This window comes from Somniosus microcephalus, chromosome 12, assembly GCF_052327205.1.
Source record: "Somniosus microcephalus isolate GS21.2 chromosome 12, FLI_Smic_1.0, whole genome shotgun sequence".
NCBI classification, from domain to species: Eukaryota; Metazoa; Chordata; class Chondrichthyes; order Squaliformes; family Somniosidae; genus Somniosus; species Somniosus microcephalus.
The window spans coordinates 152,161,223-152,712,715 of NC_140998.1; the positions used below are offsets into that span (position 1 = coordinate 152,161,223).

Sequence of the window (551,493 nt, forward strand, 5' to 3'; positions counted from 1 at the left end):
ATAGCACTGTCGACGACACCTTCCATCACTTTGCTGATGATTGAGAGTAGACTGATGGGACGGTAATTGGCCGGGTCGGATTTGTCCTGCTTTTTGTAGACAGGACATACTTGGGCAATTTTCCACATTGCCGGGTAAATGCCAGTGTTGTAGCTGTACTGGAACAGCTTGGCTAGGGGCGCAGCTAGCTCTGGAGCACAAATCTTCAGTACTATTGCCGGAATGTTGTCAGGGCCCATAGCCTTTGCAGTATCCAGTGTCTTCAGCTGTTTCTTGACATCACGTGGAGTGAATTGAATGGGCTGAAGACTGGCATCTGTGATGCTGGGGACCTCAGGAGGAGGCCGAGATGGATCATCCACTCGGCACTTCTGGCTGAAGATAGTTGCAAATGCTTCAGCCTTGTCTTTTGCACTCACATGCTGGGCTCCCCCATCATTGAGGATGGGGATATTTTTGGAGCCTCCTCCTCCTGTTAGCTGTTTAATTGTCTACCACCACTCACGACTGGATGTGGCAGGACTGCAGAGCTTTGATTTGATCCGATGGTTGTGAGATCGCTTAACTCTGTCTATCGCATGTTGCTTCTGTTGTTTGGCATGCAAGTAGTCCTGTGTTGTAGCCTCACCAGGTTGACACCTCATTTTTCGGTATGCCTGGTGCTGTTCCCGGCATGCTCTCCTGCACTCTTCGTTAAACCAGGGTTGATCTCCTGGCTTGATGGTAATGGTAGAGTGAGGGATATGCCGGGCCATGAGGTTTCAGATTGTGGTTGAATACAATTCTGCTGCTGCTGATGGCCCACAGCGCCTCATGGATGCCCAGTTTTGAGTTGCCAGATGTGTTCGAAATCTGTCCCATTTAGCACTGGTAGTGCCACACAACACGGTGGAGGGTATCCTCAACATTAAGATGGGACTTCGTCTCCACAAGGACTGTGCGGTGGTCACTTCCACCAATGCTGTCATGGACAGATGCATCTGCAACAGGTAGATTGGTGAGGACGAGATCAAGTAGGTTTACTACGTTAACAGTGCCATATAAATGCAAATTGTTACTGGCTAGATCTTCTCAGCAATAAAAATAATGAAGTCTTTGCCCAGTCTCTACCCAGTTTGGTCTTATCGGTTCCCTGTGATTGGATGTTTGCTTTGTTTTTCAGATAGGAGAGTTACCCACTGTATGTAGAAAATGGTGAAATAAAGCATCACGTCTGATGATGTCGCCAGAGTGAAGAGAAGCACAGTTCCCTTAGGAGTCTCTGTGTAAATAACCTGGTAAGACAAAGATCCATTTTACATAGCTTATGATATTTTGTGAGATTCTGCTTCTGACGTGGGCCTCACTAGATGGAAGCACGGACCAGAGAATTGGGATGGAGGCCAGCACTCCTGTTGCTCTCAATTTGTTGATTCTTTTTGGCAATCCGTGTGGCGACACGCTCTGTGCTCAAGGTAGGCCTCAGCACTGGTGATGATGTACTCGAGGATCTTCGAGTTGGATGATTTTTGCCCGTCCACCTAACGTGCACGATGGACCTCAACTGTTGGAGGTAGAACTTTTCAAGCTACTCAATGTGACCATGTTAGCCCATTCAGGACTCTGGACATCCAGGACATAGCAAGGACGTTATGTTAAACCGTTATAAGTCACTGGTTAGGCCTCAGCTGAAGTATTGTGTCCAATTCTGGGCACCACACTTTAGAAAGGATGTCAAGGCCTTAGTGAGGGTGCAGAAAAGATTTACTAGAATGGTACCAGGGATGAGAAGTTTCAGTTATCTGGAGAGACTACAGAAGCTGGATTGCTCTCCTTAGAGCAGAGAAGGTTAAGGATAAGATTTAATAGAGGTGTTCAAAATTATATAGTGTTTTGATAGTGTAGATAGGGAGAAACTTTCCACTGGCAGGAAGGTCGGTAACCAGAAGACACAGATTTAAAATAATTGGCAAAAAAGCCAGGGGAGAGAGGAGAATTTTTTTCACGCAGTGAGTTATGATCTGGAATGCACTGCTTGAAAGGACAATGGAAGCAGATTCAATAGTAACTTTCAAAGGGAATTGGATACATAACAAAAAGGGAAAAAAAATTGCAGGGCTATAGGGAAAGAGCGGGGCAGTGGGACTAATTGGATAGCTCTTTCAAAGATGGGCTGAATGGCCTCCTTCACGCCTGTATGAGTCTATGATTCATCTGTGTAGAAGATTAGTGATGGCAACAGCCCTGCACACTTTCAACTTTGTGCTGAGCTTGATTCCATATAGGTTCCAGATACATTTTCTCAGGCTTCCAAATGCAAAGCTGGCTTTTCTGAAACAAGAGTGCAATGATCTATTAGTGCATTATTTGACAATATGCTGCTTGCTGAAGTGAACTGGTTGACCGCATTTAGTTCAGTATTACTTAATGGTAGTTGTTGGTTTGCTCTAGCAATTCCTGGGCCTGGCTGACTCATGAGTCCCGATATTACCGGGGAGGTGGGAAAGGTGCATGGGAGCCTGGTGACGGGTGATGAACCTGGCAAGGCTGGTGATGTGGAGGCCCTGCCAATCTTAATGGTAGGGCCTCATTTAAATAAATATGTGCAGACTGTTATGTTCATAAATAAATAGACGTTTTCATTATGAACAGCTAGCTTGAGCTAGTCATTTATTCAGCCATGTGGACTAGTGTACAGACATCCATCTTGACTACTGCCTTGTGGGTAGCCCCCTACTAAGCATACAGCTCCACCTAGTGTACCATTCTAGAATGACATGTTACTGATCATTACATCCCCCTTCCTTAGAGGTTAAACAAAATCAATATCAATCAATCATAACGACATAAACATCTTCACAACAGTCAACACATTTTCAAAGCTTTACTTTATGAACTCTAAGCTCTTCACTCTTTTATTATAGTTTTCTTTGTACTCAAACATTAAGTCTATCAGGCTTTTTTTACTTCACGTGTGGATCTTCTCAGCACAGGTAAGTCTGATGTGTTTTCATGAGAGCCTGTATGTGTGTTTGTGTTAGATTGTTCTGGTGGTGAGTGACAAGATTCAGTTGCGGCATTGTCATCGATTTGCTCTTGGATAGTTTCTTGTGTTTTCAGGAGGGAACGGCGGTTCCTCCTGAGAATCTGTCCTTCCTCAGTTCTAACAGTGTATGACCTTGGTCCTACTTCCTCAAGAACTGTAGCTTTCCTGTTCCATGCATCTGGATCCTCAATCCTGACAACATCATCCCTTGTCAATGGTTTCAGAGTTTTGGATGACTTGTCATAGTGTGATTTCTGTTTCAGCTTTAACAGTTGAAGTCTGTCTCAGTTCCTTACTCTGCTTTTCTTTTGCACAGCAGGGTAGCGTGGTGCGCAACTTGCGACCCATTAGGAGTTCAGCAGGTGAAGAACCAGAGTCTAAAGGGGAGGCTCGGTAGCTCAGCAGGGCGAGATAAGGATCAGACTTGCTTTCTGTTGCTTTCTTCAGTAGCTGTTTGAGAACTTGAACACCTTTCTCTGCCTTACCATTCGACTGAGCATACAGAGGACTGGATGTGATGTGCTGAAAGTCATAATGTGCTGCAAACTGTTGCCACTCCTTACAGTTGAAGCACGGACCATTGTCGCTAATGGCAATTCTGGGAATTCCATGTCTGGCGAAGATGGATTTAACATGCATTATGACACTGCTTGCTGATGTGCTTGAGAGCAGCGCCATCTCAGGATAGTTAGAATAGTAGTCAATCACTATTAGATAGTCTTTACCATTCAAATGAAAGAGGTCCATACCAACCTTTTGCCATGGTACTGTTGGTAAGTCAGCTACTATCATCGGTTCCTTTGCTTGTTTGTTTTGGTGTTTCTGACATGTCTCACATATGCCTATCATGTTCTCAATGTCCTTATTTATGCCAGGCCAATAAACAGTGTCTCTTGCTCTCCTTTTGCATTTTTCAATTCCGAGGTGTCCCTCATGAATCCTTTTGAGCATGTCTTGACGTAGAGCCTGTGTGATAGTACTTTGGACAGGAACCTTTTGGCCAACCATGATGAATGTTCTCGATTACTGTTTGTAACACTGTATCTTTTACTGTTTCTTCTGCTATTTGCTTTGATTTTGTGTCTGACATGGGCAGCGCAGCAGTGACCATACTCACATGAACATCCACGTCTTCCTCAGTAGAGCTCACATGACTCATTGTGGGTGCTCAGGATAGTGCATCTGCTAACACTATGTGTTTGCCTGGTGTGTAGACCAGTTCAAAGTCATATCTTTGCAGCTTCATCATGAGCCGCTGAATCCTTGGAGACATCTCATTCAGATTTTTTTTTTATGATGGCAACCAGTGGGCAGTGGTCTGTCTCAACTGTGAAGGTGGGAAGTCCATATATGTAGCCATGGAACTTTTCTAGTCCAACTACCAAGCCTAGACATTCCTTTTCAATCTGGGCGTATTGACACTCAGAATCGGTCATAGACCTGGAGGCATAGGCAACAGGCTTCCAATCTTCACTCTCTGCTTGTAGCAAGACTGCGCCTAGGCCATCTTTTGATGCATCCGTTGACACTTTGATTCTCTTTGTTGGGTCAAAGAAGGTGAGTACAGGTGTGGTTGTCAGCACTGTTTTGAGGTTTATCCACTCTTGTTCATGTCTTTCTGTCCATGCGAACTCATTTGTTTTATGTAGCAGGTCTCGCAGACAGGCTGTCTTGGCTGACAAGTTAGGAATGAACTTTCCAATGAAGTTTATCATCCCCATGATGCGTAGCACTCCTTTTTTGTCAGTGGGTCGGGGCATTTTGAGTATGGCGTTTGCTTTTTCCATAGCTGGCTCTATTCCTTTACCAGATAGATTATCCCCTAGGAAAGTGACTTCCTGGACGCCAAACTGACACTTGGCTTTGTTGAGCTTCAGTCCATTCTGGCATATGCTCTGTAGCACTTTAGTCAGTCTCTCATTGTGTTCTTTCAGTGTGGAGCCCCAGATGATGATGTCATCAACATAGACCCGAACTCCTTCCAGACCTTCAATTATGTGTTCCATCGCTCTATGAAAGATTTCAGATGCAGATATTATCCCGAAAGGCATTCTGAGGAAACAATACCTGCCAAATGGTGTGTTGAAGGTACAGTATTTGGTGCTCTCTTCATCCAGTTTTAGTTGCCAAAATCCTTGTGAGGCATCGAGCTTTGTGAAGTATCTGGCACCTGACATTTCACTGGTGATTTCTTCTCGCTTGGGAATCTGGTAGTGTTCATGTTTTATGTTTGCATTTAAGTCCTTTGGATCCATGCATACTCTTAGATCATTGTTCTTTTTCTTTACACATACCATGGAGTTAACCCAGTCTGTTGACTCTTCGACTTTCCTGATGACTCCTAGTGTGGTCATTCTGTCCAGTTCTTTCTTGAGCCGGTCACGCAGGGGTGCTGGAACTCTTCGTGGAGCATGTACCACTGGCTGAGCATCCTCCTTTAGCTGGATCTTGTAAGTGAATGGTAGAACTTCAAATCCTTTGAACACATCCTGGAAATTACTCACTACAGAATCCAGTGAGTCATCTGGTCTGCTTATAGCACAGTTTATACAGTAGACTCTCTTGACCAGTTCTAAGTCCTCACAAGCTTTGTCACCTAGTAGTAAATCAAGTCCTTCAGCCAAAACAGAAAACATGAGATGATGCACTTTGTCTTTGACTGTCACTTTAAGTCTGCATACACCTAAGCTATCTATTTTCTGTCCATTATAGTTCTTCAGTAGTACTGACTTTTTCTGTATTTTGGGCTTTTCTTTCATATTTTTAATGTCACTCATACTGATTAAGTTTGCTTTTGCCCCAGTGTCTAGTTTCAATGTAACTAATGCTCCATTTACCTGCAGTGGCATCATACATTTGTCCTCTTTTACTGCATTAACTTTATGTTCAGCATTGTCCATTCCTGAGGGCTGCACATTTTCTGTATCCTTTTCTATATTGTCACATGACACCATTCCTACAAAAAATGTCTCACTTAAATCAGTGTCCTCAATCACATTGACTTGTTGCCCTTTCTTTGTTTTTACTTTTGAAAAGCATTGTTTGGCAAAGTGATTCTTTCCATTACATTTTGTGCACATTTTCCCAAACGCTGGGCATTGTCTTGACTGGTGCTGGTAACCACAGCGTTTACAATTAAAAATTCCATCTTCCGATTGATTTGCATTTCTGTTCTGCCCACGTTTCTTCCCTTTGTAGGACACAGCACCGACAGCAGCACAGTTATTCACTACAGTTGCATTATTATTAATTTCACAAAGTCTTTGCGTGCTGTTGAGCTAGCTCACTGGCATGGCATATTTTCACAGCATCCTCCAATGTTAGTTCGGTTTCTCTGAACAAACGTTCCCTGACCTTTTTTATCATGAATACCAAACACAATCTGGTCACGAATCATGGATGATTTCAGTTCAGAGAAATTACATGTCTGTGCTTTCAGTTTCAGATCGGCCACAAAGCTATCAAAAGTCTCATTTTGCTGCGGGGACCGTGAACGGAACACGTACCTCTCATAGGTCTCGTTCTTTTTGGGAGAACAATGTGTATCAAACTTCTTTAGCACATCGTCCATCTTTTCTCTGTCCTCCTCTTGATCAAATACAGATGTATTAAATACCTCTATCGCCTGTGGGCCTGCAACCGTGAGCAGTAACGCTATTTTCCTTGCGTCTGACATCGTACCGAACCCGATGGCAGCAATATAGAGTTCGAATTGTTGTTTGAAAGTCTGCCAATTGCAGTCGACATTCCCCGTGAGTTTCAAATCCTCCGGTGGCTTCAAATTCTCCATGTCGCGTTTCACAATATTCAGCAGATATTACCAATCCTGGTACCATGTTATGTTCATAAATAAATAGACGTTTTCATTATGAACAGCTAGCTTGAGCTAGTCATTTATTCAGCCATGTGGACTAGTGTACATGTATCCATTTTGACTACTGCCTTGTGGGTAGCCCCCTACTAAGCATACAGCTCCACCTAGTGTGCCATTCTAGAATGACATGTTACTGATCATTACACAGACACCTGACCACATTGACAGCCTGGCTGGTGTGAAAGAGTAGTAATTTAGTGGCCACAGCTGGGAATCCATGGGAACGGACCCCGGCAGTCAGAAGGGGAGGAGAAAGACTGCAGGCGCGATCGGGCGGAGGGGGTGAGAAGGAAGGCCCCAGGCACGATCGCAAGGGCGGGAAGGAGGTCTGGGCACGATAGGCTGTGGGCCTGGGCTGGGGAGTCCAAAGTCTTCCTTGTGAGGCCTGGGGTTGTTGCGGGGGGTGGGGGGAGCACTCCTGCTCCTGCGTCTCCTGGCCCAGAAGGAGCTTAAGACCAGGCAAATTTGTAAAACTTACCTGGGCCTCTTCGGGATCCTCCTGCTCTGTTGCTGCTGCCAGGCAACGGACAACGCAGGACTCCCCCTGTAATGCGGTCATTGGGATGTGACTTCTTAATCTTAAGTAAGCCCCTGCCTGCTTTTAGCGGGAGCCTTGTCGAGGGTCTGAATACCCGTGGCTGGGAATGCAGCAGGTTGGGTTCGGGTTGCGCAAGTTTGATATTTTTAACCCCAACCCCCTCCTGCCCATCGGGAGTTGGGGTGGTGTGGGGGGGGGGGGGTTTAAAATCGGGGCTATGATCTCTGTTTTATTCAAACATGTGATAAAGCCAGAGTTTGCTGCTGTGGCAAAAGGTTTAGTAATGAGCTGCAGTTCTTGCTGTGTGGACACCTCTGGAATGCAGTCATCTGCAAACAAAAGCACATTAATGGCCAGCTCTGTGATCTTTGTTGAGGTTTGTAATCTATTCTGGTTTGGAGAGCTTTCCGTGTTGTGCAAAAGAGTATGAGAATATGATTGCAGTGTGTAATGTACTGTGCATCAATCTGGGTGTATATATTGTATATCGTAGAATCATAGAGCACAGTAGGAGGCCATTCAGCCCATCGTGCCCATGCCGGCTCTTTGAGAGAGCTACCCAATTAGTCCCGCTCCCCTTCTCTTTCCCCACACCCTAGCAGTGTTTTCGCCTTCAAGTATTGGTGCGTTTATTAAAAAAAAAAAAAAAATTCTCCTCATCCCCCCCCCCCCCCCCCCTTTGGTTCTTTAGCCAAATACCTTACATCTGTATCCTCTGGTTGCCGACCCTTCTGCGCGGAAAACGTTTCTCCCAATTTGCAGACGACACAAAGCTGGGTGGGCATGTGTGCTGTGAGGAGGATGCCGAGAAACTCTAGGATGATTTGGACAGGTTGGGTGATTGGGCAGAAGCATGGCAGATGCAATACAACGTGGATAAATGTGAGGTTATCCACTTTGGTGTCAAAAACAGGAAGGCAGATTATTATCTGAATGGCAATAAATTGGGAGAAGGGGAAGTGCAACGAGACCTGGGTGTCCTTGTGCACCAGTCGCTGAAGGTAAGCATGCAGGTGCAGCAGGCGGTTAAGAAGGCAAATGGTATGTTGGCCTTCATAGCGAGAGGGTTTGAGTACAGGAACAAGGATGTCTTGCTGCAGTTGTACAGGGCCTTGGTGAGACCACACATTAAGTACTGTGTGCAGTTTTGGTCGCCTTATCTGAGGAAGGATGTTCTTGCCATGGAAGGAGTTCAGCGAAGATTCACCAGGCTGATACCTGGGATGGCAGGAATGACGTATGAGGAGAGATTGGGTTGATTGGGCTTGTACTCGCTGGAGTTTAGAAGAATGAGAGGGGATCTCATTGAAACTTATAAAATTCTGGCAGGACTGGACAGACTAGATGCAGGGAGGATGTTCCCGATGGTCGGGGAATCCAGAACCAGGGGTCACAGTCTAAGAATAAGGGGTAGGCCTTTTAGGACAGAAATGAGAAGGAATTTCTTCACCCAGAGAGTGGTGAACCTGTGGACTTCTCTACCACAGAAGGCAGTAGAGGCCAATTCATTAAATATATTCAAGAAGGAGTTGGATATATTTCTTAAGGCTAAAGGGATCAAGGGGTATGGGGAGAAAGCAGGGACCGGGTACTGAACTTGGATGATCAGCCATGATTGCATTGAATGGTGGAGCAGGCTCGAGGGGCCGAATGGCCTACTCCTGCTCCTATCTTCTATGTTTCTATTTACTCCACCAAAAGCCCATAGGAACAGGAATTGGCCATTAAGCTCCTTGAGCTTGCACCACCATTCAGTTAGATCATGATGGCTGATCTGCACCTCAACTCCATTTACCGGCCTTTGATCCATATCCCTTGATATACAAGAATGATACCAGAACTGAGTGGATATAATGTACTTATCAGGAAAGGCTGTACAGGCTTGGGGTGCTTTTCTTTAGAAAAGAGAAAGCAGAGGGGTGACCCAATATAGGTCTTTAAAATTATGAAAGGGTTCGACAGGGTAGACGTAGAGAAGATGTTTTCCCTTGTGGGGAGACCAGAACTCGGGGCCATAAATATAAGATAGTCACTAATAAATGCAATAAGGAATCCAGGGGAAACGTCTTTACTCCGAGAGTGATGAGGACGTGGAATACGCTACCACGGAGTGGTTGAGGTGAACAGCATAGATACATTTAAGGGGAAGCTAGATAAGTGCATGAGGGAGAAAGGATTAGAAGGATCTGACAAAGGGTCATCGACCTGAAACGTTAACTCTGTTTCTCTCTCCACAAATGCTGCCTGACCTGCTGAGAATTTCCAGCATTTTCTGTTTTTATTTCATTTTCCACCATCTGCAGTATTTTGCTTTAGGAATAGAAGGATATGCTGATCGGGTTAGAAAAAGTAGGGTGGGAGGAGGCTCGTGTGGAGCATAAAGGCCAGCATAGACCAGTTGGGGTTGGGCCAAATGACCAGTTTCTATGCTGTAGACTCTATGTAATAACCTTACCTAACAAAAATCTATCAATCTCAGTCTTTTCATTGACTCAGCATCCACAGAGTTCCAGATTTCCACTACCCTTTGTGTGAAAAAGTGTTTCCTGACATCACTCCTGAACAGCCAAGCTCTAATTTTATGGTTGTGCCCCCTTGTTCTAGACACCACCCACCAGAGGAAACAGTTTCTCCGTTCATCATTTTAAAGTCTTTGATCAGATCAGCCATCAACCTTCTAAACTCGAGGGAATATGCTTCCTGTCATAATTTAACCCCTTAAGTCCCTATATCATTCTGGTGAATCTATGCTGTAAACCCTCCAAGGCCATTATATATTTTGTGAGGTGTGTTGCCCACAACTGAACACCGTGCTCCAGATGGGGTCTGAACAAGGCTCTGTATAACTGAAGCATAACTTCCTCACCTGTTTTCCAACCCCCTTGAGATAAAGGCCAACATTTCATTAGCCTTTTTTATTACTTTTGTACCTGCGCACTAGCGTTCCGTGATCTGTGCACATGGACACCTAAATCCCTTTGCTCCTCCACGCCTCCTAGTCTCTTGCCATTAAGAACATATTCCATTTTGACTTTCTCGGATCCAAAGTGGATGACCTCACTTCCCCACATTGAACTCCATTTACCATAGATTTGCCCACTCACTTAGCCTGGCTACCTCTATGTGCCTTTGTGACTTCTTGTTCCCATCTACACAATTTACTGTATCTCCTAACTTAGTGTCATCTGCAAACATGGATATACAACTCTCTAATCCTTCATCCGGGTCATTGATATACATGGTGAAGCACTGAGGCCACAGTACAGGTCCCTGGGGAATGCCACCTGTCACATCCCGCCAATCAGAACGTTCCCTCTCTGTCCCCTACCTACCAACCTGTTACCAATTTGTGTCACAATATCACCTTCTATTCCGTGGACTTTCATTCTTGTTAATAGTCTCTTGTACGGATATGATCAGCATTGTGTTAGGTGTGATGTACTGTGTTTCATTCTGGGTGTATATGTGATGCATAGTTAGCAATAAGTTTTATCATCTTTTTGGGGCCTATTCTCACCTTTGCATAGATACTTTGGCTTTTATATTTTGTATTTTAGATTACTCTCATAGGTGAGTTCTTAGCTTCTCATAGCCTCGAGAATAACTTCACAGGCTCTGATATCGAGTTAGGTTTTGATAATGTGCCCAGGATAACAGACTGAAAAGTTTTCTTTAACTTTTTTTTACCCCTACCAGATCGATGCTGTGCCCCACAGGATTTTTCTCTCAACTTCAAAAAGCAGGGAGCATCACATAACACCTCATTTCAGACTTTATTGAGCAAATGTAAACATTTTCTTTTTACACAGCGAGTTGTTATGATCTGGAATGCACTGCCTGAAAGGGAGGTGGAAGCAGGTTCAATAGTAACACTCAAGAGAATTGGATAAATACTTGAAGGGAAAATATTTACAGGGCTATGGGGAAAGGTGAGTGGGATTAATCGGAGAGCTCTACCAAACAGCCGGCACAGGCACAATGGGCCGAATGGCCTCCTTCTGTGCTGTGTCTTGCTATGATTTCTATGAAGTGAATAAGTAATATATATAAATATATATATTTTATATATATATATATATAATATACTAACACCTTGAAAGAAAAATAATAAATGTTTGCAATCTCCATGCTAATAGTTAACCTTTATACACTCATTTATTATTTTCTGATTGTGTTATGCTCTGCGAAAGCTAATCGACCAGAAAGTTCCAAACTGGCTCAGTGATTTAAATGGACCATGCTCGTAAATATTCCTCCAACAGTTATGAATTTGAATAACTGTCAGCTAGATTCAAAAGGGAATGCCGCTCAGCATAACTGAGCAAATAACAAAGTATGTTTTGTTTGAAATTGGATTGACTCCTCCTTCCCTTCTGTAGCTTCAGAGACACTACATTCATCCCAGTAAAATCCTCCCAGCAAGATTTGTAGGGATCTTTTTCTTTATTTCCCTTTTAATTTGCAGTCACGCTTGTTTAGCCTGAGCTTGCTGATTCTTGGTGTGTATTTATCTTGCGTGCTCAGCATTATTATTTTAAAGGTGTTCCACTTGTACTCTACTGAAATGTTGCTCAACAACCCCCCCCCCCCCCCCCCCCCAGTCAATTTGCTTCAGATGTTCTCTCATTTCTTCGAAGTAACCTGGCTCCAAGTTTAGCTATTTCTGAATCTACAGGCATGTTGAATTCAATCATTCATTGATCACTCGGGGTGCCACGACTTCCATTTCCTGTACCTTGTCTGGGATATTATGGAGTAGCAAATCAAGATGAGCACTAATTTGATGTCAGCCTTGGCCCAGTGGTAGTACTCTCGCCTGTGTGTCAGAAGGTGACTTGATCATATCATCCAGGCTGACGCTTCAGCGCAGTACTGAAGGAGTGCTGCACAGTTGGAGATGTTGTCTTTCAGATGAGACGTTAAACTGAGGCTCTGTCTGTTCTCTCGGGTGGAAGTAAAAGATCCCAAGGCACTATTTCAAAGAAGAGCTGAGGAATTCACCCTGATATCCTAGCCAATATTTATCCCACAATCAACTTCACTGTCTTGTTGCCGTTTGTGGGGGCTTGCTGAGCGCAGATTAGATGCTGTTTTTCCCTACATTACAACAGTGTTTTATTGGCTGTAAAGCGCTTTGGGATCTCCCGAGGTTGTGAAAAGTGCTATAGAAATGCAAGTCTTTCTTTCATTACCTCTCATGGCTTCCCCCACAGACTGGGTCATGAAGCAGCCATGCCTACTCCTAACTCTGAACCACTTAAGTTTTCCAGTTTATGTTGGGTTGAAGTCCCCCATTAAAGTAACTTTACCCTTCTTATCTCTGCACAGGGAAAATCATCTTCCTTCCTATTCTCCCTGCTGGCCTGTAATGTAATCCTAGTGTTACTTTGGATTTTTTTCTACAAGCGATGTCTAATCCAAATAGTTCATTTTGTAGTTTTCTACTTCCCCAGAAGATCAAATTAATTTACTTCTCGCGTATCTTGGACATACAGAGCTACGCCACCTCCTTTCCTGTCCACTCTATCTTTTCTGAATGGTCTCTCCCCTGAATGCTATTACCATTACCATCGACATAGTTCCCTGATGCCACAGCAGCCTCCACTTTTATTTCTAATGCTTCTAGCATTCATAATATATATACACACTAGAACAGGTGACCAAAGCTTGGTCAAAGAGTAAGGTTTTAAGGAACATTTTAAAAAGGAGGAGAGAGTGGATCCTCAATTAATTTATACATACCTTAGCCATGTCCTTGATTATCTAATGGGAATTTTCCTGGAAAATGGGAGTTGGTGTTACTAGCAATTTTGTTATTCACAACAAGGCCAGTAGAAGCAACTGGTATTGCAACAGCCTCCATAGTGCCTGATCTCAGTGGTTTTGCAAAAATATTAAAATAAATACACAGCCCTTCTGTTTGGGAGCAGATTTAAACAAGCAGGCTCTGTATTGATTATAAAATCAGCAGCTGCTCTCTGCAGAGGCTGCTGACTGAATTATTGGTGGTATGTGTGATAAAATGGATTAATGTTGTCCAAAGATTCTAAGGTTTCTTAATACTATGGCCCAGAAATTGGGTGGTTTATCGCCACCCGTTACCGCCATAATCGGGCAAAAAAATTATGGCCGCCACTGTTCCGCCAGCTGGTGTCGGGTCCCACGGTGGCCGCCATTTTCAAATGGCTGCCAGCAATGTCGATATCGGCAATTGCGAAAATCATGGAAATTAAGCAGATTGTGATGTCAGTGAGTGTGCAACGCTCACTTGATGCCCGCTCTCTGAGTTTGGAGTTGGCCGTTCAACTTACCGACATTCCTTAAGTCCGATGAGCTGAGCAAGTGTTGACGAGCAGGAAGGAGGCTCCAGCAGCGGTATTTAAAGGGATCATCAGCAATCACTTGCACCTGACATGCTTGTTCAGTTTGACTGTCTCTGCAACTTTCTGCAACTCCAGCTTTATAAACAACTTTCAAGGCTCTCTGGTAACAGGGAGTGTTGGGGCAAGTAAAGAATGCCTACATCATTATTCAAAGGCTTCTGCTCATACCACTTGCTCACAGTCATGGGGGCCCTACTGGCAGTCCCCCTTGGGCTTGTGTATCTTCAGGAGAAGGAGCAGAGGCAGCGAAGAAGACAAGAAGATGCGTGCAGAGGGAGGAGGAGGGCCTGGAGGGCTCGTAACAGGAGGCCTTACCCACCTAGGGTCTTAAGAGAGCACTTCTCTTACACTGCTCCTCGCTTAAATGGATGTATTAGGAGGCTACACTTCACCAAGGAGGTAGTCGCACAACTTTGCCACCTCCTGTAAGCAGACCTGCAGCCTGAGAGCAGCCGAACATGGAATTCCCAGTGGCAGTCAAGGTCACTGTGGCCCTCAATTTCTTTGCCAGCAGATCCTTCCAGTCTGCAGCAGGAGACAGAGCTAACATCTCCCAGTTCTCTGTCCATCGCTTCATCTGGGAGGTCACTGAGGCTCTCTACACCATGCAGGCTGTGGCTGACATGGGTGGCTATCTCCTGCCACAGCTTTCGCGAGGTGTGTGGCGAGGGCTTCCTTCCAATGTGTGGGAAAAGGACAGCCTGCCTCTCCGCGGTCACAACCTGTGCCTCCAGAGCTGCGTTGGAAAATCTCCGGGCTGACTCCCTTTGAGGACGCTCCACCATGGCTTTGCAGTTTCTCCTCCGTCGTCGTAGTTGTCGTCATCTTCTTGCAGCTGCAGTTCCAACTGGCTTGAAAATGAGGTGCTGCAAAATCAATGCACCGCCCCCCCCCCCCCCCCCACTTTAAGCACTGCATAAAGCCTGTACCACGCATGATTGGGAATTAGACTGGACCCGATATTGGTCCACCTGTTGAGCGGTAAGCCAATGAGCAGCAGTTTTAGCGCTGAAATCCAGACTATAATCACGTGAATGAGGACTGAGCATGAATTTTGCGTGCTACCTAGACCATTTTGAGGTGGCACAGATTAACATCGTTGGGCTTTAACACTACCCATTTCGTGGCTATATCCAATTTCTAGGCATATGTTTCTTCATCTGCAAAAGGGCAAAGTTAAGAAAGATTCCACCCTCAAAATAGCTTTGCAAACTACATGCTGGGAGAATACATCTATTCTCTAAGCTTTGCACGAAGCATTTATTTAAAAAATACTCAAGACAATAGCTTGGTCAAATAGTAGGTTTTAAGGAACATCTTAAAGAAGAGCGAGAGAGGCGGATAGGTTTAGGGAGGGAATTCCAGAGCTGAAGGCATAGCCGCTAATGGTGGCGCAAGGAAAATTGGGAATGCACCAATAGGCCAGAATTAACATCGAAACATAGAAGATAGGAGCAGGAGTAGGCCATTCGGCTCCTCGAGCCTGCTCCGCCATTCAATGCGATTATAGCTGATCATCCAAATTAAGTACCCTGTCCCTGCTTTCTCCCCATACCCCTTGACCCCTTTAGCCTCAAGAAATATATCCAACTCCTTCTTGAATATATTTAATGAATTGGCCTCTACTGCCTTCTGTGGTAGAGAATTCCACAGGTTCACCACTCTCTGGGTGAAGAAATTCCTCCTCATTTCTGTCCTAAAAGGCCTACCCTTTATCCTTAGACTGTGACCCCTGGTTCTAGATTCCCCGACCATCGGGAACATCCTCCCTGCATCTAGTCTGTCCAGTCCTGCCAGAATTTTATAAGTTTCAATGAGATCCCCTCTCATTCTTCTAAACTCCAGCGAGTACAAGCCCAATCGACCCAATCTCTCCTCCTACGTCATTCCTGTCATCCCAGGTATCAGCCTGGTGAATCTTCGCTGAACTCCTTCCATGGCAAAAATATCCTTCCTCAGATAAGGCGACCAAAACTGCACACAATGCTCAAGATGTGGTCTCACCAAGGCCCTGTACAACTGCAGCAAAACATCCTTGTTCCTGTACTCAAACCCTCTCGCTATGAAGGCCAACATACCATTTGCCTTCTTAACCGCCTGCTGCACCTGCATGCTTACCTTCAGCGACTGGTGCACAAGGGCACCCAGATCTCGTTGCACTTCCCCTTCTCCCAATCTATTGCCATTCAGATAATAATCTGCCTTCCTGTTTTTGACACCAAAGTGGATAACCTCACATTTATCCACATTATATTGGGCAGAAGCATGTCAGATGCAATCACCCAACCTGTCCAAATCATCCTGTAGTTTCTCGGAATTGGAGGTGTTCTCTGAGAATTGTAAGGCTGGAGGAGGTTACATGGCGAGACCATGGAGGGATTTGAACAAAAGATGAGAATTTTGAAATCGAGGCGCTGCTGGACCGGGAGCCAATGTAGATCAGCGATCATGGGTGATGGGCGAATGAGACTTGGTGCGAGTTAGGACACAGGCAGCAGAGTTTTAGATGAGCTGAAGTTGATGGCGGGAGTGGAAGATGGGTGGCCGGTCGAGTCTGGAGGTAACAAAAGCATGGATGAGGGTTTCCAGTTCATATGTTTCTGTATTTCTTTGTCTCTATAGCAACTCAAATGGTGAGAAGCCAGTAGTTTTTTGGAGAACCTCCCTGCAGGCAAACAGCAAATACGGCCGAGTATGTGCACAGCATGTGTCGGTGTGCCATTAAACCCCGCTACCAGCCCATTCGCCTGACGATGGTGAGGGGATGAACTGAAGTTGCTTTATTTGGCCCTGTTGGCATAATTTAAGTGACCAGCTGAGCCATGAAGCTTGCTTTGTGCTTGGACAGAATCTCCTCTTGGAAACCAACTCGAGTGAACATTTGTAAAAAAATATATCAGCCATGACGTCCGATGGTCATAAGACCTACTGTGCCTGGATACCCAGATGTGTCGTTTACTGTTGGCAATATGTAGTGTTTCCCTGATTGACTCCTGCCAGACTAGAGACCAATGATATCTACGCCCTCCTCCTTTAGCAAGGTTCATTAATAATGGGTAGGGATTGCAGAAGAGCTTTGCTGCAATCCCCTGGTTTACCCATACATTGATATTGTTCACACATCCTGCAGCCATGCCCTTAGAGATACAGCCTAAGGAAAGTGCTGTGACAATTTATCCGTTGTATATTTTTGCAAGAAAATATCACTGGCTACCTTTTTTAATAAATCTTTTTCGCTGTGCCAGTGTCAGCTATGGCTCAGTGGGTAGCACTCTCGCCTCTGAGTCAGAAGGTTGTGGGTTCAAGTCCCACTCCAGGAACTTGAGCACATAAAGCTAGGCTGACACTCCAGTGGAGTGCTGCACTGTTGGAGATGCCGTCTTTCGGATGAGATGTTAAACTGAAGCCCCGTCTGCTCTCTCAGGTGGACGTAAAAGATCCCAAGGCACTATTTTGAAGAAGAGCAGGGGAGTTATCCCCAGCGTCCTGGCCAATATTTATCCCTCAACCAACATAACAAAAACAGATTATCTGGTCATTATCACATTGCTGTGTGCAAATTGGCTGCTGTGTTTCCCACATTACAACAGTGACCACTGCTCTTTGAGACGTCAGGTGGTCATGAAAGGTGCTATATAAATGCAAGTCATTCTTTTCTTTCTGTGATACCACTCTCTGTGGGAGCTCTTCTGGTTCCTGTCCCTCAGGTTTTGAATTGTAATCAACAATCTGCCCTCATCACTGGACCATTCTTTGGTTGAGGTGGTGTCTCTGACACCCCAGTTGGCTTGAGTTCACACACCCTTGAATGTAAGGTCAATCGGTTGAGCTTTTTGCCAGCTCTCAATGGTCTAAACTACCCAGGTTATGCTGGTTTATGGCTTCCTGAGAGATGTGGTGGGAGGAGGCCTATACCTCTTGCAGGGAATGGCATCACTGTAGTAGCAAGAGCCTCCTCACTGCTCTGCAGTCTTTGCCAGACTCTGAGTCTTTAACTAAACAAGCCGTAACATTGGCATCAAAGTGCACTACAATACTTCATTATTGTCACATTGGTGTGTGGTAGTCTGTATACATCTCAATATATCCATGCCATAGGATTGGCAGTGTCGAAATGTGATCTGTTATGGATCAGTCTGGGTGCATATGCGATGTACAATTGGCAGTGTGTGATGCGTATCAGTCTGGGTGTATATTTGACCTGTATCTATGAATTGGCAGCATTGTTGGAGGTGCTGTCTTTCGGATAAGATGTTTAACTCTCTCGGGTGGATGCAAAAGATCCCATGGCACTATTTTGAAGAAGAGCAGGGGAGTTCTCCCCGGTGTGCTGGCCTATATTTATCCCTCAATCAACATCACTAAAAACAGATCATCTGGTCATTATCACATTGTCTTTTGTGGGAGCTTGCTGTGCTGGCGTTTCAATGGTGCCTGCAGTTCAAAAGTACTTCATTGGCTGTAAAGCGTTTTGGGACGTCCGGAGGTTGTGAAAGGCGCTCTATAAATGCAAGCCTTTCTTTTCATATCCCTATGTGATATACATGTGACTTGTTCCTCTGTAGCCGGTGCCGGTGCCTTTGACAGTTGACTGCACGATGTGTAATGTTTTACCGCTGACGGAGGGGGCGATGTCTCTAAGATCTCAGGCGGGTCGGTGTTTGGGATCGGGTAGCAGCAGCTGATCGGGCTGGGCTGGTCTGTGTCCGATCGGGGCGGGGTGGGGGGTGGTGGGGGAGTCGCTGGTGTGTCTGTCAAAGCCCCTGGCCGGCTCAAGTCTGCGCGTCCCCCCTCCCGGTAGCTGGTGCAGGGTCGGGTTGGGGAAATGCAAGCGAGTCGGACGGCGCCAGGCTGCCCGTCAGTCTCTCGGTCCGAGTGAACGGGGTCAGCGGCCGGGGAGACACTGCAAGTGGGGCGAGCCGGAGCCGGGAGGGAGCCTGAAGTCTGGGGACCCGGGAGGCTGAGAAACCATGGCCGAGATCGGAACTCCCACCATCACCACCAGGATTAAAAAACTGCTCCGCTCCCCTTCACTCAAGCTGCGGAGGAGCAAACACCACGGTGCCGGCAAAAATATCACTGACAAGGTGAGTGTCGAAGCTGATAACCCCGGCTTCTGCCGGGAGGTCCGTAACTGGCAACTGCAACGCGGCGAGCACCGTGCAATGTAAATATTCCATTAAACACAATGCAATAATAAACGCGAGCAGTGCATTTAAAGAGGATGCAAGGTGAGTCCAGCACAATGCAAGAACAGAATAAACGGGCAGCCCCCGAGTATCACTCGGGAGAGGAAACAAATGGGGGGATAGAGAAATCAGAAGGGCTTTATTTACCAGAATAATTGAAAGATGAATTGCATTAGGTGACTGGGTTGAAGCGATAGGTGATGACATGTAACAGAGTGATGGCAGCTGACATGGTGCCGGTAGGAGCCGGGAATATTATCAAGTGTGGGATGGTCGGCAATGCCAGCGACCCAGAAGTAGCGATCGCCCGAGAGAGAGAGAGCAATCTGCGATGGAAAATCAGCGAGAGCTGTATTTTTTGTTGTTGCTGACTGCATATATCTCAGTGGAGCCCAGTGTTTGTCAGAGGTGCACAGTGTTCATACCTGCTGTGTTCAGTTATGGCTCCCTCTGGTTCTTGCCTCCAGATCGTCAGCCCCGCACTGTGGAGGAGTGTTGCATTGTAGCTTCACTTGTGTCTGGAGTGTCACTATTCATGGCTCTCTTTGCCTGTGTCTGGAGCATCACTCACACCTGAGAACTCATTTTTAATGTGGAAGCAAGTCATCCTCCGTTCCGAGGGACTGCCTAAGAAGAGAGACTCTGCCTATGTGTGGAGCGTCGCTCTGCCTGTGTCTGGAGCGTCACTCTGCCTATGTGTGGAGCGTCACTCTGCCTGTGTCTGGAGCGTCACTCTGCCTATGTGTGGAGCGTCGCTCTGCCTGTGTCTGGTGTGGAGCGTCACTCTGCCTGTGTCTGGTGTGGAGCGTCACTCTGCCTGTGTCTGGTGTGGAGCGTCACTCTGCCTGTGTCTGGTGTGGAGCGTCACTCTGCCTGTGTCTGGTGTGGAGCGTCACTCTGCCTGTGTCTGGTGTGGAGCGTCCCTGTGTCTGGTGTGGAGCGTCACTCTGCCTGTGTCTGGTGTGTCGCTCTGCCTGTGTGTGGAGCGTCGCTCTGCCTGTGTGTGGAGCGTCGCTCTGCCTGTGTCTGGTGTGGAGCGTCGCTCTGCCTGTGTCTGGTGTGTCGCTCTGCCTGTGTGTGGAGCGTCGCTCTGCCTGTGTCTGGTGTGGAGCGTCACTCTGCCTATGTGTGGAGCGTCACTCTGCCTATGTGTGGAGCGTCACTCTGCCTGTGTCTGGTGTGGAGCGTCACTCTGCCTGTGTCTGGTGTGGAGCGTCACTCTGCCTATGTGTGGAGCGTCGCTCTGCCTGTGTCTGGTGTGGAGCGTCACTCTGCCTGTGTCTGGAGCGTCACTCTGCCTGTGTCTGGTGTGGAGCGTCGCTCTGCCTGTGTCTGGTGTGGAGCGTCACTCTGCCTGTGTCTGGTGTGGAGCGTCACTCTGCCTGTGTCTGGTGTGGAGCGTCACTCTGCCTGTGTCTGGTGTGGAGCGTCACTCTGCCTGTGTCTGGAGCGTCACTCTGCCTATGTGTGGAGCGTCGCTCTGCCTGTGTCTGGTGTGGAGCGTCACTCTGCCTGTGTCTGGAGCGTCACTCTGCCTATGTGTGGAGCGTCGCTCTGCCTGTGTCTGGTGTGGAGCGTCGCTCTGCCTGTGTCTGGTGTGGAGCGTCGCTCTGCCTGTGTCTGGTGTGTTGCTCTGCCGTCGCTCTGCCTGTGTCTGGAGCGTCACTCTGCCTATGTGGAGCGTCGCTCTGCCTGTGTCTGGTGTGTTGCTCTGTCATCGCTCTGCCTGTATCTGGAGCGTCGTTCTGCCTGTGTCTGGTGTGTCACTCTGTCATCGCTCTGCCTGTGTTTGGAGCGTCACTCTACCTGTGTTTGGAGTGTCACTCTGCCTATGTGTGGAGCGTCGCTCTGCCTGTGTCTGGTGTGTCGCTCTGCCGTCGCTCTGCCTGTGTCTGGTGTGTTGCTCTGTCATCACTCTGCCTGTATCTGGAGCGTTGCTCTGCCTGTGTCTGGTGTGTCGCTCCGTCATCGCTCTGCCTGTGTTTGGAGCGTCACTCTGCCTGTGTTTGGAGCGTCACTCTGCCTATGTGTGGAGCGTCATGGTGTAAATTTCAGTCTGGGACGGATTTGGATACAGCCGCTCCCAATACTTTGTACTACCTACATGAATTTCACAGGTATCTCTGATTACAGCACTGGGTCTTATCAACGAGAATAGGAGATAGACAGGACAATAGGTGTATTCAGGACTATAGGGAGAGAACTGATGGAGAGAGTGGAGTGAGAGGCAGATAAGGGAGGGAGAGAGAAGGAGCCTGTCACTCATAAATCTGAAGTGTCTCCAGAGGCCACTCTGGTTCATTGATATGTCCAATCAGTCAAACAGCCTGAGACATAACATGGTGATGCTTTGTCATCACATAGCATGCCACTGTGAAGATCTTCATTCCCATTTATACTCGTGCTGAGTCGAGTTGGGTCAACCTCTTACTCCCACTCCCAATCAGTGCAAGCTCTTGGGGTATGAGCGAAACACAGCTGTGATAGAAGGTTAAAAATGGTACTCTCTGTTTCATGCTGAACATCTACTTGACTGCTCTCAAGTGAGTGCAATTATATTTAGTGAATACAAATCTTCCGATCCTCCTCTTTCCCCCCCCCCCCCCCCCCAACAAGTCATGTGTTAACTGAATAACTTGCACTATTCTGTGAGTGTTTATTTCCCTGGATGTCTCATTGTGCCAGGTTTGCACTTGCCTGCTGACTCCATGATCTGCAAGTTTCTAAAAGTGAACTAAAGCACTCGCGTTTTTAAAAATCCGATTCAGTCCACAAGAAACCGTGCATCAGACAAATCCAATTGATGCTTCCTTGCAAGGTCCTAAGGAGGAAATTAAAATAGTGTGGATCTTATCCCAATAGAATGATCCTATCCCAATGATCCTATTTTATTGACCGTCCTTGGCCCAGAACGCTGGTGACTTCAGTGAAGTGCTGGCTTGGGGAATGCGTTACCACATCAGATAAAAGAAGCCAACACCGAGGGCAAGAGTGCTCTTTTCAAGGCAATGTGAAGACCTTATTTTTAACCCCCCTTTTTCCTCGATTCTCACAGCCAGAGTGAGCCATGAATAATAGCGCCTTTAACATAGAGAAAAAAAACCAAGGCGCTTCACAGAGGCGTAATCAAAAAAATGAAATGAATGCCGAGTCAAAGGAGATAGTAAAAGGCATGACCAAAGCTTGGCCAAAGAGATGGGTTGTAAGTGTCAGCTGTGGCTCAGTTGCTAGCACACTCGCCTCTGAGTCAGAAGGTCGTGGGTTCAAGTCTCACTCCAGGGACTTGCGCACATAAAACTAGGCTGACACTCCAGTGCAGTGCTGAGGGAGTGCTGCTCTGTCGGAGGTGCCGTCTTTCGGATGAAATGTTAAACTGAGGCCCCGTCTGCGCTCTCAGGTGGAAGTAAAAGATCCCATGGCACGATTTCGAAGAAGAGCAGGGGAGTTAGCCCCGGTGTCCTGGCCAATATTTATCCCTCAATCCACAAAAACAAAAGCAGATTATCTGGTCATTAACATATTGCTGTTTGTGGGAGCTTGCTGTGCGCAAATTGGCTGCCGCGTTTCCCACATTACAACAGTGACTACCCTTCAAAAATACTTAATTGGCTGTAAAGCACTTTGAGATGTCTGGTGGTCATGAAAGGCACTACTGTATATAAATGCAAGTCTTTATTTCTTAAGTAGGCTCTTAAAACAGGAAAGTGAAGCAGAGGGGTTTAAAGAGAGAATTCCAGAGGGTGGAATCTGGTCGGCTAAAGGCACAGTTGTCAATGGTAGGGCAAAAAATGTGGGCCGCACAAGAGGCCAGTTGGGAATGGAGAGTTTGTGGGAGGGGGCTGTAGAGCTGGAGGGGATATAGATTTGGGGGGGGGGGGGGCGGGGGGGAAGGCCATGAGAGATTTAGACACAATTTTAAATTGGAGGAGTTGGGTGACTGGGAGCCAGAGTAGGTCAGTGAGGACAGGGGTGATCAGGACTTGGTGCAGGATGGGATAGGAGCAGCAGAGTTTTGGATGAGGTTGAAGTATATGGAGTGTGAAGATGGGAGGTTGGCCAGAAGAGCATTGGCACTGGAGCCTGGAGGCACCAAAGGCATGGATGAGGGTTTTAGCAGCAGATTGAATGAGCTAGGGCCAGAGATGGACAAAGTTATGGAGTAGTGAGTAGGAGAGGATATGGGGTCAGAAGCTTAGCTTGGGCAAATAGGATGCCAAAGCTTTGAATAGCCTGAGGGAGGGATATGGAATCTGTAGCAGGGGCACAGGGTTTGTGGGGGGGGAGGGGTGGTGCAATATCAATGGCTTTGATCTTCCCAGTGCTTAAATAGAGGACAGTTCATTCAAGACTGGATGTTGGATAAGCAGCCTGACAACACGGAAATAGTGAAGGGTTCGAAAGAAATGGTGAAGTGGAGCTGGGTGTCATCAGGGTGCATGTGGAAGATGACCCCATGTCTGCGAATGACGTCGCCAAGGGAGCAGCAGTTGAGGAAGAGCAGGGAGCCAAGGATGAATCCTTGGGGACTTGTAAGGTGCAGGGATGGGAAGTGAAGCCACTGCTAGAGATGCTGTGACTATGCTTGAAGTGGAACCAAGCTAGGGCAATCCTAGCAAGATGGACAACAGAGGAGAGGCATTTAAGGAGGCTGTTGGCCATTCTTCATATATGAGCTTAGACAGCGTATATCACCAGCTTATTTGATCGTGAAGGGGCATCAAATCAATCAAATCAAATCAACTTTTATTGTCATTGTTAGTGCACAAGTGCAGTACAACGAAATGTAGGCTTGCGGCTCCCGAGAGTGTACAATTTGGATTAGGACACTTAAACATTTCAACATACATTTGTACATATATATTAGCATAAATATGACCATAATAAAATGCATCGGCAGATGTGCAGGCTTTAGTGTTTATTTGTGGAGTTCAGTAGGATGACAGCCCTGGGAAAGAAGCTGTTCCTAAATCTGGTCGTACGGGTGCGAATGCATCTGTAGCGTCTTCCAGATGGTAGGAGGGCGAACAGACTGTGGCTGGGGTGGGTAGGGTCTTTGATGATGGACCGTGCCCTCCGTAGGCAGCGTTTCTGATATATATGCTCTATGGTCGGTAGCCGGGTGCCGGTAATGTGTTGGGCAGTTTTGACTACCCGCTGCAGGGCTTTCCGGTCATGGGACAGCTGCCGTACCATACCGTGATACAGTTTGTCAGGATGCTCTCTATAGTGCAGCGGTAGAAGTTAGAGAGGACCAGGGGTGACAGATTACATCCCTTCAGCCTCCTCAAGAAATATAGGCGCTGCTGGGCCTTCTTCACCAGAGAGGAGGTGTTGAGGGACCAGGAGAGGTCTTCGTGATGTGGACTCCGAGGAACATAAAGCTGGCCACCCTTTCCACCTCCGCAGGGCTGATGTCCTCATGAAATCCATGTGTCACTTTCCAGTAGGGGACAAGGGTCAATGGACAGTGATCAGGAATGGCTCATTTCCACCCCCCCTCGCCTCCCTAGCCAGAAGGTGCAGAGGCCAGTAGCATCTGAATTGCTACATCTCTGCTGAGGTCAACTGATAACACAGACCAAGAATTGAACCTCGGACAATTTGGCTTTTGCCTCTGAGTCAACAGTTATGGGTTCAAGCCCCACTCTAAGACTTCAACATAATTAAGGTTGATACTTAAGTGTAACCCAGAGGAAACTGCTATCCTTCCAATGAGATGTTAATCCAAAGTCCTGTCTGCCTGTTTTGGTGGTTCACGTTGATGTTAAGGATCCCTTGGCACTATTTGAAGAAGTGTAGGGAGTTCTCTTGATTTTTTGGCCAATATTCCTCTTTGAAACACCACCACCAAAACAGATTAACTAATCATTTATCTCACTGCTGTTTATGAGATCTTACTCTGCACGGAGTGTCTGCCATATTTGCCTAAATAACAAGAGTCACTGAACTTCAAAATAACTCATTTTACGTGAATTTTTTTGCGATATGGGAGGTGCTAAAGAAATGAAACATGTTGTTGATTCTAAGCTCCATGACCGCCATTCCTGAAACTTCAATTTTTGACTGTTTCCAATCTGGTTTCTGCCATTCTAGAAGCACCAAATTGGCCCTAGCCAAAGCTATCCTACTCCAGAGCCTCGCCTCCATCACCCAGCTTCATGGGACCTCTCTTGTATCATTGCCTTCTCCATATTTGAACATAGCCAGTGCATCTGTTTCCTTCCGCACCATCACCTCCAGAGCTTCCCAAGAATCTATCCTTGGCACCCTCTACCATCTCTTCCTCATTTACATTCCACCCCTTGGTGATATAATCCACAGGCACAGAGTAAGCTTTCAGTTATACGCTGACGAAGCCTAGATCTCGCTCTCGACCCCCAACTATCCTTGTACTGTCAGACTGCTTGACTGACATATAGTCTTGGATGAGCGATGACTTCTTAAAGTTTAGAATCGGGAAGCTCAAAGCCATTGTCTTCAGCCCAGCCACAAACTGTGATCCTTTGTCACTACTTCTACCCACCCCCCCCCCAATAGCTACTGTCCCAGGTTTAACTGAACCATTCGCAACCTTGTCAGCCTATTCGACCCCCAAGTTGGGCTATAGGCCCCATTTAATCACAAAGACTCTTGCTTCCACCTATGCAACAATGCTCTGCTGAATCTTTACCTTAGCTACTTTGTTGCTAAATCCCTAGTACATCTCTTTGCAGACTCTAGAACTCATTGGGTATATTCAAAACAGAAGTCGATAGATTTCTGACTAGTAAAGGCATCAACGGATATGGCGATAGGGCCGGTGAATGGAATTGAGGCAGATGATCAGCCATGATCTCATTGAATGGCAGAGCAGGCTCAAATGGCCGACTCCTGCTCCTATTTCTTATGTTCTTATGTTCCAACGCTGTCCTTGCTGGTCTTCACCTTCCAGAAGCTCCAATATGCCCATAACAGTGCCACATCGTGCACTAAGTGCTGCTCACCAATTGCCTCTGTTGGCAACCCTCGTCTCTAATGGAGCCAGAGCACAGGCTTTGGTATTGGAAACTGCTGACTCCAGGCGCTCTCCTCATTCCTGCCTGTCTTGTTGTCAGGCGTATTCCAATTTGTCCCAAACAACCTTTTTGTTCTGCAAGTTATATCGTACCTCGATAAATTTAACCGTTTAAAATTTCCACCCTGTGCTCTGGGCTGATCTTTCAGACTGATGCTATCATCTTCTCAGTCGCAAATCCTGCTTTTCTCCCTCGGAGAATTCTTGTGCTCGTCAAATTGTGGGATTTTGCTGCTGGGGAATGGCACACTTTTTTCTTTATTTTGATTTTGTGGGAATAATTTGGTGTTCTCCTTTCAAAGGATGGGGGAGGGTGGGAGGGGAAACTCATGTTGGGGACCTAAACCACGCCAGCTGTCCCGTGATATTACCACTGATTCCCCCTCCCCAGCGCTCAACCTGGCCTTAGTTGCTGGTAACAACCGAGAATTGTGCCAGAATTATTTTTTTTAAGTAAACCCCCTTTTATTTAAACTCTTGGTGGGTCAATAGGAAATGCTTCAGCTCTCTCCTGAGTGCAGTTGTGTCCTGAGTAACTGCTTGTGCGCTCCCTCCAGGCACTTTAACTCGAGTTTGTGCTGAATAAACAGCGGAATATTACGTTGAGCAAGAGCTGTGGAATTCGTGGCTGAAGGACATTTATTGCCAATTAATTCTTGCTGATGCCGGGCCTTCCAGTGACTAGTTGGTGCACAGTGGTTGTAAACATTATGGACCAAGAACTATAAAGACTGGATCTGCTGTTAGTACCACAAACCACAGGGTAGGTGCAGGACCCCCTTGAAAGCAGAGTCTTGCTAAAGCTGATGTGAACAGCAATTCAGGCCCTTTCACTGGGAGTCTTGCTCCTTTGGCAATAAATGGCAAGGAATGATTGACTTCCAGTCGTTTTTCTCCAGAATTATTATTTTTTTTTTGTTTGGGATATTTTTATTTAAACTGTGCATGTTGATAGCTCAATGGGAAATCTGGTGGGGGGGGGGGAGTTTAAATGAGGGAGACCGTAGATAGGGGAGAATCCCTGAAGTACCCAGATTAATGATACAAGTAATATTAATTCAGCTCCTTCACACTGTCACTCAGTAACCCCTCCCCCAGCACCCTGTGTTACTAACTGTATCTCTACTGATTTTAATCCAGCTCCCTCACACTGTCGCTCAGTAACCCCTCCCCCAGCACCCTGTGTTACTGACTGTATCTCTACTGATGTTAATCCAGCTCCCCCTCACTGTCACTCAGTAACCCCTCCCCAGCACCCTGTGTTACTGACTGTATCTCTACTGATGTTAATCCAGCTCCCGCACACTGTCACTCAGTAACCCCTCCCCCAGCACCCTGTGTTACTGACTGTATCTCTACTGATGTTACTCCCGCTCCCTCACAATGTCACTCAGTAACTCCTTCCAATCAATTCTTCAAATCATGTTATCAATTTTTAAAGCAATTATTTTTATACAATCCGGAGAAGCGAACAGTAAAAGTTTGTGAATCGTTGGGATACCTGTGGTCTCTAGTGTACATCTTTCAAACAATGGGAATGTTTACACTGCAGGAGAAGGCTCAGGGCGGATTCTTGAAGTATTCAAAATTCTAAAGAGTGTAGATAAGATAAGCATTAATGTCTTTAACATAGTCACAGATCCCAACAATGGGGGACAGTCTTAAAATTAAAAGGAGGGTGAATGGATAGTTTAGATTTAACGACTTTACAGGAATAGAGCCGAATGTATGGAATGAACTGCCAACGGGAGGCAGAGCGGGCTTAGTGATGGTTGGATAAATACCTGGGGTAAGTTTTGTTGCAGCTATCATGGGCTATGATATTTCTTAGATACAGCGACTGCCCAGTAGGACTGCGGTAGTCTTTTCCAGTCCTGTACATCCCCTTGTTCCTATCCTATCTCTCTCTGTGCAGCGGAGATCAAAGTTGGATGGCATCATAAGCAATGGTAGGTTTGCAGTAGGACATTCATAGCTGGCTGCTCTGGGAATGAAACCTGAAGATGCACCGCCAGTGTTAAAGGGGCAGCATCACTCATCGGGGGAGAAATTCAGTTGTTAGGGCCACCCGTTAGTGCCTTAAGAGGGCGATAAGTGGGGCGCGATGCGGCTAGCGCCCGGGCGCGGCGAGACCTGCGCCTCTCGCGAAATTGAACGGACATTTAGCGGCGGCGCAAAACCGCAATGCCCGCTCAGCTGCGCGCGCTCATCCTGATGTCATTTCATGGTGCAACGCCCTTGGGGCGCCCCGAACCGGAACTTCAGTGGCGCCCCCCCTCCTTTCCACCTGGTGCTCCCAGCGACTGGTTGACTGGAACGGTTCCCAGTCGCTGGGGGGGGGGGCGCTATTTAAAGGGGGCTCTTCCTGGCTTCTTTGTGGTAGCCATTTTTGGACCACTCCTTCTGTGAGAGAGAGAGACAAAGAGAGAGAGAGAGACAAAGGGAGAGAGCTTTCTGCATTGAGTCAGCGCTCGCAGAGGTACTTCTGGCTTCGGCCCAGAACTTTGTAGTTGGTTTGCTTTTTCACTGGCATAACCTTGAGTGGCTACATACTATGGGGGCTGCAATGGGTGGAAACGTTGGGTTTCTCCATTGCATTGAGAGGGCTCAGAGGCGCCGAGAGAGAGTGCCAATCATGGCCAGACGGAGGAGGGCCAACAGGCATCGGCACAGGAGGCCTTGCCCTCCCAGGGTATTCCGCCAACAGTTCTCATACCTCAACATGTCTGAGGAGCAGTGTTTTCGGAGGCTTCGATTCAGCAGGGAGGTGGTCACTGAGCTCTGCCACCTGCTTCAGCCAGATCTGCAGCCTCAACTGAGGAGCAGGATGTCTCTGTCGGTGGCAGTGAAGGTGACAGTGGCTCTCAACTTCTATGCCACCAGCTCCTTCCAATCCGCTACTGGGGACATTGCCAATGTCTCCCAGTTCGCGGTGCATTGCTGCATCCGCCAAGTCACAAATGCCCTCTTTAAAAGGAGACGTCAGTACATTTCCTTCCCCATGACCCTGGACAAGCAGCAAGAGCGCGCAATGGGATTTGCAAGAATAGCGGGCTTCCCCATGGTCCAGGGCGACATTGACTGCACGCATGTGGCTTTGCGGGTGCCGCAAGAAAATGCCGAGGATTACCGCAGCCGGAAGGGGTTCCATTCGTTGAACGTCCAGTTGGTGTGTGACCACAGACAGCTGATACTAGCTGTCGATGCCCGCTTTCCAGGCAGCAGCCACAACGCCTTCATCCTGCGCCAGATTTTTGTGGCAGACCTTTTCGAAGCCCCGGCTCACCCAGGAGGCTGGCTTCTCGGGGACAAGGGTTATCCTCTGTGCACCTGGCTGATGACCCCGCTCCGTGCACCCAGCACCCCTGCTGAAGAACGGTACAATGACAGCCATCAAGCGACCAGGAACATCATTGAGCACACAATCGGCGTGCTAAAGCAACGGTTCCGCTGTCTGGACCATTCCAGGGGAGCCCTTCAGTACTCACCTGAGCGAGTCTCCCATTTCGTTGTAGTGTGCTGCATGCTGCATAACCTGGCAATCCTCAGGACTCAGCCACTGCCACCAGACATTGGAGCACCAGCGGAGGAGGAGGGGCACCAAGACGGGAGGGAGGCACAAAGTGCAAGGGCCGTCCATCAGCGGCTTATTGCAAGTCGGTTCTAGGTCCCCTCTGAGGAAATGGCTTGTGCCATTGAAAGAACATGAATGGAACTGTTCCGCAACCCCTGAGCCGGTCAAGGCAACAAATAGTTCAAAGAGCAAACATGCACAATCTGAATAAGGACACTTCTTTATTTAACAAACTGTGTGCCCTTCCCGCATGACAAAGTAATAGAGAAACCCCAAAAAAAGCAGTCAGACACATAACTGGCTCTCACAACCTGGAGACAATGAACAAAAGAGTAAACAAAAAATGACCACTATCCTCGGCCTTCACTAAAAAAAATTAACAACATTTTGCCACACCTCCTACTTTTTGCCCTTCGAGGGTGATCTGCTTCGCTTGCAAGATTGGCCCCTTCCCACCCTACAGCTCCTCCGCAATGGGACCCCAGTGGCTGCAGCAAGGCTGGGGGAAGGCTGCTGAGTGTCTGAAACTGAGTCGGCAGATGCCCTTGGGGGACGGCCTGGACCAGCTCTGGGCCCGGCTGCTGACTGCTCCAACTCTGCATGGGCGGCAGCAGTCTGTCCTACAGGTGGTGGCAGCTGCAGTGGAGAAGTGACTGTGTTGGCAGCAGGAATGCTGCCATCCTGACAGAGGACAGCCACTCCCTGGTCGGACGACACACTGGCACTCCCACGGGGCAGCACTGCAGCATGCGGAGCAATCTGCTGAAGCACAGACTGCTGGCCTGCTGCGGCGCGGTGAGGGCCGATTCGTGCCCGATCCAGCGAGGGTGGCAGCAGTCAGTGCTCGTGTGGCCTCAATCTGCGTCTGCATCAGACCAGCCACTGACTGCATTGCACCGCTAAGCACTTGCGTGGAAGCCGCCTGTGCTGCACCGAAGTCCTGCAGACTCCTTGCCTGTGCTGCACCGAAGTCCTGCAGACTCCTTGCCAGTGCTGCGCCGAAGTCCTGGATACTCCTTGCCAGTGACTCAATGGATTCGGGCATCCTTGCCACTGCAGCCATGAGCTCAGTGTGCCTCTGCTCCGCCTGGGCGCCCATGGGCGCCCATTTCAGCGAGGAGCCGCACCTCTTCTGTGCTCACTGTAGCAGGACTGGAGGCCAGACTCTCCCTCTGGGGAGAAGGCCGCTGAGCTTCCCTAACCCCCCCCCCCGCGTTGCTGCAGCCCGCTGGGCCCCGGAGCTTCACCCTCCTCCGACCCTTCCCCCCCCTGCTCCCCTCCAGGGAAGACGTGTGCCCATTATGGCCATGGGCTGCCTCGGTTGAGGGTGGCACTGATGGTCTGGCTTCCTCTTCCTCCTCACCTTCAGAATCACTCACAGTGGCAGCTTGAAGGCCTGCCTCCTCACCTGGCGAATCAGCACCTGAAAACAGGGAGGTACAAGAGTTGCTTTAGCGTGAGGACAGGGCGGCAGCGAGGGAGGCATGAGTGCTGCAATGCACTGTATTGGTTCGATAGTGGCAAAGGATGCTGGTGTGAGGCACAAGTGGAAGGAGATAGGTCAAAAAGGTGATGACCTTACCATTGCTGTCCAGAACGGGGTCGGCATCTCCAGTGGCGACGGGGCCAATCATCTGGCCTGCCATAATCCGCTGGACTCGCTGCTCCAGATCGCTGAGGTCTTGAAGGTGAGGCCGGCCTCCCCTGGTCTGTTGCTGCTGCCTCCTGTTAGGGGCCAGCTTGCCCTGCAAGAGAAAGGACGGGCTCTGAGTACAGTGTGAAGCCCTGATCTTGGCTGCACTGCCTCCCATGGTGGAATAGCCCTTGCTGTGTGAATCCATGATCTTGGCTGCACTGCCTCCCATGGTGGAATAGCCCTTGCAGTGTGAATCCCTGATCTTGGCTGCACTGCCTCCCATGGTGGAATAGCCCTTAGTGTGAAGCCCTGATCTTGGCTGCACTGCCTCCCATGGTGGAATAGCCCTTGCTGTGTGAATCCATGATCTTGGCTGCACTGCCTCCCATGGTCGAATAGCCCTTACAGTGTGTAAAGTGCTGAATGTGTGTGAGAGTTTCATGAAAGGCCCATAGGTGTTGGATGAGGGCTGGGCATTGGGGCTTTTAGGACCCTTTGGCCATAAAGTGAGGTCGACATGCAGGGATGAAGAGGATACTGAAAAGGGTACTCGCCCTGACGACCCGAGTGAGGTCGTTGAACTTCTTCCTGCATTGCACAGGGGTCCTTGCATTAATTAAAATTAAAATGAAGGTTAGACATAATAAATTTGCAGCAGTGTGATGAACTCATTGGCCCCAATGTTTACGGGGAGCTGGGGAGGGAGCGGGGGTGCGTGTTTGTGGTGGTGGGGGTTGGGCGGGGGGTTAAATTCCCCTGATTGTGTTTACCTCCATGTAGGAACATAGCAGACTCTCATTGTGCATTACCAAAGCAGAAATGTTCCTTTTTAGATAACTCTCCTTTCTCATTTGCATATTGTGAATGAAAAACAACCATTTATTTGCTCTTTCGGTCAACTTCCCATTTTCCACCCTTCATTAAATTTGAGCTCATCCAAAACTAGGCTGCCTGTGTCCCGTTCACCCATCACCCCCATGTACTCGCTGACCTACATTGGCTCCCAGTCCAGCAACGACTCGATTTTAAAATTCTCATCCTTGTTTTCACATCCCTCCATGGCCTCGCCCCTGTCTTTGTAAACGCTCTCCTGCCCTACAACCCTCCAAAAGCTCTGCCTATCTCCAACTCTGGCCTTGTCCTCCATCCACCATTGGTAACCGTACCTTCAGCTGCCTAGGCCCTAAGCTCTGGAATTCCCTCACTAAACCTCTCTACCACTCTCTCTCCTCCTTTTAAGATGCTCCTTAAAACCTACCTCTTTGACCAAGCTTTTGGTCACTTGTCCTAATGTCTCCTCCTTTGGCTCAGTATCAGATTTTGCCTGATAATCAGTCCTGTGAAGCACCTTGGGATGTTTTACTATGTTAAAGGTGCGATATAAATACAAGTTGTTGGTGTTGTACGCCAACAGAAAATGCTGGAAAAACACAGGCAGGCAGCATCTGCAAGGAGAGAGGACAAGTTTTGTATGTAGACCCTTTATGAGAACGACGACATATTCTGCTAAAGAAGGCCCACTCCCAAAATGTATTCTTGTCTGCTCTCCTGAGATGCTGAGTGACCTGCTGTGTGTTTCCAGTATTTCCTGTTTTTGTTTTGGATTGTCAATATCTGTAGTAATTTGCTTTTTAATATTAACACTTATTACATCAAGTTTGGTGGCTGCGAAATTCTCAGTCACCTGCTAAGTATGCTAATTAGGTCAAATTTGCACATGCAAATAGCCTGACTCACTAAAAATATTTCAGCTTTGCAGTCTATTTTAATGTACTTTTTATTTAGTCTGGAGGGCTGAAAATGGAACATTTTTGTTTTCCTTCTTTTGTGTGCATATCAGCATTAAACACTTTCAGGAAGTGCTCTTTCTCCCAGGTCAGGTACAGAGTAAAGCACCCTCTAATATCTAATGAGCACGCCCAGGTTAGATACGATGTGGTTTAGCTCAGGGGTGTGCTGGAGGGGAGGGCGAGATCTGTGAGTGGGTCATATATGATTAAGTCTCTTGAGTCAGGCAGAATATTAATTAACCACGTATAACTCACAATCTCTTGCAGTTCTCAGAGTCTTTGGGTTGTACAAGTCCCACTGACTCGCTTTTGTCTATCTGCTCCTGCACTTCTGTCCCTTTCAGTGTTTCCTGCTTCACCTCTGTCTCTGTCTGTCACTCTCTTTTTCTCTCTCTCGGTTTCGGTCTCTGTCTCGGCCTTTGTCTGTTTTTCCTCTCTCTGTCTCACTCTCTCTGTCTCACTCTTTGTCTGTGTCTCTGTCTCAGTCTCTCTGTCTCTGCAAGCCTCTATCTGCATCCCTCTCTCTGTCTCTCTCTGTTTCTCTCTCTCTCTCTCTCTCTCACACACACTGTTTCTCCTCTTTCACTGCCTACCTCTTCTCTTTCCCCTTGATGAATCTGTTTTTAACCCCTTCTCTCCTGTTTCTCTCTGCTCCCACAACCAGAAGAAGGCATTGGGATTCCGCAGTTCTGCTCTTCCCCCCCAGTCTCAGGAATCCATGCTATCCGATGCCTTTAGCTAGCAATGTGAAGTTTGAACACGTCAGCTAATCCGTTCCCCCCAATCCTCCCGACTAGGCGCATTATTCACCGGAAGCAGCCTGCGGGCTGCGCTGATCTCTCTGTCTGACTGGTCACTTGTGAATCTTTCTCTTCTTCTTCTCCTTATTGATTTCTCTGGGCATCTGATCTCACTTGTTAATCTCCTCTGTGGCCACAATCCCTCGGGATTCCTCTGGTCTCCTGCCCTGACCTCTCCCTCCCCACAAAATGACGGCGGCCCGGTAGGGCCATGTCTCCACTGTTTCCGGGAATTCCCCAATTTGCCTCGGGACCTCTGTCCATCCAAGGCAAAAATGGTGAGGGAACGGGAATTCCTGCTCCTTTGGGTCAGTCGGGACCCAGCTTATCAGTTGAGGATGGTACGTTGAATGAGGTGAGGGGTACCGGCCTCCCTATTGGTGGATGTGGACAGGGCAAGGAAGCAGCTTGGACCCTGGAAGAAATTTTAACTTTTTTTTAAAAGAGAGCAAGTTAGATCCCCTATAACAGAGGGCCAAGGAGGACATGACTGAGAGTGATGGGGAGGAGGGTCTGCACAACTCCAACCCCAAGGATGGGTGGGTGGCAATATTACAAAGTATTTACAGCACAGAAACAGGCCATTCGGCCCAACTGGTCTATATCTGTGTTTATGCTCCACACGAGCCTCCTCCCACCCCATTTCATCTAACCCATCGACATATTCTTCTGTTTCTTCCTCATGTGCTTATCTATCTTTGCCTTGAAGGCATCTGTGCTATTTGCCTCAACTACTCCCCGTGGTATGCCTAATGTGGGGCTTGTGCTCGACTGTCTCACTCCAATGAAGTGACCTCCCACTGACCCTGCAAACTCCATTAGGGTCTGTGCTGGAAGGCACAATCCTGGCGACATAACTCTCGATTTTCAACACTTCTTTTCTTGGCCGATTCTGCCGGTCTATCTGTCTATCTATCCCTGTCTCTTTTTCTTCCAATATAATATATACAATGCGGATGCTGGAATCTGAAATAAAAACAGAAAATGCTGGAAATACTCAGCAGGTCAGGCAGCACCCGTGGAGAGAGAAACAGAGTTAACGTTTCAGGTCGATGACCCTTCGTCAGAACTGGAAAAAGTTAGAGATGTAACAGATTTTAATCTGGGGCGGGGAGGAAAGAACAAAAGGGACAGCCTGTGATAGGGTGGAAGGCAGGAGAGATTAAATGCTGCAAATGGGGATGGCAGAATCATCAACAGCTGCCTCCTGGAAAAAATAGGGGCAGAGGTTATGGTCTGAAATTGTTGAACTCGATGTTGAGTCCAGAAGGCTGTAAAGTGCCTCATTGAAAGATGAGGTGCTGTTCCTCGAGCGTACGCTGAGCTTCATTGGAACAGTGTAAGAGGCCGAGGACGGAGAGGTCAGAGTGGGAGTGGAGCGGAGAATTAAAGTGACAGGCGACTGGAAGCTCGGGGTCACCCTTACAGATGGAACGGAGGTGTTCCACAAAGCGGTCGCCCAATCTGCATTTGGTCTCCCCAATGTAGAGGAGACCGCATCGTGAGCAGCGAATACAGTATATTAAATTGAAAGAAGTACAAATAAATCGCTGTTTCACCTGGAAGGAGAGTTTGGGGCCCTGGACAGTGGGAAGGGAGGAGGTAAAGGGCAGGCGTTGCATTTTCTGTGCTTGCATGGGAAGGTGCCGTGGGAAGGATTACCCTTGTTAATCAAGTTCTATCTCTCTTGTTGATCCTCCTTTTTAATCTTTCTGTTTCTCCTTCACTTTGATCTCATTTCTCTCCTGGTTAATCTCTTTCTGATGCTTGCTTTGCCTACTTCTGCCTTATCTTCACACAGATTTTCAGTCTTTATCGTTCTGCCACCTGATTCTGCACAAGAAACATCAATCCCAGTGGTTCATGGACATTCGCAGTCCAGATTAACTAACCCCCTTCAGGGTCCTTGGACTCTTTCCTCGTTACATTGTGCATGTGCATATTTGCAGGGACCTCTATCAGTCTGGCTTTTGAAATTTTGAAGTGACAAATTTCTGAGAGCTGATCTAGAGTGCATGCTGTAAAGGAAAATAATGTGACAAATCTGCACAGGTATGGTAGTGTAGTGGATATGTTACTGGACTAGTAATCTAGAGGCCTAGACTAAAATCCCTCGTAAAAAAAAAAAAAAATCCCTACTGGTTCACTAATGTCCTTTAGGGAAGGAATCCTGCCGTCATTCCCCGATCTGGCCTTTATATGTGATTTCAGTCCCACACCATGTGGTTGACTCCTAACTACCTTCTGAAGTGGCCTGGCGAGCTCACTCCTGGAACTCCCTACCTACCAGCATTGAGGGAGCACCTTCGTCACCTGGACTGCAGCGGTTCAAGAATGAGACCCACCCTCACCTGCTTGGGACTAACTCGAGATGGGCAATAACATAAGAAATAGGAGCAGGAGTAGGCCATTTGGCCCTTTTGAGCCTGCTCCGCCATTCAATAAGATCATGGCTGGTCTTCTACCTCATCTCCACTTTCCTGCACTATCCCCATATCCCTTGATTCCCTTAATATTCAAAAATCTATCAATCTCTGTCTTGAATATACTCAACGACTGAGCCTCCACAGCCCTCTGGGGTAGAGAATTCCAAAGATTCACCACCCCCTGAGTGAAGAAATTCCACCTCATCTCAGCCCTAAATGGCCGACCCCTTATTCTGAGACCGTGACCCCTGGTTCAAGACTCCCCAGCCAGGGGAAACAACCTCCCTGCATCTACCCTGTCAAGCCTGTAAGAATCTTGTATGTTTCAATGAGATCACCTCTCATTCTTCTAAACTCTAGAGAATATAGGCCTAGTCTACTCAAATGACGGCCTTGCTAGTGACGCCCACATCCCGAGAATTAATAATGTATTTTTAAAACCTGTGCACTTCCACACAAAGCATTACTCCTCCACAGTAAGTCCTGCCTCCTCTCACCCGTGTGTGGTTCACTGACCCTGCACATGATACTGTAGGAATGTCTAGTTCCTATCAAGAGACTGAGGTCGACTCAGGCGATCAACAAACGATGTTTAATATAAAACAAACTGAGTTTAACAAACCAATGCACGAGAACTACGAAAACAGGTCTAGCCAGTTTGGAGGCTCCACGAGGACTGCTTGGGTGGTCCCATGGCTGGCGTCAGGACGTCATCACGTTTTTCCCGCCGATGGGATTTCACGTGATGAACGGCGTGACGTCATCGTGTTTGCCCGCGCTCTTAAAGGGACCGCGCTCTGTACATGCAAACAGTATATACAAAGATACAGACTCAGGCTGTAGTTAACATATTGTTAAAGGGAATTATATACATTTGATCGGAGTCCCTTAGTGGCTCCGCCACATGCGCCCCCCCAGAATTGTCTTTAACAGAAAAAGTGAAACGGCGAGGAGGCCTGACAAGCCTGTCAGAGCGACTTCTGTACAGTTGGAGTGGAAGCTGCTGGACGGCGGGCAGGCTGGCGGGCAGTGGCGCTTGATCTGGCACGGCGACTGGGCGGTTGGCCACGTTTTGGCGGCTGTGCGGTCTCGACCGGGCGGTCAAGGTCCAAGTGTGCCGGCTTCAACCGGTCAACCGAAATGTGGTCCGGTTTACCTCCGATATCCACCGAGAAAGTTTTGTCTCCCGGCTCTAGCACACGGAAAAGACCAGTGTAAGGAGCTTTGAGCAGATCCCGATGAGCGTCGTGGCGGATGAACACATATTCGGCGTTCTTCAGCTCTGCTGGGACGTGAGTTCTGAAAGCCGTGATGCGACGTTGGTACTGGTGCAAAACACCTGGCTGCCTCCTGGTGGCTGATGAGTTGATTGGATGCGGACCATGGCTCTGTTGGAGTCGGAAGGAAATCCCCTGGTACGCGTAGCGGTTGGCCACAGACGAGCTCTGCCGAGGACGAGCGAAGATCTTCCTTGGGTGCTGTGCGAAGACCCAACAGGACCCATGGTAGCCTGTCCACCCACCCAGCGCCTTGGAGGCTGGCCCTCAGTGCAGCTTTGAGCGACCTGTGAAACCGTTCACACAGGCCGTTCGCCTGTGGATGGTAGTCTGTGGTGCGATGGAACTTGATGCCGAGCCCCTGAGCCACAGCGTTCCAGAGCTCAGAGGAAAATTGCGGTCCACGATCAGAAGAGATGTCGGCCGGTACCCCGAAACGGGCGACCCAAGAGGAGATGAATGCCCTGGCTACGTCTGCCGAAGTGGTGGATGACAAGGGAACTGCCTCTGGCCATCTAGTGGTGCGGTCTACCATCGTAAGGATGGGTGTAAACCCATGAGAAGGTGGAAGTGGCCCCACCAGGTCCATATTCACGTGATCGAACCGTCGCTCCAGAACAGCGAAGGTGGCCAATGGAGCTTTGACGTGATGCTGCACCTTGGCCTTTTGGCAGACCACGCAGGTGTTGGCCCGGTCGCGGACATCCATATGCATGCCCCGCCAAACGAACTTGGACGACATCAGCCTTTGCGAGGCCTTCATGCCCGGATGTGACAGCCCATGTATGGCGTCAAACACTTTCCGGCGACCGGCACGATAGGGCGAGGATCTCCTATGGAGATGTCACAAAGTAGCGTGGTGCCTGCGGCGTGGAATTTGACGTCGGCCGCTTGGAGGCTAGAGGGGCTAGTTCGGTAAGCTTGCACCTCTGGATCCGAGGCTTGATCCGCAGCCATGGGGGCATAGTCGATGCCGAGCTGGACTGCCTGAACGATTGCGCGGGAGAGGCAATCCGCCACCACGTTGTCTTTAACGGCCACGTGCTGAATATCGGTTGTGACCTCCGAGATAAACGTCAACTGACGTTGTCGGGCTGACCACGGTTCGGCAGTCTTGGCCATAGTGAACGTTCGTGGCTTATGGTCTACAAAAGCAGTGAAAGGACGTCCCTCCAGCAAGAACAGGAAATGGCGGCTGGCCAGAAAAAGAGCCAGCAACTCCCAGTCGAAAGTGCTGTACTTCCGCTCGTTTCGCCGTAGTTGACGGCTGAAGAACGCCAGCAGTTGCCACGTTCCATTTACCCACTGTTCCTGCACTGCGCCGATGGCGTAGTCTGATGCGTCGGTGGTGAGGGCGATGGTGGCACCTGGCAGCGGGTGCGCCAGCATGGTCGCATTGGCGAGGGCGCTTTTTGTGTCAACGAACGCCCGGTCCATGTCGACCATCCAGCTTACTGGATCCTTGCCAGACTTGCCCTTGAGGGCCTCGTACAGGGGCTGCATGAGAAGAGCTGCCTTAGGCACGAAGCGGTGGTCCATCCCGAGGAACTCCTGCAGGGCCCTGATGGTCTGCGGGCGTGGAAAAGATGTTACTGCCTCCACCTTCGTTTGCAAAGGAATTGCGCCGTCCGATGTGATGCGATGGCCCAAGAAATCAATCTGTTGCAGGCCGAACTGGCACTTGGCCGGGTTGATGATCAGGCCGCGTTGGCTGAGGCGTCTAAAGAGGGTGCATAAATGGCAGATGTCCTCTTTGTTGGAACTGACGATGAGTATGTCATCGAGGTAGACGAAAATAAACTTGAGGCCCCGAAGTACGGAGTCCATCAGGCACTGGAAAGCCTGTGCGGCATCCTTCAGTCCAAACGGCATCCGCAGAAATTCGAAAAGGCCGAATGGGGTGATGACTGCAGTTTTTGGGACGTCTTGCAGGTGCACGAGGACCTGGTGGTAGCCACGGACAAGGTCGACTTTGGGGAAAAAATGTTATTTCCCGCCAAATGGGCAGAGAAATCTTGGATATGAGGGATCGAGTACCGATCAGGAGTAGTGGCGTCGGTAGTCGCCGCATGGCCGCCATCCGCCGCCAGGTTTCGGGACAATGTGTAGAGGTGAAGACCAGGGACTATTCGACTGGCGAATAATCCCTAACCGTTCCATCGTGGCGAACTCTGCTTTCGCAGCCGCGAGCTTGCCAGGTTCGAGGCGCCGGGCCCGTGCGTAGACCGGGGAGCCAGTAGTGGTGATGTGATGTTCGACACCGTGTTTCGTGGCCGTGGAGGAGAAGGTTGGTCTGGTCAGGTCTGGGAAATCTCCTAGCAGGCGAGCGAACTCTTCCGGAGGCGGGAACGCACAGGAGACGGTGTGCGACATGGCGTTACTTCGGTGGCAAGGGATGGAGTGGAACGTGGCCGCATTGATTAAACGGCGGTGCCTTACATCAACCAGGAGGCCGTTGGCGCACAAGAAATCCGCACCGAGGATGGCTTGCGAGACCTTGGCCGTGATGAATTCCCAGCAAAACCGCTGGCCGCCGAAACACACCTGGACCCGCCGTCTGCCGAAGGTCCGAATAGCCCCGCCATTAGCCGCCTCGAGGGAGAGGCCGTGCCTCCCAGCTTGTATATCAAGATTTGATGCGGGTAGGATGCTACACTGCGCCCCGGTGTCGCAGAGGAAACGTCGGCCAGAGAGGGAGTCGGTGATAAAAAGAAGCTTTTCAGCATTTCCGATTGCCATCACAGCCGCGGGGCGCCCGTTAGAGCCGGTCCTCTTTTGCCAGAGTTGATGGGTTTTTTTGGGCGAGAAGCTGCAGGGAGGGCGGCAACATCTTGCTTTCGCGCCAAAACGGGCGTGGTAGAAGCACAACCCCGCAGGTTGAGCAGCTGGGGCGGCGTCTGTGGGGGATGGGCGCCTCGTGGCAGCGCAGTACTGCTGCATCACCGCGAAGATCTTGTCTGCTTCGGCAGCAAGCGCTGCGCAGCCTGTGACTTCAGACCGGGCCAGGGCAGCTTGTACTGGCTCCGGTAACTGACTGAGGAAGAGCTCCCTAAAGAGGAAGCATTCCGGTTCGGAGCCAAGGAGCATGAGCATTTGGCTCATGAGCTCAGACGGCTTGGAGTCCCCAAGGCCGGGCATAGCGAGCAGTCGGCGGGCACGCTCCGCCTTCGTGAGCCCGAAGACCTGTAACAACCGCGCCTTGATTGTTTCATACTTGCGGTCGTCCGGGGGGTTCTCAAGCAGGCTGACGATCCGCGAGGCGGTGGAGCTGTCGAGTGCGGAGACCACGTAAAAGTAACGGGTCTGATCCGCAACGATGTTCCGTAGTGCAAACTGGGCTTCGACCTGGACGAACCACAAGGTCGCTTGTTGCTCCCAGAATTGCGGTAGCTTCAACGCAATGGCGCTTGTTTCCATGCTTCGTTCCTTCTGCGAAAACCGTTCACAAAAGTCGGGGTCACCAATGTAGGAATGTCTAGTTCCTATCAAGAGACTGAGGTCAACTCAGGCGATCAACAAACGATGTTTAATATAAAACAAACTGAGTTTAACAAACCAATGCATGAGAACTACGAAAACAGGTCTAGTCAGTTTGGAGGCTCCACGAGGACTGCTTGGGCGGTCCCGTGGCTGGCGTCATGACGTCATCACGTTTTTCCCGCCGATGGGGGATCACGTGATGAACGGCGTGACGTCATCGCGTTTGCCCGCACTCTTAAAGGGACCGCGCTCTGTACATGCAAACAGTATATACAAAGATACAGACTCAGGCTGTAGTTAACATATTGTTAAAGGGAATTATATACATTTGATCGGAGTCCCTTAGTGGCTTCGCCACAATACTCTATTTGACTCTATATGTATGAGGTACCATGACAGTGTGCCAAGCAGCCTGTAGCCCTATGTGGTGCAAGCCATGATGTAAGAGTTGATGGAGCACTAATTTTTCAGTGAGGAGCTGATCTGCAGGCTGGACAAAATTAGGGGCTGGGTTGAGCGTTAGATATTCCTTTTTCGCAAGCACATTGCGTTGGGTATTCCTGGTTTAGAAGCACATTGCGTTGGGTATTCCTGGTTTTGAAGCACATTGCGTTGGATATTCCTGGTTTAGAAGCACATTGCGTTTTGTATTCCTGGGTTAGAAGCAAATTACTTTGGGTATTCCTGGTTTAGAAGCACGTTGCATTGGGTATTCCTGGTTTAGATGTACATTGCGTTGGATATTCCTGTTGTAGATCGCATAAATATAAAACATATCTGAATTTACAATGGTCTCCAAATATCTATGAATATACAGTTGTGCAGTGGCTTCATAATATGTGTGAATGTTCACCTGTATGTACAATGGATTCATAAAATATGTCTGGGAATGTTCTATTTTAAACACCATTGAACGATATTTCCGTTTCTCACACCTTGTGCCCTCTGCAAGCGAAATTACGAGTTATACATAAATACTGTGGCTACAATAGCAGGTCAGAGACTAGGTATTCTGTGGCGAATGTCTCAACTCCTGATTCCCCAAAGCCTATCCACCATCTATGAGGCACAAGTCAGGAGTGTGATGGAATACTCTCCACTTGCAGCTCCAACAACACTCAAGAAGCTGGACACCATCCAGGACAAGGCAGCCCGCTTAATTGGCACCCCGTCCACCACCTTAAACATTCACTCCCTCCACTACCGGCACACGGTGGCTGCAGTGTGTACCATCTACAAGATGCACTGCCGCAACTTGCCAAGGCTTCTTCCAAACCTCCCAAACCCACGACCTCTACCACCTAGAAGGACAAGGGCAGCAGGCGCATGGGAACAACATCACCTCCAAGTCACACACCATCCTGACTTGGTAATATATCACCATTCCTTCATAGTCGCTGGGTCAAAATACTGGAACGCCCTACCTAACAGCACTATGGGAGTACCTTCACCACACTGACTGCAGTGGTTCAAGAAGGCAGCTCACCACCACCTTCTCAAGGACAAACAGAAATGGGCAATAAATGCTGGCCTTGCCAGCGACGCCCACATCCCAGGAACGAATAAAAAAAATTGTGTCTAGGAAATTGTGGGCAAGGGTACTGCTGAACTGACAGATTTTTGGCAATAGTCGATCTGATACAGTAGTATGTTTAAACAATCATTCCTGCAGACAGGTGCTGTCCTGTGTTTATTTTTCCTCCCTTTTTTTCTCCCGTCCAGTTGCCTCCCATCCTCTTCTGCAGGCAGCTCAAGCTAGGCTCACTTTCACGGTAGTTGCGTTCCTTTGGTCAGCTTGCCTGAGTAGTGTGCGAGCCTGGGTTGTGAGTGGGGGAGGGTAGGTAAGTGAAGTCCAGGGTAGAGTAGATGGTTCATGGTCGGTGGAAGCAGAGGATTTTATTGGCCAAATAGCTTTTATCTCATTCTGTGGTTAATGATGCATTTAGGAATTCCTGGAGGCATCCTGATTACCTGCCCCTCGCTCAGTGTCATGGGATTGCTACACTTTCTGTCCTCTTTTGATGCATAGCAGAGAGTGCAGGCTCAGTGAGCTGTGTTTGCCCTGGGGCCAGGCAGTTGGCTTGGCCGTGCTATTCCATGGTGGGCCAACTTGTCAGTCATCTTGGGTGAGAGCAGTTCTCATTACCATCAGTGTATTGTTCCCAGGGTTCCAAATAAATGGTGATGTTTGTGACTAAGGTGCCTAATTTTGTAAGAAGAAGCTTGCTGCTCTCGTCGCATGCCTCACAGTGGCTTCTGACTTCCTGCTTGTTGTAAGTGTTTGGTAACTGGCTGGTTAGAATTGTGTGAGGCAGAACATAATTGGTTTCCCCTCACCTCTGGTAACGAGGTCCCCTGGGATGACATTCCTTAACACGCTCAGGAAATTGGAAATATGACACTACCAACCATGGTGTAGTTCTGTCTTTCATACATGTTTTGTGGTGTTGCTGCTAACACGGTTCTCAACAACGATGTGCATTTATATAATGTAATAAAGGGTCCCAAGGTGCTTCAATAAGAATATAAGAACATAAGGATTAGGAGCAGGAGTATGCCATATAGCACTTCGAGCCTGCTCCACCATTCAGTAAGATCATGGCTGAGCTTCGACCTCAATTCCACTTTCCCGCCCGGTCCCCATGAGTCCAAAAATTGATCTATCTGAGCCTTGAATATGCTCAATAACTGAGCATCCACAGCTGTTAGCAGGCAACGTTTGACACCAAGCCACATGAGATATTAGGACAGGTGATCAAAGAGGAAGGTTTTAAGCAGCTTCTCAAAGGAGGAGAGAGATGCAAAGAGGTTTAGGGAGGGAATTTTAGAGCTTAGCGGCTAGACAACTAAAGCTACAGATGCCAATGACGGGGCGAAGAAAATCGGGGATGTGCAGGAGGCCAGAATTAGAAGAATTCAGAGTTCTTGGAGGGTTATAGGCTGGAGGAGGCTACAGCGATAGAGAGTCGGCGAGGCCAACGTAGGGATGAGAATTTTAAAATCGTGGCTCTTGGGGACCGGGAGCCATTGTAGGTGTGCGAGCATAGAGGTGATGGGTGAATGGATTCAAATTAGGATACGGGCAGCAGAGTTTTCGATGAGCTCAAGTTTACGGAGGGTGGAAGATGGGAGGCCGGCCAGCAAGCCGGCGACAATAACCTTGTGGCCAATGTGGTTGTGCCATGGATTATTTTTTTCTCTTGTTGATCTTTTGTCCAACACAAAGACGACGGATTGGCCCGTGTGACTCCCCACGCATAATACAACACACTTACTGCTAAATAATTATCAGTTAGGCTGATTGATTGGATTCCCATGTCCTTTTGGTCTAGGGTGGTCTTCTTATTCTTGATAACCTGTTACAGCGTGTGTTTACCTCTCTGCAGGTGACTCTGGAGAAGGTGCTGGGCATCACAGTCTCTGGAAGCAGTGGACTTGCGTGCGACTCGAAGACGGGACTCGTGGCCTATCCGTCAGGGTAAGTGGGTGTTCACGTGGAGATTGACTCAGAGTCTTGTTACCTTTAAACTACACGATTGTCCAGCCTGGCATCTATTGCATTTTTCAACCAGTAATTCTTTTTTTTTTATTTGTCAACGTAATTTCCCTCGCTACTGCGTTTGTGTATGATTGTGTCTAGATAATGAAATGCTCAAGTGTTTGGGAAGCTAAGTGTGTTGGACCTGATAGTGACCTAAAGCAGGGTAATGGTTACTCACTGTAACTGTACAGAGTCCCTGTTTATTCAGCAGGGTAAGGGTTACTCACTGTAACTGTACAGAGTCCCTGTTTATTCAGCAGGGTAAGGGTTACTCACTAACTGTACAGAGTCCCTGTTTATTCAGCAGGGTAAGGGTTACTCACTGTAACTGTACAGAGTCCCTGTTTATTCAGCAGGGTAAGGGTTACTCACTAACTGTACAGAGTCCCTGTTTATTCAGCAGGGTAAGGGTTACTCACTAACTGTACAGAGTCCCTGTTTATTCAGCAGGGTAAGGGTTACTCACTGTAACTGTACAGAGTCCCTGTTTATTCAGCAGGGTAAGGGTTACTGACTAACTGTACAGAGTCCCTGTTTATTCAGCAGGGTAAGGGTTACTCACTGTGTAACTGTACAGTGTCCCTGTTTATTCAGCAGGGTAAGGGTTACTCATTGTGTAACTGTACAGAGTCCCTGTTTATTCAGCAGGGTAAGGGTTACTCATTGTGTAACTGTACAGAGTCCCTGTTTATTCAGCAGGGTAAAGGTTACTCATTGTGTAACTGTACAGAGTCCCTGTTTATTCAGCAGGGTAAGGGTTACTCACTGTGTAACTGTACAGAGTCCCTGTTTATTCAGCAGGGTAAGGGTTACTCATTGTGTAACTGTACAGAGTCCCTGTTTATTCAGCAGGGTAAGGGTTACTCACTGTAACTGTACAGAGTCCCTGTTTATTCAGCAGGGTAAGGGTTACTGACTGTAACTGTACAGAGTCCCTGTTTATTCAGCAGGGTAAGGGTTACTCACTGTAACTGTACAGAGTCCCTGTTTATTCAGCAGGGTAAGGGTTACTGACTGTAACTGTACAGAGTCCCTGTTTATTCAGCAGGGTAAGGGTTACTCACTGTAACTGTACAGAGTCCCTGTTTATTCAGCAGGGTAAGGGTTACTCACTGTAACTGTACAGAGCCCCTGTTTATTCAGCAGGGTAAGGGTTACTCACTGTAACTGTACAGAGTTCCTGCTCAGTTAACAAGGGAAGAGTAAAATTCAGTTCTTCTACCCTTTCAGATAGAAATGTCGGCACTGATTCCAAGTTGACCAGTCTGTGTGCATGTTTTTTTTTGCTATGGTAATGAGATAAAATATAATCACATGTCACACTGCTGAAGCAGGAGATGGTGGGGGAAGGGCTAGTCAGTGATAGTGAGCTGTGTTAAAGGCCTCAAGGTAGTTGATGACAAATGGGAATTGGTGAATAATTGAAAAAGGGTTTCATACTTAATCTATGCGTGTGCACGCACAGCATTCTCTCTGATTCTGTCTCAGATGTCGGAGTAGGCCCTGATGACGCGTTCTTTCTCTTTGACTCGTTCACTCTTTCTGTGTGCGCGTGAGGGGAGGATTTTCAACTTGCTGCCCGGGCGTAAAGCTGGCGTGAATCAGGCGCTCGATTTTCCTTTCCACTGGGAGCCACCTAGCGATTTGTGAAGGTTGAAAGCCAGACCAAAAATAAACCTGTTCTTCCAGTGTTGCATTGTGTATGTAAAAAAAAATTGACTGCGCTTACACAGAGCAGCGTACAGTTGCATGCTTATGCACATAGATATGATCAGTTGTTTCGTACACAACCGCAGCCAATTTTTTTAATGTCCTTTCAGCTGCCTTCATTGTAGTTCACTGGGCCTGATGGCCTTTAAAGCTGGGTGATAATTTTATTGGTGACTCGTTGCTGAGGGTTTGAACAATGATTGAACTGAGCATTTATAACCTGGATTTCACAGCGTCGTACGCCAGTAGTGCGTTTAGTTGAATTTTTATTAGAAATGCTGGACGTTCCATGGCCTCGCCCCTCCAAATCTCTAACCTCTTCCAGCCCTACAACCCTCCAAAATCTCAGCGCTCCTCCTTTGGCCTCTTGTACATCCCCTACTTCCTTCACCCTACCATTAGCGGCCGTGCCTTCAACTGTCTAGGCCCTCTAGAATTCCCTCTCTACCTCTCCCTCCTCTTTGAAGCTGCTCCTTAATCCCAGTTGTTTGGCCCAGCCCATCCTAATAGCTCCTTCTTTGGCTTGGTGTCAATTTTTGTCTGATTACACTCCTGTGAAGCGCCTTGGAACGTTTTACTATTTTAAAGGCGTTACATAAATGTAAGTTGTTGGGACTGAGGAGATGCCCTCCATTATGGGTACCATGGTAACTGATCTCTTGAAGACTTCCAAAACCTTTTTTAAAGCCCTTTTGACCTTTGTTGGACTAGACCCTTCCGTAGCTGATGTGGTTTCTAGTCACTAATCTGAAGCTGGTTGTTAAGAGTTACATGGTGTCGTGTATTGATTGCGAGTTTGACACCAGTCAATACGGTAATGTAATGTGCAATGCATTATGGGAATTACCAGGGAAAGCAGCAGTCAGCCATTTTACCAATAAAGTAAAGATCACAGTTAGAAGCCTGTCTGCCTGACTCTGATTTAATTCGACGTATCTACATGCTTGATTGAACATATTAAAGCATAGATACAACATTGGCGACGAGGATAACGGACAGAATCTTTTTTAAAAAGGTAGTTGCCCAAGTTTTAGTTAGCTAGGATGGAGAAGACCGGCATTCAAAATTTTGCAAGTTTCGCCGAGCCAGCCACGTTGGGTCCAAGATGGACGAGGTGGTTAACGCCTTTTGAGCTTTATGCTGACGGCAAAGGACTCATTATCAACGATACCTCTACAGCTGCCACAAAGCAAAGGAGAAGAGCTCTACTTCTACACCGAGCAGGACCAGATGTCCAGGATATCTTTTCGACTCTACCGGACACAGGAGAGCCAGCAGACTACACGGCGGCGGTTAGTGCTTTGAATCACTACTTCGTGCCCCAGGTCAACGCAGCATTTGCTAGACAGACTTTTCATAAGTTGTCCCAGAAGGCAGGTGAGACTGTGCAACAATTTGCTACTCGCTTGCGGCAGGCTGCTAAAGACTGTGCTTTTGCGGGGGCTGTGGATAATCAAATAAGAGACGCTATCCTGAGTAGGTGTACGTCAGCCTATGTGCGGAGGAAATTGCTAGAGGAAGGGCAAGGTCTAACGCTCACCCGCACGTTACAATTGGCCTCACAATGTGAAAACGTCAAGGAGCAGATGTCAGCCATGTCATGTACAGAGAAGGCGGAGACAGATACTGTTCGTCGTGTTACACAGAAAAGAGGGTATTATGCGAAAAGCTCGACAGAGAAACCAAAGGGAAATGGCGATAGGAACGAAAGGAAATGTTACAGATGTGGACACACAGACCACATGGGCAGAGATCCGAAATGCCCAGCACGCGGACAAACGTGTCATAAGTGCAAGGGAAAGGATCATTTCTCCAAAGTATGCCGCACAAAGGGTACAAAGAAACACAGTGTGAACAATGTAGAGGAACAAAATAACTGCATTTGCTGTTACTGGAAATAACGTGACAGAGAGACTTACCTTTTGTGTGGGGGGAGTAAACCTGAGAATGTTAATTGATTCAGGTGCAACTAATAATGTGATAGATGAGAATACATGGGAAGGATTAAAGTCAGAACACATTAAGTGTCAGTCACATGTCCCTAAGACAGAGAGAAAGTTATTCTCTTATGCTTCTAGCCGACCACTGTCAGTTAAAGGTGTATTCACATGTGGGATTACAATAGGTAAGAGAACTGAACAGGCGGAGTTCATTGTGGTTAAAGGCCATGGAGAACCGCTGCTAGGAAGGGAGACCGCCATGAAACTGGGAGTTTTAAAAATAGGCGCAGATGTCTCAGCTGTGGTAGATGTAAGACAGCTACTAGAACAGCGGTATCCAAAGGTGTTCCAGGGAGTAGGAAGGCTGAACACAAAACAGATCAGTTTGTATATCGACCCACAAGTGAAGCCTGTGGCCCAGCCACTCGGGCGTATACCATTTAACTTAAGGGGGGCAGTAGAAGTCAAAATAAAACAATTGAGGGACATGGACATTATCGAACCTGTAACTGGTCCCACCCCATGGGTAAATCCTGTGGTTATTGTACCAAAAGCGGATAAGGATGTAAGGTTATGCCTAGACATGAGACGAGCAAACCAGGCAATAGTCAGGGAATGATATCCAATCCCCACCGTTGATGAGATACTCCAAGATATGAACGGCTCGACGGTGTTTAGTAAGCTAGACCTGAAATGGGGTTATCACCAGCTGGAACTGACCCCTGAGTTACGAGAAATCACAACGTTTGCAGTACATAATGGAGTATACAGGTACAAGAGGCTGATATTCGGTGTATCTTCAGCTAGTGAGCAATATCAGCACGAGATAGCTAATGCCTTAGCTGGAATAGAGGGTGTTGAAAACATCTCAGATGACATTATCATGCATGCACACGACCAGGAAACGCACGACAGACGCACGCTGTCATGACCAGACTAATGGAAAGTGGACTGACACTAAACTCGGAGAAGTGCCAATTCAACATGGACCGATTGATTTTCATGGGAATCCTGTTGTCTGAAAAGGGCATCGGACCAACAGCAGAGAGAGTGCGAGCGGTGGCAGAAGCTCGGGAACCAGAGAATGCTACAGAGGTGAGGAGTTTCTTGGGACTCGTTGGGTACAGTGGCAGATTCATTCCACAATTTGCAACGCTATCAGAGCCACTGCGACACCTGACGAGGAAAGACACACCATTTAAATTTGGATCACAACAGAGACAGTCATTCAGTGCACTCAAGGAAGAGTTGGCCAGAGCCGGCCCTTTAGCATATTTTGATAAGGACGCACCAACCAAGGTGATAGCAGATGCCAGTCCTGTAGGTTTAGGTGCAGTACTAGTTCAGGACCAACAGGGACAAGAGGTGCCAATATGCTATGTAAGTCGTAGTTTAACAGACTGTGAGAGGAAATACTCTCAAACAGAGAGAGAGGCCTTAGCTCTTGTATGGGCTTGTGAGAGGCTGCATCCATATGTGTATGGCCGAAAATTTAACTTGGTAACTGACCATAAGCCATTACAAGTGATATACGGCCCACACTCTAAACCCTGTGCCCGTATAGAGAGATGGGTACTTAGATTACAGCCGTACGATTTTAAGGTGATACACAGTCCAGGCAGGCAAAACATTGCAGACCCACTGTCACGATTGCTGGGGGAGACAGCAAAACAGGAGAGACATTCTCATGGCTCAGATGAATACGTGAGATTTGTAGCTGTGAGTGCGACACCAAAAGCACTCACTACTAGAGAGGTGGAGGAAGCCTCTGCTACCGACCCAGAGCTGATTGAGGTACGGAAAGCAATCACAAACGGACATTTTGAGAACTGTAAAGCTTATGCAGCAATTGCAAACGAGCTGTGCGTAGTGGGGTACCTAGTTCTTCGGGGAACACGCATCGTGCTACCCACAGTGTTACACGCACGAGCCCTGGTGTTAGCACATGAAGGACACTTGGGAATAGTTGGAACAAAGCAACATCTCAGAACCAAGGTTTGGTGGCCTGGCATGGACAAGGCAGCTGAAAAACACAGTAAAGCGTGCCACGGCTGTCAGATAGTAGCCAGACCCGACCCACCTGAACCATTGAGACCAACACCATTACCGGAGGGCCCCTGGCAGGATGTAGCTATAGACCTACTGGGACCCTTGCCATCCAACCACTCCATTCTTGTGGTAGTTGATTATTATAGTCGCTACTATGAATACAACATCATGACCTCCACAACAACAGAGAAGGTTATTGATAGTTTAGAGTCAATCTTCAGCCGTCATGGTTTGCCAATCACCTGCAAATCTGATAATGGTTCCCAATTCAGATCTGAATTATTCAAAAAATACTGTGAAAACAACGGGATCAAACACCTGAAAACGACAGCAAAATGGGCTCAGGCTAACGGAGAAGTCGAGCGCCAGAATGCATCGCTGATGAAGAGAATCAGAATTGCTCAGTCAGAAGGACTAGATTGGAAACGTGAACTTAGAAAATATGTGACTGTGTACAGGAGCATTGAACATGCCACGACAGGAAAGAGCCCGGCAGAGCTGCTCTTTAAATGGAAAATGAGAGGAAAGCTGCCAGGCATCACAGAGTCGCGCGCAGACATGGAAGTACGTGACCGGGACGCAGAACAAAAAAGCAAGTCCAAACTATACGCAGATGAACAGCGGAGAACACAATACTCAGAGGTGGAAGTTGGCGACACGGTGCTGGTACGGCAGGACAAAGTGGACAAGTTCACCGCTCCTTTTAATGCCACACCACACAAAGTTTTGAGTAAAACAGGGAGTCGAGTAGTAGTGGAATCTCCAGAAGGAGCACGCTACTCGAGAAACACTACGTTTGTGAAGAAATACAGAACCAATGGACCAAAGGAGACACAAGAGACTGAGGACAGTATAGTAGACCCTGACACACATACCACTGTGACACAGGCAATACCCACTGACACCAACATGTTAGACATACCCAATACAGCCAGACCTCAAAGGGTTAAAAGAAAACCCCAAAGACTGTCTGATTATGTCACAACATAAACTGTGTGAGAACTGCATGGGTGATGTTACATGTTTAAACCTGGGAATTATTTAGTTGTGTGGTAAGACACAAGTTTGTAAAAAGTTTATAATAAACCAAATAAGTTATGTAGTGTTAGTGTAATAAACTGTTTGTAAACTGCAAGTTTGTTTCCAAGGAAAAGGGGGATGTCGTATATTGATTGCGAGTTTGACACCAGTCAATACGGTAATGTAATGTGCAATGCATTATGGGAATTACCCAGGAAAGCTGCAGTCAGCCATTTTACCAATAAAGTAAAGATGACAGTTAAAAGCCTGTCTGCCTGACTCTGATTTAATTCGACGTATCTACATGCTTGATTGAACGTATTAAAGCATAGATACAACACATGGGAGCAGGCCTTTATACTGAGGCCTTCAGATTTTCCTTTTCCGTCCTTAATGAGAATGATGAATGGTATAATATCGATGGAGACACTCTTGGCCCCACAACATGCTGAGCAGGTCGATGATTTGAATAAGCTGACTTCTTTCTAGCCTGTTTCAGAGGAGTGTGGGGGGTGGGGGTCTTGAGAGAGGCTCCTAACTTTGTGATGACATTATTAGCTGCAAAATGGCTGCCACATGCATGCAACAGGGTGTGGAACGATTGAATTTGTGGGTAAGATGGAATGGCTGATTTCCTGCCAAAAGGAAATGAGGAAGGAATATCAAAAATGTTACTGAACTACTTTGTAAAGACACTTGCCCATTTTTGAGAATAAATGTCAAGGAAAACACCTCCCAGAGAGATTTACGTAGCCTTTTTCTGCGCTGTGTTTGACTGCATTAGCTCATTTGGTACAGATAGGGGTAAAATGGGACCAGTGCCTGGTAGATATGTCTTTGTAGATACGTCTTCGTACATCCACAATTCCCAACTGCACACTCCTGGTGTTTGCAGATATTTTGCCTGTGATATTATTAATGATGACATCACTGAAGATTTGGCTGTAGATTTGCTCAGCTGGAGTTTTAACATTGGGTTCATCTCAACAGATGAAACCGAATGGGGGAGGGGGGGATAAAGTCCAACTTGGCTGCTTTCAACCTACTCTTCAACACGTGGCTGTTACCTCACTTTACCATTGTGTCAGCCGTGGCTCAGTGGGTAACACTCTCTCGCCTTTGAGTCAGAAGGGGTGGGTTCAAGTCCCACTCCAGAGACTTGGGTGCAAAATATTGGCAGATACTCCTGGTGAGGGAGTACTGAGTGGGAGGGAGTGCTGCACTGACTGAGGTGCTGTTTTTCGGATGAGAAGTTAAACCGAGGCCCCACCTGCCCCCTCGGGTGGATGCACTATTCGAAGGCCGGTGTCCTGGCCAATAGTTATCCCTCAATCAACATTACTAACACTGATGATCTGCTCATTATCTCATTGCTGTTTGTGGGATCTTGCTGTGCACAAATTGGCTGCCGCATTTCCTACATTACAACAGTGACTACTCACCAGAAAGCACTTTGGAACATCCTGAGGTTGTGAAAGGCAATTTTTATCTGATTTCACACCTCCTCTCTTCAACTCTGCTTGGATGCCCTGCCTACTTTTTGTTTACTTTCCTGCTCAATCCGAAAGACGGCACCTCCGACAGTGCAGCACTTCCTCAGTAATTGCACTGAAGTGTTAGCCTAGTTTATGTGCTAGTGGAGGGGTGTGTGGGGTAATGGCTGAAGGAGCAGCCACCAATGGTAAAGCAAAGGGAGTGGGAAATAAATTTGAGAAGCATTATGGGGAGGCGATAGCTTAGTTAGGCTGGTGCACGGCCACGGTGATGTTTGAATACGAAGATGAGGGTCTTGAAATCAATTCACTGAGACATGGCAGTCGGTAGCGCTTGGCAAGGATTGGGGTGAGGGTCTGGGCCATGGCATTTTGAATCACTTGTACTCTATGGACTCGGGGAGACTGAAGGCAAAGGAGTCGGTTTCGGCAGCCTTGGGGGAAGAGGGTGGAGGCTGGCAACGTGTTCGAGGTGCAGGCCAACAGTTTTGGTAATGGGTTGGATGCGGAGGAGGAAGCTGAGCTTGTGGGTCGAGCAGTACACCAAGGTCTGCACCTCCCGACTTAGCCTGAGGTGGTAGCTGAGGAGGCCGACGGGCCACTGACTTGCAGCTTCCAGCAGGAGCCCAACAGGAGGGTTTCCCTTTTGTCGGCATTAAGCTGGAGGAAATTTCAGCCTCCTGCCAGTCTTAGTATCAGGCAGGCAGTTGGAAAGTAGGAGATTGATGAAAGAGGTAGAGACTGCAGAGATTTGTTTTGATACCCAGAGCACAGAATTTAACGACTTACATTGCCAGTTGGAGGTTAGATTCAGGGAAACACAAGACCGTCTCAACTACCAGTTCTGACAGAAACTTCACAAAAATACCACACGATTTTTTTTATTCCTGGCTCCTCCATAAATCCAAGTTCTTTTTAACGAAATAATAAAGCAATTTATTGTATGTGAAGCACTTTGGGACATTGCTGAGAGATGCGATATAAATGCAAGTTGTTTCCTTTAACCACGCATGCTTATCCAGAGGTTAGTCCAGGACTATGAGTTGAAGTGGTGAATGAGGATCACGAGGGTTAATTGTATTTGGTGTGTCTTTAACCATCTTGATACAAGCCTTGCAGATTACCATTGAGTGTTACATATGGGGAGCGTAAAGTAAGGAAGTGTGTATCAGAGGAAACCACAATGACTGATGGAGAGTCACAGAATTGCAATTTATAGAGCATCGTGGAAGGAACTGAGAAGGATGTTGTTACAATAATTGAATCAAAAGAGTTCAGATGACCTGCTGACCCATGAGAACGCAGTCTGAGCCTGCTCTGAACCGTAAAATTAAATGACAGGCTTGTTGCTGTCATCTATGTGGTATTTTGAACTCACGGTAAGATTTAAAGGGGCACCGTCTTCATGGGAAAAGCATTTGGCAAATTTTTTTGCCCATTTGTTTGGCAAGAAACATAGAAAAATAGGAGCAGGTGTAGGCCATTCCACCCTTCGAGCCTGCTCCGCCATTCAGTATCCGCCCTGCATCCAGTCTGTATAGCCCTGTCATAATTTTATACGTTTCAATGAGATCCCCTCTCATTCTTCTAAACTCTAGTAAATACAGACCTAGTCGACCCAATCTCTCCTCATACGACAGTCCTGCCATCCCAGGAATCAGTCTGGTGAACCTTCGCTGCACTCCCTCTATGGCATGTGACATGAATCAGTCATTCATGAAAGAAAGACTTAAGAAATAATACTGAGCGGCCTACGGGTGGCACTGTCCAGGGAGAGTATAAATACTCGGGCACGGGCCCAGCTTGCGCAGGACATTCTTAACAGGAGCTAGTGAAGGACACAACTAGACCTCCATGTTGTAAAACAGTTGATTAAAGCTTTGTTTAACGCTTAGACCAAGTGCCTAGTAGTTTTCTTACGTCAGCACGTATATCCTTTCTTGGGTAAGGAGACCAAAACTGCACACAGTACTCCAGGTGTAGTCTCACCAAAGCCCTGTACAACTGTAGTAAGACATCCGTGCTCCTATACTCAAATCCTCTTGCAATGAAGGCCAACGTACCATTTGCCTTCCTATCTGCTTGCTGCACCTGCATGTTGCTTTCAGTGATTGGTGTACAAGGACACCCAGGTCCCTTTGTACATCAGCATTTAAATAATACTCTACCTTTCTGTTTTTCCTACCGAAGTGGATAACTTCACATTTATTCACGTTTCCTACATCTGCCATGTATTTGCCCACTCACTAAACTTGTCTAAATTGCCTTGAAGCCTCTTTGCATCCTCCTCACAACTCACAATTCCACCTAGTTTCATGTCGTCAGCAAACTTGGAAATATTACATTTGGTTCCCTCATCCAAATCATTGATATATATTGTGAATAGCTGGGGCCCAAGCACTGATCCCTGCGGTACCCCACTAGTCACCGCCTGCCACCCCGAAAAAGACCCATTTATTCCTACTCTGTTTCCTGTCTGTTAACCAATTTTCAATCCATGCCACTATATTACCCCCAATCCCATGTGCTTTAAGTTTGCACACTATCCTCTTATGTGGGACTTTATCAAAGGCCTTCTGAAAATCCAAATACACCACATCCACTGGTTCTCCCTTATTTATTCTACCAGTTGCATCCTCAAAACACTCCAGTAGGTTTGTCAAACATGATTTCCCTTTCATAAATTCATGTTGACTTTGTCTAATCTCTTTGATATTTTCGAAGTGTCCTGTTATCACATCCTTTATAATAGACTCTAGCATTTTCCCTACTACTGATGTTAGGCTAATTTAGTAGATTGCACTTTAATGTTGTGTGTTCCCAGTTTTCTCTCTCCCTCCTTTTTTAAATCGTAGAGTTACATTTGCCACCCTCCAATCTATAGGAACTGTTCCATAATATCTAGAATTTTGGAAGATGACAACCAATGCATCCACTATTTCCATGGCTACCTCTTTTAGTACTCTGGGATGCAGATTATCAGGCCCTGGGGATTTATCAGCTTTCAGTCCCATTAATTTCTCCAGCACTTTTTTTACTAATACTAATTTCCTTTAATTCCTCCTTCTCACTAGACCCTTGGTTCCTTAGCATTTCTGGGAAGTTATTTGTGTCCTCTTCTGTGAAGGCAGAACCAAAGTATTTGTTTAATTGTTCTGCCATTTCCTTGTTCCCCATTATAAATTCTCCCGTTTCTGACTGTAAGGGACCTACATTTGTCTTCACTAATCTTTTTCTTTTTACATACTTGTATAAGCTTTTACAATCCGCTTTTATGTTCCTTGCAAGTTTACTCTCATACTCTATTTTTCCCCTCTTAATCAAACTCTTGGAAACATGACGCAGTTATGTAAATGCCTCACGGCAGTTTAGTCAGCGAGCGTATTCAGATTGATTGATTGGTACCAAAATGCATTTAGTAGATTGCACTTTAATGTTGTGTGTTGTGCTCCTTGTGTGAAACTCTTAATTTGCTCCTCGAATTGCTCCCATCACTCTTTTCAGGCCTGTGATGACCAGTATGTCATTCTAGTGCGACACAATTCAAAAATGCTCTCCCCAGACACAACCCAGGTTTGGAAGGGGGGAGAAAAAAGCCCTAATAATTTTACTGTTTTTCACAGTTCAGGTGGACGTATACATAACAAATTCACATACCTCTCATTCCAACTTACCGACATCCCAGCAGCAGCACTTCATTGTGTCACTTGCAGGGTAACTGGTGACTGCCATACATTAAAGATAAAGATTTGCCAAACATAGATAGACCATGCCCTTTAGGGAAAAGGAGAACAAGCAGTGTTGCATTTTAGAGTTAAACACATGGTCCTTGCTGGATGTTCATGCACCTCTCATCAGCGATGATCACTCTTTCCAGGAGCTGTGTGCCCTCAGTGTCATCATAGGATCAAGGGAATTGCTACACGAATAAAGACCACAGTCCCTCTAGCTCACCCTCTGCCATCCTGGTTGTCGCCTGATACAACAATAATGGAGTTGTTGACTAATCATAGCAATCAATCTTTGTCGATTATTCTACAACAGACCCAGACATGAGGTGAGGAAAACCCCAGTGGTGGAGAGCTTTGGGAACCATAGGTCCAAAGTCACCTGTTCCTCCCAAACTTGCTACACTTACCACACGTCATGTCTCAAATTACTCAGATACTGTATCCCAAAACATTATATTGTGAAAGAAATCTATTTAATTTGCAGTTGAATGCATCAATACTAACTGCTTCCACCATCTCCCAAAGGAGCCTATAAAAATGGCACCTTGCGTTAAGTCCAGCTTGCCAAAGATATCTTGCTTTGAATGGCTGTCAGATTACAAACTAATGTTACAACTTCAGTTGGCAGTGGAGCAGCTGAAACTGCTCAACAGCTATTTTGAGTGTAGGGTTTTGCAGTGAGGCACATCGCTGTTTGTGGGAGCTTGCTGTGCAGAAAATGGCTGCCATGTTTCACTGCATTACAACAGTGACTACACTCCAAAAAGTACTTCATTGACTGTAAAGTGCTTTGAGATGTCCGGTGGTCGTGAAAGGTGCTATATAAATGCAAGTCTGTCTTTTTATTTACCTCCCATAATTCAGTCAGCAGCCTCTGCAGAGAGCAGCTGCTGATTTTATAATCAATACAGAGCCTGCTTGTTTAAATCTGCTCCCAAACAGAAGGGCTGTGTATTTCTAACCACTGAGATCAGCACTGTGGGATCACTGGAGGTAAACACCTACTTCCTTGAGCGCGTACTTCTAAACTGAAGAATTATGTTTGGCATTGATGGAGATTTTTTTTCCCGGCTCACTCAAACCTGTGGCAGGGGCCTGTGACTGGTGTCATTGACGGGTGCGTGGAGGAGATTTGAGCCGGCAGATCAGCCCATTGATCAGCTGTTGCAATACCAGTTGCCACTACTGGCAAAAGCACCTTGTGAATAACAAAATGCTGGTAACACCAACTCCCATTTTCCAGGAAAATGCCCATGGATAATCAAGGACACGGATAAGGTAGATATAAATTAATTGAGGATCCACATTCTCCTTTTTTAAGATGTTCCTTAAACCAACACTTTGACCAAGCTATTGGTCACCTGTCCTAATGACTTTGGATTTGTTGTCAAATTTTCCTTCATAACACTCCTGTGAAGCGCCTTGGGATATTTTACTACTTTAAAGGCGCTGTATAAATGCAGGTTGTTGTGTGGTGCATCTTTCTCTGTCTCACTCTCACAGTCTTGTTGGCTTTCTCTCCCTCTTGTTTTCTCTTTCTCACACACTTACAGATAAACACACACACAAGTGAGTCTCTCAGTTGGGAATTCTATCCCTTGCTCGCTTTTTTTTCTTCTCCTACTCTCTCTGACTGAGCCTTTCACTGTCTCCACAGGAAGTTGATTTCCTGCATGTGTGGATTATTCACTGCTTATCGCTTCCTGTATTGCACATCAAGAGTTTTTGATGGTATTAATCATTACCTCGCTAATAAGTACCAGATGGGGACATTTGGGGGGGGGGGGGCACTGTCGCTGCCACCACTAATTCAGGCAGCGAAAGAAAGAAAGACTTGCATTTAAATAGCGCCTTTCACGACCTCAGGAGGTCCCAAAGCGTTTTATACCCAATGAAGTAATTTTTGAAGTGTAGTCACTGTAGTAATGTAGGAAACGCGGCAGCCAGTTTGCGCACAGCAAGGTCCAATGCGATAACGACCAGATAATCTGTTTTAGTGATGTTGGTTGAGGGATAAATATTGACCAGGACACTGGGGAGAACTCCCCTGCTCTTTGAAATAGTGCCATGGGATCTTTTACATTAACCGGATTTCTTTTACGTCCACCTGAGCGGGCAAACGGTGTCTCGGTTTAACATCCCATCCAAAAGACAGCACCTCTGACAGCGCGGCACTCCCGCAGGACTGCACTGGAGTGTCAGCCTAGATTCTCTAGAGTGGGGCTTGAACCCACAACCTCCTGACTCAGAGGCAAGTGTGCTGCCCACTGAGCCACAGCTAACACCTGTTCCAATTAGGAACTAATTTATTAATCATTTTAGTGTAGTTAACAGGATTTCTTTTTCACCTGGCATTGATTGCAGTGCACCCAATCACTTCCCACTGTGTAGAATCTCACCGGTCCAACCTCCCTTCATTCATTCCCTTTTGCTACAGGTTAATGGATACTCATGGAGTGTCTCTTTAGTCAGATGTACTCTACAAAGACGGAAGCTGATTTATGTTAAATCCATTCATGCTTGAGAGACCAGGAGCTGTGGAGGAGCAAAGGGATTTAGGTGTCCACGCATTCAAATCACTAAAAACAATCAAAAAGGCTAATGGAATATTGGCCTTTCTCTCAAGGGGATTGGAATTCAAAAGTGAGGAAGTGATGCTTCAGTTGTATTCTTCTTGGGCAGTCCCTCAGAACCGAAGATGACTTGCTTCCACATTAAAAATGAGTTCTCAGGTGACTGATGAGTCCAATGCGGGACCTACAGTCCCTGTCACAGGTGGGGCAGACGGTGGTTGAAGGGGTGCTTGGGTTGACATGCGCTCCTTCTGCTGTTTGCGCTTGGCTTCCGCTTGCTCCCGGCGAAGAGACTCAAGTATTCGGTGCCTTCCCGGATGCTTCTCCTCCACTTTTTAAGGTCTTGGGCCAGGGATTCCCAGGTGTCGGTGGGGATGTTGCACTTTTTCAAGGAGGCTTTGAAGGTGTCCTTGAAGCGTTTCCTCTGCCCACCTGGGGCGCTCTTGCCATGTCGGAGCTCCGAGTAGAGCGCTTGTTTTGGGAGTCTCGTATCGGGCATACGGACGATGTAACCCGTTCATCGGAGCCGATCGAGTGTGGTCAAAGCTTCGATGCTGGGGATGTTGGCCTGAGCAAGAACACTGATATTGGTGCGCCTATCCTGCCAATGGATTTGCAGGATCTTGCGGAGGCAGCATTGTTGGTACCTCTCCAGTGCTTTGAGGTGCCTGCTGTACATGGTCCATGTCTCTGAGGCATACAGGAGGGCGGGTATTACTACTGCTCTGTAGACCATGAGCTTGGTGCCGGGTTTGAGGTCCTGGTCTTCAAACACTGTCTTCCTCAGGCGACTGAAGGCTGCACTGGCACACTGAAGGCGGTGTTGGACTTCGTCATTGAAGTCTGCCCTTGTTGACAGTAGGCTCCCGAGGTATGGAAAGTGGGACATGTTGTCCAAGGCCTTGTCATGGATTTTGATAATCGGGGGGCAGTACTGTGTGGCAGGGGCAGGTTGGTAGAGTACCTTTGTCTTACAGATGTTTAGTGTAAGGCCCATGCTCTTGTATGCTTCGGTGAAGGTGTTAACAATAGTTTGGAGTTCGACCTCCGAGTGTGCGCAGTTGCAAGCATAGTCTGCATACTGTAATTTGACGACACAGGAAGGGACAACCTTGGATCTGGACTGGAGGCTGAACAGTTTCCCGTTTGTTCTGTAAATTAGCTTCACTCCAGCAGGGAGCTTACTGAGGGTGAGATGGAGCATTGCCGCAAGGAAGATCAAGAAGAGCGTTGGTGCGATGACACAGCCTTGCTTGACCCTGGTCCGTACATCAATTGGGCCTGTGGTGGAACCATTGGTCAGGATCACAGCTTGCATGTCGTCGTGAAGCAGGCGGAGGATGGTGACAAACTTTTGAGGGCAGCCGAATTTGAGGAGTACACTCCATAATCCCTCATGGTTAACAGTGTCAAAGACCTCTGTGAGGTCAAAGAAGGCCATGTACAGCGGTTGGTGCTGTTCCCTGCATTTCTCTTGTAATTGGCGCGTGGTGAAGATCATGTCCATTGTGCCCCTTAGTGGGCGGAATCTGCATTGAGACTCTGGGAGGAGCTCTTTAGCCACTGGGAGAAGGCGATTGAGGAGGATTCTTGTGATGACTTTCCCTGTGGCAGACAGCAGGGAAACTCCTCTGTAATTACCGCAATCGGACTTGTCACCTTTCTTGAAGATGGTCACAATTACGGCATCTCTGAGATCCCCTGGCATGCTCTCCTCCATCCAGTTAAGAGAAATGAGTTCATCAATTCACGCCAGTAGTGCTTCTCCGCCATGCTTTAGCACCTCGGCAGGGATTCCATCTGCTCCTGAGGCCTTGTTGTTCAGTTGTCGGATGGCCTTTTCAACCTCATGCCGGGCTGGGGTTGTGCTGAGGTGGTGGCGGGTAACATGATGCGGGATCGAGCTGAGGACACTCTCGTCGAAGACAGTCTCGGTTAAGGAGATCTTCGAAGTGCTCCTTCCAGCGGAGACTAACTGCTTCCCTGTCCTTGATGAGTACCTCTCCGTTCTTGGCCCGCAGTGGGGTAGGACCTTGGATGCTTGGGCCGTAGGCGGTCTTGACTGCGCTAAAGAATCCATTCACGTCATGGTTGTCGGCTAGCTGCTGGATCTCCTGCACTTTCTCCACCACCTGTTCTTTAGGTTGCAAGTTTTTTGTTGGACCTCCGCCTTCAGGCGTCTGTTATGCTGCTTTCTTGCTCTCGAGTTGTGTTGCTGTTTCCAGATCAGGAATGCCTTGCGCTTGCGGCTTACTAGCTCCTGGATCTCCTGGTCGTTCTTGTCGAATCAGTCTTGGTGTTTCCTGGTTGAGTGACCAAGCGTCTCTTCACAGGTGCTGATTATGGAGGCCTTGAGTGCAGACCAGATGCTGTGGGCACTCTGTGTCTATGCATCACTGGGAGTTGTCAGGTTGTTTGTGAGGCGCAGGCTGAATAGGGCTTTTTTTAGCGGGGTCTTTGAGTGCTTCAGCGTTGATTTTTCTGCGGTATTATTTCTGTTGCCGCTGCTGTTTTGGGGCTACATTGATGGAGATGACAGAGCGGATTAGGCGGTGGTCTGTCCAGCAGTCATCAGCTCCTGTTGTGGCACGGGTGATGCGGATGTCCTTGCGGTTCCCGGTATAGAGTCTTGGCCAGACGCCATCTGGAGTATTGTGTTCGGTATTGGACATTGCACCTCAGGAAACATATATTGGCCTTGGAAGGGGTATGGCGCAGATTCATCGGATTAATACCAGGTCTTTAATGGTTAAATTATGAGGCAAGGTTGCATTAACTTGGCTTGTAGTCCCTTGAGTTAGAATTCAGAACAAGGGTGTACAACCTTAAAATTAGAGCTAGAAGTGAAATTAGAAAGCACCTCTTCACACAAAGGGTAGTAGAAATCTGGAACTCACTCCCCCAAAAGACTGTGGATGCTGGGGATCAACTGAAATGATCAAGACTGAAATTTCTGATGAAGGGTCCCAGACCTGAAACGTTAACTCTGTTTCTCTCTCCACGGATGCTGCCTGGCCTGCTGAGTATTTCCAGCATTTTCTGTTGTTATTTCACTAAAATTTTGTTGGGTAAAAGATATTTAGGGATATGCAGGTAAATGGGGTCTGCTAGGATCTAATGGTGGAACAGACGACCGACTCCTGCTCCTATGTTGAGGGAAAATTGATCTCAAATTGGACTTCCACCTTCCTTTTCCCCAGGCATACATGTGACCGAGCAGCTGGCATCGAGTCTGTAATCGTAGACAGCCATCTTTATTTTCACTGAGGGAACTGACTGACTACCTTCAGACCTTCCGTTGCCATTCTTTAAAAACCGTAGTGAGTATTGACACCACTGTCAGCCAATGAGTTGGAGGCGGCGTGGGACTTAATAATAGAATCATAGAATAGTACAGCACAGAAGGAGGCCATTTGGCCCATTGGAGTTATGGCAGGATTTACAGCAAACAGTCTATCTTGCAGTCTATTTACTGAAACAGAACTCGTGACCGAAATTACAGCATGGTCCCCTGATAAAAGCACGATTATTTCCCCAGTAAAATGCAGTGAGTGGAGGATAGTTCCATAATACAAATTCTGTGCATAAAATCAATCCCAGTTACTTACAGCAGTGCAGTCTCCAAGCGTGATTGATGGGAAGAATTACCCAATCATTTCCATTCTGGCCAGGAATAGTGATGTCACTGCATGCAACCTTTTAAAAATAGCTCTTCAGACTGTCCTCTGCCGTTTCCAACATGAGAATAAAGGGGGTTTGTCATAGAAATCACTATAATTAGCGCCCACTCTCCTGAATTGTGATTGCCACAATTATATGTTGCGATCAACACAGCAGAACCCCTCTCAGTAATCGCTTGTACCGATTTTGGAAAGATGCTTCCTTGTGACGTATTTGTGGTTTTAGTACTGAACTTAAACACTAGTGTAGTGTGGAATCTCGTGTGCCAGGTGTCTGCATTGATCTTGTAGTGTGGTGGCGCAGTGCGTTGGAATTCCAGTGCGTTGTGGTGCGAAGTGGGGGCCCATCCCTGAGGTTTCCCACACCATGGTTGTTCTTTCATAGTATCGAATCCCTTATTGATTTCAAATACCTTGATTAGATCACCCTTCAACCTCCTCAACTCAAGGTAATACAAGCCCGGTTTATGCAACTTGCCCTCATGATTTAATCCTTTAACACCCAATATCATTCTGGTGACTCTGCAGTGTACCCCCGCCAAGACCAGTATATCCTTCCTGAGGTGCGGTGCCCAAAATTGAATGCAGTGCTCCAGATGGGGTCTGACCAAGGCTCTGTACAACTGAAGCATCACTTCCTCACTTTTGAATTCCAACCCCCTTGAGATAAAGGCCAACATTAGTCTTTCTAATTACTTTTTGTACTTGTGCATAAGCTTTTAGTAATTTGTGTATCTGGATATTAAATCCCTTTGTTGCTCCACAATGTCTAGTCTCTCGTCATTAAGAAAATATTCCGATTTGTCCTTCTCAGATCCAGAGTAGAGGACCTTACACTTCCCCACATTAAACTCCATCTGCCGTAGCTTTGCCCACTCACTACTTCCCTCTGTAACTTCCTGCTCCCATCTACGCAACTTACTGTGCCTCCTAACTAAGAGTCATCTGCAAACTTTGATATACAGCTCTCTCTCTCTTCCTTCTTTCATAGTGAAAAGCTGATGCCTTAGTACAGGGGAACACCACTTGTCACATCCCGCCAATCAGAGAACAAGCCCGTTATCCCTCCTCCCTGTCTCCTACCTCCCAACTAATTACTGACCCATGTCACAAGGTTAGCTCCAATTCTGTGCACTCTCATTTTTGTTGATAATCTCTTGTGCGGAACCTTATCAAATGCCTTTTGGAATCCATATAGACAGCATCCATAGACACTCCCCTATCCACCATGCTAGTGACCTGCTCAGAAAATTCAACTAGATTAGTCAGACATGACCTGCCCGTCGCAATCCATGCTCTCTCTCTTTGATCAATTCATTCCATAATCTCTCTACTTTCTTCTTAAGGGGAAACAACCCACAACCAAAGACGAGGAAGTCCTACCTCAATCCCACCCAAGACTCCTGCTGCGATCATCAGGCAACCACCTCAGAACCTCCTATCAGTGTAGGCAAAGATTGAAAGGGCACCAAGAGGAGCCCCATGCTTGTAAACAGCTGGTAGATTGCCAGATTTGCTGTCGGTAAAAATATTTTTGTCGCTGACAGGATACGTGCAGAATGATTTGGAACAAGGTGGTGGGATGTCTATGTGGAGGAGTGGCATGATGTGCTCCTAATGGGAGCCTTGGTGGTTGTGCTGGAGAGCTACATGTCAGTCCGTGACTGAATTGAGTTTGTTGCCGGATTGGATAGCATGAAGGCAGCACTCAATTGGGCAAGTGGCCTTGGATCTTAGTCAGTTGAAGCTCTCCTTTATAACCTTTGCCAACAATTGTCTGGCAGCTGGCACAATCCAGTATTTCTTTGTGAGAGAGGTGTGCAGGCTCCTGAAGCATTGCCGAGGGTCAAGATGCATTACTGTATCTGCAGAGGGCAGAGACCGGGGTACCAGCAGGTGGGGGCCAGAGACCATTGGCTGTGCCTGTTCAGCCTAGCACCCCTGTGGTGGACTTCTTGATCCTCCTCCTCCTTCCTCTTCAAAGCAGAACAACAGGAGAGGTTTAAGGGAGAGCCCACTGGTTTCTGAGGCCAAATCTGCAAACTTAAAAAATACTTTAAAAATAGTTTAAAACTCCTTACAGGTTCCTTTTAAAAATAGTTAAACATTTTAAAAGCCTTAAGGAAACTTCAAAACTTTAAAAATAATTAAAATGTACTTTAAATACTGCTAATAAAAACTTTACTGTGGCCTTCAGTGATGGAGCACTTCTACCCTACCCCAAAGCACCCAGACTCTCCTGGCCTGACCCTCCATAAACTTGAGCTCAACTAAAACTCTGCTGCCCGTGTCCTAACTCACCCCAAGTCCCATTCACCCATCATCCCTGTGCTCGCTGACCTACATTGGCTCCCGGTCCGGCAACACCTTGATTTTAAAATTCTCATCCTTGTTTTCAAAACCTCCCATGGCCTCGCCCCTCCCTATCTCTATAACTCCTCCAGCCCTACAACCCTCCAAGAACTCTGCACTCCTCCAATTCTGGCCTCTTGTCCATCCACAACTTCCTTCACCCCACCATGGGTGGCTGTACCTTCTGCCTGGGCCCTAAGCTCTGGAATTCCCTCCCTAAACCTTTCCGCCTCCTTTAAGACCCTGCTTACCTCTTTCTCCAAGGTTTTGTTCACCTTTGGCTCAGTGTCTATTGTTTTGTCTGATAATCGCTCCTGTGAAGCGCCTTGGGACATTTTATTCTGTTAAAGGCACGACATAAATGCAAGTTGTTGACGACTTTACTGCATCTTCTCTGCAGGTGGTCTCGACCGTCTGCGGATTCAGGGTGGAACCACAGGAAATTGTGGCCCTACCCACCGTCTTTTACACGCAGCAGGTTTTTTCTTTCACTTGCTGCCCCAGATATGCCTGAAAATGGGTGGCCAAGCAGAGGAATATCCAGCCCACTGTATATAGTCAACCCTTTCACTGGTCTAAGGGGTTTCCGTGAGCAAGGTGGGGAGTTGTGTATCTCTCCTTCTGCTATCAATTAGTAACAGAGTGGGGAGAACAGTAGTGTGCCTGTCGCCCGCTGTCAGCAGTTTTTAAATATGTACGTAAGGTAGGATTGTGGAAGAGCTCATTCAGTGCATCTTGCTCCCAGGTGGAAATGACAGATTCATTCAGAATTTTCCCAGTTCCCCCTTATTTTGATGCTGAGCTGGTTTCTCTCTACTGAAGTGTCAGCCGTGGCTCAGTGGGTAGCACTCTCGCCTCTGAGTCAGAAGGTTGTGGGTTCAAGTCCCACTCCAGAGATCCAGGCTGACACTCCAGTGCCGTACTGAGGGAGTGCGGCACTGTCAGAGGTGCTGTCTTTTGGATGAGATAGTGAACCAAGGCCCTGTCTTCCCTTTCAGGTGGATGTAAAAGATCCCATGACACTATTTCGAAGAAGAGCAGGGAGTTCTTCCCGGTGTCGTGGCCAATATTTGGTGGGAGCTTGCTGTGCATAAATTGGTGTGTTTTCTACATTACAACAGTAACTACATTTCAAAAGTACTTAATTGGCTGTAAAGCGGTCGTGAAAGGCACTATATAAATGCAAATCTTTCTTTCTTGTACTCTCCCTTGAATCAAGAATCTATTCATTTCCTGTTTGAATGTTTCAGCAGAGTCTGCAGTCACTGGTAGATCTTGGTGTCTGTCTTGTTCTTGCTCCTCAATTTGGATTTAGTTTATGATTCCTTCTGGTTATAATCGTGTTCCCTCTGTCCTCTTCCCTTCCAATTCAGCACAAAGGGGTTTCAGAACTGGCTTGCAGCAAGGGCATTCACTAATGTTTTTGTGGATGGCACACTACTGCATAGTGACTTGCTGAAGGGGCCCACTCCCACCAACAAAGAACCATATAAGTTTATAGCTCAAGAAGGAGGCCATTCGGCCGTCGAGTCTCTGCCAGCTCTTGGCTAGAGCAATCCAAAACTAATCTCACTTTCCCTGCTCTCTCTTTGCAGTCTTATATCTTCCTCTACCATAACCATTTATCTTCCCTTAAAACCTACTCTCTGTGGTTAATTTGTTGCAGGTTTATTTATTTTTTTTAAACACTTAATCCCCATTCCTGAATCTCGAATCCTACCTCCAACAACATCCCACTGAGCTGCAAGTTAGGCCCAGAGACGGTCAGTTGGTAGGCCACAGATGGAAGGGAGGTGGACCACAGGTTGCACCTTCAGGTCTAAATTAATGATGAGGTTAAGAACCAAATTACCAGGTGACCTATTAACTGCTCACTGGGATGTTGCGCCAATCCCTCATTACTCACCACGTACAGTCCGAAGGTGTCTGGCACATCGTGAGGTCAGTACAAGCACTACTGGTATACAATGATTGAGTCAAATTTTATATTATGTGGGATTTTGGGATGGCGTTACATGATTCCATTCATTTAAAACCTCAAGCTACTGGCTTTAATTGCCCATTGAAACCGCTAATTCATTCTGTTACGCACTGCAGGAAACACTGAGCTCACTCTAAACACTCCTAACCATATCATACATTTCACCATTGTCCAGTGCTTCGATGTAAGTGCATACAGCAGAATTGTGTACAACATGAATCCATGGTATTTGTGTACACATGGATAATAATATATATATTTTTAATGAACAATTATTATTTAAATTTAGAGAGGCACTGTCACTGGCTGAAATGTGTTAAGACTCCAGGACTGTTGCAGGTTCGAAGCTTTCTCTGCTGATTTGATCTCAGCTGGGCTGGTGGTAGAGGCAGTTCAATTGGCCTCAGCTCCCAGGAGTTAGGGATGGAACATGGGAACATGACTAGGCCATTTAGCCCCTCGAGCCATTCAGTTATATCGTGCCTGCTCTGTACCTCTACCCGTCTTAGCTCCACATCCCTGAGAAAATTTAGCCAGGGTTCCCTCTTCTGAGCAGTATCCAAAAATCCCGATGGATGGGAAGATGTTGTGATGCCCTCTCCCGTCCTGTAGCTGAATAGCCTGTCAGCAGTCACCGTCCAGGCTTAAGCATAGGCGATGGCCACTTGGGAGGGTGACTGGTACCTTTGGAACCGAGGGCGTGAGTTTCCTTGAAGATTCTCCCACTCCGGCGACCTAACTTCAGAGGAAACCCAATTGGCGCACGGAAACAACCTCCGTCGCAGTTACAGCAGCGGAGAATCTCTGAGGAAATTCTCCCTCCCCCGCCACGCGTCAGTGACCTGCCAGCACCTTCCGGAGAGTAGGAAGAACGGGATAAAATTGAAGGGCGAATCTAATGAAATCAAAAATACTTTGCCAGATTCGTAAGGAAAGGAACACGTGCTGACTGGGCCCGTGATCTGATGACATCATTGATTTGATTGTTACCTCGTTTTCTTTGTTTGAGAAATACTTCCCAGTTATATTTCTCCTGTTCGGAGGGGACCCTGCTGCTATTGTCTCTACAAGTGTTGCTTCATAAACAGTGGCTGGGAGGTGGACAGGAGTGGCCACGGATGGCTCACTCTTCTGATCTTCCCTGTCTACAGTTGGTTTTTGTTTGACTCATTGGGATACAGTATATGAGTAATTTACACAGAAACATAGAAGATAGGAGCAGGAGTAGGCCATTCGGCCCCTCGAGCCTGCTCCGCCATTCAATGAGATCATGGCTGATCATCTAAACTCAGTACCCTGTCCCTGCCTTCTCCCCATATCCCTTGATCCCTTTAGCCTTAAGAAATATATCTAACTCCTTCTTGAATATATTTAATGAATTGGCCTCAACTGCCTTCTGTGGTAGAGAATTCCACAGATTCACCACTCTCTGGGTGAAGAAATTCCTCCTCATCTATGTCCTAAATGGCTCACCCCTTATCCTTAGACTGTGACCCCTGGTTCTGGACTCCCCCGCCATCGGGAACATCCTTCCTGCATCTAGTCTATCTAGTCCTGTTAGAATTTTATAAGTTTCAATGAGATCCCCGCTCATTCTTCTAAACTCTAGCGAGTATAAGCCCAATCGACCCAATCTCTCCTCATACGTCATTCCTGCCATCCCAGGTATCAGTCTGGTGAATCTTCGCTGCACTCCCTCCATGGCAAGAACATCCTTCCTCAGATAAGGCGACCAAAACTGCACACAGTACTCAATGTGTGGTCTCACCAAGGCCCTGTACAACTGCAGCAAGACATCCTTGTTCCTGTACTCGAACCCTCTCGCTATGAAGGCCAACATACCATTTGCCTTCTTAACCGCCTGCTGCACCTGCATGCTTACCTTCAGCGAATGGTTCACAAGAACACCCAGGTCTCTCTGCACTTCCCCTTCTCCCAAGCTATTGCCATTCAGATAATAATCTGCCTTCCTGTTTTTGCCACCAAAGTGGATAACCTCGCATTTATCCACATTATACTGCATCTGCCCAATCACCCAACCTGTCCAAATCATACTGGAGTTTCTCGGCATCCTCCTCACAGCACACACGCCCACCCAGCTTTGTGTCATCTGCAAACTTGGAGATATTATATCTAGTTCCCTTGTCTAGATCATTAATATATATTGTGAATAGCTGGGGTCCTAGGGCCGATCCCTGCGATACCCCACTAGTCACTGCCTGCCACTCAGAAAAAGACCCGTTTATTCCAACTCTTTGCTTCCTGTCTGCCAACCAATTCTCTATCCAAGTCAGTACCTTGCCCCCAATCCCATGTGCTTTAACTTTACACGCTAATCTCTTATGCGGGACCTTATCGAAAGCCTTCTGAAAGTCCAAATACACCACATCCACTGGTTCTCCCTTATCTATTTTATACCAGTTACATCCTCAAAAAATTCCAGTAGGTCAGTCAAGCACGATTTACCTTTTGTAAATCCATGTTGACTTTGTCCGATCCTGTCACTGTTTTCTAAGTGCTCTGCTATTATATCTTTTATAATGGACTCTAGCATTTTCCCCACTACCGATGTCAGGCTTACCAGTCTATAATTCCCCATTTTCTCTCTACCACCTTTTTTGAATAGTGGGGTGACATTAGCTACCCTCTAATCCATGGGAACTGTTCCAGAATCTATAGAATTTTGGAAGATGACCAGCAATGCATCTACTATTTCTAGGGCCACTTCCTTAAGTACCCTAGGATGTAGATTATCTGGCCCTGGGAATTTATCGGCCTTCAATCCCATCAATTTCCCTAACACCATTTCCCTACAAATACTGATTTATTTCAATTCCTCCCTCTCATTAGACCCTATGTTCCCCGACATCTCTGGGAGGTTATTTGTGTCCTCCTTTGTGAAGACAGAACCAAAGTATGTATTTAATTGGGCTGCCATTTCTTTGTTCCCCATTATAAATTCCCCTGATTCTGACTGCAAGGGACCTACGCTTGACTTCACCAATCTTTTTCTCTTCACATATCTATAGAAGCTTTTACAGGCAGTTTTTATGTTCCCAGCAAGCTTACTCTCATACTCTATTTTCCCCTTCTTAATTAATCCCATTATCCTCCTTTGCTGAATCCTAAACTGCTCCCAATCCTCAGGTTTACTGCTTTTTCTGGCCAATTTATATGTCCTCTCCTTGGATCTTATGCTATCCCTAATTTCCCTTGTTAGCCACGGTTGAGTCACCTTTTTGAAATATGATGTGGGAGTTCGGGTACATAGATCATTAAAATGTCATCAACAGGTACAGAAAATAATCAAAAAGGCTAATGGAATGCTGGCCTTTATATCTGGAGGACTAGAATACAAGAGGGTAGAAGTTATGCTGCAGCTGTAGACCACACCTGGAGTACTGTGAGCAGTCCTGGGCACCACACCTTAGGAAGGTTATATTGGCCTTGGAGGGAGTACAGCATAGGTTTTCCAGAATGATACCTGAACTCTAGGGGTTAAATTACGAGGAGAGATTACACAAATTAGGGTTGTATTCCCTAGAATTTAGAAGGTTAAGGATATTAAGGAGACAGATAGGGTATATGGAGAGAAACTAGTTCCTTTGATTGAGGATTTGAGGACTAGGGGGCATAGTCTAAAAATTAGAGCCAGACCTTTCAGGAGTGAAATTAGGAAACACTTCTACACACAGGGTGGTAGAAGTTTGGAACTCTCTTCCGCAAATAGCAATTCATGCTAGATCAATTGTTAATTTTAAATCGGAGATTGATAGCTTTTTGTTAACCAAAGGCATTAAGGGATATGGGCCAAAGGCGGGTATATGGAGTTCGATCGCAGATCAGCCATGATCTCACTGAATGGCGGAACAGGCTTGAAAAACTGAATGGCGGAACAAGCTTGAAGAACTATGTTACGATGTGGTAAGTGGAGCATGTTTGGGAGGAACACGTGACTTTGGACCTATGGTTCCCAAAGCTCTCCACCACTGGGGTTTTCTTCGCCTCATGTCTGGGTCTGTTGTAGACTAATTGATAGAGATTGATTGCCGTGATTAGTTAACAACTCCATTATTGTTGTATTAGGCGACTGCCAGGATGGTGGAAGGCGAACTAGATGGACCTTGGTAGCAAATCTTATGTTCCTACGACTCGTCACTATAATCTATTGCTTGTGTATGTATCTGCGTTTTTTCTTTATTCGTTCCTGGGATGTGGGCGTCGCTGGCAAGGCCAGCATTTATTGCCCATCCCTAATTGCCCTTGAGACTGTGGTGGTGGGCCGCCTTCTTGAATCGCTGCAGTCCTTGTGGTGAAGGTACTCCCACAGTGCTGTTACGGAGGGAGTTCCAGGATTTTGACCCAGCGACGATGAAGGGACAGCGATGCTGCATGCGGACATGGACTGCTTCATTATCTGAGGAGTTGCGAATGGAAAGAACACTGTGCAGTCATCAGCGAACATCTCCACTTCTGACCTTATGATGGAGGGAAGGTCATTGATGAAGCAGCTGAATATGGTTGGGCCTAGGGCACTGCCTTAAGGAATTCCTGCAGTGATGTCCTATGACTGAGATGATTGACCTCCAACAACCACAAACATCTTCCTTTGTGCTAGGTATAGAATCATAGAATGGTTACAGCACAAAAGGAGGCCACTCTTGGCAAGAGCACTTCAGCTAGTCCCACTCCCCCGCCCTTTTCCCGTAGCCCTGCAAATTCTTTTCTTTCATGAATTTATCCAATTCCCTTTTGAAAGTCACGATTGAATCTGCTCCCACCACCCTTTCAAGCAGTGCATTCCAGATCCTAACCACTCACTGCATAAAAAAGTTTTCCCTCATGTTGCCTTTGGTTCTTCTGCCAATCACCTTAAATCTGTGTCCTCTGGTTCTCGACCCTTCCGCCAATGGGAACAGTTTCTTTCTATCTACTCTGTCTAGACCCTTCATAATTTTGAACACCTCCATCAAATCTCCTATCAACCTTTGCTGCTCTAAGGAGAACAACCCCTGCTTCTCCAGTCAATCCATGTAACTGAAGTCCCTCATCCCTGAAACCATTCTTGTAAATCTTTTCTGCACCCTCTCTAAGGCCTTCACATCCTTCCTAAAGTGTGGTGCTCAGAATTGGACACAATACTCCGGCCGGACCAGTGTTTTATAAAGGTTCATCGTAACTTCCTTGCTTTTGTACTCTATGGGGTCGATTTTCATTGACCCGTGGAGTCGGGATTGGAGGTGTGCGGGGGGTTAAAGTCCCGAATTCGGGGGTCCCGACACCACCCTGCCCCCAACCCGCCTCTATGTAAGTTTCAAAGGAGGCGGGTACCCGCCCCGCACTGGGACCCGCCTACCCGAGGTGGAAAGGGATTAGTGCCAATTAACTGCCAGCTAACAGGCAGTTTTTAGCCTAATCGCTATCTTAAAGCTTGAAGTGTGGGATTCCCGATGGCTCCAAACCATGCCAAGTTAGAGGAGTCGGGTTGAAGGACTTGGAGGGGTCGAGATGTCGGTGTTCAGGTGAGTAATGAGTGCAAAGGTAAGTGTGTTTGGTGTGTCTAAAATGTGTAAAGAAGTTTAAATTACTTGTACTTACCTTTCCAGCCTTCCTTCCTCTAGGTTTCGGGAGTCCATCATCTAACCGGCACAGAAAGCAGAATGGCTGCGATCTGTCAAAAGTGACAGCCTGCAGCTTTCTGTGCCGGTGAGATTTCTAACTGAGTCTGTGTAGAAGGACTCAGGTTAGAAGTAAGACTGTCAGTGTTTGACAGCTTTAAACAGCTGTGAAACACTGATATTTCATCTGTCAAAACGTCTTGACAGATGAAATTTCAGTCTGTGACGTCACCTGTTGCCAGGTGGCCCTTAATTGGCCTGCTGGGCCCGCTGGGCAGGCTCAACAAGGCCAATCAAGTTAACATCACGTGGATTGCCGCATCTCAAAGGAGGCGGGACTACAACCCCGAAAGTTGTAGTCCCGCCTCCTTCCTGACTTCTGAATGAAAATCACCCCCTATGCATCTATTTATGAAGCCCAGGATCCGATATGCTTTTTTAACTGCTTTCTCAACCTGCCCTGCCACCTTCAACAATTTGTGCACATATCCCCTTTAGGATTGTACCCTTTAGTTTATAGTGCCTCTCCTTGTTCTTCCTACCAAAATGTATCACTTCACACTTTCCTGCGTTCATTTTCATCTGCCACGTGTCCACCCATTCCACCAGCCTGTTTCTGTCCTCTTGAAGTCTATCACTATCCTCCTCACTGTTCACTATACTTCCAAGTTTTCTGTCACCTGCAAATTTTGAAATTGTGCCCTGTTCACCCACATCCAAGTCATTAATATATATCAAGAAAAGCAGTGATCCTAGTACCGACCCCTGGGGAACATCACTGTGTACCTTCCTCCAGCCTGAAAAACAACCGTTTACCACTACTCTCTCTTTCCTGTCACTAAGCCAATTTCGTATTCATGCTGCCACTGTCACTTTTATTCCATGGGCTTCAACTTTGCTGGCAAGTCTATTATGTGGCACTTTATCAAACGCCTTTTGGAAGTCCATGTACACCACATCAACTGTATTGCCCACATCAACTGTATTGCCCTCATCAACCCTCTCTGTTACCTCATCAAAAAACTCGATCAAGTTAGTTAAACACGATTTGCCTTTAACAAATCCGTGCTGGCTTTCCTTAATTAATCCACACTTGTCCAAGTGACTGTTAATTTTGTTCAGGATTATCGCTTCTAAAAGCTTTGCCACTACCGAGGTTAAACTGACTGGCCTGTAGTTGCTGGGTTTATCCTTGCACCTTTTTTATGAACAAGGGTGTAACATTTGCAATTTTCCAGTCCTCTGGCACCACCCCGTATCTAGGGGGATTGGAAGATTATGGTCAGTACCTCTGCAATTTCCACCTTTACTTCCCTCAGCATCCTAGGATGCATCTCATCTGGTCCTGGTGACTTATCTACTTTAAGTATAGCCAGCTTTCTAGTACCATCTCTATCAATTTTTATCCCATCCAATATCTCAACTACCTGATCTTTCACTATGACTTAAATTGGCAGCATCTTCTTCCTTGGTGAAGACAGATGCAAAGTACTCCTTTAGTACCTCAGCCATGCCCTCTGCCTCCATTCTTAGGTATCCTTTTTGGTCCCTAATCGCCCCACCCCTCCTCTTACTACCCGTTTACTATTTATATGCCAAATGAAGATTTTTGGATTCTCATTTATGTTAGCTGCCGTTCTATTCTCATACTCTCTCTTTGCTCCTCTTATTTCCTTTTTCACTTCCCTTTTGAACTTTCTATATTCATCCTGGTTCTCACTTGTATTCTCAACCTGACATCTGTCATACGCCCCCTTTTTCTGTTTCATCTTACTCTCTATCCCTTTCGTCATCCAGGGAGCTCTGGCTTTGGTTGCCCTACCTTTCCCCCTCGTGGGAATGTACCTGAACCATCGCCCCTTTAAAGGCGGCCCATTGTTCGATTCCAGTTTTGCCTGCCAATCTTTGATTCCAATTTACCCGGGCCTGATCCATTCTCAACCCACTGAAATTGGCCTTCCTCTATTAAGTATTTTTACTCTAGATTGCTCCCTGTCCTTTTCCATAGCTACTCTAAACCTTATGATACTATGATCACTGTTCCCTAAATGTTCCCCTACTGACATTTGCTCCACTTGACCCACCTCATTCCCCAGAAGCAGATCCAGCAAAGCCTCCCTCCTCGTTGGGCTGGAAACGTGGAGCGTTTTCCCCCTGATTCCCATTGACTTCAATTTTAGTCATGCTCCTTGATGCCACACTTGGTCAAATGCTGCCTTGATGTCAAGGGCACTCACTCTCACCTCACCTCTGGAATTCAGATCTTTTGTCCATGTTTGGACCACGGCTGTATTGAGGTCTGGAGCCGTGTGGTCCTGGTGGAACCCAAACTGAATATCGGTGAGCAGTTTATTGGTGAGTAAGTGACACTTGATAGCGCTGTCGATGACCCCTTCCATCACTTTGCTGATGATTGAGAGTAGACTGATGGGGCGATAATTGGATTTGTCCTGCTTTTGGTGGACAGGACATACCTGGGCAGTTTTCCACATTGTCCGGTAGATGCCAGTGTTGTAGCTGTACTGGAACAGCTTGGCTCGAGGCGTGGCTAGTTCTGGAGCACAAGTCTTCAGCATGATAGCCGGGTTGTTGTCGGGGCCCATAGCCTTTGCTGTATCCAGTGCACTCAGCCATTTCTTGATATCACGTGGAGTGAATCGAATTGGCAGAAGACTGGCTTCTGTGATCGTGGTGACCTCCGGAGGAGACCGATATGGATCATCCACTCGGCACTTCAGGCTGAAGATTGTTGCGAACGTTTCAGCCTTGTCTTTTGCACTCACGTGCTGGGCTCCACCATTATTGAGGACGGGGATATTCATGGGGCCTCCTCCTCCCGTTAGTTGTTTAATTGTCCACCACCATTCACGACTGCAGAGCTTTGATCTAATCCATTGATTTTGGGATCGATTAGCTCTGTCTATAGCATGCTGCTTCTGCTGTTTAGCATGCATGCAGTCCTGTGTTGCAGCTTCCCCAGGTTGGAAACTCACTTTTAGGTACTCCTGGTGCTGCACTCCTCATTGAACCAGGGTTGGTCCCCTGGCTTGATGGTAGTGGTAAAGTGAGGGATATGCTGGGCCATGAGGTTGCAGATTGTGGTGGAATACAATTCGGCTGTTGCTGATGGCCCACAGTGCCTCATGGTTCCCTAGTTTTGAGCTGCTAGATCTGTTCTGAATCTATCCCATTTAACACAGTGGTAGTCCCACATGTAGTGTCCGAGGATCAATAATACTCAGACTGCAGGAGAACAATAAAACAGGTATTTACTGAACAGAGAGTAATTCAAGACTGAAGTACAGAAGCCTGCTATGGCTTTATATACAGGGGTGGTCACTGCCAGTACTGCAGTATAGAATCAGTTCTTCTCTTAAAGGTACATACACAACAACTCCCCTTTTAGATAAACAGTACATAACATTCATTTAACAACTAAATAATAACTAATTACAATTACAATTTTCTCTGTACTATATACATCAACTGAAATAATCATTTATAAGTTCAGTCTTTGAGGAGGCTTCCTGATCCTGACTGGATAACGCCCTTCTTGAGTATCCTGTTCTTGCGGCGGAGTTGATTCTGGCTCATTGTCATTGGTTGGTTCGTCAGCTTCCAATACCACTGCTTCTGAGGTAGACGCAATCTGTACTTCGGGTTGATTACCAGGTGCACCTGCTCGTGGTATGGGTTTGGCTTGTTCCTGTGACTCTAGAATCTGGTCAGCATGGCGTCTCACGATGCTCTCTCCAATGTCCACTGTGTACATTAGTGGTCCCTGCTGTGTGCATATCGTTCCTGGCTGCCATTTTTCTGTTCGGTAGTCGCGGGCCAAGACTGGTTGCCCTATCTTGAAGCTCCTGGTTGGCTTCTCATTTATGTGCTGGAATTGCTTATCCTCAACATCTCGTCTTATGTTTGGTTTGAGCAAATCCAGGCGACATCTTAGCCTTCGGTTGAAGAACATTATGGCTGGAGTTTGGTTGGTGACTGCATGTGTCGCATTCCGGTAAGCAAACAAGAAATTATCCACCTTGTGTTGTAGTGGTATGTCGTCATTATGCATTGCCTTTATTGCCTTTTTAAAGGTCTGAACAAACCTCTCAGCCAATCCATTTGTGGCTGGATGATATGGGGCAGATGTGTAATGTTTCACCCCATTATTCCTCAGAAACGTCCGGAAATCCTCTGACACAAACTGTGGCCCATTGTCGGAGCAAATCTGTTCTGGCAAGCCATTCCTGGCGAAGATGGTCCGTAGGACTGCAATAGTTTTCTCCGTGGTGGTGGAGGACATTTTGATGACCTCTGGCCATTTTGAATGGGCGTCCACAGCGATTAGGAACATTGAGTCCATAAATGGACCAGCAAAATCAATGTGTACCCGTTGCCATGGAGATGAGGGCCACTCCCATGGATGTAGCGGGGCCTGTGGTGGAGCGTTTTGGACCTTCTGGCATCCTGTGCATCTCTTGGTCATATCCTCGATTTCTTTATCGATTCCCGGCCACCACACAAATGCCCTGGCTAGGCTCTTCATTTTTACCCCTCCCAGATGACCCTCGTGAAGCTCATTGAGCACTCTATCTCTCAACTTGGGTGGAATTAATAGCGCAGTCTTTTGAGTAATTGATAGCGCATCAGTGGTCCAGTCTTCTACCTCGTTGTCGAAAGCAGTGATACTGCCACTCTTCGGCATCTTGGGTGATTTAAAATGGCACCTCCCGCGCTTTTTCTTTTTCCCCAATGTAATAAAATGGCACCTCCCGCGCTTTTCCTTCTTCCCCAATGGAATAAAATGGCGCCTCCCGCGCTTTTCCTTCTTCCCCCTTGCTGCCACGCTGCTCGTAGCGTTCTACAGGGTAATGGCGGCGACCCGCGGCTTTGGCGCGTCTCACTTTTCCTTCCCCTCGTTCTATCCTCTCCACGCTGCCCTGTTCTTGAGCACCGACCGCGCCCTGTGCGCTCCACCCTCTCTCTCCCTCCCGACGACGCTGCACGGCCCCTTTGCAGAGCCGCTCGATCGAGCCCGAGCCCGCCGCAGTCCGGAAGGGTCAGCGCACTACCTGCTACCAGCACGACTTGCTGGAACACCTCGACTGGGGAGCCAGGCCCAGCTCTCCACAGCCTCCCCTGCAACTCTCCGATGGATCCCTGGGCGGTTGCCCGCGGTCGATGCCCGCCGTTCTGACTTCGACCTCCAAGAAGCTTCTCTTCAGGGAAAAGATCCCCGTGAGGTGATGCAGTACTGCAGGTAAGTTCAAACCTGCCCGTCGCCAGTGTAGTGTCCGAGGATCAATAATACTCAGACTGCAGGAGAACAATAAAACAGGTATTTACTGAACAGAGAGTAATTCAAGACTGAAGTACAGAAGCCTGCTATGGCTTTATATACAGGGGTGGTCACTGCCGATACTGCAGCCATTGCGCCATCATCACTGGAACGCCCTTCTTTGGGTTAAAAATGGAGACCAGGGGCTGATGATCAGTCAGCAGGGTGAATTTCTGCCCGTGCAGATCGTGATTGAACTTCTTCACCCCCCACGCTCGGCTGAGGTTAACGAGCGCGACGCAAAGGCTATTGGCCTCTCTGAACCGTCAAGGAATTTGTGTGAGAGCACCGCACCGATGCCGTAGGGAGACGCATCACATGCTAACTGAATCGGTAGTGTTGGATTGTAGTGGGCCAGTACTTCTTTTGAAGTGATTAGGCATTTACATTTCTGAAAGGCACGCTTACACTCATCACTCCATTTCCATGTTACTCCAGTTTGCAGTAGGGCGTTCAGTGGGTGCAGAATTGTAGATAAATTCGGCAAGAACTTATGGTAGTAGTTCACCAACCCGAGGAACGACCTCAGTTGCGACACATTTTCCGGTGCTGGAGCCTTGACTACAGCCTCAATTTTGTCCGGCGACTTATGCAACCCTTCCTCATCAATCATGTGGCCACAATACGAGATTTGTCTCCTGAAGAACTCTCATTTGGGGCGGTTGGCTCGTAGCCCATATTCCTGCAATCTCGTGAGCACCTGCTCCAGGTTGGCAAGGTGTTCACTGTCATTTTCGCCCGTAACCAGGATGTCGTCCAAATAACACTGGGTCCCCGGGATCCCTTGCAGGACTTGTTCCATCGCCCTCTGCCAAATAGCTGGGGCTGATGCTACTCCGAATACCAGTCGATTGTACTGGTAAAGGCCTTTGTGAGTGTTTATCGTGAGGTATTTCCTAAACGCTTCTTCCACCTCCATTTGTAGATACGCTTGGGCCAGATCAATCTTTGTAAAGCGTTTCCCTCCAGATAGTGAGGCGAAAATATCTTCTATCCGTGGAAGTGGATATTGTACTGTGTGCAGGACTGGGTTCACAGTTACCTTGAAGTCCCCACAGATGCGAACCTTCTTCGGTTCCCCAGGCGTGCTGCTCAATTATTTCTTCATTACAGGAACGATAGGTGTGGCCCACTCGCTCCAGTCCACCTTGGACAGCACACCCGAATGCTCCAGACTCTCCAGCTCTGCTTCAACGGCTGAGCGGATCGCGTAAGGTACCGGTCTGGCCTTAAAAATTTTTGGGTTTGCGTTATCTTTGATTTTTATCGTTGCCGTTACGCCTTTTAGAGTCCCATGTCCTTGCTGGAACACCTCTTTCGCGTCAGTTAGAATTTGTGACAGTCGGCCAGGTGTGACGTCATCATCCTTTTTATCAGTCACAGTTAACGCCTGAATGGAATGCCAATCCAATTGTATTTTTCGGATCCATTCACATCCCAATAATGGTGGTCCTCCATCTGGTAGTATATATAGATACAGTTTCTGTGTTTCCTTGCCGTTGTATTCAACTGGCACCCTTATTTTTCCTCTGGGGTAGACTTTTTGCCCCGTGTATGTCTTCAATACAATGGATGTGTCCTTCAAGGGTATGTGTGAGAATAGCCGCTCCTAGTCTCGTCGATTCATGACAGTTAGGGCTAATCCTGTGTCCAATTCCATCTTTACTGGGGACCCTGCTATCATGAGGGTGACCCAAATGGTTCGGTGATCCTCCTTTGCGATCACGTTGTGTAACTTTAGACAACTTAGTCTCCTGCTCCCGGAGTCCTTATCACTCTCCTGATCTTCCGAACTACTGTCTGTCAATTTCTTTACTTTCTTGTACTTTTCCTTGGTAGTTCTTGTAGTGTTGGTTTTCTTTCCCGACCTGCAGACTTTTGCTAGGTGTCCCATTTTCCCACATTGCCTGCATACTTTGTCCTTAACCCAGCAGTCCTTCTGATCATGGGTTGTTCTGCCGCAGCGATAGCACTTTTCTGCTCCATACGCCATTTCGTTAGCGCTGTATTCCTGTGGTTTCTGTTGTATTTCCACAGCTCCCCGTGCTGCTGCTTCGTAGGATACTGCCACGCTGAAAGCCTGTTCTAGCGTCAAGTCCTTTTCCGAAAGTAGTCGTTTCTGGGTTCTTTCACTCTGGAGCCTGCAGACAAACTTATCCCGCAAGGTGTCTGCCAGTCCTGCTCCGAACTGGCAGTGCTTCGATAACTTGCGTAGTTCCGTAAGATAGTCAGCATTGTTCTCATCTTTGTGCTGGTTTCTTTTATGGAACTTGAATCTTTCTGCTATCAGCAGCGGTGTAGGGTTTAGGTGTTCCTGTAAGATATTAACAATCTCTTCAAAACTTTTCTCCATTGGTTTAGCTGGGGTAATTAAATTCCGCAATAGGCCGTACGTTCTCGCGCCCATCAAATTTAATAATACCAACGCCTTCTTTCCATTGGCCACCTCATTGGCATTGCAGTACACTTCAATTCTTTCCACATACGTGGTCCAGTCTTCTACCTCGTTGTCGAAAGCCGTGATACTGCCACTCTTCGGCATCTTGGGTGATTTAAAATGGCACCTCCCGCGCTTTTCCTTCTTCCCCAATGGAATAAAATGGCGCCTCCCGCGCTTTTCCTTCTTCCCCTTGCTGCCACGCTGCTTCTAGCGTTCTACAAGGTAATGGCGGCGACCTGCGGCTTCGGCGCGTATCACTTTTCCTTCCCCTCATTCTATCCTCTCCACGCTGCCCTGCTCTTGAGCACCGACCGCACCCTGTGCGCTCCACCCTCTCTCTCTCTCTTCCTCCCGACGACGCTGCACGGCCCCTTTGCAGAGCCGCTCGATCGAGCCCAAGCCCGCCGCAGTCCGGAAGGGTCAGCACACTACCTGCTACCAGCACGACTTGCTGGAATACCTCGACTGGGGAGCCAGGCCCAGCTCTCCACAGCCTCCCCTGCAACTCTCCAATGGATCCCTGGGCGGTTGCCCGCGGTCGACGCCGCCGTTCTGACTTCGACCTCCAGGAAGCTTCTCTTCAGGGAAAAGATCCCCGTGAGGTGATGCAGTACTGCAGGTGAGTTCAAACCTGCCCGTTGCCAGTGTAGTGTCCAAGGATCAATAATACTCAGACTGCAGGAGAACAATAAAACAGGTATTTACTGAACAGAGAGTAATTCAAGACTGACATACAGAAGCCTGCTATGGCTTTATATACAGGGGTGGTCACTGCCGGTACTGCAGTATAGAATCAGTTCTTCTCTTAAAGGCACATACACAACACTCTGCACTCTGTGCAGCAGTCATCGTGGCCTGCCTCGCCCTCCGGGGAGACGGCCCCCGAGCTTCCCTACCCCCCTCGCGTTGCTGCAGCCCGCTGGTTCCTGCAACTGGTTCCTCATCAGAGCCCCCCCCCCCTCCCCTCCAGGGAACTACTATCCCCAGTCTCCAGATGCGTTGGCTCCCCTGAGGCTGGCACGGATGGTCCGGCTTCCTCCTGATCGTCGCCTCCGGAGGCACTGGCACTGGCAACTTGAGGGGCCGGCTCCCGAGCTGGTGATGCAGCATCTGAAAGCAGGGAGGTTGAAGAGTGGCTTTAGCAAAAGGACAGCTTGGCAGCAAGGGATGCAAGAGTGCGGCAATGCTATGACATGGGTCCACAGTGAGGAAAGCACGCTGGCGGGGGAAACAAGTGGAAGGAGACAGCTGTAAAAGGTGAGAACCTTACCATCGCTGTGGACAATGGGGTCGGCAGCTGCAGCGGTGACAGGACCACTCGGACGTCCTCCAACAATCTGGTGGACTCTCTCCTCGAGATCCGTCAGAGTCTGCAGTTGAGGACGATCTCCTCCGGTGCGAAGCTGGTCCTTGCGGTTCCTCGCCAGCTTGGCCTGCAGGGGAAAGGACGGGAAGTAATGTTACATGATGCCCTGAGTTATCATCTCATGCCCCCCATGGTGGAAGAGCTCTTACATGATGCCCTGAGTTATCATCTCATGCCCCCCATGGTGGAAGAGCCCATACATGATGCCCTGAGTCAAATGTGCATGTGTGTGCCCAGAAAGGGCCATGGGTGCTTGCTGACAGATGGCCATTGGGGCATAGCGCACCCTGTAGCCATAAAGTCAGGTGCAAATGGAGGGATGCAGAAGTTTGCATAAACACCACTCACCCTCACGACCCGAGTGAGGTCGTTGAATTTCTTCCTGCACTGCACATGGCTCCTGGTCACCATGCTGCTGGAGTTGACCCTCTGAGAAACATCCCTCCAAGCTCGTCGGTAGTCCTTATGATTAGGCCTCCTGCTATTGTCGGGGTAGAGTACATCTCGCCGGCGCTCCACTGCGGCCACCAATTCCTCCAGAGCCTCATTGGTGAAGCGCTCTGCTCTCTGCCTCACCCTCTCCATCTGCTCCAAGTATTTTGCGCCAGAGAAGGGCCTGCTCCGATTTTCAGGCCTACAAGGCGCAGAGTGTGGATGCTGGAGCTGACTGACCCACCCCTTTAAGAGCTGGCCGGCGCCTGGAAGTCTCGTGGTCATCGGTAATTGAGTGCACCTGCGCTGCGCCCGCCCGCCCCGATATTGGGTTGCGCCGGCATGTTAGCGCCTTGGGAGCCCCGTGTAACGCCTGAACTCGCGCCTCAATCACCTTTAGGGGCGCTGCAACCCAATATCGCACGAGGTGGCGATAAGTTGTGTCTGGCTATAAAATTTGCGCAGCGCCAATTCTAATGCCCCAAGCGGGGCTATACCTGATTTCTAGGGCTATGATTCTAGTCTTAAAAAGCTGTGATGTCCACAGTAGTGTGTAACCTTGGGGTGGTTGCTGAGCAGAGTCACTGGTTCATGCTCGTTCTGGAGCTGGTAATTTCCCAACAACAAACAGCCTTCTGTTGTAGCCTTCAGGATAATAATGCTTTGAATACAGACACCCACACAGATCATTGAAGTTGAACACGACAAACGACTAGCATTCTACAATGGATTCCTTTTAAGATCGTGCTCAAGCCTCAGTTTAATTTTGTGCGTCAGAGAAGCCACACATTGCTAACCTGAGGGCTGGACGTAGGTAATTTTTGGAAAGGTCAGGCCAATTGTTGGTACAGGCCTGAAATAAATTGTGCAATGCTTCTTTTAAATTTGTTACCTCTAGACTCGCTTATTCCAATACTCCCCTGGCCGGCCTCCCACCTTACACCCTCCATAAACTTGTGCTCATCCAAATCTCTGCCCGTATCCTAACTCGCCCCAAGTCCTGTTCACCCATCACCCCTGTGCTCGCTGACCTACATTGGCTCTCAGTCTGGCAATGTCTCGATTTTAAAATTCTCATCCCTGTGTTCAAATCACTCCATGGCCTCACTCCTCCCTATCTCCGTAACCTCCTCCAGCCCTACAACCCCCTGACAACTCTGCGCTCCTCCAACTCTGGCATCTTTCTCATCCCCGATTTTCAGTGCTCCGCCATTGGTGGCCGTATCTTCAGCTGCCTAGGCCCTAAGCTCAGGAATTCCCTCCCTAAAGCTCTCCACCTCTCCTCTTTTAAAACTGACCTCTTTGACCAAGCTTTTGGTCATCTCCCCTAATGTCTCTTTGTGTCTCGGTGTCAAATTTTGTTTGATAATGACTTCTGGGAAGCACCTTGGGACATTTTACTATATTAAGGGCGCTATATAAAATGCACATTGTTGCTCTGGTAGATTCACTGATCTACCCGAGACTGTTGACGGAAGCAGTGTGACCACGGTGGCATAGTGGTTAGCACTGTTGCCTCACAGCGCCAGGAACCCGGGTTCGAATCTGGCCTCGGGCGACTGTCTGTGTGGAGTTTGCACATTCTCCCCGTGTTTGCGTGGGTTTCCTCCGGGTGCTCCGGTTTCCTCCCACACTCCAAAAATGTGCGGGTTAGGTTGATTGGCTATGATAAATTGACCCTTAGTATTAGGGGGATTAAATACGTGGGGTTACAGGGATAGGGTGGGATATGTGTTGGTGTGGGGGTTACGGGGATCGGGTGGGATATGTGTCGGTGCAGGCTCGATGGGCCGAAATGGCCTCTATCTGCACTGTGGGGTTTCTGTGATTCTGTGATTCTGTGACCCAGTGAGCAGGGTGTCCACTTCTCACTGTTCTGTACTGTCTCGGGGAAAGCTCTGTCACCTCGCTGGGATGCCAACCTGCATGACCTCAACCGAACAATCCTGTTTTTAAAAGCAGCAATCCAGGAATTGTATTATGCAAAAAAGAAAGAGGCCTGTTTCACCTTTGCATATGGGGGAATGCACCCTCCACATTTTGAGCATGCAATTAGCCCTTTAAAAAAAAAAAAAATTATCAAGGTTAGGTTTGGCATCAGGCAACAAGTTGTTGCCCTAAATCTGTCCTGTAATCTCCCCAGGGAGCAGAGAAAAGGCAGAAGTTGGTAGCGTGACAGGGGAGGCGGCGGGAGGTGCGGGGGAGGGTGGGCTATGATACGATGTGCAGTATCTGAGGGTCCAGGGTTTTAACCTGGGGGGAGGGAGGGGCTGGCACTGTAATCTGGTCCATAGTATCTTAGAGGAGACAGTGGGTAGAAATTCGTCTCGGGCGGTGTCAGATCGGCTGCCCGTTCTACGAAGTGCCTGATATTCAGTCCTATTGCAATCATTGGAATTAAATATCGGGCGCTGAGTATAACGGGCGGCCGATCCGATTCCGGCCGCTTTGCGCCACCGCCGGAGACAAGTTTCTACCCCGGGGTTTATAACCTGACCTGACCTGAGCTGTTCTGTCTCCAAGGCGGCTGCATTATTCGGGACTTGCTCTCTGAATCACTGTTTGCATTTAATTTCCATATGTTGGCAACTAATGGATTTATTTCTTTGCTGCGTTAGTGACTCCGTTGGGACAAAGCAGCGTTTATAAAGGAACAAATATGCATGAATTGCTGCATATTATTCCCGCAGTAGACTGTGCAGCAGCTTTTATTTACATGTTTAGTGTCGAACATTACAATATTTAAAGCATTATGTTTATGGACTTGAATATTGAATGCACAATAAGCAGTCCTGTGCAAAGATCCCATCAGATTAATCACATCTTCTGTGAACCAGCTCAATAATATTTCTGTGTGTTTGGGGGAGGGGGTGGGTTGGAGTGAGATGTAGAGAGACAATATTGAATATCCGGGAGCATTCACCAAGCAGTCATTGTTGGCTTCAGAAGATGTCATAAGCTGTCGCAGAGAAGCTCATCGGCACAACAGCAGTAACATGCAATCACTCCCATTCCTATTTCTTTCGGTGAATATACTGCGGAGTTGGTGTGGATGGTTTAATTCCGTCTTCTGTCACTTTCCCTTTACCAAGAACCTGGTGTTTCCACTGCTCTGTGCAGACTTTGAGAGGTTGGGAGTTTTCAGCTGATTAGTATGGTTTTGGGGTGGTGCAATCTTTCCGACGCTTGGCACTGTTTTAGGGTGGGTAGAATTTTTCTGCTGGTTGATGTTGGGATTGGAGTCTTTCTATTGGTCAGTACTGTATTGGGGTCAAGCACCTTCAGCTGGTCAGTAAATTATTGGGGGATGGGGTCTCTCAGCTGGTCAGTAATCTATTTGGGTTGGGGACTATCAGTTGGTGTTGCAATAGGCATAGACAGCTAGGGTGTTTATGCTGGAGAATTAGTAACTGTAACATAATTGGTGTAAATGTTTTGAGTGAAAAGCCGCAACTGGTTACCAACAACAAAATAGCAAAAGTTTGTGTTTGTCGACTGCTGCGTTTCCGACATCACACCAGTGACTGCACTTCAGAAGAACTTCATTGGCTGTAAAGCACTTTGGGACGTCCTGAGGTCATGAAAGGCGCTATAGAAATGCAACTTCTTTCTTTCCATGAAATGGAAAAGACTTTGGCCGCTTGGAAGTGTAGATAGTGGGAACAAATGGGAAGGGTTTTGGTCTGTACAGTATCAGTGAGGGACTTTGTCAGCTGAGAATTTGTCCAAGAATGTGTTTGTTTAGAGTTGACAGCTCTGTTTATCTTTTCCTCTTCGTTAATGTGTCAGTCCTGAGCCTAAGAGCACTGTAAACACAGATGTTCAATTAAACCAATAGGCCTCGAGATTTCATGGGTTATTGCCACTGGGAACATAGTCTATACTTGGAGTACTTGTTTGATTAGATCTTTGTACCTATATAATTAGTGTGTGTGTGTTTATTGGGTGTTGCTTATAAGAGGCCCTGTCAGGCGAGCTGCAGCTGGATCTCTAATTACTGTCATTCTCTGAATTCCTTCAACTGACTGACCAGCAGTGCTAAATAACAGCACTGGACAATGCTTTATCCGGATGCTTGGCCTTAGCAGCACTATGTTAGCCCTTTCATTTCCTGCATTTGTTTGTGTTTATAGTAGTTGCCCATTTGACTGTGGAGATTGGCCTCAATCACATTGGTAGCCTGCTGTACTTGGGGTGAAGGAGGCAAGGATGTTGTATTAGCTTGTGATGGGATCTAAAATGTCCCTCTTGGACCTTAAGCCTGAGCCTTGCCCAAAAGGTAAGATTGTTAGGAGGTGGATGTTAAAATTTAGGCTTTATCCCTTGGTGTTCACAGCTAATTGGCCATTTCATAAGCAAACCATCCCCTTTATGAACCATAACCTGCAGCTTTATTCTCTGGTGGCTATGGGACAGCATTAAGCCCTGATCACAGTAAATCGTCTTACTGGAGAATACGTGGCATACCCACCACGTTCTTCTGTCACCTCAAAGTGGAATATCGGAACAGGAGAAGGCCATTCAGCCCCTCGAGCCTGCTCTGCCATTTAGTTAGATCATGGCCGATGCGTATCTTAAATCCAACTACCCACCTTTCCTCCATATCCCTTGATACCCTTACTGAACAAAAATCTATCGATCACAGTCTTGAAACCTCCAATTATCCCAGAATCCACTGCCTTTTGGGGGAGAGTTTTCCAGATTTCCACACCCTTTGTGTGACTAAGTGTTTCCTGATTTCACTCTGAATGGCCTGGCTCTGATTTTAAGATCATGTCCCCTCGTTCTCGATTCCCCCACCAGAGGAAATAGTTTCTCTGTATCTACCCTGTTGAATCCTTTAAACATTTTAAACATCTTTAATCAGTTCACCCCTCAATCTTCTATGCTCAAGGGAATACACGCCAAATTTATGCAACCGTTCTCATAATTTAACCCTCTAAGCCCCGGTATCATTCTGTGGAAAATAATTTGCTGCCAGTTTAACATGTACAGGTTAAATTACTTCTTCAGATTTATTTACACACAGCGAGATACAATACAAGAGTCCAAAATCCAGCCATTTTTTTTTCAGCAAATGCTTGAAAACACCAGGGGGGTAAAATTGGGTGGCGCCCATTTTGGGGTACTAACGTTGTTAGCGCCCTGAAAAAGTTAGCGCCCCTCCGCTGTAAATTCAGTAGTAGCACCCCAAGCAGGAGATGGGGCAATACTGGAAAGCGCTCCCCCTCCTGCTTGGGCGCTACTACTGAATATCACGGCGCTTCATGCAGCAGCGCCATGCGCAGCTGCACATAGCCCCGCGTCATTGCAGGCCTCCTCCCCTGATTTAAAGGGGAGGAGGCCGCTGCTACTCTTCGCTGAATTTCGCAGGAGGCGTTTGCGGTGCTGCACCTGAGCGCTTGGGGATTTGCGCCCCGTTAGCACCCCCAGGGGCTTTAACGAGAGACTCAGACATGAGTTCAAATCCCACCGCGGCAGCTGGGGAATTTAAATTCAGTTAATTAAATAAATCTGGAATATAAAAGCTAGCGTCAGTAATGGTGACCATGAAACTATCGGATTGTCATAAAAACTCATCTGGTTCACCAATGTTCTTTAGGGAAGGAAATCTGCCGTCCTTACCTGGTTTGGCCTTCATGTGACTCCAGACCCACAGCAATGTGGTTGACAACTGCCCTCTTTGATTTACTCACTGAGATTTTCTTCCGTGCTCCTTGTAAAGATTAGGCAAAGCAGGAGATGAATCACTGTGAAGGAGTCCGTGGTTTATAAGGCATCTTTTCCTTTGATGATCAAACGATTTCTTCTCAGTACTCAGGAAAACAAAATGCTAACTGGCAAGTTGCTAATTAAAGGGCATAAATGTAAGATTGCCATCAAAAAAGGAAAGGAAAGGGGTTCGGACAATTTTTTTATGCAGAGAATTGCTAGGACATGGAATGCCCTACCAGAAACAATGGGGGGGGGGGAAGCAGAATCCGCAACATATTAAATATTTGACACAGTAAAATTTAAAAGGGCAGGAGAATGGACATCAGAGTCGACACAGGTCCAGTGGCCAAATGGCCTCTTGCTGTGCTATAAAAGTCTACGATTTAGATTAGGTAAGGTGGAGAATTTAACTGAGGCTTTCTGGCCGCCTAATAGTTTGCTTTTGATACCTAACAGAAATCAGAAAACACAATTCCATCTGTGTGGCTAAATTGGAATTAGCATATAAAATTCCATTGTTCTTCAATTAACTTAGAATTTAACCTGTTGGCTACCAAGATGCCTCCAGGCAATAATTTTCTCCCTTCCTTGGCTTGAACACAAGTCACTATAAACTCCATAACCATCTGCTAGGAGATGGTGAAGTAAATCTGAATACTAATATATATATTTTTTTATATATTTCTCTTTCATGTATCCTGTGTCACAGTTACTTTCTGTAATACCTCCTTGTCACACTTTGTTGATAACGCACTTTATTGATATACAACGATGTATCATGAGTCACCAGGAGCAACTGCATGGCAGATCTGCAGGTATATATTAGTGAATTAAATTGCAGTGACCTTGAATTATTTTTCCCCCCTGTCCTTATTGTGGCAACACATCACTGGAGGGAGAGTAAAGGGGCAGTGGCATTGTGTTAAGGGGATGATGCCTATATATTAAATGGTGGGACTGGGGAGAGTGCACAGAAGTTGAAATCTCCGCAGCTGGGAACAGTCTGCTTGGGGTGGGGTGGTGTGGAGTTTGTATTACTGTACCAACTAGACCGTTAATTCCAGTGCAGCTTCTGTTTTTTTAAATTCTTAAACAATGACAACAACTTACATTTATAAAGTGCCTTTAACATAGTAAAATGTCCCAAGGCATTTCACAGGCACATAATCAGACAAAATAAAGTGACACCGAGCCAAAGAAGGAGATATTAAGACAAGTGCCCCAACGCTTGGTCAAAGAGGTAGGTTTTAAGGAGCATCTTAAAGGTGAAGAGAGAAGCAGAGAGGTTTAAGCAGGGAATTCCTGAGCTGAGGACCTAGACAGCTAAAAGTACAGCCGCCAATGGTGGAGCGAAGTAAATCGGAGATGCACAAGAGGCCAGAATTGGAGGAACGCAGAGTGCTTAGAGGGTTGGAGGAGGTTACAGAGATAGGGAGGGGGCGAGGCCATGGAGGCATTTGAGCACATGGATGAGAATTTTAAATCCGAGGTGTTGGTGGACCGGGCGCCAGTGTAGGTCAGCGAGCACAGGAGTGACGGGTGAACGGGGCTTAGTGCAAGTTAGGACACGGGCTGCAGAGTTTTGGATGAGTTCAAGATTATGGAGTTGTTTTAGAAGAATGACTGTGTAGGACCTGAGAGCATGATGTCATTGCATTGCTAAGCAAGGTATTGTGTCTACTCCGTTTGATTACCAACCCAGTGACATGCAATGCTCATTATCAGGGTGACGATGCCCCTTTCGGAGTCAGTTTAATAAAATCCACTGCCTTGTAAAAGTAACCTGCAGAGTGCAAAGACTCCACCTTCTGCCATAAAAGCTGCTTCACAGCGAAGGCCATCTGTTGTGTGTGAAAAGGAGAACTTTCTGTCGTCGCTAGCTAAGTACAGCTGGGTGAAGTGTTAAAATGTGAGGGCGTGCTAGGAAATGCTTGCCACACAGAGATTTCATTCAATATATTCCATCTGGAAAAATCGGATCTGAAGTTGAACACCCTAGAGTAGAACAGGAGCATTGCATGCAGTGAGGGTGTCAGTTCTCCCAGGTCCCTGGGGAAGAATTCGAACACAGCATTCAATGGTTTACAGGAATCTTGAACACAGAGAGGGTAGTGGAAATCTGGAACTCTCTTTCCCCCCCCAAAAAGCTGTTGAGGCTGGGGGTCAATTGAAAATTTTAAAACTGAGATTGATAGATTTTTGTTAGGCAAGGGTATTAAGGTTTATCGAACCAAGGCGGGTAGATGAAGTTAAGATACAGATCAGCCATTATCTAATTGAATGAGGGGGGGTGGGGGCAAGGCTCGAGGGGCTGAATGGCCTACTCCTGTTCCTTTGTTCCTAAAGAGCTAACGGCTCCCAGTAAGCTCTCTGCTGCACTCCCAGGGTTGATGTTTTTTTATTAACTGGTTAAGTGATATAACACAGCTGCCCCAAGCTGCTTCTCAAACCCTCCTGCATCCCCCGGGAGCCTTTTCAATCACTGGCTGGTTGAAGAATACGGCAGTGATTTCACACCATGTGTTAATGGCGTACATTAGATTGAACATCAGTTCATTACACACAAGTTTAAAAAAAATATTATCTGCTCTCCGATTGTGCCCAAGTTGTCTTCTATTTTGGCTCTTGCATGGAGAAAGGGGAGCGATCGTGCAAAATGGGAACATGACCATCACGATGTAGTCACTGTCTAGACCCGTGTCATTTGCAGCAATTAGCAGTACATCTAGGGACCTGCCGCCATCTTAATACTCACACCATTGGGCACAGGCCAGTGAACAAGCTGAAAGTGTTTGCCGTGTTACTGTTCCAAGCTACACCCGCCATTCCATTTGTGTTGTCACCTCTTTATTACAAGTTCTTTTCCCCCTTCCTTTCCCTTCTCTCCTGAAGGCACTGATTAAGCGGAGCCCAATTCCATGCAAACAGTGGCCATTCTTTATACACAGAATTACATTGAACTTACAACATGGAAACAGGCCGTACGGCCCAACCAATCCCTGTTGCCGTATACCCTCCACACAATAGGTAGTTCTAATCCCATGTATCCACCCTGTTCCTATAGGTGTCAGCTGTGGCTCAGTTGGCAGCACTCTCACCCTTGAGTCAGAACATCGTAGGTTCAAGCCCCACTTGACACTCCCAGTGCAGTACTGAGGGAGTGCTGCAGTGTAGGAGGTGCCGTCTTTCGGATGAGATGTTAAACCGAGGCCCCGTCTGCCCTCTCACGTGTATGTAAAAGATCCCATAGCACTACATCGAAGAAGAGCTGGGGAGTTCTCCCCGGTGTCCTGGTCAATCTTTATCCATCAACCAACATCACTAAAACAGATTATCTGGTCACTTATGTCATTGCTGTTTGTGGAACCTTGCTACATTACAATGCTTCAAAAAGTAATCAATTGGCTGTAAAGTTCTTTATCTCCTTTTTCCTCCTTTCCTTCAACGAATCTATTGTTAAATGTTGACCTTTATGTATTAGCTTGTACAATGAGTGTCGGCACACCATTCAGCGATGGGGGAACCCACAGCTGAGCTTTGACCCTGTCTTCATCCGAAATGGCACAGACACATACTTGCTAACAAAGACCATTGGATTATGACCAGGAGCACTGGTTGGTTTTCTGCCTTTCCCTAGCTCGGAATACTGCAACCAATTATCCAGCCGCAGTCACAACCGCTGGCCTGGTTAGGATCGGCTAACTCAGCACAGACCCTGGATGGAATCTGCCACCTTCCTGTCCTGAATGGCTCTTTTTAAATATTCATTCTTGGGATGTGGGTGTGGCTGGCAAGGCCGGCATTTATTTCCCATCCCTGGTTACCCTTGAGAAGACATAGTGGTTTCTGACCTTACGGCGCGCCTGTTCTCGAAGAAGCGCCATGTCATTTTGCTGTCATGTGACCTCGGTCTGTTGCTTCTCACCACGGCCCCTCCTTAAGCACGTTAACATTGCTGCTCCCGACCGCTCCTTCCTTGACCCTGAGAATGATCTGAGCACAGCTTGGCCCAAAAAAGAGCTCGACCTTCCCACGTAGGATTGGCCAGTGAAACTGAGGCACTAGCTAAGGCTCAGTGACCAGGCGAAGTAAATGAGCCAGCAGAAGCCCAGCCCAGCACACAACACAATCCTGGCACTATCCTGACCAGAGGATATTAGTTACATGAACTGGGGCGGCGCATCAACTACAAGAGAAATGCAGGGAACAGCACCAACCGCTCTACATGGCCTTCTTTGAACTCACAAAGGCCTTCGACACCATCAACTGTGAGGCATTATGGAGTGTCCTCCTCAAATTCGGCTGCCCTCAAAAGTTTGTCACTATCCTCTGCCTGCTTCATGACGACATGCAAGCCATGATCCTGACCAACGGATCCACCACAGACCTAATTCGTGTACGAACCAGGGTCAAGCAAGGCTGTGTCATCGCACCAACACTCTTCTCGATCTTCCTGGCTGCAATGCTCCATCTCACCCTCAGTAAGCTCGCTGCTGGAGTGGAGCTAATCTACAGAACAAATGGGAAACTGTTAAACCTCCATCGCCTCCAGTCCAGATCCAAGGTCGTCCCATCCTCTGTCATCGAATTAGAGTATGCAGATGACGCTTGTGTCTGCGCACACTCTGAGGTCGAACTCCAAACCATCGTCAACACTTTCACCGAAACGTATGAGAGCATGGGCCTTACACTAAACATCCGTAAGACAAAGGTCCTCTACCAACCTGCCCCCGCCACACAGTACTGCTCCCCAATTATCAAAATCCACGACGAGGCCTTGGACAACGTGGACCACTTTCCATAACTCGGGAGCCTACTGTCAACAAGGGCAGACGTCGATGACGAAGTCCAACACCGCCTTCAGTGTGCCAGCACAGCCTTTGGTCGCCTGAGGAAGAGAGTATTTGAAGACCAGGACCTCAAACCCAGCACCAAGCTCATGGTCTACAGAGCAGTAGTGATACCCGCCCTCCTTTATGCTTCAGAGACATGGACCATGTACAGCAGGCACCTCAAAGCACTGGAGAAGTACCACCAACGCTGCCACCGCAAGATCCTGCAAATCCATTGGCAGGATAGGTGCACCAACATCAGTGTTCTCGCTCGGGCTAACATCCCCAGCATCGAAGCTTTGACCACGCTCGATCAGCTCCGATGGACGGGCCACATCGTCTGCATGCCCAATACGAGGCTCCCAAAGCAAGCGCTCTACCCGGAGCTCTGACACGGCAAGAGAGCCCCAGGTGGGCAGAGGAAACACTTCAAGGACACCCTCCAAGCCGCCTTGAAAAAGTGCACCATCCCCACTGACACCTGGGAATCTCTGGCCCAAGACCACACAAAGTGGAGGAGAAGCATCCGGGAAGGCGCCGAACACCTCGCGTCTCTTCGCCAGGAGCAAGCGGAAGCCAAGCGCAGGCAGCAGAAGGAGCGCACGTCAACCCAAGCACCCCACCCACCCGCCCCTTCAACCACTGTCTGCCCCACCTGTGATAGACTGTAGGTCCTGCATTGGACTCATCAGTCACCTGAGAACTCATTTTTAGTGTGGAAGCAAGTCGCCCTCGGTTCCAAGGGACTGCCTAAGAAGAAGTAACATGAACCGGGGTGGGGGGATGGCGGAATTGTGTCTCAAGTCAAGCTGCAGAGCTGAAAACTGTAATTATAGAATCAAAGCAGCAATTTTAACCGACCCCGCTGGGCCGGGACATGGACAGGTTCAAGTGGGACGCTGGTTTTACACCCGCCCGATTTCACTGTCTATTGAAGTCAACAGAGGGCAATATTGGGCGGGGTGTAAAACCACCTGATTAATATATTTGTTGAGGCAAGACATCCATAAAAGGCAGCCAAAGCAACACGGCCAAGGAACTGTTCAGTAGGTGCTTCTTGGAGCAGAGGCCTGTGGCAATCCCACCTCTGCCACAGCCAGTGGCAGTCACACGCGCCCAGAGATGTAGGGGGAGAAATTCGGTATCGCCCCATTCGGGGCGCTAACTTTTAAAAGTTGAAAAAGTTAGTCTTTCACCTTTTTAAAAACTTAGGATTTGCGCTCCAGGAAGGAAGTGGAGCGCTGAATCAAGCGCTCCACTTCCTTCCTGGAGCGCAACAGGCAGCAGGCAGGGCGGTAAGTTTGCAGTGCTGCACAATGGGCCATGCAGCACTGCTGCGTTAGAAGGCTCCTTCGTTCCCTTAAAGGGAAGGGCCATCGCTGCAGGTTCTGCAAGGAAAAAACTTACCTGGTCCCTGATGGTAGCCGCGATCCGGCCCGATCAGCCCGATGCACTGCAGCAGAGTGCCGGGCTGATCGATCGCTGGCGAGGACAAAGGGAAAAAAAACAAAGACCATTTGAGAATTTTTTCCACTTACTTAAAGGCGAGGTTGCCGATGAATGCCTCCTGCAGCTGTCGGTGTTGTCACCCGGCAATGCTGCAGGGGGCGGAACCGAAGTTCGAGTCCGGGGTGCTACCGGGGCGATGCGCACGGCGATGACGTCATGATCTCTGGCTGAAGGAGATCGGGGCGCAACGCCATGCCGCCGCCGCAAACCTCCCGCCGAGTATAGCGGGAGTTGATCTTCTCGCCCAGTCGGTAAGTGCTTAGCGCTCCGTTAGGTGATAACTGGAGGCACAAAGGTACACCCAATTTCTCCCCCGTAGAAAGCTGTCGAGCAGGTTGGTGCGGGTGAGTCTTCAGTAAACGCTGGGGATCTAATTCCAAGAATCCGTTCACGTGGTACAACGGTGAGCCTTTCAAAGGAGCGAGGCATTGATTGGTGTTGGACAGAGATTAGAACATAAGAAATAGGAGCAGGCGAAGGCTATTTCGCCCTTCAAGCCTGCTCCGTCATTCAATAAGATCATGGCTGATCTTCTACCTCATCATCACTTTCCTGAACTATCCCCATATCCCTTGATTCCCTTAATATTCAAAAATCTATCGATCTCTGTCTTGAATATACTCAATGACTGAGCATCCAAAGATTCACCACCCTCTGAGTGAAGGCATTTGTATGTTTCAATGAGATCACCTCTCATTCTTCTAAACTCTAGAGAATATAGGCCTAGTCTTTTCAATCTGTCCTCATAGGACAATCCCCCCATCCCAGGAACCAGTCTGGTGAATCTTCGTTGCACTCCTTCTATGGCAAGTATATCCTTCCTTGGGTAAGGAGACCAAAACTGTACACAATACGCCAGGTGTGGTCTCACCAGGGCCCTATATAATTGCAGTAAGACGTCTTTACTCTTATACTCAAAATCCTCTTGTAATAAAGGCCAACATACCATTTGCTTTCCTAATTGCTTGCTGTACCTGCATGTTAACTTTCAGTGATTCGTGTACAAGGATACCCAGGTCCCTCTGAACACCAACATTTCCCAATCTCTCATCATTCAAAAAATACTCTGCTTTTCTATTATTCCTACCAAATTGGAAAACTTCACATTTCTCCACATTATATTCCATTTGCCATGTTCTTGCCCACTCACTTAGCCTGTCTATATCCCCTTGAAGCCTCCTTGCAGCCTCCTCACAACTTACATTCCCACCCAGCTTTGTATCATCAGCAAACTTGGATATATTACATTTGGTCCCCTCATTCAAATCATCAATGTAGATTGTGAATAGCTGAGGCCCAAGCACTGACCCTTGCGGTACTCTCTGTTTTCTGTCCGTTAACCAATCCTCAATCCATGCTCGTATACAAAAGGAAAAGCGGCCCAATCATGGCTAACAAAAGAAATTAAGGATACTATTAGATCCAAAGAGGAGTCATATAAAGTTGCCAGAAAAAGTAGCAAGGCTGAGGATTGGGAGCAGTTTAGAATTCAGCAAAAAGGACCAAGAGATTGATTAAGAGGGGAAAAATATAGTATGAGAGTAAACTTGCAAGGAACATAAAAGCGGACTGTAATAGTTTCTACAAGTATGTAAAAAGAGCAGTGAAGACAAATGTAGGTCCGTTACAGTCAGGAACGGGAGAGTTTATAATGGGGAACCAGGAAATGACAGAGCAAAATTAAACAAATACTTTGGCTCTGCTTTCACGGAAGAGGACACAAATAACTTCCCAGAAATGCTAGGGAACCAAGGGTCTAGTGAGAAGGAGAAATTAAAGGAAATTAGTATTAGTAAAAAAATAGTGCTGGAGAAATTAATAGGACTGAAAGCCGATAAATCCCCAGGGCCTGATAATCTGCATCCCAGAGTACTAAAAGAGGTAGCCATGGAAATAGTGGATGCATTGGTTGTCATTTTCCAAAATTCAACAGTCACAGTCACTGCAGATTGGAGGGTGGCAAATGTAACCCCACTATTTAAAAAAGGAGGGAGAGCGAAAACAGGGAACTACAGACCGGTTAGCCTAACATCAGTAGTAGAGTCTATTATAAAGGATGTGATAACAGGACACTTAGAAAATATCAACGGGATTAGACAAATTCAACATGGATTTATGAAAGGGAAATCGTGTTTGACAAACCTACTGGAGTTTTTTGAGGATGTAACTGGTAGAATAGATAAGGGAGAACCAGTGGATGTGGTGTATTTGGATTTTCAGAAGGTCTTTGATAAAGTCCCACAAAAGAGGTTAGTATGCAAAATTAAAGCACATGGGATTGAGGGTAATCACAGAAATCACAGAAACCCCACAGTGCAGATAGAGGCCATTTCGGCCCATCGAGCCTGCACCGACACATATCCCACCCAATCCCCACACCAACACATATCCCCATTTAATCCCCCTAACACTAAGGGTCAATTTATCATAGCCAATCAACCTAACCCGCACATCTTTGGACTGTGGGAGGAAACCGGAGCACCCGGAGGAAACCCACGCAAACACGGGGAGAATGTGCAAACTCCACACAGACAGTCGCCCGAGGCCGGATTCGAACCCGGGTCCCATATAGTGGCATGGATTGAAAATTGGTTAACAGACGGGAACCAAAGAGTAGGAATAAATGGGTCTTTTTCGGGGTGGCAAGCGGTGACTAGTGGGGTACCACAGGTATCTGTGCTTGGGCCCCAGCTATTCACAATATATATCAATGATTTGGATGAGGGAACCAAATGTAATATTTCTAAGTTTGCTGACGACACAAAACTAGGTGGGGTTGTGAGGAGGATGCAAAGAGGCTTCAAGGCGATTTAGACAGGTTAAGTGAGTGGGCAAATACATGGCAGATGCAGTATAACGTGGATAAATGTGAAGTTATCCACTTTGGTAGGAAAAACAGAAAGGCAGAGTATTATTTAAATGGTGATAGACTGGGAAATGTTGATGTACAAAGGAACCTGGATGTCCTTGTACACCAGTCACTGAAAGCAAACATGCAGGTGCAGCAAGCAGTTAGGAAGGCAAATGGTAAGTTGGTCTTCATTGCAAGAGGATTTGAGTACAGGAGCAAGTAGGTTGTACAGGGCCTTGGTGAGACCACACCTGGAGTACTGTATGCAGTTTTGGTCTCCTTACATAAGAAAGGATATACTTGCCATAGAGGGAGTGCAGCAAAGGTTCACCAGACTGATTCCTGGGATGGCAGGACTGTCATATGAGGAGAGATTGGGTCGACTAGGCCTGTATTCACTGGAGTTTAGAAGAATGAGAGGGAATCTCATTGAAACGTATAAAATTCTGACAGGGCTAGACAGACTGGATGCAGGAAGGATGTTTCCCCTGGCTGGAGGGTCTAGAATGAGGGGTCACAGTCTCGGGATACTCCTCCTATTTTTCTATGTTCTATGTTTCTATTACTCCTAATCCCATGAGCCCTAATTTTGTTTAAAAACCTCTTGTGTGGCACCTTATCGAATGCCTTCTGAAAATCCAAATACATCACATCCACTGGACTGTTGGACTGCTGCCAACAATAACAGCCAGCCACGAGGGACCTTCACAACTGATACGTGCACAGAGTAATTGGCCTTATGTCAAACACGCCAAAAGCCAACAATTGAATTTGAACAGACTAAACACCTCATTGATCCCATTTTCTGGAGAAAATAGTTTGCACAAAGGAAAAAAGCTCCTTTACCCAAACATCGAGCATTACTCCTGCTTCTCACCTTTATTGATATTGAGAATCTATTCAGCTGGATCAAGGTACAATGCTATCCATTGTGAGAATTGGCAGCATCCCACAGAAAGCGGTGTGTGCAATAAAAGTATTCATTTCTCGGGCTCTGTCTGTAGTGGTGATATTATCAGAAAATAAAGTAAGGAGATGGAATACTGAATTGGAAGGCATCACAAGATGCTCTGGAGATCGTATTCTCTTCCATTAAGGTCACAAAATCGGAGAGAAGAGAGTTTCATCCCATTGGTTTATAAAGATGAATGGACAATGGTGTTAACCAATTGCAACACCCAATTTCCTATCAGAAAGTGGAAACCTTCGCTCTGCTGTTTGGGTTGGATTGGAACACAGGAACCAGAGGTAATAGGACAATTCATCAGAAAGAGGAGACTTTCATCCCTGCTCTCTGGTCTACATTCAGATTCAATCTCTAGAAGCCAAAGCCTGTTATCCTGATCCATTGGGGGTAACTTGGGTGATGGGGTAAAACAGGGGATGTTGGATCGGCCGCTTATTATACACCCATCCAATTGTCCTTTTCATTGACTTCATGGAAAGGAAAAGCTTAACAGAGAGTATCATCAGCAGCCGATCCAATATCGTCCATGTTACACTAACACCAAAAGTTAAAATCGCCCTCATTGTTTCACCCAGACCCATAGTTTAGATTACTTTGTGTATCTCACTTGTAATCATCACTCTGCATCTTCAGTAGAAACACACAGTGCTGTAAATCCCAACCTCAGGTTGTGAAGCTTCCCTTGCAGATCAGAAATCCTTTTCATGTTATTAATGGTCTTGGGCCTGTTGTGTCCCACCGGCTAGACCAAAAATTTAGTAAATGGCGAGAGGCTAATAACTGTGGGGGAGCAGAGAGATTTAGGGGTCCGAGTACAGAAATCACAAAAAGCTGGTGGACTGGTACAAAAAATAATCAGTAAGGTTAATGGAATGTTGGCCTTTATCTCAAGAGGGATAGAATACAAAGGGGCGGAAGTTATGTTACAGCTGTACAGAGCTCTGGTCAGACCCCATCTGGACACTGCATTCAGTTCTGGGCACCGCACTTCAGGAAGGAGATTGGCCTTTGAGGGGGTGCAGCGCAGATTCAACAGAATGATACCAGGGGCTAAAAGGGTTAAATTATGAGGACAGCTTGCATAGACTAGGCTTGTATTCCCTTGAGTATAGATGATTAAGGGGTGAATTTATTAAGGGGTTTAAAAAGATTAAAAGATTTGATAGCATAGATAGAGAGAAACTATTTCCTCTGATGGGGGGAGTCCAGAACAAGGGGGCACAACCTTAAAATTCGAGCCAGGCCGTTCAAGGGTGACGTCAGGAAGCACTTCTTCACACAAAGGGTAGTGGAAATCTGGAGTTTTCTCCCCCCCCCCCCCCCCCCCCCGCCCCAAGAAGTTGTTGAGGGAAAATTTAAAAACTGAGATTGATAGATTTTTTGTTGGGCAAGGGTATTAATGGATAGGGAACCAAGATGGGTCGATGGAGTTAAGATACAGATCAGCCATCATGAACTAATTGAATGCTGGAACAGGCTCGAGGGACTGAATGGCCTCCTCCTGTCCCTGTGTTCCTATGTACCGTAGCCTCTCTAACTCAGTTAGTGCAGCCAGAGAATGCATGTTCCAGGGAGAAAGAACATTGGAATGGATTTGATGGATGGTTGGTGTTCACTCTCAGCAATTGGCTGCAGTTCACAGGCAGGTTAGATGATTCACCGGGGCCCTCTAAATAAATCGTGTACGCAGACTGGCCTGGAATTCGATGGCCAAGCCTTCAGGGGGTGCAGCTGGTGATGTGGATGATTTAAGTGTACAGGCCTAGCACAAGACTCTGTGCCGGGTTGGGAGACTGATCCAGGATTTATATATGGCAGACGACAGCATTTGTACACTTGGCTAAATTTCAGTGTAGGATCTCCTAAATAGGTCAGATTCTGGAGGAACCCCTCCACTAGCAGAGTCAGTCACGCGCAGAGGAAAGCTTTTCACTTTCCGAAGCTGCTTCACACTATCGAGCTTTCACTTTACAAGTCTGCACGAGCCAAGATTTAATGATTGATTAAAACAAGGGGGATATTCCGATTAATCATTCCTCTCTCGCACTTGCTTGTTCGAAGCGCGTTGTGGATTTGAAGCATCCATTACTCTTTATTTTTCTAAGTTTGCTCTCACCCGCATGGGTGCTAGTTTTAGCAACGATTACAGCCAGCCAGATGATGTCACAGTGTCGACATCAGAAGATCCCCCATTTCCTTTCTGTATCCTCAGTCTTAAAAAGTTATTTGCTCTTTTTTAAAATAAATTCATCCCTCCAGGTGTCAGCTGTGGCTCAATGGTAGCACTCATCCCCCTAAAACAGATTATCTGGTCATTATTACATTGCTGTTTGTGGGATCTTGCTCTGCGCAAATGCATTTCCTACATGACAGCAGTGACTACACTTCAAAAGTACTTCATTGGCGTGAAGCATTTTGGGATGTCCTGAGGTCGTGAAATGCGCTATAGAAATGCAAGTTCTTTCTTTGAGTTTTCCAGTTCTTGATGAGGGGAGGCCAGGCAGTAACCTGTGGGGGAGGAGGGAAGGTGAAGTGGGTCAGCCCCTCCCACCTTGGTGAATGGCTGCTGGGCAGCAATAACAGAAGCCTGGAGGGAGGCAGCGTCCCCTCAACAAGTGAAGGTATGTGGATTGGGGAACACCTCAAAAAAAGAATAAGAAAATGAAGCTGCATATTCAAAATCATTATTCACCAGTTAAAAAAATCTGATTTAATTTGCTTAACTATTGAATTGCACCCGTTATACCATTAAGATTTGATGTGTGCATTCAGACGTTTAGGCACCAAGGAATTCTTCCCCAAACCTCTCTGCCTCTCTACCGCTCTCTCTTCCTTTAAGATGCAGCTTAAAACCTACCTCTTTGACCAAGCTTTTGCTCACCTGTCCTAATATATCTTTGTGTGGCTCGGTGTCAAATTTTGTCTGATTACACTCCTGTGAAGTGCCTTAGGACATTAAAAGCACTGTATAAATGCAAGTTGTTGTTTATTCACTCATTTTGAAAGCCAGTCAATGCTGTAAATGCCTATGACGCACACAGCATACTACTCCAACCCCCCACCCACCCTTTTGACCTGATGCGAAGGGCGGGTGGGGGGAAACATAAGCTTTGTGATGGAGGAGCAGAAGTTTCACTGGGAGGAAGGGCTGAATGGCTGCCTTCATCTGTACCATGTGACTTTATTCCCAAGACAATCATGAGGGCAGGCATGTACGATGCTGGAGGTTGACTGCTGTGTTTGACCTCCGATCTGTGCTGTTTCATTTCATTAAGAATGTGGCACACTTGAGGTCAGCCAAGAGGTTAAGATGTAATTCAGTTGCTGCCTGTAGTAAAAGTAGTGATTTATTTTCCCTTCCTGCGGCTACGCTCTGCATGATTAAAGGCACACCCTAATAGGTTAAGAAAAATTTATGCTTCAGTTCTTTTTGTAAACAAAAGTCAGTAAGTTTGCCAGCATCAGCACTGTTATTTTTCAGTTCAGGTGAAGCTGTCAGGCTCATTGAGTACCACATGTTTACTGCACCCCCTTCAAGAAGCTGGCACTATTGGATCCTAGATCTCAGTATGGTTGTTACTGGAGGCAGCCAAATTTATGTGAGCTGGTAGAAAAATTCAGATTTTGTGTTGCAAATAAATGTGTTTTAAATATAGCAGAGCAGAGGCCCAGTGAATCTGCTGTGGTGAGTAAAACCTAAAAGGATCATAAACTATTCAAAGAACATCTACTCTTCTATTTATTGCATGCAGATATAGTGAAATAATTTCACTGTGTTAGAAAAGCATTCTCCACAGGCAGGCTGAACATCACTTCTGGAATCATAGCATATGGGGAAGGGTTACCATTTTTCCCCAAGTCCCAAGCCTAGTCCTGGGCCAGGATAGTAGGTGGGGCAGGGCATGGGAAGTTCTACTGCTTGCTTTGTTGTGATCTAAGTTAGTTGAAATTTTAAATGACTTCCACTTCCACATCATGAGATACAGGATTAAGTCATGGGAGTTTGGATCATAGAATCTTACAGCACAGAAAGAGGCTATTCGGCTGTCCAATTAGTCCCACTGCCCTGCTCTTTCTCCAGAGCATGCACATGTTTCCCCTTCAAGTATTTATCCAATTCCCTTTTGAAAGTAACTATTGAATCTGCTTCTGCCCACCCTTTCAGGCAGTGCGTTCCAAATCATAACAACTTGCCGAGTAAAAAAACGTTCTCCTCATCTCCCCTCCAGTTCTTTTGCCGATTATCTTAAATCTGTGACCTCTGGTTACCGACCCTCCTGCCACTGGAAACAGTTTCTCCTTATTTACTCTATCATAATTTTGAACACCTCTATCAAATCTCCCCTTAACCTAAGGCTCTAAGGAGAACAATCCCAGCTTCTCCACATAGCTGAAATCCCTGATCTCTGGTACCATTCTAATAAATCTCCTCTGTACCCTCTCCAAGGCCTGGACATTCTTCCTAAGGTGTGGCACCCAGAATTGCATGTCTATTAAAAACCTGGACCAAAATTTATTGCCCTTTCCCCATCAATGTTTTCCCCTCCTGGTGAACCTGGAGTACAACATTTCTCAGGGAAGTGTTGAGCCATGTCCTCACTGTGCTGTGTGACCGCCCCCACCCCCCTGCATTTCTCGTGGAATAGGCCCTGCAGTGCAGCATACTGAGTCCAGCATTCGGTGTGTGATGTGATGATGTAGGTTGGTTCTAACAATCTTGTTGACATGCTCACCACGTTTAATTATTTTTGGGGATCTCGATTAATTTAGGAGCATAATTTAGCCCTCTGTTTGGGGATTGGACTATTACTCTGTTGCCACTGTTTGACAGATAATCAGTAGGAGTGTTCTAGAGGGTGAAATACTGAGGAGGACTCTTATCTACAAAGAGTATGTTAGTCACTGTACGGAAGCTTCCTTATCTATCAAACCCTTTTTGATTCAGTCCTACTGAATTGGATTTGAATGGGCCAGACGGCTCCTTTTCCTGTTCTGTTGCATGGAATTGCAGTAATTAAGTCCATTCCCCCTTGTTTCCATTCCCCCTTGTTTTCATGTACAGAATTCCCATGGACCAAAAAGACCCTTTCACTTGCATTCTTCAAATTCCCATATCCCATTTTCTCTCCATTGCTTTTGATGGCAACGTTGAATGTGATCTCCAATTGGCTAATGCTCCTTGTTGACATCACCTGATACTTGGCCTTTTTTCTTGTTATCAGGTGAAAGATCATTTCAGGGTTTGGATTTAGAGCAGTGTGCTTTGAATTGCTACTGTTAACGGTAGTGGATTTACTGACACATTTTAAAATCTTGTGTCGTGCTCTAAGGGGCCTTTTCTTGAGATTTGACTCCAGCTGGGCAGAGCTGAGCCATTGATCAGTTCCTGGTCAGGGGGCCGATGCACTCACATTGCGACACCTGCCATGTGGTAACGTTCAGCTCTGGGTGCTACTGCTTTGATTGCTCAGCTGGATTTACAGTGAGTGATGCCCTCTTTTTGTTTTACTATTCTAGGGATGTGGGCATCGCTGGCAAGACTGGCATTTATTGGCCATCCCTAATTGCCCTCGAGACGGTGATGGTGGGCCGCCTTCTTGGTTTTGATACAACTGAATGGCCTGCTAGGCCACTTTGGAGGGAAGTTAAGAGTCAACCACCTTGGTTTCCTTCCCTAAAGTCACTTTTTATTCATACGTATTTTATACCAGCTTTTTATTTTCAGATTTTTATTTCTACACTGAATTCAAACCCTCAAAATGCCATGGTGGGTTTTGAACTACGCGATCTCTGGATTACTAGTCCAGTAACATAACCACCACACCACCGTACCCATCGGTTTCTTTTTATAAAGTTGCCCTGATGACAAGCGCACTACTGGGGAAATCTTGTGGGGTAAACAGTGTGACATGGCTCCAACACTTGTTAGGAGGTACTTTTTGTTAGATCCGTGATTCTGAGAGTATGATGTTTTTCAATAACCACACGGATGCTGTAACTTAACAATCAACAGGTATTTACTGGAGTAGGGTAGTCTCAAGACTGGGGGTAGAGAGGCATGCTCAAGGCTTATATACAGGTGTGGTCACTGCCGGTACTACAGTATACAGGAGCTGTAAAAGTAGCTCTCTCTTAAAGGTACATACACTACAATTCCTCCCCTTTTAGATTAGCAGTACCCATAATATTCAAATAACAATTAACACTTTAACATGTACATTAAACAACAATAGTCCATTTATAGATTCAGTATTTGGGGCGGCTTCCTGATCCTTTCGGGATAGCGCCTTTCCTGAGGTTCTTGTTCTTGGTGCGGAGGCGATTCTGGCCCCTTTTCGTCGGTTAGTTCATCGGTTTCCACTGCTACTGGTTCAGAGGCAGATGCTACCGGTGTGTCGGGTTCATCCCCAGGTACGCGAGACATGGGGTTGACTCGTTCCTGTGACGCTAAGATCTGATCGACGTGGTGTCTCACAATGTTCTCCCCGACATCCACTGTGTACATTAATGGCCCCTGCCGTGTGCATATCGTTCCGGGTTGCCATTTCTCTGTTCGGTAGTCACGGGCCAAGACTGGTTGTCCTACGTTGAAGCTCCTTGTCGGCTTCTCATTGATGTGCTGGAATTGTTTATCCTCAACATTTCTTCGCACATTTGGTCTGAGCAAGTCCAGACGAGATCTCAACCTTCGGTTAAAGAACATCATGGCCGGGGTCTGGTTGGTAACTGCATGTGTCGTGTTTCGGTAGGCTAATAAGAAATTGTCCACCTTATGCTGTAGTGGAATTTCATCGTCGCACATGGCCTTTATCGCCTTCTTAAAGGTTTGTACGAACCTCTCAGCCAATCCATTTGTGGCTGGATGATACGGGGCGGATGTGTAATGCCTTACCCCATTCCTTCTCATATATTTTCAAAACTCTTCGGACACAAACTCAAGATTCAAGATTCAAGATTCTTTATTTGCCATATGTAACTAGTACAATGGAATGCTTACTCCCCAATCACTCCCACAATAAAGCTGTGGGAGCTCACAGAGACACGTCAGCTATTTTTAAAGCGCCATGTTCAGAAAGTCAATTCTTTGGCATCCAGTGGCAGTGGTAGCACGGTGTCCCTCAGTCGCTCCGTCCTCCTCACTGTTGCCGGCTCGGCTCCACGTGTGGTGGCCTGCTTCTCCCGCTCACCCTCTGGCCACCATTCCTGGCTCCCCTCCTCCCAGTCGGACTGCGAGTCGTCGAGTCTGCTGCTGCGTCCCGATGCGCTGCGCTCCTCCGCCCGACTCGCCCAACACATCCTCCGGTCGCCGTGGCCTCCACCTCACCGTCGCCGGCTCCACAGTCCGACGGCCCAGGCCTGCTTCTCCCGCTTCCGGTCCAGCCTCTGGGCGCCATGCTCAGCTCCCCTCCTCCCGGTCGGAATCTCTTCCCGCTGAGGAGCGGCCGGCCAACGTGCCCTAGCGGGTCGACGTGGCTGCTGCTGCTTGCCGTGCTGTGCTGCCTCCGCCCGACTCGCCGAACACCTCGCTCCGGTTGTGGGAGCGAGCGGTGAGAGCGGGCCGCCCAAAGCAGGGAGAGCGCGCTAGCACCGGACCGTCTCGGGCTCCATCTTGATGTATGTGGTCCATTATCAGAGCAAATCTGCTCTGGCAAGCCGTTCCTGGCAAATATGGTCCGTAGGACTGCAATTGTTTTCTCTTTAGTGGTTGAGGACATTTTTATCATCTCGGGCCATTTCGAATGAGCATCCACTGCTATTAAGAACATTGAGTCCATGAATGGACCAGCGAAATCAATATGCACCCGTTGCCATGGAGAGGAGGGCCACTCCCATGGGTGTAGAGGGGCATGTGGTGGTGCATTTTGGACTTTCTGGCATCCTGAGCAGCTCTTAGTTAGGTCTTTGATTTGTTGATCGATTCCTGGCCACCACACATAAGCCCTAGCAAGGCTTTTCATTTTCACTCCCCCCAGATGACCTTCATGAAGCTCATTTAGCACTCTCTCCCTTAACTTGGGTGGAATCACCACTCTGGATCCACACATCACTGTCCCCTGGCATACTGACAGCTGTTCTCTTCTGGATGAGAATGCTGGCAACAGTGAGTCGCCATGTGTTGGCCATCCCCTCACCGTCAAATCATATACCCGAGACAGCGTCGGATCATTGCGGGTCTCCTTCTCTATATCCGCGTTCGTTACTGGCAATCGTTCAATTATTGATGAATAAAATATCTCGATAGGGTCCACTGCTGGTGCTTCCTCCACAGTAGGCAGTGGCAGGCACGATAGCCCATCAGCGTTTCCATGCTGTTTCGTGCCTTTATATTCTATTTCATATTGATTCGCCCCTAGAAACAGGGACCATCTTTGTAACCGTTGTGCAGTCATCACTGGAACGCCCTTCTTAGGATTAAAGATGGAGACAAGTGGTTGGTGGTCAGTCAGCAAGGTGAACTTCTGCCCATGCAGATAGTGGTTGAATTTTTTTACTCCCCATACTAGGCTGAGGGCCTCCCTGTCAATCTGGGCGTAGTTGCGCTCGGCTGAGGTTAATGACCGAGACGCAAAGGCTACTGGCCTCTCCAACCCGTCTGGGAATTTGTGCGACAGCACCGCTCCAATACCATAGGGTGATGCATCACATGCCAAACAAATTGGTAGTGCTGGGTTGAAATGGGCCAACTCCTCTTTTGATGTGATTAATTTTTTACACTTCTGGAAAGCTCGTCTACATTCGTCATTCCACTTCCATGGTACCCCTGTTTGCAGTAGGGTGTTCAGTGGGTGTAATACCGTGGACAAATTTGGTAAGAACTTATGGTAGTAGTTTACCAGCCCGAGGAACGACCTCAGTTGTGACACATTTTCCGGTGCTGGAGCCTTGACCACTGCCTCAATCTTTTCAGGGGACTTATGTAACCCCTCTTCATCGATGACGTGGCCACAATACGAGATCAGCTTCTAGAAAAACTCGCACTTGTGGCGATTAGCTCATAGCCCATATTCCTTTAATCTGGTGAGCACCTTCTCCAAGTTGGCGAGGTGATCACTGTCATTTTCGCCCGTGACCAGGATGTCGTCCAAATAACACTGGGTCCCTGGAATCCCTTGCAGGACTTGATCCATCGCCCTTTGCCAAATAGCCGGAGCCGATGCTACCCCGAACACCAGCCGGTTGTATTGATAGAGACCTTTGAGTGTTGATCGTAAGGTATTGTTTCGAGGCTTCTTCTACCTCCGTTTGCAATTACGCCTGGGCTAGATCAATTTTGGTGAAGCGTTTACCTCCAGATAGCGAGGCGAAAATATCCTCAATTCGTGGAAGCGGATATTGTACCGTGTGAAGGACTGGGTTCACTGTCACCTTAAAATCCCCACAGATGCAGACCTTCTTTGGTTCCCCAGGCGTATTACTCAACGACCTCTTCATTACAGGAACAATGGGTGTAGCCCACTCGCTCCAGTCTACTTTGGACAATACTCCTGAACGTTCCAACCCTTCCAGTTCTGCTTCGACGGCTGGTCTGATCGCATAAGGCACTGGTCTGGCCGTAAGAAACTTTGGGCTTGCATTTTCCTCTATTTTAATCGTTGCTGTTATGCCTTTTAGTGTTCCGAGTCCCTCCTGGAACACTTCTTTTGCGTCAATTAGCATTTTTGACAGTCGTCCAGGTGTGACGTCGTCATCCTTTTTGGCCTCAACCTTCAGTGCCTGTATGGAATGCCAATCTAATTGTATCTTCCGGATCCATTCACGTCCTAGCAGTGGTGGTCCTCCATCTGGCAATACATATATGTCCATTTTAGGTATTTCCTGGCCTTTGTATATCACTTTCACCCTTATTTTTCCTTTGGGGTAGACTTTTTGCCCCGTGTACGTCTTCAAGACAATCTCTGTAGCTTTCAAGGGTATATGTGAACATAGCCGCTTGTAGTCCCTTTGGTTTATGACTGTTAGGGCTGATCCTGTGTCCAATTCCATTTTCACTTGGACTCCGTCTATCTTGAGGTTAACCCAGATAGTCTGGTGATCCTCCATTTTGGTTACCTTATGTAGTTTCAGACAACCCAGCTCCTTGCTTCCGGAGTCTGTGTCACTTTTCTGTTCGTCTGAACTACTGTCCATCACCTTGTGTACCTTTTTGTACTTCTCCTGTGGAGATTTCTTGCTGTTGGTTTTCTTCCCAGACCTGCAGACTCTTGCTATGTGTCCTGCTTTTCCACACTGTCTGCACACTTGGTCCTTGAACCAACAATCCTTCTGGTCGTGTGTTGTTCTGCTGCAGCGATAACACTTCCCTGTTCCATAGGACATTTCATTGGTGCCATATTCTTGCGGTCTCCGTTGTATCTCTGCAGCGCCCCTTGCGGCTGCTTCGTGTGATACTGCCATACTGAAAGCCTTGTCCAGCGTAAGATCCTTTTCTGATAGAAGCCGTTTCTGGGTTCCTTCACTTTGAAGCCCACACACAAACTTGTCCCTTAACGTATCTGCTAGTCACACTCCAAACTGGCAGTGTTTCGATAGCTTGCGCAGTTCTGTTAAGTACTCAGCATTGCTTTCATCTTTGTGTTGGTTCCTTTTATGGAACTTAAACCGTTCTGCTATCAGCAGCGGTGTGGGGTTTAAGTGGTCCTGTAGGATTTCTACTATGCTTTCGAAATTCTTGTTCACAGGCTTCTCTGGGGTTATTAGGTTTCGCAGTAACCCATAAGTTTTTGCACCCATGGAATTTAACAAAACCAGTGCTTTCCTAGCATCTGGCACTTCATTCGCCCTGCAGTACACCTCAATACGTTCCACATATGTCGCCCAATCTTCGACTTCATTGTCGAACGTAGAGATACTGCCACCCTTCGGCATCCCTGGGTGTGATTTAACTGTCAAAAATGGCATCTCCCGCGCTTTCCCTTCTTCTCCACTGGCACAAAATGGCATCACCCGCGCTTTCCTTTCTTCCCGCGCTCGCCCTTCTTCTCCGCTGCGGCTTCTAAAAATGGCGTCTCCCGCGCTCTTCCTTCTCAATGGCGTCTCCCGCGCTCTCCCTTCTTCTCCCCGCGGACACTGTTCAGCCCTTGAGCCCTGGCTGTGCTCTGCGCGTTTTTTAATTAAAAATTTTTTTTTTTTTCTGTGCGCCTTTCCCGTTTCCGCCGCTCGGTCCTGAACCCGGCTGCTGCTTTACCCTCTCTCCGTTTTGTTTTTCCTCGACGCTGCTCGGTTTTCAACCCCCGGCTGCGCCCTGTGCGCTTCACCCTCTATCTTACCCCGTCGACGCTGCTCGGCTTTTTCTCCGCCGTCGGTCGGCTCCAGCCGCCGCTGTCCGGGAAGGGTCTGCGTTGTACCTGTCGTCAGTCTGTTGCTGATCGTCATGGCTGGGGAACCAAGCCCGGCTCTCCACAGCCTCCCCTGCGATGTTCACTCTCTGCCGGACGACTGGGCGGTTGCTCGTGGATGACGCCCGTGCTTCTGGCCTCGATTTTCTTCCACCGCCCTCCCGGAGCGAATCCTCGAAGGGAAATGCAGAGTTGCAGGTAGATTCGAATCGACACTCGTCGCCACTGTTAGATCGTGATTCTGAGAGTATGATGTTTTTCAATAACCACACGGATGCTGTAACTTAACAATCAACAGATATTTACTGGAGTAGGGTAGCCTCAAGACTGGGGGTACAGAGGCATGCTCAAGGCTTATATACAGGTGTGGTCACTGCCAGTACTACAGTATACGGGAGCTGTAAAAGTAGTTCTTGCTTAAAGGTACATACACTACACTTTTGTTCTGTTAAAAGAAGAAAGGAAAGAAAGACTTGCATTTATATAGTGCCTTTCACAACCTCAGGACGTCCCAAAGCACTTTGGAGCCAATGAAGTACTTTTGAAGTGTGGTCACTGTTGTAATGTAGCAAACGCGGCAGCCAGTTTGTGCACAGCAAATCCCACAAACAGCAATATGATAAATGACCAGATCATCTGGTTTAGTGATAAATATTGGTCAGAACACCGGGGAGAACTCCCCTGCTCCTCTTCGAAATAATACCATGGGATCTTTTACATCTAGAAAGGGTAGACGGGGCCTTGGTTTAATGTCCCATTTGAAAGACGGCACCTCCGCCAATGCAGCACTTCCTCTGTACTTTACTGAAGTGTCATCCTGGATTTTGTGCTCAAGGCCCTGGAGTGGAACCCACAACCTTCTGACTCAGAGGCAAGCGTGTTACCCACTGAGCCATGGCTGACACTAGTTTCCAGAGATAAAGTGTTGACAATCCTCCCAGGATTGCCCGGGTGTCTCCTGGAATGGACGATTGCCTCTCTCGGAGCGCTGCAGCTGGCGACTCGGGAGAAAAATACTTCTGTGTTCCAGCTCACGCCTGGAAAGCGCAAACGTTGATGTTTCGGATTGGAACATTAGGAACAGGAGGAGGCCATTTAGCCCCTCGAGCTTGTTCCGCCATTCAATTAGATCATGGCTGATCTGTACCTCAACTTCATTTTCCATCCTTTGCTCCGTACCCCTTGATACCTTTCCCAACAAAAATCTATGGATCTCAGTCTTGAAAGCTCCAAGTATGGATCCTTCCAGAGTTCTGAGGAGTGTTCCCAGCCTTTTCTGTTACTGTTTCAAAGACTAGAACATCATGAGAAAGAAAATCATGCAGCCCTATGATTTATTGCCAGAACAGTCAAGTACAACTCTGCAAAGGTTCTTTCTTTTCATAAGAACATAAATAAAAATGGGAAATGTGTTTATGCATGTGAAATCTCAACAATCCATTAATCACTCATAAGGTACTCCAACAAAACTCCAGCGCATTTACTGGGAAATATGTTTATACAGACACACATTTGCGGACTGCAGTGACTGAACCTGCAGGATTAGTTCCAAGGAGCTGGCAGGTCTTGAGGAACAGTTTCCATTGGAGGTGTTTCCAGGGTGTGAGATACACGAGCCGTACAGTACCAGACAGAAGTGAATCGTTCCCTTTTACCCAGTGTGTACAGGACATGTACAGGAGCTGACACTGAGACACACATGGGCTGTACAGTACCAGAGAGGAGTGAATCGTTCCCTTTTACCCAGTGTACTGTACATGTACAGGAGCTGACACTGAGACACACAAGGACTGCACAGTACCAGAGAGGAGTGAATCATCCCCTTTTACCCAATGTGTACTGGAAATGTACAGGAACTGACACTGAGACACACACGGGCTGTACATTACCAAACAGGAGTGTTCCTGTTTACATCCTGTTTAGGTTCGGTATATGTAATGTCACTGGATGACATTCAAAAGCTCGTGCATAAATGTTACTTGATTGGTTCATGTAAAACACTGATCAGGGTTTATGATTTCTTTGCAAACCGTTCAGCTTAACAACCAGCAGGCTCTCGGGTTCCACTCCAGCATTGTGTTTTCATCAGCTGCACTTAAAACACTGTATAATAACCCCGCAGGGAGATTAAAGGTTATAATGCTCCCCTGTGACATTGTTTGGCTGCTGGTGCTAATACAACAAGCTGACACAGTGACAGGCACTTGGAGAAAGCTGGCTTTTGCTGCCTCGGACACCCCAGCTCTGAGTGCTGTCAGTGCTTTTTAAGACAGCTACACAAGGGGGTGTTGGGGGTGGGGGCGGCGGCAGGAGGGGTATCCCGGGATTCCTGCTCCTGAACGCTATCCATTGACTCCTACTGGAATATGCATGTCCGTGGGTGCTGGGTAAGAATGGGCGATTGGTAACGGCCGCGATGCCCTTTGCGATGGAATAGCCCATCAGCACTCGCTGTTCAGCCGCAGATTCAAAGCAAAGACCACTTGACATTGGAGAGCAGCCAGTGACTGTGGACCCGAGCTCCAACTCGAGGGGAGCCTTCAGAGGAGGAGAGTCCTTCGCAGCTGCTTTTACTACAGTGACTACACTTCAAAGGTACTTCATTGGCTGTAAAGCGCTTTAGGACATCCTGAGGTCGTGAAAGGCGCTATAGAAATACAAGTCCTTTCATTCATCACAACTCCTTTTGTATAAGCGGCATTTTTGCATAAATTAAAGCTGGTTATGCTGCCATGTGGTCATTACGACAGCTTGTGGCTTTTGGAGTTATTTATTTAAAAGGAAATGTTTGCACCTTCCACACGCCATACAGCAGGGGTGCCTCTGGGTTATCTAGTGGAGCAGAGGGTGTGTCGGATGGGGTGGGGGAGGAGGAGGCCTCGCAATCAGATCACCCCCCTCCGTTGCCATGGACACTGTTTGAGCTCATTCCCACTTTGAGAAGGAGCTGAAAACCCAGACTGAACCCGTGACGCCAAGCATATTGGGGCAAGTGTGGAAGTGTGAGTGAGGGAATTGGATGAGGTAAGAGTGAGTAGGGCACTGTCCCCTGTAACTGGAAAAATCTTTCCTGCCCCAACACTGGTGAGTGTAATACTCATTGGCGGCCGTGCCTTCAGCCTTCAAGGCTCGATGGTCTGGAATACCCTCATTAAATCTCTCCACCTCCCCTACCTCCTTTAAAACCCTCTTTAAACCCACCTATGTTACCGGACTTTTGATCCTCCTAATATCTCCTCCTTTGACTTGCCGTTCATTTTTGTCTGATGACGCCTCTGTGAAGCACCTTGGGACGTCTTTCTACATTAAAGGCGCTATATAAATGCAAGTAGTTCTTGTTGTTAAATGAGGCTCATTAATGGAAGGTTGGCTTTGGTAGAATGTCACAGTGCTTTACTTTAACATAGAGAAAAGCTCACGCTTCCAGATACAACACATCGCCCACCACTAATACATTTTTATCATTTAAATCTAAATTTTCAAATAAACTTGGATCCCAGCCTTATGCCACTTTGGGCTGCTGGCCCAGATCATCCTGTGACGTCTGACTGAAATCTCATGGGACTCGAGAACTCCCCACCATTGGATTAATTTTCTGTTCATTCGATTTTTCCCCTTTTCAGAAGGTGGAGAGCATAGGCACTAGCAGCTGTCCAGTGCTTTCTCCTAAAAAGAAAGACTTTCATTTAGATAGCGCCTTTCACAACCTCAGGACACCCCCAAAGCGCTTTACAGCCAATGAAGTACTTTTGAAATGAAGTCACTGTTGCAATATGGCAAATGTGGCAGTCAATTTGATGCGCACAGCAAGGTCCCACAAACAACAATGTGATAATGACCAAATAATCTGTTTTTTAGTAATGTTGGTTGAGGGATAAATATTGACCAGACACTGGGGAGAACTCAAAAATAACAACAGAAAACGCTGGAAAAACTCAGCAGGCCAGGCAACATCCATGGAGAGAGAAACAGAGTTAACGTTTCAGGTCGAAACCCTTCTTCAGAACTGAGAAAAAAGCAGGAAATGAAACAGATTAAAAGGCCAGTTTGGCCAGTTTCACCTCTCAGACCTTCCCTTTTGTTCTTTCATCCCTCCCCCATTTCCCAGCACCCAAACTGGCCTTTTAATCTGTTTAATTTCTTGCTTTTTTCTCAGTCCTGAATAAGGGTTTTGACCTGAAACGTTAACTCTGTTTCTCTCTCCACGGATGTTGCCTGGCCTGCTGAGTTTTTCCAGCATTTTCTGTTGTTATTTCGGATTTCCAGCATCCGCAGTATTTTGCTATCGTACTGGGGAGAACTTTCCTGCTTTTTTACAAATTGTGCTGTGGGATCTTTTACGGCCACGTAATAGGGTAGACTGGGCCTCGGTTTAACATCTCATCCGAAAGACAGCACCTTTGACAGTGCCAGCACTCCCTCAATGCTGCACCAGGAGTGCCAGCCTGGATTATGTGCTCAAGGCTCTGGAGTGGGACTTGAACCCACAACCTTCTCACTCAGAGGCGAGAGTGTTACCCACTGAACCATAGCTGACACCTAAGCAGATGGCAACATAAATGTATGTGCCATAAGTGGGTAGGACTGTCATTAAGCCATACTCCCAGTGGAAAGCAGGGGTTTGTGGTAGGGTTGCAACACTGCTAACCTTGATTCTCCAATCCATGATCCCATTGAGACATCCCTTCTCACTGGTAGCGGGGGATTATAGGACTACCTTTATAGTGCTAATAAACTTATAAACAGTTTCACTGGTACAGCTCGTGTAGCTTAGAGAACTTGTTTGTTCAGTAGAGGAAGGTTACTTGCTGTGTAACTATACAGAGTTCCTGTTTGCTCGACAGGGTAAGGGTGTGTAATTCTACACGGTTCCTGTTTACAGCAAGGTAAGGGTTCAATGAGAATTATACCCTGAAGGGATTGCAGATAAAATAGTTCATCTCTTCCTGATTAATAGTTTCACACCACTTTTCTCTGTGTGGCTCACTGACCAGAACCTCGCCAGTGACACGGGGTGAAGCTCCCTCTACCGTGCCAATCAAGCAATGTCTTCTAGGTCAGGTGGATGCAGAATAAAGCTTCCTTCCCAGTTGTTTGGGTCACAATTATTATCCTTTCTCTTGAGTCAGAGTTATGTTTGTTCTGATGTGTATAAAAGAAAACAGGAAGCATGTGGGCTGGTTGAACTGGTTCAGCCAGTAACAGAAACACCTGTACGATAGCAAAATACTGCAGATGCTGGAAATCCGAAATAACAACAGAAATTGCTGGAAAAACTCAGCCGGTCCGGCAACATCCGTGGAGAGAAATTTGAGTTGACGTTTCGGGTCGAAACCCTTCTTCAAAACTGGAAAGGAAATAAAATAGATCGAAGCAGGGCTGCGATCGAACAAAAGAAGTAAAAGAGACAATAAAAGGTATTCGAAACCAGACGAGATGGTAATAGGCCAGTGGCGACAAAAGACAGCTGAGAAACAGAAACACCTGGTCTTGTTCACTGTTACTCTGGGGAGCTGTTACACATCAAACATCCTACAGTAAAATACCCTAAAGCCCAGAGGTACATGAGAGGGAAATGTAAGGCAAGTGCTAGTGACGAGTGAGCTGGCAATGTAAAGCCGTGACCCTTTGTCTTGGGTAGGGTCGCCAAACCTCCATAATAGTCCTGGAGCCTCCAGGAATGAAGCATTAATCTCCTGGACATGGCTGCGAGCAAAATTTTATTACACTTTTGTTTATTACTAATAAAAAATATTGGCGATTTGGGAAAAGGCTGTTTGAATGACAGTCAATAATCATCCAATCGGGGAACAGAAAGTCTGTTTGCTTTCCAATTGGTGTTGGAAGGTGCCACGAGGATTGACGTGTTGGCCGACCAATGGAGAGTGTGTGGGGGCGGGTCGTCATGTGAAGAAACCTCCAGGAATACTTCCAGCCAGAGTTGGCAACCTTAGTCTTGCATCTTGCAGCATATACTGACTAGAGCCGATTGAATAGTTACAATCCACAGTATTTTTTTATGCGGTGAGTTGTTGTGATCTGGAACGCACTGCCTGAAAGCGTGGTGGAAGCAGTTTAAATTGTAACTTTCAAAAGGGAAGTGGATAAATACTTGCAGGGAAAAAAATTGCAGGGCTATGGAGAAAGAGCAGGGGAGTGGGACTAATTGGATAGCTCTTTCAAAGGGCATGATGGCTTGAATAGCCTCCTCCTGGGGTCTTTGATTCTAAACCGCTTGTTTGATCTTCTTCGCCAGTTTACTGCCCAAACGGCCAAGGTGAAAATGATCCCCAGCGAGTCTCTGCTATGGAGGTTATTGTAATGTATTATCACATGGTTTGTCACATGGTTTTTCACAGTTTAGTATGAGCATGCTCAGTTCGCTCTGGCCTAGTAAAGCAAGCACACGGACTAGCAACTCATCCTGTCTCTGTCCTTCGTTTGTTCTACCCACATATATTGCAATTTTGGTGACGAGAATGGAATCCCAAAGCCATTTTTAGGGATCACGGAAGGACACAGTGTTTAACCTTCAAGTGGAAAAGTTTAAGGTGTATTTGATACACCTAAACTGAATTTTTTTTGCAATGTTTTACTGTGAATGCTGATGCAGAATTGTCTGTGCTTCACCTTCGTGTGTATGTATACACAGCAACAGTGGCGTTGATTCTCACAGGTACACCGGTAGCGTGCTGAGTCACTGTTCAATGGGATCACGCCTACGGGATTCATCAGAAGCCTCGGCCTATATGATCGAGCTCACGAACCATTCAGTTTTTACATTAAGCGGATGGAGATTTTTTTTTTTTTTTTTAAGGCCAATAATATTATTGAGACCAAAGGTGCAGATGAGAATGTTCAAGCTCAAAATAAAGTAATTCGTGAACGTAAAAAAGGAATTTTTCTAATGGAGATCGGGCCAGATGTCTACGGAACATTGCCAAATCTAATGTTTGACACAACATGTAAAATTGCCAGATCTATGGAGATGGCGTCTAAGAATGCTAGGAAGCTCTGTCCAACTCAAGTGACTAGTGCAGCTGAGGTCTACAGTCACAAAGCCACCGCCAAACCTAGAGCTGTGAGACTGGGTCAAAAGCATGTCAATGAGAGCAGTTTAGTGAATTGTTATCGCTGCAATGGAAATCACTCACCACAGTCCTGCCAATACAGAAATGCGAAGTGTTTTCACTGCCAGAAGCAAGGCCATATTTCAACAGCTTGCAGAGCTAGATCTAAAGCAGGAAGTAAGAACCATTCTAGTGGCAATGCAAAGCAGCAACAACAAAAGAGAGGAGTTCACAATATTGAAGTGAACACACCTGATTTTGAAGAATTAGGCATCTACAGTATCTATGCCACTAGCGGCAACGCAAGCAGTTTTGAGAAAGACTTCCGTACAAAACTTTTGATCAACGAGCAATATATTGAAATGTATATCGACATGGCAGCGGACTGCTCTGTCATGAGTAAGGACACATATGAGGGCAAGTTTAATCAAATACTACTTACAAAGAGTACCGTAGAGTTAAAAACCTACTCCGGAGAAGTCCCAGAGACATGTGGACAAATGTAATGTACAGTTCAGCACAATGGCCAGTCAGTAAAGCTGCCTATTATTGTAGTGAGCTACAACAACAGGCCAACCCTCATGGGCAAAGACTGGTTGAGAAAGTTAAAGCCAAACTGGAGAAACATCTTCGGTGTAGATGCTTCAAAGAAGCGACTCGACACAATGCAGAACAAATATAAAAGCATGTTCACAGACAGTTATGAGGGCATCATTGGGTATGACGCACATATCCGCATCAAGTCCAACGCGAAGCCTGTCTATTGTAAGGCAAGGCCGGTCCCCTATGTGTTGAAAAGTCAGGTGGGGGAAGAGCTAGTGAAGCTCAGAGAGAACGGAGTGCTAGTAAAAACTGATAAAAGTGAATGGGCTACCCCGATTGTGGTAGTGCCCAAAGCAGATAAAACTGTACGCTTGTGCGGTGACTACAAAGTTACCATCAACCAAGCAGTTGACGATGAGCAGTACCTGTTACCTACATCACAAGATTTGTATGCAGCACTCTCTGGGTCAAAGGTTTTCTCTAAGCTTGACCTGTCGCACGCTTATGCTCAGCTGGATGTTGACAAAGAGAGTCAATAGTATCTCACCATCAACACGCGCAAGGAACTGTACTCATATACCAAGCTGCCATACGGTGTAAAGTCCTCCCCAAAATCATCCAGGCTACGATGGATAAGATTTTGCAAGGAATTCCAAATTGCTTATGCAATCAAGACGATGTGCTGATCGCAACAAGCAGCGAGGAAGAAAATCCAAAAGGGTTAGATTTAGTGCTTCAAAGGTTGAATTCCCACAATGTTAAGTTGAAAAGGAGCAAATGTGCTTTTGTGCAGCCCGAGGTTGTGTACCTTGGTCTGAAAGTTGATGCAAATGGCTTGCAACCATTTAAGGAACAGGTTGATGCTGTCATCAGTGCTCCAAAGCCACAGAACGTGTCTGAGTTAAGATCTTTCCTCGGAATGGTCCAGTACTACACACGTTTCCTACCTGAGTTAGCGACCATGTTCGCTCCATTGCACGAACTCTTCAAGAAGGATGTCCAGCAGAAGTGGACGAAAGTGCAATAGGAAACTTACGACGCTTATAAGAGAAGTCTCTCTGGCGATGCTCTACTTGTGCACTGCGACACAAGTACAGAACTACTCCACACACTACAACTGGATATACCCCAGCAGAACTTTTGATGAAGAGGAGATTGAGAACACGATTGAGTCTTGTTCAACCAAATTTGGCCTCGAAAGTTGAACAGAAACAGTTGAGTCAGAAATGTTATGATGACAGCAATCAGAAAGAACTCAGTTTCAGAGAAAACGAGTGTGTCCGTGTTCAGTCCCCCTGGCAAGTCAAGTTCACACAAGTGGGATATAGGAACTATAGTAGAGGCTGGTGGAACCAAGAGATATTTGGTTGAAATTGGTGACATCTGAAGTGTTCATGTAGATCAAATGATCTCTGCTAGAGATGAACCAAGATGTGATCTTGAACCACTTGATCATGAACATATACATAAGTTTGACTCAGTTCAGACTTCAGAAACCGAAGTACCAGGTTCAAACATATCTGAGATAGAAACAGGATCATTTCTGAGTTCGGAGCCAGAACAAAACAGCCTGAAAATTGGTTCAAAATCATAACCATCTGCAAGAAGATCAGGAAGGCTCCCCTAACCTGTTATTAAACTGGATTTGTAGTTCATTTAAAAGGAAAAAGGCCAGGAGTTTTTGTTATGTGGTACATGTAATGCTGGGAAAGGTGGGACCATAGTTTTGTTGTATTTGAGAGTGGAATACATACATTTTTTTAAGGGGTAATCAGTATTATCACATGGTTTGTCATATGGTTTAGTATGAGCATGCTCAGTTCGCTCTGGCCTAGTAAAACAAGCACATGGACTAACAACTCATCCTGTCTCTGCCCTTCATTTGTTCTACCCTCATATATTACAGGTATAAAGGGTGGAATTCTCAGGGTAGTAGGGGAACTTCCCAGACACACGCCCTCTTGCCGTGGGGAGTGGCAGACAGAAGATCCAACTTTGACCCCGGAAGATGGTGGAATGTAAACCCAGGGCAGAATTCCGGCGGATCTGCCCCATTTTCCGTCCTCCGATCTGGAGGTTCGTCATGACCCTGACTGGAATTACGGGGTGTGGGGTTTAATCAGGGACAGGCTTACAAATTTTTATTGCTGTCCCAGATGTTTCGTCTTCACCAGTGTCTTAAACCCTCCCCACCATTGAATGTAAATCTTGCCACTCTCTCCGAGTCTCTCAGTACTTGCGTTGTATTCGTTTTATTCCCAGGTAAAGCACCTCCACTCTCAAATGATATTTTAAAAACTGAAGTGTCAATGAGTCACTCAAACCCAAGGGCTATTATTTAACATGAGGAGTGAGAGATCCTTCAGGTTGGTATCAAGTTACGGAATCTGAACTTGGCGATGATGACATTCTTCCTTGTCACTGGGTAATGATTACGTTTTCTTGTTGATCATGTATTAATCTGTAAATTGCTTTTCATGAATCATTTTTAAATGGTGGGGAAAGCCTCATTATTCCACGAGCACTCACCTGCCTAATAAATCTGAGTGTGCGTGGGGGATTGACTGAAGGCTTTTCACCGAGAGGGCAACTGGTTAGCAGGAGGCCTGTGGTCAACAAGAGCACAAAGTGTTGGTTAGGGCAGAAGACACTGCTGCTCGGTGAGGGGAAAGGAAAAGATTCAGGGAGATGGAGTGACGGAGAGATCCAGGCCTATATATTCTTTTTATTTTCTCACCAAAGTATCTCTGCTAATATTTATAGTCCTCACTGTGGTACAGACCAATAGTTGTGGGGCTGGCACCTTGCCCAAGTAGCTATCAAGTCAAAGCCTTGACTGTGAACGTCAGTAGATTACAATCTGCTCCTATTGCTTTAAAATTGCTTAAATCCAATTTTTCAAAAAATAAAACAGCACAAGTAGCTTCTTTTGCCAGATTTCAGTTCAATTTAGCAGATAATTTGAATGAAGCAACACTGAATTAAGAGGAGCAGCCTGTGTTTGAATGCAGGGAGTGATGTAGTCGAGTCCTCACCCTGCCCACACATTCGCTCACTAAGTTGGTGGATACACAACTCCACATGACCATGCGTCTTGTGTCAGGAACATTGAGCCCTACTCCCCATCTTACCAGTCTTCTGCAACATGTCTCCTCTACATCTTCCTCGATCAGATACAGTAGCAAAATTGGTGAATAGACTTCTTAGTATACTGTATTCGCTGGTCACGATGCAGTCTCCTCTACATTGGGGATACCAAACGCAGATTGGGCGACCGCTTTGCAGAACACCTCCGTTCAGTCCGCAGGTGTGACCCTGAGCTTCCGGTCGCCTGTCACTTTAATTCTCTGCTTCACTCCCACACTGATCTCTCTGTCCTCGGCCTCTTACATTGTTCCAATGAAACTCAACATAAGCGTGAGGAACAGCACCTCGTCTTTCGATTAGGCACTTTACAGCCTTCTGGACTCCACATTGAGTTCAACAATTTCAAACTATAACCCCTGCCCCCATTTTTCATGCTGTATGATTTTGCCATCCCCATTTGCAATATTTTATCTTTCCTGCCTCTTACCTCAGCACAGTATGTTCCTTCAATTCCTTCCTCCCCTTCCCCCTCCCACCTCACCTGTCTCTGCACCTGCATAATATCTGTTACATCTGCAGCTTTTTCCAGTTCTGATGAAGAGTCCCAGACCTGAAACTTTAACTCTATTTCTCTCTCCACGGATGCTGCCTGGCCTGCTGAGTGTTTCCGGCATTTTCTGTTGTTATTTCAGACTTCCAGACATGTTGCCAATTCACTCTGACTTGATCCAACAGGACAGCTCTCTTCTGGACACCCAATATGGTCAACCTTTCCTAATTCGATTGACTTTTCCTTACCAACACGTTGGTGTGAAGAGTGGACATTAGAGGCTTTTGTAAATCACCTTATCATCTTTGACCCGACAGACTATCAACCACAATCCAACTGGCCACGTCATAGTTGGGAACTTCTCAACCACTTTTGAACTGGGCAGGAACAGTGTGTCTCAAATCTTCACTTATGTGGCTTTCGTGACAATGACAAACGTCCTTGTGGATAAATACAATCTGTGTCCCAAGTTGTTGAATCGTGCCCACTAACTGAACTATGTGGGGCCCATGCTCTTTGTATTTGGTGATGACAATGCTGGCTGGATTGTAAATAATAATTCACATTTCTAGCAGGAGTCACTGGATAGCCACCAGGAGAGGCAATCCTGGCCAATCTTCCCCTTCCTAACTCAGGAGCATTGCGGTCACTTGTGACAACCCTATATGCTACCCCAAATAAGGTTAGCTATCAGGGTCAAACCTTCCTGCTCTGTGTGGCCCAGCTATTCTCGGGATAAACTCACTGAATCATTGAGGAAGTCTATGCTCTGGGAGAGGGCAGTGCTCAGGGAGGCACCCAGGCTTTGGGGCTCTGAGTAAGAAGCCCAGGCTCATGGCCTTCAAAGAGATTTTGTGTGAGACCAAGAAAGCGGGCATGGCACAGCGAGAGAGCTTAGATGAAAGATGTAGGCCAGGAAGAGCTAGCGAATGAGAGGCCATGCCTCGGAGAACTGATCAATGATAGTATTGCAGCAGTAGATGCCAACATGCTACTGTCATGTTTTACAAGCAAGTTATCACATAGTCATGTTTGCAGTGATCAGGAGTGGGTTTACCCTCATCCTACCAAAGGCATTTTTAAAATTTCCATGTCAAGTACCATTTGTACTTAACGGCTTCATCAAGATCTACCTAAAAATGGTCTCTGTGATGGAACCTAGTTTAAACAGAAATTGTCAAAGAAAGAAACTTGCATTTCTGTAGCACCTTTCATGACCTCAGGATGTCCCAAGGTTCATTTACAGCCAATTAAATACTTTTAAAGTGTAGTCACTGTTGCAATGTAGGAAACGCGGCAGCCAATGTGCACACAGCAAGCTCCCACAAATAGCAATGTGTTCACGACCAGATCATCTGTTTTAGTGATATTGATTGAGGGATAAATGTTGGCACGGACACCAGGGCGAACTCCCCTGCTCTTCTTCGAAGTAGTGTCATGGGATCTTTTACATCCATCTGAGAGAGCAGACAGGGTCTTGGTTTAACGTCTCATCCAAATGACGGCACCTCCAATGGTGCAACACTCCCTCCGCACTATACTGAAGTGTCAGCCTAGATTGTGTGTTCAAATCTCTGAAGTGCGACTTCGAACCCATAACCTGGCTCCAAGGCATGAGTGCTACCACTGAACCAAGACTGAAACTGTTGTATGTAATGGTTTCAACTCTGGGTCACGTGAGATGTATAAGCTCAGACAGCCAGCATGCTGAAATGCCACTTGACAGAAGCTTCAAACTTATTTCTTACAAATGTGTCATCTCAATTGTTTTACTTCTTTTGATGCGGAATTCATACTGGATACAGACTTGCCATGTGATGAAAGTTGTCAGAAATATTTAGGTCACAAAGACAGAAGCTTGAATTAAAAATAAAACGTTCAACTCGCTCAGAGATGCAGACACGTTCCAAATCGTTTGAAGAGGTAATTTTGTACTGATCTCTGTCCCTATAATATCGAATACACTCACCCTGCTGTACTGATCTCTGTCCCTATAATATCGAATACACTCACCCTGCTGTACTGATCTCTGTCCCTATAATATCGAATACACCCACCCTGCTGTACTGATCTCTGTCCCTATAATATCGAATACACTCACCCTGCTGTACTGATCTCTGTCCCTATAATATTGAATACACTCACCCTGCTGTACTGATCTCTGTCCCTATAATATCGAATACACTCACCCTGCTGTACTGATCTCTGTCCCTACAATACAAATACACTCACCCTGCTGTACTGATCTCTGTCCCTATAATATCAAATACACCCACCCTGCTGTACTGATCTCTGTCCCTATAATATCAAATACACTCACCCTGCTGTACTGATCTCTGTCCCTATAATATCGAATACACTCACCCTGCTGTACTGATCTCTGTCCGTATAATATCAAATACACTCACCCTGCTGTACTGATCTCTGTCCCTATAATATTGAATACACTCACCCTGCTGTACTGATCTCTGTCCCTATAATATCGAATACACTCACCCTGCTGTACTGATCTCTGTCCGTATAATATCAAATACACTCACCCTGCTGTACTGATCTCTGTCCCTATAATATTGAATACACTCACCCTGCTGTACTGATCTCTGTCCCTATAATATCGAATACACTCACCCTGCTGTACTGATCTCTGTCCCTATAATATCGAATACACCCACCCTGCTGTACTGATCTCTGTCCGTATAATATCAAATACACCCACCCTGCTGTACTGATCTCTGTCCCTATAATATCGAATACACTCACCCTGCTGTACTGATCTCTGTCCCTATAATATCGAATACACTCACCCTGCTGTACTGATCTCTGTCCGTATAATATCAAATACACCCACCCTGCTGTACTGATCTCTGTCCCTATAATATCGAATACGCTCACCCTGCTGTACTGATCTCTGTCCCTATAATATCGAATACGCTCACCCTGCTGTACTGATCTCTGTCCGTATAATATCAAATACACTCACCCTGCTGTACTGATCTCTGTCCCTATAATATCGAATACACTCACCCTGCTGTACTGATCTCTGTCCCTATAATATCGAATACACCCACCCTGCTGTACTGATCTCTGTCCCTATAATATCAAATACACCCACCCTGCTGTACTGATCTCTGTCCGTATAATATCGAATACACTCACCCTGCTGTACTGATCTCTGTCCGTATAATATCGAATACACTCACCCTGCTGTACTGATCTCTGTCCCTATAATATCAAATACACTCACCCTGCTGTACTGATCTCTGTCCCTATAATATCGAATACACCCACCCTGCTGTACTGATCTCTGTCCCTATAATATCAAATACACTCACCCTGCTGTACTGATCTCTGTCCCTATAATATCGAATACACTCACCCTGCTGTACTGATCTCTGTCCCTATAATATCAAATACACCCACCCTGCTGTACTCATCTCTGTCCCTATAATACCGAATACACCCACCCTGCTGTACTGATCTCTGTCCCTATAATATCGAATACACCCACCCTGCTGTACTGATCTCTGTCCCTATAATATCGAATACACCCACCCTGCTGTACTGATCTCTGTCCCTATAATATCAAATACACTCACCCTGCTGTACTGATCTCTGTCCCTATAATATCGAATACACTCACCCTGCTGTACTCATCTCTGTCCCTATAATATCAAATACACCCACCCTGCTGTACTGATCTCTGTCCCTATAATATCGAATACACCCACCCTGCTGTACTGATCTCTGTCCCTATAATATCGAATACACTCACCCTGCTGCACTGATCTCTGTCCCTATAATATCAAATACACCCACCCTGCTGTACTGATCTCTGTCCCTATAATATCAAATACACTCACCCTGCTGTACTGATCTCTGTCCCTATAATACAAATACACCCACCCTGCTGTACTGATCTCTGTCCCTATAATATCAAATACACTCACCCTGCTGTACTGATCTCTGTCCCTATAATACAAATACACCCACCCTGCTGTACTGATCTCTGTCCCTATAATATCGAATACACTCACCCTGCTGTACTCATCTCTGTCCCTATAATATTGAATACACCCACCCTGCTGTCCTGATCTCTGTCCCTATAATATCGAATACACCCACCCTGCTGTACTGATCTCTGTCCCTATAATATCGAATACACCCACCTTGCTGTACTGATCTCTGTCCGTATAATATCAAATGCACTCACCCTGCTGCACTGATCTCTGTCCCTATAATATCGAATACACCCACCCTGCTGTACTGATCTCTGTCCCTATAATATCAAATACACTCACCCTGCTGTACTGATCTCTGTCCCTATAATATCAAATGCACTCACCCTGCTGTACTGATCTCTGTCCCTATAATATCGAATACACCCACCCTGCCGTACTGATCTCTGTCCGTATAATATCAAATGCACTCACCCTGCTGTACTGATCTCTGTCCCTATAATATCGAATACACTCACGCTGCTGTACTCATCTCTGTCCCTATAATATCGAATACACTCACCCTGCTGTACTGATCTCTGTCCCTATAATATCAAATACAGTCACCCTGCTGTACTGATCTCTGTCCGTATAATATCAAATACACTCACCCTGCTGTACTGATCTCTGTCCCTATAATATTGAATACACCCACCCTGCTGTACTGATCTCTGTCCCTATAATATCAAATACACTCACCCTGCTGTACTGATCTCTGTCCCTATAATATCGAATACACCCACCCTGCTGTACTGATCTCTGTCCGTATAATATCGAATACACCCACCCTGCTGTACTGATCTCTGTCCCTATAATATCGAATACACCCACCCTGCTGTACTGATCTCTGTCCCTATAATATCGAATACACTCACCGTGCTGTACTGATCTCTGTCCCTATAATATCGAATACACTCACCCTGCTGTACTGATCTCTGTCCCGATAATATCGAATACACTCACCCTGCTGTACTGATCTCTGTCCCTATAATATCGAATACACTCACCCTGCTGTACTGATCTCTGTCCCTATAATATTGAATACACCCAACCTGCTGTACTGACCTCTGTCCCTATAATATCGAATACACTCACCGTGCTGTACTGATCTCTGTCCCTATAATATCGAATACACTCACCCTGCTGTACTGATCTCTGTCCCTATAATATCGAATACACTCACCCTGCTGTACTGATCTCTGTCCCTATAATATCGAATACGCTCACCCTGCTGTACTGATCTCTGTCCCGATAATATCGAATACACCCACCCTGCTGTACTGATCTCTGTCCCTATAATATCGAATACACTCACCCTGCTGTACTGATCTCTGTCCCTATAATATCGAATACACCCACCCTGCTGTACTGATCTCTGTCCCTATAATATCGAATACACCCACCCTGCTGTACTGACCTCTGTCCCTATAATATCGAATACACTCACCCTGCTGTACAGATCTCTGTCCCTATAATATCGAATACACCCACCCTGCTGTACTGATCTCTGTCCCTATAATATCGAATACACCCACCCTGCTGCACTGATCTCTGTCCCTATAATATCGAATACACTCACCCTGCTGTACTGATCTCTGTCCCTATAATATCGAATACACCCACCCTGCTGTACTGATCTCTGTCCCTATAATATCGAATACACCCACCCTGCTGTACTGACCTCTGTCCCTATAATATCGAATACACTCACCCTGCTGTACAGATCTCTGTCCCTATAATATCGAATACACCCACCCTGCTGTACTGATCTCTGTCCCTATAATATCGAATACACCCACCCTGCTGTACTGATCTCTGTCCCTATAATATCGAATACACTCACCCTGCTGTACTGATCTCTGTCCCTATAATATCGAATACACCCACCCTGCTGTACTGACCTCTGTCCCTATAATATCGAATACACTCACCCTGCTGTACTGATCTCTGTCCCTATAATATCGAATACACCCACCCTGCCGTACTGATCTCTGTCCCTATAATATCGAATACACTCACCTTGCTGTACTGATCTCTGTCCCTATAATATCGAATACGCTCACGCTGCTGTACTGATCTCTGTCCCTATAATATCGAATAAACTCACCCTGCCGTACTGATCTCTGTCCCTATAATATCGAATACACCCACCCTGCTGTACTGATCTCTGTCCCTATAATATCGAATAAACTCACCCTGCCGTACTGATCTCTGTCCCTATAATATCGAATACACTCACCCTGCTGTACTGACCTCTGTCCCTATAATATCAAATACACTCACCCTGCTGTACTGATCTCTGTCCCTATAATATTGAATACAGTCACCGTGCTGTACTGACCTCTGTCCCTATAATATCGAATACACTCACCCTGCTGTACTGATCTCTGTCCCTATAATATTGAATACAGTCACCGTGCTGTACTGACCTCTGTCCCTATAATATCGAATACACCCACCTTGCTGCACTGATCTCTGTCCGTATAATATCAAATACACTCACCCTGCTGTACTGATCTCTGTCCCTATAATATCGAATACACTCACCCTGCTGTACTGATCTCTGTCCCTATAATATCGAATACACTCACCCTGCTGTACTGATCTCTGTCCCTATAATATTGAATACACTCACCCTGCTGTACTGATCTCTGTCCCTATAATATCGAATACACCCACCCTGCTGTACTGATCTCTGTCCCTATAATATCGAATACACTCACCCTGCTGTACTGATCTCTGTCCCTATAATATCGAATACACTCACCCTGCTGTACTGATCTCTGTCCGTATAATATCAAATACACTCACCCTGCTGTACTGATCTCTGTCCCTATAATATCGAATACACTCACCCTGCTGTACTGATCTCTGTCCCTACAATATCGAATACACTCACCCTGCTGTACTGATCTCTGTCCCTATAATATCGAATACACTCACCCTGCTGTACTGATCTCTGTCCCTATAATATTGAATACACTCACCCTGCTGTACTGATCTCTGTCCCTATAATATCGAATACACCCACCCTGCTGTACTGATCTCTGTCCCTATAATATCGAATACACTCACCCTGCTGTACTGATCTCTGTCCGTATAATATCAAATACACTCACCCTGCTGTACTGATCTCTGTCCCTATAATATCGAATACACTCACCCTGCTGTACTGATCTCTGTCCCTATAATATCGAATACACTCACCCTGCTGTACTGATCTCTGTCCGTATAATATCAAATACACTCACCCTGCTGTACTGATCTCGGTCCCTATAATATCGAATACACTCACCCTGCTGTACTGATCTCTGTCCCTATAATATCGAATACACTCACCCTGCTGTACTGATCTCTGTCCGTATAATATCAAATACACCCACCCTGCTGTACTGATCTCTGTCCCTATAATATCGAATACACTCACCCTGCTGTACTGATCTCTGTCCGTATAATATCAAATACACTCACCCTGCTGTACTGATCTCTGTCCGTATAATATCAAATACACTCACCCTGCTGTACTGATCTCTGTCCCTATAATATCGAATACACTCACCCTGCTGTACTGATCTCTGTCCCTATAATATCAAATACACTCACCCTGCTGTACTGATCTCTATCCCTATAATATCGAATACACCCACCCTGCTGTACTGATCTCTGTCCCTATAATATCGAATACAGTCACCGTGCTGTACTGACCTCTGTCCCTATAATATCGAATACACCCACCTTGCTGCACTGATCTCTGTCCGTATAATATCAAATACACTCACCCTGCTGTACTGATCTCTGTCCCTATAATATCGAATACACTCACCCTGCTGTACTGATCTCTGTCCCTATAATATCGAATACACTCACCCTGCTGTACTGATCTCTGTCCCTATAATATTGAATACACTCACCCTGCTGTACTGATCTCTGTCCCTATAATATCGAATACACCCACCCTGCTGTACTGATCTCTGTCCCTATAATATCGAATACACTCACCCTGCTGTACTGATCTCTGTCCCTATAATATCGAATACACTCACCCTGCTGTACTGATCTCTGTCCGTATAATATCAAATACACTCACCCTGCTGTACTGATCTCTGTCCCTATAATATCGAATACACTCACCCTGCTGTACTGATCTCTGTCCCTACAATATCGAATACACTCACCCTGCTGTACTGATCTCTGTCCCTATAATATCGAATACACTCACCCTGCTGTACTGATCTCTGTCCCTATAATATTGAATACACTCACCCTGCTGTACTGATCTCTGTCCCTATAATATCGAATACACCCACCCTGCTGTACTGATCTCTGTCCCTATAATATCGAATACACTCACCCTGCTGTACTGATCTCTGTCCGTATAATATCAAATACACTCACCCTGCTGTACTGATCTCTGTCCCTATAATATCGAATACACTCACCCTGCTGTACTGATCTCTGTCCCTATAATATCGAATACACTCACCCTGCTGTACTGATCTCTGTCCGTATAATATCAAATACACTCACCCTGCTGTACTGATCTCGGTCCCTATAATATCGAATACACTCACCCTGCTGTACTGATCTCTGTCCCTATAATATCGAATACACTCACCCTGCTGTACTGATCTCTGTCCGTATAATATCAAATACACCCACCCTGCTGTACTGATCTCTGTCCCTATAATATCGAATACACTCACCCTGCTGTACTGATCTCTGTCCGTATAATATCAAATACACTCACCCTGCTGTACTGATCTCTGTCCGTATAATATCAAATACACTCACCCTGCTGTACTGATCTCTGTCCCTATAATATCGAATACACTCACCCTGCTGTACTGATCTCTGTCCCTATAATATCAAATACACTCACCCTGCTGTACTGATCTCTATCCCTATAATATCGAATACACCCACCCTGCTGTACTGATCTCTGTCCCTATAATATCGAATACACTCACCCTGCCGTACTGATCTCTGTCCCTATAATATCGAATACACCCAACCTGCTGTACTGACCTCTGTCCCTATAATATCGAATACACTCACCCTGCCGTACTGATCTCTGTCCCTATAATATCGAATACACTCACCCTGCTGTACTGATCTCTGTCCCTATAATATCAAATACACTCACCCTGCTGTACTGATCTCTGTCCCTATAATATCGAATACACTCACCCTGCTGTACTGATCTCTGTCCCTATAATATCAAATACACTCACCCTGCTGTACTGATCTCTGTCCCTATAATATCGAATACACTCACCCTGCTGTACTGATCTCTGTCCCTATAATATCAAATACACCCACCCTGCTGTACTGACCTCTGTCCCTGTAATATCGAATACACTCACCCTGCTATACTGATCTCTGTCCCTATAATATCGAATACACTCACCCTGCTGTACTGATCTCTGTCCCTATAATATCGAATACACTCACCCTGCTGTACTGATCTCTGTCCCTATAATATCGAATAGACTCACCCTGCTGTACTGATCTCTGTCCCTATAATATCGAATACACTCACCCTGCTGTACTGATCTCTGTCCCTATAATATCGAATACACTCACCCTGCTGTACTGATCTCTGTCCCTATAATATCGAATACACCCACCCTGCTGTACTGATCTCTGTCCCTATAATATCAAATACACTCACCCTGCTGTACTCATCTCTGTCCCTATAATATCGAATACACTCACCCTGCTGCACTGATCTCTGTCCCTATAATATTGAATACACCCACCCTGCTGTACTGATCTCTGTCCGTATAATATCGAATACACTCACCCTGCTGCACTGATCTCTGTCCCTATAATATTGAATACACTCACCCTGCTGTACTGATCTCTGTCCCTATAATATCGAATACACTCACCCTGCTGTACTCATCTCTGTCCCTATAATATCAAATACGCTCACCCTGCTGTACTGATCTCTGTCCCTATAATATCAAATACGCTCACCCTGCTGTACTGATCTCTGTCCCTATAATATCGAATACTCTCACCCTGCTGTACTCATCTCTGTCCCGATATCAAATACGCTCACCCTGCTGTACTGATCTCTGTCCCTATAATATCGAATACACTCACCCTGCTGTACTGATCTCTGTCCCTATAATATCGAATACACTCACCCTGCTGTACTGATCTCTGTCCCTATAATATCGAATACACTCACCCTGCTGTACTCATCTCTGTCCCGATAATATCAAATACACTCACCCTGCTGTACTGATCTCTGTCCCTATAATATCGAATACACTCACCCTGCTGTACTCATCTCTGTCCCGATAATATCAAATACACTCACCTTGCTGTACTGATCTCTGTCCCTATAATATCAAATACACCCACCTTGCTGTACTGATCTCTGTCCCTATAATATCAAATACACTCACCCTGCTGTACTGATCTCTGTCCCTATAATATCGAATACACCCACCCTGCTGTACTGATCTCTGTCCCTATAATATCGAATACACCCACCCTGCTGTACTGATCTCTGTCCTTATAATATCAAATACACCCACCCTGCTGTACTGATCTCTGTCCCTATAATATCAAATACACCCACCCTGCTGTACTGATCTCTGTCCCTATAATATCAAATACACTCACCCTGCTGTACTGATCTCTGTCCCTATAATATCGAATACACTCACCCTGCTGTACTGATCTCTGTCCGTATAATATCAAATACACTCACCCTGCTGTACTGATCTCTGTCCCTATAATATCGAATACACTCACCCTGCTGTACTGATCTCTGTCCCTATAATATCAAATACACTCACCCTGCTGTACTCATCTCTGTCCCTATAATATCGAATACACCCACCCTGCTGTACTGATCTCTGTCCCTATAATATCAAATACACCCACCCTGCTGTACTGATCTCTGTCCCTATAATATCCAATGCACTCACCCTGCTGTACTGATCTCTGTCCCTATAATATCGAATACACTCACCCTGCTGTACTGATCTCTGTCCCTATAATATCGAATACACTCACCCTGCCGTACTGATCTCTGTCCCTATAATATCGAATACACTCACCCTGCTGTACTGATCTCTGTCCGTATAATATCGAATACACCCACCCTGCTGTACTGATCTCTGTCCCTATAATATCAAATACACTCACCCTGCCGTACTGATCTCTGTCCCTATAATATCAAATACACTCACGCTGCTGTACTCATCTCTGTCCCTATAATACCGAATACACTCACCCTGCTGTACTGATCTCTGTCCGTATAATATCGAATACACTCACCCTGCCGTACTGATCTCTGTCCCTATAATATCAAATACACTCACGCTGCTGTACTCATCTCTGTCCCTATAATACCGAATACACTCACCCTGCTGTACTGATCTCTGTCCCTATAATATCGAATACACCCACCCTGCTGTACTGATCTCTGTCCGTATAATATCAAATACACTCACCCTGCTGTACTGATGTCTGTCCCTATAATATCGAATACACTCACCCTGCTGTACTGATCTCTGTCCCTGTAATATCGAATACACTCACCCTGCTGTACTGATCTCTGTCCCTATAATATCGAATACACTCACCCTGCTGTACTGATCTCTGTCCGTATAATATCAAATACACTCACCCTGCTGTACTGATCTCTGTCCCTATAATATCGAATACACTCACCCTGCTGTACTGATCTCTGTCCCTATAATATCGAATACACCCACCCTGCCGCACTGATCTCTGCCCCTATAATATCGAATACACTCACCCTGCTGTACTGATCTCTGTCCCTATAATATCGAATACACTCACCCTGCTGTACTGATCTCTGTCCCTATAATATCGAATACACCCACCCTGCTGTACTGATCTCTGTCCCTATAATATCGAATACACTCACCCTGCTGTACTGATCTCTGTCCCTATAATATCGAATACACTCACCCTGCTGTACTGATCTCTGTCCCTATAATATCGAATACACTCACCCTGCTGTACTGATCTCTGTCCCTATAATATCGAATACACCCACCCTGCTGTACTGATCTCTGTCCCTATAATATCGAATACACTCACCCTGCTGTACTGATCTCTGTCCCTATAATATCGAATACACCCACCCTGCTGTACTGATCTCTGTCCCTGTAATATCGAATACACCCACCCTGCCGTACTGACCTCTGTCCCTATAATATCAAATACACCCACCCTGCTGTACTGATCTCTGTCCCTATAATATCAAATACACTCACCCTGCTGTACTGATCTCTGTCCCTATAATATCGAATGCACTCACCCTGCTGTCCTGATCTCTGTCCCTATAATATCGAATACACTCACCCTGCTGTACTGATCTCTGTCCCTATAATATCGAATACACTCACCCTGCTGTACTGATCTCTGTCCCTATAATATCAAATACACTCACCCTGCTGTACTGATCTCTGTCCCTGTAATATCGAATGCACCCAACCTGCTGTACTGACCTCTGTCCCTATAATATCAAATACACTCACCCTGCTGTACTGATCTCTGTCCCTATAATATCGAATACACTCACCCTGCTGTACTGATCTCTGTCCCTATAATATCGAATACACTCACCCTGCTGTACTGATCTCTGTCCCTATAATATCGAATACACTCACCCTGCTGTACTGATCTCTGTCCGTATAATATCAAATACACCCACAGAGATAGAGGGATTACTGTGTAAAGGTGGATTTTCACCACAACTGTAGGTTTGCTATGAAACTGTACCGATAACTGATGGTAAACCACAAGGGCTGCAGCAGTTCAAGAAGGCGGCTCACCACCACCTTCTCAAGGGCAACTAGCGATGGGCAATAAATGCTGGCATTGCCAGCGATGCCCACATCCCAGGCGTGAATTATAAAAGAAAGGGAATCCCTGCCCTATAATGTGTAACTACAGTATTGCGAAATGTTTTCCTGTGTCTAATACCTAAGTAGGAAGGTGATATTTGCAGGGTGGTTGTAGGGTTTGGAAGGGAGAATATCCTATCTTCGTGTATGTGTGTGATATGAAGGGGAATTTTGTTAGAGAAACCAGCGTCTATTTAAAAGCTGTTATTTGTTAGGCCGTATGTGTTACGAAGGGGCGTCTGGAAAAAGCATATCTGTTAGAGATATCTTGTGAAAGGAAGTTTTGCTGGTAAGAGGAGAATGATTCGGGAAAGTGTTTTTTTAGGGGGTGTACTTATTAGGTAGGGGGGATTGAGTTTCGAAGGGGAGCATTGAATGCAGGGTGGTGGATGCTGAGTCAAAAATTGTTTGAAGTGGCAACTCACAGATGGAGTCAATGAGGCAGCAGCAGATTGGCTGTCGTCAGCAATGTCGTAGGAACACACTGGTAGGAGCAGGTGACGCCAGCAGCGATGGTTGCTCCATTAGCCGTACCTCTGCCAAAACTAACCATCTGACAGCTCTTAAAGTGAAATTAGAAATGACTGTGCACAGTAGTTCGTTCCTTTGGACCGTGGAGCACTCTCGCCTGAGTCAGTGATGTCGCCACTGCATCGAGAGTTACAGATGGGACGTGCTGGGGCTTTGTTGTCACTTTTTTCATGTTACAACGTGTCCTGTGATCATTTTCAGTATCACACAGCAGGTCATGATTGCTGGAAGCCCAATGTTAAAGAAAAAAACAACTTGCATTTATATAGCGCCTTTCACAACCTCAGGACGCCCCAAAGCACTTTACAGCCAATGAAGTACTTTTGTAGTCACTGTCGTAATATAGGAAATGGGGCAGAAAATTTGCGCACAGCAAGCTGCCACAAAGAGCAATGAGATAATGACCAGATTATGTTTTTAATGATGCTGGTTTGGGATAAATGTTGGACAGAACACCGGCGAGAACTGCCCTGCCCTTCTTCGAAACAGTACCATGGTATCTTTTATGTCCACTTGAGAGGGCAGACGGAACCTCAGTTTAACATCTCATCAGAAAGATGGCACCTCCAATACTGGAGCGCTCCCTCAGTACTGCACTGGAGTGCCAGCCTGGATTATGCACTCAGTTCTCTGGAGTGAAACTTGAACCCACAACCTTCTGACTCAGAGGCAAAAATGCTACACACTGAGCCATGGCTGACACAGTGACTTGAAGTAGGGTGACCGTTCACGTACAACTGATTTCAAAACTCTAATACTCACTTCCACCACCAAGATATTTATTTCCCTGATCTGACTCAGAGGATCGGGGTCACCGTTTAATATTATTCTCGGAACCTATGACGGGACTCTCGATCTGGAGCTGGTAAACTTGCTTGTGGTCACATCCTTTCTCATCTGATATTTTTAATTAATTGTTCAACTCAAAATGTAACCATTGATTCACTGGGGTCCCAGAGAACAGAATCTTTCAGCAGCCGTGCAGCCACATGTGACTTTGCTGTCTTTTTGGTTCTGTTAACTTATCTGGAGACTCAGAGTAATTTGCTGATGGTTATTGGTTTAAGATCATGACTTCCCTTTTGAACTACCCACAATTATAGCAGCATCACTGGGCGGCAGCAGTATAGAACGCAGAGACAACAGCAATTTGAGGGGCCCAGACTGAGCCGGAATCTATATGATACAGATCGAGCAAGTATGTATAGAATAACAACAGAAAACGCTGGAAAAACTCAGCAGGCCAGGCAGCATCTGTGGAGAGAGAAACAGAGTTAACGTTTCAGGTCGATGACCTTTCGTCAGAACTGGAAAAAAGCAGGAAATGGAACAGATTTTAAAGCAAGTTTAGGGGCTGGGAAAAGGGGAGAACAAAAGGGAAGGTCAGTGATAGGAGAGAAAGCAGGAGAGATTAAGAGACATTGAGAGACATTAAGAGATATTCAAGGCAAGAGGAGGTGGTAATGGGACAGGTTAAGGACCAAAGGATGGCTCTAGATGAAGTGTGAATTGCGCTGGCAGAATGAAGGACAGCTGCCATGTGGGAGGGAAGGAAAAAAGGCCAAGCAAAAAGTGTGGATAAAAAAAATATATATATATGTGATAGGGGCCGAGGTTATGATCTGAAATTGTTGAACTCTATGTTGAGTCCAGAGGGCTGTAAAGTGCCTAATTGAAAGATGAGGTGCTGTTCCTCAAGCTTACACTGAGCTTCCGTGGAACAATGCAAGAGGCCGAGGACAGTGAGGTCTGAGTGGGAATGGAGCGGTGAATTAAAGTGACAGGCAAATAGCATGAGCTCGGGGTCCCCCTTACAGACTGAACGGAGGTGTTCTGCAAAGCGGTCACCCAATCTGCGTTTGGTCTCCCCAATGTAGAGGAGACCACATTATGAGCAGCGAATACAGTATACTAAATTGCAAGAAGTACAAGTAAATCGCTGTTTCACCTGGAAGGGGTGTTTGGGGCCCTGGACAGTGGGAAGGGGGAAGGTATAAGGGCATGTGTTGCATCTCCTCCGCTTGCACGGGAAGGTGCCGGGCGAATGGGAAGGGGTGCTGGGGGTGGTAGAGGAGTGGACTAGGGTGTCGCAGAGGGAGCGGTCCCTACGGAATGCTGTCATATTGGTGCATAGAAAACAGATTGGGGCAGAGTCCACAGGATACAGATCAAGCAAGAATGTATAAAAAACAGACTGCACCAGAATCTATGGGGTACAGATTATATATGAATTTATGGAACACAGAGTGAGACAAACTCTATCGGGTCTATTGAATCTATAGGATATAAGGAATAATTGATGTGTCCCGTCATGGGCTCTAAGAATCCGTTTGAGCTTCAGATGTGGGCTCAAGTAGGTCAATTATTTATCAAATCATTTCAATGCATATTAATTCTGGGTAAAGCCACCACCTAACTATACTGAGCCATACACGACAGAAAATCCCATGTTTGATTCCCAGGCTGTGCAGAGTTACCTGATCCTATATTTGGCTTCAACATCCTGTCTAGAGAGAGGAAAAATCAGTCACAGTTCTCTTGCTGGATGTGTGGGGGCAGTGGATGAAGACAGGATTAAGTTTGTTCTCTTCACTGGTTGAACATTCTGCTGACACGCATGCTGGGTGGAGAATGGTCACTAGGGAGATGCACTGAAAGGGCCTTGGTGCCCTTGGGACCGTACCTCAGAAAAAGGAGTGGAAGGAAGAACGTTTGGGGACATTTTCTCTTAATTAATGCATGTCAAGGACATGTACACGCACATGCGTGTGTATGCAGATTGGAACACTCCTAAGATACAGAGACATTTGCACAAGATTTGAGCGTAATGACTATGTTTGTACTTTGCTTGCCTTATCAGGAGTATATACTTTTTACTGACTCCACTCATTGGGATTGGTGCTGACTGTTTAACATGCAAATAGCATGAGGTTGAATCACGAGCCCAATGTGATAACACTTCAACCACACAATCAAACTCCAGTTGTTAAAAGTATGCCAACACAAGCTCATTTCATGTTTTTTATATAAGATTAATAGTGAATGCTAGGAGTGATTTCAAAGTCACCCTAACCTAATCAAAGATGGTTTATATATAGAATAATGGATACCTGGGAGTGAGTTACAGGCTGGAATCTAACGAACGGCTGGCTGCTTAAGGTCCTCCCGCCAGTGTACACCGAGGAGCTGAAACCAGTAGAGAACCCCCCTTGGGCTGTATGATGTACAAGTGTGTAAACTGTGAATGCACTTGTAATCTGTTGATGTAAAGACAGTACCATGTACTGCATCCATGTGTATTACGCCATATGTAATACGATTAGTGAATTGTAATGTAATGTATTTTGACAAGTGTTGGAATGTATCTCGGCCCCCTCGGGCTGTATGACTTATAAAATATGTAATGAAAATGCACCTGTTTTTGTGTAAAGAGAGCACCATGTACTGCTTTCATCTGTAATATGATTTGTGGAGTGTATTGTAATGTATTGCAACAAGCTTTGATATATGTAGTGATAAATGTAATGTAATTTTGTAAATTGAGTGCAATGTACTGAAGTTAAGTTGTATTGTACCAGATGTGGACTGTATTGTCATGTACATGAACAAAGATTTTTATGAATAAAGTATATATTTTTGAGGAAAAAAAAATCTGTCGCTGCTGCTGACACGTCCAGGCCGGTCATTCTGGGCGGTGACTTCAACTGCATCATCGATGCGGCTGGACGATCCGGCAGAGCCGACAGCAAACTGGACGCCACGTCCAGACTCCTGATGGAAGCGGTAAAAGACGCCAAGCTGCGCAACGCCTTCAGAAACCCTGCAGACGGAGCGCCGCGTAGATACACCTGGTCCAGACCAGACGGGTCCGTCCGTTCCAGGATAGACTTCCTGTTTGTGTCCCAAACACTCACGATCAGATCCACCAGCGTCACGCCGGTGTTCTTCTCTGACCACTGCCTCTTACTGGCCGACTGTCACCCACAGGAAGACCAGAAAGTTGGCAGAGGGATATGAAAGCTGAACATGAAACTGTTGACCCCAGAAAACATTGAGGAACTCAAAAGGGATTACAAAGGTTGGAGAACCGTGAAACCCCTCTTTGATTCCCCGACGCATTGGTGGGAAACGATCAAGATGAACATGAAGAGGTTCTTCATCCTCAAAGGTGTTCAGAAGGCGAGAGAGAGACAGAGGGAAATGTCCCGACTCCAGAAAAGCATGCAGAATCTGCTCCTGCTGCAGTCGATGGGGGTCGATGTCAGGGAGGAACTCCAAGAGGTGAAGGGCCAGCAAGCCTCGCTCTATGCCTCAGAGTCCTCCAAGATCATCTTCCGCTCCAGAGTCCGCTCCATGGAGCAGGATGAGACATGCTCGCGTTTCTTCTTCCAAAAGGTACTGAAGGAAGAAGATGGTTCTGTGACGTCCTCGCAGCCTGACATACGAAGGATCAGCAAATTCTCTTATGCCGGGCTGTACGACGCGAAGCCCACAGACAGCGCGGCCTCCCAGTCTTTCCTGTCGTCTATCTCGGAGGTGCTAGACGACAGCAAGCGGGAGAGTCTGGATCACCCGCTAACTCTGGACGAACTGACAAAGGCCGTCCGGTCCTTCAAGATGAGTAAAACTCCCGGAAGCGACGGCTTACCAGTCGAGTTGTATTCGGCTCTATGGGACTGGATGGGCCCAGACCTGCTGAAAGTGTACGGGGGTATGCTTCTGGCCGGCAGCATGTCAGAATCGATGAGGAAAGGCATCATCACCCTCATCTACAAGCAGAACGGGGAGAGGGAAGAAAACAGAAACTGGTGGCCCATTTCGCTGCTTAATGTGGACTACAAGATTCTGTCCCAGGTCATCGCCAACAGGGTCAAGTCTGCTCTGGAGCTGGTGATCCACCCGGATCAGACCTGCACCGTACCCGGCAGGAAGATCTCTGATAGCCTCGCGCTACTCAGGGATACGATCACCTACGTGCGGGACAGGAGGGTGGACACCTGCTTAATCAGCTTGGACCAGGAGTGTTGTGTATGTACCTTTAAGAGAATAACTGGTCTCAGACTGCAATACCGGCAGTGACCACCCCTGTATAAAAGACGCTAGAGAGCCTCTGTTGGTTAGTTTCGTTTATGCCTTTCACCAGTAAAGACTTGTTTGTTTCTCTCCTGCTAGTCCGTGTCTCAATCATTCACGGACTTAACACTGACGACGAGTTAAAAAGAACTTACCTGCAACTCAGCAGCAGCTCCGACGACGTTGAAGGTTGGAAGAAAAAAAAATAGAGTCCATTGAAACTCGAGGAACGGGCGTCGACCGTCAATCATCGGGTTCAAGGCTTTGCAGGAGCGATGTTCCAGAGCCAGGCTGGGTTCCTCGGTCCGTGGTTTCCCAGCTAATCGGGCTGGTGGCAGGTAGTGCTCTGATCCTTCCTGGGCTGCAACGGGGCCGGGCAGCGAGTCGGGAAGCAAGGAGAGAGAGAGAGGGTGGAGCATACAGGGCGCGGCCGGTGTTTCGAAGCTGGGCAGCGTTCGGACCTCAGAAGAGGGAGGGAAGTGTTCCAGAGGGTCCGCTCCACGACGGGAAAATAATAAAAGAAAAAGAATACGCGCAAGAAACCGTGGAAAGCAGTGCTAACAACAGCGGGGAAGAAGGAAAAGCGCGGGAGGCGCCATTTTGTTAAATCAGAGAAGAAGGCAAAGCGCGGGAGGCGCCATTTTAGATTTGCAAGATGCCGAAGACTGGCTGTATCACTGCTTTTGATAATACATTAGAGGACTGGACCACGTATGTGGAAAGAGTCGAGGTATATTTCGAGGCAAATGAAATAGCGGAGGGGAAAAAGGCATCAATATTGCTAAACGTAATGGGCGCTAGAACGTACGGCCTATTGCGGGATCTGATTACTCCAGCCAAACCTAAGGCGAAGAGTTTTAACGAAATTGTTGCTGTTCTACAGGAGCACTTAAACCCTGCACCGCTGTTGATAGCAGAAAGATTTAAATTCCACAGGAGAACTCAGCACAAAGATGAGAGCAATGCTGAGTATCTTACGGAACTACGCAAGCTATCAAAGCACTGCCAGTTCGGAGCAGGACTGGCAGATACCCTACGGGACAAATTTGTCTGTGGACTCCTGAGTGAAGGAACACAGAAGAAGTTACTCTCAGAGAAAGAGCTGACCCTAGATAAGGCTTTCAGCGTGGCAGTATCGTATGAAGCAGCAGCCAGGGGAGCTGCAGAAATTCAACAAAAACCACAAGAATACAGCACCCACGAAATGACACGGGGATTTGCAAAATGTTATCGCTGCGGCAGAACTAACCATGACCAGAAGGACTGCTGGTCCAAAGACAAAATATGCAGACAATGCGGGAAGATTGGACACATTGCACGAGTTTGTAGGTCTGGGAAGAAGACCAGCGACAACAAAAAGGCTACTAAGGAACCGTACAAGAAAGTACAAAAGATGACGGACAGTAGTTCCGAAGACCAGATGAGCGATAGTGAATCCGAGAACAGGAGATTAAGCTGTCTCAAACTTCACAATGTAATCGCAAAAGAGGATCACCGAACCATTTGGGTCACCCTCACGATAGCAGGGTCCCAAGTTAAAATGGAATTGGATACAGGATCAGCGCTAACCGTCATGAATCGACGAGATTATGAGCGGCTATTTTCACACATACCCTTGAGAGAGACATCCATTGTCTTGACGACGTATACGGGGCAAAAAGTATACCCCAGAGGAAAAATAAGGGTGCCTGTCGAATACAATGGCAAGAAAATACGGAAATTGTATCTCTACATACTGCCAAATGGTGGACCACCGTTATTGGGACGGGAATGGATCAGGAAGATAAACTTAGATTGGCATTCCATTCATGCAATGATGGTGGACGGTAAAAAAGATGAAGACAATCGTCCAGGAGTGACGTCAACAATCCTAGCTAACGCCAAAGAGGTATTTCAACAAGAACTGGGCACGCTTAAAGGCGTAACCGTCTCGTTAAAAATAGAAGAGAATGCAGTTCCCAAGTTTTTCAAAGTGAGACCGGTACCATATGCAATTCGTCCAGCCGTCGAGGCAGAGCTGGAGAATCTGGAGAAGGCGGGCGTGTTGTCTAAGGTCGACTGGAGCGAGTGGGCGACACCCATCGTTCCTGTCATGAAAAAAACGTTAAGCAATAAGTCCGGAGAGCCAAGGAAGATTCGCATCTGTGGGGATTTCAAGGTGACGGTGAACCCTGTCCTTCACACAGTACAATATCCTCTTCCAAGGATAGAAGACATCTTCGCCTCACTGTCTGGAGGGAAGCGTTTTACAAAAATTGACCTAGCACAAGCATATTTGCAGATGGAGGTTGAAGAGTCCTCTAGGAAGTATCTCACGATGAACACTCACAAAGGTCTTTACCAATATCATCGAATGGTATTCGGAGTAGCATCGGCTCCGGCGATATGGCAAAGAGCGATGGAACAAGTCCTGCAAGGGATTCCGGGGACTCAGTGTTACTTGGACGACATCCTTGTAACAGGTGAAGATGACAGTGAACACCTTAACAACCTAGAACAGGTGCTCACTAGACTACGGGAACATGGGCTGCGAGCCAACCGCCCCAAGTGCAAATTTTTAAAGAAACAGTTATCGTATTGTGGCCACGTGATTGATGAAGAGGGGTTACATAAGTCCCCTGACAAAATTGAAGCGGTTGTTAAGGCCCCAGCGCCTGAAAATGTGTCGCAACTGAGGTCATTCCTCGGGTTGGTGAAATACTATCATAAGTTTTTGCCGAATTTGTCGACAATTCTGCATCCATTGAACGCCCTGCTACGAACGGGGGTAGCATGGAAATGGAGCGATGATTTTAAACGTGCTTTTCAGAAGAGTAAGGACTTAATCACTTCGAAGGAAGTATTGGCTCACTACAACCCAGCACTGCCAATCAGGCTGGCGTGTGATGCGTCTCCCTACGGCATTGGGGCGGTACTGTCACATAAATTCCTTGATGGTTTGGTGAGGCCGATAGCTTTTGCGTCACGCTCGTTAACTTCTGCCGAGCGTAACTACGCCCAGATTGACAGAGAGGCCCTCAGCCTAGTGTGGGGGGTGAAGAAGTTCAATCACTATCTGCACGGTCAAAAATTTACTCTACTAACCGATCATCAACCTCTTGTCTCCATTTTCAACCCTCAGAAGGGCGTACCGATAATGACAGCACAACGGCTGCAGAGATGGTCCCTTTTCCTAGGGGCACACCAATATGACATCGAGTACAGGGGAACTAAACAGCATGGAAATGCTGATGGATTGTCACGTCTACCGTTGCCGACGGTGGAAGAAGAAGACCTTGCAGTGGATCCAATGGAGTTATTCCACTCGACCATAGTCGAATGTCTCCCTGTGACGAATGCAAACATAGAAAAGGAAACACGGAATGACCCGACAGTATCACGGGTCTATGATTTAACGGTGAAGGGATGGCCAGCACATGGCGAACCACTGCTGCCAGCATTTTCGCCAAGAAGAGAACAGCTGTCAGTGTGCAGAGGAACCTTGATGTGTGGATCCAGAGTAGTAATTCCACCTAAGTTGACGGATAGAGTGCTCAATGAGCTTCATGAGGGTCATCTGGGTGGGGTAAAAATGAAGAGCTTAGCCAGAGCGTTTGTATGGTGGCCGGGAATCGATAGAGAAATCGAAGAGATGACCAAGAGCTGTGCAGGATGCCAGAAGGTCCAAAACGCCCCACCACAAGCTGCTCTGCATCCATGGGAGTGGCCCTCATCTCCATGGCAAAGGGTGCACATTGATTTTGCTGGTCCCTTCATGGACTCGATGTTTTTAATTGTGGTGGATGCACATTCAAAGTGGCCAGAGGTAATAAAAATGTCCTCAACCACCACGGAAAAAACTATCGCAGTTTTACGAACCATATTCGCCAGGAATGGGCTGCCTGAACAGATTTGCTCTGACAATGGACCACAATTTGTGTCTGAAGAGTTCCGGAGGTTCTTAAAGAACAATGGTGTTAAGCATTACACATCTGCCCCATATCATCCAGCCACTAATGGATTGGCCGAGAGGTTTGTCCAAACATTCAAGAAGGCTATCAAGGCAATGTGTAATGAAGATATACCCCTACAACACAAGGTCGACAACTTCTTGTTTGCCTACCGGAATGCGACACATGCGGTTACCAACCAAACTCCAGCCATGATGTTCTTCAATCGAAGACTACGATGTCGCTTGGATTTGGTTAAGCCAAATGTCCGAAGAGATGTGGAGAACAGGCAGTTTCAGAATATGAATGAAAGGCTGACCAGGAGTTTTAAGATAGGTCAACCAGTTTTGGCCCGGGACTACCGCACTGAGAAATGGCAGCCAGGAACGATTTGTACACGGCAAGGACCTCTCATGTATACCGTGGACGTTGGGGAGAGCATTGTAAGACGCCATGCTGACCAGATTCTAGAGTCACTGGAAAACGTCAACTCCACACCACGATCTGATACACCTGGTAATGAAATCGACGTTCCAATTGCAGCTACCGCAGAACCGGTAATATTGGAAGCAGATGAACCAAACAACGACATTGATTCCGACTCAACATTGCCAGAAGAACCTGATACTCCAAAGAGGCGTTATCCAGACAGAATCAGGAAGCCTCCTCAAAGACTGAACTTATAATTGCTTAAACTTAACCAATGTATCTAGCAACAGTAATTGTGATTGTAATTCGTTATCATTAGTGTTAAATGAATGTTATGTACTGTTTATCTAAAAGGGGAGGAATTGTTGTGTATGTACCTTTAAGAGAATAACTGGTCTCAGACTGCAATACTGGCAGTGACCACCCCTGTATAAAAGGCGCTAGAGAGCCTCTGTTGGTTAGTTTTGTTTATGCCTTTCACCAGTAAAGACTTGTTTGTTTCTCTCCTGCTAGTCCGTGTCTCAATCATTCACGGACTTAACAGGAGAAGGCTTTCGACAGAATATCGCACACGTACATGATGGATGTGCTCTCCAAAATGGGGTTTGTGGAGGGAATCCGCAACGGGTGGGAATCGGAAAACTTTCCGATCAAATCTGGAGTCAGGCAGGGCTGTCCTCTCTTCTCTGTCTTGTTTGTGTGTTGTATCGAACCTTTTGCCGAGTCCATCAGATGGGATTCGGGCATAAGAGGGGTGACGATCCCAGGCAGTGGAGGCACTCAGCTTGAGGCCTGCCTGTACATGGACGACGTCGCCGTCTTTTGCTCGGATCCGCTGTCGGTCCGCAGATTGCTGAGCATGTGCGACCAGTTTGAACTGGCATCGGGAGCGAAAGTTAATCGCAGCAAAAGCGAGGCCATGTTCTTTGGGAACTGGGCCAACCGATCCTTTGTCCCCTTCACCGTCAGGTCAGATTACCTGAAGGTGCTGGGAATATGGTTCAGAGCGGCCGGGGCATGCACCAAAAACTGGGAGGAGCGTATCTCCAAGGTATGATAGAAACTGGGAATGTTGGAGCAGAGCTCCCTGTCAATCGTGGGCAAGAACCTGGTCATCAGGTGCGAGGTGCTGTCGGTGTTGCTGTACGGGGCGCAGGTGTGGCCCATACCCCGACCCTGTGTTGCTGCAGTCACCTGAGCCGTCTTCCACTTTATCTGGAGATCAAAAATGGACCGTGTCCGGAGGGACACGATGTACAAATCTCCAGAGAAAGGGGGAAAGAACGTATCCAACGTCGCCCTCATCCTGGTGGCCACCTTTGTGTGCGGCTGCATCAAGCTGTACACAGAACCTCGGTACGCAAACACCAAGTGTCACTACGTGCTGAGGTTCTACCTGTTCCCGGTGTTGCGAAGGATGGGTCTGGCTACGCTGCCGCGGAACGCTCCATCCAGTTGTACCGTGCCGGACCACTTGTCCTTCGTGGAAAAGTTTGTTAAGGGAAACACCTTTGACCACAAGGCCGTAAAGCAGTGGTCAGCACGTAACGTCCTCGAGACCCTACGGAAAAAGGAGATGGTGGATCCTGTCGGATGGTTTCCCGAGTAGACTGTCGAAGTCATTTGGCAGAATGCTTCATCGCCAGAACTTACAAACAAGCACCAAGACGTAGCTTGGCTGGTGGTGAGAAGGCCCTCCCCGTCAGATCCTTCATGCATTCCCGGCGTCTCTGCTCCACCGCACGCAGTCCTCGAGGAGGCTGTGCTTGGGACGAGACCGTCATCCATCTCCTTCTGGAATGTGCCTTTGCAAAGAAGGTCTGGAAAGAGATGCAGTGGTCTTTGTCGAGGTTCATCCCGAGCAGCTCGGTAACACAGGACTCTGTGCTCTACGGACTGTTCCCAGGGACGCACACCGAGACAAACATCAACTGCTGCTGGAGGATCATTAACTCGGTGAAAGATGCCCTTTGGTCTGCCTGAAACTTGTTGGTCTTCCAGAGGAAGGAGTTGTCCACGACCGAGTGTTGCAGACTGGCACATTCCAAGGTCCAGGAGTACGTGCTGAGGGACGTACTAAAGGTTGGTGCCGCTGCCGCAAAGGCACGATGGGGAAGGGCCATAGTTTAAGGCCCTCCCGCCAGTGTACACCGAGGGGCTGAAACCAGTAGAAAAACCTCCCTCGGGCCGTATGATGTAGAAGTGTGTTAATTGTAAATGCACTTGTAATCTGTTGATGTAAATAGAGTACCATGTACTGCATTCATTTGTATTATGCCATATGTAATATGATGATTGGTGGATTGTAGTGTAATGTATTTTGACAAGTGTTGGAATGTACCTTGACCCCTCGGGCTGTATGACTTATAAAATGTGTAATGAAAATGCTTTGTAACGTGTCTCTGTAAATTGAGTGCCATGTACCGCAGTTAATTTGGATTGTACCAGATGTGGACTGTATTGTCATGTACGTGAACAAAAAATTTTATGAATAAAGTATATATTTTTGGGAAAAAAATATAGCATAATGGATTCCGGGGAGTGAATTACAGGCTGGAATCTAATCGAGGGGTTTAGATGGTTTATATATAGAATAATAATGGATACCCGGGAGTGAGTTACAGGCTGGAATCTAATTGAGGGGTTCAGATGGTTTATATATAGAATAATGGATACCTGGGAGTGAGTTACAGGCTGGAATCTAATCGAGGGGTTCAGATGGTTTATATATAGAATAATAATGGAGACCCAGGAGTGAGTTACAGGCTGGAATCTAATCGAGGGGTTCAGCTGGTTTATATATAGAATAATAGATACCCGGGAGTGAGTTACAGACTGGAATCTAATCGAGGGATTCAGACTGTTCATACATAGAATAATAATGGATACCTGGGAGTGAGTTACAGGCTGGAATTTAATCGAGGGGTTCAGATGGTTTATTTATAGAATAATAGATACCTGTGAGTGAGTTACAGGCTGGAATCTAATTGAGGGATTCAGACTGTTCATATATAGACTAAGATGGATACCTGGGAGTGAGTTATAGGCTGGAATTTAACAGATAGGTTCAAATGAAATCAGATACTTGTTTAAAATTGTTACCTGGGGCCCAAGGTGAGATGATGACCTTTAAATCTCTTTCTTGCATCCATGATTTTCAGTGGTATAAAGAATGAAGTTGGGATGTGGGTTCGTCTATTTTGTTGTGATCTGTTTGTTGGTAGTGACTGTCTTGTTGAGCATCCTAAGCTGATTTTGGGGTACTAATTGTCAATATAAATTATGCAATAGGTAATTACAGTATATATATATATATATTTTAATAGTTAACATAGTAATTACCATTATATATTTATATGTGACACTGTATCTATCATATATATAAAAAGGATCGTGGTGTCTGTCTGTGTGTCTGTCTGTGTGTATGTCCGGGCTTCACTCAAAAGTTATAGAGCGTACCTACACATATGTTATATCAAAAGAAAGGTTATGATTAGGGGAGTGTCATAGGCATATTTACTTTTTTAAAAAGTTCAAAAGACGGACAAAATCCGCTGATTAGCGGTTGACCAATCAGGGGAGTGTCATAGGCGCATTTGACCAATCAGGGGCGTGTCATAGACGTATTTGACTAATCAGGGGAGTGTCATAGGCGTATTTACTTTTTTAAAACATTCAAAAAACGGACAAAATACGCTCATTAGCGTTTGACCAATCCTACCGCTCATTAGCGTTGAGTGACGTGATGGTTGACCAATCCTACGGGGGCACGGGGGGGGCGTTTCATGGCGTTTGTGGGCGGGGCCTAATCCTTCAAACTGCTGTTAGTGCGGGAAGTGGGAGCTGAGCTGAGGTGAGTGGCGGCCATTAAAGACCGGCTGGGCCTGAAGCTAAAAAAATGGTGATGGAGCTGAGAAAATTGTTGATTGATTAGTATTGGTTCAGGAATTTCTCTCTCTCTCTCTCTCCTTCCCCCCCTCTCTCTCTCTCTCTCTCTCCTTCCCCCCCCCTCTCTCTCTCTCTCTCTCTCTCTCTACCGAAGCGGGAGTACACCCTCGCGGCCATCAGGGGTCAGCACGACCAAGAGACTCGGCGCCATTCCCTCCTTCCTCCCCGCCCAGCGAGCAGGGGAGCAGCGCCGGCGGGCCGCAGCGGGGAGCTGAGCTCAGGTGAGCGGTGGCGGGCCTGAGGCGCTACGCTGCGCGCGGGGGCTCCGCTTCACCGGAGTGGCAGGGGTCCATCGGGCCGGCCTGAGGTGCTAGGCCACGCACCGGGGGCTCGGGTCGCAGCGGGAGCTCAGCTAAGGTGAGTCGGGCCGGGCCTGAGGCGCTAGGGAGGGAGAGGGGAGGGAGGGAGAGAGAGGAAAGGAGGGAGAGACAGGGGGAGGGAGAGAGAGAGGGGGAGGGGGGGGAGAGGGAGAGGGAGGGAGAGAGAGCGGGGAGGAGGGGGAGAGGGGAGAGAGAGAGGGAGAGGGGAAGAGGGAGGGAGAGAGAGCGGGGAGGGAGAGAGAGCGGGGAGGGAGGGGGAGAGAGAGAGGGGAGAGAGAGTGGGGAGAGACAGAGCGGCAGGGAGAGAGAGGGGGAGAGAGAGAGAGAGGGGGAGGGAGAGAGAGAGGCTGAGGGAGGGAAAGAAAATGGCGGCCGCCCTTCTTCACCCGCCGGGCTTTGAATCCAGCCCCTTCCCCGGGGTGTCTTCCTCTCTTCTCTACTTCTTCACCCGCCGGGCTTTGAGTCCAGCCCCTTCCCCGGGGTGTCTTCCTCTCTTCTCTACTTCTTCACCCGCCGGGCTTTGAGTCCAACCCCTTCCCCGGGGTGTCTTCCTCTGTTCTCTATCTCCTTCCCTCACTCTCTCCTTCCCTCTCTCTCTCTCTCTCTCTCTCTCCTTCCCTCTCTCTCTGTCTCTCCTTCCCTCGCTCTCTCTCCTTCCCTCTCTCTCTCTGTCTCTCTCCTTCCCTCTCTCTCTCTCCTTCCCTCTCTCTGTCTCTCTCCTTCCCTCTCTCTCTCTCCTTCCCTCTCTCTCTCTCTCTCCTTCCCTCTCTCTCTCTCTCCTTCCCTCTCTCTCTCTCTCCTTCCCTCTCTCTCTCTGTCTCTCTCTCATTCCCTCTCTCTCTCTGTCTCTCTCTCATTCCCTCTCTCTCTCTCTCTCTCCTTCCCTCTCTCTCTCTCTCTCCTTCCCTCTCTCTCTCCTTCCCTCTCTCTCCTTCCCCTCTGTCTCTCTCTCTCCTTCACTCTCTCTCCTTCCCTCTCTCTCTCTCTCTCCTTCCCTCTCTCTCTCTCCTTCCCTCTCTGTCTCTCTCTCCTTCCCTCTCTCTCTCTCTCCTTCCCTCTCTCTCTCCTTCCCTCTCTCTCTCTCCTTCCCTCTGTCTCTCTCTCTCCTTCACTCTCTCTCCTTCCCTCTCTCTCTCTCTCTCCTTCCCTCTCTGTCTCTCTCTCCTTCCCTCTCTCTGTCTCTCTCTCTCCTTCCCCCTCTCTCTCTCTCTCCTTCCCTCTCTGTCTCTCTCTCCTTCCCTCTCTGTCTCTGTCTCTCTCTCTCCTTCTTTCCTCTTTCTCTCTCTCTCCTTCCCCCTCTCTCTTTCCCTCTCTCTCTTTCCCTCTCTCTCTCTACTTCCCACACAGACAGACAAACTCATTTATATATATCCTTCCCCCAGTCTCTCTCTCTCTTCCCCCCAGTCTCTCTCTCTCCCCCCCGTCTCTCTCTTCTCCCCTAGTCTCTCTCTCTCTCTCCTTCCCCTCTCTCTCTCTCTCTCTCTCCCCCTCTCTCTCTCTCTCCTTCCCCCTTTCTCTCTCTCTCTCTCTCTCCCTCTCTCTCTCCTTCCCACATAGACAGACAGACAGACAAACTCATTTATATATATAATAAAGATTATTTCTACTTCTTTCATAACAACATGCCCTCAAAAAACCCTCGGCACCGCCGGGCACTCCAGCTAGTAAATTATATAGTATCAGTTACAAAAGGCATACATTGTGTTGGACTGAAATGATCACCATCTGTTCAGTTAACATCAACAACAACCTGCATTTATACAGTGTCTTTAATGTACTGAAACATCCCGAGGTGTTTCACAGGAGTGATTATCAAACAATATTTGACACCGAGCCACATAAGAAGATATTGGGACAGGTAACCAAAAGCTTGGTCAAAGAGGTAGGTTTTAAGGAGCGTCTTAAAGGAGGAGAGGGGTAAAGAGGCAGCGAGATTTAGGGAGGGAATTCCAGATGGCAATTGAAGGCATGGCCACCAATGGTGGGGCGATTAAAATCAGGGATGCACAAAAGGCCAGAAAAGAGACGAAAGCAGAGAGAACTTGGAGGGTTGTAGGGATGGAGAGGGTTGTAGGGATGGAGGAGGTTACAGAGATAGGAAGGGGCGAGGACATGGAGGGATTTAAACATAAGAACATTAGAATTTTAAATTCTAGACATTGCCAGACCAAGAGCCAATGTAGGTCAGCGAGCACAGAGGTGATGAATGAACAGAACTTGGTGCGAGTTAGGTTACGGACAGCAGAGATTTGGATGAGCTGAAGTTTACGGAGTTTGGAAGATGGAAGGCCAGCCAGGGGAGCATTGGAATAGCATCAAATTGATTAGCTAAAGTGCCTCATTGGTTGGCACCTAGTCATTCCCAAACCAATTGTTGCACTAGACAGGTTGGAAAGCACCAAGCTACAACCACCACAAACTTATTGTGCCACTCACTCTCTCTTAGTCAGCTTGCCACTCACTCATTCAGCCACTCACTCCAGCCCTTGGCCAACCACTTGCTCCCTCAGTTAGTAAGCCACTACTCACTCCCTCACGAGTTACAGGCTGAGAGTTACCAGCTAGTTTGGAAGTGCAAATGGAAGTTGTATGGGTTGATGCACACAGAGCGGGGTCTGTAGATAGTGGCACACTGTGGCGGGAAGGGGGTAGATTCTAGAAAGGACTCTTCAAGCACTGGCCAGGTGTAGAAGTCTCTCCTTGTGTTAAGACACACTCCCTGCTATCAGTCCTAAGTTTATCTTTCACTCGGTTGAACCTAGGTCCTCTGGTTCTACTCTCAGTATTTAGTTTGGTCATTTTCTAGATCTACCTTTCCTGTGTCCCGTGAGCGGAGACCAAAGTTCCGGCCTCTGGATACTGGGCTGACACCCAATGGGAGCAGAATGGCAACCTACCCCACCTCCCCCCACCCCCCCATCATAGCCCCAGCATGCAGGAGACCAAAGCTCTGGCCTCTGGAGACTGGATTGACATCCAGCAGGGTACTCGACTCCAATTGGCTGCCACGTTTCCTACAGTAACTACACTTCAGAAGTACTTCATTGACTGTAAAGCGCTTTGGAATCTCCAGTGGTCATGAAAGGCGCTATATAAATGCAAGTCTTTCTTTCTTTTCCATTGGAAGTGGAGTGGCCTCCCTCCCCATCACATCGAACCAGTATTCCTGGTAGGGGATTGTGAGTCAGACTAACAGCCTGTCCACGTAAAAAGGGTCTTCATTACGGAAACAACCCAGAGCACAATCTGCTGGATGTAAAACAGTGGAGGAAATGGGTCGCCTCATGTACCATTAGGTACAGAAGGAAAGAAGAAGAAGACCTTTTCTATATAGTTGACTATACACCTATAAAATCATCTTTCAGCCACCTCCTTATGAGGCTGAAAAGACCAAGGGCTAGGAATTCATCTGTTGAGCGCCACTCCGTAGCGCCATAAAATGGTGATAAAATGGCAGCTGTCGCTCTTTCGTCGTCAGGGGGCGGGTCCTACAGCGGCCGCAATATTCGTGTCCCCCTTTGCGCTGCCGGTAACTGGTAGCACCCTGAAAGAAAAAATGGTGCCGTGGTGCACGCCGACTTACCGTCACCACACCGCACTTCGACCCTTCAGCGCTGTGTCCTAAGCACGCCAGGTTAACCTGACAGGCTGACAGTGGCGATGTCTGCACCTCTTAAAGAGACGCACATCATTCAGGTAAGTTTGGATTTAAGGTTTTGGACTGAGTTTTTTAAATTTTATTGAAGTGGTGGCTTGCTGCAATAGATGTGAAAAGTTTTTTAAGTGTGTAGGGTGTGCTGCTGGATGCTTGCAAGGGCTCAGATGGTAAATGAAGGCCTTTGAGAAGACAGAACATGTTGCAAATACTCTGCAGGTCATGCAACATCCATGGAGAGAAAAACAGAGTTCACTTCTCGGGTTGAGATGCTGCTTGACCAGCTGAGTATTTTCAGCATTTTGTGCTGTCATTTCACATTTACAGCATCCGCTTGCAGAGGGAAGAGGAAGCAGAAGAGGAGGAATCAGACGGAAGGATGCATCCCAGACCGCCCCTTTGTGGCCGGGATATCCGGGATGGAATCATCCGCTTGCGGTCCCAGTGACCACAACCCCAATACCCCTTTCAACATTAGTCCCACACCTTACCTTCCATCTGTTGCTGACCATCACAATGTCCTCTTGGCCACGATGCTGAAATAAAAGCCACCACAAAGCATAATTTCCAATCCACCTATATACGTCTCGCCATCCAATGTGACATCAAGAAATCATCTCATCACCTGTATGCATTCTCTTAATGACTGTCTTGTGTGTGCCTTTGTCTATCCTACTGATATCATGCAGTGCTACCCCAGTGGCTGCAGCATGGCTGGTGGAAGGCTGCTGACTTTCAGTGGGGGACACTGCAAATGGCCTTGCTGGTCGACCTTGAGGAGCTGGTGGCTGGGAGTGTCAAATCAATCTTCTTCTGTTCTTGTTCTTCTTCACTCTCCTCTCCGGGAAAGGATGAGGTGAATGCCAGAAGGAGGATAACGTATGAGGATACCAGCATCTTGTATCCTTTCAGCCCCGCTGTTGGCCAAGGGCTCAGCCATGCCCCTGCCAAGAATGGCCAGCACCATCTCCTCCAAGGGGCTGAGGTGAGGCTAGGAATGGGATATGCGCCTCGTGATTGGTGCAGATTGTTGGTAGGTGAGTGATTGGGGGTTGTGCATTGAACAGTGTGTGACGCTAGTGGAGACGGCTTTTGAAGATGCATTCACTGACCCTGACCAGTGATCTGAGGTCATGAAGCTTCTTTGGGCACTGGTGCCAGATGGTGGGGCCTCCTGTCTCTTGAGGGTATAGGGCCGCTCTTGCAATACTGACCCCCTGCACAAAGCTGGAGTGCTGCGTGCAAGACCCTTGGTGCCCTTTCCCTGGCTTGCTGAGCCATTTGTGTTAGTGCTGAGGCAGTTTTCTCATGTTTTAAGGTTAGGAAGGTAAATCAGCTTTAAGAGCTGAATATTCACATTTGGGACTTTTTAATGTTAAATATTTTTTAAAAGGCAGAAAGGGTCAAAAACTGCATTGTTTCACTTTATTATAATTTGTATTGCTTCAGTGTGCGTGGCCCCTTTAATTCTCAGGCCTCTTCATTGCCCACAATTCCTTGCTCGCTCCACAGCTTCGCTTCCAGAGGCTGTGTGAGGCTCGAACGCTGCTCCTGCGCAGGGACTTCATCTCGGATGCCTCCAGCAACGCCACCTGGACAGCGCTTCATGGAAGATAAGCGCGGCGCCAACAATCTCCAGCCCCTCAGACCAATTTTGCCCCATTAGCGTTGCCGCCATTTTCAGCGGCTGTTAACTCCTGTTGCCGGTGACGCTGGCAACTTTGTTGGCTAATATGAATTTCTCCCCCTAGGTTTCTTCAGTCTTTCCTCATATCTCTGACCTCTGACTTTAGATTTTAGTCTCCTGGCTCTTCTCTGTAATGCCTCCAGTGGATAAATGTTCATGGAGGAGATGCCAGACAACAGGCCTCTCAATCTGAAGGTCGTGGGTTCAAGTCCCACTCCAGAGACTTGGGAACACGTAATCCAGGCTAATACTCGGATGAGATGTTAAACCGAGACCCCGTCTGCTCTCTCAGGTGGATGTAAAAGATCCCATGGCACTATTTTGAAGAAGAGCAGAGGGGAGTTCTCCCTGGTGTCCTGGTCAATATTTATCCCTCAATCAATATCACTAAACCAGATTATCTGCTCATTATCACATTGCTGTTTGTGGGGCCTTGCTGTGCTCAAATTGGCTGCTGTGTTTCCTACATTACAACAATGTGTACACTTCAAACGTATTTTGTTGGTTGTAAAACGCTTTCGGATGTCCTGAGCTCATGAAAGGTGCTATATAAATGCAAGTTATTTCTTTCTTTCCACTCCTGAAGGCACTGTTTATATGGAGTTAGATCACAGATCAGCCATGATCTCACTGAATGGCGGAACAGGTTCAAGGGGCTAAATGACCTCCTCCTGTTCCTATGTTGCTATGAATACATGCTAGTTTGTGGTTCCATGGGGGCCAACAGCCATGCAGTACTTCGCCCAAGTGTCCAATTTTTTTTGTATGTACAGGACAGCGAGCATCAGTAGGCTGCTTGATTACGGAGGGTTTGACAACTAAGTCCAGTGCTGTCCTCATCCGTCAATCACAAAGGAGTCATTGTTCATCGATCAGGGCCAGGAACCCCGGCTGATTTTTTTTCCCCCCACGCACCAGCCCAGTTCAGTTCTGTTAGCTGCTGGTGGTATGATCAAGGTGTTTAAAATGTTAAATGGATTTGATAGGGTGGATACAGAAAGACTATTCCCTCTGGTGGGGGAATCCAGAACAAGGGGCCATAATCATAAAATTAGAGCTAGGCTATTCAGGAGTGAAATCAGGAAGCACTTCTTCACACAAAGGGTGTGGAAATCTAGAACTCTCTCCCCCAAAAGGCAGTGGAAGCTGGGGGACAATCGGGGCTTTCAAGACTGAGATGGACAGATTTTTATTAGGTAAGGGTATCATTGGATATGGAGCAAAGGCAGGTAAATGAAGTTGAGGTACAGATCAGCCATGATCTAATTAAATGGCAAAGCAGACTGAAGATGCCATGGCTGAGCTAAGCTAAATCAATCCCTGTCTATAACAGTGGGCTTAAAAACATTCATTATTGAGCTTGCATCTAAATGGAGCAGGAATCTCTCTGGTCACAATGTGTAGCGACATTGGAATTGTGTCTGTGATGATTTCTTCAGTGTTCTCTTCCTTTAGCAAAAAGGAAATAGGAAATCCTCCTGCTAGGTTTATGAATGCAGTAATGCTTAGCAACCAGAGAAAATCATCCCCTACTGGGGTTGTGGTATAATTTCCAAGTTTTACAAGCTGGGGGATCAGAGAATTATAAACTGCTTTAGAGAGGTATGCCAGTATATTGAGGAGCTTTTGCTAAGCTACAGAAATGGTTACATCCCAAACTTTTATTTAAACCTAAATTGAATTAATTGCATCTGCCATACGGGATGTACTGCCCACACTGAGGTTTCCATTAATTAGGTTTTATTTTTAATTTGAAATGGATTCATTTTCAAAAATTGAAATCATCTCAGTAATTAACAATAAGAGCGGCAAATCATTTCTAAGAACACTTAAATGGTAGATTAGATGCTGATTAGAGAGACCCAGTGATAAACATCAGGACTGACCTGCAAAATGATGGCAGGGATATTAACAGTAATAGTAACAGCACTAATAGTAATAACATTGGCATCACTTCATTAATAGTAGGTACTTTAGTAATATTAGAGACTTCTGTAATATTAAGGACTTCAGTAATATTAGACACAGTAGTATCAGAGACCAGTAATATTACAGACTTCAGTAATATTACAGACTGCAGTAATATTAAGTACTTCAGTAATATTAGGGACTTAATCGATTAGAAGTTTCAGCAGCTCCAAAGAAATTCTGACCTGTCACTAATTTAAATTCCACACTTTACAAATATTTTATGTTTATGTTTTTTGCTATTGTTCTGATATTGATTATTTTCACTAAAAAAGCTTCCTTAATTTGGACTCCACATTGTCGGACTCCAGACAAAGTGCAAGTATCATTCTTTTTTCTGTTTCCTCATGTTGAATCCGCTTGTTGCAATTTCGATCAGGTCTTTGCTCATTGTTGCTCCCCAGTGAAGCAAGTGCAACTGCAGAGGCTGCCTACTCAACCTGCCAGCAATGGGCTATACTGGCACCGGGGGGAAAAGGTCACAAAGTGCACACCTTTCGATTTGCATGGGCCGGGAGGCGGGAGACCAACTCATGCTATTAGGAGCTTTCTAGATTTGCGGGAGTTGAGACACTCCGTTGACAAAGGCCCCTGTCGATCTATGCTTTACTGTATCTGTAATGGTGAAACCTAATTATACTCATTACTGAGATGCTCCTGTATGTCTTGTCACCATTTCTGTAATGGTGAGACATACTTAGGCTCATTACTGAACGGTCCCTGCCTAACTGTCTCCGTGTCTCTAATGGTGAGGCTGACTTAGGCTATTTACCAAGTTGCCCCTTAACCATCTCGCTATGTAAACAATGAGGCCTAATTACACTCATTACTGAGCTGACCCTGTCTGTCTGTCACTAACAATGAGTCCTAATCACACGCATTACTGAACTGACCCCCGTCTGTGCCTCTGTGTGCATCTGCATTATTTAGCTGTCCCAGTTTCTCAGTCTGTCAGTCATATAATGCCGAGGCTGAAATTACTTTTCCACATCCTGTCATCTTCTTTATGAAAGTCATTCTGTGCTAAAAAGAATTTGTGTTTATATAGCGCCGTTCACAACCTCAGTACGTCCCAAAGCCCTTCACAGCCAATTAATGTTGAGGTGATCTGTAACTTAATAGATTATTTCCTTCTCCTTTCAACTAAAATTTAACTGGAAGAGAAAGACTTTAGCTGTGTGAAGCCTGGTCATGTGGTGGAGCTTGTGGTGGTTTGAGTAGTCCCATGAAAAATGTATACTCGAGGCTTCAGCCATTGTATAAAAATGTATGAGCCAGACAATCTCAGTTGACCAAACACCCTTCCATTTCACTCTCATTCTACGGGATTCTAATTGACCAAATCCTCTTCCCATTTGGTGCTAATATAAAGAAAGAAATAACTTGCATTTATATAGCGCCTTTCATGACCTCAGGCTGTTCCAAAGGGCTTTACAGCCAATGAAGTACCTTTGAAGAGTAGTCACTGTTGTAATGTAGGAAATATGTAGGTTTTTCACAGACCAAAGTCTTCCCATTCACTCTCGTTGTTTAGCATTCCAGTGGATCAAGACCCCTCTAATTTACCCGAGTGTGTTAGATTCCAGTGGACCAAACCCATTACCCTTCCCATTCACTTGCACTATTCTGGATTCCAATGGACCAAACCCCTTCCCATTCACTCCCACTATATTGTATTTGCATAGACCAAACCATCAACCTTCCCATTCACTCCCATTGTAATGGAGCAACCCCATTCCCATTCATTCCCACTGCGTTGACTTCCAATGGACTAATGGATATAGAGGCACTGGAGAGGGTGCAGAGAAGATTTACAAGATGATAGCAGAAATGCAAGGGTATACATATCAGGAAAGGATGAACAGGCTGGGGCTCTTTTCTCTTGAAAAAAGAAGGCTGAGGAGTGACCTAATAGAGGTCTTTAAAATCACGAACGGTTTTGATACACTGGATACAGAGAGAATGTTTCCACTTGTGGGGAAGAGCATAACTAGAGGCCATAAATATAAGATAGTCACCAAGAAATCCAATAGGGAATTCAAAAGAAACTTCTTTACCCAGAGTGTGGTGAGAATGTGGAACTCGCTACCACAGGGAGTGGTTGAAGAGAATAGTATAGATGCATTTAAGGGGAGGCTAGACAAGCATATGAGGGAGAAGGGAATAGAGGGTTATGCTGATAGATTTAGATGAGGAAAGACGGGAGGGGGCTCGAGTGGAGCATAAACGCCGGCATGGACCGGTTGGGCTGAATGGCCTGTTTCTGTTCCGTATATCCTATGTAATCCTCTGTAAAATCCATTCCCTTTCATTCCTACTATATTCGATTCTAATGGGGCAACTCTGTTCTCATCCACTCCTATTGTATAGAATTCCAGTAGGCTAAAACACATTCTATTCACTCCCATTATATAGATTTGTTTGGACCAAACTCTTTGCCAGTCGCTCCCACTATATTCAATTACAATTGGGTAAACACTTTTGCATATAAACATGAGCCAAACTGTTTAATCTCAATAGACCAAACATTCTCACTGTGTAAGAGCCCTAATCTAAAACTAATACTATTCCCCAGTTACCCAATGTTCAATGCATAGCATACCCTACATTAATTAGTGTCAAAACCACTTCTGAAAGACTGCAAATTTCAAAAATTCTTGTCATATTTCTGTAGGATCTGTTTAATATTCTCTGTCTTTTTGCTTTGATTTATTCTCTGGATAAATGACCAATTTTTAAAAAAAACTATATTTATTTCATGGGAGCTCCTGACTCCTGATAGGCACACAAACTTGTTTCTCTGCTTTTTTCCTGTAGCTTTGCTGCAGTTTCCTTGATCTCTCAGTGATTCTCTAACTGTAAACTATTGTGGTTGTATTGCACTTTGTTAACATAAGCTCCATACCTCATTCCACCTGGTCCCCACAGTGAATATGTTTTTCTTTTCTCTCTTCAGGTGTGTGGTCGTGCTTTTCAATCCCAAGAAGAACAAGCAGCACCATATACTGAATGGATCAAGGTAGGACATTGCCACCTCTCAGATTGGTGTAAAGAATCCAATTACATTCCTACAGCAGACGCCAATTCACTAAGGGGAAGCAATCATCAGTGAACTAATAAGCACTCCATGGTAAATTTACCGCACCCAGCGGACAGTCAAGATCAAAGGGAGCACAGATCAGAGGTAGGGCTGCAACAATGTAGTGCCATTTCCCTGACTCTCACTCTCTTCGAACATGCCTGCCCGCTGGCAGTAGTGAATTTACCCCAATGTCCAGGGAGCAGGGGGATGAAGAGGAGGGGAGAGGAAGGAATGAGACAAAGGAGAAGGGGTAGATGGCAAGTAAAACTTTGTCCAGAACTAGCCTGGGAGATCACATGGACCATGTGTTATCTGTAAAGCCACTTGCCTTTTGTATGGTGCAATGAGAGGAATGTAATCTGACTTCAGCCTTTATTTCTTCCAGGAAAACCATCACAGCAGTGGCCTTCTCTCCAGATGGCAAGTACCTGGTCACGGGGGAGGTGAGTTTCTTCACCAAGTCCTTATGCCCACTTCCTATGCCTTGTTCCTTGTGCCCTGTCCCTATGTTGACATGATAGTGGAAGGTTTGTTGCCCCTTGTCTGATGTAGTAATGTAAACAGTGATGTCTCTGGAGTTCCTTTTGGCAGAAGGTAGACTGCCCTGCTGCCAAGTCCAAGACCCACAGAGGAGTCGTAAGAAACATAGAAAAATAGGAGCAGGAGTAGGCCATTCGGCACTTCGAGCCTGCTCCGCCATTCAATATGATCATGGCTGATCTTCTATCTCAATACCATATTCCCACTCTCTCCCCACACCCCTTGATGCCTTCTATCTATTTCCTTCTTAAACATATTCAATGACTTGGCCTCCACAGCCTTCTGTGGTAGAGAATTCCACAAGTTCACCACCCTCTGAGTGAAGACATTTCTCCTCATCTCAGTCCTAAATGTCCTACCCCATATCCTAAGACTGTGACCTCTCGTTCTAGACCCCCCCCCCCAGCCAGGGGAAACATCCTCCTTGCATCCAGTCTGTCTAGCCCTGTCAGAATTTTATACGTTTCAATGAGATCCCCTCTCATTCTTCTAAACTCTAGTGAATACAGGCCTAGTCGACCCAATCTCTCCTCATACGACAGTCCTGCCATCCCAGGAATCAGTCTGGTGAACCTTCGCTGCACTCCCTCTATGGCAAGTATATCCTTTCTTAGGTAAGGAGACCAAAACTGCACACAGTACTCCAGGTGTGGTCTCACCAAGGCCCTGTATAACTGTAGTAAGATGGAGGAAGTGAGACCATGGCTCCAGTCCTGATGGCTGTTTGGCTGCTGATGAAAATTCATGGACAGCCTTCGACTTTGGCACACAATGTAAGCTGACACTCCAGTGCAGTGTTGAGGGAGTGCCGCACTGTCGGAGGTACCGTCTTTCAGATGAAACATTAAACCGACGTCTCGTCTGCCTAGTCAGGTGGACATAAAGATTCCATGGCAATATTTTGAAAAAGATCAGTTGAGTTCTGGCCAATATTTATCCCTCAACCAACATCACTAAAACAGATTATCTGGTCATTATCACATTGCTGTTTGTGGGACCTTGCTATGTGCAAATTGGTTGCAATATTTCCTAGATTACAACAGTGACTAAACTTCAAAAAATATTGAATTGGCTGTAAAGCGTCTGGGACATACTGAGGTTGTGAAAGGCGCTCTATAACTACAAGTCTTTCTTTAGAAGCCTTTGATAATTTATGTCTCCGCATCATAGGTAGTTTCAGGATTCTATTCCACCGCCGCGCACCCACCACCCGAATTTTGTTATTTATTTTGGCCACTTTTGGGCCTTTTGTGATTTTTTTTGGCGACTTTAAAAATTGTTGCCCTCAATAATGGAAACCAAATATTACTAAACCGATGGCAGGGTTTGGAATTATAAGGAGTTGCTGTCTTTGCAGCTGTTTTGTCTACACTGTTAAAGTTACAACGACATAAAATTGTTTTATTGAAACAATCAGGGGTTTTAGATTTTACCATGGCATTTAACATAATGGCCCGGAATTTGCGGCGGGTAATGACGGCGCACTAACAGCGTTCACCGTCACCACCCCTCTGAAACTGACCACAACTTCAGGATTTAGCACATGCGCATCTAAACGAGGAAATCCTGAAGTTGCGGTCAGTCATTCACTACTCGGACACTGGCTGTGCAGTGGACCCGCCTGCCCCCCCCCCCCCATAGCTGGCAATCAGCGTAATCAGTGAAACTGATGAAAACTTGGGCTTTTCTGCAGTAATATTGCAGTTAAATACCCCATTAAATGTTAAGTCTTGTTGCAATAAGTGTAACTTGGGTTTTTAACAGCGTATTGGCTGGTAAACAAACGTTATTGCCCTGAAATTAATTTTTATATTTGTGGAGTGTCAAATTTCTCTATATTATGATAAAAATTACAACTTTCAGCGTCTACCTTATTGCCATGTGAGTGTCCCAATCTTTATTTCGCTCTCTGTAACATTTTTTAAAAGTTTGGATAAAAGCAGCTTCTCATTTCCTGGTTTCCTGTCTGTGAGAATTCTACAATGTGATTGGCTGCTCAGACGGGAAGTTGCTGTCACTGCAGCATCGCACGAGGGAATTCCCACTACAGGCGGCTGAAATCAATTGAACGTCAAAAAAGGCGAACTTCTCGTCACAGGGATCGCGAAAGCTCTTTCTTCGGGGCCAGCGGTGAGCGCCTTTGCTTCGCCGCTGACCGCAAATTACGGGCCATTAACTCACAAACACACAGGCCGCTGGAAATGTTAACTTGAAAACACTACAAGAGTACTTCCGTGCCCCCAGAGGGAGTGCGGGTCAGAGACTGTTGTAGCCCCAGTTCTCTGGCCTGCACTCCTTGCAAGCATGGCCCCCTCCCAGGAACATGGAATTGCAGAATTGCTCTTTATTGCAGCAGAAGCAGTGTTTTCTGTGTGCGTGTGTATGTGTTTGTTACACCCATTTAAAGGCTGGGGCTCTTCTCTTTAGAAGAGAGAAGGCTAAGGGGTAACATGATAGAGGTCTTTAAGATGATAGTAATAGAGAAGATGTTTGCACTTGTGGGGGAGATCAAAACTAGGAGCCATGAACAAAAGATAGCGAACAATAAATCCAACAGTGAATTCAGAAGGAATTGGCCAGAGAATGGTTAGAATGTGGAACTCGCTACCACAGGGAGCAGTTAAGAACAAAAGTGTAAAGTCCGCGCCTCAATCATACACGGACTTCGGGAGAACAGTTTAACAGGTACTTTACTGAACAAGAGGCAGCTTGAAACTGAAACTACAGAAGCCTGCTAGGGCCTTTTATACAGGGGTGGTCACTGCCGGTACTGCAGTCTAAGACCAGTTATTCCCTTAAAGGTACATACACAACAATTCCTCCCCTTTTAGATAAACAGTACATAACATTCATTTAACAACTAAATAATAACTAATTACAATTACAATTTTCTCAGTAATATATACATCAACTGAAATAGTCATTTATAAGTTCAGTCTTTGAGGAGGCTTCCTGATCCGGACTGGATAGCGCCTTTCTCGAGTATCCTGTTCTGGCGGTGTAGTCATTTCTGGCTCATTGTCATTGGTTGGTTCGTCAGCTTCCAATACCCCTGCTTCTGAGGTAGACGCAATCTGTACTTCGGGCTCATTACCAGGTGCACATGCTTGTGGTACAGGTTTGGCTTGTTCCTGTGACTCTAGAATCTGGTCAGCATGGCGTCTCACGATGCTCTCTCCAACGTCCACTGTGTACATTAGTGGTCCCTGCTGTGTGCACATCGTGCCTGGCTGCCATTTTTCTGTTCGGTAATCGCGGGCCAAGACTGGTTGCCCTATCTTGAAGCTTCTGGTTGGCTTCTCATTTATGTGCTGGAACTGCTTATCCTCAACATCTCGTCTTATGTTTGGTTTGAGCAAATCCAAGCGACATCTTAGTCTCCGGTTGAAAAACAGTACGGCTGGAGTTTGGTTGGTTACTGCATGTGTCGCATTCCAGTAAGCAAACAGGAAGTTATCCACCTTGTGTTGCAGTGGTATGTCGTCATTACACATTGCCTTTATGGCCTTTTTAAAGGTCTGAACAAACCTCTCAGCCAATCCATTTGTGGCTAGATGATATGGGGCAGATGTGTAATGTTTCACCCCATTATTCTTCACGAACCTCCGGAAATCCTCAGACACAAACTGTGGGCCATTGTCGGAACAGATCTGTTCTGGCAACCCATTCCTGGCGAAGATGGTCCTTAGGACTGCAATAGTTTTCTCCGTGGTGGTGGAGCACATTTTAATGACCTCTGGCCATTTCGAATGGGCGTCCACAGCGATTAGAAACATTGAGTCCATAAATGGACCAGCGAAATCAATGTGTACCCGTTGCCATGGAGATGAGGGCCACTCCCATGGATGTAGCGGGGCCTGTGGTGGAGCGTTTTGGAGCTTCTGGCATCCTGTGCATCTCTTGGTCATATCCTCGATTTCTTTATCGATTCCCGGCCACCACACAAACGCCCTGGCTAGGCTCTTCATTTTTACCCCTCCCAGATGACCTTCATGAAGCTCATTGAGCACTCTATCTCTCAACTTGGGTGGAATTACCACTCGGGATCCACACATCAAGTTTGCCCGGCACACTGACAGCTGTTCCCTCCTTGGCGAGAATGCTGGCAACAGTGAGTCGCCATATGCTGGCCATCCCTTCACCGTCAAATCATAGACCCGAGAGAGTGTCGGGTCATTTCGGGTTTCCTTCTCAATACTTGCGTTTGTAACAGGCAAACATTCGACTATGGTCGCATGGAATATCTCCACCGGGTCCACTGCAGGTGCTTCGTCCGCCGTAGGCAACGGTAGGCGCGACAGCCCATCAGCGTTTCCATGTTGTTTCGTACCTTTGTACTACTCTATGTCATACTGATGTGCCCCTAGAAAAAGTGACCATCTTTGCAGCTGTTGCGCCGTCATCACCGGAACGCCCTTCTTTGGGTTAAAAATTGAGACCAGGGGATGATGATCAGTCAGTAGGGTGAATTTCTGCCCGTGCAGATAGTGATTGAACTTCTTCACCCCCCACACCAGGCTGAGGGCCTCCCTGTCAATCTGGGCGTAGTTACGCTCAGCTGAGGTTAGCGAGCGCGATGCAAAGGCTATTGGCCTCTGAACCGTCACGGAATTTGTGTGACAGCACCGCTCCAATGCCGTAAGGTGACGCATCACATGCCAACCGAATCGGTAGTGTTGGGTTGTAGCGGGCCAATACTTCTTTTGAAGTGATTTGGCATTTACTTTCCTTAAAGGCACGCTTACACTCATCACTCCATTTCCATGTTACACCAGTTTGAAGGAGGGCGTTCAGTGGGTGCAGAATTGTAGATATATTCGGCAAGAACTTATGGTAGTAGTTCACCAACCCGAGGAACGACCTCAGTTGCGACACATTTTCTGGTGCTGGAGCCTTGACTACAGCCTCAATCTTGTCCGGCGACTTATGCAACCCTTCCTCATCAATCATGTGGCCACAATACGAGATTTGTCTCCTGAAGAACTCGCATTTGGGACGGTTGGCTCGTAGCCCATATTTCTGCAATCTTGTGAGCACCTGTTCCAGGTTGGCAAGGTGTTCATTGTCATTTTCGCCCATAACCAGGATGTCGTCCAAATAACACTGGGTCCCCGGGATCCCTTGCAGGACTTGTTCCATTGCCCTCTGCCACATAGCCGGGGCCGATGCTACCCCAAATACCAGTCGATTGTACTGGTAAAGGCCTTTGTGAGTGTTTATCGTGAGGTATTTCCTAGATGCTTCTTCCACCTCCATTTGTAGATACGCTTGAGCCAGGTCAATCTTTGTAAAACGTTTCCCTCCAGATAGTGAGGCGAAAATATCTTCTATCCGCGGGGATACTGTACTGTGTGCAGGACTGGGTTCACAGTCACCTTGAAGTCCCCACCGATGCGAACCTTCCTTGGCTCCCCAGGCGTGCTGCTCAATGCTTTCTTCATTACAGGAACGATGGGTGTGGCCCACTCGCTCCAGTCCACCTTAGACAGCACCCCCCGAACGCTCCAGACTCTCCAGTTCAGCTTCCACAGCTGGGCGTATCGCGTATGGCACCGGTCTGGCCTTGAAAAATTTTGGGGTTGCGTTATCCTCAATCTTTATGGTTGCCTTTACTCCTTTTAGAGTCCCAAGTCCTTGTTGGAACACCTCTTCCGCGTCAGATAGAATTTGTGACAGACGTCCAGGTGCGACGTCATCACCTTTTTTGTCAGTCACAGTTAGTGCCAGAATGGAATGCCAATCCAATTGTAGTCTTCGGATCCATTCACGTCCCAATAATGGTGGTCCTCCATCTCGTAGTATATACATGTATAGTTTCTGTGTTTCCTTTCCGTTATATTCAACTGGCACCCTTATTTTTCCTCTGGGGTAGACCTTTTGCCCCGTGTATGTCTTCAATACAATGGACGTGTCCTTTAAGGGTATGTGTGAGAATAGCCGCTCATAGTCTCGTCGATTCATAGAAACATAGAAACTAGGAGCAGGAGTAGGCCATTCGGCCCTTCGAGCCTGCTCCGCCATTCAACGAGATCATGGCTGATCATCCAAACCCTAGCACCCGGTCCCTACACCGACAGCCATCCCACCCAAGCCCTATCCCCGTAACCCCACATATTTAATCCCCCCTAACACTAAGGGCCAATTTTTTTATCATAGCCAATCAACCTAACCCGCACATCTTTGGACTGTGGGAGGAAACCGGAGCACCCGGAGGAAACCCACGCAAACACGGGGAGAATGTGCAAACTCCACACAGACAGTCACCCGAGGCCGGATTTGAACCCGGGTCCCTGGCGCTGTGAGGCAACAGTGCTAACCACTATGCTACCGTGCTGCCCATGACAGTTAGGGCTGATCCTGTGTCCAATTCCATCTTTACTGGGGACCCTGCTATCATGAGGGTGACCCAAATGGTTCGGTGATCTTCCTTTGTGATCACGTTGTGTAACTTTAAACAACTTAGTCTCCTGCTCCCGGAGTCCTTATCACTCTCCTGATCTTCTGAACTACTATCTGTCAGTTTCTTTACTTTCCTGTACTGTTCCTTAGTAGTTCTTGTCGTGTTGGTCTTCTTTCCCGACCTGCAGACTCTTGCTATATGTCCCATTTTCCCGCATTGCCTGCATATTTTGTCTTTAAACCAGCAGTCCTTCTGCTCATGGGTTGTTCTGCCGCAGCGATAGCACTTTTCTGCTCCATACGCCATTTCGTTAGCGCTGTATTCTTGTGGTTTCTGTTGTATTTCTGCAGCTCCCCATGCTGCTGCTTCATAGGATACTGCCACGCTGAAAGCCTGTTCTAGCGTCAGGTCCTTTTTTGAAAGTAGTCGTTTCTGGGTTCCTTCACTCTGGAGCCCGCAGACAAACTTATCCCGTATGGTGTCTGCCAGTCCTGCTCCGAACTGGCAGTGCTTCGATAACTTGCGTAGTTCCGTAAGATAGTCAGCATTGCTCTCATCTTTGTGCTGGTTTCTTTTATGGAACTTGAATCTTTCTGCTATCAGCAGTGGTGTAGGGCTTAGATGTTCCTGTAAGATATGAACAATCTCCTCAAAACTTTTCTCCATTGGTTTAGCTGGGGTAATTAAATTCCGCAATAGGCCGTACGTACTCGCACCCATCAGATTTAATAATACCGACGCCCTCTTTCCATCAGCCACCTCATTTGCCTTGCAGTACACTTCAATTCTTTCCACATACGTGGTCCAGTCTTCTACCTCGTTGTCGAAAGCAGTGATACTGCCACTTTTCGGCATCTTGGGCGATTTAAAATGGCGCCTCCTGCGCTTTTGCTTCTTCCCCAATGGAATAAAATGGCACCTCCCGCGCTTTTGCTTCTTCCCCAACGGGATAAAATGGCGCCTCCTGCGCTTTTGCTTCTTTCCCTTACTGCCACGCTGCTCCTAGCATTCTACGGGGTAATGGTGGCGACCCGCAGCTTCGGCGCGTCTCGCTTTCCTTCCCCCCCGTTTAGTTTCTCTCCGCTGCCCTGTTCTCGAGCACCGACCGCGCCCTGTGCGCTCCACCCTCTCTCTCTTGTTTTCTTTTCCCGGCGACGCTGCGCGGCCCGATTTGTAGAGCCGCTCGATCGAGCTTGAGCCCGCCGCAGTCCGGAAGGGTCAGCACGCTACCTGCCACCAGCACGATTCGCTGGAACCACAGTCTCTCCCACAATTCTCCAAACACCGATGGATTCTTTGGGCGGTTGCCCTCGGTCGACGCCCGTTGCTCAGACTACGACCTTCCAGGACCTTCCTTTCAGGCGAGATCCCCGTGAGATGATGCCACACTGCAGGTGAGTTCGAACTTACTCGTCGCCACTGTAAAGTCCGCGCCTCAATCATACACGGACTTCGGGAGAACAGTTTAACAGGTACTTTACTGAACAAGAGGCAGCTTGAAACTGAAACTACAGAAGCCTGCTAGGGCCTTTTATACAGGGGTGGTCACTGCCGGTACTGCAGTCTAAGACCAGTTATTCCCTTAAAGGTACATACACAACAAAAAGAACATAAGAAATAGGAGCAGGAGTAGGCCATTTGGCCCCTCGAGCCTGCTCCACCATTCAATAAGATCATGGCTAATCTGGTATTGGCCTCAACGCCACTTTCCCGCCCGCTCCCCATAACCCTTGACTCCCCTGTAGCTCAAATATCTGTCTATCTCCACCTTGAATATATTCAATGACTCAGCCGCCACAGCTCTCTGGGGTAGAGAATTCCAAAGATTCACGACCCTCTGAGAGAAGAAATTCCTCATCTCCATTTTAAATGGGCGACCCCGTATTCTGAAACTATGCCCCCTATAAACAGTGTTCAGCGCCATTCACAACTCCTCAGATAATGAAGCAGTCCACTCCCTACCTAACAGCACTGTGGGAGTACCTTTACCACACGGACTGCAGCGGTTCAAGAAGGCGGCTCACCACCACCTTCTCAAGGGCAATTAGGGATGGGGAATAAATGCTGGCCTTGCCAGCGACACCCACATCCCATAAACAATTTTTTTTATAAGTTCTAGATTCCCCCACAAGGGGTAACATCCCCTTGCATCTACCCTGTCAAGCTCCCTCAGAATCTTAAATGAGTATAGCCCAACCTGCTCAACCTTTCTTCATAAGACAACCCCTTCATCTCCAGAATCAACCTCGTGAACCTCCTCTGAACTGTCTCCAATACAAACATATCCCTCCATAAATAAGGAGACCAAAACTGCACGCAGTATCCAGATGTGGTCTCACCAGCGCCCTGTACAGTTGTAGCAGGACTTCCCTACTTTTATACTCCATCCCCCTTGCAATAAGGGCCAACATTCCATTTGCCTTCCTAATTACTTGCTGGTACCTACCTGCATGCTAACTTTTTGTGTTTCATGCCTGAGGACCCCCTGATCCCTCTGTACTGCAGCATTTTGTAGTCTTTCTCCATTTAAATAATTTCCTTTTTTATTCGTCCTACCAAAGTGGATAACTTCACATTTTCCCACATTATACTCCATCTGCCAAATTGTTGCCACTCACTTAACCTCTCTATATCCTTTTGTAGACTCTTTGGCTGGATTTTGTCAGCTGAAGGTAAGCATGCAGGTGCAGCAGGTGGTTAAGAAGGCAAATGGTATGTTGGCCTTCGTAGCGAGAGGGTTTGAGTACAGGAACAAGGATGTCTTGCTGCAGTTGTACAGGGCCTTGGTGAGACCACATCTTCAGTATTGTGTGCAGTTTTGGTCACCTTACCTGAGGAAGGATGTTCTTGCCATGGAAGGAATTCAGCGAAGATTCACCAGGCTGATACCTGGGATGGCAAGAATGACGTATGAGGAGAGATTGGATCGATTGGGCTTATACTCACTGGAGTTTAGAAGAATGAGAGGGGATCTCATTGAAACTTTAAAAATTCTGACAGGACTGGACAGACTAGATGCAGGAAGGATATTCCCGATGGTCGGGGAGTCCAGCACCAGGGGTCACAGTCTAAGGGTAAGGGGTAAGCCATTTAGGACAGAGATGAGGAGGAATTTCTTCACCCAGAGAGTGGTGAACCTGTGGAATTCTCCACCACAGAAGGCAGTAGAGGCCAATTCATTAAATATATTCAAGAAAGAGTTGGATATATTTCTTAAGGCTAAAGGGATCAAGGGGTATGGGGAGAAAGCAGGGACAGGGTACTGAATTTGGATGATCAGCCATGTTCGCATCCATGTTGGATGATCGCATCCTGTTCCCGGATTCACTATCGCTCATCTGGTCTTTGGAACTACTGTCCGTCATCTTTTGAACTTTCTTGTACGGTTCCTTAGTAGCCTTTTTGTTGTTGCTGGTCTTCTTCCCAGACCTGCAAACTCGTGCAATGTGTCCCATCTTCCCGCATTGCCTGCATATTTTGTCTTTGGACCAGCAGTCCTTCTGGTCATGGTTAGTTCTGCCGCAGCGATAACATTTTGCAAATCCCCGTGTCATTTCGTGGGTGCCGTATTCCTGTGGTTTTTGTTGAATTTCTGCAGCTCCCCTGGCTGCTGCTTCATACGATACTGCCACGCTGAAAGCCTTATCTAGGGTCAGCTCTTTCTCTGAGAGTAACTTCTTCTGTGTTCCTTCACTCAGGAGTCCACAGACAAATTTGTCCCGTAGGGTATCTGCCAGTCCTGCTCCGAACTGGCAGTGCTTTGATAGCTTGCGTAGTTCCGTAAGGTACTCAGCATTGCTCTCATCTTTATGCTGAGTTCTCCTGTGGAATTTAAATCTTTCTGCTATCAACAGCGGTGCAGGGTTTAGGTGTTCCTGTAGGACAGCAACAATTTTGTTAAAACTCTTCGCCTTCGGTTTGGTTGGAGTAATCAGGTCCCGCAATAGGCCGTACGTTCTAGCGCCCATTAAATTTAGCAATATCGATGCCTTTTTCTCCTCAGCTATTTCGTTTGCCTCGAAATATACCTCGACTCTTTCCACATACGTGGTCCAGTCCTCTATTGTATTATGAAAAGCAGTGATACAGCCAGTCTTTGGCATCTTGGAAATCTAAAATGGCGCCTCCCGCGCTTTGCCTTCTTCCCCGATTTAACAAAATGGCGCCTCCCGCGCTTTGCCTTCTTCCCCGCTGTTGCTAGCGCTGCTTTCCGCGGTTTCCATTGCAACCTGCAGCTCCTCGCGGTTTCTTGCGCGTTTAATATTTCTTTTTTTTATTATTTTCCCATCGTGGAACAACCCTGTGGGACTCTTGCCTCCCTCTTCTCGGGTCTATACGCAGCCCGGCTTCGTAGCACCGGCCGCGCCCTGTGTGCTCCACCCTCTCTCTCTCTTCTTCCCGACAATGCTGCTCGGCCCCGTTGCAAACCACCCACTCGAGTTCGCGACCGCCGCAGCCCAGGAAGGATCAGTGCACTACCTGCCACCAGCCCGATTAGCTGAAGCACCGTCGACAGGAACCAGGCCCCGCTTCCGACAGCTTCTCCAGCAATCTTCAACTCCGCTAACACAGGGGCGGATGACCACGGTCGAAGCCCGTTTCTACTGCCTCTTACTTTCTTTTCTTTCTGGCCTCGACCTCTGCTCACTTCGCCGTAGGAATGGATCCCAGGAGGTGGTGCAGACTGTAGGTAGGTTCGTATCCCATCCTCGTCGCCAGTATTACGTCCGTGAATGATTGAGACACGGACAGCAGGAGTTGAACAAAACAAGTCTTTACTGCTGGAAGTCAATAGTGAAACTGAAGCAACAAAGGCTCACTAGCGCCTTTTATACAGGGGTGGTCACTGCCGGTACTGCAGTCTGAGACCAGTTATTCTCTTAAAGGTACATACACAACACAAACCAGCGGCCCCATCCAGTTTCTTGCATCTCATTTGTCCGTGAAGCTTGACTGTGACGAGTTGACCAAGCACAAAATGATCCTCCGTTTTTTCAATGCACTTGGTTCTCTGCCAACTAGCCTGAAGAAAACAGGACAGTATTGACATTTTAACCACTGGAGCAGCACCATGGCATGATGCCACAGGACTGAGGGGTACAGGTTCAGATCCTCTCCCCCACACCAAACCCCACCCAAACAGGCTGCTGAGTTTCCAAACTCACTTGCACTTCTATTGCGAGGCACTGAGTGCAGGCCTCACACTGTGTGTATAGAGGAGGAAGACAGGCACAGGAGGAGGCCATTCAGCCCCTCGAGCCCGTTCTGTCATTCAACTAGATCATGGCTGATCTGGATCTCAACTCCATTTACCTGCCTTTGATATGTAATCCCATCATACCCTTACCTAACAAAAATCTGTCAATCGCAGCCTTGGAAATTTCAGTTGACCTGAAGCTGAGGTCAGACCACATCTGGAGCACTGTGTTCAGTTCTGGGCAGCTCTGGAAAGATATATTGTCCTCGGCAGGAGTGCAGCACAGATTTACCAGAATGATACCGGGGCTAAAGGGGTTAAATTATGAGGACACGCTGCATATACTTGGCTTGTATTCCCTCCACTATAGAAGATTAAGGGATGATCTAATTGAGGTATTAAAGGTGATTACAAAATTAAAGCTAGGCCGTTCAGGGATGATGTCAGGAAGCACTTCTTGACACAAAGGGTAGTGGAAATCTTGAACCCTCTCCCCCAAAATGCTGTTGAGGCTGACGGTCAATATAAAATTCAAAATTGAGATTGATAGATTTTTGTTCGGCAAGGGTAATAGAGGTTACGGAACCAAGGCGGGTGGATGGAGTTTACAGATCAGCCATGATCTAATTGAATGGCGGGAATGTAAGTTGTGAGGAGGATGCAAAGAGGCTTAAAGGGGATATAGACAGGCTAAGTGGGTGGGCAAGAACATGGCAATTACAATATAATGTGGAGAAATGTGAAGTTATCCACTTTGGTAGGAAAGATAGAAAAGCAGAGTATTTTTTAAATGGTGAGAGATTGGGAAATGTTGGTGTTCAGAGGGACCTGGGTGTCCTTGTACACGAATCACTGAAAGTTAACATGCAGGTACAGCAAGCAATTAGGAAAGCAAATGGTATGTTGGCCTTTATTAAAAGAGGATTTCAGTATAAAAATAAAGACGTGTTACTGCAGTTATATAGGGCCCTGGTGAGACCACACCTGGAGTATTGTGTACAGTTTTGGCCTCCTTACCTAAGGAAGGATATACTTGCCATAGAGGGAGTGCAACGAAGATTCACCAGACTGGTTCCTGGGATGGGGGATTGTCCTATGAGCAGAGATTGAGTAGACTAGGCCTATATTCGCTGGAGTTTAGAAGAATGAGAGGTGATCTCATTGAAACATACAAAATTCTTACAGGGCTTGACAGGGTAGATGCAGGGAGGATGTTTCCCCTGGCTGGGGAGTCTAGAACCAGGGGTCACAGTCTCAGAATAAGGGGTCGGCCATTTAGGACTGAGATGAGGAGAAATTTCTTCACTCAGAATCTGGTGAATCTTTGGAATTCTCTACCCCAGAGGGCTGTGGAGGCTCAATCGTGGAGTATATTCAAGACAGAGATCGATAAATCTGAATTTTAGGGGAATCAAGGGATATGGGGATAGTGCAGGAAAGTGGAGATGAGGTGGAAGATCAGCCATGATCTCATTGAATGGCGGAGCAGGTTCGAAAGGCCGACTGGCTTACTCCTGCTCCTATTTTTTATGTTCTTATGTTCTTAACCGGCTCAAGGGGCTGAATGGCCTACTCCTGTGTTCAACAACGTTTGGGGGAGAGAATCCCAAATTTCCACTGCAGGAGCTGGTTCCCCGAGCCAATCTTGCACATTGTCTCATAGCCACTGAATAGTGGCATGGGCAAAGTACTGGTAGCTAGGAATGGGACGGGAGGGGGAATCACTGGCTTTGTGTAAAATACGTTATTTTCTTGGAGAGAGATCTTAATGGTGCCTTTGTTTTGCCGACTTATATTCAACTTCCTTTGTCGCTGTTGAGTCCTACTCTTCTTTCCAATGCTGTCCTTGCTGTGCAGTCAACTCCTGCAATAGCACTTCACTTGCTGGTGAGATCGGATAGGGATACTCTTGCAGTGCATTGATGCTTTTTTTTTGCATGGCCCTGTATTCATCTCTATGCAGTTTGGTGATGAGCAGCAAGGGGGCGGTAGTGCGGCCCAGGCTGTGGCTGAGCTCAGCCTGCTCATTGCTGTCATTGTGGGTGGAACACAGGAAATGCAATGTTTCTGACACGTGCATCAGTCATGGCTCAGTGCTAGGTTTTAAGGAGCATCTTAAAGGAGGAGAGACAGGTAGAAGAGTCTTAGAGAGGGAATTCCAGTGCTTAGGGCCAAGGCAGCTGAAGGCACGGCCGCCAATATAGAAACATAGAAGGTAGGAGCAGGAGTAGGCCATTCGGCCCTTCGAGCCTGCTCCGCCATTCAATGCGATCATGGCTGATCATCCAAATTCAGTCCCCTGTCCCTGCCTTCTCCCCATATCCCTTGATCCCTTTAGCCTTAAGAAATATATCCAACTCCTTCTTGAATATATTTAATGAACTGGCCTCCACTGCCCTCTGTGGCAGAGAATTCCACAGGTTCACCACTCTCTGGGTGAAGAAATTCCTCCTCACCTCAGTCCTAAATGGCTTACGCCTTATCCCTAGACTATGACCCCTGGTTCTGGACTCCCCCGCCATCGGAAACATCCTTCCTGCATCTAATCTAATCAGGCCTGACAGAATTTTATAGGTTTCGATGAGATCCCCTCTCAATCTTCTAAACTCCAGTGAGTATAAGCCCAATCGACACAATCTCTCCTCATACGTCATTCCTGCCATCCCACGTATCAGCCTGGTGAATCTTCACTGCACTCCTTCCATGGCAAGAACATCCTTCCTCAGATAAGGCGACCAAAACTGCACACAATACTCAAGGTGCGGTCACACCAAGGCCCTGTACAACTGCAGCAAGACATCCTTGTTCATGTACTCGAACCCTCTTGCTACGAAGGCCAACATACCATTTGCCTTCTTAACCGCCTGCTGCACCTGCATGCTTACCTTCAGCGACTGGTGCACAAGAACACCCAGGTCTCTTTGCACTTCCCCTTCTCCCAATCTATTGCCATTCAAATAATAATCTGCCTTCCTGTTTTTGCCACCAAAGTGGATAACCTCACATTTATCCACATTATAGTGCATTTGCCATGTTTCTGCCCAATCACCCAACCTGTCCAAATCGTACTGGAGTTTCACGACATCCTCCTCACAGCATACCCTCCCACCCAGCTTTGTGTCGTCTGCAAATTTGGAGATATTACATCCAATTCCCTCGTCTAGATCATTAATATATATTGTGAACAGCTGGGGTCCTAGGACCGATCCTTGCGGTACCCCACTAGTCACTGCCTGCCACTCAGAAAATGACCCATTTATTCCAACTCTTTGCTTTCTATCTGCCAAACAATTCTCTATCCAAGTCAATACCTTGCCCCCAATCCCATGTGCCTTAATTTTGCACGCTAATCTCTTATGCAGCACCTTATCGAAAGCCTTCTGAAAGTCCAAATATACCACATCCACTGGTTCTCCCTTATCTATTTTACCAGTTACATCCTCAAAAAATTCCAGTAGATTAGTCAAGCACGATTTACCTTTTGTAAATCCATGTTGACTTTGTCCGATCCTGTCACTGCTTTCCAAGTGCTCTGCTATTACATCTTTTATAATGGACTCTAGCATTTTCCCCACTACCGATGTCAGGCTTACCGGTCTATAATTCCCCGCTTTTTCTCTACCACCTTTTTTGAATAGTGGGGTAACATTAGCTACCCTCCAATCCATGGGTACTGTTCCAGAGTCTATCGAGTTCTGGAAGATGACCAGCAATGCATCTACTATCTCCAGGGCCACTTCCTTAAGTACCCTAGGATGTAGATTATCAGGCCCTGGGGATTTATCGGCCTTCAATCCCGTCAACTTCCCCAACACCATTTCCCTACAAATACTGATTTCTTTCAGTTCCTCCCTCTCATTAGTCCCTATGATCCCCGACATCTCTGGGAGGTTATTTCTGTCCTCCTTTGTGAAGACAGAACCAAAATATGTATTTAACTGGTCTGCCATTTCTTTGTTCCCCATTATAAATTCCCCTGATTCTGACTGTAAGGGACCTACGCTCGACTTCACCAATCTTTTTCTCTTCACATATCTATAAAAGCTTTTACAGTCAGTTTTTATGTTCCCTGCAAGCTTACTTTCATATTCTATTTTCCCCCTCTTAATTAGAACATAAGAACATAAGAAATAGGAGCAGGAGTAGGCCATACGGCACCTCGAGCCTGCTCCGCCATTCAATAAGATCATGACTGATCATCGACCTCAACTCCAGTTTCCCACCCAACCTCCATATCCCTTGATTCCCCTAGAGTCCAAAACTCTATCTATCTCTGCTTTGAATATACTCAAAGACTCAGCATCCACAGCCCTCTGGGGGCAGAGAATTCCAAAGATTCACAATCTTCTGAGTGAAGAAATTCTTCCTCATCTTGGTCTTAAATAGCCTACCCCTTATCCTGAGACTATACCCCCTAGTTCTAGACTCTCCAGCCAGGGGAAACAACCTCTCAGCATCTACCCTGTCAATCCCCTTCAGAATCTTGTATGTTTCAATGAGATCACCTCTCATTCTTCTAAACTCCAGAGAGTATCGGCCCATTCTACTCAATCTCTCATCATAGGACAGCCCTCTCATCCCAGGAATCAATCTAGTGAACCTTTGTTGCACCGCCTCCAAGACAAGTATATCCTTCCTTAGATAAGGAGACCAAAACTGTGCACAGTACTCTGGGTGTGGTCTCACCAAGGTCCTGTACAATTGTAGCAAGACTTCCTTACTCTTATACTCCAACCCCCTTGCAATAAAGGCCAACATGCCATTTGCCTTCCTTACTGCTTGCTGTACCTGCATGCTAGCTTTCTGTGTTTCTTGCACAAGGACACCCAAATCTCTCTGAACAACAACATTTGAAAGTTTCTCACCATTTAAAAAAGATTCTGTTTTTCTATTCTTCCTACAAAAGTGAATAACCTCACATTTCCCGACATTATACTCCATCTGCCACCTTACTGCCCTCTCACTTAGTCTATCTATACCCCTTTGCAGACTCTTTGTGTTCTCCTCACAGCTTACTGTCCCACCTAGCTTTGTATCATCAGCAAACTTGGATACATTACACTCGGTCCCTTCATCTAGGTCATTAATATAGATTGTAAATAGCTGAGGCCCCAACACTGATCCTTGCGACACCCCACTAGTTACAGCCTGCCAACCTGAAAAAGATCCGTTTATCCCGACTCTCTGTTTTCTGTCCATTAAGCAATCCTCTATCCATGCTACTATATTACCCCCAACCCCATGAGCCCTAATCTTGTGTAATAACATTTTATGTAGCACCTTATCAATGCCTTTTGGAAATCCAAATCTACGACATCCACAGGTTCCCCTTTATCTACCCTACTAATTACATCCTCAAAAAACTATAATAAATTTGTCAAACATGATTTCCCTTTCATAAAATCATGTTGACTCTGCCTAATCATGATATGATTTTCTAAGTGCCCTGATACCATTTCCTTCACAATGGATTCCAGCATTTTCCCGACGACTGATGTCAGGCTAACTGGCCTGTAGTTCCCTGTTTTCTCTCTCCCTCCTTTCTTGAATAGCGGTGTTACATTTGCTACTTTCCAATCCGCTGGGACCGTTCTAGAATCTAGGGAATTTTGGATGATCAAAATCAATGCATCCACTATCTCTGCAGCCACCTCTTTTAGAAACCTAGGAAGTAGGCCGTCGGGTCCAGGGGATTTGTCGGCTTTTAGTCCCATTAGTTTCTCTAGTACTTTTTCTCTACTTATATTAATTATGTTAAGTTCCTCGCCCTCATTAGACCCTTGGTTCCCCAACATCTTTGGTATGCTTTTTGTGTCTTCTACTGTGAAGACAGATACAAAATATTTGTTTAACGTTTCTGCCATTTCCTTTTTTCCCATAATAATTTCTCCTATCTCAGCCTCTAAGGGACCAACGTTTACTTTTGTTACTCTCTTCCTTTTTACATACTTGTAGAAGCTTTTACAATCTGTTTTTATATTTCTTGCTAGTTTTCTCTCATTCTATTTTTTCCCTCTTTATTTGTCCTCCTTTGCTGAATCCTAAACTGCTCCCAATCCTCAGGTTTGCTGCTTTTTTTGGCCAATTTATATGTCCTCTCTTTGGATCTTATGTTATCCCTAATTTCCCTTGTTAGCCACGGTTGAGTCACCTTTTTGATTTATTTTTATGCCAAACTGGGATAAACAAATTCTGTAGTTCATCCATGCGATCTTTGAATGTTTGCCATTGCCTATCCACCGACAACCCTTTGAGTGACATTCCCCAATCAATCCTACCCAACTCGCGCCTCAGACCATCGTAGTTTCCTTTATTTAAATTCAGGACCCTAGTCTCCGAGTCAACAACTTAATTCTCCATCTTAATGAAGAATTCTATCATATTATGATCGCTCCGACCCAAGGGGCCTCATACAACAAGATTGTTAATTAATCCTTTCTCGTTACATAATACCCAGTCTAAGATGGCCTGATCTCTGGTTGGTTCCTCGACATACTGGTCCAGGAAACCATCCTGTAAACACTCCAGGAATTCCTCCTCCACAATATTGAGGTGGGGCAATGAAAATTTGGGATGCCCAAGAGACCAGAATTGGAGGAGCGCAGAGATCTCGGTGGGTTGTAGGGCTGGAGGAGGTTACAGGGATACAGAGGGATTTGAACAGAAGAATGAGAATTTCAAAATCAAGGTGTTGCCGAACCGTGAGCCAATAAAAAGAAAAAAAGGAAGACTTGCATTTATATAGCGCCTTTCACGACCACCGGACGTCCCAAAGCGCTTTACAGCCAATGAAGTACTTTTTGAAGTGGAGTCACTGTTGTAATGTAGGAAACACAGCAGCCAATTTATGCACAGCAAGATCCCACAAACAGCAATGTGATAATGACCAGATAATCTGTTTTAGTGATGTTGGTTGAGGGATAAATATTGACCAGGACAGTGAGGAGAACTGCCCTGCTCTTCTTTGAAATAGTGGCCGTGGGAACTTTTACATCCGCCTGAGAGGGCAGACGGGGCCTCGGTTTAATGTCTTATCCGAGAGATGGCACCTCTGAATAGTGCAGCAGGAATCTCTGGAGTGGAACTTGAACCCATGACCTTCTGACCCTGGAGCAAGAGCGCTACCAACTGAACCACAGCTGACACCGCAGTGTCTCTCACTTACATTGCAAACATCCCATGACAAATCCAAACAGCCATTCTGGATAGTTTCTCTGACCACGCGCTGTGTTTACACAGATTGTTTCACCAAGTGCCAACTTGCTGTCTGCCTTAGAAGGGGAAGTGTGCAGGGGGAGAAGAGACTTGTGTTGTTAATAAAACCTTCCTCAGTTTTCAGAGCTACTGTTTGTATTAGGCTTAGCTCAGTTACCAGTTTCCAGGGGTGATATGAAGTTTGGGCTGTAGTTGAGGTTTATGTCCTGAAGGAAGAGGCTTTGTTTGTTCGATGGAAAAAAACACTTAAAGCTCCATTAATCAACCAGGTCTTAATCCAAATAAATATACCACGAGAAATCTCACCAAACTCCTCCTGAGTAGAGCTCGAGCCCTGATCTCTCCTCCTTTGTTCAGTTTCAACTGTGGAAAAAGGTGGCAACACTCGCGATGTAGTTGCGTGGTTCTGGGTTACATCCCGTTCTTGGCTCAGTGGGCAGCACTCGCGCCTCTGAGTCAGAAGGTCATGGGGTTCAAGTCCCACTCCAAAGACTTGAGCACATAATCCAGGCTGGCCCTCCAGTGTCAGTGCTGAGGGAGTGCTGCACTGTCAGAGGTGCCGTCTTTTGGATGATGCTCTCTCTGCCATGTCTGGCGGATGTTGCAGATGCCACAGCACAATTGGAAGAAGAGCAGCGTGTTCTCCCAGCGCCCTGGCCAACCTTCCCCTTAAAATCCCACAAACTGGTCATCCTCTTGTAAACAATTGCAGTTTTAAGGGGTCTTGCTGTGAATAAGATAGCTGCCGAGTTTGCCTACATAACAGTAACTATACATGAATGTGTTTCATTTACATGAAGCGTGTTGAGAAGATTCTGAGAGATGTGATAAGATGCTGCACAAAACCAAGCTTTTGTCTCACTTCCCATCAGTGCTGGCCTACAAATGCTGGTGTGCAGAGTGTGCTACCAGTTCAGTAACAATGCACCTGCTAGCGTTACTGTTCCCAAAGCCAGTAGAGCAAGCACACTCTCAGCTACTGCCACTTGCAGCCAACAGTATTTCTAGTTTGTGTTCCATGTGAAAGAAAGGAGCAGCCATTTTTTTGAAGTACCATTGTCTCATCAAACTCCTGAGCTTGCTTTTATAGCAGGGTGACGCTTTTGAAATGATCAGCGCTCTGCCTCCATTTGTAGAATCAGCATCTCAAGGGCTGAGAGACCAGATTTACTGAGAGCTGTGCAGTTCTGCACTGCAGCACTTAAGAGCTGAGTAAATAAGAGCGGAGTGTTCTGTGGCATGAAGTGCTGACCTAAATTAATAAGAACGCCTCTTCAGTAAGTGTTATGCATTTCAAAGGAAGAGGCAGTGAGGAGTTATTTATGAAGTCTGACAGGTCTCAGGGTCTCTCCACCTGTTTGTCCATCTGTCCCTCCTGTCCCTTTCTCCCCTCTGTTTGTTTGTTTCATTCTCTATCCCAGCTTTTTGCTTTCTCTCCCTCTCTATTTGTGTGTTAAAAGAAAGAAAGACTTGCTTTTCTACAGCACCTTTCACAACCACCGGACGTCTCAAAGCGCTTTACAGCCAATGAAGTACTTTTGGAGCGTAGTCACTGTTGTAATGTATGAAACGCACCAGAGATTTGCGCACAGCAAGCTCCCACAAACAGCAATGTGATAATGACCAGATAATCTGCTTTTGTTATGTTGATTGAGGGATTCATTGGGCAGGAAACTGGGGAGAACGGCCTTCCTCTTCTTCGAAATAGTGCCATGGGATCTTTTACGTCCACCTGAGAGAGCAGACAGAGCCTAGCTTCAATGTCTCATCCAAAAGGCAGCTCCTCTGACAGTGTAGCACTTCCTCAGTGCTGCACTGGAGTGTCAGCCTAAATTTTTAGTTCCTGGAATGGGGCTTGAACCCACAACCTTCTGATTCAGGGAAGAGTGCGACCCAATGAGCCACTGGCTGACAAACAACTGTTCCACAATCTCTATACCTATCACACAAATAAACATCAACTCCCATTTGCTCTCTCACACACAAATCCCTTCTATCCTTCACACACACAAGCAAATCTGCACACACGGATCCCTCCTGTCTCACACACACAAATCCTCATACTCACCCAAATCCTTTCTCACACGCACGTAAATCAATTACTAACAAACAAATCTCCTACCTCACACAAATCCTCTCTCACTCACACAAATCCTCTCTCACTCACACAAATCCTCTCTCACTCACACAAATCCTCTCTCACACAAATCCTCTCACTCACACAAATCCTCTCAATTCAATTCAATTCAAATCGCTTTATTGGCATGACAAGTTACATCTTATGTTGCCAAAGCATCGAAAAACATTCATGTTTGTTCACAAAAATACAGATCTATCCATAGAGTGTATAAACAGATATATCCCTGAGTGTATAAATATACTTTCATATAATTTATATATACTCTTTTCTTATATTTAGTGGTTGTCCCTCTGTTTATGGCAAGCTGTAACATAGTGTGCCGCTAGTGTTATACAATTTCTCTCTTCCCCTAGTAGGTATGGGAGTTTTTGGTCGTCATTCAAATTTCTGAAATCCGGGCATATTTTTGTGAATTTTGGGTAGAAATTCTCCCTTATGCCCTGATATTTTCTACAAGCTGTGAGGAAGTGCATCTCTGTCTCCACCACTCCCTGACTGCAGTGAGAGCATATCCTGTCCTCTCTTGGTAGCCGGGTCTGCCTGTGTCTACCTTTTTCGATCGCCAGGTTATGTTCACTAAGTCTGTACATTGTCAAAGTTTTTCTCAGTTTGCTATCCTTTACCATGGTCAGGTAATCAGCCATGTTGTATTGTCTGTTTAGGGCCAAGTAGCAATTGAGTTTGCTTTGGGTTTTTGTTGTTTCTGCCCAATATGACAGATATTTTTCTTTTTGCTTAGCGACGATTGTGCTGGGTCGAATTCTTTGTGTTACGCTGTCACTGTCCTGGGACTGGTTATTGTTAGTAGTGTTAGTAGTTACTTCACTGAGTCCCAGGACTAGTTGACTGAGGGTATTCTTCTTTATGGTCCTCTCTTGGCATTTCAGGGCTTCGTAATGATAGCATTGGGGGTTGCTTATTTCTAGGTGTTTCCAAAATTTGGTGGCTCTTTTTTGGACAGTGATTATTAATGGATATTGGCCTAGTTCTGCCCTGCATGCATTGTTTACGGTTTTCCTTTGAGTCCGGAGGATACTTTTACAGAATTCTGCATGTAGGATCTCAATTGGGTGTTTGTCCCATTTTGCAAATTCTTGTTGTGTTAGCGCCCACACCTCACTGCCATAGAGTGCAATTGGTTCAATTACTGATTTGAAAATTTTGAGCCAAATGCTAATTGGGATTTCTATTTGGATTGATTTTTTAATGGCATAGAAAGCCCTTCTTGCTTTCTCTTTCAGTTCATTCACAGCCAGCTTGAAATTTCCCGTAGAACTGATTTTTAAGCCCAAGTATGTGCAGTTAGTGGTTTGTTCATTTTTGGTAGTTCCTAGTGTGAAATTTATTTTCGGTCCCTGATGTCTGTCTGGATCTTTGCTGGAACACAAGGATTTTGGTTTCTTGGGGATTTATTGTCAGGGCCCAAGTCTGGCAGTACGACTCCAGCAGATCCAGGTTCTGCTGTAGACCCTCCTTAGTTGGTGACAGCAGAACCAGGTCGTCTGCATAGAGGAGGAATTTAACCTTGGATTCATATAGGGTGAGGCCGGGTGCTGTAGATTGTTCAAGTAGTTTTGCCAATTCATTTATGTAAATATTAAAGAGTGTCGGTGAGATTGGTGAGCTCTGCGTCACCCCCCGCCCCTGTGGGAAGTATTTTGTTTGTTTGTCTCCAACTGCACATTTGTTGTTTGTATACATTGATTTAATTACATCATATGTTTTCCCCCTACCCCGCTTTCGATAAGTTTCAGGAATAAACCGTCATGCCAGATGGAATCGAAAGCCTTCTGGAAATCTATAAAGCATGCGTAGATTTTGCTTTCGTTTTGATGAACGTGTTTGTCAATTAGGGTCTGTAGGGTGAAGATATGATCTGATGTTCTATAGCTTGACAGGAATCCAATTTGTCTTTTACTCAGGACATAGTGCTCCTCAAGGAAGTTTATAAGTCTTTTGTTTATGATACTACAGAATACCTTCCCCAGGTTACTGTTTACACAGATGCCTCGATATTTATTTCGGTCGGCTTTGTCCCCACTTTTGTATATGGGCGTTATGAGTCCTTTCCTCTCTCACTCACACAAATCCTCTCTCACTCACACAAATCCTCTCTCACTCACACAAATCCTCTCTCACTCACACAAATCCTCTCTCACTCACACAAATCCTCTCACTCACACAAATCATCTCTCACTCACACAAATCATCTCTCACTCACACAAATCCTCTCTCACTCACACAAATCCTCTCTCACTCACACAAATCCTCTCACTCACACAAATCCTCTCTCACTCACACAAATCCTCTCACTCACACAAATCCTCTCTCACTCACACAAATCCTCTCTCACTCACACAAACCCTCTCACTCACACAAATCCTCTCTCACTCACAAATCCTCTCTCACTCACACAAATCCTCTCTCACTCACACAAAACCTCTCTCACTCACAAATCCTCTCTCACTCACACAAATCCTCTCTCACTCACACAAATCCTCTCTCACTCACACAAATCCTCTCTCACTCACACAAATCCTCTCTCACTCACACAAATCCTCTCTCACTCACACAAATCCTCTCTCACTCACACAAATCCTCTCTCACTCACACAAATCCTCTCTCACTCATACAAATCCTCTCTCACTCACACAAATCCTCTCTCACTCACACAAATCCTCTCTCACTCACACAAATCCTCTCTCACTCACACAAATCCTCTCTCACTCACACAAATCCTCTCTCACTCATACAAATCCTCTCTCACTCACACAAATCCTCTCTCACTCACACAAATCCTCTCTCACTCACACAAATCCTCTCTCACTCACACAAATCCTCTCTCACTCACACAAATCCTCTCTCACTCACACAAATCCTCTCTCACTCACACAAATCCTCACTCACTCACACAAATCCTCACTCACACAAATCCTCTCTCACTCTCACAAATCCTCTCTCACTCTCACAAATCCTCTCTCACTCACACAAATCCTCTCTCACTCACACAAATCCTCTCTCACTCACACAAATCCTCTCTCACTCACACAAATCCTCTCTCACTCACACAAATCCTCTCTCACTCACACAAATCCTCTCTCACTCACACAAATCGTCACTCACTCACACAAATCCTCTCTCACTCACACAAATCCTCTCTCACTCACATAAATCCTCTCTCACTCACACAAATCCTCTCTCACTCTCACAAATCCTCTCACTCACACAAATCCTCCCTCACTCTCACAAATCCTCTCACTCACACAAATACTCTCACTCACACAAATCCTCTCTCACTCTCACAAATCCTCTCTCACTCACACAAATCCTCTCTCACTCTCACAAATCCTCTCACTCACACAAATCCTCTCTCACTCACACAAATCCTCTCTCACTCACACAAATCCTCACTCACTCACACAAATCCTCTCTCACTCACACAAATCCTCACTCACTCACACAAATCCTCTCTCACTCACACAAATCCTCTCACTCACACAAATCCTCTCACTCACACAAATCCTCTCTCACTCACACAAATCCTCTCTCACTCACACAAATCCTCTCTCACTCACACAAATCCTCTCTCACTCACACAAGTCCACTCTCACTCACACAAATCCTCCCTCACTCACACAAGTCCACTCTCACTCACACAAATCCTCTCTCACTCACACAAATCCTCTCACTCACACAAATCCTCTCTCACTCACACAAATCCTCCCTCACTCACACAAATCCTCCCTCACTCACACAAATCCTCTCACTCACACAAATCCTCTCTCACTCACACAAATCCTCTCTCACTCACACAAATCCTCTCTCACTCACACAAATCCTCCCTCACTCACACAAATCCTCTCACTCACACAAATCCTCTCTCACTCACACAAATCCTCTCACTCACACAAATCCTCTCTCACTCACACAAATCCTCTCACTCACACAAATCCTCTCTCACTCACACAAATCCTCTCTCACTCACAAATCCTCTCTCACTCACACAAATCCTCTCTCACTCACACAAATCCTCTCTCACTCACACAAATCCTCTCTCACTCACACAAATCCTATCTCACTCACACAAATCCTCTCTCACTCACACAAATCCTCTCTCACTCACACAAATCATCTGTCACTCACACAAATCCTCTCTCACTCACACAAACCCTCTCTCACTCACACAAATCCTCTCACTCACACAAATCCTCTCTCACTCGCACAAATCCTCTCTCACTCACACAAATCCTATCTCACTCACACAAATCCTCTGTCACTCACACAAATCCCCTCTCACTCACACAAATCCTCACTCACTCGCACAAATCCCCTCTCACTCTCACAAATCCTCTCTCACTCACACAAATCCTCTCTCACTCACACAAATCCTCCCTCACTCACACAAATCCTCTCTCACTCTCACAAATCCTCTGTTACTCACACAAATCCTCTCTCACTCACACAAATCCTCTCACTCACACAATTCCTCTCTCACTCACACAAATCCTCTCACTCACACAAATCCTCTCTCACTCTCACAAATCCTCTCTCACTCACACAAATCCTCTCTCACTCACACAAATCCTCTCTCACTCACACAAATCCTCTGTTACTCACACAAATCCTCTCTCACTCACACAAATCCTCTCTCACTCACACAAATCCTCTCTCACTCACACTAATCCTCTCTCACTCACACAAATCCTCTCTCACTCACAAATCCTCTCTCACTCACAAATCCTCTCTCACTCACACAAATCCTCTCTCACTCACACAAATCCTCTCTCGCTCACACAAATCCTCACTCACTCTCACAAATCCTCTCTCACTCTCACAAACCCTCTCTCACTCACACAAATCCTCTCTCACTCACACAAATCCTCTCTCACTCACACAAATCCTCTCTCACTCACACAACCTCTCTCACTCACAAATCCTCTCTCACTCTCACAAATCCTCACTCACACAAATCCTCTCTCACTCACACAAACCCTCTCTCACTCACACAAATCCTCTCTCACTCTCACAAATCCTCTCTCACTCACACAAATCCTCTCTCACTCACACAAATCCTCTCTCACTCTCACAAATCCTCTCTCACTCTCACTCTCACAAATCCTCTCTCACTCACACAAATCCTCTCTCACTCACACGAATCCTCTCTCACTCACACAAATCCTCTCTCACTCACACAAATCCTCTCTCACTCACACAAATCCTCTCACTCTCACAAATCCTCTCACTCACACAAATCCTCTCTCACTCACACAAATCCTCTCTCACTCACACAAATCCTCTCTCACTCACACAAATCCTCTCTCACTCACACAAATCCCCTCTCACTCACACAAATCCTCTCTCACTCACACAAATCCTCTCTCACTCACACAAATCCTCTCACTCACACAAATCCTCTCTCACTCACAAATCCTCTCTCACTCACACAAATCCTCTGTCACTCACACAAATCCTCTCTCACTCACACAAATCCTCTCTCACTCACAAATCCTCTCTCACTCACACAAATCCTCTCTCACTCACACAAATCCTCTCTCACTCACACAAATCCTCTCTCACTCACAAATCCTCTCTCACTCACATAAATCCTGTCACTCACACATATCCTCTCTCACTCACACAAATCCTCTCTCACTCACACAAATCCTCTCTCACTCACACAAATCCTCTCTCACTCACACAAATCCTCTCTCACTCAAAAAAATACTCTCTCACTCATATACATGCGCACACAGCCACACAAATCCCTGGCAGTGCTTTTTTTCCCCCTCTCTCACACACACACACACATTATTTCTCTCTCGCGCACACATAGGCACAAATCCTTTGTCTCTCATTCACACAAAATCTTTTTGGTAATTTTAACCTAACCCACCCATTGGGAAATTGACGGAATCAAATCAACCGCCTACTTTACACCCCCGTCTAATTTTACTTCCTATTGACTTCAAATGGAAAATAAATGCAGGCGGGTGTAAACTGGGTGGCTGTTCTGATCCTGTCAGTTTCCTTGTTACAATGACCTCTTTCTCTCTCTCTCTCATACACGGACACACACGCAACCACAAAAATCCTGTCTCACACATGTCTCTCTCTCAGATACTCACTCAAATCCTTTCACTCACATAAATTGTTTCCTGTTTCAAACAAACTCACGTAAATTAGTTTTCTTTCAACAACAACAACTTGTATTTATATAGCGGCTTTAACATAGTAAAACGTCCCAAGGCGCTTCACATGAGTATTATAAGACAAAAAATTGACACCGAGCCACATAAGGAGAAATTCGGATAGATTACCATAGATGGTCAAAGAGGTAGATTTTAAGGAGCGTCTTAAAGGAGGAAAGAGAGGCAGAGCGGTTTAGGCCGGGAATTCCAGAGCTTCAGGCCTCGGCAGCTGAAGGCACGGCCACCAATGGTTGAGCGATTAAATCAGAGATGCTCAAGAGGGCAGAATTAGAGGAGCGCAGATATCTTGAGGGGTTGTGGGGCTGGAGGAGATTACAGAGATAGGGAGGGGCGAGGTAATGGAGGGATTTGAAAACAAGTATGAGAATTTTAAAATCGAGGTGTTGCTTAAGCGGGAGCCAATGTAGGTCAGTGAGCACAGGAGTGAATGGGTGAACGGGACTTGGTGCGAGTTAAGACACGGGCAGCTGAGTTTTGGATCACCTCAAGTTTACGTAGGGTAGAATGTGGGAGGCCAGCCAGGAGTGCGTTGGAATAGTCAAGTCTAGAGGTAACAAAGGCATGGATGAGGGTTTCAGCAGCAGATGAGCTGAGGCAGGGGCGGAGACGGGCGATGTTACCGAGGCGGAAGTAGGCTTCCAATGTAATTAAGGGTACAGTAGCCTAATGGTGATGATACCGGACAAGCAACCCACAGATTGTGAGTTCATAATCCCGTCATGGCAAGTTGTGAAATTGAATTTAATAACTCTGATACTTTGTTGGCAGGCACCAGGAAGAAAATAACCATGAGGGTTGATGCAGTAGATGTATATATGGACTTCCAAAAGGCATTTGATAAAGTACCACATAAGAGATTTATTTGTAAAATAGAAGCACATGATATAGAAGGAACGGTGTTGACTTGGCTATGTAATTGGCTAAGGGATAGGAGGCAGAGAGTAGTGGTGAACGGATATTTTTACTGGCTGGAGGGAAGAATGCAGTGGGGTCCTCCAGGGGTTGATATTAGGGCCATTGCTTTCCTTGTTACATATAATTGACCTGGACTTGGGTATAGCAGTACAATTTTGAAGTTTGCGGTTGATACAAAACTTGTCAACGTAATGAATAGTCTGACAAAATGGTGAAATGGGCAGACACATGGCAGATGCAATTTAATGCAGATAACCGTGACGTGATGCACTTTGGGAGGAACAACATGGTGAGGCAGTATAATCTAAATGGTACTATTTTGAGGGGGGTGCAAGAACAGAGGGACCAGGGGGTGCGTATTCACAAATCTTTGAAGGTGCAGGGCAAGTTGATAAGGCGGTTAAGAAAGCGTACTTGGCTTTGTAAATAGGGACATTGAATACAAAAACAAGGATGTGATGCTAAACCTTTAGGCCTCAGATGGAGTATTGTGTACAATTCTGGGCACCACACTTTAGGAAGGATGTTTAAGCCATGGAGAGGGTACAGAGGAAGTTTTCCAGGATGATAGCAGAGGTGAGGGTCTTCAGTTATGTGGAGAGAATGGAGAAGCTAGGATTGTTCTCCTTAGAGCAGAGAAGGTTAAAGGGAGACCTAATAGAGGTATTCAAAATTATATGGGGTTTTGATAGAGCAAGTAAGGAGAAACTGATTCCACTGACAAGTGAGTCGGTAACCAGAGGTCACAGATTTAAAATAATTGGCAAAAGAACTAGAGGGGAAATTAGGAGAATTTTCTTCACACAGAGGGTTGTTAAGATCTGGAACGCACTAGCTGAAAGGGTGGTGGAATCAGATCCCATAGGAACTTTCAAAAGGCAATTGGACATGTACTCAAAGAGGACTAATTTGCAGGGTTATGGTGAAAAAGCTGGGGAGTGGGACTAATTGGACGGCTCCTTCAAAGAGCCGGCACAGGCACGGCAGGGTGAATGGCCTCCTTCTGTGCTGTAAGATTCTATGGCCTAGAAATTCAGTTGTTAGCGCCAGCTGCTAGCACCTTAGGAGGAGGAGAAGTGGGGCGTTAAGCGGCTAGCGCCTGGGCGTGGCGCGATCTGCGCCTCTCGCGAACTTCACTCAAGATTTAGTGGCGGCGCAAAACCGCAGCGCCTGCTCAGCTGCGCGCGCAGATCCTGACGTCATTTCATGGTGCAACGCCCTTGGTGCGCCCCGATCCGGAACTTCAGTGGTGCCCCCCTTCTGTGCGCCTGGTGCCTCCAGCGACTGGTAGAGGGGAACGGTTCCCAGTCGCTGCGGGGCACGGGGGGCGTTATTTAAAGGGGACTCCTCCTGCATTATAAGTGGCAGCCATTTTGTGCCAATCCTTCTGTGTGAGAGACAGATACTTGGAGAGAGACAAAGGGAGAGAGCTTTCTGCTTTGACTCAGCGCTCGCACAGGTACTTCTGGCTTCAGGCCAGAGCTTTGCACTTGGATTTAACTTTCAGTGCCATAGCCTTGAGCCGCCACATATAATGGGGGCTGCAATGGGTGGAAACGTTGGCTTTCTGCATTGCATTCAAAGGGCTCAGAGACGCCGTGAGAGAGTGCCAGTCATGGCCAGACAGAGAAGGGCCAACAGGCGTCGGCACAGGAGGCCTTACCCACCCAGGGTATACCGCCAGCAGTTCTCATATCTGAACATGTCTGAGGAGCAGTGTGTTCGGAGGCTGCGATTCAGAAGGGAGGTGGTCACTGAGATCTGCCACCTGCTTCGCAGAGATCTGCAGCCACGGCTGAGGAGCAGGACGTCTCTGTTGGTGGCAGTGAAGGTGACGGTGGCTCTCAACTTCTATGCCACCGGCTCCTTCCAATCCGCTACTGGGGACATTGCCAACATCTCCCAGTTCGCGGTACATTGCTGCATCCGCCAGGTGACCAATGCCCTTTTCAGAAGGAGACGTCAGTACATCTCCTTCCCCATGACCCTGGACAAGCAGCAAGAGCGTGCAATGGGATTTGGAAGAATAGCGGGCTTCCCCATGGTCCAGGGCGCCATTGACTGCACGCATGTGGCTTTGCGGGCACCTCTAGAGAATGCTGAGGATTACTGCAACCGGAAGGGCTACCATTCGCTCAACGTCCAGTCGGTGTGTGACCACAGGCAGCTCATACTAGCTGTCAATGCCCGCTTTCCAGGCAGCAGTCACGATGCCTTCATCCTGCACCAGACTTCTGTGGCAGACATTTTCGAAGCCCAGGCTCACCCAGGAGGATGGCTTCTCGGGGACAAGGGCTATCCTTTGTGCACCTGGCTGATGACCCCGCTCCGTGCGCCCAGCACCCCTGCTGAAGAGCGATACAATGACAGCCATCAAGCTACCAGGAACATCATTGAGCACACAATCGGCGTGCTCAAGCAACGGTTCCGTTGTCTGGACCATTCCGGAGGAGCCCTACAGTACTCGCCTGAGCGAGTCTCCCATTTCGTTGTAGTGTGCTGCATGCTGCACAACCTGGCTATCCTCAGGACTCAGCCACTGCCAGCAGACATTGGAGGACCACCAGAGGAGGAGGAGAAGGAGGAGGAGGAGCACCAAGACGGGAGGGAGGCACAAAGTGCAAGGGCCATCCGTCGGCGGCTTATTGCAACTTGGTTCTAGGCCCCCTCTCAGGGAATGGCTTGTGCCAATGAAAGAACATGAATGTAGCCGCTCCGCAAACCCTCAGCCGGTCAAGGCAACAAATAATTCAAAGTGCAAACATGGACAATGTGAATGAAGAAAATGTTTTATTGTGCAAACTCTGTGCCCTTCCCGCATGACAAACTAATTCAGATAAACCCCCCCAAAAAACAGTCAGAGACATAACTGGCTCTCACAACCTTGAGAAAATGAAAAAAACAGTTAAACAAAAATGACCATGATCCTCGGCCTTCATATAAAAAACAAACACAACATTCTCGGCCCTCATATAAAAAACAAACACAACATTCCCAGCCCTCATATAAAAAACAAACACAACATTCCCAGCCCTCATATAAAAAACAAACACAACATTCCCGGCCCTCATATAAAAAACAAACACAACATTCCCGGCCCTCATATAAAAAAACAAACACAACAGTCTCGGCCTTCATATGTAAAGAAAACATTCTCGGCCTTCATGTATAAAAAAAAATTCTCGGCCTTCATATATAAACACAACATTTGGCCACACCTTCTACTTTTTCCCCTGTGAGGGTGATCCGCCTCGCTTCCGCGAGTGGCCCCTTCCCGCCCTGCCGCTCCTCCTCAATGGGACCCCAGTGGCTGCAGCAAGGCTGGGGGAAGGCTGCTGAGGGTCAGATGGTGAGACGGCAGATGCCCTTGGGGGACGGCCTGGACCAGCTCTGGGCCTGGAGGGCCCGGCTGCTGACTGCTCCAACTCTGCTTGGGTGGCAGCAGTCTGTCCTACGGGTGGTGGCAGCTGCAGTGGAGGAGTGACAGTGTTGGCTGCAGGAATGCTGCCAACCTGACAGAGCACAGGCATCCCTGGTCGGCTGATACACCAGCACTCGCACGGGCCAGCATTGCAGCATGCGCAGCAATCTGCTGAAGCACAGACTGCTGGGCTGCTGCGGCATGGCGAGGGCCCCGGCGATGCCTGGCCGATCCAGCGAGGGTGGCAGCAGTTAGTGCCCGTGTGGCCCTGATCTGTGTCTGCATCAGACCAGCCAGTGAATGCACGGCATGACTGAGCACTTGGCTGGAAGCCGCCTGTGATGCAGCGAAGTCCTGCTGACTCCTAGCCTGTGCTGCCGCGAAGTCCTGCCGACTCCTGGCCTGTGCTGTCCCGAATTCCTGAACACTCCTTGCCAGTGACTCTATGGAGTCAGGCATCCTTGCCACTGCAGCCATGAGCTCAGTGTGCCTGCGCTCAGCCTGGGCGCCCATTTCACCAAGGAGCCGCACCTCCTCTGCGCTCACCGTAGCAGGACTGGAGGCCGCACTCACCCTCCGGGGAGAAGGCCGCCGAGCTTCCCCCCCCTCCCGCGTTGCTGCAGCCCGCTGGGCCCCGGAGTTTCACTCTCCTCAGACCCTTCCCCCCCTGCTCCCCTCCAGGGAAGACGTGTCCCCATCATGGCCATGGGCTGCCTCGGCTGAGGGTGGCACTGATGGGTTGGCTTCCTCTTCCTCCTCCTCGAATTCTGAATCAGACACAGTGCCAGCTTGAGGGCCCGCCTCCTCACCTGGTGATTCAGCATCTGAAAGCAGGGAGGCACAAGTAGAGTGAGGACAGGGCGGCAGCGAGGGAGGCATGAGTGCTGCTATGAACTGCATTGGTTCGATAGTGGCAAAGGATGCTGGTGTGAGGCACAAGTGGAAAGAGAGAGGTCAAAAAGGTGATGACCTTACCATTGCTGTCCAGAACAGGTTCGGCATCTCCACTGGCGACGGGGCCAATCAGCCGGCCTGCCATAATGCGCTCCACTCGCTGCTCCAGGTCGCTGAGCTCTTTCAGGTCAGGACGGCCTCCCCCGGTCCGTAGCTGCTGCCTGCGATTGTGGGCCAGCTTGCCCTGCAAGAGAAAGGACGGCCTCTAAGTACAGTGTCAAGCCCTGATCTTGCCTGCACTGCCTCCCATGGTGGAATAGCCCTGACAGTGGCAAGCCCTGATCTTGCCTGTACTGCCTCCCATGGTGGAATAGCCCTGACAGTGTGTAAAGTGCTGAATGTGCAAGTGATTTTCATGAGAGTCCCATAGCTGTTGGATGAGGGCTGGGCATTGGGGCTTTCAGGCCCCTTTGGCCAGAAACTGAGGTGCACATGCAGGGATGAAGAGGATAGTGGAAAGGGTACTCACCCTGACAACCCGAGTGAGGTCGTTGAACTTTTTTCTGCATTGCACTGGAGTCCTGGCAACCATGCTGTTGGTGGTCACCCTGTTTGCCACCTCCCTCCAGGCTTTTTGATACTCGCTGGGCAGCGGCCTCCTCCCACTGTCAGGGAAGAGGACAGGTCGCCTGCGCTCCACTGCATCAACCAGTAGCTTCAGGGCACCCTCGCTGAAGCGCTGCGCTCGCTCCCTAGCCTTCTCCATTGTCCTGGGCGTTGAACTGTTGAAGCAGCAATGGTCAGGCCTTGCTTCAGGGCTGCAGTGTGCAGGGCGTGGTAGCCAAACAAATTGAGCCTCCCCCTTTAAGAGCTGACCGGCGCCAGCATGTCTGCCTTCAATCAGCAACTCGCCGCACCTGCGCTGCACCCGCCCTCAGTGTTAGCGTCTCAGCTCGCCAGCTTAGCGCCTTATGATAGTCGTGCACCGCCTGCTTTAGCGCAGCAGCAACCTCTTGGGGCAATGCAACTCAATTTCGGCGAAGGTGGCGCAAAGTTGCGCCGGTCACTAAATTTAGCGAGCGCCCGGCTGCAGCGCCCCAAACGTGGCGATACTGAATTTCTAGGCCTATGATTCTATTTTATGATTCTATAAAATCTGAATGTTTGTTGTAAAAACTTAAACTTTAACAGCAAAGGGAACCGGCTACCCGCTACTTCTGATCTGACCTGCAAGCGACCGCAGTAAAACTGAGCCGAGGAAAGAATGAGAGATAAAATGAGTCTCTAATGGATATATAAATGTTAAATATTTCTGGGAAAGAAGTGTTTTAAGAGAAGACTAGCTCTTGGGTCAGATCTTAGAAAGTTAATTTCCCCAGATGTTGGATTTTCTTTATTTGTAAAATCCATCAAAATAATCCCATATTTTGCCTCCTCCTCCACCAAATTCTCCATTTGCTCAAACTGTGGACCGGTTACGCTCTGATGCCCTTGATGTGGGCGTATTCAGCCTATTCCAAATCAGTGCTATCCTTCACACGGGTCCGTTTTTCTCTCACTTTGCTTCGTTCTGTCCTTCTATTTCTCTGCTTCCTTTCTATATGTTTGCATCTCTTCTTTCCTCCTCTTGCCTTTCCCTCTGCTTCTCTTTTAGTCTTTCTCTTGTCTTTCTCCTCTCCACCTATCTGTTTCTTGCCTGTTTATGTTCTCGTCCTTCCTTATCCCTTGTCATTTCCTCTCTGTTCCGACCTCTGTCTCACCCTCCTTCTTCCCCTTCTCTTCCCCCCATCTCTCTCTTCTCCCCTTTATCTCTCTCCCCCTCTCTCTCTTCTCTGGTCCCCCCCCCCCCCCCACCTCTATCTTCTTCACCACCACCACTACATTTTTGTTCAGTTACATTGCAAATTAACTGATCACTCCAATACCAGTGTTGGTGGCAGGTGTAATTCCCCTCAGTTGACAGTAATTTAATGTGCAAAGTGAGTATTAACTACATAAAATTACAGCGAATTTACAGCATAGAAACAGGTCATTCGGCCCAACAGGTCTATGCCGGTGTTTATGCTCCACATGAACATCCTCCCATCTTACTTCATCTCACCCTATCAGCATATTCTTCCATTCCTTCCTCCCTCATGTACTCACCTAGTTTCCTCTTAAATGCATCTATGCTGTTCACCTCAACCACTCCCTGTGGTGGCAAGTTCCACATTCTAACCACTCTCTGGGTAAAGAAGTTTCTCCTGAATTCCTTATTGGATTTATTAGGTACTATCTTATATTCATGGCCCCTAGTTTTGGATACCCCACAAGTGGTAACAACTTCTGTATGTCTACCCTATCAAACCCCTTCATAATTTTGAAGACCTCTATTAGGTCACCCCTCAGTCTTTTTTCTAGAGAAAAGAGCCCCAGCCTGTTCAGTCTTTCCTGATGATTATAACCTCTAGACTGCTGTTACACTGTTGCTCAGCTCTGCTCAGTGCTGGTGGGACTCTGAATGGATAAATATAACAAAGCAGATGCTGCCAACTACACATCCATCAGCTTTACTTCAATACTCAGCAGAATAATGGGCAAAATTCTCCCCATTTCAATCAGTTCTTAGCCATTCCCAAATTTTCACAACTGCTGTGCTCAATTATTACATAAATAATTTTTCTTAATTAGTAGTTCTTGCTGTTTTCTTTATCCCACTATCTGTGGGAGCTGTCTAGCCTGATTTTCTCTTTGGGGGTTTCAGACAGACTCACTGATTTGAAAAATGCAGCCTGTTAAAAAAAACCTTCAGTAATATGACTGGGACCCAATGAATCTGAATAACTATTAAATTCAAAAAGAGCAGCTGATCAAAAATATATTTGAGCAGATTATGCAAAATATTTGATTTTAAATTCAGTAGCTTTGTTCCTCTCGTGGGCACTGGTCTCAGTCAGATTAACTGATGGTTGCTTTTGCACCCACTGTGTTAATTTAAGCTGTGACATAATTTCTGTGAGTTAAGCTGGTACTTAACCTTTTATGTACTCTAACAGAATGTCATGCTGAATCTTAGACAATAATGCTTCATTTTTGTCACATCTGGCTTCTGTACATCGATATGAGTTACTGGGGTATAAATCCGTCTTGGGCAGTAGTGAATTGGCTGCCCATTTTGCACTCTGCCCAGTTTTCTTTTCCATTGTGCCGATTTGCTATCACCCGCTTTTGTGCTACTGCCCGAGACGGATTTAGACCTCGCTGTGTTCATAGTCCCCTGCCATCAGCCTTGTTTGGGATCCATTTTCCTTTCCATATCCCTCTGCCCCTAAACCTATCCACTTTAAATGCTTTTCTATATTCGATGGTTTTTATTGTCACCTGCCAACTTTGTTGTTCCTACTTTTTAAATACAGCTCATCACTCCTATACCAGTCTTTGTGTTGTCCTGAAAATGCCCCCAGTTGCTTACAAAAGCAGCATCAATATCTTCAAACCAGATTGCTGACCACTTATGCATATCCTCAATCTTCTTAATGAACTTCCCTCCATTATCAAACACAGGAAGTATATCAGAGACAGTTATCTGCAGCTCTGCCTTTGAGTTTTGAGGCAAACTTTGCCTATGTGACTTCTAAAGCCTCTATATTCTCCCTATGTTGTCGACCTTTACATGGGCTACCACCACTGGGTCTCTTCCTGTGCTCTTCAATAGCCCTTTTAACTTTCCTCAATGTACACTGCTCTAGCTCCAGATAGGCAACTCATCATCCAATATGTAACATCCTTGCAACACACATGGCTATCCACCTTTCTGAGCAAAGAGTTCCCTACAACTACAGTCTCCTAGTGCTTTTCACTCTGCATCTTTGTCCCACTTACCTCTTCTTCTCTGACCTGGGTTCCTTCCGCTTTGCCTGATACCTGCTCATTATTGGAATCTCCTGAGTAGCTACAAAGGGTTTCTTACCTTTTTCCGCTACTGTTTCCAATCTTAATACATCCATTATCCTCGTTTCTTTTGCTTTTCCTCAGCACTTCTCTCATTCCTGGCAACCCTGTCCCTGGCTGTACCAGTCTCCACCTCCTATCCCCAGTGACTCGCTCTTGATGGTCGCGTGTTAGCCCAACCATTTCACAAAGCTGTGGTCGCTCACTGACTGAGTCCAGTACTATCTACTCAACTTTGACATTTTACGTGCTTTTGTGTGTCCCTGTGAGTTACTTTATGTTCCTCTCTAAGGCCATAGCCCTGTCCTAATTCTTTCTGGTCAACAGATGTCAATCAACATCTTCTTCCCCCATCTAATATTGCAAGCGGTCTTGCGCAGAAACTTCCTCCTGCAAAGATATTTCTTAGTCTTCATTCTAATTATACTTCGGTTGGTCGCTCTTTTGAGTTTACTTCTCCCTCTGCTCCCCTTTTAATTCTTCCACTTCCATTTTAAGTTAACTGGGCCTCTGCTGCTACCTGGCTTCACTTGGAGGGTCCTGGAGAGCGGAACTCTCCCAGGATGGAGCACTGCACTACTTTTTTGATTTAAAAACAAACTTTTCTAACAGATACTCGTTAGCTTTTAATCACTCGCTTCCTGGTTTCTTAGGGGGGAAAATTCGATTGCTTTGCGCCTCCCGTTAGCGCCCTAAGAGGGGGCTAACGGGGGGGCGCAAAACAACTAGCGCCCGGTGTGGCGCCGCCAGCACCTCCCGCGAATAATCCAGGCTGACTCTCCAGCGCAGTACTGACTGAGTGCGGCACTGTCGGAGATGTCGTCTTTCAGATGAGACCTTAACCTGACACCCCGTCTGCCCTCTCAGGGTTCGCAACCTTGGTGTCATATTTGACACTGAAATGAGCTTCTGACCACATATCCGCAGCATAAATAAGACCGCCTGTTTCCACCTCCGTAACATCGCCCGACTCCGCCCCAGCCTCAGCTCATCTGCTGCTGAAACCCTCATCCATGCCTTTGTTACCTCTAGACTTGACTATTCCAACGCACTCCTGGTTGGCTTCCCACATTCCACTCTACGTAAACTTGAGGTCATCCCAAACTCCCTGCCCGTCTCCTAACTCGCACCAAGTTCCGTTCACCCATCACCCTGTGCTCGCTGACCTACATTGGCTCCCGGTTAAGCAGCGCCTCGATTTCAAAATTCTCATCCTTGTTTTCAAATCCCTCCATGGCCTCGCCCCTCCCTATCTCTGTAATCTCCTTCAGCCCCACAACCCCCCGAGACATCTGCACTCCTCAAATTCTGCCCTCTTGAGCATCCCTGATTATAATTGCTCAACCATTGGTGGCCGTGCCTTCTGTTGCCTAGGCCCTAATCCCTGGAATTCCCTGCCTAAACCTCTCCGCCTCTCTACCTCGCTTTCCTCCTTTAAGACGCTCCTTAAAACCTATCTCTTTGACCAAGCTTTTGGTCACCTGCCCTAATTTCTTATGTGGTTCTGTGTCAATTTTTTGTCTGTGAAGCGCTTTGGGTCATTTTACGATGTTAAAGGCGCTATATAAATACAAGTTGTTGTTGTTGTAAAAGGTCCCATAACATTATTTCGAAGAACAGCAGGGGAGTTCTCCCCAGTGTCCTGGACAATATTTATCATTCAACTAACATCTAAAAAGCAGATTATCTGATCATTATCACATTGCTGTTGTGGGTCCTTGCTGTGCAAAAATTGGCTGCCACATTTCCTATATTACAACAGTGACTACACTTCAAAAGTACTTGATTGGCTGTAAAGTACTTTGGGACATTCTGAGGCTGTGAAAGGAGTACTCAAATGCAAGTCTTTCTTTCTTTACTCTTGACTGGAGCTTCTTGATGTGCCTCAATAAATCCGAGACTCAATGTTAACTGAACAAAGCAAGGCTTTTATTAACTTAGAAGGTAACACACAGTGGAGAAGTGTCTCCCATCCAGAGGTCGGCTGTACTGGATGTGAGACACGCTGGGCCTGCTTAAGTAGAGGCCAGGTATGGGCGGAGCCCTACACACAATAAAATACAGGTGAGGAAATGGAACTGAGGTAAGGGAAATGAAACTGAAACTAAACCACAGTCACAGGCACAATCACACACAGAGAATACAGATGAGTGATGAATGGCATATTTCATCACACTTCTTAGGTTCTTTCTCTCGGGAAGCTATCTGTAGATGGACTGATGGCACTCAGACCCCTCCCTTGGAGAGCTATCCATACATTGACTGGTATCTCTAGTCACTTCCCCTAGTGAACTATCTGTACACTGGTCAAGCCACTCTGCACACTTACTCAGTTGAGTTGGCAATTCCCTTTTGGTAGGCATTAGAATCAAATATCTTCACTACCCTCAGGACATGTTCACCTCTCTGTTGAATAATGTTGGCAGAATCCATTATCTATCCCTAGCTGCACCAATCTCCTGAGCAGTAATTTCAGTTGCCATTGCGATGATTGGCTAGAAAGTAGACTACTATGGCCATGCTGTGCTCTCTCTGGCACTGATGTGCTCTTCCGCCATTGCCAGTGACTGAACCTAGCTGGCACACTCGCCAACCAGAGTTAATGCCAACCACGATCTACCTTCCCCTATTCACCTAAGCACCTAAGGGAACTCCACAGCAGTTGGAATATCTGACCTAAAACCAGTGGCTTTGTGTTGGTATCTTGAAAGGCAGTGCCAGCTGTAAGGTCTGACAGCAGGACAGGGCAAATTGGAACAGTCTCAAGCAAGAAGTTGTGAGCTCAGGCCGGCAGCCCATCTGCCAGTCATAAGATCCAAAGCTCATCTGAGGTCAGATCAGGCAGAACGCATCAAGTGCTGCAGAGCACCAAGGCTGGTACAACATTTAAATGCCAGCCTTGGTTCAGTGGGCAGCACTCTCGCCTCTGAGTCAGAAAGTCATGGGTTCAAGTCCCATTCCAGAGACCTGGGTACATAATCCAGGCTGGCACTCCAGCCCAGTGCTGAGGGAGTACAGCACTGTCGGGGGTGCCATTTTTCAGATGAAACGTTAAACTATCCTCTTGGGTGGACGTAAGAGATCCTGCAGAACGATTTGAAGAAGAGCAGGGGAGTTCTCCCCGGTGTCCTGGCCAATATCTATCCCTCAACCAATATCACTCAAAAGTACGATGGTGTCAAACCGATTTACATCTCCCCCCATTTTTATTTCCATTGACTCCGAGGTGAGCGTGCTACCCACCGAGCAAAGCTGACACCGAAGGACTTAAGCAACAGTCTTGGCTGGCTTTTTCTGGTGCTCTGTTCCGCATATTGATTGCTCTGTTGGGGGAAACGATAGTTTATTCTGATGTCTGGCTCGCCGTGTTTTAAAATTACGGTTTTAATGCTTTCCAGACTGCAGCAGGAGCCCAAAGGCAGGGTCAAGTAAAGCAAGTTGGATATATTTCTTAAGGCTAAAGAGATCAAGGGATATGGGGAGAAGTCAGGGACCGGGTACTGAATTTGGATGATCAGCCATGATCTCATTAAATGGCGGAGCAGGCTCGAGGGGCCGAATGGCCTACTCCTGCTCCTATCTTCTATGTTTCTATGTTTCTAAGACTGCCCAAGGGGCTCACTGTAATAAACACTAACAGACAAAGCTCACTGTACAGTTTTAGCAGCAGTCACAGCAACATCTATATCAGATGGTTTATCTCCAACAAAAATTCTTGCATCGAGCATACGTGACGCCTTTCAAATGGGTCACAGCTGTGACCTAGGAGGCATTTTACATCACATGTCCACAGGGAAGAATGGTCATTGTCCAAAATAACCACTGATCTGTCACGTTATTAATCAAATTAAATGTGAACAGATCAAAAGTAGCAAACATACATGTTCAGCCCCTCGAGCTTGTTCTGCCATTCAGTTAAATCATGGCTGACCTGTATCTTAACTCCACCTACCCACCTTGGTTCCGTAACCCTTTATACCCTCACCCAACAAAAATCTATCAATCTCAGTCTTGAAATTTTCAATTGACCCCCCGCCTCAACAGCTCTTTGACGGAGAGAGTTCCAGATTTCCACTGCCCTTTGTGTGAAGAAGTGCTTCCTGACGTCACCCCCTAGCTCTAACTTTAAAGTTATGCCCCCTTGTTCTGGACTCCCCCACCATTAAAGCAAAGGACCATTAAAGCAGTTTTTCTGCCTGCAAGCACTTTAAGAACATAAGGTGCATCATACGATTTGCAGTTTTCCTTCAGCTGTTGTGAAACTGCGATATCCAGAGTGTGGCAACCTTGCAAATAACTGAAACAACCATTTCATTTTTTTTGCGTAGTTTAAGCTATTAAATAAACACTCTGAGCTAATGAAATAGAAACAGAAAATGCTGGAAATACTCAGCAGGGCAGGCAGCATCTGTGGAGCGACAGACAGAGTTAACGTTTCAGATCGATGGCATTTCATCAGAACTGGAAAAAAGTTAGAGATAAACAGGTTTTAAGAAAATACAGAACTGAGGAAAAGAACAAAAAGGAAGGTCTGTGCTTGGGTGGAGGGCTCCTGCTGCCTGACGTACTGAGTCTTTCCAGCATTTTCTCTTTTTATTTTGGATCTCCAGCAGTCCCAGCATTTTGCTTTTGACCCTGAGCTAATGGTATTGTTTGCAACCGGGCTTAGTTCAGGGTCACCTGAGGGGGACTGATGTTTGCGTCAGGGCCAGAATGGAATGTTTATGAGGGACTTTGATGCGGACTGTCGGAATCAGTCCGTCCAGCCAGGCCTGGTCCTTGGCAAATGACCATCTGTCCAGGTGCCCGTCGCTGGCAGCCCCACAATGGGTGGATCCTCCCTGGGCACTGCAATACCGACCAGAGTGCCAGCAGCAACCAGGCATCCACTGTGGGAAGTAAGGGAAAGAACGTTTGAGGGCTGGTCTCCCTTTGCACCATGACTTACTGTTGACCATTGTTGTGCAGGCATTTTGTAAGATGCCTTAAGGTGAGCTATCCTCTCCTATTGCTGTTCATTGTTTATGTTCCTCCTCCATGCTGTGCTGCAGAGTGGGCATATGCCCGCTGTTCGAATCTGGGATGTCAATGAAAGGACACAGGTGGCAGAGCTCCAGGAACACAAGTACGGAGTGGCCTGCGTGGCATTCTCCCCCAACGCCAAGTACATCGTCTCCGTGGGATACCAGCACGATATGATCGTCAACGTTTGGGCTTGGAAGGTACGCACAGCGCTGGCATATACTCCAATAACTGGCAATCCCACTGTCTCTGCATTACTGTCCTGAAATATTGCTCCGTGGAGAGCTGTGTGTACTGAACAGTGTGTTACACAGACAGAGCTGTGTGTACTGAACAGTGTGTTACACAGGGAGAGCTGTGTGTAGTGAACAGTGTGTTACACAGAGAGAGCTGTGTGTACTGAACAGTGTGTTACACAGACAGCTGTATGTACTGAACAGTGTGTTACACAGGGAGAGCTGTGTGTACTGAACAGTGCGTTACACAGAGAAAGAGCTGTGTGTACGGAACAGTGTGTTACACACAGAGAGCTGTGTGTACTGATATAGTAATCTGGGATGTAATGTTTAAGTTATCCACCAGATGGAGCCAAAGATTAAGGGATCATATTCACCAGTGTTTAAGGTAATGTCCTGGTACACCAGTTAGTATGGTAATGTGGCATTGCATTATGGGTATGACTCAGAGGGGTTCCTCCATCTTGCATTGTGCAGTTAGAAATACTGTGTTTTGCTTGCAGCCTGTAAGAGATGTTTCTCTGCTACACCGTGTAATAAACAGTTGGGTTTTCTGCCTAAGAACTCGCTTATCTCAGTTTCGGACCTTACCACTCGGATATCACATATTGGCGACGAGGATCAACAGATCACATCTTGAAGAAGAAACAAAAAAGAGCGCTGAATAACCGATCATGGCTGCTATGATAGGAAAGATCTCTGCTTTTGATGTTCAGACTCAGACCTGGGATGAGTACTGCGAGGTGCTGATGCATTTCTTGGAAGCAAATGATATAGATGATGTCGGAAAAAGGAGAGCTATTTTGCTCACTTCCATGGGAAGTCAGACGTATAGTTTAATGAGAAACTTATGCAGTCCTGAAAATCCGGGAGACAGAACATTTGCTAACTTAGTGGACTTGCTAAAGGACTATTTCAATCCCAGACCGAGTGAGATTGTACAGCGTTTCAAATTTAATTCATGGAACAGAAAACCAGGAGAGACTGTATTGGATTATGTAGCGGTTTTGAGAAAATTGGCACACGATGGCAATTACGGGAACAACCTGAAAGACATGCTGAGAGATAGGCTTGTTTGCGGGATAATGGATGATCGAATGTAGCGGAGATTATTGTCCGAGACTGGGCTTACGTATGAAAAAGCGTTGGAACTTGCTCAAGCCATAGAGACAGCGAACCGAGATGTAAAAGAAATACAAGGTTCAGACTCGGCTACTACAAAGCAAGTTGGAAGTCAGGTTATTGTGCACAAGTTAAATATGCGTCAGAAACCACAACGTGAGCATGTAAAGGCATGTTATAGATGCAATGGCGATCACCTGGCGAGGGAATGCAGGTTTCTGGAGGAAATATGCCACAAGTGTGGGAAAAAAGGACACATAAAATGTGCATGCAGGGCAAAAGCAACCATGGAGGAATACAAACCAAAAGGGGGAGGAAAGAAAAACCTAGGAAGAGAAGTGAAAAAACAGGGAGCACATCACATCAGTGGAGAAGCTGAGAAAGAAGACAACATGTTCATAATGCATAGTATAGTAGAGAACATTCCAAAAGTGGATCCTATCACTTTGCAACTGACAGTAAATGACTCTAAGGTCAACTTTGAAGTGGATACAGGATGCGGTGTGACCATAATGAACAGGGAGGAGTACTCAAAATTGTGGAACCGTGCAAAAGTTCCAGAGTTAAAGTCTTGCTCTATGCAGCTTAAAACATATACCGGTGAGCGAGTGGCGACATTGGGTACAGCTACTGTAACTGTGCGACACAGGGACACCGTGGAACAGCTACCTGTAGTTGTAGTATCGGGTTGTGGACCAAACTTGTTAGGTCGGGGCTGGATACAAGAACTTAAATTAGATTGGGGAGCAATAAATCAAATAGAGGGAGGTAAACAATTGTCTTTGCAAGAAGTGTTGATTGAACATGAGAACGTGTTCAAGGAAGAACTTGGCACATTTAATAGCCCCCCAGCTAAGATTTATGTAGACAAGGAGGCACTGCCAAGGTTTTTTAAACAATGACCTGTGCCGTATGCTATGAAACCAAAGGTAGAGGCTGAGCTTGACCGTCTTTTGAGAGAGCACATACTGAAACCCGTGAAGTGTTCAGAATGGGCAGCTCCCATTGTACCTGTTTAAAAACCGGACAATTCGGTAAGACTCTGTGGAGATTATAAATTGACTGTAAAAAGGGTGTCTAAACTAGAACAGTATCCTATTCCCAAAACAGAGGATCTCTTTGCAAACCTGGCTGGAGGGAAGAAATTCACGAAGCTGGATACGAGTCATGCATACTTGCAGATTACACTAGATGAGGAATCCAAGAAGTATGTAACTGTGGCGACACGCCACCACTGGACATAATCCGCTCACGGCGGCACGGACAGTTTAAGCAGACGCCCCCAGCCGGGGGCCCTCTCCTCCAGCAACTTGTTTCTCGCAGGGACAGGCTGCCGGGAGCACTTCCTGTCTGGGGAGTATTTAAGTGGTTGCGCGGGCTTTTCCAGTCCCTCTTTGCCATGAGGTTGATTAAAGCAGTTGTGTTTCACTAACTCTGGTCTCGACTCCCACGTTTGCCGCGGTATCTCAACACTGGTGACCCCGACGCTCAGGACGAATCCTAAGCTAGCATGGCGGATACAAACGCAGTCACGGTTAAACTACCAGACTTTTGGGAGAACCTGGCCGAAGCCTGGTTTGTTCAAGCCGAGTCCAGATTCCGGCTGAAACACATTACAGTCGACGCCATGAAGTACGACTACCTCGTCGCCTCTCTCACCTACGCCACAGTCCCCAAGGTTTGGGCAGCGCTGCAGGAGCCACCAGTGGAAGGCAAGTACGAACATCTGAAGGCTGCGCTCCTTAAAAAATTTCAAACGTCCTCTTACCAGCGCAACTGCCAACTCCTCGACCTCCCCGGCCTTGGTGACGTTTCACCGTCGGATCTGCTTTCCCACATGCTGTCCCTCTCGGACGACAAAAACACCGGCGCCCTCTTTCGCACGCTTTTCATTCGGCAGCTCCCTGCCAGCATCCGCCCGCTCATTGTGGAATCTGGCTCTACGGACCTGAATGAGATAGCCGAAAAGGCCAACTGGCTGCTCTCTGCGCAGTCCGCCCGCGACATCGCGCCCGACCTCACGGCAACGACCACGCGGTCTTCCCGGCCCACTAGGCCCAACCGCCCTACCACTCCGGGTCACTGCTACTACCACACCCGTTTTGGCACTAGGGCCCAACGCTGCACGCCACCGTGCACTTTCAAACCCCACCCCCCCCGCACCGGCCCCCACGATGGCCGCGGGGCAAAAGGGGCCTTTACTGTACATCACCGACGACAGCACCAACCGCCGATTTCTGTGTGACACGGGCCCAGCACAGCATCACCCCCGCCTCCGCCCTCGAAATCCAACGCGGCGCACGGGGTATCACGCTGGCCGCAGCCAATGGCTCTGACATCCGCACATATGGCACCCGCATGGTCATGCTCGACCTCACAGGCCGCCGCTACCGCTGGGAGTTCCTCACAGCCAGGGTCCTCTGCCCACTCATCGGCGCCAACTTCCTACGCGCCCACAGCCTCCTTGTCGACATTCCGAGGCACCGCCTCGTCGACATCAACACTATGGCCCCCATCCCTGGCGCATTTACCCCGGCCCGTTTGGCCGGCCTGACGACCTACTGCCTCGCCAGAGCCACGGACGACTACTCGACACTTCTAGCCGAGTTTCCCGCCCTCACTAACCCGACCTTTTCAGCCAAAGCCGCCAAACATGGTGTGGAGCACTATATCCCCACCACTGGCCCCCCGGTTTCTGCCCACGCCCGCAGACTCAACCCGGCCAAGCTGGAAATCGCGCGGGCCGAGTTCACCACCATGGAACAACTCGGCATCATCCGCCGCTCCAGCAGCCCTTGGGCCTCGCCCCTCCACATCGCCCCCAAGCCCGGCGGAGGCTGGCGCCCTTGCGGGGACTACCGCCGCCTCAACGACGCCACCACCCCCGACCGATACCCAGTGCCGCACATCCAGGACTTCTCGGCCCGACTGGCCAGACGAACCGTCTTTTCCAAGGTCGACCTGGTGCGTGGTTACCACCAAGTCCCCGTACACCCCGCGGACATCCCCAAAACGGCCGTCATCACCCCATTCGGCCTGTTCGAGTTCCTGAGGATGCCCTTCGGCCTCAAGAATACAGCCCAGTCTTTCCAGCGCCTTATGGACTCAGTCCTCCGGGACCTGAACTTCCTATTCGTCTATCTAGACGACATTCTCGTGGCCAGCTCCTCCCAACAGGAACACCTCGAACACATTCGCATCCTGTTCGGGCGCCTAGCCCAACACGGGCTCATCCTCAGCCCGGCGAAGTGCCAATTCGGCCTAACCGAGATCGATTTTCTCGGTCACCACATCACCCCTGCTGGGGCCGTCCCCCTGCCCAACAAGGTGCAGGCCGTCCAGCAATTCCCCCGCCCCAAAACCATCAAGGGCCTCCAGGGGTTCCTCGGGATGGTGAACTTCTACAACAGGTTCATCCCCAGCGCTGCAGCCCTCATGAAGCCCCTATACGACTCCCTCTGAGGTAAATCCGGCAAGATGGCCGTAGCTTGGACCACTGACACGTCAGCCGCCTTCGACGCCACCAAAAACGCGCTCGCCGACGCCACCCTGCTCGCGCACCCGAGGGCCGATGCCCGGGTCGCGCTCACCACCGACGCCTCCGACCACGCGGTCGGAGCCGTGTTCGAGCAGTGGGTCAATGGTGCGTGGCAGCCACTTGCCTTCTACAGCCGCCAACTGCGCCCCCCGGAGGTCAAATACTCTACTTTCGACCGTGAGCTTCTCGCGTTCCACCTGTCGGTCCGCCATTTCAGGTTCCTCCTGGAGGGCCGCCCCTTCACCGCGTACGTGGACCACAAGCCGCTCACATACGCGATGGCCAAGCACACCGAACCCTGGTCCACTAGGCAGCAACGCCAGCTCGCGGCCGTGTCTGAGTTTATTACGGACATCCAGCACGTCTCCGGTAGAGACAATGTTGTTGCCGACTGCCTTTCCCGTCCCGCCATCTGCGCGAATCACCTCGCGGTCGACTATGCGCAACTAGCAGCGGCCCAGCTCATGGACCCAGACCTCCTCTCGGCGGCTACCAGCCTGCCAGGGCTACGCCTAGCCAAGGTCGCGCACGGGCCCGAAGCCACGGCAGTCACTTGCGACGTCTCACTCGGCCAACCCAGGCCGGTCGTCCCTGCAACCTGGCGCCGCCGCATCTTCGACGCGCTACACGCGCTCTCCCATCCGGGTGCCCGCGCATCCGTCAAACTCCTCTCCCAGCGTTTCGTCTGGCGCGGCCTCAGCAAAAATGTTCGGACTTGGGCCACCTCCTGTCTCGCCTGCCAACGGGCTAAGGTACAGCTACACACAAAAGCACCGGGGACAAGGTCTTCAAGCTGCGACTCGGCAACAGGGTCGACACAGTCTCCATCGACCGGCTCAAACCAGCACACACACAACCAGTGGAACAGGTCCCCGTGGCCCGACCTCCAACTAGAGGCCGTTGTAGTGTATGTAACCGTTCCACCTTTAAGAGAACTATTTTAAGGGTTGCACTACTTTATCTTGGCTGCTGTATACTGTAATACCGGTGGTGACCACACCGGTACATAAGTGCTGTGTAATGATTTATTGGGCAGTTCCGCCCTGACCTTCGACTAGTAAAGTCCTGTTAAAATTTACTCTTGTGGTCTGTGTAGTAATTCTTATTATAACACACAGACTTAACAGTGGCGACGAGTACAATCTTACCCTGCGGCAGAGATACATCCAAGGCAGTTTAACGGGCGTCGAGAAGAGGCATCCGCCCTCATCATTCTGCTGAGAAAAGACTCGGGTCTGCAGAGCAAAGGAAGAATTCTGACACGAAGCCTTCCATCAGCAACAGGTAGTGATCATCCCTTCTATCACGGTGGTGGGTAAGCCGATCAGCGACGAGCAGCAAGTCGGCCACGTTGGCTGTGAAGTAGGGGAGGGAAAAACGGAGGATATAAGGGCGGAGAACTCGACCACGGCCAGGGAAAAGAGCCGGACAGAAGTCGGGGCCAGAGGCGCTGAGACTGGGGCAGCGTAAGGCACGGGAGCCGCGGTGAATGCAAACGCAGCCGGTGTAAAAGACCGGGCTGCAAGCGGGCTGGGAGACGCAACAGCGTCGAGAGAGAGCTCGACCGCGACAAACGCAGCCGGTGTAAAAGACCGGGCTGCAAGCGGGCTGGGAGACGCAACAGCGTCGAGAGAGAGCTCGACCGCGACAAACGCAGCCGGTGTAAAAGGCCGGGCTGCAAGCGGGCTGGGAGACGCAACAGCGTTGAGAGAGAGCTCGACCGCGACCGGTGAGAAAGGCCGGGCAGCTACCGAGGCCGCGAGGCGCAGCGACCGGGACAGCGTAAGGCACGGGAGAAAATTTAAAAAAAACGCGGAGAACTCAGCCGCAGCCGGGGGAAAGGACCGGACTGCAAGAGGGGCTGGGAGGCACGATTTGAAAACCGCTGGGGAGGGCGAACGCAGCAATACGGCAATCGCCATTACAGCCAGCGGGGGAGAAAGGCAAACGCGGGAAGCCGCCATTTTCGTAGGCGGGGAAGAAGACAAGCGTGGGAAACCGCCATTTTGGAAAAAAAAAGTTAAAGAAAAATTTCTTTTTGTTTCTCAAGAAGATTGCGAGGATGCCTAAGCGTGGTAACATCAACGATTTCGATTCCGATGTTGAAGATTGGGCCACGTATGTAGAACGCATAGAGATTTATCGTAAGGCAAATAAAATATCAAATAAAGATAAAGCACTAACCTTACTAAACTCAATGGGTGCGAAGACATACGGGCTATTGAAGCATCTTCTATCACCAGCTAAACCGGCGGATCAGACTTTCGCTAATATTGTTGCTGTCCTGAGAAATCATTTGAACCCCACACCGCTGATGTTACCGGAACGATTTAAATTTTATGCGAGAACGCAACGGAAAGAGGAAAGCAACGCGGAGTATTTAATTGAACTGCGTAAGCTAGCGAAATACTGTCAGTTTGGGGAAAGACTGACAGAGGCACTGAGAGACAAATTTGTGTGTGGATTGTCGAAAGAAGGAACACAAAAGCGGCTACTTGAAGAGAATGATCTTACACTTGATAAGGCTGTCACTATTGCAGCATCGCACGAAGCCGCAGCGAGAGGCACTGCGGAAATGCAGCTGAAGGCAGCGGTACTCAGCGTAGATCAAATTGCTTTGGGTACAGCGAAATGTTATCGTTGTGGAAAGACAACACACGATCAGAACCAATGCTGGTTTAAAAACCAGGAATGTAGAAAATGTGGCAAGCTTGGTCACATAGCTAAAGTATGCCGGTCAGGAAAGAAGACCAGCAACAAATTCGGATTCAGACTCCAACAGCAAGGAACTGGGTAGTCTGAGAATTCACAATGTGAGTAAGGAAGCTGACCGACAAACTATCTGGGTCACACTGCAGATAGCAGGAGTCCAAGTGAAGATGGAATTGGACACCGGATCGGCGTTGACGGTCATGAATAAGCAAGATTACAAAAGGTTGTTCACACATATTCCCCTACGGGATACGGAGATAGTATTGCAGACATACACGGGGCAAAGAGTATACCCCATCAGAAAGATAAAAGTCAAGGTGGTACACAAGGGCAAAGAACACCAAGGAATGGACATATATGTACTACCTGAGGGAGGTCCACCACTTCTGGGACGGGAGTGGATCAGGAAAATAAATATGGACTGGCACTCCCTAAAAGCAATAACGGTAGATTCCGGAAAAAAAGATGTTAAACCTGAACGATTGTCCAGAATATTGGATGAGGGCATATGCAGCAGTGACAGTGACAAAGCAGAGAGTGAGAACTCGGTGAAGACAATCAGCTCAGACTCTGGAACTGATGATGGTAAGACCAGCCCATGTGCAAAAGACAAGTCTAAAATGGACTTGCAGACTAATGATGGAAAAACGAAGGAGTGCATAAATGCTTCAGAAGAGAACAAAGTATCAGAACAGAATTCCACTGAACAACAACAACATAGTTTGACAGAGAATTCTGAGTCTGTCCAGTCTACAGACATGCACATTTCTGAGGAACACCGGGCTCGAACTCAACTCAATTTCAAACTACAACAGCAATTAGAACAAATGATTCGCCGTTTTGAGCAAGAGATGAATGCAAAGAAAAAGTTCTTTGACACAGAGTTGGAGAATCTGGGAAGACAGCAGAAGCAGCTGATTGAGAAAATGAATCAGGAACACACAAACCGTCTGCGCGAGGAGGCCAAACGAATCAAAGCTGAGCAAGAAAGGGAATATGTCAAATTCATCGATCAGTTGAAAGCTAAGAAGAAAGAGCACCCTTTTGTGAGCAGTGTCAGCAGTAATAAGCCACTCAGGGAATTGGTGGCAGAGGCAAAAGCTGAAGTGATGGAGGAAATAGAAGACAATAGAGAAGAAGCAGAAGATGATGACTCATCTGAACCATTATCACCCCTACCAGGTCACGCACGTGGTCCCTCCGAACTGAGCCAAATCAGTCTGGAAGTAGAAAAACTTCCTAAGGTGCTCGAGCCTTTAGAAGTCAGCAATGCTGGTTCTGAAGTTACGAAAGTTCAAGCTGTTAAGTCCAGTGAAGGACTATTAGATGAGTCACCCCAGCAACGAGAACCTACTACACCACCGAAAACTACTACACCACCGAGGCGTTATCCGGACCGAGTCAGGAGGCCTCCTCAGAGACTGAATCTGTGAACTGTTTTTACATGAAGTTGTGTATATATGTTATGACGTTATGTTTAATGGGGAATATATACTGTTAAGCTAAAAAGGGAGGATTGTAGTGTATGTAACCGTTCCACCTTTAAGAGAACTATTTTAAGGGTTGCACTACTTTATCTTGGCTGCTGTATACTGTAATACCGGTGGTGACCACACCGGTATATAAGTGCTGTGTAATGATTTATTGGGCAGTTCTGCCCTGACCTTCGACTAGTAAAGTCCTGTTAAAATTTACTCTTGTGGTCTGTGTAGTAATTCTTATTATAACACACAGACTTAACAGCCGTCCCGCCAGCAAGCCAGCACAGCCAGCGGCGAACCGCCCGGCCCCACCAACTAGACTGGTAACCACTCAGAGCCGCTCCGGCAGAACCATTAGACCACCGTCACGACTCGTCCACTCCTCCTAAGCGGATTCTGGGGGGAGCTCTGTGGCGACACGCCACCACTGGACATAATCCGCTCACGGTGGCACGGACAGTTTAAGCAGACGCCCCCAGCCGGGGGCCCTCTCCTCCAGCAACTTGTTTCCCACAGGGACAGGCTGCCGGGAGCACTTCCTGTCTGGGGAGTATTTAAGTGGTTGCGCGGGCTTTTCCAGTTCCTCTTTGCCATGAGGTTGATTAAAGCAGTTGTGTTTCACTAACTCTGGTCTCGACTCCCACGTTTGCCGTGGTATCTCAACATAACCATAAATACACACAAGGGTTTGTTTATCTATAACCGCTTACCATTCGGTGTCTCATCTAGTCCAGCTATTTTCCAGAGGACTATCGAGGGTGTACTGCAAGGGATCCCACATGTTTCAATCTATCTGGATGATATTCTGGTGACGGGAAGAACTGACCAGGAGCATCTAAGCACTTTGAGAGAGGTACTACAAAGATTGGATAAGGCTGGGTTACGGCTCAAGAGGAGTAAGTGCACTTTCCTGGGGAATGAGGCCGTGTTCCTGGGACACAGAGTGGACGCCACCGGGCTCCATCCAATCAAGGAGAAGGTACAAGCACTGCAGGAGGCCCCAGCTCCTACCAATGTGACTGAGTTAAAAGCTTACCTGGGACTGCTAAACTATTATAACAGATTTTTACCAAACTTGGCAACAGTGTTAGCACCTCTTCACAGACTTCTGCGCAAGGAAACCATCGTAGCAGAGTCAGATACTCTGAGTACTGCTCAGGAGCAGCAGGTGGCTCTACCACAACCAAGCAGGGACTTGACTGTAAGACGTTCACCAAGGCCTCGCAAGCCGCCAGAGAGATTGATAACGACCTGCTAGATTTGTGCAGTATGGACTATCGTTAAAGGAGTTTCCTTATGGGACTTTTTAAGAATGTTGTTAAGAAATTAATGTAAACTTAAGATGGAGGGGGGGATATAGTAATCTGGGATGTAATGTTTAAGTTATCCACCAGATGGAGCCAAAGATTAAGGGATCATATTCACCAGTGTTTAAGGTAATGTCCTGGTACACCAGTTAGTATGGTAATGTGGCATTGCATTATGGGTATGACTCAGAGGGGTTCCTCCATCTTGCATCGTGCAGTTAGAAATACTGGCCTAGAAATTGGGTTGGTAGCGCCGGCGCTGAGCGCCTAAAGAGACCTAGAATTGGGGCGAAGCGCTATGTTGGGGCGGACGCTATGAACATAGCGCCAACTCAGATATTGACTATACATTTAGCGCCTGCGCTAAGTGTTTGCGCGCGCCCGCACGCGCAAGCAGCTCATGGCGTCATTTCAGTGTGCAACGCCTTTTAGGAGCGCCTGAGCACATATTGGGTGGCGCCCGGAGCCTTAGCGCCCAGCGCTATTAGTGACAGTTCAAGGGAGGGCTAACAGGCCCTTCTCAGAGTAGGGGGGCGCTATTTAAAGGGGACAGCTCTACTGCAGAATCTTCTGCCACTTGGCCTGCTCATTGCGCTCGCTGCTAGAGAGAGTTGGCGAGCTAATGTGGAGCGGAGTTCTGGGATTTGAGCTTTACAGTACTTGGTACCTTCAACCCTGTCCGAAGCACTTGCACCACTACACCTAAAAGCCTTTTGACCAACTGGCATCGGAATGGGAGCTTGTTTGGAGGGCGACGGACCTCATCTGCACTCTGTGCAGCAGTCATGACGACCTGCCTTGCCCTGCGGGGAGACGGTGGCCGAACTTGCCTAGCCCCCCTGCGTTGCTCCATGCCGCTTGGTCCGGCAATGGGTTCATCCTCAGAGCCACCCCCCCCTCCCCTCCAGGGGACTACTATCCCCAGTCTGCAGATGTCTCCACTCCCCGGATTCTGCAACGGCTGGTCCGGATTCCTCCTGGTCCTCACCTCCGGTGGCACTGGCACTGGCAGCTTCAGCGCGTTGAGCCCGAGTTGGTGCTGCTTCTTCTGAAAGTGGGAGGTGGAAGAGTGGCTTTAGCAAAAGGACAGGTTTGCTGAAAGGCATGCCAGATTGCGGCAAGGCTCTGACATGGCTGCACACTGAGGATGCATGCTGGCGGGGGGACTAAGTGGAAGGCAACAGGTGGAAAAGGTGAGAGTCTTACCCTCGCTGTCGGTAATGGGGTCGGCAGATGCAGTGGTCACTGGACCAGACAGACGTCCTCCAAGTATCTGGTGCACTCTCTCCTCCAGATCCGTGAGAGTGACCACTTGTGCAGGTCCGCCACCGGTTCGACGCTGCTCCTTTCTAATCTGTGCCATCTTGGACTGCAGGGGAAAGAAGGGGAGGTTCTGTTACATGAGGCCTTGAGACCTCATCGCATGCCCCCATGGTGCAAGAGCCCTTACATGAGGCCTTGAGACATCTGTCCATGTGTGTGGCCAGAAAGGGCCATGGGTGCATACTGACAGATGGCCATTGGCGCATCATTGCAGCAGGGTGCCCGAAGTCAGCTGCAGATGGAGGGAAGCACTAGTTTGGTAAACCATCACTCACCCTAACGATCCGTGTGAGGTCGCTGAATTTCTTCCTGCACTGAACAGGGGTCCTGGTCACCATGCTGCTGGAATTCACCCTCACAGGAACCTCCCTCCAAGATCGTCGATAAGCCTTCTGATTTGGCCTCTTGCCATTATCCGGATACAGGACCTCTCGACGGTGTTCAACTGCAGCCACCAAGTGGTCCAGAGCCTCAGTGCTGAAGCGCTCTGCTCTCTGCCTAACCTTTTCCATAATGCACAAGTTTCTAACGCCAGACAAGGGCGAGCGCCGAATCTAAGGCCTACAGGGCGTTGGGTGTTTAAGCTCAGTCCGACTGACCCGCCCCTTTAAGAGCCGGCCGACGCCTGTAGGTCTCGTGCTTTCCCGTAATTGAGTTCACCTGCGCTGCGCCCGTCCGCGTCGATATTGAGTAGCGCCTGACCTTTTGCGCCTTAAGAGCACCGTGCAACGGCTGATTTAGCGCCTCAATCCCCTTTGGAGGCGATGCAACCCAATATCGCGCCAGGCGGCGATAAGTTTCATCTGGCTATAAACTTTGCGCATCGCCAGTTCTAAAGCCTCAAGCGGGGCTATACCCAATTTCTAGGCCACTGTGTTTTGCTTGCAGCCTGTAAGAGGTGTTTCTCTGCTACACCGTGTAATAAACAGTTGGGTTTTCTGCCTAAGAACTCGCTTATCTCAGTTTCGGACCTTACCACTCGGATATCACAACTGAACAGTGTGTTACACAGAGAGAGCTGTGTGTACTGAACAGTGTGTTACACAGGGAGAGCTGTGTGTACTGAACAGTGTGTTACACAGGGAGAGCTGTGTGTACTGAACAGTGTGTTACACAGAGAGAGCTGTGTGTACTGAACAGTGTGTTACACAGGGAGAGCTGTGTGTACTGAACAGTGTGTTACAGAGAGAGAGCTGTGTGTACTGAACAGTGTTACACAGGGAGAGCTGTGTGCACTGAACAGTGTGTTACACAGGGAACTGTATCACAGACTGAGCCTTTCTTGGCTGATAGTTTCAATACTGTCAGTACTGTCACCCCGCGTTCTGTTAATTGGAGTGTCTCGGTACAACAATTAATGCAACATTTGTGGTAGCCATTAATTAACAATGATTTGCGGGAATGTTAAATGAGTGTTTCTGGATTCTTAAATAGAAAAATATTGTCGTGGCAGCCAATAAGGTATCGAGCAAGGTGACAGCTGTGTCCTTCTCCGAGGATAGTAGTTATTTTGTCACCGCCGGCAACAGGCACATCAAGTTCTGGTACCTGGATGCGTCAAAAGCCTCTAAGGTGAGGATATCTGGCCAAGCTTAGCCACTTCTCTCTCACAGTCTGTATGTTTGTTTTTCTCACTCGCTGCCTGTATAAAAACATGGTTGCGTCTATTTGCAACACCTGATTTCTGATTGGTCCCCTTGGAGGACAAGACACACCCAGCAATTTATCTGGAATGTGTAATTAGATCCTGCCTGCCTAAGTAATGAAGTTCTTTGCAATGTGTAATTTGAGCCATTCATTCTGACTGCCAGGCTCCAGACACAGCTCAGCTCTAGACACAGAGAACAGACAGGGCTCACCCTCACGGGCTAGGACCTATCCCCACCCCGCTCCCCCAAAAAAACAAGTTCCCACCCCCACCCCGAGTTCCTGACCTAACCCCTCCCCCTCCCACCCCTGGGGACCACCTCCCAAGTTCCTGCCCCCCCCCCCCCCCACCCCGAGATCCTGACCTCCCACCCCTGGGGACCTCCTCCCAACAAGTTCCTGACCCCCACCCCCATAGATGGGGCATTGTGTGTGGGTCAGGGATTGTTAACAGGTTTATTGGGTATGAAGTAAATAGTGACAGTGTTTCCTGACCTTCTCTTCCCCCCCCCCCCCCCGGGTTCCTGACCTCCTCTCCCCGCCTCTGATCCCCTCTCCCCCCCACAATATCCTCTCTCTCTCTCCAGCCTCCAATCCCCTCTCTCTCTCCCCACCCCATATCCGCTCTCTCTCTCCAGCCTCCAATCCCCTCTCTCTCTCTCCAGCCTCCAATCCTCTCTCTATCTCCAGCCTCCAATCCCCTCTCTTTCTCCAGCCTCCGATCCCCTCTCTCTCCCTTCCGAGCTTTGTGTAGCTGTAGCAAAACCTCCTCCCCTTTATATTCTACCCTCGAGTTATAAAGGCTATCATTCCATTAGCCTTTTTGATTAGTTTTTGTACCTGACCACTACATTTCAGTGATCTGTGTTCATGGACCCCCTAAATCGCTTTGGACCTCCGCTGTTCTCAGCTTTTCACCATTTAAAGATTACTCGGATCGATCCTTTTTTGGTCCAAAATGGATGACCTCACACTTAGCTGTGTTGAAATCCATCTGCCATAGTTTCTCACACTCACTCTGTCAATGTCACTTTATAATTTTATGCTCCCATCTACACTTATTATTATACCACTAATCTTTGTGTCATTGGCAAACTCTGATATATGGCTCTTGATTGCGTTATCTAAGTCATTAATATAGTGTGACAAGTTGAGGCCCCAGCACAGATCCTTGTGGGACACCACTAGTCACTTCCTTCCAATTTGAGTACACACCCATTATCCCTACTCTCTGTCTTCTGCCGCCTAACCAAACTCCTAACCAGTTCAATAATTTGCCTTCAATTCCATGAGCTTTAATTTGAGCTAACAATCTCTTATGTGGAACCTTATCAAATGTCTGCTGGAAGTCCATATAAACTATCTGTATATAAACTCTCTGTATGTACATTTGTCCCTCTCCATGTGTCTGTTTTTCTCCTGTCTCCCACTTCTGCTCTCTCTTGGTCTGCTGGTGCCCTTCTGCCCCATCACTGCCGCGTGCTCTTCCCTGTCGGGTGACCAGTGACGGAGATTCCCCGCCTGTGTTTCAGGTCAATGCCACGGTCCCTCTGCTGGGCCGCTCGGGCCTGCTGGGCGAGCTGCGCAACAACTTCTTCAGCGACGTGGCGTGCGGGCGCAGCAAGAAGGCTGACAGCACGTTCTGCATCACCACCTCCGGCCTTCTGTGCGAGTTCAACGAGAAGAGGCTGCTGGATAAGTGGGTCGAGCTGAGGGTAAGTGCCGTTGGGAATCTGCCCCTTTAAGTCTCAGTGGGGCCAATGAGACTCGCTGATGTGTGCAGTTTGTAGCCCCGACTGTTCTCGAGTTTTGTCATAGTGCTTCTACTACACTTGATTATGTTGCTCTCCTTTCTTCCTGCCTCTGCTTAAACCACGTAATCTGCTTATTTCTGTAAGCGTCTAACGTCACATTGATTCCTCAGTGTCAGCCGTGGTTCAGTTGGTAACACTCCCGCCTCTGAGTCAGAAGGTCATGGATTCATTCTATATCATTCTATAATTCTAAGAAAGAAGGGCTTAAAAACAGAGCAGATACAGCACAGTAGCATTACCCCCACCTATCCCTCGCTTTCTCCTCCATAAAAAGATGAATGATAAAGAATAACTCATTCCCTGCTAGAAATAGAAGCAGATTCAATAATAACTTTCAAAAGGCAATTGGATAAATACTTGAAGGGGAAAAAAAACTGTTGGGCTATGTGAAAGAGCAGGGGAGTGGGACTGAATGGTTAGCTCTACAAAAGAGCCGGAGCCGGCACAGGCACGCTGGTCTCCTTCTGTGCTGTGTCATTCAATGATTCTAAGATTCTGTAAGTTCCACTCCTTGAGCACATAATCTAGGCTGACACTCCAGTGCTGTGCTGAGGGAATGCTGCACTCTCATAGGTGCCGTCTTTTGGACGTAAAAGATCCCAAGGTGCTATTTGGAAGAAGAGCAGGGGAGTTCTCCCCGGTGTCCTGGTCATTATTTATCCCTCAACCAACATCACTACATCTGATTATCTGGTCACTATCTCATTGCTGTTTGTGGGAACTTGCGGAGTGCAGATTGGCTGCTGAGTTTCCCACCTTACAACAGTGACTACGCCTCAAAAGTACTTCATTGGTTGTAAAGAGCTTTAGGACATCCTGAGGCCATGAAAGGTGCTATAGAAATACAAGTTCATTCTTTTCTTCCGCCTTATCTTCTGGTGTCACCCCTACACAGCTCTTCAATGCTTCATTCTATAAATTGTATTGATTGAGACCCTGGGAATTTTCGCGGACGTTCTCCCGATTGATCGCCGTACCCGGAATGGAAGATTGGGGGAAGCCCCCTTTTTTCAACCCGTGTAAAAGAGGTTTCCGCTGAAGTTACAGGAGCCGATCCGGAGGACCTCCCAGGAAATTCCGGGTGAGGCAGTTTTGTTGCCTCAATGCCTGGGACTGCTGTCCTGAAGTTTCCACGATAGGGTCTGGATGCTCCCCCTGGTGGCTTTAGTGGGTAAAGGTGCTGACCAGGGTAACCAGAAGGCCCCAGCGTTTAGCTTCTGGCTTCAGAAAGGGGCAGGGACAGGGAGCACTCTAGCTGGGCCAGCATTACTCCTGGGGAAAGATCAACCAACCAAGGTTCATTTTCCAGTCATGGAGGTGTGGCTGTTGGATGAGGTGAAGATCGGGCTTGGGTGGCGATGCCCTCTGTGGTTGAACAGCCGACTGGCACTCTGTGTCCGGGCTCATACACATGAACAATCAGGTAAGGTACCGGGAATACTCGGTGCCTGTGGAACCATAACCCAGCACCATCAGGAGAGCAGCTGAGAAAACTGGATGGGGGAGGGGAAAGCGATCTGACCTGATGACGTTAATCTGTCCGTCAGGGGCTGTGACAGGGGATGGGCTGCCTTTCAGTTCAGCGGGGATTATGAGGTGTAGCGGAATCATTGCTCTGCCTTGTGTAGGAAGCTCATTGTAGAGTTGTGAAAAATCATGAGCCTTTCCGCTGAGCTCTCCGGTTCTGCATCGCCGAGCAGTTCTTGCAGAGATGGTGCCAGGTGATGCTGGGATTCCTGGCCCACAATCAGTACTCTGTCATTGCCAGTTCATGGACCTCTCCCTGGAGCGGCTCCCGGGGACCAAAGCCTGGGATGTCCCCTCCCGAGGACTCCTGGTGGGATGCAATGCCCCACCTAAGAGACCACCATGTGTAAGGCTGGCCACTGAGTGCTGGCAGATTATTCGACCAGCACCTGGCATCACAGCCGAGCCCTCACCAGATCTCCACTTCATCTAGCGGGACTCAGTGGGCAGTGATCCAGAGAGGGAATTATTTCCCCTCCCCTCCCAACCCAGGGGCACTGCCCCAGCTGAGGGGAGGGTCCCCTGCCCTGTACAGATTTCTTTTTCCTCTCTTCCCCCAGAGAGAAGTGGGAGGATTCGCAGTCTGACAGGCTGAATGACCTTAACCATCTTTATACAGCCAATGAAGTACTTTTTGGAGTGTAGTCACTGTTATAGTGTAGGAAACGCTGCAGCCAATTTGTGCACAGCAAGGTCCCACAAACGGCAATGAGATAGTATTTCAGTGGTGTCACTCGAGGGATAAATATTAGCCAGGACAATGTACGGTATATGTTAAGTAAAAGGAAACGGTTTGCTCCCATTTGATACTGTGGGTTTCGTGCAGCTGTATGCAGCACAGTGGGCAAGTGGTACGCCCGCACTAGCAGAGGAGCTAGCATTTAACAGTGGAGAGAGCTGTGCTGATGAAGCTGGCATCTATTGTTCCAGCTATGAGAGGTATATGTGGGAATGTCTAGCTCCTGTGCGATATGTGTGTGTCAGTGTCTGCCTTCCTGTTAACCTGCACTGGAAATGCAGCCAAGTAGAAGGATAGAGATGGGATGTGTGATGTGATGTGTGCGTGTGTGTGTGCGTGTGTGATGTGTGTGTGCGTGTGTGATGTGTGTGCGAAGTGTTCTGTCAGCTCAGTGTGCTGCTCTTTACTGCATCTCTAACGCTTGATTCCCTCTCCTCTCCTGGCTGCTCTCCCTATATTGACTTTGAAAGAACGCAGACAATACCACAGTAAGTGTACATGCCAGTGTCAGCATCCTCCATTACGCGTTCAGCTCTGACATTTTCCATTGTGTGTCTGCATCTCTGTGACTAACCATCGTGGTCTGTTACACGCGCATGCAGGTTCAAGGAGCAGCACTCCGTCATCTTGTCCCTCTTTTAATTTGCTTTGTTGGCAGTTTTTGTGTGCGTGTTGCTGGTAAAGGTGAAGGGTGTTGCTGCACCATGTCCCTTTTACCCATCACCCCTGTGCTCGCTGACCTACACTGGCTTCCGGTTTGGCAACAATCGATTTTAAAATTCTCATCCTTGTTTTCAACTCCCTCCATGGCCTCCTCCATCCCTATCTCTGTAACCGCCTCCAGCCCTCCAGCCCTCCAAGATCTCTGCACTCCTCCAATTCTGCCCTCTTGAGCATCCCTGATTATAATCGCTCCACCATTGGTGGCCGTGCCTTCAGCTGCCCAGGTCCATAGCTCTGGAATTCCCTGCCTAAACCTCCCCGCCTCTCTACCTCTCTCTCCTCCTTTAAGATGCTCCTTAAAACCTACCTCTTTGACCAAGCTTTTCTTCACCCATGCCAAAAAATCCAGAGGGGGAAAAAGAATTTTTATAACGCAGCAAATTGTATGATCTGGCATGGTGGTGGAAGCAGATTCAATAATAACTTTCAATAGGGAACTGGAAAAGGGAACTTGAAAAAGCAGGGCTGTGGGGAAAGAGCAGGGGGAGTGGGACTAATTGGATAGCTCTTTCAAAGAGCCGGCACAGGCACAATGGGCTGAATGGCCTCCTTCTGTGCTGTATGATTCTATGATTCAATCATCCTTGTGGCCTCTCTTGTGTGAAGCTCCAAATTTATTGCAGGTTTGTGTCGAGATAGAGGCAGTTTTGTGCACACATGTCCAATAGAGACTGGGCTGAAGCTACAATAACTAGCAGAGAGACAGAGGAGACGTTTATCCAGTCAGCCAAGTTCTAGCAGTGAAAGGGCAACACCGTGACACTGATCTCACAATTGTTTTGTCCTCCGCCCGCTTCCCAAAGGCATTGACTCAAGCTGGGGTATGGTTCAGTGGGGAACAGCCAGCCATCTGACACCTCCCTCCAAGTGGCCATTCCTCGCGGGTGTCAACAGGAATTTGACCAGAGGGAAAAAGCATGGAGCCATCATCCTCACGCACGCCCTTTCCAGCAGGATTCACTGGATGGTGAGGAGGAAGGGATTTCTCACCCGCCCCCCCCCCCCCGCCCCAGCACCAGGCATGCTGAGACCAACCATAGAACAACCCAATTGAGGTCAAGGAACTCAGGAGCGAGCCCTTGCCCGCGCAGCTCAGCACCTCGCTGGACGGTGCCTTCACTAACTAGCTGCAGCGCGAGCAGGCCTGAGGCCGATGCGGCTGTGCAGTTTGGCCAACTTGAGCCCCGACATGCTTTTCCCAGCCAACAGTGAATCGCGGAACGATCGACGCGTTACGACTGTGTCCATCGGTTCTGACTGGCCCTCGGAGACAGGGTGAGGGGCCGTGGGAATCAGGGGAAGAAAGACACACTAACAATGTCGATAATGGGAGAGCTCCTTCAGCAATGTCATTATTTTACTATTTTTATTTTAAACTGTTATTTCATTTTCATTTTAATGTACGTACTAAATATCTGCCCAGTGACTGCCTGGAGCAGCAAACAAAGGGTTGCAGCTCCTTTACTCAATCAGCATGCAAACCGTGTGATGCACAGCTTCTGGCACTTTGACTCCTCCCTTCAGTTGAGCGATGTGGTCAGGTAGAGCAACAAGGACTGAGATGAGGAGAAATTTCTTCACTCAGAGGGTGGTGAATCTTTGGAATTCTCTACCCCAGAAGGCTGTGGAGGCTCAGTTGTTGAGTATATTCAAGACAGAGATTGATAGATTTTTGAATATTAAGGGAATCAAGGGATATGGGGATAGTGCAGGAAAGTGGAGTTGAGGTAGAAGATCAGCTATGATCTTATTGAATGGCGGAACAGGCTCGAGGGGCTGACTGGCCTACTCCTGCTCCTATTTCTTATGTTCTTAATCGGCTCAAGGGGCTGAATTGCCTACTCCTATGTTCAACGTTTGGGGAGAGAATCCTAAATTTCCACTACAGGAGCTGGTTCCCAGATCCAATCTTGCACATTGTCTGATAGCGGCATGGGCAAAGTACTGGGAGCTTGGAATGGGATGGGAGGAGAAATCACTGGCTTTGTGTAAAATATGTTATTTTGTTGGAGAGAGATCTTAATGGTGCCTTTGTTTTGCCGACTTATATTCAACTCAAGCCCACAAGGTCATCACGCGCACAGTTAACCAGACAGGACAGGACAGGACAGGAGGGGAGGAAGTTATTTTGTTGTGTGTTGATGGTTCACACACAAAAGAAAAGTCGTTACTCTACAGGACAATAAGTTTTGATGAGTGAGTGTTCTAAGGGAGTGACTGCTTCCATTCTGCGCTAATGGAGGCTCAATTACCAAGTGCAGCTGCACTGTCCTGACAGATTTACGAAGTTGAGAATTGTTAGGAGATGCAAAAAAGTCATTAAGTTCAACCAGCCCATTGCTTTTTGACAGACCTGCCCTCTCACCATATCCCTCAATCCCTTCTTTCTACTAAGCCACAGCTCATTGCTTCTTAAACCATTGATGCAGCCTTCCCTGGTAATGTATTTCTCAATTCTAATGCCCCTTGGGCAAAAAAAAGTTCCACTTGACTTAACTCCTAACTTCCTCATTTTTATCTGTGTATCTCCCCTGCTATCTAACTGAACAATTTGCCTGGAGACATTTTCTCAAATTCCTTGTTAATCTTGATCACATTAATTTGATCACCTCAGTCACCTTTTCCCAAGAAAACAAACCCAGCATCCTTATTCTTTTCTTATACCCTAAATTCCTAATATCCACATTTGTGTTGCTCTCCTCTGTACATTAATATCCTTAAGAACATAAGAAATAGGAGCAGGAGTAGGCCATTTGACCCATCGAGCCTGCTCCGCCATTCAATGATCTTCTACCTCATCTCCACTTTCCTGCACTATCCCCATATCCCTTGATTCCCTTTAAACTTCAGATTCTCGCCACCCGTCTCCCCATAAAAACAAATCACTGATGCAAATATTTTAAATTCTAAACAAAATGGGGTTTTAGTGCCTAATTGTGTGACCCCCACTGTGCGTGTTGCTGCCCTTCTCCTCCCCCCCCCGCCAATGGGCTGCTCCACTGATGATGTCATAAGTTGGACCTTCTCATTCCCTGCTCAACCTGTGACATCATAAAGTGGAAGAGTTCATTTGAAGACAGGGGAGCACCCAAAATCTTTGGCAGTAACAAATGATTTTTTTTAACACAGTACCAATTTGGGGTTTTTTTATCCAAAAAGTCCACCGTTAAGAGGGTCCTTTTTTATCTTAAGAAGAAACTGCAGTGAATTTAATATGTTTATAATGTTGATACTTTCCCCTCCACACAGACCACAATGGCCAACTGCTTGTCGGTCAATGAGGATTTTATCTTTTGCGGCTGTGCAGATGGGACAGTGCGGCTTTTTAATCCTGCTAACCTCCATTTCATTGCCACAATGCCCAAGCCACACTACCTGGGCATGGACATCGCTGCTGCCACAGAGCCGAGGTGAGATTTGCGTGGGGTTAATGCTGTGATGGGGTGTGGGGGCGAGGAAGCTGGGAAAGCTGGCCCAATGTTCTGCAAAGATCTCCTGTCTGCAGCACCGTGACCGCTGAATACTAAGTTGAGAAATGGTTCACAGAAAGAAAAACTTGCATTTATACAGCACCTTTCATGGCCACCAGACGTCTCAAGGCGCTTTACAGCCAATGATGTACTTTTGAAGTGTCGACACTGTTGTAATGTAGGAAACGCGGCAGCCAATTTGCGCACAGCAAGCTCCCACAAACAGCACTGTGATAATGGCCCGATAATCTGTTTTTGTTATGTTGATTGAGCGATAAATATTGGCCAGGACACCAGGGAGAGAACTCCCCTGCTCTTCTTCGAAATAGCGCCATGGGATCTTCCACCTGAGAGGGCAGATGAAGCCTCGGTTTAACATCTCATCCGAAAGACGGCACCTCCGACAGTGCAGCACTCCCTCAGTACTGCACTGGAGTGTCAGCCGCTCAAGTCTCTGGGGTGGGACTTGAACCCACAACCTTCTGACTCAGAGACGAGAGAACACAGAACATTAAATTTACTGGACACGAGTGTCAGTAAATGTGGATCACACGGTCTTCTCACAACAGTGAAGTTGTTGACTCCTTTGAGTGAGGCCTGAAAGAAAGGGCATTAAAGAGATAGAGACATGGCACAGGCGTACACATACACTGGCAAATGCACAGAGACACGGGGAAAGAGGCACACAAACACACGCAGAGGTACACAAACACACACAAACATGTACACCCGCACATGCAAACACATGCACAAACAAACACACACACACGTGCACACACACAAACACATGCAAACACGCACGCACGTGCATACACAAATGCACCCACAAATACACACGTACACGCACACACAAACGTACACACACACATGCACACGCATACGCACACACAAATACAAACGCACACAGTGATAGACACAGCACCAAGCGCATGCATACACAGGCAAATGCACAGAGGCACGGAGAGAGGTTCGCACAGACACAGCACAAGTGCATGCAGGCACACACTGGTAAATGCAGAGAGAGAAAGCAAGGCACACGCAGCAAGAAACATATACAGAAACACATATACATTAGGGGAGCTAGATGGAGTGTTGTGAAACAAAAAGGACACAGACTAACATAAGAGAGAGCAAGATAAGTACTGTAAATGGTTGGAGAGACAGGAGACAGACAGACAGGTTAATAAAAGGGCAGAGATAGGTACACAGCAATACACATACTGGGAGTTACATGGAAACAGAGATAATAGAAGCAGAGATACAGATGGAGAAGCATGCACAGAGGGAGATATACAAAGAAAAACGCAAATATACAGATATGACTGTGAGACAAGATATAGAGACACAATCAGAGGGAGATGCACACATGATCATACCAAGCTAAAGAGAGCTACAGAGACAGAATGAGACAGGTTTACAAGACAGACAGGACCTCTAGCCCTAGAACAGGGGAGTTCTCCCCGGTGTTCTGGCCAATATTCATCCCTCAACCAACATCACTAAAACAGATTATCTGGTCATTGTCACACTGCAGTTTGTGGGACCTTGCTGTGCGCACCTTCCCTAGCCCAATCGCAGCACCCTTGCCACTGCCCCAGCTGAGATTGAACATGGACCAGGAAACAGGACCTCTAAGACTCAGTACCACACCAGGCAGTGCACGTAACATGCTGGAGCTGAGGCTGGTGATAGCTGCCCACAGTCCCTTTAAGTGGAGGCCAAGGTGGTGCTGAGCGTGAGTGTGCCATTCAGTGTAGAGTCCAGAGTGGGGTTGTTGCTCGAGGGAATGCGGTCCTCTGTCCCTCACTCACTCTCTCCAGAGGCTGTGTTAATGAATCTGGGAGTCGAACAATACACACATAGAGTGAGCGATGAATCCTTTGCTTGTTCCAGGGAGGTGGCTGTCAGCATGTGAAGTGAAAGTGGGCTTGATGGCATTTGGCTCGGTCAGAGGGAAATCTGTTCACGGCTCCACGCAAATATGTCACAGATGTTTGAGAGGCTTGACCTTGAACACAATCATTCAGCACTTAAAGGGATAGTACCACTGCTGAATTGATCCCATTAAAGAAGCAATACATCTTTTATTTTTGCTGCCAATTTTTTCCGCTCATCTCCTGATAGTGCGACTCGTGCTTCAGTATGGCTAAAGGGATCCGACGCCCTCCAGTGCCTCACCCAGATGCCCATTCTTTGCACCTATGGTTCCTGGAGCTCTCCACCACTGAGGGTTTTCTTCACCTCATGTCTGGGTCTGTTGTAGACTAATTGATCGAGATTGATTGCTGTGATTAGTCAACATTACCGTTGTATCATGTGACTACCAGGATGGTAGAAGGCAACCTAGATGGACCTTGGCCTGTCTGCATCTAAAAATTCTTATCTTCCAATGTTTCTCAAGTGTAAGCCCAGAAAGTGAGTGTTGACTGAGGAGAGTGTCACTGCTGAGCCAGATCATGTTCTCTCCTGATTTTTAAAAAAATATTCATTCTTGGGATATGGGCGGCACTGGAAAGGCCAGCATGTATTGATTATCCCTAATTGCCCTTGAGAAGGTGGTGGCCAGCCACTTGAACCTCTGCAGTCCATAGGGTGAAGGGACCTCCACAGTGCGGTTTGGGAGGGAGTTCCAGGATTTTGACCCAGCGACGATGAAGGAACGGCGATATATTTCCAAATCATAGTGTGTGACTTGGAGGGGAACTTTGAGGTGGTGGTGTTCCCATGTGCCTGCTGCCCTTGTCCTTCTAGGTGGTGGAGGTCGCGGGTTTGATGTCCTCTTATGTGCAACAGGGATCACTGGAGAGTGACCACGTTGGGAACCCTGGCTGCCTTCCTTCCTCTCCTAATCTGGGGTCATTGATGCGAACTAATACCCCTCCCCCAGCACCCCCCCCCCCGCCCCACCCGCCCCCCAACAGCTGGCTCCAGTTGGGATTAGTTAACATGGACCAGGGATCAGGCCTGGGACCTTCCTCGTTTGTACAGCTCAGTAAACCAGGGTGATCTGATCACTGTGCTAGGCAGAGCCTACACATACTGCAGTCAGGGTGATCTGATCAGTGTTCTAGGCAGTGCCCACACATACTGCAGTCAGGGTGATCTGATCACTGTGCAGGCAGAGCCTACACACACTGCAGTCAGGGTGATCTGATCACTGTGCAGGCAGAGCCTACACATACTGCAGTCAGGGTGATCTGATCACTGTGCAGGCAGAGCCTACACATACTGCAGTCAGGGTGATCTGATCAGTGTTCTAGGCAGAGCCCACACATACTGCAGTCAGGGTGATCTGATCAGTGTTCTAGGCAGAGCCCACACATACTGCAGTCAGGGTGATCTGATCAGTGTTCTAGGCAGAGCCCACACATACTGCAGTCAGGGTGATCTGATCAGTGTGCCAGGCAGAGCCCACACATACTGCAGTCAGGGTGATCTGATCAGTGTGCTAGGCAGAGCCCACACATACTGCAGTCAGGGTGATCTGATCAGTGTTCTAGGCAGAGCCCACACATACTGCAGTCAGGGTGATCTGATCAGTGTTCTAGGCAGAGCCCACACATACTGCAGTCAGGGTGATCTGATCAGTGTGCCAGGCAGAGCCCACACATACTGCAGTCAGGGTGATCTGCTCAGTGTTCTAGGCAGAGCCCACACATACTGCAGTCAGGGTGATCTGATCAGTGTTCTAGGCAGAGCCCACACATACTGCAGTCAGGGTGATCTGATCAGTGTGCTAGGCAGAGCCTACACATACTGCAGTCGGGGTGATCTGATCAGTGTTCTAGGCAGAGCCCACACATACTGCAGTCAGGGTGATCTGATCAGTGTTCTAGGCAGAGCCCACACATACTGCAGTCAGGGTGATCTGATCAGTGTTCTAGGCAGAGCCCACACATACTGCAGTCAGGGTGATCTGATCAGTGTTCTAGGCAGAGCCCACACATACTGCAGTCAGGGTGATCTGATCAGTGTTCTAGGCAGAGCCCACACATACTGCAGTCAGGGTGATCTGATCAGTGTGCCAGGCAGAGCCCACACATACTGCAGTCAGGGTGATCTGATCAGTGTGCCAGGCAGAGCCCACACATACTGCAGTCAGGGTGATCTGATCAGTGTTCTAGGCAGAGCCCACACATACTGCAGTCAGGGTGATCTGATCAGTGTGCCAGGCAGAGCCCACACATACTGCAGTCAGGGTGATCTGATCAGTGTTCTAGGCAGAGCCCACACATACTGCAGTCAGGGTGATCTGATCAGTGTTCTAGGCAGAGCCCACACATACTGCAGTCAGGGTGATCTGATCAGTGTTCTAGGCAGAGCCCACACATACTGCAGTCGGGGTGATCTGATCAGTGTTCTAGGCAGAGCCCACACATACTGCAGTCAGGGTGATCTGCTCAGTGTTCTAGGCAGAGCCCACACATACTGCAGTCAGGGTGATCTGATCAGTGTTCTAGGCAGAGCCCACACATACTGCAGTCAGGGTGATCTGATCAGTGTGCTAGGCAGAGCCTACACATACTGCAGTCGGGGTGATCTGATCAGTGTTCTAGGCAGAGCCCACACATACTGCAGTCAGGGTGATCTGATCAGTGTGCCAGGCAGAGCCCACACATACTGCAGTCAGGGTGATCTGATCAGTGTTCCATGCAGTGCCCACACATACTGCAGTCGGGGTGATCTGATCAGTGTGCCAGGCAGAGCCCACACATACTGCAGTCAGGGTGATCTGATCAGTGTGCCAGGCAGAGCCCACACATACTGCAGTCAGGGTGATCTGATCAGTGTTCCATGCAGTGCCCACACATACTGCAGTCAGGGTGATCTTTCATCAGGTTACCAAAACCAGATACTTCTGGTTCCTGCTTGATCAAACATTAGTTTCAAGGTGGGCAACTGTGGCGTTTGGGGTTTGGCTCCCAGCTGTTGGAATTCTGTCCTGCTGAGGCACAAGCTTAACATTAGGTGCTTACACGGACGATGCACAGACTACCTGCAGAAGGAGAGGCTTTGACCCCTCTCTGTGCTGAGCCGCTGCCTTTTAAAATGTCGATCACTAGTTTATTAACATCTCTTTATTCCTCCTCCAGCCACCTATTCTCAAACAGAGCAGATGCCAAGTACCCAGACACCATTGCACTGACCTACGACCCCACGAACCGCTGGCTATCATGTGTGTACAATGACCACAGTCTGTACGTGTGGGATGTAAAGGACTTTAAGAAGGTCGGGAAAGTATACTCTGCTCTCTACCATGCATCCTGTGTCTGGAGTGTCGAGGTAAGGCTGCCAATAAACTCACCATAGAAAGATATTTAGAAAATAAATTAAACAAGTGCAATTTCCTCCTTAAAGTGCCTAGGATGCAGGTTTGCATCTGTGGTTCCTCACACACAATCTCTCTCCCAGTTTCTACATTACTACAGTGACTACACTTCAATAGGACTTCATTGGCTGTAAAGCGCTTTGGGACATCCTGAGGTCGTAAAAGGTGCTATATAAATGCTAGTCCTCCCTCCCTCCCTTTCCTTCCTCCCTTTCTTTCCTCCCTCCCTTTCCTTCCTTCCCTCCATCCCCCCTTCCACATTGGCAATACCTGGTTACAGAGCAACATTGTCCAGCCACAGTTGGCCCACTCACTTCGGATGGTGTGTGATGTGGAAGACTCAGAATATTGTCACTCGGTGGTAATGTTAACTGTGGGTAATGGTGTAAAACAGGCGATATTGAATTATACCATTATAATTGGTTTGCTACTGTCACCGGGAGGTCGATTTAATGACAAGTTCAGTGTCCTTTGAGACGACATTAGTTGTGATCTAAGATCACGTAACAGGTTGGGCCTTGAGAAGACCCTCATCATCCCATCATGCGATTGTGGAGCTCCTAATCAGACCCTGGAGCACATCAATGAGCACTGCCCTCAGAGGAAATTCGCAGGAAGCCTACAAATATCCATGCTGTTACACCAGAAGCTTTGGCCTGGATACCTGACTTGGATATTGACATTTGATTTGCTTTGCTACTACCATACGAAAGAAGAAGACCATTATTATACCATTATATTTCATGCCCGAATTATCCTTTCCGTTGAAGTCAATGGGAGAGATGTATAATGGGCGGCTGATCCAATATCACCCATTATACGCCATTGTCCAAAGATTACCTCCACAAACTTTGTCCGGAACCACAAGAGTAATATATGTCTTGATGGACATTCCCTCTCCGGGACGCTGCTCCATGGGATGATGAGATGTGAGCCTGGATTCACGACCCATCACACAGCGAGCAACAGATTTCAGCCATGCTGCTGTGGGCAGTGGTCAAGTGGAGCCAAAGCACTTCCCTACAGGAAGACAAATAAAGGGGAGCTACCAGACCCATAGTTCTGTTCAGTAGTTCTATTTTGATGCAGCATTAATTGCTGCATAGAAGCTGGGATAATCTTCCTCAATAGAAGCTGGGATAATCTTCCTCAATAGAAGCTGGGATAATCTTCCTCAATACAAGCTGGGATAATCTTTCTCAATACAAGCTGGGATAATCTTCCTCAATACAAGCTGGGATAATCTTCCTCAATAGAAGCTGGGATAATCTTCCTCAATAGAAGCTGGGATAATCTTCCTCAATACAAGCTGGGATAATCTTCCTCAATACAAGCTGGGATAATCTTCCTCAATACAAGCTGGGATAATCTTCCTCAATACAAGCTGGGATAATCTTCCTCAATACAAGCTGGGATAATCTTTCTCAATACAAGCTGGGATAATCTTCCTCAATACAAGCTGGGATAATCTTCCTCAATACAAGCTGGGATAATCTTCCTCAATAGATGCTGGGATAATCTTCCTCAATAGAAGCTGGGATAATCTTCCTCAATAGAAGCTGGGATAATCTTCCTCAATACAAGCTGGGATAATCTTCCTCAATACAAGCTGGGATAATCTTCCTCAATACAAGCTGGGATAATCTTCCTCAATAGATGCTGGGATAATCTTCCTCAATAGAAGCTGGGATAATCTTCCTCAATAGAAGCTGGGATAATCTTCCTCAATACAAGCTGGGATAATCTTCCTCAATACAAGCTGGGATAATCTTCCTCAATACAAGCTGGGATAATCTTCCTCAATACAAGCTGGGATAATCTTTCTCAATACAAGCTGGGATAATCTTTCTCAATACAAGCTGGGATAATCTTCCTCAATACAAGCTGGGATAATCTTCCTCAATACAAGCTGGGATAATCTTCCTCAATAGATGCTGGGATAATCTTCCTCAATAGAAGCTGGGATAATCTTCCTCAATAGAAGCTGGGATAATCTTCCTCAATACAAGCTGGGATAATCTTCCTCAATACAAGCTGGGATAATCTTCCTCAATACAAGCTGGGATAATCTTCCTCAATACAAGCTGGGATAATCTTCCTCCATAGAAGCTGGGATAATCCTTCCTCAGTACAAGCTGGGATAATCTTCCTCAATAGATGCTGGGATAATCTTCCTCAATAGATGCTGGGATAATCTTCCTCAATAGATGCTGGGATAATCTTCCTCAATAGAAGCTGGGATAATCTTCCTCAATAGAAGCTAGGATAATCTTCCTCAATACAAGCTGGGATAATCTTCCTCCATAGAAGCTGGGATAATCCTTCCTCAGTACAAGCTGGGATAATCTTCCTCAATAGATGCTGGGATAATCTTCCTCAATAGATGCTGGGATAATCTTCCTCAATACATGCTGGGATAATCTTCCTCAATACAAGCTGGGATAATCTTCCTCAATAGAAGCTGGGATAATCTTCCTCAATACAAGCTGGGATAATCTTCCTCAATAGATGCTGGGATAATCTTCCTCAATACAAGCTGGGATAATCTTCCTCAATACAAGCTGGGATAATCTTCTCAACAGAAGCTGGGATAATGCTTCCTCAATACAAGCTGGGATAATCTTCCTCAATAGAAGCTGGGATAATCTTCCTCAATAGATGCTGGGATAATCTTCCTCAATAGAAGCTGGGATAATCTTCCTCAATACAAGCTGAGATAATCTTCCTCAATACAAGCTGGGATAATCTTCCTCAATACAAACTGGGATAATCTTCCTCAATAGAAGCTGGGATAATCTTCCTCAATAGATGCTGGGATAATCTTCCTCAATAGAAGCTGGGATAATCTTCCTCAATACAAGCTGAGATAATCTTCCTCAATAGAAGCTGGGATAATCTTCCTCAATACAAGCTGGGATAATCTTCCTCCATAGAAGCTGGGATAATTCTTCCTCAGTACAAGCTGGGATAATCTTCCTCAATAGATGCTGGGATAATCTTCCTCAATACAAGCTGAGATAATCTTCCTCAATAGAAGCTGGGATAATCTTCCTCAATACAAGCTGGGATAATCTTCCTCCATAGAAGCTGGGATAATTCTTCCTCAGTACAAGCTGGGATAATCTTCCTCAATAGATGCTGGGATAATCTTCCTCAATAGAAGCTGGGATAATCTTCCTCCATAGAAGCTGGGATAATCCTTCCTCAGTACACGCTGGGATAATCTTCCTCAATAGATGCTGGGATAATTTTCCTCAATAGATGCTGGGATAATCTTCCTCAATACATGCTGGGATAATCTTCCTCAATCCAAGCTGGGATAATCTTCCTCAATACAAGCTGGGATAATCTTCCTCAATAGAAGCTGGGATAATCTTCCTCAATACAAGCTGGGATAATCTTCCTCAATACAAGCTGGGATAATCTTCCTCAATACAAGCTGGGATAATCTTCCTCAATAGATGCTGGGATAATCTTCCTCAATAGAAGCTGGGATAATCTTCCTCAATAGAAGCTGGGATAATCTTCCTCAATACAAGCTGGGATAATCTTCCTCAATACAAGCTGGGATAATCTTCCTCAATACAAGCTGGGACAATCTTCCTCAATAGATGCTGGGATAATCTTCCTCAATACAAGCTGGGATAATCTTCCTCAATACAAGCTGGGATAATCTTCTCAACAGAAGCTGGGACAATCCTTCCTCAATACAAGCTGGGATAATCTTCCTCAATAGAAGCTGGGATAATCTTCCTCAATAGATGTTGGGATAATCTTCCTCAATAGAAGCTGGGATAATCTTCCTCAATACAAGCTGGGATAATCTTCCTCAATACAAGCTGGGATAATCTTCCTCAATACAAGCTGGGATAATCTTCCTCAATAGAAGCTGGGATAATCTTCCTCAATAAAGCTGGGATAATCTTTCCTCAATAGAAGCTGGGATAATCTTCCTCAATACAAGCTGGGATAATCTTCCTCAATACAAGCTGGGATAATCTTCCTCAATAGAAGCTGGGATAATCTTCCTCAATAAAGCTGGGATAATCTTTCCTCAATAGAAGCTGGGATAATCTTCCTCAATAGAAGCTGGGATAATCTTCCTCAATAGAAGCTGGGATAATCTTCCTCAATACAAGCTGGGATAATCTTCCTCAATACAAGCTGGGATAATCTTCTCAACAGAAGCTGGGATAATCCTTCCTCAATACAAGCTGGGATAATCTTCCTCAATAGAAGCTGAGATAATCTTCCTCAATACAAGCTGGGATAATCTTCCTCAATACAAGCTGGGATAATCTTTCCTCAATACAAGCTGTGATAATCTTCCTCAATAGATGCCAGGATAATCTTCTTCAGCAGAAGCTGGGATAATCCTTCCTCAATTACAGCCAGGATAATCTTGCTCAACAGAAGCTGGGATAATCTTCCTCAATAGAATCCGGGATAATCTTCCTCAACAGAAGCTGGGATAATCCATCCTCAGTAGAAGCTGGGATAATCCTTCTCCATAGTAGTTGGATCACCCTGACTCTTAATGTCAGTCCCTCAACTTGGTTTTTGTTGAGGACCAAGAGGAAGATACAACAGGACAGCACTGAACCCTGATTTCAGTGCCACAACCGATCAGGCCCAGAAACATGTGGGACAAAAAAGTCATCGAGGGGCCACAGATGAAAGGAATTGGACCACAAATGGGACAGGGCGAATGAGACATTTTAAACTCTCATGACCTAGGCTGTGTAACCTGACTGGCAACTGAGAAGTTATACGAATTTCAGCCCCTGGTTAAGCTCTAGGCCTCTTTTTAGCCATGGTCTCGGCCTTTCTTTAATGTCCTGCTAAGCCTTCAAACAATTGCTGGGTTACGTGTTGGTGTGACTTTGCTCTGATCGCTGTTGAATGTCCTGAGTGTGTATCATTGTGTCTCACAGGTGTACCCAGAGGTGGAGGACAGTAATCGGGCATGCCTGCCTCCAGGCTCCTTCATTACCTGCTCATCCGACAACACCCTCCGACTCTGGAACACTGAGGGCTCCAGCACCCATGGGTCCTCGCTGCATCGGAACATGATCAGCAACGTAAGTGCGCAAGAGATCCCTGTCAATTCGGCAGACGAGACCAGGTTACTGAGACCAGAACCTTCATGGTCATTTCTCTGGTGGTAGCCCACACATTGTTAAATTTATTGAATTGAGAGTTCAAATCCCACTTGCCATGCTGGGATTTGAACTCGTGACCTTTAGGTTCCTTATCCAGTACCATAGCCACGAAGCTACTGTACCTGCAGGGTGAAGTCTCACTCAAGTGCCAAATGCCTGAGCTGCAATCTAATGGGCCAGAGATTCAGCGATGACTTTAAGTTCCCTGCGGCTTCACGTCCTCACTTTACTTTGTTTTTTTCACCCTTATTTCCTCCATTTCTTTATTTTATTTTCAGACCCCTGAACTCTGAGGGAGTCCAGAACTAGGGGCCATTACCTTAAAATTAGAGCCAGGCTGTTCAGGGGTGATGTCAGGAAGCACTTCTTCACACAAAGGCTAGTGGAAATCTGGAACTCTCTCCCCTAACGAGCTGTTGAGACTGGGGGTCAATTGCAAATTTCAAAACTCAGTTTGATAGATTTTTATTAGGCAAGGGTTAAGGGATATGGAACCGGGGGTGGGGGAGCGGTGGGTAGATGGAGTTTAAGGTGCAGTTCAGCCATGATTTAATTGAATGGTGGAACAGGCTCGTGGGGCCAAATGTTCCTATTTGTTCCTACCTCATTTCGCATAAATGCACCCACAATGTTTTAAATATCCAGCTTTGGATTGGCCCAATGGTGGCTGGATTAACTACATACCCTGGCCAATGATTCCCTCCTTCAATCAGATGTTAAACCGAGGCCCCGTCTGCCCTCTCGGGTGGACGTAAAAGATCCCACGGCACTATTTCGAAGAAAAGCAATCGAGTTCTCCCTGGTGTTCAATATTAATCCATCAGCCAACATCAATAAAACAGAATATCTGGTCATTAACTCATTGCTGTTTGTGGGATTTTGCTGTGCCATGTTTCCCACTTTACAACAGTGACTACACTTCTAAAGTACTTAACTGACATTAATGCGCTTTGGCATGTCCGGAGGTCCTGAAAGGGGCTGTATAAATGTGTCTTTCTTTCACATTCTCACTCTTGCATCTTTCATATTCACACTTGCGCACACTTATATATTTACACACTTGAACACACTTGTGTATATGTAAAGATTTGAACACACTTGTGTACATACAGACATGAACACACTTGTATATGTACAGACTTGCACACAAATTTGAGACCTGAAGATGTGTTTAATGACTTCTTCCTCAAATCCCAGGATTTGCTGAAGATTCTCTACATGGACTCCAACACGTCAACACTGCTGGATGTGGAGAACAGTTCTGCGGGAGGCTCCGACAAACCAGATTCCCAAGCTGCTGAGATGAAGACTGGAATCAGAACGTTGTGTGTGAGCCCTGATGGACAGCATATGGCGTCTGGCGACCGGGCTGGAACTCTGAGGTAGGCCACATCTGGAGACGGAAGCTCCTGCTAACCTGAATCAGTCCAGCACTGTGTGTGTGTACTGTACACCCCAGCACTGGGACAGTGAGATACCCCTGACTGTAATCAGTCCTGCACTGTGTGTGTGTACTGGACACCCCAGCACTGGGACAGTGAGATACCCCTGACTGTAATCAGTCCAGCACTGTGTGTGTGTACTGTACACCCCAGCACTGGGACAGTGAGATACTCCTGACTGTAATCAGTCCTGCACTGTGTGTGTGTAATGTACACCCCAGCACTGGGACAGTGAGATACTCCTGACTGTAATCAGACCAGCACTGTGTGTGTGTACTGGACACCCCAGCACTGGGACAGTGAGATACTCCTGACTGTAATCAGTCCTGCACTGTGTGTGTGTACTGGACACCCCAGCACTGGGACAGTGAGATACTCCTGACTGTAATCAGACCAGCACTGTGTGTGTGTACTGGACACCCCAGCACTGGGACAGTGAGATACCCCTGACTGTAATCAGTCCAGCACTGTGTGTGTGTACTGTACACCCCAGCACTGGGACAGTGAGATACCCCTGACTGTAATCAGTCTAGCACTGTGTGTGTACTGGACACCCCAGCACTGGGACAGTGCGATACTCCTGACTGTAATCAGTCCAGCACTGTGTGTGTGTACTGGACACCCCAGCACTGGGACAGTGAGATACTCCTGACTGCAATCAGACCAGCACTGTGTGTGTACTGGACACCCCAGCACTGGGACAGTGAGATACCCCTGACTGTAATCAGTCCTGCACTGTGTGTGTGTACTGGACACCCCAGCACTGGGACAGTGAGATACTCCTGACTGCAATCAGACCAGCACTGTGTGTGTGTACTGGACACCCCAGCACTGGGACAGTGAGATACTCCTGACTGTAATCACACCAGCACTGTGTGTGTGTACTGGACACCCCAGCACTGGGACAGTGAGATACCCCTGACTGTAATCAGTCCAGCACTGTGTGTGTGTACTGGACACCCCAGCACTGGGACAGTGAGATACCCCTGACTGTAATCAGACCAGCACTGTGTGTGTGTACTGGACACCCCAGCACTGGGACAGTGAGATACCCCTGACTGTAATCAGACCAGCACTGTGTGTGTGTACTGTACACCCCAGCACTGGGACAGTGAGATACCCCTGACTGTAATCAGACCAGCACTGTGTGTGTGTACTGGACACCCCAGCACTGGGACAGTGAGATACCCCTGACTGTAATCAGTCCAGCACTGTGTGTGTGTACTGGACACCCCAGCACTGGGACAGTGAGATACCCCTGACTGTAATCAGTCCAGCACTGTGTGTGTGTACTGTACACCCCAGCACTGGGACAGTGAGATACCCCTGACTGTAATCAGTCCAGCACTGTGTGTGTGTACTGGACACCCCAGCACTGGGACAGTGAGATACTCCTGACTGTAATCAGTCCAGCACCGTGTGTGTGTACTGTACACCCCAGCACTGGGACAGTGAGATACCCCTGACTGTAATCAGTCCAGCACTGTGTGTGTGTACTGGACACCCCAGCACTGGGACAGTGAGATACTCCTGACTGTAATCAGACCAGCACTGTGTGTGTGTACTGGACACCCCAGCACTGGGACAGTGAGATACCCCTGACTGTAATCAGACCAGCACTGTGTGTGTGTACTGGACAGCCCAGCACTGGGACAGTGAGATACCCCTGACTGTAATCAGTCCAGCACTGTGTGTGTGTACTGGACACCCCAGCACTGGGACAGTGAGATACTCCTGACTGTAATCAGACCAGCACTGTGTGTGTGTACTGTACACCCCAGCACTGGGACAGTGAGATACCCCTGACTGTAATCAGACCAGCACTGTGTGTGTGTACTGTACACCCCAGCACTGGGACAGTGAGATACCCCTGACTGTAATCAGACCAGCACTGTGTGTGTGTACTGTACACCCCAGCACTGGGACAGTGAGATACTCCTGACTGTAATCAGACCAGCACTGTGTGTGTGTACTGGACACCCCAGCACTGGGACAGTGAGATACTCCTGACTGTAATCAGTCCAGCACTGTGTGTGTGTACTGGACACCCCAGCACTGGGACAGTGAGATACCCCTGACTGTAATCAGTCCAGCACTGTGTGTGTGTACTGTACACCCCAGCACTGGGACAGTGAGATACTCCTGACTGTAATCAGTCCAGCACTGTGTGTGTGTACTGGACATCCCAGCACTGGGACAGTGAGATACCCCTGACTGTAATCAGTCCAGCGCTGTGTGTGTGTACTGGACACCCCAGCACTGGGACAGTGAGATACTCCTGACTGTAATCAGTCCAGCACTGTGTGTGTGTACTGGACACCCCAGCACTGGGACAGTGAGATACCCCTGACTGTAATCAGACCAGCACTGTGTGTGTGTACTGGACACCTCAGCACTGGGACAGTGAGATACCCCTGACTGTAATCAGTCCAGCACTGTGTGTGTGTACTGGACACCCCAGCACTGGGACAGTGAGATACTCCTGACTGTAATCAGTCCAGCACTGTGTGTGTGTACTGGACACCCCAGCACTGGGACAGTGAGATACTCCTGACTGTAATCAGACCAGCACTGTGTGTGTACTGGACACCCCAGCACTGGGACAGTGCGATACTCCTGACTGTAATCAGTCCAGCACTGTGTGTGTGTACTGGACACCCCAGCACTGGGACAGTGAGATACTCCTGACTGTAATCAGACCAGCACTGTGTGTGTACTGGACACCCCAGCACTGGGACAGTGAGATACTCCTGACTGTAATCAGACCAGCACTGTGTGTGTACTGGACACCCCAGCACTGGGACAGTGCGATACTCCTGACTGTAATCAGTCCAGCACTGTGTGTGTGTACTGGACACCCCAGCACTGGGACAGTGAGATACTCCTGACTGTAATCAGACCAGCACTGTGTGTGTACTGGACACCCCAGCACTGGGACAGTGAGATACCCCTGACTGTAATCAGTCCAGCACTGTGTGTGTACTGGACACCCCAGCACTGGGACAGTGAGATACCCCTGACTGTAATCAGACCAGCACTGTGTGTGTGTACTGGACACCCCAGCACTGGGACAGCGAGATACTCCTGACTGTAATCAGACCAGCACTGTGTGTGTGTAATGTACACCCCAGCACTGGGACAGTGAGATACTCCTGACTGTAATCAGTCCAGCACTGTGTGTGTGTACTGGACACCCCAGCACTGGGACAGTGAGATACTCCTGACTGTAATCAGTCCAGCACTGTGTGTGTGCACTGGACACCCCAGCACTGGGACAGTGAGATACCCCTGACTGTAATCAGACCAGCACTGTGTGTGTGTACTGGACACCCCAGCACTGGGACAGTGAGATACTCCTGACTGTAATCAGACCAGCACTGTGTGTGTGTACTGGACACCCCAGCACTGGGACAGTGAGATACTCCTGACTGTAATCAGACCAGCACTGTGTGTGTGTAATGTACACCCCAGCACTGGGACAGTGAGATACTCCTGACTGTAATCAGTTCAGCACTGTGTGTGTGTACTGGACACCCCAGCACTGGGACAGTGAGATACCCCTGACTGTAATCAGTCCAGCACTGTGTGTGTGTACTGTACACCCCAGCACTGGGACAGTGAGATACTCCTGACTGTAATCAGTCCAGCACTGTGTGTGTGTACTGGACATCCCAGCACTGGGACAGTGAGATACCCCTGACTGTAATCAGTCCAGCACTGTGTGTGTGTACTGGACATCCCAGCACTGGGACAGTGAGATACTCCTGACTGTAATCAGTCCAGCACTGTGTGTGTGTACTGGACACCCCTGACTGTAATCAGACCAGCACTGTGTGTGTGTACTGGACACCCCAGCACTGGGACAGTGAGATACTCCTGACTGTAATCAGTCCAGCACTGTGTGTGTGTACTGGACACCCCAGCACTGGGACAGTGAGATACTCCTGACTGTAATCAGACCAGCACTGTGTGTGTGTACTGGACACCCCAGCACTGGGACAGTGAGATACCCCTGACTGTAATCAGACCAGCACTGTGTGTGTGTACTGGACACCCCAGCACTGGGACAGTGAGATACCCCTGACTGTAATCAGTCCAGCACTGTGTGTGTGTACTGGACACTCCAGCACTGGGACAGTGAGATACCCCTGACTGTAATCAGAACAGCACTGTGTGTGTGTACTGGACACCCCAGCACTGGGACAGTGAGATACCCCTGACTGTAATCAGTCCAGCACTGTGTGTGTGTACTGGACACCCCAGCACTGGGACAGTGAGATACCCCTGACTGTAATCAGTCCAGCACTGTGTGTGCGTACTGGACACCCCAGCACTGGGACAGTGCGATACTCCTGACTGTAATCAGACCAGCACTGTGTGTGTGTACTGGACACCCCAGCACTGGGACAGTGAGATACTCCTGACTGTAATCAGTCCAGCACTGTGTGTGTGTACTGGACACCCCAGCACTGGGACAGTGAGATACTCCTGACTGCAATCAGACCAGCACTGTGTGTGTACTGTACACCCCAGCACTGGGACAGTGAGATACTCCTGACTGTAATCAGTCCAGCACTGTGTGTGTTTACTGTACACCCCAGCACTGGGACAGTGAGATACTCCTGACTGCAATCAGACCAGCACTGTGTGTGTACTGTACACCCCAGCACTGGGACAGTGAGATACTCCTGACTGTAATCAGTCCAGCACTGTGTGTGTACTGGACACCCCAGCACTGGGACAGTGAGATACTCCTGACTGTAATCAGTCCAGGACTGTGTGTGTGTACTGGACACCCCAGCACTGGGACAGTGAGATACTCCTGACTGTAATCAGTCCAGCACTGTGTGTGTGTACTGGACACCCCAGCACTGGGACAGTGAGATACCCCTGACTGTAATCAGACCAGCACTGTGTGTGTGTACTGGACACTCCAGCACTGGGACAGTGAGATACCCCTGACTGTAATCAGACCAGCACTGTGTGTGTACTGGACACCCCAGCACTGGGACAGTGCGATACTCCTGACTGTAATCAGTCCAGCACTGTGTGTGTGTACTGGACACCCCAGCACTGGGACAGTGAGATACTCCTGACTGTAATCAGACCAGCACTGTGTGTGTACTGGACACCCCAGCACTGGGACAGTGAGATACTCCTGACTGTAATCAGACCAGCACTGTGTGTGTACTGGACACCCCAGCACTGGGACAGTGCGATACTCCTGACTGTAATCAGTCCAGCACTGTGTGTGCGTACTGGACACCCCAGCACTGGGACAGTGAGATACTCCTGACTGTAATCAGACCAGCACTGTGTGTGTGTAATGTACACCCCAGCACTGGGACAGTGAGATACTCCTGACTGTAATCAGTCCAGCACTGTGTGTGTGTACTGGACACCCCAGCACTGGGACAGTGAGATACTCCTGACTGTAATCAGTCCAGCACTGTGTGTGTGTACTGGACACCCCAGCACTGGGACAGTGAGATACCCCTGACTGTAATCAGACCAGCACTGTGTGTGTGTACTGGACACCCCAGCACTGGGACAGTGAGATACTCCTGACTGTAATCAGACCAGCACTGTGTGTGTGTACTGTACACCCCAGCACTGGGACAGTGCGATACTCCTGACTGTAATCAGACCAGCACTGTGTGTGTGTACTGGACACCCCAGCACTGGGACAGTGCGATACTCCTGACTGTAATCAGTCCAGCACTGTGTGTGTGTACTGGACACCCCAGCACTGGGACAGTGAGATACTCCTGACTGTAATCAGACCAGCACTGTGTGTGTGTACTGGACACCCCAGCACTGGGACAGTGAGGTACCCCTGACTGTAATCAGACCAGCACTGTGTGTGTGTACTGGACACCCCAGCACTGGGACAGTGAGATACCCCTGACTGCAATCAGTCCAGCACTGTGTGTGTGTACTGGACACCCCAGCACTGGGACAGTGCGATACTCCTGACTGCAATCAGACCAGCACTGTGTGTGTGTACTGGACAGCCCAGCACTGGGACAGTGAGATACTCCTGACTGTAATCAGACCAGCACTGTGTGTGTGTACTGGACACCCCAGCACTGGGACAGTGAGATACTCCTGACTGTAATCAGTCCAGCACTGTGTGTGTGTACTGGACACCCCAGCACTGGGACAGTGAGATACTCCTGACTGTAATCAGACCAGCACTGTGTGTGTGTACTGGACACCCCAGCACTGGGACAGTGAGATACTCCTGACTGTCATCAGACCAGCACTGTGTGTGTGTACTGGACAGCCCAGCACTGGGACAGTGAGATACTCCTGACTGTAATCAGACCAGCACTGTGTGTGTGTACTGGACAGCCCAGCACTGGGACAGTGGGATACCCCTGACTGTAATCAGTCCAGCACTGTGTGTGTGTACTGGACATCCCAGCACTGGGACAGTGAGATACCCCTGACTGTAATCAGACCAGCACTGTGTGTGTGTACTGGACACCCCAGCACTGGGACAGTGAGATACTCCTGACTGTAATCAGTCCAGCACTGTGTGTGTGTACTGGACACCCCAGCACTGGGACAGTGAGATACTCCTGACTGCAATCAGACCAGCACTGTGTGTGTGTACTGGACACCCCAGCACTGGGACAGTGAGATACCCCTGACTGTAATCAGACCAGCACTGTGTGTGTGTACTGGACACCCCAGCACTGGGACAGTGAGATACTCCTGACTGTAATCAGTCCAGCACTGTGTGTGTGTACTGGACACCCCAGCACTGGGACAGTGAGATACTCCTGACTGTAATCAGTCCAGCACTGTGTGCGTACTGGACACCCCAGCACTGGGACAGTGAGATACCCCTGACTGTAATCAGTCCAGCACTGTGTGTGTGTACTGGACACCCCAGCACTGGGACAGTGAGATACTCCTGACTGTAATCAGACCAGCACTGTGTGTGTGTACTGGACACCCCAGCACTGGGACAGTGAGATACCCCTGACTGTAATCAGTCCAGCACTGTGTGTGTGTACTGTACACCCCAGCACTGGGACAGTGAGATACTCCTGACTGTAATCAGTCCAGCACTGTGTGTGTGTACTGGACACCCCAGCACTGGGACAGTGAGATACTCCTGACTGTAATCAGTCCAGCACTGTGTGTGTGTACTGGACACCCCAGCACTGGGACAGTGAGATACTCCTGACTGTAATCAGTCCAGCACTGTGTGTGTGTACTGGACACCCCAGCACTGGGACAGTGAGATACTCCTGACTGTAATCAGTCCAGCACTGTGTGTGTGTAATGTACACCCCAGCACTGGGACAGTGCGATACTCCTAACTGTGTGTACTGTAATCCCCTCTGTAATTCAAAGTCAATTTTGTACTAAAAGTGTAAATGATCTGAATGAAGTAACTGTGAATTAGCAGGAGTAGGCTGTACCCTACACCTTACATGTGTTTATTGAGACACCTACATGATTGGCCAAGGTCCATAGTGTAATCTGTCTCCAAGTTTGAAAAGAGGAGAACAGATGAATGATGGTTAGGTGACACCAAGCTTATATTTCAAAACAGAGAATTCTAAGAGAGGTAAGGGGTTTCATAATTTGCGGATCCTCGGATTTAATGAGATAGCATCTCAGACTGTGTGATCAGTCTTGATTTTAACACAGCGAGGATGTCAGGTGGAGTTCGAGCGTATCGGACGGCATACTAATAGCTAAGGAAGAATGACAGCAAAGTTTCGAGTCCAAGGCACTTTGAAATTCTCATTTTTGAACCTGTCTGGTATTTGACAGCGATCCCTTAGTGACCATGACAACAACTTATACAGTGCCTTTAACGTCGAGCAAACACCCCAAGTGTGAGGACATGGAAGCCAAGCCAAAGAGGGAGAGATTGAGGGGGCGAGTGATGGGTGACCAAAAGCTTGGTCGAAGTAGTGGGTTTTAGGGAGGGTCTTAATAGAAGAGAGGAAGGTGGAGAGGTTTAGAGAGAGAATTCCAGAGAGTGGGACCTCAGCATGAAGATATGACAGCCAGTGGGCATGGGGGAGGGCCGGAGTCAGAGAAACTGAGAGTTATGGGGGAGGGGTGGGGGAAGAGACAAGGAGTGGCAAGGCCATGGAGGGATTTAAAGACTAGGGCAGTAATCTTAAATATGTTGCCATGAGGGCCCAGTGCTAATGTTGTCAGCAAAGACGGGGTAATGGGTGACTATCCCAGTTAGCTCGATTGTCTACACTCAATTATCCAGCCACCCTGGTAAATGAAACAGCCAGGAATGGACTGACGTACCTTTGTTGTGTTGTGTCTGACAGGGTCCATGATCTCCAACTGCTGAGAGAGCTCCTTCAAGTGGAGGCCCATGACTCCGAGATCCTGTGCCTCGAATACTCCAAACCCGAAACTGGTAAGAACCTGTTTTAAACCACTGCTTTCGATACCAGTCGTCCAATAGAAGTCGCTGATTAGCCACAGGTGTAGCTATGGCGACACTGCTTTAACCACGTGCACTAATTTTAGTAGAAGATATCGTTTGTGCCCCTTTAAAAAAAAGGGGGGGACTTTTATTAAATTATTTTTGATTTGTGTTGATGACAATGGGGCAACCCAGTGCAATCCTAATTGGCAATTAAGAGTAGAAAACTCCTCACATACACTCACACAATACAGGTAAATGTACTTCCCATGTGTATGTTTACTTAACAAATATCTACCGCCATTCAGTAACCAAGGGAGTAAAGCACTCACTAAGATCAAAGAACAATTGCACATTCCACTTTTCCTCTTACCATTTTACCAACGAATGTACAAAAAGGTTAAAGTTCACCTGCATACACCGTACAAATATGAGTACCGAGATCACATGCCCAATGACAGTGTCTGGTACTCATTTTTTATTTACTAATCAGACATGCAATTATCTACATCTGGATTCCCAATTAGCCACATGTGGCTACTGGGTAATGTATTGGACAGCACTGTTCTATACTGAGATCTAAGTTGCCTCAAGATACCTCGCGACTGAACCATGTAGAAGAGAAAGATCCCAGGTTCAGTCTTCAGGCTCTTAGTTAACCGATGTTAGCCAGGGTGGTAATAGACGCACTACATTTGGCTTCAGCACTCCTGGGCTTGGGAGAGTTGCAATCAGCCAAGGTTCCCACTCCTGATTGTTGTCCAGCAAGAACTGTGTGAGTGTGGACAAAGGGTGAAAATCAAAAAAGAACAAACTTACATTTCTTTAGCTCCTTTCACATCCTCAGGATGTCCCAAAGTGCTTTACAGCCCATGGATTACTTCCGAAGTGTGGTCACGTTTGTTTTCTAGGCAAACAGGGTGGCTAATTTGTGCACTGCAAGATCCTACAAACAGCAGTGAGATAAATGACCGGTTGATTGGCAAGCTAACTCAGAGGCCACAGGATAGTCGGTGTGGGAAATGGAAAGATGGTAGACTGGTGTAGTAGGGAGCCCTCTTCTGAGGTTAGGGCTGAGGCATGTTGTTGGTGCAGAATAGTGGGAGCTTTATTCTGCATTTGACTGTGGGATGACTAAGCTCGGAGTGTCTGATGCTGACACTGTGCCGAAGATGGGTCGAATTCCACTCTCTTCCCTCCCCTTCACCTCCCCACCAGCACTAACGTTCCTTAATGAGCCCCCCAAAAATTGTTAAAGTTTAAAAAAAAAAGCATAAGGGATAATAGTGCAAGGTTCCGCCTCAGTAGAGACAGGGCTGAAGGCTTGATTTTCCAAACGTGTTCTCCACTAGCCAGGTCCCATGTCGTGAAAGAAGTCTTGCAAATTTCCACACTAAAAATAGAGCAATCCTGTATGTATTATAAGTTACAATGGATGCAGATTTGAGGCACCGATCCAGTCCCAGGAAGCAAAGCTTGAATATAAACTAAGTTGGGCAGAATTGTCGTCTCACTTGGATGGCTGCCTTGTAATCCATGGCCAGGGTCCCTGTATCCTCCGCGTATTTTGCATGCGACTATGGTGTCAATTCTTTGTACTCCATAATCTTGAGCTCATCCAAAACTCTGCTGCCCGTATCCTAACTTGCACCAAGTCCGGCTCAGCCATCATCACTGTGCTTGCTGAACTACATTGGCTCCTGGTCAGGCGATGCCTCAGTATTAAAATTCTCATCCTTGTGTTCAAATCCCGACATGGCCTCGCCCCTTCCTATCTCGTAACCTCCTCCAGCCCTGCAACCCTCCGAGAACTCTGCGCTCCTCCAATTCTGGCCTCTTGCGTATTTTCATCAGTCCACCATTGGCAGCCGTGCCTTCAGCTGTCTGGGCCCTAAGCTCTAGAATTCCCACCCTAAACCTCTCCACCTCTCTCGCCTCCTAAGATAATTATGAGAGGTCTATAAAATTATGAAAGGTTTTGATAGAGTAGACAGAGAGAGAGAGTTTCCAGTTGTGGAGAAGAGCATAACTAGAGACCATCAATATAAGATAGTCACCAAGAAATCTAATAGGGAATTCAGAAGAAACTTCTTTGCCCAAAGAGTGGTGAGAATGTGGAACTCGCTACCACAGGGAGTGGTTGAAGCGAATAGTATAGATGCTTTTAAGGGGAGGCTGGACAAGTATATGTGGGAAAAGGGAATAGAGGGTTATGCTGATAGATTTAGATGAGGAAAGACGGGAGGAGGCTCATGTGGAGCATAAACGCCGGCATGGACTGATTGGGCCGAATGGCCTGTTTCTGTGCCGGATATCCTGTGTAATATCTCCTTATGTGGCTCAGTGGTAAATTTTGCCTGCTAATCGCTCCTGTGAAGCGCCTTGGGACCAACATTACCCCTAAGGTGCGTGGGTGCCCGGCCACGCATTGGTCAGGAGGTCCTGCGCAGGCCGCTCACCAGCTGCTGCTGCTGGAAAAGACATCGCGCATTTGCGGCCACGCAGCAAATTTAAAGGGACCGTGCACGAAAAGCAGTTATCGGGAACATTGATTGGGGCGGTTTACTATGTTAAAGGTGCTATATGAATGCAAGTTGTTGTTGGGCGTGTTTTGCCCCCATATCTGTACCTGACTTTTTTTTAACTCTTGTCCCTCGGCAGGCATGAAGTTGCTGGCATCTGCCAGCCGGGATCGTCTGATCCACGTGTTAGATGCGGAGAACGATTACAGCCTGCTCCAAACCCTAGACGAGCATTCCTCCTCCATCACTGCCATCAAGTTTACAGGTACCCACGTGTGCGTACACGTCACGCTTGGTGTTGTCTGGGAACCACCGCTTACAGAACGGCGCCTGGCCCTATCATCAGCCGCGCTGCCTTGCAACCTTTATACTACGGTACATTGAAACCGCGTGCTTCCTCTTCGCCACAGGTGTTTGCTCTTCGGTTTTGGGGAGGGGTAGGATGCCGAGAGCAGGTCGGTTGCCCACTCGCTCAGGCGGTGCCAGATGTGGAGTCAAGCTGGAAGGTGGACCCTCACTTAAGCTCGCCCCCTCCATTCCCGTTACCACAATTGGACATTACATAGAATTCACAGCACAGTGTTTATGCTACACACGAGCCGCCCCTCTGCTCCTTAAAGGCACAAGAACATAAGAAATAGGAGCAGGAGTCGGTCATTCGGCCCTTCGAGCTGATCTTCTACCTCATCTCCACTTTCCTGAACTATCCCCATATCCCTTGATTCCCTTAATATCCAAAAAATCTAGCAATCTCTGTTTTGAATATACCCAATGACTGAGCCTCCACAGCCCTCTGAGGTAGAGAATTCCAAAGATTCACCACCCTCTGAGTGAAGAAATTTCTCCTCATCTCAGTCCTAAATGGCCGACCCCTTATTCTGAGACTGTGACCCCGGGTTCTAGGCTTCCCAACCAGGGGAAACATTCTCCCTGCATCTACCGTGTCAAGCCCTGTAAGAATTTTGTATGTTTCAATGAGATCACCTCTCATTCTTCTAAACTCCAGAGAATATAGGCCTACGTATTAGGATATTAGCATCGATGCTAATTGCCTCAACTACTCCTTGTGGCAGCGAGTTCCACTTTCTAACCACTCTCTGGGTAAAGAAGTTTCTCCTGATTTCCTTATTGGATTTATTGGTGAGTATCTTATATGTATGGCCCCTAGTTTTGGACTCTCCCACAAGTGGAAACATTTTATAATTTTAACGCTCTCTCTTTGGTCACCCCTCAGCCTTCTCTTTTTCCTAGAGAAAAGAGCCCCAGCCTGACAAATGACAATGGACATGTGACAATCGAGGGGTTGAATTAGTTTATGTATAAAATAATAAAGATTCCAAACCATCCTAGAAGAGATGACAATATTAGTGAAGAAACAGTAAAAAGTGCAAGCAGAATAATCTAATATAATAAAGCAACAACGGTTTGCATTTATATAGCGCCTTTAATGTAGAAAAGCGTCCGGAGGTGCTTCACAGGAATGTTGTCAGACAACAATCTAGACCGAGTCCAAGAAGGGGACATTAGGATATTGGAAGAACGCCGATATCTCAGAGGGTTGTAGGGCTGGAGAAGGCTAGAGATAGGGAGGGACGGAGCCCTGGATGGATTTGAACATAAGGATGAGAATTTTAAATTGGAGGAGTAGGGGGACTGGGAGCCAATGTAGGTCAGTATGGTCAGGGGTGATGGGTGAATGGGACTTGGTGCAGGTTAATATAAATAAAGCATTAACCCCCTCAAATGGGAGGATGGTGTTGTCCTGAGTTCAATCTGTGGTGGTCTTCACACCTGCCTTTGATACTTAGAGGAGTTCTGCCCAGAAACGAATTCTAGTCACCGAGATTGAGAGAGACATTACAGCCTTGGGAGCTGGTGCAGAGACGAGCCATAGGCTGGATGTCTAATGTCAGGGGTCCAAGTTATGAGGGAAGGCTGGGGAAACTTGGTCTTTTGTCCTGGAAAGGAGGCCGAAATAGGCCGACTGGAACACTGCTTCAAACAAAAGAAGAAAGAAAGACTTGCATTTATATAGCGCCTTTCACAACCTCAGGACGCCCAAAGCGCTTCACAGCCAATTAAATACTTTTGAAGCGTAGTCACTTGTTGTAATGTAGGGAAACGCGTCAGCCAATTTGTGCACAGCAAGGTCCCACAGGCAGCAAAGTGATAATTACTTTGATAATCTGTTTTAGCGATGGTGGTCGAGGGATAAATATTGGCCAGGTCACTGGGGAGAAGCCCCCTGCTCTTCTTCAAAATAGTGCTGTGGGATCTTTTACATCCACCTGAGAGAGCAGACGGGGCCTCGGTTTAACGTCTCATCCGAAAGACGGAATCACCGACCGTGCAGCACTCCCTCAGTACTGCACTGAACTGTCAGCCTACATTATGTGCTGTGATAGTTGGACAAGGGGGCACATTTTTAAACTAATGAGAGGTAAATTTAGGATTGATATGTGGCAGTTCTTCACACAGTTCATGGAATGGGCTGCCAGATAGTGTACTGGAGTCAAAAAGCTTGGAATCATTTAAGAAAGATGGGGGGCTGTAAGGACTCCAGATGTGGATGAGCTAAGATGGGTTTCCTCATCTGTATCGAGCTTGTGGTTCTTCCCTCCCCTCACTCCCACTGAGGTTCCATGCACTTTCCCTCCCAAGACTCCTGAGTGCTAATATCAGTCCCAATGGAGACATGTACAGGAGCTGACACTAAGACACACACGGGCCGTACAGTACTAGACAGGAGTGAATCGTTCCCTTTTCCCCAGTGTGTAAGGGACATGTAGAGGAGCTGACACTGAGACACACACGGTCCGTACAGTATCAGACAGGAGTGGATCATTCCCTTTTACCCAGTGTGTACTGGACATGTACAGGAGCTGACACTGAGACACACACGGGCCGTACAGTACCAGACAGGAGTGAATTGCTCCCTTTTACCCAGTGTGTAAGGGACATGTACAGGAGCTGACACTGAGACACACACGGGCCGTACAGTACCAGACAGGAGTGAATTGCTCCCTTTTACCCAGTGTGTAAGGGACATGTAGAGGAGCTGACACTGAGACACACATGGGCCGTACAGTACCAGGCAGGAGTGAATCGTTCCCTTTTACCTAGTGTGTACTGGACATGTACAGGAGCTGACACTGACACACACGGGCTGTACAGTACCAGACAGGAGTGAATTGCTCCCTTTTACCCAGTGTGTAAGGGACATGTAGAGGAGCTGACACTGAGACACACATGGGCCGTACAGTACCAGGCAGGAGTGAATCGTTCCCTTTTACCTAGTGTGTACTGTACATGTACTGGAGCTGACACTGAGACACACACGGGCTGTACAGTACCAGACAGGAGTGAATCGTTCCCTTTTCCCCAGTGTGTAAGGGAGATGTAGAGGAGCTGACACTGAGACACACACGGGTCATACAGTACCAGACAGGAGTGAATTGCTCCCTTTTCCCCAGTGTGTAAGGGATATGTAGAGGAGCTGACACTGAGACACACACGGGCTGTACAGTACCAGACCGGAGTGAATTGCTCCCTTTTCCCCAGTGTGTAAGGGACATGTAGAGGAGCTGACACTGAGACACACACGGGCCATACAGTACCAGACAGGAGTGAATCGTTCCCTTTTACCTAGTGTGTACTGTACATGTACTGGAGCTGACACTGAGACACACACGGGCCGTACAGTACCAGACAGGAGTGAATTGCTCCCTTTTACCCAGTGTGTAAGGGACATGTAGAGGAGCTGACACTGAGACACACACGGGCCATACAGTACCAGACAGGAGTGAATTGCTCCCTTTTACCCAGTGTGTAAGGGACATGTAGAGGAGCTGACACTGAGACACACATGGGCCATACAGTACCAGACAGGAGTGAATCGTTCCCTTTTCCCCAGTGTGTAAGGGACATGTAGAGGAGCTGACACTGAGACACACACGGGCCATACAGTACCAGACAGGAGTGAATCGTTCCCTTTTCCCCAGTGTGTAAGGGACATGTAGAGGAGCTGACACTGAGACACACACGGGCCATACAGTACCAGACAGGAGTGAATCGTTCCCTTTTACCCAGTGTGTACGGGACATGTACAGGAGCTGACACTGAGACACACACGGGCCGTACAGTACCAGACAGAAGTGAGATGTCCATTTTTAACCAGTGTAGACAGTTGCAGGGTGTGAAATTTCACATCTGAATGGTCAGAGCTGCTGTTTGTGTGTGTGCAGTACCAGTGGTTGCTGGTCGAGCTGTGAGGAAGGGCCTTACACTGGGTACAGGCGGAACATAGCAGGATTATTGCAGCAGCTTCGTCTGCTTTGCATGCTGTGTCCTTCCTGAGCAAGCAGGCTGATGGGTGAGTTGGGCGAAGGCAGGTAAGTCTGTGGTGAAATGATTCATTGCTGTTTTGTCAGCAGTCCCGCTCCCGGAACACTCAAAGCTGTTGTTTTCCTTCCTGTTCAGTGAAACTGGGAACATGGGAGTCTTTCAGAAAGGAAATTGAGAGAGTACAATGGCAACATGGTCCCGTAAAGGTCAAGGGTGGGACCAACAAGCCCAGGGAACCTTGGATGTCAAGGGATATACGAGAATGGATTAGGAAAAAAAGGGGGGCTTTTGGCAGATACAAAGGACTAAAGACAGAGGAAGCCCTAGAGGAGTATAAAAAGTGCAGGGGATACTTAAAAAAAAGAAATTAGGAGAGCGAGGAGGGGCCATGAAATAACACTGGCGAGCAAAATAAAGGAAAATCCTAAGGTGTTTTATAAGTATATTAAGGGCAAGAGGATAACTAGGGAAAGAGTAGGGCCCATTAGGGACCAAAGTGGCAAGCTGTGTGTAGAGCCAGAGGATGTAGGTGGGGTTTTAAATTAATATTTTGCATCTGTGTTCACTATGGAGAAGGACAATGTGGACATAGAAATCGGGCAGGGGGACTGTGATATACTTGAACATATTAGCATTGAGAGGGAGGAGGTACTAGCGGTTTTAGCAGGCTTAAAATTGGATAAATCCCCAGGCCCGGACGAGATGTATCCCAAGCTACTATGTGAGGCAAAGGAGGAGATTGCAGGGGCTCTGACACAAATTTTCAGAACCTCTCTGGCCACAGGGGATGTGCCAGAGGACTGGAGAACAGCTAACATAGTACCATTATTCAAGAAGGGTAGTAGGGATAAACCAGGGAATTACAGGCCAGTGAGCCTAACATCAGTGGTAGGGAAATTATTGGAAAAAATTCTGAGGGACAGAATTAGTCTCCACTTGGAGAGGCAAGGATTAATTAGGGATATCCAGCATGGCTTTGTCAAGGGAGGATCATGTCTGATCAATTTGATTGAATTTTTCGAGGGGGTGACTAGGTGTGTGGATGAGGGTAGTGCAGTGGATGTGGTTTACATGGATTTCAGTAAGGCTTTTGATAAAGTCCCGCATAGGAGACTGGTCAGGAAGGTAAGAGCCCATGGGATCCAGGGTGCCTTGGCACATTGGATCCAAAACTGGCTTAGTGGCAGAAGGCAGAGGGTGATAGTGGAAGGTTGTTTTTGTGACTGGAAGCCTGTGTCCAGTGGGGTACCGCAGGGATCAGTGCTGGGTCCCTTGCTGTTTGTGGTCTACATTAATGATTTGGATGTGAATGTAAAAGGTATGATCAGTAAGTTCGCAGATGACACGAAAATTGGTGGGGTGGTAAATAGCGAGGCGGGAAGCCTCAGGCTACAGGACGATATAGATGGGTTGGTCAGATGGGCGGAACAGTGGCAAATAGAATTTAACCCTGAAAAGTGTGAGGTGATGCATTTTGGACGGACTAACAAGGCAAGGGAATACACAATGAATGGTAAGACCCTAGGGAAGACAGAGGTTCAGAGGGACCTTGGTGTGCATGTACATAGATCCCTGAAGGCAGCAGAACAGGTGGATAAGGTGGTTAAAAAGGCATATGGGATACTTGCCTTCATTAGCCGAGGCATAGAATATAAGAGCAGGGAGGTTATGATGGAGCTGTACAAAATGCTGGTAAGGCCACAGCTGGAGTACTGTGTGCAGTTCTGGTCACCACACTATAGGAAAGACGTGATTGCTTTGGAGAGGGTGCAGAGGAGATTTACCAGGATGTTACCTGGGCTGGAGCGCTTCAGCTATGAAGAAAGACTGGACAGGCTGGGGTTGTTTTCCTTGGAGCAGAGAAGGCTGAGGGGGGGACCTGATTGAGGTATACAAAATTATGAGGGGCATAGATAGGGTAGATAGAAAGGAACTTTTTCCCTTAGTAGAGGGATCAATAAGGGGGCATAGATTCAAGGTAAGGGGCAGGAGGTTTAGAGGGGATTTGAGGAAAAACTTTTTCACCCAGAGGGTGGTTGGAATCTGGAACTCTCTGCCTGAAAGGGTGGTAGAGGCAGGAACCCTCACAACATTCAAGAAGCATTTGGATGAGCACTTGAAATGCCATAGCATACAAGGCTACGGACCAAATGCTGGAAAATGGGATTAGATTAGACAGGGCTTGGTGGCCGGCGTGGACGCGATGGGCCGAAGGGCCTCTTTCTGTGCTGTATAACTCTGTGACTCTGTGACTATGAACATAAATAAGCTCACGCCAAGCCCAAGTTACCATGGTAACTCTGTCACCTTTCTTTCTTTCTTCGCAGCAAATGATGGGAGCGTCAGGATGATCACCTGTGGTGCAGACAAGAGCATTTACTTCCGGACAGCACAGAAGGTAATAGATAGTGAATGTGTACATACAGATACCCGGAAGTGAGTTACAGGCTGGAATCTAATCGAGGGGTTTAGGTGGTTTATATATAGAATAATCATTAGGGTTAAGTCACATTTTCAGAGCAGATTAGAGGGAGCTTCACTTTAGATAAAGCCAAGTTGTATTTGCCTAGGAACGCGGGAAATGGGACACAAACGTGCTTCAACCCGAGTGCAAAATTGAGCAAAAATTGTAGTTTGTATTCCTTTAATAGATTGGGGAATATACTTGTGTGTTTGGGAGAAGGGCAAAGGTTCTGTCTTAAAGTGAAAGATTGCCTCGCACATCGTGTGTGAGGACATTGGTTCCATTGATGGTTTAACTGCAGCCCAGTCTGTTGTGATGAAAGTCTCCTTTGTTAGCTGCTAGGATTCTATCTGAAACTATACTGGTGCATTCTCAACACATTTCCAAGTGGGCACGAATCCACACGTAATTGGACACTAATGGGCACTACATTGCATCTCGTGGTTTTGGTATATTCCTGCCCATTGTCATTCAGTTCATTGACCACAGAATTACAGTCATCCCTGATGAATAACACAGACCTTCCTCAATCTGTGTTCAGAAATCCAAGTGTCTTCACCCGCTCCCCTGTTTTCTGCCTGTCTGTTGTTTCTTCAAGCAATTGTTGTTTAGACTGTGAGTATCAATGACTTCAGGAACTGCTTGGGAGGAGTGACCGAACCAGCTGGTACAAGGGAGCTGAATTGTCACTCACACGGTTTAAATGGCCCTCTGGCTAATGACTGTCCCCAACCTTACTCAGATCCCTCACATAGCCAGTGTTGCGTTGCCAGGCATTTCAGTGTAAGCCTGGTGCAGCAACACAGAGAGACAGAGCACAGCACTGAGGAACTGTTCATCTGCATTCTAAATCCACAGGCATAAGAAATAAGTGCAGGAATAGTCCATACGTCCCCTCGAGCATGCTCCACCATTCTATAAGATCATGGCTGATCATCGACCTCAACTCCACTTTCCCGCCCGGTCTCCATATCCCTTGATTCCCCTAGAGTCCAAAACTCTCTCTATCTCGGCTTTGAATATACTCAAAGACTCAGCATTCACAGCCCTCTGGGGCAGAGAATTCCAATGATTCACAACCCTCTGAGTGAAGAAATTCCATCTCATCTCAGTCTTAAATGGCCGACCCCTTATCCTGAGACTATGCCCCCTAGTCTAGACACTCCAGCCAGGGGAAACAACCTTTTAGCATCTACCCTGTCAATCCCCTTCAGAATCTTGTATGTTTCAATGAGATCACCTCTCATTCTTCTAAACTCCAGAGAGTGCAGGCCCATTCTACACAACCTCTCATCATAGGACAGCCCTCTCAACCCAGTAATCAATCTAGTGAACCTTCGCTGCACCGCCTCCAAGGCAAGTATATCCTTCCATAGATCAGGAGACCAAAACTGTGCACAGTACTCCAGGTGTGGTCTCACCAAGGCCCTGTACAATTGTAGTAAGACTTCCTTACTCTTATACTCCAACTCCCTTGCAATAAAAGCCAACATGCCATTTGCCTTCCTTACTGCTTGCTGTACCTGCATGCTAACTTTCTGTGTTTCTTGCACGAGGACACCCAAATCTCTCTGAACACCAACATTTGAAAGTTTCTCACCATTTAAAAAATATTCTGTTTTTCTGTTCTTCCTACAAAAGTGAATAACCTCACATTTCTCTACGTTATACTCCATCTGCCACGTTATTGCCCACTCACTTAGTCTATATCCCTTTGAAGACTCTTTGGGGGAGAAATTCGGTTGGTAGCGCCAGCGATTAGCGCCTAAAGAGCCCGAGATTTGGGGCGTTACCCAATTTTCGGCCGGGCGCAGTGAACCCAGCGCTTCCTGCCATATTGAGTAGCCTTTTAGCGCTGGTGCTAACTCTTTGCGCCAGCTCGCGGGCGCAGGTAGATCATGACGTCATTTCAGTGTGCAACGCCTTTTTGGCGCCCCGGACCGGAAATTCAGTGGCGCCCCCCTCCGTTCCGCCTGGCGCTATTAGTGACAGTTGGATGGAACGTTACCAGGTCCTCTCGGACTCGGGGGGCGCTCTTTAAAGGGGACAGCACTAGTATAAAAGCGGCAGCCATTTGGGCCGGCCATCCTGCTCGCTGCTGGAGAGAGTTGCAGACCTTCAGTTGGAGAGCGTTCTTCTCATTGAGCCAGCGGAGCCATGGGACCTTCAGCCCTGTCCAGAACAGTTTGATCGTGAGAGATTACTGCGTCTTACTCGTCTGACACAATAATGGGAGCTGCTTTGGAGGGGAATGTCCTCCTGGCTAAACAACTGGCAAGGGCACAGAGACGGAGGGAAAGAGGGCCGGGATTGGCCAGAAGGAGGAGGGGCAATGGACGTCGCCAAATCTGACCATTCGCTGCCAGGGTTTTCAGGCAGCAGGTCTCATACCTTACCATGTCGGAGGAGCAGTGTCTGCGAAGGCTCAGATTCGGTAAGGATGTTGTGACTGAGCTGTGCCACCTGCTTGCTGAAGATCTGCAGCCGCGGCTATGGTGCAGGACCTCTCTGTCGGTGGCCGTCAAAGTCACTTGTTGCCCTCAACTTTTTCGCCAGCGGCTCGTTTCAGGCAGCAACTGGGGACATAGCAAATATTTCACAATTTGCGGTGCATTGCTGTATCTGGCAAGTGACAGCTGCCCTTTATAGAAGGAGGCGCGAATTAATCACCTTCCCTGTGACCCTGGAGAAGCAGGGGGAGCGCGCGCAGGGCTTCGCGGCTATTGCGGACTTCCCCATGGTGCAGGGGGCCATTGACTGTACACACGTGGCTTTGCGGGCGCCATTACAGAATCCTGAGGAGTTCCGCAACCGCAAGGGGTTCCACTCCCTCAATGTGCAGCTGGTCTGTGATCACCGGCAGATGATCATGGCGGTCAACGCGCAATTCCCTGGCAGCAGCCACGACGCGTTCATCCTGCGGCAGACCTCAGTGGCTGACCTTTTTGAGGCCCCGGCTCACCCACGAGGCTGGCTTCTTGGCGACAAGGGCTATCCTCTCTGCCCATGGCTCATGACCCCGCTTCGTTTGCCCAGCACCCCGGCAGAAGAGCATTACAACAACAGCCATCAGGCGACCAGGAACATTGTGGAGCATACAATTGGTGTGCTGAAGCAGCGTTTCCGTTGCCCCGACCATTCGGGGGGCGCCCTACAGTACTCGCCGGAGCATGTGGCGTGCATCGTTGTTGTCTGCTGCATGCTCCATAACCTGGCCATTCGACGCACCCAGCCAATGCCAGCCGACCCTCAAGGTCCAGCAGAGCAGGCGGACGAGGAGGAGGAGGAGGAGGATGAGGAGGAGGAGGAGGAGGAAGATGGGAGGGCTCCAGAAACTGGAAGGGCCGTTCGTCAGAGGCTCATAAGGACTTGGTTCTAGGCCCCTCTGACGGAATGCTGGGTGTGATTGGAACAGCGCCCTTCGGTTCGCAGTAAGCCTATGAAGGCCACCATGATTGTAATTAGTCTACAGCTCCATTGTAAGTAAAACATTTTCTTTATTTTCAAAAAAGTGCTTCCTTCCAGCATGACAATGTAATGGCAACAGAAAGCATAACTAACAAACTAACAGATAACTGTCTGGCAAACCGGCGAGACTAACCAAAACATAACAAACAAACACAGCAGGTGTGGACGGCCTTGAATTCGAAAAAGAGATGTCTTAGCACCTCCCTCTACTGTTGACCCCTTGATGGAGACCGACTTCTCTTACGAGGTCGGCCCCTTCCCTCCCTGCAGCTCCTCCGTAATTGGACCCCAGTGGCTGCGTCAAGGCTGGGGGACGCCTGCTGAGTGTCTGGAAGCGCTGAAGCCCCTGAGGGACGGCCTGGATGACCACTGGGCTTGGAGGGCCCGGAAGCTGGCTGCTCCAAATGGGCATGGCTGGAAGCAGTCTGCCGTGCAGGTGGTGGCAGCTGCACTGCTGACGTTCCAGCGGTGGCATCAGGAATGCTCACATGCCGAGAGAGGACACCTGCACCGTGGTTGGCCGACACACTGGCACTCTGACGGGGCCGCACCGGATCATCCGCCACAATCGATGCAGCTAAGGTGGCTGCAGTGAGTGTTCGTGTGGACGAGGCCAGCAAGTGACTGCGTGGCAGCAGTGAGGACCTGCGTGGCAGGTGCCAGTGCTTCGGAGAAGCCCTGGACAGTCCTTTCCACTGCTTTGGACAAGGCCAGAACAGTCCTTTCCACTGCTTCGGACAAGGCCAGAACAGTCCTTTCCACTGCCTCGGACAAGCCCTGGACAGACCTCTCCATTGCTGCCCCGAAGCCCTGGACAGACCTTTCCATTGCTGCCCCGAAGCCCTGGACAGTCCTTTCCATTGCTGCCCCGAAGCCCTGGACAGTCCTTTCCATTGCTGCCCCAAAGTCCAGCACACTCTTTGCCAGTGTGTCGATCGACTCAGGCATCCTCCCCACTGCAGCCATAAGCTCAGTGTGCCTGAGCCGGGCCTGGGCGCTCATATTGGCAAGGCTACGCATCTCCTCTGCACTCTGTGCAGCAGTCATCGTGGCCTGCCTCGCCCTCCGGGGAGACGGCCCCCGAGCTTCCCTACCCCCCTCGCGTTGCTGCAGGCCGCTGGTTCCTGCAACTGGCTCCTCATCAGAGCCCCCCCCCCCTCCCCTCCAGTGAACTACTATCCCCAGTCTCCAGATGCGTTGGCTCCCCTGAGGCTGGCACGGATGGTCCGGCTTCCTCCTGATCGTCACCTCCGGAGGCACTGACACTGGCAACTTGAGGGGCCGGCTCCCGAGCTGGTGATGCAGCATCTGAAAGCAGGGAGGTTAAAGAGTGGCTTTAGCAAAAGGACAGCTTGGCAGCAAGGGATGCAAGAGTGCGGCAATGCTATGACATGGGTCCACAGTGAGGAAAGCATGCTGGCGGGGGAAACAAGTGGAAGGAGACAGCTGTAAAAGGTGAGAACCTTACCATCGCTGTGGACAATGGGGTCGGCAGCTGCAGTGGTGACAGGACCACTCAGACGTCCTCCAACAATCTGGTGGACTCTCTCCTCGAGATCCGTCAGAGTCTGCAGTTGAGGACGACCTCCTCCGGTGCGAAGCTGGTCCTTGCGGTTCCTCGCCAGCTTGGCCTGCAGGGGAAAGGACGGGAAGTGATGTTACATGATGCCCTGAGTTATCATCTCATGCCCCCCATGGTGGAAGAGCCCTTACATGATGCCCTGAGTTATCATCTCATGCCCCCCATGGTGGAAGAGCCCTTACATGATGCCCTGGGTTATCATCTCATGCCCCCCATGGTGGAAGAGCCCTTACATGATGCCTTGAGTTATCATCTCATGCCCCCCATGGTGGAAGAGCCCTTACATGATGCCCTGAGTCAAATGTGCATGTGTGTGCCCAAAAAGGGCCATGGGTGCTTGGTGACAGATGGCCATTGGGGCATAGCGCACCCTGTAGCCATAAAGTCAGGTGCAAATGGAGGGATGCAGAAGTTTGCATAAACACCACTCACCCTCACGACCCGAGTGAGGTCGTTGAATTTCTTCCTGCACTGCACACGGCTCCTGGTCACCATGCTGCTGGAGTTGACCCTCTGAGAAACATCCCTCCAAGCTCGTCGGTAGTCCTTATGATTAGGCCTCCTGCTATTGTCGGGGTAGAGTACATCTCGCCGGCGCTCCACTGCGGCCACCAATTCCTCCAGAGCCTCATTGGTGAAGCGCTCTGCTCTCTGCCTCACCCTCTCCATCTGCTCCAAGTATTTTGCGCCAGAGAAGGGCCTGCTCCGATTTTCAGGCCTACAAGGCGCAGAGTGTGGATGCTGGAGCTGACTGACCCACCCCTTTAAGAGCTGGCCGGCGCCTGGAAGTCTCGTGGTCATCGGTAATTGAGAGCACCTGTGCTGCGCCCGCCCGCCCCATTATTGGGTTGCGCCGGCATGTTAGCGCCTTAGGAGCCTCATGTAACACCTGAACTCGCGCCTCAATCACCTTTAGGGGCGCTGCAACCCAATATCGCGCGAGGTGGCGATAAGTTGCGTCTGGCTATAAAATTTGCGCAGCGCCAATTCTAACGCCCCAAGCGGGGCTATACCCAATTTCTAGGCCTTTGTGTTCTCCTCACAGCTTACTGTCCCACCTAGTTTTGTATCGTCAGCAAACCTGGATACATTACACTTGGTCCCTTCATCTAGTTCATTAATATAGATTGTAAATAGCTGAGGCCCCAACACTGATCTGTGCGGCACACCACTCGTTACAGCCTGCCAAACTGAAAAAGACCCGTTTATCCCTACTCTCTCTTCTGTCCGTTAACCAATCCTCTATCCATGCTGCTATATTACCCCCAATCCCATGAGCCCTAATCTTGTGTAATAACCTTTTATGTGGCACCTTATCGAATGCATTTTGGAAATCCAAATATACTACATCCACTGGTTCCCCTTTATCTACCCTGCTAGTTACATCCTCAAAAAACTCTAATAAATTTGTCAAACACGATTTCCCTTTCATAAAACCATGTTGACTCTGCCTAATCATGTTATGATTTTCTAAGTGCCCTGATACCACTTCCTTAACAATGGATTCCAGCATTTTCCCGACGACTGATGTCAGGCTAACTGGTCTGTAGTTCCCTGCTTTCCCTCTCTTTTCTTGAATAGCATTTGCGACCTTCCATGGCCGTGTTTTACCAGGGCACGGTGTACCGCTGCCGCCGCAGTGCATTTCCCTACGGCCCATGAATGGTGGTAAGCAACAGGTACCGAGCGCACTGCCCGTGGAAGCTATCTGCATGCTCACACATTCGCCCAAAGTTGCTTCCCTGCTGAGGCCCCAGTTAAAATGCAACAGGGTCCTATTGACATAATAGGACATGGATTTGCCTGCACGCTCAAGGCCCCCACTCTCGGCCACCTGAAATCTTACCCTGCAGTTCCAAGCGGGTAACTAACCTGCTCGAGTTTACATGCCCACCTGCCTGGTTTGTGCCAGGTGGGAAGGATTAAAATCAACTCCACTGTGCCCCAACTTTCTGCTCATGACACACCCACCATCAGCTACTCAGCAATGTGATCACAGCCATCCCCCACCACAAACAGACACTCACAAAACTATAAATGCTATATAAATATTCTCATAATGTCTCTATAAAATACACCGTACAAATTATATCTCATACAAAACAAAAACAACCTGCATTTATATCGTGCATTTATATCGCCCATGGGAACAGTAGCATAGTGGCTATGTTACTGGACTAGTAATCAGGAGACGTGAGTTCAAATCACACCACGGCAGCTGGGGAATTTAGATTCAGTTAATTAAATACATTTGAAATAAAAAGCTAAATGAGTACTTTGCATCTGTCTTCACCAAGGAAGAAGATGCTGCCATAGACATAGTGAAGGAGTAGGCGGAGAAGATACGGGATGGGATAAAAATGGATAAAGAGGAAGTACTAGAAAGGCTGGCTGTACTTAAAGTAGATAAGTCCTAGGATGCTAAGGGACGTGAAGGAAGAAATCGCGGAGGGACTGGCCATAATCTTCCAATCCACCTTAGAAATGGGGGTGGTGCCAGAGGACTAGAGAATTGCAAAAGATAAACCCAGCAACTACAGGCCAGTCAGTTTAACCTCGGTATTGGGGAAGCTTTTAGAAACAATAATCAGGGACAGAATTAACAGTCACTTGGACAAGTGTGGATTAATTAAGGAATGCCAGCACAGATTTGTTAAAGGCAAATTGTGTTTAACCAAATTGTGATAATAATAATAACTTCCGGGAAGTTATGTCATCACTTCCTGTGAACTGTGAACTATGAACTGTGTACATACCTCACTTCCTGTTATATGTCACTTCCTGTTGGACTGGTATAAATACTGGTCTGTTCAGTATTGTAAGAGGCTTCTACCAGAGGCATGGTAAAGACCCCTCTTGTATATAGTGTGTTTATAAGTTACTTAAAGCTTACTTTAAAGCTACTTGATGGTAAGACTCCTTTTTCTTACATCAATTTAAGTAACTTAGTATTTACACTCACAAATACTAGACCTTCGGACAAACTCGGAGTTAAGGATCCAGGGAACCACCCATCATGGAGAGAATCCTTAGACCTATTCGTCTGGACTTGGACCCGAATACACCAGCAGCTGGCAGGGTATGGAAGCATTGGTACCGTACTTTTGAGAATTTTCTGGATGAATGTAAAGCGGATGCTCCTGCTAGATTGAGGATACTTATCAATTATGTGACCCCAAAAGTGTTCGAATATGTTGATGAATGGGATAATTACGATGAGGTGATTCGGGCACTTAAGAAACTATATGCCAAGACCCCAAATGAGGTCTATGCTAGACATCTACTGGCCACAGCCCAACAAGGGCCAGGGGAATCAATTGACGAATTCCTGCAAGAACTTCGCAGGCTCAGCATAGATTGTAACTTTCAGGCAGCCTCAGCTGAGCTGTACCGCAAAGAAATGATTCGTGATGCTTTCATCTGCGGGATTGCCTCTCCATTTATACGCCAGCGTCTACTAGAAAGTAAAACACTTGAGCTACAAAAAGCTTTTGACCTAGCTTGTTCTCTGTATTTGGCAAAGAGAAATGCAGACCTCTATCAGCTGCCCAGATCTCGATCTGCTGCTGTAGCTGCAACCAGACAATTCAAGCGGTCTCAGTTGAACCCTATCATGGGGGAATCTAATTCTGATAATTCTGATGAGGAGGAGGATGACCCCACTTTAGCAGCCTCTTGGCAATCTAGGAAGGAGTGCTTCTTTTGTGGAGATGCTTTTCACCCTAGGAAAACCTGCCCTGCTCACAATGCAATCTGCAGTTATTGCAAAAAAAAAAAGGACACTTTGCTAAAGTTTGCCTATCAAGGGCCTCTACGAGGGCCAATCCAGCTAAGGCCTACCGAACTGCCCCAATTAGGGCCTATCAAGATGCTCCAGCTAGGACCTATCAAGCTTCCTCTCGAGCTCTCTCCCGAAGAAGCACACCGAGAGTTTTAGCCACTCTCTGTGCAACGACACCCATTACAGCTGCTTGCCCACAGAACCTGTCTCATGCAGCCACAAAAGTTTCAATTAAAGGGCATACCTTAGATGCCTTAATTGACTCAGGAAGTACTGATAGTTTCATTAAGGAACAGATTGTTGCGAAATTGAAACTACATGTCCTCCCATCGGACCAGGCAATTGCGATGGCTCAGTCATCACTTAATACCAGAATCTCCAGCTTTTGTGTTGTTGATATGACACTTCATGGTCGTATGTATCCCTCCACCCGACTTTCGGTGCTCAAGGACTTATGTAGTGATCTCCTCTTAGGGCTGGACTTCCAAAAACAGCATAAGAAACTCACCATTGAGTTTGGTGGATCCAAACCCGGACTTACTATTTCTAATATACCGTCTAAATTACCGTTTTGTGCATTGTCAGCAGCTTCACTTGATGAACCGTCATTATTTGCCAGTATTCCGCCTCAATGCAAACCAATAATAACGAAATTGCGGCGCTTTAATCAGGAAGACCAATCTTTTATTGCGGCTGAAATCTCTCGACTTCTAGCAGAGGATATCATCGAACCATGTTCGTCGCCCTGGCGGGCTCAAGTCGTCATTGTCAAGAACCCTCTAAAACCTCACAAACAGCGACTATGCATCGATTATTCGCAAACCATCAATCGATATACCGACTTGGACGCCTACCCATTGCCACGCATTGATGATATGGTTAATAAACTGGCCGAATACAAAGTGTTCACAGAAATCACAGAAACCACACAGTGCAGATAGAGGCCATTTCGGCCCATCGAGCCTGCACCGACACATATCCCACCCGATCCCCGTAACCCCCACACCAACACATATCCCACCCTATCCCCGTAACCCCACGTATTTAATCCCCCTAACACTAAGGGTCAATTTATCATAGCCAATCAACCGAACCCGCACATCTTTGGACTGTGGGAGGAAACCGGAGCACCCGGAGTAAACCCACGCAAACACGGGGAGAATGTGCAAACTCCACACAGACAGTCGCCCGAGGCCGGATTCGAACCCGGGTCCCTGGCGCTGTGAGGCAACAGTGCTAACCACTATGCCACCGTGCTGCCCGTGTTCTCAACTTACGATTTAAAAAGTGCCTATCATCAGGTACCCTTGAAGGTCTCAGATAAGCAGTACACGGCCTTTGAGGCTAATGGACGGCTGTACCAATTTCGTCACCTCCCATTCGGGGTTACTAATGGAGTGGCTGTCTTCCAACGGGCAATGGATGGCCTGGTTAAGCAGGAAAACCTAAGGGACACTTTTCCCTATCTTGATAACATTACCATTGCAGGTCACGATCAACAGGAACACGACGCCAACCTCCAAAAATTTCGGGATGCCCTCCATCGCCGTAATTTGACCCTGAATGAATCCAAACCTGTTGAGTCGCAACCGACCATCAACATCCTTGGCTACTGCGTAGGCAATGGTATCATTAAGCCAGACCCAGAAAGACTTCGCCCGCTCCAAGAGCTCCCATCACCTAAGAATCCGGCTTCTTTACGTCGGGCTCTCGGTCTGTTTGCATACTACGCAAAATGGATTCCTCATTTTTCGGACAAAATCCAACCCTTGCTGCATGCTAGATCATTTCCACTGGGAACAGCGGCTGTTGCAGCCTTTAACCTTCTCAAAAAACAGTTGGAGAAAGCGGCTCTTCACTCCATCGATGAGAATCTCCCTTTCGTGGTTGAATGTGATGCCTCGGAGGTGGCGATCTCGGCTACTCTGAATCAGGAAGGTCGTCCTGTAGCATTTGTGTCCAGGACCTTACAAGGTGCCGAGCTACATTATCCTACGGTTGAGAAAGAAGCCACAGCCATCACAGAGGCAGTACGGAAGTGGAACCATTTTCTAGCTCGCCAGCACTTTACATTGATCGTTGGTCCATGATCAGTCGCCTTCATGCTCGATAATCGAAAACGAACCAAAATTAAGAATAATAAAATACAACTTTGGAGGATGGAACTGGCCTCTTTTGGTTATACCATTCTCTATCGGCCTGGCAAGGAGAATGTGGCCCCGGACACCCTCACATGGGCATTCTGCTCCACTATGTCATCCTCTACTCTCATGGATGTCCACAATGGATTGTGTCATCCTGGCGTTACGCGCATGCTACATTTCGTACGATCACGGAATCTCCCTTTTTCCACTGGAGATGTAAAGAAAATATGCTCAGAATGCCGGCTTTGTGCGGAATTAAAACCTCAGTTCTTCCGCCCCTCAGATGGTATACTCATACATGCAACCCAACCGATGCAACGACTTAGCATCGATTTTAAGGGCCCAGTGCCCTCTTCAACTCGGAACACATATTTGCTCACCATGATCGACGAATATTCACGTTTTCCGTTTGCCTTCCCCTGCTCCAATATGCTGGCGTCCACAGTAATCTGCTGCCTTGAGCAGGTATTTTCTCTCTGTGGCATGCCGGCTTATATTCACTCAGATCGGGGTCCATCCTTTATGTCAAGGGAACTCAAGGACTACCTCTCAGAACGGGGAATTGCTACAAGCAAAACAACACCATACCATCCCATCGGAAATGGGCAGGTAGAGAGGTATAACGGTATCATCTGGAATTCCGTACGTCTCGCTTTAAGATCTCGGGGCCTACCAGACCAGCAATGGGAAACAGTGCTTCCGGATGCATTGCACTCTGTACGGTCCCTGCTTTCTACAGCCACAAATACTACACCTCATGAGCGGTTCTTTGGATTCCAGCGTCGCTCATCTCATGGGACATCACTCCCGTCATGGCTAACTACTCCTGGACCTGTATTACTCCGAAGATACGTTCGGACGTCTAAAAATGACCCTCTTGTAGACGAGGTCGAACTAACCGATGCCAACCCCACCTATGCAAACATACGATATTCCGACGGCCGAGATTCTACCGTATCATTACGGGATCTGGCTCCCTGCCCACCAGGACCTAGTGGGACATCGGGTGATGGCATTTCACCAGGAAACTCTTGGGACCTATCGGGTACCCCTCTCCAGGATCCTGATCGGACACCAACTAGCTTGGTGCCGGTAGAACCCCGTGCTCAAGGTTGCGACCCTCCCAGTACCGTGCATGAAAGTACTGATCCGCCACAGACCAGCTCTGCACCTCCCTCTGAACAGAGGCAGTCCGACTTTGAACCTATTGGGGCTCGTACTCGAAGCCATGATCTCCCCGACCCTTCACAGGGCAATCCAGGCCACACAGACTCTGACCAATGGCCAACCGCATGTAAGCGGACCAGCGACCCTCCACGACGGGAATCCAAACGGGTGCGACTCTTCCTTGTTCGACGGCTGCGGACCAAAAGGTAGACCACAGCCTCCTAATCCTGCAGGAGGGAAGAATGTGATAATAATAATAACTTCCGGGAAGTTATGTCATCACTTCCTGTGAACTGTGAACTATGAACTGTGTACATACCTCACTTCCTGTCATGTGTCACTTCCTGTTGGACTGGTATAAATACTGGTCTGTTCAGTATTGTAAGAGGCTTCTACCAGAGGCATGGTAAAGACCTCTTGTATATAGTGTGTTTATAAGTTACTTAAAGCTTACTTTAAAGTTACTTGATGGTAAGACTCCTTTTTCTTACATCACAAATTGATTGAGTTTTTTGATGAGGTAACAGAGAGGGTTGATGAGGGCAATGCGGTTGATGTGGTGTACATGGACTTCCAAAAGGCATTTGACAAAGTGCCACATAATAGGCTCGCCAGCAAAGTTGAAGCCCATGGAATAAAAGGGACAGTGGCAGCATGGATACGAAATTGGCTAAGTGATAGGAAACAGGGAGTAGTGGTGAACGGTTGTTTTTCGGACTGGAGGAAGGTATACAGTGGTGTTCCCCAGGGGTCGGTACTAGGACCACTGCTTTTCTTGATATATATTAATGACTTGGATGTGGGTGTATAGGGCACAATTTCAAAATTTGCAGATGACAGAAAACTTGGAAGTATAGTGAACAGTAAGGAGGAGAGTGATGGACTTCAAGAGGACAGAAACAGGCTGGTGGAATAGGCGGACACATGGCAGATGAAATTTAACGCAGAAAAATGTGAAGTGATACATTTTCGTAGGAAGAATGAGGAGAGGAAATATAAACTAAATGGTATAATCCTGAAAGGGGTGCATGAACAGAGAGACCTGGGGGTATATGTGCACAAATCGTTGAAGGTGGCAGGGCAGGTTGAGAAAGCAGTTAAAAAAGCATATGGGATCCTGAGCTTCATAAATAGAGGCATAGGGGTCGATTTTAACTCAGGTGCGGGCAATTGTCGGGTTCCCCGAATTTCGTGATTCCCACACGAATCTAAATGGATGTGTGAGATTTTAACTCAATTGGCCAATTGATTTCCAACATGTGGGAAGCCTTTGCAAATGGGATTTTCATGACTGCAAGTCCCCTCCGATGACGTCATCATTGCTGCTGCATTTAAGGTCCACAGCAAGCCTTGCTTCCTCTGCAGGCTTCCAAGCTTTCCACTTATGATGGCACAGGAGCCTGCAGGAACAATGGCCAGCGGGAGGGCAAGAGCTGCGCCTAAATTTGATGAGGCATCACTGCAGGCATTGTTGGATGGGGCTAGGGCCCACAGGGAGGTCCTGTTCCCTTCTTCAGGGAGGAAGAGGCCTCCGAGTCAGACCAAGGCTGTGTGGCTACAGGTGGCTGGGGAAGTCAACTCCTTGGAGCTCACACGGCGCACCTGGATGCAGTGCAGGAAAAGATTCCATGACCTTCATCGCACTGGAAAAGTAAGTATGAAGTTTCCATCACCCTCAATCTGATCCCCATTGCCTTTCCTCACCAGCACTCAGCTTTAGCAATCTCTTCCTCCACATCCCACTTGACACTCACATCCAGTAATAGTGACCATAAAACTATCGGATTGTCGTAAAAACCCATCTGGTTCACTAATGTCCTTTAACGAAGGAAATCTGCCGTCCTTACCTGGTCTGGCCTATATGTGCCTCCAGACCCACAGCAATGTGGTTGACTTTTAACTGCCCTCTGAAATGGCCTAGCAAGCCACTCAGTTGTAACAAACTGCTATGAGAAACAATACGAAGAATAAAACCGGCCGGACCACCCAGCATCGACCTCGACACCGGCTTTGGACACGACAATGGCACACCCAGCCCAGTTGACACTGCAAAGTCCTCCTCACTAACATCTGGGGACTTGTGCCAAAATTGGGAGCACCGTCCCACAGACTAGTCAAGCAACAGCCTGACATAGTCATACTCACAGAATCATACCTTTCAGCCAATGTCCCAGACTCCTCCATCACCATCCCTGGATATGTCCTGTCCCACCGGCAGGACAGACCCACCAGAGGTGGCGGCGCAGTGGTATGCAGTCGGGAGGGAGTGGTCCTGGGAGTCTTCAACATTGACTCCGGACCCCATGAAGTCTCATGGCTTCAGGTCAAGCATGGGCAAGGAAACCTCCTGCTGATTACCACCTACCGCCCTCCCTCAGCTGATGAATCAGTACTCCTCCATGTTGAACACCACTTGGAAGAAGCACTGAGAGAAGCAAGGGCACAGAGTGTACTCTGGGTGGGGGACTTCAATCTCCATCACCAAGAGTGGCTCGGTAGCACCACTACTGACCGAGCTGGCCGAATCTTGAAGGATATAACTGCCAGTCTGGGCCTGCAACAGGTGGTGAGAGAACCAACAGGAGAGAAAACCCTACTTGACCTCGTCCTCACCAATCTACCTGTCGTAGATGCATCTGCCAATGCACTTTATTATGGTTATGTTTATGTTAATGTATTACAAGCCAAATGAATGTTGAATGTTTAAATGTCTTAATCTAAATGTACACTCTCGGGAGCCGCAAGCCTACATTTCATTGTACTGCACTTGTGCACTAACAATGACAATAAAGTTGATTATTATTATTGATTATTATTATTTAAAGTCATTTTAAAAATGTGATTAAAAAATTTTTTTTTTGAAGTTTTACTATGTTTTGGGGGTGACCTCTATTCATATATTTGACAGGTCTTCCTGTCAAATGTAACAGTTTTATTTGAAATCACAAGCTTTCGGAGCGCTGCTCCTTCGTCAAGTGAAGTGGAGAGATGCATAAAGACACAGCTTATATAGTCAGAGAATAATGCCAAATGATTACAGGTAATCTTTCTAACTGCCATTTATCACACCTCGGCAGAGAGATAATCACAGAGAGATAATCACCCAGACTCGAGTCGTCGTTGGCTTGTTCTCTCTACACAGATGCGCCGGACCTGCTATGATTTCCAGCAAAAAAAAAGTTTTTTTGTCTGTTTTTTGTTTTTCATACAGACCCCAGCATCTGCAACATTTGACCCCTTGTGACCCCACCTCATTGTTCTTTGATGTAATGTTTTCCTGACTAACCTGTTTGGACACCATTCACACCGTTGATTGCTGTGATTATCTCTCTGCCGAGTTGTGATAAATGGCGAAGGAGCAGCGCTCCGAAAGCTTGTGATTTCAAATAAAACTGTTGGACTATAACCTGGTGTTGTGTGACTTCTTACATTTGTCCACTCCAGCCCAACACCGGCATCTCCACACCATGTCAAAAGAATGAAGGGAGATTCCCTTCTGTGATTGGCTCCCCATGGCCCACGTGATCCCAGGGGTGCTGCGAACTACCTGCGCCTCTGGGATACGTGGGCCCTGCACACCGGCAGTTTGGAGAGGCCCAGCAGCGGAACTCTGCGCCTCCCGGGAGCCCTCCGATCCAGGCGCAGATTTTTCCAGATCGTAGCCCTCCGCCTGCGGGAGGCCTGCGCTCGGAATTTCTGGGCTTAAGGACAGGTGATCAAAATGCTTGGTCAGAGGTAGGTTTTAAGAAGTGTCTTAAAGGAGGAGAGAGAGGTGAAGAGAGGTGGAGAGGTCTAGGGATGGAATTCCAGGACTTAGGCCTAGGCAGCTGAAGGCACGGCCACCAATGGTGGAGCGATAACAATCGGGGAGGTGCACAAAGCCAGAATTGGAGGAACTAGATAAAAATACTGCTGTAAACAAATGATATAAGGATATTGTAGGGCTTATATTCTTCTTACAAATCCTGTACTCTAGATTTGTTGACTTACTAGCACATTGCTTCTGTTGCTGTACAGTTTCTGTACAGTTTGTTTTCTTTGTGTAGCTAACCCAGTCCTCCAGAAGGTAGGGCAGGGGATGCCCAGGACCGTGTCAGTATTTGGGTGAATCCCACAGGGTGTGCCGACGCTTCTTGCGAATCTGCCGAGTGTGTTAATATCTGGAGAGGTTCTCCCAAGACGTTGTTTACACACCCTCCGTGCCCGATGTGCTTCTCTCTGTAAACGTCTCATGGCCCTGCAGGAGTCTGGGTGTTGGTGCTAATCCTCCTGTGTTCATTCCCAACAGTCTGCTGAAGGCACTCAGTTCACCCGGACCCACCACGTGGTTCGAAAGACAACTCTGTACGACATGGACGTGGATTCCACACGCAAGTACGCTGCCATCGGATGCCAGGACAGAAGCATTCGGTGAGTGTGAGCTGGATGTGCTGCAACCGGCCTCGTGCACATGCAACCAAAGGGAGAGCAAGGAAAACCAGTGCAGGACCCGTAATAGAGGCGATTATACACAGCGCTACACATTGTAACACAGTGTAAACTTCTCCGCTACACACACCCATCACCATAACACTGCTTTCCCCACACCCATCACCGTAACACTGATACACTTCACACCCCTCACTGTAACTCTGATATACCCCACACCCATCATCATAACTCTGATATACCCCACACCCCACACCCATCATCGTAACACTGATATACCCCACACCCCTCACCGTAACACTGATATACCCCACACCGCTCACTGTAACTCTGATATACCCCACACCCCTCACTGTAACACTGATATACCCCACACCCCTCACTTATCCCTGACTGAATAAACAGAATAGTTTCATACACAGACGGATCAGTGTGATATAGAAACAGGATGTGAATTGGTCTCACTGCGTGGTCCTGTGGGTTTGAAGGTGGAATGTATTTACATCTGCGTGACTTTCTAGACTGTTGTCTCACAGTAAGTGCCGTCCTCCTCCGCAGGATATTCAACATTAGCAACGGGAAACAGAAGAAGCTATATAAAGGATCTCAGGGAGAAGATGGGACCCTGATCAAGGTGAGCGCCAATGGAAATGGTGTTATCCAGCTTCCAGAGGCCGAGGGGTTGTGGCAATCAATCGCAAGAAACATTTTGTGTCCTTGATTGCGCAGTGGTGAATTCTCGGACTCGGCCAGTGCGCTGGGGGAGGCAGGCTTGGGTCATGTTGGTTACAGAGAGCGTCATTGGCAGATGTCCAGCCTCACCCTCCCAGGCTGGGCACTGTTGACCAGGAGTGCTTGTGGAGAGCAAGGCAGAGGCTGAGCACTTTCTCCACAGGAAGGGAAGCGGTGAAGGGCCAGGAGGAGCTCACCTACTCCCTGCTGGGGGTAACGAAGAATATAAAAGAGGGAATCAAATTACTTCAGAAAACGTGTGAGGCAGGAAATTACTGCTTCAGACCATGCTCGAACTGGGGATCAGTACCACAAGCAGCGGCACTTTGACTCCCAACTCTTGGTCACATGCTCTGAAGAGGAGCGAGGGGGGTGACATCCTGATCGTGAGATAAAACCCAAGAACAGAGTGGGAGACGAGTGTGAGGAGGGGTGAGGGGAGGGCTCTGGGGAGGGGCCTGGGGGCTCTGGGGAGGGGTCTGGGGGCTCTGGGGAGGGGTCTGGGGGTGAGGGGAGGGGTCTGGAGGTGAGGGGAGGGGTCTGGGGGGGGAGGGGAGAAACCAGAGCAAGAGTGGGGCCTGGTAGGTTCAGGAGCAGGGACCAGGCGTTGAGCAGGAGTGTTGGCTGGGCACTGAGTAGGGACCAGGCACTTCCTGATTGGGAGGGATGGAAAGTCTCCTAGTGGCTGATGTTATAACAGTGTTGATGGAGTCCTGGGGGACATGTTGCCGCTCGGCTATCTTACCGGTAGATGGTGCGTTTAATTGGGAGAGCAAATGAAAGGGAAAGGGAGCCCAACTTTAAAATAAATAGAACCCAAACAAGCCAGGAATAAGAAAAGGCCTTTCGGGCCATTGAGCTGATTCTTTCGACAGTTCATGTACAATCCACTCCATCATGAACAAGACTCAACCCATTTGGTCCCTTGAGTAAAGGTTTGATAAGTGTCTTTCTCTGCTTAAAGGTAAACCGAGATTAATTGGATTCCTTGCTGTGGTATTTCTATATTCCATTCATGTCCACACAGTATTTGATCATCTCCACCTGTAGCTACTCTTAACCCCAATCTTAACCAGTTATTTCCATGCTCCTATTTGAAGGAATCAATGAACATGGCATTAACTACTTTTGCTGCAGGCTGTTCCATCTATGGGGAACATTCCCTTTTCTCCCTGTGTTGTTCGAGGTTTGTTATTTTCCCCTCATGCCCTCTGATTCTGTGCTTACAGTCCACGCTAAATCACCTGCTCAATATCGTGCACGTTATGTATTATTTCTCCTGTCTCATCTTCGATTAAAAACAAGATCAGCTTCAGAGTAGGTTCTAACGGCAGTCCAATCCTCGGAAACGATTCAACCTGAAAATCGCCTCTCTCTCTGACCCACACTCGCTCTCTCTCTGACCCACACACTCGCTCTCTCTCTCTCTCTGACCCACACACTCGCTCTCTCTCTGACCCACAAACTCGCTCTCTCTCTGACCCACACTCGCTCTCTCTCTGACCCACACTCACTCTCTCTCTGACCCACACTCGCTCTCTCTCTGACCCACACTCGCTCTCTCTCTGACCCACACTCGCTCTCTCTCTGACCCACACTCGCGCTCTCTCTCTGACCCACACTCGCTCTCTCTCTGACCCACAGTCTCGCTCTCTCTCTGACCCACACTCGCTCTCTCTCTGACCCACTCGCGCTCTCTCTGACCCACACTCTCTCTCTCTGACCCACACACTCGCTCTCTCTCTGACCCACACTCGCGCTCTCTCTCTGACCCACACTCGCTCTCTCTCTGACCCACACTCGCGCTCTCTCTCTGACCCACACTCGCGCTCTCTCTCTGACCCACACTCACTCTCTCTCTGACCCACACTCACTCTCTCTCTGACCCACACTCGCTCTCTCTCTGACCCACACTCGCTCTCTCTCTGACCCACACTCGCTCTCTCTCTGACCCACACTCGCTCTCTCTCTGACCCACACTCGCTCTCTCTCTGACCCACACTCGCGCTCTCTCTCTGACCCACACTCGCGCTCTCTCTCTGACCCACACTCACTCTCTCTCTGACCCACACTCGCTCTCTCTCTCTGACCCACACTCGCGCTCTCTCTCTGACCCACACTCTCTCTCTCTGACCCACACTCTCTCTCTCTGACCCACACTCGCTCTCTCTCTGACCCACACTCGCTCTCTCTCTGACCCACACTCGCTCTCTCTCTGACCCACACTCGCTCTCTCTCTGACCCACACTCGCTCTCTCTCTGACCCACACTCGCGCTCTCTCTCTGACCCACACTCGCGCTCTCTCTCTGACCCACACTCGCGCTCTCTCTGACCCACACTCGCGCTCTCTCTGACCCACACTCGCGCTCTCTCTGACCCACACTCGCGCTCTCTCTCTGACCCACACTCGCTCTCTCTCTGATCCACACTCGCTCTCTCTCTCTGACCCACACTCGCGCTCTCTCTCTGACCCACACTCGCGCTCTCTCTGACCCACACTCGCGCTCTCTCTCTGACCCACACTCGCGCTCTCTCTCTGACCCACACTCGCTCTCTCTCTCTGACCCACACTCGCGCGCTCTCTCTCTCTGACCCACACTCGCGCGCTCTCTCTCTCTCTGACCCACACTCGCGCGCTCTCTCTCTCTCTGACCCACACTCGCGCGCTCTCTCTCTCTCTGACCCACACTCGCTCTCTCTCTGACCCACACTCGCTCTCTCTCTCTCTCTGACCCACACTCGCGCGCTCTCTCTCTCTGACCCACACTCGCGCGCTCTCTCTCTCTGACCCACACTCGCGCTCTCTCTCTCTCTGACCCACACTCGCGCTCTCTCTGTCTCTGACCCACACTTGCGCTCTCTCTCTCTCTCTGACCCACACTCGCGCACTCTCTCTCTCTGACCCACACTCGCGCTCTCTCTCTCTGACCCACACTCGCGCGCTCTCTCTCTGACCCACACTCGCGCTCTCTCTCTCTGACCCACACTCGCGCTCTCTCTCTCTCTCTCTGACCCACACTCGCGCTCTCTCTCTCTCTGACCCACACTCGCGCTCTCTCTCTCTGACCCACACTCGCGCGCTCTCTCTCTCTGACCCACACTCGCGCTCTCTCTCTCTCTCTCTGACCCACACTCGCGCTCTCTCTCTCTCTGACCCACACTCGCGCTCTCTCTCTCTCTCTCTGACCCACACTCGCGCGCTCTCTCTCTCTCTGACCCACACTCGCGCGCTCTCTCTCTCTCTGACCCACACTCTCGCGTGCTCTCTCTCTCTCTGACCCACACTCGCGCGCTCTCTCTCTCTCTGACCCACACTCGCACGCTCTCTCTCTCTCTGACCCACACTCGCGCGCTCTCTCTCTCTCTGACCCACACTCGCGCGCTCTCTCTCTCTCTGACCCACACTCGCGCGCTCTCTCTCTCTCTGACCCACACTCGCGCTCTCTCTCTCTCTGACCCACACTCGCGCGCTCTCTCTCTCTCTCTGACCCACACTCGCGCGCTCTCTCTCTCTCTCTGACCCACACTCGCGCTCTCTCTCTCTGACCCACACTCGCGCTCTCTCTCTCTCTCTGACCCACACTCGGGCTCTCTCTCTCTCTGACCCACACTCGCGCTCTCTCTCTCTCTCTGACCCACACTCGCGCTCTCTCTCTCTCTCTCTGACCCACACTCGCGCTCTCTCTCTCTCTCTGACCCACACTCGCGCTCTCTCTCTCTCTCTCTCTGACCCACACTCGCGCTCTCTCTCTCTCTCTGACCCACACTCACGCTCTCTCTCTCTCTCTCTGACCCACACTAGCGCTCTCTCTCTCTCTCTGACCCACACTCGCGCTCTCTCTCTCTCTCTGACCCACACTCGCGCTCTCTCTCTCTCTCTGACCCACACTCGCGCTCTCTCTCTCTCTCTCTCTCTCTCTCTGACCCACACTCGCGCTCTCTCTCTCTCTCTCTGACCCACACTCGCGCTCTCTCTCTCTCTCTCTCTGACCCACACTCGCGCGCTCTCTCTCTCTCTCTCTCTGACCCACACTCGCGCGCTCTCTCTCTCTCTCTGACCCACACTCGCGCGCTCTCTCTCTCTCTGACCCACACTCGCGCTCTCTCTCTCTCTCTCTGACCCACACTCGCGCTCTCTGTCTCTCTCTGACCCACACTTGCGCTCTCTCTCTCTCTCTCTGACCCACACTCGCGCTCTCTCTCTCTCTCTGACCCACACTCGCGCTCTCTCTCTCTCTCTCTGACCCACACTCGCGCTCTCTCTCTCTCTCTCTGACCCACACTCGCGCTCTCTCTCTCTCTCTGACCCACACTCGCGCTCTCTCTCTCTCTCTCTCACTGACCCACACTCGCGCTCTCTCTCTCTCTCTCTCTCTCTCTGACCCACACTCGCGCTCTCTCTGACCCACACTCGCGCTCTCTCTCTGACCCACACTCGCGCTCTCTCTCTGACCCACACTCGCTCTCTCTCTGACCCACACTCGCTCTCTCTCTCTGACCCACACTCGCGCTCTCTCTCTGACCCACACTCGCGCTCTCTCTCTGACCCACACTCGCGCTCTCTCTCTGACCCACACTCGCGCTCTCTCTCTGACCCACACTCGCTCTCTCTCTCTGACCCACACTCGCGCTCTCTCTGACCCACACTCACGCTCTCTCTGACCCACACTCGCTCTCTCTCTCTGACCCACACTCGCTCTCTCTCTCTGACCCACACTCGCTCTCTCTCTCTGACCCACACTCGCGCTCTCTCTCTCTCTGACCCACACTCGCGCTCTCTCTGTCTCTGACCCACACTTGCGCTCTCTCTCTCTCTCTGACCCACACTCGCGCACTCTCTCTCTCTGACCCACACTCGCGCTCTCTCTCTCTGACCCACACTCGCGCGCTCTCTCTCTCTGACCCACACTCGCGCTCTCTCTCTCTGACCCACACTCGCGCTCTCTCTCTCTCTCTCTGACCCACACTCGCGCTCTCTCTCTCTCTGACCCACACTCGCGCTCTCTCTCTCTGACCCACACTCGCGCGCTCTCTCTCTCTGACCCACACTCGCGCTCTCTCTCTCTCTCTGACCCACACTCGCGCTCTCTCTCTCTCTGACCCACACTCGCGCTCTCTCTCTCTCTCTCTCTGACCCACACTCGCGCGCTCTCTCTCTCTCTGACCCACACTCGCGCGCTCTCTCTCTCTCTGACCCACACTCTCGCGTGCTCTCTCTCTCTCTGACCCACACTCGCGCGCTCTCTCTCTCTCTGACCCACACTCGCGCGCTCTCTCTCTCTCTGACCCACACGCGCGCGCTCTCTCTCTCTCTCTGACCCACACTCGCGCGCTCTCTCTCTCTCTGACCCACACTCGCGCGCTCTCTCTCTCTCTGACCCACACTCGCGCGCTCTCTCTCTCTCTGACCCACACTCGCGCTCTCTCTCTCTCTGACCCACACTCGCGCGCTCTCTCTCTCTCTCTGACCCACACTCGCGCGCTCTCTCTCTCTCTCTGACCCACACTCGCGCTCTCTCTCTCTCTCTCTGACCCACACTCGCGCTCTCTCTCTGACCCACACTCGCGCTCTCTCTCTCTGACCCACACTCGCGCTCTCTCTCTCTCTCTGACCCACACTCGCGCTCTCTCTCTCTCTCTCTGACCCACACTCGCGCTCTCTCTCTCTCTCTGACCCACACTCGCGCTCTCTCTCTCTCTCTCTCTGACCCACACTCGCGCTCTCTCTCTCTCTCTCTGACCCACACTCGCGCGCTCTCTCTCTCTCTCTCTGACCCACACTCGCGCGCTCTCTCTCTCTCTCTGACCCACACTCGCGCGCTCTCTCTCTCTCTCTGACCCACACTCGCGCTCTCTCTCTCTCTCTCTGACCCACACTCGCGCTCTCTCTCTCTCTCTGACCCACACTCGCGCTCTCTCTCTCTCTCTCTCTGACCCACACTCGCGCGCTCTCTCTCTCTCTCTCTCTGACCCACACTCGCGCGCTCTCTCTCTCTCTCTGACCCACACTCGCGCGCTCTCTCTCTCTCTGACCCACACTCGCGCTCTCTCTCTCTCTCTCTGACCCACACTCGCGCTCTCTCTCTCTCTGACCCACACTTGCGCTCTCTCTCTCTCTCTCTGACCCACACTCGCGCTCTCTCTCTCTCTCTGACCCACACTCGCGCTCTCTCTCTCTCTCTCTGACCCACACTCGCGCTCTCTCTCTCTCTCTCTGACCCACACTCGCGCTCTCTCTCTCTCTCTGACCCACACTCGCGCTCTCTCTCTCTCTCTCTCACTGACCCACACTCGCGCTCTCTCTCTCTCTCTCTCTCTCTCTGACTCACACTCTGTGCCATCTGGCTCTCACTCTGGGTGATGCAGGTTCCTGAGCCAGTATTGATGGTGTGTCACATGTATCTGTTCCAGGTTCAAATCGATCCCTCCGGGCTGTACATCGCAACCAGCTGCTCTGATAAGAACCTCTCCATCTTTGACTTCTACACGGGCGAGTGTGTTGCCACCATGTTTGGCCACTCAGGTAAGCTCATTGCGCTCAAACCCGCTACCAGGTGGCGGGCTGCCGTTAACTGTCCTCGCTTGATTCATGGTGCTTCCAGAAAGGTTGTGACCCTCCTTTACTCAAAAATGTTTACACTCCACGCCCCACTTGCAAACTTCCTTCTCCATCATTCGTAAGCTCTCAGTGTATCAATGCCTCGTTGTCTGAGGGATCGGAGCATATAACCTATCTCCAGGAGGGCAGGGAAGGCAGCGGGCGGAGCAGCAACATCACTGGGACTTGAAAAGAGGTAGAAAGATTAGCTCTCAGCAGGTGCGCTGGGCGGAAAGGTTGGCGAGAGAGTAGGATGGGGCAGTTGGAGTTGCTCGTAAGGAGACCAAGAGCGGCACAGAGGGAAGCTGTAGGCTTATCGAAGAGGGAGTCAAGCCTAGGACGGCAGCAGGTGTGTAGAAAGATCGAGGATTTCTGAAGGGTTGGGGTAGGGATCTGGGAGAGCAGAGTACCTGAGAGGGGAGAAATGAAAGGAGGCATGACGACAGGAGAGAGTGGTCTTGGAGTGGTATAAAAGAAAAGAGGAAATAGGAGTGGTGGGCTCGGGTCCAGAGTGGCAGCCTAAACGTGCACGAGAGTGGACAGAGGGAAACTCAAGTTAAATACGCCCGGTTACATAGCAAGATTAGGATACATATATCCTGGTAGTAAATGGGGAATAGAGAGGAGACAATAGGAGGGAGTCCAGAGTTAAAGTCAGAGGTCCCGTGGGAGGATAAAGTTGATGCAGTTAAGGTGGAGTCAGGTTCGAGCACCAATGAACTGATGTCCAGGTTCGTAGACAGGTGCGGAGGGCGAGTGAGTCCAGAAGTTAGCTGAAGGGTAGAGTATCGAAGGACGGCGTGCTAGAGGTATTTCCGTGGGAATGAAGATCCAGGAGGTGTGCAGAATCATTCGTGGGGCAGAAAAACGGTGGCAAAGTAGGAGTTCACCATAAGATCCAGAGGTGGCGGGGAAATGAACTTCGGCCTAGGAAAGTGAATTTCTGGCTAGGAACCAGGCTGTAGTAAAAGAAAGCTGAAAAACCAGTAGCACAGTCATAAGCTCAGCATGTAAAACAGCGGTGGGGGATGGGCTGTAGCCTAAACAAAGTTACCTTAAAACTTAAGCAACTGAATAGCAAATCAGAGTCACAGCAGCTGAGTCTTACTGTGTAGTCCGGTGAAGTCCTGTGGAGAAGCGTAGTCTTGACGTCCAGAGAAGTCCAGGAATTTGGAAGCCAAATTTGAGCAAAGATCCAGTGGGCCCAGGTAACTTTAAGCTGGCAGTTAACTTGTAGTTAGGGCTAAAATGCACCCACTGTTAGGGCCAGGGGAACTTAAACAGTGGAGGAGAGGGGATTGGTGGAGAAAGGGAAAAGGATGGCAACGGATGGCCAATGATAGAGTTGCACAGCAAAGGAGCTCCCTTGGGAGCTGCCAGCCCCAGAGCCATCTTGTACGAAACCACGTGTGACTGTAGAATGATTTTGTCCGATGTGAGTTAAATCGTGCGAGGGAATTCCTTCCGCCCCCCTCAATGCAGCTGGCTTTCATTTAAGATGCCTCTAGATGAAGGACCTGCTCCTCCAGTGACTTTCTCTAACCAGCGAGGTTCCAGGTTCAACCTCTGGTCTGCCCTCTTAGTGTAGCGATAGTATAGGCTGCTGCAGCTGGACCCACTGTCTCGGGCCTGGGCGGGGCAATGAGAGAAATCCACCTGCCTGGGTTCCTAATGTGAGCATTGGGTAAGGACAGGGGGTGGGCTTAGCTCTGATCCTGCCTGTGGTTGAAGAGCCTGCTGAAACAGCTTTTCGAGGGTTACACATGAAGATTAGCTTCTGGGGAGGTGAACTGGAGAAACAGCCAGCATCTGTAGAACCAAACGCCAGCAAATTGGTGCCTTCGGAAGGGGGGGGAGGAGAAACCTAAAACTAGAAGCTTTAACAGCAGGAGAAGTGTTAAGTCACCGGATCAAGTACGAGATGGAATTTAAAGTGAGGAAGTCGCCAAGGGAGCTTTGTGTGTTATTGGGTTAATAAAAATCAGGCTTGCTGTACTGCGAACTGTGAGGGCGATTCCCTCCTGCACAAGTCAACAGAACGTTGCATCTGACCGTGACAGCTGCTTTGCACAGAATCGGCTGAACAGCCCGTGATGATTTCCTGTTTAACTGCACAGGGCTGCGACAGCTGCCCAATCTGCAAGGCTCTTCTGAACACCTGGCAGTGTTACGCCTGTTGGGCTGAAGTAGTGATGTAAGGTCTGCGTGGGAGCTGACGGCAACCTCTCTGAGGTCGGTGAGCCTCGTGACTGAGTGCATTTGGCTCACGGTTCCACTCTGTTGCTGTCCGCTTGGTACTGCTTTGTCACCATCTGCAGGCAGGAATTAGGTACTGCAGCAATAAGGGGTCACACAGGGACAGGAGGAGGCCATTCAGCCCCTCGAGCCTGTTCCACCATTCAGTGAGATCCTGGCTGATCTGTATCCTAACTCCACAGCAGTGTTATTATACCATAGTTTGGCCCTGGAGTTTCCTCTGTGGGCACAACCCGGAAGTTGCGCCCGAAATTGCGCCCATTTTGCCAATGTCAAGGAACACCCGTGAATCCTGCCAATCTCATTACAATATCCCCGAAGTCAAAATGCAAGTAAACTGGCATAAATCAGCGTAAACAATTGGGGCCCCAGGAAAGGCCAAACCCACACCATGGGCAGGATTTTCATTGGGCCGTGGAGGCGGGATTGGAGGCGTATGGGGGGTTAAAATCGCAAAATCAGGGGGCACGAACCCATCCCCGCCCACAACTCACCTCCATGCCAGTTTCAAAGGAGGCGGGTACCCGACCTGTGCTGTGAGCCGCCTCCCCGAGGCAGGATGGGGATTAGTGCCAATTAACTGCCAGTTAACAGGCAGTTTTTAGCCTAATCCCTATTTTTATTCCTGAAGCGTGGGATTCCCGACGGCTCCAAACCACACCAAGTTAGCGAGGCAAACCGTCGGGCTGAAGGGCTTGGAAGGTTCGAGATGTCCGGTGTTCAGGTGAGTGATGGGTGCATGAGTGCAGAGGTAAGTGTGTTTGGTCTGTGTAAAGTGTTAAGAAGTTTTACTTACATTTAATTAGCTTTACAGCCTTCCTTCCTTCAGGTCTCAGGAGTCCCTCATCTCACCGGCACAGAAAGCAGAATAGCCGCGAGCTGTCAAAAGTTGCAGCATTCAGCTTTCTGTTCTGGAGAGATCTCTAAATCAGCCTGAGAGGAAGGAATTAACTTAGAGTACAGATTGTCCGTGTTTGACAGCTTCAAACAGCTGAGCGGGCTCAACAAGGTCAATCAAGTGAAAATCGTGTGGGTTGGCCACAACTCAATGGAGGCGGGACTACAACCCCAAAAGTTGTAGTCCCGCCTCCTACACGCCTCCTCAATGAAAATCCAGCCCCATAACTTTCTTCTCTAAGTCTTAACATTTTCAACTCATTTAACCAACATTCATGCCCATCAGGCACAGCGTATTTAAGAACCTGTAATCGGGGAAGCTTTTCAATTTTCAATGTGCCTCATACTTTGCCATAAAAATCCATTCAAAGAAACAGAAAATACAGATCAGGACTCAATGGGGATCATTCTTTGTTGAAACGCTCAAAAAATTTCAATTAAAAGACCAGAAAAATGACTTTGTTTCCTGCCGCGCCTGTAAATCCGTCATAATGTGAAGACCCCCGAACGTGCGCGATTGGAGGATTTCAGAGTCAGGGTGGGGCCAGTTGTGTGGGCGAGATTCGTTCAGGCGGATGTAACAGATCGAGGAGACTTGGGCCTATCGCACTTATGAGCATAACTCAGTTACGCCCTAAATTCGGCGATCTTTTAAGCCACGCAACTTGTTTGCGCCAAGGTTCCATGTGTATCGGAGGAAACTCCAAGCTATGTGTTTATAATAAACACGCACGCTCTGTTTATCGTATAGTACATGCGGCACTATTCAGGGAGCTTGGAGCACGCCACTGAGTGCTGGTCAGTCACTGACAGGCCCGATAGTAACATCACAGCGGCAGGCTGTGCATCAAATGGACTGAAAGTAATGCCCATTTGCCATGTCTGAATTGGCACCACTCGGCGTTTGGGGCTTCAGAACTTTTATTCTATTATTAAAGGGACAGTGGCTGCGTGGATCCGAAACTGGCTAAGGGCCCGAAAGCAGAGAGTAGGGTTGTTTTTCTGACTGGAGGGCGGTGTACAGTGGTTGATGTAAAAAGACTACTGAGCACTTGGTTTGAGTATAAAACAAGGCTTTAATCAACTGTTTCAAAACCGTGAGATTTCTAGTTGCATCACTAGTTCCTGGTTACAGAAACATCCTGAGCAAGCTGGGCCCACGCCCGAGTATTTATACTCCTTGGACGGTGCCACCAGCTGGCCGCCCAGTGTTACTTCATGAGTCATGATAAGATGCATGACAGTGGTGTTCGCCAGGAGTCGGTATTAGGACCACTGCTCTTTTTGATATATATTAATGACCTGGGCTTGAGTGTACAGGACATAATTTCAACGTTTTCAGATGATACGAAACTCGGATATGTAGTGAACAGTGAGGGGGATAGTAGCAGACAGCAGGAGGACGTAGACAGACTGGTGAAATGGGTAGACTAATTGGACGGCTCCTTCAAAGAACCGGCACAGGCACGATGGACCGAATGGCCTCCTTCTGTGCTGTATCATTCTATGATCCTATTCTATGATTCTAAGTAAGAATAAACATTTGAAATTGTTCCATTTTTTTTATGGGTTTCTTATGTCACAAGTGTTATTTTTAACTGTAAATTTGCAGGCAGGGAAAATTCATGGTGGCAGTTCTAACCAACGCCACCAACCTTTTGGGGCAATTTGATTGGTTCAGTTCCTCCATTCTTTTATTGGTGGTTTTTGATGACTACTTATGTTTGATTTATTGTTTTCATAAGTTCATAGTAATTTCTCATTGGAAGCTTATCTACCTGCTTTCCCCAAGTTTGATTCTTATATCCTGCATCTGTTCAGTTCTAATTTATTGCTGTTTTATGAACATTCAATTTTAGCCAATTGAGTTCCAAAAAATGTGCATATGAGAAAGATTGTTAAACACCTACGCATTAAAGATTCTTAATTTCTCAGTCTAATTAACAGAGGGCACTTGATGAACTACATCAGCCTGAATGCTCAGGATGGTGCTTGCTAACTTGTGACAGGGTTTTGTTAATCTGCACTGGTTAGGCTGGACTGTGGCAAAACCACTAAGAGACTCTCGCAGGGACTTGCATAATTGTCTTTAATCAATGTTATTAACTTTCAATGTTGGCTCTGGTTAAACAGAGCTAGATCGACAAAATCGCGATCTGACGCGATGACGTCATCACGTGGGTCACGTGACATCCCCAACGGCGGGAAACGGGATGACGTCATCACGTCAGAGGTAGAGGGCGTGGCCAGCCAGTCCTCATGTGGAGTGAGAGAGAAAAGACCTGTTTTGAGCTTCTCCTGTACTTTCTTGTTTTGTAAAGTTTTAATACATTAAACTCAGTTTGTTAACTTCCAGTGAGTTTATAGATTCTTTGCTAGGAGTGCAGAGACTCCTACAGGACCTTATTAATCTCCACTGCTCAGGGTGATCCTTGTGAACCAGTATTGGTCAGGATAGACCTCACTAATCAGCATCAGTCAGAGTGATGCTCACTAGTCCATGTGGGTCAGAGCTGTCCTCATTAACCCCCCATGCCAGTCAGGTTGGCTCTCACTAACCCACGCTGGTTTCTATAACGATTGTGTCTTTTTTTTCCAGAGGTAGTTACAGGAATGAAATTCACCAACGACTGTAAACATCTGATCTCTGTGTCGGGGGACAGGTATGTATTTTCTCTCTCTGTGCATTTCAGTACACATCTTGAAGCTCTCTCTGCTCCAATTACAGTGCATAGAGTCATAGAGTTATACAGCACGGATAGAGGCCCTTCGGCCCATCGTGTCTGTGCCGGCCATCAAGCCCTGTCTAATCTAATCCCATATGCCAGCATTTGGTCCGTAGCCTTGTATGCTATGGCATTTCAAGTGCTCATCCAAATGCTTCTTCAATGTTGTGAGGGTTCCTGCCTCCACAACCCTTTCAGGCAGTGAGTTCCAGACTCCAACCACCCTCTGGGTGAAAAAGTTCTTTCTCAAATCCCCTCTAAACCTCCCGCCCTTTACCTTGAATCTATGCCCCCTAGTTATTGACCCTTCTACTAAGGGAAAAAGCTCCTCAGTATCCATCCTATCTATGCCCCTCATAATTTTGTACACCTCAATCATGTCCCCCCTCAGCCTCCTCTGCTCCAAGGAAAACAAACCCAATCTGCCCAGTCTTTCTTCATAGCTGAAGCGCTCCAGCCCTGGTAACATCCTGGTGAATCTCCTCTGCACCCTCTCCAAAACGATCACATCCTTCCTGTAGTGTGGCGACCAGAACTGCACACAGTATTCCAGCTGTGGCCTAACCAATGTTTTATACAGCTCCATCATAACCTCCTTGCTCTTATATTCTATGCCTCGGCTAATGAAGGCAAGTATCCCATATGCCTTTTTTACCACCTTATCCACCTGTTCCGCCGCCTTCAGGGATCTGTGTACTTGCACACCCAGATCCCTCTGCACCTCCGTCTTGCCTAGGGTCTTACCATTCATTGTGTATTCCCTTGCCTTGTTAGTCCCCCCAAAGTGCATCACCTCGCACTTTTCCGGGTTAAATTCCATTTGCCACTGTTCCGCCCATCTGACCAACCCATCTATATCGTCCTGCAGACTGAGGCTACCCTCCTCGCTATTTACCACCCTACCAATTTTTGTGTCATCCGCGAACTTACTGATCATACCTTTTACATTCATATCCAAGTCATTAATGTAGACCACAAACAGCAAGGGACCCAGCACCGATCCCTGTGGCACCCCACTGGCCACAGGCTTCCAGTCACAAAAACAACCTTCGACCATCACCCTCTGCCTCTGCCACTAAGCCAGTTTTGTATCCAGTGTGCCAAGGCACCCTGGATTCCATGGGCTCTTACCTTCTTGACCAGTCTCCTGTGCGGGACTTTATCGAAGGCCTTACTGAAATCCATGTATACCACATCCACTGCGTTACCCTCATCCACACACCTAGTCACCCCCTCAAAAAATTCAATCAAATTAGTCAGACATGATCTTCCCTTGACAAAGCCATGTTGACTATCCCTGATTAATCCTTGTCTCTCCAAGTGGAGACTAATTTTGTCCCTCAGAATTTTTTCCAATAATTTTCCTACCACTGATGTTAGGCTCACTGGCCTGTAGTGCCCCGGTTTTTCCCTACTTCCCTTCTTGAATAATGGTACTACATTTGCGGTTCTCCAGTCCTCTGGCACATCCCCTGTGGCCAGAGAGGTCCTGAATATATGTGTTAGAGCCCCCGCAATCTCTTCCTTTGCCTCACACAGCAGCCTGGGATACATTTCATCCGGGCCTGGGGATTTATCCATTTTTAGGCCTGCTAAAACCGCCAATACCTCCTCCCTCTCGATGTTAATATGTTCGAGCATATCACAGTCCCCCCCGCCCTATTTCTATGTCTACATCGTCCTCCGCCATAGTGAAAACAGATGCAAAAAATTCATTTAGAACCCCTCCTACATCTTCCGGCTCCACACACAGATTGCCACTTTTGTCCCTAATGGGCCCTATTTTTTCCCTAGTTATCCTCTTACCCTTAATATACTTATAAAACATCTTAGGATTTTCCTTTATTTTGCTCGCCAGTGTTATTTCATGGCCCCTCCTTGATCTCCTAATTTCTTTTTTAAGTATCCCCCTGCACTTTTTGTACTCCTCTAGGGCTTCCTCCGTCTTTAGCCTCTCTCCTTTTTTCCTGTCTACCTTTCTGTCTCGATCTTCTGTATTTCCATTAGAATTCATTGGCAAAAGCAAAATACTGCAGATGCTGGAAATCTGAGATAAAAACAGAAAAAGCTGGAAACACTCAACAGGTCAGGCAGCATCTGTGGAGAGAGAAACAGCGTTAACATTTCAGGTCGATGACCTTTCATTAGAACTCATTGGCAGTTTAGCACTCCATCTGTTCCTATTAAATTAGCCAGACAGGTTGTTACTTATATAGTGTGTCTGTCTATGTCTATCTCTGCGCCCCACTTTTTGCCTTCGGCACATGCTCTCTCCTCACTTTCTCGATACTACACAGCGTGAAAGATATAGATTGTACAGTGAGCAAATTGAATTGATTCTCCTCATCAGTGCCAATCTGACAATATCTGATCTGATAATCAGTCATGACTCTGCATTGTATTAAGATGGGCAAGGGGCGGAGTGAAAATTCTCGATTTGTGGTATTATCGATGGGGCTGCTCTGGATTTGACATCTGTCTCCGTTCCTCACAGCTGTATATTCATCTGGCGGCTAAGCTCGGAGCTGACAATTAACATGAGGCAGAGGCTGGCTGAGACCAGGCAGAAGGAGAAAAAGCAAATTAAGACACCTCCACGGAAGCATTCCACCCCAAACAGGTACATGCAAGATCAGCAAAGCATGCTGTGCAGGGGAGGGAGGGCAAGATCAGCAAAGCATTCTGTGCAGGGGAGAGAGGGCAAGATCAGCAAAGCATGCTGTGCAGGGGAGAGAGGGCAAGATCAGCAAAGCATTCTGTGCAGGGGATGGGAACCAAAGTGTAAAGTCCGCGCCTCAATAATACACGGACTTCGGGAGAACAATTAAACAGGTATTTTACTGAACAGAGGGTACTCTTTTATTTGGACCCAAAAAAACCCAATTCGACTGTAAATAAACAAAAGTTCAACTAAAGCTTAACAAATCAAATTAAAATTTGGTTTTCCGTGTTGATGATGCACTCCAGTCCCCGCGGCGCCCACCGGTCGCGGAAATACTCAAGCGCACCGGCGGACACCGCGTGCTCCATCTCCAGGGCCACCCGGGCGCGAACATGGCCGCGGAAGAGATGCAGGCAATCCGGCTGGACGACCCCCTCGACCGCCCGCTGCCTGGACCAATTGATTGCTCTTTTAGCCAGGCCCAGGAACAGGCCCACAAGGAGGTCCTCCAACCTGTCCGCTCCCCTCCGCACCGGGTGACCGTAGATCAAGAGCGTGGGACTGAAGTGCAACCAAAAATCGAGGAGCAGCCCCTTCAAGTAGTGAAAGAGGGGCTGCAACCTCTCACAATCCATATAAACGTGAAACACGGACTCCTCCAGGCCGCAAAAAATGCAGGCGGCCTGGGAGTCCGTGAACCTACTTAAAACCTTATTGCACGGGACCGCTCCGTGCAACACCCTCCAGGCCAAGTCCCCGATGGAACAAGGGAGGACTCCCGCATAGAGAGCCCTCCATTGGGGACCTCCGCTACCGCCGGTCGGCAAAACGCCACGCCAAGGCGTGTCCGGACGGTAGACGAAGATGGCAAAGTGGAGAGTGTGCAGGAGCAGCCCGTACAGGAAACCCCTCCGCGCGGAATGAAAAGGCACGGAGGGTATTTCCTCGAGACGGCTCAAGTTGTGAGGCGTCGGTTCCCGAGGGGAGTTTCGGGGCCGGGCGCCGATGAGGAATTCCGTCCGAACGGGGGTAAGCTCGGACGGGATCGCCCCACGTGCTTGAGCCGCCTCGATACACCTAGTGGAGTCGGGGCCCAGTGCCGCTTTTACCGATTCGATGGTTTCGACCGCGAGCTGGACGTTGGCCCAGGACAGGCGCCGCGCCAGCTCCTCCGGCGCCATCCAGCCCGCTCCTCCACCATCGAGCAGGTCCCCGACTCTGGTCACCTTGCCAGCCACAGCCCTACCCTCCGCCAGCCGCCCGAACCCGTGTTCGTGGAGGTGCGGATTCCTGAGCAGCGGCTCCCAAAGGAGAGCCGCCGCTCCTGACGGGGGAGAGCTCCGCCTGGAAGCGACGTAGTTCCAAACCCATAGTAGTTCCTGGTAGAAGACAGGCAGCTCCCGCAGGCCGGCACGCCTGCTGCCCACTTTCGCAAACAGGAGCTGCGTGTCGTAATTGAGGCCATGCAGCTGGCGGAAGAAAAACGTCGCCAGCGCACACCATCTTGGAGGATTCTCGACGTACAGGTATCTCTGCAGCGTCTGAAGACGGAAAGTCGCAGCCTGGGTGCGAAGGCACACCAGCGCCTGACCGCCCTCCCTAAGCGGGAGACACAGAACCGCGGCAGAGACCCAGTGCTTCCTTTTGTCCCAGAAGAAGTCGATGAGCTTCTTCTGAATCTTGGCGACAAACGCAGGGGGAGGGATCAAAGTGACCAACCGGTACCACAACATGGCGGCCACCAGCTGGTTTATGACCAGCGCTCGACCCCTGTAGGACAACACTCGGAGCAGTCCTGTCCAGCGTCCTAGGCGAGCGGTGACTTTGGCCTCCAGCTCTTGCCAGTTCGCCGGCCAAGCGTCCTCGGCAGGGCTAAGGTAGACTCCCAAATAGAGGAGGTGCGTGGTGCTCCAGGCGAAAGGCCTGAACTCCTCCGGCAGGGAGTCCACCCGCCACTGACCCACCAGGAGTCCGGAACATTTCTCCCAGTTGATCTTGGCGGAGGATGCGTCCGAGTAAATCTGCTGGCATTCCCGCATCCTCCGCAAGTCAGCGGGATCCGTGACCATGAGGAGCACGTCATCGGCGTAAGCCAAGAGGACCACCTCCACGCCCGGCCCTTGCAGAGCCAGTCCCGTCAACCTCTTCCGCAAGAGGCGCAGGAAAGGCTCCACGCAAATGGCATATAACTGACCGGACATGGGGCATCCCTGATGCACCCCCCTCCCAAAGCGAAGGGGCGCCGTCAAGGACCCGTTAACTTTAATCAGACACTCCGCGGCGGCGTACAGAAGTCGGATCCGGGCGACGAAATGCGTCCCGAACCCGAATGCGCGCAGAGTCCCGAAGAGATACTCGTGATCCACCCTGTCGAACGCCTTCTCCTGATCCAGGGAAAGGAAGGCGACCGACAGACCAGCCCTCTGGGAGTGGTGGACCAGGTCCCGGACCAGATGGATGTTATCGTGGATGGTCCGGCCCGGGACCGTGTAGGACTGGTCGGGGTGGATCATGTGGGCCAGCACGGTGCCAAGGCGAGCAGACATGGCCCTGGCAAAGATTTTATAGTCCGTGCTGAGGAGGGAGACCGGGCGCCAGTTCTTAAGGAGGCGGAGATCGCCCTTCTTAGGCAGCAGGACAATGACCGCCCTGCGCCAAGAGAGGGGCATCTCCCCGGTCGCCAAACTTTCCCCCAGGACCCGCGCGTAGTCGCCCCCCAAGACGTCCCAGAACGCCCTGTGGAACTCTACGGTCAGCCCGTCCAGCCCCGGGGACTTTCCCCGAGAGAGCTGGCGGAGGGCGCCGGTCAGCTCCGCCAGACTTAGCGGAGCGTCCAATTTTTCGGCGCCCTCCGGGCCAACCTTCGTCAGGTCCTCCCACAAAACTCTGCGCGCATCCTCGCTGGACGGATCCGGAGAGAACAGAGCCCCGTAATAGGCGCGGGTCTCCGCGCTGATTCCCTCCGGATCCGAGACCAGAGATCCGTCGTCGGCCAGCAGCCCCAAGAGCTGCTTACGGACCCCCCGTCTTTTTTCCAGCGAGTAGAAGAAGGGGGAGCCGCGGTCCAGGTCCCGCAGGAGCTGGATCCGCGACCTCACGTACGCGCCTCGGGACCCGACGAGCTGCAGGTCCTTCAGCGCGCCCTTCTTCTCTTCGTACACCTTCCGCAGGGCCGGGTCCTCGACGACCTGACCGAGACGGGACTCCAGGTCGAGCACCTCCTTCTCCAACCGCCCGACCCGGGCCTCCCGCCTCTTGGTCGACCCCTTCGCGTACTCCTGACAGAAGAGACGGATGTGAGCCTTGCCCACATCCCACCATAGCCTCAAGGAGGGGAAGCCCCCCTGCTTCCTTCTCCAGTCGGCCCAGAATCGACGAAACGAATCCCGGAACCGTGCGTCCTCCAGCAGCAGGTTGTTAAAATGCCAGTACACGGACCCCCCCCGCGCGCAGCGGAGCGAGCTCCGCCCACACCAGGTGGTGGTCCGTGCACGGCACCGGCCGCATGGAAGCCGCCGGAACGCAGGAGACGAACGCCCGGGAAATGTTGAGGCGGTCGATTCTGGACCTTCCTCCCCCAGACCTCACGCTAGTGAAGGCGCTGGAGTCGGGGTGGAGATTTCGCCAGACGTCCACCAAGTCGAAGGACCCAACCAGGTCCCTCAACTTCTCCATCGCCGCCGGGCTTCGCGGGGGACCCGAACGGTCCCTCGCCTCGAGGGTGCAGTTAAAATCCCCCCCGAGGATGACGCACTCGCCCACGTCGATGGAGCCCAAGAGAGCGGACACTTCTTCGAAGAAGCGCACTTGCTGCGCACTGGTCTGAGGGGCGTACACGTTCACTAGATGGAGCGGCACGCCCCCCAGGCGAACAGTGACATGGAGCAAGCGGCCCGGCACATGCTCCTTGACCCCCAAGATCTCCGGCTGAAAATGCGGGGCCAGCAAGATAGCCACCCCGCTGGAATTGTTGGAGAGGTGACTCATGCTGACCCCTCCTTGCCACTCCAGGAGCCACGTGGCTTCGTCTCCCGGAACGGTGTGGGTTTCTTGCAGGAAGCACACCGCATACTTCCCGTCCCGAAGGACCGAGAAGTTATTGAATCTGCGGCGCGCCTCCCTGCTGCCGTTGATGTTGAGGCTGGCTATGGTTATCTTCATGTCAGAAGCATAGTGCAACCTCTACCTACACCTAACGGGGGGAGGAAGCGCAGCCGCTGGTCCGCCGCCACTTCCTCAGCAGCCCAGTGAGAAACGTTGTGAGCCGACGCAGCTCGAGCGGGTTCACACCCTCGTCCGCGCCCAAGATCTTAACGGCGGCGCGGACGGAATCGATGAGCAGCGCCAGCTCCGACCACCTGTCGAGGGCCAGCCGGACCTTATTGCGCTGACCCAGGCACGTGGCCATAAAATCCCGGAGTTCCCTTACGGAAATGAGGGGAGACTCGGCAAGGGGCACGAGGTCATCCATCGCCACGTCGGCGCTGGAGTCCGAATCGTCCTCCGTGCCCATCACCGAGTCCCCATCCTCCTCCAGGGGGTCGTCACCAGCGGCCGACCCGTCCGCCACGCAGTGCGAAGCGAACGACTCGGCCGCGCCAGCCAGCCCCGCCTCCGCCCGGATCCCACCCCCAGGATCGGCGGCAGAGGATTTCTCCCTGGGCTCCTCTAGGTGTGCCGGGCCAGAAGACGGCGGCGGTTCAGAGCTCCCCTCCGCCTCAGACGCCGGAACGACCGGAGAAACCGGGGAGAGAACAATTTCCAGCTCCTCCAGTACGTCCGGCACCAGAGACGCAGCCAGGGGGCCATCCTCCTCCCCGCCACCAACCTCCGACCCAGCGGACGGGGGGTTTTGAATTAAAAGCTCGACCAGGACGAGCATCCCCTGGGAGACGTCCGGGTCGCATTGGGCGAGCTCATTATCCTCGAGCTCGCCCGACCCAGCCCCCAGGCTGCCCGACCCGGCGAGGGGTAACGACACCGATAAAAGGTCAACTTCAATTACTGCCGCGGGTTGTTCCGCAACCCCCCCCACGGGCAGGGTCTCATCCCCATCCCCGGGAGGCACGTGCTGGACAGACACATCTGCCTCAGCCTCCCGAGGGACAGGCGACCCCTGCCGATCGCTGGTGATGACGACAGCGCTGGGGGGGCGGGGGGGCGCAGTACCCGCGGCGGGCGACGACTCCCCCTGCTCGGAGGGACCTTCCTCCTCCCGGTCCTCCTCCTCATCCAGGGGGTCGCGCCGCCTTTTTAGCACGGAGGGAGCGAGGGAGACCTCCATGTCTGCAAAGGCCTCCTCCTCGACTCCCTCCGGCGGAGCAGGTTTGTCGGGTTCCTCGGGCCCGAGCCCGGCCGCAGGTATTGGCATTACCGCTGCGGCGGTTGCGGCCACAGGCTCGGGCACGGGGCCCCTCCCGCTCACATCTGCCCTGATCAACTCCGCGAGGAGCGCGGGTGTAAGGGGCTCAAGGGGCAAGGGCTCACCATCCACGGGGGGACCTGCCCTAAGGTGCTTCTTTTTTCCCCGCGCCTTCTTTCCGGCCGGACACGCTCCCTCCCCCCCGCCGGAGGCCTTGGTGGCATCGGCCCCTGACGTCAACCGCGCATCAGACGTACTTGACGCGCGGGCAGATCCGGGGGGAAGGGCGGCGGCGGCGGCGCCAGCCTCGGCCGCACGAGATGATCCGGCGGCCTTGGAGGCAGGGCAGTTCCTCCTGATGTGCCCCACCTCCCTGCAGGCATGGCACCTCACACCGTCCGACGTCCAAAAGGCGCGGTAGGCGGTCCCCTCGTGGAGGACGACGAACGCCCCTTCAGTGTCCTCCTCCCGCGCCAGCTGGATAAACAGCTGGCGCCGGAAGGAGAAGACGTGGCGAAGGCTGGCCTCCCGGAAGCCGAGCGGGATGGGCGTGATCCCCGACCTCACCTCCCCAAGTTGTCGCAAATGGGGAAGGAGGAGCTCACCAGGAACATAGGGCGGGACGTTGGAAATAATGATCCTCTGCGCGGTGGCCTCGAGAGGATCCACCAGCAGGAAGGTCCCGCCCACGGTGAGCCCCTTGGCGACAGCCAGGGACACCGCCCGCTCCGACCCCAGGAAGAACACAGCCTTCCCATACATTTTCGAGGCCGCGACGATGGCTGAGGGGCCGACAACCCCAGCCATGGCCTTGACGCAGGCCTCGATGGTCATAGTGGGGTGAGTGTAGCTCTTCACCCCAAGCTTTTTTGTTATTAATCGAAAAGGTGACGGGGCAGCAGGAACAGCGGGAGCAGCTGTGGCTGTGGCTACCACTCTCGCATAGGTCCCGGCTGGCCCCGCCACCGGCGAAGATGCAGTCGCCATTCTGGGGTGCTTTTTTTAAGGGCTACACTCACCCCAAGTCACAGGCCTGAAGGTGTTAATGGCCTCGGTGTATATATATATTTTTTTGTCCTCAATTGAGCAGAGGGAGCTGATTAAAATGAGGACACACCTCTCTCCTTATTGATTTAAATTGGGAGAGGAGCCCTCGCCCCTCTGCTCAATTGGCAATTAATAAAATAGATGAAACTAAGGTGCCTTAGAAAGACAGGCAGAGAGAGACAAAGAGAGAGAGAGAGGTGGGTGGGTGGGAAGGAGGGAGGCCGCAAAGGGCAGTGTTGCCACTCAGGATGGTGGGTGGGTGTTGGCAGGGTTGCACTCTCTGATGGAAAAAGTCTTTGGTGATGGTGGTCTTCTGGCAGGGGGAGAAGACGTCTTCACCTGGAAAAGCTGGAGAAGCCCAGGCTTAGTCCTGCAACAGGTCTTAACGATGTAATTAAATTAAATTAAGGACTTCACCTTGGGCAGCTCCAAGCTCTCCCAGGGCAGGCAATAGAAGGGATGCTAATTAGTGGTGTGTGTGGCCTTGCTTTTAACAAGAGCACACACACACACACTACACCCCTTGATGATCCGGCCTTGCTTCTTCTTTTCTCCCCCCACCTAAAATACAAAGTCTTGGGAGAGTGCCCCAAATAACACCCACCTGTAGATGTTCCGGATGAAGTTTTCTTCCCTCCTTTCAAGCAGTTGGTTTCTCTCCCCTCTCTCCCTCTCCTGAAGTGGAGGCCAATTTGGGGAGGCAGTGATAGAAAGGCCTCTCCCCTGGTTGATGTTGATGTAGGCCTCCTTTCTCCTTCTCCTCCTCTGTCCTCTCTCTCCAGGCACCTCAGTTGATGTAATGATGGTGGAGTTGGTGGTGGTGGTCCAACGTTCTCCTCCTCTTCCTGGTCAGGGGACCACCACTTTAATCCACTCTCCAAAGTCTGGCTGCTCCCTCTGCTCGTGCTTGCAGCTGAACAGAGGGTAACGTCAGACTGAAGTACAGAAGCCTGCTAGGGCCTTTTATACAGGGGTGGTCACTGCCAGTACTGCAGTATAAAATCAGTTCTTCTCTTCAAGGTACATACACAACAATTCCTCCCCTTTTAGATAAACAGTACATAACATTCATTTAACAACTAAATAATAACTAATTACAATTACAATTTTCTCGGTACTATATATATCAATTGAAATAATCATTTATAAGTTCAGTCTTTGAGGAGGCTTCCTAATCCTGATTGGATAGCGCCTTTCTTGAGTATCCTGTTCTTGCGGTGGAGTCGATTCTGGCTTATTGTCATTGGTTGGTTCGTCAGCTTCCAATACCACTGCTTCTGAGGTAGACGCAATCTGTACTTCGGGCTCATTACCAGGTGCACATGCTCGTGGTATAGGTTTGGCTTGTTCCTGTGACTAGAATCTGGTCAGCATGGCGTCTCACGATGCTCTCTCCAACGTCCACTGTGTACATTAGTGGTCCCTGCTGTGTGCATATCGTTCCTGGCTGCCATTTTTCTGTTCGGTAGTCGCGGGCCAAGACTGGTTGTGCTTGAAGCTCCTGGTTGGCTTCTCGTTGATGTGCTGGAATTGCTTATCCTCAACATCTCGTCTTATGTTTGGTTTGAGCAAATCCAGGCGACATCTTAGCGTTCGGTTGAAGAACATTATGGCTGGAGTTTGGTTGGTGACTGCATGTGTCGCATTCCGGTAAGCAAACAAGAAATTATCTACCTTGTGTTGTAGTGGTATGTCGTCGTTATACATCGCCTTTATTGCCTTTTTAAAGGTCTGAACAAACCTTTCAGCCAATCCATTTGTGGCTGGATGATATGGGGCAGATGTGTAATGTTTCACCCCATTATTCCTCAGAAACCTCCGGAAATCCTCGGACACAAACTGTGGCCCATTGTCGGAGCAAATCTGTTCTGGCAAGCCATTCCTGGTGAAGATGGTCCGTAGGACTGCAATAGTTTTCTCCGTGGTGGTGGAGGACATTTTGATGACCTCTGGCCATTTCGAATGGGCGTCCACGGCGATTAGAAACATTGAGTCCATAAATGGACCAGCAAAATCAATGTGTACCCGTTGCCATGGAGATGAGGGCCACTCCCATGGGTGTAGAGGGGCCTGTGGTGGTGCATTTTGGACTTTCTGGCATCCTGAGCAGCTCTTGGTCAGGTCCTCGATTTGTTTATCGATTCCAGGCCACCACACGTAAGCCCTGGCTAGGCTTTTCATTTTTACCCCTCCCAGATGACCCTCGTGAAGCTCATTGAGTACTCTATCTCTCAACTTGGGTGGAATTACCACTCGGGATCCACACATCAAGGTCCCCCGGCACACTGACAGCTGTTCTCTCCTTGGCGAGAATGCTGGCAGCAGTGAGTCGCCATGTGCTGGCCATCCCTTCACCGTCAAATCATAGACTCGAGAGAGTGTCGGGTCATTTCGGGTTTCCTTCTCTATACTTGAGTTTGTAACAGGTAGACATTCGACTATGGTCGCATGGAATATCTCAACAGGGTCCACTGCAGGTGCTTCCTCTACCGTAGGCAACGGTAGGCGCGACAGCCCATCATCGTTTCCATGCTGCTTCGTACCCTTGTATTCTATGTCGTACTGATGTGCCCCTAGAAAAAGTGACCATCTTTGCAGCCGTTGCGCCGTCATCACCGGAACGCCCTTCTTTGGGTTAAAAATGGAGACCAGGGGTTGATGATTAGTCAGTAGGGTGAATTTCTGCCCGTGCAGATAGTGATTGAACTTCTTCACACCCCACACCAGGCTGAGAGCCTCCCTGTCAACCTGGGTGTAATTACGCTCGGCTGAGGTTAACTAGCGCGACGCAAAGGCTATTGGCCTCTCTGAACCTTCAAGGAATTTGTGTGACAGCACCGCTCCAATGCCGTAGGGAGACGCATCACATGCCAACCGAATCGGTAGTTTTGGGTTGTAGTGGGCGAATACTTCTTTTGAAGTGATTATCAAATCAAAATCAAATCAAATCAACTTTTATTGTCATTGTTAGTGCACAAGTGCAGTACAACGAAATGTAGGCTTGCGGCTCCCGAGAGTGTACATTTAGATTAAGCCATTTAAACATTCAACATACTTTTGGCTTGTAATACATTAACATAAGCATAACCATAATAAAGTGCATTGGCAGATGTGCAGGCTTTAGAGTTTATTTGTGGAGTTCAGTAGGATGACAGCCCTGGGAAAGAAGCTGTTCCTAAATCTGGCCGTACAGGTGCGAATGCATCTGTAGCGTCTCCCAGATGGCAGGAGGGCGAACAGACTGTGGCTGGGGTGGGTAGGGTCTTTGATGATGGACCGTGACCTCCGTAAACAGCGTTTCTGGTATATGTGCTCTATAGTCGGTAGCCGGATGCCGGTAATGCGTTGGGCAGTTTTGACTACCCGCTGCAGGGCTTTCTGGTCATAGTAGCTACAGCTGCCATACCATACTGTGATACAGTTTGTCAGGATGCTCTCTATTGTGCAGCGGTAAAAGTTAGAGAGGATCAGGGGTGACAGGTTACATCCCTTCAGCCTCCTTAGGAAATATAGGCGCTGCTGGGCCTTCTTCACCAGAAAGGAGGTATTGAGGGACCAGGACAGGTCTTCCGTGATGTGGATTTCTGAAAGGCACGCTTACACTCATCACTCCATTTCCATGTTACTCCAGTTTACAGCAGGGTATTCAGTGGGTGCAGAATTGTAGATAAATTCGGCAAGAACTTATGGTAGTAGTTCACCAGCCCGAGAAACGACCTCACTTGCGACACATTTTCCGGTGCTGGAGCCTTGACTACAGCCTCAATCTTGTCTGGCGACTTATGCAACCCTTCCTCATCAATCATGTGGCCACAATACGAGACTTGTCTCCTGAAGAACTCGCATTTGGGGCGGTTGGCTCGTAGCCCATATTCCTGCAATCTAGTGAGCACCTGCTTCAGGTTGGCAAGGTGTTCACTGTCATTTTCGCCCATCACCAGGATGTCATCCAAATAACACTGGGTCCCTGGGATCCCTTGCAGGACTTGTTCCATTGCCCTCTGTCAAATAGCCGGGGCTGATGCTACCCCGAATACCAGTCGATTGTACTGGTAAAGGCCTTTGTTTATCGTGAGGTATTTCCTAGATGCTTCTTCCACCTCCATTTGTAGATACGCTTGGGCCAGATCAATCTTCGTAAAACGTTTCTCTCCAGATGGTGAGGCGAAAATATCTTCTCTCCGTGGAAGTGGATATTGTACTGTGTGCAGGACTGGGTTCACGGTTACCTTGAAGTCCCCACAGATGCGAACCTTCTTCGGCTCCCCAGGCGTGCTGCTCAATGATTTCTTCATTACAGGAACGATGGGTGTGGCCCACTCACTCCAGTCCACCTTGGACAGCACACCCGAACGCTCCAGACTCCAGTTCTGTTCAACGGCTGGGCGGATCGCGTATGGCCGTAAAAAATTTTGGGTTTGCATTATCTTCAATTTTTATCGTTGCCTTTACTCCTTTTAGAGTCCCAAGTCCTTGTTGGAACACCTCTTTCGCGTCAGTTAGAATTTGTGACAGACGTCCAGGTGCGACGTCATCATCCTTTTTGTCAGTCACAGTTAGCGCCTGAATGGAATGCCAATCCAATTGTATTTTTCGGATCCATTCACGTCCCAATAATGGTGGTCCTCCATCTTGTAGTATATATAGATACAGTTTCTGTGTTTCCTTGCCGTTATATTTAACTGGCACCCTTATTTTTCCTCTGGGGTAGACTTTTTGCCCCGTGTATGTCTTCAATACAATGGACGTGTCCTTTAAGGGTATGTGTGAGAATAGCCGCTCACAGTCTCATCGATTTATGACAGTTAGGGCTGATCCTGTATCCAATTCCATCTTTACTTGGGACCCTGCTATCATGAGGTTGACCCAAATGGTTCGGTGATCCTCCTTTGCGATCACGTTGTGTAACTTTAGGCAACTTAGTCTCCTGCTCCCGGAGTCGTTATCACTCTCCTGATCTTCCGAACTACTGTCTGTCATTTTGTTTACTTTCTTGTACTTTTCCTTAGTAGTTCTTGTAGCGTTGGTTTTCTTTCCCGACCTGCAGACTCTTGCTATATGTCCCATTTTTCCGCATTGCCTGCATACTTTGTCCTTAACCCAGCAGTCCTTCTGCTCATGGGTTGTTCTGCCGCAGCGATAGCACTTTTCTGCTCCATACACCATTTCGTTAGCGCTGTATTCTTGTGGTTTCTGTTGTATTTCCGCAGCTCCCCGTGCTGCTGCTTCGTAGGATACTGCCATGCTGAAAGCCTGTTCTAGCGTCAGGTCCTTTTCCGAAAGTAGTCGTTTCTGGGTTCCTTCACTCTGGAGCCCGCAGACAAACTTATCCCTTAAGGTGTCTGCCAGTCCTGCTCCGAACTGGCAGTGCTTCGATAACTTGCGTAGTTCCGTAAGATAGTCAGCATTGCTCTCATCTTTGTGCTGGTTTCTTTTATGGAACTTGAATCTTTCTGCTATCAGCAGCGGTGTAGGGTTTAGGTGTTCCTGTAAGATATTAACAATCTCCTCAAAACTTTTCTCCATTGGTTTAGCTGGGGTAATTAAATTCTGCAATAGGCCGTACGTTCTCGCGCCCATCAAATTTAATAATACCGACGCCTTCTTTCCATCGGCCACCTCATTTGCCTTGCAGTACACTTCAATTCTTTCCACGGTCCAGTCTTCTACCTCGTTGTCGAAAGCAGTGATACTGCCACTTTTCGGCATCTTGGGTGATTTTAAATGGCGCCTCCTGCGCTTTTCCTTCTTCCCCAATGGAATAAAATGGCGCCTCCCGCGCTTTTCCTTCTTCCCCCTTGCTGCCACGCTGCTCCTGGCGTTCTACAGGGTAATGGCGGCGACCCGCGGCTTTGGCGCGTCTCACTTTTCCTTCCCCTCGTTTATTTCCTCTCCGCTGCCCGGTTCTTGAGCACCGACCGCGCCCTGTGCGCTCCACCCTCTCTCTCTCTCTTTTTCCTCCCGGCGACGCTGCGCGGCCCCTTTTTGCAGAGCCGCTCGATCGAGCTCGAGCCGGCCGCAGTCTGGAAGGGTCAGCGCACTACCTGCTACCAGCACGATTTGCTGGAACACCTTAACTGGGGAGCCAAGCTCAGCTCTCCACAGCCTCTCCCGCAATTCTCCGAACACCGATGGATCCTTGGGCGGTTGCCCGCGGTCGACGCCCGTTGCTCAGACTTCGACCTCCAAGAAACTTCTTCTCAGGGTGAGATCCCCGTGAGGTGATGCAACACTGCAGGTGAGTTCGAACTTGCTCGTCGCCACTGTAAAGTCCGCGCCTCAATAATACACGGACTTCGGGAGAACAATTAAACAGGTATTTTACTGAACAGAGGGTACTCTTTTATTTGGACCCAAAAAAAACCAATTCGACTGTAAATAAACAAAAGTTCAACTAAAGCTTAACAAATCAAATTAAAATTTGGTTTTCCGTGTTGATGATGCACTCCAGTCCCCGCGGCGCCCACCGGTCGCGGAAATACTCAAGCGCACCGGCGGACACCGCGTGCTCCATCTCCAGGGCCACCCGGGCGCGAACATGGCCGCGGAAGAGATGCAGGCAATCCGGCTGGACGACCCCCTCGACCGCCCGCTGCCTGGACCAATTGATGGCTCTTTTAGCCAGGCCCAGGAGCAGGCCCACAAGGAGGTCCTCCAACCTGTCCGCTCCCCTCCGCACCGGGTGACCGTAGATCAAGAGCGTGGGACTGAAGTGCAACCAAAAATCGAGGAGCAGCCCCTTCAAGTAGTGAAAGAGGGGCTGCAACCTCTCACAATCCATATAAACGTGAAACACGGACTCCTCCAGGCCGCAAAAAATGCAGGCGGCCTGGGAGTCCGTGAACCTACTTAAAACCTTATTGCACGGGACCGCTCCGTGCAACACCCTCCAGGCCAAGTCCCCGATGGAACAAGGGAGGACTCCCGCATAGAGAGCCCTCCATTGGGGACCTCCGCTACCGCCGGTCGGCAAAACGCCACGCCAAGGCGTGTCCGGACGGTAGACGAAGATGGCAAAGTGGAGAGTGTGCAGGAGCAGCCCGTACAGGAAACCCCTCCGCGCGGAATGAAAAGGCACGGAGGGTATTTCCTCGAGACGGCTCAAGTTGTGAGGCGCCGGTTCCCGAGGGGAGTTTCGGGGCCGGGCGCCGATGAGGAATTCCGTCCGAACGGGGGTAAGCTCGGACGGGATCGCCCCACGTGCTTGAGCCGCCTCGATACACCTAGTGGAGTCGGGGCCCAGTGCCGCTTTTACCGAATCGATGGTTTCGACCGCGAGCTGGACGTTGGCCCAGGACAGGCGCCGCGCCAGCTCCTCCGGCGCCATCCAGCCCGCTCCTCCGCCATCGAGCAGGTCCCCGACTCTGGTCACCTTGCCAGCCACAGCCCTACCCTCCGCCAGCCGCCCGAACCCGTGTTCGTGGAGGTGCGGATTCCTGAGCAGCGGCTCCCGAAGGAGAGCCGCCGCTCCTGACGGGGGAGAGCTCCGCCTGGAAGCGACGTAGTTCCAAACCCATAGTAGTTCCTGGTAGAAGACAGGCAGCTCCCGCAGGCCGGCACGCCTGCTGCCCACTTTCGCAAACAGGAGCTGCGTGTCGTAATTGAGGTCATGCAGCTGGCGGAAGAAAAACGTCGCCAGCGCACACCATCTCGGAGGATTCTCGACGTACAGGTATCTCTGCAGCGTCTGAAGACGGAAAGTCGCAGCCTGGGTGCGAAGGCACACCAGCGCCTGACCGCCCTCCCTAAGCGGGAGACACAGAACCGCGGCAGAGACCCAGTGCTTCCTTTTGTCCCAGAAGAAGTCGATGAGCTTCTTCTGAATCTTGGCGACAAACGCAGGGGGAGGGATCAAAGTGACCAACCGGTACCACAACATGGCGGCCACCAGCTGGTTTATGACCAGCGCTCGACCCCTGTAGGACAACACTCGGAGCAGTCCTGTCCAGCGTCCTAGGCGAGCGGTGACTTTGGCCTCCAGCTCTTGCCAGTTCGCCGGCCAAGCGTCCTCGGCAGGGCTAAGGTAGACTCCCAAATAGAGGAGGTGCGTGGTGCTCCAGGCGAAAGGCCTGAACTCCTCCGGCAGGGAGTCCACCCGCCACTGACCCACCAGGAGTCCGGAACATTTCTCCCAGTTGATCTTGGCGGAGGATGCGTCCGAGTAAATCTGCTGGCATTCCCGCATCCTCCGCAAGTCAGCGGGATCCGTGACCGTGAGGAGCACGTCATCGGCGTAAGCCGAGAGGACCACCTCCACGCCCGGCCCTTGCAGAGCCAGTCCCGTCAACCTCTTCCGCAAGAGGCGCAGGAAAGGCTCCACGCAAATGGCATATAACTGACCGGACATGGGGCATCCCTGACGCACCCCCCTCCCGAAGCGAAGGGGCGCCGTCAAGGACCCGTTAACTTTAATCAGACACTCCGCGGCGGCGTACAGAAGTCGGATCCGGGCGACGAAATGCGTCCCGAACCCGAATGCGCGCAGAGTCCCGAAGAGATACTCGTGATCCACCCTGTCGAACGCCTTCTCCTGATCCAGGGAAAGGAAGGCGACCGACAGACCAGCCCTCTGGGAGTGGTGGACCAGGTCCCGGACCAGATGGATGTTATCGTGGATGGTCCGGCCCGGGACCGTGTAGGACTGGTCGGGGTGGATCATGTGGGCCAGCACGGTGCCAAGGCGAGCAGACATGGCCCTGGCAAAGATTTTATAGTCCGTGCTGAGGAGGGAGACCGGGCGCCAGTTCTTAAGGAGGCGGAGATCGCCCTTCTTAGGCAGCAGGACAATGACCGCCCTGCGCCAAGAGAGGGGCATCTCCCCGGTCGCCAAACTTTCCCCCAGGACCCGCGCGTAGTCGCCCCCCAAGACGTCCCAGAACGCCCTGTGGAACTCCACGGTCAGCCCGTCCAGCCCCGGGGACTTTCCCCTAGAGAGCTGGCGGAGGGCACCGGTCAGCTCCGCCAGGCTTAGCGGAGCGTCCAATTTTTCGGCGCCCTCCGGGCCAACCTTCGTCAGGTCCTCCCACAAAACTCTGCGCGCATCCTCGCTGGACGGATCCGGAGAGAACAGAGCCCCGTAATAGGCGCGGGTCTCCGCGCTGATTCCCTCCGGATCCGAGACCAGAGATCCGTCGTCGGCCAGCAGCCCCAAGAGCTGCTTACGGACCCCCCGTCTTTTTTCCAGCGAGTAGAAGAAGGGGGAGCCGCGGTCCAGGTCCCGCAGGAGCTGGATCCGCGACCTCACGTACGCGCCTCGGGACCCGACGAGCTGCAGGTCCTTCAGCGCGCCCTTCTTCTCTTCGTACACCTTCCGCAGGGCCGGGTCCTCGACGACCTGACCGAGACGGGACTCCAGGTCGAGCACCTCCTTCTCCAACCGCCCGACCCGGGCCTCCCGCCTCTTGGTCGACCCCTTCGCGTACTCCTGACAGAAGAGACGGATGTGAGCCTTGCCCACATCCCACCATAGCCTCAAGGAGGGGAAGCCCCCCTGCTTCCTTCTCCAGTCGGCCCAGAATCGACGAAACGAATCCCGGAACCGTGCGTCCTCCAGCAGCAGGTTGTTAAAATGCCAGTACACGGACCCCCCCGCGCGCGCAGCGGAGCGAGCTCCGCCCACACCAGGTGGTGGTCCGTGCACGGCACCGGCCGCATGGAAGCTGCCGGAACGCAGGAGACGAACGCCCGGGAAATGTAGAGGCGGTCGATTCTGGACCTTCCTCCCCCAGACCTCACGCTAGTGAAGGCGCTGGAGTCGGGGTGGAGATTTCGCCAGACGTCCACCAAGTCGAAGGACCCAACCAGGTCCCTCAACTTCTCCATCGCCGCCGGGCTTCGCGGGGGACCCGAACGGTCCCTCGCCTCGAGGGTGCAGTTAAAATCCCCCCCGAGGATGACGCACTCGCCCACGTCGATGGAGCCCAAGAGAGCGGACACTTCTTCGAAGAAGCGCACTTGCTGCGCACTGGTCTGAGGGGCGTACACGTTCACTAGATGGAGCGGCACGCCCCCCAGGCGAACAGTGACATGGAGCAAGCGGCCCGGCACGTGCTCCTTGACCCCCAAGATCTCCGGCTGAAAATGCGGGGCCAGGAAGATAGCCACCCCGCTGGAATTGTTGGAGAGGTGACTCATGCTGACCCCTCCTTGCCACTCCAGGAGCCACGTGGCTTCGTCTCCCGGAACGGTGTGGGTTTCTTGCAGGAAGCACACCGCATACTTCCCGTCCCGAAGGACCGAGAAGTTATTGAATCTGCGGCGCGCCTCCCTGCTGCCGTTGACGTTGAGGCTGGCTATGGTTATCTTCATGTCAGAAGCATAGTGCAACCTCTACCTACACCTAACGGGGGGAGGAAGCGCAGCCGCTGGTCCGCCGCCACTTCCTCAGCAGCCCAGTGAGAAACGTTGTGAGCCGACGCAGCTCGAGCGGGTTCACACCCTCGTCCGCGCCCAAGATCTTAACGGCGGCGCGGACGGAATCGATGAGCAGCGCCAGCTCCGACCACCTGTCGAGGGCCAGCCGGACCTTATTGCGCTGACCCAGGCACGTGGCCATAAAATCCCGGAGTTCCCTTACGGAAATGAGGGGAGACTCGGCAAGGGGCACGAGGTCATCCATCGCCACGTCGGCGCTGGAGTCCGAATCGTCCTCCGTGCCCATCACCGAGTCCCCATCCTCCTCCAGGGGGTCGTCACCAGCGGCCGACCCGTCCGCCGCGCAGTGCGAAGCGAACGACTCGGCCGCGCCAGCCAGCCCCGCCTCCGCCCGGATCCCACCCCCAGGATCGGCGGCAGAGGATTTCTCCCTGGGCTCCTCTAGGGGTGCCAGGCCAGAAGACGGCGGCGGTTCAGAGCTCCCCTCCGCCTCAGACGCCGGAACGACCGGAGAAACCGGGGAGAGAACAATTTCCAGCTCCTCCAGTACATCCGGCACCAGAGACGCAGCCAGGGGGCCATCCTCCTCCCCGCCACCAACCTCCGACCCAGCGGACGGGGGGTTTTGAATTAAAAGCTCGACCAGGACGAGCATCCCCTGGGAGACGTCCGGGTCGCATTGGGCGAGCTCATTATCCTCGAGCTCGCCCGACCCAGCCCCCAGGCTGCCCGACCCGGCGAGGGGTAACGACACCGATAAAAGGTCAACTTCAATTACTGCCGCGGGTTGTTCCGCAACCCCCCCCACGGGCAGGGTCTCATCCCCATCCCCGGGAGGCACGTGCTGGACAGACACATCTGCCTCAGCCTCCCGAGGGACAGGCGACCCCTGCCGATCGCTGGTGATGACGACAGCGCTGGCAGGGGGGGGGGGCGCAGTACCCGCGGCGGGCGACGACTCCCCCTGCTCGGAGGGACCTTCCTCCTCCCGGTCCTCATCCAGGGGGTCGCGCCTTCTTTTTAGCACGGAGGGAGCGAGGGAGACCTCCATGTCTGCAAAGACCTCCTCCTCGACTCCCTCCGGCGGAGCAGGTTTGTCGGGTTCCTCGGGCCCGAGCCCGGCCGCAGGTATTGGCATTACCGCTGCGGCGGTTGCGGCCACAGGCTCGGGCACGGGGCCCCTCCCGCTCACATCTGCCCTGATCAACTCCGCGAGGAGCGCGGGTGTAAGGGGCTCAAGAGGCAAGGGCTCACCATCCACGGGGGGACCTGCCCTAACGTGCTTCTTTTTTTCCCCGCGCCTTCTTTCCGGCCGGACACGCTCCCTCCCCCCCGCCGGAGGCCTTGGTGGCATCGGCCCCCGACGTCAACCGCGCATCAGACGTACTTGACGCGCGGGCAGATCCGGGGGGAAGGGCGGCGGCGCCAGCCTCGGCCGCACGAGATGAACCGGCGGCCTTGGAGGCAGGGCAGTTCCTCCTGATGTGCCCCACCTCCCTGCAGGCATGGCACCTCACACCGTCCGACGTCCAAAAGGCGCGGTAGGCGGTCCCCTCGTGGAGGACGACGAACGCCCCTTCAGTGTCCTCCTCCCGCGCCAGCTGGATAAACAGCTGGCGCCGGAAGGAGAAGACGTGGCGAAGGCTGGCCTCCCGGAAGCCGAGCGGGATGGGCGTGATCCCCGACCTCACCTCCCCAAGTTGTCGCAAATGGGGAAGGAGGAGCTCACCAGGAACATAGGGCGGGACGTTGGAAATAATGATCCTCTGCGCGGTGGCCTCGAGAGGATCCACCGGCAGGAAGGTCCCGCCCACGGTGAGCCCCTTGGCGACAGCCAGGGACACCGCCCGCTCCGACCCCAGGAAGAACACAGCCTTCCCATACATTTTCGAGGCCGCGACGATGGCTGAGGGGCCGACAACCCCAGCCATGGCCTTGACGCAGGCCTCGATGGTCATAGTGGGGTGAGTGTAGCTCTTCACCCCAAGCTTTTTTGTTATTAATCGAAAAGGTGACGGGGCAGCAGGAACAGCGGGAGCAGCTGTGGCTGTGGCTACCACTCTCGCATAGGTCCCGGCTGGCCCCGCCACCGGCGAAGACGCAGTCGCCATTCTGGAGTGCTTTTTTTTTTTTTAAGGGCTACACTCACCCCAAGTCACAAGCCTGAAGGTGTTAATGGCCTCGGTGTATATATATATTTTTTTGTCCTCTATTGAGCAGAGGGAGCTGATTAAAATGAGGACACACCTCTCTCCTTATTGATTTAAATTGGGAGAGGAGCCCTCTGCTCAATTGGCAATTAATAAAATAGATAAAACTAAGGTGCCTTAGAAAGACAGGCAGAGAGAGACAAAGAGAGAGAGAGGTGGGTGGGTGGGAAGGAGGGAGGCCGCAAAGGGCAGTGTTGCCACTCAGGATGGTGGGTGGGTGTTGGCAGGGTTGCACTCTCCGATGGAAAAAGTCTTTGGCGATGGTGGTCTTCTGGCAGGGGGAGAAGACGTCTTCACCTGGAAAAGCTGGAGAAGCCCAGGCTTAGTCCTGCAACAGGTCTTAACGATGTAATTAAATTAAATTAAGGACTTCACCTTGGGCAGCTCCAAGCTCTCCCAGGGCAGGCAATAGAAGGGATGCTAATTAGTGGTGTGTGTGGCCTAGCTTTTAACAAGAGCACACACACACACACACTACACCCCTTGATGATCCGGCCTTGCTTCTTCTTTTCTCCCCCCACCTAAAATACAAAGTCTTGGGAGAGTGCCCCAAATAACACCCACCTGCAGATGTTCCGGATGAAGTTTTCTTCCCTCCTTTCAAGCAGTTGGTTTCTCTCCCCTCTCTCCCTCTCCTGAAGTGGAGGCCAATTTGGGGAGGCAGTGATAGAAAGGCCTCTCCCCTGGTTGATGTTGATGTAGGCCTCCTTTCTCCTTCTCCTCCTCTGTCCTCTCTCTCCAGGCACCTCAGTTGATGCAATAATGGTGGAGTTGGTGGTGGTCCAACGTTCTCCTCCTCTTCCTGGTCAGGGGACCACCACTTTAATCCACTCTCCAAAGTCTGGCTGCTCCCTCTGCTCGTGCTTGCAGCTGAACAGAGGGTACTCTTTTATTTGGACCCAAAAAAAAACCAATTCGACTGTAAATAAACAAAAGTTCAACTAAAGCTTAACAAATCAAATTAAAATTTGGTTTTCCGTGTTGATGATGCACTCCAGTCCCCGCGGCGCCCACCGGTCGCGGAAATACTCAAGCGCACCGGCGGACACCGCGTGCTCCATCTCCAGGGCCACCCGGGCGCGAACATGGCCGCGGAAGAGATGCAGGCAATCCGGCTGGACGACCCCCTCGACCGCCCGCTGCCTGGACCAATTGATGGCTCTTTTAGCCAGGCCCAGGAGCAGGCCCACAAGGAGGTCCTCCAACCTGTCCGCTCCCCTCCGCACCGGGTGACCGTAGATCAAGAGCGTGGGACTGAAGTGCAACCAAAAATCGAGGAGCAGCCCCTTCAAGTAGTGAAAGAGGGGCTGCAACCTCTCACAATCCATATAAACGTGAAACACGGACTCCTCCAGGCCGCAAAAAATGCAGGCGGCCTGGGAGTCCGTGAACCTACTTAAAACCTTATTGCACGGGACCGCTCCGTGCAACACCCTCCAGGCCAAGTCCCCGATGGAACAAGGGAGGACTCCCGCATAGAGAGCCCTCCATTGGGGACCTCCGCTACCGCCGGTCGGCAAAACGCCACGCCAAGGCGTGTCCGGACGGTAGACGAAGATGGCAAAGTGGAGAGTGTGCAGGAGCAGCCCGTACAGGAAACCCCTCCGCGCGGAATGAAAAGGCACGGAGGGTATTTCCTCGAGACGGCTCAAGTTGTGAGGCGCCGGTTCCCGAGGGGAGTTTCGGGGCCGGGCGCCGATGAGGAATTCCGTCCGAACGGGGGTAAGCTCGGACGGGATCGCCCCACGTGCTTGAGCCGCCTCAATACACCTAGTGGAGTCGGGGCCCAGTGCCGCTTTTACCGATTCGATGGTTTCGACCGCGAGCTGGACGTTGGCCCAGGACAGGCGCCGCGCCAGCTCCTCCGGCGCCATCCAGCCCGCTCCTCCGCCATCGAGCAGGTCCCCGACTCTGGTCACCTTGCCAGCCACAGCCCTACCCTCCGCCAGCCGCCCGAACCCGTGTTCGTGGAGGTGCGGATTCCTGAGCAGCGGCTCCCGAAGGAGAGCCGCCGCTCCTGACGGGGGAGAGCTCCGCCTGGAAGCGACGTAGTTCCAAACCCATAGTAGTTCCTGGTAGAAGACAGGCAGCTCCCGCAGGCCGGCACGCCTGCTGCCCACTTTCGCAAACAGGAGCTGCGTGTCGTAATTGAGGCCATGCAGCTGGCGGAAGAAAAACGTCGCCAGCGCACACCATCTCGGAGGATTCTCGACGTACAGGTATCTCTGTAGCGTCTGAAGACGGAAAGTCGCAGCCTGGGTGCGAAGGCACACCAGCGCCTGACCGCCCTCCCTAAGCGGGAGACACAGAACCGTGGCAGAGACCCAGTGCTTCCTTTTGTCCCAGAAGAAGTCGATGAGCTTCTTCTGAATCTTGGCGACAAACGCAGGGGGAGGGATCAAAGTGACCAACCGGTACCACAACATGGCGGCCACCAGCTGGTTTATGACCAGCGCTCGACCCCTGTAGGACAACACTCGGAGCAGTCCTGTCCAGCGTCCTAGGCGAGCGGTGACTTTGGCCTCCAGCTCTTGCCAGTTCGCCGGCCAAGCGTCCTCGGCAGGGCTAAGGTAGACTCCCAAATAGAGGAGGTGCGTGGTGCTCCAGGCGAAAGGCCTGAACTCCTCCGGCAGGGAGTCCACCCGCCACTGACCCACCAGGAGTCCGGAACATTTCTCCCAGTTGATCTTGGCGGAGGATGCGTCCGAGTAAATCTGCTGGCATTCCCGCATCCTCCGCAAGTCAGCGGGATCCGTGACCGTGAGGAGCACGTCATCGGCGTAAGCCGAGAGGACCACCTCCACGCCCGGCCCTTGCAGAGCCAGTCCCGTCAACCTCTTCCGCAAGAGGCGCAGGAAAGGCTCCACGCAAATGGCATATAACTGACCGGACATGGGGCATCCCTGACGCACCCCCCTCCCGAAGCGAAGGGGCGCCGTCAAGGACCCGTTAACTTTAATCAGACACTCCGCGGCGGCGTACAGAAGTCGGATCCGGGCGACGAAATGCGTCCCGAACCCGAATGCGCGCAGAGTCCCGAAGAGATACTCGTGATCCACCCTGTCGAACGCCTTCTCCTGATCCAGGGAAAGGAAGGCGACCGACAGACCAGCCCTCTGGGAGTGGTGGACCAGGTCCCGGACCAGATGGATGTTATCGTGGATGGTCCGGCCCGGGACCGTGTAGGACTGGTCGGGGTGGATCATGTGGGCCAGCACGGTGCCAAGGCGAGCAGACATGGCCCTGGCAAAGATTTTATAGTCCGTGCTGAGGAGGGAGACCGGGCACCAGTTCTTAAGGAGGCGGAGATCGCCCTTCTTAGGCAGCAGGACAATGACCGCCCTGCGCCAAGAGAGGGGCATCTCCCCGGTCGCCAAACTTTCCCCCAGGACCCGCGCGTAGTCGCCCCCCAAGACGTCCCAGAACGCCCTGTGGAACTCCACGGTCAGCCCGTCCAGCCCCGGGGACTTTCCCCTAGAGAGCTGGCGGAGGGCGCCGGTCAGCTCCGCCAGACTTAGCGGAGCGTCCAATTTTTCGGCGCCCTCCGGGCCAACCTTCGTCAGGTCCTCCCACAAAACTCTGCGCGCATCCTCGCTGGACGGATCCGGAGAGAACAGAGCCCCGTAATAGGCGCGGGTCTCCGCGCTGATTCCCTCCGGATCCGAGACCAGAGATCCGTCGTCGGCCAGCAGCCCCAAGAGCTGCTTACGGACCCCCCGTCTTTTTTCCAGCGAGTAGAAGAAGGGGGAGCCGCGGTCCAGGTCCCGCAGGAGCTGGATCCGCGACCTCACGTACGCGCCTCGGGACCCGACGAGCTGCAGGTCCTTCAGCGCGCCCTTCTTCTCTTCGTACACCTTCCGCAGGGCCGGGTCCTCGACGACCTGACCGAGACGGGACTCCAGGTCGAGCACCTCCTTCTCCAACCGCCCGACCCGGGCCTCCCGCCTCTTGGTCGACCCCTTCGCGTACTCCTGACAGAAGAGACGGATGTGAGCCTTGCCCACATCCCACCATAGCCTCAAGGAGGGGAAGCCCCCCTGCTTCCTTCTCCAGTCGGCCCAGAATCGACGAAACGAATCCCGGAACCGTGCGTCCTCCAGCAGCAGGTTGTTAAAATGCCAGTACACGGACCCCCCCCGCGCGCGCAGCGGAGCGAGCTCCGCCCACACCAGGTGGTGGTCCGTGCACGGCACCGGCCGCATGGAAGCTGCCGGAACGCAGGAGACGAACGCCCGGGAAATGTAGAGGCGGTCGATTCTGGACCTTCCTCCCCCAGACCTCACGCTAGTGAAGGCGCTGGAGTCGGGGTGGAGATTTCGCCAGACGTCCACCAAGTCGAAGGACCCAACCAGGTCCCTCAACTTCTCCATCGCCGCCGGGCTTCGCGGGGGACCCGAACGGTCCCTCGCCTCGAGGGTGCAGTTAAAATCCCCCCCGAGGATGACGCACTCGCCCACGTCGATGGAGCCCAAGAGAGCGGACACTTCTTCGAAGAAGCGCACTTGCTGCGCACTGGTCTGAGGGGCGCACACGTTCACGAGATGGAGCGGCACGCCCCCCAGGCGAACAGTGACATGGAGCAAGCGGCCCGGCACGTGCTCCTTGACCCCCAAGATCTCCGGCTGAAAATGCGGGGCCAGCAAGATAGCCACCCCGCTGGAATTGTTGGAGAGGTGACTCATGCTGACCCCTCCTTGCCACTCCAGGAGCCACGTGGCTTCGTCTCCCGGAACGGTGTGGGTTTCTTGCAGGAAGCACACCGCATACTTCCCGTCCCGAAGGACCGAGAAGTTATTGAATCTGCGGCGCGCCTCCCTGCTGCCGTTGATGTTGAGGCTGGCTATGGTTATCTTCATGTCAGAAGCATAGTGCAACCTCTACCTACACCTAACGGGGGGAGGAAGCGCAGCCGCTGGTCCGCCGCCACTTCCTCAGCAGCCCAGTGAGAAACGTTGTGAGCCGACGCAGCTCGAGCGGGTTCACACCCTCGTCCGCGCCCAAGATCTTAACGGCGGCGCGGACGGAATCGATGAGCAGCGCCAGCTCCGACCACCTGTCGAGGGCCAGCCGGACCTTATTGCGCTGACCCAGGCACGTGGCCATAAAATCCCGGAGTTCCCTTACGGAAATGAGGGGAGACTCGGCAAGGGGCACGAGGTCATCCATCGCCACGTCGGCGCTGGAGTCCGAATCGTCCTCCGTGCCCATCACCGAGTCCCCATCCTCCTCCAGGGGGTCGTCACCAGCGGCCGACCCGTCCGCCGCGCAGTGCGAAGCGAACGACTCGGCCGCGCCAGCCAGCCCCGCCTCTGCCCGGATCCCACCCCCAGGATCGGCGGCAGAGGATTTCTCCCTGGGCTCCTCTAGGGGTGCCGGGCCAGAAGACGGCGGCGGTTCAGAGCTCCCCTCCGCCTCAGACGCCGGAACGACCGGAGAAACCGGGGAAGAGAACCATTTCCAGCTCCTCCAGTACGTCCGGCACCAGAGACGCAGCCAGGGGGCCATCCTCCTCCCCGCCACCAACCTCCGACCCAGCGGACGGAGGGTTTTGAATTAAAAGCTCTACCAGGACGAGCATCCCCTGGGAGACGTCCGGGTCGCATTGGGCGAGCTCATTATACTCGAGCTCGCCCGACCCAGCCCCCAGGCTGCCCGACCCGGCGAGGGGTAACGACACCGATAAAAGGTCAACTTCAATTACTGCCGCGGGTTGTTCCGCAACCCCCCCCACGGGCAGGGTCTCATCCCCATCCCCGGGAGGCACGTGCTGGACAGACACATCTGCCTCAGCCTCCCGAGGGACAGGCGACCCCTGCCGATCGCTGGTGATGACGACAGCGCTGGGGGGGCGGGGGGGCGCAGTACCCGCGGCGGGCGACGACTCCCCCTGCTCGGAGGGACCTTCCTCCTCCCGGTCCTCCTCCTCATCCAGGGGGTCGCGCCTTCTTTTTAGCACGGAGGGAGCGAGGGAGACCTCCATGTCTGCAAAGACCTCCTCCTCGACTCCCTCCGGCGGAGCAGGTTTGTCGGGTTCCTCGGGCCCGAGCCCGGCCGCAGGTATTGGCATTACCGCTGCGGCGGTTGCGGCCACAGGCTCGGGCACGGGGCCCCTCCCGCTCACATCTGCCCTGATCAACTCCGCGAGGAGCGCAGGTGTAAGGGGCTCAAGGGGCAAGGGCTCACCATCCACGGGGGGGCCTGCCCCAAGGTGCTTCTTTTTTCCCCGCGCCTTCTTTCCGGCCGGACACGCTCCCTCCCCCCCGCCGGAGGCCTTGGTGGCATCGGCCCCCGACGTCAACCGCGCATCAGACGTACTTGACGCGCGGGCAGATCCGGGGGGAAGGGCGGCGGCGGCAGCGCCAGCCTCGGCCGCACGAGATGATCCGGCGGCCTTGGAGGCAGGGCAGTTCCTCCTGATGTGCCCCACCTCCCTGCAGGCATGGCACCTCACACCGTCCGACGTCCAAAAGGCGCGGTAGGCGGTCCCCTCGTGGAGGACGACGAACGCCCCTTCAGTGTCCTCCTCCCGCGCCAGCTGGATAAACAGCTGGCGCTGGAAGGAGAAGACGTGGCGAAGGCTGGCCTCCCGGAAGCCGAGCGGGATGGGCGTGATCCCCGACCTCACCTCCCCAAGTTGTCGCAAATGGGGAAGGAGGAGCTCACCAGGAACATAGGGCGGGACGTTGGAAATAATGATCCTCTGCGCGGTGGCCTCGAGAGGATCCACCAGCAGGAAGGTCCCGCCCACGGTGAGCCCCTTGGCGACAGCCAGGGACACCGCCCGCTCCGACCCCAGGAAGAACACAGCCTTCCCATACATTTTCGAGGCCGCGACGATGGCTGAGGGGCCGACAACCCCAGCCATGGCCTTGACGCAGGCCTCGATGGTCATAGTGGGGCGAGTGTAGCTCTTCACCCCAAGCTTTTTCGTTATTAATCGAAAAGGTGACGGGGCAGCAGGAACAGCGGGAGCAGCTGTGGCTGTGGCTACCACTCTCGCATAGGTCCCGGCTGGCCCCGCCACCGGCGAAGATGCAGTCGCCATTCTGGGGTGCTTTTTTTAAGGGCTACACTCACCCCAAGTCACAGGCCTGAAGGTGTTAATGGCCTCGGTGTATATATATATATATTTTTTTTGTCCTCTATTGAGCAGAGGGAGCTGATTAAAATGAGGACACACCTCTCTCCTTATTGATTTAAATTGGGAGAGGAGCCCTCGCCCCTCTGCTCAATTGGCAATTAATAAAATAGATGAAACTAAGGTGCCTTAGAAAGACAGGCAGAGAGAGACAAAGAGAGAGAGAGAGGTGGGGGGGTGGGAAGGAGGGAGGCCGCAAAGGGCAGTGTTGCCACTCAGGATGGTGGGTGGGTGTAGGCAGGGTTGCACTCTCCGATGGAAAAAGTCTTTGGTGATGGTGGTCTTCTGGCAGGGGGAGAAGACGTCTTCACCTGGAAAAGCTGGAGAAGCCCAGGCTTAGTCCTGCAACAGGTCTTAACGATGTAATTAAATTAAATTAAGGACTTCACCTTGGGCAGCTCCAGGCTCTCCCAGGGCAGGCAATAGAAGGGATGCTAATTAGTGGTGTGTGTGGCCTAGCTTTTAACAAGAGCACACACACACACTACACCCCTTGATGATCCGGCCTTGCTTCTTCTTTTCTCCCCCCACCTAAAATACAAAGTCTTGGGAGAGTGCCCCAAATAACACCCACCTGTAGATGTTCCGGATGAAGTTTTCTTCCCTCCTTTCAAGCAGTTGGTTTCTCTCCCCTCTCTCCCTCTCCTGAAGTGGAGGCCAAATTGGGGAGGCAGTGATAGAAAGGCCTCTCCCCTGGTTGATGTTGATGTTGGCCTCCTTTCTCCTTCTCCTCCTCTGTCCTCTCTCTCCAGGCACCTCAGTTGATGTAATGATGGTGGAGTTGGTGGTGGTGGTCCAACGTTCTCCTCCTCTTCCTGGTCAGGGGACCACCACTTTAATCCACTCTCCAAAGTCTGGCTGCTCCCTCTGCTCGTGCTTGCAGCTGAACAGAGGGTAACGTCAGACTGAAGTACAGAAGCCTGCTAGGGCCTTTTATACAGGGGTGGTCACTGCCGGTACTGCAGTATAAAATCAGTTCTTCTCTTAAAGGTACATACACAACACAAAGGATAGATCGAGTGCAAGGATGTTGCAGCTAATTATTAACTGCTGCTGACTTTCAGCAATTTATAACCACAGATTGAAGGACCAAGGCCAATTTGTAAAATGCAATTCCTTCAACTGAGCTCAAGTATCAGCTTATATCTGCTCTGATCAACTTTCTGCACCAACAACTAAATAATGAAGCTTAAGGTCCTCACTGCTTACAGCAGGCGCGTTGGTGCTAACGTGGTTTGTCCGCTATGTAAAGTGGGCAGTAAAACCTCGGTTGTTATAAAGGGCTGCATACAGTGACACCACAAGACCCGGCCTGAATGGCGATGATTGGATAATTACCCTGTCAATGACGACTGCTGCAAGTGACTGGGATTGATTTTATGCACAGGATTTGTATTATGGAGCTCTCCTCCACTCACTGCATTTTGCTGGGGAAATAATCCTGCTTTTATTGGGAGACGTTGCTGAGTTCTGTTTGCTGTGGTTCGTAGGGACTCTTTTTAAATAGACTCTGTAAATAAACTTTGTTTGCTGTAAAACACAGTTTGCCTTAAGTCCCGCCCACAGTGGTGTCAATAGGCACTCTGTTTATAATGGGCCCTTTTGCCCTAGGGGCTGATTAACAGACTCAAACGTAAGTTGCCAAGGTAATTGTACCTTTATGGGCTGATTTTGAAGCTGCTTGAAGACCTGACCTTGCCGGTAAATAACCGCAGCTTTTAAATTGGTATAAGCAGTGCCTTTGTAATTGACGTCTATGGGAATGGCAAATGGCTACTGCTGGCTGGTATAAACAGTTTCCACAACAGCCATGGGTAGTACTAGTGGTGGGAACTGTATATAGCGCCTTTAACGTAGAAAAATGTCCCTTGGTGCTTCATTTAAAAGAATTGACACCAAACCAAAGAAGGAGATATTATGAGATGTGACTAACAGTTGGGTCAAAGAGTTGGGTTTTAGGAGGCTCGCAATGGAGGGGAGAGAATGGAGAGGCAGAGAGGTTTATGGAGGGAATTACAGGGCTTATGGCCCAGACGGCTGAAGGCACGACCGTTAATGGTGGGGAGAAGAAAATCGGGGATGCGAAAGATACCAGAATTGGAGGAATGAAGAGTATGCGAAGATTGTGGGACTGGAGGAGGTTATAGAGATGGGGAGGGGCGAGGCCATGGAGGGTTTTGAACACTAGGATGAGAATTTTAAATGGTGGACCGGGAGCTAATGTAGGCCTGTGAGCATAGGGGTGATGGGAGAATGGGGCTTTTTTTTTTTTTCACAGAAACCCCACAGTGCAGATAGAGGCCATTTCGGCCCATCGAGCCTGCACCGATACATATCCCACCCGATCCCCGTAATCCCTACCCCAACACATATCCCAGTAACCCCATGTATTTAATCCCCCTAGCACTAAGGGTCAATTTTTATCATAGCCAATCAACCTAACCTGCACATCTTTGGACTGTGGGAGGAAACCGGAGCACCCGGAGGAAACCCACGCAAACACAGGGAGAATGTGCAAACTCCACACAGACAGTCACCCGAGGCCGGATTCGAACCCGGGTCCCTGGCGCTGTGAGGCAACAGTGCTAACCACTATGCCACGGTGCTGCCCTTGGTGTGGGTTAGGATATGGGCAGCAGAGATTTGCTTGAGCTCAAGTTTATGGAGGGTGTATAAGATTCCAGAGGATCTCTGGTTCCAAATGATTCGATGTTGACCCGTATTGGTGACAGTGATTTAACTTTATTCAGCACAAGTAAGACTTAATACATTACAGTATTTGAGCAGCAGTTTACAGAGAATAATTTAGACTTATATTACCCCGTTATCTGCTGTGTAGAAGCCGCAACCTTGTGTCTTTTGCCTCTCTTTCTCTCTCCGTCTCACTGAGCATAGGGTTCTGCCAGGACGACTCGGCTCTAGACCTCATTACAGCCTTGGTCCAAACATGGACAAAAGAGCTGAATTCCAGAGGTGAGAGTGACTGCCCTTGATATCAAGGCAGTATTTGACCGAGTGTTGCGTCAAGGAGCCCTAGTAAAACTGAAGTCAATGGGAATCGGGGGGGAAAACTCTCCACTGGCTGGAGTCATACCGAGCACAAAGGAAGATGGTTGTGGTGGTTGGAGGCCAATTATCTCAGCCCCAGGACATCACTGCAGGTGTTCCTCGGGGCAGTGTCCTAGGCCCAACCATCTTCAGCTGCTTCATCAATGAACTTCCCTCTAACATAAGGTCAGAAGTGAGGATGTTCACTGATGATTGTACAGTGTTCAGTTCCATTCGCAACTCCTCAGATAATGAAGCAGTCCATGCCCGTATGCAGCAAGACCTGAATGACATTTAGGCTTGGGCTGATAAGTGGCAGGTAATGTTCGCGCCACACAAGTACCAGGCAATGATTATCTCCAACAAGAAAGTGTCTAACTAGCGCCCCTTGACATTCAACGGCATTACCATCGCCAAATCCCCTAACATCAACATCCTGGGGGTCACCATTGACCAGAAACTTAACTGGACCAGCCACATAAATACTTTGGCTACAAGAGCAGGTCAGAGGCTGGATATTCAGCAGTGAGTGTCTCACCTCCTGACTCCCCAAAGCTTTTCCACCATCTACAAGGCCCAAGTCAGGAGTGTGATGGAATACTCTCCACTTGCCTGAATGAGTGCAGCTCCAACAACACTCGAGAGGTTCGACACCACCCAGGACAAAGCAGCCCGCTTGATCGGCACCCCATTATGGAACCGTGCAAAAGTTCCGGAGTTAAAGTCTTGCTCTATGCAGCTTAAAACATATACCGGTGAACGAGTGGCGACCTTGGGTACAGCTACTGTAACTGTGCAACACAGGGACACCGTGGAACAGCTACCTGTAGCTGTAGTATCGGGTTCTGGACCAAACTTGTTAGGTCGGGGCTGGATACAAGAACTTAAATTAGATTGGGGAGCAATAAATCAAATAGAGGGAGGCAAACAGTTGTCTTTGCAAGAAGTGTTGATTGAACATGAGAACGTGTTCAAGGAAGAACTTGGCACATTTAATGGCCCCCCAGCTAAGATTTATGTAGACAAGGAGGCACTGCCAAGGTTTTTTAAACAACGACCTGTGCCGTATGCCATGAAACCAAAGGTAGAGGCTGAGCTTGACCGTCTTTTGAGAGAGCACATACTGGAACCCGTGAAGTGTTCCGAATGGGCAGCTCCCATTGTACCTGTTTTAAAACCGGTCAATTCGGTAAGACTCTGTGGAGATTATAAATTGACAGTAAATAGGGTGTCTAAACTAGAACAGTATCCTGTTCCCAAAACAGAGGATCTCTTGCAAACCTGGCTGGAGGGAAGAAATTCACAAAGCTGGATATGAGTCATGCATACTTGCAGATTACACTAGATGAGGAATCCAAGAAGTATGTAACCATAGATACACACAAGGGGTTGTTTACCTATAACCGCTTACCATTCGGTGTCTCATCTAGTCCAGCTATTTTCCAGAGGACTATCGAGGGTGTACTGCAAGGGAATCCACATGTTTCAATCTATCTGGATGACATTCTGGTGATGGGAAGAACCAACCAGGAGCATCTGAGCACGCTGAGAGAGGTACTACAAAGATTGGATAAGGCTGGGTTACGGCTCAAGAGGAGTAAGTGCACTTTCCTGGGGAAGGAGGCCGTGTTCCTGGGACACAGAGTGGACGCCACCGGGCTCCATCCAATCAAGGAGAAGGTACAAGCACTGCAGGAGACCCCAGCTCCTACCAATGTGACTGAGTTAAAAGCTTACCTGGGACTGCTGAACTATTATAACAGGTTTTTACCAAACTTGTCAACAGTGTTAGCACCTCTTCACAAACTTCTGCGCAAGGAGACACAGTGGCAGTGGGAAGAGGAACAGAGGGTTTCATTTGAACAGTCCAAGAAACTGATGCTGTCCTCGGATGTGCTGGTTCAGTACAATGCAGAGAAAGACATCATTCTCTCTTGTGATGCTTCACCTTACGGGGTGGGGGCGGTTCTTTCACACAGCTTGGAAGATGGAATAGAAAGACCAATAGGGTTTATGTCTCGAACTCTGACACCAGTGGAAAAAAAATATTCCCAGTTAGATAAAGAGGGGTTAGCAGTAATGTTTGGGTTACAGAGGTTTCACAAGTACATATATGGCAGGAAATTCACCATATGCACCGATCATAAACCTCTTCTATCTCTTTTTAATTAAATGAAAGCAGTACCACAGATGGTGTCACCCCGGATCCAGAGGTGGGCAGTGACGTTGAGGGCATATGAGTATGTCATCGTTTACAAGGCGGGCAAGTACCATGGGAACGCAGATGCCTTGAGTGTCTTCCACTGCCAGGTACACCTATCCATGCAGCTCCAGAGGATAGAGTTTTGATGTTGGAGGACATGGACACGGCAATTGTGACCGCAGAACAAGTAAGGACATGGACCGGTAAAGATCCAGTACTGTCTAGAGTCCGAGAATATGTGATGATGGGTTGGCCACAGCATCCGGAAGGGACTGATTTCACATTTTACAGTGTCAGGAAGACAGAGCTGGGTGTGCAGGATGGTTGCGTGTTGTGGGGAGCACGAGTGATTATTCCACAGCCAGCACGACAGTCTATCCTAGGGCAACTACATCAGTGTCATCCTGGAGTTTCACGTATGAAAGCCTTAGCAAGGAGTTACTTGTGGTGGCCAAAGCTAGATGAGGAGATCGAAAATCTAGTCAAGACATGCAGCACTTGTCAAGTACACAGGAAGGCACCAGCAGCGGCTCCTCTCCACCCTTGGGAGTGGCCGGATAAACCTTGGAGAAGATTACATGTAGATTATGCGGGTCCATTCATGGGAAAGATGTTCCTCATAATCATTAATGCACATTCCAAATGGATGGATGTGTATCCTGTAAATTCTGCTTCATCTACTGTTACTATAGACTGCCTGCGTAGGAGTTTTAGTAATCAAGGGCTACCGGAGATCATAGTAAGTGACAATGCCACGTGTTTTGTGAGTACAGAAACAAAAGAGTTCATGAGAAACAATGGCATAGTGCACGTGACCTCAGCTCCATATCATCCGTCTTCAAATGGACTTGCGGAGAGAGCCGTACAAACATTTAAGGAGATGATGAAAAAAAGTGCGGAAGGGAGTTTGGCAGCCAAGGTGTCACAAGTTCTGTTGAGCTACAGAATAACACCTCAATCTACCACAGGACTCTCTCCTGCTGAGCTGTTGTTAGGACGTCGACTACGCTCCACTCTTGACCTGGTTCACCCAGACCTAAAAAGGAAGGTGGAAAACTGACAAATCAAACAAAAGGAGAACCATGACAGAAGGACAAAGAGCCGCAGTTTTGGAGAAGGAGATGCGGTCCTTACCAGGAATTTCAATTATGGTCCAAAATGGATTCCTGGCGTCATAGACTCAATGACCAGTCCAGTATCATATACAGTCATGGTGGGAACTGGTCAGGTAGTACGCAGACATGTAGATCAGATACTGACCAGACAATGGGAAATCGAACTGGAGGTTTCAGAGGAGATGTCGGAGGACATGTTGGCCCCCAGTTATCCAAATGCATCGGTGGTACCACCACCACGAACAGAGGCAGTTGCACCTGGACCCCTTCGTCAAGAGGAAACCATCATAGCAGAGTCAGATACTCTGAGTACTGCTCAGGAGCAGCAGGTGGCTCTACCACAACCAAGCAGGGACTTGACTGTAAGACGTTCACCAAGGACTCACAAGCCGCCAGAGAGATTGATAATGACCTGCTAGATTTGTTCAGTATGGACTATCGTTAAAGGAGTTTCCTTATGGGACTTTTTAAGAATGTTGTTAAGAAATTAATGTTCAACTTAAGAGGGGAGGGATATAGTAATCTGGGATGTAATGTTTAAGTTATCCACCAGATGGAGCCAAAGATTAAGTGTTCATATTCACCAGTATTTAAGGTAATGGGTCATGTAGTCACTGTCCTGGTACACCAGTTTATACGGTAATGTGGCATTGCATTATGGGTATGACTCAGAGGGGAATCCTTCATCTTGGTGCTTGTGCAGTAAGAAATGGTGCTTTGCCTCCAGCTGTAAGAGATGTTTCTCTGTGACACTGTGTAATAAACAGTTAGGTTTTGTTCCTAAGATCTCGCTTCTCTCAGTTTCTGACCTTACCCCTCGGATATCACATTACTGTAATGGTTATAAGATATCAAAACAAGTATTCAAAAAAAAAACAACTAACATGTAATTCATAACAATTTTATGGTCCCTGCCTCTTATCTCAGTCTCTGGAATTCCATTAATTCTCTCAGCTTTCCTCACAGACTGACTGTCGCTTTGCTAACGAGGCTTGTTTAAGTCAGCATGTTTAATATTTGGTCAAGCAAGCTTGTTCCATTTTAAAATCTAACCGAGTCTACCCAAGGCATATTACACTAGTTAAAAAGCGTGATTATTCAACAATCGGTATGCACTGACTAACAGTTACATAATACCAACGTAAACCTACGATGAATAATGCTTATTTCATTTCACCCATATTAGCTAGTGAGAATCTGAAATGGCGATTTCTCAGGATTCTTACAGGTGGAAGATGGGAAGCTGACCAAAAGAGAATTCGAATAGTGGAGTCTGGAGGTGACTACACTAAGATGAGGGTTTCAACAACAGATGAGCTGAAGTATAGGCGGAGTCGGGCAATATTACAGAGGTGGAACTAGGCAGACTTTGTGTTGGAGAGGATATGGGGTCAGAAGGTCAGCTTGGGGTCGAATAGAACAGCAAATTTGCATTCAGATGGCTTCAACCTGAGACAGCAAACAGGGAGGAGAATGTATTGGTGGCAAGGGGACGAAGCGTATGGGCGGGGGCGGCGGAAACAATGACTGAATTTGGTCTTCCCAATGTTTAAGTAGAGGAAATTGCAGCTCATCCAGGACTGAATTTCGGGTGAGCAGTCTGACAACACAGAGGCAGTAGAGTGGTCTGGAGAACTATTGTTGAGGTAGAGTTATATGGAGGAAGGGGAGCTGTATGTACTGAACAGTGTGTTACACAGAGAGAGCTGTGTGTACTGAACAGTGTGTTACACAGAGAGAGCTGTGTGTACTGAACAGTGTGTTACACAGGGAGAGAGCTGTGCGTACTGAACAGTGTGTTACACAGGGAGAGAGCTGTGTGTACTGAACAGTGTGTTACACAGAGAGAGCTGTGTGTACTGAACAGTGTGTTACACAGGGAGAGCTGTGTGTACTGAACAGTGTGTTACACAGAGAGAGCTGTGTGTACTGAACAGTGTGTTACACAGGGAGAGCTGTGTGTACTGAACAGTGTGTTACACAGGGAGAGAGCTGTGTGTACTGAACAGTGTGTTACACAGGGAGAGAGCTGTGTGTACTGAACAGTGTGTTACACAGGGAGAGAGCTGTGTGTACTGAACAGTGTGTTACACAGAGAGAGCTGTGTGTACTGAACAGTGTGTTACACAGGGAGAGCTGTGTGTACTGAACAGTGTGTTACACAGAGAGAGCTGTGTGTACTGAACAGTGTGTTACACAGGGAGAGCTGTGTGTACTGAACAGTGTTGCACAGGGAGAGCTGTGTGTACTGAACAGTGTGTTACACAGGGAGAGCTGTGTGTACTGAACAGTGTGATACACAGGGAGAGCTGTGTGTACTGAACAGTGTGTTACACAGGGAGAGAGCTGTGTGTACTAAACAGTGTGTTACACAGGGAGAGCTGTGTGTACTGAACAGTGTGTTACACAGGGAGAGAGCTGTGTGTACTGAACAGTGTGTTACACAGGGAGAGCTGTGTGTACTGAACAGTGTGATACACAGGGAGAGCTGTGTGTACTGAACAGTGTGATACACAGGGAGAGCTGTGTGTACTGAACAGTGTGTTACACAGGGAGAGCTGTGTGTACTGAACAGTGTGTTACACAGAGAGAGCTGTGTGTACTGAACAGTGTGTTACACAGGGAGAGCTGTGTGTACTGAACAGTGTGTTACACAGGGAGAGCTGTGTGTACTGAACAGTGTGTTACACAGGGAGAGCTGTGTGTACTGAACAGTGTGATACACAGGGAGAGCTGTGTGTACTGAACAGTGTGATACACAGGGAGAGCTGTGTGTGCTGAACAGTGGGGGAGAAATTGGGTGGAGCCGCAAACGGGGCGCCAAGCTCGCCTGGGCGCTGGATTTTGTGCTGCGATCAGAGCAGCAGTGACCGCCGGAAATTCAGCTTGAGCGCCCCAAGAGGGACACGGGGCGAGGCTCGAGGCGCTCCGTGTCCCTCTTAGTGCGCTGAAACTGAATATTGCTGTGCAACGTGCCGCAGCGCCACACGCTGCGACACGGCGCGCTGCCGTACTGCAGGCCTTCCTCCCGTTCTTAAGGGGGAGGGGCCTGCACCAGCGCGATCAGAGATCGCGAGTGCCAGCAAAAGAGCCCGGCACTTCTCCTCGGTGCCGGGCTCTCGGTAAACAGCCGGCAATGCCGCGGGGGGCGATCAGGAGGCCGGGGACGGAGGTGCTGGTAGGCGGCCGCTGAATAAAACGGCCGCCCCGCACCTCCACCTTAATTTGTGCCACTGCCGCCACAGGAAGGCCCCATGAACCGTGTGCCATTTGCGAATGGTGCTACAGAGGCGGTCGCTGCCAAATATCGCGATCGGGGCGGTAGCGGGGCGCTGTGCACACCGATGACGTCATTGGAGGCGGCGCAGCGCAACAGGTTAACGCCGCCATTAGCGCCCCAGCTAAATATCGCGGGAGGCGCGGCCAGTGGCGCTAAAGCCACTGAGTGCCCTCTTTAGGCGCTAACTGGTGGCGCAGCCCACCGAATTTATAGGCCAGTGTGTTACACAGGGAGAGAGCTGTGTGTACTGAACAGTGTGTTACACAGGGAGAGCTGTGTGTACTGAACAGTGTGTTACACAGGGAGAGCTGTGTTTACTGAACAGTGTGTTACATAGAAACATAGAAGATAGGAGCAGGAGTAGGCCATTCGGCCCCTCGAACCTGCTCCGCCATTCAATGAGATTATGGCTGATCGTCCAAATTCAGTAGCCTGTTCCTGCCTTCTCTCCATATCCCTTGATCCCCCTAGCCTTAAGAAATATATCCAACTCCTTCTTGAATATATTTAATGAATTGGCCTCTACTGCCTTCTTTGGTAGAGAATTCCACAGGTTCACCACTCTCTGGGTGAAGAAATTCCTCCTCATCTCTGTCCTAAATGGCTTACCCCTTATCCTTAGACTGTGACCCCTGGTTCTGGACTCCCCGACTATCGGGAACATCCTTCCAGCATCTAGTCTGTCTAGTCCTGTTAGAATTTTATAAGTTTCGATGAGATCCCCTCTCATTCTTCTAAACTCCAGCGAGTACAAGCCCAATCGACCCAATCTCTCCTCATACGTCATTCCTGCCATCCCAGGTATCAGCCTGGTGAATCTTCGCTGCACTCCTTCCATGGCAAGAACATCGTTCCTCAGATAAGGCGACCAAAACTGCACACAATACTCCAGATGTGGTCTCACCAAGGCCCAGTACAACTGCAGCAATACATCCTTGTTCCTGTACTCAAACCCTCTCGCTACGAAGGCCAACATACCATTTGCCTTCTTAACCGCCTGCTGCACCTGCATGCTTACTTTCAGCGACTGGTGCACAAGGACGCCCAGGTCTGGTTGCACTTCCCCTTCTCCCAATCTATTGCCATTCAGATAATAATCTGCCTTCCTGTTTTTGACACCAAAGTGGATAACCTCGCATTCATCCACGTTATATTGCATCTGCCATGCTTCTGCCCAATCACCCAACCTGTCCAAATCATACTGGAGTTTCTCGGTATCCTCCTCACAGCACACACGCCCACCCAGCTTTTTGTCGTCTGCAAACTTGGAGATATTACATCTAGTTCCCTCTTCCAGATCATTAATATATATTGTGAATAGCTGGGGTCCAAGGACCGATCCCTACGGTACCCCACTAGTCACTGCCTGCCACTCGGAAAAAGAGCCGTTTATTCCAACTCTTTGCTTTCTGTCTGCCAACCAGTTCTCTGTCCAAGTCAATACCTTGCCCCCAATCCCATGTGCCTTAATTTTACATGCTAATCTCTTATGCGGGACCTTATCGAAAGCCTTTTGAAAATCCAAATACACCACCTCCACTGGTTCTCCCTTATCTATTTTACCAGTTACATCCTCAAAAAATTCCAGTAGATTAGTCAAGCATGATTTACCTTTTGTAAATCCATGTTGACTTTGTCCGATCCGGTCACTTTTTTCCAAGTGTTCTGCTATTACATCCTTTATAATGGACTCTAGCATTTTCCCCACTACCGATGTCAGGCTTACCAGTCTGTAATTCCTCGTTTTCTCTCTACCACCCTTTTTGAACAGTGGGGTAACATTAGCTACCCGCCAATCCATGGGTACTGTTCCAGAGTCTGTCGAATTTTGGAAGATGACCTGCAATGCATCTACTATTTCTAGGGCCACTTCCTTAAGTACCCTAGGATGTAGATTATCAGGCCCTGGGGATTTATCAGCCTTCAATCCCGTCAATTTCCCTAACACCATTTCCCTACAAATACTGATTTCTATCAGCTCCTCCCTGTCATTAGACCCTATGTTCCCCGACATCTTTGGGAGGTTATTTGTGTCCTCCTTTGTGAAGACAGAACCAAAGTATGTATTTAATTGGGCTGCCATTTCTTTGTTCCCCATTATAAATTCCCCTGATTCTGACTGCAAGGGACCTACGCTTGACTTCACCAATCTTTTTCTCTTCACATATCTATAAAAGCTTTTACAGTCAGTTTTTATGTTCCCTGAAAGCTTACTCTCATACTCTATTTTCCCCCTTTTAATTAATCCCTTTGTCCTCCTTCGTTGAATCCTAAACTGCTCCCAATCCTCGGGTTTACTGCTTTTTCTGGCCAATTTATATGTCTTCTCCTTGGATCTTATGCTATCCCTAATTTCCCTTGTTAGCCATGGTTGAGTCACCTTTTTTGTTTTATTTTTATGCCAAATTGGGATGAACAAATTTTGTAGTTCTTCTATGCGATCTTTGAATGTTTGCCATTGCCCATCCACCGTCAACCCTCTGAGTGTCATTCCCCAATCAATCCCACCCAAATCGCGCCCCATACCATCGTAGTTTCTTTTATTTAAATTCAGGACCCTAGTCTCCTAGTCAACTATTTCACTCTCCATCATAATGAAGAATTCGATCATATTATGATCGCTCTGACCCAAGGGGCCTCGCACAACAAGATTGCTAATTAATCCTTTCTCATTACATAATACCCAGTCTAAGATGGCCTGATCTCTAGTTGGTTCCTCGACATATTGGTCCAGGAAACCATCCTGTATACACTCCAGGAATTCCTCCTCCACAGTATTGTTACTAATTTGGTTAGCCCAATCTATATGTAGATTAAAGTCACCCATGATAACTGCTGTGCCCTTATTGCACGCTTCTCTAATTTCCCGTTTGATGCCATCCCCGACCTCCGCATTACTGTTTGGAGGTCTGTATACCACTCCCACTAACGTTTTCTGCCCCATGGTATTTTTCAGTTCTACCCAGATTCCACATCATCAGAGCTAATATCCTTCCTTTCAATTGTGTTAATCCCCTCTTAAACCAGCAATGCTACCCCACCTCCTTTTCCTTTTTGCCTATCTTTCCTGAATATTGAATATCCCGGGATACTGAGTTCCCAGCCTTGGCCACCCTGGAGCCATGTTTCCGTAATCCCAATCATATCATATTCGTTTACCTCTATTTGCGCAGCTAATTCATCCACCTTATTACGAATACTCGCATTAAGACACAAAGCCTTCAGGCTTGTTTTTTTAATGCTCTTAGATCTTTTAGAATTATTATTTACTGTGGCCATGTTTGATTTAAATCCTTGATTTCTCTGGCTGCCACTTTTGTTTTTATCCTTCCTGTCTTTTGCTTTTATCCTTGTTTCCCTTTCCTCTGTCTCTCCGCTCAGGTTCCCAACCCCCTGCCATTTTAGTTTAAACCCTCCTCCAGAGCATTAGCAAACACTCCCCCTAGGACATCGGTCCCGGCCCTGCTCAAGTGCAAACAGTCTGTTTTGTACTGGTCCCACCTCCCCCAGAACCGGTTCCAATGTCCCAGAAATTTGAATCCCTCCCCCTTGCACCATTCCTCTAGCCACATATTCATCTGAAATATCTTTCTATTTCTACTCTGACTAGCACGTGGCACTGGTAGCAATCCTGAGATTACTACCTTTGAGGTCCTATTTTTTAATTTACCTCCTAACTCCCTATATTCAGCTTTTAGGACCTCATCCCAGTTTTTATCTATATCGTTGGTACCTATATGCACCACGGCAACTGGCTGTTCACCCTCCCCGTCCAAAATGTTCTGCAGCCGCTCTGAGATAACCTTGACCCTTGCACCAGGGAGGCAACATACCATCCTGGAGTCTCATTTGTGGCCGCAGAAACGCCTATCTATTCCCCTTACAATAGAATCCCCTATCACTATAGCTGTCCCCGTCTTTTTCCTCCCATCCTGTGCAGCAGAACCACCCCTGGTGCCAGGAAGTTGGCTGCTGCTACCTTCCCCTGGTAAGCCATCCCCCCCATCAGTATCCAAAGCGGTATATCTGTTTGAGAGGGGGATGGCCACAGGGGACCCCTGCATTACCTGCCTGCGCCTACTACTCTGCCTGTTGGTCACCCGTTCCCTCTCTGCCTGTGCCAAATTTACCTGCGGTGTGACCAACTGATCAAACGTGGGAGAGCTGTGTGTTACAGAGAGAGCTGTGTGGACTGAACAGTGTGTTACATAGAAACATAGAAGATAGGAGCAGGAGTAGGCCCTTCGAACCTGCTCCGCCATTCAATGAGATCATGGCTGATCATCCAAATTCAGTACCCTGTCCCTGCCTTCTCCCCATATCCCTTGATCCCTTTAGCCTCAAGAAATATATCCAACTCTTTCTTGAATATATTTAATGAACTGACCTCCACCGCCCTCTGTGGCAGAGAATTCCACAGGTTCCCCACTCTCTGGGTGAAGAAATTCCTCCTCATTTCAGTCTTAAATGGCTTACCCCTTATCCTTAGACTATGACTGTAGCGTATGTAACCTGTACTACCTTAAGAGGATACCTTAAAGTGATGGACTACTTTTTAATGGCTCCTGTACATTGTAGTACTGGTGGTGACCACACCGGTATATAAACCCTGCGGAGCAAGTGTACCTCGGTTCCCGCCTTGACCCTCAATCACTAAAGACCTGTTTACTTACTTCTGTTGTCTGTGTCCTGTTATTCATCATAACTGCACTTGTAAACACAGACTCAACAGTGGCGACGAGTCTGATCGTACCTAGCGGCGGTTTTGCATCACCTCCCCCAGTACTGATTCTGGGGTCCATTCCAAGGAGGATCGCACGGGAGGCCATCGAGAACCCGGTTTGGTCTTCTGGCCACGAAGTCCAACATCAGCAACAGGCAGTGATCATCCCTTCTTTGACAGCGGCGGGTAAGCCCGATCGAGCGGCACGGGGGGGAAGTCGGCCGAGTTGTCAGAGGAAGAAGGGGAGGAAAAACAAAGAGAAAGGGCGGAGGACACGACCACAGCTGGTGTCAGGGGCTGGACTGCAATCGGGGCAGAGATGCGCAGCAGCCAGAAAGGCGCTTTATTGCCACAAGGACCGCGGGAGCGGCGGGGCAACAGCGCAACAGCACAGAAGAAGCGCTGAAAAGCAGTTTTAAAATAAACTGCAATTGGGGCAGAGACGCGCAGCAGCCAGGAAGGCGCTTTATTGCCTCAAGGACCGCGGGAGCGGCGGGGCAACAAGAGCAGCAGCGCAAGGAAGCGTATACATGGGAAAAGAAAGGCAGGAAGGACAGCTGGGAGGCGTGGACAGCAACAGCGCGGAAATTGCCATCTTGAGTCGGCGGGGCAAGAAGACAAGCGCGGGAAAAGCCGCCAAGCGCGGGAAAAGCCGCCATCTTTAATTAAAAAAAAGTCATCATATTAAATAATATCCAAAGGGAAAGAAGAAACTCAGCAGGATGCCGAAAACGGGTAACATCACTGCCTTCGACAACGACGTGGAAGATTGGGCCACTTATGTGGAAACCATCGAAGTTTACTGTAGTACGAATGATGTACCAGATGGTAAGAAAGCACTAACCCTATTAAACTCAATGGGTGCGAAGACGTACGGGTTATTAAGGAACCTGGTAACCCCAGACAAACCGGTAGAAAAGAGTTTCGCGGATATTGTTACTATCCTGCAAGAGCATTTAAACCCCACACCGCTGTTGATAGCGGAACGGTTTAAATTCTACAGAAGAATTCAACGTAGGAATTCAGCGCTGCTTTCTTCTTTAACAGAACTGCGCAAGTTAGCAAAGTACTGCCAGTTCGGAACAGGACTAGCAGACGCACTGAGAGAGAAGTTTGTGTGTGGGCTCCTAAGGGAAGGAACCCAGAAGCGACTGCTAGAGGAAAAGGATCTTACGCTGGACAAAGCTTTCAGCATCCCACGAGGCAGCAGCACGGGGCGCTGCAGAGATACAGCAAAGGCCACTGGAATTCAGCACCAGTGAAATGGCATTGGGCGCAGTAAAGTGCTATCGTTGCGGAAGGACAACGCATGACCAGAACCAGTGCTGGTTCAAAAACAAAGAATGCAGGCAATGTGGCAAACTTGGTCACATAGCGAGAGTATGCCGGTCAGGAAAGAAGACCAGCAGCAAAAAGTCACCACAGGAGAAGTACAAAAAAGTACACAAGGTGACAGAGAACAGTTCGGATGAACAGAAGACGGATTCAGACTCCAGCAGCAAGGAACTGGGTTGTCTGAAAATACATAATGTGGGTAGCACAGCAGACCACCAAACTATCTGGGTCATGCTCCAGATAGCAGGAGTCCAAGTGAAGATGGAGCTGGACACAGAGTCGGCATTAACGGTCATAAATAAGCAAGACTACAAAAGGTTGTTCTCGCATTTTCCCCTGAGGGATACGAAGATTGTATTGAAAACATACACGGGGCAAAAAGTATACCCCAAAGGAAAAATAAAAGTAAATGTGGTCTACAATGGTAAAGAAAGTCAGAAAATGGACTTGTACGTGTTACCTGATGGAGGTCCGCCACTACTAGGACGGGAATGGATCAGGTGAATAAAATTGGACTGGCATTCCATAAAAGCACTGACTGTGGATGCCTGTAAGGAGGACGACGTCAAACCTAAACGACTGTCCAAAATCTTAGACGATGCTAGGGAGGTGTTCCAACAGGGACTGGGAACACTGAAAGGAATTACTGCAACCATCAAGGTTGAAGAACAAGCAAACCCAAAATTTTTCAAAGCCAGACCGGTGCCCTATGCGATACGACCTGCTGTGGAAGCAGAGCTGGAAGGGCTAGAACGTTCAGGGGTACTGTCGAAGGTGGACTGGAGCGAATGGGCCACACCCATTGTTCCTGTCATGAAGCTTTCGTTGAGCAACAAGCCTGGGGAACCTGGGAAGGTTCGCATCTGTGGCGATTTCAAGATCACTGTTAATCCAGTTCTTTACACGGTGCAATATCCGCTTCCGCGGATCGAAGATATCTTCGCTTCGCTGTCTGGCGGAAAGCACTTCACCAAGATAGATCTGGCGCAGGCGTACCTACAGATGGAAGTTGATGAAGCGTCACGACAGTATCTCACGATCAACACACATAAGGGCTTATATCAGTATAATAGGCTGGTTTTTGGAGTGGCATCGGCTCCAGCGATTTGGCAAAGGGCCATGGAGCAGGTATTGCAGGGAATCCCAGGCACACAATGCTACCTGGATGACATCCTGATTACAGGAGATAACGATAATGATCACCTCACGAATTTGGAGCAGGTGCTCATCAGATTGAAAGAATATGGGCTAAGAGCTAATCGCCAGAAATGCGAGTTCTTTCAAAAGCGAATCTCGTACTGCGGCCACGTCATTGACCAGGAGGGGCTCCATAAGTCCCCTGACAAGATCGAAGCTGTAGTCAAGGCTCTAGCACCGGAAAATGTATCCCAGTTGAGGTCGTTCCTCGGGCTGGTTAACTATTACCACAAGTTTCTTCCAAATTTATCCACGGTGTTACACCCACTAAACACTCTTTTGCAAACGGGAATACCATGGAAATGGAGCGATGATTGTAAGCGGGCTTTTCAAAAGAGCAAGGCATTGATCACCTCTAAGGAAGTGTTGGCTCACTTTAACCCAACGCTACCTATTCGCTTAGTTTGTGATGCATCTCCATATGGTATCGGGGCAGTGCTCTCACATAAGTTTCCAGATGGCTCGGAAAGGCCAGTCGCTTTTGCATCCAGATCATTGACCTCCGCTGAGCGCAATTATGCTCAGATAGGGAGGCTCTCAGCCTCGTGTGGGGAGTTAAGAAATTTAACCATTACCTGCACGGCCAAAAGTTTACGCTGCTGACAGATCACCAGCCGTTGGTTTCCATTTTTAACCCTAAGAAGGGTGTTCCGGTAATGACGGTGCAGAGGCTTCAGAGATGGTCCCTTTTCCTAGGGGCACATCAGTATGATATTGAGTTCAAAGGTACAAAGCAGCAAATGCTGATGGGCTGTCGCGCCTGCCACTACCTACAGCGGAAGAGGCACCGGCAGTTGACCCTGTCGAGATATTTCACTCGACCATCATCGAATGCTTACCAGTCACCAATGCGGGTATTGAGAGAGAGACCCGAAATGACCCGACACTGTCTCGGGTCTACGATTTGACAGTGAAGGGATGGCCAGCACATGCCGAACCACTGTTACCAGCATTCTCAGCCAGACGAGAACAGCTGTCCGTATGTCAAGGAACATTGATGTATGGAACAAGGGTGATTATTCCTCCTAAATTAAGGGAGAGAGTTCTAAAAGAATTGCACGAAGGTCATCTGGGGGGAGTCAAGATGAAAAGCCTTGCTAGGGCTTATGTGTGGTGGCCAGGTATAGACAAACAAATAGAGGATCTGACTAAAAGCTGCTCAGGGTGCCAAAAAGTTCAAAACGCACCTCCAATTGCACCGCTGCATCCGTGGGAATGGCCTTCAACTGTAGCAAGACATCCTTGTTCCTGTACTCGAACCCTCTTGCTACGAAGGCCAACATACCATTTGCCTTCTTAACCGCCTGCTGCACCTGCATGCTTACCTTCAGCGACTGGTGCACAAGGACACCCAGGTCTCTTTGCACTTCCCCTTCTCCCAATCTATTGCCATTCAAATAATAATCTGCCTTCCTGTTTTTGCCACCAAAGTGGATAACCTCACATTTATCCACATTATAGTGCATTTGCCATGTTTCTGCCCAATCACCCAACCTGTCCAATTCGTACTGGAGTTTCACGACATCCTCCTCACAGCTTACCCTCCCACCCAGCTGTGTGTACTGAACAGTGTGATATACAGAGAGAGCTGTGTGTACTGAACAGTGCGGTACACAGGGAGAGCTGTGTGTACTGAACAGTGTGTTACACAGGGAGAGCTGTGTGTACTGAACAGTGTGTTACACAGAGAGAGCTGTGTGTACTGAACAGTGTGTTACACAGAGAGCTGTGTGTACTGAACAGTGTGTTACACAGGGAGAGCTGTGTGTACTGAACAGTGTGTTACACAGAGAGCTGTAAACACTGAATACTGTGCTATTAAGTTTTGAAAAATGCGACCAATAACTCCTTTTGACCTCTCACTATCTCTGTCTCTAACACTATCTTTATATCTCTCAGCCTTTCTGCATCTCTCTCTCCCCTTTATCTCTCTCTCTCTCTATCTCACCCTCCCTGGGATCTTTTTAGAAATCAGCAAAGGGGGACCAAGAAATTGATAAAGAAAGGGAAAATGGAATATGAGCATAAACTAGCGAAAAATATAAAAACAGATTGTAAAAGCTTCTATAGGCATGTGAAAAAGAAAAGACGGGCAAAGGTAAATGTAGGTCCTTTACAGTCAGAGACGGGAGAATTTATAATGGGGAATGAGGAAATGGCGGACAAATTAAATAAATACTTTGTTTCTGTCTTCACGGAGGAAGACACAGAAATACGAGAAAACCAAGGGTGTGGCGAGAATGAGGAACTTAAAGAAATTATTATTTGGTAAAAAAACAGTAGTAGCAAAATTAATGGGACTAAAAGTTGATAAATCTCAAGGACCGGATGACCTACATCCTAGGGTTTTGAAAGAGGTGGCCACTGGGATAGTGGGCGCATTGGTTGTCATCTTCCAAAATTCTATAGATTCTGGAACGATTCCTGCAGATTGGAGGATAGCAAATGTAACCCCGCTATTTAAGAAAGGAGATAGAGAAAACGGGGAACTACAGACCTGTTAGCCTCACATCAGTAGTTAGGAAAATGCTGGAATCTATTATAAAGGATGCAATAACTAGGCACTTAGAAACTAATAGTAAGATTGGGCAGAGTCAACATGGATTTATGAAAGGAAAGTCCTGTTTGACAAGCCTATTGGAGTTCTTTGAGGATGTAACTAGTGGAGTAGACAAAGGAGGACTGGTAGATGTGTATTTGGATTTTCAGAAGGTCTTCGATAAAGTCCCACACAAGAGGTTGGTAAGCAAAATTAGGGCATATGGAATTGGGGGTATTATACTAGCATGGATTGAGAATTGGTTAACAGACAGAAAACAAAGAGTAGGAATAAACGGATCTTTTTCAGGATGGCAGGTTGTGACTAGTGGGGTACCGCAAGGATTGGTGCTTGGGCCCCAGCTATTCACAATCTATATCAATGATTTGAATGAGGGGACTAAATGTAACATTTCCAAATTTGCTGATGACACAAAGCTAGGTGGCAGTGTCAGTTGCGAAGAGGATGTGAAGAAGCTTCAAGGGGATCTCAACAGGCTCAGTGAGTGGGCGAGAACAGGGCAGATGGATTATAATGTGGATAAATGTGAAGTTATCCACTTTGGTAGAAAAAACAGAAAGGCAGAGTATTTCCTAAATGGTGAAAAATTGGGGCATGCAGATGCTCAAAGGGACCTGGGTGTCCTTGTACATGAGTCACTGAAAGTGAATGTGCAGGTGCAGCAAGCCATTAGGAAGGCAAATGGTATGCTGGCCTTCATTACAATAGGATTTGAGTACAGGAGTAAAGAAGTCTTACTCCAATTATATAGGGCCTTGGTGAGACCACACCTGGAGTACTGTGTACAATTTTGGTCTCCTTACCTAAGGAAGGATATACTTGCCATAGAGGGAGTGCAACGAAGGTTCACGAGATTGATTCCTGGGATGGCGGGACTGTCGTATGAGAAGAGATTGAGTAAACTAGGCCTGTATTCTCTTGAATTCAGAAGAATGAGAGGGGATCTCATTGAAGCATACAAAATTATTACAGGGCTTGATAGGATGGATGCTGGGAGAATGTTTCCCTTGGCTGGGGAGTCTAGAACCAGGGGCCACAGCCTCAGGATAAAGGGTTGGCCATTCAGGACTGAGATGAGAAGAAATTTCTTCACACAGAGGGTGGTGAATCTTTGGAATTCTCCACCCCAGAGGGCTGTGGAGGCTCAGTCATTGGGTATATTCAAAACAGAAGTCGATAGATTTCTGACTCGTAAGGGCATCAAGGGATATGGCGATAGGGCCGATGAATGGAGTTGAGGCAGAAGATCAGCCATGATCTCATTGAATGGCGGAGCAGGCTCAAAGGGCCCAATGGCCTACTGCTCCTATTTCTTATGTTCTTATGTTCTCCCCTTTTATATTTCTCTATCTTTCTTTCTCTCTCTCTGTTTGTGACATTAAAGCTGTTTATTCCAGATCACAACATTCATCTACCTGTTTTTCCCCCCACAGACGGGAAACATTTGATGTTGCTGCTCAGACTGCCATGTCCTCCGACAGTGAGAAGGAAGCTGAGGAAGATGGAAATGAGGAGGAGGAAAGTCACTGTGAGGGTTCCACACACATCTCACCAAAACGAGGCATCACAGATGGGGGAAATGGTAGGTCAATACGGATGCCTGTCCTCACTGGAGATGGGAGGGGGGAGATGTGTGAAAACAGAGCCAGTGCACTTCAGCCCTTTCACCAGCTCTTTGCGTCTGTTGAAAAGCCTGCATTATAGCGCAAGATGTAAACAATGATGGAGCTGCGCTCACAATCAGTCAACGGGATCTGTCAATCTCCAGATTCTCTGGCTAATCCTGGGGTACAGTACCGTGGACACTGGCTGCTGTCCAGTACCTCACCCAAGCAACCATTCTTCATGGACACTAGGTTACTGTAGTGTATGTACTTTGCAGAAGGAACTATATTCTGCAGCCCCTGTATACTGCAGTACCAGTAGTGACCACCCCTGTATATAAGCCTGTGTAGTAACTTTGCATAGCAGTTCCAGTTTTGTCTCCACTCAGTAAAAACCCTTTGTAACCAACTCCTGCAGTCCGTGTCTCAATTACACACGGACATAATACTGGCGACGAGCAGATCCGAACTTACCTACAGTTCTGCACCACCTCATGGGGATCCATCCTTGAAGTGCAGTTGTTAGAGGTCGAGGCCAGAAGGAAGAAAGAAAAAAAAACAAACAGAAGAAACGGGCGTCGACCGTGGGCAACCGCCTCTGATTCATCGGAGTTGAAGATTTGCAGGAGAGGCTGTCGAGAGCGGGGCTTGGTTATCCTGTCTATTTCCAGCTAATCGGGCTGGTGGCAGGTAGTACACTGATCCTTCCTGGGCTGCGGCGGGCTAGAGCTCGATCGGGTGGCTTTTCAACGGGGCTGAGCAGCGTTGTCGGGAAGAGGAGAGAGAGAGAGAGGGTGGAGCACACAGGGCGCGGCCGGTGCTACGAAGCCGGGCAGCGTACAGACCCGAGAAGAGGGAGGAAAGTGTCCCTAGGGTTTGCTCTGACGACGGGAAAATAAAAGAAATTAGAAGCGCAGGAAGCCGCGAGGAGCTGCAGTTTGCCACGGGGACCGCGGAGAGCGGCGTTAGCAGCAGCGCGGGGGGGGGGAAGTGCGCGAAGACCATAGGGCGTCGCCATCAAGGCATAAAAATGCCAGCAACAGCGCTAGCAGCAGCGGAGAAGACAGAAAGCGCGGGAGGCGCCATCTTAATCCAGCGGGGAAGAAGGCAAAGCGCGTGAGGCGCCATCTTAGATTTCCAAGATGCCGAAGACTGGCAATATCACTGCCTTCGATAATGCAATAGAAGACTGGACCACGTATGTGGAAAGAGTCGAAGTATATTGCAAGGCAAACTAAGTAGCCGATGAGAAAAAGGCATCGGTACTACTAAACTTAATGGACGCAAGAACGTACGGCCTATTGTGGAACCTGATCACTCCAGCCAAACCGATGGCGAAGAGTTTTAACGAAATTGTTGATATCCTACAGGAACACCTAAACCCTACACCGCTGCTGATAGCAGAAAGATTTAAATTCCACAAGAGAAATCAGCATAAAGATGAGAGCAATGCTGATTACCTTACGGAACTACGCAAGCTATCAAAGCACTGCCAGTTCGGAGCAGGACTGGCAGATACCCTACGGGACAAATTTGTCTGTGGACTCCTGAGTGAAGGAACCCAGAAGAGGTTACTCTCGGAGAAAGAGCTGACGCTAGATAAGGCTTTCAGCGTGGCAGTATCGTACGAAGCAGCAGCAAGGGGAGCTGCGGAAATACAGCAAAAGCCACAGGAATACGGCACCCATGAAATGACACGGGGATTTGAAAAATGTTATCGCTGTGGCAGAACAACCCATGACCAGAAGGACTGCTGGTCCAAGGACAAAATATACAGGCAATGCGGAAAGATGGGACACATTGCACGAGTTTGCAGGTCTGGGAAGAAGACTAACGACAACAAAAAGGCTACTAAGGAACAGTACAGGAAAGTACAAAAGATGACGGACAGTAGTTCCGAAGACCAGAAGAGCGATAGTGAATCCGGGAACAAGAGACTAAGCTGTCTCAAACTTCACAATGTAATCGCAAAAGAGGATCACCGAACCATTTGGGTCACCCTCACGATAGCAGGGTCCCAAGTCAAAATGGAATCGGATACAGGATCAGCCCTGACCGTCATGAATCGACGAGACTACGAGTGGCTATTCTCACACATACCCTTGAAAGAGACATCCATTGTCTTGAAGACGTATACGGGGCAGAAAGTATACCCCAGAGGGAAAATAAGGGTGCCTGTCGAATACAACGGCAAGGAAATACAGAAATTGTATCTGTACATACTGCAAGATGGTGGACCACCGTTATTGGGACGTGAATGGATCAGAAAGATAAGTTTAGACTGGCACGCCATTCAGGCACTGACTGTGGCTGGTAAAAAGGATGATGACGTCACACCTGGACGATTGTCAAAAATCTTAGCTAACGCTAAAGAGGTATTTCAACAAGAACTGGGAACTCTTAAAGGCGTAACCGCCTCGATAAAAATAGAAGAGAATGCAATTCCCAAGTTTTTCAAAGCAAGACTGGTACTGTATGCAATTCGCCCAGCCGTCGAGGCAGAGCTGGAGAATCTGGAGAATGCAGGCGTGTTATCTCAGGTAGACTGGAGTGAGTGGGTGACACCCATCGTTCCTGTCATGAAAAAAACGTTAAACAATAAGTCTGAGTAGCCAAGGAAGGTTCGCATCTGTAGGGACTTCAAGGTGACGGTGAACCCAGTCCTTCACACAGTACAGTATCCCCTCCCGAGGATAGAAGATATTTTCGCCTCACTATCTGGAGGGAAGCGTTTTACAAAAATTGACCTAGCACAAGCATATTTGCAGATGGAGGTTGAAGAATCCTCTAGGAAGTATCTCACGATAAACACTCACAAAGGTCTTTACCAGTATAATCGACTGGTATTCGGAGTAGCATCAGCTCCGGCGATATGGCAAAGAGCGATGGAACAAGTCCTGCAAGGGATTCCGGGGACTCAGTGTTACTTGGTCGACATCCTAGTGACAGGTGAAGATGACAGTGAACACCTTGCCAACCTAGAGCAGGTGCTCACTAGACTAAGAGAACATGGGCTACGAGCCAATCGCCCCAAGTGCGAGTTTTTTAAGAAACATATCGTATTGTGGCCACGTGATTGATGAAGAGGGGTTACATAAGTCCCCTGACAAAATTGAAGCGGTAGTTAAGGCTCCAGCGCCTGAAAATGTGTCGCAACTGAGGTAATTCCTCAGATTGGTGAATTACTACCATAAGTTTTTGCCGAATTTGTCCACAATTCTGCACCCACTGAACGCCCTACTACAAACTGAAGTAGCATGGAAATGGAGCGATGAATGTAAGCGGGCCTTTCAGAAGAGTAAAGACCTAATCACTTCAAGAGAAGTATTGGCTCACTACAACCCATCACTACCGATAAGACTGGCGTGTGATGCGTCTCCCTACGGCATTGGAGCGGTACTGTCACATAAATTCCTTGATGGTTCAGAGAGGCCGATAGCTTTTGCGTCACGCTCGTTAACTTCAGCCGAGTGCAACTACGCCCAGATTGACAGAGAGGCCCTCAGCCTGGTGTGGGGGGTGAAGAAGTTCAATCACTACCTGCACGGTCAGAAATTTACTCTACTAACTGATCATCAACCTCTTGTCTCCATTTTCAACCCTCAGAAGGGCGTCCCGATAATGACAGCACAACGGCTACAGAGGTGGTCCCTTTTCCTAGGGGCACACCAATATGACATCAAGTACAAAGGAACTGAACAGCATGGGAATGCTGATGGATTGTCGCGCCTACCATTGCCGACGGTGGAAGAAGCACCTACAGTGGATCCTGTGGAGATATTCCACTCGACCATAGTCGAATGTCTACCTGTGACGAATGCAAACATAGAAAAGGAAACACGAAATGACCCGACACTCTCCAGGGTCTATGATTTAATGGTGAAGGGATGGCCAGCACATGGCGAACCACTGTTGCCAGCATTCTCACCGAGAAGAGAACAGCTGTCAGTGTGCAGAGGAACCTTGATGTGTGGATCCAGAGTAGTAATTCCACCCAAATTGAAGGACCGAGTGCTCAATGAGCTTCATGAGGGTCATCTGGGAGGGGTAAAAATGAAGAACTTAGCCAGAGCATTTGTGTGGTGGCCGGGAATCGATAGAGAAATCGAAGAGATGACCAAGAGCTGTACAGGATGCCAGAAGGTCCAAAACGCCCCACCACAAGCCCCTCTACATCCATGGGAGTGGCCCTCATCTCCATGGCAAAGGGTACACATTGATTTTGCTGGTCCATTTATGGACTCGATGTTTTTAATTGCGGTGGATGCACATTCAAAGTGGCCAGAGGTAATAAAAATGTCCTCAACCACCACAGAAAAAACTATCACAGTCTTACGAACCATATTCGCCAGAAATGGGCTGCCTGAGCAGATTTGCTCCGACAATGGACCACAGTTTGTGTCTGAAGAGTTCCGGAGGTTCTTAAAGAACAATGGTGTTAAGCATTACACATCCACCCCATATCATCCAGCCACCAATGGATTGGCTGAGAGTTTCGTTCAAACATTCAAGAAGGCTATCAAGGCAATGTGTAATGAAGACATACCCCTACAACACAAGGTGGATAACTTCTTGTTTGCCTACCGGAATGCGACACATGCGGTTACCAACCAAACTCCAGCCATGATGTTCTTCAATCGAAGACTACGATGCCGCTTGGATTTGGTTAAGCCAAACATCAGAAGAGATGTGGAGAACAGGCAGTTTCAGAATATGAATGAAAGGCCGACTAGGAGTTTTAAGATAGGTCAACCAGTTTTGGCCTGGGACTACCGCACAGAGAAATGGCAGCCAGGAACGATCTGCACACGGCAAGGACCTCTGATGTATACTGTGGACGTTGGAGAGAGCATTGTAAGACGCCATGCTGACCAGATTCTAGAGTCACTGGAAAACGTCAAATCCACACCACGATCCGATACACCTGGTGATGAAACCGAAGTACCAATTGCATCTACCTCAGAATCGGTGATATTGGAAGCAGACGAACCAAACAACGACGTTGATCCCGAATCAACTTTGCCAGAAGAACCTGATACCCCAAAGAGGCGTTATCCAGACAGAATCAGGAAGCCTCCTCAAAGACTGAACTTATAATTGCTTAACTTCAGCTAATGTATATAGCAACTGTAATTGTAAATATGTTATTTGATTATTAATCGAATGTTATGTACTGTTTAGCTAAAAGGGGAGGAATTGTAGTGTATGTACTTTGCAGAAGGAACTATATTCTGCAGCCCCTGTATACTGCAGTACCAGTAGTGACCACCCCTGTATATAAGCTTGTGCAGTAACTTTGCATAGTAGTTCCAGTTTTGTCTCCACTCAGTAAACACCTGTTGTAACCAACTCCTGCAGTCCGTGTCTCAATTACACACGGACGTAATAGTTACTAGCTACGGCCGGTGCTCAAAATGTCATGCAACATTGGCCTAGTGCTCCACCTCGGGAGCTATTAGACAACAGGCAACTAAAGCACTACCAGCAGAGTATTCAGGCTGTGCAAGTCCATCACACTCAGCATTGCAAGAGCAGGGTTCACTGTTCTACAACTATAGCTATGAGGTAAGGGGAGTTCGACACTGTAGTCTTACAGATGTGGAGCAATGGGAGTCCCAACACTGTACCGCTGGTGATCCTGAGCAAAAGGAGTCCAACACTGTATCATTGGTGGTCCTGAGCAATGGGAGTCCAATACTGTATCATTGGTGGTCCTGAGCAATGGGAGTCCAACACTGTATCACTGGTGGTCCTGAGCAATGGGAGTCCAATACTGTATCATTGGTGGTCCTGAGCAATGGGAGTCCAACACTGTATCACTGGTGGTCCTGAGCAATGGGAGTCCAATACTGTATCATTGGTGGTCCTGAGCAATGGGAGTCCAACACTGTATCACTGGTGGTCCTGAGCAATGGGAGTCCAACACTGTATCATTGGTGGTCCTGAGCAATGGAAGTCCAACACTCTATCATTGAAGTCAGTGAGCAATGGGAGTCCAACACTATATCATTGGTGGTACTGGGCAATGGGAGTCCAACACTGTATCATTGGTGTTTTAAGCAATGGGGGTCCAACAGTATATTATTGGTGGTACTCACCAATGGGAGTGCAACACCAGCAGAATGACTAGGCAATGGGAGTCCATTACCAGCCAGTAAAGCTATGATGCCGTGTGAAATCCTACAATGAAGTTATAAACTCAGTATAGTTTCAAGTAAACCTGTAGAGATTACTGCACCACACTGTTTAAGGAGAGCAGAGTGCCAGTGTGGTGACATTGACTGCGTCTGAGAGATATGGCGCGACTTCTTGACATGAAGCGACCCAGATAATGCTTCGGAGGAAAGTGTTTGATGTCCCTCCTTTTTATTCATTCCAGGTATCGCCACAGGCATGCAATACACTGGGAGTGTGAAGAGTCTGTACCATTGGGAGAATAGGAAGGTAAGGCCTGATCTACACTAAAAACGCAGTCACAATTTCAGCTCAGGAAACAATTGGACACATCACATGCACATTGTATGTACAGCCGACTGATGCTGTGAGTTAGGCCCTTGTTTTACACCTCTCCTGAAGCATCGTGTGTGGTGCATGCTTCTTTATGAATGTTTGCGCACCTCATCATCAGGGATTTTAACACTTGGGAATGCAACATTTTGTTTCAAGCACCCAGCGTGTATCGAGCACAGCCAGGTGTGGAATTAAGCTCCCTTTAAGCTGACCCAACTATTTGCCTTAACCTCTTACTGTACCAGTGGCCAGGGACATAGTGAAGGGTATGGCTAGTTTTTGTTTGTTAAGGCAAGAGAATGCCCACTTTTTGGTAGTAGGTAATTAAGGGTATACTTGGGTACACTGAATATGCTAACTTTTCATTTTTGGATGCTAAGGTATGAATGAGGATTAAATATGGTGCATTCTACTTTGTCACCACCAACATATCTTTCACATACACAAACTGTTTACTCCTGACTCATACATTATCCCCATGATATATGTACTATATATAATCCACATCCATAGGCAGTGCCCATTACTTACATGACTTAATCTTCATCATTTATATATATTCCATGTTTTTACGTATTAATGTGACAGTTAGTAAATCCCCAGACTCTTAAAAAATAAATCTGATATATGATGGACAACATGCCCACTTCTAAAATTGCCACTACACCACTGCCAGTGTAACATTTCCTTTTCTCACACCTACCCATCCTAGTGCGCTGTTTGAGTAAGACTGCCAATGTAAGGGTGGGTTGTGGTTAACGTTCCCGTCAAGTTGCGCGGCCGCGCAGCGGTCTGGAGGTCCTGCGCAGGCCACTCACTGGCTTTTCAATGCAACAAACTGCGCATGCGTGAAAATTTGAATGGGTCGTGCAGCCAGTTAAAGGGACCGTGCACCCAAAATCAAAATTAGAGGGAACGTTGGTTGTGGTATGGCCCCACATCCACTAGAGAGCGGGCTGAGGCTGTCCAAACTCATTTCACATAGGACCTTGACAGCAGATACAGAAGCTTTCACTTCATCAATCTGGACTAGATTGTCCCAGAAATGTATGTGTGCACAAAACTGGGTCACCCAGTTCCCCTGTTACAAGTTCAGGGTCTTGCTATTGGTATTCTTTTGGATACAGTGGTACTAGTCACTCCTATAAGTAGTCTGAACATCTAGAAACCAAAAATATAATAATGAATAGTCAGCATGGATTTCAAAAGGGAAAGTCTTGCTTGACCAACCTCATTGAATTTTTTGAAGAGGTAACAGAGAGAGTAGACGTTGGTAATGTAGTAGATGTAATATATCTAGATTTTCAAAAGGCCTTTGATAAGGTACCCCATAATAGACTGATGATCAAGGTCAGAGAATGCGGAGTCAGGGGACAAGTAGCAGAATGGGTAGCTAGCTGGCTTCAAGACAGTGATATTGTTTGGAGTAAATTGTATAGTTAATGTATGTCATCACCCCTGCGCTCGCTGACCTACATTGGCTCCTGGTTAGCATTGCCAACTCTGGTTGGAGACATTTCTGGAGGTTTGATCATGTGACATTCTGACCACCGATCACGTGACATCTGATCACATGGCTTCTACAAATGTTATTGCATTTACATTATAAAGGTTGGGTCCCCTGTAGTTGAGTATTTTTGCTCGTGGTTTCGCAACAGCTACTGTTATGCGAAAAGTTCCAAGAACCAGGAGGCCACCCGTGAGCAGACGAAGGGATGAAACCGAGAGTGGGGAAGAGGGGAAACCGAGGGTGGGGAATAGGGGAGTCCAAAGGTGGGGGAACGATTTGCAGAGGGGAAGCCAGAGGTGGGAGGAGCTTTGATTCAACCAGTAACTAATAGTAACTCACTGAACGATAGCAAAATACTGCAGATGCTGGAAATCCGAAATAACAACAGGAAATGCTGGAAAAACTCAGCAGGCCAGGCAACATCCGTGGAGAGAAAATAGAGTCAACGTTTCAGGTGAACCCTTTTTCAAAACTGGAAAGGAAATGAAATAGATCGAAAGGAAGGCTGCGAGAGAACAAAAGAAGTGAAGAGACATTAAGAGGTATTCAAAACGAGACGAGATGGTGACAAGACTAGTGGAGACAAAAGACGGCTCTAGATTAGGTGTGAAGTGTTCTGGCAGAAAGAGAGACAGCTGCCATGTGGGAGAAAAAAAAAGAAGAAAAAAAGGGGGGGGGTGCGGGGAAAGGCCAAAACAAAGATGTGGGATAAAATATAAGCAAAAATGTAATGGTGGCCGAGGTTATGATCTGAAATTGTTGAACTCGATGTTGAGTCCGGAAGGCTGTAAATTACACTTTTAATAGGCCCACTCTCTCTCCCTATCACTTTGGACTCTGGTTCTGTGTGAAGGTGAACCCTGAACTGGGAACCTCAGTCAGAGCCGATCTGTACTTGGACTTCACAGGTCACAACTGGCCGGTACAGATCGACCTGAACCAACCCGAGAGATCGCACAAAGGGCAGCGGGCTCAGTGTTTGGGCACTCCTCACAGGCTCAGCACCAACATTTCTCCACCACTCCCTGGGCTCGAACTTAATAACGATTGTTTTCATTAAATGATAGAAATTACGACACAGGAGGAGGCCATTTGGCCCCCAGTGCTAGTGCTCTTTCTCCTGTAACCCCATTCTCCCCAGAACTTTTTACATTCTACATTTCAAATATTTATCCCCTTCCCTTTTAAATGATATTTTAGTCTCTACCTCAATAACTTGTGGTGAAGCACCTCATGGTCTAATAACCCTCAGTTCAAGAACCTTCCTCCTCCCTTCCCCCTTGGTTCTTCCAGTGAGAACCCTCGGTCTCCTTCCCTTGTTCCCCATTCACTTACCAGTGGAAATAATATTTCACTGTTTACCCACATTAAGGTCCCCAGGTTTCACTCACTCCTTTACTGGCTGCTCCTCTCTCAACGCCATTCCCAATCACCGCTTTCCTGGCTGCTCCCCGCTCTTGGGGGAAATGTCGGTTCCAAGAGCCATCCTGTTCCCTAGTCTCCCTCTCCCCCGAGCCCCATTCCCCGTTCCCCAGTCTCCCTCTCCCCCGAGCCCCATTCCCCGTTCCCCAGTCTCCCTCTCCCCCGAGCCCCCATTCCCCATTCCCCAGTCTCCATATCTTCCCCGAACCCCCATTCCCCAGTCTCCTCCTCTCTCCCCCGAGCCCCCATTCCCCAGTCTCCATCTTCCCCGAGCCCCATTCCCCAGTCTCCTCCTCTCTCCCCCGAGCCCCCATTCCCCAGTCTCCATCTTCCCCGAGCCCCCATTCCCCAGTCTCCCTCTCTCCCACGAGCCCCCATTCCCCAGTCTCCATCTCCCCCGGAGTCCCCATTCCCCAGTCTGCCTCTCTCCCCCCAAGCCCCCCTTCCCCAGTCTCACTCTCCCCCCGAGCCCCCGTTCCCCGTTCCCCGTTCCCCAGTCTCCCTCTCCCCCCGAGCCCCCGTTCCCCGTTCCCCAGTCTCCCTCTCCCCCCGAGCCCCCGTTCCCCGTTCCCCAGTCTCCCTCTCCCCCGAGCCCCCATTCCCCAGTCTCCCTCTCCCCCGAGCCCCCATTCCCCGTTCCCCACTCTCCATCTCTCCCCCGAGCCCCCATTCGCCGTTCCCCCGACTCTCTCTTCCCCGAGCCCCTATTCCCCAGTCTCCTTCTCTCTCCCCCGAGCCCCCATTCCCCAGTCTCCATCTTCCCCGAGCCCCCATTCCCCAGTCTCCCTCTCTTCCACGAGCCCCCATTCCCAGTCTTCCTCTCTCCCACGAGCCCCCATTCCCCAGTCTCCCATCCCCCCCATGGTCCCCATTCCCCAGTCTCCCATCCCCCCCCCATAGTCCCCATTCCCCAGTCTCCATCTCTCCCCCGAGCCCCCATTCCCCAGTCTCCATCTCTCTCCCCGAGCCCCCATTCCCCAGTCTCCCTGTCTCCCCCGAGCCCCCATTCCCCAGTCTCCCTCTTCCCCTGAGCCCCCATTCCCCAGTCCCCCTGTCTCCCCCGAGCCCCCATTCCCCAGTCTCCCTCTTCCCCTGAGCCCCCATTCCCCAGTCTCCATCTCTCTCCCCGAGCCCCCATTCCCCAGTCTCCCTGTCTCCCCCGAGCCCCCATTCCCCAGTCTGCCTCTCTCCCCCGAACCCCATTCCCCAGTCTCCATCTCTCCCCCGAGCCTCCATTCCCCAATCTCACTCTCTCCCCGAGCCTCCATTCCCCAATCTCACTCTCTCCCCGAGCCCCCATTCCCCAGTCTCCCTCTCCCCCGAGCCCCCGTTCCCTAGTCTCCCTCTCCCCCGAGCCCCATTCCCCGTTCCCCATTCCCCAGTCTCCCTCTCCCCCAAGCCCCCGTTCCCCATTCTCCATCTCTCCCCCGAGCCCCATTCCCCAGTCTGCCTCTCTCCCCCGAACCCCATTCCCCAATCTCACTCTCTCCCCGAGCCCCCGTTCCCTAGTCTCCCTCTCCCCCGAGCCCCCGTTCCCTAGTCTCCCTCTCCCCCGAGCCCCCGTTCCCTAGTCTCCCTCTCCCCCGAGCCCCATTCCCCAGTCTCCCTCTCCCCCGAGCCCCCGTTCCCTAGTCTCCCTCTCCCCCGAGCCCCATTCCCCGTTCCCCAGTCTCCCTCTCCCCCAAGCCCCCGTTCCCCATTCTCCATCTCTCCCCCGAGCCCCCATTCGCCGTTCCCCCGACTCTCTCTTCCCCGAGCCCCTATTCCCCAGTCTCCTTCTCTCTCCCCCGAGCCCCCATTCCCCAGTCTCCCTCTCCCCCCGAGCCCCCGTTCCTCAGTCTGCATCTCCCCCGGAGTCCCCATTTCCCAGTCTGCCTCTCTCCCCTGAACCCCATTCCCCAGTCTCCATCTCTCCCCCGAGCCTCCATTCCCCAATCTCACTCTCTCCCCGAGCCCCCAATCCCCAGTCTCCCATCCCCCCAAACCCCATTCCCCAATCTCACACTCTCCCCGAGCCCCCCTTCCCCAGTTTCCCGAGCCCCCAGTCCCCAGTCTCCATCTCTCCCCCAGCCCCCTTCCCCAGTCTCACTCTCTCCCTGAGCCCCCATTCCCCAGTCTCCCTCTCCCCCAAGCCCCCATTCCCCAGTCTCCATCTCCTTCGACCCCCCATTCCCCAGTCTCCATCTCCCCCTCAGCACCCATCCCCAGTCTCCCTCTCCCGAGCCCCCGATTCACAGTCTTCCTCTCTCTCCCGAGCCCCCGATTCCCAGTCTCCCTCTCTCTCCCCCGAGCCCCCATTCCCCAGTCTCCATCTCCTCCCGAGCCCCCATTCCCCAGTCTCCTTCTCTCCCCCAACTCTCAAGCCCCCCCCGATTTCAGACCCCTCCCCAATTTCAGTGACCCCCCCAATTTCAGAGACCAGCCCCCCGATTTCAGATAAACCTCCCCTATTTCCCGAGGCCCCCCCCCCCCGCAATTCCCGTGCCCTCCTGATTCCAGACTTTCCTGATTCCCGACTCAGCAGCCCCTTCCGACTGCACTCCACGCAGTTGCTGCTCTCTGCGGGTGACTACACTGAACCAGAGGCTTCTCTCCAGCAGCCAGTGATGCCATGGAGTGGACGTGGGCAGACCGCACTAGGACATTTAAATTGCTGATCCCAGGCTGCTGGAGGAATCCCTGGTTCCGCAAAACACCAGGTCCTGCAATGCCTTGATATTAAAATTCTCATCCTTGTTTTCAAATCCCTCCATGGCCTCGGCCCTTCCTATCTCTGTAACCTCCTCCAACCCTACAATCATTCAAGATCTCTGCACTTCTCCAATTCTGGCCTCTTGTGCATTCCCAATTTTCATCGCTCCACCATTGGCAGCCGATCCTTCAGCTGTCTAGGCCCTAAGCTCTGGAATTCACTCCCTAAACCTCTCCGCCTCTCTCTCCTCCTTTAAGACGCTCCTCCAAAACTGACATAGAAACATAGAAGATAGGAGCAGGAGTAGGCCATTCGGCCCCTCGGGCCTTCTCCGCCATTCAATGAGATCATGGCTGATCATCCAAATTCAGTACCCTGTCCCTGCTTTCTCCCCATACCCCTTGACCCCTTTAGCCTCAAGAAATATATCCAACTCCTTCTTGAATATATTTAATGAATTGGCCTCTACTGCCTTCTGTGGTAGAGAATTCCACAGGTTCACCACTCTCTGGGTGAAGAAATTCCTCCTCATCTCTGTCCTAAATGGCTTACCCCTTATCCTTAGACTGTGACCCCTGGTTCTGGACTCCCTGGCAATCGGGAACATTCTTCCTGCATCCAGTCTGTCTAGTCCTGTTAGAATTTTATAAGTTTCAATGAGATCCCCTCTCATTCTTCTAAACTCCAGCGAGTATAAGCCCAATCGACCCAATCTCTCCTCATACGTCATTCCTGCCATCCCAGGTATCAGTCTGGTGAATCTTCGCTGCACTCCCTCCATGGCAAGAACATCCTTCCTCAGATAAGGCGACCAAAACTGCACACAATACTCAAGGTGTGGTCTCACCAAGGCCCTGTACAACTGCAGCAAGACATCCTTGTTCTTGTACTCGAACCCTCATGCTACGAAGGCCAACATACCATTTGCCTTCTTAACCGCCTGCTGCACCTGCATGCTTACCTTCAGCGACTGGTGCACAAGGACACCCAGGTCTCGTTACGCTTCCCCTTCTCCCAATCTATTGCCGTTCAGATAATAATCTGCCTTCCTGTTTTTGCCACCAAAGTGGATAACTTCGCATTTATCCACATTATACTGCATCTGCCATGCTTCTGCCCAATCACCCAACCTGCCCAAATCATACTGGAGTTTCTCGGCATCCTCCTCACAGCACACACGCCCACCCAGCTTTGTGTCGTCTGCAAACTTGGAGATATTACATCTAGTTCCCTCATCTAGATCATTTATATATATTGTGAATAGCTGGGGTCCCAGGACCAATCCCTGCGGTACCCCACTAGTCACTGCCTGCCACTCGGAAAAAGAGCCGTTTATTCCAACTCTTTGCTTCCTGTCTGCCAACCAGTTCTTTATCCAAGTCAGTACCTTGCCCCCAATCCCACTTTACACGCTAATCACTTATGCGGGATCTTATCGAAAGCCTTCTGAAAGTCCAAATACACCACATCCACTGGTTCTCCCTTATCTATTCTACCAGTTACATCCTCAAAAAATTCCAGTAGATTAGTCAAGCATGATTTACCTTTTGTAAATCCATGTTGACTTTGTCCGATCCTGTCATTTTTTCCAAGTGCTCTGCTATTACATCTTTTATAATGGACTCTAGCATTTTCCCCACTACCGATGTCAGGCTTACCAGCCTATAATTCCCCGTTTTCTCTCTACCACCTTTTTTGAATAGTGGGGCAACATTAGCTACCCTCCAATCCATGAGAACTGTTCCAGAGTCTATCGAATTTTGGAAGATGACCAGCAATGCATCTACTATTTCTAGGGCCTCTTCCTTAAGTACCCTAGGATGTAGATTATCAGGCCCTGGGGATTTATCGGCCTTCAATCCCGTCAATTTCCCTAACACCATTTCCCTACAAATACTGATTTCTTTCAGTTCCTCCCTGTCATATGACCCTATGTTCCCCGACATCTCTGGGAGATTATTTGTGTCCTCCTTTGTGAAGACAGAACCAAAGTATGTATTTAATTGGTCTGCCATTTCTTTGTTCCCTATTATAAATTCCCCTGATTCTGACTGCAAGGGACCTACGCTTGACTTCACCAATCTTTTTCTCTTCACATATCTATAAAAGCTTTTACAGTCAGTTTTTATGTTCCCTGCAAGCTTTATCTCATACTCTATTTTCGCCCTCTTAATTAATCCCTTTGTCCTCCTTTGCTGAATCCTAAGCTGCTCCCAATCCTCAGGTTTACTGCTTTTTCTGGCCAATTTATATGTCTTCTCCTTGGATCTTATGCTATCCCTAATTTCCCTTGTTAGCCACAGTTGAGTCACCTTTTTTGTTTTATTTTTATGCCGAACAGGGATGAACAAATTCTGTAGTTCATCCATGCGATCTTTGAATGTTTGCCATTGCCTATCCACCGTCAACCCTTTGAGTAACATTCCCCAATCAATCCTATCCAACTCGCGCCTCATACCATCGTAGTTTCCTTTATTTAAATTCAGGACCCTAGTCTCTGAGTCAACTACTTCACTCTCCATCTTAATGACGAATTCTATCATATTATGATCGCTCCGACCCAAGGGGCCTCACACAACAAGATTGCTAATTAATCCTTTCTCATTACATAATACCCAGTCTAAGATGGCCTGATCTCTAGTTGGTTCCTCGACATATTGGTCCAGGAAACCATCTCGTATACACTCCAGGAATTCCTCCTCCACAGTATTGTTACTAATTTGGTTAGCCCAATCTATATGTAGATTAAAGTCATCCATGATAACCGCTGTGCCCTTATTGCACGCGTCTCTAATTTCCCGTTTAATGCCATCCCCAACCTCCGCATTACTGTTTGGAGGTCTGTATACCACTCCCACTAACGTTTTCTGCCCCTTGGTATTTCTCAGTTCTACCCATACAGAATCCACGTCATCCTTCCTTACTATTGTGTTAATCCCCTCTTTAACCAGCAATGCTACCCCACCTGCTTTTCCTTTTTGCCTATCTTTCCTGAACATTGAATACCCCTGGATGTTGAGTTCCCAGCCTTGGTCACCCTGGAGCCATGTTTCCGTAATCCCAATCATATCATATTCGTTTACCTCTATTTGCGCAGCTAATTCATCCACCTTATTACGAATGCTCCTCGCATTAAGACACAAGGCCTTCAGGCTTGTTTTTTTAACACTCTTACACCTTTCAGAATTATTATTTACTGTGGCCATGTTTGATTTAAACCCTTGATTTCTCTGACTGCCACCTTTGTTTTTCTCCTTCCTTTCTTTTGCTTCTATCCTTGTTTCCCTTTCCTCTGTCTCCCTGCTCAGGTTCCCAACCCCCTGCCATTTTAGTTTAAACCCTCCCCAGAGCACTAGCAAACACTCTCCCTAGGACATTGATCCCAGTCCTGCCCAGGTGGAAACCATCCGGTTTGTACTGGTCCTACCTCCCCCAGAACCGGTTCCAATGTCCCAGGAATTTGAATCCCTCCCCCTTGCACCATCCTTCTAGCCACGTATTCATCTGAAATATCCTTCTATTTCTACTCTGACTAGCACGTGGCACTGGTAGCAATCCTGAGATTACTACATTTGAGGTCCTATTTTTTAATTTACCTCCTAACTCCCTATATTCAGCTTTTAGGACCTCATCCCATTTTTTACCTATATCGTTGGTACCTATATGCACGACAACTGGCTGTTCACCCTCCCCTTCCAAAATGTTCTGCAGCCGTTCTGAGACATCCTTGACCCTTGCACCAGGGAGGCAACATACTATCCTGGAGTCTCGTTTACGGCCGCAGAAACGCCTATCTATTCCCCTTGCAATAGAATCCCCTATTACTATAGCTCTCCCACTCTTTTTCCTCCCGTCCTGTGCAGCAGAACCACCCATGGTGCCAGGAAGTTGGCTGCTGCTGCCTTCCTCTGCTAAGCCATCTCCCTCACCAATATCCAAAGCGGTATATCTGTTTGAGAGGGGGATGGCCACAGGGAACCCCTGCACTACCTGCCTGCGCCTACTACTCTGCCTGGTGGTCACCCATTCTCTTCCTGTGCAGCCTTTACCTGCGGTGTGACCAACTCCCTAAACGTGTTATCCACGACGTCCTCAGCATCACGAATGCTCCAGTATGTATCCACTCGCAGCTCCAGCGCCGCAGTGCGGTCTGTCAGTAGCTGCAGCTGGATACACTTCCTGCACACATGGTCGTCAGGGACACAGGAAGTGTCCCTGATTCCCCACATAGTGCAGGAGGAGCATACCACGGGGCCGAGCTCTCCTTTCATGACTTACCCTTTAATTAATTCAAATTAAATTAAATCAAATCAGTCCCACCAATTACACTACAATTAAATGATATACTTAAGGGCCCTGGTTTACCAGCAGTCCCCGCTACACCACAGACACCCTATAAACTATAAACCACAAAATTTAAGTTTGGAAAAAAGGAGAAAGAGGGAAATACCAACCAATCACTTACCTGCTTTCTGGTGACGTCACACTTCGATTACTTTTTACTTCTCTCTCTCCCTCCCTCTGAGCTCGGAGATGGTAAACCTACCTGCGCCTCGCCGCCTCTTTATATCACCGCCGCTGCCTCGCTCCACACAGGTCCGCCACCGCTGTCCTCTTTGACCAAGCTTTTGGTCACCTGCCCTAATCTCCTTATGGGGCTCACTGTTTGATAACGCTCCTGTGAAGTGCCTTGAGGTTTTACTACGTTAAAGGCGCTGTATAAATGCAAGTTCTTGTTGTGATGTAGGATGGCACTTATTCACACCGAGTGATGACTTCCATTTGCAGGAACTAAGGCTGATGAAACGTTAACTTATGTCCCCCTTGCACAGACAGATGATGTGCCAAAGAGATTGGACTCAGTGCACGATCACGCCCCCCGGCCCCGGGGACGATGGTCCCGTCGTGTGAACAACCTTGAGCTGAGCGTGAAGTCGATGCTGGACCTTCGACACTTGGACTCCTTCTCCTTCTCCCCGTCGATGGACTCCATTTCCCAGGCAGGAGAGTCGCTGTCCAGGGGCAGTGTGTGCGAGGACCCCACTGATCAGGAGCACAGGGTCCGGGTCAGCATAGAAACGCTGCTCAGCGATGTAAGTATTGTTCACGGCAGGAGGCCATTCGGCCCATCGTGCCTGTGCCGGCTCTTTGAAAGAGCTGTCCGATTAGTCCCACTCCCCTGCCCATAACCCATACCCCATATAGCCCTGCATGTGTTATCCAATTCCTTTTTGAAAGTTATTGAATCTGCTTCCACCACCCTTTCAGGCAGTGCATTCCAGATCATAACATATCACTGCGTAAAAATAATTCTCCTCATCTCACCTCTGGTTCTTTTGCCAGTCACATTAAATCTGTGTCCTCTGGTTACCGACCCTTCTGCCAGTGGAAACAGTTTCTCTTTATTTATTCTATCAAAACCCTTCATGAATTTGAACACCTCTATTAAATCTCCCCTTAGCCTTCTCTGCTCTAAGGAGAACAATCCCAGCTTCTCCAGTCTCTCTACATCCCTGGTCCCATTCTAGTGAATCTCCTCTGCACCCTCTCCAAGGCCTTGACATCCTAAATTATGGTGCCCAGAATTGGACACAATACACCAGCTGAGGCCTAACCAGTGACTTATAAAGGTTTAGCGTAATTTGCTTGCTTTTCTACTCTATTCCTCTATTTATAAAGCTTTTTTAACAGCCTTCTCAACTTGTCTGGCCACCTTCAAAGATTTGTGTACGTACACCCCCAGGTCTCTCTGTTCCCGCATCCATTTAAAATTGTACCATTTCGTTATATTGCCTCTCCTCATTCTTAATACCAAAATGCAATACTTAGCACTTCTCTTACATTGCATCTGCCATGTGTCACCCAACTATACAAAAACAGAGCGGGAGCACAGTGCAGCTCCACCACTACCTCCTTAGTGCTCCCAACTTAATGGTACAAAGCCCCTAAACAGAGCTACCTATTTCAAAAGTCTGTCAATGTCCTCCTGATGTCTGTTGCTATCCTCCCCATTGTTTACTGCATTACTGTTTTTCGTGTCATCTGTAAACTTTAAAATTATGCCCTGTATACCCATATATATGTGGAACTTTACTATACAGTTAACAGCTGCAGATGTAGAGGCCTCCCCCAGAGCATTGCAGTATTGCCTCATTTCTGCATGCAATATTGCTTTTGTATCTTTGTGTCTCTCTCTCACTAGGCCTAGAGATTGGACGAGAGTTGAACAGTGCTGGGGCCTAAATTGAGGCCAGAGCTTGAATTAAGTTTGAGGTTTGAACTGAAGCTAGGCCCTGTAGTTTTAATTTAAACTGAGGCTGGGCCTAGGTCTTGAACTGAGGCTGAAGCTAGGACTGGGCCCTGTGTTAGATCCGTGGTTCAGTGGATAAATAATTACACGGATGCTGTACATAAACAAATAACAGGTCTTTACTGGAGGAGGGTGATCTCTAGACTGGGGTACAGAGGCATGCGCACAGCTTATATACCGGTGTGATCACTGCCGGTACTTACAGTATACAGGAGCTGTAAAAAGTAGTTCTGACTTAAAGCACATACACTACAATTCCTCCCTTTTTAGATTAATAATACCCCCTTAATATTTAAATAACAATTACATTTTTACATGTACATTCAATAACAAAAGTCCATTTATAGATTCAGTCTTTGGGGCGGCTTCCTGACCCTTTCGGGATAGTGCCTTTCCGGAGGTTCTTGTTCTTGGTGCAGAGGCGATTCTGACCCCTTTTCATCGGGTAGTTCATCGGGTTCCACTGCTACTGGGTCTGAAGTAGATGCTACCGGTATGTCGGGTTCATCCCCAGGTACTCGAGACATGGGGTTGACGCCTTCCTGTGACGCTAAGATCTGATCGACGTGGCGTCTCACAATATTCTCCCCGACATCCACTGTGTACATTAATGGCCCCTGCCTTGTACATATCGTTCCGGGTTGCCACTTCTCTGTTCGATAGTCACGGGCCAAGACTGGTTGCCCTACATTGAAGCTCCTTGTCGGCTTCTCGTTGATGTGCTGGAATTGTTTGTCCTCAACATTTCTTCGCACATTTGGTCTGAGCAAGTCCAGACGAGATCTCAACCTTCGGTTAAAGAACATCATGGCCGGGGTCTGGCATGTGTCGCGTTTCGGTAGGCTAATAAGAAATTGTCCATCTTATGCTGTAGTGGAATTTCCTCATCGCGCATGGCCTTTATCGCCTTCTTAAAGGTTTGTACGAACCTCTCAGCCAATCCATTGGTGGCTGGATGATACGGGACGGATGTGTAATGCCTTACCCCATTCCTTTTCATGAATTTTTGGAACTCGTCGGACACAAACTGTGGTGCATTATCAGAGCAGATCTGCTCTGGCAAACCGTTTCTGGCAAATATGGTCCGTAGGACTGCAATCGTTTTCTCGGTAGTGGTTGAAGACATCTTTATCACCTCAGGCCACTTTGAATGAGCATCCACTGCTATTAAGAACATTGAGTCCATGAATGGACCAGCGAAATCAATGTGCACCCGTTGCCATGGAGAGGAGGGCCACTCCCATGGGTGTAGAGGGGCATGTGGCGGTGCATTTTGGACCTTCTGGCATCCTAAGCAGCTCTTAGTTAGGTCTTCGATTTGTTGATCGATTCCCGGCCACCACACATAAGCCCTAGCAAGGCTTTTCATTTTCACTCCCCCCAGATGACCTTCATGTAGCTCCTTTAGCACTCTCTCCCTTAACTTGGGTGAAATCACCACTCTGGATCCACACATCACTGTCCCCTGGCATACTGACAGCTGTTCTCTTCTGGATGAGAATGCTGGCAACAGTGAGTCGCCATGTGTTGGCCATCCCCTCACCGTCAATTCATATACCCGTGACAGCATCGGATCATTGCGGGTCTCCTTCGCTATATCCGCGTTTGTTACTGGCAATCGTTCAATTATCGACGAATAAAATATCTCGATAGGGTCCACTGCTGGTGCTTCCTCCACCGTAGGCAGTGGCAGACACGATAGCCCATCAGCGTTCCCATGCTGTTTCGTGCCTTTATATTCTATTTCATATTGATTCGCCCCTAGAAACAGGGACCATCTTTGTAACCGCTGTGCAGTCATTACTGGCACGCCCTTCTTAGGATTAAAGATGGAGACAAGTGGTTGGTGGTCAGTCAGCAAGGTGAACTTCTGCCCATGCAGATAATGGTTGCATTTTTTTTACTCCCCATACTAGGCTGAGGGCCTCCCTGTCAATCTGGGCGTTGTTGCGCTTGGCTGAGGTTAGTGACCGAGACGCAAAGGCTACTGGCCTCTCCAACCCGTCTGGGAATTTGTGCGACAGCACCGCTCCAATGCCGTAGGGTGATGCATCACATGCCAAACGAATTGGTAGTGCTGGGTTGAAATGGGCCAACACCTCTTTTGATGTGATCAATTCTTTACACTTCTGGAAAGCTCGTCTACGTTCGTCATCCCACTTCCATGGTACCCCTGTTTGCAGTAGGGTGTTCAGCGGGTGTAATACCGTAGACAAATTTGGTAAGAACTTGTGGTAATAGTTTACCAGCCCGAGGAACGACCTCAGCTGTGACACATTTTCCGGTGCTGGAGCCTTGACTACTGCCTCAATCTTGTCAGGGGACTTATGTAACCCCTCTTCATCGATGACGTGGCCGCAATACGAGATCTGTTTCTGAAAAAACTCGCACTTGTGGCGATTAGCTCGTAGCCCATATTCCTTTAATCTGGCGAGCACCTTCTCCAAGTTAGCGAGGTGATCACCGTCATTTTCGCCCGTGACCAAGATGTCGTCCAAATAACACTGGGTCCCTGGAATCCCTTGCAGGACCTGATCCATCGCCCTTTGCCAGATAGCCGGAGCCGAGGCTACTCCAAACACCAGCCGGTTGTATTGATAGAGACCTTTATGGGTGTTGATCGTAAGGTAATGTTTTGAAGCTTCTTCTACCTCCATTTGCAAGTACGCCTGGGCTAGATCAATTTTGGTGAAGCGTTTACCACCAGATAGCGAGGCGAAAATATCCTCAATTCGTGGAAGCGGATATTGCACCGTGTGAAGGACTGGGTTCACTGTCACCTTAAAATCCCCACAGATGCGGACCTTCTTTGGTTCCCCAGGCGTATTACTCAATGACCTCTTCATTACAGGAACGATGGGTGTAGCCCACTCGCTCCAGTCCACTTTGGACAGTACTCCTGAACGTTCCAACCCTTCCAGCTCTGCTTCAACCGCTGGTCTGATCACATAAGGCACTGGTCTGGCCTTCAGAAACTTTGGGCTTGCATTATCCTCTCTTTTAATTGTTGCTGTTATTCCTTTTAGTGTTCCTAGTCCCTCCTGGAACACTTCTTTTGCGTCAGTTAGCATTTTTGACAGTCGTCCAGGTGTGACGTCGTCATCCTTTTGGCCTCCACCTTCAGTGCCTGTATGGAATGCCAATCTAAATGTATCTTCCGGATCCATTCACGTCCTAGCAGTGGTGGTCCTCCATTTGGCAATACATATATATCCATTTTAGGTATTTCCTGACCTTTATATGTCACTTTCACCCTTATTTTTCCTTTGGGGTAGACTTTTTGCCCCGTATACGTCTTCAAGACAATCTCTGTAGCTTTCAAGGGTATGTGTGAAAATGGCCGCTTGTAGTCTCTTTGATTTATGACTGTTAGAGCTGACCCTGTGTCCAATTCCATTTCCACTTGGACTCCGTCTATCTTGAGTGTAACCCAGATAGTCTGGTGATCCTCCATTTCGGTTACATTATGTAGTTTCAGACAACCCAGCTCCTTGCTTCCGGAGTCTGTGTCACTTTTCTGTTCATCTGAACCACTGTCCATCACCTGGTGTTCCTTTTTGTACTTCTCCTGTGGAGATTTCTTACTGTTGGCTTTCTTCCCAGACCTGCAGACTCTTGCTATGTGTCCTGCTTTCCCACACTGTCTGCACACTTGGTCCTTGAACCAACAATCTTTCTGGTCATGTGTTGTTCTGCCGCAGCGATAGCACTTCCCTGTTCCATAGGTCATTTCGTTGGTGCCATATTCTTGCGGTCTCCGTTGTATCTCTGCAGCGCCCCTTGCGGCTGCTTCGTGTGATACTGCCATATTGAAAGCTTTGTCCAGCGTAAGGTCCTTTTCTGATAGAAGCCGTTTCTGGGTTCCTTCACTTTGTAGCCCACACACAAACTTGTCCCTTAACGTGTCTGCTAGTCCCGCTCCAAACTGGCAGTATTTCAATAGCTTGCGCAGTTCCGTTAGGTACTCAGCATTGCTTTCGTCTTTGTGTTGGTTCCTTTTATGGAACTTAAATCATTCTGCTATCAGCAGCGGTGTGGGGTTTAAGTGGTCCTGTAGGATTTCTACTATGCTTTCAAAATTCTTGTTTACCGGCTTCTCTGGGGTTATTAGATTTTGCAGTAACCCATAAGTTTTTGCACCCATGGAATTTAACAGAACCAGTGCTTTATTAGCATCTGACACTTCATTCGCCCTGCAGTACACCTCAATACGTTCCACATATGTCGCCCAATCTTCGACTTCATTGTCGAATGTAGAGATACTGCCACTCTTTGGCATCCTTGGTTGTGCGTTAACTATCCCCAATGGCGCCTCCCGCGCTTCCCCTTCTTCTCCGCTGGCACAAAATGGCGTCTCCCGCACTTTCCTTCCTTCCCGCGCTCGCCCGTCTTCTCCGCTGCGGCTTCGCAAAATGGCGTCTCCCGCGCTCTTCCTTCTTCTCCGCGGCTCAATGGTGCCTCCCGCGCTCTCCCTGCTTCTCCACGGCTCAATGGCGTCTTCCCTTGCTTCGCCTCGCGGACCCTGATCCGCCCGTGATCCCTGGCTGTGCTCTGCGCGTTCTTCTCTTGATATTTGTCGACGCCGCTCAGTCTAGAACCCGGCTGTTTCTTACCCCTCTCTCTCCGGTTTGCAGTATTTTTTCTCGACGCCGCTCGGTGATCAACCCCCGGCTGCGCCCTGCTCTCTTCACCCTCTTTCTTACCCCGTCGACGCTGCCCGGCTCTCTCTGCCGTCGGTCGGCTCCAGCCGCCGCTGCTCGGGAAGGGTCTGCTCTGGACCTGTCGTCGGTCTCTTACTGCTCGTTGTGGCTGGGGAACCAAGCCCAGCGAAGTTGGATCTCTGCCTGACTGCTGGGCGGTTGCTCGCGGTCGACGCCCGTGTTCCTGGACTCGACTTTTTTTTTTTGTTTTGTTGCAGGTAGATTCGCATCAACACTCGTCGCCACTGTTAGACCCGTGGTTCAGTGGATAAATAATTACACGGATGCTGTACATAAACAAATAAGAACTAAGCCTGGGCGGGCACTTGACCTCTGGCTGAGGCCTGTGCTAGAGGTTGGACTGAAGCTCGTTGCATGCAGAAGGACAGTGACCAGGAATGGGAGCATGAACAACAACAGCAATTATAATCACAGAGATTCTCTGACAATCTCAGTAGCAGTTGAACCAAGCAGAAAAAAAAATCAGTGCCTCATGGCCTAGTTTCTCCCTGTCTCTGTAACCTCATCTAGCCCTACAATCTCCCCGTAAAACTCTCCGTTCCTTTGACTCTGGCCTTGTGTGCATCCTCCCTCCCTTAACCCCACTATTGCTGGGCGTGCCATCAGCCGCCTGGACCCCACGGTCTAGAATTCCCTCTCTACACCTCTCTCTCCTCATTAAGACCCTCCTTAAAAACTACCTTTTGACCAAGCTTTTGGTCACTCCACTCCTTATATCATCTTTCTTTGGCTCAACGTCAATTTTTTTTATTACGCTCCTGTGAAGAGCCTTGGGACGTTTTTCTATGTTAAAGGTGCTATATAACTGCAAGTTGTTGTTGTTATCTGTGACCATTCATTGCACCCATCAAATGGGGGGTGGGGAGGAGGGGTCATTTTGACTTTGGGCGACAGTGTATAATGGGCAATATCAGATCAGCCGCCTGTTGTACCTCTCTCCCACTGGCTTCAATAGAAATGGATACCAGGAGAGATGGATAACGGACGGTTGATCCAACATCACAGGCTTTATGCTATTGCCCAAAGTCAGGATGACCCCCAGTATACTGTGGCTGTCTTCTCTCAGTTCTATCAGCCAGAGTCAGTTCAGTATTGAGTTGCCTTTGCTGTCTGTTTATGGCTGGGGCAAGTGATTTGGCACAATGCAACATCCTGCAAATTTCCAAACTTACTGTGTTGAGTCTGATTTATTGGCTGGGTTCCACAATATTTATAAAGAGTCCCAGAGAGAATGAAAATGCCTGTTCCTGAGCGATTCTGTCCATCACTTGCTGCAACAAATCAATCATCTTACTTATATAACCAACATCATCTGCAAGCTGCACATTTTGAACATGCCAAGAGACTCATTACATCTAATGTATCCTCCTGTAAATGCCGTGCTAAGAAAATATACCAATGCTATATAAACCAGCATACAGTATATATAATAAATAAAGCACTGGGAAGTAAGGCTGGTTTCCTGGCCTGAGATAGGGTTGCTAACTCTGGTTGGACATATTCCTGGAGTTGTCATCACATGACCTCCTGCCTCCAACCGCCCTCTCCTCCCCCACCCCACCCCCCGATGCTCCTGCCATTGACCACTTGATACGTATAGAATCATAGAAATTTACAGCACAGAAGGAGGCCATTTGGCCCATCTTGTCCGTGCCGGCCGACAAAGAGCTCTCCAGCCTAATTCCACTTTCCAGCTCTTGGTCCGTAGCCCTGTAGGTTACGACACTTCAGGTGCATATCCAAGTACTTTTTAAATGCGATGAGGTTTTCTGCCTCTACCACCCTTTCAGGCAGTGAGTACCAGACCCCCACCGCCCTCTGGGTGAAAAAATTTCTCCTCAAATTCCCTCTAAACCTCCTACCAATTACTTTAAATCTGTGACCCCTGGTTATCGACCCTTCTGCTAAGGGAAATAGGCCCTTCCTATCCACACTATCGAGGTCCCTCATAATTTTATACACCTCAATTAAGTCTCCTCTCATCCTCCGCTGTTCCAAAGAAAACAACCCCAGCCTATCCAATCTTTCCTCATAGCTAAAATTCTCCAGCCCAGGCAACATCCTCGTAAATCTCCTCTGCCCCCTCTCTAGCGCAATCACATCCTTCCTGTAATGTGGTGACCAGAACTGCACGCAGTAATCTAGCTGCGGCCTAACCAGTGTTTCATGGTGTCCCGCCTTCCCACACCAATTGGAAAGCGAACAGCTTCTTCGTTACCCAAATGGATGATTCTTGACTGTCAATCGAACAGCCTGTTCTCCCATGTCTGATATTTTTATAACTAATGACCAAAGTGTTCAAATAATTTTATTAAAACACCATTTTTTTAAATGCACCTGTAATGTTTCTCCCGGGTTTGCTCACAGCAGTGTCCGGGAGACTAGTCTCTAATTATATCCGCACTCCTCTAATTCTGGCCCCTTGAGCATCCCTGATTATTATCGCTCCACCATTGGTGGCCGTGCCTGCTGATGCCTAGGCCCTAAGCTCTGGAATTTGCTCCCTAAACCTCTCAGCCTCTCTCTCCTTCTTTAAGACTCCCCTTAAAACCTACCTGTTTGACCAAGCTTTTGGTCACCTGCCCTAATATATCCTTATATGGCTCGGTGTCAAATTTTGTTTTATAATCGCTCCTGTGAAGAGCCTTGGGACATTTCACTATGTTAAAGGCGCTATATAGATACAAGCTGTTGTTATTGTTGTTGGAGACTCCCTGGCAATCCTGGAGGGTTCACAACCCTAGCCTGAGACCTTGTTCTCATTATTACCCCGACAGATAGAGGAGCAGGAGTCGGCACACACACACAGCTCATCCTTTGTCAGGCCCAGCAGCATTACACTGCCGATGTGTGAGGAGGGCATATTCAGCCAGGAGCTGGAGACACCAGAGGTGGAAGAACGTGTCATCTACCCGGTACACACGGGGAGTACTGGCGAGACGGAGAGGTGAGTGCTGATACTTACCTGAGATCTGTGTCCGTGCACAGGCCACGAGTGTAGGAAGTGGAAACTCGGGGAGCTGACGAATGAGCATGTTTCTGTGCCTCAGCAAGTACAGTGAAATGATTGGTCCTTATTTGTGAAGCCAGCGTTTTAGCAATCAGGTTTCCAACCCTGCCACAGTACCAAAACAGCCCTTACCAAAGTCACAAATGACATCCTATGTGACTCCGACTGTGGTAAACTATCCCTCCTCGTCCTTCTCGACCTATCTGCAGCCTTTGAGACGATTGACCACACCATCCTCCTCCAACGCCTCTCCACCGTCGTCCAGCTGGGTGGGACTGCACTCGCCTGGTTCCATTCTTATCTATCTAATCATAGCCAGAGAATCACCTGCAACGGCTTCTCTTCCTGCTCCCGCATCGTGACCTCTGGTGTCTCCCAAGGATCTATTCTTGGTCTTCTCCTGTTTCTCATCTATATGCTGCCCCTCGGCGACATCATCCCAAAACACAATGTTAGGATGCACATGTACGCTGACAACACCCAGCTCTATATCTCGACCACTCCACTGTCTCTAAATTGCCAGCCTGCTTGTCCGACATCCAGTACTGGATGCGCAGAAATTTCCTCCAACTAAATATTGGGAAGAGCGAAGCCATTGTCTTTGGTCCCCGCCACAAACTCCGTTCCCTAGCCACTGAGTCCATCCCTCTCCCTGGCAACTGTCTGAGGCTGAACCACACTCCTTGGTGTTGTATTTGACACCGAGAGGAGCTTCCAACCACATCCGCACCATCACCTCTGTAACATCGCCCGTCTCCGTCCCTGCCACAGCTCATCTGCTGCTGAAACCCTCATCCATGCCTTTGTTACCTCTAGACTTGACTATTCCAACGCACTTCTGGCCGGCCTCCCATGTTCCACCCTCCATAAACTTAAGCTCATCCAAAACTCTGCTGCCCGTGTCCTAACCCGCACCAAGTCCCGTTCACCCATCACCCCTGTGCTCGCTGACCTACATTGGCTCCTGGTTAAGCAACGCCTCAATTTCAAAATTCTCATCCTTGTTTTCAAAACCTCCATGGCCTCACCTCTCCCTATCTCTGTAACCTCCTCCAGCCCCACACTCCGAGAGCTCTGTGCTCCTCCAAACTGGCCTCTTGCACATCCCCGATTTTCATCGCTCCACCACTGGTGGCCGTGCCTTCAGCTGCCTGGGGCCTAAACTCTGGAATTCCCTCCCTAAAGCTCTGCCTCTCTATCTCTCTCTCCTCCTTTAACTCCTCCTTAAAACCTACCTATCTGCCCTAATATGCCCATATGTGGCTGGTGTCAAATTTTGTTTGATAACGCTCCTGTGAAGCAGCTTGGGACGTTTTACTACATTAAAGGCGCTATATAAAGGCAAATTGTTGTTGTTGAAGTCAATCGAGCCGATGTTGTTGATTACCAACAGACACAAGCAGAAACAATCACTGAGCACACACACACACACACACACACGCACGTTGGAAACAATTGTGTGCGTCGCTGGCTATTAAGCCATTTCATACCCTGAGCGATATAACATCGACGGTCAGGCACTTCAGTAACCATTGGCATGCCTTTGTGTGTATGTTATGGTTGCCCTGAAAATGCTTGGCTGTTTCGGCAGGCTCCTGCTATAACTGCGGCCGCAAGCTCCACCCGTAACCTGGAACACACCAAGTCCCAGACAGACATGGGAATTTCCAGTGACCTCATTTGGGAGCAGATCCTCCACCCACCCCAGACTAGGACACTGACACAAAGCGGGGCTGGGGACTTCCTACACAAGAGCCCTCTTACTTCCTTGGCTTCTAAGGGAACCCAGTATAATGCCAAGTGAGAATAGGGAGACCAGTCTTCAGGTAGTGCAAGTGGGCCTCACTGAAGTTCCGGGCCAATGAAATGGCCTCAACTTGAAGACAAGATAAGTAATTATTTTTTTCAATGCTATTATTGGCCTCCTTACAAAATCATGGCCTAGAAATTCGGTTGTTTGCGCCAGCGGTTAGCGCCTAAAGAGACCGAGAATTGGGGCGTTACCCAATGTTGGGGCGGGCGCAATGAAGATAGCGACAACTCCCATATTGACTGTGCATTTAACGCCTGCGCTAAGTGTTTGCGCGCGCCCGCGAGCGCAAGCAGATCATGACGTCATTTCGGTGTGCAATGCCTTTTAGGGGCGCCTGAGCGGATATTGGGTGGCGCCCGGAGCCTTTACGCTTAGCGCTATTCGTGACAGTTCGAAGGAGCGTTAGCAGGCCCTTCTCGGAGTCGGGGGGCGCTATTTAAAGGGGACAGCTCTAGTATAGAAGCTTCAGCCACTTGGCCTGTTCATTGCGATCATTGGTGGAGAGAGTTGGTGAGCTACTGTGGAGCAGAGTTTTTGGAATTTAGCATTAGAGTACTTGGGACCTTCAAACCTGTCCGGAGCAGTTGGAGCACTAGACCTAACAGCCTTTTGACCAACTGGCATCGGAATGGGAGATGCTTTGGAGGGCGACGGCCTCATGGCCGAACACTATGAAGGGGCAGAGAGACAGCGGGAGAGAGGGCCGGGATTGGCCAGAAGGAGGAGGGGCAATGGAGGTCGGCCAATCCGAGGGTATGCTACGAGGGTCTTTAGGCAGCAGGTGTCATACCTTGACATGTCGGAGGAGCAGTGTGTGCGAAGGCTCCGAATCGGGAGGGACGTTGTTACTGAGCTGTGCCACCTGCTTGCTGAGGATCTGCAGCCGCGTCTACGGTGCAGGACCTCTCTGTCGGTGGCCGTTAAACTGACTGTTGCCCTCAATTTTTATGGCAACGGATCCTTTCAGTCAGCCACTGGGGACATTGTGAATATCTCTCAGGTTGCAGTCCACTGTTGCATCCGGCAAGTTACAGCTGCCCTTTATAGGCGAAGGCGTCAATTCATCACCTTCCCTCTGACCCTGGAGAAGCAGGCGGAGCATGCGCAGGGCTTCGCTGCTATTGCGGACTTCCTCATGGTGCAGGGGGCGATTGACTGTACACACGTGGCTTTGAGGGCGCCATTCCAGAATCCTGAGGACTTCCGCAGCTGCAAGGGGTTCCACTCCCTCAACGTGCAGCTGGTCTGTGACCACCGCCAAATCATCATGGCAGTCAACGCCCAATTCCCAGGGAGCAGCCACGATGCCTTAATCCTGCGGTAGACCTCAGTTTGTGACCTTTTTGAGGGGCCGGCTCGACCACGAGGCTGGCTTATTGGGGACAAGGGCTATCCTCTCTGCCCATGGCTGATGACACCACTCCGTGTGGCCGCCACCCCAGCAGAAGAGCTGTTCAACAGCAGCCATCAGGCGACCAGGAACATTGTAGAGCACACTATTGGTGTGCTCAAAAAGCGTTTCCGATGTCTGGACCATTCGGGGGGAGCCCTGCAGTACTCGCCGAAGCAAGTGGGTCACATCGTCGTCGTCTGCTGCATGCTCCACAACTTGGCGATTCGACGCACCCAGCCAATTCCAGCTGTCCCTCAACGACCAGCAGAGCAGGCGGTCGAGGAGGAGGAGGAAGAGCAGGTGGAGGAGGAGGAGGAGCATGAGGAGGAGGAGGAGGAGGAAGATGGAAGGGCTCCTGAAAGTGGAAGGGCCATCCGTCAGAGGCGCATGAGGACTCGTTTCGAGGCCCCTCTGGCGGAATGATGAGTGTCTTTACTCCTGCGCACTTTGGATGTTTGAAAGCCTCTGAGGGCCAGCATCACTGAAATTAGTCACGTGCACCATAGCACATTAAAACTTCTCTTTATTGTCACAAAAGTCTTTCATTACAGCAAACCAACGTCATGTCAACAGAAACCATAACTAACAAAATAACAGTTAACTCTTCGGCAAAGCCGCAAAACTAAACAAACCATTTCCAACAATTACAACAGGTGAGGGTGTCCTTGAATTTGGCCAAAGAAACGTCTCAGCACCTCCCTCTACTGCTGGCCCCTTGATGGGGAACGACTTCTCTTTCGCGGTCGGCCCCTTCCCTCCCTGCTGCTCCTACGTAATTGAACCCCAGTGGTGGGGTGAAGGCTGGGGGACGCCTGCTGACTGTGTGGAAGCGCAGAAGCCCCTGAGGGACGGCCTGGCCGACCTCTGGGCTTGGAGGGTGCGGACGCAGGATGCTTGATCTGAGCATGGCTGGAAGCAGTGTGCCCTGCAGGTGGCGGCAGCTGCACTGCAGACGTACCAGCGCTGGCATGTGCAATGGTCACCTGCCGAGAGAGGACACCTGCACCATGGTCGGACGACACACTGGCTCTCTGAGGGGACCGGCTCGGCTCATCCGCCACAATCGCATGCTCCACTGATTCCTGGCCTTGTATGGGACTGGAAGGGCCCGGGGTGATCCTAGCTGATGCAGATAGGGGGGCTGCAGTGAGAGTTCGCGTTGCCTCAATCTGGGTGTGGACGAGGCCGGCAAGTGACTGCGTGGCAGCAGTGAGGACCTGTGAGCCAGGTGCCAGTGCTTCGGAGAAGCCCTGGACAGTTCTTTCCATTGCTTCGGACAAAGCCGGTGCCGACCGCTCCACTGCCTCGGAGAAGCCCTGGACAGACCTTTCCAGGGATTGTCCGAAGCCCTGAACAGTCCTTTCCATAGCGGTCTCGAAGCCCTGGACAGTCCTTTCCATTGTTGCCCTGAAGCCCTGGAGAGTCCTGTCCATTGTTGCCCCAAAGCCCTGGAGAGTCCTCTCCATTGTTGCCCCAAAGTCCAACACACTCTTTGCCAGTGTATCTATTGACTGAGGCATCCTCCCCACTGCAGCCATCAGCTCAGTGTGCCTGAGCCGGGCCTGGGTGCTCATTTCAGCCAGGCGACGCACCTTCTCTGCACTCTGTGCAGCAGTCATCACTACCTGCCTTGCCCTCCGGGGAGACGCTGGCCGAACTTGCCTACCCCCCTTGCGTTGCTGCATGCCGCTTGTTCCGGCAACTGGCTGATCCTCAGAGCCCCCCCCCCCCCTCCAGGGAACTACTATCCCCAGTCTGTAGATGTGTATGCTCCCCTGAGATTGGAACGGATGGTCCGGCTTCCTCCTGATCCTCGCCTCCGGAGACACTGGCACTGGCAGCTTCAGGGCGTTGAGCCCGAGTTGGTGATGCATCATCTGAAAGCAGGGAGGTGGAAGAGTGGCTTTAGCAAAAGGACAGGTTGGCGGAAAGGCATGCCAGATTGCGGCAAGGCTGCACATTGAGGAAGCATGCTGGCGGGGGGACCAAGTGGAAGGAAACAGCTGAAAAAGGAGAGAGCCTTACCCTCGCTGGCGGAAATGGGGTCGGCAGCTGCAGTGGTAACAGGACCAGACAGGCGTCCTCCAAGAATCTGGTGCACTCTCTCCTCGAGATCTGTCAGAGTGACGACTTGTGGAGGCCCGCCACCGGTTCGAGACTGGTCCTTTCGCCTCGCCGCCAGCTTGGGCTGCAGGGGAAAGAAGGGGAAGTTCTGTAACATGATGCCTTGAGAGATCATCGCATGCCCCCCATGGTGCAAGGGCCCTTACATGTGGCCTTGAGAGATCATCGCATGCCCCCCATGGTGCAAGGGCCCTTACATGTGGCCTTGAGTGAAATGTCCATGTGTGTGCCCAGAAAGGGCCATGGGTGCTTGCTGACAGGTGGTCATTGGGGCATCATGGCAACAGGGTGCTCGAAGTCAGGTGCAGATGGAGGGAATGAGAAGTTTGCATAACCAACACTCACCCTAATGACCCGAGTGAGGCCGTTGAATTTCTTCCTGCACTGAACAGGGGTCCTGGTCGCCATGCTGCTGGAGTTGACCCTCAGAGAAACCTCCCTCCAAGATCGCCGATAAGCCTTTTGATTCGGCCTCTTGCCATTGTCAGGATACAGAACATCTCGACGGCGCTCAACTGCAGACACCAACTGGTCCAGAGCCTCAGTGCTGAAGCGCTCTGCTCTCTGTCTCACCTTCTCCATCCTGACCAAGTTTCTTGCGCCAGAGAAGGGCGCGCGCCGATTCTGAGGCCTACAGGGCGTTGAGTGTGGCAGCTCAGGCTGACTGACCCACCCCTTTAAGAGCCGGCCGGCGCCTGGAAGTCTCGTGGTTTGCGGTAATTGAGATCACCTGCGCTGCGCCCGTCCGCGCCGATATTGGGTAGCGCCTGAACTTTTGCACCTTAGGAGCCCCGTGCAACGTCTGATTTCGCGCCTCAATCCCCTTTGGGGGCGATACAACCCAATATCTCGCCAGGCAGCGATAAGTTTCGTCTGGCTATAAACTTTGCGCAGCGCCAGTTCTAACGCCTCAAGCGGGGCTATACCCAATTTCTAGGCCCATCTCTCTAAAGAGGGACTGGGCGCCTCCCCTGCATCCAAAAATCTGCAGCCCTTAATCCTAACTCGCACTAAGTCCTGTTCAGCCAAGTCCCTGCTCGCTGACCTATATTGGCTCTCGATTTTCAAATCCCTCCATGCCTCACCCCTCCCTATCTCTGTAACCTCCTCCAACCCTACGACCCTCCGAGATCTCTGTGCTCCTCCAATTTGGCCTCTTGTGCATCCCTGATTTTCATCGCTCCACCGCTGGCGGCCGTGCCTTCAGCTGCCTAGGCCCTACGCTTTGGAATTCCCTCCGTAAACCTCGCCACCTCTCTATCTCTATCTCTCTCTCCTCCTTTAAGATGCTCCTTAAAACGTATTGATTTGACCAAGCTTTTGGTCACCAGTCCTAATATCGGCTTATGTGGCTCAGTGTCAAATTTTGTCTGATAACGGTCTGTGAAGCACCTTGGGACATTTTACTATGTTAAAGGTACTATATAAATGTAAATTGTTGTTGATGACAAGCTACTTTACAATGACCATGTTGTGGCAGCATACAAACATAAGAATGAGAATTTGGAGCTATTTCCTTAATGAAAGTCAGTGCTCGATCAGTACTGCAGCTAGCTAACCAGTTGGAAACAGACTAGAGCCGGTCAGTCTGCACGATGGAGCTTATGAGGTAAAGGTGAGCGGCTGAATAATGTATGTTTTTAACCACAATAAAATTTCTTTATCGCAAGAGAGGTTTGGATCAACAAGATCCACCAGTCCATTTTATCTCATCCTTGTAGATGACCAACTCTGCCATTTCCCCATTCCAGCAGCAAGCTGTTTCTCAAATTAATTAATTCGATGTTGGATTATTAGAACCTTAAAAGCAATACAACATAAGAACATCAGTGACAACCACCGGCACACCGAGCTGCAGTGTGTATTATCCACAGTAAATGCTGGCCTTGCCAGCAGCGCCCGCATCCCGAGAATGAATTTTAAATAAAGAAACACAATGTCGCTTCCAATGGGGATATTTTATCCTGAACATTTTGTCCTGTAATGAGGTAACTGCTTGTATGCAATATATTCTATAACAGTTGTTCCACTGCCTTCTTGATATATATTTAATTTGAACAGACTTTACTAATGTTAATCCTGTACTTCCATGTCTGCCAGCGAGTACCAGGTGAAGGAGTTGCAGAAGGGAATGCAGGAGAAGAGTTACCGTAGCCACAGCCTCCTGGAAAAGCACAGTCCGGACAGCGCCTGCTGTGTGGATTATTCCAGCAGCCACTTTTCCAGCCCGGAACATCCACACCAAGGTTAGAACCCAGTGTGTGTGTTTTAACCCATGCTCGTTAGTTCCTCTGTGGGGAAAAAGTCTTGGCATTCGTGTGCATGTTTAGTGCTTTCTGTTCATCAGTAGATGCTGGTGATGGAACATAGAATTACATAGAATGTACATCACAGAAACAGGCCATTCGGCCCAACCGGTCTGTGTCGGTGTTTATGCTCCACACGAGCCTCCTCCCACCCTACTTCGTCAAACCCCATCAGCATAACCCTCTATTCCTTTCTCCCACATGTACTTCTCTAGTTTCCCCATAAATGCATCGATGCTATTGGCTAATACTGGAGGAACATTTCTCCTCCAGTATTAGCACCGAGCACTCTCGGTTCCAGTGCTGGGTGGTTTAGCAGCTCCCTCTATACTGCCCACCTAGCATTCCCAGCTCAGATAGAGCAAATACATTTAGAACAGTCGGGCAGAAGAGACCTCTGCCTGGGCTGGACTTGAAACCAGATCCCAGAGGTGCGAGGACATTGTTCTAACCCACTGCGCCACCTGATCCCTCAGATGGGTGAAGCTATTTGGACTGGCTTTTATACCAGGTCCTAAATCCAAAGGGAGCAGAGCCTTTGTAATTAAGCTGTGTTTGATATTGGTTCTTCATATGAAATTGCTCGAAGGGAGGCTGTTCCAGAGGTCAGATGGCTGTTGCGTGCGGTTAGGTCCTCCTCGAGACAGCTCTAGTAGAGGTGCCTTTCCAGAGGCCGTGTGAAGAGGACAACCTCCGTGGCCGTGTGAAGAGGGCGTCCTCCGTGGCCGTGTGAAGAGGGCGTCCTCCGTGGCCGTGCGAAGAGGGCATCCTCCGTGGCCGTGTGAAGAGGACATCCTCAGTGGCCGTGTGAAGAGGACAACCTCAGTGGCCGTGTAAAGAGGGCATCCTCCATGGTCATGTGAAGAGGGCATCCTCGGTGGCCGTGTAAAGAGGGTATCCTCCATGGTCATGTGAAGAGGGCATCCTCCATGGTCATGTGAAGAGGGCATCCTCAGTGGCCGTGTGAAGAGGGCATCCTCTGTGGTCATGTGAAGAGGGCATCCTCAGTGACCTCTCCTGGGCCTCGACTGCTCCTCCTAGAAGCTGCCTTTGAGTGTCTCTTCCCCCGACCATGTGGAAACAAGAACCAGTACCAAACTCTGGCTTAGAAATGCAAGCTGAAAGTCATTACTTTCTGTTAATGTGACAGATTCCGAATGTACGGAGCCTCTGAGTGTGGATGGGATCTCCTCAGACATGGAGGAGGAAGAGGACGAGCTCAGCAGAAGCTTCCCACGGGAGACAGCAGTGCCGAGAACCCCAGATCAGGAAAAGTTCCTGAAGCAACATTTTGGGACCCTGGCTGATGAGAGTGTTGGAGGTGAGACTGTCTCCACTGTGAATACATTAGATTTTCGTGGAATCCAGAGTTAGATAATGTGGGCCTTAGAGTTCGTGATGTTAGATATCTTGGAGTTCTCATCCCATTTGCTTCCGGGTGAGAGAGGAGTTTTCCAGGGTTTCCTCTTGGAGGTTGTCTCTGTGGTAAGTGGTGCAGATGCATAAGATGGCTACTGCCTCCAAACTATGGTTAGTGCTGCATGGATTGGATATATTACATTTGGTCCCCTCATCAATGATTGGAATGAGGGGACCAAATGTAATATATCCAAGTTTGCTGATGATACAAAGCTAGGTGGGAATGTAATTTGTGAGGAGGTTGCAAGGAGGCTTCAAGGGGATATAGACAGGTTAAGTGAGTGGGCAAGAACATGGCAAATGGAATATAATGTGGAGAAATGTGAAGTTATCCACTTTGGTAGGAAAAATAGAAAAGCAGAGTATTTTTTAAATGGTGAGAGATTGGGAAATGTTGGTGCTCAGTGGGGCCTGGGTGTCCTTGTACACGAATCACTGAAAGTTAACATGCAGGTACAGCAAGCAATTAGGAAATCAAATGGTATGTTGGCCTTTATTACAAGAGGATTTGAGTATAAGAGTAAAGACGTCTTACTGCAATTATATAGGGCCCTGGTGAGACCACACCTGGAGTATTGTGTACAGTTTTGGTCTCCTTACCTAAGGAAGGATATACTTGCCATTGAGGGAGTGCAACAAAGGTCCACCAGACTGGTTCCTGGGATGGGAGGATTGTCCTATGAGGAGAGATTGAGTAGACTAGGCCTATATTCTCTAGAGTTTAGAAGAATGAGAGGTGATCTCATTGAAACATACAAAATTCTTACAGGGCTTGACAGGGTAGATGCAGGGAGGATGTTTCCCCTGGCTGGAGAGACTAGAACCAGGGGTCACAGTCTCAGAATAAGGGGTCAGCCATTTAGGACTGAGATGAGGAGAAATTTCTTCACTCAGAGGGTGGTGAATCTTTGGAATTCTCTACCCCAGAGGGCTGTGGAGGCTCAGTCATTGAGTATATTCAAGACAGAGATCGATAGATTTTTGGCTATTAAGGGATAGTGCAGGAAAGTGGAGTTGAGGTAGTAGATCAGCCATGATCCTATTGAATGGCAGAGCAGGCTCGAGGGGCCGACTCCTGCTCCTATTTCTTATGTTATAAATGGTGCAAAGCAGATAGAGGTGAAAGGCAGCTCCTCGGGCCCTAACTGCTATTGGTTCTTCAAGAAACCTGCCTGGCTGGCTAATTATGGGTATCCGCTGACTCAAGATACAACTGTACTCCGAGATTTATACTAGCTGTTTCCTCTTTGTGTTCTGTGTACTACCAGCCCCGTGTCTTGCTAAGGTGCATCTTCAAGTATTCACATCCCGATCGAGCATTTATCAACATTCTGCTGTTTTTAACTTTTTGGGGCATTTTGAGTCATTTTTGCCCCCACCATTATTTTTGTATTTTTTTCTGTAATCTTTTCTCCTCCTCTCCTGAAGACAGTAACTTCTGGCTGGGGTACAGTGCCCCCTAGTCTGCAGTTCTTCATTGGAAATAGCCATTCTTAATCTATGAGTTGAAGTAGTGAGGATCAACACACTGTTAACAAAGGGTGGGGTTCCCAGCTGTGCTAAACCTGTTCTCACTCATGTTCATACTGGCCAGCAGGGGTCGCTGGATGGTGATCAAGGACCCTGGCCAACTCTCACCTCCCTGACCCAGTGTGCTAAGAAAGAAATAGCACCTTTCCGACCTCAAGACGCCCAAAGTGCTTTACAGCCAAATAAGTACTTTTTGTAGTGTAGTCACTGTTGATAGTGATGTTGGTTGAGGGATAAATATTGGCCAGGACACCGGGGAGACCTCCGCTGCTCTTCTTTGAAATAGTGGCCATGGGAACTTTTACGTCCACTCGAGAGAGAGAGTAGACTGGGTCTCGGTTTTTCATCTCATCCGAAGGACGGCACCTTCCGACAGTGCACTCCCTCAGCACTGCACTGGAGTGTCATCCTAGATCTTGTGCTCAAGTCTCTGGAGTGGGACTTGAACCCACAACCTTCTGACCCAGAGGCCAGAGTGCTGCCCACTGAGCCACAGCTGATAACTGTGAAACAGCCCTTACAGCCCTGAGTGAGGTCAGCTAACTCAGCACAGACCAGGAAGTGAACCTGGAGCTTTAGAACGCGTCTACATGCTGCATAAACTTGCTTAGTAACTTGATCCTTTTTTTAAATTTAGTCACTGGATGTGGACGTTGCTGGCAAGGCCAGCATTTATTGCCCACCCCTAATTGCCTTTGAGAAGCTGGTGGTGAGCTGCCTTCTTGAACCGCTACAGTCCGTGAGGTAGACAGATACTGCCAAAGCTCAAGCTAGCTAGGGCCACTACCTGATCACTACAGCCTGATCTACTTCCCTTTTACTCTGTCCAGTGGCAGCGGTGTCCTGCACTCTGGGCCTTGGCCTTCACCCAGGTTCATCAGTAATAAATAAGGGTGGCTCTGCGTGAGTTCTCTGATCTCGGCTGGGAACGCCACTTATGGCTATAACAATCTGCCTCGATTATCTTGGGTACAGGGAGAGGGGAAAATAAAACCGCCTGAGGTTCTTGCTGGCAATGCGCCTATCGGTTACGTAAAAGACTGAGTTCAGCTGTGGCGCCCCTCACAGCCAAACAGCTCGCTGACATCACTGTCAGAGCTCACGGGGGAATAATAGGCACTTGGGCATGGTACTGAAGGGCAAAGGGCACACACGCTATTGTGGGCCAACAAGAAGTCAATGACTTCAGGAGAGCAGGACGGGTGATAATGGTCGAGGGATGAAAGCGGTCCCTGTAGTTGGATCTCAGGAGACACCAGTGTCTGCCGGAATACAGTTGTCCTCTTTCCTACATCCCACAGGAAGACTCGAGTGCCTCTGCTCATAGTCATCTCTCTTGACACAGCTTGGATTGGCACACAAACCTGCACCCATCCTGAGTTGTTGCACCCTGCATCCCCCGCATAGTTCTACATTTTTAATAACATATGATATAAATTACACCTACAGTGAAATCTGACCGGCGACTGGACAGTCTCAAGTCATTGTCTATGAGAGAGACGGAAGAGCTGCTAAACCCTCGGCTTAGCATTTCAGCAAGATTCCTGTCTCGATCGCTGACATCAAGTTTCAGGTCAGTAGAGCAAAGTCGTCATGTATTTCTGGAATAATATATAATTCGTTAATAAAATCAATTACCGAGAGTCATAATGTTATAAGGATCGTGTGTCTCTTTAAAAGAGAATATGTTCCTTTACTACAGAGAGCGTGTGCCTGTGCCACGGGGAGCGTGTGCCTGTGCCACGGGGGGCGTGTGCCTGTGCCACGGGGGGCGTGTGCCTGTGCCACGGGGGGCGTGTGCCGGTGCCACGGGGGGCGTGTGCCTGTGCCACGGGGGGCGTGTTCCTGTGTCACGGGGGACGTGTTCCTGTGTCACACGGGGAGCGCATGCCGGTGCCACGGGGCGCGCGTGCCGGTGCCACGGGGCGCGCGTGCCGGTGCCACGGGGCGCGCGTGCCTGTGCCACGGGGAGCACATGCCTGTGTCACGGGGAGCGCGTTCCAATCACTTACCTGTAACGTCACACTGCCGTTTTCTCTTGTTGATGCAGGTCTGTTGCTGCTTTTATCCCCGCTCTCGGGCCTCAGTCTGCTCCCGCTCAGGCCCGCCGCCGCTCTGCAGGAGAAGTTAGGAAAAGCAAGCACCTCATTCCCCCACTTCACTGAACTCCCACACTTACCAAAATCGCAGATGTTCACTCCATGCTGCTGTACTCACAGGCCCCTGTATATATACTGTTTGTGACTCAGATGAGTCACCAATGCTCTGTTTCAGGAACCAGTTTAACCTAGTTAGCTAATTAACTGACTACAGCAGCTCTCCAGCGGGAGATCTTGCTTGTTGTCTCTGCTTAAGCCTGAAGAAACTTAAAAATTTAAAGTTTAAATTTTAACTTAAACAGTTGATCTTACTTAAGAGCTACTAGCAATTAACACTAGATTTTAAGAGATTAACCCTTAAAACTCCAAGGGGGAAAAATTCGGTTGGCTTGCACCTCCCATTAGCGCCCTACGAGGGCGCTAATGGGGCGCAAAGCAACTAGCACCCGGGCGCGGCGATGTTTGCGCCGCTCGCGAAATTGACTAGAGTTTTTGCGGCTGCGCAAAAGTTTACCGCCCCAATCTCCTGCGCCCGCAGATCGTGATGTCAGTCGAGCGTGCAACGCCCTGGTGGCGCCCCGGACCGGACATTGAGTGGCGCCCCCCTCCTTTCCGCCTGGCGCAAGCAACGACCGGGAGACTGGAACGTTTCCCAGTCGGTGAGGGGCTGGGGGGGCACTATTTAAAGGCAGCCTCTTCCTGGCTTTTTCTGTGGGAGACATTTTGCACCACTCATTCTGACAGAGAGAGAGATTCTGAGAGAGAGATAGAGAGACTTCTGCATAGAGTCAACGCTGTGTGAAGTTGTTTTGGCTACTGAGCATCACTTTGCAGGTACTTTTGGATTTGACCTTCATTACTTCAATTGCCAAGAGACTATGGGGGCTGCACTGATTTGGGGCGTCATCCTGTGCCTGCAGAATCGGAGGCAACAGAGATGCAGAGAGAGAATGGCAATCATGGCCAGGCGGAGGAGGGCCAACAGGCCTCTGCACAGGAGACCTTACCCTCCCAGGGTATTCCGGGAACAATTCTCCTACATTCATTTGTCTGAGGAGCAGTGTTTGCGAAGGCTGCGCTTCAGCAAGGAGGTGGCCACTGAGCTCTGCCACCTGCTGCAGCCAGATCTGCAGCCTCTACTGAGGACCAGGACGTCTCTGTCGGTGGCAGTGAAGGCCACCGTGGTTTTGAACTTTTATGCCACCGGCTCCTTTCAAGCAGCTACTGGGGACATCGCCAATATCTCCCAGTTCGCGGTCCATTGCTGTACCCGTCAGGTCACAAATGCCCTCTATAAAAGGAGACGCCAGTACATCTCTTTCCCGATAACCCGGGCCAAACAGCATGAACGCGCATTGGGCTTTGCGAGGATAGCGGGCTTCCCCATGGTGCAGGACGCCATTGACTGCACGCATGTGGCATTGCGGGCACCGCATGAGAATGCAGAGGTTTTCCGAAACCGCAAGGGGTTCCACTCCTTAAACGTCCAGTTGGTCTGTGACCACAGACAGCTGATACTCGCAGTCAATGCCCACTATCCTGGCAGCAGCCACGATGCTTTCATCCTGCGCCAGACTGGTGTGCTAGAGCTTTTCCAGGCAGCGCATCAGCCAAGTGGTTGGCTCCTCGGGGACAAGGGATATCCACTCTGCACCTGGCTGACGACACCGCATCCCTAACCCCAACACCCCTGCTGAGCTGCGGTACAATGAGAGCCATCTCGCCACCAGGAACATCATTGAGCAGACGATCGGCGTGCTCAAGCAACGGTTCCGCTGCCTGGAACACTCAGGAGGAGCCCTGCAGTACTCACCTGAGCGAGTCTCCCTCTTCATAGTTGTGTGCTGCATGCTGCATAACCTGGCAATCCTCAGGACCCAGCCAATGCCACCAGGCCTTGGAGCACCACCGGAGGAGGAGGAAGAGGAGGAGGATGATCAGCAGCAGCACCAAGGCAGGAGGGAGGCCCACAATGTTGGAACTGGAAGGGCCGTCCGTCAACAGCTGATAGCAAGCCGCTTCTAGGCCCCTACTGAGGAAATGGCTTCTGGCATTGAGAACAACATGAATGAAAGCAACCCACAACCCCAAAGCCGGCCAAGGCAGCAACGACTCCAAAGGCCAAACCTGTACATTTTGAATACAAAAACGTTTTTATTTTACAAACTCTGTGTGTCATTTCTTCATGACAAACTAATAGAAACAAACACAAAAAATCATTCATTAACAACTGGTTCTCACAACCTGGAGATAATGTCCAAAACACTAAACAAAAGTTTGAACACGATCCTCGGCCTTTAATAAAAAATTTACCAACATTTCGTCACACCTCCTACTTTTTGTCCTTCGAGGGTGATCTCCTTCCCTTGCGCACTTCCCCCCTTCCCACCCTACTGCTCCTCCGTAATGGGAGCCCAATGGCTGCAGCAAGGCTGGTGGAAGGCTGCTGATGGTCACAACCTGAGACTGCAGATGCCCTTGAAGAATAGCCTCGACGAGCTCTGGGCCTGGAGGGCCTGGCTGCAGACTGCACCAACTCTGCATGGGTGGCAGTAGTCTGGGCTACAGGCGATGGCAAGTGCAATGGGGAAGTGACAGTGGTGGCAGCAGGAATGCTGTCATCTTGAGAGAGGACAGCAACTCCCTGCTCGACCGACACACTGGCAGCACATCAGCATCCGGAGCAATCTGCTGGAGCACAGATTGCTGGCCTGCTGCGGCACGGTGAGAGCCCCGGGGAAATGTGTCCGAACCAGCGACAATGGCAGCAGTCTGCATGAGACCAGTCTGAGATTGGATCACGGCAGCCAGTGACTGAATTGCAGCACTAAGCATTAGCGTGGCATCGGCCTGTGCTACAGCGAAGTGCACCACACTCCTTGCCAGTGCATCAATGGTTTAGGGCACCCTTCCCACTGCACCCATGAGCTCAGTGTGCATGTCCACCGCCTGGGTGTTCATTTCAGCGATGAGCCGCTCCTCCTCTGCGTCCAGTGCAGCAGGACTCGCTGACCTACTCTCCCTCTGGGGAGAAGGCCCCCGAGCTTCCCTAGCCACATCACGTTGCTGCAGCCTGCTGGGTCCCGGAGCTTCACCCTCATCAGACCCTTCCCCCCCCCGCTCCCCTCCAGGGAAGACGTGGTTCCAGTGTGGGCATGGGCTCCCTCGGGAGCGGGTGGCGCTGAGGCTCCGGCTTCCTTTTCCTCCTCGCCTGCAGCTTCACTCCCACTGGCAGCTTGAGGGCCCGTCTCCTCAGCTGGTGAATCACCATCTGAAAGCAGGGAGGTACAACAGTGGCTTTAGCATGAGGACAGGGTGGCAGTAAGGGAGGAAGGAGTGCAGCGATTTAGTAAGTTGGATTAAAAGTGTCAAAGGCTGGTGTTGTGAGGGACAAGTGGAATGAGAGAGGAGAGAAAGCTGATGACCTTACCATTGCTGTCCCGAACGGGGTCGGCCTCTCCAGGGGCGATGGGACCGATCACCTGGCTTGCCACAATCCTGTGGACGCGCGCCTCAAGATCGCTGAGGGGTTGCAGATGAGGCCGCCCTCCACCCGTCCGTTGCTGCTGTCTCCTATTATGAGATAGTTTGGCCTGCAAGAAAAAGGACGGCGTCTGAGTAAATATACAGCCATGATCTTGCCTGATGTGCTTCCCATAGTTGAATAGCCCTTACTGTATGCAAAGTGTGGAATGTGCGTGTGTGCTTCATGAGAGGGCCATAGGTGTTGGATGAGTGTTGGGCATTGGGGTTTTAAGACCCTCTGGCCATAGAGTGAGGTTGAAATGGAGGGATGGAGAGGTATTGAAAAAAAGCCACTCACCCGGACGACCCGAGTGAGGTCGTTGAACGTTTTGCGACATTGAGTATGGATCCTGGTCACCATGCTCCAGGAGGAGACGTGCTGAGCCACCTCCCTCCACACTCTTCTATAGTCGCACGGCAAAGGCCTCTTGCCACTCTCAGGGTAGAGTATAGACCTTCTGCGCTCCACCGCGTCAACCAGAGCCTCCAAGGCCCGCTCGCTGAAGCGCTGAGTTCGTTCTCTCACCCTCTCAGTCCTTGGCTGGGAAATGTAATCACAGGTCTCTCCAAGCCGAGATTCAAGGCTCCAATGAGCAGGGTGTAGCTAGAGAGCAAGATCGACCCTCCCCTTTAAGAACTGTCCGGCGCCTGTGTGTCTGTGTTCAATCATTAACTGACAGCACCTGCGCTGCGCCCGCGCTCTGAGTTAGTGTGTGCCCGTGTCACGGGGAGCAATTCTGTGTGTCACTGGGAGCGTGTTCCGGTGGCACAGGGAGCGTGTTCCCGTGTCACGGGGAGCGTGTGCCTGTGTCACGGGGAGCGTGTTCCTGTGTCACGGGGAGCGTGTGGCTGTCACAGGGAGCGTGTGTCTGTGTCACGGAGAGCATGTGTCTGTGTCACAGGGAGCATGTTCCGGTGTCACGGGGAGCGTGTGCCTGCGTCACGGGGAGCGTGTTCCTGCGTCACGGGGAGCGTGTTCCGGTGGCACGGGTAGCGTGTGTCTGCATCATGGGTAGCGTGTGTCTGCGTCACGGGTAGCGTGTGTCTGCGTCACGGGGAGCGTGTGCCTGCGTCACGGGGAGCGTGTGTCTGCGTCACGGGGAGAGTGTGTCTGCGTCACGGGGAGCGTGTTCCGGTGGCACGGGGAGTGTGTTCCTGTGATACGGGGAGCGTGTTCCTGTGTCACGGGGAGCGTGTTCCTGTGTCACGGGGAGCGTGTTCCTGTGTCACGAAGAGCGTGTGTCTGTGTCACGGGGAGCGTGTTCCTGCTTCACGAGGAGCATGTGTCTGTGTCACTGGGAGCGTGTGTCTGTGTCACGGGGAGCGTGTTCCAGTGTCACGAGGAGCATGTTCCGGTGGCACGGGGAGCATGTTCCCGGGTCACGGGGAGCGTGTTCCCGGGTCACGGGGAGCGTGTTCCCGTGTCACGTGGAGCGTGTTCCGGTGGCACGGGGAGCGTGTTCCTGCATCACGGGGAGCGTGTTCCTGCGTCACGGGGAGCGTGTGTCTGCATCACGGGTAGCGTGTGTCTGCGTCACGGGGAGCATGTGTCTGCGTCACTGGGAGCGTGTGTCTGTGTCACCGGGAGCGTGTTCCAGTGTCACGAGGAGCGTGTTCCGGTGGCACGGGGAGCGTGTTCCCGGGTCAGGGGGAGCGTGTTCCCGGGTCAGGGGGAGCGTGTTCCCGGGTCACGGGGAGCGTGTTCCGGGTCACGGGGAGCGTGTTCCGGGTCACGGGGAGCGTGTTCCTGCCTCACGGGGAGCGTGTTCCTGCCTCACGGGGAGCGTGTGCCTGCGTCACGGGGAGCGTGTGCCTGCGTCACGGGGAGCGTGTGTCTGCGTCACGGGGAGAGTGTGTCTGCGTCACGGGGAGCATGTGTCTGCGGCACGGGGAGCGTGTTCCGGTGGCACGGGTAGCGTGTGTCTGCATCACGGGTAGCGTGTGTCTGCGTCACGGGTAGCGTGTGTCTGCGTCACGGGGAGCGTGTGCCTGCGTCACAGGGAGCGTGTGTCTGCGTCACGGGGGGAGTGTGTCTGCGTCACGGGGAGCGTGTTCCGGTGGCACGGGGAGTGTGTTCCTGTGATACGGGGAGCGTGTTCCTGTGTCACGGGGAGCGTGTTCCTGTGTCACGGGGAGCGTGTTCCTGTGTCACGAAGAGCGTGTGTCTGTGTCACGGGGAGCGTGTTCCTGCTTCACGAGGAGCATGTGTCTGTGTCACTGGGAGCGTGTGTCTGTGTCACGGGGAGTGTTTTCCAATGTCACGAGGAGCATGTTCCGGTGGCACGGGGAGCATGTTCCCGGGTCACGGGGAGCGTGTTCCCGGGTCACGGGGAGCGTGTTCCCGTGTCACGTGGAGCGTGTTCCGGTGGCACGGGGAGCGTGTTCCTGCATCACGGGGAGCGTGTGTCTGCATCACGGGTAGCGTGTGTCTGCGTCACGGGGAGCATGTGTCTGCGTCACTGGGAGCGTGTGTCTGTGTCACCGGGAGCGTGTTCCAGTGTCACGAGGAGCGTGTTCCGGTGGCACGGGGAGCGTGTTCCCGGGTCAGGGGGAGCGTGTTCCCAGGTCAGGGGGAGCGTGTTCCCGGGTCACGGGGAGCGTGTTCCGGGTCACGGGGAGCGTGTTCCCGTGTCACGGGGAGCGTGTTCCCGCATCACGGGGAGCATGTTCCGGCGTCACGGGGAGCGTGTGCCGGCGTCACGGGGAGCGTGTGCCGGCGTCACGGGGAGCGTGTGCCGGCGTCACGGGGAGCGTGTGCCTGCGTCACGGGGAGCGTGTTCCTGCGTCACTGGGAGCGTGTTCCTGCGTCACTGGGAGCGTGTTCCTGCGTCACTGGGAGCGTGTGTCTGCGTCACTGGGAGCGTGTGCCTGCGTCACGGGGAGCGTGTGCCTGCGTCACGGGGAGCGTGTTCCTGCGTCACAGGGATCGTGTGCCTGCGTCACGGGGAGCGTGTGCCTGCATCACGGGGAGCATGTGCCTGTGTCACGGGGAGCGTGTGTGTGCCAGCAACTGGGAATATTGCTGGGTGGTGAGGGTTGGGGCGGTGTTCAGGAGGAAGGGGGGACTGGGAGAGGTTGCGGGTTTGGGGAGGGGTGTTGGCCGATTGTGGCAGGAGGTTTGTTTGAGGGGTCGGGGAGCTGGCCTGCTCCTCCAGGCCCACAAGCAGTGCTGTGAAAAGCCCTTACCTGCTGGATCCAGCTGCTCCCGCCTCCCTTCAGCTGGCGGGTTTCCCGTTCCCCGGGAAACCCGATCAGCCAGCGTTAAATTTTAATGGCTGGCAAAATACAGGAACGGAGCCTGTATTAAATATTATAATGACGGACCCGTTTCTCCAGAGTGTGTCACTCATACTCCCCCAAACCCACCGCGGTGAAACCCGAAACTGGCGCATTCGCGGGAGGTTGGGGTCGGATTACCCTACTTTTTATTTTTAATGCCACTCCAACCCTGAACACCCCAGCCCACCATGTGTCTCTGTTGGTAGGGGTGTAGAATTGTGTGTTGTCAGCACACATATGGAAGCTAACCCAATGCTGACAGATAATGTCACTGAGGAGCAATATGTAGAAGAGGAGAGGGTCAAAGATTGATGCTTGGAGAATTCCAGAGGTGACTATGCGGGTGTGGGGGAAGAAACCAGAGCGGTGCTGGCTGTGGTGGGACCTCGAGAAGTGAAACCCAGCAGACCTGTGGAGCTGGACTACAAGGGCAAGCAGTGATGGAGGATGGTGTGGTCAGCCCTGTCAAATGCCATGGAGAGATTGGAGAGGAGAAGGAGGGATAAGATGCTATGGCTGCTGTTATAGAAGATCTAATTGGTGACTGGCTGGAAGTGATCTCCATGCTATGAGCTTGATAGAACCTGAACAGAAGGGGTTTGAACAAGGTGTTGTGGGAGAGGTGAGCTTGGAGCGGAGGCAATGCATACTCAAGAATCTTGGAACGGAAATGGAGGTTAGAGACGGAACCATATTTGGAGAGAGTAGACAGATCAAGAATGGGCTTTTAGAAGAGGATTTTGATAATTTTAAAAGGGAGGTCAGTACAGAGCAAAGAGGCATTAACAACATTGATAAGTGTGATGATCAAGAAAGGTAATTGAGTGGTCAGGAGTTGGATAGGAAGTGGTTCAAGAAGAAAGAGATGAATTTGGAGAGGTCAGGGAAAAAGATTGAGAGTGATGGAGACTGGGGCTAGGGAGAGTGAGCGGTGGGAGGGGGGTGAGTTCACAACAGAAGCAGCTGCCTGAATGGTCTCAATCTTTGAGCCCGCCTGGTCTTGTCCACCACCAGATCTGGCTTGACCATGTCAAGCATCGCCATGCTTCCTTTGCCACAGCCAAATCCTCCTCCTACTCCAGGAACATCCTGAGTGTGAGTTTAAGGAGAATCCATGAAGAAATCATGAGCTCCTTGCACTTGCTTTAGAAGTGAGGCTGAAAGGAGTGGGGAAGAGGGTTTGAGGAGGCAGTTTGTCTCTGGGGATAGAGCAGGGGGAGTGGGACTGATTGGAGAGCTCTTTCAAAGAGCCGGCACAGGCACCATGGGCCGAGTGGCCACTTGCTATGCAGTACGATTCTATGAATCTAGGAGGAGTTGACATGGAAAAGGACGCATGGTAGTGCTTTTCATGATTGAGCCAGATCTGGCAATGGACAATAAGATTAATCATGCGCCGGTTGAGGTCTTGTCGACTGCTCTAACTTTAGAGTCCGGAGATAGTAGAGTTTCTGCTTTGGGCACAATTGCCGATCCGGGAGCAGATTACACCCAAAATTGCACTAGTTTTGAAAAGTTTTTTTTTCCCTCAAGTGCCCGCTCAAACTCATTTGCATAACGCCAAATGCAAAATCTGCCGTGAACCAGCGCAACCGGGCAGCGTTTTACAACATTATTTTTGTTTTTGGAAAAAAATTTGCTTTTGTGGCGACACGCCACCACTGGACATAATCCGCTCACGGCGGCACGGACAGTTTAAGCAGACGCCCCCAGCCGGGGGCCCTCTCCTCCAGCAACTTGTTTCCCGCAGGGACAGGCTGCCGGGAGCACTTCCTGTCTGGGGAGTATTTAAGTGGTTGCGCGGGCTTTTCCAGTTCCTCTTTGCCATGAAGTTGATTAAAGCAGTTGTGTTTCACTAACTCTGGTCTCGACTCCCACGTTTGCCGCGGTATCTCAACACTGGTGACCCCGACGCTCAGGACGAATCCTAAGCTAGCATGGCGGATACAAACGCAATCACGGTTAAACTACCGGACTTTTGGGAGAACCTGGCCGAAGCCTGGTTTGTTCAAGCCGAGTCCAGATTCTGGCTGAAACACATTACAGTCGACGCCACGAAGTACGACTACCTCGTCGCCTCTCTCACCTACGCCACAGTCCCCAAGGTTTGGGCAGCGCTGCAGGAGCCACCAGCGGAAGGCAAGTACGAACATCTGAAGGCTGCGCTCCTTAAAAAATTTCAAACGTCCTCTTACCAGCTCAACTGCCAACTCCTCGACCTCCCCAGCCTTGGTGACGCTTCACCGTCGGACCTGCTTTCCCACATGCTGTCCCTCTCGGACGACAAAAACACCGGCGCCCTTTCGCACGCTTTTCATTCGGCAGCTCCCCGCCAGCATCCGCCCGCTCATTGTGGAATCTGGCTCTACGGACCTGAATGAGATAGCCGAAAAGGCCGACCGGCTGCTCTCTGCGCAGTCCGCCCACGACGTCGCGCCCGACCTCACGGCAACGACCACGCAGTCTTCCCGGCCCACTAGGCCCGACCGCCCTACCACTCCGGGTCACTGCTACTACCACACCCGTTTTGGCACTAGGGCCCAACGCTGCACGCCACCGTGCACTTTCAAACCCCCCCCCCCCCGCCACACCGGCCCCCACGATGGCTGCGGGGCAAAAGATGCCTCTGCTGTACGTCACCGAGGACAGCACCAACCGCCAATTTCTGTGCGACACAGGGGCCCAGCACAGCATCACCCCCGCCTCCGCCCTCGAAATCCAACGCGGCGCACGGGGTATCACGCTGGCCGCAGCCAATGGCTCTGACATCCGCACATATGGCACCCGCATGGTCACGCTCGACCTCGCAGGCCGCCGCTACCGCTGGGAGTTCCTCACAGCCAGAGTCCTCTGCCCACTCATTGGCGCCGACTTCCTACGCGCCCATGGCCTCCTTGTCGACATTCCGAGGCACCGCCTCGGCGACATCAACACTATGGCCCCCATCCCTGGTGCATTTACCCCGGCCCGTTCGGCCGGCCTGACGACCTACTGCCTCGCCAGAGCCACGGACGACTACTCAGCACTTCTAGCCGAGTTTCCCGCCCTCACAAACCCGACCTTTTCGGCCAAACACGGTGTGGAGCACTATATCCCCACCACCGGCCCCCCGGTTTCTGCCCACGCCCGCAGACTCAACCCGGCCAAGCTGGAAATCGCGTGGGCCGAGTTCACCACCATGGAACAACTCGGCATCATCCGCCGCTCCAGCAGCCCTTGGGCCTCGCCCCTCCACATCTCCCCCAAGCCCGGCGGAGGCTGGCGCCCTTGCGGGGACTACCGCCGCCTCAACGACGCCATCACCCCCGACCGATACCCGGTGCCGCACATCCAGGACTTCTCGGCCCGACTGGCCGGACGAACCGTCTTTTTCAAGGTCGACCTGGTGTGCGGTTACCACCAAGTCCCCGTACACCCTGCGGACATCCCCAAAACGGCCGTCATCATCCCATTCGGCCTGTTCGAGTTCCTGAGGATGCCCTTCGGCCTCAAGAATGCAGCCCAGGCTTTTCAGCGCCTTATGGACTCAGTCCTCCGGGACCTGAACTTCCTATTCGTCTATCTAGACGACATTCTTGTGGCCAGCTCCTCCAAACAGGAACACCTCGAACACATTCGCATCCTGTTCGGGCGCCTAGCCCAACACGGGCTCATCCTCAGCCCGGCGAAGTGCCAATTCGGCCGAACCGAGATCGATTTTCTCGGTCACCACATCACCCCTGCTGGGGCCGTCCCCCTGCCCAATAAGGTGCAGGCCGTCCAGCAATTCCCCCGCCCCAAAACCATCAAGGGCCTCCAGGAGTTCCTCGGGATGGTGAACTTCTACAACAGGTTCATCCCCAGCGCTGCAGCCCTCATGAAGCCCCTATACGACTCCCTCCGAGGTAAATCCGGCAGGATGGCCGTAGCCTGGACCACTGACACGTCAGCCGCCTTCGACGCCACCAAAAACGCGCTCGCCGATGCCACCCTGCTCGCGCACCTGAGGGCCGATGCCCGGGTCGCGCTCACCACCGACGCCTCCGACCACGCGGTCGGAGCCGTGTTCGAGCAGTGGGTCAATGGCGCGTGGCAGCCACTTGCCTTCTACAGCCGCCAACTGCGCCCCCCGGAGGTCAAATACTCTACTTTCGACCGCGAGCTTCTCGCGCTCCACCTGTCGGTCCGCCATTTCAGGTTCCTCCTGGAGGGCCGCCCCTTCACCGCGTACGTGGACCACAAGCCGCTCACATACGCGATGGCCAAGCACACCGAACCCTGGTCCGCTAGGCAGCAACGCCAGCTCGCGGCCGTGTCCGAGTTTACTACGGACATCCAGCACGTCTCCGGTAGAGACAACGTTGTCGCCGACTGCCTTTCCCGTCCCGCCATCTGTGCGAATCACCTCGCGGTCGACTACGCGCAACTAGCAGCGGCCCAGCTCACGGACCCAGTCCTCCTCTCGGCGGCTACCAGCCTGCCAGGGCTACGCCTAGCCAAGGTCGCGCATGGGCCTGAAACCACGGCAGTCACTTGCGACGTCTCACTCGGCCAACCCAGGCCAGTCGTCCCTGCAACCTGGCGCCGCCGCATCTTCGACGCGCTACACGCACTCTCCCATCCGGGTGCCCGCGCATCCGTCAAACTCCTCTCTCAGCGTTTCGTCTGGCGCGGCCTCAGCAAAGATGTTCGGACTTGGGCCACCTCCTGCCTCGCCTGCCAACGGGCTAAGGTGCAGCTACACACAAAAGCACCCCTGGGAGACTTCGAGGTACCCAGCCGCCGCTTCGACCACGTACACGTCGACATCGTCGGTCCTCTGCCGCCATCGCAAGGCCAAACTTATCTCCTCACGATGGTCGACCGCTACACACGCTGGCCTGAGGCAGTGCCGCTGCCCTCCACCACCACAGCCGACATCGCCAGGGCGTTCGTTAACACCTGGGTCGCAAGGTTCGGCGTACCAGCCGACATAACCTCCGACAGAGGCGCCCAGTTCACCTCCAAACTCTGGACGGCCACAGCACGCAACCTCGGGGTGACGCTCCACCGAACCACGGCGTACCACCCGCAGGCCAATGGGCTGTGTGAACGCTTCCACAGGTCACTCAAGGCCTCACTCCGCGCCGGCCTGCAGGACAGTACCTGGACTGACCGCCTACCGTGGGTGCTACTAGGCCTACGCACCGCGGTCAAGGAAGACCTCCAGTCCTCAGCAGCGGAGTTAGTCTACGGACAACCGCTGCGCGTCCCAGGCGAATTCCTTCCGGAGGCTACCACGCCTTGGTCGGCCGAACAGCAGCGGCTCAACTCTTTCTCTTCCGCTCAACAGTTCGCCCCACTTCCGGTCAACCGACACGGCGAACTCGCACCTCACGTCCCGCCAAACTTACAGCAGGCACGCTTCATCTTCGTGCGACACGACGCGCACCGCGGACCCCTGCGACCCTCGTACGACGGACCGTACGAGGTACTACAAACCGGGGACAAGGTCTTCAAGCTGCGAGTCGGCGACAGGGTCGACACAGTCTCCATCGACCGGCTCAAACCAGCACACACAGAACCAGGGGAACAGGTCCCCGTGGCCCGACCTCCAACTAGAGGCCGTCCCGCCAGCACAGCCGGCGGCGAACCGCCCGGCCCCACCAACTGGACCGGCGACCACTCAGAGCCGCTCCGGCAGAACCATTAGACCACCGTCACAACTCGTCCACTCCTCCTAAGCGGATTCTGGGGGGAGCTCTGTGGCGACACGCCACCACTGGACATAATCCGCTCACGGTGGCACGGACAGTTTAAGCAGATGCCCCCAGCCGGGGGCCCTCTCCTCCAGCAACTTGTTTCCCGCAGGGACAGGCTGCCGGGAGCACTTCCTGTCTGGGGAGTATTTAAGTGGTTGCGCGGGCTTTTCCAGTTCCTCTTTACCATAAGGTTGACTAAAGCAGTTGTGTTTCACTAACTCTGGTCTCGACTCCCACGTTTGCCGCGGTATCTCAACACTTTAAAAAGTGTTCCTTTTGGTGTATTTAAGAGTGGTAACTTGGTGCGGTTTGATTCATACAGCTGAAAACGGGTTATCACAAAAAATCAACATTTTAATCAGAGTGAGCAACCCGATTTTAAATAACTGAAAATGACTTTAAAAGACTATGCAGAGCCATTTGCTCGTTACATTGGTGTACAGAAGTCAGTTTCTTAGTAAATTTTAAAAAAGTTATACTCAAAAGCCTTTAAAACAAGCCTTGCACACACAGCGGATAAACGGGCACAGTTAGCGGAAACTCGCTCTGCTGATTAATTCAGTCTGGGGCCGGGACCTGTTTTGTGGGCGGGGCCGGCTTCTAGCACAATGTTTTTTAAACCAGCGCAAAAGATCACGGAAAATCGATTTGCGATTAAAATTCTGCGATCTTTTGCGCTATTTTGGCCGAATTGTGACGAAAACTCCAGTCCAACCAAGCGGAAACTCCAGGCCACTCTTTACCAGGGGGGACGATGAGGTGGGATAACGAGCGGAAATTCCAGGCCGCTCTTTACCAGGGCGGTCGATGGAGTGGGACACCGAGCGGAAACTCCAGGCCGCTCTTTACCAGGGGGGGACGATGGGGGTGGGACACCGAGCGGAAACTCCAGGCCACTCTTTACCAGGGGGGACAATGGGGTGGGACACCGAGCGGAAACTCCAGGCTGCTCTTTACCCGGGGGGACGATGGGGTGGGACACCGAGCGGAAACTCCAGGCCGCTCTTTACCAGGGGGGACAATGGGGTGGGACACCGAGCGGAAACTCCAGGCTGCTCTTTACCCGGGGGGACGATGGGGTGGGACACTGAGTGATTTGAAGGGGACAAGGGTGTCTAAGGCAAACTTCAACAACAGTGTTGTGATAGGCGAGAGCCAGAGGAAGGGATTGGACGTTACAAACTGAGTTGCTGAGGGATAAGGGTGGCAGTATTTTCCAGAAATAGAAGGAGATGTGGAAGTTGAGGGAGATGTGAAAGTGGTCAGCGCTACACAAAGCACTGACTCAGATAACATGGCCATACGAGACATCTAAATGAAGGGGGTAGCTGCACGTGTTCATGGGGGAGGTGATGTGAATGGTGAGGTTCAATAAATGCATGAGCCTGGAGAATGAGAGCAAGGGGAATTAAAATGAAGTAAAAACAGAAAATGCTGGAAATACTCAGCAGGTCAGGCAGCATTTGTGGAGCGAGAAACAGAGTTAACGTTTCAGGTCGATTCATTGAACTGTATGAACTGGAAAAAGCTGGAGATGGAAAAGGTTTTTAAGCAAGTGCGGGGGCAAGGAAAGGAGGGAGGGGAGAAAAGAACAAAAGGGAAGGTCTGTGATAGGATGGAAGGCAGGAGAGATTAACAGACAAAAGGGATGATGGTGCAAGGCAAAAGGAGATGGTAATGGGACAAGTTAAGAAACAAAAGATGACTCTAGATGAAGTGTAAATGGCTCTGGCAGAATGATCGACAGCTGCCATGTGGGAGAGAGAAAAAAAGATAGGGACTGAGGTTATGGTCTGAAATTGTTGAACTCGATGTTGAGTCCAGAGGGCTGTAAAGTGCCTAATTGAAAGATGAGGTGCTGTTCCTCGAGCGTACACTGAGCTTCATTGGAACAGTGTAACAGGCCGAGGACGGTGAGGTCCGAGTGGGAGTGGAGCGGTGAATTAAAGTGACAGGCGACCAGAAGCTCGGGGTCCCCCTTACGGACTGAACGGAGGTGTTCCACAAAGCGGTCACCCAATCTGCGTTTGGTCTCCCCAATGTAGAGGAGACCGTATCGTGAGCAGCGAATACAGTATACTAAATTGCAAGAAGTACAAGTAAATCACTGTTTCACCTGTTTAATTAAAATGAAGTTTGAAGTTATAGAGAAAGAAGAAAGACGTACATTTATATAGCGCCTTTCACAACCACCAGACATCCCAAAGCACTTTACAACCAAATAATTACTTTTGGAGTATAGTCACTGTTGTAATGTAGGAAACATGGCAGCCAATTTGTGCACCGCAAGCTCCCACAAACAGCAATGTGATAATGACCAGAAAATATGTTTTAGTGATGTTGATTGAGAGATAAACATTGGCCAGGACACCAGGGATAAATCCGCTGCTCTTCTTTGACATAGTGCCAAGGTGATCTTTTATGTCCACCTGAGAGAACAGATGGGGCCACGATTTAACGTTTCATCTGAAAGACGGCACCTCCGACAGTGCAGCACTCCCTCAGCGCTGCGCTGGAGTGTCAGCCTTGATTCTTGTGCTCAAGTCCCTGGAGTGGGACTTGAACCACAACTTCAGAGGTGAGAGTGCTCCCCACTGAGCCACTGGCTGACAGGTGAAAAGAAATAAGGGCAAAAATAGGGACTCTGTGGAAAAGTCCTTCCATATGGCACTCAGTCCTCTCCTAACAACTGGTTATGGATTGGCCAGAGTGAATCACTCCCCAGAGCTTTTAAGTGGTAGTTCTTGAGTACCATGTGTTGCTCAGCTGTCTTCCGATGTGCACTGTCACTACTATTAATGATCATTCACTAACCATCTGTCTGAATGGTCCCCTGCCAAGAGGACATTAACAACAGCACAGTTAATATGAAGCTAAAAAGCTCTAAAGTGAAACTGTTCATTTAGTAAAATCAAATTCTCTCCGCAATGAGTAAGAGAAACAAGCCCACAGAGAGCAAAGGAGTGTTTGTGCCTACTTTACTTCAGAACGCAATTTTCAATGGGTGACAGCTGGTTGAGTGCTGTGCATTACTGATAGAGCTAATGAGCTCCCTCACAACAGTGGAATTGGAGTCCAGAGGTTACATCGATCAAGTCCAGAGGATACATCTATCAAGTCATCAACAAAGTATACAGCTAGAGTCACCGGGACCTCTAACCGTGAGTCCAACGCTCTACTGTGGAGTCACCGAGGCCTCTAACCGTGAGTCCAACGCTCTACTGTGGAGTCACCGGGACCTCTAACCGCAAGTCCAACGCTCTACTGTGGAGTCACCGAGGCCTCTAACCGTGAGTCCAACGCTCTTCTGTGGAGTCACCGAGACCTCTAACCGTGAGTCCAACGCTCTACTGTGGAGTCACCGGGACCTCTAACCGCAAGTCCAATGCTCTTCTGTGGAGTCACCGAGGCCTCTAACCGTGAGTCCAACGCTCTTCTGTGGAGTCACCGAGGCCTCTAACCGTGAGTCCAACGCTCTACTGTGGAGTCACCGGGGCCTCTAACCGTGAGTCCAATGCTCTTCTGTGGAGTCACCGGGGCCTCTAACCGCAAGTCCAATGCTCTTCTGTGGAGTCACCTAGGCCTCTAACCATGAGTCCAACGCTCTTCTATGGAGTCACCGAGGCCTCTAACCGTGAGTCCAACGCTCTTCTGTGGACTCACCGGGGCCTCTAACCGTGAGTCCAACGCTCTACTGTGGAGTCACCGGGGCCTCTAACCGCGAGTCCAATGCTCTACTGTGGAGTCACCGGGGCCTCTAACCGTGAGTCCAACGCTCTACTGTGGAGTCACCGGGGCCTCTAACCGTGAGTCCAACGCCGTACTGTGGAGTCACCGAGGCCTCTAACCGTGAGTCCAACGCTCTACTGTGGAGTCACCGGGGCCTCTAACCGTGAGTCCAACGCTCTTCTGTGGAGTCACCGGGGCCTCTAACCGTGAGTCCAACGCTCTACTGTGGAGTCATCGGGGCCTCTAACCGTGAGTCCAACGCTCTTCTGTGGAGTCACCGAGCCCTCTAACCGTGAGTCCAACGCTCTTCTGTGGAGTCACCGGGGCCCCTAACCGCGAGTCCAACGCTCTACTGTGGAGTCACCGGGGCCTCTAACCGTGAGTCCAACGCTCTTCTGTGGAGTCACCGGGGCCTCTAACCGTGAGTCCAACGCTCTACTGTGGAGTCATCGAGGCCTCTAACCGCGAGTCCAACGCTGTACTCTGGATTCACCGAGGCCTCTAACCGTGAGTCCAACGCTCTACTGTGGAGTCACCGAGGCCTCTAACCGCAAGTCCAACGCTCTACTGTGGAGTCACCGGGACCTCTAACCGCAAGTCCAACGCTCTACTGTGGAGTCACCGAGGCCTCTAACCGTGAGTCCAACGCTCTTCTGTGGAGTCACCGAGACCTCTAACCGTGAGTCCAACACTCTACTGTGGAGTCACCGGGACCTCTAACCGCAAGTCCAATGCTCTTCTGTGGAGTCACCGAGGCCTCTAACCATGAGTCCAACGCTCTTCTGTGGAGTCACCGGGGCCTCTAACCGTGAGTCCAACGCTCTTCTGTGGAGTCACCGGGGCCTCTAACCGTGAGTCCAACGCTCTTCTGTGGAGTCACCGAGGCCTCTAACCGTGAGTCCAACGCTCTACTGTGGAGTCACCGGGGCCTCTAACCGTGAGTCCAATGCTCTTCTGTGGAGTCACCGGGGCCTCTAACCGCAAGTCCAATGCTCTTCTGTGGAGTCACCGAGGCCTCTAACCATGAGTCCAACGCTCTTCTATGGAGTCACCGAGGCCTCTAACCGTGAGTCCAACGCTCTACTGTGGAGTCACCGGGGCCTCTAACCGCGAGTCCAATGCTCTACTGTGGAGTCACCGGGGCCTCTAACCGTGAGTCCAACGCTCTACTGTGGAGTCACCGGGGCCTCTAACCGTGAGTCCAACGCTCTACTGCGGAGTCACCGAGGCCTCTAACCGTGAGTCCAACGCTCTACTGTGGAGTCACCCTGGCCTCTAACCGTGAGTCGAACGCTCTACTGTGGAGTCACCGAGGCCTCTAACCGTGAGTCCAACGCTCGACTGTGGAGTCACCGAGGCCTCTAACCGTGAGTCCAACGCTCTTCTGTGGAGTCACCGGGACTCTAACCGTGAGTCCAACGCTCTACTGTAGAGTCACCTAGGCCTCTAACCGTGAGTCCAACGCTCGACTGTGGAGTCACCAAGGCCTCTAACCGTGAGTCCAACGCTCTACTGTGGAGTCACCGAGGCTCTAACCATGAGTCCAACGCTCTACTGTGGAGTCACCGAGGCCTCTAACCGTGAGTGCAACGCTCTACTGTAGAGTCACCGGGGCCTCTAACCGTGAGTCCAACGCTCTACTGTGGAGTCACCGGGGCCTCTAACCGCGAGTCCAATGCTCTACTGTGGAGTCACCGAGGCTCTAACCATGAGTCCAACGCTCTACTGTGGAGTCACCGAGGCCTCTAACCGCAAGTCCAACGCTCTACTGTGGAGTCACCGGGACCTCTAACCGCAAGTCCAACGCTCTACTGTGGAGTCACCGAGGCCTCTAACCGTGAGTCCAACGCTCTTCTGTGGAGTCACCGAGACCTCTAACCGTGAGTCCAACACTCTACTGTGGAGTCACCGGGACCTCTAACCGCAAGTCCAATGCTCTTCTGTGGAGTCACCGAGGCCTCTAACCATGAGTCCAACGCTCTTCTGTGGAGTCACCGAGGCCTCTAACGGTGAGTCTAACGCTCTTCTGTGGAGTCACCGGGGCCTCTAACCGTGAGTCCAACGCTCTTCTGTGGAGTCACCGGGGCCTCTAACCGTGAGTCCAACGCTCTTCTGTGGAGTCACCGAGGCCTCTAACCGTGAGTCCAACGCTCTACTGTGGAGTCACCGGGGCCTCTAACCGTGAGTCCAATGCTCTTCTGTGGAGTCACCGGGGCCTCTAACCGCAAGTCCAATGCTCTTCTGTGGAGTCACCGAGGCCTCTAACCATGAGTCCAACGCTCTTCTATGGAGTCACCGAGGCCTCTAACCGTGAGTCCAACGCTCTACTGTGGACTCACCGGGGCCTCTAACCGTGAGTCCAACGCTCTACTGTGGAGTCACCGGGGCCTCTAACCGCGAGTCCAATGCTCTACTGTGGAGTCACCGGGGCCTCTAACCGTGAGTCCAACGCTCTACTGTGGAGTCACCGGGGCCTCTAACCGTGAGTCCAACGCTCTACTGCGGAGTCACCGAGGCCTCTAACCGTGAGTCCAACGCTCTACTGTGGAGTCACCCTGGCCTCTAACCGTGAGTCGAACGCTCTACTGTGGAGTCACCGAGGCCTCTAACCGTGAGTCCAACGCTCGACTGTGGAGTCACCGAGGCCTCTAACCGTGAGTCCAACGCTCTTCTGTGGAGTCACCGGGACTCTAACCGTGAGTCCAACGCTCTACTGTAGAGTCACCTAGGCCTCTAACCGTGAGTCCAACGCTCTACTGTGGAGTCACCGAGGCCTCTAACCGTGAGTGCAACGCTCTACTGTAGAGTCACCGGGGCCTCTAACCGTGAGTCGAACGCTCTACTGTGGAGTCACCGGGGCCTCTAACCGCGAGTCCAATGCTCTACTGTGGAGTCACCGAGGCTCTAACCATGAGTCCAACGCTCTACTGTGGAGTCACCGAGGCCTCTAACCGCATGTCCAACGCTCTACTGTGGAGTCACCGGGACCTCTAACCGCAAGTCCAACGCTCTACTGTGGAGTCACCGAGGCCTCTAACCGTGAGTCCAACGCTCTTCTGTGGAGTCACCGAGACCTCTAACCGTGAGTCCAACACTCTACTGTGGAGTCACCGGGACCTCTAACCGCAAGTCCAATGCTCTTCTGTGGAGTCACCGAGGCCTCTAACCATGAGTCCAACGCTCTTCTGTGGAGTCACCGAGGCCTCTAACGGTGAGTCTAACGCTCTTCTGTGGAGTCACCGGGGCCTCTAACCGTGAGTCCAGCGCTCTTCTGTGGAGTCACCGGGGCCTCTAACCGTGAGTCCAACGCTCTTCTGTGGAGTCACCGAGGCCTCTAACCGTGAGTCCAACGCTCTACTGTGGAGTCACCGGGGCCTCTAACCGTGAGTCCAATGCTCTTCTGTGGAGTCACCGGGGCCTCTAACCGCAAGTCCAATGCTCTTCTGTGGAGTCACCGAGGCCTCTAACCATGAGTCCAACGCTCTTCTATGGAGTCACCGAGGCCTCTAACCGTGAGTCCAACGCTCTACTGTGGACTCACCGGGGCCTCTAACCGTGAGTCCAACGCTCTACTGTGGAGTCACCGGGGCCTCTAACCGCGAGTCCAATGCTCTACTGTGGAGTCACCGGGGCCTCTAACCGTGAGTCCAACGCTCTACTGTGGAGTCACCGGGGCCTCTAACCGTGAGTCCAACGCTCTACTGTGGAGTCACCGGGGCCTCTAACCGTGAGTCCAACACTGTACTGTGGAGTCACCAGGGCCTCTAACCGTGAGTCCAACGCTCTTCTGTGGAGTCACCGGGGCCCCTAACCGCGAGTCCAACGCTCTACTGTGGAGTCACCGGGGCCTCTAACCATGAGTCCAACGCTCTACTGTGGAGTCACCGGGGCCTCTAACCGTGAGTCCAACGCTCTTCTGTGGAGTCACCGGGGCCTCTAACCGTGAGTCCAACGCTCTACTGCGGAGTCACCGAGGCCTCTAACCGTGAGTCCAACGCTCTACTGTGGAGTCACCCTGGCCTCTAACCGTGAGTCCAACGCTCTACTGTGGAGTCACCGAGGCCTCTAACCGTGAGTCCAACGCTCGACTGTGGAGTCACCGAGGCCTCTAACCGTGAGTCCAACGCTCGACTGTGGAGTCACCAAGGCCTCTAACCGTGAGTCCAACGCTCTACTGTGGAGTCACCGAGGCTCTAACCGTGAGTGCAACGCTCTACTGTAGAGTCACCGGGGCCTCTAACCGTGAGTCCAACGCTCTACTGTGGACTCACCGGGGCCTCTAACCATGAGTCCAACGCTCTATTGTCGAGTCATCGTGGCCTCTAACCGTGAGTCCAACGCTCTTCTGTGGAGTCACCGGGGCCTCTAACCGTGAGTCCAACGCTCTACTGTGGAGTCACCGGGGCCTCTAACCGTGAGTCCAACGCTCTACTGTAGAGTCACCGGGGCCTCTAACCGTGAGTCCAACGCTCTACTGTAGAGTCACCGAGGCCTCTAACCATCAGTCCAACGCTCTACTGTGGAGTCACCGGGGCCTCTAACCGTGAGTCCAACGTTCTACTGTAGAGTCACCGGGGCCTCTAACCGTGAGTCCAACGCTCTACTGTAGAGTCACCGAGGCCTCTAACCATCAGTCCAACGCTCTACTGTGGAGTCACCGGGGCCTCTAACCGCGAGTCCAACGCTCTACTGTAGAGCCACCGAGGCTCTAACCGTGAGTCCAACGCTCTACTGTAGAGTCACTGAGGCTCTAACCGTGAGTCCAACGCTCTACTGTGGAATCATCGAGGCCTCTAACCGTGAGCCCAACGCTCTACTGTGGAGCCACCGAGGCCTCTAACCGTGAGTCGAACGCTCTACTGTGGAATCACCGAGGCCTCTAACCGTGAGTCCAACGCTCTACTGTAGAGTCACTGAGGCCTCTAACTGCGAGTCCAACGCTCTACTGTGGAGTCACCGGGGCCTGTAACCGTGAGTCCAACGCTCTACTGTGGAGTCACCGAGGCTCTAACCGTGAGTCCATCGCTCTACTGTAGAGTCACTGAGGCCTCTAACTGCGAGTCCAACGCTCTACTGTGGAGTCACCGGGGCCTGTAACCGTGAGTCCAACGCTCTACTGTGGAGTCACCGAGGCTCTAACCGTGAGTCCAACGCTCTACTGTGGAGTCACCGGGGCCTGTAACCGTGAGTCCAACGCTCTACTGTGGAGTCACCGAGGCTCTAACCGTGAGTCCAACGGTCTACTGTAGAGTCATCGAGGCCTCTAACCGCGAGTCCAACGCTCTACTGTGGAGTCACCGAGGCTCTAACCGTGAGTCCAACGCTCTACTGTGGAGTCACCGAGGCTCTAACCGTGAGTCCAACGCTCTACTGTGGAGTCACCGGGGCCTCTAACCGCGAGTCCAACGCTGTACTCTGGAGTCACCGAGGCCTCTAACCGCAAGTCCAACGCTCTACTGTGGAGTCACCCTGGCCTCTAACCGCAAGTCCAACGCTCTACTGTAGAGTCACCGAGGCCTCTAACCGTGAGTCCAACGCTCTACTGTGGAATCATCGAGGCCTCTAACCGTGAGTCCAACGCTCTACTGTGGAGCCACCGAGGCCTCTAACCGTGAGTCGAATGCTCTACTGTGGAATCACCGAGGCCTCTAACCGTGAGTCCAACGCTCTACTGTAGAGTCACTGAGGCCTCTAACTGTGAGTCCAACGCTCTACTGTGGAGTCACCGGGGCCTGTAACCGTGAGTCCAACGCTCTACTGTGGAGTCACCGAGGCCTCTAACCGCGAGCCCAATGCTCTATTGTGGAGTCACCGAGGCCTCTAACCATGAGTCCAATGCTCTACTGTTCAGCACATGAGCCTGCTGAATGGGTTCCCCAGTGCGTACAGCTAGAACTTCAGTACTCATTGAATATTGGTCTACTATTCATCTGCAGGCGCTATCATGTCCTCTGAAAAAGAGACAAATGCGTTCCTGTTGAAACCATCAAAGCCTCTGAATTGGACTTCCAGGTCCTTTGAATGGCAGCCCAATGCTTGAGTCGATATCCTAAATTGGAGTCCAACATGCTACTTTTAGAAGTAACACATCTCTGAATGGGAATCTAGCACTCCTACCACTGAATTATTATATGCCCCAAACAGCAATCCAACACTCTGCTGGTGGATCTTTCAAACTCTCTGTACTGGAGTCCAGCACTGTTACTAAAGCTATCATGTCACCTGAATGGGAGATCAACTACCAGAAGCTGGTGAACAGCTCAACGATTTTGCCAAAAATGACAGAAAATGACCTACCTTCTTATATTGTGAAATCCCCAACATCCTACTTGGTAATATACTCGTTCTGTTGACATTTTTGTGTTTTCAGGAACTCGCCAGATCTTACCTCCAAGTTCCTCCATAATGGTGAGTCAAGAGTCAACCAATTTACATTTCCTGTCTCTAACTTAGAGCAACAAGGAGAGGAGGTCTTCAAAGTGAAGAGTGAGAGCAGGAAGCAGGAACCACAGAGGCAAGAGGATGCAGTAAAATACAGAAATGATGATCAGAAACGACCAGATGATGTAAGTGCTGCATTACATTTTGGATTTTCCCAACATCTTTACTCATATATACAGTTAAAGTTTCCATAAGCAAACCAATTCTGCTATGAAGCCAAGGCCCTGGAGAGGGTGCAGGGGAGATTTACGAGAAAGGTACCAGGGCTGAGAGGTTTCAGTTATGTAGAGAGACTGGAGAAGCTGGGATTGTTCTCCTTAGAGCAGAGAAGGTTAAGAGGAGATTTAATAGAGGTGTTCAAAATCATGAGTGGTTGACAGATTAAATAAGGAGAAACTATTTCCACTGGCAGAAAGGTTGGTAACCACAGGACACAGATTTAAGGTAATTGGCAAAAGAACCAGAGGGGAGATGAGGAGAAATTATTTTACTCAGCGAGCTATGATCTGGAATGCACTGCCTGAAAGGGTGGTGGGAGCAGATTCAATAGTAACTTTCAAAAGGGAATTGGATATTTACTTGAAGGGAAAAATCTGCAGGGCTATGGGGTAAGAGCGGGGGAGTGGGACTAATTGGATAGCCCTTTCATGATGGGACGAATGGCCTCATTCTCTGCTGTAGCATTCTATGATTCAAAATCTGTGTCTTTGTTCTCTGCTTTGTTTGATTTACCAATTAATCTGTAATGCAGGAAATTGTTCACAGAAGAGCGTGTAGAACACCCACCATATTTTTATGTCACTTCAGATGATGAAAAATAATGCATTTAAAGGCCAGTGTTTACAGCTAGAGACAAGTTACTACTGCCACACTCATACCCCTTCTAGCAGTAAGTTGTAAACTGTCCATAGTGTCGCACAAGAGATGAGATTGGTGGTGTCAGCGAAACACTTCAGTGAAGGTGCTGATACTGTCAATCCAGTGGAGATGTGGTCTGTGAGCCACATCTATGGAGATGTTGATGGTGCGATACTTCAGTGTAGATGTTAACAATGAGTCAGCCAGTAGAGATGTTGGCAATGAGTCACTCTTTTGGATATATCACATATCACTCATTTGGAGGTATTAGCAGTGAGTAACTCCAAGGAAGATGTTGGTGTCGTGTCACTCCTATGGAAATGTTGGTGTCGAGTCACTCCTATGAGATGTTGGTGTTGAGTCACACCTATGAGATGTTGGTGTTGAGTCACACCTATGAGATGTTGGTGTCGAGTCACACCTATGAGATGTTGGTGTCGAGTCACACCTATGAGATGTTGGTGTCGAGTCACTCCTATGAGACATTGGTGTCGAGTCACTCCTATGGAAATGTTGGTGTCGAGTCACTCCTATGAGATGTTGGTGTTGAGTCACACCTATGAGATGTTGGTGTCGAGTCGCACCTATGAGATGTTGGTGTCGAGTCACTCCTATGGAAATGTTGGTGTCGAGTCACTCCTATGGAAATGTTGGTGTCGAGTCACTCCTATGAGATGTTGGTGTTGAGTCACACCTATGAGATGTTGGTGTCGAGTCACACCTATGAGATATTGGTGTCGAGTCACTCCTATGAGACATTGGTGTCGAGTCACACCTATGAGATGTTGGTGTCGAGTCACTCCTATGAGACATTGGTGTCGAGTCACTCCTATGAGACATTGGTGTCGCGTCAATCCTATGAGACATTGGTGTCGAGTCACTCCTATGAGACATTGGTGTCGCGTCAATCCTATGAGACATTGGTGTCGAGTCACTCCTATGAGACATTGGTGTCGAGTCACTCCTATGAGACATTGGTGTCGCGTCAATCCTATGAGACATTGGTATCGAGTTAATCCTATGAGACATTGGTGTCGGGTCACTCCTATGAGACATTGGTGTCGAGTCACTCCTATGAGACATTGGTGTCGAGTTAATCCTATGAGACATTGGTGTCGGGTCACTCCTATGAGACATTGGTGTCGAGTCACTCCTATGAGACATTGGTGTCGAGTCACTCCTATGAGACGTTGGTGTCGGGTGACTCCTATGAGACGTTGGCGTCGAGTCACTCCTATGAGACGTTGGTGTCGAGTCACTCCTATGAGATGTTGGTGTCGAGTCACTCCTATGAGACATTGGTGTCGAGACATTGGTGTCGAGTCACTCCTATGAGACATTGGTGTCGGGTGACTCCTATGAGACGTTGGTGTCGAGTCACTCCTATGAGACATTGGTGTCGAGTCACTCCTATGAGACGTTGGTGTCGAGTCACTCCTATGAGATGTTGGTGTCGAGTCACTCCTATGAGACATTGGTGTCGAGACATTGGTGTCGAGTCACTCCTATGAGACATTGGTGTCGGGTGACTCCTATGAGACATTGGTGTCGAGTCACTCCTATGAGACGTTGGTGTCGAGGCACTCCTATGAGATGTTGGTGTCGAGTCACTCCTATGAGATGTTGGTGTCGAGTCACTCCTATGAGACGTTGGTGCTGAGTCACTCCTATGAGACATTGGTGTCGAGTCACTCCTATGAGACATTGGTGTCGGGTGACTCCTATGAGACGTTGGTGCTGAGTCACTCCTATGAGACATTGGTGTCGAGTCACTCCTATGCAACGTTGGTGTCGAGTCACTCCTATGCGACGTTGGTGTCGAGTCACTCCTATGAGACGTTGGTGTCGAGTCACTCCTATGAGACGTTGGTGTCGAGTCACTCCTATGACACATTGGTGTCGAGTCACTCCTATGAGATGTTGGTGTCGAGTCACTCCTATGAGACGTTGGTGTTGAGTCACTCCTATGAGACATTGGTGTTGAGTCACTCCTATGAGACATTGGTGTCGAGTCACTCCTATGAGACATTGGTGTCGGGTCACTCCTATGGAAATGTTGGTGCTGAGTCACTCCTATGGAGATGTTAAGGTGAATCACTCTGATGGTGATCTTAAGATAGGTTCAGATGAAGGGGTTAAGAGCAGAGCGTCAAAAGTTGGCTTCTACATAAAACTGGAGCCAAGTATCTTTCCCATAGATTAAGAGGTTACTTAAGGATTTACTTTTTCTTATCTTGTTTTTCTGCAGCTCACATCAAAAATCTTTTCAGTGTTGAATTCTGCCCCAGGCAGAACCCCAGTGAAAGCCCCACCTAGGACGGAGTCCAGTACTGTTCCAGATAAGCCAGTATCTGTCAGAGTGATGTACAGCCAGAGGAAACGGAACCCAGCTCTGGAAACACGTAAAGTGTTAATCGGGTCAGCAAAGGGACAGACATCCTCAGCACTTCCAAGCCCAGCTGTGTCACCAAGTCCATCCATGAGAAAATCCCAATCTGTCATTGACCTGATTCATGAAGGTACGGAGAAAGAAGATAGTCAGATATATTTACACCAAAGAAAAGTTGATTAAATAAAAAGAAAGAACTTGCATTTATATAGTGCCTTTTATTACCTCAGGACGTCCAAGTGCTTTGATATGTTCTTGATTTGAACCCTCCAAAGTAAGAATTACTGCAAAGAAACCTCTCCTGTATAAGTGTGTCTCTGACGCTAGCTGTCCGGAGAAGAATAGTGTTGCAAATAATATGTGAAAGGGTCAAAAGACATTTTCATTTTCTGTTCTCAGTACATTAGCTGATGAGAAGGGATCTAACCTTAGAAGTCTAGTAGCATAGAACTGAAAGTATAGTTCTGTGTTGTAATGGGGTGACCATGGTTTGGAGTCTTGGTGTTGGCTGATTCTTGAACCTGGCTGATATTTGAGTTTAGTCAGCTCAGGTGGGCTGTTGTCTGGGTGTTTTGCAGAAGTAGGCCATCTTGTTTTGGCACCTCACAGCCAATGAGCCTCCTTTCAGAGCACATGTGAGGAGTTGTGGGAAAGCCTACAACTCATTAACCTGAAAGTGTAGAAGAGTGGAACGTTGATGGAGAAAAAGAACAATTGAGAGACAATAGATTTTGATGCAATGAAACTGCAAAAAAAAACTACTAAGGATCCCACAGTATGAAGATTCCTCAACTAATAGAGAAACCTGAATAATGAGGGTCCCTTACTAATGAGGATCTCTCGGTATTGAGGGTCCCATATTGATGAGGATCTCTCGGTATTGAGGGTCCCATAACAATGAGGATCTCTCGGTATTGAAGGTCCCTTACTGATCAGGATCTCTCGGTATTGAGGGTCCCTTACTGATCAGGATCTCTCGGTATTGAGGGTCCCTTACTGATCAGGATCTCTCAGTATTGAGGGTCCCTTACTGATCAGGATCTCTCAGTATTGAGGGTCCCTTACTGATCAGGATCTCTCAGTATTGAGGGTCCCTTACTGATCAGGATCTCTCAGTATTGAGGGTCCCTTACTGATCAGGATCTCTCAGTATTGAGGGTCCCTTACTGATCAGGATCTCTCAGTATTGAGGGTCCCTTACTGATCAGGATCTCTCAGTATTGAGGGTCCCATACCAATGAGGATCTCTCGGTATTAAAGGTCCCTTACTGATCAGGATCTCTCGGTATTGAGGGTCCCATATTGATGAGGATCTCTCAGTATTAAAGGTCCCTTACTGATCAGGATCTCTCAGTATTGAGGGTCCCATACCAATGAGGATCTCTCGGTATTGAAGGTCCCATATTGATGAGGATCTCTCAATATTAAAGGCTCCCCACTGATCAGGATCTCTCAGTATTGAGGGTCTCATACCAATGAGGATCTCTCAGAATTGAAGATCCCATATTGATGAGGATCTATCCGTATTGAAGGTCCCATACCAATGAGGATCTCTCGGTATTGAAGGTCCCATATTGATGAGGATCTCTCGATATTGAAGGTCCCATGCCAATGAGGATCTCTCGGTATTGAAGATCCCATATTGATGAGGATCTCTTGGTATCGAGGCTCCTATCCTCATGGAGAAACCTGAATGATGCGGGCCCTGTATTGATAAGGATCCCTCAGTATTGAGGCTCCTCTGAGTACAGCTGTTCCTCCATGGCATGGCGTGAGCTATGATGAGGCCCTTGCACTGATGAGAATAATCCAGTAATGAGAATGATTTAGTGTTGGTTCCTTTTTAAACCTGTTAGTTATTCCTGTTTTTAGATTATTCATTTTCATTGTGTTTATTCCATTTAGTTTACCCAACGGATACAACATCCACTGTAATCACATCTGCAAAGTTGCACTCTCACTCATTGACTGTAACTGAGAAAGACACCAGGGCCAACCAGCGGCGGACTTTACCCTTAGCACCAAGTAAAGCGGATGCCCCATCAGCATCACTGGCAAAGGACAGCATTCAGGGAAAGAGCACGAAACAGAAATCCTACATGAACCCAACTACCAGCTCCATGGCCAAAATGTCACGCAGTGTTTCAATGGGAGACTGTCTGAACTTCACTGAGAATGAAGAGGATTTGTCAATAGCAGAAAACAGTGTTGGTGGGCAATCTTTGGAAATGTCACCTAGGACTTCACCTTTGGTTACCGTGGACATTGTGAACGAAATCTCTCACAAACAGGAGATGATTAAACAGAACTGGAGAGAGACCACAAGCTCCAAGTCATTGTTACAACAGCCTGGAGGCTCAGCAATGTCGCCTACTAATAGCTCTCAGGTTAAATTAACTCTTGGCACTCGGGTTAACTTATTCCTCGATCTACCTAAGCCATTGCCTGACAGACCTTCTTTGACTTCTTTCTCGCCACCAATCAAGTTGAAGTCTTCCTGTGCAACAGAGTCCTTCAAGCTGCCTGTATTAGCAGGAGGAGGAACAAAATGGAGATCTTCCCTGGGCGAAGGGCATGTCACTCATAGGGACAGCCAAGAGAAAAAGAGTGGGAGTGCTTCCACACCCAGAGAGGAGACAGCTAGTCTGTTGGAACTCCAGCTCCCGGTTCAGTGTCACCACGAGTCGCAAGTAGGGACATCTCTTAAATCTCCTTGTCAGCCAGTGTCTTTCGTGTGGCCATCTGCTAACTCTGAGTCCAGATGTACCAGGCTTATTAAAGAAGCCTCAGACTCTTTACCCGACATTCCAGCAGCAAATGGCCAAACAGTAACCACATCAACACCAGCAACACCTCCTTCTGTGCCCCAGAAGACTATTGAAAAGGAACCAGGTATGAATGGAGCGCTAGCTGCTCCCTCTTCTTCTCCACTCTTCCTCTCCTCAGCCTTACCATAGTTTTTATTTCTAGCCTCATGGCTTGATTGATGCACTTGACCATTGCAGACCGAGCTTCAGAATTCTGCCCATTGAAGTGCAGTGCTCATACTTCTGCTCCACTCCTTTTGTTTCCTTTACTCTCTTTTCTTGTAAATGAGGCTTTCTCTGCTCAAATTGTGCAAATTATTGAAGCAAATCCCTTTACCTGGTGGTACTGGAGAGGAAGGGGATTAGTAACATTGATCTTAGCTGCTGTTGGACTGAAATAGACACACTGGGATGAAGAGCTGAAAGGGGTCAAGTCTATGGAGAGCTTGAGTTGTCCACATAAATTGGTTGTAACAGTAATGACCTTTCCATTCTCTTTTCTTGGCAGGTCCTGCTGTCAGTGTTCAGAGCTGTAAACTGCTGGCGAGTGAGCTGCAGAGCTGCTTAGAGAGAGCCCTGCGCCTCTACCGAACGGTGAGTGCTGCTGGCATTGCCAGCTGTGTCCAAAGTAGATCCAGAGATCAGTGGCACAAAAAAGGTCTGCTGCTAAAAGATGGTCGGAGCGCTGTTCACGCTTCAGGAGAATGGTCCAGTCCAGGAGTGGTGTTCATTCCTCAGGGAATGGTACAGTCCAGGAGTGGTGGTCCGTCCTCAGGGAATGGTACAGTCCAGGAGTGGTGCTCATTCCTCAGGGAATGGTCCAGTCCAGGAGTGGTGCTCATTGCCCAGGGAATGGTCCAGTCCAGGAGTGGTGCTCATTCCTCAGGGAATGGTCCAGTCCAGGAGTGGTGCTCATTGCCCAGGGAATGGTCCAGTCCAGGAGTGGTGTTCATTCCTCAGGGAATGGTGCAGTCCAGGAGTGGTGCTCATTGCTCGGGAATGGTACAGTCCAGGAGTGGTGTTCATTCCTCAGGGAATGGTCCAGTCCAGGAGTGGTGCTCATTCCTCAGGGAATGGTACAGTCCAGGAGTGCCGCTCATTCCTCAGGGAATGGTCCAGTCCAGGAGTGGTGCTCATTCCTCAGGGAATGGTACAGTCCAGGAGTGCTGCTCATTCCTCAGGGAATGGTCCAGTCCAGGAGTGGTGCTTATTGCCCAGGGAATGGTCCAGTCCAGGAGTGGTGTTCATTCCTCAGAGAATGGTCCAGTCCAGGAGTGATGCTCATTGCCCAGGGAATGGTCCAGTCCAGGAGTGGTGCTCATTCCTCAGGGAATGGTCCAGTCCAGGAGTGGTGCTCATTGCCCAGGGAATGGTCCAGTCCAGGACTGGTGCTCATTCCTCGGGGAATGGTACAGTCCAGGAGTGGTGCTCACTGCTCAGGGAATGGTACAGTCCAGGAGTGGTGCTCATTCCTCAGGGAATGGCCCAGTCCAGGAGTGGTGCTCATTGCCCAGGGAATGGTCCAGTCCAGGAGTGGTGCTCATTCCTCAGGGAATGGTCCAGTCCAGGAGTGGTGCTCATTCCTCAGGGAATGGTACAGTCCAGGAGTGCCGCTCATTCCTCAGGAAATGGTACAGTCCAGGAGTGGTGCTCATTCCTCGGGAATGGTACAGTCCAGGAGTAGTGGTCATTGCCCAGGGAATGGTCCAGTCCAGGAGTGATGCTCATTGCCCAGGGAATGGTCCAGTCTAGGAGTGGTGCTCATTGCCCAGGGAATGGTCCAGTCCAGGAGTAGTGGTCATTCCTCAGGGAATGGTACAGTCCAGGAGTAGTGGTCATTGCTCAGGGAATGGTACAGTCCAGGGGTAGTGGTGCTCATTGCTCAGGGATGGTACAGTCCAGGAGCGGTGCTCATTCCTCGGGGAATGGTCCAGTCCAGGAGTGGTGCTCATTCCTCGGGGAATGGTACAGTTCAGGAGTGGTGCTCACTGCTCAGGGAATGGTACAGTCCAGGAGTAGTGGTCATTGCTCAGGGAATGGTACAGTCCAGGAGTGGTGCTCATTCCTCGGGGAATGGTACAGTCCAGGAGTAGTGGTCATTCCTCAGGGAATGGTACAGTCCAGGAGTGGTGCTCATTGCCCAGGGAATGGTCCAGTCCAGGAGTGGTGTTCATTCCTCAGGGAATGGTGCAGTCCAGGAGTGGTGCTCATTGCTCGAGAATGGTACAGTCCAGGAGTGGTGTTCATTCCTCAGGGAATGGTCCAGTCCAGGAGTGGTGCTCATTCCTCAGGGAATGGTACAGTCCAGGAGTGCCGCTCATTCCTCAGGGAATGGTCCAGTCCAGGAGTGGTGCTCATTCCTCAGGGAATGGTACAGTCCAGGAGTGACGCTCATTCCTCAGGGAATGGTCCAGTCCAGGAGTGGTGCTTATTGCCCAGGGAATGGTCCAGTCCAGGAGTGGTGTTCATTCCTCAGAGAATGGTCCAGTCCAGGAGTGATGCTCATTGCCCAGGGAATGGTCCAGTCCAGGAGTGGTGCTCATTCCTCAGGGAATGGTCCAGTCCAGGAGTGGTGCTCATTCCTCGGGGAATGGTACAGTCCAGGAGTGGTGCTCATTGCCCAGGGAATGGTCCAGTCCAGGAGTGGTGCTCATTCCTCAGGGAATGGTACAGTCCAGGAGTGGCGCTCATTCCTCAGGGAATGGTACAGTCCAGGAGTGGTGCTCATTCCTCAGGGAATGGTCCAGTGCAGGAGTGATGCTCATTGCCCAGGGAATGGTCCAGTCCAGGAGTGGTGCTCATTCCTCAGGGAATGGTCCAGTCCAGGAGTAGTGGTCATTGCTCAGGGAATGGTACAGTCCAGGAGTGATGCTCATTGCCCAGGGAATGGTCCAGTCCAGGAGTGGTGCTCATTCCTCGGGGAATGGTCCAGTCCAGGACTGGTGCTCATTCCTCGGGGAATGGTACAGTTCAGGAGTGGTGCTCACTGCTCAGGGAATGGTCCAGTCCAGGAGTGGTGCTCATTGCCCAGGGAATGGTCCAGTCCAGGAGTGGTGCTCATTCCTCAGGTAATGGTCCAGTCCAGGAGTGGTGCTCATTGCCCAGGGAATGGTCCAGTCCAGTAGTGGTGCTCATTCCTCAGGGAAAGGTACAGTCCAGGAGTGGCGCTCATTGCCCAGGGAATGGTCCAGTCCAGGAGTGGTGCTCATTCCTCAGAGAATGGTCCAGTCCAGGAGTGATGCTCATTGCCCAGGGAATGGTCCAGTCCAGGAGTGGTGCTCATTGCCCAGGGAATGGTCCAGTCCAGGAGTGATGCTCATTGCCCAGGGAATGGTCCAGTCCAGGAGTGGTGCTCATTGCCCAGGGAATGGTCCAGTCCAGGAGTGGTGCTCATTGCCCAGGGAATGGTCCAGTCCAGGAGTGGTGCTCATTGCCCAGGGAATGGTCCAGTCCAGGAGTGGTGCTCATTGCTCGGGAATGGTACAGTCTAGGAGTGGTGTTCATTCCTCAGGGAATGGTCCAGTCCAGGAGTGGTGCTCATTGCCCAGGGAATGGTCCAGTGCAGGAGTGATCAGGAAGGACAGGCAGGAAGGAAGGGGAGGTGGGGTGGCTATGTTAATAAAGGAAGGAATCACTGTAATACAGAGAAATGATATTGGGTCAAAAGATCAGGATAATGAAACAGTTTGGGTGGAGGTAAGGAATAATAAGGGGAAAAAAACACTAGTGGGCTTAGTCTATAGGCCTCCGAACAGTGGCAACTCTGTTGGACGGAGTATCAATCAGGAAATAGTTGAGGCTTGTAATAAGGGAACATCTATAATTATGGGGGATTTCAACTATCATATTAATTGGACAAATCAAATTGGGCAGAGCAGCCTTGAGGATGAGTTCATTGAGTGTATTAGGGATGGGTTTCTTGAGCAGTATGTAACTGAACCGACCAGGGGGCAAGCAACCTTAGATCTGGTCCTGTGTAACGAGACGGGATTAATTAAAAATGTCCTAGTAAAGGATCCCCTTGGAATGAGTGACCATAACATGGTTGAATTCCATATTCAATTAGAGGGTGAGAAGGTTGGATCTCAAACAAGCGTGCTAAGCTTGAATAAAGGAGACTATGAAGGTATGAGAGCGGAATTGAGTAGAGTGGACTGGGAAAATAGATTAAAGGGTAAGACGATACATGATCAGTGGTGTACATTCAACGAGTTATTTTACAACTTCCAAAAAATATATATTCCACTGAGAAGAAAAGGGTGTAAAAGAAAAGACAGCCATCCGTGGCTGAGTAAAGAAATTAAGGATAGTATTCGACTAAAAACAAGGGCATATAAGGTAGCCAAATCTAGTGGGAGGATAGAGGATTGGGAAAACTTTAAAAGACAGCAAAAAATAACAAAAAGATTGATTAAGAAAGGGAAGATAGATTATGAAAGTAAATTAGCAAAAAATATAAAAACAGATAGTAAGAGTTTTTATAGTTATATAAAAAGAAAAAGGGTGGCTAAAGTAAATGTTGGTCCCTTAGAGGATGAGACCGGGAAATTAATGGTGGGAAATATGGAAATGGCAAAAACACTGAATGAATATTTTACATCAGTCTTTACAGTAGAAGACACTAGGGCCTAGAAATTGAGTGCCCTTAGCGCCGATTTTGCGGCGCTAGAGGGCCTAGCGCTGCAATTGGCGCCGGCGCCGAAATTGCCTGGGGCCCTTCCGCCGCGGTAGACCGGTAGCGCTGCGCCGGCACCGATGACGTCATCGGTGTGCGCAGCGTCCCGGTTGCCATGCCGACGGGCCCCAGCGCCGAAATTCAGTTGCGGCCGCCTCGCCCGTGGCAGCCGCAACTAAGACTCTGGCAACAGAGTCTTACAAGTCTTTGCGCCGGCGCATTAAAGGCCCCGCGGCGGCCGGCCGCTTTCCCGCCGGCCGCCTGGCCGCGGCTCCCTCCCCGGACTTCCCCCCCCCCCCCCCCCCCGGAACAGAAGCAAGCCCGGCACTTGTCCGAGGTGCCGGGCTCATTTTTGACGAGATTTTCGCGGGCCGCGGCCGGGTGCAGGCAGCTCCTCCTTAAGGGAAGGAGGAGGCCTGCACTTCCCGAGCCTGCCGCACCGCATCGGGTGCCGCAGCGCCGGAATTGCGGCGCGAAACGGCAGTTAGCGCCGATTTACCGCCGCAAAGACCCTTCAGTAGCGCCGGCAGCCGTTTGGGCGCGGCCCTGCTGAATTTTTGGCGCGCGCAGGGGGACTTAGCGCCGGCACTAACTTCCGGCGCTAAAGCCCTGGCTAAGCCAAAACTCAATTTCTAGGCCTAAGAATATCCCAACACTGGACAAACAGGGGGCTAAAGGGGGGAGGAGCTAAACACGATCAAAATCACTAAGGAAGTGGTACTCGGTAAAATAATGGGACTCAAGGCGGATAAATCACCTGGACCTGATGGCTTACATCCTAGGGTCTTGAGGGAAGTGGCGGTAGGGATTGTGGATGCATTGGTAATAATTTTCCAAAACTCCCTGGACTCGGCAAAGGTCCCGGCAGACTGGAAAACTGCTAATGTAACACCCTTATTTAAAAAGGGCAGTAGGCAGAAGGCTGGAAACTATAGACCGGTTAGCCTAACATCTGTGGTAGGTAAAATTTTGGAGTCCATTATTAAGGAGACAGTAACAGGACATTTGGATAATCATAATTTAATAGGACAAAGTCAGCATGGTTTTATGAAGGGGAAGTCATGTTTGACAAATTTGCTGGAGTTCTTTGAGGAAGTAACGTATAGGGTGGATAAAGGGGAACCAGTGGACGTAGTGTATTTAGACTTCCAAAAGGCATTTGACAAGGTGCCACACAAAAGATTATTGCTTAAGATAAAAAATCACGGGATTGGGGGTAATATTCTGGCATGGATAGAGGATTGGCTATCTAACAGAAGGCAGAGAGTTGGGATAAATGGTTCATTCTCAGACTGGCAATCAGTAACTAGTGGTGTTCCGCAGGGGTCAGTGCTGGGTCCCCAACTCTTTACAATCTATATTAACGATTTGGAGGAGGGGACCGAGTGTAACATATCAAAGTTTGCAGAGGATACTAAGATGGGAGGGAAAGTAGTGAGTGGACATAAAAAACCTGCAAGGGGACATCGACAGGCTAAGTAAGTGGGCAGAGATTTGGCAGATGGAATACAATACTGGAAAGTGTGAGGTTATGCACTTTGGCAGGAAAAATCGTAGAGCAAGTTATTATCTTAATGGCAAGAAACTGGAAAGTACTGAAGTACAAAGGGATCTGGGGGTCCTGGTGCACGAAACTCAAAAGGTTAGTATGCAGGTGCAGCAAGTGATTAAGAAGGCCAATGGAATGTTGGCTTTCATTGCTAGGGGGATAGAATATAAAAATAGGGAGGTATTGCTTCAGTTGTACAAGGTATTGGTGAGGCCGCACCTGGAATACTGCGTACAGTTTTGGTGTCCATACTTAAGAAAGGACATACTTGCTCTCGAGTCAGTACAAAGAAGGTTCACTCGGTTAATCCCGGGGATGAGGGGATGGACATATGAGGAGAGGTTGAGTAGATTGGGACTCTACTCATTGGAGTTCAGAAGAATGAGAGGCGATCTTATTGAAACATATAAGATTGTGAAGGGGTCGGATCGGGTGGATGCGGGGAAGATGTTCCCGATGACGGGTGAAACTAGAACTAGGGGGCATAGTCTTAGAATAAGGGGCTGCTCTTTCAAAACTGAGATGAGGAGGAACTACTTCACTCAGAGGGTGGTAGGTCCATGGAATATGCTGCCCCAAAAAGCTGTAGAAGCTACATCATTACATAAATTTAAAACAGAAATAGACAGTTTCCTAGAAGTAAAGGGAATTAAGGGTTACGGGGAGCAGGCAGGAATTTGTACATGAGTCTAGGTTCGGATTGGTCATGGCCCTGTGGGTAGCGGAGCGGGCCCAGGGGCCGTGTAGCCTGATCCTGCTCCTATTTCGTGTGTCTAATTCTGTTAGATTCAGGAGATGGTTCTGTGATAGTGGATTGGCGGTTAGGATCAGATCAGCCATGATCTTATTGAATGGCGGAGCAGGCTCGAGGGGCCGATTGGCCTACTCCTGCTCCTATTTCTTATGTTCTTATGTTCTTATGTTCTTATGATGCTAATTGCCCAGGGAATGGTCCAGTCCAGGAGTGGTGCTCATTGCCCAGGGAATGGTCCAGTCCAGGAGTGGTGCTCATTGCCCAGGGAATGGTCCAGTCCAGGAGTGGTGCTCATTGCCCAGGGAATGGTCCAGTCCAGGAGTGGTGCTCATTGCCCAGGGAATGGTCCAGTCCAGGAGTGGTGCTCATTGCCCAGGGAATGGTCCAGTCCAGGAGTGGTGCTCATTGCCCAGGGAATGGTCCAGTCCAGGAGTGGTGCTCATTGCCCAGGGAATGGTCCAGTCCAGGAGTGGTGCTCATTGCCCAGGGAATGGTCCAGTCCAGGAGTGGTGCTCATTGCCCAGGGAATGGTCCAGTCCAGGAGTGGTCGGTCCCTTGTAACTAATACTTCCTATTCCTCTGTGTTTGCAGGTAGCCGATAACAAAGACCCCTCAGACGAGAGCTGCCAGATAACTGCCGTTCTCTCAGAAACATTTTCCTCTGTGAGGAAAGAATTGGACTGTCTCCAGCACCCAGAAGCAGGCCGCGGGCTATCTCCCCAAGGGCTGGGCCGGGCGACCTCTGCGTCTTACCCGGGCGGTAATCACCCAGCGAAGGGCCAGGGCTTTGAAGATGAGAAGACCCTGGCCCTGCTCGAACAGTATTCAGAACTTTTACTCCAAGCTGTGGAACGAAGGATGGACCAGAAGCAGCCAGGAGGAAGGGAACATTCAGGACTGTGAATTGTACAGCGCACAACACAATCGTAGGCTTGCGACGACCCCCCCCTCCCCGCCCCCAACAGAGTACCGTAAAAAAACATTGTTCTCACTGGAGGGTAAAAAATAGAACAACACTATCTGTGTGTTCTCAACCCACCTCACGTTTAACAGTACCTGGGCCTGGTTAAACTCCATTGTGCTAATCGACAATGCAACACCAATATTGCCATCCCTCCCTACTTTTATTTAATGTTTTATTTCTCCACAACCAGTCCCTGTAATATAGGCTGTAGGGCAGAGTTGATGACGTCACGATGGTGCCATCTTACTGCAGTGCCACCCTACAGTGTCTCGCTTCTCCTAAAGCGGTCGGTGAAAACTTTTCAGTTCGAGCCTGGAGAGCAACAACACGTGTCACTGCTACAGGAAGGCTGAAGCGGTGCGATTCTGATGGAGGGTCAGGAGTCGGCTCCCCGAGCCTTGTTATAAGATCCCCAGGATGAGCCACTGCTGTTGCCTCTCTTTCCATGTTAATCTTTCTCCTTCTGGCTCTCCGCTGCTCTCTCTCTCTCGCTTTGTTTCCAATCCTCTTGCTGTCTCTCTGTGTCTCGTTCTCTCGCTCCCACTCTCTTTATTTTTTCTCATTGTCTCTTCCTCTCTCTAACCGGATATTGCTCAGGCTCTTCCAGGCAGGCACTAAATCACTCTGGTACTGTGAGCAGAGCAACTAAAACCCTGGACTGGAACAGTACAGATCCTGAAATTGTTGGACCCAAGTCTTCGGTGACAGAAACCTTAATGATCAAATGTTGCTGTCATCACTATGCTGCCATTCCCTTTAAGGAAGGGGTCGGGGACCTACAAACCAGCGTGCGCTGTAGATATTCCTCACCATGTATGATATAATGCGCATTTTCTGTTGATTGGACCACAATTCCTTTTCTACATTCCTCCACTCCCATATATTTGGGGAAAAAAAGAGGATGTAACATTTGGGAATAATGTCTTATTTACTGAAGAAAAATGTTTACTTTCAGGAACGTCTTATTCAGAGTTAGAATGAGAATGATACAGGTGTGTGATCGCAAAGGGTTTCTTCACCACTGCACAATGTGCTGCGATATCCACTGTTGCTGCTCGTTCTGTATCAGCTCAATTCTTCAGTCACTCCCCCCCCGAACTTCACCCCTCAGTCACTCCCCCCCGAACTTCACCCCTCAGTCACACCCCCGAACTTCACCCCTCAGTCACTCCCCCCCGAACTTTAGCCCTCAGTCACTCCCCTCAAACTTCACCCCTCAGTCAGTCCCCTCAAACTTCACCCCTCAGTCACTCCCCCCCCGAACTTCACCCCTCAGTCACACCCCCGAACTTCACCCCTCAGTCACCCTCCCCCCGAACTTTAGCCCTCAGTCACTCCCCTCAAACTTCACCCCTCAGTCACCCTCCCCCCGAACTTTAGCCCTCAGTCACTCCCCTCAAACTTCACCCCTCAGTCACTCCCCTCAAACTTCACCCCTCAGTCACTCCCCCCGAACTTCACCCCTCAGTCACTCCCCCCCCGAACTTCACCCCTCAGTCACTCCCCTCAAACTTCACCCCTCAGTCACTCCCCCCGAACTTCACCCCTCAGTGACTCCCCCCGAACTTCACCCCTCAGTCACTCCCCCCGATCTTCACCCCTCAGTCACTCCCCCCGATCTTCGCCCCTCAGTCACTTCCCCCCTGAACTTCACCCCTCAGTCACTCCCCCCTGAACTTCACCCCTCAGTGACTCCCCCCCTGAACTTCACCCCTCAGCCACCACCCCCCCCCCCCCTCTCTGAACTTCACCCTTCTGTCAGATTCCCTCCTGAACTTCATCTCACAGAAATGTGTTTCTATGCTGGAGAGCTCTACAATGAGAATACAATACAAGGTGAAGGATATAGATGCTATTTGATGCCCGGTTGGATATAGCAGCAGAATGGGAAACCGCAGTGGTGTGATGGATGTGTGTGTGTTTCCTGGAGTATAAGGAGTATAAGGTCACTGCAAACCGGTACCATTGTTTGAATTGAGCTGTACAGTTCTTACAGGTTGGGTTTACCTGTTCAGCCAGTGCTGGTACCTGAATGCAGAGTGATATTTGGAACAACATTCATGCAACTGGGTTCAATTATCAGTGAAATTATACCAGGTGAGACACCCCAAACTCTGAACAGGTCCCTACATACTATGTGGAAATCCTTGCAGTCTCTGGGCAGGAACCCCAAAACTCTGGGCAATAACTCACAAACTCTGGACGTGAACCCAACCTTTGTGTAATAACTCCGGACAGGAATCCGAGAGTATGGACAGGAACTGTGGACAGGAACTCTCAAACTCTGGACAGGAACTCAAACTCTGGACAGGAACTCAAACTGTGGACAGGAACTCACAAACTGTGGACAGGAACTCAAACTGTGGACAGGAACTCACAAACTGTGGACAGGAACTCACAAACTGTGGACAGGAACTCACAAACTGTGGACAGGAACTCACAAACTGTGGACAGGAACTCACAAACTCTGGACAGGAACTCACAAACTCTGGACAAGAACTCAAACTCTGGACAGGAACTCACACACTCTGGACAGGAACTCAAACTGTGGACAGGAACTCACAAACCCTGGGCAGGAACTCACAAACTCTGGACAGGAACTCACAAACTCTGGACAGGAACTCACAAACTCTGGACAGGAACTCTCAAACTCTGGACAGGAACTCTCAAACTCTGGACAGGAACTCACAAACTGTGGACAAGAACTCAAACTCTGGACAAGAACTCACAAACTCTGGACAGGAATTCAAACTCTGGACAGGAATTCAAACTCTGGACAAGAACTGAAACTCTGGACAGGAACTGAAACTGTGGACAGGAACTCACAAACTGTGGACAGGAACTCACAAACTGTGGACAGGAACTCACACACTCTGGACAGGAACTCACACACCCTGGACAGGAACTCACACACTCTGGACAGGAACTCACACACTCTGGACAGGAACTCACACACTCTGGACAGGAACTCACACACTCTGGACAGGAACTCACACACTCTGGACAGGAACTCACACACCCTGGACAGGAACTCACACACCCTGGACAGGAACTCACACACTCTGGACAGGAACTCACACACTCTGGACAGGAACTCACACACTCTGGACAGGAACTCACACACTCTAGACAGGAACTCACACACTCTGGACAGGAACTCACACACTCTGGACAGGAACTCAAACTCTGGACAGGAATTCACAATCTTGGGACAGGAACAAAGACAATTCATCTCACAGTCCTTAGTATATTCCTGGAGCTCCCTTTGGAGATGGAGAAACTCTTATCTCTTGGATTTTTCCTGAATTTTCGGTGTCTCCTTGCATCTCATGCTCACTTGGAAAGATGACGTTTGCTGAACATCTCAACAATTAAGCAGAGAGCTTCATTTTTCAGCGAAAAGTTATTCTTTGTCAATGAAGCGTTTTCTCCAGCGTTGTGACCAGGAACATGAGCCATCTGTTCAGAAGTGAGCTGGAGATCTCGAGTGCAGAGCTTTTTCATTGAGTGGGTGTGCGTCTGGTTGATTGAAGCTCTCTGCTGAGATCGTTAGATGTTGTCTTTCCCCTGGGCACAGAATGTTAAAATGGCCAGAGTTTCAAAAAGGAGATAAGACAAAAGTTCTTTTTTTTTGTAAAAGCAGAATTTTTTAAACAACTTTTTAAAAACTTTGCAGTATACAGAGACTTTGTATGGATGGCCATGATCAATTGCATGCTTTCAGAGAAGTGTTTCAAGTGTTAAAAATTGCCTTACCTACTCCATTTGTTCAGTGCGTAAATGAGTCACATGGTGTCACATGCTGAGCCATAGATATCAAGAAGGTCCCAGGTTTGACTCTTGGTCTCGGATCCCGGCCAGGCAGTGGTAGAAGGGGCAGAGACATACAGTAGCCCTCAGTTTGCCCTGGCTGGGAGGAGACCGATTGATCCGTGCTGGAGAGTGTGTGCGTGTTGATGTCAGGATTGAGTTCAGCTGCAGTACACCCTCAGCCACAAGGAAATTGTTCCCCACCACTCACTGTTCAGGCTTACACGCGAAGAATGAACACAAGGCAGTCAGCAGCTGTGGAACTGTGCACCAGCTCTACTGGTTTGTGAAACTCAAGGAGATCCAATCTACAACAGTACTGAGCATGGGTACTTCCCCCCTCAGGTACCAGTAGAGTTGGTGCCTTCTCCCTCAGGCACCAATAGAGTTGCAACCTTCTCCCTCGGGTACCAGTAGAGTTGGTGCCTTCTCCCTCAGGTACCAGTAGAGTTGGTGCCTTCTCCCTCAGGTACCAGTAGAGTTGGTGCCTTCTCCCTCAGGTACGAGTAGAGTTGGTGCCTTCTCCCTCAGGTACCAGTAGAGTTGGTGCCTTCTCCCTCAGGTACCGGTAGAATTGGTGCCTTCTCCCTCAGGTACCATTAGAGCTGGTGTATTCTCCCTCAGGTACCAGTAGAATTGGTGCCTTCTCCCTCAGGTACCATTAGAGCTGGTGTATTCTCCCTCAGGTACCAGTAGAGTTGGTGCCTTCTCCCTCAGGTACCAGTAGAGTTGGTGCCTTCTCCCTCAGATACCAGTAGAGTTGGTACCTTCTCCCTCAGGTACCAGTAGAGTTGGTGCCTTCTCCCTCAGGTACCAGTAGACTTGGTGCCTTCTCCCACGGGTGCCAATAGAGTTGGTGCCTTCTCCCTCAGGTACCAGTAGAGTTGCTGCCTTCTTCCTCAGGTACCAGTAGAGTTGCTGCCTTCTCCCTCGGGTACCAGTAGAGTTGCTGCCTTCTCCCTCGGGTACCAGTAGAGTTGGTGCCTTCTCCCTCGGGTACCAGTAGAGTTGGTGCTTTTTCCCTCAGGTACCAGTAGAGTTGGTGCTTTTTCCCTCAGGTACCAGTAGAGTTGGTGCCTTCTCCCTCGGGTACCAGTAGAGTTGGTGCCTTCTCCCTCAGGTACCAGTAGAGTTGGTGCCTTCTCCCTCAGATACCAGTAGAGTTGGTACCTTCTCCCTCAGGTACCAGTAGAGTTGGTGCCTTCTCCCTCAGGTACCAGTAGAGTTGGTGCCTTCTCCCTCAGATACCAGTAGAGTTGGTACCTTCTCCCTCAGGTACCAGTAGAGTTGGTGCCTTCTCCCTCAGGTACCAGTAGACTTGGTGCCTTCTCCCACGGGTGCCAATAGAGTTGGTGCCTTCTCCCTCAGGTACCAGTAGAGTTGGTGCCTTCTCCCTCAGGTACCAGTAGAGTTGCTGCCTTCTCCCTCAGGTACCGGGTGTATGGCTGCTTTTTCCCAGAGGTGCCAGCGGTTTGGCTGCCTTCTCCTTTACGTACCTGCTGCCTGGGACCTGTCCCAGATTTATTAATAACTAGTATGCCACTCATGGGGATTTATTTATAAACTTTTCTAACAATGTCACTCAATCAGAGAAGCTCCAGGTGTAACGATGTAACTGTGGAATGGTAGGGATCATCACAAATTTTTATTAGTATTTTAAATGTGAAGAGCTAATGAGACTTCTACTTTGAATGTGATAGAATATCACAGGACTTTGCAGTCCAGGACACAACTTGTGTGTGCATGAAGGTTCTTTGCATGGTGCATCTCGATGATGCACATCAGTGGTGCATGCTGATGGCCAATTTGGAGACTTTTTAAACTCTCTAATTTCTTCAAACCATTGTCTATGAAGATTAATTTGTACCAGTGTATTTTATAATGAAAGTACTGTCTTCATTTCTATAATGGGTCACCAAACTAATTTTTAAGCTGGTTGCTGTGAATGTTTTTTTCCTCGTGTGTTTCTTGCACTGTGCGTGATGGTTTTTACCTGTTTTTACCCGTTTTTCCATAGTGTTTGTACAACCTGTTGGTCATGTCTTAAATATTTGCAATAAAATCCCAACATTTGGGAGGAAAGCCTTGGAATGACTCTCGTTAAAGTGAACATGGCGATGGTGAAGTCTTCATGGACAGGTGGAGTTTCTAGTCGATTATTAAACCAATATTTATCTCTCAAGCAACACCTAAAACAGATTATCTGGTCATTATCTCATTACTGTTTGTGGGAGCTTGCTGTGTGCAAATTGGCTGCCGTATTTCCTACATTATAACAGTGACTACATTTCAAAAGTACTTTATTGGTTGTGAAGAGCTTTGGGTCGTCCTGGGGTCATGAAAGGCGCTATATAAATGCATGTCTTTAAATGCACTTTTTCTCTAGAGAAAGTACACAACAGTTAAAAGTACCGTAGAACCTCTGTATATAGAATCATGGAATAGTACAGCACAGAAGGAGGCCATTCGGCCCATTGAGCCTGCATCGGCTCTTTTGAAGAGCGATCCAGTTACTCCCGCTCCCCCGGTCTTTCCTCATATCCCTGCAATTGTTTCTCCTTCAAGTATTTATCCAATTCCCTTTTGAAGGCTACTATTGAATCTGTATCCACCACCCTATCAGGCAGTGTATTCCAAATCCTTACCACTTGTTGCATAAAGAAAGATTTTCCTCATGTCGCCTCTGGTTCTTTTGCGATCACCTTAAATCTGTGCCCACTGGTTATCAACCCTTCAGCCATTGGAAACAGTTTCTCTTTATTTACTCTATCTAAACCCTTCATGATTTTAAACACCTCGATCAAATCTCCTCTTAGCCATCTCTGTACACCATTAATATTTGGTTCTTTACCCTTCTCACGCCAGATTGTTTTGACTCTCGCTATCTTACATCATTCTGACGGATGGGTTCCAACTCACACATCTTTGGGATAAAGATATTGGGCCAGAAATTAGGATCGGGTGCTTGCCGCGCGTGCAAACCCCCGATCTGCACTCACCCTGCGCGCTGACATCTGAAGCCCGGGCCTGCTTGCATTTCCTGTCACTGGCCCGGTTCCGATGTCGGCACGATGTCCTTACCTGATCCAGCGGCGTACTTAGTGCGATGTGCCGGCTGAGATCAGGTGAGCACTCTGCAGCCAATCAGGGGAGGGGAAACTCATTCATGAGTTTGATAGTAAAGACTGTCAAACTCATGAAAAGTACGGGCGCCCAAAAGACTACTTTAACTTTAATTAAAATTTTAAAAAACATCCCAATAATTAAATAAACTATAAATAACTTTAAAAAACTATTTAAAACAATTAATAAAATTTTCGAGAGAATTTTTTTTCACGAATTCGGGTCTAAAAATAAACTTACCTTACTGTAAAGTCTTTAAAAACAATGAAGCTGTGGAAAAAATGTAATAATTTTAAATATTAGACCACTTACCTTCAAGAATCCACTGCTTACGCCTCCTTTTTTCATTTCCAAAAAGTTCAGTCCCTTGCACACGCGCAAACCTGTCTAAACGAAGGAAGTTCAACGCGTGCGCAGAGTGCTGTGCGCACGCGTTGGACCTCTTAACCCCTTAGTTCGATGGAGAGGAAATGCCGGTTTCCCGTGCATGCGCTGTGCATGCTGGAATCCGGCACTTCCAACGGGCCCACGCGTGAGTACACCGTCCGTACTCACGCATTGGGACCGGAATTACTGGCCCAATGTATCGGCAACACAGCTATGAACAGCAAACCCCATTTGGTCATTCATTTTAGGTACTGGACTGTCTTACGGCATCAAAAGATCTCAGCACTCTCTGAAAGCAGTAGGGAATCACAACAAGCCTCATTTAAAATAAAAAGAATTTATTACACAAATAGTAAACAGGTGAATGATCTAACAGTGATATAGTCAAAGAAAGAGGTTGCATTTATTGAGCACTTTTCACTAAGCTGAGGACGTCCCAAAACGCTTTACAGCCTTGTACATGAATCACAAAAGGTTAGCATGCAGGTACAGCAAGTAATTAGGAAGGCAAATGGAGTTGCCTTTATTGCAAAGGGAATGGAGTATAAAAGCAGGGAAGTCCTGTTACAACTATACAGGGCGCTGGTGAGACCACACCTGGAGTACTGCATACAGTTTTGGTCTCCTTATTTAAGGAAGGATGTATTTGCATTGGAGGCAGTTCAGAGAAGGTTCACGAGGTTGATTCCTGAGATGAAGGGGTTGTCTTATGAAGAAAGGTTGAGCAGGTTGTGCCTATACTCATTGGAGTTTAGAAGAATGAGAGGGGATCTCATTGAAACATATAAGATTCTGCAGGGGCTTGACAGGGTAGATGCAAAGAAGATGTTTCCCCTCGTGGGGGAATCTAGAACTAGGGGGCATAGTTTCAGAATAAGGGGGCACCCATTTAAATCGGAAATGAGGAGGAATTTCTTCTCTGAGGTTCGTGAATCTTTGGAATTCTCTTCCCCAGAGAGCTGCGAAGGCTGGGTCATTGAATATATTTAAGGTGGAGATAGACAGATTTTTGAAAGGTAAGGGAGTCAAGGGTTATGGGGAGTGGGCAGGGAAATGGAGTTGAGGCCAAGATCAGATCAGCCATGATCTTATTGCATGGCGGAGCAGGCTCGAGGGGCCAAATGACCTACTCCTGCTCCTACGTCTTATGTTCTTATGTTCAATGAAGTATTTTTGAAATGTGGTCACTTTTGTAATGTAGGAAACACAGCAGCCAATTTGTGCACAGCAAGCTCCCACAAACAGCAATGAGATAAATGAATGACTTGCATTTCTATAGTGCCTTTCACAACCTCAGGACATCCCAACGCACTTTTTGAAGTGTAGTCTCTGTTATAATGAGGTAACCAGATAATCTGCTTTGGTGATGTTGGTTGAGGGATAAATGTTGGCCAGGACAACGGGAAAACTCCTCTGCTCTTCAAATAGTGCCGTGGGATCTTTTACATATCCACCTGAGAGCGCAGAAGGGGCCTTGGTTTAATGTCTCATCCAAAAGATGCCATCTCTGACAGTGCAGCACTCCATTAATACTGCACCGAAGAGTGGGGCGCGAATAGTTACATGTTTACCATATAAACCCTTTTAATCTAACTCCTTGAGTTGTCAAAATAGTACCACCATATGCTACAGGCTAGCCCATTGTTGGAGATGGCGAGTACAGCATACTACATCAGCAGGTGAGTCTGTCAACAAGAGTTACAAAAAATGTTACAATTCTTTCAGAAATGCCTTGAACAGACACTTCAAGGCTGTTACTACAGTGCCAGCCACACAACATTGCTGAAGACAATTGGATGGCCGACAGTGGACATCCATCTCTCATTGCTCTTTCGCGAGAGACAGACTCAGTGAGTCTCCCATCTACCCTTGCACAGATCTTGGAGTTGATGCACACATCCCAGATACAATCGAAAACTCACCATGTACTCCCACCACCTCCAGCTTCTTCATGAGGGCCCCATGAGGCACTCGGTTGACAGCCTCACAAAATTGATGAAAGCAATGTAAGTGGATTTCTCCTGAGCTCCAAGTGCGACAATCTTGAATAAAACCACAAACTATTCTAGTCGTTCCTAACAAGAACTAAATCACGTTCCCTTTTGGTTAATGTGTGACCCAACAAAAGGTCTGCTACATGTGCTTTGACAACACAAAGAATCATCTTAAGGTGGTATCACTGAGATTCCTCAGTAGCTTTTTGTTTCATTACGATCATCCTCCTTGTGGATAGAAACTCTGTTGGTGCCCTGGAACAGCGAGGGCATGTGTTTCACACACAATTATATTCTCAGATGAATTGGAGGTTTTAGCACTAACTCCAAGACCATTACAGTCTCCATCACCCAACGCAGCCCCTTGCTTAAAGTAGATTTTGGGAATTCAGCAGGTCGTTCTCATCCCCTGCCCTACCATTAGCGAGGACTACATCCACCCAGTGGTGCACCAAGGCCTTTTATCTGCACAGCACACTTGCGGCTTTTCCAACCTGCATTCAGATGGGTCCTGGTGCAGCCTGTTGGATTGGGGCAAACTTGTACATAACGTGGTCTCCAAACTATGGCTTACAGCTATAGAGCTCCTTTAATGTCAGCAGCACACTGTCAGAAAGGCAGTAAATAACGAGATGGAGCAATGGAAGGACGACGATTGGGGAAGGTGACTGAAAGCAAGGTTGAAGAGGTAAGTTTTTGGGTAGGCCTTTGGAGGAGGGGAGAGAGGTAGCAAGGCAGAGGCGCCCAGGTAGAAGAGCAGGGCTAAAAAGACTGAAGGCTATGCAGCCAAGGGTGGGGTGAAGAGGGATAAAAGGGAGGCCAGAATAGGGCTGCCAATTCTGCTTGGATGAATAGGCTTTATTGCATGACCTTCTGGCACTTGTCCCCAAGCTCCCACCATTGGTCGCACAGCACCTCCATCCTCGAGACGCACATCTGCCCATGGCCAATTGGAAAGCAGACAGACTCTTTGTTGCCCGCTTGGATGATTCTTTACCCGCAGCCAAACAATTTTTTTCCCATCTGTAATATTTTGTTTAATGCCCCTATGATTTTTCTCCTGGGTTGCTCCCAGCAGTGACTAATCTTTAATTCCTGGAGGGTTGACAACTCTAGGTCAGAATGTGATGAGCGGAGGACATGTGTAGGAACAGCCACTAATGTAACCCGCTATTCAAGAAAGGAGGGAGAGAAAAAACAGGGAACTACAGGCCAGTTAGCCTGACATCAGTTGTCAGGAAAATGCTGGAATTCATTGTTAAGGAAGTGGTATCAGGGCACTTAGAAAATCATAACATGATTAGGCAGAGTCAACATGGTTTTATGAAAGGGAAATCGTGTTTGACAAATTTATTAGAGTTTTTTGAGGATGTAACTAGCCGGGTAGATAAAGGGGAATCAGTGGATGTAGTATATTTGGATTTCCAAAAGGCATTTGATAAGGTGCCACATAAAAGGTTATTACACAAGATTGGGGTTCATGGGGTTGGGGCTAATATAGCAGCATGGATAGATAGCAAAATACTGCAGATGTTGGAAATCCGAAATAACAACAGAAAATGCTGGAAAAACTCAGCAGGTCAGGCAACATCCGTGGAGAGAAATTTGAGTTGACGTTTCGGGTTGAACCCTTCTTCAAAACTGGAAAGAAAAGAAACTAGATCGAAGGCAGGGCTGCGATCGGACAAAAGAATAAAAGAAACATTGGTTAACGGACAGAAAACAGAGTCGGGATAAACGGATCTTTTTCAGGTTGGCAGGCTATAACCAGTGGGGTGCCGCAAGGATCAGTGTTGGGGCCTCAGCTATTTACAATCTATATTAATGACCTAGATGAAGGGACCGAGTGTAATGTATCTAAGTTTGCTGACGATACAAAGCCAGGTGGGACAGTAAGCTGTGAGGAGAACACAAAGAGTCTGCAAAGGGATATAGAGAGACTAAGTGAGTGGGCAGTAAGGTGGCAGATGGAGTATAATGTAGGGAAATGTGAGGTTATTCAATTTGGTAGGAAGAATAGAAAAACAATATTTTTTAAATAGTGAGAAACTTTCAAATGTTGGTGTTCAGAGAGATTTGGGTGCCCTTGTGCAAGAAACACAGAAAGCTAGCATGCAGGTACAGCAAGCAATAAGAAAGGCAAATGGCATGTTGGCCTTTATTGCAAAGGGGTTGGAGTATAAGAGTAAGGAAGTCTTGCTACAATTGTACAGGGAAGCTTGGTGAGACCACACCTGGAGTACTGTGCACAGTTTTAGTCTCCTTATCTAAGGAAGGATATACTTGCCTTGGAGGCGGTGCAACGAAGGTTCACTAGATTGACGAAAGGTCATCGACCTGAAACGTTAACTTTGTTTCTCTCTTCACAGATGCTGCCTGCCCTGCTGAGTATCTCCAGCATTTTCTGTTTTTATTTCAGATTTCCAGCATCTGCAGTATTTTCTTTTTGTTTTCACTAGATTGATTCTTGGTATGAGAGGGTTGTCCTATGATGAGAGATTGTGTAGAATAGGCCTATACTCTCTGGAGTTTAGAAGAATGAGAGGTGATCTCATTGAAACATACAAGATTCTGAAGGGGATTGACAGGGTAGATGCTGAGAGGTTGTTTCCCCTGGCTGGTGTGTCTAAGACTAGGAGGCATCGTCTCAGGATAAGGGATCGGCCATTTAAGACTGAGATGAGAAATTTCTTCACTCAGAGGGTTGTGAATCTTTGGAATTCTCTGCCTCAGAGGGCTGTGCACGCTGAGTCTTTGAGTATATTCAAGGCTGAGATCGATTTTTGGACTCATGGGGAATCGAGGGATATGGAGATCGGGCAGGAAAGTGGAGTTGAGGTCGAAGATCAGCCATTATCTTATTGAATGGCGGAGCAGGCTCAAAGGGCCGTATGGCCAACTCCTGCTCTTATGTAGCTAGGGATGGGCTTACTGTCAACACCAGCTCAGAGTAACACTATCAACCATGTCTGTTACCATTCAGAAAATGATTTAGGATCATTTATGTGTAATTGCGAAGTGTTAGAGATGGATCAGACCTAACTGACCCTTTCAGCTTCAAAGCGCACTGCACCTTAATCTGCGTTCCTCTTTACTCTGGTCAAGTTTCTAGCACCAACTTAAACCCCTCTACTTTTGCCGACTCGCTCTCCTCCTCGACTTCAACAAGACTCTAGTGAGTGGGTGAGCATCAACCAAGCTTCACTTTATTTGAATTCAACCACAGAGGCGAGAAAATCATTGGCCACATCTGCCATTCGGACTCCCTACAGGTAGTCACGGGGATTTGCGGTCAACAAGATCTTACACCAAAGGAAGTGAGACTTGGCAGGTCTGCTTCAACATCCAAGCTCTTCGATACAAAACCAGGCTGTGACTGCTCCGGACAATAAGCGGCGCTGTGAATGTGACGCCTCCTGGCCGTCGGGCGGCGCTGTGAATGTGACTCCTCCCGGCCGCCTGGTGGCGCTGTGAATGTGACTCCTCCTGGCCGCCGGGTGGCGCTGTGAATGTGACTCCTCCCGGCCGCCGGGCGGCGCAGTGAATGTGACTCCTCCCGGCCATCGGGCGGCGCTGTGAATGTGACTCCTCCCGGCCGCCGGGCGGCGCTGTGAATGTGACTCCTCCCGGCCGCCGGGCGGCGCTGTGAATGCGCCTCCTCCCGGCCGCCGGGCGGCGCAGTGAATGTGACTCCTCCCGGCCGCCGGGTGGCGCTGTGAATGTGACTCCTCCCGGCCGCCTGGTGGCGCTGTGAATGTGACTCCTCCCGGCCGCCGGGTGGCGCTGTGAATGTGACTCCTCCCGGCCGCCTGGTGGCGCTGTGAATGTGACTCCTCCTGGCCGCCGGGTGGCGCTGTGAATGTGACTCCTCCCGGCCGTCGGGCGGCGCTGTGAATGTGACTCCTAAATAACAACAGAAAATGCTGGAAAAACTCAGCAGGCCAGGCAATATCTGTGGAGAGAAATTAGAGTTGACGTTTTGGGTCAAAACCTTTTTTCAAAACTGCAAAGGAAATAAAATAGATCGAAGACTGCGATAGAACAAAAGAAGTAACAGAGACATTAAGAGGTATTCAAAACCAGACGAAATGGTAATAGGACAGTGGAGACAAAAGACGGCTAGGATGAGGTGTGAAGTGTACTGGCAAGATGAGAGACAGCTGCCATGTGGAGGGAGAAAAAAAAGGAAGGGGGGGGGAAAGGGAAGACCCAAAACAAAGGGGTAGAAAAAAATATAAGTAAAATTATAATAGGGGCCGAGGTTATGATCTGCAAAGTGCCTAATCGGAAGACGAGGTGCTGTTGCTCGAGTTTACTCGGATTTCCAATTTCCAGCATCTGCAGTATTTTGCTATCGTGAATGTGACTCCTTCCGGGTGCCGGGTGGAGCTGTGAATGTGACTCCTCCCGGCCCCCTGGTGGCGCTGTGAATGTGCCTCCTCCCGGCCGCCTGGTGGCGCTGTGAATGTGACTCCTCCCGGGTGCCGGGTGGCGCTGTGAATGTGACTCCTCCCGGCCGCCGGGTGGCGCTGTGAATGTGCCTCCTCCCGGCCGCCGGGCGGTGCTGTGAGGCGGAGCCACTGCTGTTGGAGGCCGGGAGGAGAGATGCAATCGGTGCGGGAGAGTCTGCGGCGAGTGGCGCAGGAGGCGCGGGGTGAGTGTGCGGAAGACCCGGGGCCGGGCCGAGCCGAGCCGCCCCCTTTATTGGTTCAGTCACCGAGGGGCGGGTCCCTCGCTGTCACTCTCCCACCCTGAGCTGCCGCTCTGCTCGCTGCCCATCAGGCCTGCGGATGGACAATGAGGGTGACGGCCCATAGTCATCAAGCAAACAGCCAGCACACCTGTCAGGGCACCACTAATAGAAAGAGAAGTATGGTCCAGTGAAACTAAAAGAAGCTCGGCCAAAGCAAAGGGAACTGCCCTCACTGAATCACATTGGCTTGTAATTTGCGGTCAGTGACAAAGCAAAGGTGCTCGCCACTCGCCGGCTCCGAAGAAAGCTTGCACACGGCACGCTCGCGATCATCCCCCTCTCAAACAGATATACCGCTTTGGATATCGCTGGGGGAGATGGCTTATTGGGGGAAGACAGCAGCAGCCAACTTCCTGGCACCAGGGGTGGTTCTGCTGCACAGGACGGGAGGAAAAAGAGAGCTATAGTGATAGGGGATTGTATTGTAAGGGGAATAGATAGGCGTTTCTGCGGCCGCAAATGAGACTCCAGGATGGTATGTTGCCTCTCTGGTTCAAGGGTCAAAGATGTCTCAGAATGGCTACAGAGCATTTTGGAAGGGGAGGGTGAACAGCTAGCTGTCGTGGTGCATATAGGTACCAACGATATAGGTAAAAACCGGGTTGAGGTCCTAAAAGCTGAATATAGGGAGTTAGGAGGTAAATTAAAAAATAGGACCTCAAAGGTAGTAATCTCAGGATTGCTACCAGTGCCACGTGCTAGTCAGAGTAGAAATAGAATGATATTTCAGATGAATACGTGGCTAGAGGAATGGTGCAAGGGGGAGGGATTCAAATTCCTGGGATATTGGAACCAGTTCTGGGGGAGGTGGGACCAGTACAAACTGGACGGTTTGCACCTGGGCAGGACCGGGACCGATGTCCTAGGGGGAGTGTTTGTTAGTGCTGTGGGGGAGGGTTTAAACTAAAATGGCAGGGGGTTGGGAACCTGTGCAGGGAGACAGAGGAAAGGGAAACAAGGGTAGAAGCAAAAGACAGGAAGGAGAAAAGCAAAAGTGGCAGTCAGAGAAATCAAGGGTTTAAATCAAACATGGCCACAGTAAATAATAATTCTAAAAGGTCTAAGAGTGTTAAAAAAACAAGCCTGAAGGCTTTGTGTCTTAATGCGAGGAGCATTCGTAATAAGGTGGATGAATTAGCTGCGCAAATAGATGTAAACGGATATGATATGATTGGGATTACGGAAACATGCCTCCAGGGTAACCAAGGCTGGGAACTCAACATCCAGGGGTATTCAATATTCAGGAAAGACAGGCAAAAAGGAAAAGGAGGTGAGGTAGCATTGCTGGTTAAAGAGGAGATTAACACAATTGTAAGGAAGCTCTGATGATGTGGAATCTGTATGGGTAGAGCTGAGAAATACCATGGGGCAGAAAACGTTAGTGGGAGTTGTATACAGACCCCCAAACAGTAATGCGGAGGTTGGGGATGGCATTAAACAGGAAATTAGAGACGCGTGCAATAAGGGCACAGCAGTTATCATGGGTGACCTTAATCTACATATAGATTGGGCTAACCAAGTTAGTAACAATACTGTGGAGGAGGAATTCCTGGAGTGTATACGGGATTGTTTCCTGGACCAATATGTCGAGGAACCAACTAGAGATCAGGCCACCTTAGACTGAGTATTATGTAATGAGAAAGCAATAATTAGCAATCTTGTTGTGCGAGGCCCCTTGGGGCGGAGCGATCATAATATGATAGAATTCTTCATTAAGATGGAGAGTGACGTAGTTGACTCAGAGACCAGGGTCCTGAATTTAAATAAAGGAAACTACGATGGTATGAGGCGCGAGTTGGGTAGGATTGATTGGGGAATGTTACTCAAAGGGTTGACGGTGGATAGGCAATGGCAAACATTTAAAGATCGCATGGATGAACTACAGAATTTGTTCATCCCTGCTTGGCATAAAAATAAAACAAAAAGGTGACTCAACCGTGGCTAACAAGGGAAATTAGGGATAGCATAAGATCCAAGGAGAGGACATATAATTTGGCCAGAAAAAGCAGTAAACCTGAGGAGCAGTTTAGGATTCAGCAAAGGAGGACAAAGGGATTAATTAAGAGGGGGAAAATAGAGTATGAGAGTAAGCTTGCAGGGAACATAAAAACTGACTGTAAAAGCTTCTATAGATATGTGAAGAGAAAAAGATTGGTGAAGTCAAGCGTAGGTCCCTTGCAGTCAGAATCAGGGGTATTTATAATGGGGAACAAAGAAATGGCAGACCAATTAAATACATACTTTGGTTCTGTCTTCACAAAGGAGGACACAAATAACCTCCCAGAGATGTCGGGGAACATAGGGTCTAATGAGAGGGAGGAACTGAATGAAATCAGTATTTGTAGGGAAATGGTGTTGGGGAAATTGACGGGATTGAAGGCCGATAAATCCCCAGGGCCTGATTGTAAAGTCTGTGGGTTGTACAGTTAATAACGACACAGACTTCAGGAATAACAAACAAACAGGTCTTTACTATTCGAAGGTCAGGGCGAATCTGTCCCAGCAATCCTGCCACAACACTTATATACTGGTGTGGTCACTGTCGGTATTACAGTATACAGAAGCCAAACAAGTAGTGCCACACCTAAAGTAGTTCTCTTAAAGGTGAACGGTTACATACAATAGTTTCCTTAAAGGTAGACGGGTACATACACTACAATCCTCCCTTTTTAGCTTTCAACATACTGAGTCCATAGTGAACATACATTATAACATATATACAGCTTATGTAAGACAGTTCATAGATTCAGTCTTTCTGGAGGTTTCCGGATTCTGTCCGGATAACGCCGCAGTGGTGTCGTCATTCCAGGCGGGCTAGTAGGTGCTTCTGGCAAAGTCGATTTGGCTTGAAAGACAGTGTCAGGTTCAGCTGATTCCAGTATTACCAGATCGGAAGTAGGTGTTCTGGGTATCTCAGACTCAACATTACCCGGGTAAGGTGGTGAAGTCGGTTGCCCATTTGTGGCGGACCCTATGATTTGGTCAACATGGCGCCTTATTATATTGTCCCCAATGTCCACGGTGTACATCAACGGCCCTAGCCTTTTTCCAATAGTTCCAGGCTGCCATTTCTCGGTACGGTAGTCCCGGGCCAAAACTCGTTGACCGATCTGGAAAGATCTAGTGGCCCTTTCATTCATGCCCTGGAATTGCCGGTTCTCTACGTCCCTTCTGACGTTTGGTTTGAGCAAATCCAGCCGGCATCTTAGGCGTCTATTACAAAACATCATTGCGGGAGTTTGATTTGTGACCGCATGTGTTGCATTCCGGTATGCCAACAAAAAGCTATCCACCTTATGTTGTAGACTTATGTTTTCATTACTCATGGCCTTTACGGCCTTCTTGAAGGTCTGGACAAACCTTTCAGCCAATCCATTGGAGGCGGGATGGTATGGGGCTGACATGTAATGCTTAACCCCATTGCTCTTTAAGAATTTCTTGAATTCTTCGGACACAAATTGCGGTCCATTATCAGAACAGATCTGTTCCGGCAGGCCATTCCGAGCAAACATAGTCCTTAACACTGTGATGGTTTTTTCCGTCGTGGTGGTGGTCATCTTAATTACTTCCGGCCACTTGGAGTGGACATCCACCACTATTAGGAACATCGAGTCCATAAATGGACCAGCAAAGTCGATGTGTACTCTTTGCCAAGGAGATGAGGGCCACTCCCATGGATGCAGAGGAGCCTGGGGTGGCGCGTTCTGAACCCTCTGACATCCTAGGCAGTTCTTCGTGATCTCCTCTATGTCTCCATCAATGCCTGGCCACCACACAAACGCTCTTGCTAGATTCTTCATCTTTACTCCACCCAGATGTCCTTCGTGCAGCTCCTTTAGCACCTTCTTTTGGAGTTTGGGTGGAATCACCACTCTAGATCCACACATCAGGGTTCCTCGACACACTGACAGTTGTTCTTTCCTCTGTGAAAATGCTTGCAGTGTTGGTTCGCTCTGTGCTGGCCATCCCTCCACCGTTACATCATAGACTCGTGAAAGTCGGGTCATTCCTTGTCTCATTCTCAATCATTGAGTTTGTTATCGGTAGACACTCCACTATGGATGAGTGGAACAACTCTACTGGGTCCACTGTACTCGCTTCTTCCACCATCGGCAATGGCAAGCGTGATAACCCATCAGCATTTCCATGCTGTTTGGACCTTTTGTACTCAATTTCATATTGGTGTGCCCCAAGTAACACGGACCACCTTTGTAACCTTTGTGCTGTCATGGTGGAAACGGCCTTGTTTGGGTTGAATATGGACACCAACGGCTGGTGGTCTGTCAGCAATGTGAACTTTTTACATTGTAGGTAATGGTTGAATTTCTTCACGCCCCACACAAGACTGAGGGCCTCCCTATCTATTTGAGCGTAATTTCGCTCCGCGGGTGTCAATGATCGTGACGCGAATGCCACTGGCCTTTCCGAGCCATTTGGTAGCCTGTGCGAAAGTACTGCCCCAATTCCGTACGGGGAAGCATCACAAGCTAGACGAAGGGGTAATGCTGGGTTGAAATGAGCCAACACTTCTTCAGAGGTAATCAACTCCTTGCTTCTGCGAAAAGCCCTTTTGCATTCTTCACTCCACTTCCATGGTGTTTCTTTCCGCAACAGATCATTCAGCGGATGCAGCACCGTGGATAAATTTGGCAGAAACTTGTGATAGTAATTAATCAACCCCAAGAATGATCTTAACTGTGAAACGTTTCCTGGAGCGGGGGCCTTCACGACCGCTTCTATCTTTTCAGGTGACTTATGCAGTCCCTCTCGGTCAATGACATGACCGCAGTATGAGATCCGTTTTTGGAAGAACTCACACTTCTTGCGATTAACCCGAAGGCCATACTCCTTCAACCTGGTGAGTACCAGTTTCAAATTCATGAGGTGTTCTTCCTCATCTTTTCCCGTGATTAAAATGTCATCTAAGTAGCACTGCGTGCTTGGAATTCCTTGTAACACCTGTTCCATGGCCCTCTGCCAACTTGCTGGTGCCGAAGCTACCCCAAAGACCAGCCTATTATAGCGATACAAGCCTCTGTGAGTGTTGATGGTGAGGTACTGGCGTGACTCTTCCTCGACCTCCATCTGTAAATATGCCTGAGCCAGGTCTATTTTCGTGAAGTGCTTCCCTCCAGCCAACGAAGCAAAGATATCTTCAATCCGCGGAAGCGGGTATTGTACCATGTGAAGCACCGGATTCACAGTGATCTTGAAATCTCCGCAGATACGGACCTTCCCCGGTCCCCCTGGCTTATTACTTGGTGAGGACTTCATGACGGGAACAATGGGCGTGGCCCACTCACTCCAGTCCACTTTTGACAGAACCCCTGATCGTTCAAGTTCTTCCAGTTCTGCCTCCACCGCTGGTCGTATTGCGTAAGGTACCAATCTGGCCTTAAAAAACTTTGGGCTTGCATGTTCTGCAATCTTAACCTTTGCTTTAATTCCTCGCAGTGTTCCCAGTCCTTGCTGGAATACCTCTTTAGCTTCGTCCAATATTCTGGACAACCGTTCCGGTTTGACATCCTCTTTTTCCGAATCCACCGTCATGGTGTTTAGTGAATGCCAGTCCATCTTTATTTTTCGGATCCACTCCCGTCCCAGAAGTGGTGGTCCTCCCTCAGGCAATACATACAGGTCCAACCGGTGGTGATCTTTATCCTTGTATCTCACCTTGACTTCTATCTTTCCGATGGGGAATACTTTGTGCCCCGTGTATGTCTGTAGTACTAGTTCCGTATCCCGTAGTGGAATATGCTTGAAAAACTTTTTATAGTCATGCTTATTCATGACCGTCAACGCCGATCCGGTGTCCACTTCCATTTTTACTTGGACCTTTGCAATCTGTAGCGTTACCCAGATAGTTTGTCGGTCAGCTTCATTACTCACATTGTGAATTCTCAGACTGTCCAGTCCTTTGCATTTGGAGTGTGAGTCCGACTTCTGTTCCCTCAGACTCTTCCTAGTCACCTCTTGCACTTTTCCGTACCATTTTTGTGGTGACTCCTTATTGTTGTACGTTGTTCCTGACCGGCATACCTTAGCTATGTGCCCGATCTTGCCACATTTCCTGCATTCTTGGTTTTTAACCCAGCATTGATTCTGGTCGTGTGTTGTCTTCCCACAACGATAGCATTTTGTTGTCCTCGAGGTAATTTGGTCCACCCCGAGTGCCGCCACCTTTAGCTGCATTTCCGCCGTTCCTTTCGTTGCGGCTTCGTGCGATGCAGCTATAAGGACAGCCCTGTCTAGTGTGAGGTCGTTCTCTTCCAGTAGTCGCTTTTGCGTCCCTTCTTTGGACAATCCACATACGAACTTGTCTCGCAGTGCCTCTGTCAGATTCCCTCCGAACTGGCAGTGTTCCGCTAGCCTACGCAGTTCGACCAAGTATTCCGTGTTGCTTTCGTCTTTCTTCTGCGTTCTTGCATAGAATTTGGATCGTTCAGCCAGTATCAACGGTGTGGGGTTCAAGTGATCCTTCAGCACTGCTACAATATCATCGAAAGTCTGATCCGCCGGTTTAGCTGGTGAGAGAAGATGCTTCAACAACCCGAATGTTTTCGCACCCATCATGTTAAGTAAGGTTAAAGCTTTTTCATCCTTAGCTATTTTGTTAGCCTTACAATGTATCTCAATACGTTCCACGTACGTGGCCCAGTCTTCTATCTCAGAATTAAAATCGTTGATGTCCCCCCGCTTAGGCATCTTCCTTTCCTTGGGTACAACACAATTTTTATTTTATTTTTTTCCTAAGATGGCGGCTTTTCCCGCGAAAATGGCGGTTTCCCGCTCTTTCCTTCTCTCCCCGCCCACTTCAATGGCGGTTTCCCGCTTCTGTCGTCTTCGCCGCCTAATGGCGGCTTCCCGCGTTTCTTCCCTGGTGGAAGGGGTACGCTTTCCCCACAACGGACAGGTTCAGCCGCTGGGCTGGCTCTCGCACAGCTCCCCTTACTCGGCTCTGTCTTCTCTCTCCCGCACGTTCGGTTCTACCGGCGCTGGGTACCCCGTTGGTGGAGGACAGTTCAGCCGCTGGACTGGCTCTCGCGCAGTCTCTCTCCCCTTGCTCGGCTCTGTCTCTCTCTCTCCCGCACACTCGGCTCTACCGGCGCTGGGTACCCCGTTGGTGGAGGACAGTTCAGCCGCTGGACTGGCTCTCGCGCAGCCTCCTTTGGTCGGCTCTGCCTCTCCCACATGCTCTGTTCCCGTTCGCCTCCCAGCCCTCACGCAGTCCGGTGCTTCCCTCCCCGGCTGCGGCTGAGTTTCTCTCTTCCCGCGCCAGCTCCCGGTCTCAGCGCTTTGTGGCTTCGGTCGCTGCCCGGCTTTTTCCCGCCGATCGCGGTCTGGCTATCTCACGACGCCGTTGGACCCGACTTTCTGACCGGCTCCGCTCCCCCTCGACCGTGGTCGAGTGCACAGCCCTTATCCTCCGGATTTCGTTACACTTTCCGCTACTCACAGTCTCCGCGGCCGCCTTGTTTCCTGCTGATCGGCTCACTCCGCCCCGTGGTAGAAGGGTAGTCAGTGCCTGTTGCTGCTGGAAGCTTTTGTTGCTAAGTCTTCTTCCTTTCTATTGCTGCAGCCTCGTGTTTTCTCCCAGCATAACGACGAGGGCGGTTGCCTCTCTTCAACGCTCTTTAGTTGCTTTGGTAGTCTTGCCACAGGGTACGATCGGACTCGTCGCCACTGTAAAGTCTGTGGGTTGTACAGTTAATAACGACACAGACTTCAGGAATAACAAACAAACAGGTCTTTACTATTCGAAGGTCCGGGCGAATCTGCCCCAGCAATCCTGCCACAACACTTATATACTGGTGTGGTCACTGTCGGTATTACAGTATACAGAAGCCAAACAAGTAGTGCCACACCTAAAGTAGTTCTCTTAAAGGTGAACGGTTACATACAATAGTTTCCTTAAAGGTAGACGGGTACATACACTACACTGATAATCTACATCCTAGGGTACTTAAGGAAGTGGCTCTAGAAATAGTAGATGCATTGCTGGTCATCTTCCAAAATTCTATAGATTCTGGAACAGTTCCCATGGATTGGAGGGTAGCTAATGTTACCCCACTATTCAAAAAAGGTGGTAGAGAGAAAACGGGGTATTATAGACCGGTAAGCCTGACATAGGTAGTGGGGAAAATGCTAGAGTCCATTATAAAAGATGTAATAGCAGAGCACTTGGAAAACAGTGACAGGATCGGACAAAGTCAACATGGATTTACAAAAGGTAAATCGTGCTTGACTAATCTACTGGTATTTTTTGAGGATGTAACTGGTAGAATAGATAAGGGAGAACCAGTGGATGTGGTGTATTTGGACTTTCAGAAGGCTTTCGATAAGGTCCCGCATAAGAGATTAGCGTGTAAAGTTAAGGCACATGGGATTGGGGGCAAGGTACTGACTTGGATAGAGAACTGGTTGGCAGACAGAAAGCAAAGAGTTGGAATAAACGGGTCTTTTTCCGAGTGGCAGGCAGTGACTAGTGGGGTACCGCAGGGATCGGTCCTAGGACCCCAGCTATTCACAATATATATTAATGATCTAGATGAGGGAACTAGATGTAATATCTCCAAGTTTGCAGACGACACAAAGCTGGGTGGGCGTGTGTACTGTGAGGAGGATGCCGAGAAACTCCAGTATGATTTGGGCAGGTTGGGTGATTGGGCAGATGCATGGCAGATACAGTATAATGTGGATAAATGCGAGGTTATCCACTTTGGTGGCAAAAACAGGAAGGCAGATTATTATCTGAACGGCAATAGATTGGGAGAAGGGGAAGTGCAACGAGACCTGGGTGTCCTTGTGCACTAGTCGCTGAAGGTAAGCATGCAGGTGCAGCAGGCGGTTAAGAAGGCAAATGGTATGTTGGCCTTCGTAGCGAGAGGGTTCGAGTACAGGAACAAGGATGTCTTGCTGCAGTTGTACAGGGCCTTGGTGAGACCACACCTTGAGTATTGTGTGCAGTTTTGGTCGCCTTATCTGAGGAAGGATGTTCTTGCCATGGAAGGAGTGCAGCGAAGATTCACCAGACTGAAAACTGGGATGGCAGGAATGACGTATGAGGGGAGATTGGGTCGATTTGGCTTATACTCGCTGGAGTTTAGAAGAATGAGAGGGGATCTCATTGAAAGTTATAAAATTCTAACAGGACTAGACAGACTAGATGCAGGAAGGATGTTCCCGATGGCGGGGGAGTCCAGAACCAGGGGTCACAGTCTAAGGATAAGTGGTAAGCCATTTAGGACAGAGATGAGGAGGAATTCCTTCACCCAGAGAGTGGTGAACTTGTGGATTTCTCTACCACAGAAGACAGTTGAGGCCAATTCATTAAATATATTCAAGAAGGAGTTAGATATATTTCTTAAGGCTAAAGGGATATGGGGAGAAAGCAGGGACAGGGTTACTGAGTTTGGATGATCAGCCGAATGGCCTACTCCTGCTCCTATCTTCTATGTTTCTATTGTGGCGTAGCTCTCGGCTCTTGACTTACTCCCTCACTGAATGCAGCATTTCTACTTTGTTTGCAGAGCTGTACTTGAACGACTCAATAACCTACTTAGACCAGCCCCCCACACCACTGGAATTCCAGCGCAGCTGGCTGAGTCCCAACAAGCCCTTCATAGTGCGAAATGCCATCAGGCACTGGCCAGCGGTCTCCAAATGGACGCCCTCATACCTCAGGTACGGTGCTAGCTCCCTTTACTTATTATTCTCTTGGTTTACTTCAATTCTTTCCATCCAGTAATTCTTTTCCGGACCTCTTTTCTTCATTCAACGTCACCACTATTTCATGACTACAGTTGCACAAATGGGGCAGGCAGCCTGGATGGTACAGAGGAATCTCCGTCGGCAGTCTTGCTCTCCGACTTGACATGGGGGAAGAGAACTTTTTTTTTCCTCCTCCTTTTCCATCACTTTTCTCTCCCCCCTTCCCCAGCTCAAATGATACAACGCCTCGATTTTAAAATTCTCATCCTTGTGTTCAAATCCCTCCATGGCCTTGCTCCTCCCTATCTCTGTAACCTCCTCCAGCCCCACAACCCTCCCGAGATCTCTGCGCTCCTCCAATTCTGGCCTCTTGCAAATTGCCGATATTAATTGCTCCACCATTGGCGGCCGTGCCTTCAGCTGCCTTGGCCCTAAACTCTGGAAATCCCTCCCTAAACATCTCCGCCTCGCTCTCCTCCTTCACGACGCTCCTTAAAACCCACTGCTTTGACCTGTCCTAATATACCCTTATGTGGCTTGGTGCCAGATTTTTGGTAATACTCCCGTGAAGCGCCTTGGGCCATTTTACTACGTTAAAAGCGCTATATGAATGCAAGTTGCTGTGACGTTAACATTGAAGTGTTTTAACTGCAGAGAAACGGTTGGAAAGCAGACGGTGAGCGTGGCGGTGACCCCCAACGGTTACGCCGATGCCGTGCACCGGGGCCGGTTCGTGATGCCCGAAGAGCGGCGGATGCCATTCGGGGACGTTCTGGACATCGTCGAGAAGAAACAGGAGGCGTACGGAGTGTTCTACGTGCAGAAGCAATGCTCGAACCTGACGGAGGAGTTCCCTCAGCTCCTGCAGGATGTGGACTCCCACATCCCGTGGATGAGTGAGGCACTAGGTATGGCCAGGGCTGAGTGAGGAGTGGCAATCACAGCTTCGCTTCCTTTGCATCAACATGTTAATCAGGGACTGGATGCCCGTGTATATTTCACAGTACTCGCAGCGTCTATCACAGAAAAAAAATGTTCCGTTTCTCTCTCTTCCCTCCCGACAAACCCCCCGCCACCTCCCCCCCCCCCCACCCCCCGACACCACTATATCCACGCCAGTTACCTTCTCCTGTCACAAAGGTGGTCACTGTTGCAGGGGTGCTCTTTAGCACACTGATGGTGAGACTCTCTAACACGCTGATGGTGAGACACTAACACACTGATGGTGAGACTCTCTCTAACACACTGATGGTGAGACACTCTAACACACTGATGGTGAGGCTCTCTAACCCATTGATGGTGAAACACTCTAACACACTGATGGTGTGACACTCTCTAACACACTGATGGTGAGACTCTCTAACACACTGATGGTGAGACTCTCTAACACACTGATGGTGAGACACTCTAACACACTGATGGTGAGACACTCTAACACACTGATGGTGAGACTCTAACACACTGATGGTGAGACTCTCTAACACACTGATGGGGAGACACTCTAACACACTGATGGGGAGACACCCTAACACACTGATGGTGAGACACTCTAACACACTGATGGTGAGACACCCTAACACACTGATGGTGAGACTCTCTAACACACTGATGGTGAGACACTCTAACACACTGATGGTGAGACTCTCTAACACACTGATGGTGAGACACTCTAACACACTGATGGTGAGACTCTAACACACTGATGGTGAGACTCTCTAACACACTGATGGGGAGACACTCTAACACACTGATGGTGAGACACCCTAACACACTGATGGTGAGACTCTCTAACACACTGATGGTGAGACACTCTAACACACTGATGGTGAGACACTCTAACACACTGATGGTGAGGCTCTCTAACACACTGATGGTGAGACACACTCTTAACACACTGATGGTGAGACTCTCTAACACACTGATGGTGAAACACTAACACACTGATGGTGAGACTCTCTAACACACTGATGGTGAGACTCTCTAACACACTGATGGTGAAACACTAACACACTGATGGTGAGACTCTCTAACACACTGATGGTGAGACTCTCTAACACGCTGATGGTGAGACTCTCTAACACACTGATGGTGAGACACTCTTAACACACTGATGGTGAGACACTCTAACACACTGATGCTGAGACACTCTAACACGCTGATGGTGAGACTCTCTAACATGCTGATGGTGAGACACTCTAACACACTGATGGTGAGACTCTGTCTAACAGACTGCTAGGAACAGGAGGAGGCCATTCAGCCCCTCGAGCCTGTTCCGCCATTCTTTTAGATCATGACTCATCTGTGACCTAACTTCATATCCGTTAATAGCTTTGGTTAACAAAAATCTATCAATCTGGGATTTATAATAGATGTGGTAGCTGTGTGCCCTCTTCAGGCGGCTGCCTAGACCGTCCATTCAGAGGGACCCCAGCAAAATGGAGGCGACCACAGCCACTGACAGTGGTGGGGGAGCGGAGCGCCCTCTTTCGCCGAGCTGGAGGCCTCAGAGTTCAGCCCGCTCTCTATTGACAGGCCAATGGGGAGCCGCTCTGTAACAGCCTGGGTTCTACTATTTCCTGCACGATTCATGTGTTTTTCTCTCCGCTTGTTTTAGGGAAGGCGCCTGATGCAGTAAATTTCTGGCTGGGGGAGTCGGCTGCCGTAACCTCCTGTAAGTAACCAGAACCTGCTACTCGTGTGGAAATCAGGTGGTGGAGGAGGGAGGAGCGGCGCCCTGTACAAGTGGCCTATGAAAGGGAGCTGGCCTTTGGTTGTTGGGTTGAGCTTTGGTTTTGGGAGGGATTGTCGGGAGCAGCTGCTGTGAGGATCCCGAGCCGGACAGTGAGCACTTTTCCATTGAGCAAGTGTCGTTGATGATGAACCTTTCTCCCATTATTGATGGCACACTTAAATATAAAGCCCTCGACCACCAGAGACTTAATTCCACTGTGGACCCAGAGTTTGGTGGGTCTTGATTTGCCAGTGTAATCCACGCAGCTGGCTCTGTACCTGCACGCTTGTATTGCTGCACGCTAGTAACACACAATGAGCTCTGCCTTGGTCTCCTGGCTGATCCTGCTGCCTCGTGACGTGCAGTCGCACTCCCAACCTGTGGTGTGCAGTAACTCGTCACCGTGTTGGTATGTCATGAGCTCGGTGCACTCAACTTTCTGAATTGTCCTCCTACGAGTCTACAGACAGACTAGAAATAGATTTCAATATCAATCACGAGAGTTGGTGCACAGACCGTGGGTCCTGTCTGTGTGTCAGTTTCTCAGGACCTGATCGCAGAATACCTGTGGATTGGTTTAACCTCTGGAGATATAAGGGGTCATTTTCCAGGTATATGTTTTATGGCAAGGAGGCTCACCCACCAACGGTGCAAACTGGATTAACAGACGCGCAGCCCATGATTCTCCGTACACATAAACCAGTGGATGGAAAATCGTAGTCGGTGTGCTCACAACTTCCTGATACGCGGGGCTGGTGGGCTCGGGTCCCTATCAGCAACATCTATGTAAAGGATCAGGGCCTAGAAATTCGGTTGTTTGCGCCAGCGGTTAGCGCCTTAAGAGACCGAGAATTGGGGCGTTGCCTAATGTTGGGGCGGGCACAATGAAGATAGCGACAACTCCCATATTGACTATACATTTAACGCCTGCGCTAAGTGTTTGCGCGCGCCCGCGAGCGCAAGCACATAATGACGTAATTTCATCGTGCAACGCCTTTTAGGGGCGCCTGAGCGGATATTGGGTGGCGCCCGGAGCCTTAACGCCTAGCGCTATTAGTGACAGTTCGAGGGAGCGTTAGCAGGCCCTTCTCGGAGTCGGGGGCGCTATTTAAAGGGGACAACTCTAGTATAGAAGCTTCAGCCACTTGGCCTGTTCATTGCGATCATTGGTGGAGAGAGTTGGGGAGCTACTGTGGAGCAGAGTTTTGGGATTTTAGCATTAGAGTACTTGGGACCCTCAAACCTGTCCGGAGCAGTTGGAGCACTAGACCTAACAGCCTTCTGACCAACTGGCATCGGAATGGGAGATGCTTTGGAGGGCGACGGGCTCCTGGCCGAACACTATGAAGGGGCAGAAAGACGGCGGGAGAGAGGGCCGGGATTGGCCAGAAGGAGGAAGGGCAATGGAGGTTGCCCAATCCAAGGGTATGCTGCGAGGGTCTTTAGGGTCATACCTTGACATGTCGGAGGAGCAGTGTGTGCGAAGGCTCCGAATCGGGATGGACGTTGTTACTGAGCTGTGCCACCTGCTTACTGAGGATCTGCAGCCGCGTCAACGGTGCATGACCTCTCTGTCGGTGGCCGCTAAACTGACTGTTGGCCTCAATTTTTATGGCAACGGATCCTTTCAGTGAGCCATTGGGGACATCGCGAATATCTCTCAGGCTGCAGTCCACTGCTGCATCCGGCAAGTTACAGCTGCCCTTTATAGGCGAAGGCGTCAATTCATCACCTTCCCTTTGACCCTGGAGAAGCAGGCGGAGGAGGAGGAGGAGGAGCATGCGGACGAGGAGGAGGAGGAGGAGCAGGAGGAGGAAGATGGAAGGGCTCCTGAAAGTGGAAGGGCCATCCGTCACTGGCTCATGAGGAGTCGTCTCGAGGCCCCTCTGGCGGAATGATGAGTGTCTTAACTGCTGCGCACTTTGGATGTTTGAAAGCATCTGAAGGCCAGCATCACTGTAATTATTCACGTACACCTTAGCACATTTAAACTTCTCTTTATTGTCACAAAAGTCTTTCATTACAGCAAAACAACGTCATGTCAACAGAAACCATAACAAACAAAATAACACTAAACTCTTCGGCAAAGCCGCCAAACTGAACAAACTTTTTCCAACAATTCCAACAGGTGAGGGTCTCCTTGAGTTTGGCCAAAGAAACGTCTCAGGACCTCCCTCTACTGCTGGCCCCTTGATGGAGAACGACTTCTCTTTCGCGCTCGGCCCCTTCCCTCCCTGCTGCTCCTACGTAATTGAACCCCAGTGGCGGGGTGAAGGCTGGGGGACGCCTGCTGACTGGAAGCGCAGAAGCCCGAGGGACGGCCTGGCCGACCTCTGGGCTTGGAGGGTGCGGACGCAGGATGCTTGATCTGAGCATGGCTGGAAGCAGTGTGCACTGCAGGTGGTGGCAGCTGCACTGCAGACGTGCCAGCGCTGGCATGTGGAATGGTCACCTGCCGAGAGAGGACACCTGCACCATGGTCGGACGACACACTGGCTCTCTGAGGGGACTGGCTCGGCTCATCCGCCACAATCGCATGCTCCACTGATTCCTGGCCTTGTATGGGACTGGAAGGGCCCGGGCTGATCCTAGCTGATGCAGATAGGGTGGCTGCAGTGAGAGTTCGCGTTGCCTCAATCTGGGTGTGGACGAGGCCGGCAAGTGACTGCGTGGCAGCAGTGAGGACCTGTGAACCAGGTGCCAGTGCTTCGGAGAAGCCCTGGACAGTTCTTTCCATTGCTTCGGACAAGGCCGGTGCTGACCACGCCACTGCCTCGGAGAAGCCCTGGACAGACCTTTCCAGGGATTGTCCAAAGCCCTGAACAGTCCTTTCCATAGCGGCCTCGAAGCCCTGGACAGTCCTCTCCATTGTTGGTGCAAAGCCCTCGACAGACCTCTCCATTGTTGCCCCGAAGCCCTGGAGAGTCCTGTCCATTGTTGCCCCGAAGCCCTGGAGAGTCCTGTCCATTGTTGCCCCGAAGCCCTGGAGAGTCCTCTCCATTGTTGCCCCGAAGTCCAACACACTCTTTGCCAGTGAATCTATTGACTGAGGCATCCTCCCCACTGCAGCCATCAGCTCAGTGTGCCTGAGCCGGGCCTGGGTGCTCATTTCAGCCAGGCGACGCACCTCCTCTGCACTCTGTGCAGCAGTCATCACTACCTGCCTTGCCCTCCGGGGAAACGGTGGCCGAACTTGCCTACCCCCCTTGCGTTGCTGCATGCCGCTTGGTCCGGCAACTGCCTGATCATCAGAGCACCCCCCCCCCTCCCCTCCAGGGAACTACTATCCCCAGTCTGTACATGTGTATGTTCCTCTGAGATTGGAGCAGATGGTCTGGCTTCCTCCTGATCCTCAACTCCGGAGGCACTGGCACTGGCAGCTTCAGGGCGTGGAGCCCCAGTTGGTGATGCATCTGAAAGCAGGGAGGTGGAAGAGTGGCTTTAGCAAAAGGACAGGTTGGCGGAAAGGTATGGCAGATTGCGGCACACTGAGGAAGCATGCTGGCGGGGGGACCAAGTGGAAGGAGACAGTTGCAAAAGGTGATAGCCTTACCCTCGCTGTCAAGAATGGGGTCGGCAGCTGCAGTGGTTACAGGACCAGACAGACGTCCTCCCAAGAATCTGGTGCACTCCTCGAGGTCCATGAGAGTGACCACTTGTGGAGGTCCGCCACCGGTTCGACGCTGCTCCCTCCACATCGTTGCCAGCTTGGACTGCAGGGGAAAGAAGGGGAAGTTCTGTAACATGATGCCTTGAGAGATCATCTGGAGACCCCCATGGTGCAAGAGCCCTTACATGATGCCTTGAGATATCATCTCATGTCCCCCATGGTGCAAGAGCCCTTACATGATGCCTTGAGAGATCATCTGGAGACCCCCATGGTGCAAGAGCCCTTACATGATGCCTTGAGATATCATCTCATGTCCCCCATGGTGCAAGAGCCCTTACATGTGGCCTTGAGAGAAATGTCCATGTGTGTGCCCAGAAAGGGCCATGGGTGCTTGCTGACAGATGGCCATTGGGGCATCATGGCAACAGTGTCCTCGAAGTTAGGTGCAGATGGAGGGAATCAGATTTTGCATAACCAACACTCACCCTAACGACCCGAGTGAGGTCGTTGAATTTCTTCCTGCACTGAACAGGGGTCCTGGTCGCCAAGCAGTTGGAGTTGACCCTCTGAGAAACCTCCCTCCAAGATCGCCGGTAAGCCTTTTGATTCAGCCTCTTGCCATTGTCAGGATACAGAACATCTTGACGGCGCTCAACTGCAGACACCAAGTGGTCCAGGGCCTCAGTGCTGAAGTGCTCTGCTCTCTGTCTCACCTTCTCCATCCTCACCAAGTTTGTTGCGCCAGAGAAGGGCGAGCGCCGATTCTGAGGACTACAGGGCGTTGAGTGTAGCAGCTCAGGCTGACTGACCCACCCCTTTAAGAGCCGGCCGGCGCCTGGAAGTCTCGTGGTTTCCGGTAATTGAGATCACCTGCGCTGCGCCCGTCCGCGACGAAATTGGGTAGCGCCTGAACTTTTGCGCCTTAGGAGCCCCGTGCAACGTCTGAGTTAGCGCCTCAATCCCCTTTGGGGGCGATGCAACCCAATATCTCGCCAGGCAGCGATAAGTTTCGTCTGGCTATAAACTTTGCGCAGCGCCAGTTCTAACGCCTCAAGCGGGGCTATACCCAATTTCTAGGCCCAGGTCTCTAATCACTATCACATGGTACTGGCTGGGAGGGTTGTTGAGTGACAGTGTGAGGGAGCTGGATTAACATCAGTAGAGATACAGTCAGTAACACAGGGTGCTGGGGAGGGGTTACTGAGCGACAGTGTGAGGGAGCGGGATTAACATCAGTAGAGATACAGTCAGTGACATAGGGTGTGTGTGTGGAGTTTGCACATTCTCCCCGTGTTTGCGTGGGTTTCCTCCGGGTGCTCCGGTTTCCTCCCACAGTCCAAAGATGTGCGGGTTAGGTTGATTGGCCATGATAAAAATTGACCTTTAGTGTTAGGGGGGATTAAATACGTGGGGTTATGGGGATAGGGTTTGGGTGGGATGGCTGTCGGTGTAGGGACCGGGTGCTAGGGTTTGGATGATCAGCCATGATCTCGTTGAATGGCGGAGCAGGCTCGAAGGGCCGAATGGCCTACTCCTGCTCCTATCTTCTGTGTTTCTATGTGCTGGGGGAGGGGTTACTGAGTGACTGTGAGGGAGCGGGATTAACATCAGTAGAGATACAGTCAGTAACACAGGGTGCTGGGAGAGGGGTTACTGAGTGACAGTGTGAGGGAGCTGGATTAACATTAGTAGAGATACAGTCAGTAACACAGGGTGCTGGGGGTGGGGTTACTGAGTGACAGTGTGAGGGAGCGGGATTAACATCAGTAGAGATACAGTCAGTAACACGGTGCTGGAGGAGGGGTTACTGAAAGACAGTGTGAGGGAGCTGGATTAACATCAGTAGAGATACAGTCAGTAACGGTGCTGGGGAGGGGTTACTGAGTGACAGTGTGAGGGAGCTGGATTAACATCAGTAGAGATACAGTCAGTAACGGTGCTGGGGGTGGGGTTTCTGAGCGAGAGTGTGAGGGAGCTGGATTAACATCAGTAGAGGTACAGTCAGTAACACAGGGTGCTGGGGGAGTGATTACTGAGCGACAGTGTGAGGGAGCTGGATTAACATCAGTAGAGATACAGTCAGTAACACAGGGCACTGGGGGAGGGGTTACTGAGTGACTGTGGGTGCTATATTAACATCAGTAGAGATACAGTCAGTAACACAGGGTGCTGGGGGAGTGATTACTGAGCGACAGTGTGAGGGAGCTGGATTAACATCAGTAGAGATACAGTCAGTAACACAGGATGCTGGTGGAGTGATTACTGAGCGACTGAGGGAGCTGGATTAACATCAGTAGAGATACAGTCAGTAACACAGGGTGCTGGGGGGGTGATTACTGAGCGACAGTGTGAGGGAGCTGGATTAACATCAGTAGAGATACAGTCAGTAACACAGGGTGCTGGGGGAGGGGTTACTGAGTGACAGTGTGAGGGAGCTGGATTAACATCAGTAGAGATACAGTCAGTAACACAGGGTGCTGGGGGAGTGATTACTGAGCGACAGTGTGAGGGAGCTGGATTAACATTAGTAGAGATACAGTCAGTAACATAGGGTGCTGGGGGAGGGGTTACTGAGTGACAGTGTGAGGGAGCTGGATTAACATCAGTAGAGATACAGTCAGTAACACAGACTGGAGGGATGTCTTACTGTATAAGAGTAAAGACGCCTTACTGCAATTATATAGGGCCCTGGTGAGACCACACCTGGAGTATTGTGTACAGTTTTGGTCTCCTTACCTAAGGAAGGATATACTTGCCATTGAGGGAGTGCAACGAAGGTTCACCAGACTGGTTCCTGGGATGGGGGATTGTCCTATGAGCAGAGATTGAGTAGACTAGGCCTACATTCTCTGGAGTTTAGAAGAATGAGAGGTGATCTCATTGAAACAAACAAAATTCTTACAGGGCTTGACAGGGTAGATGCAGGGAGGATGTTTCCCCTGGCTGGGGAGTCTAGAACCAGGGGTCACAGTCTCAGAATAAGGGGACTGAGATGAGGAGAAATTTCTTCACTCAGAGGGTTGTGAATCTTTGGAATTCTCTACCCCAGAGGGCTGTGGAGGCTCAGCCGTTGAGTATATTCAAGACTGCCTGAGCCTGATCCAGACTGTTCACAACCTTGGTGTCATATTTGACCCTGAGATGAGTTTATGACCACTTATCCGCTCCATCACCAAGACCGCCTACATCCATTTCTGTAACATCGCCCGACTCCGCCCCTGCCTCAGCTTATCTGCTGCTGAAACCCTCATCCATGTCATTGTTACCTCGATTGCAATGCTCTCCTGACCAGTCTCCCATCTTTCACCCTACATAAACTTAAGCTCATCCAAAACTCGGCTGCCCATATCCTAACCCGCACCAAGTCCCGTTCACCCATCACCCCTGAGCTGGCTGACCTTGATTGGCACCCGGGCCAATTTTAAAATTCTCATCTTTGTTTTCAAATCCCTCCATGGCCTCGCCCATCCATATCTCTGTAATCTCCTCCAGCCCTACAAGCCTTCGAGATCTCTGCGCTCCTCCAATTCTGGCCTCTTGCGCATCTCCGATTTCCATCGCTCCACCATTGGCAGCCGTGCCTTCAGCTGCCTAGGCCCTAAGCTCTGGAATTCCCTCCCTAAATCTCCCTCTCATTCCTTTAAGCTGCTTAAAACTTACCTTTTTGTCCAAGCATTCGGCCAGTTGTCTTAATATCTCCTTATGTGACTCGGTGTCAAATTTTGTTTGATAACACTCCTGTGAAGCGTCTTGGGACGTTTCACTACGTTAAAGGCGCTCTATAAATGCAAGTTGTTGTTGCTTGTGCACAGGAAATGCATGACATCGGCACGATTTTCAGTATTATTAGAGATACATATATCTGAATATTGGGGATTAGAAAGTGAGCAAGCCTGGATAACTGGGTGTGTGTGTTCTCCGAGGTGGGCGAGTCAGTACTGTCTGTGCTGTAAACCCATTACTTGATTTGTCTGCACTGGATTTCCTGCACCTTTGAACTATTTTACTGACTCTTATTTCTAAATTTTATTTCAGTGCATAAAGATCACTATGAGAACCTGTACTGCGTGGTTTCTGGAGAGAAGCACTTTATCCTCCACCCTCCCACTGACAGACCCTTTATCCCATATGGTAGGTCAGGCCTTCCCAGCACTGTCCCTTACCTCTGAGCTTCTGTCCATCCTGGCTGGAAAGGCAGATTAATCTCAGCCCAGTTACTTGTGGGCCATTGTACAGAACAGGTCATTTATCCCATATGGTAGGTCAGGCCTTCCCAGCACTGTCCCTTACCTCTGAGCTTCTGTCCAGCCTGGCTGGAAAGGCAGATTAATCTCAGCCCAGTTACTTGTGGGCCATTGTACAGAACAGGTCATTTATCCCATATGGATTGCAGTCTCATTCCAAGAGGCCTTGACGATGACCAGTAAGGGAAATGGAAATAGATATGGAATGAACTTGGTCTGCATTGTTCCATCAGGCTCTCCCTGGTAAAGAAGTAGCACCGGTTAGAAGTTACTAAACCATTCCCACTGACCACCCAACTTCCCTTCCTGGCTCCCATGCTAGCTAACATTGTAAATGGTTCTCTCTCTCCTCAGGTACTGCCCCCTCCCTTTCAAACCCACTGTCATCACCTCCCTCCTCAAAAAACCCACCCTCGACCCATCTGTCCTTGCAAACTACCAACCCCACCTCCAACTTCCGTTTCCTCCCCAAAGTCCTAGAACAGCTTATTGCGTCCCAAATCCGTGCCCATCTTTCCTACGACTCCATAGTTCAATGTATCAATCAGGTTTCCGTCACTGCCACAGCACTGAAACGGCCCTAATCTAAATCACAAATGACATCTTTCACGACCTCTCTTCAGCCTTTAACACAGTCAACCACACCATCCTTCTCTAACACCTCTCCTTCATTGTCTAGCTCAGTGGGACTTCCATCGCTTAGTTCTACGTTTACCGATCCAATCGTGCATCTCCAGTAATGGCTTCTCTTCCTGCCTCCGTCCCTTTGCCTCCGGAGTACCCCAAGGATTTATCTTTGGCCCTCTCCTCTTCCTCATCTAAATGCTGCACGTTGGCAACAGCATCCGAAGATGTGGAGTCAAGTTCCATATCTATGCTAGCAACACACAGCTTTACCGCTCCACCATCTCTTGACCCCAGCACTGCCTCTGTGTTGTCAGACTGCTTGTCTGACATCCAGTCTTGGATGAGCTGTAATTTCTTCCAATTAAACATTGGAAGGACTGACAACAACGGATTTTGCCCCCACCACAGACTCCGTACCCTCACCACAATACCCTCTCGCGACACCATCTCAAGCTGAACCAGACTGTTCGCAATCTCAGTGTCCTTTTTGAACTCGAGCTAAGCTCTTGATCCCATATCCTCTCCATCACAAAGACCACCTACTTCCACCTCCATAACATCACCCGTCCCCACACCTGCCTCAGCCCATGTGCTGCTGAGACACTCATCCATGCCTTCGGCACCTCCAAATTTCTTCATGGCTTCGCCTCATTCTATCTCTGTAACCTTCTCCAGCCCTAGAACCCTATGAGAGCTCTGCGTTCCTCCAACTCTGGCCTCTTGTGTGTTCCCCCTCCCTTCTCTCTGCCAAATGGCAGATGTGGCTTCAGCCGTCTAGGCTCTACGCTATGGGATACCCTCTCTAAACTCCTCTGCCCCTCCACCTTTAAGACCCTCCTTAAAAACCCACTTCTTTGACCAAGCTTTTGGTCACTGCTCCTAATCTTATTCTTTGGATTGGTGTTTCCTTATTCCTCTGCACAGGGCCTGAGGATATTTTTCTACATTAAAGGCACTAAATGAATGAAATTTGTTGTTTTGCTTTCCTTTGAGCAGAGACAATTAGCTGCGGATTCTGTTGGTCAGGTCAAGACTGCTCCATCCTTAGCTGAGCAGTTAGGTGGGACCTGCTCCCAGTCACCAGGAAGTGCTGTTGCTGACCCAAACACCACAGTGTGCACAAGAACACTCTCTCCCACCAAATTCCTTTCCCCCTCTGTGGGCAGTTGCTGTCCTCCTCTCCTCTCAATAGTTCCTGCTCATGGCATGGCTGAAATCGGAAACTCAATAAAAGAGATGTGAGGAACAACCCACCATTCCGTAGTTTAAACTGGTATAAATACTGCGTATGGGGACGTCACGGGTGTCTTGCAGACTGAGCACTAATGTAACACTCTAAGACCCGGGCTAGTCACTGAATCTCAGGTCTATTGTTTCTGCAGAACTCTTCCAGCCTGCAGCGTACAAGGTGAACGAAGATGGTTCCTTCGATGTGATAGACGTGCAGAATGCAGAGAAGGTAAAGCACCTGTCACAAGGGCTGAAAATACTTTTTTATGAAAATGTGTGTATTTATGGAGAGGCTATTTTTCAGCTAGGGGTCCCTTTGTGTTATAACTTTAGCCCCCTATTCTTTGTCAGAACTTGCCTGACCCCCTGGCGCTGACAGAACACAGTGCCTGCTTCTAAGCTGTTGTCAATTCCCTTTGTAACTAGCGACCAGTACGTGCCAGAAATCAGCCATCGGTGATAATCCCCTATAATTTTTGCTCTCTCCTACTGAGAGTCTCTGCTCGGTAGCCTCTCTGTTCCATATTGTACAAACTGATTACTTGAGGTGGATTCAAACCTGCCTCTTTCCACTGCAGAACATTGAGCAAAATTAGCCATCTCACTCAGAGAGATCCCTAGAGTGCCTGGTGTTATTGTGAAATGTGTAATTTTTTTTAACATTTATTTAAAAGGTTCAGTTGCTGAGCCAAATTGGCAGATGAAATTTTTTTCAAAAAGCATTTTGAATGATTCAAACATCATGGCGAATAAAATGCTTAGGGGGTGAAATTGGGTGCCTTTGCGCCTCCCATTAGCGCCTCCGGGGCGATCTCCTTCGCCTGGAGATCGTGACGTCATCGCCGTGCACATCGCTCCAGTAGCGCCCCAAACCCGAAATTGACTTCTGCCCCCTGCAGCAGCGGCGGTCGAAAACACCGACAGCTGCAGGAGGCATGCATCGGGGTGGCCGGCTGCTTCAGGGGCGATGGTTAAAGGCGAGGTGGCCGAGGTAAGTGGAAAAAAAACTTACCTTTCTTCTTCTAGTTTTTTTCGCGGGTTCCTGCCCGCGATCGATCAGCCTGGCACTCTGCTTGAGTGCCGGGCTGATCGCGCGGGATCGTGGCTGCCTTGGTGGTCCAGGTAGGTACATTTTAAATTGCAGAGCCTGCAGCGATGGCCTTTCCCTTTAACGGAGGGAAGGAGCCTTTGAACGTGCAGTGTTGCTGAAGTCTCCACCCCGCCCCGCCCCGCCCCACCCTCCGACATTAGCACCCTAAGAAGGAAGTGAAGCACTTGATTTAGCACTCCACTTCCCTCTTTGGCCGCTTAAACTCAATTTCGTGGTCATCGGCGCTAATGTTAGCGCCCCAAAATGGTCGATACTGAATTTTTCCCCCTTAGAACTTTAGAAAGGGCTTTCGCATTATAAAAGTTTACATCGGGATTTTCAGTGCTAAATGTTAACATAAGAAGTGTGACTGAAAATCGTGACAAGAAATAAGGTTTATGAACAGGATGTGCACACTATGCTGTAGATTATATATATAATGCAAACTGTAATAATAAGAATCAAAGCAGTCCTATCTGGACAAGTCCAATTTATTTTTATTCTTGTACATTACTTCTCACATTTTTTTGTTTTATTAAAAACAGAGGAACCTACAACCTTAATGGTGTGTTTAGACCACAGTGAGCTAGGCAGTAATTTGAAAGGTTGCATATAGGCAAAATTACACAGGATAATTAGCCCAACTTTATAATATTTGTTTGTTTAAAAAAAATTATTTTGCAAAAAACATTTTCTGTGTCTCATTCTAACCCGGTCAAGAGGGAAAGCTGGCACTTTGCTCCCAGGCTCAGCTGTCACTGCTCGCTACAGGGCATCCAGCAAATGCAGGAAAGGTGACCAGTGTGTCCCAGAGGAAGCACCTGGCTCCCACTTGGAAGTCGTACTCCATGATGACGTGGCTGAGACTGGGAGTACCATGTGGCAAATTACAGGCTCAAACTGGTATCCTAACAGTCAATGCACACTGCACTCAAAACTCCAAAGCATTGTGCCATTGAGCTGAAGATGCAGCTTCTCCTATGGGCCTTGTGGGTGATTGCAGCACCTGGTTTAGGAATAGGCAATAACGACTATAATGCTCTTGGTTTGTGCTGGGATGGCTGAGCTGAGTCAGGATAGCAGCATGGATACTACAATTGATTTCACCTACCCAAAGCTAGAGATTGTAAAAGTTAGCCAGGGTTCCTGCTCCTGATCACTATTCAGTGCCTCATGCTGGCAAGTGTGCGTGTTATACATGTTGGGCAAGCACAGGATTGGACTAAGCTGCGATGCCTCCCATGGTAGAATTTACTGCTGACACTCACAGTCCAAGTTCACAGATGAAGAATGGCTACTCGGGTGAGGTACTACAAGCCTGTTGGTGTGCACATAAATGTACCTCAGCATGAGTTGGTGCCTTCAGGAGAAGAAGTAAAGGTATGCACTGATACTGGAGAGAGCTGAATTAACAGCTGTAATGATAAAAGTCGCTGAAGCAACCCCGGGTATACCTCAAAGCCTCCTTGAAAAAGTGTAACATCCCCATCGACACCTGGGAATCCCTGGCCCAAGACCGCACAAAGTGGAGGAAAAGCATCAGGGAAGGCGCCGAACACCTCGAGTCGTTTCGCCGGGAGCAAGCGGAAGCCAAGCGCAGGCAGCGCAAGGAGCGCACGTCAACCCAAGCACCCCACCCACCCGCCCCTTCAACCATCGTCTGCCCCACCTGTGACAGAGACTGTAGGTCCTGCATTGGACTCATCAGTCACCTGAGAACCCATTTTTAATGTGGAAGCAAGTCATCCTCGGTTCCGAGGGACTGCCTAAGAAGAGAAGAAGATATCTATACTGACAGCTTCTCTCCTCTACATTACTGGGCTTGGAAACCTAAGCCAGAACCACCTTCTCCAGGGATACCATGTGCCAAAAAGGCCAAGCTCTCTAGGCTTACTACCTACCCCAGGCCCAATCAGTTAGTTCCTGTTCCATTATGAGGAGTCATATAGTCCAAAGTGACTGTGGCCTTGACAGCGGGCTTTGGCACTTTATCTATGTTCCTCAAAACAAAAACCATGTCACCTGAGATAGCTGTGGGCACTGTGCTTTACTCCTTCCCTTCATTTATATCCCAGCTTCAATTACAGCTGCTCAACAGTTTCAGGTTAGTGTGATAAATAATTAAAGACTCCTCTCACCCATACAAAGATACAGTATTTATTATGGGTATACGTTCAAGCCCGTCTCCACAAATCAAGAGCTAATGTTCAAGGATTATTAAGGAGTTCATTACCCAAGACTCCATTTGATAGTTTAGCTCCTTGTTCTTTAGAGATGGCATCCTTATCACAGATATGTAGATTGGGCACAGGCTGTAGCAACCAACAACACAATAGAAGTGTGTCGGGAATTAGCTAAAAAGCAAAGAAAAAGTGGTTGAGAACCATTTTTTGGTTCCCATTCACCAACTCTATCAGGCCTAAATGCTTTTGAGTGAATTAAGAATATAATAACATAAAAAATAGGAGCTGGAGTAGGTCATTCGGCCCTTCGAGCCTGCTCTGCCATTCAATAAGATCATGGCTGATCTTTTACCTCATCTCCACTTTCCTGCACTATTCCCATATCCCTTGATTCCCTTAGTATCCAAAATTCTATCGATCTTGGTCTTGAATACACTTAGCGACTGAGCCTCCACAGCCCTCTGGGGTTGAAAATTCCAAAGATTCACCACCCTCTGAGTGAAGAAATTTCTCCTCATCTCAGTCCTAAATGGCCGACCCCTTATTCCCACATAATCGCAACAGAGATTAGATGCTGTCAAAGCCTTATGTTCAAAATATAATAATGAGGCTTTAACAAAACTGACCCTCTAGCCACTGATTGTAGTTACTTCCCAAAGAACTGTCCTACAGCAAGAGGACAGTGCATCAGAGCCAAGAATTGTTCACTAGTTGCACTAACATAAACCCATATACAGAGCTGAGAGTCTTATTGTCATGGTCACTGGCACTGCATACACAACCCTTTGTCATTCACTCCCATCATATAGAATCCCAATTGTTCAAATTTCTTCCCATTCAACCTTTCTACCTCATTCTTAAATTGAAATCTATAATCCCCCATCACAGTGTCGAACTACCTCTTAAATGAGTCCAAAGTTTTCCCCTCCACTACCCTACCCAGTCACTCCCAATTTTAGAAATTGAATGGACTTCTTCCCATTCGCTCCTTTGTACAGAATCCCAATGGACCAAACCTTTCCCCAGTCATTATTCTTATACAGAATTTCAATGGACCACGCCCCGTCCCATTCATTCTGCGATTCTATAATGCTAATGAACACCTCCTCATTCACTTCCATTCAGGAGAATTCCAATGGAACAAACACTTTCCATTCATTCATTTTTATTTGAAATAGACTCTTGTTTAGTGCTCTGTGTTTAGAGTGAGTTGTTGACTGATCGAATGGGCTGGGATAAACTGATTTGCTGGTCTGTTATCTGCAGCAGTAGAAACCCTCACCAAATTTAATTGCAAACAATTTCCCTGTGCTTTTCCCGTGTGTTTGCCCTTCATTTTCTCCTCTTCTATCCAGAAGGCTCTGACTCTTGCTGGCTTGCTTCCACAGGCACCACCTCATGCCCAAGGGGTCTTACTTATCAAGCATGAGGTCAGCACACCTGAATTTGAAACCTGGCCTCACCTGATGCCCACTTTCCAGCAGAGATCACTGAATGACGACCAAGTGTGGGAGCTCTGGTTTATTTTTGTGCTTCTCCAGGGGCACAGATGCCAACTGAAATCAACTAATTCAGCACAGACCAGGAATTACACCTGGGACCTTCTGGCCAGTATAGGTTAGTAATCCACCAGGTTGCACCTTAAGCTAGCAGTATACAGCCTCTGGATTTTATAGGAATTTAATGGTGTCTATTTTCCAATGTGTCGTTGACATGAACCCCTGATATTTATTCTCACTGTAATATCAACTGGGGTTTGGGCCCCACTCCAGCACGTAATTTAAGCTGACACTCCAATGCAGTAGTGAGGGAGTGCTGCATTGTCTGAGGTGCTGCACTTCAAAGACATTTTAAACTGAGGCCCCCCACGTCTGCCTACTCTGGTGGGCATGAAAGGTTCCATAATACCATTTGAAGAAGAGCAGTGTGTTCTGGCGTCCTCCCTCAACCAACATGACCAAAAAGAGATGAACTGATTGCGCATTTTAATATTGTTAGTGGTATTTTGGTGCATAGTGGCTACCACATTTACCTATAGAACAGCGAATGCATGTCAAAACACAGTCAATTGTTGCATGAAACACTTTGAGAGACATGATAAGGCAAGTATGACTGATCTTCAAGTGGCAGCCTGACACATTAAAAATGGCATATACACTGGTTTTATATAACTAACGGCCTCTTTCCTCTCTCCCCAAAACCAGGTACCATGGATTCCACTTGACCCCCTGAACCCTGACCTCAGTCGTTACCCTGAATATTCTCATGCAAGACCTCTCCACTGCACAGTGAAAGCAGGCGAGATGCTGTACCTCCCCTCTCTGTGGTTCCACCATGTCCGGCAGTCGCATGGCTGCATTGCAGGTATATATTATTAATGTGATCTTTCACACATGTAAAAGGTAGATGCCAGGCATTGATCCACAGTGAGTTAATGAACACTGCGTAGGATGCCACAAAAAGGAGCTGTGTATACTGAACAGTGTGCTATACAGGGAGAGCTGTGTGTACTGAACAGTGTGTTACACGGAGAGCTGTGTGTACTGAACAGTGTTACACAGAGAGCTGTGTCTACTGAACAGTGTGTTACACAGAGAGAGCTGTGTGTACTGAACAGTGTGTTACACAGAGAGAGCTGTGTGTACTGAACAGTGTGCTACACAGAGAGAGCTGTGTGTACTGAACAGTGTGTTACACAGAGAGAGCTGTGTGTACTGAACAGTGTGTGTTGCGTATGTACCTTTAAGAGAATAACTGGTCTCAGACTGCAGTACCGGCAGTGACCACCCCTGTATAAAAGGCGCGAGAGAGCCTCTGTTTGTTAGTTTTTCACTATTGACTTCCACCAGTAAAGACTTGTTTGTTTTCACTCCTGCTGGTCCGTGTCTCAATCATTCACGGACTTAACACTGGTGACGAGTAAGAAACGAACTTACCTGCAACTCGGCAGCACCTCAGACGACGTTGTTGAAGGTCGGAGCCAGAAGAAAGAGAAAAAAAAAGAGTCCAAAGAAACTCGAGAAATGGGCGTCGACCGTCAATCATCGGTTTGAAAACTTGCAGGAGAGACTTTCCAGAGCCAGGCTGGGTTCCTCGGTCTGTGGTTTCCCAGCTAATCGGGCTGGTGGCAGGTAGTGCTCTGATCCTTCCTGGGCTGCGGCGGGCTGAAGCTCGATCGGGTGGCTTTTCAACGGGGCCGGGCAGCGAGTCGGGAAGCTAAGAGAGAGAGAGAGGCTGGAGCACACAGGGCGCGGCCGGTGCTTCGAAGCCGGGCAGCGTTCGGACCTAAGAAGAGGGAGGGAAGTGTCCCAGAGGGTCCGCTCCACGACGGGAAAATAATAAAAGAAAAAGAATCAATATTTAACGCACAAGAAACCGTGGAAAGCAGCGCTAACAACAGCGGGGAAGAAGGCAAAGCGCGGGAGGTGCCATTTTGTTAAATCGGGGAAGAAGGCAAAACGCGGGAGGCGCCATTTTAGATTTGCAAGATGCCGATGACTGGCTGTATCACTGCTTTTGATAATACATTAGAGGGGCGGCACGGTGGCATAGTGGTTAGCACTGTTGCCTCACAGCGCCAGGAACCCAGGTTCGAATCTGGCCTTGGGTGACTGCCTGTGTGGAGTTTGCACATTCTCCCCGTGTTTGCGTGGGTTTCCTCCGGGTGCTCCGGTTTCCTCCCACAGTCCAAAGATGTGCGGGTTAGGTTGATTGGCTATGATAAATTGACTCTTAGTGTTAGGGGGATTAAATACATGGGGTTACGGGGATCGGGTGGGATATGTGTCGGTGCAGGCTCGATGGGCCGAATGGCGTCTGCACTGTGGGGTTTCTGTGATTCTGTGACTGGACCACGTATGTGGAAAGAGTCGAGGTATATTTCGAGGCAAACTAAATAGCGGAGGGGAAAAAGGCATCGATATTGCTAAACTTAATGGGCGCTAGAACGTACGGCCCTTTGCGGGACCTGATTACTCCAGCCAAACCGAAGGCGAAGAGTTTTAACGAAATTGTTGCTGTCCTACAGGAACACTTAAACCCTGCACCGCTGTTGATAGCAGAAAGATTTAAATTCCACAGGAGAACTCAGCACAAAGATAAGAGCAATGCTGAGTATCTTACGGAACTACGCAAGCTATCAAAGCACTGCCAGTTCGGAGCAGGACTGGCAGATACCCTACGGGACAAATTTGTCTGTGGACTCCTGAGTGAAGGAACACAGAAGAAGTTACTCTCAGGAAAAAGAGCTGACGCTGGATAAGGCTTTCAGCGTGGCAGTATCGTATGAAGCAGCAGCCAGGGGAGCTGCAGAAATTCAACAAAAACCACAGGAATACTGCACCCACGAAATGACACGGGGATTTGCAAAATGTTATCGCTGCGGCAGAACTAACCATGACCAGAAGGACTGCTGGTTCAAAGACAAAATATGCAGACAATGCGGGAAGATTGGACACATTGCACGAGTTTGCAGGTCTGGGAAGAAGACCAGCGACAACAAAAAGGCTACTAAGGAATCATACAAGAAAGTACAAAAGATGACGGACAGTAGTTCCAAAGACCAGATGAGCGATAGTGAATCCGGAAACAGGAGACTAAGCTGTCTCAAACTTCACAATGTAATCGCAAAAGAGGATCACCGAACCATTTGGGTCACCCTCACGATAGCAGGGTCCCAAGTTAAAATGGAATTGGATACAGGATCAGCGCTAACCGTCATGAATCGACGAGACTACGAGCGGCTATTTTCACACATACCCTTGAGGGAGACATCCATCGTCTTGACGATGTATACGGGGCAAAAAGTATACCCCAGAGGAAAAATAAGGGTGCCTGTCGAATACAATGGCAAGAAAATACGGAAATTGTATCTCTACATACTGCCAAATGGTGGACCACCGTTATTGGGACGGGAATGGATCAGGAAGATAAACTTAGATTGGCACTCCATTCATGCAATGACGGTGGACGGTAAAAAAGATGAAGACGTCACTCCTGGACGATTGTCAACAATCTTAGCTAACGCCAAAGAGGTATTTCAACAAGAACTGGGCACGCTTAAAGGCGTAACCGCCTCGATAAAAATAGAAGAGAATGCAGTTCCCAAGTTTTTCAAAGCAAGACCGGTACCATATGCAATTCGCCCAGCCGTCGAGGCAGAGCTGGAGAATCTGGAGAAGGCGGGCGTGTTGTCTAAGGTCGACTGGAGCGAGTGGGCGACACCCATCGTTCCTGTCATGAAGAAAACGTTAAGCAATAAGTCCGGAGAGCCAAGGAAGATTCGCATCTGTGGGGATTTCAAGGTGACGGTGAACCCAGTCCTTCACACAGTACAATATCCTCTTCCAAGGATAGAAGACATCTTCGCCTCACTGTCTGGAGGGAAGCGTTTTACAAAAATTGACCTAGCACAAGCATATTTGCAGATGGAGGTTGAAGAGTCCTCTAGGAAGTATCTCACGATAAACACTCAAAGGTCTTTACCAGTATCATCGATTGGTATTCGGAGTAGCATCGGCTCCGGCGATATGGCAAAGAGCGATGGAACAAGTCCTGCAAGGGATTCCGGGGACTCAGTGTTACTTGGACGACATCCTTGTAACAGGTGAAGATGACAATGAACACCTTAACAACCTAGAACAGGTGCTCACTAGACTACGGGAACATGGGCTGCGAGCCAACTGCCCCAAGTGCGAGTTTTTAAAGAAACAACTATCGTATTGTGGCCACGTGATTGATGAAGAGGGGTTACATAAGTCCCCTGACAAAATTGAAGCGGTTGTTAAGGCCCCAGCGCCTGAAAATGTGTCGCAACTGAGGTCATTCCTCGGATTGGTGAATTACTATCATAAGTTTTTGCCGAATTTGTCGACAATTCTGCACCCACTGAACGCCCTGCTACGAACGGGGGTAGCATGGAAATGGAGCGATGATTGTAAGCGTGCTTTTCAGAAGAGTAAGGACTTAATCACTTCAAGAGAAGTTTTGGCTCACTACAACCCAGCACTGCCAATCAGGCTGGCGTGTGATGCGTCTCCCTACGGCATTGTGGCGGTACTGTCACATAAATTCCTTGATGGTTTAGAGAGGCCGATAGCTTTTGCGTCATGCTCGTTAACTTCTGCCGAGCGTAACTACGCCCAGATTGACAGAGAGGCCCTCAGCCTAGTGTGGGGGGTGAAGAAGTTCAATCACTACCTGCACGGTCAAAAATTTACTCTACTAACCGATCATCAACCTCTTGTCTCCATTTTCAACCCTCAGAAGGGCGTACCGATAATGACAGCACAATGGCTGCAGAGATGGTCCCTTTTCCTAGGGGCACACCAATATGACATCGAGTACAAAGGAACTAAACAGCATGGAAATGCTGATGGATTGTCACGTCTACCGTTGCCGACGGTGGAAGAAGACGACCTTGCAGTGGATCCAATGGAGTTATTCCACTCAACCATAGTCGAATGTCTCCCTGTGACGAATGCAAACATAGAAAAGGAAACACGGAATGACCCGACACTATCACGGGTCTATGATTTAACGGTGAAGGGATGGCCAGCACATGGCGAACCACTGCTGCCAGCATTCTCGCCGAGAAGAGAACAGCTGTCAGTGTGCAGAGGAACCTTGATGTGTGGATCCAGAGTAGTAATTCCACCTAAGTTGACGGATAGAGTGCTCAATGAGCTTCATGAGGGTCATCTGGCTGGGGTAAAATGAAGAACTTAGCCAGAGCGTTTGTGTGGTGGCCGGGAATCAATAGAGAAATCGAAGAGATGACCAAGAGCTGTGCAGGATGCCAGAAGGTCCAAAACGCCCCACCACAAGCTCCTCTGCATCCATGGGAGTGGCCCTCATCTCCATGGCAAAGGGTGCACATTGATTTTGCTGGTCCCTTCATGGACTCGATGTTTTTAATTGCGGTGGATGCACATTCAAAGTGGCCAGAGGTAATAAAAATGTCCTCAACCACCACGGAAAAAACTATCGCAGTTTTACGAACCATATTTGCCAGGAATGGGCTGCCTGAACAGATTTGCTCTGACAATGGACCACAGTTTGTGTCTGAAGAGTTCCGGAGGTTCTTAAAGAACAATGGTGTTAAGCATTACACACCTGCCCCATATCATCCAGCCACTAATGGATTGGCCGAGAGGTTTGTCCAAACATTCAAGAAGGCTATCAAGGCAATGTGTAATGAAGATATACCCTTACAACACAAGGTGGACAACTTCTTGTTTGCCTACCGGAATGCGACACATGCAGTTACCAACCAAACTCCAGCCATGATGTTCTTCAATCGAAGATTACGATGCCGCTTGGATTTGGTTAAGCCAAACGTCCGAAGAGATGTGGAGAACAGGCAGTTTCAGAATATGAATGAAAGGCCGACCAGGAGTTTTAAGATAGGTCAACCAGTTTTGGCCCGGGACTACCGCACTGAGAAATGGCAGCCAGGAACGATTTGTACACGACAAGGACCTCTCATGTATACCGTGGACGTTGGGGAGAGCATTGTAGGACGCCATGCTGACCAGATTCTAGAGTCACTGGAAAACGTCAACTCCACACCACGATCTGATACACCTGGTAAAATGAAATCGACGTTCCAATTGCAGCTACCGCAGAACCGGTAATATTGGAAGCAGATGAACCAAACAACGACATTGATCCCGACTCAACATTGCCAGAAGAACCTGATACCCCAAAGAGGTGTTATCCAGACAGAATCAGGAAGCCTCCTCAAAGACTGAACTTATAATTGCTTAAACTTAACCAATGTATCTAGCAACAGTAATTGTGATTGTAATTAGTTATCATTTAGTTGTTAAATGAATGTTATGTACTGTTTATCTAAAAGGGGAGGAATTGTTGTGTATGTACCTTTAAGAGAATAACTGGTCTCAGACTGCAGTACCGGCAGTGACCACCCCTGTATAAAAGGCGCTAGAGAGCCTCTGTTTGTTAGTTTCACTATTGACTTCCACCAGTAAAGACTTGTTTGTTTTCACTCCTGCTGGTCCGTGTCTCAATCATTCACGGACTTAACAGTGTGTTACACAGGGAGAGCTGTGTGTACTGAACAGTGTGTTACACAGGGAGAGCTGTGTGTACTGAACAGTGTGTTACACAGAGAGAGCTGTGTGTACTGAACAGTGTGTTACACAGAGAGAGCTGTGTGATAAAAATGATAACTTCCGGGAAGTTATGTCATCACTTCCTGTGAACTATGAACTGTGTACATACCTCACTTCCTGTCATATGTCACTTCCTGTTGGACTGGTATAAATACTGGTCTGTTCAGTATTGTAAGAGGCTTCTACCAGAGGCATGGTAAAGACCTCTCTTGTGTATATAGTGTGTTTATAAGTTACTTAAAGCTTACTTTAAAGTTACTTGATGGTAAGTCTCCTTTTTCTTCCATCAATTTAAGTAACTTAGTATTTACACTGACAAATACTAGACCTTCAGACAAACTCGGAAGTTAAGGATCCAGGGAACCACCCATCATGGAGAAAATCCTTAGACCTATTCGTCTGGACTTGGACCCGAATACACCAGCAGCTGGCAGGGTATGGAAGCATTGGTATCGTACTTTTGAGAATTTTCTGGATGAATGTAAAGCGGATGCTCCTGCTAAATTGAAGATACTTGTCAATTATGTGACCCCAAAAGTGTTTGAATATGTTGATGAATGGGATAATTACGAAGAGGTGATTCGGGCACTTAAGAAACTGTATGCGAAGACCCCAAATGAGGTCTATGCTAGACATCTACTGGCCACAGCCCAACAAGGGCCAGGGGAATCAATTGACGAATTCCTGCAAGAACTTCGCAGGCTCAGCGTAGATTGTAACTTTCAGGCAGCCTCAGCTGAGCTGTACCGCCAAGAAATGATTCGTGATGCTTTCATCTGCGGGATTGCCTCTCCATTTATACGCCAGCGTCTACTAGAAAGTAAAACACGAGCTACAAAAAGCTTTTGACCTAGCTTGTTCACTGGATTTGGCAAAGAGAAATGCAGACCTCTATCAGCTGCCCAGATCTCGATCTGCTGCTGTAGCTGCAACCAGACAATTCAAGCGGTCTCAGGTGAACCCTATCATGGGGGAATCTAATTCTGATGAAGAAGAGGACGACCCCACTTTAGCAGCCTCTTGGCAATCTAGGAAGGAATGCTTCTTTTGTGGAGATGCTTTTCACCCTAGGAAAACCTGCCCTGCTCGCAATGCAATCTGCAGTTATTGCGGGAAAAAAGGACACTTTGCTAAAGTTTGCCTATCAAGGGCCTCTACGAGGGCCAATCCAGCTAAGGCCTACCGAACTGCCCCAATTAGGGCCTATCAAGATGCTCCAGCTAGGACCTATCAAGCTTCCTCTCGAGCTCTCTCCCGAAGAAGCACACCGAGAGTTTTAGCCACTCTCTGTGCAACGACACCCATTACAGCTGCTTGCCCACAGAACCTGTCTCATGCAGCCACAAAAATTTCAATTAAAGGGCATACCTTAGATGCCTTAATTGACTCAGGAAGTACTGATAGTTTCATTAAGGAACAGATTGTTGCGAAATTGAAACTACATGTCTTCCCATCGGACCAGGCAATTGCGATGGCCCAGTCATCACTTAATACCAGAATCTCCGGCTTTTGTGTTGTTGATATGACACTTCATGGTCGTATGTATCCCTCCACCCGACTTTCGGTGCTCAAGGACTTATGTGGTGATCTCCTCTTAGGGCTGGACTTCCAAAAACAGCATAAGAAACTCACCATTGAGTTTGGTGGATCCAAACCCGGACTTACTATTTCTAATATACCGTCTAAATTACCATTTTGTGCATTATCAGCAGCTTCACTTGATGAACCCTCATTATTTGCCAGTATTCCGCCTCAATGCAAACCGATAATAACGAAATCGCGGCGCTTTAATCAGGAAGACCAATCTTTTATTGCGGCTGAAATCTCTCGACTTCTAGCAGAGGATATCATTGAACCATGTTCGTCGCCCTGGCGGGCTCAAGTCGTCATTGTCAAGAACCCTCTAAAACCTCACAAACAGCGACTATGCATCGATTATTCGCAAACCATCAATCAATATACCGACTTGGACGCCTACCCATTGCCACGCATTGATGATATGGTTAATAAACTGGCCGAATACAAAGTGTTCTCAACTTACGATTTAAAAAGTGCCTATCATCAGTTACCCTTGAAGGTCTCAGATAAGCAGTACACAGCCTTTGAGGCTAATGGACGGCTGTACCAATTTCGTCGCCTCCCATTCGGGGTTACTAATGGAGTGGCTGTCTTTCAACGGGCAATGGATGGCCTGGTTAAGCAGGAAAACCTAAGGGACACTTTTCCCTATCTTGATAACATTACCATTGCAGGTCACGATCAACAGGAACACGACTCCAACCTCCAAAAATTTCGGGATGCCCTCCATCGCCGTAATTTGACCCTGAATGAATCCAAATCTGTTGAGTCGCAACCGACCATCAACATCCTTGGCTACTGCGTAGGCAATGGTATCATTAAGCCAGACCCAGAAAGACTTCGCCCGCTCCAAGAGCTCCCGTCACCTAAGAATCCGGCTTCTTTACGTCGGGCTCTCGGTCTGTTTGCATACTACGCTAAATGGATTCCTCATTTTTCGGACAAAATCCAACCCTTGCTGCATGCTAGATCATTTCCACTAGGAACAGCGGCTGTTGCAGCCTTTAACCTTCTCAAAAAACAGTTGGAGAAAGCGGCTCTTCACTCCATTGATGAGAATCTCCCTTTCGTGGTTGAAAGTGATGCCTCGGAGGTGGCGATCTCGGCTACTCTGAATCAGGAAGGTCGTCCTGTAGCATTTATGTCCAGGACCTTACAAGGTGCCGAGCTACATTATCCTCCGGTTGAGAAAGAAGCCACAGCCATCATAGAGGCAGTACGGAAGTGGAACCATTTTCTAGCTCGCCAGCACTTTACATTGATCACGGACCAACGATCAGTCGCCTTCATGCTCGATAATCGAAAACGAACCAAAATTAAGAATAATAAAATACAACTTTGGAGGATGGAACTGGCCTCTTTTGGTTATACCATTCTCTATCGGCCTGGCAAGGAGAATGTGGCCCCGGACACCCTCACACGGGCATTCTGCTCCACTATGTCATCCTCCACTCTCATGGATGTCCACAATGGTTTGTGTCATCCTGGCGTTACGCGCATGCTACATTTCGTACGATCACGGAATCTCCCTTTTTCCACTGGAGATGTAAAGAAAATATGCTCAGAATGCCGGCTTTGTGCGGAATTAAAACCTCAGTTCTTCCGCCCCTCAGATGGTATACTCATACATGCAACCCAACCGATGCAACGACTTAGCATCGATTTTAAGGGCCCAGTGCCCTCTTCAACTCGGAACACATATTTGCTCACCATGATTGACGAATATTCACGTTTTCCGTTTGCCTTCCCCTGCTCCAATATGCTGGCGTCCACAGTAATCTGCTGCCTTGAGCAGGTATTTTCTCTCTGTGGCATGCCGGCTTATATTCACTCAGATCGGGGTCCATCCTTTATGTCAAGGGAACTCAAGGACTACCTCTCAGAACGGGGAATTGCTACAAGCAAAACAACACCATACCATCCCATCGGAAATGGGCAGGTAGAGAGGTATAACGGTATCATCTGGAATTCCGTACGTCTCGCTTTAAGATCTCGGGGCCTACCAGACCAGCAATGGGAAACAGTGCTTCCGGATGCATTGCACTCTATACGGTCCCTGCTTTCTACAGCCACAAATACTACACCTCATGAGCGGTTCTTTGGATTCCAGCGTCGCTCATCTCATGGGACATCACTCCCGTCATGGCTAACTACTCCTGGACCTGTATTACTCCGAAGATACGTTCGGACGTCTAAAAATGACCCTCTTGTAGACGAGGTCGAACTAACCGATGCCAACCCCACCTATGCAAACATACGATATTCCGACGGCCGAGAATCTACTGTATCATTACGGGATCTGGCTCCCTGCCCACCAGGACCTAGTGGGACATCGGGTGATGGCATTTCACCAGGAAACTCTTGGGACCTATCGGGTACCCCTCTCCAGGATCCTGATCGGACACCAACTAGCTTGGTGCCGGTAGAACCCCGTGCTCAAGGTTGCGACCCTCCCAGTACCGCGCATGAAAGTACTGATCCGCCACAGACCAGCTCTGCACCTCCCTCTGAACAGAGGCAGTCCGACTTTGAACCTATTGGGGCTCGTACTCGAAGCCATGATCTCCCCGACCCTTCACAGGGCAATCCAGGCCACACAGACTCTGACCAATGGCCAACCGCATGTAAGCGGACCAGCGACCCTCTACGACGGGAATCCAAACGGGTGCGACTCTTCCTTGTTCGGCGGCTGCGGACCAAAAGGTAGACCACAGCCTCCTAATCCTGCAGGAGGGAAGAATGTGATAAAAATGATAACTTCCGGGAAGCTATGTCATCACTTACTATGAACTGTGTACATACCTCACTTCCTGTCATATGTCACTTCCTGTTGGACTGGTATAAATACTGGTCTGTTCAGTATTGTAAGAGGCTTCTGCCAGAGGCATGGTAAAGACCTCTCTTGTGTATATAGTGTGTTTATAAGTTACTTAAAGCTTACTTTAAAGTTACTTGATGGTAAGTCTCCTTTTTCTTACATCAAGCTGTGTGTACTGAACAGTGTGTTACACAGGGAGAGCTGTGTGTACTGAACAGTGTGTTACACAGGGAGAGCTGTGTGTACTGAACAGTGTGTTACACAGAGAGAGCTGTGTGTACTGAACAGTGTGTTACACAGAGAGAGCTGTGTGTACTGAACAGTGTGTTACACAGAGCTGTGTGTACTGAACAGCGTGTTACACAGGGAGAGCTGTGTGTACTGAACAGTGTGTTACACAGAGAGCTGTGTGTACTGAACAGTGTGTTACACAGAGAGAGCTGTGTGTACTGAACAGCGTGTTACACAGGGAGAGCTGTGTGTACTGAACAGTGTGTTACACAGAGAGCTGTGTGTACTGAACAGTGTGTTACGCAGGGAGAGCTCAGAGTCATAGCCATAGAGTTATACAGCACAGAAAGAGGCCCTTCGGCCCATCGTGTCTGCACCGTCCATCAAGCCCTGTCTAATCTAATCCCATTTTCCAGCATTTGGTCCATAGCCTTGTATGCAATGGCATTTCAAGTGCTCATCCAAATGCTTCTTGAATGTTGTGAGGTTTCCTGCCTCTACCACCCTTTCAGGCAGTGAGTTCCAGACTCCAACCACCCTCTGGGTGGAAAAAGTTCCTCTTCAAATCCCCTCTAAACCTCCTGCCCCTTACCTTGAATCTATGCCCCCTTGTTATTGACCCCCCTACTAAGGGGAAAAGTTCCTCTTTATCTACCCTATCTATGCCCCTCATCATTTTGTACACCTCAATCAGGTCCCCCCTCAGCCTTCTTTGCTCCAAGGAAAACAACCCCAGCCTGTTTAGTCTTTCTTCATAGCTGAGGCGCTCCATCCCAGGTAACATCCTGGTGAATCTTCTCTGCACCCTCTCCAAAGCAATCACATCCTTCCTATAGTGAGGCGACCAGAACTGCACACAGTATTCCAGCTGTGGCCTCACCAGCGTTTTGTACAGCTCCATCATAACCTCCCTGCTCTTATATTCTATGCCTCGGCTAATGAAGGCAAGTATCCCATATGCCTTTTTAACCACCTTATCTACCTGATCCGCTGCCTTCAGGGATCTATGTACATGTACACCAAGGTCCCTCTGACCCTCTGTGCTTCCTCGGGCCCTACCACCCATTGTGTATTCCCTTGCCTTATTTGTCCGTCCAAAATGCATCACCTCGCACTTTTCAGGGTTAAATTCCATTTGCCACTTTTCCGCCCATCTGACCAACCCGTTTATATCGTCCTGTAGCCTGAGGCTTTCCTCCTCGCAATTTACCACCCCACCAATTTTCGTGTCATCTGCGAACTTACTGATCATACCTTTTACATTCTCATCCAAATCATTTATGTAGATCACAAACAGCAAGGGACCCAGCACCGATCCCTGAGGTACCCCACTGGACACAGGCTTCCAGTCACAAAAGCAACCTTCGACCATCACCCTCTGCCTCCTGCCACTCAGCCAGTTTAGGATCCAACGTGCCAAGGCACCCTGGATCCCATGGGCTCTTACCTTCTTCACCAGTCTCCTATGCGGGACTTTGTCAAAAGCCTTACTGAAGTCCATGTATACCACATCCACAGCACTTCCCTCATCCACACACCTAGTCATCCCCTCGAAAAATTCAATCGGATTGGTCAGACATGATTTACCCTTGACAAAGCTATGCTGACTATCCCCGATTAATCCTTGCCTCTCCAAGTGGAGGCTAATTTTGTCCCTCAGAATTTTTTCCAATAATTTCCCTACCACAGATGTTAGGCTCACTGGCCTGTAATTCCCTGGTTTATCCCTGCTATCCTTCTTGAATAATGGTACTATGTTAGCTGTTCTCCAGTCCTCTGGTACATCCCCTGTGGCCAGAGAGGTTCTGAAAATTTGTGTCCGAGCCCCTGCAATCTCCTCCTTTGCCTCACACAGCAGCCTGGGATACATCTCGTCCGGGCCTGGGGATTTATCCACTTTTTGGCCTGCTAAAACCGCTAGTGCCTCCTCCCCCTCGATGCTAATATGTTCAAGTATATCACAGTCCCCTTGCCCGATTTCTATGTCTACATCGTCTTCCTCCATCGTGAACACAGATGCAAAAAATTCATTTAAAACCCCGCCTACATCATCTGGCTCTACACACAGATTGCCACTTTGGTCCCTAATAGGCCCTACCCTTTCCCTGGTTATCCTCTTGCCCTTAATATACTTATAAAACATCTTAGGATTTTCCTTTATTTTGCTCGCCAGTGTTATTTCATGGCCCCTCCTCGCTCTCCTAATTTCTTTTTTAAGTATGCCCCTGCACTTTTTATACTACTCTAGGGCTTCCTCCGTCTTTAGTCTTTTGTAACTGCCAAAAGCCCCCCTTTTTTTCCTAATGCATTTTTGTATATCCCTTGTCATCCAAGGTTCCCTTTGCTTGTTGGTACCACCCTTGACCTTTACGGGAACATGTTGGCGTTGTACTCTCTCTATTTCCCTTCTGAAAGTCTCCCACTGCTTTGATGTGGATTTTCCTATAAGTAGCTGCTCCCAGTCCACTTTGGCCAGATCCTGCCTTATCATATTAAAATCGGTCTTCCCCCAATTTAGAACCCTTATTTCCGGGCCGTCTTTGTCTTTTTCCATGACCACCTTAAATCTCACCGAATTATGGTCACTGTCGCCAAAATGCTCTCCTACTGACACTTCCACCACTTGCCCGGCTACATTCCCTAGAATTAGGTCCAGTACCGCCCCCTCTCTTGTAGGACTTTCTACACGCTGGCTCAAAAAGCTCTCCTGGATGCACTTTAAGAATTCTGCACCCTCTAAGCCTTTCACACTCTGACTATCCCAATTAATATTGGGGAAGTTGAAATCCCCCACTATTATTACCCTATTATTTTCACACTTCTCTGAGATTTGCCTACATATCTGTTCCTCTATCTCCCCCTGACTGTTTGGGGGCCTATAGTACACTCCCAGCAAAGTGCTTGCCCCCTTTTTGTTTTTAAGTTCTACCCATATGGCCTCATTAGAGGAACCCGCTAATATATCATCCCTCCTTACAGCAGTAATTGACTCCTTAATTAATATTGCAACACCCCCTCCCCTTTTACACCCCCCTCTGTCTCGCCTGAAGATTCTATACCCCGGAATATTGAGCTGCCAGTCCTGACCCTCCCTCAACCATGTCTCCGTGATAGCAACAATATCGTACTCCCATGTGTTCAACAACAACTTCAGTTCATCCACCTTATTTGCAAGACTCCTTGCATTAAAATAAATGCCTTCCAGCCTTGCCATATTCCCTTTTGCCTTCACATATTTGCTCTGCCTTCCCAGCTGACTTGTTTTTTCCTCCGTATTTGGCTGTAATTCACCCCCTACTATAGCTCCACTCTGTATCCCATCCCCCTGCCAAGTTAGTTTAAACCCCCCCCCCCCCCCCACACCCAAACAGTGCTAGCAAACCTCCCCGCAAGGATATTGGTCCCCCTCTGGTTCAGGTGTAAACCGTCCGACTTGTACAAGTCCCACCTTTCCCAGAAGCAGACCCAGTGATCCAGGAAACTAAAGCCCTCCCTCCTGCACCAACTCTTTAGCCACGCATTCATCTGTTCTATCTTCCTATTCCTATACTCACTGGCACGTGGCACCGGGAGTAATCCAGAGATTACAACCTTTGAGGTCCTGCTCTTTAATCTTCTACCTAGCTCCCTAAATTCTTGCTGCAGGACCTCATCCCTCTTTTTACCTATGTCGTTGGTACCAATGTGGACCACGACCTCTGGCTGTTCGCCCTCCCCCTCCAGAATGCCCTGCAGCCGCTCAGTGACATCCTTGACCCTGGCACCAGGGAGGCAACAAACCATCCTGGATTCACGTCTACGGCCACAGAAACGCCTATCTGTTCCCCTTACTATAGAATCCCCTACCACTATTGCTCTCCCACTCTTTTTCCTCCCTTCCTGGGCAGCAGGAGCACCCCCAGTGCCAGGAAGTTGGCTGCTGCTGCCTTCCTCTGGTAAGTCATCCCCCTCAACAGTATCCAAAGCGGTATACCTGGTTGAAAGGGGGATGGCCACAGGGGTCCCCTGCACTACCTGCCTGCTTCTATTGTTCCACCTGGTGGTCACCCATTTCCCTTCTGCCTGTGCAGCCCTACCCTGCGGTGTGACCAACTCACTGTACGAGTAATTCGCGACCCTCTCAGCATCGTGAATGCTCCACAACCCATCCACCCGCCGCTCCAGCGCCGCAAGACGGCCCGTTAGTAGCTGCAGCTGGATGCATTTCTGGCACACGTGTTGGTCAGGGACACTGGCAGCGTCCCTGAATTCCCACATAGAGCAAGAGGAGCACACCACGGGGCTGGGCTCTCCTGGCATGGCCTACCCCTTTAATCAATTTAAGTTAACTTAGTTCAATACCACCAGTAAAGTAAGCCTTACCTGGTCTCTGAAGCCCTTTGTAGGCCCGCTCTGCCGCTGAAGCACCCGCCGAAGCTCTGAGGCCTTGCCTCACCTAACTCCCTGACTCACCCAACTCTCAGCACTCTGTTGAAAATCGCACTTCAAAGCCTGTTTTTATAGGCCCTGAAACAAAGACTTGCTGAGCTGAGCCCAGCTACAGCAGAACCAGGTTAACCAGATTACTCCAGTTTCCCTTGTTAACTGCCTTCAGCTGCTCTGAGTTGTAGGACTTGTTTATCCCTTTTTAACCCTGCTTAAAGCTGGGAAATTTAGATTTTAAACAGTAAACAGTAAATGTGGAACAAACAAAAGTTTGATTTCAGCAACCAGTTAAGACTCCCTGACTCACCCAACTCTCAGCACTCTATGTACTGAACAGTGTGTTACAGAGAGCTGTGTGTACTGAACAGTGTGTTACACAGAGAGCTGTGTGTACTGAACAGTGTGTTACACAGGGAGAGCTGTGTGTACTGAACAGTGTGTTACACGGAGAGCTGTGTGTACTGAACACTGTTACACAGGGAGAGCTGTGTGTACTGAACAGTGTGTTACACAGAGAGCTGTGTACTGAACAGTGTGTTACACAGGGAGAGTTGTGTGTAACACACTGTTCAGTACACAGAGCTGTGTGTACTGAACAGTGTGTTACACAGGGAGAGCTGTGTGTACTGAACAGTGTTACACGGAGAGCTGTGTGTACTGAACAATGTGTTACACAGGGAGAGCTGTGTGTACTGAACAGTGTGTTACACAGGGAGAGCTATGTGTACTGAACAGTGTGTTACACAGGGACAGCTGTGTGTAACACACTGTTCAGTACACTGAGCTGTGTGTACTGAACAGTGTTTTACACAGGGAGAGCTGTGTGTACTGAACAGTGTGTTACACAGAGAGCTGTGTGTACTGGACAGTGTGTTACACAGAGCTGTGTGTACTGAACAGTGTGTTACACAGGGAGAGCTGTGTGTACTGGACAGTGTGTTACACAGAGAGCTGTGTACTGAACAGTGTGTTACACAGGGAGAGCTGTGTGTACTGGACAGTGTGTTACACAGAGAGAGCTGTGTGTACTGAACAGTGTGTTACACAGGGAGAGCTGTGTGTACTGGACAGTCTGTTACACAGAGAGAGCTGTGTGTACTGAACAATGTGTTACACAGGGAGAGCTGTGTGTACTGAACAGTGTGTTACACAGAGAGAGCTGTGTGTACTGAACAGTGTGTTACACAGGGAGAGCTGTGTGTACTGAACAGTGTGTTACACAGGGAGAGCTGTGTGTACTGAACAGTGTGAACCTCCAATCAGATTTCCGCCCCTGCCACAGTACTGAAACGGCCCTTATCAATGTCACAAATTACATCCTATGTGACTGTGACTGTAACAAAAGTAGCCCCAATGTTTTCAAGTCTTTCTCCAGTAATTTGTTTCCACCAGGCAGCAGCCTCGTCAATCTGCACTGTATCCTATCTATTGCTTCAACATCCTTTCAATATAGTGTGGAGCCCAAAACTCCATACAGTCCTCCAACTTTTGTCTTACTGAGGCTTTATATAGATTTGCTATTATATCTCAACTTTTATATTCTTGTATTTTATACTTTTGCCATAAATCCTCTTATTTGGTAATATCCATCTTAGATGCTGCTTTTAACGTCTTGGGAACCTGAACACCTAAATCCCTCTGCTATTCCACATCACCGAACCGTCCTCCATTAAAAGTATGACTATTTTATATTTTTACCAAAATGTACCACCTCACACTTACTGATATTGAATTCCATCTGCTTTTTCCCCCCTTTCTACCTTCTTATCACTATCTCCTTGGAGCTTCCTTTCTTCCCCAGAATTAGTTAGTATTCCTCCTGTTTTAGAATTGTCTGCACATTTGGACACTAGCCGTATATCCAAATCATTGATGTACGCTGTCAACAAAAGTGGTCTCTGAACAGAACAGGCACTCCTAGGTCAGATGTATCACATATACGCGGTAAAGCTAGTCTCCCAATAGTTGTGGTTCAGCCCCAACCTCAGATTAGTACCCCCTACTGTACCAACGTGGCATTTTTCCCAACACCAACCATCCTGTGGCGCCTCTCGGTGAGATTACCAATCAAGTACCTCATTTCGAGCCCGTGCTCAATAAGAATGGACGGTGACTGCACCCTCAGGAGAGCAGAGCAGAAAACTGGATGTTTTTTTTAAATTGAGACGAAGTGCAGCTTTCTGTTCTGTGAGAGAGTGTTAGCACAAACACAGCATGGAGTTTGATTTCTTTTTTCTGTTTCAGTGAATTTCTGGTATGACATGGAGTACGACATCAAGTACAATTACTTTCAGTTTCTGGACTCGGTAACGAAAGCGATGAATAATACAGTGTGATTTACTCCGGCAGAGAGAAATCCGGATCCAGATTTCCTGAACGTAACCAGATAAATTCAGCCAAGATTGTGTGAACTGCACTGTGGGCGGTTTTCAGAAATGCTGTTCACATATGGGCTGGCCTTTTTACTGCGTGCATGATTAGTTACTGTGTGGCCCCTGCAAATGACACGCATTTGTCTTCACTTGGGAGAGACAGTGCCAATTACCAAGAGGAAATCATTGCTACAACTGCAGAGCAGTTACTGTACAACTACAGAAATAATGTGCTAGTAAATCAGAATCAAGAAAGTACATAGACCCTGTGTTCATGGGGTATAGTTTCCCAGGCCCAGATGGATAAATACCCTGACATTCAGTGAACACGAATCTGCTGCTCCCCAAATGGACATCCATGAGCTGGTTTTCAAGATTGTGCTTTATAAATTTATTACTAACCTAGTTCATTGGTAGGTAGACTGGTGAAGCAGAGACTTGGGCATATTGTTCAATAGTAGCTCCATGCAAACCTCCCACCATTGGCAATAATCCATGTGTGGTTTGAAATAATGTGGATGGACTAACAGATCATCACTGGCATACGACATGGAGCACACTTATTTTACTATTCTGGCTACATCTGCCTTCCAATGTCAACTGTTCACACAGCTTTCAGCAAGATGCAAGCAGCTAGAAACTCCAGGAACACAAGGTCCTAACTGTGTATCAGGCAATGTATTTAGTAATTGTAAGCATAGACAGTAGGTTTTATTCTACCTCATCAATTGCAATAACAGAGGATAAGACAGCGAGGAGCACCAACTTCATTCTACAGGAGAGGATGATAGGCACAAAATACAAGAGTCTTGTAGAACAATCTGGATATTCCCGTTTCTCACTATGTATGCTGTGTTAGTTGTATAATAAAATATGGATAGTGAATGTGGTTTCTGTCATTTACAGCATGTTGTCAATCTTGATTTGGTCCTTTACAGCATGTTGCCAATAGCGGTTTATACACGCTGCTCCCTTACCGCACGGTGCCAATAGCGGTTTATACACGCTGCTCCCTTACCGCACGGTGCCAATAGCGGTTTATACACGCTGCTCCCTTACCGCACGGTGCCAATAGCGGTTTATACACGCTGCTCCCTTACCGCACGGTGCCAATAGCGGTTTATACACGCTGCTCCCTTACCGCACGGTGCCAATAGCGGTTTATACACGCTGCTCCCTTACCGCACGGTGCCAATAGCGGTTTATACACGCTGCTCCCTTACCGCACGGTGCCAATAGCGGTTTATACACACTGCTCCCTTACCGCACGGTGCCAATAGCGGTTTATACACACTGCTCCCTTACCGCACGGTGCCAATAGCGGTTTATACACACTGCTCCCTTACCGCACGGTGCCAATAGCGGTTTATACACACTGCTCCCTTACCGCACGGTGCCAATAGCGGTTTATACACACTGCTCCCTTACCGCACGGTGCCAATAGCAGATTCCAGCCTCTAAACCGGTGCCAATGGTCATTGTGACGTCACTGATTAGCGCGTTCTAAATGGGCACAGTCGGGCTCGGGTAACATTACCTCTTACCGCCCAGGATGGGAAGTACTGTGCTGGGAGAGGCCTTTGAATTTTCAATCCGGCTTCCAAGACCCCTCAGTCCCGAAACATCAACTGATGACTGACTCTCCGACCTGCAGATTATACCAACGCCTCGCTGCGTGTTAACTGACACTGAGTCCTTCATTAAGATGTCAGGGTGAGTGCTGTCAGGTGGCCGTACACTCGAGACAATCTCCAACTGGATCGTGGCCCCTTCCTCACTAAAAGACCCTCATGTTTCAGGCGCAGACTCTCTTGTTCATTTCTTCTGCTCTTCAAAGGTGCTGTGTTTTAACAACAACATAGAGACATAACGGCACAGAAGGAGGCCATTCGGCCCATCGAATCCGTGTCGGCTCTGTAGGGCAATCCAGTCAGTCCCATTCCCCCGCTCTCCCCGTAGTCCTGCAATTTCCCTCAAGTGCCTATCCAGTCTCCCCTTGAAAACATTGAGTGTCTCTGCTTCCACCACTTCCGTCGGCAGCGAATTCCAGGTCCTCACCACTCACTGCAAAAAAGTTTTTCCTCACATCTCCCTGTATCTCTTTCCCAAAACCTTAAATCTGTGTCCTCCTAGTCCTTGTACCATCAATTAGTGGGAACAGCCTTTCCCCGTCTAGCCTATCCAAACACGTCATAATCTTGTACACCTCTATCAAATCACCCATCAACCTCCTTTGCTCTAATGAAAACAAATCCAGCTTCTCCAACCTGCTCTTGTAGCTAAGATTCCCCATCCCCAGAACCATTCTGCTAAATCCCCTCTGCACCCTCTCAAGGGCCTTCACATCCTTCCTAAAGTGTGGTGACCAGAACTGGACGCAATACTCCAGTTGTGGCCTAACCAGCGCTTTATAAAGGTTCAGCATAACTTCTCTACTTTTGTACTCAATACCTCTATTTATGAAGCCCAAGATCCCATATGCTTTGTTAACCACTCTCTCAATATGTCCCACCACCTTCAGGGACCGATGCACATTAACTCCCAGGTCCCTCTGTCCCTGCACACTCTTTAAAACTGTGCCATTAAGTGTATATTGCCTCTCCCTGTTGCTTCTGCCAAAATGCATCACTGCACACTTCTGTGTATTAAATTCCATCTGCCACTTGTCTGCCCATTCTATTAGCCTTTCTATGTCCTGTTGCAGTCGATTGATATCATCATCACTGTTTGCCACACCCCCACATTTGGTGTCATCGGCAAATTTAGAAATTCTACTCTATTCCAATATCTACGTCATTTATATATATCAAAAAAGCAGCGGTCCCAGCACTGACCCTTGGGGAACACCACTGTCTACCGTTGTCCAGTCTGAAAAACAGCCATTTGCCTACCACAACTTGCTGTTTTCTGTCCTTAAGCCAATTCCTTATCCAAGCTGCCACTGACCCACCTATTCCATGAGCCTCAATTTTGTTAACCAGCCTTCTATGTGGTACTTTGTCAAGCGCCTTCCGAAAATCCATGTAGACAACATCCACTGCATTCCCTTCATCAATCCTCTCTGTTACTTCATCAACAAATTCAATTTGATTAGTCAAACACTATCTTCCTTTTACAAACCCGTGTTGGCTCTCCTTAATTAGCTTAAACCTCTCCAAATACCCGTTTATTGTTTCTAAAACTTTACCCACCACTGATGTTAAACTGACCGGCCTGTAGTTACTAGGATTATCCTTACACCCTTTCTTGAACAATGGTGTCACATTTGCCACTTTCCAATCCTCAGGCACCTCCCCACATCTAGGGAAGATTGGAAAATTATGGCAAGCCCTTCCACTATCTCCTCCCCCTATTCCCTTAGCAACCTGGGATGCAAGCCATTTGGAGCAGGCGACTTGTCAACTCTAAGCATACCCAGCCTTTCTAGTACTGTCGAGCCTGTCTATCAATTTTCACCCCTTCCACTTCTACCGATATTTTGTCAGCATCCACCTCCTTAGTAAACACCAATACAAAGTACTCATTGAGTATTCTAGCCTTGCCCTGCGCCTCTAAGCATATATCACCTTCTTTGTCTTAATAGGCCCCACCCCACCTCTTACTACCCACTTACTGTTTACATGCCGGTAGAAGATTTTTGTGTTCCCTTTTATGTTAACCGCCATTCTACTCATATTCTCTCCGTCAATCTTATTTTCATCTTCACAGCCCCTCTCAACTTATTGTATTTGGTCTGGTTCTCCCTTGAAGAATTCACCTGACATGCATCATACGCCCTCTTTTTTTGTTTCATCATCTTCTCTATCTCCCTCGTCATCCAAGGAGCTCTTGCTTTGGTTCCCTTACCCTTCCCTCTTGTTGGAATGTACCTAGCCTGTACTTGGAACATCTCCTCCTTAAAGATCACCCATTGTTCCGTTACAGTTTTTCCTGTCAGTCTTTGGTTCCATTTTACTATGGCTAGATCCTTTCTCATCCCATTGAAGTTAGCCCTATTCCAGTTTAGAAGTTTCACTCTAGATTGTTCCTTGCTCCTCTCCATTGCTAATCTAAATCTTATGATACGATGATCACTCATACCCAAGTGTTCTCCCACAGACACTTGGTCGACCTGGCCCACCTTATTCCCCAGCACCTGATCCAGCAATGCCTCCTTCCTAGTTGGGTCAAGAACATATTGGTCAAGGAAATTCTCCTGAACACATTTCAGAAATTCCTCCCGCTCCTTTCCCTTTACCCTAGCATTATCCCAATTGATATTTGGGTAATTAAAGTCCCCCAAAATCACCACTCTATAGCTCTTGCATATCTCTGCGATTTCCCTGCAGATTTGCTCCTCTACCTCCCTCTCACTATTTGGAGGCCTATAGAATACCCCCAATAGCGTGATCATACCCTTTTTGCTCCTCAACTCTAACCAAATGGATTCTGTCCTTGTCCCCTCCAGAACATCCTCCCTTTCCAACACTACAATGTCTTCCTTAATCAGCACTGCCACCCCACCTCCCTTTTTTCCTTCCCTATCTTTTCTGAACACCTTGTACCGTTGAATATTAAGTGCCCAGTCCTCACCGCTTTTAAGCCACGTTTCCGTTATTGCCACAACATCATATTGCCACACGGCTAATTGTGCTTGTAGCTCACCAACCTTAATCACCACACTTTGTGCGTTTATGTACATACATTCTAAACCCATTTTTGAATTTTTCATAGTCTTTCTTAGTCTGCTCCTATCTAATATGGTACTACTACCGCCTCTAGTACTATCTTCTCTAGTACTATCCAACACACTCACTCTTTTATGCACCTTATTCCTCTTTTCTACTCCTATATGCTGGTGCCCACTTTATTTATACAGCGCCTTTAACGTAGCAAAACTGGAGCGTAATCAGGCAAAATTTGACACCGAGCCACATAAGGAGATATTAGGACAGGTGGTTTGGTCACAGAGGTAGGTTTTAAGGAGTGTCTTAAAGGAGGAGAGAGAGGTTGAGAGATGGAGAGGTTTAGGGAGGGAATTCCAAAGCTTCGGGCCTAGGTAACTGATGACACGGCCTCCAATGGTGGGGTGATGATAATCAGGGATGCGCAAGAGGCCAGAATTTGGAGAAGCGCAGAGGTCTCGGATGGTTGTAGGGCTGAAGGAGATTACAGAGATGGGGAGGGGCGAGAGCACAGAGCGATTTGAAAACCAGGATGAGAATCTTAAAATTGTGACGTTGCCGGACCGGGAGCCAGTGTAGGCTAGCAAGCACGGGTGATGGGTGAATGGGACTTGGTGCGAGTTAGGATACAGGCAGCAGAGTTCTGAATAAGCTCAAGTTTATGGAGGGTGGAAGATGGGAGGCCGACCGATTCTTTAGTTGTCCCCCCAAAAAAATGACATTGTTACTCTTCTCCAGCTAGGTCACAGAAGTAAGAGTCCAACATTATGCTACCATTAAATATAAATTCAATTATTTTCTATAAACAAAGCTTGCATCAAACCAAACTTATGCGCAAACCAAATTTTCCAGAAAGAGACCAACCAGTATAAAATTAAAGGCTCTTTATCTGAATGCACGCAGCATTCGTAACAAGGTAGATGAGTTGACGGCACAAATAGAAATAAATGGGTATGATCTGATAGCCATTACAGAGATGTGGTTGCAAGGTGACCAAGGCTGGGAACTGAATATTCAGGGGTATTTGACATTTCAGAAGGTTAGGCAGAAAGGAAAAGGAGGTGGGACAGTTATTAATCCTCTGTTAATAAAGGATGAGATCAGTGCAGTGGTGAGGAATGATATTGGCTCAGAAGCTCAAGATGTAGAATCAGTTTGGGTGGAGATAAGAAATAGTAAGGGTAAGAAGTCACTGGTGGAAGTAGTCTATAGGCCCCCCTAACAGTAGCTATACTGTAGGACAGAGTATAAATCAAGAAATAATGGGGGCTTGTAAGAAAGTTACTGCAATAATCATGGGCGATTTTAATCATAATATAGATTGGACAAATCAAATTGGCAAGGGTAGCCTTGAGGACGAGTTCATAGAGTGTATTCGGGATGGTTTCTTAGAACAATACGTTGAGGAACCAACCAAGGAGCAGACTATTTTAGATCTGGTAATGTGTAATGAGACAGGATTAATTCATGATCTCATAGTAAAGGATCCCCTCGAAAAGAGTGATCATAGCATGGTTGAATTTCAAATTCAGTTTGAGGGTGAGAAACTTGGGTCTGAAACTAATGTCCTAAACTTAAATAAAGGCAATTACAAGGGTATGAGGACAGAGTTGGCTAAGTGGACTGGGAAAATAGATTAAAGGGTAAGACGGTAGATCAGCAGTGGCAGACATTTAAGGAGATATTTCATAAATCTCAGCAAAGGTGTATTCCAGTGAGAAAGAAAGGCTCTACGAGAAGGATGCATCATCCGTGGCTAACTAAGGAAGTTAAGGATGGTATCAAATTGAAAGAAAAGGCATACAATGTTGCGAAGATTAGTGGTAGGACAGGATTGGGAAACTTTTAGAAACCAGCATTGAAATCCATCTGCCACAGTTTTGAGGAAACATTTGGCAGTGATTTTTTTAAAGTTGAGATAGAATTTAATTCAATTACAACGACTATCTTGGGAAAGTATTTGTTTCTGAGAAAGCTGGTTTGGATTGTTCCTCAGCACAAACTTCACAGGCCTGTATCGTTAGGGGAGGCATTCATTAGCTACCGTGCCACCACATAACTCAAATGGCTACATTCCAGCCACAGTAACTTTCAAACGGGAATTGGATATATACTTGAAAAGGATAAATTTACAGGGCTATGGGGAAAGAGCAGGGGAGTGGGACTAATTGGATCACTCTTTCAAAGAGCACAATTGACCGAATGGCCTCCTCCTGTACTGTATGATTGTATGATACAGTTAACACTCAGGAGACACAGCCAAGCTATCAAGCCTCGGCCTCCCAACCTGGTATTAACATGTGTTAAGCTATATCTACCGCCAGCTCTATTATCCAGAAGTCTTTTCGACAGTTTTGCTGATTGGATTTACACCTGACGCTTCCCGCACAAACTATCAGCGCTCCTCTGGGAGTCTGATTTGGCCAAGAGGAATTTGAGCTTGACCCGCTGACCCTAAGTCATTAGATACTGCTAGACTTGTCAGTAAGACGGGTTGATGCCAGCACTCCAGTGGCCCCAGGTTTGAGCATACCAGCTCCAGAAGTCCCATTACCCTGGGATGGAGCCTTGCTCTGGATCTTCATTTTGATGATTGAAAGGGTTTTCTCTGTCTCATTCCGTGTAGTCTGGCAGCCACAGAGTTTGGAAGAATCTATGCAGTCAACAGCACCTCGAAATGATGCAGCATTTCCTCCAGCCATACTGGAGAGTCTGGTTAGATGATGTGCTGAAATTCTGGCGTGGGGCTAGAACCTACAATCTTCTAACTTCGAGGCAAAAGGGCTGCCAAGTTGACAAGGGAAAGAGAGAAGGCCCCTGGAGCCAATGTGATAGACATAGCTTGCCACTTTTAGCCATTGTTTGCGGCACATCTCCACGACTGAAAACCTCCCACCTAGGATTTGTCTAATGTTGACAATTCTCAGAACGAGAGGAAGGTGTGTAGCTGCGAGGTAGAAATGAAGAGGGTGGGAGCGAGGGGCACAGAGAGGGGCACAGAGAGGGAACCGGAGAGGGGCACAGAGAGGGGCACAGAGAGGGAACCGGAGAGGGGCACAGAGAGGGAACCGGAGAGGGGCACAGAGAGGGAACCGGAGAGGGGCACAGAGAGGGAACCGGAGAGCGGCACAGAGAGGGAACCGGAGAGGGGCACAGAGAGGGGCACAGAGAGGGGCACAGAGAGGGAACCGGAGAGGGGCACAGAGAGGGAACCAGAGAGGGAACCGGAGAGCGGCACAGAGAGGGAACCGGAGAGGGGCACAGAGAGGGAACCGGAGAGAGGCACAGAGAGGGAACCGGAGAGAGGCACAGAGAGGGAACCGGAGAGGGGCACAGAGAGGGAACCGGAGAGCGGCACAGAGAGGGAACCGGAGAGAGGCACAGAGAAGGAACCGGAGAGGGGCACAGAGAGGGAACCGGAGAGAGGCACAGAGAGGGAACCGGAGAGCGGCACAGAGAGGGAACCGGAGAGAGGCACAGAGAGGGAACCGGAGAGCGGCACAGAGAGGGAACCGGAGAGGGGCACAGAGAGGGAACCGGAGAGAGGCACAGAGAGGGAACCGGAGAGGGGCACAGAGAGGGAACCGGAGAGAGGCACAGAGAGGGAACCGGAGAGGGGCACAGAGAGGGAACCGGAGAGAGGCACAGAGAGGGAACCGGAGAGGGGCACAGAGAGGGAACCGGAGAGGGGCACAGAGAGGGAACCGGAGAGAGGCACAGAGAGGGAACCGGAGAGGGGCACAGAGAGGGAACCGGAGAGGGGCACAGAGAGGGAACCGGAGAGGGGCACAGAGAGGGAACCGGAGAGAGGCACAGAGAGGGAACCGGAGAGGGGCACAGAGAGGGAACCGGAGAGGGGCACAGAGAGGGAACCGGAGAGGGGTACAGAGAGGGAACCGGAGAGGGGCACAGAGAGGGAACCGGAGAGAGGCACAGAGAGGGAACCGCAGAGGGGCACAGAGAGGGAACCGGAGAGGGGCACAGAGAGGGAACCGGAGAGGGGCACAGAGAGGGAACCGGAGAGGGGCACAGAGAGGGAACCAGAGAGAGGCACAGAGAGGGAACCGGAGAGGGGCACAGAGAGGGAACCGGAGAGGGGCACAGAGAGGGAACCAGAGAGCGGCACAGAGAGGGAACCGGAGAGAGGCACAGAGAAGGAACCGGAGAGGGGCACAGAGAGGGAACCGGAGAGAGGCACAGAGAGGGAACCGGAGAGAGGCACAGAGAAGGAACCGGAGAGGGGCACAGAGAGGGAACCGGGGAGAGGCACAGAGAGGGAACCAGAGAGAGGCACAGAGAGGGAACCGGAGAGGGGCACAGAGAGGGAACCGGAGAGGGGCACAGAGAGGGAACCGGAGAGCGGCACAGAGAGGGAACCGGAGAGAGGCACAGAGAAGGAACCGGAGAGGGGCACAGAGAGGGAACCGGAGAGGGGCACAGAGAGGGAACCAGAGAGAGGCACAGAGAGGGAACCGGAGAGAGGCACAGAGAGGGAACCAGAGAGCGGCACAGAGAGGGAACCGGAGAGAGGCACAGAGAAGGAACCGGAGAGAGGCACAGAGAGGGAACCAGAGAGCGGCACAGAGAGGGAACCGGAGAGAGGCACAGAGAGGGAACCGGAGAGGGGCACAGAGAGGGAACCGGAGAGAGGCACAGAGAGGGAACCGGAGAGAGGCACAGAGAGGGAACCGGAGAGGGGCACAGAGAAGGAACCGGAGAGGGGCACAGAGAGGGAACCGGAGAGAGGCACAGAGAGGGAACCGGAGAGAGGCACAGAGAAGGAACCGGAGAGGGGCACAGAGAGGGAACCGGAGAGAGGCACAGAGAGGGAACCGGAGAGGGGCACAGAGAAGGAACCGGAGAGGGGCACAGAGAGGGAACCGGAGAGGGGCACAGAGAGGGAACCAGAGAGCGGCACAGAGAGGGAACCGGAGAGAGGCACAGAGAGGGAACCGGAGAGAGGCACAGAGAGGGAACCGGAGAGAGGCACAGAGAGGGAACCAGAGAGAAGCACAGAGAGGGAACCGGAGAGAGGCACAGAGAGGGAACCGGAGAGGGGCACAGAGAGGGAACCAGAGAGGGAACCGGAGAGAGGCACAGAGAGGGAACCGGAGAGGGGCACAGAGAGGGAACCAGAGAGGGAACCGGAGAGGGGCACAGAGAGGGAACCGGAGAGAGGCACAGAGAGGGAACCGGAGAGGGAACCGGAGAGGGGCACAGAGAGGGAACCGGAGAGGGAACCGGAGAGGGGCACAGAGAGGGAACCGGAGAGAGGCACAGAGAGGGAACCGGAGAGAGGCAGAGAGAGGGAACCGGAGAGGGGCACAGAGAGGGAACCGGAGAGGGAACCGGAGAGGGGCACAGAGAGGGAACCGGAGAGGGGCACAGAGAGGGAACCGGAGAGGGGCACAGAGAGGGAACCGGAGAGGGAACCGGAGAGAGGCACAGAGAGGGAACCGGAGAGGGAACCGGAGAGGGGCACAGAGAGGGAAACAGAGAGGGGCACAGAGAGGGAACCGGAGAGGGAACCGGAGAGGGGCACAGAGAGGGAACCGGAGAGAGGCACAGAGAGGGAACCGGAGAGAGGCACAGAGAGGGAACCGGAGAGAGGCACAGAGAGGGAACCGGAGAGAGGCACAGAGAGGGAACCAGAGAGAAGCACAGAGAGGGAACCGGAGAGAGGCACAGAGAGGGAACCGGAGAGGGGCACAGAGAGGGAACCAGAGAGGGAACCGGAGAGAGGCACAGAGAGGGAACCGGAGAGGGGCACAGAGAGGGAACCAGAGAGGGAATCGGAGAGGGGCACAGAGAGGGAACCGGAGAGAGGCACAGAGAGGGAACCGGAGAGGGAACCGGAGAGGGGCACAGAGAGGGAACCGGAGAGGGGCACAGAGAGGGAACCGGAGAGGGAACCGGAGAGGGGCACAGAGAGGGAACCGGAGAGAGGCACAGAGAGGGAACCGGAGAGGGGCACAGAGAGGGAACCGGAGAGGGGCACAGAGAGGGAACCGGAGAGGGAACCGGAGAGGGGCACAGAGAGGGAACCGGAGAGGGGCACAGAGAGGGAACCGGAGAGGGAACCGGAGAGAGGCACAGAGAGGGAACCGGAGAGGGGCACAGAGAGGGAAACAGAGAGGGGCACAGAGAGGGAACCGGAGAGGGAACCGGAGAGGGGCACAGAGAGGGAACCGGAGAGAGGCACAGAGAGGGAACCGGAGAGAGGCAGAGAGAGGGAACCGGAGAGGGGCACAGAGAGGGAACCGGAGAGGGGCACAGAGAGGGAACCGGAGAGGGAACCGGAGAGGGGCACAGAGAGGGAACCGGAGAGAGGCACAGAGAGGGAACCGGAGAGAGGCAGAGAGAGGGAACCGGAGAGGGGCACAGAGAGGGAACCGGAGAGGGGCACAGAGAGGGAACCAGAGAGCGACACAGAGAGGGAACCGGAGAGGGGCACAGAGAGGGAACCAGAGAGGGAACTGGAGAGAGGCACAGAGAGGGAACCGGAGAGGGGCACAGAGAGGGAACCAGAGAGGGAACTGGAGAGAGGCACAGAGAGGGAACCGGAGAGAGGCACAGAGAGGGAACCGGAGAGGGGCACAGAGAGGGAACCAGAGAGCGACACAGAGAGGGAACCGGGGAGAGGCAGAGAGAGGGAACCGGAGAGGGGCACAGAGAGGGAACCAGAGAGCGACACAGAGAGGGAACCGGAGAGAGGCACAGAGAGGGAACCGGAGAGAGGCACAGAGAGGGAACCGGAGAGGGGCACAGAGAGGGAACCGGAGAGAGGCACAGAGAGGGAAACAGAGAGGGAACCGGAGAGAGGCACAGAGAGGGAACCGGAGAGAGGCACAGAGAGGGAACCGGAGAGAGGCACAGAGAGGGAACCAGAGAGGGAACCGGAGAGGGGCACAGAGAGGGAACCGGAGAGAGGCACAGAGAGGGAACCGGAGAGAGGCACAGAGAGGGAACCGGAGAGAGGCACAGAGAGGGAACCGGAGAGAGGCACAGAGAGGGAACCAGAGAGGGAACCGGAGAGAGGCACAGAGAGGGAACCAGAGAGGGGCACAGAGAGGGAACCAGAGAGGGAACCGGAGAGAGGCAGAGAGAGGGAACCGGAGAGAGGCAGAGAGAGGGAACCGGAGAGGGGCACAGAGAGGGAACCGGAGAGGGGCACAGAGAGGGAACCGGAGAGAGGCAGAGAGAGGGAACCGGAGAGAGGCACAGAGAGGGAACCGGAGAGAGGCAGAGAGAGGGAACCGGAGAGGGGCACAGAGAGGGAACCGGAGAGGGGCACAGAGAGGGAACCGGAGAGAGGCAGAGAGAGGGAACCGGAGAGGGGCACAGAGAGGGAACCGGGGAGAGGCACAGAGAGGGAACCGGAGAGGGGCACAGAGAGGGAACCGGAGAGAGGCACAGAGAGGGAACCGGAGAGAGGCACAGAGAGGGAACTGGAGAGAGGCACAGAGAGGGAACCGGAGAGCGACACAGAGAGGGGCACAGAGAGGGAACCGGAGAGGGGCACAGAGAGGGAACCGGAGAGGGGCACAGAGAGGGGCACAGAGAGGGAACCGGAGAGGGGCACAGAGAGGGAACCGGAGAGCGACACAGAGAGGGAACCGGAGAGGGAACCGGAGAGAGGCACAGAGAGGGAACTGGAGAGGGAACCGGAGAGAGGCACAGAGAGGGAACCGGAGAGAGGCACAGAGAGGGAACCGGAGAGGGAACCGGAGAGAGGCACAGAGAGGGAACCGGAGAGGGGCACAGAGAGGGAACCGGAGAGAGGCACAGAGAGGGAACTGGAGAGAGGCACAGAGAGGGAACCGGAGAGAGGCACAGAGAGGGAACTGGAGAGAGGCACAGAGAGGGAACCGGGGAGAGGCAGAGAGAGGGAACCGGAGAGGGAACCGGAGAGAGGCACAGAGAGGGAACCGGAGAGGGGCACAGAGAGGGAACCGGAGAGGGAACCGGAGAGAGGCACAGAGAGGGAACCGGAGAGGGGCACAGAGAGGGAACCGGAGAGAGGCACAGAGAGGGAACCGGAGAGAGGCAGAGAGAGGGAACCGGAGAGAGGCAGAGAGAGGGAACCGGAGAGGGGCACAGAGAGGGAACCGGAGAGGGGCACAGAGAGGGAACCGGAGAGGGGCACAGAGAGGGAACCGGAGAGGGGCACAGAGAGGGAACCGGGGAGAGGCAGAGAGAGGGAACCGGAGAGGGGCACAGAGAGGGAACCGGAGAGGGGCACAGAGAGGGAACCGGGGAGAGGCAGAGAGAGGGAACCGGAGAGGGGCACAGAGAGGGAACCGGAGAGGGGCACAGAGAGGGGCACAGAGAGGGAACCGGAGAGGGGCACAGAGAGGGGCACAGAGAGGGAACCGGAGAGGGGCACAGAGAGGGAACCGGAGAGGGGCACAGAGAGGGAACCGGAGAGGGAACTGGAGAGAGGCACAGAGAGGGAACCGGGGAGAGGCAGAGAGAGGGAACCGGAGAGGGAACCGGGGAGAGGCAGAGAGAGGGAACTGGAGAGAGGCACAGAGAGGGAACCGGGGAGAGGCAGAGAGAGGGAACCGGAGAGGGAACCGGAGAGAGGCACAGAGAGGGAACCGGAGAGGGGCACAGAGAGGGAACCGGAGAGAGGCACAGAGAGGGAACTGGAGAGAGGCACAGAGAGGGAACCGGAGAGGGGCACAGAGAGGGAACCGGGGAGAGGCAGAGAGAGGGAACCGGAGAGGGGCACAGAGAGGGGCACAGAGAGGGAACCGGAGAGGGGCACAGAGAGGGGCACAGAGAGGGAACCGGAGAGGGGCACAGAGAGGGGCACAGAGAGGGAACCGGAGAGGGGCACAGAGAGGGGCACAGAGAGGGAACCGGAGAGGGGCACAGAGAGGGAACCGGAGAGGGGCACAGAGAGGGGCACAGAGAGGGAACCGGAGAGGGGCACAGAGAGGGAACCGGAGAGGGGCACAGAGAGGGAACCGGAGAGGGGCACAGAGAGGGAACCGGAGAGGGGCACAGAGAGGGGCACAGAGAGGGAACCGGAGAGGGGCACAGAGAGGGGCACAGAGAGGGAACCGGAGAGGGGCACAGAGAGGGGCACAGAGAGGGAACCGGAGAGGGGCACAGAGAGGGAACCGGAGAGGGGCACAGAGAGGGAACCGGAGAGGGGCACAGAGAGGGAACCAGAGAGGGAACCGGAGAGGGGCACAGAGAGGGGCACAGAGAGGGAACCGGAGAGGGGCACAGAGAGGGAACCGGAGAGGGGCACAGAGAGGGAACCGGAGAGGGGCACAGAGAGGGAACCGGCGAGGGGCACAGAGAGGGAACCGGAGAGGGGCACAGAGAGGGAACCGGAGAGGGGCACAGAGAGGGAACCAGCGAGGGGCACAGAGAGGGAACCGGAGAGGGGCACAGAGAGGGAACCGGAGAGGGGCACAGAGAGGGAACCGGAGAGGGGCACAGAGAGGGAACCGGAGAGGGGCACAGAGAGGGAAACAGAGAGCGACACAGAGAGGGAACCGGAGAGGGGCACAGAGAGGGAACCGGAGAGAGGCACAGAGAGGGAACCGGAGAGGGGCACAGAGAGGGAACCGGAGAGGGGCACAGAGAGGGGCACAGAGAGGGAACCGGAGAGGGGCACAGAGAGGGAACCGGAGAGGGGCACAGAGAGGGAACCGGAGAGGGGCACAGAGAGGGAACCGGCGAGGGGCACAGAGAGGGAACCGGAGAGGGGCACAGAGAGGGAACCGGAGAGGGGCACAGAGAGGGAACCAGCGAGGGGCACAGAGAGGGAACCGGAGAGGGGCACAGAGAGGGAACCGGAGAGGGGCACAGAGAGGGAACCGGAGAGGGGCACAGAGAGGGAACCGGAGAGGGGCACAGAGAGGGAAACAGAGAGCGACACAGAGAGGGAACCGGAGAGGGGCACAGAGAGGGAACCGGAGAGAGGCACAGAGAGGGAACCGGAGAGGGGCACAGAGAGGGAACCGGAGAGGGGCACAGAGAGGGAACCGGAGAGGGGCACAGAGAGGGAACCGGAGAGAGGCACAGAGAGGGAACCGGAGAGGGGCACAGAGAGGGAACCGGAGAGGGGCACAGAGAGGGAACCGGAGAGGGGCACAGAGAGGGAAACAGAGAGCGACACAGAGAGGGAACCGGAGAGGGGCACAGAGAGGGAACCGGAGAGAGGCACAGAGAGGGAACCGGAGAGGGGCACAGAGAGGGAACCGGAGAGGGGCACAGAGAGGGAACCGGAGAGGGGCACAGAGAGGGAACCGGAGAGAGGCACAGAGAGGGAACCGGAGAGGGGCACAGAGAGGGAACCGGAGAGGGGCACAGAGAGGGAACCGGAGAGGGGCACAGAGAGGGAACCGGAGAGAGGCACAGAGAGGGAACCGGAGAGAGGCACAGAGAGGGAACCGGAGAAGGGCACAGAGAGGGAACCGGAGAGAAGGGAAGAGGCTAAAACATTTTCAGCTTTGTATTGTTGGGCAACCAGAAGTGGTTCCGAGTACCCATTATGCTTCTCAGATGAGAGTCCTATTTCACTGGACAATTATTTTCTGACGTCTTTGAAATCGAAGGGTGAAGCCCCCCACCCCACACACTAAAAACAGCTAATATTTAACAGTTAGTGTCCTGTTTAAATGTACATCCCTTGTAACGCATTAATTGTGGCTTGAGTGACCCCATATTGTTCAATCCAGACTGATAGTTTAATCATCTATGCCCTCTGCTGGCTGGAAGGATTGTATATCGGCGCTGTTACATCTATCGCTTCACATTGCGGGACACTGATACCTGTGCACTGGCTCCTCATATTTACATTGCTAACAATATTGGAAAGGATTTATCGGAATAATAAAGCAAGCCCATCTTCAATGAACCAAACCCTTCTGAAGCATTTCCAGACTAACTTGCCCAATGTATTCAATCACATCTTCTCTATTATTTTAGTGAAGGATTGTCTAAACACAGGTTTGGTCTGTTAGTTCGATGGGATAACTTCATTCAAAAGGCTAGACAAACGATCTGCCCTTTCTCTGTTTTCAATTGACAGTTAATGTCATTTCTAAGTGATTAATGAAGGTAAGTGAGGCAGCAGAGCTGAGACAGTGTTTATTTATTTGGGAAACTAATAAAACAAAGCTGAGCAAAGGGTCCTTTTCAAAAATTCATTCTCGTGACATGGCCCTCGCTGGCAAGGCTGCATTTATTGCCCATCCCTAGTTGGCCTGGGAAGGTGGTGATAGAGTTGCCTGCTCTGGTTGGACTTATTCATGAAGATTCGGTCACAAGATATATTAATGCATTTAACATTGTATCGCAAAAATTAATGGCCCACCTTTAAATGTCCATTATATTTCTTAATCTCATTTGGATGCAATAGCAATCCCCTTTAGCTATTCACTCATGTTCTGTGTCTCATACATGTCTTTTATTTCTCTCATTATGCCTTGTTTAGTCTCCTGCTAATATCACCTCTGCCAGTTAACCATCTCCTAGAAGCAAATCTTTGGTAGCAACCTCGCCTCTGAGTCAGAAGGTGCAGGGTTCAAACCTTGCTCCAGACAGAGTGGAGACTGGAGCTCTGGCTCGGAATTGACATCCAGCGGGGTACTCATGTCTGGTGGGTGTGGGTGTGGGTGGCCCTGCCCTCATCTTTTGGGTTGTGGGAGCGCATTAAACCCTCCCACCTATAGGGCTAACCACCCTATTGGCTGCTATAAAGATGGCTATGGCCATGGACGGGGCATTCACGTCACTGCCTGTTAATCAGCCTGTGAATCCTTCTACTTCACACTGTTCTTCGGGGGAAGAGTGCAAAGATACAACAACAACAACAACCATCTCCTGTTCTTCACCCAAGCAATTCACAGGTCATTCTACTTCCTTTCCTGCGTGTGGGTTTTTGTTGTTTGTATTTTCCCCTTTCCTTTGTTCTGTTCCTTTTTAAATGCTGTTCATAATTTCTTCTAGTTCTGAAAATGTGTCCAATTTTGGGCACCACACTTTCCGAAGGACATGAAGGCTTTGGAGAGGGTACAGAAGAGATTTACTAGAATGGTCCAGGGATGAGGGAATACAGTTATGTGGAGAGACTGGAGAAGCTGGGGTTGTTCTCCTTAGAGCAGAGAAGGCTAAGAGGAGATTTGATAGAGGTGTTTAAAATCATAAAGGGTTTAGATTTAGTAAATAAAGAGAAACTGTTTCCGATGGCTGACGGGTCGATAACCAGAGGACACAGATTTAAGGTGATTGGCAAAAGAACCAGAGGCGACATGAGGAAAAACTTTTTTACGCAATGAGTGGTTAGGATTTGGAATGCACGGCCTGATAGGGCGGTGGATACAGATTCAATAGTAGCCTTCAAAAGGGAATTGGATAAATACTTGAAGGAGATAAAATTGCAGGGATATGGGGAAAGAGCGGGGGAGCGGGAGTAACTGGATCGCTCTTCGAAAGAGCCGGCGCAGACTCGATGGGCCGAATGGCCTCCTTCCGTGCTGTACTATTCTATGATTAAGTGATTCTATAATTCTATAAAATGTTATTTTCCATTTCTCCACAGATGCTGCCTGACTTTTTCAGTTGCACGTTTTTTAAGTTGTCAACTTTTCTGTGCCTGTGCAGTCTATCGAATTCTCGTGTGAATAATCAGCTTGGGAGCTTGACATTGTGCTCTTCTTTTGCTGGACAGAAAGTGATCCTTGTCATTCTTCAGCTACACCACTAGATAGAGCTAGTGGGTTGTCCTGAAGAAAGGGCTTGCCCTGAACTTAATTACTTTGGCCTGGTGGATGGGTGCACCACTCTCGGTATATTTCTTAATAATCTCATTTGGGTGCTAGCCTGAACAATCCCCTTTAGCTATTCACTCACGTTCTGTGTCTCGTACATGTCTTTTATTTCTCTCATTATGCCTTGTTTAGTCTCCTGCTAATATCACCTCTGCCAATTAACTAACCTCCTAGAAGCAAATCTTTGGTAGCAACCTCGCCTCTGAGTCTGAAGGTGCAGGGTTCAAACCTCGCTCCAGACAGAGTGGAGACCGGAAGTACCCATCCGAATTGGCATCCCTAGACGACATGCACTCTTGCCCTGTTACCTTGTAATGAAGCCCCCTAATCCTGAAGCTTGTAACATTACCAGTAGGTACAACCATGCAGTGGGGGGAATTTTAACTGCCGGGCGGGAAAGCGGCCTAAGGAGCAGCAAGCCGTCTGGGAGTGGCAGTAAGAGGATCCACCAGACCTCATTAACAGTTGGGAAATCGCTGGGAAATGGCTGCCCACCCTTTAAAACTGGGCGGTTGGGAGGCCGCCAGCCAGGCCCAAGATAAGTGAGGGGATGAGTCAGGTCAGGGGTTTGGGATGTGGGTGAACCTGAGGCAGGGGAGGCCTACACTTTCCTCTGGAAGAGCAGTCCTGCTCCTCTGGGGCCCACAAAGGAAAGACATACATAGGAACAGGAGTAGGCCATTCAGCTGCTCGAGCCTGTTCCATTCAATTAGATCATCACTAGAAAAAACATTATCTGGTCATCATCACATTGCTGTTTGTGGGACCTTGCTGTGCACAAACTGGCTGTCACATTTCCTACATTACAACAGTGACTACACTTCAAAAAGTACTTAATTGGCTGTAAAGCACTTTGGGATGTCCTGATGTCGTGAAAGGTGCTATATAAATGCAAGTTCTTTCTGTCTAGTGATCTCAGTCTTGATAGCTTCAATTGACCCACCATCCACGGCCTTTTGGGAGAAAGAGGTCCAGATTTCCACTACACATTGGGGTGAAGAAGTTCTTCCTGATTTCACTCCTAAATGGTCTAGCTCTAATTTTAAGATTGTGCCCCCTTGTTCTCGATTCCCCCACCAGAGGAAATAGCTTCTCTGTATCCACCCTATTTAACATTTTAAACACCTCGACTAGATCACCCCTCAATCTTCTCAACTCAAGGGAATACAAACCAAGTTTAAGCAACCTGTCCTCAAAAACACTTTAAGCCTTGTATCATTTTGGTGAATCTGTCTTGTACCCCTTTCAAGGCCAATAGATTCTTCCTGAAGTTCAGTGCTCAAAACTGAAACAGACGGGGTCCCTGACCAAAGCTCCATCCATCTGAAGCATAACTTCCTCACTTTTACATTTCAACCCCCTTGAGGTAAAGGCAACATTTGAGTAGCCTTTTTGATTGCTTTTTGTACCTGTGCACTAGCTTTTAGTGAACTGTGTACATGGACACCCAAAACTCTCAGCTCTTGCACAGCTCCTGGTCTCTCACCTTAAGAAAACATTCCGATTCGTCTTTCTCAGATCCAAAGTGAAAAACCTCACATTTCCCCACATTGAGCCCCATCTGCCACAGTTTTGTCCACTCACTTAATCTGTCTCTGTCTCTTTGTAACTTCCTGCTCCCCTCTACACAACTTACTGTGCCTCCTAACTTAGTGGCATCTGCAAACTTGGATACACAATTCTCTATTCCTTCATCCAAGTCATTAATAAGATGAGGCCTCAGTATAGATCCCTCGGGAACACCATTTGTCACATCCTGCCAAACAGAGATAAAGTTCCCTTTATCCATACACTGTCTCCTACCTCCCAACCAATTACCAATCCATGCCACAATACTTACCTTGAGGGGCCTCTTCTCCCAGTGATCAGAAGTCCAACACCGCCTTCAGTGTGCCAGTGCAGCCTTCGGTCGCCTAAGGAAAAGAGTGTTTGAGGACCAGGACCTCAAGCCCGGCTCCAAGCTCATGGTCGGTCTACAGAGCAGTAGTGATACCCGCCCTCCTGTATGCCTCAGAGACATGGACCATTTACAGCAGGCCCCTCCTGTACCACCAACGCTGCCTCCGCAAGATCCTGCAAATCCATTGGCAGGATAGGCGCACCAACGTCAGTGTTCTCGCTCAGGTCAACATCCCCAGCATCGAAGCTTTGACCATGCTCGATCAGCTCCGATGGACGGGTCACATCGTCCGTATGCCTGATACGAGACTCCCAAAACGAGCGCTCTACTCGGAGTTCCAACATGGCAAGAGAGCCCCAGGTGGGCAGAGGAAACGCTTCAAGGACACCCTCAAAGCCTCCTTGAAAAAGTGTAACATCCCCACCGACACCTGGGAATCCCTGGCCTAAGACAAAGTGGAGGAGAAGCATCCGCGAAGGTGCCGAACACCTCGGGTCTCTTCGCCGGGAGCAAGCGGAAGCTGAGCACAAGGAGCGCACGTCAACCCAAGCACCCCACCCACCTGCCCCTTCAACCACCGTCTGCCCCACCTGTGACAAAGACTGTAGGTCCCGCATTGGACTCACCAGTCACCGGAGAACTCATTTTTAATGTGGAAGCCGAGGGACTGCCTAAGAGAAGACTTACCTTGAGGGGCCTCTTCTCCCAGTGATCAGCTTCCAGCCTGCTTCAGCCCAGCGGGACAACCACAGCCGTTTCCCTGCTCAGGCCAATATTGAAATGCAGGCAGATCCCGATGATGTCATCGGTACCCAATCTACATATTTAAAGTAGCGCCTGCCAACTTCGGGCCTTGGCACCTATAATTTAAAACCGTATCGGTAGGATCAAAGCAGGAGGCCAGCGCGTAAGTCTCCAGCAATATTTTAACTGCCCCTCGTCCTGTTTTGATACCCATGTCTCCATAAAAAGCTTTACACTCTCCCATCCCAGATAATGGAATGCTGGCCTGCATATCCAGAGGACTAGAATACAAGGGGGTAGAAGTTATGCTACAGCTGTACAAACCCTGGTTAGACCACAGCTGGAGTACTGCGAGCAGTTCTGGGCACCACACCTTAGGAAGGATATATTGGCCTTGGAGGGAGTGCAGCGTAGGTTTACCAGAATGATACCCGGACTCCAAGGGTTAAATTATGTGAAGAGATTACACAAACTAAGGTTGTATTCCCTAGAATTTAGAAGGTTAAGTGACAATCTGATCGAAGTTTTCAAGATATTAAGGGGAACAGATAGGGTAGTTAGAGAGAAACTATTTCTGCTGGTTGAGGATTTGAGGACTAGGGGGCATAGTCTAAAAATTAGAGCCAGGCCTTTCAGGAGTGAAATTAGGAAACACTTCTACACACAAAGGGTGGTAGAAGTTTGGAACGCTCTTCTGCAAATGGCAATTGATGCTAGATCAATTGTAATTTTAAATCGGAGATTGATAGCTTTCTGTTAACCAAAGGTATTAAGGGATATGGGCTAAAGGCGGGTATATGGAGTTAGGTCACAGATCAGCCATGGTCTCATTGAATGGTGGAACAGGCTCGAGGGGCTGAATGGCCTCCTCCTGTTCCTATGTTCTCCCGGTATGACCCACCCTCCCATCTTTGCTCCCTGAAGTCCATACATTGCAGACTTGAGCATATCTGTTGCACAGGTGGCTTAGCCATCCATCACCAGACCTTGTCAAGCGCTATTGGGCTTCACTCTCCTCTGCCAAAACCACCCACTACACCAGAATCATTCTGAAGAGGAAAGATAGCCCTGGCTTCTTTCCTCCTTAAATCCTTCTCCCCTCCTCCTCCACCCTCACCTCCAACAAGTGAAAGGATTACATGGACTTTTTTGTCACTAAGATTGAGATTGCCTCTACTGCTTCCCCACTTCCCTTTGCCCACCAAGCCAAACTTCTGCCCAGGCTCTCCCGGCTCCCACAGCCTTAGCCCTGAACCTGCATCTTTCTCTAGCTTCTCTCCCATCACTCCTCATGCCCTGCCTGACCCATCTCCTCTTCCCTTGACCCCATTCCCACAAAGCTAGGTGGGAAAGTAAGCTGTGAGGAGGACATAAAGAGCCTGCAAAGGGATATAGACAGGTTAAGTGAGTGGGCAAAAAGGTGGCAGTTGGAGTATAATATGGGGAAATGTGAGGTTAGTCAATTTGGTAGGACGAATAGAAAAACACCATTTTTTTAAAATGGTGAGAAACTTTTAAATGTTGGTGTTCAGAGAGATTTAGGTGTCCTCGTACAAGAAACACAGAAAGCTAGCATGCAGGTACAGCAAGCAATTAGGAAGGCAAATGGCATGTTGGCCTTTATTGCAAGGGGGTTGGAGTATAAGAGTAAGGAAGTCTTGCTACAATTGTACAGGGCCTTGGTGAGACCACACCTGGAGTACTGTACACAGTTTAGGTCTCCTTATCTAAGGAAGGATATACTTGTCTTAGAGGCGGTGCAGCGAAGGTTCACTAGATTGATTCCTGGGATAAGAGGGCTGTCCTATGAGGAGAGATTGAGTAGAATGGGCCGATACTCTCTGGAGTTTAGAAGAATGAGAGGTGATCTCATTGAAACAAATAAGATTCTGAGGGGGATTGACAGGGTAGATGCCGAGAGGTTGTTTCCCCTGGCTGGAGAGTCTAGAACTAGGGGGCACAGTCTCAGGATAAGGGGTTGGCCATTTAAGACTGAGATGAGGAGGAATTTCTTCACTCTGAGGGTTGTGAATCTTTGGAATTCTCTGCCCCAGAGGGCTGTGAATGCTGAGTCGTTGAGTATATTCAAGGCTGAGATAGATTTTTGGACTCTCGGGGAATCAAGGGATATGGAGATCGGGCGGGAAAGTGGAGTTGAGGTCGAAGATCAGCCGTGATCTTACTGAATGGTGGAGCAGGCTCGAGGGGTCGCAGGGCCTACTCCTGCTCCTAATTCTTATGTTCTATTTCCCCATAACTGCTGATGATCCAACTTCCCTTCCTGGCGCCCATGCTAACTGACAATGTAAAAGGATCCCTCTCCTCAGGTATTGTCCCCCTCCCTTTCAAAGCTTCACCATCATCCTTCCCCTACCTTAAGAAAACCCACCTTGATCCCTCTATCTACAGGCCAATCATGTCAGTGGTGGGAAAACTACTAGAGACCATTGTCATGGACAAAATTAATTCTCACTTGGAGAAGTATGGGTTAATAAGGGACAGCCAGCATGGATTTGTTAAAGGGAAATTGTGTCTGACTAACCTGATTGAGTTATTTTATGAAGTAGCAGAGAGGGTTGATGAAAGTAGTGCAATAGATGTTGTATATAAGTGAAGAGATATATGGACTATCAAAAGGCATTTGATAAAGTACCTCATAACTAGGGCTGTAGACAGGGCTTCAAACTAAAAAGGGGGGAGGAGTCAGGAGAGGGGAAATTTAGAAATCTAAAGAGAAAAGTCAAGGCAATGGAGCAGTGTAGTGATTTGGGTAAAGATAAGCAGAGTGTGACAGGAAGGGACAGAGAGTTTAACGGTGAAAGTGCATCAGTGAATAAGGTGAAAGAAGGGAATAATGGTAAAAGGTTAAAACGAGAGGCTCTATCTGAATGCATGAAGCATTCGTAACAAGATAAACAAATTAGTGGCACAAATAGAGACAAATGGCTTTGATCGAATAGTCGTTACAGAGACATGGTTGCAAGGTGAGCAAGGTTGGGTGCTCAATATTCCAGGATACTGGAAGTTTAGAAAAGACAGGCAGAATGGAAAAGGATGGGGGTAGCCCGGATAGTTTCCTAGAACAATATATCATGAAACCAACCAGGGAACAGGCTATTTTAGATCTTGTATTATGTAATGAGACAGGGTTAATTAGCAATCTCATAATAAAGGATCCTCTGGGGCATAATATGATAGAATTTCACCTTAATTTTGAGAGTGAGTTGCCTAAGTCCGAAACTAGAGTCTTAAACTTAAATAAAGCAAATCACATAGGTATGAGGGGCTAGTTAGCTAAGGTAGATTGGGAAATTAGATTAAAAGGTATGACGGTAAATAAGCAGTGGCAAACATTTAAAGAAATAGTCCAAAATTCTCAAAGAATATACATTCCACTGAGAAATAAAAACTCCACAGGAAAAGTGAGCCATCCATGGCTAACTAAGGAAGTTAAGGATAGTATTAGATTAAAATAAGAGGCTTATAATGTTGCGAAGAATAGTAGCAAGCCTCAGGATTGGGAGAGCTTTAGAAACCAGCAAAGGTTGACCAAAAAATTGATAAAAAGAGAAAAAATAGAATATGAGAATAAATAAGCAAGAAATATAAAAACAGATTGAAAGAGCTTCTACAAGTATGTAAAAAGGAAGAGAGTAGTGAAAGTAAATGTGGGTCCCTTAGAGGCTGAGACAGGAGAAATTATATTGGGAAACAAGGAAATGGCAGAGGCTTTAAACAAATATTTCGTATCTGTCTTCACAGTAGAAGACACAAAAACATACCAAAAATAGTGGGGAACCAAGGGGTTAATGAGAGCGAAGAACTTAAAGTAATTAATATCAGTAGAGAAAAAGTACTTGAGAAATTAATGGGACTAAAAGCCGACAAATCCCCTGGACCTGATGGCCTACATCCTTGGGTTCTAAACGAGGTGGCTGCAGAGTTGTGATCTTCCAAAATTCCCTAGATTCTAGAACGGTCCCAGCGGATTGGAAGGTCGCAAATGTAACCCCACTATTCAAGAAAGGAGGGAGAGAGAAAACAGGGAACTACAGGCCAGTTAGCCTGACATCAGTCGTCGGGAAGATGTTGGAATCCATTATTATGGAAGTAACAGGGCACTTAGAAAATCATAATATGATTAAGCAGCATCAACGTGGTTTTATGAAAGGGAAATCGTGTTTAACAAATTTATTAGAGTTTTTTGAGGATGTAACTTGTAGGGTAGATAAAGGGGAACCAGCGGATGTAGTATATTAGGATTTCCAAAAGTCATTTGATAAGGTGCCACATAAAATGTTGCTGCACAAGATAAGGGCTCATGGAGTTGGGGGTAATATATTAGCATGGATAGAGGATTGGTTAATGGACAGAAAACAGAGAGTAGGGATAAACGGGTCATTTTCCAGTTGGCAGGCTGTAACTAGTGGGGTGTCGCAAGGATCAGTGCTGGGGCCTCAACTATTCACAATCTATATTCATTACCTAGACGAAGGGACCGAGTGCAATGTATCCAAGTTTGCTGATGAAACAAAGCTAGGTGGGAAAGTAAACTGTGAGGAGGACACAAAGAGCCTGCAAAGGATAGAGACAGGTTAAGTGAGTGGGCAATAAGGTGGCAGGTGGAGTATAATGTGAGGAAATGTGAGGTTATTCACTTTGGTAGGAAGAATAGAAAAACAGAATATTTTTTAAATTGTGAGAAACTATTAAATGTTAGTGTTCAGAGAGATTTGGGTGTCCTCGTACAGAAAACACAGAAAGTTAGCACGCAGGTACAGCAAGCAATTAGGAAGGCAATTGGCATGTTGGCCTTTATTGCAAGGGGGTTGGAGTACAAGAGTAAGGAAGTCTTACTACAATTGTATAGGGCTTTAGTGAGACCACACCTGGAGTACTGTGCACAGTTTTGGTCTTCTTATCTGAGAAAGGATATACTTGTCTTAGAGGCGGTGCAACAAAGGTTCACTAGATTGATTCCTGGGATGAGAGGGCTGTCCTATGAGGAGAGATTGAGTAGAATGGGCCTATACTCTCTGGAGTTTAGAAGAATGAGAGGTGATCTCATTGAAACATATACAATTCTGAGGGGGATTGACAGGGTAGATACTGAGAGAGTCGAGAACTAGAGGGCATTGTCTCAGGATAAGGAGTCAGCCATTTAAGACTGAGATGAGGAGGAATTTCTTCACTGAGAGGGTTGTGAATCTTTGGAATTCTTTACCCCAAAGGGCTATGGAAGCTGAATCGTTGAGTATATTCAAGGCTGAGAGAGGTAGATTTTTGGACTCTAGGGGAATCAAGGGATATGGGGATCGGGCAGGAAAGTGGAGTTAAGGTCTAAGATCAGTCATGATCTTATTGAATGGCGGAGCAGGCTCGAGGGGCCATATGGCCTACTCCTGCTCCTAATTCTTATGTTGTTATAACAGATTTATTCGGAAAATAGAAGCACATGGTATTAAAAGGACGATGGAAACTTGGGTACATAATTGTCTAAGGGATAGGAGGCAGAGAGTAGTGGTGAATAGATGCTTTTCTGGCTGGAGCGAAGTATGCAGTGGGGTCCCCCAGGGGTTGGTATTAGGACCATTGCTTTTCTCATTGTATGTAAGTGATCTGGACTTGGGTATAGGAGTATAATTTTAAAGTTTGTGGATGATGCAAATCTTGGCAACGTAGTAAATAGTGAGCAGGATAGTAGCAGACTGCAGGAGGACATAGACAGACTGGTGAAATGGGCAGACACAATTTAATGTGGATATAGGTCAAGTGATGCACTTTGGGAGAAACAACATGGAGTGGGAGTATAATCGAAATGGTACTATTTTGAGGGGGCTGCAAGAGCAGAGGGACCTGGGGGTGCAAATTCACAAATCTTTCAAGGTGGCAGGGCAAGTTGATAAGGCGGTTAAGAAAGCGTATGGGATACTTGGCTTTGTAAATAGGGGCATTGAATACAAAAATGAGGAAGTCATGCTAAACCTTTACAAATCTTAGGTTAGGCCTCAGGTGGATACAGTTCTGGGCACCACACTTTAGGAAGGATGTCTAGGCCTTGGAGAGGGTACAGAGGAGGTTTACCAGGATGATATCAGGGATGATGGATTTCAGTTAAGTGGAGATATTAGAGAAGCTGGGATTTTTCTCCTTAGAGCAGAGAAGGTTAAAGGGAGACCTAAGAGCTATTCAAAATTATGAGGGGTTTTGATAGAGCAAGTAGGGAGAAATTGTTTCCTCTGACAAGTGGGTCGCTAACCAGAGGTCACAGATTTTAAAACATTGGCAAAAGAACTAGAGGGGAAGTGAAGAGAATTTTTTTCACACAAGAGGGTTGTTAAGATCTGGAACGCACTAGCTGAAAGGGTGGTGGAATCAGATCCCGTAGGAACTTACAAAAGGCAATTAGACATGTACTCGAAGAGGACTAATTTGCAGGGTTATGGGGAAAAAGCTGGGGTGTGGGACTAAACTGGACAGCTCTTTCAAAGAGCCGGCACAGGCACGACAGGGTGAATGGCCTCCTTCTGTGCTGTAAGATCCTATGATTCTATAGTCTACCCACTACAGACGGCAACTGCTCATCTGTCACCTGGCATGACGACTCCAGGTCTGCTGTCTGCAGGCCTCAGGCCTTGAAACCTGGGCCTCTCCTTGCCAGCCACGCCCGAGCTACGCACCAGCCGTCCCGCTGGGCCCGATTCCGAACCAGTGGCCAGCCATCTTGGTAAAGGCTGGCTGGGCTCACTGCAAGCTGCTCGCGCTTGATTCTCGCTCGCGCTGCACGGCGCACGTGCACCTCCACACAGGGCCCACAGAGCGCGGGCAGAGGGAAGCGAGCAGGTTAGCGGGGGGTGGGGGCTCAGGAGGGGGGAGCGGAGAGGGTTACCCCGGCAACCGGGCCCGGCCAGCCGCAATCGGCCGTCTCAAGCCGCCTCAGGCCCGGAGGCGGGAGGGAGGAGGGGCGGAGGGAGGGAGGGAGGGAGGGAGGGGGGGGGAGGAGGGAGGGAGGGGAGGGGGGGAGTGGGAGGGGAGGAGGGAGGGGGGCGGGAGGGAGGGGGGGGGGAGGGGTGGGGGGAGGCTGGAGGGAGGGGGGGAGGAGGGAGGGAGGGGGGAGGCGGGGCGGGGCTCGGGAGGGGCGGGCCGCGGGAGGGGAGCGGGAGGGGGAGGGGGAGTAGGGTTGCCCCGGCAACCTGACCCGGCCCTCTCTCACAGCCTGAAGGTCCCGGGGCTCGGCTCCATTTGCGGCCGCGGGCCGGGGACTCGCCCTCTCTCTCCCTCCCCCTCTCTCTCCCCCCCTCCCTCCCCCACCCCCCTCTCTCTCCCCCCTCTCTCCCCTCCCCCTCTCACACCTCCCCCCTCTCCCTCCTCCCCCCCCACTCGCTCTCTCTCTTCCCCCCACTCGCTCTCTCTTCCCCCCACTCGCTCTCTTCCCCCCACTCGCTCTCTCTTCCCCCCACTCGCTCTCTCTCTTCCCCCCAGTCGCTCTCTCTTCCCCCCAGTCGCTCTCTCTTCCCCCCAGTCGCTCTCTCTTCCCCCAGTCGCTCTCTCTTCCCCCCAGTCGCTCTCTCTCTTCCCCCCAGTCGCTCTCTCTTCGCCCCAGTCGCTCTCTCTTCCCCCCCAGTCGCTCTCTCTCTTCCCCTCAGTCGCTCTCTCTCTTCCCCCCAGTCGCTCTCTCTCTTCCCCCCAGTCGCTCTCTCTCTTCCCCCCAGTCGCTCTCTCTCTTCCCCCCAGTCGCTCTCTCTCTTCCCCCCAGTCACTCTCTCTCTTCCCCCCAGTCGCTCTCTCTCTCTCTTCCAACAACAACATGCCCTCAAAAAAGCCTCGGCACCACCGGGCACCCCCACCTAGTATATGTATAGAGTAGATTTAGCCAAACTATTTTCTCTGGTGGGGGAATCTTAAAATTAGAGATAGGCCATTTAGGAGTGAAATCAGGAAGCACCTTTTCCATAGAAAAGTTGGTAGAAATTTGGAACTCTCTCCCTCAAAGGGTTGTGGATGCCGGTAAAATTGGAGCTTTCAAGAGGGAGATAGATAGAAGTTTGTTAGGTTTCAAGGGATATGGAACAAAAGCGACAAAATGGATTTGAGGTGCAGATCAGCCATGAACTAATTGAATGGCGCAGCAGGCGTGAGGGGCTGAATGGCCTCCTCCTGTTCCTTATGTTACTATGTTTGGAGATCGCACAAAGGGCAGCAGGCTCGTTGTTTGGGACACTTCTCTCAGGGCACATTGTCCTAAACTCAGCTCAGCACCAACATTTCCAAATCACTCCCTGAGCTCAGACTCAATAGAGGAGTTTCCTTCGTGCGAGCTCTCGGTTTGATTCTGGTCAGTCTGTACCAGCTGGTTTTGATGTGTGAAGTCCAAGTACAGGTCGACTCTGACTGAGGTTCCCACTTCAGTTGTCACCTTCACACGGAATCTGAGTTCAAACCAGAGTCCCAGGAGGTAGGTAGATAAATGGGACCTGTTAAAAGTGGCAATGACCTGGGAACCTGACCACACCTTGTACAGTGCAGGGGGATTCTAGCCCTAGTTACAGGGTGACTATCAGCAGGTTATAGGATTACTACTAGTTACAGGTAGAATACCAGGGAGTTACATCCATTACTACCAGTTACATATGGACCATCAGTAAGTTATTGTATTACTGTTGTTATGAGGGGAATCTGAGCGTTATCAGTATTACAATTGGTGCAATTTCAGTGAGTTACTATTAGTTACTGGTGAAATCAAAGTTCCTCCCACCTCCGGTATCCTATCTGCAAATCGTGCCCCCACCTTCAGTCTCCCGTCTTCCCCGCCCTCGGTTTCGTTCCTCCGCCTACTCATGGGTGGCCTCCTGATTCTCAGACCTTCTCGCACAACAACAACTTGTATTTATATAGCGCTTTTAACATAGTAAAACATCCCAAAGTGCTTTACATGAGCGTTATCAAATAAAATTTGACACCGAGCCACATAAAGAGATATTGGGCAGGAAGTGGTAGGTAGTTTTAAGGAGCGTCTTTAAGGAGGAAAGAAAGGTAGATAAGCGGAGAGCTTAGGGCCATGGCAGCTGAGGCCACGGGCGCCAATGGTGAGGTGATTAAAATCGGGGATGCTCAAGAGGCCAGAATTGGAAGAGCGCAGAGGGTTGTGGGGCTGGAGGAGGTTACAGGAAAAGGGAGGGGGCAAGGCCATGGAGGGGTTTGAAAACAAGGATGAGAATTTTAAAATCGAGGTGTTGCTTAACCGGGAGCCAATGTAGGTCGGCGAGCACAGGGGTGAATGGGACTTGGTGTGAGTTAGGACACGGGCAGCAGAGTTTTGGATGAGCTCAAGTTTATGGAGGGTTTTACAACAGCTGCTGGCGCGAAACCACGAGCAAAGATACTCAACTACAGGGAACCCAACCTACATTAGGTAAATGCAATAACATTTGAGGTCAAATCTCCAGGAATGGTTCCCACCAGAGTTGGCGGCCCTGCTGCCAGACATTTGTGAAGGTTTGGATTTCCACAATCACTGATGTCTTTTCCCCCTCCAATACCCGTTCAGTCCGTAAGTGTAGTGTATGTAACTGTTCTACCTTTAAGAGAACTATTGTATGTAACCGTTCACCTTTAAGAGAACTATTTTAGGTGTGGCACTACTTTATCTTGGCTGCTGTATACTGTAATACCGACGGTGACCACACCGGTATATAAGTGCTGTGTCAGGATTTATTGGGCAGATTCGCCCTGACCTTCGAATAGTAAAGTCCTGTTAAAGTTACTCTTGTAGTCTGTGTATTAATTCGCCATAATACCTACAGACTTTACAGTGGCGACGAGTTCGATCTTACCCTGCGGCAACAATACTTCCGAAGCAGTTAACGAGCGTCGAGAAGAGGCACCCGCCCTCGTCGTTCTGCTGAGAGAAAACTCGAGTCTGCAGAGCAAGGAAGAAGGAAGAATTCAGACACGAAGCCTTCCATCAGCAACAGGCACTGATTGTCCCTTCTGCCATGGTGGTGAGTGAGCCGATCAGCACGAGAAGCAAGTCGGCCACGGTGACTGTGAGTAAAGGGAAAATAAAAAAATAAACGGAGGATAAGGGCGGTGAACTCGACCACGGTCGGGGGAAAGGAGCCGGACAGAAGTCGGGCCCAGAGGCGCTGAGACTGGGGCAGCGTGGAGCACGGAAGCCGCGGTACAAGCGGGCTGGGAGACGCAGCGGCGTCGTGAGACAGCTAGACCGCGACCGGCGAAAAAGGCCGGGCAGCTACCGAGGCCACGAGGCGCTGCGACCGGGATCGTAAGGCGCGGGAAGATATAAAAATAAATAAACCGCGGGGAACTCAGCCGCAGCCGGGGAGGAAAGCACCGGACTGCAAGAGGGCTGGGAGGCGCGATTGGAGTGAAAAAGGCCGGGCAGCGACCGAGGCCACGAAGCGCTGCGACCGGGATCGTAAGGCGCGGGAAGATATAAAAATAAATAAATCACGGAGAACTCAGCCGCAGCCGGGGAGGAAAGCACCGGACTGCGAGAGGGCTGGGAGGCGCGATTGGAAGCCGCTGAGGGAGAGACAGAGCCCGAGCGAGCGAGGGAGACTGAGCGAGATCCAGCCCAGCGGCTGAAACTGTTCGCCGTCAACGGGTTGTACCCAGCGCCGGTTGCCCTGCCGAGAAAAGGGAACAACAGAGCCCGAGCGAGGGAGACTGAGCGAGATCCAGCCCAGCGGCTGAAACTGTTCGCCGTCAACGGGTTGTACCCAGCGCCAGTTGCCCTGCCGAGAAAAGTGAACAAGGAACGCACTGAAGCTGACGCGCAGGCTGCGAACCCCGAAAGCCAGCGGTCGTCGCCCGAGGGAAAAGCTTACCCCTCCCGCCAGGGGAAGAAACGCGGGAAGCCGCCAGTAGGCGGGGAAGACGACAGAAGCGGGAAACCACCATTTTGAAAGTGGGCGGGGGAAGAAGACAAGCGCGGGAAACCGCCATTTTGAAAAAAAAAGTTAAAGAAAAATTTTGTGTTTGTTTCGCAGAAAGATAGTGAGAGATAGTGAAGATGCCTAAGCATGGTAACATCAACAACTTCGATTCCGAGGTGGAAGATTGGGCCACGTACGTAGAACGTATCGAGATATATTGTGAGGCCAATAAGATAGCAGATGATGATAAAGCTCTCACCTTATTAAACGCAATGGGGGGAAAGACATACGGGCTATTGAAGCATCTTCTATCACCAGCTAAACCGGCGGATCAGACTTTCGCTAATATTGTTGCTGTCCTGAAGGATCATTTGAACCCCACACCACTGATGTTGGCGGAACGATTCAAATTCTATGCGAGAACGCAACGGAAAGAGGAAAGCAACGCGGAATACTTGGTCAAACTGCGTAGACTAGTGAAATACTGCCAGTTTGGGGAAAATCTGACAGAGGCATTGAGAGACAAGTTCGTGTGCGGGTTGTCGAAGGAAGGAACACAAAAGCGTCTGCTGGAAGAGAACGATCTCACACTTGATAAGGCTGTCCTTATTGCAGCATCGCACGAAGCCGCAGCGAGAGGCACAGCGGAAATGCAGCTGAAGGCAGCGGTACTCAGTGTGGATCAAATTACTTCGGGTACATCGAAATGTTATCGTTGTGGGAAGACAACACACGACCAGAACCAATGCTGGTTTAAAAACCAGGAATGTAGAAAATGTGGCAAACTTGGTCACATAGCTAAGGTATGCCGGTCAGGAAAGAAGACCAACAACAACAAAAAAAAGTCACCGCAGGAAAAGTACAATAAGGTACACAAGGTGGCTGAGAAGAGTTCAGATGAACAGAATTCGGATTCAGACCCAACCGTTCAGGAACTGGGTAGTCTGAGAATTCACAATGTGAGTAAGGAAGCTGACCTGCAAACTATCTGGGTCATGCTAAAAATAGCCGGAGTCCAAGTGAAAATGGAATTGGACACAGGATCAGCCCTATCAGTCATAAATTGAAGGGATTACAACCGGCTATTCTCACACATATCCTTGAGAGATACCAAGATCGTATTGCAGACATACACGGGGCAGAAAGTATACCCCATGGGAAAGATAAAAGTCAAGGTGAGAGACAGGGGCAAAGAACACCAAGGAATGTATTTATATGTACTACCTGAGGGAGGTCCACCACTTCTGGGACGGGAGTGGATCTGGGAAATAAACATGGAATGGCACTATTTAAAAGCAATAATGAGTGAGAACTCGGTGAAGACAATCAGCTCAGACTCTGAAACGGATGACGATAAGACCAGCCCAGGTGCGAAAGACAAGTTTAAAATGGACTTGCTGACTAAGGTTGGAAAAACGAAGGAGTGCATAAATGCTTATGCTTCAGAGGAGAACAAAGTTTCAGAACAGAATTCCACTGAACAACAACATAGTTTGACAGAGAATTCTGAGTCTGTCCAGTTTACAGATATGCACAATTCTGAGGAACACCAGGCTCGAACTCAACTCCATTTCAAATTACAACAGCAATTAGAACAATTGAGTTGCCGTCTCGAACAAGAGATGAAAGCAATGAAAAAGTTCTTTGATACAGAGTGGGAGAATCTGGAAAGACAACAGAAGCAGCTGATGGAGAAAATGGAGCAGGAGCACACAAACCGTCTGCGCGAGGAGGCCAAACGAATCAAAGCTCATTCGGGTTCTGAAGGGGCATGCCCTAATCTGGTGGAGCAAGATGTTCAGCAACTGAAGGCGCTTGTTAGCAGGTTGCAGGCAGAAAAGGCTGATTTGGTTGCCGTGAATTCCGAGCTCCTACTGAAGTTGGGTGCAGCACCACCGAACGATTCATTTGTTGAAATTCGAATGGTGGAGGCTGCAGATGATGGAGAATTAGAAGCAGCAAAGGGACCCCAGTGCAAGGTTACCAACAGCCCTGTAGCCTATCCGTCAAAAACACAGGATGACGATACTGGGAAACGTCTGATGTCAGAAGGGTTAACGGTCAGTCAACTCCTTCATATGCTGAGGGACAAGACTCTGAAATGGGAAAAACTTGAACACGAGCTTCAATCTTCAAAGGAAAGGGTTTCGGAGCTCTCAAAAGTTATTGAAATAGCTGAGGTGACAACACAGACTGAGAAGACTGCAGCAGAGCAGCCCGTGGATGCCAAAAGTACGCTGACTCACGTCAATGTAGAACAACAGAAGGCTGAAACAGCTGCTCCAGTAGAGGGATTGAATAGTCTGATCAATCAATCTCCGAATGAAGTTGAAGTATTGAAATCACAAATGAGGTCATTAGTAAAAGATTTGCAGAAAGCACAGAAAAAGCTGGATGAAGCTGAACACATGAAGAAGTCTCTTCAGGAAAGATGTCTGGATTTGGAACAAAAGCTGGCTAATGTCCAGCTGGGTATGGAGGAAATAGAAGACCCTCTCACTGGCCTAGCTCAAGATGACACCGAATATTACCATGACCTGTTGGACGACATCGAATATTACGATGACCTGTTCTGCCCAGCTTGTGATGAAAACTCCCAAAGTGCAGAAACCATGAAGAATCACAAAAAGTCTAAGGAACATCGGGAGATGGTGGCGCTACTACGGGAAAAGGAGGACGAGAAGGAGGAACTGTGCATGCAGCTGGCAGCTGACAGTGGAGCCCAGAGAGTCTCCAAGAAGCAGAAAAGGAAAAGACGAAGCAGAAGATGATGATCATCTGGACCATCATCGTCACTACTAGATCACGCACTGGGTCCCTTCGAACGGAGCCAAATCAGTTTGGAAGTAGAAAAACTTCCCAAGGTACTCAAGTTTTTACAAGCCAACAATGCTGGTTCAGAAGGACGGAAGTTCAAGCTGTTAAGTCCAGTGAAGGACTATTGGATGAGTCACTCCAGCAACGTGAACCGACTACACCACAGGGAACTGCTACACCACTGAGGTGTTGTCAGGACCGAGTCAAGAAGCACGGAAGGCGCATCCACCGAGATTGAATCTGTGAACTGTTTTCCGCAGAGACTGAATCTATGAACTGTTTCCTGCAGAGACTGAATCTGTGAACTGTTTCCGCAGAGACTACATCTGTGAACTGTTTTAACATGAAGTTGGATATATGTTATGATATGTTTAATGGGGAATAAGTATGTTGTAAGCTAAAAAGGGAGGATTGTAGTGTATGTAACTGTTCTACCTTTAAGAGAACTATTGTATGTAACCGTTCACCTTTAAGAGAACTATTTTAGGTGTGGCACTACTTTATCTTGGCTGCTGTATACTGTAATACCGACGGTGACCACACCGGTATATAAGTGCTGTGTCAGGATTTATTGGGCAGACTCGCCCTGACCTTCGAATAGTAAAGTCCTGTTAAAGTTACTCTTGTAGTCTGTGTATTAATTCACCATAATACCTACAGACTTTACAGTAAGGGTGACCCCGAGCTTCCGGTCGCCTGTCATTTTAATTCACCGCCCCATTCCTCACCGTCCTTGGCCTCTTGCATTGTTCCACGGAAGCTCAACGTAAACTCAAGGAACAGCACCTCATCTTCCGATTGGGCACTTTACAGCCTTCCGGACTCAATATCAAGTTCAACAATTTCAGATCATAACCTCAGCCCCTATTACATTTTTACTTATATTTTTTATCCACACCTTTGTTTTGGCCTCCCCCCTTTCCTTTTTTTTTCTCTCTCCCACATGGCAGCTGTCTCCCATTTTGCCAGCGCATTTCACACCTAATCTAGGGCTGTCTCTTGTCTCCACTAGTCCTATCACCATCTCGTCTCGTTTCGAATACCTCTTAATGTCTCTTTTGTTCTCTCCCAGCCCGGCCTCTTAATCTATTTCATTCCCTGTGCCTCTTTAGTCTTGACCCGAAACGTTGACTCTAATTTCTCTCCACAGATGTTGCCTGGCCTGCTGAGTTTTTCCAGCATTTTCTGTTGTTATTTCGGATTTCCAGTATCCGCAGTATTTTGCTATGGTACAAGTGAATGAATGTTGGCTGCTCTGCTCAAGTTACAGAGCCCATGTCACCACACTATGGGCTGACAAGCAGGGCCATTCCTCAGTTAGCAGCTTGGCAAACCCTGGAGTGGGACTTGATCCTGCAACCTCTGAGCTGAGCCAGGCCGTTGGCCCTCTGAGGCGAGGCGAGGCTAGGCTAGGCCGGGCCAGGCCGGGGAGGGGACCCCGGGCCCCATGGCAACGCGGCGACCGGACGTGACGCCGGGCTGGGCCCAGCTCTTTGGGTCCGGGTGCTGTGTAGCCGGAAGTGTGCTGGATTTCCCCGCGGCCTCTCATTGCGCGATGGCCGCTCTCCGTGCGCTTTGCGGGCCGACACTGACACTTGCCCGGCAGCAGGCGGCCGCTCGGCTGCAGCCCGGCTTCCGAGCGCTCTGCCCCGGTCACAGGCACATGAGCGGTGTGCTTTCCATCGACGATGTGGTGAACGGGCTGACCGAGGAGCAGAGACAGGTAACCTCCCGCTAACCGGCGACGGGTAACCTCCCGCTAACCGGCGACGGGTAATCAGAGATAAGCAACCAGAAATACAAACAGAAAATACTGGAAAACACTCAGCAGGTCAGCAGCATGTGGAGAGAGAAAGAGCTAATGCTTCAGGTCGATGATCTTTAATCAGAACTGGAAAAAGTTAGAGATATAACAGGTTTTAAGCAGGGGCAGGGACAGGGGGGAGGGGAGGAAGGAACAAAAGGGAAGGTCTGTGATAGGATGGAAGGTAGGAGAGATTAAAATACAGAAGGGATGATGGTGTAAGGCAAAAGGAGATGGTAATGGGACAAGTTCAGAAATAAAAGATGGGTCTAGAGGAGGAGTAAATGGGAATAGCAGAATCATTACCAACAGCTGCTGTCTGGAAAAATGGGAGCGCTGGTTATGATCTGAAATTGTTGAACTCAATGTTGAGTCTGGACGGCTGTAAAGTGCCTAATCGAAAGATGAAGTGCTGTTCCTCGAACTTCCCTTGAGCTTCATTAGAATAGTGTAGGAGGCCGAGGTCACAGTGGGATGGAGAATTAAAGTGACAAGCGACTGGGAGCTCGGTCACGCATGCAGACTGAATGGAGGTGTTCTGCAAAACGATCACCCAATCTGCGTTTGATCGCGCCAATGTAGAGGAGACCGCATCATGAGCAGTGAATACAGTATACTAAATTGAAAGAAGTAGAAGTAGAAGTAAATCGCTGTTTCACCTGAAAACACCTTGACTGTGATGCCCATTCACAGCCAAATAGCTTCCTAGCTAGGACGATAGCAAAATACTGCAGATGTTGGAAATCCGAAATAACAACAGAAAATGCTGGAAAAACTCAGCAGGTCAGGCAACATCCGTGGAGAGAAATTTGAGTTGACGTTTCGGGTTGGACCCTTCTTCAAAACTGGAAAGAAAAGAAACTAGATCGGAGGCAGGGCTGCGATCGGACAAAAGAATAAAAGAAACAAAAGAAGTAAAAGAGATTAGAAGCTAGACGAGATGGTAATAGGCTGGGATTAGGTGTAAAGTGTACTGGCAGGGCAAAAGATAGCTGCCAGGTGTGAGAGAGAAACAAAAGGAAAGGGGGGGGAAAGGAGTGGAACAATTACAAGAGGAAATGAAATGGGGGCCGAGCTTATGATCTGAAATTCTTGAACTCGATATTGAGTCCGGAAGGCTGCAGACTGCCTAATCGGAAGATGAGGTGCTGTTCCTCGAGTTTACGTTGAGCTTCCGCGGAACAATACAAGAGGCCAAGGATGGTGAGGTCCGAGTGGGAATGGAGCGGTGAATTAAAATGACAGGCGACCGGAAGCTCGGGGTCACCCTTACGGACTGAACGGAGGTGTTCCGCAAAGCGGTCACCCAATCTGCGTTTGGTCTCCCCAATGTAGAGGAGACCGCATCGTGAGCAGCGAATACAGTATACTAGATTGCGAGAAGTACAAGTAAATCGCTGTTTCACCTGGAAGGGGTGTTTGGGGCCCTGGACAGTGGGAAGGGGGGAGGTATAGGGGCAGGTGTTACATCTCCTCCGCTTGCACGGGAAGGTGCCAGGCGAAGAGGAAGGGCTGTTTGGGGTGATAGAGGAGTGGACTAGGGTGTCTCGGAGGGAGCGGTCCCTGCGGAATGCTGAAAGGGGAGGGGAGGGGAAGATACGTTTGGTGGTGGGATCACTTTGGAGGTAGCGGAAATGCCGGAGGATGATCCGTTGAATGTGGAGGCTGGTGGGGTGAAAGGTGAGGACAAGGGGAACCCTATCGTGGTTCCGGGAGGGAGGGGCAGGGGTGAGGGCAGAAGTGCGGGAGATAGAACTGACACGGTCGAGGGCAGTGTCAACCACAGTAGAGGGGAATCCTCGGTTGCGGAAAAAGGAAGACATGTCTGAAGCACTGGTGTGGAAGGTGGCGTCGTCGGAGCAGATACGGCGGAGGCGGAGAAACTGGGAGAATGGAATAGAGTCCTTACAGGAAGCGGGGTGGGAGGAAGTGTAGTCCAGGTAACTGTGGGAATCAGTGGGCTTGTAGTAAATATTGGTCGATAACCTATCCCCAGAGATGGAAACGGAGAAGTCGAGGAAGGGAAGGGAAGAGTCCGAGATGGACCATGTGAAGGTGAGGGAAGGGTGGAAATTGGAGGCAAAGTGAATGAAATTGTCAAGTTCGGGCCGAGAGCAGGAAACGGCACCGATACAATCATCAATGTATCGGAAAAAGAGGTGAGGGAGGGGACCCGAGTAGGACTGGAACAAAGATTGTTCCACATAGCCCACGAAAAGGCAGGCATAGCTAGGACCCATGCGGGTACCCATGGCAACACCTTTGATTTGGAGGAAATGAGTGGAGTTAAAGGAGAAGTTGTTCAATGTGAGAACAAGTCCTAGCTAGTCTCACGTGTGATAAGAACATAAGAATTAGGAGCAGGAATAGGCCACTTGGCCCCTCGAGCCTGCTCTGCCATTCAATAAGATCATGGCTGATCTTGGGCTCAAAGCCACTTCCCCGCCCGCTCCCCATAACCCTTCACTCCCTTATCTTGCAAAAATCTGTCTATCTCCACTTTAAATGTATTTAATGATCCAGCCTCCACAGCTCTCTGGGGCAGAGAATTCCACAGATTTATGACCCTCTGAGAGAAGAAATTCCTCCTCATCTCAGTTCTAAAAGGGCGACCCTTTATCTAAAACTGTGCCCCCGAGTTCTAGATTTCCCCACGAGGGGAAACATCCTCTCTGCATCTACCTTGTTGAGCCCCCTCAGTATCTTATATGTTTCAATAAGATCGCCCCTCATTCTTCTAAATTCCAATGAGTATAGACCCAGCCTGCTCAACCTTTCCTCATAAGTCAACCCCCTCATCTCTGGAATTAACCTAGTGAATTGTCTCTGAACTGCCTCCAATGCAACTATATCCTTCCTTAAATAAGGAGACCAAAACTGTACGCAGTACTCCAGGTGTGGTCTCACCAATACCTTGTACAGTTGTAGCAGGACTTCCCTGCTTTTATACTCCAATCCCTTTGAAATAAAGGCCAACATTCCATTTGCTATTTTGATTACTTGCTGTACCTGCATTCTAACTTTTTGTGTTTCATGCACAAGGTCCCCCAGGTCCCTCTGAACTGTAGCATTTTGTAGTCTCTCTCCATTTAAATAATTTGTTTTTTTATTTTTACTGCCAAAGTGTATAACCTCGCACTTTCCCACGTTATACTCCATCTGCCAAATGTTTGCCCACTCACTTAGCCTGTCTATATCCCTTTGCAGGTTCTTTGAGTCCTCTGCACAACTTTCCCACCCATCTTTGTATCACCTGCAAACTTGGCTACATTACACTTGGTCCCTTCATCCAAGTCATTAATGTAGATTGTAAATAGTTGAGGCACCAGCAGTGATCCCTGCGGCACCCCACTAGTTACCGTTTGCCAACTGGAAAATGGTGAATGGTTATTTGAGTGACTTGCTAGTGCCTAGGAAGCTGTACTGAGCAATGAGTCCCTGTCTTCTCAGCACGTGCAATAAATGAATGATGGCTAACTATCCAGGAGGATCTCCCTGCTTTTATACTCCAACCCCTTTGAAATAAAGGCCAACATTCCATTTGCTATTTTGACTACTTGCTGTACCTGCATTCTAACTTTTTGTGTTTCATGCACAAGGTCCCCCGAGTCCCTCTGAACTGGAGCTGGAGGAGGAATTGCGAAGTGGAATCCTGTTGTCTGTACTAGGTTGTGATTGATTTTAAATGATCATGGTCGCCCTCATCGGTCTAGTTAATGCCCTGAGTCATACAGTCCAGAAGAGCTGTAAGATCAATTCCAAGACTATACAGCTGGGGTGGCTGTATGGGTGCCATAATTCCCAAGTTAAGGAATAAACAGACAGGATTCTTGCTCCTGTTTGTTTTCAGGTCCTCTTATTGGAAGCCATGACTGGGCTTGACTGTGAGGCGCATTCACAGTCACACAGCTTCCTACCTAGTCTCATGTGCAATAAATGGTTATTTGAGTGACTTCCTGGTGCCCAGAGAGCTGTACCCAGCAAGGAGTCCCTGTCTTAGCGTGTGCACCCTCTGGTTTACATGGGAAAATGACAAGGGTTACCGAGGGGAGCCAGGTCCTGCTGGGAGTGCAATGCCTGACATTCAGGGCATTTTTAAAAGGCGTTACCACAAATTGAGAGTGGCGCTGGTGAGGTTTGTGTTCTCGAATAGGTGACGTGAACCACCCCAGAATGTACGTAACAGGGCTGATCATGTGAGGTACACGATAAGATACGAGCTTGCCAAAGTAAGGACTTGGGTTGTGTGCGGAGTGCACGATATCGATAACCACCGAAAGTGAAGTGCATATTCCAACTTCTATAAAACCTTTATTACATTTGTATTTTTTTTTAAGGAAGGTGAGAATTGGGGGCGAAGTCAAATAAATGCATTGAAAAAAATGCAGTTGCAAGTCATTATAATCATACATTATCATGTTTTGAATGGTAATCCTAGTGAGGTAGTTGATTGGGAGCGCTGAGTGATAAGCCTAGACTTGAGGGTGAGAGAGGTTGTGTAAGAAAAGACTTTGATTCATGGTCTGAAGCCTGCAGGTTGTTTTTCATTGGTTAGGGGCATGTTGCTCTTTCCAGTTTGCCATTGGCTGGCTGTGGTGAGCTGACCTATGAACTGTCTTGAATGTCAGGACGCCCTCTGCTCTCCTGTAACTGAACATGGAGGAGTGCTCATAGCTCCTGCTTTTCTATTTTATTCATCTTGATTAATATTGTAGGGTGAAAAAAAACCTGTTTGTTTAAAGGGCTACTATATATAACTTTACAAAAAGAGCTTTTTTTTGTGAAGCAAGTGCTCTGTGATTTAATTTTTTCCCCCTCATCTAGTTGAGTCCTGCGCGCCCCCCCCCCCCCCCGCCAAACCCATGCACAAAATCTCAATTCTGGTCTTGCTCGAGGCCGCCACGACGAGTGCTGTGAAAGGTCCTGCTAGGAACTGTACACAAATGCCCTTCAACGACTCACTGTGACTTGCCCCAGTGTCCCTCTGCTCCCCATGGAGAGGCACCTGGCCTCCACTTGGAGTCCCCCTGTAGCAGCACGGCTCAGATAAGGTCCACGGCAGAGCCAACTTGGGAACCGCACGTGAAAACCTACGTCCCGTCAGCCCACGTGCCTCCACTGTGTGCTGCCTTTGGAATTTCCTTTTTTAAAACTGGAGAGGCACAAGCACACAATGAGGAGGGCACAGTTCCAGGACGAGTAATCCTAGTGAGGTGGTTGATTGGGCGAGCAGAGTGATGAGCCTGGACTGGACAGTGAGAGAGGTTGTGTAAGGCAAGGCGCTGCTTTACATTCTGGAGCCTGCAGGTTTGTTTTCATTGGTTAGGGGCGTGTTGCTGTTTCCAGGCTGCCATTGGCTGGCTGTGGTGAGCTGACCTATGAACTTTTGTCCACAATGCTGCCATTTTAAGATGACCTTTTGTGTGGAAACAGACTCTCTACCTGTCACAGTTTTCTTAATTTCATCCTCCCCTTCACTTCCCTATTAAATGAAAGTTCCTTAGCTGCCCCCTGGTTCCCTCCCCAAGTGGCCATTCCTCATGTATTGGCAGACACAAAACCCGAGCTAGAGTCTGTAACAGGTTGGCATAATACAGACCCATTTGAAGGAGTGGTCTTTTCTTGTCCGTGCTTTATGTTCTTGTCTCGGCCTGGACAGAGTAGGGATGAGCAAGTGACAGTACACTGTCCTTTCCTTTCCCAGAGTGCTCACTGATTCACTCAGTGGGGTAGATTTGTCATCCTGCCCACCTGGGCATTAAGAATCCTGTGGGCTGAGTTCAGAAAGGAAAATCTGACGGACAGTATTGCATGCCCCTCACAGAATCTGCTGGATTTCACTTCCTTTCACTTCAGTGCGATTCTCCCAGCCAGATTTCCCCCTCTGCATTCCGCATAAACAATAAAGATGAAACCCTGCCCCAGTGTCTTATGTTTTCTAAGTAACCTTTAAAACTCCAGGATTGACTCCATTGTTTTTGCTTTTCCTTCTTTGCTAATTAGCTTCGGCAGATGGTTCAAAAATTTTGCCAGGATCACCTCACTCCCAAAGCCCAGGATATCGACCAGAAGAATGATTTCCCAGAGTTGAAGGTAAATGCGCAATGTGGCGTGTAGCTCATGTCCTTGTGTATTAATCACTCCCTTACATCTGAGAGTTTAAAACTAGACATTAATACAACCTCCGAATATATATCAGTGTTTCTCTTGATTGAGAAGAACCGGAAGTTACAGCAGAGGTTAAAGTTGTTTGGAATGCTTCAGACTTCACTCTTTCCAACTCTACACCTACATCTTGGATTGTTTATTTCTATGGTCTGTTGTGTGGTGGTAAAACAAAATCCTGTCACATCTAGATGTTTCAGTCTGAAGCATCCTGAGCTGACTCTACCTCTGATGGCAACCTCAAAAACCCAGTGTTACAGCTGATTGACAACTTTATTAAAAAGAAGTGTCAACGATTGTCTCCGTGCCTCTCCAGCACCCGCTTCTGCTGATCCTTTGCAGCTGTTTCACTTTCCACTCCTCCTCGATCCCGATACAGTTCTTATCGCTCTTAAACAGAATGCTGACCCTTTTTAGTTAACCTTTTTCCCCCCCCTCCCACTCTAATATTGGTAAAGAACCTCCTTTCATTGCTCCATATTGTTTGATCATTTTGATCAACATTGAGTTTTAGCTCCACTTGGCCTCTCTGATAAAACTTCTGGTCCTCACAGTGTCCCTCCCATTGTCCCCAAGACGTGGCTCCTAACTTACCCTGTCCAAAGTTGTCGCAATCTAAGTCCACCCTTCCTTCCTTGAAAATTTGTATTTGCTAAGAAAGTGAAATACTTTTGCCTTTCAATGTTCTATCCCATTACCCTTGCATTGTTACTTTCTGAAGTTATGAAAATAACTTGACTCTCAAATTCACAGAAATCACAGAAACCCCACAGTGCAGATAGAGGCCATTTCGGCCCATCGAGCCTGCACCGACACATATCCCACCCGATCCCCGTAACCCCTACACCAACACATATCCCACCCTATCCCCGTAACCCCACGTATTTAATCCCCCTAACACTAAGGGTCAATTTATCATAGCCAATTAGCCTAACCCGCACATCTTTGGACTGTGGGAGGAAACCGGAGCACCCGGAGGAAACCCATGCAAACACGGGGAGAATGTGCAAACTCCACACAGACAGTCACCCAAGGCCGGATTCGAACCCGGGTCCCTGGCGCTGTGAGGCAACAGTGCTAACCACTATGCCACCGTGCTTAAAATTGTCCATTTTAAAAGTCCTGGCCTACTCTGTGATTGTTGATGTGGTTTTTGGCATGGCCATTTCACTTGTAATGTATCTGTGGAACTGTTCTCTTGAGCACTTTCATGAATCATCTGTCATTGCCGTTGATATTTCCAAAGCCTTTAACAGCTTTGGTAGCAAGAGCTTCTAAACAAGTTATCATATGGCCTAAGGTCATTGCAATCTAACTTTCTATGAAATTGCTGTAATTAATAGCTCATCTTTTGACTCCTTTTCCATTAATTCAGTGGTTCTCCAGGGCGCTGTGTTCTCCTGCTCTGTTCCTTCCTATCATTAACCTCCTGGTCTCATCTTCCAACTCTATCCACGCTGTTGCTGATGATTGCATTCTACATTCATCAGCTTCCTTCAGACTACAGGCTTTCAGCACTCAATATCCTCTGCTCTTGCAGTGCAATGTCTGAATCCCTATCTCTTCTATATCCCTCAATTCTTCAGACAGTATCTTTGTATTACTTCCAAGTCTATCCAATTGCTACCATCTCTTCTCCCAGTATCCACTCTATTTTTTTCTGAACTTCTTAATTAGACTGCATTCTATAACTCACTCTGAGTCATTCATTATTCTGTATATACACCATTTGAACCCCTCGATGAGATTCCAGCCTGTAATTTTCCATTGTCCTGTACATAAACTGTTTGGATACCTATGATTAAATGACAGCCTGTACCTCATTGCTAGATAATCAGTAATATGGCCTGATGTGACCAGTACATTTTGAGTTCGCATGCTGCAAAATTTCTTGTGCAAATCCCACATGTACACATCCTGTAAAAGAGTGAGTTATGCACCAGTGTGTGACATGGTTTGGATTTGATGATAAATTCTTCCCATCAATTTGACTTACCGCCATGTTGCCTCTTTGGTGTTTAGGAGTTCTGGAAACAGCTTGGTGATCTTGGTGTTCTTGGGATCACTGCACCCGGTGAGTTGTGGTAGCCTTAGCTCCCATCTGCTTTGCTTTACATAGCAGTAATTTTAACTACCAGATGATGGTAGCATGCTCAGGGAATATCTGATAAAGCACAGGCTTGCACTATTTACAGAATGTGATGCTAACTAGACAGTCCCTAATCACACACAAGGACTTCTGCACAAGATCTTGACTGAGACTTCAGTCCAGCCCTGAGGGAGTGCTACATTGTCAAGCGGTCGAATGAAATGTTACACCAAGGGTCCCTTCTGCCTGTCTCATGGACAGTAAAGATCCCACGGCACTATTTGAAGAATGGTTGTCCTGGCCAACATTAATCCCTCAACAGATAAACAATCACCCGTAAAACAGATTAATTGGCCATTTGTCTGGGACAAAATGGCTGCCATGCGTGCCTACGTAAGTCACTGTGGTCCAAAATGAATTAGTTATGTGAAGCGCTTCAAGAGGTTTTGAAGATTTGCTAAGGTGCTATATAAATGTAAGGATTTCATTCTGTGGGCATTCACCTATAATATTTTTGAATAAAGATCGGCTATTGTTGCTGTTGTCAATTAAACTTGCCCAATGAAAAATATTTTTTTTGCTCTGAAAATGCTCAGTAATCAACTTTTAAGAATCTTGGTGTACCCAACGACTTAGCTGTAAATGCACTACCCAGTGTAGTACTTAAGTCATACAGACCAGGAAGGTCCCAGGTTTGATTTTTCAACAAGGCTGAGTTAGCTGATTCGAGTCAATATCCCTGGGCTAGGGAAGGGGAACAATTTAGCACAGGCTCCTACTTTGGATGCTGCCCAGTGACTCCGCTATACAAAAGAACCAGTGGGGAGATGAGAGATTTTTTTTTTATGCAGCGAGTTGATATGATCTGCAGTGCTCTGCCTGAAAGGGTGGTAGAAGCAGATTCAAAAGTAACTTTCAAAAGGGAATTGGATATATACTTGAAAAGGAAAAATTTGCAGAGCTACGGGGAAAGAGCAAGAGCAAGGGAATGGGACTAATTGGAGAGCTCTTTCAGAGAACAGGCACGATGAGCCGAATGGCCTCCTCTGTGCTCTATGATTCTATACATATGTACACCTCAGATGAATCAGACTGAATAGCCAGCCAGCACTTATTGTCTAGGCCTTTACACAAAGAAGGACTACTTGAAGACTGCCACCAAATTATCATTAATTCTTGGGATGTGGACGTCGCTGGCAAGGCCGGCATTTATTGCCCATCCATAGTTGTCATGAGAAAGTGCTGGTGGGCCTTCTTATTGAACCGCTAGTGGTTTGATACGATTTAGTGGTTCATTGGGCCACTTCAGAGGGCAGTTAAGAGTCAACCATGTTGGTGTGGGACTGGAGTCGCATATTGGCCAGACTGGGCAAGGACAGCAGGTTTCCTTCCCTAAAGGACATCAGTGAAATTTTCTCCAATTAAATATTGGGAAGACCAAAGCCATTGTTTTCGGTTCCCTAGCTACTGCCTCCATCCCTCTCCCTAACATGTGTCTGAGGCTGAACCAGACTGTTCGCAACCTTGGTGTCATATTTGACCCTGAAATGAGCTTCCAACCACATATCCGCAACATAACTAAGACCGCCTATTTTCACCTCGGTAACATCGCCCGTCTTTGCCCCGCCTCAGCTCATCTGCTGCTGAAACCCTCACCCATGCCTTTGTTACCTCTAGACGTGACTATTCCAATGCACTCCTGGCTGGCCTCCCACATTCCACCCTGTGTAAACTTGAGATGATCCGAAACTCGGCTGCCCGTGTCCTAACTCGCACCAAGTCCCGTTCACCCTTCACCCCTGTGCTCGCTGACCTACATTGGCTCCTGGTTAAGCAACACCTCGATTTCAAAATTCTCACCTTTGTTTTCAAATCCCTCCATGGCCTCGCCCCTCCCTATCTCTGTAATCTCCTTCAGTCCCACAACCGTCCACCCCGAGATATCTGCACTCCTCTAATTCTGCCCTCTTGAGCATCCCTGATTATAATCGCTCGACCATTGGTGGCTGTGCCTTCTGTTGCCTAGGCCCTAAGCTCTGGAATTCCCTGCCTAAACCTCCCCGCCTCTCTACCTCTCTTTCCTCCTTTAAGATGCTCCTTAAAACCTACCTCTTTGACCAAGCTTTTGGTCACCTGCCCTAATTTCTCCTTATGTGGCTCGGTGTCAAATTTTTTGTCTTATAACACTCCTGTGAAGCGAATTGGGACGTTTTACTGCATTAAAGTCGCTATATAAATACAAGTTGTTGTTGTTGCAGTGAATCACTTGGGATTTTACCACAATCCGACAGCTTACAGTCACTTACTGATGTCAGCTTTTTACTTCCAGAATTTTTGAAACTGAATTTAAATTCTCAAACTGCCATGGTGGAATTTGAACTTGCATTCTCTGGATTACTAGTCCAGTAATTTAACCACTACACTACCGTACGTGAGACCATGTCTTCACGATGAGAGGAGAAAAAAATAATCATGTTAACGTTAGGTAGGTGGCATCGCTGTGCAGTGCAGAATAGAAGGGCACGGGTTTGTGTCTGTGATTTCCCCACGATATCAAAATGCCGATAACCCCCAGAGACTTCCTTACAAATCATTGGGTGTGGCTGAATTTGCACTGCTTCAGGGACTTCATGTAGAAAAAAATGTGGAACTGTAGAACGTGTGTGCATATTGGGCTGGTGTGGTGGAGATATTTAGCAGGTCTGTGCTTATGTGGGTGTTTTTAACTAGGATGTGCTAGTGGAGTCCACTTTGCGCGTTATTGCAGTAACTTTGAAGAAAAGAAAGCGAACTTGCATTGCTATAGCACCTTTCACATCCTTGCGATGTCTCAAAGCGCTTCACAGCCACTGAATTACTTTTGAACTCTAGTTACTGTTATAATATAGGCATATTTGGCAGCCAATTTGCGCACTACAAGCTCCCACAACCAGCAAATAAGATAAATAACCAGGTAATCTGTTCTTAATGATGTTGGTTGAGAGATAAATATTGGCCTGGAGAACTCCCCTGCTCTTCATCAAAAGAGTGCCATGGGATCTTTTATGTCCACTTGAGAGGGTTTAAATTCTCAGTCAAAAAACGGCACCTCTGACAGTGCAGCGCTCCCTCAGTACTGCAACGGAGTTTCAGCCTGGATTTTGTGCTCAGGTCCTGGAGTGGGACTTGAACCCACAACCTTCTGACTCTCGGGTGAGAAGTGTTACAATTGAGCCACGGTTGATAATTATAAACTGTATTTTTACACTTATAAACACTAAATGCATTTAATATGTCTCTGGTGGACGAGCCTGTGTGTTTGCAGACTAGTGCCTGCATGTGTTTCGCTGGTGTGTATAGTGTATGCAACAGTGTGCTGTGTGTTCATGTCATGTTGCAGTGTGTTTTATAAGTGTGTGTGTGTGTGTGTATGCAGCTAGGGTGTGGTATGTGGGAGGGGGCACTGCATTTTGCAGTTGTTTGAATGAGTTTATTGAATGGATGGGACTGCAGTGTGTTTAGCTTGGCTTGTGCATTGCATGCAGCAGAGTGCGTAGTGTGTTCAGTCTGGTTACTGCAGTAAGGTTTTGAATACCGTGCGTGTGCGTTGCCCAAGTCACATAGAATGTACAGCACAGACCATTCGACCCAACTGCTCTATGCCGGTGTTTGTGCTCCACACGAGCCTCCTCCCACCTTACTTCATCTCACCCTATCAACATATCCTTCTATTCCTTTCTCCCTCGTACTTATCTAGCGTCCCCTTAAATGCATCTATGCTATTCGCCTCAACCACTCCATGTGACAGCGAGTTCCCCATTCTCACCGCTAGTGTGTGTAATTACAACCTCTGTCTCGGATGGAGGATGCAGTGTGTTCGGCATTTTATTACTATTGCAGTGAGTTTAGTGGGCATCTTGTTCAGGTAACTCTGTGGTACCTTACAGCGGAGTATGGAGGGGCTGGAGGCGGATACCTGGATCACGTCCTTGTTATGGAGGAAATAACCCGTGCGTCTGCTGCCATCGGCCTCAGTTACGGAGCACATTCCAACCTGTGTATCAATCAGCTGGTGAGAAACGGGAACGAAGAACAGAAAAAGAAATACTTACCAAAGGTACAGCACCAACAGCACAAAGCTTCAGCACTGCTTAAGTTCAATTACTAGGCTGTACCAAATGGCTGTCTATTCCTTAATCACTCACAGGCCATCCTTCATTACCTAAAGGAAAGCTCCAAGAATTAATCTCCAGTGCCCCTTAACCCCAAATTCTGAGGGGCCAGTTATACTATAGGTACCAGGCTCAGGCAAGTGCCTGTATTGTGGCATACGCAGCTAACGGATCTCGGTTATGTTGCCAGCTACACAATGTGCTCTGTCCAGTGATAAAGCAGCTCTGCTTGGCTTCACCGTCTGGAGGCCTAGCAGTGTGAGATTGCCTCCTAGCCGTGGGCTCATGCCTCCTGCCTTCATATTGCCTCCCGTCACCTGACTTGTACCACTGCTGTTGCAGCACTGTGCACCGAAAACCACTTTGCATCGACGCTGAAGTGATACTATAACTGGCCCAGATTTGTTCAGTTAAAGAATGTAAGTTTAGGAGTTGTATCTGAATGTTCTACTTTTTAGTTCAACTGCTGTCCCACATAGTGGGCTCACAGGAGTCATTAGACAACTGCCACTGTTCTCAAAGGATGATGGCGTGCTGGAAAAACATTGGCCCAGAAATTCGGGTCGGAGGCTTCCCTCCGACCTGCACTTACCTAGCGCACCGGCCGTTGAGCTATGGGCCCCCGTGGAATTGCGATCCTAGGCCCCCTCCAACTGCCGGCGCGCAGTGCTTGCGTATCCCGGGGCGCAGTTAGTTTGATGTGTCCCCTGGGATCACGTGGGCCATGGAGAGCCAATGGTAGCAGGGAATGCTTCATTCATAAGTTTGACAGGAAGGGCTGTCAAACCTATAAATACTATAAGCCCCAAAACATCACTAAAACCTCAAATAATTTTTTTTTTTAAACTATAAATTACATGAAATAACTATTTTAAACAATTTAAATTTTTGAAAAAATGAATTACATTTTCTAATGGGGCTAAAAATAAACTTACCTTTAAAGTATTTAAAAATAATAAACCTGTGGAAAAAATGTTTTAATTTTAATTAATTCACCACTTAGCTTGTTAAAAGCAGGCCTTTTACATGTCTAACTTCTGGAGATTTACCTTCCCGGAGAAACCTGGAAAAAAAAACGTAAGTTCGATGCGCACGCACAGCCTCTCCTGCACACGCGTTCCACCTCTTAACCCCTTCTTTCAGGGGAACGGAAGTGCCGGTTTCCAGTGCATGCATGAAACCGGTACTTCCATTGGGCTTCCGGGTGAGTACCCCATGCGTACTCACCCGTGGAGACCCAAATTTCTGGGCCAATATACCATCAGTCTCATTGGACCAGTAAAGCATGCCTAACCAGACACCTGTGATTATCAACTACATCACAGAGATGAAGCGGGGATGACATGATCAAAGAACCATAAAGGTTGCGGGTATTTGAGCCTAACTGCCCCTAAATCCCTACATTCTGTTCCAAAAATACGATAACACGGGCAACCAGGTTAAAAACTGAGGAATAACAAGGTAGCAGATTTTTAAAAAAATACAAGGATAAAAAGCATTTCAGTGTTCTTGCAAATGGTATCTTCAAAAATGACACAAATTCTATTGAAGTGAGCTGTTCAGTACCAGCAGAAGTAGGGCTTTCAAATCAGCAATGGGTATAACAGATTGCAAGTGAAGAAAATTTTTTAAACCACCACCTGTATAACTGCGTTACAGCTAGAAGTGAATCCATTGATTGTGTTATATTCTGCAGCTTGTTCTTGCAGCAGCCCCCTGAGTGTGCTTGTCACTACACTGCAGTTGAACTGTGAAGTGGGTTTCCATCTGTTTAACTGGCTTTCTCTCTTTTTTTCAGTTAATCAGTGGAGATCACTTAGGGGCTCTCGCAATGAGTGAACCGAATGCAGGGTCGGATGTTATCTCGATGAAATTGAGGGCAGATAAGAAAGGTTTGTGGAATTAATGACATGATGAGTGTCACTCTATGACACTGTAGCTGAGGACTTTGATGGGTTTTTTTTTTGGGACCTAGATTTGAATCCAGCCCAGTATGATCAAAGTTGCCACTGTTTGGCTGTAAGGGGCAACAACAACTTGTATTTATAGGGTGCATTTAACATAGCAAAACATTCCAAGGCGCTTAACAAGAGCGATATCAATAAAAACATTTTTGATACCAAGCCGCAGAAGGAAATATCAGGACAGATGACCAAAAGCTTGGATAAAGAGGTAGGTTTTGAGGGGCATCGTAAAGGAGGAGAGAGAGGTGGAGAGGTTTAGGGAGGGAATTCCAGAGCTTAGGGCCTTGGCAGACGAAAGCACGGCTGCCAATGGTGGAGCGATGAAAATCCGGGTCCCATGTGAAACAAGTTTGGTCACTTTTTTCATACCTTCAAGTGAGCCCAAGTTGATGGTATAAAACTACCCATATTTTGGCATTAAATTGGTAAGTGTTACGGAATTAAGTCTGCCATGGATACCTTCTTGGGTTCAGTGGCGCCATTACACCCATAAGCAACTTGAATGTCTTACTTTTATGGGAGTTGACTCGCACTGTCCTGTATCTACTTGTGCAGTAGTGGGATCCAGGCATGTAACAGTGAAACTTGCTTTTGATCTGGACCGATCTCCGTGTTTCACGCACGTGTACGTCTTCAATCTCCCCGAAGGAAGACCGAGTCAACACTAGACGAGGCAAAGTTTGGCTTGAGTCATAAACTGCTTTATTCCACGGTAAGGCAGAAAGTACAGATTATCCGGTGTGATCAGAATCACTTAGTACAATTGGTACAACTTATGTTTGCATAATGATATAAAATAAAGAGCACATGACATTGCCCCACGTTGGCGGCTTGTCATATGTAACTTGAAACCAATTAATCTCTTTGCATCCTGTCCTACATTCCCGGGGCAGATCTACTTTTCCTTTGCAGCTTTTTGCTGGCTGACTGCCTAGGCAGCCCTGTTCCCAAAAACCAGACTGCCTTCCGTGGTGTCTGTGTTCAGCCTTATTCCTGATTGCAATCAGTTTGGTCTCGTGGGAAAACAACCTCCGATTAGCATACCAACCACCTTACACCTGACTTTGGATTTACAGCCCATTCCAGGGCTGTCCTGAGAAACTAACCCCTTTTTAAAGCAAGCTTCAACCCAAAACACATTTTGAAATGGCTCCTATCTGAATCTTATTTGTAGCAAAATGGCCAAACAATCCTGAAACATGCCAATAAACTTACTCTTAAGAGGCCCAAAAGGTTGGCTGGTGTGGAAAGTGTTGCGTTTAGTGTAGCAGTGGATGATCTGAGGTTGGAGGCCAGATACCTGGTTGGGGCAGTGGAGAGGAAGCTTCATTGTCTGAGATTTGTTTGTGTTGTATTTTTTGTAAGGTGACTACTACGTCCTCAATGGCAACAAGTTCTGGATTACCAATGGCCCTGACGCTGACATTCTGATTGTTTATGGCAAGACAGACATTAATGCCAAGCCAGCGTCCCGTGGAATCACAGCATTCATTGTAGAGAAGGTAACATTTTACACCGATTCTCATCGGGACCTCCTAACGTTTTTGGGGGGCATTTTGGGCATCAGACATTTGTAAATGACAGTCACGTTCTCTTTAAATTGCAGTCCTGAGAGCTGGGGCTCAGGGATACATCTTTAGTTTGGCCTGCTATATATCTAACATTTTCCCCTGAGCTTCAAGAGTGAATCTTCGCCAGGTGCTGTCCCACGGAGCCATGGCTGGACCTAGTGATCAGGCGACTCCTTATGGAGCTCACGGCTGGGTGTGGTGATCAGGGGTCCCCATGTGGAGCTCACGGCTGGGAGCGGTGATCAGGGGTCCCCGTGTGGAGCTCACGGCTGGGAGCGGTGATCAGGGGTCCCCGTGTGGAGCTCACGGCTGGGAGCGGTGATCAGGGGTCCCCGTGTCGAGCTCACGGCTGGGAGCGGTGATCAGGGGTCCCCGTGTGGAGCTCACGGCTGGGAGCGGTGATCAGGGGTCCCCGTGTCGAGCTCACGGCTGGGAGCGGTGATCAGGGGTCCCCGTGTGGAGCTCACGGCTGGGAGCGGTGATCAGGGGTCCCCGTGTCGAGCTCACGGCTGGGAGCGGTGATCAGGGGTCCCTTTGTCGAGCTCACGGCTGGGAGCGGTGATCAGGGGTCCCCGTGTGGAGCTCACGGCTGGGAGCGGTGATCAGGGGGTCCCCGTGTGGAGCTCACGGCTGGGAGCGATGATCAGGGGGTCCCTTTGTCGAGCTCACGGCTGGGAGCGGTGATCAGGGGTCCCTTTGTCGAGCTCACGGCTGGGAGCGGTGATCAGGGGTCCCTTTGTCGAGCTCACGGCTGGGAGCGGTGATCAGGGGTCCCCGTGTGGAGCTCACGGCTGGGAGCGGTGATCAGGGGTCCCTTTGTCGAGCTCACGGCTGGGAGCGGTGATCAGGGGGCCCCTTTGTCGAGCTCACGGCTGGGAACAGTGATCAGGGGGTCCCTTTGTCGAGCTCACGGCTGGGAACAGTGATCAGGGGGCCCCTTTGTCGAGCTCACGGCTGGGAGCGGTGATCAGGGGGTCCCCTTGTCGAGCTCACGGCTGGGAGCAGTGATCTAGGGTCGCCATGTGGAGCTCACGGCTGGGAGCGGTGATCAGGGGGTCCCCGTGTGGAGCTCACGGCTGGGAGCGGTGATCAGGGGGTCCCTTTGTCGAGCTCACGGCTGGGAGCGGTGATCAGGGGTCCCCGTGTGGAGCTCACGGCTGGGAGCGGTGATCAGGGGGTCCCTTTGTCGAGCTCACGGCTGGGAGCGGTGATCAGGGGGTCCCCTTGTCGAGCTCATGGCTGGGAGCAGTGATCTAGGGTCGCCATGTGGCGCTCACAGCTGGGAGCGGTGATCTAGGGTCGCCATGTGGAGCTCACGGCTGGGAGCGGTGATCAGGGGGCCCCATTGTCGAGCTCACGGCTGGGAGCGGTGATCAGGGGGTCCCTTTGTCGAGCTCACGGCTGGGAGCGGTGATCAGGGGGTCCCCTTTTCGAGCTCATGGCTGGGAGCAGTGATCTAGGGTCGCCATGTGGCGCTCACAGCTGGGAGCGGTGATCTAGGGTCGCCATGTGGAGCTCACGGCTGGGAGTGGTGTTCAGGGGGTCCCCGTGTGGAACTCACGGCTGGGAGCGGTGATCAGGGGGTCCCTGTGTGGAGCTCACGGCTGGGAGCGGTGATCTAGGGTCGCCATGTGGAGCTCACGGATGGGAGTGGTGTTCAGGGGGTCCCCGTGTGGAACTCACGGCTGGGAGCGGTGATCAGGGGGGTCCCTGTGTGGAGCTCACGGCTGGGAGCAGTGATCAGGGGGCCCCATTGTCGAGCTTACGGATGGGAGTGGTGATCAGGGGGTCCCCGTGTGGAGCTCACGGCTGGGAGCGGTGATCAGGGGGTCACCGTGTGGAGCTCACGGATGGGAGTGGTGATCAGGGGGTCCCTGTGTGGAGCTCACGGCTGGGAGCAGTGATCAGTGGGCCCCATTGTCGAGCTCACGGCTGGGAGCGGTGATCAGGGGGCCCCTTTGTCGAGCTCACGGCTGGGAGCGGTGATCAGGGGTCCCCGTGTCGAGCTCACGGCTGGGAGCGGTGATCAGGGGTCCCCGTGTCGAGCTCACAGCTGGGAGCGGTGATCAGGGGTCCCCGTGTCGAGCTCACGGCTGGGAGCGGTGATCAGGGGTCCCCGTGTCGAGCTCACGGCTGGGAGCGGTGATCAGGGGTCCCCGTGTGGAGCTCACTGCTGGGATCGGTGATCAGGGGGTCCCCGTGTGGAGCTCACGGCTGCGAGCGGTGATCAGGGGTCCCCGTGTGGAGCTCACGGCTGCGAGCGGTGATCGGGGTCCCCGTGTGGAGCTCACGGCTGCGAGCGGTGATCAGGGGTCCCCGTGTGGAGCACAGAGCTGGGTGCGGTGATCAGGGGTCCCCATGTCGAGCTCACGGCTGGGAGCGGTGATCAGGGGTCCCCGCGTGGAGCTCACGGCTGCGAGCAGTGATCAGGGGGTCCCCGTGTGGAGCTCAGAGCTGGGAGCGGTGATCGGGGGTCCCCATGTCGAGCTCACGGCTGGGAGCGGTGATCAGGGGTCCCCGCGTGGAGCTCACGGCTGGGAGCGGTGATCAGGGGTCCCCGCGTGGAGCTCACGGCTGCGAGCGGTGATCAGGGGGTCCCCGTGTGGAGCTCACGGCTGCGAGCAGTGATCAGGGGGTCCCCGTGTGGAGCTCAGAGCTGGGAGCGGTGATCAGGGGTCCCCGTGTCGAGCTCACGGCTGGGAGTGGTGATCAGGGGTCCCCGTGTGGAGCTCACGGCTGGGAGCGGTGATCGGGGTCCCCGTGTGGAGCTCACAGCTGGGAGCGGTGATCGGGGGTCCCTTTGTCGAGCTCACGGCTGGGAGCAGTGATCAGGGGTCCCCGCGTGGAGCTCACGGCTGGGAGAGGTGATCAGGGGGTCCCCATGTCGAGCTCACGGCTGGGAGTGGTGATCAGCGGTCCCCGTGTGGAGCTCAGAGCTGGGAGCGGTGATCATGGGGTCCCCGTGTCGAGCTCACGGCTGGGAGTGGTGATCAGCGGTCCCCGTGTGGAGCTCAGAGCTGGGAGCGGTGATCAGGGGGTCCCCGTGTCGAGCTCACGGCTGGGAGTGGTGATCAGCGGTCCCCGTGTGGAGCTCACAGCTGGGAGCAGTGATCGGAGGTCGCCATGTGGAGCTCATTGCTGGACGTGGTGACCGGACCTGCCAACCCTTGTATTGAGAGGCCTTTGACCTAAGGAACGAGCTGCCTGGTAGAGCTTGCATGGTAAGCAGATTCGCTCGTGGTGAGTGCCTTATCTCTCCCATCCTGTGGGGGCAAAGTGCTTTCTTGCAAAGAGAAAGGGATATTTAGAGGGTTCGTCAATCTGGAGTGACTCTATCACCTTGTAATAACCAGCTGTAGAGTGGGACTGACTGAGGGATAGGAACAGGTTCTCTGTAAGCACTCTGCTGGAAATTCTAAGTTACAGGGGTGCAGGTGGGGAGTAAAAGATGGTTTTATAAAAAACATACAGCATGCACCAGTGTCACAAGATATTTGGTTATTAGGGGCATTCCTTATTCACGTTCATCCAGCCAGAAAGACTGCATCACAATATCCTGCTGTTCCTTAAATGATTCCAGGGTTTTTGCTTCCACTGAACTACCTGGGGCTCCATTCCAAATGTTGTGAAGAGGATTAATACTGAATGTTGAGAGACCGCTCCTTTGTCCCTGGCTGGCTCAAGCACACGCAGCTCTTGTGCTGCTGCTCATGGCTCACTCTCTTGTGCCCAGTCTGTCAGCCTTGTTTCTCCAGTGTTGTAATGGGCTGACTTTGAACTGTTCTGAGCCCAGGAACATGAAATGGATTTTTTCTGCACCCTGCCAAACAGGCCAGATAGACCGAGCCGGTTATTGCAGGGCTGTTTATAATCATCTGCCGGCTTTCTTCACTATACCTTCGCTCTAGTGTCGCTCAGATACAATTATCTGTCCAAGCAGCTAGAGTTCATAATATTTAGGGGCAAAAGTTGGCTCGCGCCCCCTTTGGGACGATAACTTCGCCAGTGTCTCGAAAAAGTTTGCGCGCCCGAAATTGAACGGTAGCGCCCTAAGTAGGAGGCGGAGCACTACTGGAAGCACGTAGCGCCGCGGTACTGCAGGCCTCCCTCCCCTGATTAAAGGGGAGGGGCCTAGCGCAGCGCGCACTGGGGGCCCTGCTGGACCACTGGGGAGCGGGGTGCCGGCAAAAGAGCCCGGCACTCGAGAGGAGGCGAGAGGGGTCAGGTGCTGGCAGGCGGCCCCCAAAAAATGGCCGCCCGGCACCTGCCCTTTAATTTATGCCGCCCCGGCCGCGAACACGGCACCCTGACCCTGTCGGACATATTGTCCGGCGGTAGGTCAGGGGCGCAAGCCAAGTTTGCGAGAGGGGCGCTGCGCACAGCGATGATGCCATCGCCAGAGGCGCAGTGCCGCGGGGCGCTACCGGCTACCGCCGCCGCTAACCTGCTAACTGGAGGCGCAAAGCAACTGAACTTTTCTCCCTTAATGTCCACTTGTGCGTTCCTTCTTGTGCTTCTTTCTTTTGGTGTCCCTTTGAACCTCTTTCTGTTCAGCATGCATCTGAATCTCTATCCTGGCTACTTGCTATCCTCCATATATTGAATATATTTGCTTGCTACCGCCCTTGCAGCGTGGCTGAGAGAATTCTAGTCTTCCCACCAGTATGATCGTGAACCTGTTCCCTTTAGCTAGGGTGGACATGTTTCACAGGCTTGTCCCCCCCCCCCCAGTAATGTGCTGTGCTCTTTCTGGGTAGGAGGGCGGGAGCAGATATTTAAGATGCATGAGCAGCTGAGCGAGCCAGTCACAACCATTTCTGGGAGACACAGGGACAGAGTTGAGCACAAGACAGTCTGCACTGTGGTTAACAGAGCAACTCCATTGTCAACAGAACTGATGCTGTTCTTGGTGCACTGCTTTTTGTTTGTCTTTAAGGACATGCCTGGATTCAGTACGGCTCAAAAACTCGATAAATTGGGAATGAGAGGCTCCAACACGTGTGAGCTAGTCTTTGAAGACTGCAAAGTGCCAGGTATTCCACTGTTCCGTGTGTGAATCTAATTATTGTTGTTATAAGAACATAAGAAATAGGAGCAGGAATAGTCCATTCGAGCCTGCTCCGCCATTCAATAAGATCATGGCTGATCTTCTACCTCAACTCCACTTGCTTGCCCTATCCCTATATCCCTTGATTTCCTTAATATTCAAAAATCTATCGATCTCTGTCTTGAATATACTCAATGACTGAGCCTCTACAGCCCTCTGGGGTAGAGAATTCCAAAGATTCACCACCCTTTGAGTGAAGAAATTTCTCCTCATCTCAGTCCTAAATGGCCGACCCCTTATTCTGAGACTGTGACCCCTGGTTCTAGACTCCCCATCCTCCCTGCATCTACCCTGTCAAGCCCTGTAAGATTTTTGTATGTTTCAATGAGATCACCTCTCATTCTTCTAAACTCTAGAGAATATAGGCCTAGTCTACTCAATCTCTGCTCATAGGACAATCCCCCATCCCAGGAACCAGTCTGGTGAACCTTTGTTGCACTCCCTCTATGGCAAGTATATCCTTCCTTAGGTAAGGAGACCAAAACTGTACACAATACTCCAGGTGTGGTCTCACCAGGGCCCTATATAATTGCAGTAAGACGTCTTTACTCTTATACTCAAAGCCTCTTGTAATAAAGGCCAACATACCATTTGCTTTCCTAATTGCTTGCTGTGTCTGCATGTTAACTTTCAGTGATTTGTGTACAAGGACACCCAGGTCCCTCTGAACACCAACATTTCCCAATCTCTCACCATTTAAAAAATACTCTGCTTTTCTATTTTTCCTACCAAAGTGGGTAACTTCACATTTCTCCACATTATGATCGGGAATGCACTGTCTGAAAGGGGAGTGGAAGCAGATTCAATAATAACTTTTGAAAGGGAAATGGATAAATATTTGAGAAGGAAAGATTTGCAGGGCAATGGGGAAGGAGCAGGGGAGTGGGACTAATTGGATTGCTCTTTCAAAGAGCCGGCACGATGGGCCGAATGGCCTCCTCCTGTGCTGTAGGATTCAATGATTGTGTGACTCCGACAGATGTGGCTCTTGGGAGCATTGTAAGAATCTGCTTCATTAGTGTCCCTCCTGCTTTATGTACAGGTTTGTGGTAATGTGACCATGTGACAGGAAAATGAACCCTAAAGAGAAGGGCATCCCCTGCCCACCCACCTCCCATCTCTCCAAATCCATTGCAGATAGGGTTGGCCAAAACTTAGTTGTCAATTGAATTAGAATAAATGAGGCAGACATGTGCGAGTGGACCCATTTTGTGCTTGTGCAGAGCGTTATTAAAATGCAGCTTCATCCTCAACTCCTTTTGGATCATACGTCAGCTGACTGCCCAATTTGCAGCTAAGTGCTCGTCACAAGCCAACTTCCTGGGATTTTGGTAACTACCAGAGCAAATCAGCTTGATGGGAGTACTGTGACCTATGACATCCTATGTTGAAGAAAGTGACTAGATAAATGGGTGCATAGAGGATTCCTGGGAGAGGAAATACTGTAAAGGCCAAACGCTTTCTTTGCAGGGGAGGGCGAAGGGTGGTCCGTTGCTGCATTGGCGAGTGCCTACCGCCATTGTACACAGCTGCAACACTGACCTGAGCCCGCTTTTTAAAGATGTGACGTTCATCTCTACATGATGTCTATGATTTAATGGTTTCAGCCGAGAATATCCTAGGAGAAGTGAACAAAGGAGTGTATGTGCTGATGAGCGGTCTGGACCTGGAGCGACTGGTGCTGTCTGCTGGTCCTCTAGGGTAAGGAAGTACCTCCTCTCCCTTCCCATTGATCATGTATCTCGTCCTCTTAACAGACGCTTGACGGTTTAATCTGAAAGGCACTATTTCAATGCAGGTAAGTAGTGTTCTCAGTCAGTGGTGTCTCAGATCTGAACTTGGTACTATTAGTTTCTGCTCCGAGATCCAGTGTGAACATGGCTGTCGTGGGTTGGACTGTCTTTATATAATTACTGCATGAATGAAGCAGACGCCACTGACTGTAGGAAACTTTGACTCAGATGCCACTGATGGTACAAAACTTTGACCCAGACGCCACTGACTAGGAAACTTTGACCCAGACGCCACTGATTGTAGGAAACTTTGACCCAGACGCCACTGATTGTAGGAAACTTTGACCCAGACGCCACTGATTGTAGGAAACTTTGACCCAGACGCCACTGATTGTAGGAAACTTTGACCCAGACGCCACTGACTGTAGGAAACTTTGACCCAGACGCCACTGACTGTAGGAAACTTTGACCCAGACGCCACTGATTGTAGGAAACTTTGACCCAGACGCCACTGATTGTAGGAAACTTTGACCCAGACGCCACTGATTGTAGGAAACTTTGACCCAGACGCCACTGATTGTAGGAAACTTTGACCCAGACGCCACTGATTGTAGGAAACTTTGACCCAGACGCCACTGATTGTAGGAAACTTTGACCCAGACGCCACTGATTGTAGGAAACTTTGACCCAGACGCCACTGATTGTAGGAAACTTTGATCCAGATGCCACTGATTGTAGGAAACTTTGACCCCAGCAAGGTGAAAACAAGCAGGTGAACAGCCAGCATTTCCCATCTCCTTTGCTTTTCTGCCCCAGTCTTCCCTGCTCATCTCTTGAAGGTGTGGATTCTGGCAGGGATAAATATCCATGGCTGCCAGCAACCCTCTGGTGCTTCGCTCAACCGCCCATTCTTCACGTATGTAATGAAATAGTGCGAGCCTAGCACCGAGTGCAGTCAGGCAATTCGACTGTAGAAGGCATGTCAGCTGAACCTATTCCTGCAATGCATGTGGTGTCAGCCGTGGCTCAGTAGTAGCACTCTCGCCTCCGAGTCAGACGGTTATAGGTTCAAGCCCCGCTCCAGAGAATTGAACGCATAATCCAGGCTGACACTCCGGGGCAGTACTGAGGGAGTGCTGCAATGTCGGAGGTGCCGTCTTTCAGATGAGACGTTAAACCGAGTCTGCTCTCTCAGGTGGACATAAAAGATCCCAAGGCCACTATCTCGAAGAAGAGCAGGGGAGATCTCCCCGGGTTCCTGACCAATATTTATTCCTCAACACCATTTAACATAACAACAGATTATCTGGTCATTATCTCTTCCGTTTGTGGGAGCTTGCTGTGCACAAATTGGCTCCTGCGTTTCCTACAGTACAAAAGAACTTAATTGACTGTAAAGCGCTTTGGGACACCCGGAGGTCATGAAGGGCTCAGTATAAATGCAACTTTGTTTTTACTTCTCAGAAATAGGCTGTAGGACAGAAGCCCCAGGGGAGGAGGGCTACAACGCTCCCTCGCTATTCCCCTTCTTCCCAGTGCTCTGCGACAAACTGATAACCATCAATAACTCAAGAGTGGGTGAGTTCAGGTGCGAGCTCAGGTTGTGTGTACTGCTCGCCCACTGCACTATAGCATTGACCAGAAACAAGAGAATAGATTCCCCAATGGCTCTGAAGAGGATGAACTGTACCACTCAGTCACACAGACCTGAAGGGGTCAGGCTGAGTCAGCTGGATTCAGCTACGGCAACAATTGGAGTGCTTTAAGGGGTTTCAGCACCTGAGAGTTTGGGTGGGGGCAGTAAAAGAAAAAAAAGACTTGCATTTCTATAGCGTCTTTCATGACCTCGGGACATCCCAAAGTGCTTTTACAGCCAATTAAGTACTTTTAACATGTCGTCACGGTTGCAATGTAGGGAAACGTGGCAGCCGATTTGCACACAGCAGGCTCCCAAAATCAGTTAATGACCAGATAATCTGTTTTAGTGATGTTGGTTAAGGGATGAATGTTTTCCAGGACATCAGGAGAACTCCTTTGCTCTTCTTCGAATAGTGCCATGGGATCTTTTACATCCACCTTTAGTGGGCAGATGGAGTCTTGGTTTAATGTCTCATCTGAAAGACGGCACCTCCGACACTGCAGCATTCCCTCAGTACTGCACTGATGTATCTGCTTGGATTGTGTGGTCAAGTCTCTAGTGTGGGACTTGAACCCTGAGCCTTCTGACTCGGAGGCAAGAGTGCCAGCCACTGAGCCAAGGCTGACACACAAAAGATAAGGTTTCATTACAAAATTCGTTGGCTTGGAATGCATTACTACCTTTTTTTAGTGAAGAACCTAGGTGAACGGCCAAGGCCCATGGTGTAGACCACCTTGAGGATGAGAAGGATAGTGAACACGGTAAATCAAGAAGTAGTAGGTAATGTCAAGTTTGGATTTTAAATGCCAGTAGATTGTAGAGGCAAGAGAAGACTGAGAGGTAGGATTTCTACGGTATCGAGGTCTGGGAAAGAATGAGGGCATGTAGAGACATCTGGGCTCAGCGCTTCTCCAGTTTCATTCATTATCTTCATCTTACTGATTGGTGAAAGTTTCTTGTCATTCACTTGCAGCATCATGCAGGCAGTCCTGGACAATGCTCTCCCTTACTTGCATATCCGAGAAGCTTTTGGTCAGAGGATTGGAGAGTTTCAGGTAAGGTGCCACAAGGACTCTGAATATAATGTGATGTATTTATATATTTTTTTAAATCTTTTTTCCTTCTCTTATTAACTCTCTTTGGTAGACACATTACTCCTGATCAAATAGGCAGGTAAGCAACATCCTTTTGGGCCTCTGTTGCTATTTGAGCAGAGCACTTTGAGCAATCAACTGCTTTTGAGAGGCCCATTAGTTCTAGTGGTGGAGTAAGTAACTCCCATTCAGGGGGTTTGATGTTGAAGCATTCAAATCCCATTCAGAAAGTATATACGCCAAGTGATACAGAATGGGCTACCTTTTGAGAGGAATGATGGTCCCAGTGACAGAGGATTGTGTTCCCATTCAGTGAGGGGTGGGAGCACGAGGGATGGAGCATTGGGTTCCCATTAAAGGAGGGGTGGGAGCTCTAGGGATGGAGGATTGGATGCCCATTCGAGGCAGCATAGTAATGGTAGTGATGGAGATTTGGGCTATCTAAACCTCTCCGTCTCTCACTACCTCTCTTTCCTCCTTTTAGTCACTCCTTAAACCTACCTCTTTAATTGAACTTTTGGTCACTGTCCTAATGTCACTTTATGTGGCTTGGTGTCAAATTTTGTCTGATAACATCCCAAGGCGCTTCACAGGAGTGTTAATGCGATATAAATGCAAGTTATTGTTACCTAGGGATCGTCGTCGTACGTGTCTTCACACTATTCCCTTTGGGGAACTGTATGAAGTGGTGGAAGGATTTCTGGCCGCGATTAACGCTCCTTCCGTGACTAACCACCTTCGTACCAGCCATTAGGGTGGTTAGTCCTATGGCGGGAGGGTTTTACGGGCTCCCACAACCCATACGAGGTGGGGGGGCCACCCACACCCACGGACGCAAGTATCCCGCTCGATGTCAACCCAGAATTTAGAGCTGGAGCTCCAACTCCACTTGCTGGGACTGTCTGGAGCGGGGTTCGAAACCCTACGCCTTCTGGCCCAGCGGCGGGGATGCTACCGCTACGCCAAAGGCCCACTCCACCTAGGGATGATAACACCAGATATGTTTAAATTGGCTCCCACTTCAGAGGATACAGTTACCCCAACAGTAGAGCCTTAGGCCCCATCCTGGACATGGTAGGCCTAGCAGCTGAGTGCTGCTTCCCATTTAGAGGGTCGAGGTTTGGATCTGGCTCTGATGCACATTAGCCTGTTAACGGCTGGAGTAGAAAGCCTTTTTCCAGGCATTGCCATGATGGTTGTAGCAAAAGCCTCATCTCTCTTTCTCAACTCTTCCCTCCTCCCCAATACGTGGTAGAGTTATGTGATCACAGCGATGTTCAAGTTTTGTTTTTGTTATGTCCTCATTTTACCCAATACTAATGAGTTGTACTGAGATGGGCTAACAGGAGTGCTTCCTTGGTATATTTAATTTGATAATTGTTCATTTGTGTGTGTGTCTCTCCTTCACTTGACTGCAGCTTTTACAAGGCAAGATGGCTGACATGTATACCCGTCTGAGTGCGTGCAGACAGTACGTATACAACGTGGCAAGAGCCTGTGACGAGGGCCACATGAGCTCAAAGGTGAGGGTAGAGGCAGCTCATGGACTGCCGTATAAGCACCCTCACTGTCAACAAACACTTGGTAGATTAAATCACTTCAAACGGTTTGCATAAATTCTTGACCACGGTCATGGACTGGGTGCTACAGTGGTCACCTGTGGGATTCCTCAAAGGTACGTGAAGGAAGACTTCCTACCAGGACAGTTGCATATCATTTTGAAACCTGCTCAAGGGCTGCTTAGGCAGAAACCTGGCAACAGCTGGCTTACTTGAGGTCTCAGCCAGGCAATGGTGTGTCACACTGTGTACAGCACAGGAGGCTATCTGGCCCATTGTGTCTGTGCTGGCTCTTTGCTAGAGCAATCCAAAGCCAGTGTCCCTGCTCGCTCTCTCCCCACAGCCATGTACCTTCATTAACTTCAAATATTGATCCAATTTTCCAGTAAAAGATGTAATGGTTTCCATTCTCAACCACGCCCTGTGGGAAAGCATCCCATGCTCCAACTACCCTCTGAGGAGAGAGGTTAGGAGAAATCTCTTTATGCATTCTTAGTAACAATTTTAAATTGATGACTGCATGGCACTATTTCCTCAACCAGAGGAAATATGTAGTCTTTCCCTATTCACTCCATCAAAACTCTGCATTTTAAAAACCTCTGCTCGCCTCTCCTTTAAGTAGTTAATAATCAATAGACTGAAAAGGGAGTTGATGATGTTGTGTGAAACAACATCCTATATGTCCCACATCTTCTATCTGGAATAATAGTGCTGCTTCCCCCTCATCATTTTGCAGATTCTTTTTCTGCTTTCATAGAATAGTACAGCACAGAAGGAGGCCATTCGGCCCATCGAATCTCCGCCGGTTCATTGCTTCTCATTCTGTGTGTGTGTGCCTTTCTGTCTTGCTTGCTTGTGCTTTTGATCCCAAAAAAGGTAAAACTATAATTATTAGTAAAGGTAGTGTGTACAAACAGTTCTGATTGGTGGACAAGATTGTCCACTCACTTGTTTCTCCTTCTCCAATGTTTGATGGACAGTACAAGGTTTTAAGCCACACCTACCCTTGTAATTACATCATGCACATATTGTCCTGGCCAATATTTATCCCTCAACCTGCCCCACTAAAAACGATTATCTGGTCGTTTGTGGGACCTTGCTGTGTGCAAATTGGCTGTTGCGCTTCCTACATTACAAAAGTGACAACACTTCAAAAATATGTCATGGTTGTAAAGTGCTTCGAGACGTCCTGAAGTCGTGAAAAGTGCTGTATAAATGCAGGTTCTTCCTTTCTTTAGATTAGGAATGCATAGGACCGGAAAGGAACATTGAGATCCATCAGGCCGGTTCTACACTATATTGAGTGGCATTGGGTATTGATCAAGATTACACACTTTGAGTCCTGGTTACTTCACTACAACTGGCTACTCAAAGCAGCTCCAGGTTTAGGACCCCATTTACCTCTCCTTCCTTTTCCAGGATTGTGCAGGTGTGATTCTTTACGCTGCAGAGGCAGCTACCAAAGTCGCCCTGGATGGAATTCAGTGCCTGGGTGAGTGCTCTTTTCTTTAAATGGTAAATCTAGGTGAAAGGCCGAGACCGACCGATGAGTAAACCACCACCGTTGGAAAGAGAAGGCAAATAATAGTAGGGTAACATCTTTGCTTTCAGCACCCCTGTAAACGGTAGGAGGAAGGGAAGACTGAGGGCAGTAGGGTCCCACACTTCAGAGGGAGTTGGAGCAAGGAGACTCTACAGTGGGTCTTACTTTTCAAGCGATGCATGGAAGAGGAAGAGTGCCTAGGTTGGAGTTTTTGAAGATGTTTAAGATGATTAAAGGATTTGATAGGGTGGATAGAGAGAAACTATTTCCTCTGGTGGACCATAACCTTATAATTAGAGCCAGGCCATTGAGGGGTGATGTCAGGAAACACTTCTTCACACAAAGGGTAGTGGAAATCTGGAACTCTATGCCCTCAAAGAGCTGTCGCGGTTACATCAATTGAAAACTTCAAAACTGAGATTGATAGATTTTTGTTGGGTAAGGGTATTAAGGGATATGGAACTAATGCGGGTAAATGGAGTTAAGCTACAGATCAGCCATGACCTAATTGAATGGCAGAACAAGATCGAGGGCTGAATGGCCTCCTCCTGGTCCTATGTTCCTATGAAGCTGATAAAGAATAAGAAGGCAAAAACTCAGGAACACTTGCCAGAGTAGAATTGATTCAAAAAGAAAGAGAAACATTTGCAATAGAGAAACGTTCTAGGATAGAAGTGTAAGACGGATTTCCCTTCAAATGACTAGTGTTTCCTTATTTTCTGTCCCAGACTCTGAGGGAGATGTAAAGAGAGCCCCTGGAAATGGAGCAAGATTCAAGTTTTGGATGGACTTGGGCATTGCAAGGAGTTAAGGGGGGAACAAAAGTGTTTGGCACAGTGTGTTTCTTTTCTGCTTTCCTTTTTGAGTGACTGAGTAATTGGACACCAGGTATCAGAGTGGAACTTAATGCCAAATTCACCTGAAGAGCATTATTTTCAGTATTGGTTGTGGATCATTGAACAAGCCTACTTTTGATCCCTCAGTAGCAGTGTTCTTCTGCATGGTATCCTTAACAATGGCCTGGAATTTGCGGTCCTGATGATGGCGAACTGGCAGCGTTTGGCGTCATTTCTCCTTTGAAACTGACCGCCGCTTCAGGATTTAGTGCAAGCGCAGCCTAACATGGAAATCCTGAAGTTGTGGTCAGTCGTTCACTGCTCCGACACTGGATGCACCGTCTTCCCGAGCCAACAATCGGTGTAATCTGTCATCGTGGAAACTGACACAAATTTTGGCTCTTCTGCGGGGATACCGCTGTTAAATACCCCATTAAAAGTTAGAGCCTTTTGGATTAGATGTAACTGGGGTTTTAACAGTGTATTGACTGCTAAACAAAGGTTAAGGCTCTGAAAAACTCATTTTAATTTTGTGCAGTGTCAAGTTTATCCATTCAAATCAAATCAACTTTTATTGTCATTGTTAGTGCACAAGTGCAGTACAACGAAATGTAGGCTTGCGGCTCCCGAGAGTGTACATTTGGATTAAGACATTTAAACATTCAACATACATTTGGCTTGTAGTATATTAACATAAACATAACCATAATAAAGTGCATTGGCAGATGTGCAGGCTTTAGAGTTTATTTGTGGAGTTCAGTAGGATGACAGCCCTGGGAAAGAAGCTGTTCCTAAATCTGGTCGTACGGGTGCGAATGCATCTGTAGCATCTCCCAGATGGCAGGAGGGCGAACAGACTGTGGCTGGGGTGGGTAGGGTCTTTGATGATGGACCGTGACCTCCGTAGACAGCGTTTCTGGTATATGTGCTCTATGGTCGGTAGCCGGGTGCCGGTAATGCGTTGGGCAGTTTTGACTACCCGCTGCAGGGCTTTCCGGTCATAGTAGCTACAGCTGCCATACCATACTGTGATACAGTTTGTCAGGATGCTCTCTATTGTGCAGCGGTAAAAGTTAGAGAGGATCAGGGGTGACAGATTACATCCCTTCAGCCTCCTTAGGAAATATAGGCGCTGCTGGGCCTTCTTCACCAGAGAGGAGGTGTTGAGGGACCAGGAGAGGTCTTCCGTGATGTGGACTCCGAGGAAAATTAATAGCCCGTAATTTGCAGTCAGCAGCGAACGCCTTTGCTTCGCCGCTGACTGCAAATTACGGGCTATTTGATTTTGCTATTTAAATGTGTGCAGTCAACTCCACATAACCCAGTCCAAGCATAGAATTCTCATGAATGCAAACGTCATTCCAGTCCCTCCCATTGTATGGAATTTAAATGGGCCAACCCTGTTGAAATAGTCTAATACTTAGAACTGAATCTGTCTAACTCTGAAGTATTTGTACTTGTGACAATGGAATGACAAATGACAATTTTAAAATGTAATTTGTATGAAATATGAAACACGCTGATAAACTAAGTGCCCAGATCCGAAGAACAAACATGCAGTAGGTGTCTGTTTGCAATAGCAAGCACAGTTTTTTTTTAATATTCGGGATGTGGGCATCGCTGGCAAGGCTGGCATTTATTGCCCATCCCAGACAACTGAGTGGCTTGCTAGGCCACTTCAGTTAAGAGTCAACTGCGTCGGTGTGGGACTGGAGTGACAGATAGGCCAGACCGGGTAAGGACGGCAGGTTTCCTTCCTGGAGGATATTGGTGAACCAGTTGGGTTTTTACGACAATCCGACAGCTTCACGGTCACTTTTACTGATGCAAGTTTCTAATTTCCACATTTTTTTTTTTTTTTTTTTTTTTTTTTTTTTAAAAACTGAATGCAAATTTTCAAACTGCCATGGTGGGATTTGAACTCCTGTTCTCTGGATTATTAGTCCAGCCCTCTGGATTACCATAAACCACTACAGTACCATACCCCTAAGTTGTTAGAGTGGGATCCTTTACCCTGTCGGAGTTTAAGATCTGTTTTCTAGTTCTGTTTTTTTTAACTCGTCTACTGTTTGGGAAGTGGGGACTCGCCAAGAAAGGTTCATGGTGCTATCGGAACCTATTCATGAGCGCACGATGTGGTCTTTGCTAATTGACTCTTGTACTGCGATGAATCTGCTCATGCTTATTCTAATGTGTTTGCAATTGCAGGCGGCAATGGCTATATCAACGACTATCCTATGGGCCGCTTTCTGCGGGATGCTAAGCTGTATGAAATAGGGGCCGGAACCAGTGAAGTCAGGAGGCTCATCATCGGCAGAGCATTTAACGCCATTTACAAATAGCCTCCCAGCAGCCCGCCGAGGCCAGGCCTGCTACTTTCACACGGCCCGACTGCAGTGTGGCAATATCTCCTATTAACGTGTGTATTTTGAAGTGCCTTGGATTCTATGAGGACATTCTTCATTCATAGAGAATTATCAGCTGCAAGACTAGGATCATGGCAAAGTCATGAATGTTGACTTTCGTTGAACAGGAAATACTCAGCTAAAATATCAGAAAGGAGAGCGTGCTGCAGTTAGCAGAGCAACAGGACACTCAGTGCAGTACAGAAATCAGCTCTGCATCATCACTCTGGGCCACTGGTTAATGCACCGTGTGGTGTTTTATTAGCTTGCAGAGAAGAAATAGGACACAAATGCCATGAGCTTATCCCTCCACAGTACTTCACTTTAAATAGGAGGATTAGTCAGTGTTGTTGTTACAGTTGCACATAATCTGTACCCTTTCCCCCCAGTGTTGAATCACATTGTACTTTTAAGTGTTCAATTGCCATTGATGGGAAAACTATAATGCAAGTGTCAGCGGGTGGTTGGCTTTCTAAAACAGGGACTAAGATGCAAGCTGTTCAAATTGGGCAGCCTCTCAATAAATAATATATACTGGCAGATCTCCCATGGCATTGCTCACGGTAAATAGAGGCTATGCTGACTGGAGTGTTACACTAGGTACTGCACATTGTATTATAAGAACATAAGAAATAGGAGCAGGAGGTGGCCATTCGGCCCCTCGAGCCTGCTCCGCCATTCAATAAGATCATGGCTGATCTTCTACCTCAACTTCACTTTCCCGCCCAACCCCCATTATTTGGTGTTTAAAATGACCTGTCCCAATAAGGCCACAAAGTCTTTGCACAACCTGAGGTCCCTCAGAGTTTAATCACTTTTCAGTGAAAGAAGTTAGAGTGGAAAGTGCTTGTAAATTTCTGACTCCAGGTCAGAAAACAGCAGCATGAAATGACTGACTTTTTATATATATGACATTCTGAAATATGATATCCCACTTGTGACAGGCATTTGTTTCCGAAATGTACACTTGATAAGCTTTGTCCAATTTTATTTTTATGCTTTTTAAAAATTCATTCTTGAGTTATGGGTGTCGCTCACAAGGCTGACATTTACTGCCCATCCCTAGTACAGGTAGCCCTGAAAAGGTGGTGATGGACCTTCATTCTGGACCGCTGCTAGCGGTTTGATGCAACTGAGTAGCGTGGCTTGGCTCAGCCTCTTTAGAGGGCAGTTAAGAGTCAACCACATTGGCGTGGGAAAGGGGCCACATAGAAGCTAGACCGGGTATGGGCGGCAGGTTTCCTTCCCTAAGGGGCATTAGTGAACCAGTTGGGTTTTTACGACAATCCAGCAGCTTCATGGTCACTTTTACAGACACCAACTTTTTATTTCCAGGTTTTCTTAAACTGAATTCAAATTCTCAAACTGCCCTGGTGGGATTTGAACTTGCGTTCTCTGGATTATTAGTCCAGGCTTCTGCATCACTAGTCCAGTAACATAACTACTACACTACCATACCCACTGATAAACAAACTTTATCACAAAATGTAGATATATTGGACGTCACCAGAACCTGTTGGTGAACATGACGACCATGCTGCCTATTCGAACCACACCACAATCACTTTCCTACTCCAGGCGATCAGGACAGCACCCTATGGGCGGGTAGACTTTAGTTGTGCCTATGATTCTACACACAGCAAGTTCTTGCTTTTGCCATTTGCCAGTCAGCTGGAGGACATGCTCTGAGCAGAGCGCAGTCCCGTCCAGACTAGAGGGCAAGCAGTTTCTTCCCCCTCCCCCTTCCCCTTCAACTGCTGTTGTAGGCCTCCCAATTGAGCGATCAGTCATTCTTTAATATTCATTCATGGGATGTGGGTGTCTCTGGCAAGGCCAGCATTTATTGCCCATCTCGAGTTGCCTTTGAGAAGGTGGTGGTGGGCCTTCGTCTTGAACTGCTGCAATCCGTGCAGTGAAGGTACCCCGACATTGCTGTCATGCAGGAAGTTCCAGGATTTTGACCCAGCAACGATGAAGAAACCGCAATATATTTCCAAGTTGGGATGGTGCGTGACTTGCGGGTGATGGTGTTCCCTCGCACCTGCTGCCCTTGTCCTTCTAGCTGGTCGGGGTCGTGGGTTTGGGAGGTGCTGCCGAAGAAGACTTGGCAAGTGGCTTCAGAGTGCTTTCTGGGTTGATTATCCGTTAATTGAACAGGATAACAAAAGTCTAGTTTCAATTGTTGCCTTTTTTTAAAAAAAGATAAAATGCTACATACGACTGGTGATCAAACACTTGGCCAAAGCGGTAGATTTTAAGCAGCATCTTAAAGGAGGGGAGAGGTGAAGAGGTTTGGGGAGGGAGTTCCAGAGCTTGGGGCAGAGACAGCTGAAGGCACGGCAGCCAATTAAGAAGACGACTTGCATTTATATAGTGCCTTTCATGACCACCGGCCGTCTCAAAGCGCTTTACAGCCAATTAAGTACTTTTTGGGTGTAGTCACTGTTGTAATGTGGGAAGCGATGGTGGGGCGAAGGTAGTGGGGTGCATAAGATAATTTTAGATAACACAAAAATTACAGTCTTACATAATTTTCCAGGCTTCAGTATTCCCAAATGAATCTGGACATAGCCTGGAAGGGGGAAAAAAATAACAGTGACACAATCAAGTCTCCAAACCCATCAGAGATCTTTACAGCTCCATCCTCTCCTTGTGTTTATTGATATTTGTTGTGTCTTCCATTCGAGTGGTAACGATACTGAATTCCCATTCAGTGTGCTTGGCAGCCCTCCTGTTGTCATTGGGAACCTCAGCATGTGGAGCCCACCCAAAGGAAAAGCCTCGATCGCCCATTTTATACTGGCTGAAGTTTCCATGGGATGTGGGTACAACCCACCAAAAAAACATGTACGTGCACAGTGTGAGAACGCAGAGCAACGTGACCGGAATGTACTGAAGTATGTAAAGTGTTATATGGTATAGATAAGGTGAACTAGAATATCACTTTAAGGTAAGTCAGCAAGTAGAACAAGAGGCCATGTATAAATGAGTGAGAAGTCCATTTACCGAAGGGATGAGCTAAATGATCTTTTCTCATTCTGGTGTGCTGGGTAACTGGCTGAAATCCAGTTAAAATTGCAGAAAATCCATTAATTATCAAACACTGTTGAATCTGTGCAATTACACACTGACCCACTTGTACTGGGGAATCCATTCCTCGTGATACACGTGCTTACGTACAAAGGGCCTGGTGTAGGGTTGCCAACTCTGGTTGGAAGTATTCCTGGAGGTTTCCTCACATGACGACCTGTCACCAACTGCCCCCCGCCCCACTCTCCCGCCTTTGGTTGCCCAGCACGTCCATCCGTGCAATGTACCACCTTCCCGCACTAATTGGAAAGCGAAAAAAGTTATTATCCAATTGGATGATTCTTGACTTAGTCAAGAAGTGTTCCCCCCCCCCCTCCAATCTCTAATGATTCTATAACTAATAAACACCGGTGTTCAAAAAAAATGAAAAAACACTTTTTTATACCGCTGTGATTTTTCTCCAGGTTTGCTTGCGGCAGTGTCCTGGAGAGGAATCTTCAAATTCTAGAGACTCCAGGACAATCCTGGAGGGTTGGCAGCCCTTGTCTGACGTGAATGATCAAACTTCGTATCATAAATTTGATCAAATTATAAAGATCAAACACTCTTGAGGATGGATTGCAAAATGTCTCCGTCAGTTAACTCTTTGTCTAATGTTCATTCACACTCTGGATTCTTGGTTTGACGGTGCTAGATTTACTATCCTGAATCACAGCTCCTATGGGATTGCAGAACCCTCCTGCAGATAGATGTTAGTTATAAGCTGTTCCAGCTCAGGGATAGAATTATATCAGAAGAAGGCTGAAGAATGCTAAAAGGGCAATGTCTTCACATGTAGCTGACAAAACTTCATTTGGGTTGCAAAAGTACCACACTTGTAAAATTGCTACAGTGTGCAACAGCACTCAGGTTTTCTGCTTTTCTCCATCGATAAATACAAACATGCAACAACAAGCATTACTATATTTTAATATTAATTTCCTTTAACATAGCGAAATGTCCCAAGGCGCTTCACGGGAGTGTTCTGAAACAAAATTTGACACCGAGCCACATTAAAGGATGTTAGGGCAGATGAAAAGTGGTAGGTTTTAAGGAGCGTCTTAAAGGAGAAAGAGAGGTTTAGGAAGGGGATTCCAGAGCTTAGGGCTTTTTACCCAGCAGCAAGTGACAATATAAATGCATACTCATCATTTAAATTACTGCTGGATTCCTATTTAGAGTAAATGGGCCTGTGTCCATGCAATTGAGATAGTTGGAGACTTGGATACAGCCTTGTTGCCCATAGTTGCATTAGCCCCTAATAACTGCCCTGATGTAGTCTCATAAGGGAGCCATACTTTTAATCAATCAGTGCTATGTTGAATATATGTGATTAGCCTTTAGACGTGATTGTACAGCGGGTTCAATGATTTTTAATACCATCTATGTGCAACACACTTTGGTGTCGTATGGTTGATGAACTATGAATGATTTGCCGCTTCTGTAAAGGTGGTTTTCATACAAGGGCACTGGACTCGTTTAACAGCTATCCTGTGAAGCTGGTATTCTGGATGGAAGGGATCAAATGGACTCAGGGCCCCTTCTTGGTGCTTGTAAACTCGATGCTGCCATTGTGACACAGGCCTGCATACTTACATTCTCAGCTATTTCTGCCAGGGGGCGATTGGTTGCACCATTTAACAGAGTGGTTAACAAGGAATGCCCTGAGGTAAATCAGATTGAAACAGAAGGCATTCTACACACTTGAGGAATTTAACTCACAGGAGAACAGGGACACGTATTGCACGCAATTGAGGAAAACAACAACAGCCATAAGGGTAGCCCAGGGATCTCTGGTAAAGAAGATGGTGTGTGATTGGCAGTAATAGCAAAAGCTTTTCCAGTTATGTCAGAAGCCAGAAGACCAGTAAGGGCTGCATAGGGCCACTAAAGCATACTGTAGGACAGATTCAAACTGATTCTCAGGTTATGGCAGAGCTACCATGTGACTTTTGCATCAGTCTTTAGCCCTGTAGTTTATGCTTATATTCCAGATTTTGGGGTGGGGGGGAAGGGGTGCTCTGTATTGAATAACATTATTAATATTAAAATAGATAGTAATGTCATCTCTGATAGATTAGGAAAGCTCACAATTGATAGGGCGCCATGACCGGATAATATCCATCCCAGATTAAAGAGATGGGGCAGGTGGTCTGTGAGCCCTTTGCCCGCATCTTCAATAGTTCAATAGAGTCAGAGATAGTTCCCTAAGACTGGAAGCTAGCTCATGTAGTTCCTGTTTTCCAAAAAGAGGACACATCAGAGCCAGGGAACTACAGGCTGAGCAGCCTGACAGCCATTATTGGGAAGATCCTAGACAGGAATGTAAGAGATGCCCTTTATGCTACTGGGAAAGGGAAGGGGCCATTAGAAATACACAACATGGCTTCCGAAAAATAGGTTGTGTTGTACAATAGAGATTTTTTGAGGAAATCACTGGGGTAGTGGATGAAGCAAATCGAGTAGTCATTGTCTACCTGGACTTTCAGAAAGCCTCTGATAAGGTACCTCACACACGGTTATTTCACAAGATAGAATCTTGTGGTATCAGCAGAAATTTGAAATGCTGTATTATGAATTGGCTCCAATCCCGCAGCCAAAAATGTTTTAATTAATGGATGTGGTTCAGCCTGGAGGCATGTTGCCAGTGGTGTCTCCTAGGGATCGGTCCTGGGCCTGCTACTCTTCATGGTCTTCATTAATGACCTGAACAGCAGTGTTGGTAGTATGGTCAGTAAGTTTGCAGATGACACCAAAATCTGTGCAAGGATTAAGACAGTGGAGGATTGCAATCAAATGCTAAAAGATTTAGATGTGCTAGGGGAGTGGGCCACGCATTGGAAAATGGCAGTTAATTTAGATAAATGTGTGCATGTTGGTAGGGCCAACACAGAATGCACGCATCATTTGTAGGGAACAATACTGACAAGTTGAGAGAGAAAAAGATCTTGGTGTTATTGTGCACAGATCACTGAAGGCTCATGACCAATGTAGAGAAGCTGTAGCTAAAGTTATTGAGTTGTATTAATAGAATCATCATTCAGTATAAATTAAAGGACACCGTTTAGACACTATACAAGTCGAGTGTCAGACCACATCTAGAGTACTGTGCCCCGGTAGGGGAGGGGGTGGTGATTTTGTGGCCATGGAAATGGTGCAGAGCAGAGATATGAGAATGATTCATAGCTTAAAGAACTTCAGCTACTCAGATAGGCTTAAGATCCTTGGTCTATTTACTTTAGAGCAGCGTGGGCTTAGAGGCGACTATTAGAGGTCTATAAAATAAATGAAGGGCTGGATAGCGTCCCTATTGATGGGGTGGACAGGCAGGTGGCTGGGAGTGTGGGGTGGGTGTAGGTGTCTGTCATGATGCTGGAGCCATCATGAGGTGTGGGATGGGCTTGGTGGACCAGCTCGTCTTTTCCTGCCCATCAACTTTGTATGTTGGTATAAAAACATGTCAAAGAGAGGCAGATTTCACACTGTTCTAGAAGAAATTGAAAGGCTGATGACCGACCCACGGTGCCGAGCTAAAGGATTCTTGCTACATGACCTGCCAAAGGTCAGCCATGTAATACCAACCGTGAACAGGACTCAACTAATCTTACAAATGTTGCAAATGTGTGGGGGTACATGCCAATGGCAACTGTGACAGGTTTGAAGGCCTAAGGAACTGGCACAGCAGGTCTCAGTCCTGTCACTCATTGCTGGTGAACCAGGGGTCGGGGGCATCAGATATCAGGGTCTGGTATGAATCAGAATCAGAATTGCCCCTCGATGTGATTTAGACTGTGTGGAGCGGGGTGGGAGTGGAGGGTGTTGGGCGGGCAGAATGCAGTGCATGTGGGAACTTACCTGCCTGGTGGTAACACGTGTATATGGCATGGGAAGAAGATGACAGTACCCAATCCCCAGAACTCAAATCGGATATGAATCATAGAAACATAGAAGATAGGAGCAGGAGTAGACCATTCGGCCCCTCGAGCCTGCTCCGCCATTTAATGAGATCATGGCTGATCATCCAAATTCAGTACCCTGTCCCTGCTTTCTCCCCATATCCCTTGATCCCTTTAGCCTTAAGAAATATATCTAACTCCTTCTTGAATATATTTAATGAATTGGCCTCAACTGCCCTGTGTGGCAGATAATTCCATAGGTTCACCACTCGCTGGGTGAAGAAATTCCTCCTCATCTCAGTCCTAAATGGCTTACCCCTTATCCTTAGACTGTGGCCCCTGGTTCTGGACTCCCCGCCATCGGGAACAGCCTTCCTGCATCTAGTCTGTCTAGTCCTGTTAGAATTTTATAAGTTTCAATCAGATCCCCCCTCATTCTTCTAAACTCTAGCGAATATATGCCTAATCGACCCAATCTCTCTTCATACATCATTCCTGCCATCCCAGGTATCAGTCTGGTGAATCTTCGCTGCACTCCCTCCATGGCAAGAACATCCTTCCTCAGATAAGATGACCAAAACTGCACACAATACTCAAGGTGTGGTCTCACCAAGGCCCTGTACAACTGCAGCAAGACATCCTTGCTCCTGTACTCGAATCCTCTCGCTATGAAGGTCAACATACCATTTGCCTTCTTAACCGCCTGCTGCACCTGCATAGTTACCTTCAGTGACTGGTGCACAAGGACACCCAGGTCTCACTGCACTTCCCCTTTTCCCAATCTATTGCCGTTCAGATAATAATCTGCCTTCCTGTTTTTGACACCAAAGTGGATAACCTCACATTTATCCACGTTATATTGCATCTGCCATGCTTCTGCCCAATCACCCAACCTGTCCAAATCATCCTGGAGGTGCTCGGCATCCTCCTCACAGCACATGTGCCCACCCAGCTTTGTGTCATCTGCAAACTTGGAGATATTGCATCTAGTTCCCTCGTCTAGATCATTAATATATATTGTGAATAACTGGGGTCCTAGCACCGATCCCTGCGGTACCCCACTAGTCACTGCCTGCCACTCGGAAAAAGACCCGTTTATTCCAACTCTTTGCTTCCTGTCTGCCAACTAGTTCTCTATCTCTACCTTACCCCCAATCCCATGTGCTTTAACTTTGCACGCTAGTCTCTTATGCGGGACTTTATCGAAAGCCTTCTGAAAGTCCAAATACACCACATCCACTGGTTCTCCCTTATCTATTCTACCAGTTACATCCTCAAAAGTTTCCAGTAGATTAGTCAAGCATGATTTACCTTTTGTAAATCCATGTTGACTTTGTCCGATCCTGTCGCTGTTTTCCAAGTGCTCTGCTATTACATCTTTTATAATGGACTCTAGTATTTTCCCCACTACTGATGTCAGGCTTACCGGTCTATAATTCCCCGTTTTTTCTCAACCACCTTTTTTAAATAGTGGAGTTACATTAGCTACCCTCCAATCCATGGGAACTGTTCCAGTGTCTATAGAATTTTGGAAGATGACCAGCAATGCATCTACTATTTCTAGGGCCACTTCCTTAAGTACCCTAGGATGTAGATTATCAGGCCCTGGGGATTTATCAGCCTTCAATCCCATCAATTTCCCTAACACCATTTCCCTACAAATACTGATTTCATTCAGTTCCTCCCTCTCATTAGATCCTATGTTCCCCGACATCTCTGGGAGTTTATTTGTCGTCTCCTTTGTGAAGACAGAAACAAAGTATGTATTTAATTGGTCTACCATTCCTTTGTTCCCCATTATAAATTCCCCTGATTCTGACTGCAAGGGGCCTACGCTTGACTTCACCAATCTTTTTCTCTTCACATATCTATAGAAGCTTTTACAGTCAGTTTTTATGTTCCCTGCAAGCTTACTCTCATACTTTATTTTCCCCCTCTTAATTAATCCCTTTGTCCTCCTTTGCTGAATCCTAAACTGCTCCCAATCCTCAGGTTTGCTGCTTTTTCTGGCCAATTTATATGTTCTCTCCTTGGATCTTATGCTATCCCTAATTTCACTTGTTAGCCACGGTTGAGTCACCTTTTTTGTTTTATTTTTATGCCAAACAGGGATGAACAAATTCTATAGTTCATCCATGCGATCTTTAAATGTTTGCCATTGCCTATCCACCGTCAACCCTTTAAGTAACATTCCCCAATCCATCCTAGCCAACTCGCGCCTCATACCATCGTAGTTTCCTTTATTTAAATGCAGTACCCTAGTCTCTGAGTCAACTATTACTTCACCCTCCATCTTAATGAAGAATTCTATCATATTATGATCGCTCCTCCCCAAGGGGCCTCGCACAACAAGATTGCTAATTATTCCTTTCTCATTACATAGTACCCAGTCTAAGATGGCCTGATCTCTAGTTGGTTCCTCGACATATTGGTCCAGGAAACCATCTCGTATACACTCTAGGAATTCCTCTTCCACAGTATTGTTACTAATTTGGTTAGCCCAATCTATATGTAGATTAAAGTCACCCATGATAACTGCTGTGCCCTTATTGCACGCATCTCTAATTTCCCGTTTAATGCCATCTCCAACCTCAGCATTACTGTTTGGGGGTCTGTATACAACTCCCACTAATGTTTTCTGCTCCTTGGTATTTCTCAGCTCTACCCATACAGATTCCACATCATCAGAGCTAATATCCTTCCTTACTATTGTGTTAATCTGTTTAACCAGCAATGCTACCCCACCTCCTTTTCCTTTTTGCCTATCTTTCCTGAATATTGAATACCCCTGGATGTTGAATTCCCAGCCTTGATCACCCTGGAGCCATGTCTCCGTAATCCCAATTATATCATATCCGTTTACATCTATTTGCACAGCTAATTCATCCACTTTATTACGAATGCTCCTCGCATTAAGACACAAAGCCTTCAGGCTTGTTTTTTTAACACTCTTAGACCTTTTAGAATTATTGTTTACTGTGGCAATGTTTGAATTACACTCTTGATTTCTCTGACTTCTACATTTGCTTTTCTCCTTCCTGTCCTTTGCTTCTATCCTTGCTTCCCTTTCCTCTGTCTCCCTGCACAGGTTCCCAACCCCCTGCCATTTTAGTTTAAACCCTCCCCAACAGCACTAGCAAACACTCCCCATAGGACATCGGTCCCAGTCCTGCCCAGGTGCAAACCGTCCAGTTTGTACTGGTCCCACCTCCCCCAGAACCGGTTCCAATTGTCCCAGGAATTAGAATCCCTCCTCCTTGCACCATTCTTCTAGCCACATATTCACCTGAAATATCCTTCTATTTCTACTCTGACTAGTACATGGCACTGGTAGCAATCCTGAGATTACTATCTTTGAGGTCCTATTTTTTAATTTGCCTCCTAACTCCCTATATTCAGCTTTTAGGACCTCATCCTGTTTTATTACCTATATCGTTGGTACATATATGCACCACGACAACTGGCTGTTCACCCTCCCCCTCCAGAATGCCCTGCAGCCGCTCCAAGACATCCTTGACCCTTGCATCAGGGAGGCAACATACCATCCCGGAATCTCGTTTGCACCCACAGAAACGCTTATCTATTCCCCTTACAATAGAATCCCCTATCACTATAGCTCTCCCACTCTTTTTCCTCCCGTCCCGTGCAGCAGAACCACCCCCGGTGCCAGGAAGTTGGTTGCTGCTGCCTTCCCCCGATAAGCCATCCCCCTCAACAATATCCAAAGCAGTATATCTGTTTGAGAGGGGGATGGCCACAGGGGTCCCCTGCACTAACTGCCTGCGCCTACTACTCTGCCTGGCGGTCACCCATTCCCTTCCTTCCTGTGCAGCCTTTACCTGCGGTGTGACCAACTCATTAAACGTGATATCCACGACGTCCTCAGCATCGTGAATGCTCCAGTATGTATCCATTTGCAGCTCCAGCCCCCACCCACCCCTGCACCCCATTCATCTCACAGAAACCTTGTCCCTATAGTAATCTTCAATGCAAGAAAGCGCACTGTGCAACCTGTCGACTTGGCAATTTAAAATGATCTCCCCGTCTGACAGTCACGCAATTATTGGAGGAGACTCCTAAGCCCTCTCACAGAAGAGGCGACAGGAGTGGCATTCCTACAAGAGCCTGGGCTCAGTGGTAGCACTCTCGCCTCTGAGACAGAAGGTTATGGGTTCAAGTCCCACTCCAGCACAATTTGAGCACATGATGTAGGTTGACACTCCAGTGCAGTACTGAGGGAGTGCTGCACTGTTGGAGGTGCTGTCTTTCAGATGAGACGTTAAATCGAAGCCCCGTCTGTCCTCTCCGGTGGATGGAAAAGATCCCATGGCACTATTCAAAGCAGGGGAGTTCTCCATGGTGTCGTGGCCAATATTTATCCGTTAACCAACTAATTCAAATTATCTTGTCATTTATCTCATTGCTGTTTGCGAGAGCTTGCTGTGTGCAAATTCGCTGCTGCATTTCCTACATTATGGTACAATTTCAAAGGGGGTGCAGGAACAGAGAGACCTAGTAATGTACATAAACAAATCTTTGAAGGCGGCAGGACAAGTTGAGAAGGCTGATAATAAAGTATTTGGGATCCTTGACTTAATAGAGACATGGAGTAGGAAAGCAAAGAAGTTATGCTAAATCTTTATAAATCACTGGTTAGGCCCCAGCTGGAGTGTTGTGGCCAGTTCTGGGCACCACACTTTAGGAAGGATGTCAAGAGAGGGTGCAGAGGAAAGTTACTACAGTAGAATGGTACCAGGGATTAGGGACTTCAGTTATGTAGAGAGTGTGGAGAAGTTAATGTTATTCTCCTTGGAGCAGAGAAGGCTAAGGGGAGATTTGCTAGAGGTGTTCAAAATCATGAAGGGTTTTGATAGAGTAAATAAGGAGAAACGGTTTCCAGTGGCAGAAGGGCTTTCTTTCAGTCGCCTCAACAGGCAATGCTGGTGAAAGTCTGGATGAGCCAAGCATTGGTTACCTCCTGCCATTCCAAGTGCAAAGGGGTACCTATACTGAGCATCTCTCCTTCCCCTGTGGACAAACTTCCCAGAAAGAGAATGGCTCTCACTAGTCCTTGAGATGATCACAGTGATCATAAGACAGGACCCAAACTGTCCCTCCACCCCCAGGGGGAATAGGCTCCTGACTGTCAGGGGAAATGGCCAGAGCAATTGGACAGCTATCTAACAACCTGGGACCAATTATATACAGCTATCCATGGATCTCAAAGAAAAGGAATTCAACATCTACCGACACCCACCCAAGATATTCTCCAGAATGGAATATTTCCTGTAGCAATTGCAATTAAGCTCATGTTTGATGCTATAAATTAAGGCCAATAATTATTATCAGGTCAGGTCCTATTTCTACCCTAGCTCCTCCTCTTTAATCTTCCACCTCACACGTGTTACTGGCACCTCAGCCCTGCCTTCTTGGTACCTGGATTTCCAGTGCTTATGGACGCAGCTCATCCAACTCATAGATGCAAATTATGGTCCTAACATCTCCCTATCATTACTGGAGGAGAGCACTCAATCAGGCTCAACCAGTAAGATCCAACTGGTAGAAAAAGCCACCAATCAGGCGGGGCTCTACAAGGCTCTAATCCTTGAACTCATACAATTCCTGCTGAATTTTCTCCAACACATGCTGGAGAGGAGCATCCTCCTCAACACTCAAGATGACTGATAGCACCATCCATTGATCTTTAATATATCCTCCGATGAAATCATAGTAACTGCTGCAGTTTTCATTATCAACATTGTGTTGGAGGGTGAGTGTTACTGTTAAGGATGTTATTAGCATCAAACTGATGGTGAAATTAAATCTTTGCTCCCAGGTACGCATTATAGTATAAATAAATCACCCCAATCTCTTGATCAGATTCCAGCCTGTACCTCATGGCCGGGTATCCATTATGATGTAAATAAATCACCTGAATCTCTCGATTATATTCTAGCCTGTAACTCACTCCCAACTATCCCTTATTTTGTATATATAGACCAATTGAACCCAATAATTAGATTCCAGCCTATAACTCACTCCCAGCTATCCATTATTCAGTACATATATTTAATCTGAACCCCACAATGCAACTCACTCCCAGGTATCCATTATTATTCTAGATATAAACCATCTGAACCCCTCGATTAGATTCCAGTCTGTAACTCACTCCCGGGTATCCATTATTCTATATATAAACCATCTGAACCCCTCGATTAGATTCCAGCCTGTAACTCACTCCCGGGTATCCATTATTCTATATATAAACCATCTGAACCCCTCGATTAGATTCCAGCCTGTAACTCACTCCCAGGTATCCATTATTCTATATATAAACCATCTGAACCCCTCGATTAGATTCCAGCCTGTAACTCACTCCCAGGCCTCCATTATTTTCTATATATAAACCATCTGAATCCCTCGATTAGATTCCAGCCTGTAACTCACTCCCGGGTATCCATTATTATTCTATAATATAAACCATCTGAACCCCTCGATTAGATTCCAGCCTGTAACTCACTCCCGGGTATCCATTATTTTCTATATATAAACCATCTGAACCCCTCGATTAGATTCCAGCCTGTAACTCACTCCCAGGCCTCCATTATTTTCTATATATAAACCATCTGAATCCCTCGATTAGATTCCAGCCTGTTACTCAGTCCTTAAACCATTCCATATATAAACCATCTGATTGCACCCTGGAGCACGCGATGACTCTCACTTTGAAGTCTCTCCCGGTCCCTGGATGGTGTTGATGCGCTTTGAAAGCTGTGTGTGGGGGCGATGATTTGACGCCTTCTGTGAGCCAATGATGGGAGACGGCGGGGATGTGCCTGGACTTGGGCTCAGTTGAAAGATGGATCAATCCGAGTACAGTACAGCAGCCGGAGGCTCTGGGGCTTCAGGCTGCAACCTGTCGACGTGAAAGAGCTGAGCAGGGTTCTTCCTGGAGCCTTAGACTCCTCCTTGTTTCCTGGCCTGGGATCCAGAGAGAGAGCCGATGGGAGGTCCCTCGATCTCCTCCTCCTCCTGCCCAGTCTTCGGTCGAGGTGCAGGGTAGAAGCGCTGCTATCTGAGCTGGAGGCTACTGAAGGGGGGGATCATGAAGCGCTGTCCGCCCCGGGCGAGGGCTCAGACTGCGGCGTAGGTGCAGAGCAGGATTGACAGAACACAACATAATAAATAACAACCCGGTACAGCCACCGGCAGCATTCCGTCTCTCCCTGAAGCTGGTTTGAGATATCCGGATGATTCCGGGAGCGTGTCTGACCATCGCCCTCCTGCTGCGGCTCACCTGGGGTAAGTTGGATCAGAAGGAAGGGGAGGTGGGGGGGAAGTTTTGAGAGAGACAGTGAAGTTTTGCAAACTTTGACTGGGGGTTATGGCTGGAGGGAAGACGGTCAGTGTTTATATTTGTTTGCCATTTGGTGATTGGTGTATTTTAATGTACTTTTCCTTGACTTACCTCTGTACCTGTGGATTTGTTCGGATTGCTGGGGTGATTCTCTGGCAGTTAAGGGACCCTGCCCTGCAGCAATTCCTATCCTGGAGTGAGGAAAGCTGGCAGAATCCACAGGGCAGTGCTGGAGAGAAGCGGTGTCCTGGGCGATCTCCTTCACATATCTGATCAAGCCCCAATCTCCCCTCATCACTGGCGGGGAGAGAGGAGCAGGACATCCACAGGGGAAAGTTGTGCCATGTGGCATTTGTAAACCGCTTTATAAAGAACATGTTTATGATGTTCTTACATGCAGAGGTAATCTTCACATCGCAGTGACATCACAAAGCAGTAACATCACACCACCGTGCCATCACATCTCAGTGGCATCACATCGCAGTGACATCACATCGCAGTGACATCACATGCAGGTGATATCATAGCGCAGTGACATCACATCCACATGAGTGACATCACATCGCAGTGACTTCACATCGCATTGACATCACACATGAGTGACTCACATCGCAGTGGCATCACACACGAGTGACATCACATCGCAGTGACATCACATCGCAGTGACATCACACGCAAGTGACATCACATTGCAGTGACATCACACACGAGTGACATCACATCGCAAATGAGTGACATCAAATCGCAGTGACATCACACGCAAGTGACATCACATCCCACACGAGTGACATCACATCGCAAATGAGTGACATCACATCGCAGTGACATCACATGTGAGTGACATCACATCAGTGACATTACATCGCGGTGACATTACATCACTGTGACATTACACGCGAGTGACATCACATCCCACACGAGTGACATCACATCGCACATGAGTGACATCCCACGCGAGTGACATCACATCGTATACGAGTGACATCCCACGCGAGTGACATCACATCCCACACGAATTACATCACATCGCAAATGAGTGACATCACATCGCAGTGACATCACGTGAGTGACATCACATCAGTGACATCACATCGCAGTGACATTACATCGCAGTGATAGTACACGCGAGTGACATCACATCCCACACGAGTGACATCACATCTCACATGAGTGACATCACATCGCAGTGACATCACACATGAGTGACATCACATTACAGTGACATCACAGCACAGTGACATCACATCACACATGAGTGACATCCCACGCGAGTGACATCACATCCCACATGAATTACATCACATCGCAAATGAGTGACATCACATCCCACACGAGTGACATCACAGCGCAAATGAGTGACATCACATTGCAGTGACATCACATGTGAGTGACATCACATCAGTGACATTACATCGCAGTGACATTACATCACAGTGACATTACATGTGAATGACATCACATCCCACATGAGTGACATCACATCGCAAATGAGTGACATCACATTGCAGTAACACCACATGTGATTGACATCACATCAGTGACATTACATCGCAGTGACATTACATCACAGTGACATTACACATGAATGACATCACATCCCACATGAGTGACATCACATCGCACATGAGTGACATCCCACGCGAGTGACATCACATTGCATACGAGTGACATCCCACGCGAGTGACATCACATCCCACACGAATTACATCACATCGCAAATGATGACATCACATCGCACTGACATCGCATGTGAGTGACATCACATCAGTGACATCACATCGCAGTGACATTACATGCAAGTGACATCACATCCCACACGAGTGACATCACATCTCACATGAGTGACATCACATCGCAGTGACATCACACATGAGTGACATCACATTACAGTGACATCACAGCGCAGTGACATCACATCCACACGAGTGACATTACATTGCTGTGACATCACATCGCAGTGACATCATATGCGAGTGACATCACATCCCACACGAGTGACATCACAGTGCACATGAGTGACATCACGTCGCAGTGACATCCCACGCGAGTGACATCAAATCACACACAAGTGACATCACATCATAGTGACATCCCATGCGAGTGACATCACATCCCACACGAATTACATCACATCGCACATCAGTAACATCACATTGTAGTGACATCCCACACGAGTGACATCACATTGCACATGAGTGACATCACCTCGTAGTGGTATCCAAAATGAGTGACATCACATCGCACACGAGTAAATTACATAGTAGTGACAGCTTAAAGGAGGAGAGCGAGGCGGTGAGATTTCGTGGTGGAATTTCAGAGTTAGGAATTCCTGGTATGGCCGCCAATGGTGGGGTAGAGGGAGCGAGAATGCACAAGAGGACGGAGTCAGAGGAACGGAGAGTTCTGGTTGGGAGTTGCCTTGCCCCTAACCCACTCCCTGCCCCTAACCCCCTCCCTGCCCCCACTCCCTGCCCCCACTCCCTGCCCCCACTCCCTGCCCCTGACCCACTCCCTGCCCCTAACCTGCTCCCTGCCATTAACCCCCTCCCTGCCCCCACTCCCTGCCCCTAACCCACTCCCTGCCTCTAACCTGTTCCCTGCCCCTAACCCACTCCCTGCCTCTAACCCCCTCCCTGCCCCCACTCCCTGCCCCCACTTCCTGCCTCTAACCTGCTCCCTGCCTCTAACCTGCTCCGTGCCCCTAACCCACTCCCTGCCTCTAACCCACTCCCTGCCCCTAACCCACTCCCTGCCCCTAACCCACTCCCTGCCCCCACTCCCTGCCCCCACTCCCTGCCCCTAACCCACTCCCTGCCCCTAACCCACTCCCTGCCCCTAACCCACTCCCTGCCCCAACCCACTCCCTGCCCCCACTCCCTGCCCCTAACCCACTCCCTGCCCCTAACCCACTCCCTGCCCCTAACCCACTCCCTGCCCCAACCCACTCCCTGCCCCTAACCCACTCCCTGCCCCTAACCCACTCCCTGCCCCATACCCACTCCCTGCCCCAACTCCGCTCCCTGCCCCTAACTCCTCCTCCTCAGTTTACCAATATGCCCCCTCAGAATCACCAGCCGATTGTCGATGCAGTGTTAATGCGCTCTCTGATGATTCTAACACTCACTGTGGTTTATACTCTGTCGAGCAGCTGTGACATTGAAGCAGACCGGTTTTCAGTGCGTGTCTGTTCAATTTGTGACTCAGTATCCAGGTATTTAAACTATTATTTAAGTGGAAGGAAAGTCGTGGGGCAAGTTTTCCATTGCAGGTATTCCGTTTCCCCCTGCCCTGATACAATGAAAAGAAAGACTTGCATTTCTATAGCGCCTTTCACGACCACCGGACATCTCAAAGCGCTTTACAGCCAATGAAGTACTTTGTTTTTTAAGTGTACTCACTGTTGTAATGTAATGAGTGAGGATGTCCTCCAGAGTGGTACTGAACCGTTCATATCAGAAGGTTGTAAGTTCAATCCTTGGCCTCAGTTCCCTGGTCTGGGGAGTGAAAAAAAACTATCAGCCAGGTTTCCTGCTCCCAAACACTATCCAATGTCGCATGTCGGGAAATACTGGTGTGTAGATGTCAGGAGAGGACAAAAATCAGGCTCAACTGTGATGCCACATGTAGCCGAATAGTCTGCCGATGCCCACACAGGAGGGCAGCTGGCTTCCCCGGAGTGCAGAAAGTATCTGTGCCTTGAGGAGAGTAGTCAGCAGAAAAGAAGGAGGGACGAAGAATAAAGTGTTTGGCAAACTTAAAAATAAACGCTTTGTCTAGCCAGAAAACATGGCAGTTTCCACTGAGGTAAAAAAAAATTGAAGTTTTTAAAAAAATGACAAGGCTTAGTTAGATCAATAGTGTTTTTGTCAATAGGCAGTGAGGAAGAATTTTAATCACTGCAAGATCTCTTTCACCTTTAATTATCAATTTCTGAACTGGATTCTATTCAAAGTCAACCCATTAGTTCTGGGAG

At 48.9% G+C, this 551,493-nt stretch overlaps 4 protein-coding genes across 10 annotated transcripts in view; all 4 read left to right on the forward strand.

The window, feature by feature from the left end:
- The first annotated feature begins 18,550 nt into the window (after positions 1–18,550).
- mapkbp1 (mitogen-activated protein kinase binding protein 1) lies at positions 18,551–412,566 on the forward strand. The gene is made up of 31 exons (XM_086003669.1): positions 18,551–18,907; positions 44,433–44,524; positions 158,156–158,218; positions 158,667–158,724; positions 200,194–200,364; positions 213,318–213,455; positions 215,063–215,245; positions 221,583–221,743; positions 226,897–227,086; positions 232,067–232,213; positions 233,492–233,676; positions 242,052–242,143; positions 244,814–244,939; positions 251,346–251,416; positions 267,913–268,034; positions 268,611–268,686; positions 275,197–275,308; positions 281,136–281,199; positions 283,757–283,882; positions 330,950–331,098; positions 337,500–337,564; positions 348,087–348,347; positions 357,063–357,232; positions 364,726–364,871; positions 366,082–366,252; positions 369,330–369,453; positions 392,603–392,798; positions 395,780–396,050; positions 397,826–398,812; positions 399,236–399,321; positions 406,297–412,566. The coding sequence occupies exons 1-31, from the start codon at positions 18,791–18,793 to the stop codon at positions 406,606–406,608; spliced, it is 5,232 nt and encodes a 1,743-aa protein (XP_085859795.1). The 5' UTR covers positions 18,551–18,790; the 3' UTR covers positions 406,609–412,566.
- A 7,893-nt stretch (positions 412,567–420,459) lies between these two features.
- On the forward strand, positions 420,460–466,626 carry jmjd7 (jumonji domain containing 7). 5 transcript variants are annotated; one of them, XR_015080318.1, is made up of 9 exons: positions 420,463–420,637; positions 430,267–430,420; positions 431,102–431,355; positions 433,062–433,118; positions 440,824–440,919; positions 443,042–443,118; positions 448,367–448,526; positions 464,945–465,024; positions 465,594–465,683. XR_015080318.1 is itself a non-coding variant. In XM_086003671.1 (8 exons), the coding sequence occupies exons 1-8, from the start codon at positions 420,589–420,591 to the stop codon at positions 448,384–448,386; spliced, it is 936 nt and encodes a 311-aa protein (XP_085859797.1). In that variant the 5' UTR covers positions 420,460–420,588; the 3' UTR covers positions 448,387–448,488. The 5 variants fall into 5 exon arrangements, 4 of the variants coding, with proteins under 4 accessions (XP_085859797.1, XP_085859798.1, XP_085859799.1 ...); XM_086003671.1 differs by lacking the exons at positions 464,945–465,024; positions 465,594–465,683 and adding an exon at positions 447,551–447,779 and having other exon boundaries at positions 420,460–420,637; positions 448,367–448,488; XM_086003670.1 differs by lacking the exon at positions 464,945–465,024 and having other exon boundaries at positions 420,465–420,637; positions 465,594–466,626.
- Positions 466,627–501,031: 34,405 nt separating this feature from the next.
- Positions 501,032–533,738, forward strand: ivd (isovaleryl-CoA dehydrogenase). 2 transcript variants are annotated; one of them, XM_086003674.1, is made up of 12 exons: positions 501,033–501,261; positions 507,346–507,435; positions 509,530–509,581; positions 513,523–513,692; positions 515,546–515,639; positions 517,077–517,213; positions 522,219–522,315; positions 523,997–524,090; positions 526,735–526,816; positions 528,274–528,378; positions 529,834–529,906; positions 533,002–533,738. In XM_086003674.1, exons 1-12 carry the CDS (start codon positions 501,094–501,096, stop codon positions 533,133–533,135), a joined length of 1,296 nt encoding a protein of 431 aa, XP_085859800.1. In that variant the 5' UTR covers positions 501,033–501,093; the 3' UTR covers positions 533,136–533,738. The 2 variants fall into 2 exon arrangements, with proteins under 2 accessions (XP_085859801.1, XP_085859800.1); XM_086003675.1 differs by lacking the exons at positions 529,834–529,906; positions 533,002–533,738 and adding an exon at positions 529,653–529,793 and having other exon boundaries at positions 501,032–501,261.
- Positions 533,739–547,058: 13,320 nt separating this feature from the next.
- The window catches only part of tyro3 (TYRO3 protein tyrosine kinase), a 285,740-nt gene continuing 281,305 nt past the window's right edge, over positions 547,059–551,493 (forward strand). Inside the window, exon 1 of one of the 2 annotated variants that reach the window (XM_086003676.1) lies at positions 547,059–547,465. In XM_086003676.1, the coding sequence (XP_085859802.1) occupies positions 547,414–547,465 (52 nt within the window). In that variant the 5' untranslated portion in view covers positions 547,059–547,413. The remainder of the gene's footprint in view (positions 547,466–551,493) is intronic. The other variant, XM_086003677.1, reaches the window with a different exon arrangement.

Bases quoted from the DNA above. Each gene is read 5' to 3' on its own strand.
- jmjd7 (XM_086003670.1), top strand. From the start codon at position 420,589: ATGCAATCGGTGCGGGAGAGTCTGCGGCGAGTGGCGCAGGAGGCGCGG. The intron at 420,638-430,266 runs GTGAGTGTGCGG...CTTTGTTTGCAG, and splicing joins AGTGGCGCAGGAGGCGCGGG to AGCTGTACTTGAACGACTCA. The intron at 440,920-443,041 runs GTAGGTCAGGCC...TTGTTTCTGCAG, and splicing joins CAGACCCTTTATCCCATATG to AACTCTTCCAGCCTGCAGCG.
- mapkbp1 (XM_086003669.1), top strand. From the start codon at position 18,791: ATGGCCGAGATCGGAACTCCCACCATCACCACCAGGATTAAAAAACTG. The intron at 221,744-226,896 runs GTGAGATTTGCG...TTCCTCCTCCAG, and splicing joins GCTGCTGCCACAGAGCCGAG to CCACCTATTCTCAAACAGAG. The intron at 275,309-281,135 runs GTAAGCTCATTG...TTTTTTTTCCAG, and splicing joins CACCATGTTTGGCCACTCAG to AGGTAGTTACAGGAATGAAA.
- ivd (XM_086003674.1), top strand. From the start codon at position 501,094: ATGGCCGCTCTCCGTGCGCTTTGCGGGCCGACACTGACACTTGCCCGG. The intron at 524,091-526,734 runs GTAAGGAAGTAC...ATTCACTTGCAG, and splicing joins CTGTCTGCTGGTCCTCTAGG to CATCATGCAGGCAGTCCTGG. The intron at 528,379-529,833 runs GTGAGGGTAGAG...TTCCTTTTCCAG, and splicing joins AGGGCCACATGAGCTCAAAG to GATTGTGCAGGTGTGATTCT.